This window comes from Chiroxiphia lanceolata, chromosome 4 (genome assembly GCF_009829145.1).
Source record: "Chiroxiphia lanceolata isolate bChiLan1 chromosome 4, bChiLan1.pri, whole genome shotgun sequence".
In the NCBI taxonomy this organism is placed as follows: domain Eukaryota; kingdom Metazoa; phylum Chordata; class Aves; order Passeriformes; family Pipridae; genus Chiroxiphia; species Chiroxiphia lanceolata.
The window spans coordinates 21,256,201-21,832,916 of NC_045640.1; the positions used below are offsets into that span (position 1 = coordinate 21,256,201).

General features: G+C 35.7%; 1 protein-coding gene and 1 long non-coding RNA gene across 6 annotated transcripts; one reads left to right on the forward strand and one right to left on the reverse strand.

Moving 5' to 3' along the window:
• Positions 1–95,141: 95,141 nt before the first annotated feature.
• LOC116786332 lies at positions 95,142–99,432 on the reverse strand. Its single transcript, XR_004356883.1, has 3 exons — positions 99,046–99,432; positions 97,214–97,332; positions 95,142–95,689 (listed from the first exon to the last, which is right to left on the reverse strand). It is a non-coding gene; the product is annotated as an uncharacterized LOC116786332 (long non-coding RNA).
• A 1,938-nt stretch (positions 99,433–101,370) lies between these two features.
• On the forward strand, positions 101,371–468,300 carry PCDH7 (protocadherin 7). Of its 5 annotated transcripts, none has more exons than XM_032686127.1 (3): positions 101,371–106,166; positions 230,967–231,075; positions 468,233–468,300. In XM_032686127.1, the coding sequence occupies exons 1-3, from the start codon at positions 102,999–103,001 to the stop codon at positions 468,238–468,240; spliced, it is 3,285 nt and encodes a 1,094-aa protein (XP_032542018.1). In that variant the 5' UTR covers positions 101,371–102,998; the 3' UTR covers positions 468,241–468,300. The 5 variants fall into 5 exon arrangements, with proteins under 5 accessions (XP_032542018.1, XP_032542015.1, XP_032542016.1 ...); XM_032686124.1 differs by lacking the exon at positions 468,233–468,300 and adding an exon at positions 369,494–373,836 and having other exon boundaries at positions 230,967–231,183; XM_032686125.1 differs by lacking the exon at positions 468,233–468,300 and adding an exon at positions 369,494–373,836 and having other exon boundaries at positions 230,967–231,159.
• Positions 468,301–576,716: the final 108,416 nt, after the last annotated feature.

Consider the following 576,716-nt stretch of genomic DNA (forward strand, 5'->3'; position numbering starts at 1 on the left):
TTTCTCCTGGAAAGTGGCCAGGAATAGCTTTCTATCTGAAGGAGGAAAAAAAATCATTGATTCCACATTACTTGAGTTTTCTAAATTTCGTTATATGATCCAGATGAGTAGAAGAAAAGTATTAGATATAAATGTGAAAGTCTGAAAAAATGCAGCCTTTGAATACGACACAATTTCACTTCAGCTTCTTGGGCCTTGTGTTTGAGTGTGACTTGATAAGCAACATCCAAGAATCACTTCAGACAGAATAGTCTATTACATTGTTGCTTGTTGAGGAACATCATGTTGTAAATAGTAATGTAAATTTGACAAATACATATGATACAAATCTCTTTTTGGACACAATAGCCTGTATCAAAGGGTTCTGAGAGGACCAACTGATGTTTTTGCAAGGTTCATCACTTTGAAAGGTAATAGAAGAAACTGACTTATGCTTTCAGAATGAAGTTGCTTTCTCAGATGATGTTGTAAGTTCAGGTAGCTTTCCTTTGGGACAAGCCCTTTGTAATGAAGATACAGGCTATGCTGATCAAATACTAGAACTAGAAATATATTCTCTATGTACTATATGAAATATTAGAACTGTACTGATACTCAGAGTGGCAGATCATTCCCCCACAATTTGCTGTAGAATAATGAAAGAGCATTTGTCTCCTTATGAACGAATAACCACTGGATGAGTCTCAGGAGTTTTTCTTACTACAAAGAGTTTGTAGAATGGACACAAGGCTTTTCACTTTTTATTTTCTTAATTTAGAAAAAAAAAGTGTTTAAAAAGTATGAAAAGTGCTAGTTTTCATGATTCTGTTATTAACACTGTCATTTTTGCAATCTATCCCACATTTTAAATTTGTACCTTTAATCACGTCTGATTTTATTCTAGATAATAAGGCATGGAACAAATATTATATCTACCATTGCCAAAATTTATGTTTACCGGAGATGTTACTGACATATGGTTACTGTGGTCTCTGTGGTCTCCCATTAACAGGCATTTTTCAATAGTTATTACTCATAAAAAAATTAAATTAAATTTAATTAAAATCAAATTAACGCTTTCTATTTCACCTAAAGACTCAGTTTAATTCAGAGAGCTCAATTAAACTATCATCATATCAAATATATATCAAGCCTTAAAAACAGAAATAGTCATCTTGTTGCTCGTAGATGACCAATATGGAACATCTGGAGATACCTCGTGATTTTTTTTGGGGGTGTTTTTGCTACTTTGAGAACTCTGTGTGATATAGAATTACATGAGTCAAAGGAGGATATAGACTTGCAAATGTAGTGAAAGAATAGCATAGTTGCATGACTTCTGCATACATTCCATTTATACCAATTACTTTAAATGGCCATCTCAGTGGAGCTCTTTTAAGTGCTACAGAGCAAAATAGGAGAAAGTAGCACAGAAGTAGAAAGAGACGAGTTACTTGGATGTTTTATTTTATGGTATTATACACTGGGACTTGTTACACTTTAGGGCAAGTAATAAATTTTATAATCCAAATATTGGAGAAGTCCCATGTCTACAGAGGACACTTCCTGAGTTAATCTTCTGGGTGACCTTATGGGGTCTGTGATTAATTTCCTAAAAATTCTAAAGTAGATTGATACAGAACTATTTTATTTACAAAAGGCATTACAAAGAATAATGCTTCTCACTCAAGAAATCCGAAGAAATTGTCTCTAAAAATGTTGGACAAATCAAAGAATACTACCTTTAAACAGCATAAATTATTAATACTTATGAGATAGCAATTGAAACTGAAGCATTTACCTCAACCACATCCACCAAAAAAGAAAGGAAAAAATACCTGCCTTAGTACAGCAATTTTATGTCATTATTAAGCTGAGCTGCTTGCAAATTTTTGGAAATCTTCAATGTAATTTAATTGCATAACTGTACTGTAATCACAGCATGATTGACTTAAGGTAAGTAAGCTTAATAATCATCATGGCTAGGCTTCGCAAATGAAGATTTGGGAAGCTTAATAAACTATTAATGATAATGTACTCTTTCGTACCTCTGTAGCACCAATTCCGTCTATAGAAGGACTGAAATGACGCACTTAATTTACTCTAACCTCCATATTTATTAATTTACATGTTCTCATATCGACATTTTTCTCTAATATGAACTATTGTGCTTGTCAGAAGAATTTTCTGAGTTCAAACACTTTCAGAAGCTTGATAACATTGCTAGAGTACAACCATTATTGATATAAAGCTAAATAAATAAAACTTTTCTATAAGCAAACAGAATATACTTTAAAAGTGTCTTTCGTACAGTTTCCTTTTATTAGTAGTATTCTATAACTTTCTGAAAAAGAAGTATTTGAGTATAATGCATCCAAGTTTAAATTCAATCCTACCAAATTTTGGAGAAGTAATCAGAGAGTCATCAACAGGTATTTGACATAAATCTGTAAGATTATTCTGGAGGTGACTTCACTTTGTAAAAACTGCTTGTACTGAGAAATAGCTGAGTCAACTAACAAAAGAATCATAATTTTATGGCTTTCCAAACGGAAAAAGAATCCCAAACAGAAATTAATTACAATTATTAGTCACAAATTTAAAATACTACACACAAAGTAAGTTACAGTCTTATCAGAAAAAAAACCCAAACAAGAAAATCCATTAATTTGTGTGTGATTATATAACTAAAAAAATACTACCCCAATTTATACATACAGGAGGGTCAAATTAAGGCTGCAGAGACATTAGGTGTGTCCTTTTCATGCGGTAGATAAAGATGCCTAGTTATCATGCTGAACTATATTGCTCTCATAGTCTCAAAATCAACAGTGTATTTAATATCATAACATTCACCAATTGATGGACTATTCCTGTAGTTATTTTTTCCTCCCAAATTACCCAGTTATTTAAGGGCTGCTAAAAAGTGTGACTCTATTATTTCATGGTGCCATCAGAATTTTGGGGCAGACAATGGTGTTTATAAATGCATCATGATATATAATAAAAAAATTAGGAAATGCACACATAAACACTTTCATACAATAATCTTGGTTTATGTAAAGTTTGATGTATCTGCTAGAGAATGATGTATATCTTTTAAATGAAAAAATCATCTTCTAATGCAATACAATACATTAATATAAAAATTAAATGGGTGCAAAGGATGTTTCAGAGCACTATATCCATTCAGGCGTAGTTAAGATGTGACTCTCTTTCAGGGAAAATATTCTCCGTCTGTAAAAGTAAATACTATTTTAGTGGTTAAAGTATTCATTTTTTTTTTTTTTTATTCCACTTTTAAGACTTGAGTCTCTAAAGACTGTGGATAGGAACTGTAATAACAGCAGGCCCCCAGTTTAGAAACCCTCACTTAAAAATACCAGGCATTTGATGTGAATCTTGACTTTCTTTTTCACATAGCAGAACAATTTCAGTACTACAAGCAGGGAACACTAAAAAACAACTTTGTCCTCAGCCAGTACATTGATCTCTTACTTTTTAGGCAAGGTGAGCTTCACCAGTTCTTTATGCACCAAGATTTTTTTATTTTCTTGTCTGACATGAAATTTTCTTTGATTTTGGCTTGATTAGGTTTTTTTGTTTGTTTGTTTGTTTGTTTTTGCTATTAGCACCCCCTTCTACCCTGTTTAGAATCACCACACTGTATCAGTATAGGGGAGCACAAAGAGGGTTGCTCTTCCACAAGGAAGAGCAACCGAGAGTGTCCAGAGCACCTGTAGGGCAGTGCCCTTCTCAATCAGGGGCACTGGTCAGTGCACTGATAATGGAGTCCCAGACAAAGGAAGGAGATGAACCAGGCACAGAATCCATCCAGAGATTCAGTTAGGAGCAGCAGCAGACAGGACCAAAGACAGAACTGGAAGCAAGACATAACATGCATATGACGTCCATAATGCATAGTTTGTCTGCTATCCAAAATTCTGCTTTCGATAATATTGAAACTCTTCAAGTCCAAGGAATGTTAAGCAACAAAGGACTGAGCTTGGGCCCAAGGTTTGTCAGTGTCCAGAAGATAAGTTTATGTCTTCTGCTAGAATTCTCAAGGGTAAAATCATTAGGTTGGCCACAATTCAAAGCTTGTCCAAATAATAGGGAGAGGGATTACTGGAACTATTAGTAAATAAATATTCATTAACTTTTTTTAAAATAGTTGCAGCTGTCTACTTGGACAGTAGGTGAAAAGAAAGGTTACGGGGAAAGTAGCAAAATCATTTTCAGTCTTTGCTTACACAGCAAACTCTTAGATAGCCATAATGTGAGCTCACCTCTTGGGAAAGATCTACAGGATGCAATGCAATGTTACTTAGAAATACCATACAAAGAGGTTGATTTCTTCTCATGTCCAGCTGATTGATACATTTTCGTTTATACAGAGCAAAGAGTTCATTCTCTTTTGAAGTATCTGTTATTTTATTCCATCATAGGACAGAGAAATTTGCCATGAGGACAGAGGTTTACATAAAAAGAAATCAAGAGAAAGAATTTTTAAAAAGCAGCATTTTAGTATCAATTTTTTATTCCTTTTATATAAAATATATAGTATTCTGATCAGACAGAAAAAGTTATTGCCAGATGAAGTATTATTTGTATCTAACTATAAATTCAATTTATGACTTTATGTATATTTTCACTATATATTTCAAGAGTACCATTATATTAGCTATATGTCAATTTATTTACATTTACATCAATTTTAAAATTATAAGATTATAACACAAAAGAACTTTATAAACATTTTATAAAATTCCTTTAGGATTACAGTAACTTCAATAATAATTGTAAAAACTGATAAATATCACAAGCCTTTAGTATTTTATGTTTCATTAATTGAAATTAAATTTTTAAATTTCATCCAATTAATAAAGCTTTTTCTTTCATCATGGTAAAGGTAACCTTTTTCTATTATGCCTATATAGAAAGTTTTCAGCAAGAGTTTCTCACAAACTCTCTTTAATAACAAAACTTACCCAAAAATTTCACATGGTCCCTTATGCTTTTTAAACCAAAAACTGAAATTAATTTTATTATTATCTCTGCATCCTCACCTTCCCAGAAAAATCTCAGCCACATCATTTTGAGCAAGTTCATATATCAATCACTTAGCATTTGGCACCAGTTTGGGAAACAAGCACCTGAAGGGGACCAAGGATTTCCAATAGCAAATCTTTAACTGAAATAGTAGATTTCAATGTCATTAGACACAAAAACACTTTAAAAGGCTCTATAATATTTCATCCATACATCTAAGAATTGGGTTGGAAGATTTATCATCTGCATATGGGACAAGTCACTGCAGGGATAAAAATTTCCCCCTTGAGCTATCAAAAGGAGTGTTCAGGAATAAAAGAGAGAACAGGTTAAAACAATTATAAAAAAGACCCTGTGATTCCTTTATGATCATTGGAAAGGTGATCATCACTTAAAAGGCCAAGATTTGACTTTTTTTTTTGGTGACAAACAGAAGAAAAAGATAATTCCAGAAGAGCAGTCAGGTATGCATCTAAAGGGTAAATTCCTCTGCCACTAACTCAAAAGCAGCAGTGTCCTTTTCAAAAACTAGAGGTAAGGAGAAGAGATTAATTTAGCAATTTATTTAGAAGATCATAGGACTCATTTCTATTCAGTTTGATTTTTATTTGTCTTGAATTATATACATCAAAAGTATATACCTCAGGCTTATGAGAAGAGATTAAGAAAGCCGAAGCACTGAAATTAACATCAGAGGAACAGATCAGGAAACAACTTCAAGACCAATGAGTAGTTATGACTTTTTCTGTTATAAAGATAAACATTTTGACCTTTTTAAAATATGACTTCTGGAACTGCAAGGGCAACATAATCAGGTCTCTTTCAAAGGACACTGATTCAATGCAATAAATTGAAGAGTTCTCAAAGAGCTGGAAAAAAGTGGAATTAATAAAATGTTAAAGCATGATTTACTTGTTTTTAATAATCTTGGCCGCTTTAAATTCAAGTGTTAGAACACTGATAGGTTTCTGTACCTTCGATAGCAAATTTCAAAACTTATTTGAAACTTTTTCAAGGGGTGTCTGTGCAATGGCATTGCAACTGCAAATGCAATGCTAACATAATCTTATTGCTATGCATATGTATCTTATTGCTGTGTACATATGTCCTATGTATATGAATGAAAACATCATTATTTTTGAGGGATACAGTTCCAAGAAGTCCTTACAAGTTTACAGAAAATGTGTTAGCAGAAAATATGATTCTGCTCTATAAAAAAAAAAAAAAAGCACAGAAAACTTTAACTTGTCAGAGAAAAATAGCATGCAATGTGTCACCTATCTAAAAAAAAATAGAGAGCTGTCTGTGGCGTTGAGCTGAATAACAGCTGAGAGTATTTTCCTTTTCCCTGAGGCAAATGACTTATAATTTAGAAGAATCATTTCTCACCCACATACAAGTTGCTCTCTTGAGTATACTTGTTTTATGGAACAGTGTGAGCCAGCAGCTCCCTGTGGGCTGGAAACTGGGAGCCCCAGGGAATCCCTAGGTTGGGCAGCCCCAGCCAGAAAGGGAGGAGGGTTGCTGGGGGAAGTCCCAGGTGCCCCACTGGGCATCTTCCTGGGGATGAGCAGAGACTGACTCTGGTACAGGGCATAGACCCACAAGTGGGCTTGGCCCAGGGCTGGTCAGGGCTGTGGGGATTTGGAGACCAGCCCTGAGGCAGGCTGTAATGGGGTCCAGGGCCCTAGGCAGGAGCTCAGAGAGGCCCCAGGTGAGGCTGGGCAAGTACAGTAATGCCTGATAGCGTTCTTAGGGCCCTGACAGTATTAACCTGTACTTCTACAACCAAATGATCTATTCACGCATCTTCTATTCTCTCCATGTTTCAAAATCTTCTTATTACCCTTTATGATTATCTTCTTCATCCTTACTCATGACACCTTAGAGTGTATAGGTCCATTGTGGCAATTTTATATATTGTGAAATCAGACATAAAAGTAGTTCTTGATTTTGCAGTTGGAAGGAAACACTGATGCCAGAACAAATGCAAGCTCTAAGGTCATTATTTAATGTTTCCTAAGTAAGGCCAATGCTTATGACTTAACACATGTGGAAAATCTAACATTTAATATCTCTATCATAAGTCAGAAATCGATGCTTTGAGTTAGGTAAGCAGTGTCATTATCTGGAAGGATTTAAATATATCTGAGAATGAAATTCGCAAAATGGTCCTGTAATGCTGTAGAAAGTACTTAAGACAGAGCAGTCTCTTGATTAAAAACCAGTAGATGAAAAGATGCCTTCCAGTGAGGTTGCCTTGTCCTTGCCTATCATTTTCTTTCTTCTGGCCCTGTTTTCCACATCTCTTATTCTGCAATAGAAAGGCTCACGTACCTCATCTGCCTAAGTGTTGTAGCAGTTCTGTTTTTCTGCCTAGGAAGATCAGCAACAATTCCAAGAAAGGCATGGAAGTTATAAAGATAAATAGATCCTAAAATGGGGAGTGAAAAATTCAAGGTTCCATCAGGAAAATCAAAGTTCAAATTCACCTATTTGCAGTTTCATGGTAAAAGTATAGATTTTTTAATATAGAAAAGAAAATGATGCAATATAATTCTTCAGCCTATTTATTGAAGTCCTCACTGAAGCAAGGATAACTCTGGATTCTAATTCATGTTCCACTTATTTTATTTTTTTTTAAACAATAGCTTTCACTTGCAAACCTGCTAATTCTAAAGTTTCTATTCTCTTGAGGAACAGCTTTATTCATCCCTGCTTACCCTTGCTTTTTCTCTAGCCTCCAAAACCATTAGAAAGTACACTGCAGATCCTCATCAATCTATCCAATCCAGAACAAATACAGTTCAAACTTTCCTCTAAGAGATCCTTATTTTAGGAAGAAACACAAATAAATACCAAGCCTTTCACATTCTTGATAATCTATAACTGCTAACATAGTGCACAAATGAACTGTCTATTCTTCTGGCTCTGGGACAAGAATATCAACACTACTGTACTGTTTTTGTCTGGCTAGAGCTAAGTCTCCTCATAATAGCTCATATAGGTCTTTGTTTTGGAGTTGTGGTCAAAACAGTATTAATAACACACCAGTGTTTTAGCTTTTGCTGAGCAGTACTTACACACTATCAAGGCACTCCTTCTCATGTTGCTCCATCACTAAGTTGGCTGAGGGTGCATAAGAAGTTGGGAGGGGACACAACCAGGATAGCTGACCCTAACTGACCCCAGGGATATTCCACACCATAAGGCATCAGACTCAACAATAAAAGGGGACATTTAGAGTTACAAAGGTTTTTATTCCCATGTTTGTATTTGCTTTCCTGAAAATGTCCAAACACCTGCAGAAAAGTAAAATGTGGAAAGTAGTGAACTAATTCCTTATTTTGTTTGCCTTATGTGCTTATCTTTTGCCTTGCTTCTTATTCTGTCTTTATCTCAACTCATGAGTTTTATCATTTTTACCTTTCCAGTTTTCTCCCCTATCTTCCTATGGGAAAGTAAGTGAGCTGCTGTGTGAGGCTCAGCTGTCTACTGGGTTTACCCCACAACAGACAATTTATTTGAGTAATATTGCTTGAGTAATACCGTAAGTGATTGTGTAAGTCTGATATAAATTAAAATCATTTTACTAACTAGTAGATATCCTAATTAATCAATAAAAATTAGGAAGCACTTAGGAAATTGATAGAAGGTAACATTAAAATTTGTAAATTAAAGCATTATTTGAGGAAATATTATGTAGAGGTCTTCCATTCACTAAAAAAAGCAAAGGAACTAACTGATTAAATAATATAGAGGGAAAGGATCACTTCCCTCGACCTGCTGGCAACATTCCACCTAACACAGTCCAGGGTGATTTATTGGATTAAAAAATAAAACAACCTTAATTTCTGACTCAGTATCATTCTGTATCTCTATGATCATCATGGCTGGGCTTCGCGAACGAAGATTTGGGAAGGCACTATCCACATTTGCTGCAGGCACGCTGGTGGCTTATGAGGCCAATACGTGACAGACATATCCGATTGCAAAAGGCGCAGCAGAAAGACTCCTTAGATGGTGTAATCTGCAAGACACGGTTCTTTCTGCGTTGCCTTTTTTCCTCGAGAGTGATCCTGCGTGAGTTCTCAAAGGAGACAGCTGCGTTATAGATGCTGTGTCTCCAGGCCTCCCGATTGGAGGCCAGAGTAGACCAGTTATGGTGATCAATATGGCCAAGGCTGAGATGTTGTTTCAGGGAGTCCCTGAATCTTTTCTTCGGGGCTCCTCTCATGCGGCAGCCAGTGGCAAGTTCACCATAGAGCAGGATCTTAGAGAGGCGGTGGTCCTTCATCCTTGAGACGTGCCGTGCCCATCGCAGCTGCGTTCTCAGTAGCATGGCCTCAATACTAGTGACAGCTGCTTGCTCTAGTACAGATGTATTGGTCACATAATCTGACCAGCGGATGTTAAGGATTGTACGGAGGCAGCGCTGATGGAAGCGTTATCTCTATGATATCTTTAATATAAATGGTTAAAGATAGACCTTGGTAGTGTCAAAACTGTTATTGAATTTTAATTTCAATCCAATTAGAGGGTCAAAAAATCTGTTCTGCAATGGGGTTTTTTTGGCATTCAGTTTACAGTTTCTTCTCCTTAATTTAATGCTGATACAGGACATCATTTTGTCCTGCACTAAATTATTTCTTCCTGACTTAATATTTCAATCCATTGGTTATTTGTAGCCTGCTAATTCTCCCTGCCCTTTATCATTGCTGAGTCAAGCTGTACATCCTTTCTTCTTTTATCTTTCCTCAGAAATCAATCCCTCCACCTCCTTGATCAGGGCAGGGGAGTGGGGGTGGGGGTGTTCAGTTTTGGTTTGTTAGGAGTTTTTTTGGTGTTTTTGTTTTCTGGTCATCAAGACTTCATTTGGTTTGTCAATATACCTTTTGGAATGTAGCATCTAATATCAGATGCAATATTCAAAATATATTTACTCCAAAACACCACAAAGGAAGAGTTGCTTCCTTGGCACTGAAGCAGTAACAAACTCTTTGCTACCTTCTGACCACTTTGTTCTCATTAAACCACCTGCAGAACCATAAGAAACCTTTTAAGTCCTTCATAGCAGATGTGTATCTCTAGCTATTCTCTACTGTCTTCCCAGGATCCTATAATGACAAACTTACTTGGAATGCCAGTGAACAAATCTCTCAGAACTGAACAACACCAGTAATCAAGGCAAAGCACAACAGAAAGAGGTCTTGTAAACACATTGTCTCTCCTACGTTATCTTTACATTCAAAAATTATATCAGACTTTGTGGGTTTTGTAGATTTATTCAAAACCATACAAGTTTCTTGCAGTTGTTAGTAACATAAGATCACCTAGGACTCAACAGGTCATCAAGTTTATTTCCCCAGCCATCATAAATTATATTGTATATTTATTTCTTTATGAGTTTATCAAGCTCCATCTTAAAAGCCTCCAACTTTCCTGTCCTACATTGTAAATTACTCATAATCATAAGACAGGGATAAAAACTGTTACCTCTGTTTTGCAGACACGAAAACAAAATGTACGGATTCTAAGAGATTTTTCTGGCAGACACAAACAATAGAATAGAGATTGTCAGCTCTGAGGTATATAACTAATATCGCCTAAGTTGTTTCCAATAGATTTGCTATGCAAAAAGATAAATTTATGAAAAGTGTAAAAAATAAGTAATTAACCATATTGTTCTTATTTTCCAACACTAGTTTACCTATTAACAAAGACGTAGTAACATACACAAATATTAATAGAGATATTAATAAGGAAATGAAAACCATCTCTATACAACAAAACAGTTTGTGACAGACTGCAGAAAAACATTACTGGCTCAAAACAAGTAAAGTTGGGAGGGAACAGGGACAGGGCAAGTTCTGCCAAGGTGGGACGGTTCACTGCTCCACACTCACCACCCCTGGAACCTCTAGTCCAGCCCATAATAGCTATTAGCCACTGGGACACCACAAGCCCCACCTGGGCGGAGGTCCTCTAGAGACCAGAGCAGATAAAATCAATTGCACAGGAATACATGTGGTCGTGGTGCACTGTTTGGATTTTATAGCAGCTGAGATCATGCCGGAATTCAAGCAGTGACTATTAATCTTTCTCTGTACCCTTTCTTTCTCTCTGTCTCTCTCTCTCACTTTCTTCCAATTTCTTCTCAAAATCTGGGTAACTTAAAGTTGGATGGGTTAGAGTTTGCTAAGTCAATGCTGTGTGAAATGCTTTATTTCAATTGAATGTTGCTTTAAAATTTGCCAAGTACTCTTATTTTCTAAAGTTCGCCAGTAAAAGCTTGTTGTTTAACCTCCTGAGAATGTTGTCTCGCTCTCCTTTGTGCCTGCCTCAGGGAATTGATGTACCTAAGTTCCCTTTAAGAACTTGTCGAGCGAGTCCATGGCCTTACACAGTTCTATTTTTTTTTCTGTCAAAATTGTTCTCATTAAAATTGCACAATGACAGTAAGAATTATTCTCTTAGTTGTCTCCTAAATCAGATTAGAAGGTTCTGTACACAATATATATGCAGTCAGAAAATCACAATATTTAATGTGAACCGGCTATCGTCAGGCTCAATTTCTTTTGTGTCTCTGAAATTAATTTACATCAACTTTTACTGGTAAACTTTGGAAAATAAGGGAAGTTGGTAAAAGGTTAAAACCAAACATTCAATCCACATAAAACATTTCATAAAGCATTGACTTAGCAAATTCCAACACAAATTCTACAGAGTAATTTTAAGTAACCTGTATATGTGGCAGTACGACACACTTGGCAGGACAAAGAATTTAAGGTTATGTCATAGTTAATAATTTTGCTGCATTCCTGTATTTATACTGACACACATAAAGAAAAAAAAAAAATTTCAAACCTCTGAACTCCTAAAAATATTTTTTTTGTTCTCAATCTAATTAGAAACTTGAAAATACAAACCATAAAAATGTTTATTTTAAGAAGTTTGTGATTTTTTTCCATGTTTTTCAGTCAGCTGTAGCCCATCAGAAGGCTATTTTCTTATGTCAAAACTGAACTTCCCATTTCTTGTTCTCCAGAAGCTTCTATTTTCTTCATTTGTCAGCTATAATGATAACACCATAATCCCTATCAGACCTCTGGGATTGTGATTGCCTTCCATTTGCTTTCCTTTATTTGTCCTACATGTGAAACGTGTCTTCAACTCTTACACAGCCTGTGACATGCTAATCCCACTCCAGTTCACATAACCACTAAGATAATTTTTTTCATAATTTTTATATCACTCCCTTATCTTTTCTCTCAATTTCCCCAAACCCATTCAACTGCATTAAGCTGGGTTTGTTAGGATATACCTTTCTTTTCTCATATAATTCCATTTCTTTTTACTTATGTTCTCTATGTTGTATCATATCATTCTCTTCTAATAATATTTTGTTCTACTAGTGATGAGAAAAATTTTGTTCTTTTAGTTTTGGAGCTGGTCTGTTAAGATTTTCCAAGAAAGGAGATTCAACAAGCTTTTTGGGTTACCTGTTCTTTTTTGGGTTACCTGTTCTAGTGTCATACTACAGTCTTAGTGCAAATGTGTTTTTTTCTAATGTTCAGTCTGAACTCCATGTTAATAAGAACTCAATGATTTCAAGATGCTGCCTTTCATTATACCATCTTCTACTTTATCTCCATCATGTCTTTAACTCTTGTGAGGGACTGAAAAAGGTTATTAAATTTATTATTGGCTAGAAACAACTCTGCATGTGGTGGGAGGGGGCAAATTGGATTCTGCCAGGGTGGAATTGTGCTTTGCCCCCCCCTTATAACCCCACCTCCTCGAAAGCCTTTGATGCAGCTGTCAGTCACTGGCACACCAGGAGCAATGCCCCATTCCCCCCACTCTGCTCCTCCCATCATCCCTGGAGCTTTTAGTCCACCCCAGAATGTCTATTAGCCATCAGCACACCTGAAATCTCACACCACACCTCCTGGAGCCCCTAACCCAGCCCCGCATGGCTGGCAGACCAGAAGCCCCCCCTGGGGGGAATGGCCACAGGAGTCCAGAGCAATAAAATCAGCACTATGCAGCCACCACACCGTTTGCAGCCCTACTGTTTCTTGGATCTCTAGTAGCTGGATCTATGCTGGATTTGAGGCAGTAGCTATAATTATCCCTCTCTCTCCCTCTTCTTCTTCCTCTTCTCCTAATTTCCTTTTCTTGATGTTTGCGTAACTTAAACCTGGATGGGTTGGAATTTGCTAAGTCAATGCTTTGTGAAATGTTTTGTGTGGATTGAATGTTTGGTTTTAACCTTTTGCCAACTTCCCTTATTTTCCAAAGTTTGCCAGTAAAAGTGTGGTATTTTGATCCCCTGAGAGACCACTTGGATTGTACCTTAGTCTTCCTTCAGTGTACTAAATAAGACCAGTTCTCCCAGTGTCTCCCTGCAGAATCCTTTAGATAAGTCTTAAGTTTGGTGTGTTAGCTGTTCAAATTTTAGCATCACCCACAAACTTGCTGAAGATGTACTTTAACCTGTCATCAAGGTTGCTGTTGATACAGCATAATATCAACACAGTGTCAACACAGAGATGCCACAGTTGTTACAAGCCACCAAATAGATATCAAGGCATTGATCTTTAGGTCCTTGTGAACCATCCAAATCTCTATCTGTCCAATTCTTCAGTCTATAATTCCTCTAGTAAGCATACTGCAAGAGAAAAAATCTCAAAAATCTCAAAAATCCTAATGCAAGAGTATTCTACTCATTGCTCTTTCATTCTGTTGCCACTCAATGCACTGTTGAAAGTAACCAAGTTAGTTACCATGTTTTGTCTTATTAAAGCTGTGTCAGCTGTTTCTGGTTACCCTATTTTTTTTTTTATTTGAAAGTGTTTTTCAAGAGAAAATTCTCCATGATATTTCCAGGGACTGAGGTTTACAGACCTGTCTAAAGTTTCCAGGCTGTTGTTGTTTTCTTAAAGATGTTCATAAAACATTTTCCAGTTGCCAGGAACCCTCTCTTCCCCCATCACCATGATTTTTCATATAGAGGTGGCAGCCTTACAGTAACATTAGCCAACTCTTTTCAGTGAGTCTCTAATTCATTTTTTCCCATTGTTAGTTATACCTGCCACTTGTACAATTATTGTTAGTCCAAAGCAAATAATATGTCACTAAATGAAGTATACAAGAGAAAAAAAAAAGACCTTTTCCTGTAAAATCATGTGTTTTATTTAAGAACACTAAAGAACTGGTTTATGTGAACATTTGACTTATTATTATGTAATAGAAATTTAATTTACCCAAGATTTTCTGGAAAAAAATGAATTCCAATGAATACATGCTGGTCAGACTTCTTGAGGAGAGGGTCCTAGTGATCTCTCCCAGTATTACACACTCTGTTGGGTCTAAAGAGAATTTCCAGATTTTATATTTTACGATTCTAGACATCAGAAGATTCACAGCAATTCATAAACAGGCTGTAAATTTGCACAAGACTGGTGCTATTCAAAAATGCAGTAAAAAAAAGCAAAAATAGTCTGTGTCATCACAAATGGCTCGCTATTACTGATTATAACCAATAGAAAACAGTGCATAGTCAAATAGGATTAAACTCATTACATATACTTTTTCTGATGACTTCAGTCCTCTGAAAAATTATCTATTAATTAAAACCATTTACTTTTCACTGTTCGATTTAACAAACCTGAACAAAGACCCAGAGAAGCTTGTGAAGAACTTCTCAATATACAATTTCCTAAATGATAACTTTTGTCATTTTTAAGGGGAATGGAAAAAGAAAGTACAATACACTAAGATGAAATACAAAACGGTCTGCTGGTAGCATCAATACTGTTGCAGCCTTTCAGTATTAAATTTATTGCACTCGTTGCTAAATGTGCTGGTTTTGATTGGGATAGAGCTGATTTTCTTCATAGTAGCTGTTATGGTTGTGGTTTAGATTTTCACTGGAAACAGGATTGATAACACAAGGATGTTTTCATTCCTGCTGAGCAATGATTACACAGCATCAAGGCCTTTTCTGCTCCTCACTCCACTCCACCAGCAGGGAGGCTGGGGTGCAGAAGCTGGAAGGTGACACAACTGGGAGATTTGACCTCAGCTGACCAGAGGGATATCCCACACCATATGGTATGCTCAGGATGTAGAGCTGGGGGAAGGGGGAGACATTTGGAGTTATGGCATTTGTCTTCCCAAATCACCATTACATGTGATGGAGCTCTGCTTTCCTGGAGATGGCTGAACACCTGCCTGGCCATGGGAAGGGGTGAATGAATTTCTTATTTGGCTTTGCATGAGCATGCAGCTTTTGCTTTACCTGTTAAACTGCCTTTAACTCAACCCACAAGTTTTCTTACTTTTACCCTTCCAGTTGTCTTCCCCATCTCACCAGTAGAGAGTGAGCAAGCCAGCTGCTTAGTTACTGGTTGGGGTTCAACCATGATACTAAGTAACTAAACTTTTAGAACCACAGAATTTAATTCCAAAACAAAACCAAATACCTAAAATACAAAGGGAATTATCAAGATATGGAAAACACTGATGTTTTTCTCACAGAGTTTTTCCTTTATCCTTCAGTTAATTTTTTGCCTTCTCAATAAACAGTGATTCTTAAAATATTGTTAATAATCTTCACAGTTGACATATTTGGACGTGCGGAATTTTCACACTTATGAGAGCAGATATATAAAGCTTCCCTGTCTATTTTTTTTAAGAGTTATATTTCATTATGACAGAAGGCTATCAACTTTTTTGATTTAAAGAATTTGAAAACTGAATCTACCGCAATACAGAAGCAAAACTGCTACAGTCCAATAATTCTACCTCATTGAAAAAAAATGGAAAAGACAATTTTTACAAATCTTTCTATCAGGGTTTTAAGTGAATTACAGTTAGTAGTGCAGTGGTCAAACTTTTATCGCAGTACAAAGAAGATAAGGATATGTTTTGCCAGGGTGAGTAGGAGCCATCTCTTCTGTAAGTAAGGATTTGTTGATAATATTAATGAAACTTGGAAATGCAACTTGAAAGTAATTTGAACTGATTAATGAACACTGTATAAACAAGTGTACAACTGGAAAGAGAAGAGCAGAACAGGGTTTCAGGAAGAGATATTTCTGATAAGCATAGGAGTGTCTATTTAGCTTCATTACAATAGGTTTCTTGAATTAAAAGACCATGTTATCTAGATGAAATAATGATAATGGAGTTGTCTGGTGATTTCACATCAGAGGATTCAACGTTTGTGGCTTCTAAAGAAAGATATTACTTCAGTTCTTTCCAGCATGCAAGTGGTTGTAAATGCCACAGATAAATTCCCTACATCTGCTTTCCTCTACTATTCTACAGGTTAGCAATCTTGTTCTGCTCGTGAGATTTCACAGCATCAGTATATTGTTATATGCTACAGCAGATGTCTTTAGCTGTGACTTCCCATATTGTGGAATTCATGCCATACAACTGAAAATTTCCTGAGCATACCTTTGTAGATATTAACTGGCCAGAATTTCAGCCACTTGCCCTATTTTTACAGGCATAAAAAAGAGTCTATCCACAACAGGTTCTCCAGAATTCATGCTTAGTTCTCAAACCACCCTGAACAAACCTACAGGACCTATGATTCAGTGCTAAGTGGTTAACAAAAGAAACAACGTTTCTATAGGAATATCAGGTATATGAATGTGGCCACAATAAGTCTCCAAGTACCCTGCTTGAAATAAAAAGTTTCAAAGAGCTCAAATCAGATATACATTTCTGTAATAAAAACATTCTTTTTTTTTCTTGCCTTGTAAACTTAACTTCCAATTCTTTATTAAGAATTTAAAAAGATACATACTCTTTGCTTTTGTAATCGAATTAGAACTAATAACTGGGTAAATGCAGTTGTCTGCAGTTCTCTTTAAGCTGTTGGTTAAACAATTCAAGCATTTTCTTGGCATAAGGATGTGTATTATAGTGAAAAGTACTAAAAGAATTCACAGAGATTAAAAGAGTAAGGGAAATTAGTGCAGTATTTATTTCACAATATCCTCATTCTCACTTAATGCACCGGCACTCCATCCAAGGGACACACATGTGAGAAAAATCTCAATTTCTTCATCAAGTGGGTTAAAAATGGAACCTCTTTTTGGTCTAATCTACACAAAATCCTAATCAAGTGGTCTGACAAAACAGTTCCTGACAAGGCATACTGACAGATATAACGAGAGCAACTTTAAATTGAAGCATGGTGAGGTAAGGAGTATAGTTTGGAGAAATAATAATGTAGAGAGAATGATAACTAGCTGAAGATAAAGTTACTTTAATGGACTTTAAGACTCCTGAAATGTACAATGAGATGGTGTCTTAATATATTGTTAGTTTGTTATCAACTGAAGAAAAAAAACTCTGCAGTATTATATCATTCTAAGGCAGCTAAGTGAAGGCAAACAAGTGAGAATCAAATATTAAAAAGTTGTGGGAAAGGAAAATTATTCTATTCTACCCTCTTTTTTTTCTCTCTCCATTCCTTATGCAAACTGTCTACTTAAACTGAAAGTACTTCAAAGTAGTAGCTTATCTTCTCACATGACTGTAAAGAATCTGACACACTTTTGTGGACCTTACACAAATACCCTAAAAAAGGGATTTACTAACATTATTTAGACTGATTAGGACAGCAATATAAAATGTGAAAATTAACTACTAGCACCTTTGAAGACAATAGAAAGACTTTGACCTTGTTTGAGGCAAACTTTCAGTCCAAATATGAAAATATCTCTACATATGGACACATATGCACTATAATATGTACATTCTGAATTATTTTCTGTCTTTCCTGTATGTAAATCTCCACAAAAAAAGTTTTTGGTTTTTTTTGTTTTGTTTTTGTGGGGTTTTTTTGTTTGTTTGGTTGGGTTTTTTTGTTTTGTTTTGTTTTTTTTCCTGAGGAGTATTATATATTCTTTGAAGAATAAATTCAAATGGAAGGACTTAAGTCCCTAAGACTCAAATTCCAAGGAATTTACCTTTAGGGAAAGACTGTCTCATCAATCTAAAATAGTGTCTCTGAGCAACCCCAATAAAGCTACTAGGTGCCTAAGATAGATGAAATTCAAGAAAGTCCTGATTTTTAATATTCTTTCTATGGACTATAACTCTAGACAGCTTTTTTTTTCTTTTTGTCCTAGAAAGCAGGCTTTTTGTTTTCTGTGGAATCCACTGTGAAGTGCTTGTTGTTTCCTTTCAGTATGCACGGAGCCTAGGTGTTTGACTCAACATTCAGGAATGGTTAGTCCCTTCTTGGATTTTCTTGAGCACCGATATATCCACCATGAAAACAAATACAAACCTTTTCAGATATTAGTCCAGGCTTTTCATTAACTGAACTTTCTTTCCAGGTTCAATTGTCAAAACCTTTCATGATGTTTTTTTTTTTTTCCTTTTCTGAGCTATGTTCAATTTCTACAGTTAATTTTGAGCTTCTGCCTTCCTTAATGATTGAAGGGCAGTGATGAGGTCTACCATTGCTGAACAGAGACAGTTTTCCAAATGTTCTTCTATGAGCTAGTGTTTACATTTGATTTTACACCAACATAATGACAGATTAATTTTTAGGTACATCAGTTCCCTTGTCCATCTTACTGCACAGACACAAGGACATGAGTGTTGACAGAAGAGGTCTACAGGCAGAACATAGGGAATGGGGAAGGCATAACTGTCTCTTTCATAAGTATTTTTTCCTTGTGGCAGTTTAAAGTCACCGATTTTATCCTAATGCCACTTCCTCCACTGCTTCCAATCCTAAATTATTCCTCATTGTATTTAATTTACACTTTATTTTTAATAGCTGAAACTTCTCATAATTCATTTTTCTTTGATGTTTCCATGTCCAATTTTTTTTTCACAAACTTTTCCTAGCATTTTCTGCAATCTTTATGGTAATAGCTCAGAAATCCTAAAAGGAATCTTCTTTATGTGGAAAGAAAGTGTTACTAAATGAGGACAAAGACAGAGGTAAATATGAAAGAAACAATAGCTCCTGGCTCTATGTTCCTGATGAGTTTGAAAGTCAGTGGAATGTGGTAGTCCTATGCTCTAAGGCAATATCCTCCAACACCTATTAGTTGTAAACTCAGCAGGAACAGCGACCCCCTACCTCTCAAAGAAACAATATTTTTCCTCTGTGTGATGCAGATTACCCAGAAAAAGGAGAAGAGAGATACAAATTATATGTAAGAATGTGCTACAGTCCCATTCAAGCTGCTGTTGAAAATACATTATACAAAAGTCATGATCCCACAAGCTATTGAGTATTTTTCACCTAAATGAATTTTGGTAGGAACAGGATTTACAGATTACTCATCCTTTGTGCCATGAGCTCCTGGAATCAGGAAAAGATTACTGACTGAATTTTTTACACTCCACTGGGCGTAGAAGAGAACATTGTATCCTGCAAATGAAAACAAGCAGTATTGAAAGGGAATAGACACATAGAAATAGTAAAATTATCATTTCTTCTGTGTCTAGGAGCCCAAATTACCTAAATAAATTTCTGATCTTCTCAGTAGTCTTTGTTGGTGACATAGCAAGTAAGGCCTGGTAGAAGTTTGAAACTGTTCATTTAGGTACAGTTGTAATAAAAGCAGGCTTTGATCCCCAACCTATCTTCTTGGAATGAATCATCCTTTTGATACAACTATTATAAAAGATTCAGACTGCAGTTCTTGTATTTCAATTCCTACATAAAACATACAATTTATTTTTTCTATTATTTGTTTCCAAAGAGGAAGACAAAGGACAGATGTGGAACATGACAATTTCCTTTAAAAAATTGGAGTTTTTCAGGCAAAAGTATGGACAAGAAGGGAGTCAAAGAAGTCTTTTCTATAGAACAAAACAGTTTTCAATAAAGCAATTATAGGAACTTGAATATTTAGAAAGGAACCACCACAGTCAGTATCTCACAAAACACTGGACTAAAATATAAGACTGGAAAAAGTTAAGATTTTTTTCTGCTTAGGCAGACATAACTGCCTTCAGCATTTGCCTGAACAAATACGTATTTGACGGCACATCATTGCCTTTTGCTGAGACAGCTTAGAAAATTTCAAAACCTCATACTTTATTTCCCATCTTTTCACATTCAAATACACCCTTTTTCAGCTATAGCACATCAAACTCACAAGGTTCATTAAGTTATAACAATCTTCATACAAAAATTTTTTTCCTCACAGCCTTCTATCAATTATGTTTCAAGAAAGTGAAAGTTGACTGAATCAGACTGCATATATGCTCACTATTCACATATTATCTCCCAGCTACATGAGAATTAGTGAGAATACTTAGATCTTTGCCAAGATAAAGAAGATTTGTGGGCAAATCTTTTATTGTGTCTTATTTATAGGTTCTAATCTGGACTAATTTTTACCTCTATTTGCAATATATATCTCCTGCCTAGCTGGTCTCTATCTTATGACAGTACCATAATATAAGTACTAATAACAGTAATGTAACAAGAATTCTCCCCTAATTGTATCTCAGACAACACATTTCCTCCCCTCTTATGGGTAAGAGCATTCACCTCTCCCCTCCTTTTCCAGATTAACAAAAGATAGATGTGTCTTGAATCTTGTCGTTGTACCCATCTGCTAAGAAAAGGCAGGTCTCACGTTGCTCTCTTTTAAATTTTACTAAATTACATGCAAACTGTAGTGCTTTATCAATCATCATTCTGTTTAAAATACTTTCTCAAGTCCAGTGGGGTTTTTTAATATTTCAGTAATTTTAAAGAAATTTAGGAACATTACACATCTGTTGGACACCCGCATGCAACACAACCTTGAAACGAAAAGGTTAATGTGGATAAATAGATATGAGGATTTTTTTAATTACAAATGCAAACTTTTTTTTTTTTAAAAGGAGGACATATTACAACGGCAAAGGGTGTCAGAACAGCTTGTTGAAAAGTGGCAGTCAAACTACATCATTACATTCCTGTTCTATGTGATGCTCCATTTGCCACCGCTCTCACTGAAAGGCAGAGCACGACTAAGAGCCTTCAAGTTTGAAGAGGAAGAAGGTAGAAACATTGAGGTTTTTATTTAGGTTTCTGCTGTTGATCATAAAGTTTTGGGAAACCCTTATAACTCAATCCCATTGGAAAAAAAGTTAAAAATCAAAGTTCACAAGAAAGAGATGATGTGAAGAGCAACAGGGGAAAAAGTCATTCTCCAGCTCACATTTTTTCTTTTTTACACTTATGGTAGAGGGTATAAGATCAAACACTCTTTCCCTGTTACTTCTCTGTATGACTAATCTTCCTTCTGTCCTCTGTATATTCTGTAGGTACCAAAATGTCACTTTGTGTTAAATTCCACTTAGCCTCTTTGTCCACACAAAATCTCAGGCTTGAGAGTGACTTTTAAATAGTATCCTCAGCGATGTGTAAAAAAACCCCATAAACAAGCAAATAGAGTAAACTGCATGCAAAGGCTGAAGTAAAGTACTGTTTGGAAAAAGTTCAAGATTTTAACATTATTCTGGCTATATTATAGAACCTATCCCAAAGTCAAAATTCCTCTGCAAATACAGTATAACTATACTCATATGAGCAACTGAAAGAAAATACATTTCTGATCAACAACATTCTGACCTCCTCATTTTAAATAAACTTTATACTATTCCTGGTGGGTTGTATGCTCTCTACCTGATTAAGGATACACTTGTTTTTCTTATTTCTTTAGGACTTCAGTTTTATATAGTGTTTTCCATAGCCTAATTCAAACTCTGATCATCTTATTATTGAGAATTAATTAACACATCACAGAGAACATTATCCTCTCCTAGATACTAAGCTTTGCATGTCAGTGGGCTGCTGAGCTCCTTCTTCATTCTCTCTTGTCACCTTAGGGTACCTCAGTAAACTGTTATTTCAGAGCTACAAAACAAACTCTAAAGCTGAATCACAATATGGGCCACCCCAGGTTTCCTTATCATTATGCTTCGCTGAACCAAAAATGTACCCTTAACAAATGTATGGAAACATTTATGAGGAAAAAAAAAAAAGGAAATAAAAAAGGGGAGCAAGAAGCAGGCAAATATAGTTCTACTTCGTTCAAAGGTCACAGATCTCTTTCAGCTGCAGACATGTTCTTGTAATAGACTATGTACCTTGCTATCCCAAAAGGCTTCATGAAATAATACCATTTGTAGTATTTTCAATATTAATTTCTCTTATGCTTAGAAATATTTCTATAACTCACAGAAAGTTTACACCTTTTTGCTCTTGTTCAAACATTATATTTTACCCTAAGTCATCCTCTTCTCTGTTTTTTTCTAGAGGGTAAACATATCCTTTCCCAGACTTTACCAAACATTCTATGATTGTTAAGTTGCCTCCAATAAAATAAAGTGTCCATCCTTCTGTTAATCTTAATAACTTTTCTGTAGACCTCATCTTGAAAAAAAGGTGTCCAGAACTATGTAACAGATTCTATATAGGATTTTACCAATGCCTTGTAAAATGTCATTTTCTGATAGAGCCTCACCTCTTCCCCTTCTCCCCTTGAAACTCTGTAATTGCTTAGAATGTTCATTTCCCCCACTTTGGGTCTTTCTGAGTAGAAAAATCCCAGTTTATAGGAGAAATTATTTTTATTACTACATAGTGGATAATCACTCATATTTCAACCCATTTTTAATGTAATCTAATTCTTTCTATCAGATATTCTGAACTCCTTCTGTATTAACTTCTAATTTTCTATCATCAGAAAATTTCATGAGAACCTTATGGCTTTTTGTGAACACCAACGAAAATCAAATTGCTTTCTCAAAGATCCTATAAGATAAAAGTAATCTAATGGATAAAGTCTTCTCGGGTTTCCAAAGGCTTTGAAAAAGTTCTTTAAAAGTCAAATGCTTTTAAAGAAACCGATCATCAACGGCATAAAAGAGCTTTGCAATTTTAAATTATTTAGAGAATGATAGGAAATGAAGGTAGGAAAAGTCAGTTCTCACAGGAAACATGAATGGCCTACATTGAGTGATTGGTGGTGAGTTACACCAACATGACCTGTGAAAATAGTGATATAGAGCTTAGCAAATGGGCAAGAGGCAAAGTGACAAAGTTTGCTGGTGACAGGAGCTTAATCCAGATAGTAAGGATAAAGTGAGTAATTGCAGAAGGATCTTACAGAAACTAGGTACTAAAATGGCAGATGAACTTCAATATGAATAAAGATAAGATTAAAGGCAATAATAATTGTCTTTACAATTTTAATAAAAAATTTAATAAACCAGTCTAACTTCTCATAAAAAATGATCAGCTCTGAGCTGACAATCAACTCGTCAGAAGCATGGTTTGGGGTTACAAAGGCAGGTATCATAAAAATCATTAGCTTGATATTCAGTACCGGTCACAAAAGCAAATCAGGATATTAGGAGTTAGTAAAAAAATGAATAGAAAATGTACTTTTTCCACTGTATAGAACCAATGCTATCCTGCATTTTCAGTACTATGTAAAATTCCGTTTCACTCTCCTCAGTAAGAATAAAATGACAATGAAAAAGACAATGAAAATAAGTAAGATCAAAAGTATAGAAAAACATCCCTAAGACCAAATCTTACTGTGAACAAAAGAAAATGCATCATAAATATTTTAAATACATACAGCCAAGAATTTTTGTTTATAAAAACTGGGTAATCTAATCAGGATAAAGCAAGCAATAATAATACCAGCAATCATAGTCTAAATGAATACAGAAAGCCTCATTAATAATAGTACCTTTCACTGCTGTACAAGAAAACTTAAAAATATCTTTTCTGTGGTATTATGCTCATCCTTATAAAGTCTATCTTGTTCCCAAGGTCAATGTCATGAGTCTTCCTCAAGTAGAGAAGAGGTGTAATCACAGTGAACTATTGACACCCTGAAGGGGAGATCCTTTGTTCTTCAGTGTTGACATCCGTTTAGGGATTGTTTTCTGTATTTTCCAATCATAGTCCTTTCTTCCCCCAGCTACTTTCTCCTCCATTGGCAAAGGATTGGCAAACCTGACAGTATCACCACCAACCTGACCTCTGAGGTGGGTCCAACCAGCACACTGATGTCCCAGCCTGCCCTTGGTCTTTCCTGCACTCCGCAGCCCTGCCCAGCCATCCCAGGGCTCCATCTGATACTAGTTCCCCTCATCGGGCCTGATCCTGACCCAAATGCTGGATGCTATCCCAAGAATATCTCAGCCTTTCCCGCCACCATCATTCTCTGAGGACATCAGCCTGTTTCTGCCCTTGTCACTGTCATTGGAGCTGATCCTGACTCATGTCAGGATCCTGATTTGTCCTTGATCTTGCTGCAGCACCATGGATTTGCCTGGTGACCTGGGCTCTGTGCTGACACTGGTCACCACGGCTGGCTGTAACAACCTAAACAATCTCAACTCAGGAGATTTCATTTAATTAAATGTATTGCCAGTTATCAGGTTTTAATTATTTGTTAAGGTTCCAACTAATGAAATACTTAGGGAAATGCCTTCCCTCCCTCTTCTCCAGACTCAGCTTCAGTCCAACCCTTCCCCTCCCCTTTCCTTGTTTCAACCAGTCTTGTTTTCACCATACATTACACTCAGTCCCTCCAAACTCCTTCCATGAGGAAACAGGCAGTGCAGAAGGTTGGGAACAGTGCACAGAGGTTTCTTACTACTACTACTACTACTACTACTTCTTGCTTCATACTGCTCCATTGCTCCCCGGGTCACAGTCCCTCCAGAGGTGTCCTGCCCCAGCACAGGTCACCCAAAGGATGCAGTCCCTCAAGGATGTCCCTTCTCCCACATAAAGCTCCTCTTTCCAGGGGTTCATCTCTGTATGTGTCCCCAAAAATATCTCTTTCCACTCATCTCCTTCATTCTCCCTTTTCTCCCAACAATCTTCTTCACATACTTACCCATGTGTCCCAATTTGCATGTCCTCCCTTGACTCTGTGTCATTTTTGCATCTCCTGCCCCCAGTAGCTGCCACCCTTCCTCAAACATGCCTGAGAAGAAATGACACGTGGTCCTCTGGTTGGTTGAAGTTTTGGGCTATGAAGGACTATTTCCCTCCATTTAGAGCTGTCTGGAATCCACTGTGATGAGCACAGACCAGTTCAGTCTCTTCCACAGAGAATACCCTGCAGTCCCTGCTACCAAACCCTGCTTTTTATGCCCAGTGCATCAGGGTTTCCCTGCCCCCTCCCTGGGGCTGGTGTGACAGGCACTGGCTGGCGAGGATGGTGCCTTGACAGCCCTGTGGTGAACCCTTAATGTTTTATGATTTCCCAGCCCGTGGGCACAATTGGTCTTTGCTGTGCTGTGACACAAAGAAAATAAATAGGTTAAATGATTATGTAGCTTGTGAGACTTCTACTATACCAGATATTCAAGGAGCTGAAGCTAAAACAGGTGTGTTGAATGGCCACCAGCAGGTTGCTAAAACAAGACAAAATGAGCTAAGGCCAAACCTGCTCTGTCACTTCATTAAAAATCCTATGATCTTTACTAGGAAGTACAAAAATTATATTCAATGAGTTACAGTATAAGGAACAACTAAGTAATTCATTTTCTGGCCAGCATGAAAACTCAACAATCAGAAAATGATAGATGAAACAGCAGATTTTTCATGCTTTTTCACTCTGTCTTAAAAAAAAAAAAATTTAGGATGTATCAGTAAGGTATTAACAGTCAGATTTTACAAAAATGTAATTCTTCATACAAGAAGTTAAACTTGTCACAGGATATATCAAAGATCAAAAACTTACTAAGTCTGAAAGTATCAAGACCTGACTATATGCAAGAGATTCACTGAAGGCTACAGAGCAGACTCTTTATCTGGATTAGAAAATTCAGAGCTGAGAAGAGTTAGAGGATGGTAAAGCATTAGAATGAAGCATCATATGTTGGCTGTGTTCTTGTTCTGCCCTAGATAAATTTACAGTCAGTGCAGAAATGGTACTAGAGGAGATGGACATCTCTCACACCTACTATGATATTCATATATTCATGCTTTCTAAGGCTAATAACTACTAAAACTGCTTCCTACATTTATGTCTAACATAACCATCCTATCCCCAGAATTCACATTCAAGTCATTGTTTGAAACCTGAAGCATGGAATTTGCTTTGTTGAGACCAAAACTAGGTCATTTTTAGTTCCACATGAACTCAGTCAGTCAATGTCTGATTTTTATTTCCTTATTCTCTACTTATTGACACATCTATAAAATACACAAATTCTCCAACTAAAAAGAAATTTAATGTCTATTGTTGTACTCTTAGGTTGTCATTTGGGATGTTTTTTTCCCTTACATGGAAGCTCCAAATATATTTGTAATTTGGATCTAGAGAAATTTCATAAATTATGCACTATTTGTCAAAATCAAAATGAAGGTATCATAATCTCTTTGATAACTGTTCTGGGAATAAGGGGATTTTGCAATATTGGTAATGTATATGGTATTGTATCTTATTTTATTTATTATTTCCACCCACCATCTCAGTAATGGAGTTAAATGGGGCCACTGATCAAGTTTGAATTGTTTAGTGTGCGTGAGCCATTCTGTCATAGTTTCTTCACTTACATGTAGACTACTCAAATTCAGATATCCATCTTTGGAAATAGAAAACAGGGTAAAGACAGCTAAACTTGTGAGAGTAGCCAAAACTGCACACTCAAGATATCGTTCTTAATTTCATTCATATTTAGTTTACTTAAATGTTTAAGAGATAATTTTGAAAAATGCTCTGATTGTATTTTCTGGTAGATCACAGAATCTTGGAATCATGGAATGGTTTGGGTTGGAAGGGACCTTAAAGACCATCTAGTTCTAATACTCCTTGCCATAGGCAACGACACCTCCCACTAGACAAGGCTGATCTATCCAGCCTGGCCTTCCAGAGACTGGGCACACAACTTCTCTAGGCAACCTGTTCCAGTGTCTCACCACCCTCACAGTAGAGAATTTCTTCTGAATACTTAATCTAAGCCTACCCTCTTTCAGTTTAAGGCCATGTTTTAATGATATTTAATCTTCTTCTCTCACTACATGCCCTTGTCAAAGTTTCTCTCCAGCTTTTTGGAAGGCTGCTGTAAGGTCTCCCTGGGGCCTTTTCTTGTCCAGGTTGAACAACCCCAACTCTCTCAGACTGTCTTTGCAGGAGACATGCTCCAGCCCTCTAATCATCTTCATGGCCCTGCTTTGGACTTGCTCCAGTAGATCCACATGCTTCTGATTTTGAGGGCCCGAGAGCAGGGTGCAATACTCCAGATGGGGTCTCACAAGGGGATTTTTGGGATGGTCTCGGGTTGCGGGAGAAGCCGAAAAGAGAATGGAGACCCCTTCCCCCAATGGAAGAAGGGGGAAAGGGAAAACAGTCCACCCCCATGAAACTCACTGTCATCCTCAGATGATGGTGTGCCAAGGCTCCTCTTTTCTTCTCCCAGTGAGCACAAAAACTCTCCAATGAGAATGCAGCAGGTCCGGGCCACAGACAAAGACAGCCTGCCCACAAGTCAAGGCCAGCAGTCAGGGCTGACCAGGGCGGGAAGCCAGAAAGCCCGGCCTTCAGGCCTTCTCTCCAAAAGCACGCATGCAAGACCCCCATCTCCATTCCAGAGCGAGAGCTCAGCAAAAACTGACCTCTCCCTTCTAAGGAGTGCCAGCAACCCCCCAAAACTCCTCCCTACCTTCCCCCAGCCTCCGCTGGGCTATTCGTTAGGAATGCAGCTCAGCTGGTTAGACCTTTTGTAAAGCTAATCGCCTCCCTTTCCATTCAAACTGTCTTTCCTACAGTGGGGGCAGGGGGAAGAAAAATTCTCCCCTCCTGGATTTCTAACCTATAACAAAGTCATTAAATAAAATTCATAAAGAATCTTAGCAGCAAATAGAATAACTCAGTTTTCCATTGTACTGAAAAGTTCTAGCCACTAGTTTGTAGAATCATACCTCCTTACATTTTTTCTTTTTCTTGCATTATCTCTCCCTCTCATTCTTTCACCATAAATCTTATAATCATAACTATGCAATGACAGATTAAACAGGAGGGCTGGAAATCATCCTCCTTTTCATATTTTTCTCTCTTCTTCTCTTTCAGAATTGTCCCACACTACAGGCTGATTAAAGCACTAAGTTGGGGATGAAGGTGAGTCTGCGTGTCTGAATTTCCTCACTCTGAAAAGGTCACTGGTCTGTCACTAGCACATTTTGAGACAGTTTTCTATCCGTCCATGTAATAAGGCAGTCTCCTTTCGGGGAACTACATTATAAAATAATCTCCTGAAATAAAATTTATTTTTAACAAGGATAGTCACAAATACAGTACTACAGTTAATTCCTTCTGATATCAGAAATGTATAAGAATACCTCCTGCATTAAGCCATTCAGAAGATTTAAACAAAGGAACATCTGAATTATTGATTAACTTAATATGTAACTATGTATTCAGATGGCAGAGGATATTCTAGCAACGCCCCAAAGTAGATGAATTGATGTAGGAATTAAACATTTCAGTGTTTGACTTTCACATACACTACTACCTGGGAGAATTCTTTGCTCTGAGTTAGCTGAGTTGCTGCACAATTTACATGTATTCGTATACGCTGTTTAGAAAACTGCCTAATAAATGAGAAGGCAAATAAAAAGAAAAATCCTTGCCCAAGGAGTAGGGTGGTACATTTTTCCATTCACTGCTCAAAGTCAAAAAATTATTTTTGAGATAAGAGAGCTAAACCAAGCTCTGTGTATTCCATATCCTAACAATCATCTAAGATTGTTAGGATATGGAATGCACATTTTGCTTGACCTAGAAATAATGGAATGCCTATAAATACCGCTAAAATATAAGCAATCCTAAACAAATTCAGCTGATTTCCTTTTGAAATTAGTGCAATAAAAATACTTAACTATAAAAATACGTCTAAAATCGATGTAATACAGAACATTGTGTTCACATCAGAAACAACAGACAGGTTTACAGTCCTCCAAATGCATAAAGAAGGAGTGGCATAAATATAGTTCTTTACTGACAAAATGCATAAAAGTTCACGAGTATATATTGCATGTGTTTACTAGACTGAAGAACCTCTGTCCTCAGGTATCTTCTTTCCCACAGATTCTCACAGGCTCCACACACAGTTTGATATCAATTTTTGTTAGTTTTCTGTTTCTCTTGTCAGAGGAAGATGTCTTAATCCAGGCTTTATTTGAATTCTGGGTACCACATATTTACAAGAATAACTCAACTTTGTGATGTAACAGAGAATTACTATAGGATAAATGTGCATTGAATCTATTATTATGGCTAGGCAATTTTGACAGTAAATTCAAATATCAGAAAGTCTCTAATATATAAATGTCTTCAAACAAAGAAATTTTGAGGTGGAAAAAAAGCAAAAGTTTTTTAAAATTCCTGGATTTTATTTAAATACTGAAGAAAATATGAAATAGCCACAATATTCTGCTTTTAGATACCTGTGTAATTAATGAACAGGAAAGGTATCTCTTATCTTACAATCACTCATGTTAGATGCCATGAAGGACTTAAATGACAGTACAATTGTCTCAGTTTGAAGAGACTGGAATGTTTGCAAAAGAGGATGAGTCATGAGATAAACCAAACTCCTCTCTCTTAGCAATTGCAAATTCAAAATTAAGGGGCTTTAATCAAGGAAGTGTGGAAAAAAAACAGAAGAAATAACAACCCTCTATTAAAAGATATATGTATGTTGGCAAGAACAGTAACAGAGCACAAAAAAAACTAGACAATAGTCCTGTACCCAGAAGTTCCCTTCAAACAAAAGAGAAAGTCTGAATACTTCTCTGTCTTTAGCGCAGTTCTAATCACGGCCAGCAGGGGGCGCTGTTGGATCACTGGAGGTGCAGAGCCTGCAGTTCTCGTGTTGTCCTGCAGGGGGCGCTGTTGGGCTCTGGCGGTCACCACGCGGGGAGAGGGGTCTGGGGGGTTGGTCTCGGGTCACGGAAGAAGCCGAAAACAAATGGGGACCCCTCCCCCAATGGAAGAAGAGGGAAAGGAAAGCAGTCCACCCCCACGGAACTCACTGTTGTCCTCAGATGACGGTGTCTCACACAAAAACTTTCTGATGAAAATGCAGCAGGTCTGAGCTGGAGACAAAGACAGCTATCCCGTTTCTGTCCCAGAGAGAAAACCCAGCAAACTGACTTCTCCCTTCTGAGGAGAGCCAGCAAACCCCTCCCCCAAAACTCCTCCCCTCTCCCCCCAGTCTCTGATGGGCCATCCGTTAGGAATGCCGTTTGGCCAGCTAGGTTCTTTTGTAAAGCTAATCACCCCCCTTTCCATTCAAACTCCGTCTTTCCTACAGTGGGGGCAGGGGGAAGAAAAATTCCCCCCCTCGGATTTCTAACCTATAAGAACAATCAAACCTTTGGATTTGTGGATTAGTATATAAGCTGTCCCTTTTTGATATCTTAAATTTTCTCAAAGTACTTATTTTCTGTCAGTCATGTTGCCAGAAAAATTCTATCTTGCTTACAAATAACCACTTCAAAATAAGGATATGTTAGGTGATGAGATCAAGCCCAAAACTAGTTTTAGTCTTATAAAGATGGACAGCAGTACCTAGGGACAGCTCAAGTCCTGAGTCATTCCTCCATAAAAATTCCATTCAGCATTTTCTGTAGATGACACATCCTGTTCGATATATAAGTTTCTTTTTAGATGGTTATTGCTCTTTCTTCTTCTTTTTTTCCGAATGTAAGTCTTCTACTCAAGGCCAGTGGAAATTAGAAAATAAACTAGACAACAAGTTAAGTAGATGGTGCCAAAGAAAGCCCAGCACAAAAAGGACTACACATTTAATAGAATATAGCTGTGACCACCTTTTTAAAACATAAGAGAGATCTGGAAATGCCCTCAGTAATATGAATTCGAAAATAAAATCTGCCAGATATTTCAGCCATGTTCTTGACGTATGGGTTATGGAGATGCTATCAGAATATCAGGAATGTTTATTATTTGAATATTTCTTCAAATAATGGATTTTTGTTTCAGACATTAAAAGACTGTGCAAACAACAACTTGTTTTTTTCAGCCTTTGTAACAGAGAGATATTCAGTTACCAGAAGATATGTGTATGCCATCCCCAGGATAGCATTCTAATATCAGCAGCTCAAATGAAAAGGGCATTTGACTGGAAATCTGAGTTTGATAATTACACTCTTGCGAAAGCACCTCAAAAATTATGATAAGCATTTGCTAAGAGCTAACCCTAAACACTTCCTTGGTCAACAGGCTGGTTGAACTGGCTAATCATATTCTTTGTGAAACCCTGTGCATACAGGATTCCTATGAAGTTAGTAGTTTTAACCATCACTTTTTAGTCTCTTTCTCTCATATTGGTGGGGTGGGTTAGCTTTAGCTAACAGTCAAATTCCCACCAAACAACTCACTCATTTTCACCAGTCATTGGGATGTAGGGAAAAAATAGAAAGAACAGAAGTGAGAAAGTTTATTGATCAAGATAAAGACACAGAGTTTTCATAGATATAGATATAATTACTGATTAGGGTATTGGGAAGCAAAGGAAAAATAAAGGGAAAATTCCTTTCCTCGCCTCTTCCCTAGGCTCAAATTCACTCCATTTCACACTTGTATCTTCCCTCTCCTTGTAAATGCCAAATGTTGTCTCAATCTCTCCATCTCTTCAATAAATCAACAGACAAAATATGTGGGGAAGGCTTACAGTCAATGCACAGTGGTTTCTGTCCGTTGCTCCTTCCATCTCACACTTTTCCTCTACTCTTGTGTGGGTCCTCCATGGGCTACTTCAGCGCCTGGGAAAGTTCCTCCTCCTCCTTCCTTCTGTGACTGTGGTGTTCCCTCTGCTGCTTCTTACTCTTTGTGTTCTGTTTACCTTCTGGAATTTTCATCCCAACCTTAAATAGGTTTTCCTAGAGGCACCATCAGCTTGACTAATGGCCTCAGCTGTGTCCTGTTCTGGGTCTTCTGGAACCATCTGGAACAATCTGTGTCCAGCATGGGGCAGCCCCAGCTTATTCTTACAGAGGTCATCCCTGCAGCCCTGCCATGGGCAACGGCTCACCACATACACCCAATACAGTAGGATTTAGCTTCCAAAGGCTAGTACTTATATAAGTGGGTTACTGGGTATTATCATTATCTTTCTCCACTGGTAATAGTCATTTGGATTTCACTTGTCAGTGGCCATATGGTCTCCTGCACATTTCTGTTTTCTCCAGCTTAAATACACAGATTAGCACAATTAAGATAATATCACTGCACGTTCTTCTTTTACAGGTAACTGCCTGCACTATCAAGTATAAGCGTATTACCAATTAGTTAAGTGTTGATTTGGGGTTAAAAAACATCTGGTGCTCGCCCATTGACTTTAACATCATTCATACAGTTTTACACAAGAGCAAAGGAGTTCTGAAATGGACTAAATTGGGAATTGCAAAGCAATTTGCATAGAAACACAATTTTTATTTACTATATCCAATGTACATTATGTTATTTATTATGGCACTTCATTTTCAGACTTTTGGACTCGAGGCACAGCTTCAGAAGTAGGACACAGCTCTACAAGTCTCAGGCTGCAGGGAGTGCCTCTCACTGAGTCTGGAGCACATGGCATTCTAGCCTGTTAGAAGTGTGCAATTTTTCAGGAGCTGTGCCATCAAGCAAAAGAGATGAGGGGCCAGCAGGATCAGCAGCATCAGAGAGGATGAGGAGTTTTGCTTGTTCTTCTCTCAGACCTGGAGTTTCAAGAGCTTGAATCTACAGCTATAGCAGAGAGGAAGGAAGAACTGGTATTTCATTATGATGAAGTCTGGAAACTCATGACTTCCCTCACCAGGAGGAAGAATCCTACCCCATCTGATGACTTGAGAAGTCAGCCACAGAATAGGTTCACTGCTGTCACGGCTGATGAGCTGAAAGTGCCATGAAATGAAGCATCTCTGCCAGAGCAGCCAGAGCCACTCAGGACCAGAGAGAGTTGAGTGATAGGTGGCAGGAAACTGTCTATTGCAGAGGTTAGAAAACCCCATTTCCCAACCTGCCTCTAGGAATAACGCCTACAGTCATGAGATAAGCCATGAGATATGTGGTGATAGGATTTCTGTGGACATGATGGCTGAGGGAGTGATGAGTTTTCAGGTGGAGGACGGATGACTCTTATTGCTGCAATTGGCCAGGTGAAAGACGGAATAATGCTAAGGTGTCACAGCTCTGCTCCACCCTTGTGCAAGACCCACAGCCACAAGACCCTTTTGCAGCTTTCAATTTCCCTCACTTACACAAAAAGTAGCTTTTCTCAAAAGTATAAATTGGCGTTTGAAGTCCTCCATGGCAGAGAATGACAATGAGGACACCTTACAGACAAGTCAATGGGCTTTCTCCTTTCTCCTAAACAAAGCAGGGGCCACTCTTTGGTAAGATTTGCACCTGGAATATACATGGGAACACTTGTACATAGTACTATACAATTATATTTTGCAGATCTAGCAGATTTATCACCAACAACATAAAAGAAATTTTAATATGTTGCTCCAATAAACCACACTATTTGTGAATCTATGAATTGTGAAAGAACCAGATTTAAAGTGTTGGAGGAGTTAACCACACTATTGGTGAATCTGTTTCTGAAAGTTCTTATTGAACTCAACAAGACTTATAGTGTCACATTGGTAAACCACACTATTTGTGAATCTGTGATTGCAAATGAGATCAGACTTACTGTGTAAGCCACACTATTTGTACACCTGGGATCGTGTTGGACACAACCGGATTTATAGTGTTGAATTGGTTCTAATCAGATATTAAGCCCAGCCACACCCAGCCCCTCTGATGTCTGAGGACCAGCTAAAAAGCCATGAGGTTTTATTTTCTGCAAAATTTCTATGTTCTTAATGCAACATTTGTCATACAGATTTACTGCTTCTCAGGGCATCATATATATACTGTGGGGAGGCTATGGTTCTTTATTACCCCTTACTGCTGTTCCACTCTAGGCACTAACACCAGAGGCGACGTGGCAAGTACCAAGTTTAATTACATGGGTCTGGGGAGAGTGATCAAGCTCATGGGTCCTCAGGTGTTATTCTTCTCTGTTCTGCTGGTGAGGAGGAAGGGCCTGAGGAGGACCCTGAATCCTACATGCCAACAACTGGTAGCATAGCTGGTATTGGCAGCAGAATTTCAGTTTCAATGACCACAGGACCCTCCTTGAAGGTCAGCATCTGTTTGGAAGGGATGGGATGCACTTGACTAAGCAGGAAAAAAGTATTTTTGACAACAGTTTGGCCAAGCTGGTAAAGAGACCTTTAAACTATTAACAGTGGGGGAGGGAGGGATTCTTCAAGAAATGGGTGAAGAAGTTGTGACTGGGTAGGCAAGACCCATGACCAAGCCAGATATGGCTAACTTTGATCTAAAAATTAATTCAGAATAAACAGAATCAATTATCGGCACCAGACCCATCTGATCAAAATATCTTGATCAATCTAGAATGCTTGGATAAACAGATATCCTTCTAGCACTATTATCAAATATGAAATGTACTATTTCTGCAATTTAGCCAGATATGGGATTACATGAGTGCCTTTTATTCTATTTCTGTTTTAGTTCACCATTTTTTAACACAAGCCCTCCTTATAATACATTTAAGATATAAGCTGAAGCTAAGGGAGAGTAGTCTCACTCCCTTCTTTTTTTATATTTTTAATTTCTTTGTCATATTCATTAAGTGATGTCTTGTTAGAAAATACTTTGTAGTCTTTCAGAAAGACTAGTAAAACATTTCCCTTGCCCCCCAGATGATCATTAGTGAGCACTAAAATAGTTCAAAATATTACTGTTTGGTAGACTATCTTTTAGTCCTTTCCAGGGCAAACCACAAGATGTAATTATTCTCTTAGCATTACAAGTCTCTGATTGCTAGGAGTCTCATATCTCTAGATGCCTGTAATTATCCACAGTAATTTGTTAGCTCATTTGATTAATTCAGAGAGACTATATGTTTCTTCTCATACAGAAATATATAACGATATGGACCCCCAACTTCACACAGTATACTAATTGCTAAATTTTATTTTATATAACAGTATAACAACATTTGAAAGATCAGTGAAGAGATTAACTCTCCCAGTCCAAACCCAGAATAATTACTCACACAAATTAACTAGCCCTCTCTCCCATGAGTGAAGATTCTGTGTAATTGATGGTCAGTTCATGTACAAAAAATTAGTATCAGCTGTTCAACCATTATTTGAAGATGTTTGCAGTAAATGATATAATTTATCTGAATTTTAAATGCAAAACAATGCCAATGAGACTAGAAAATGTATTGAGCATATGATTGAATAAATACGATTTATGAAAAGTACTGTCAGGAAGATAATTCATTGTAAGACAAAAGCACACAATGTATTAGACACTAAAATCACAAGCATCTCATAATTGCATATTTCTTACTGAAATATTGGGGTTTAAATTTATAAAATGTCCCAATTAGATAATTTAAGAGTATGTGCAGGAAAACTTACCAAGGAAATGCAGTTATATATGCTGTAATCAGTACTGCATTTTTGAAAAATTGGACCAAGATACATAAAAGAAGTTAGAGATTTAGTTACTCAGAGTTGATTCAGGCAGAATTGAAATATCAAACTACAAACTGTTTTTCAAAGTTCCATGTTAGATATTTATCTATTAAGCAAAGTTGGTTTCCTCTCACTTGGGGAACCCGGTCAGGGCTTTGGTGACTATTCTGTTCCTATTTATTTGGTAAACCAACTGTTAGAAAGCTGCAGCAAGAAGAATTTGGGTTTTCCTTAAACTAAGAAAATTCAAACCCAAGTATTTTTCACCAATGCTCCAAGTACTACTGTACTTGTGACAAGAAACAAGGTCATCATTTTTCTCAAAACTGTCAGTATATTGAAAGGAATAGAAGAAATGTAGACAGATATGCAAGCAGAACTTTGACTCTGCAGTTTACTTTCAGGTATCTCGGTCATGAGCGGAGAGCCAGGATTTGGGTCTGTGTTCTTGACAATAAGTTGTCACTGGACAAAAGTCAGAAAGAGTCATGTCCCTTCAGAACAGAGTTTTCCAAGTATTTGACTTTTTGTGTTATTTTTTCACTTTCAAAGTGACTTCAGGTCAGACAGCAAACAGTCCAAAAAAAAGGTCTATATAATAACATTCATTTTTTGTCTTGTGCTGTGGGCCAATCAGTGTTTAATTATTTATTGCAAGACAGAAAAAAATGCATAAGCTCCACTTAAAGCAAGTGGTTAGGCATATATTGTTAAGAGAATTCTGCTAGTAATTGATTCAATTCTTCACAGGTAAAGGAAAGAACCAAAATTGCATCTCTTACATTTAAGGTACTCTAACCTACATAAAAGGGGAAGGTACTGATATATATAACATATTTAGCTGTGATCCAAATGTGTAATGTCCAGCTTCAGCAACAGCAAGTTTTACTTGGTCACACAAGTAGTGTCAATCTGTTTCCTATTCCTGTCCATATATCACATTTTATTTAATCACGAACAGATTTCTCCATTGAAGATTAAAGAGAGAAAACAATTTTTTTTTCTTTGTAAATGGCTTTGCTTTGTTTTTCAGAAGAGAAGAGAAAAGAAAGATTCTATATTATTAAGAGCCATTTGTTTCACTTTATGAAGAAACTAGGAAGAACAAATATAATTTAATATGTAGCTTGATTCATTTTACAATTAAATTGCAACTAGATACCTAGATACCTAGAAAGCATTTAAATAAAAATTAAAACTCTGTTCTTCTACTAGAGAGGATTAGTTAAAAAAGATACTAAGTTTTAATCATGTCACTCAAAACAGGATAAACCCCTTAAATCATTATTGTGTCCATATCATGATTAACATCATCTCTAGTCCTTTCTGAGATATATCATTAATTTACTCACACAACTGTTAGAAATATGATTAACAGATCTTATGAATTTGAGCTATGAAATTTGTATGTGACAAAATGCTTGAACATTTCCTAGCAAGGAAGTGCACTGCGTCTTGCAATGACTTTGTAACTTGTTAATAGCTCAGCTAAGGATAAACAGTGATTAAATACCTGCCATAAACCTCAAATTAAAATTACCATTATTGTTTGAAAATAAATGGGTAGAAAACTGGGGCTTCATGGAAATACAGATAAACACCTTCTTATTTGGGTTAAAGAAAAACAAATAAAGAAGAAAGGGAGAAAAAACTATTATTAACCCAAATAACTTCCAGAGCGAGAAATTAATTGCAATTGAAGGACTCATATAGTCTTTTTCTCCAAGTCCAATGGAATTTATACCAGTTTGTCACATGAAACTTGAGGGGAAACATATTTTGCGTTCATATTAATTCAGTTGGTTTACGTGGCTAAAAGTTAATTGGCTAAATCTTAGGAATTCTTTTCCTTTTCCTCTGATTAGACAGTCTTAAAATTTAGTAAAATGAAACATTTTTGACAGCCTGAAAAATAGGTTGTTCTATGGTATTCAATGACACAGAAGTGAATTTATGTCCATGCTACCAAGAAAAACATGGGATCATTTTCTCATATTGAGGCCAGCTAGGGAAAGGTCTCACATTGATACTTTCAGCTTTGTTACTCTCCAAAACAGGTGTCTGTCATTCAGGGATTTTTCTCTAACCTATGTTAGTTTCCAGACTGTGCCCAGGAACTACTATGTCACAGAACAAAAGCATTTCAGGGATCATTCTAACGATTAAAGTATGAACAGCAGTATTACAGAGCCTGGAAATGTACCTTGCCTCTGTCTAATGTACTAGAATTTCTTCATGTGACCTTGCTTCATTAGCTAGGAAAATCCTGTGACATGCATCAAAGCCATGGAAAGTTAGCCTACACCCTGAAAGTGCTAAGAGACACACAAAATTCTTGAATTCTGCTTAATTTAAAAGACAGTCTTCTTTCACTGGGAGCTTAAATACCAACTAAGTTTTTAGATGACTCTCTAGCTACTAGATTTCAGGGCCCAAATATAAGCCCTTTCTCAGTGTAGATGGATCCTGGGAAAACTGTAAACCCACACTTAATGGAGAAGAATAAATATTATTGAATATCATTGGAGAAACTACACAAGTGTTGGGACAAATTTAGAAATGCTCCATTAGTTCAGCTTTACTTTTAATCCTACATGTTTTTTCTTTTCTTGAAATATCAGAAGTGAAGACAATAAGTGTAAATTATGATGTATATCATCAAAGAAGAGAAACTCCTAAAGAGAGAGAATAATATAGCTAGGTTACAGCATACTGGATGCTTATATAGGCTATACTTTCTGGCAGTGGCTGGTATAAAAACTAAATTTTCAATAAAGCGAGAGAAGGAGAAACCTATTCTACAAATTGAAAATCATTCTGAATTCTGATAATTGTCTTGTGATATAAAAATAGATTTAGCATTCTTTCTAATTTTGTGAGTTTTATTCATAAGGGCAACTGAATATTTTATATGAGTGTTATGGCTTCAGTTGAGTTTCTCTGTCCCTCCTGGGAAAACACAAACCAACCAATAAACAAATGAAAACAAAACAAACAAAAAACCCTCACACCACTTGCAGGAACAGTGCTTCCAAATCCAAGAATTACTGAGTCACCACCCTTGAACAAAATGATCACCAATTGTCATGGAACAACCAGTTAATCTATGCAAATAAATAATTTGCCAGAGAGGATTGCTAGTCTTTGAACAGAAGCTACAAATTATCTTCATGGGTGCTTCCCCATCAATGCAGAATAAGGAAATCCACTGTTAGCTCTATTTTCTTACTCTGAAAATGCAGAACAGAGATGGAGATAATGGGATGGCTTTAGTAAAGGAAATTCAAGACCCTCTAACCTACTAAAATAGATCAGTGGATAAATGAGAACAGGTTCATATAATTTATTTTGACCTTTCAGAAATCTTTAACAAACTGCTTCGTAGAAACATTTACGAAAACTTCCTAGTCAAGTGAAGAAAGGTATAATACTGTAATGCATTCTAAAGAGATTTAGATATAGAAAATAAAGTGTAATAATAAATCATGGATTTTCAGCATTAAAAAAAAGTTAAAAACTGGATTTCCCAAAATGTTGTATGAGGAATCCGGTTGTTATGCTCAGATATACTCATTACTAATATAGAAAAGATGATCAAGAGGAAGGTTGTGATGTTTGCTAGGAGCACAACGTTATTGAGACTAATCAAGATTGCAGAAATTGTATAAGGTTTCCAGAGAAACTGAAATTTACTTCCATAATGACTATTGATATCTAATTCTGACAAATGGAAGTTGCTAAAGACACAACTTGCAGTCTTAGATCAGTTCTATTCACTTACAAAGTTAGGCTACTGCATTGTTACAGACTATTCATTGGAAAATTCTACTCAGTTGCAATAAAATAAAAATAGTGTAAAGAATTAATTAAAAAACATAATTTCAAATATTTTGAGCCAATGTACAGTATTTTCTGACACAAAATAACAATTTTAATTATCTAAGAAATGTGTACCAGAAAAAAAAACAATTTTGGGGTAAGACTAAAGTTTTTCTTTTATCCTGTGGTATAAATATAGAATTAAGAAATCAAAATAAACTATTTGCGTTGATAAATGTATGTGGTTTTCATACTGTATAACATAATAGGGACATAAATGCATATATAATCATGTATGTCTATTTTGTTCATTACAAAATCTGCATCGCTGCTTTTGTGTGGGGACATTAAACTTCAAGTCCTAGTATTTCTGTGGGTTTCATTTTTGATTGTTTCAGGAGACAGAAAATAAAAATGAAACTTGCTAACCGAATTTAGTAAGCTATTTCTTTTACTTATTTTTTTAAATTTAATCTTCCTCCTACTCACAAAAATACCATTTAATAAGCTAAAAATATCATAGAGAAATTCTGCCTTGTTCCCAACAGTTTATGAACTAAATCTACTAAGTGAACAGGGAAGTGGAAGCATACTCTTAAGCATACTGAAACAAAAAGATGGATTTTGTAGTATCCACTGGCACTTGCTTTGAATATGGTATATAAGTGTACAGAAAATACTGTATATGAAATAATTTAAATTATTAATCCTATACACAGTTATGGCATATGCACAAATGTGAGATCTGTCTTTCCATTTAATGGGTAATTACATAACTGTGAATTAAATGAACAGACTAACAGTTGTATAGTTGTAGAAATTAAAATTATTAGATATAATTGAATGATTGTTAAACGAAGCAGTGGCCTCTGCATGGAGCCATCCTGGGGCAATGACAGTCAAAATGAGATGGCTGGAGGATAGGGTGAACCTACTGGTTTCCCCACTGTGCCTTGTTCCCTGCAGCCATCAGTTCTGGGACAGGCAGCAGGGAAAGAAAGAAATTCTTCACTATAAAGGTGATGAGGCACTGGAACAGGTTGCCCAGAGAAGTTTTGGGTGCCCTATCCCTGGAACGGTTCAAGGCCGGGTTGGATGGGGCTCTGAGCAACCTGGTCTAGTGGGAGGTGTTCCTGCCCATGGCAGGGGGGTTGGAACTACATGGTCTTTAAGGTCCCTTTCAACAAAAACTATTCTATAATTTTATGATTCTATAACTTCGCATGCAGATTCTATTATAGTTAGTCAATATTGCAGTCTACTAGTCTAACTTTTCCACTTAAAGATCTGTATTGGTATCTGAAGGATCATGCAAAACTGTATCTAAAAAAAAAAATTACCATTATTGATAAATGGAGCCAGATAATAAAGAATATTATTAATAACTCCTGATAAACAACTATACTGCATTCATCTTATCTGTAAAACGAATCTGCATATGCTGTGCCTAGAGTAACAATTTGAAAGTTCAAAAGATCTGTTTTTCATCCATGAATAAACTGATATTTTTTGGGTGTTTTAGTTTTTATTTACCAATGACACCATTCTACATAAACAACCTTAGACTTGTTGTTAAAGTTCTCCCCTTGTAGAAGGTTAAAGGCTATTAAATACCATTTCATCCACAGAACATGAAATACTCCCTATTGATATTTTTTGTCTTTACCTTTTATTTCCTTAGATTACAATGGCAAATAACAATTTAGATAATTTACAAAATTTGTAAGAGTAAGGAAAAATTTGAAACACCACAAAAGAATGAAACTCAGTTGGTGGAGGAGACAGTAGAAAAGATTTTTTCCAAAGTTTTCACAACATTATGGAAATGTGTCTTCACTAATGCTTTGTTATAGTGTGTTCTAAATGCAACATGCATTGCTTTGACATCAACCAGACAAATAAAGCTCATGGACCATCTCATCACTAATTTGTTGAAGGGTCACAAAATGTACAGAAACTACCAACAAGAATTCAATTCAGACGGTAATTCACAAGTCTAAAAGAGGTTCTGGGGTAAGAACCTATAGGATATTTTTTCATTAGAACAGCAATCCATTTTCATTTTTCTTCTGTTTTTCATGTTAGACATATGATGTGGATCTGTCAGTAAAAGAATTATTATTGATGTGCACATGCATATTTATGTATGTATATTTATGCATTAGCTTCTATTTTTTGTACACCACCAGTAGCACCAAACTAGGTTTCCATTTCCAACTGAACTCACTTTTTCCCTAAAGAAATACAGATATCCAGTGGGAGACAACACCTGGCTTAAAGATGCACTGTTGATAATTATTTCTCTAGAGTTAATATTATCTGGTCAAAAAGAGTCAAACCAAACTACCTATCACATTCTAATGGGCAGAGGTAAGTGTAACATCTGCCCTGTCTATTTTCAACTTGTTTCTGCATTCATGAACATCATTCCTCTGTCCCAAAAATTGTTCACCCATAAAACTGCAGTACCAATGTATTGAATCTTCTCTTTTTTTTTTCTACTGAGATTGTGCCAAATTGTTTTTCAGCTGCAAAAGCAGCTTATTTAAGTTTAAGGTTTTTTCTAGCTCTGTTAAGGGTGAATGAAATGGCCAGACACTGTGTACATTAGTCACCTTGCTACTAGAAGTCAGAGATAATCAGCAATTTGTGAAGTGTGATACCTATACTCTAGTATAAAAAGTAATATTATCCAATGGATTTTTCAATTTGTATAGCAGCTTTTTTTGCTGCTTTTTCAGTTTTACTTTGCTAGTGGCACTAGCTTTTGAAGCCCCCTCACTTTTAATCCTCTTTTATAGCAGGAATCAACTAGTATTCAGCTTACCTGCCTACTGCATCCCATTCCTATAAGAGAAACTTTGAGAGACATAAAGAACTCTGGACTCAGTAGAAGTCCTTGTCTGCAGACCTGCAGGCTGCAGCAAACAACGTTGCTCTCCTAATTTCCTTTTTGCAGGCACTGGAAGAAATTTTGAGTAACTGGAACCAGAACAGAAACTTGTTACTACAATGAATTTTAGTTGATCACTTGTTACATTAATAACTTCTTACTTGGTGTTTTTGGTCTTTTTTTCTTATGTGTTTTACTAACGTCCTTACAAGGGAAGATAATTATAAGCAAAACAGTAAATCTGATTGGCAAAAGAGGGTCAAATCCACTCATCAACAGAATGTTTTTTTCAAATAAGACCTCGTATCATAAGAAAAACATATAAAAGTGTAATGAAATTGTATTGAGTAGGCAGAGGGCTCCACAGTACAATAACCTTTGAGTTCATGATCAAAACTAATATAGGTCAATGACTCCTGTGAAAGCTATGTGTTGTTCTCGTCTTAGCATATGCACATACCATACCACAAGAACAGCACTGCAGTTGACATTAATGGATTTTGCTCTTCCAGCCTGAACAAAGATGTCAAGGGCTGAGTGAGCTTGGAGATTGAATGAGCTGCTGATCATACCATGTTAGAGTTTGCAGATATGCACAGAGAGGGAAAAAAGAGAAAATCTCATTGGTCTGTGTGAGATAACTTTATGTATATAAACTAACAATACTGTGCTACTTTGAAAGGCATGATTTTTCTCCATGGAGAATTTACCTTCTTCCATACACACATTATTTTGAGAAAGGCAAGATTGTACATTGGGGATACACAAGACGAGTCTGGGAAAAAGGTTTTACAAAATGCATAGAGTCTGTGAGTGCTGTAGCATACCTGAAAAGGTTAACTGATGCTGTCTTGCTCTGCATCATCAGTACAAGGGTTAAAAGAACAAGAAGAGAGGATTAAGGGTTAAGAAAGAACTATTTTTACTCTCTTCAGCTACTTCTGAGTTAAGATAATTCTTTTTTTCCTGATGATTCTTTCATATGAGAAAGAGGTAAGCAGGCAAACTTGTTTTTCTGTTTGGTTACTAGATGCAGAAAGACCTCAAGAGGTAAGCAGGAGGTGTGAGAAAGAATGAGGAAGCACATTGCCACAGAGACTGAAGATACTGAAGACAGTGGTCAGAAGTGAAACACGCATCTGCTTGCTCACTGCCCCTCTGATTTCTCAATATATGCATTCTCTGATGCTGCTTCTTCAAACCTTACACATGTATTTAATTGTATGTCTCTGTCCATGTGTCTACTCCCCTGTTCCTCATGCACACCATCAGGTATAATGGTTTGTATACAGAACTAAAGGCAAATGATGTGTCAGTGATGGTGCAGCATATGCACAATGGATAGGTAAAAGCATTTAGAATGAGACAAGTAAAGGCTCAGTGGCCTTGGAAAGTCTGAGAGCAAAACATAACCCAAAAAGAACAACTGAGTATGAAGCACAAGCACTGAATAAATGGAAGAAAAGTGACTGTGTCTATGCAATATGCTGAAAGTAAGCACTTTATAGAAAATGTTTGTAATGTGATACGATCTTACAATCTATTGTTGTGGTTTAACCCCAGCTGGCACACAGCCACTCAGTCTCTCTCCCTCCTGGTGGGAGGGGGGAGGAAATTGGAAGTATAAAAGTGAGAAAATTTGTCAGTTGACAATTTAACAGATGAAGTAAAACAAGGAATTCATTCACATCTTCACATGGGCAGGAGGTGTTCGGCCATCTCCAGGAAAGCAGGTCTCCATCACATGTAACAGTGACTTGGGAAAACAAATACTGTCATTTCAAACATCCCTCCCTTACTCCTTCTTTCCCAGCTTTATATGCTGAGCATGATACTTATGTAATATCCCTTGAGTCAGCTGGGGTCAGCTGTTTTGGCAGTGTCCCCTCCCAGCTTCTGCATCCCCAGCCTACTTGCTGGTGGGGGATAAGAAGCAGAAAAGGCCTTGGCTCTGGGTAAGTGGTGCTCAACGATAATGAAAACATCTCTGTGTTATCAACATTTTTGTCAGCATGTATTCAAAGCACAGCCCCATAACAGCTACCATGAAGAAAAGCAACTCCATTCCAGACAAAACTAGCACATATATGATACATATTCTATCATATTTGATACTGTGACTGAGCATTAGCACAGATTGCCCAAAGAGGCTCTTGAGTCTTCCATCCCTAGAGATTTTCAAAAGCTCTCTGGACATGTCCAGAGCAACTGGCTTTTAGTGGCCCAAACTGAGTATGGGGGTTGGACAAAATGACCTTCATAGTTCCCTTCTAATCTCAAGCATTCTGTGATTCTATTATGGGAATGTAAAATTTGAGAACTGTGTTACATACAAAGCATACCAGCAAAAATCCTATCTCCCTCATGTTCTTCTGTTGCCACCCAGTCAGTGAGGTCTGAACCTTAACAGTAACCTCCAGACACACTTGTAGTGAAAATATTAGCCAATGCAGTCTTATGTAGACCTGATTAAACTGTTGTGGGTTAATCCCAGTAGGCAGCTCAGTCCCACACAGCTGCTCATTCACTCCCCCATGCTGAGATGGGGCAGAGTATTGGAAGATAAAAGTAAGAAAACTCATGGGTTGAGATAAAGAAAGATGAAAAAAACCAAAATCAAACATATCAACAACAACAAAAAAACCACACAAAACACAAATGATAAAAAAATGAGATAATTTTTCACTAGTGCCCAATCAATGCCCAGCCAGTCTTTAAACAACAGCAGCCCTTGTAAACTTTCTGCCCAGTTTTTTATTCTTGTGTCTGATGCCATATGGTATGGAATGTCCCTTTAGTCAGCTGGGGTCAGCCATGCCAGATGTTTCCCCTCTCAATTTCTTGCTCAATCCCAGCCTACTCACTGGCAGGGCAGCCATTTTGGACACCTTTGATAAGCATCAAGATGATAAATAATGACATTTGGAATTTAACTGTATGTTTCTTTGAGGAACTCCTTCATGAAATCTTTAGAACAGTCAGCTTTGAGCATAGGCTGGGTGGGGTTCCAATGAGCTCTCAAGATCTTTTAGAGAGATTCATATAGTTATCAAACTGGTGAATACATTCCATTAAAAATCTAAGTCTGAACTTGTTTTGTCTTTCTGTAAAAATAATATGGAAATATCCCTGAGTAATGCAGATAGAAGATCCTCTTCTGTGCATTAGATTTTTATTTTTTTTAACTGAGTTTGGCAAAGCCAGAAACCTATGAAATCCAGTGGATATTTGGCCTAGAACAAGGTCTTAGCAGCCTGATGAGGAAAAGTGAAGAAGAGTTCAGAAACCACTTCTTGAAGGTACTTAAATATAAAATTATATAATTTAAAAAATATGGCAGCAAACTTTGCTATAGAAAGAACAAGGTATGTCTCATAGCCACAGTAACTCTCAGTAAGAGAAATTTAAATACCAGCAAATTAGAAGAACACATTTAAAGAAGGCATCACTGAATATATGATGGGAATTCTTTTCTTTTTTTCATCCTGAAGATGAGTAAAACTAGAAGTTGCAACAAATACATTATGTTAAAACAGATCTGTTCTAGCCATGTGCAGTACTTCTGAAAGCAAAATGTAAATTTTTGGAGCCATGGGATTCAACGTATATTAGTTTTCTTGGTTTTATCCTCCTTTACTGGCAAATAAAGGTATATTCTACTGTCAGTAGTATGGTGTAAGGAATGTTAAACATTAGAGCTGAATAGAAAACTGAATTGTATCACTGTTGTGATACTTGTTTTATGATTACATAGAGTTATAATGAATTTATATTTAAAGGTAATAAGAGATGGTTTTATAAAACAAACAAAGAGGGTTTCAAAGCAATAATAATTAAATAACAGTCTTAAGTATTATTCTACTTAAACTTATCTTCAATTACGCATCACATTTTTCTATAGATTATTTAACTATCAAGAAAATTTTTCTTCCTTTTCCACAGTTCTGGTGCAATGAGTTTGAAGGAGTGTCAGGAACACCTAAGTCCTCAAAGGCAAACAGATGAGGTTTTTTTCCAAATGCCAGAAGAAATAATGTTCCTTTGCATAGATACAAAATAAGGGAAATAAACTGATTGCAGCCTGCACTAGTCCCTACACAGAAACTAATGGTAGTCAGTATAATTTACCAGGACAGTAGTGTAGGAGGAAATGCAGCTATACTCATGAAATTGTATTTCTTTTTAATTTTGTAAAACCATGCTATGTTACCCAAATGTAACGTACGTATAGGTATGTATTACAGATTTCAAAGTCACTCTATGCTGAGATTTCACAACTTTTCCATACTTCACATCTTACTCCATAGTATGTCTCTCTAGAACACACATCTTGTTATAACACTTTACACTGATGATGTGAGAATTGAAGCACTGCTGTTCTCACCCTGAGAAACTGAGCCATACAGAAGTAAATTTAAATGCAGCATATTACTCTATTATCAAAGAATGAAGTCTTAGGGAAATTTGTGTTGGAACAGTTGCTTCTATGACAACAAAAACATCGTAAAGATTTTAAGCTGGACTGTTGGTACCACCTATTATTAAGGTTGGCCAGTGGTTCATATTTTCAGTTGATTATAACTTCTCTTTGGTTCAAGAGTCTGAAGTCACATTTTCCATGCTAAGTGAACAACTCAGGATGGATTTATTTGCACTTTTTTTCTGCCATAAATGTTCAGTCAAACAGATCTGCTATTCCCAATAAAGTGTCTAAAGAAAACAAAGTAAAATAAAATACTATTTCCTGGTATAAAAATCTACAATGTTACAAATTTTGGAAAACAGATTTTTGCAAAGTCTGTCAAAAATGTGTCTGTGATTATCCCATGAAAATCTTCAAATCTGCTCCAGGTATAAGCCTCTGAAAAGCTTTCACATGTTCATCACTACAGAACTGTTAACAATAAGCAATATGGAGTTAACCAAATCTTTCCTCAGATAACTACTACTGCTTGGAACTGCTGACAGCCATACTGGTTCTAAATTCAAGGAGTTCACTTTCTTTTTCTTTTTTATGAGAAAGTGCATGGGAATAAATAACTGAAAGAGAAGAGGTCAGTGGGTGGACAGAAACCAAACACGTTGAACAGTTGATAGCAAACAGAAACGACAAGGAAAGATCTGAGAATAAGCAGAACAAAAGAAATTGGGATGGCTGGCAAGAAGTCCATGTATTTATGTGAAGCTAAGTGATGGTGCAGAGAGCCCAGGATGAAAGCATAAAGAGGAAAGTGAAATAAGATGAGCAGAGGAGAGAACTAGTAGCAGGCAGAAAGGTTAATGACCAAATTATAAAGCGACAAACTGGGACTCTCTAATCTTGAAACTATCCACGAAAACCAAAGAGATTTTTATTCATGTTTTGATGGTGAAAGCTCACGTTAAGACTAGGAAGACTGTGATTTCTACAGTTGTACGATGAACTGAACTATGTGACAGTTCATTGCATGTGTATGCTGTTGCATGTTGAGGAGGTTGAGGCTGAAAATTATGAACAATTTATTCACTGAAAGATTGGTTATGCACTGGAATAGGCTCCCCAGGGAAGTGGTGGAGTTACCATCCCTGAAAGTTCAAAAAATTAGCACTTCACGATACACTTTAACGGACTTGTTGATCTTAGGCGTCTTTTCCAGCCTTAGTGATTCTATGATTCTATATTCTGTCCAGAAAGGACAGTGGAACAACACGGAAAAAAGCTACTTGCTCAGGTTGCTGAACAAGTAGCTAGTTAAAAGGAATGTTTATGGGAAAGGGAAGACTGCTTTCTTAGGCTGAGCATCTGGTCAGCTTGAAAAATATCGTGAGGCAGGCAAGTAGACACTGAGGATGGGCCTACAGGATGAGGGAGACTGAGACCATTTAAAACAAAGTGTTTACTTTTAGGTATAAACAAAAGCCAAGCCTGGGAAGAAAACATTTTCCTAAAGGTCTTGAGAGAACCTATGGAGTTTGATTCAAAGCAAAGTTAGAAAAAAGGATATTGTGGGACTAAGGGAGAATTGTTTTGAATCTTCTCAGGTAATTCTGATTTATGAAACAGACTACATCTTATTTTTTTTATATAAAAAGGATTACCTTGTTTCAGTTTATGTACCTTTATAGTCTAAATAATCCACTTTTAAAGACTGGGAGCCTTTGATGTCTTTTGATGTTCTGACTTTAAAGAAAGGAGTACGGAGAGCTACTCCCCTCAAGATTCTCCTCTACTTGTGTTTGTCACAGTCCAGACACGCAAAAACTTTGCGATACTAAGTAGAACAATTGAATCACAGCATTTACACCAAACTTGTTTCCTGCAGGAGGTTTGAATTCCTCCTTTTCTGGGAGTACAATTAATACCATGAATGGCTAAGAGTTGAACTCCAGGATGCCTGCAACTGCAGTTGAATATACTGGGAAAAGTACCCAAACTGAAGGTCTAAGAACTCTAAAAATAGTTTCTTGGTACTCAAACCAGTCTTCGATTTATCAGATAATGCCCCTCAGTGTCCAAGTCACAAAATCAGCATAATTCCATTTCTTCAGCTCTCCAACCCATTTTGAAAATAAATTCAATGCTATGTTGTGAGGCACTGAAATATCATAAAGTCATGCCTGCTATAACAGATGATGTTAAAATTATCAAGCTTCTTAACAAACCAAATCAGAGCAGGTTTTCACTATGTCTATTGAATAAAACATGGGCCATATATTGAGTAATGCTCTGCTCAAAACATTGCATAGTAACTTTAACGAAGAAGACAAAAACACAGGAGGGAACAACAGAACAACAGGACAAGAATCCAGGTGTCTTTCTTTCCAACTGATAGTTTTCATCACAAGATATCAAAAACAAACTCATATTTTACACTAAATGTGTAAAGATAGCTTCAAGTGCCAGCTACTTGAAATGGTATCCATCAATGGACATGAATACTCATGGTTACTAGAATTTGCTTTAGAGTTCTAGCTTTGATGTTATAATACTCCAGGTAATTTTCATTAACAGAAGTATGTTATTCCATAAATATATTTCAGAATCCCAAGGAAAGCAAAACATTATTTACTGTTTAGTTGATATTACCTACCTACCTACCAGATCGAACAGAAAAGCCTTTCAGAATAGAATCAAATAAGAATCAAATGTCACTGTTGAATAGGATGGGGAGAGTGGAATGATGTCAGCAACAGCTATTTATTTCTACAGACAACAAATTGTGACAGGTATCATATTGTAAGACAAAGTGAGACAAACCAAAACTATACATGACCTCTATGATTTCTTTTCCTGCCCGCTTCTTCTGGCAGTATAATTTAGAAAAATAAAATCTTTGTATTTTTGTTAAAAAACAAGTTTATGGGGGATATGTGTGCCTTCATTTCATGTTTACATTCTATTTCAAAGGGAGCTTCAGAGGTTTTTTATTTATACAAGGCATTATATACTTTATATGAATGATATTCTTATTGCAGTGGTTCCTTACTTTAATTTCTGTTTGATTTCCCCTAGGCAGATCTTTGTTTGTAAATATTTATCTGAATTTTAAACAATATTCTAATACAGTTTTCAAAAAAGTTTTTTGTCACTCTTTCCATATCTTGCTTGTAGTTACAATATTCTTTCTCAAACAGTTGCGATATATGTAATCCTGAAAGCTGCTTTAATCCCTGAAAGAAGCTTGTTGGAGCTTTTCAGTGTGGATTTGGAAGATATGTATAACCAACCCTACACATGATTAGAATCTGGATCTGCATACTTACTAAACCACCCGACTCCCCAGTCTTCAGTAAAAAGTATAAATTTAGCACTGTGGCAGAACATGCAATATCAGAGCCTTACTTAGAAAAAATTATCTTAGACAAACTTAAATCCTCCTTCTTTCTGAGAAAACTGTAATATCATTTTCTTCGTACTGACATATATACTATGTGTACCTGCTGTGATGACCTGCTTTTTGTCAGTGAATTGTCATAATCACTCACTAGTTGTAGAGGTATAGACCTTTAAAACAGAAGTCACAGCACTATTAAAATAATCTGACATTTAGTAGCATTTCAAATGACTGCCTATACTGAATTATAATCAGTTCTTTTAAATATAATATCAAAATAATTCTGTGAATTAACAGAAAATTTAGAAAATATTTTAATTTTTAACCTCTTTGTCCTGTTGTTCAAGCACCAGAATAAATGTAAGAGGTACCAGATTCTCTCTATATCTTCTCAATAGAAGAAAAAAATTGTTTCTGTTCTTCTGGTAGTCAGATTTTATCAAACTTTCATATGACATTATTTCTAACAATGTTAAAATGAAAGTATAAGTTTAAACAATACTGTTACACTATTCCTAACTTTGCAGGCAGAAAAAAATCTACAGAGATGCCTTGGTAACCAATTAGTTTTAGCTACTTGGTATCAGAAAGATTTTCTGCACAAAGAATAAGTGCATATAAATTATGTATAATTATTTTATAATAGGTATACTGTGTCTATATGAAGTTCAGGTTCAGTTTGTAAATCCCTGGATGTACTGAAAATATTTTTCATGAGCACTTTGCAATCCCTAGTAATGCAATTAACTAATTACTGGGAGCAATTACTTAGAGATGTAAATATGTGCTACTTAGTGAGTTAGTTTACCCTTATAAATATTAAATCACATAAACAAAGTTCTATCTTCAGGCTAACTTCAATACATTAAAGAAAATTCAGAGCCAATTTAGAGACCTCTTGTGCTGTTTCATTACTTTTAGATATTTTAGGCTGTACTATAAAATATTTTTATTGTAGGGCAAACAGCGGTAAAGCTAAAAATATGCTAATATTAATTACTTTTATTATGTACTTTGTAAATTTCTTTCATTATTTTGCTCCAATAACTTTCACTGAAACATTTTGACCTACAACTGCAACTGACTTAAAACCCACAATATATTGAGCAAAACTACTGAATGATATGTGATGCTACATTTTCTTTTTACATATTTTCACAGTGTGTTTTTATCATTATAGTGAACTGAATAGATTAGAACAGAATAATACAATAGTAGAAAATAATAGAAAATATTTGGAATAAAGCTATGGAACTAAAAAAAAAAATTGACTGATACTGAAGAGTTGGATAGCAAATGTTTTCTATTTCACAAGACTAATTGGAGACACAGATGGAGAGATTTCAAAGAAGGAGGAAGTTAAAGGAGAATTGGATTCTTCTAACAAAACATAACAAACAAAAATAATAAATTATTCAAAAAAAGACCAATAAAAAAGCAATTTCTATAAGTCAATAAAGAATGAATCTAAGATAAGAACACTAATGCTTGGGCCTAACACTTGAGAAACCGCTGAATACTTTCTTTTGATATGGAGTCAGAACCTTTTGGAGGACATGGTTATACGTTATAGTCATCTGAAATTAAAAACAGATACATGTGATCTTTTGTTATTTACTATAACATGTGAGTTCTGCTAGTAAAACAACAACAATACTAATTGACAAATGCAGTAAAGCACATACATCATTCAAACACACATTAATAAAATCTGTTCCTTTACCAAAGTACCTTCTGAACGCTCGGTTCCTTGGCCTGTCAGTATTTTGTCTGTGATCTTTTCCAAGACATCTAATTTCTTTAAATCTTCACTTTACAGATATAAACACTAAGTCAAAATGTATCTAGGCATTTAATATTTCATGTATTCACCAGTATACAGGAGATGCACAGAAGCAGAGCTGACAGGAATAGTTGATACAAGTCATATGAATAAAATTTGGTTTAAAATACGCTTTATGCTTAGAAAATTTGGGAGGGGCATAACAGAACTATAGGAAAAAATATTTCTACTAGGAAGGTTACAGTTGTTAATGAGTCTTAGTTAGAAAATAATTTTGTAATGGCAGTTGCAATGTGAAAAAAACCTCCACCAAAATTAAAACAAAACTCCAAACCAAAATCCAGCCATTAAACCCAGAATGACTCTGTTTACTTTTTGGAGAAGCTGGCAGCCACCATGGCATAATACCAGCAAATATAAAAACAGGTATTTATCAGTGTCCTGGTTGCAGAGAGGTGACAGAACATGTGAGCATGGTTAGGTTGCTATTCTATACCATCCACATCATCACTGGGGGGTGTGGTTTCAGGGGCAAGAAATGGTGAATGCACCCTGGAAGTGCACTAGTTTGACTCTCCAGAGGAAGGCTGTCGACATCAGCCTCATGGAGTCTGTCCTCTGCTACCACTGCTGCCTATCCCCTACCTGTTCCTCCGAGACACAGCTCCAAGATGTAGTGCTGAAAAGTGGCAATGCAGCTTGAATACGTGATGCTCAAAAAAAGCGACGCCAGTGCAGGAAGCACTGTGTGGAACCAATCAGCAGAGGTGACCCCAAGCCCAGTTGAACTGAGCCAAAAGGAGCCAAGCAGAGCTGGCTGGAGCAGGGTAAAGCGGTCAAAAACAGCAGCGCCAGCATCAGCCGCATGGAAGTGAGTCCATTGTGCAAAGCGGTGGAGCAAAGTCAAAACCCCAGTGGAGCCCGAGCCCCAGTGCAGCAGAGAGGCCGTTGCAACGTGGACAATCTAACTTTTTGGGGATTTGTCTGCCATTGTTTTCCGTTGTCTCAGGCTCAAGGACAGGGGGAGCTGGCAGTGGGGAGCACCTGCCATCTTGTCTTTGTCTGGGGAAACCATGCGGTACAGCGCACAGAATGGCCACCTTCTGTGTCCTGGTAGCTATGCAGAACTAAGTTGAGGTGGTGAATACTTTTTTTGTGGCTAAAGCACCTTCTCTTTTTTGTGAACTTTTGCTATTAATACTGGTGCTGTTATGGTGGTTTTTTTCTTATTCCATTCATTTTTGTTTTCAGTAAATTGTTATCTCAACCCATAGCCTCTGTCTTTGTCCCTCTCTTATCAGAAGAGGTGGGGGAAAGGGGAGTGGCTTATTTGCATTTTAATTTCTGGCTGGTGTTAGACTACCATAATAAGGCATTCTAACTCTTACATAACCTGTAATAATCTGTTGAATTTCATTACTTTTTTACTTCTTTCTTCTTTATGAAATTCATTCATCCAAATTTTCTTCCTAAATCAACTGAAGACTGGTTTTGCAGTTCCCTGAGTTTCTAACAGGACTAGTAGAGCTACAAAGATAATGGTACTTGCAAGCTTCACTGTAAAGTATTAACTATTTTTTATTTGCACTTTATTCACAGTTTAAACTATAAAGCTCTACTTTTTAAGTCTCTGTTACATACATCTGATGTTGATTTGTCATTTATGTAGTCAAATGCATATTATATGTACTGAAAACAAAGATCTGCTGCCATATCTAAATAACATCCCACAAAATATCACTTAACTATAATGTCAAGCAAAAGGATACTGAAAAGTAGAATTAACCTTGAGAAATGGGGTTATCATTCAGTAATAAGATGTACTAATAGATGATATGTGGCTTAGCATTTTAAGTATAAACCAACTCTAAGTATATACCAGCCTTAAGTATACACCAACCAATGTTGGTACATAGGAGGACAGAAAAAGTAACTTGTAAGATGTCTCCACAATACACTCGCCAGTGACTGTTTCACCTGCTAGTCCTCTCCTAGCAAGTGGCTGTGTTTACCAAGGAGTAAAATCTTAGTAAATGGAGAGAGACCATATAACACCTATATACTACTACAGACATAGATATTCAGCCTCATCTCTTTACTGCAACGTGTCTGCAGTTACTTTCCTGTACTGCTTCCCTTTGCAGCTACTTAAATATCCTACTTGGATAATGACAGCATACATTTATTTTTCATTAATATTATTACTGCTACTGATATTATTTCCTACCTCTAACATATAGTATATTGTTTTCTTTGCAAAGAGAGGTGAAAGAAATGACTGAAAATTTCTTCCTCTGACTCAAATTATTAATTTGATCTTGTACAAAGTTATTTTACCCTTTATTAATACATACTGGTTTATTCTTCATTTGAATTTTACATACAGCATTCTCTCATCATATTCCCTTGGGACATTATTATTTTTCTTCTCCCACTCTTAATCTTATACATTCTCTAACTCTAATTTCTGAATGCTCTTCAAGGGAGAGAATTGTGTTGTATCATGCCCATTCACTTTTCAAGTTCCGTTTTCTGTTTTATTGGACATTCATCTTCTCAAAAAGGGCATAGTCCATGGAAAAGTTGAAGGCTTTACTATGCCTTGCATATCACTTTGTGACTTTTTATCTAGCTTTCCTCATGATCACAATACTAAACAATGCTCTAAAATCAAGGGATCTCAAAAAGAGTGCTCACCTGTATATTCAGTATAAGGTGGTACTTAACTTCCTTGCTGAGACAATCATAATTAACTATTATCACAAAAAAAAAGGTTGGTTTCAAAAGATGTGCTATCAAATTAGAATTACTTTTATTAAAAACTTTGATTGCAAAAATCAGTGTTATTCCTTCCTTTTAGGTTTTTATTCATTGGAAACATGATAACTGAAAGAAAATGTATGTTTTATACCTGCTCTTTTCAACAACAGAATAATAGTTAAAAACATTTAGGACAGATCTAGAAGCTGAACTATATTTATAAGAGGAAACAAACATTCATTTATTTATAATTGAAAGAAATGTGGTCTTATGTAATACTAAACCACCAAAAAAAAAATAAAGTCAAGATATTATACCCAGGGAACTCATCGGGGTGATAAAAATCAAGAGATTTCTTGCAGCTCAAAACTATATTGACCTGAATTTTTCTGCTGATGTAATTTATTCTTTTTTTGTTTTGCCTGCTAGAGCCAAATGCTTGTCGCTATGTGTAGCCCTAGAGCCATAAAGAATGCACAGCTCGTGTAATACGGTAAGTGCTATTTCCAGTCAGGAAGTTCCTCCTGTGATATCTAAGTGCCAAAAAAGAGATGATCTGCAAAGTGAAGACAAGTACATAGAATTCCTGAGTATCTGAAACTGCCAACAAGACAAATTGTTTTTATAGTAAGTGCCTAAGAAACCCATTAGTACTACTTTCACTTGGAAGCCAAAATGAATGCAACATAAGAGCACAGTCTGTTTGTAAAGCAAGCCTATGGCATACAATGACATTGTTGGCACATGCAGCATAAAGGAGGAAATTGAGAAAAGTTGTCCTGGGTGTGGAGATAACTAATTCAGTGCTATTAACGTGAGCTGCCTGTGTGGCTGGATTTAGTTTTACAAATAGACACACACAGAAGCATTGAATTCTGAAAGCTGCACAGCAGGAGCCCGGTATTCAAGACTGTATACTCTAAGCTTTTACCCTTTTCCTTATACAATTTATTTTCAAATGAATGAATGTCAGGATACAACAAATACATCCAGCTTCATTGGATAAATACATTTGCCTGATTGATGTCTCTGGTAAAGAGTTCAGTCCAGAAATTAATAATGCTAAACAACGATAAAACCTCCTATTTGTCTTTGGCTTATGTTTCATCTAGCCTTCACAGTGTTTTTATCTATGAACTGTCATTCACAGTATTCCTGATATTTAACAGTTAATTAGAAGGAAAAATTGAAAGCATTATATTTTTTAGATTACTTCCAACTATCTTCAGTTTTAACTGTCTGATAAAAAACACAGTCAAAGTGTTCTCTGTTTGTTTATGTGTCCTTTTGCAAAGGTCCTAGATCACTTGGATAGATATCTTTTACATAAATTCAATTATTCTTGCTGCTATTTCAACTGGTTTTGCTGACAGCTAAGAAGGACCCAATATTGTGTGTGTTTAGGTATCTTCAAAACTAAGAGGGTAAGAAAATTCGAGCTTCACCCCATAGGTTTTTTCTCATTAAAGAAAAAAAAATCTGTTGAAGGATCAAGCTTTTTAGACAGTTTAATTTGTTTGTTTGTTTTCTCATTACTAGTTTATCACCTAACACAGTTTCTAAAGAACTGGAAATCAAATTATAGACTTAGTCCCCTGTGACTAATAACTTCCTTTTTGTGAAAAAAAAAGAATCCAAAACAATCTGGAAGGATCAAATTAATTTTCTTTTAGATTTTTTTCCTTTTAATTTGATCTATATTGATAATTTGTTCACTAAAATAATGTTTGTGCTAAACTTTTAACTATATTACCAAATTCATTATTTCTCTGAGCTTATAGCAAAGTTATTGCTCTGTTCTTTAGGACCTAATTACATCATTTCTAGATAATTTTCATGTAATAACAGGTCTTTCACAATGTTCAACAAATGATTCAGAATTTGACAAAGAATAAAAAAGAAAGTAATAGACAGACCCTTTCACTGCCTAGAGAAAAAATGTTATAAAATCATTCAATGAAAACATGAAAGATAGCTCAGCTAAAAATCCTCAGTATATATATCTATATAATATATATCCAAATGCACACTGTCAGGTCACGTTGAGCTTCTCATCCACCAAAACTGCCAAGTCTTTCTCGGTAGGGCTGCTCTCGATCCACTCTTCACCCAGACCACTACCTGTATATGGGATTGCTCTAATCCAGGTGCAGGACTTTACACTTGGCCTTGTTGAAATTCATGAGGAGCACACAAGCCCACCTCCTAAACCTGTTGACGTTCCTCTGGTCGACATCCCTTCCCTCCACTGTGTTGACAAAGAACAGAATGGTGAATACAAGTGGGCAAACAGGGGCGTGGCAAATCAGCAAGGGCGTGACATGTCAGTGAAGGTGTGGCATAGCAGTTTGCACAGCAGCTTGCAGAGGCAGAACAAGCAGGGAGGGCTCCTCTCTGATCATGTGGGAGCAACCAATAGAGGCAGCAAACAGACTCAGTAACTGGTAAGGAAGAGCAAAGAGATTCTTTCAGCCCAAGTCTTATTAGTGTACTAGATTAAGCTTCAGTTATGGTGTTGACACCCCATAAAGCTCGATCCCCTGTAGCTGCAGGAGTCACTGTACCAGCCTTGTCAGAGGCCTCCAGCCAGCCAGACCTGCTGATGGCAGATGCGGCTCTCCAGGTCACAGGTTGGCAGGAGTGCCTGATGCCTCTTTGTGAGGCAGGTTCAAACAAACAGTCATTTTTGCAGAAGGTGCACTGTGGTTGAAAAACTGTGTCCTCAGGTGAAGGAGCTGCGGGAAGAAGAGAAAAAGCTGTGCAGTATTTGAGACAATGAGTAAGATATAGACATTATTTTCAGAGACATTACGGTCTCAAGACTTTCAGGAGTCTCGAATCTCCAGTGGAGAAGCAGGTGGACTCAGAACCCTGCAGGAAAATTACTCAAAGGTCTGTTAAAGATGAAGGCTGAAAGCTGGTCACTGCATGTACCAGGAGTAAGGTTACTCCTCCTCAAAATTTGACAGGTAGACCTTCTACAACAAGTATGGGCTCTTGAACTAGAAGGCCAGACAACTGATCAGGTGGGTGAAAGTCCTTCTGGGGTAGTGGGACCTCCTAAAACAACACCTTTACCCTGCATCAAGACCTCATCTGTTAAAAGGAAAAGAAGGGTACTTGTAATAGAAGACTCCCTTCTAAAGGGAACATAGGGCCCAACATGCAGACTGGACCCAACTCACAGGGAAATCTGGTGTCTTCCAGGGGCTCGGTTAAGGGACATTACTGGAAAATTCTGCAGTTTAATAAGGCACTTTGATTACTATCCACCATTGATTGTTCAAACTGGCACTGATGAAATAAGAAAGAGAAGTCTGAGGGTAATCAAAAGAGACTGGGATGATTGATAGAGGAATCAGGAGCACAAGTAGTGATTTTTGGGTACCTCAATATAAGAAACATATTAAGCTGTTAGAGAGTGTCCAAAGGAGGGCAACGAAGATGGTGAAGGGCCTTCAGGGGAAGCCGTAGGAGGAGCAGCTGAGGTCAGTTGATCTGTTCAGGCTGGAGGAGACTGAGGGGAGACCTCATTGCAGTTACAACTTCTTCATGAGGGGAAAAGGAGGGGCAGACACTGATCTTTTCTCTGTGGTGACCAGTGACAGGACCTGAGGGAATGGCCTGAAGTTGTGTCACGAGAGGTTTAGGTTGGATATCAATAAAAGGTTCTTCACCCAGAGGGTGGTTGGGTGCTGGAACAGGCTCCCTAGGGCAGAGGTCACAGCACCAGAGTTCATGAAATGTTTGAATGATGCTCTCAGGAACATGGTGGGACTCTTGGGGATGGTCCTGCGCAGGGCAAAGGATTGGACTCAATGATCCTTGTAGGTCCCTTCCAACTCAGCATATTCTGTGATCCTGTTATTCTATGATTCTGTGACTGTACCACACACCTTGATGTTGTTGGCAAACTGGCTGAGTGTGCACTCAGTCTGACTGTCCATGTCACAATAAAGATGTTAAACAGTGCCAGCCCTAATACCAATCCCTGAGGAACACCACTTGTCTGTCACTGGTCTCTATTTGGACATCAAGCCAGTAACAGCAAATCTTTGAGTGCACCCATCCAGCCAATTCCTTATTCACTGCATGGTCCATCCGTCAAATCCATGTCTTTCCAGTTTAGAGACAAAGCTGTCGTATGGGACAGTGTTAAATGTTTTGCACAAGTTCCAGGTAGGCGACAACAGTTGCTCTTGTTATATTCACCAGTGCCTTAACAGTGTCGTAGAAGACCACCGAATTTATCAGACACGATTTGCCCTTAGTGAAGCCATGTTGGCTGTCACCAATACCTCCTTATTTTCCTTATGCCTTAGCATACTTTCCAGGATGATCTGCTCCATGATCTTTCCAGGCAGGGAGATGAGACTGACTGGCCTGTAGTTTCCGAGGTCTTCCTTTCTTCCCTTTTTAAAATTGAGGATTAAGTTCCCCTTTTCCAGTCAGTGGGAACTTCACTGGACTGCCACAAATTCTCAAATATGTTGGATATTGGCTTAGCCATTTCATCCACCAGCTCCCTCAGGACCCACGAATGCATCTTATCAGGTCCCATGATCTTGTGCACCTTCAGATTCCTTATATAGTCTCAAACCTGGTCTTGTCCTATGATTCTTCATTCTCCCAGTCCCTGACTTTATCTTCTGTGACTCAGGCAGTGTGGCTGGAACATTTACCAGTGAAAGAAAAAGGCAGAAAAGTCATTGGGTAAATTAGTCTTCTCTATCTCCTGGGTAAACAGGTGTCCCATTTCCTTCCACAGAGGGCCCACATTTTCCCTAATTTTCCTTTTATCACCAACATACCTGTAGAAGTTTAGAAGCTTTTCTTGTTGCCCTTGATATGCATGGGCAGATTTAATTCCACCAGGGCTTTAGCTTTCATATTCTAATCCAAAGCTACCTGTCCTTGCTTCTACCCTCTGTAGTCTTCCTTTTTGTGTTTGAGTTTGTCTGGGATCTCCTTATCCATCCATGCAGGCCTCCTGGTGTTTTTGCCTTACAGTCTCTTTGTTGGGATTCATCACTCCTGAACTTGGGAGAGCAGATCCTTGAATATTTACCAATAGATTAACTCTAGGCAGATAGATATGACACATATGACACGGCTACGACACATGGATATGACACAGATTGACAGAGGTCATAAGGCATTTGGACGGTACGCTTGGACACGTGGTGTGACTCTTGGGGAGTGTCCTGTGCAGGGCCAGGAGCTGGACTCGATGATCCCTTCCAACTTGGCATATTCTGTGATTCTGTGATATGTATATATATAGGATACATATAGATATATAGGTGTATTTGTATATCAAGAAGTTTTAGCTGGGCTTCGTTCCTCATATATTATGAAATAGATGTTCTTTTATGTGTATCTACGTATATAGTCATGATTAAATTGCTAACATAACACCATTTTTTAAATCAATGTGTACTTTTTCATGGCTTCACAGACAATGGATTTTCAAAGTGTTATTTATTCTGAAAAAAACAAGCATGAACAGTAAAAGGTATAATCAATCAATGGTGTGTGCAGGAAGTCTGCTGCAAGTAGCATGTTTGCAGTATTAACTCCTAGATTTTGTTGCCTATCTGTCAAGAGGTATTACTCTGGAAGGAACTACACCAGAACATGCAGGTAGAGATAGTTTGCTCGAGGATCTTCCTGGTTGCCTTGTCTGCCACCTAGTGTCAAGCAAGCTGATAATTTTGATGTTGTAGGGGGTTTTTGATACTCCTTTGTTGGTTATGAATCAGTTGGAGGTTCACATTGAAAGAAATTTCTAAGAATCAAGATAACACTAAATGCAAAACATAAAATGCATTGGACATGGATCCAATGCCTTCTGAAGCTGACATTTAATATTACAAATGTAAATTTTGAAAGGACAAAAAAAGAAGAGGTTAAAAAGTATTAGTCAATGTGATTTTAGGCCAATTTTGAAATACACAGGTGGAAAAAAGGAGGCTTATAGGAATGTAAAAATTTAAGTAGCCTAATTTTAAGGCTCTTGAACACTCATAAATCTCATTGGTTTCATAGGATTTATGGGGAGCATGTCTACTTCAGAATAGGAGAAAATGATCTGTGAGAAAGACCTACAGTGGGAGTTCTTATTTAGGAACTTTTAATTTTATTTCAGGGCTAATCAGATCTGATTACTTTTAAGATGCATTTAAAATATTGCACAATGATTGAAATATCTCTTTCATGGCTGCTTGCAGAAGTGGCAAGGGGGCCTTGATGTCTCTGGTCCCTATTCCTGTAACAAAAAATACTTTCTCAGTATTTATTGTATATATGGTCTGGTCTCATCTGTTGACTAATTATGAAGAGTTTTATATTTGATTAATTCACAGCCTAGGCATTGAGCTTTCCAATGTCTAAGCCACTGCCAGCTGAAAAGGATCTTTGTTTCCCTTCTCTTAAATCTTGTATTTTCTGCCTTTCTCTTATATCCCTTTAATGTACAGAAAACTTTCTTGAAAACTTGTATTTTGGGAAGTTCTGAAAACCTGGGACAAATACAGCGCCTGTAGTCAGAAAATAGCTTGGGTGTTCAGCTGTGAAGTCTAAGGGGTGTTCTCTTCCTCTGCAGCAAACAGTTGCAAAAAATGATCTTGATCTGATAGAAGGTGCCCAATACAGAAGGCTAGACACATTTCCTTGACCAAAGATGGATGTCCTTTGGTTTGCATATGCCAAAAGAGCAACCATCTTCTGTTTTTCATCAAGTCATTCTAATAAACTCATGAAGAGATAAACTGAAAATTTATCTTTTATCATTATGTCAGACTAAGCTATCCAAAACTTCATTCAGATTTTTGTGAAAGCATCCTTTTCAAAGGACTGGGCCTCCTCTTGTTATTTTTGGGTCAGAAGTCCATAGCACAAACTTTATTTGAGTTTCCAATATATACCTCTTATGCTTCCAAACACAGAATCAGACAGCCCCAGGACTTGGCACCTGCAAGGCTGCAAGCAGTATGAATATTCAAAGATTAGAATGCATCTTTCTGAAAGCAAAATGTTTTGTATTTGCATACAGAAGGAGTATTCACTGACAAAGGAAAAAAACCCCAAACATATGCATACTCTCCTGGCTGTGCTTGGCATTTCCTTCATATCTAGATGAAGGCACAGTTAGCCCTGTATCCATTTTTGTGTACTCTGAGACCCATTTTTCTGCTGTGTTTCTCAGCTGTATCTTCCATCCATCTGACTGATTCAGACTATAGTAACTGGCAACTCCCCCATGTCCCATCCTGCAGGATAGAACTGTTACCTCAGTGAACCTTTTGGTTTGGGCTGTATTTTTAGCTGCTATAAAGTGATTAAGTCATCAAATCAGCTTTCCATATCTGTTACAGTGGCTTTTGTACATTGGCATACACTGGCAAATGATTGCCACTCAACTCTTCGGTCAATTCTTATAGTGCTTGATATGTTTCCAGATTTTCTACATTATCTGTGAAATGCCATAGGAAAAATGAATTATGGTATTATAAAATATTATTTAACATCAACAAGTGTGTTCTAATTGCTGTTCCAATTAAGAACTCATAGCAACCTTCCTGAGCTAAAATATTATGTAATTTATTCTATTTTATTCAAAGTTTTTCTCAAGAAAGAGTAATACAACATTAATTAATTCATTAATCTCAACTCTAATTAAACAGTGACAATTCAATATAACCAGAAGATAATTATACATATAGATAAATATAACAAAATAAAAATAGTTATATAGTAGAAATAAATATTATTTTGAGATTCTCTAAGCATGAAACACTGCTTTGCCAACAAGATAAGATACAAATCAAACAATTTCACTCATAAAGGACATTCCTCTTTTAGGAGATTTTATTACTATCTGACTTGAAAAAAAGAACTTAAAATATTCAGTAATATTTTGCTGCATATAAGCAGAGGATACGCATATTTAATGTTAAAAGTAAATTAACCACAATATTTGATACGTCAAAAGATTATATTCTGCTAGAGCCTTATTTTTTTCCCTTTAGTTGACAAAAATTGCCATTGCAATGGACCAGTAAAAATGGGTACTGGTAACAAAGTCAAAAGCAAGAGTGAAATAAAGATTAGAACTATTTCTGCTGTGTTCAAACATAGGCAAAACAGTTGTCTGTGTGTTGTTAAAATCAATGTGACTAAACCCTGGACTATTTACTTGTGTAGTGAGAGAGTAACTTTTCCTATCCAAATTCCAATAGTACTGCATTTTTGCAAACTCTAAAGTCGAATTCTTCTGAATGACAGAATAAATATACACCTTCCACGAATGCATATAGGATACATTTATTTTAGAGTTCTTCCTCTCAGTCCCTTCCCTTCCTCTTCCCTTCCCTTCCTTTCTCTTCCCTTCCCTCCCCTCCCCTTCCCCTCCCTTCCCTTCATTTCCTTTCCTGAAATTTCCTGAAGTTCCCTTTCCCTTTCCTTTTCCTTTTCTTTCCTGAAATTTCCTTTCCTTTCCTGAAATTTTCTGAAATTTCCTTTCTCTTACTACCATTAACAAAAGGAAATTAATATAGGAAAAGGAAATACATTAATGTTGTTTTAATGATTTGCCTTTAACCCAAGACAGAAAATTCAAAGATAAGACTTCCAATTAATCTTTAACTTGTAACATAAAAGCACTGATTTCAAGCCTTAACAACATTGCAATTATGAAGGCACAAGGGGAATGTACTGTGGACATAGTCAAACTTTTAATCCTAAAAATGTCTGGCTCTTGTGAATTTCTTTAAAATTTAACATCATTTCTGTGTGTGTTATAAACATATGTGTTCTTGACCCAATTCAAAAAACAACCACAAGTGAAATACCATTTCCATTAATCATTCAAGAGCTTTGCAAGAAGATTTCATCTCAAGAGATAATTTTTTCACTGAAGTTTACACTATTCGGGCTGATTTCATTTTTTTTTTACATATATTAAATTGCAGTTGCTTGTTGTTCAGAGCATTGGTTTTAGAATTTATTCCCATCATTTCCATCCAAATGCATACATTGTCACTTAATATCCTGAAGAGAAAAATTAATTTCTATGTAATTATAGTTTTGCCCTGACAACTAAAAAAAACTCATTGTAAACTAATACCTTGCAAATGAAATTCTATTTTCATCCTTTAATCACTATGTAATGAGACTAAGAAGGAGATGTTTGTACTGTGTTGAAATAATAAATAGATGTAACAACAATTTTTCACACTTTTCAGCAGGGTTTTTTATTGATTTTTTAATGGGAATATGGATCCACACTGGTGGCTCTCCTTGCAAGACTAAAACTCAAGTTTATTATGCATTTGTAGAAATTACTTTTTCTATCCCTGATATAATACCATGTTATGTTGGAAATATTCTGTGACTGTTATTGGCACTAATAAGATAGTAGCATTTAAAGAATCATAGTAAATTAATCCTTTAAACCATGTATCTGTATATTAGACAGCAAAATTTAGCATTGCTGCCTCACAGCTTTTTCATGAATCTATCTCTTAAGACCCATTATTCCTGAGGAACAAACTTAATTCAACGCTGAACATTTTAAAATCCATACTTTCTGTTTACTTGTCTGTGCAATAAAAAGTATGAGGAGATTGAAAAACATTCATAGTTGAATGTTTGTACTCAGCCTTAGGAAGCTGCATGATCCTTGATCCTGCAACACCTGTCAGACAAGGAGGATATCCTTGATTCTTGAACTGAATACTAATTTGGGGTTTTTACATAATAGAAAATTAGATAATAATCTAAGCTTGTAAGAGCAGGTGAGGCAGAAAAATTTAAATTCAATATGAAAGATGCATATTGTCAGGCATAAGTCTTCCCTATTAGGCTTGAATTAGTGAAGCTCAGTGCCTTCAGAAGGGTCTCTGGAATATAGTTATTGCAACATTATTTCATAAGAAATTCTTTTCAAAACTGACAGGATTGGTACCATTATCCAGCATTCATGTTTTTAGGTACTTCCTCGCTTATGATATTTTATGACACTTATTAGTCTGTTAAATGACCACATTTTGATCCACAATTTTCTTTTGAAATAAAGAGAGGCCAGTTCATTTTATTTTTTTTTTAAATAATGACTAACAGCTCCAGCAATTAGCTTAGTTCGTGGTCATTGCCCTCACTGAGAGAGCCCAGGTATGGTGTCCACTTGGACAAAAGTTGCTTCCTCTGTGTGCACCACAAAGATGTGGAGACCCAGAAGGAGCACCCACAACAGCACGCAGGGAGCCAGGTCTCAGGCTGCAGGGAATGCCAGTCTGGCAATGCTCTACGAGGGCAGCAGAGTGAACAGCTGTGTGAGATGAGATCAGGTTGGCAGTCTGCTCAGCTGAAGTGGAAAGGCTAAGTAGTATTAGGGACTCTGAGGAAGATACTGACTGGTGGAGTCGCATTCTACCACGCCTTAGACAAACACACCTGCCATCCACTTCACAAAAAGCAATGGATCGATCCCTCACCCTCTCACCACCAGGTAAAAGGAGGGGACCTTTCCTAAAAGGAAAGTGAATGTCCTTCAAAAGAGGGCAAGAGACCTGAATGGATGAACAAGAAACTCCTGTCATTACTCTCAAGAGTAAGAAGGAGATGGAAGCATGGTTAGGCCACCTGGAATGAATATAGAGAAGCTCTCAGAGTAAGCAAAAAGTAGACAAGGAAGGCCAAAGCCCATCTGGAATTAGAATAGAATAGAATAGAATAGAATCATAAAATAGAATCAGCTGGGTTGGAAGGGACCTCTGAGATCATCAAGTCCAACTCTTGATCCATTACCATCATGGTTACTAGACCATGGCACCAAGTGCTACATCCAGTCTCATCTCCAGGGACAGAGAATCCACCACTTCCCTGGGCAGCCCATTCCAATGTCTGATTACCCTCTCTGTAAAGAATTTCTTCCTAATATTCAGCCTAAACCTCCCGTCAGAGCTTAAGACCATTCTCTCTTGTCTTATTTATAGCTGCCTGGGAGAAGAGACCAACCCCCACCTGACCAAAGATATCAAGAACAACAAGAAGGGCTTTTTCAAATAAGAAATTTTTTCAATAAGAAAAAGAAAAGTAAAGATGAGGTGGGGCTAACACTAAGTGGAGGGGGAACCTGGCAACTGAGAAGGCAGAGTTACTGAATGTCTTTTGCATCGGCTTTCGCTGACAAGAGCAGCCCTAAGGAACCTCTGACCCAAGAGACCAGGGTAAAGGACTGTTGGAAGAAAGAGCTTCACTTGGTCAAAGAGGATTGGGTTAAAGAACACCTAGGCAAACTTGACATCCACAAGTCCATGGGCCCTGATGGGATGCATCCACAAATGCTAAGAGCTGGCAGACATCACAGTTAGGCCCCTCACAATCATCTTTGAAAGGTTGTGGAGAAAAGGAGAGGTGTCCGAGGACTGGAAGAAAACAAATGTCACCCCAGTCTTCAAAAAGGGCAAGAAGGAGGGCCCAGGGAACTACCAGCCAGTCAGACTCATGTCAATCCGTGGAAGATGATGGAGCACCTCATTCTGGAGGCCACCTCTATCCACATGGATGACAAGAAGATGATCAGGAGTAGTCAGCATGGATTCATGAAAGGTAAATCATGCTTGGCCAATCTGATTGCCTTCTGCAATGAAGAAACTACCTGGATGGATGAGAGGAGAGCAGTGGATATTGTCTATTTCGACTTCAGCAAGGCTTTCTCACAATATCCAAATAGGCAAACTCAGGAAGTGTGGACTGGATAAGTGGACAGCGAGGTGGATTGAGAACTGGATGAACAGAAAATCCCAGAGGGTCATAGTCAGTGGCTCTGAGTCTGATTTGAGGCCTGTGATGAGTGGTGTCCCCCAAGATTCAATACTAGGCCCAGTATTGTTTAACTTATTCATAAGGACTTGGACAAAGGGGCAGATGCCTCCTCAGAAAGTTTGCTGGTGACACAAAGCTGGAGGAGTGGCTGATACCCCAGAGGGCTGTGCAGCCCTTCAGAAGGACCTCGACAGGTTGGAGAGATGGGCAGAAATGAAACATCTGAAATTCAACAAAGGCAAATGCAGGGTCCTACACCTGGGGAAGAACAACCCCATGCACCAGGACAGGCTAGGGGCCAACCTGCTGGAAAGTAGCTCCAGGGAGAAGGACGTGGGGGTTCTGGTGGACGACAAGCTGTCCATGAGCCAGCAGTGCCCTTGTGACCAAGAAGGCCAATGGTATCCTGAGGTGCATTAGGAAGAACAGTGCCATCAGGTTGAGGGAGGTGATCCTGTCCCTTTACTCAGACCTGGTGAGGCCGTATCTGAAGTGTTGTGTCCAGTTCTGGGCTCCTCAGTACAACAGAGTCATGGTGCTCCTGGAGAGGCTCCAACAGAAGGCTACAAGGTTGATTTTGAGGACAGGCTGAGAGAGTTGGGTTTGTTCAGTCTCAAGAAGAAATGACTGAGAGGGTACCTCATCAATGTCTATAACTATCTGAAGGGAGGGTGTCAAGAAGGTGGAGCCAGGCTCTTCTTGGTGGTGCCAAGCAATAGGATAAGAGGCAACGGGCAGAAACTGATGCATGAGAAGTTTCACCTGATGATTAGGAAAAATGTCTTTACTGTGTGACTGAGCACTGGAACAGATTGCCCAGAGAGTTTGTGGAGTGTTCCTCACTGGAGGTATTCAAGAACTATCTGGACTTGATAGTGTGCAAATGTTCTCTAGGATGACTCTGCCTGAGCAGAGAGATTGGACCAGATGACCCAGAGGGATCCTGTGGTCCCTTCCAATCTTACCTATTCTGCAACTCCGTGATTCTGTATATTGTTTTGCTAGTGTTAAAATACTCTTGACACCTTTTCTTTAAAATGTTCTAACACCTGCCTGTTTTGGAACAGGGTCTTGAAATTTGGCAGCAGAAATGGGGCTTTAGGCAAAGATATAGATCTGAAAACAAATTCTGCCAAGTCTGGAAAAGTCATAAGCATGAAAGAATCCCTGTTCACACTGCTGAGTACTTGATAATGTTTACCTATTAAGTTTATAACTATTTTTCTCCTCAATAAATATGCCCTTATCAGAGCCCCAAGTGTGATCAGACCAAAATATGCAGGAAATGAACATGCAGCTCAGAGGTAGGAGAGAATAGAGGGATTTTTCCTGCTCTCAGCTGGATTAAGCCCCAGTACTTGAATTAAAAGATGAGAATCTGCTTCTCCTGTACCATCCATATCACTGATAAAAATAAATTATTTGATTCAAATATGTGAGGGATTTGGCCTGGAGAAGACATTAGTTTCCTACAAAATCTTACAGAATTATTATTGGAAGTGTGGATATGAACTGACTGAGAATTCACACTGGGTTGACCCTGGCAAAACCCACACCCAGTTGCCCACTCACTCTTCAACCCCAGCAGGATAGGGAAGAGAATCAGAAGGCGGAAAAAATGACAAAAACCTCATGGATCATGATAAGTGAATTTAATAAGTGAAAAAAAGAAAGCCAAACAAACAAGTGGTGTAAAGTCAGGCACTTACCACCTCTCATCAGCTGGTCAATGCCTCAAGAGTCTCCAGGCAGTAGCTATCTCCAAAAAACTACTCTCCCATGAGCTAGTTTTATTGTTGAGCATATGTCATGTAATATTCCTTTGATCAGCTGGGGCCAGCTTCCCTGATTTTTTCCTCTCCTATCCTCTTGCCCCCTCCCAGCCCAGTCCATTTCACACATTTTAGAGCTAATTAAAAACAATTATTTTCCTAGGACAATTAAAGAAATGCCATGTCAAAGACACACAAAGGTATAATTCCAGTAGTCTAAGGAAATATCTCCTTTTTTTCTTTATTTTTGATATATTCAATCTTGAAACCATGCAACTTTGTTTTAGAATAAAGAACATGAGATATCTTAAGGTAAAAACTTATTAATTAATCCAAAATATATTTCTTTGGTGGAGAACAAATGAAGTGGTGTCTGATATCTTCCATTTAGATAAAAATGTGGAAATGACCCATAGATGATCATTTAACCCCAAAGCATGAGGGATGCTGCAAATAGTTTGTCTTTTTGAAGTAGAAAGAATCAGACACTACCACATGGTACAAGATCTTTTGGAGCTGAGAAGAATAAGAGCTGCCCTGCTGAATGATGGTAGTATGAATATAGGACAGTTGACCTGGTCCAGATATTCCCGTGAAGGCTATGAAGGGCTGCCAAACACATTAGCCACACATACAGTTGCTTTGTACTGTAGGCACAACACTCTTTTGTTTGTTTTTTCACATTCAAAGAAAATGTGGCTCCCTGAATTAACATCTTTCTTCTTCTCTAGTCAGCGTCATGTTTTCATATGTTATTAATGGTACCATCAGTGAAACTGCATTGGTGCTAACAGAAAAATATCAGTTTTATCCTGGAGTAACATGATTATTAAATTGAACTTTGGTACATAGTGAACGTCATTTCTAGCTTTCTTTTTGATTTGCATCTCTTAAAGAATGATTGTTCAGGTAACAAGAATTATTTGTACTAAACCCCAAATTCACTTTACTTGATATTATCAGCTAAGCCTTTGAAAGAACATTAGAAGCACCTGTATTTTAAATTGCAGCTGATAAAACAGCAAAGCTCTTGCTGAAGATAATGACCTAAAAAATGATAACATCACAGTAGAATCAGACAGTGCCATTCAATTGTCTGTTCTGCCATATATAAAGAAATGTGCTATTATTTCTTGATTTAAGATTATGAAGAATACTGCTCAGGTAATATTCACTTCTTTTGGAAAGCTTTTCATGCACAGAATCAGATAAACAAGGCGCTGTCTTCTAAGATTGCTGAAAACCTATTGAACACAACAAATTCCTTCTGTCTTTTAAAAAGTGCAACAGTGAGCTTTTGCACACTATAAGCATGTTACCATATGATTCAAGTTCCTAAACTCAAGCCATAAATAAAGGTCCCATTGAGTTTTAAGACAACTGAAGGAAGAAAGAAATTGCCCAGAGTTGTCTGTTCTGGAACAGCAGAAAATAGGACAAATGTACAATTTATTCATTACAAACAAAAAAGGTAGTCAGTTACTTTGAAGAAAACAACCATCTATAAATTGTTCAAAGGACATACTTATTTTGAAAGTCTGTATCTTTAGACAGTAAATGTAACCCTTTTCAATACTTAGAGAGGAGTTTGTACTCTATTTATAAAAGATGAACTTATTAATATTTAAAGAAGAAAAACAAAGGAAAAAATAAAGTCAATTCCCTATGAAATTGTTCCATGTATGTATGCCACCCATGCAGGTGGTGTACCTGAATATAAGATGTTCCTTTACACTTATACATGAAGCATAATAGCAAAAAGTCACTAGAGGATATAAAACAGAGAAGGAAAGCCCAGACTTCAGCTTTAACTAAGACCATGATTTTTTCCCTTATGCTAAAAAGCAAATAATGGCACAAATTACATCCTTTTTTTCCCCATTCCATGGAGAACTGATAACAAGAAATGTTGGAGCAATTTTCCTTTGCACTCTACAGATTAGTACTGAGTGAAACACTCACTGCTGAGGGGAAAAAATTATTCGAATTTCATGGAGCTTTTACCAACATTTGATCTAGTCAATGGTACTTTTGTCTATTAAAATGCACTTAAATAGCATATGTTATTTTTTTCAAAAGGCTAAGTGTTTTTCACTAATCTTTGAGGTATTTTAAGTATGGATAGAGATAAGTTTTAGAAAATGCTATTTTTTCCTTCTTCTAGATAAGAACTGGTTTTGATTTTCAAATGAAAGACAGCTGCACTTACTACTCTTTGTCTTAAGAAAAGCATATTAACATCAGAAAAGTGTCTGGTATTGGAGAATACTTGCAAAATGCTGAAATATTTCCTGCCATTTTAAAGAAAATTAAGAAATAATTGTTATGCTATCATTATAGGTTTTATCCTGTGGCAACGAAAGTTGAAACTATCATTGTTCTCAAAGTTCAAGCTTAGTTTACATTCTAAAGGAAATAAAGTAAGAACAAAGAAAATTTAAAAAGAGGCTGGAGATCAGGATGACTGTTTTTAACCAACACATCTAAATTTTGGTGGCTGTGTCTGTGGGAGAGGTGAGAAAAAATTCAGCTCTCAGAAAAACAGGACTTAACAACCCTAGTTCAATAAAGGAGGGGTTACATTGCTGAAAATTCCTATCACACCCATATTAAGTTCAAAAATCCTCAACGTTGTGGGTTTTTTTCCATTATGCCATTCTTTCTGCTCAGGATCTAATCTGTCTCAGCTTCTTCTAAGATGGGTAGGTAATGGTGGATCTTTCAAAGGAGATGTAACAGTTCTTTTTTACCTTTTGCTTAATACTTTATTTTTAGAGCACCTTCCTAGGAATTTGGAGAGGTGGGTTCTGTGTCTGCTTCAATTGCAAAGAATTAAACTTGTGTCTTAAGAGAATACTGCAAAGGCTGAAACAGCAAGAAGCCTGACACTTAAAGAGGGAGCTGGATTCTTGACTGCAAAGGATTAAAAATGAAAAAAGTGAATCCTGTATACTATCAATTCTAATACGTATTTGTATTATATTAGGTCACCGATGAGGGGGAGAAAAAAAGGAACTATTTGCTAAGAGTCAAATTGTCTCTGTGTCTTTCAATACCATGTTTCTTCACAGTTCAGTAGAAACACAAACATGGCTCCCCAGAACTTAGAAGACAGTCATTTTTTTTCTGTCTCAAGATGATTAAAATGCAAAAAAGAAACTTTCAGATTTCTCTGACAATTGCTACAAGCAGCCAGTGATTTTGGAGTAGCTGAACGGCACTACAAGCTAAAAGATCAGAATTATGGCTGTTTTCACAATGCCCTTGTAGATCTGTGTGCTTGCTTTGCTGTAACCTACTCAAGTAGAGACATAAGTATGAAATAGATAATTATATCCCCAAAACAAATATTCTAAAATGTGTGAAAGCAGTCAAGATGTTAACTAATCCTTTAGATGCCTATAAATTTTGGCAGGGCTATAAAAGGATACAGATGTATGGAACAGCTGTGTAGAAATTAGGTAGGACTTCAGGTCTCCTTCATAAGATTTCAGCAGAACCAACATCATTCAGAAATTCACTGATTTGTTTCCAAAATATTTTTAGAACCAAGGAAGTAATTTGAAGCATGAGATTAGGTTATCTTTCAGATCAAGTATATCTAAATCATACCATGCAGTGAAAAGTTAGGCACACAAAGACAGAATGAAAGAAGGAATAATGCAACCTTAGGAAATAAGGAGAATGATTTTATGCTTATTTAAATGGATTTTGGGTAGCTACTTTTTCATCAGCTTATGACTGTACTGTGACCAAAATTTTCTAATTCTTTCATCTTCATTTGATTAAAAATATCACTAATGCATAAGACAATGGAAAATTGTCTTATGAGACATAGTCCTCAATCATTTATATTTCATTGAGTTAGGCAACAGAATGAATGACAAAAATTGAAAGGTATAAAACACACATTATTATATCTACTGAACAACAGTCTTATTCAATATATACCTGAGTAATAATTTTAAAACTGCCACAACTTTACACCTCTTTTGAGTGTTTCTGAGGGGTTACTGTGCTGATAAATGGACACATTCTCGAAAGTCACCAAGTGCATGCATATCCTAATATTCCTTAAGCATAAATTCTGTTAAAATCAATGCAGGGTTGTCAGTGTGTTTTGATGGACCTTATGCAACTGATTATTGATAGTATTCTTCCTTTGCAAAAATTATTCACCTGTTTAAAAATTCCCAAATACTAAAATGTCCAAAAATGAATAATTATGGAATCTAGACCATTCTCAGCTAAGGCATGAATCTTCATTACTTTTTAGCAAATACTTGACAAATGTCCCCACCCCCCAATATGTAAAGATGTCCAAAAGTCAATATAGTAGCTTCTTAGGAGATTGTTTTGGATGTAGTCTATAAGTTACAGTGTTTTGTAATAAATCTAGGATTAAACCACAAGTTTAAAATCCAACTTGTGTGTACCCAGAACCATTCCAAAGGAGAAATGGGATCATGACTCCAATATGATCAGCTTCCTCCTAACTTCTGCTTTACAGTTTGTTTTGCTGTGTGCTAATAAGACTATCTTTCTGTGTCTGCCTGCTCTTAGGTGAGTGAGATAAGTAGTCTACTTAGAGGAAAATGGTTTCATATGTTCCTTTGTTTCCTGCATAGGCACACAGTAAAGTGAAATGGCTTGAATTTAAGGGTGTGATTTTTCTGTGAGTGGTCACATTAGAATTTAGACATTACATCTCTTTGTTAGTATAAAAAGGTATAAATATATCTTTCATACTTCAGAAGAAGGATTTATGGAAATAGCTGAGAACACTTGTAATAAACTGAGGTTATGTGCTACTTACCTGCATGAATAAAGAAAAGCAAATAAAGGAGATAACCTTTCTCCCCTTTCTTTCTCTGGTCTCTCTAGTATCAAAAAGTAGAGGAACAAGAGGGCAAAAATAATGGAGAAAAGTAATTTTGTTCATTAGACAAACTGATAAAGTTGGTAAAGAAAAAGAAAGGGTTTTTTGCACAAAAGCCTTTCTTCAGAGATAAATAAGCACTGAAACACCTTTCCCTGAATTGCTGGTTAGGCAGTAAAAGATGTGCAGTATTCCTTCCCTGCACCCTGTTTCTGCTGCTGCACTCAAAACAGCAAGGTGGGAAAGTTTCAAAGTCACTTATCCCCATTAAAGTTATACTGTGGTATTGCAAATATTAATTGCTAGCTGGTGCCTTGCAGGTAGAATTGTCCTTTCTGCTGTGATTCCACTAAATGTTACAATGCCTCCTCTTGAGAATGGTGACAAAAGGACAGTCAGTCTCAGCTCATGTCCTTCTTCTCTCTGTTGTCTGCTTGTCCCGATGCCTGAACATCTTGTCAAATTTAATCTAAGTCAAACAAGACAGATACAGGATACAGAGCCATGTTTCTTAACCCAGCATGTTTATTTCAGTAATGAACAATAGCAAGGTTGTTTTATAAATATATTTGATTCTTGTTAAGAAGTAGAAACAGTACACACTGCCTACAAACTTTTCCAGGATGCACAGGTATGCAGGTTTTCTTCAGAATCTTTTCAAATGGCTATTTCTCCATATTTTAAAAACCAATATTCATGTGCAAAATATAGTTTTTAAAGTCCTGTGCTAAGACATCACACTCCAATCTTACATAATGTGCAGTAATTACTCCCACAACTTGGGGTACACTATGTTTTAAGATTCTAAAAAGTTTCAGGAAAATGTTCCAATTAAATTTCTGTTATGTATGGGAAATGCATTCCTGAATTCCCAAGAACTAATTTTACACCAAAATGAGCACAAATGCTATTCTAGTAGGGTTTTTTTTTTTACTATACCCTCTGTCTGATTTTACCCCACTTGCCATGTTATATTTAAATTTAGGGACATATTGGTTCTGTATAATAAAAAGAAATCGAAAAAAATCCTGAGCTAATAATCAAAGGAGTTTCCTTTAGTGCTGAGAACCAGAAAAATACATAGGAAAAAATGACAGTGTTATAGCAAAGTAATCTGAAAGGTCTAGAGTCATTTGTACTCTCTAATTACTATCAGAGTTTGCAGAAAGATACACCACATCTTACAGATTATAGAAGATATCTTCAGATTCTATCCTCTGATATAAAAGCAGGAAAGTTCAAATATGTCCAAATTTCTATAAATAAACAATACTGTATTACAGTGTTCTGTGAATATGTCAAGTCTTGAAGAGCCAGATTGTGATCCTGGCTTTGTGCCTACACCAGGAATTATGAGGCTGTTCAGCATTCATACTGCCTACATTTGCTGCCTCTATAACGTCTATCAAGATTAGAAGCAAGGAGCTTCTGTAAAACCATCGATTCACACTCTTTACATGTAGATAAAGAATGGTCAACTAGAAAATTGACCATAAATGGTATAGAGCTCTCCAATACATAGGAGTCGCACAAAGTTATCTGCTCTAAATATAAACCTGATACATACTGGTATATTTCTCTACCTGAAAAAGAGGTGGGAAAGAAGTGTGAGAACACAGAACTCTGTCTTTGAATCATGATGTGACTTTTTTTAGTATTGTGCATTATCATTGTTAGCCTATGAATCAATTCTAATTTAATCTTTGCACAATGGGAAAAGAACACTATCTTGATTCCTGGTATCTACAGTTCCATCTGTCCTAATAAATAAAAAAGGCAGGTTGCTTAAGCACTAGACCTCTGATCATCTACACCTGCATAACTGGTAATTCTTTCCCGAAGTATGCTTTAAACTGCTCCAAATATCTCTCTTCAAGACAAAGCCTGCTTAGGTTTTTGGAGACAGTTTGCTTCATGAACTGATCCCAAAAGTCTACGCAGATAAAAATCTGACAGATTTCCACCAGTTTTCCCTCCATATATTCTACACAGTCCTCCAGCACCATCCTCACAGACTAATCACTCAGTTGCACATCACAAATCCACGTCATGCCTCAAAACTTCCAATACCTGATCCTCTAAGTTTCCTAATATAAATTGCTATTCTAGGGAGCTGCAGCATAGTTTTTACATTAGTTAGGCATTTGATCTGGGGAATTTTTATCTGGAAAATAACCTCCCACAAACCCCCAGACCTGTAAATTAAAGGCTATCTCTCATGGCCTTAAGAGTTTGGCTAAAAGACAAAAGCAAGAACTATGTGGTGTGGATCTGGTAAAGCTGTACAAGGCTGGCTATCTCACCAGAGTGGAACTGAGCTCACTACTTCACTATTTTTTACTTAGTACTGTGAGCAAAGTCTGAAGCGACTGACCATTCACTGGCCATTACTATCTATTTTTCCTCTGTTCTTTGTCTATTAACTTCTTAAGAGAAATATCATTAGTACAGCACTGTCCTGAAAAAGCAATTTGGTGAATGTGAGGATCCATAAATACAATCCATAACTTTAAAAGGTAAGCATTTACATCATTTGGGGATTTTTTTCCGGAGATGCTGTTTATCATATTCTTCTTCAAATGCAGTAACAGATGACTGTAACAACTTCTAGTGCTATTGTGAAGGCAGACCTCTCTTTTATAAGCTGAACACTCCAGTCGTCTTCCCACTCATTACATCCTACATGGTGTCAATCTTAGTTTCAAGAACTGTCAATCAGAAATGCAGTGGGTGATATGTGTAGTATTTTTTAACCACACTAAGGTGGGCATTTCTTTGATTTTCCTTTATTCTCTTGATTGGAAAGTGCAGTATGTGTCTTGCTTACAAGCAAACACAAAAGTATGTGAAAAACAGTATTTTGAAAACTGAAAACAGAACTGTGGTACAGGAACCCTTACAGCTAATCAAAGTCTTATTGTTAGTAAAATAGCATCCTGGTTATTTAATACAATGGTTCCAGATATTATGATTACCTCTTTAGGTTTAAGGTTATTGATTTAGTAAGAGCAATTATGAAATATTAACAAAAGAGAGGAACTAAAAGCCACAGTAATTTGCTGAAGCATATTGTGACTTTTACAGTTATATTGGTATATGTGATCAAGCTGCCAGGAGAAGAAAAAAGAAGAAAATGGAGAAATAGAAGGAGAAAAAAGGAGGAAAGGGTGGCATTGGAGTGGAAATAAATACTGTATTAAATGTGTGATTGACCCAATATGGGAGTTTTTATGTTTTAATATTAATACAATAATTGTTGCTATTGTTAGAGATGTACGACTATCTTACATAACACTGTAAACTACTAGCAAAATGCTGCTCTTATTTGCTTGTAGTTTTTTCTTATTTAGTTCACCTATGGAATTTCTGTAAAAGACTATTTTTTACTGTTTGAGGAAGCACATTTTTGACAAATCTTTCAAACCATCTCAAGAGGCTTACCTGCTGCCATTGGTATCAGAAAATGGCAGTTTGACTTATCCTTATAAAGCTTCTGATGACATGTAATTTAAATAACTTGCCAGACTTGCTGAGTGGGTTTGTCTCAAAGGCATTAAGACTGACCAGTTGGTGATCTATTATGGTGTTACAGAATTGATACTGAAATTATTTTAGCAGTTGGTATATACAGAACACAAAATCTTCAATAGAGAAGAGAATAAATGAAAACAAAATTGCACTTTCTATTCTGGTGCTAAAAAAATATTTTCTTCCTGTTTTCCCCAGTACCTGACCTTTTTTCAGTGACAATTCATGACAATTCAGCGGGGTAGTTCAGCATATATTTCCAATTCAGACCTTCATGACTTCATAGATTTTGTGGGATGATCAAGAAGTTAAGCACTGATGGTAGCTATTACATCCTTAAAAAATACTTGCACAGTTTGGAATAGCAAAAGCTTTCATGTCTGACAAATGTTGCTTGTAATGAAAATATGTACATACTCCTAATTACAGAGACAATGAGATATTGCTAAAATTACCAGAGTTGCACGATACTGAAGGAAAAAGGCATGATTGTCAGTCACCAAAAGAAATAGGTATGTGTTCCAAAAAACCTTATCAACTCTAGCTTCTTATCTTTTAAAAATTCTTTTCTGGGCCTCAAAAAATACTTCCTTTCTATAATGGGGTATTATCATTTCTCTTCCAATCCTTGATGTACAAGAGAATTGACTAATTTTCTATTAGTCTGACTGCTGTTTTCTGCATGAACTCTTTTGACTATAACCTATTTTATAGCTAATTCTTTGGTTTAATTCCATATTTTTTGGCATAAATGACAAGGGGATGTTAGCTAAATAGCCTTCCAAGCTCCTCACCCTGTTAAGGTGCAAAGGAAGTTAAACACTCAGAGAATGCAGATATGATACAGATGAGCTTTCACACACCAGGGTTTTTTTGATACTGTGTTTTGGAATTTCTCAGAATTCTTTTCCACAACTTGCTTTTCAAGGTTTCATTGCTCTATTTGTAGTGAGAAGTAGATATCTGTTCCCTGTCTAGGGAATGGTAGATGCAAACATCCCTTATTGTACCTCAGTGTCATCATTCTCTGAATGTAACATGCAGAAAAGATGGTCAATTCTAACAATAAAGTTTCAGAATAGAAGGAAGATAACAGCTCATGTGACTAGAGTCACAAAGTATGAAGTACTTAAAACGTACTAAAAATGTGGACCAGAGCAAATTTCTGAGCGATAGTTCAGAGGTTGGTACTTTTTTCATGCCTGTTCTGAAGTGTTTCTGACCTTAGCTTGCCTTGCCTTTCTTACTTTTGAAAATTAATTAGAGATTTTTTGAAAATTCCCTGTATAAGAGCTAGATTTTTTTAGTTCAGTGAGATACCTATGCATTGTACTAAGGTAGACTTAAAGGAATACAAGAATATGCAAAATTAAGTGGATGTTGCACATTCTTTAACTCCTTCCCATTCTAGAATGCAAAGATGGAAGATGAATGGGATCATCTTCATCTGCCTAGATGCTGGTGAATCAAATTAAGAGTAAAAAGAAGACTTCAATTTGTTGTTGGTAGTTCCAAATTACAATCCTCACAAACCTAGGGCCAGGGCGGCACAGAATGGATTAAGACTTCCTAGAACCACACACATCCCTTTGGTATGCTTAAAAAGAGCAATTTCTGTTTCCATTTACTGAGTTTTGGCCTAAACTAGCACTACATTTACAGCTAAAAATGCAATTTCTCTATTAAATGCAAGTAGAATAACCAGAAATATATTTAGAAGTACTGCAGAGTGGTGTTGATTCACAAAAGTGAATCTTAAACTGCATATGAACTTTTCACTCCATGAAAAAGAAAGTGAAAAGAGAAAACATAAGAAGTTCTCTTGGAGAAGAAGAAAGAATAACTCGACTATCTGTCAAAATGCAATTGCTATATAGTATGACTCTTCATAACCCAACTGCATTGCTTCTTCTTTGTGTTTCCTTTAAAAACACGGTTATACAGTTACTGCGTAAATGCACTGAGAGACATCAGGTTTTTTGCATTGTAAAAATCCAATGGACAAAAATGTACTGGGAAATTGATTAAATCATGCAGGTGACAACAAATTCAGCAATTCTTTAAAATTTCATATTTATATAATAATCCACGAGCACAGGCAATTTGAATCCTTACCAAATCATTCAGCAGGGTCTAGATTGTGAAGATATTTTTAATATAGACTGTATGCTTTTCAGCATTAATTTTTCGCTCTGACAAAAGGACCAAGTAAAAGAAGGTTCTCCCAAGAACAAAAATAGGCTGGCTGTAGCAAAGAAATTGGCAAAATGATGAAACACATACATGCCAGATGGCTGTGTTTCCATGTTCCAGTAGAAGGGTGTTATAAATCCATTCTTGAATGCAGTTCTTTGCATAAAAGACACCATAAATAGAATGTATGAGAAAACCATAGTCGACCATGAGTATCAGTTTTAGGAGTCGCAGTACATTAAAAGAAATTACTGACTACATTATAATTATTTAAAAGGCTTAACACGTTTGTACAGTAACAAATTAAGCAGAGGTTGCACAAAAAGCTATCTAACAAAGAAACAGTACAATTTTGCATTTGAATTCTCGTTCCTTTCTCGAGATGTTAGGTGTCTTGTTCAATCAGAGCAGACTTATCTCTTGAGAGAACCTAGTGAGCAGAACAAAATTTGCCTTTTTAAACAGTGGCTAATTGTCCTGTTTTGCACAGCAAATTACACAGAAATCCAGAAAAGAGTTCAACTAACCAAGGATATTAAAACCTACATCTCAGACCTGTATTTCCTACCAAGGTTGTTCAGCCATGTATGCAGGAGTTTCCTGGCCTAAACAAGAGCATGCAATTTCTGTAACACAGTAGACAAAGCACTTTGCCAATGACCCGAATTTTCAGTTCATTTCAGACGAGAGTCATGAAAAACTAAATTTGAAAAAGGGCAGTTCGGAAATTTATGGTTTGGGCTCCTTCTGGCCAAACCCCTCCTTCTCTCTCTTAGTTTATCAGACATTGAGGATCACCTCAGAGTTATTAATTCAAAATGAGAGTTTCTCCATTATGAACTAATGCTAATACAGACATTCTGAAGTGTTGTTTTGAGTGTAGAAGTTTAACTTCTGTGTTAAAGTCCACTTAGATTGCATAATATGAATCTGACTATGAATACTTTACTCAAGTTTGTGAAAATTCATGTTCTACTGCTAAGCAATATTCTTCCAACAGTATGTTAAAAAACTAGAGTTTGAAATGACAGGCCTTTCCAAAATGCAGGAAGACTTAAATTCGTTACAGACTTACAATTTCGTACGGTTAAAGAAATTAAAAAGGAAAGAAGGCTTAGAGTTGCATGTTCCCAAAAGTTAATTTATATTTTTTCTATGTAATCCCTACAAAGTGAATCAGGAAAATGTTGCTCTTTAAAAGACAACTACGAATTATATAATAGAATACCAAAACTGGTAAAATTTACTACTCTTACTGAAGATACTTTTACTGAAATAAAATTTCTTACAGGAATTTGGATAAGGGGAAGGTAAAGGCAGAAATACAATTTTCTAATAACTGGAAAAGATTAGACAGAAGTAGGATTTTCAGCAAAATCTGTGAAAAAAAAAGTTAAAAATAGAGTAGTGATAATAGAAATTATTCGGAGATACTTTGAAATTTATTATATCACAGATCACAGAAAGAGTGGCCTTCAAAAATAAGACCACTTTCTGGAAATAATAATTTAGAATAGAAGTAAATTGTCATTTAATTTTTCTATGTTGTATCAGAAATGCATTGAAAATTGAAAAGTAAAATATTTTGAACATAAAAAGCTGAGTAAATATATGAGAAGTGAAAGATATTGGCAGCAAAATGTCTTAAAAAATGAGGACGTATACATAAAAGAAAAATAACTAGTTATGGTATGCACATCTTTGTGCAGGAATCTTTGCAGAGTTAACTCAAGATATGAGAATGGTATTTCAGGGTATGTCTCCTCAGGACATCACTGCCATACAGATACAGTTGATAAGCTACATGTGATCTAAGTCACCTATGCATGCTGTCAAACAACTTAGCACTCCATTTCACTTCACTCTGCAGTTCATCGACTGTTCACACTGCTTGTATGTCAGCTTGCTCCTGGGCTCTCTTTTGAACTGTCACAGCTAATTTTCTCTCAGGGACACTTCAGGTGGGGATAATTTACTCCAAAGTAAGCCTATAGGCAGTATGAATAAGACTGCAACAGGTCTGTCTGCACATCTGCACCACATCTGGCCTGCTCTATGCTCTGCACATAAACTGGTAGTTTCTCAAAAAAAGTAAGTAAAACTAAAGGTGTAGTGGTTCAGTATTCAACCAGAACATGCCACCAGTGCAGATACGCTTGTTAATGGAATGTTGAAAATTTTTTCAGTTCAGAACATAAAAGCTGTCAGTGACATACATATAATATTGTATAACATTTTATTAAAATGTATCTCAAGGTTATTTACAAAGGAAGCTACTATCTTCCAAATACTAACACTACCATGAGAAAACCCTATTGAATGCATGATGAGTTTTTCATTCTCTAACTTCTTTACCTATTCACAGAATAGGGAGCCAGAGGACATGGGCTGAACAATCTGAACACATAGTTCATTCATTGAATGAATTTCTTAAAAAATTCAGAGCATGTTTAATGTCCATGGTCTTCTGGAAATAAATGTATGTGACAATATATTAAAGACAGCATGATAGGAATACCATTTCTGTGATATGAGTACTTATCTATTAAATTATATCTTTTATTATTGGTTTATATTTACAGTTAGCTAACACATAAAAAATTTGTTATCAATGTCCTCACTCGAGTAGATATACATGAACCAAAACCTCATTTTTATAATACAGGTTGTATTTTTCATAAGAATAAGATAATATCAGTCTCAACACCACTATATATGCCTATAGCCAAAGAATTAATGTTACTTTCATTTTTTCTAAAATTGTTCATATGAAAATGACACAACCTGAAAGTAGTTACATAACTAAGAAACTGCAAAATATACTTGAAATAAACTGAATACTTACCATATTATTTATCTCCTTTCCCAATTTATAGGAAAACTTTACAATACTTACATAGTAAAAACAGATGAGGGGAGACATACAAATCAATAAGTATTTCTGCTTATGGGACCAAAATGTATTCTACTATGGCAAGTTTCTCTGTTTCCTTCGAGGAGAGGAAAAAAAACAACCAACCGGAAAAAAAACCAAAACACAAACCACAAAAAAACCAAAACAAAACTTAAAAAACCCCAAAACAAACCAAAAAACCCACACCCAACCAAATAGGAAATAATAGTGAGAAACCAAAAAGCAAAAATTCTTTAAAAATGAAGTTTCAGTCTTTATGGCTTTGACACTATGCTGGCTTTCCCCCAACATTTCTGTAGAACAGCGTGCAAAGGCAAAATGTTCTGCACGGCTTCTAGGACACACACTTTCCTTTGCCAAGTACGCACCCTCATACAGCCAACACATGGTCAGTGCTTAAAGTTTACTCTAAGAAAATCCACTCACTAAACTAAAGGGAAATCAGTGCTCACATCTTGAGGATTTGACTCAAATGTACCTCAACTTAAATCATTGGCTCAGCAAATTCACACATTTCCATTATGTTTAGAACAGTAAACCACTCCCTCCAGCAGTGCCTGAAAGAGACATTTCTCCTCCCTTTCTTCCTTCCCTTTGAAATCAGTTTCTCTCACCATAAGAAACATGCTGGAATATTGTGAACTGCAAAGAATTATTAAGATAAGTTAGTGAAAGAGGTGGAAATAGAAATCAGGAACTCTAGGCCTTATTCATGTGCCTTGAGGCTAAAAGAGAATTATATATTATGAGTTTTCCTATATCAGACACCCACTATTATACATTACACAAAAAAATGCCTCTAAGAAATTTTTATGGTAATCTTTTTTCTTTGATTGGCAATGCCAAGATATCGGCATCTTTTAAAAAATGGAATAAGAAACTTCTGTATATTCCATGCATCTTAATGTTTTGATCTATATAAAGAATTCACTAAGTTTATTATACCATCTACTTGATTTAAAGGGGGAGGAATTAATGAAATGACAAAATCTAGCGAGGCATGTCTCAAAAACTTACTGACTAAATTACTTGTTCTGTCACTGTAATGATAACATTTGAAAAAGTCTTTACCGAGATAAGAGAACTGATTTTTCATCACAGCAATCTCTCTGTGGGGAAAGCAAATTATTTGCTATAATCTATATTCCAAATATTTTTTCACAACTAGAAAAATAAAGTACATCTACAAAAGAATCCTTTAAAAAGAGGAGAAGGTAACAGGAAAGATAGTAATTCCAAAAGCAGTAGCTGCTTCTGGTCATTCAGGCTCAGCATAAAATTAATCCTTAGGAGACTTTTGTAGTGCCCTGAGAAGTTTAGAGCACATTATATATAACACTTATGCAGCCACAGTTTGGAGGTTTCTTCTTCCTTTGACATTATTAGAGTCATTTGTAAGGCCTTTGGTCTTATGATAGGTAAGTAGGGAGTTTTCTACTGCCATCTGTTGATGAATTAGGAATAGATTTGAAGTTCACAGAACAAGCTTGCTCCCACCATCCTTCGGTGAGCAAGAGGAGGCTTGGAAAAAAGTCAGTCTGCATTAGCTTTCCCTGGGAAGCCCTTCAGGACTCACTAGAATAACATGCAAACTCCCAATGGCAAGGAAAGAAAGAAAAGCCTCTCTTTTGTGGTTTGGGCTCTGCTCAAAGGTCATGTGATTGATCCTCTCCTGCCACCAAACATTTTGCAAGGAAATGGTACAGATGTGATTGTGGAAAGCCACCTTTACAGTAAAAGAGCAATGTGTTAAATTGGCAGAAGGAAGCAGCAGAAAACCTAATTATGGCTGTTAAAGTCCACTTTTACAAGTCCTGAATACTTCAAAAGGTAGCCCAAAAGTGCAATGGACCAAAATACTGTTTTAAATATGCGCGGTTACTACATTGCAAAAAGACAAAGAGAACATATATATTAAGACTCAATATTTAAAGGCCAGTGATTCTACTTGGTTAAGTTGATTGTTGTTTGGTAAACAGGTTTTGTAAGCACACTGACTGAATATGCCTAAATTTGTATTCATTACCAATTCTGGACAGAAATATAGTAAAAGTAGTACTGAAGTTTATGGGTGCAGAGAGTATTTTTATAGACATATATCCTTAATAAATGATCTTTGCAGAGAATTACAGAAATACTTTCTTCAGTATTCACTGTAACTTGACTTAACATTCATCAGTATTCCTACATTTCTAGGAAGGATGTAGTTAATCGTCGATTTCTTTATCTTTTCTAGGAAAAAAAAAGGAGGAACACTTTATGTACACCTTTTTGAAATTGTAAAGTTAACTGAGAGTAATAGAAACCTGGCCTAAGTACCAGTTTAGTAGATGAGAGGTAGTAGAAAAAATTGATATCTAGCTTCAACTGCTCATTAATAGAATGAAGTAAATTGGTTATTCTTGAGGGAAGTTTATTAGTTTCTGTTCTGCTCTCTGCTTCACTGCTGATGTGACACATATCTCCAGACTTTTTGGCTGGGAACCGATTACTTAGAAAACTCATGGGGTGGTAAGTGTTCTTATAAACAACTGGCTAATTTGCTCTTGGGAAACTTTTTGTGCCCAGTTGTCAAAGCTTTGCAAGGCTTATATAAAATGAGGTTCAATCAGTGAAAGAAAAAATTAATCTGAAATTAAAATTTAAGTTCTCCTGAAACTCAAATACTTCACATAAAACACGAAGGACTAGCAATTTTGAATCTGAATGATCACTCATTGCGTGTTGAAACCTGAATACTGATGCCTTTATAAACTGCTTAGACCACATGAAGACTTGATCAATAAGGCACCATCAAGACACCTAGTCACCTGAGAGTAACTCAGCTCATCAGGATAACACAACCTGCTGACACCAAGCTACAACTAGCATCAGGGAACTGAAGAAGTTATACAACAAGGAATATTGGCTTATTTAACATATTTTACTGTGAGCAGAGAGACCAAGCTTTCCTGGAAACTGTGCTGTCCTTTTTTGCCCTCATTTCCCTTTTTTTCATGTTGCTGTACTTGATTATCTTCCTTCCTTCAGTTTGCTACTGCTGGCAGTGCCAGGCTGGGCATAGAGCCTAAGTTAACACATTCATTGGATTGTACTCTGTTCTGTGCCTCACCTGTAATGCCAGCACATTTCTCTAGTGAGAGACACACACACTCATTGGGAAACACTGAACTAAAAGGCTAAAGTGCAACTTCTGTTTTACAGCACATAAACCAGTAGCTGATGCATTCTTCTGGAGTTTTCCCAACATAAATTATTGGATTCTTTCATGTAATGTTTTTATATTTGTTATCTTAGTTCAGTACTTGCACCTGAGTGAACACTGCATTTTAAGAGGCCCAGAGAAGGCCTAACCTAAAATGTTTTTTAGGCCTTTTAAATGGAGGTTGAAATCAGTCATCCTTGCAAAGGCCTAGTAGAACTCCAAGAAATTTCTTTCAGACAGCCTGATAAAAAGATTAAAAGTAAAAGCTTTTGATTTTGAAATTCAAATACAAATCCTATAGCAAAATTTGACTATTGAATTTCCTTGACCTTTTTTTCTCCATGATGATTTTTCCTCCTGAATTTGCCTGACGGATCTTACTACAATAGAAGCACCATTTTCTCAGACTGCCTGTATGTGTCTAAGAACTACAGCAGTGAACAGCCCAAATTCAATTCATATTTCATGCTTTCCTTTATTGTGTGTGAGAGGCACAGTCTTGCAATGTTTTCCTTATTTCCTCTTCCACTACCTCCACAACACAGTAACCTTCACACTGAATGGGAATAGCTGGATACAGCTTCCTGCATGGCTTCTCAATTGCTGGCAATTTAGTTGGCCAGATGGGGTTTCTATGGAGAAATGTGAAGGTTAAATGTGCCCCTGCAGAGCTCTTGGCTCCTGCTGACTCAGCAAGTGAAGGACACAATCAAATAGTACAACTTCCACCTCTTTTCTCACCTTCTTTATAGCCCCTTCTATTTTTCTTCCTTCCACTCATCCAGGACTGTGTCTGAACTATTATTTCAGGTCTATTTCAGGTGACGTGCTTTTTTTCCCCAATTAGGATCTGCAGTAGCTTGCAATTAAGGGAGTCTTTACCAGTCTCACTCTAAGTTCCTACAGGGAAAATGTGAAGTCTCAGAGACTACAGAGAGGCACGAAGCTTTAGCAGACACATGGAACAGCAGCTGTGTGTAGATAATATGAAATGGTAGCACAGAGCTCTTCAGCCAGGAATGGAGGATAGTAGAGTGTCTGCATATTGTTTCTGTGTGAGTATCAGAGTGAGGCATCAGTTGGTTTCTGCTCTTGCTGTTACTAGGAAAGCATTAAGAGCAGGAGCAGCAGCTGAGATATATTTTTTTTTTTTCCTGGAGAAGCCTTAAAATAGACTGAGTGCAGATATTGAGGGAAATAAGATTTAAGCCCCATTATAAGTGGAAATGTCTTCAAATGGCATAATTTTGACAATATGCTGGGGTACCAGTCCATTTAAAAGTCATGGGAACATATTCATTAACCACATTAAAGTAAAGTCCCATAATACAAGCTTGCATTTACAACCGATTGACTTCAAAACGCCTTAAATTGACACACAGATATTTTCGTAAAGGAGAGACAACTCTGGGAAACAAAACACTGAAGAAGGCCAGACAGTCAAACTGAAGACCTTACCAAGAACAGGCTACAAGCAAGTGAGATTTTGAGCACAATATACTTGAACCTCAAATATGAGAGTCTGGCTTCCTGACAACCTTCTTTAAAATGGAAATCTGTCCTTTGTTTCAGAAAGGTATTTTCTAAATATTTCTATATTTCATCTTTTTTTTCATAAATATATCTCAAGTCCAAAAAAAAAAAAGAGGAACAAGATGGGAATATTTTTGTCTCTCTCCAGTTTGTAACTAGATTTAATGAAGGACCACTAACAGAAATCTTACTTTTGTAATTATAAGGCAAGAGATGAATATTTAGCAGCTTTCTTTTCCCTCTAGGAAGAGCAAAATATTGTTTTTTTTAAATAGTGTTTCATGACTGATTAGTCCTCACTCTGGCCCAGAGTCCATTTTTTTTGAATCCACAAGTCAGATGTGACAGCAGCTTTGAATGGTGGTTTTGATGAGAGTGCTCGTGTGGTGAGAGAGCACTATTATATGGGCTGTTCTCAGTCTCAGACCTTAAATTTCCAGCATGACTGAAGATCAGTAATGATGTTTGCATTCTTCCACAATCATTTAGTTGACATCTAATCCTTCTTGCTTCTTAAAACCAAAACTATTTTCTAAAAAACTATTTCTGCTTTTAAATTAAATATAGCAGGGGAAAACCTAAGAAGCAGCCTAGATTATTTACTCCAAGTCTTTCTACTGATGAATTTGAAACAATTGACCACATTCTGTATATAGTTGATAAATAATTCTGATGTCCTATTGAAAACTCTTGTGGTTTATGAAATTTTACATGTCAGCAGCTATTTGTCAAGTATTTTCTTGCTATTATCATATACACATATACCTATATATTTATTTATTTATATTATACTATTTTTAAAAAATATATACATACAAGTATATGTATATATGCAATCTAGGAATCTCTGAAAGAGGGTCTAGGTAAATCAGTTTGTCTGGTATGACTTTCTTCCATATCCCTCAAGTGGAAGTTGAGGGAAATAGAAGCTCACTTCCATTCTGAAGTTTACTGCCCTGTGTTGTTAAGGGGCTTTCTTCCTACCTGACATATACAGCACAGTGGACATGAGGCTTGCTGTGAGTTGAAAGGGTGGAAGTGTAAATGAGTTTTACTAGAGGAAAAAGAGGGACAGAAAACTTCCTTAATTCTGTAGCCTAATAGGCCACTTAATTGACAATATGACTTTAAATAAGTTTTCTGAACTGCTAATATGTTTTATGTTACACATTCCTGTGAGAAAAGCAGAGATATCCCTGCATGAAGGGAACTTAGGTCTTTTCTTTCACAGATAGGATCACAGAACAATATTTAGTTATTTTTATATCTATGTTGCCTCTCTGGACCCAACCCTTTCTAATTCTTGTCATAGAATACATTTCATATCTGAATCTTCTTTCTTTCAAGTCCTTCCACTAAATTACATTCCATCTGTGAAGCCCATAAAGCCTTAATCATGCCTTCTAACAAATGTTATCACACTTACATAGCAAAAGATGCCCAGAGAGAATCATAGAACATTTGGGAACTTCTACCATCTGTGCATCTTCAAGTTATGCTTATTCAAGGGTTCTTCCCCACACCCCAGTTCCTTCTTCTCCAAAGCACTGTATACCTAAGCATATTTCCTTTTGTAGAGACAGGGATCTTTACTGTCCTCTGTCTGCAATGAAAATTATGAAATGCCACATAATTATATTAAACAATATCCTTAGGGTCAAAAAATTAAATGTCATTTCATAGTTAGAAAATGATGAAATGAAGCTATAGGTGGGATCTACCTGGTAGTTTCAGACAGTTGTACCTGTGAAGTCTGACATACTCTTTCATTAAAGACTTTCATATTTTTTCCCCTCAAGGTCCCTACTTTCTTCATTGTACAGAATTGAACTTCCCTGAAACTAAATCAAGGCAGAAAACAGTGTTTCATAGTGTTAGAATGTTTTATTTTAAAGCTGGAAACTAACACTCACTTCCAGCATTGAGTTTCCCCATGATATTGTCACAGAACAAAATATTTTGACTGTGATTTCATCTATTTTTGAGTTCTTACCTGAAATCATAAGACTGTTTTGCAGTGAGCGTCTCCAGACACACTTTATGTCAGTGAGAGTTTTGGTTTGCACATGTAAAAGCCATGTAATTCTAAGCACTCCTCAAAAATGTAGATCTTAAACACTCAAATTAGATATCCTAAATCTGTGGATATTTTTGACCTGCATCTCTGTAGTACCTTCCCATTTTCAATACTGGACTCATGATAACCTATGGTATAATACAATTCTTCACAAATTAAATTAAGTTTTTAAATTTTTTAGATAATTCAGTGATATATATCATAAAAAGTTCCATTTATAGTTCTGTGTCCAGGATGCTGTTTGAACAGTGTGCAGTAAGTAATGCCTTGAGACTAATACTGAACATGAAAAAAATTTAAAATCAAATAAGTTTCTTATTAAATCCAATCTTACACATTTATTCTGTATAATTGTCATGGGCGAGTGGAAGGCTTAGACAAAATTACTAATAGCAAAGCCTTGCCAGTGAGTCTTGAGGTGCAGAAAGTACCTTGCTTCCTAAACTCCTTCTCCGAGAAGGGCTCAGGTGCAGCTGAATCCTATCTTAGCCTCGGACTATGTTAATGGTTTAAATTTAAAGGAATTATAGAGGTATGATTCAATCACCTTGTCCTGCAGGTTTTAATGATGCCAAAACAGATATACTTATATGAATGAATTGTTTATTACGACAAATTAACAAACAGGTGAACAGATGAAAGATCTTAATCAGAATTATTTACTACACAGTGTAAAAGCTAAAAAATCTACTAGTAGAATATTATACAACAAAGTAATATAGTGCACTGTAACAAAGACATTATATTAAAGCAATTGTATTGCAGCTAGTAAAAGAAACAATAATTAGAGATTGATGCAACTCACCATACGAGACAGCAGGTAGATCTCTCTCTCTCAACCCCTGGGGAGTAACCATGACGTCTCCCTGCTTCACGGGAGAACCTCCACACTTCAAGGAAGTACGTGGAAGAACCTGCCATATGGAAATTGGACTGGGCTTTCAGAGTTATGAAGTGATGGACTGGTAGTCACAGATTTACAAGCCCACAGGCTAGCTTATCTGTCAAGTCCTCCTTTAAAAGCAGGGTGTGTATTCAAAGTTTGGTGGACCAGGATGGTTTTAGCAAGATTTAACACCAAGACAACACTCTGGCACCAGCAGTTGATAACTTGATTGGATTTTAGATCTTATCAGGGTGGGCCTATCCTGCCACAATAATTAAATAAAAATATTTATTAATGTATTAAAAATTATTTATGTACTTTAATTTCTTCAATTGAATTTTATTTATTTTTATTTGATTTCAAATTGAAATTCAGTGGAGAAGGAATACGTGAACATGTAATTAGATTGCAATCACTGAATTAAGGGTCTGCTGACAGTATTATTCTGATATTTTCTAGCTTCTGAGTGTTATATTGTGCATAGTTTTCATATTTGGCAATATAAACAGTGTTCTTGATATTAGTTTGGAGGGGTTTATATTAATTTTTTTTGCTAGATCATTTCCCAGCTAAAACCCAAACAAACAAACTGAAACACAAGAGAAGTTTAATCATATGCTGCATTAGTAATACTTACATGGCTGGTCATCTGGACCGTATCCTTTTGATCTTCTGAATAAGCCGCCGTGATTTGAACAACAACTAAATATATAAAATGTTATGACCATTTAGAAAGAGCATGAGTGGGATAATTTTATAGTAAATCTCACGGTTATTTTTTTACTTCATTGATACCTAGAACACTCAATAACCCTTCTTTATCCTCTTCTCTCTCTTCAGATCTAACTTTCATCCCTCTGTGTTCAAACATGGCAGCATCCTGCTCCGCATTGTTATGTCCCAAAAGAGAGGTCACATAATGCTGGAGTATTGTAGTTTCTGGGCAAAAAGCTGAAATTATCAAAAAGTATTAGTTAGCAACATGTTGGGCTACACCTAATGGGAATAAAATATTTGGGGAATTTATTCTCTAAAAATGTAAACTCCTTACCACACTTATTTAAATGCAGTATTTTAATGTGTTGCTATTTGAACAAACTTGGGTGGATGGATTTCAATCATAAGACAAAAACTCCCGGAAGTTAGCCTCTTAAAAGCTCAAGTTCATAATGAAATGTATAAAAGTGCTGAAAATATTTAAATAAGGTTGTCTATAAATTTGATCATGAGTATCATTATCAGATATCACTGAATCAGCCTGACTTTTTTCAAAAATTTAAATATAGTTTCAGACCTGGAAAGAAGTTATATGCTAAAGTTCAGTAAACTAATAAGCAATCAAAAAAAGGGATATATTATTTGAAGTGTCATGAAGTCATAATAGGTATCATTCTTACTTATAACTTTCAGAGGAGTAATAATACCAAGTTAAGTCAATAACTTCTTCCAAGAATGACACATAAGATGAAACTAAAAAAGTTTTCTTCTCATTACTTTGTGTTCATGAACTTTTTGGAACTGAGGTAAATTAAATATATCCTCTTTCAATTACACTATAAGTCATGTAGTCTCCCATGAGGAAAAAAAATAGAATTTTAGTACAAAAATGCCAACATGTTTTTAAAAGAAAAACAAAAGTTAATAAATAAAAGCCTAATAACTTGGTTAAGAAGTAGCTTCACCCAGTTGTCTTGATGCATAGTTTTAAAATTAAAATTGGAATGCCATCATCTTTCTGAATCTGTTCTTTCTCATTTCTCCCTTAAAAATTTTCATTGTATTTTTTCACAAAATTAAAAATCTTCACCTATTCTATTTCCAGTCTTCTTGTTCTAATCTATCTCTCTAAACTTCTCTAAAGTGTTTGATAGAAGAATCTTCATGGAATGATTTATTCTAGTATATGGAATTTTTTTGCTCATCAAGGACTTTATATATTTTTATATATACGTATATACACTATCTGTATATTCAGCTTGATACCATCTGGCAACTGGTAGTGTCTCTCATAATCTCGATTGACCTTTGACATTCAGGATAACTCTGTTCTTGTGAAAACCCATGTATGTTTTCAGTTTCTTCCACCTGTTTTCTACCTGTGCATTATTCAAGTCTGAAAGTTCTAAGTTTCTTTTGGTCAGATATAGCTTCTTTTGTTCTGCAATGATCTATTTATCTTCACTTTCATTCCCCTTCTTTTCATATAAAGCATTCAGATATGTAAATTATGAATTTGCAGATAATAATGTAGACGACATGTAGCCAATATGTAGATAAGACAGACACACAGACTTGCAGTGGTAAATAGTGCAGAATATGTAAATAGTGTATCCCCTTGTACTCTTTAATGAAGTGTCAAATGTAAACCTTCAGGTCTTATCCAAAAATTGCTAAGAAAGCAATGGCTTCACTTTTGCAGAATGTGCTATAAAGAAGCAAAAACAATCAGTAAAATTCTAATTATTTACCTGGAAATACCCAAATAAATTATATGTTGTTTCAGGTTTCAACAAGGATTGCAATACTGAAATGAGGAAAATGATCAACGAAAGCAAAGTTACAGAAGAAGAACACATCTTAAATGAAATTAATTCAAACACTAGAAAATATTCAAAGCAAGAGTCTACATAATTTTCACTGCAGAATCTTGAAGAAATTAATATGTATATCTAAAGAGTCTAGAACAAGGATTTTTAGCAAGTATGTCAGGATGATCATTTATGGAAAAAAGCAAATGGCCTGCCTACATTTGAAAAGGGAAGCAGAAGAGAGGAAATAAATAGATGTTTCGATATGCCTTTTAGATGATAGCATGTAAAATTTCAAAATTAATTTTGAAGCGAAGAATGAGTAATAGCACAGAATCACAGAATCATTTAGATTGGAAAAGACCTCTGAGATCATAAAGTCCAACCTTTGACTGATCGCCACCTTGTCAACTAGACCATGGCACTAAATGTCACATCCGGTTGTTTCTTGAACACCTCCAGGGATGGTGACTCCACTACCTTTCTGGCCAGCCCATTCCAATTTTTAACAACCCCTTCTGTGAAGAAATTCCTTCTGATGTTCAACCTGAACGTCCCCTGGTGCAGCTTGAGTCTATATGCTCTTGTCCTGTCACTAATTACCTGGAAGAAGAGACTGACCCCCACCTTGCTACAACCTCCTTTCATGTAGTTGTAGAGAGCAATAAGGTCACCTCTGAGCCTCCTTTTCTCCAGGCTAAACAACCTCAGCTTCCTCAGCTGTTCCTCATGTGACTTACTCTCTAGACCCTTCACCAGCTTCGTTGCCCTTCTCTGGACTCGCTCCAGCACCTCAAGGCTTTCTTGTACTGAGGAGCCCAGAACTGGACACAGGACTCAATATGCAGCCTCACCAGTGCCAAATACAGGGGAACTATTCTTCATACAAGCACAGAAGTACAGAGTACACAAAAGTACAAAGCAAACCTAAAAAAATCTATACAAATATTTCCAAGAGTAGATAATACCTTTTATCAACCGATCTTTCTTTAATAATTTATCTTCTAAGCAGGGAAAAAAATTATCTCACCTATCTGGATTTCAAAACAGTTTTTGACGGTATCTGATATGAAAAGAATTATTTAAGACTGAGAAGATAAAGAATTGACTAACCAGGAGAGGACAACAGACTGTGTTAGGTGTTTGCAGTGTCAGATGGAAGCTGCTAAGGGGTTCTTCATGGGCTGCCTTGCCATATATCTTTCTGATATTTAAATTAAAGCCTAGATCACAAAACCTTGGAGCATGCTGCTGAAATTTGTTGGTAAAGCAAGTCTGAGAATCATGAAATGATAAAAATATACAGGAAGAATCAGATGACCTTGATGACTTCTATAACAGAAATGAGATTAAACTTAATTGTACAAAAGAGCAATGTAACTAGATTTTCAGCTATAAACTGTGAGTTCATCAGCTGGAAATGACAAAGAAAAAAAAAAGATGCAGCCAATCTACTAGAGAAGGACTATCAGCCAGCAAAACAGGATGTAAGTATGAAAAATGCTAATATGGAGTATTAAAAAAGGTATTTCTGGGTTAAAGAAAGGGATGTTTAACACTATCACATGAGGTAGAACAATTCCTGTCCTCCATATTAACCAAAGATTCACTGAAAAAGTCATTAAAAATGGAGTAGAGGTGAAAGGGAAGTTTGTCAGTATGATGTCAGGAATGCAGAATTTAACTCATGAAAAGAAATTGAAAAATCTTCTAATTCTGCAAAAAAACCCTAAAATTAGAGAAATGCCCTTAGTAAATATATGTATGGGTAAAAAGAGCCTGCAGATGTTTATAATGTATTGAACTTTGAGATTAGTATCAACATAAGAATTGTACAGATGTATAAACAGATATATTTGAGAGATATGCGTTTTATGCAACATGAGTGCTTGCACTAGTGGAGGATAGGACTCAGCACTGAAGAATGCCAGCTTATTCTGAGTCATTAACATGATCTCTGAGGTCAGGCAAAATAACATTTACACCCAGTGGTTTAATGGAATTTATTTTGATTCAAATACACATCATTTTTTTCTTCACTCATCTGCTTAAGATCTACATGAATGCTTTAAACATCATTCACTCACTAGGTGCCTAATGCAAAGCTTATTTAGTCAAAGTGCTTCCATTGACTTCTGTATGCTTTGGAATAGGTTCTATATCGTAACCCATCAACCAGCTGCTGCAGGGTTTGCAGTTTTATCACAATATTAGACTGCTTTTCTCTTTTCCCCATGATCTTAAGAGGGAAAGAAAGAGGTATACTTTGGTTTGCCCTGTCTGTTCTTTAATGTGCTTAGATTGCAGTTATTTCCTGCTGAGCCCTGGATGAGGTTTAGTTTGTTGAAGAGCAACTTTTTAATCATCTCACAGAATGAATGAACTGGAAGATATGTCAGGCTTCTATCAGAAGATGAAAAATGTGGAAACTTATCAGTACCTCTCTTCCTCTAGATATATTGTAGGTCATAAAACCCCCTTCTGTACAGTACTTATTACTCTTATAAAGGAAGCTAAAAATGTAATTATGGAAGGACGATCACCAAGAAACTTTGCAAAACAGCTAAAGTAGACATAAAACTATGGCTCTCTGTGCATGGCAAAAAGTGCAAGTGAGGCAGCAGGTGAACAAATGATTTCAAAACCCAGGAAGGGTGGCTACAAATCCTTTACTCTTATTTTGGAGAAATAAGGTAGCAGTGCAAAACATTTCAGAAGCAAAGCTGATCAGTACCAGCATACAGATCAGTGTTTTACAGCCTAAAATATATTTGGTTACTCCTATTGGTGATTAAAGGATCCTGTTTTAGGGTGATATAACCAGGGTCTTCTCCAGCCTCTAATTCTCATTTTGGCTAAATGCCAGAGCTCTTTACTAGACCTGTGCAATACAGGAATGGATATATATGTTTATGTTTTAATCTAGTTCAGGGAAATGTGCAAGGGACTCCATCTCTTCACACTTTCTTTTGCTCACCAACAGTAGATGGTAGCAGGTGAACAGCCCTTACTTTTTTTCAGTGAATAGTCATGCCCTTGATAAAGTCAAACAATGGATTAAGGAAAAACATTGTCTGCTTCTGCACTGTACAGCTAAATAAGGCTTACAGCAATACAGTCTCTAAGGATTCTAATGTTTCACTTTTCATATGAAAAGAAATGGCAAGTTTTAACATTATAAAATACCTAGTAAAGCACTTTTAATCATTGCAGAACAAACCCAAATAGCCTGTCCAATAAGCAACCAACAGCTTGGTCCCATTCTAAATGATTTTGCCACCATATTTATTTCCCTAATTTAGAATAACTGTGTATTTATATGACTCTTATTTCAGCCAGAGAGTAGTAATTGTTTTTGATAAAGTAGACAGAAACATTAAAGGTCCCAAATAAGCAAGTATTTATATGTGTAGATTTATAAATTTCATTTTAGGTATAGTCAGTAACATATATTGGCATTAACTTACACAAAGGCATAGAGCATCACAGAATTCAATTATCCATAACAGTGTTTGAATTACGATATCAAAGGTTCTTATTCAGAACTCAGCAGAGTTGCCATCTTGCTGGGATATTTTCTCTTCTGCTCAACAGGCAGCTGATACAGTAGATTCATGAAGATATGTCCGATCTTTTATGCTCTCCTGAATTATATTAAAAATAAATTAAAGTTGCACAGGATGAACTAGGAATATTGAACAAAAGATTTTATGATCTGGTGATTTTAATTGAAAAATTAAGAAAACTTTAATTCAGAGAAAAAATATTTGTAGCATCCTAAAATAAATAAATAAATAAAAAAAAGCACAGAACTGAAAAATTATGTTAGGTTGAGAAGTCTTCAAGAGTGTGTAGAGGCAAAATGGCTTTACGAAGTCTGTGTACTCAGTTCAGTGTATAAAGGATATCTGACAGAAATAAGTTGGAGCTTGAGCTTGAAAACACTGTATTTCAATATATCAGTAACAGTTTAGTATATTTTACTGCTATCCATCAAATTTCATGACACAAGACACTTCTTTGTATACGTAGTTCTCTGGAACACAAACTTGTTTTAAACTCTCTTCAGAATGAGCTTCTTTGACTTTCCACCAGTCCACCAAATAAAGCAGAAATGATTGCCACGTATTCAAAGACAAATCATGAGGTGAATCCATGAGGTGAATATATATTTAAAAAGTACAGAAGTGCAAAACTGTGATCTGACTGACATAATCTGGAAAGAGACATTTGTTAGTGGCTTGCCTAGGTGACTGAGCAACCCTTTTATCTCATAGGGATAATTTACAAGGCACTTTTAAGACCTTCAGTGGGCTCGCTACTGATATCCCCCTTGGAAACATTATATAAAAAAACCCCATCCTACATTATTTCCCAAAGTAACTGGTATTCTCTGCTAGTGAATCCATACGCATATCAACTGTACCCATTTAATATTTTCAGTGACAATGAACACATTTTTCTTTCTTTGTCGGTGCTACCTGGTTCTCATACATTTCATTTAAATTAAATTCAGCTTTAATTATCTCCCCTGAATATCTCGTTTTATCTCTTTATGTAAAATACATACTAATTATTCATAATTTCTCTATATTTTTATAGGGATTCATGCAAACTCACTCTGATTTTTTCTAAGTTTCCTTTGCATTTAGAGAAACTGAACAATATTTTATTTAAAAATAAATCTATAAAATAATGGGGCTGGGTACAGCACTCGTTTATACCCCTGCAAATCCAGGAAAGTCAGTAGTTGCATATGAAGCATAAATCTAGCAAAAATCTGCCTCCCCTCATAAAAATTCATATGCTTTTTTTAAAGACCTTTCATTAATTTTTCCTTCTGATTTTAAGCATATTCTGTCTGTCATTTCTGCATGATTTTGAATAGTTAGATTTATTTGTCAACATCTGGGGAAAAAAAACCAGTCTGTAAAAGACCTTTCATAACAAATTCTATAGAATAATATCAGGAACAAATGAAAGAAAGAGAAAACCTCAAAGTTATTAATTGTGATTTGTAAGAAATATATATACACTGCAAAAATCTTAGTAAACAGAATCACTACCCCTTTGGCTAAATATTAATTAGCATAATTCTTTATAAATGTGAGAAATCAGAAATGCTGATGGAATCATGCCTATGCAAGAATCTTTCATTTTGAACAGACCTCAGATACGACTTTAAGAATAAGCAATTATAATCATGTGAGATTTAACCAGTGTTATCCAACACAGATTAATTCTGCTCTGTCAGTAACTTCTATGGTGTATTATCTAGCTCGAAATTCTGAAAGAGAGTAAAAGAGAGGATTTAAGCAAAGTAACTGGTTTCATGCTTAGCTAGCATTCAGTTAAATAAGCACAGATGTGGGTTTTATCTGCTTAAAAGTGAATCTGTGGTTTCCTTATTTAAACTCTTAAGTTTTAACGTCCATCAGAAAGGCTGTTGCTGCAATGAATAATTTAATCACTGCTGCCTATTACATGCTACTACACAGCAAGCATATTTGCAAAGCTGTGAAAGACACTGGCCAAGTGTCAGTACTCCCTGTAACTCAGCCGACCTCCCAGTATATTCACTGCAAGGAACTACGGCAGCTCTGAGGCGGACAGGGGGCGGTTGTGGTAGGGAAGGGAGTGAAGAGGTCACAAAAGAATTGTACCAGATCAGCAAGACACTTAAGAGAGATGAGAGGTCACCGCGGGCTCCGTGCTGCTGTGGTGTCATTTCAGCTGTTTGTCCCTTGGTGGAGTTCTTGAGTTAGTTTCTCCTTTCCGTCATGTGGCTTTAACTGCTGCATGTGGGGGTTCTGCCCTTGTTTTTACCCTGCTTTCGAATTTGCTGTCATGTTTACTCTATTTAACCTTTTCCACGTATTATTATGAATACGTTACTTTCAAGACAACCCGATTTTTTTTCCTTCTGGAACCTCTTTTTCGTTTGTGTGCGTGCAAATAGTAATAAGTAATGTGCATTTGTTAACGTATAGAGCGGCATGGATACGCAACCAGTCTGTCTGTTTTTAACCAGGGATCCCAGAAATAATTTTCCAGTGAGAGCCACCGACATTCCTAAACTGCGAAAACGAAATTATCGTGGGCTGAAAGCGCCAAGTGTGGACGCGAGTTCGGCTGCCGACGACAAAAGCCGGGCTCAGCCAAGACATGCAGATAAACCAGCCATTAATTACATCTGCATATTTTAGCGATGACCCCTGTCTTTTCAATCAACAACTACAACAACGACAACAAAGCCCCGCTGCAGAGTATCGCGAGCTTGGGGGGATGTAAAGAGCCGGGGAAGCTCCCAGACTGCTTTAGGATTTCCCCACGTACAGCCGGCTGCGATTGTCAGCAAGACGGATTCCTTCCCACACGCAAGATGCCACTTCGGTGGCCTTATCAGATGTTCCCTTTAAGGACACAAGCTCCTATTTCCCCTCTGTATATCACCAGCATCTCGGGCTATTTTATTTATTACAGACGATTACATTTGTGATCCCTCTTCCCACTTGATCTCACCCGCTCAGGAGGACAAATGCCGTGTCGCGTCTGAGCGCGTGTGGGCGTCTGTGTGCATCGGGGAGGGGGGCAGCCAGGAAGAGGGGGGGAGTCACACTGCGCAACAGATTTGCCCGAAAGGGACAAACCTCCTCCTCCTGAAACAGCTGGGCTTGTTCCTACAGACACCCGGGAAGCTGTGGCTGCACGGGCCGCGGGACCGGGAGTCTACGGTGCCGGGGAGGCGGAGAGCGGAGGCGGGGGTGATTTCGCTCTCTCCCCGCACGAACGAGCGGGCTGCGGGGGGGTGCGGGGTACACACAGCCAGCACGGCCCCGTCCTCCCCCCGGCAGCCGGGGCACGTGGACCGGGAGCAGCGCGGCCATCCACCATGCAGCGCACGTCGGGCCCATTTCCCACGCCGGCCGCCTGCCCTGGGGGAGGAGGGGAGGAGGCGAGGGAGGAAGGGGGAATGATAGAAAAAAGGGGGGGCCGTTACCTCTGCTCCGAAAGAGGAACCAATCCACTGTGAAGGACGCAGCACTCCCGAGCAGGAAAGGCATTGCACATTCAGAGAGAGATTGCATGTGAAGACACTACAAAAAAGAAAGAAAGGGAGGGGGGGCTGGGGGTGCAGACCGCGTGTGAAAGGCATAGTGTGTGTAAGAGAGGCCAGCGAGGGTAGGAAGGGAAGGGGGAGCGATTGCACATGGCAAGAGAAAGAAATCACTCATTCGCTTGAAAGAGGCTCTCGCAGAACAGGCCGTAGTAAAAGTAGACACGGGAGACAACGGGGAAGGAGACGCAAGCAAGAGGCGAGCGTCCATACCGTGCAACAGCCCGGAATCCGATTAAAGTTTATGGCGGGGAGGTTAAAAACGCTCTCATCCCGCCCCTCCCCTGACGAATACATTAAGTTTCCTGGCTGTGTTTAAAAACACAAAGGGAAGGGAACAGCGGGAGCTGCGGCTCGCAATTGTATTGCCAGTGCAGGGAGCCAATGTAATGCAGTATGCTGGTATTTCTACGTACTGGCATGCCTGGATCTTACTCTGAGAGCAAAATTTCCTCCTCTCGGAGCTCCAGAACAGCGAGGGGGAATTTTGATAAATTCAAGTTGCTTGGCAAATATAATAGGGATTTGGTATTAATCCTACTTAACCCGCTGCGAAGACGCTGCGTTCCCGAGCCCCCCTCCTCCGTCCGGGACTGCGGCGGTGAGCACTGAGCCTGCGCCGAGCTGGGCTTTCTCGCTGATGCTGCAGATAGAAAGCCGAGTGTCTCCAGCATCGGCGGGGGAGGGTTTTCTTGTTCTGGCGGGGTAGGGATAGCGGCCGGGGCCGGTGCCAGGGCCGGAGGAGACGCCGGAGGAGTAGCTCTGCAGCCCTCCGGAGAAGCGAGCAGTCCCTCCTTCCCTATCGCCGACTCCATGCTGCGCGGCTCTGCCCCTCTGTACCTCTGGACTCCCCAAGGAAAGAGGTGGCAACCTTCCCTGCCTCCTACAGTCACTCACTGCCCCAAATGACAAAGACACGCTGTTACCGTTGCTTTGAACCACCTCAACATATACGGCCGCTTTTCGCTCAAATATGTCATCGCGATGAAAGAAAAGCATTTCGCTACATTCGTCTGCATGCATTTTTATTCAAAACAGCCACCCATAAAGAGGAATGTACACACGCACACATAGAACCCGCAACAACTTGTTTTCCCACATGTGTTCACAGAGGGAGAAAGAGCAGCTGGATTCTTGCTTCCCCCTCGCTGCGCGCACGCACGGACACACACACACAGGCACACACGCATGCACACCTCCGCACACGCCGGTTCTTCCCACTGGGTGCCCTATGTTCGCCTGCTCCCGGAGTCTCCCTTTTCCCTCCGGGATCCGAGCGGAGAGGACACGTACAGGATCCAGGCATCACCAAGCGCAGGGAGGCACACAAAAGCCATACTCGATTAAATGGCACAAAGTCAAAAGGAGACGCGAACTAGGGATGGCAGAATAAGCAAAGTTGAGCAGAGCTTTAACATTAAAGTTTATTTCCCACTTACCCAGGTAGGTGACGCTACATTTTAGCTATCATCGAAGCAGCAAGTCTCTGTTCGGAAATAAATCTGTTACTTCTTACATGTGTTTATTCTACTAACCCTCTCGCCCCCATCCTGATCGTCTTCTCCGAGGTTTTGTGTTTTTTTTTTCTCCTAGGAAACCCACAAACATGCTGAAAAGACACATTCAAATCATGGTAATAGGAAGAACACAATTACAAAAACCGAGAGGCTCAAACAGCACTGGGAAACAGGACGAAAGTCTGAGATCTAAGGCAGCCCCCCTTGCTCCCTGGAGTTTTATGCAGTTACAGTGACTGCAGCTATTTCACAAAAGCACCAACACGACAGGGGAAGGTGGGAATCTGCGAAACGACTTTCCTTACCAGCGTGATTCCGCAAAATGCAGAATAGAAGAAAAGAAAGGCGAATAAACATTTGCTTTAAAAATCGTTGCTCGATTCACAGGCTACAGCGGAGGTGGGGAGGGAAAGGGTAGGAGAAAATCACTAGAGAGGTTTGAGAAGGCAACAGAAGCAATACTCGGGCGTGAAATGAGGTTCGGTTTTGAGGACTGAACTGGTGTTTTGAGATGAGCAGCTATCCCACTTGCAGCACTAGCAGCAGCAGAGACAGAGGGTAAGACTGAGCTTTCTGGAGTGCAGCGCTTGACTCGTCCTCCCTCCTCCTCCTCCCTCCCTTTCTCCCTCCCTCTCTCACTCTCGCTCTCTCTCTCTGCTCTCCCTCTTTCTCTCTCTCCCTCTCTCTTTCTGTGTGTATGTAGCGCAGGCGGCTCTGCTGCTGCAGCGTCAGGGAAGAGCTACCGAGAGAGGCTTCAGCAGCTCCCACCACTTTGGGCAAACTTGCCGGTTTACCGCTTCTTCTTTTTTTTTCCTTTTTTTTTTTTCTTCCGAGTGGGAAGCTTCTCAATTGCCATTCAACATTTTAAAGCACAAGCCGCTCTGCCGTGAAAGCGCCTGATCCACACTTCTCTGAAAGACACAGGAGGGAATACACAATTGCAGATTTCACCCACTGTGGCGGTGCAGATCACAGGAAACAACTGATTGATATAATTTTATTTGCAAATAGAACTCTGTTTTTTCTTTTTTTTTTTAATCGCGTCGCGGATCTTTTCCCCTCCCCTTTGCCATTCCGCTTATATGGATGTAATTCAGAATCTGTGTTAATTCACGTGGGGGATCCAGTTACATCTTGTTCCGCTCCGGGTATATTTACGAGCGACCAATAATCGCCTTTGGACACATAGTTTTGTTGCTAACCTTTGAACTGAAAGGATCAAGTTCAGATCTGGTTACCTGCATTGGGACGGGAAGGAAGAGAAGAGAGAGAGAGAGAGAGAGAGAGAGAGACTGCAATCTCATTTGTGAATCGCTCTCAGTGCTGCAGATCCAGATTGCTATAACACATGCAGTGCAAATGCAGGTAAGGCACACACACAAACTGCGGATGCAAAAACAAACTTGGGACTATTGTGTGTCTATGTTCTTATCTCCAGCCTTGCAAATTCTGGGCAAACGGCTTCTGCAGTTTCTGTATCGTTGCTTTGTGACTAATGACCTTGCGCAGAGTTGTTAAAAAAAATCCGCTCCGGAGAAAGAGCTGAACATTTTAGGCGATCTCTGAAGATGGATTTGGGTGCTTTTCTGCCAACCAAAGGGGATATTCTGTGGACTGCTCTGTAATACTCGGGGTTCTTCTCCTATCAGCTGTGCAGCTACCGACATTATTGGGATTTTTATTTTTTCTTTACTTTTTTTTTTTTTTCCTAAGAACTCTCCATTGCTAAGAGGATTTGGAGTTTTCCCGACACAAGCCCTTTGAATAAAGCGAATCACATTTTTTTTTCCCCTGTGTGTGCAGAGAGGGGGAAGAATAAAGCTAATGCCTTGGTCGTAAACGGCTGAGAGAGAGAGAGAGAGGGAGAGAGAGGGAGACAGGAAAGAGAGAGAGAGTGTGAATTGTAGTTAACTCTAGTGTCGAAGAAGACGACTTGGGGGGCTTCGAATCGTACAGTGCTGCTCCTGCTTTTATTGCAAACCTTGCAAAGTGATTACAGTAAAATCAGAGAGGAGGAGGAGAAGGGGGAGGAGAAGGAAAATCCCATCCTATCTACCGAGATGAATCTTTAAAAAGCAAAATACACTGTCCCGTGAACTGTAAGTATATCGCAACTGGAAGGCAGGGAGGGCAGCAGAGGAGCCAGCAGCAGGGTTTTGACCACCAATTGCACCAGCCATGAGACAATAAGTTTCCAGGAATAAAAGGATTTTGTAATTGATCACCTGGACGCTCAGCCGCTCTGTTGGCTTATCAGGGGAGTTTACTGGGGGGGCAGGTGGGACTGAGAGGAGGGCGGGGGGTTTCAGTGCAGGGAAGATGAGGAAGATGCGGACCCTCCTTGGCTTTGTACATTGCTGCTGCTGCTTCTTGCTCCTCCTGCCTCTGCCGCTCTGGGTCAGCCTGGCAGCGGCTAAACAGCTCCTGAAGTACCGGCTGGCCGAGGAGGGACCCGCTGACATTCGCATCGGCAACGTGGCTTCTGACCTGGGTATCGTGACGGGCTCCGGAGAGGTGACATTCAGCCTGGAGTCGGGCTCCGACTATCTCAAGATCGATAACATAACCGGGGAACTGAGCACCACAGAGCGGCGCATCGACCGCGAAAAGCTGCCGCAGTGCCAGATGATCTTCGACGAGAACGAGTGCTTCCTGGACTTCGAGGTGTCGGTCATCGGCCCGTCGCAGAGCTGGGTGGACCTCTTCGAGGGCCGGGTCATCATCCTGGACATCAACGACAACACCCCCACCTTCCCTTCCCCCGTCCTCACGCTCACCGTGGAGGAGAACCGGCCCGTGGGGACCCTCTACTTGCTCCCCACCGCCACCGACAGGGACTTTGGCCGCAACGGCATCGAGCGCTACGAGCTTCTGCAGGAGCCCGGCGGGGACAGCGGCCGCCGCGCCGGCGGGGGAATCTCGGCCGCCGCGGCCCCCGAGAGCGCCCCCTACCCCGGCGGCAGCAAGCGGCGGCAGGAGGCGGAGGCGGCGGCCCGCAGCAGCGTCTTCGAGCTGCAGGTGGCTGACACCCTGGACGGGGAGAAGCAGCCACAGCTGATCGTCAAGGGGGCGCTGGACCGGGAGCAGCGGGACTCCTACGAGCTCAGCCTCCGCGTGCGGGATGGCGGCGACCCGGCACGGTCCTCGCAGGCGATCCTGAGGGTGCTGATCACCGACGTGAACGACAACAGCCCCCGCTTCGAGAAGAGCGTCTATGAGGCGGATCTGGCGGAGAACAGCAGCCCCGGGACCCCGATCCTGCAGCTGCGAGCCACCGACCTGGACGTGGGGGTGAATGGACAGATCGAGTATGTCTTTGGGGCGGCCACAGAGTCTGTCAGGCGTCTACTGCGGCTGGACGAGAACTCGGGCTGGCTCAGTGTCTTGCACCGCATCGACCGGGAGGAAGTGAACCAGCTTCGCTTCACTGTCATGGCCCGAGACCGGGGCCAGCCCCCCAAGACAGACAAGGCCACGGTTGTGCTGAACATCCGGGATGAGAACGACAATGTGCCCACCATCGACATCCGGAAAATTGGGCGCATTCCGCTCCGGGACGGGGTGGCTAGTGTGGCTGAGGACGTGCTGGTGGACACCCCCATCGCCCTGGTGCAGGTGTCAGACCGGGACCAAGGTGAAAATGGCGTGGTGACCTGCACCGTGGTAGGTGATGTGCCCTTCCAGCTCAAGCCGGCCAGCGAGGGTGAAGGGGAGCCACAGAATAAGCGCAAGTATTTCCTCCACACCTCAGCCCCTCTGGATTATGAAGCTGTCCGTGACTACAACGTGGTGATTGTAGCTGTGGACTCCGGCAGCCCCAGCTTGTCCAGCAACAATTCCCTGCTGGTGCGGGTTGGGGACACTAATGACAACCCTCCTGTGTTCAGCCAGGCCGTGTTGGAGGTCTCCTTCCCGGAAAACAACTTGCCAGGCGAGAGGGTTGCCACAGTGGTTGCCACGGATGCAGACAGCGGCAAGAACGCTGAGATCACCTACTCACTGGAGGCCTCACCCCTATCCTCAGAGGCACCAGGCAGCATCTTCAGCATCGACCCTGACTCTGGGGACGTGTCAGTGCAGGCGGTGTTGGACCGTGAGCAACGTGACACCTACGAGTTCCAGGTGACAGCCCGGGACAAAGGGGTGCCATCACTACAAGGCTCCACCACAGTGGTGGTGCGGGTGGCAGACCGCAATGACAATGAGCCGCGCTTCATGCAGGATGTGTTCACCTTCTATGTGAAGGAAAACCTGCAGCCCAACAGCCCTGTGGGCATGGTGACTGTAATGGACTTTGATAAGGGCCGCAACGCTGAGCTCAGCCTCTCCATTCAGCCTGGCGACCACGACCAGGCAGCTGGCATCTTTTCCATCGAGAATGACACCGGAACCATTTTCTCCACTGTCTCTTTTGACCGCGAACAGCAGACTAGCTACACCTTTAAGGTAAAGGCAGTGGATGGAGGTGAGCCACCACGCTCTGCCACTGCCACCGTGTCCCTCTTTGTGATGGATGAGAATGACAATGCACCCACAGTCACCTTCCCCAGCAACAGCTCCTACACTGTGCTGCCACCCTCCAGCAACATGCGCACTGTGGTGGCCACAGTGGTTGCCACCGACGCTGACACTGGTCTCAATGCTGACCTCAACTACAGCATTGTTGGGGGTAACCCCTTCAAACTCTTTGAGATAGACCCAGCCAGTGGTGTGGTGTCACTGGTGGGCAAGCTGGCCCCCAAGCACTACGGCCTGCACCGCCTGGTTGTGCAGGTGAATGACAGTGGGCAGCCTCCCCAGTCTACAACTGCCCTACTCCATGTCTTCGTCAATGAGAGCCTGTCCAATGCTACCGTGGTGGAGAGCCAGGTGGCCCGCAGCCTTCACACTCCCTTGGCCCAGGACATCGCTGGTGACCCCAGCTACGAGCTGAGCAAGCAGCGGCTTAGCATAGTCATTGGTGTGGTGGCTGGCATCATGACTGTCATCCTCCTCATCCTAGTGGTGGTTATGGCCCGCTACTGCCGCTCCAAGGGCAAGCATGGCTACGAGGCTGGCAAGAAGGACCATGAGGATTTCTTCACCCCACAGCAGCACGACAAGGCCAAGAAGCCCAAGAAGGACAAGAAAGGCAAGAAGGGCAAGCAGCCCCTCTACAGCAGCATCGTCACTGTTGAGGCTTCCAAGCCCAACGGGCAGCGCTACGACAGCGTCAACGAGAAGCTCTCAGACAGCCCTGGTATGGGCCGATACCGCTCCGTCAATGGCGGCCCGGGCAGCCCCGACCTGGCCAGGCACTACAAGTCGAGCTCGCCTCTGCCCACCGTCCAGCTGCACCCGCAGTCTCCCACCGCCGGCAAAAAGCACCAGGCCGTACAGGACCTGCCCCCGGCCAACACCTTCGTGGGCGCCGGCGACAACATCTCCATCGGCTCGGACCACTGCTCCGAGTACAGCTGCCAGGCCAGCAGCAAGTACAGCAAGCAGGTAAGAGCGCTGCGCCCTGCGCACCCCCCGCGGGGCCCCGACACGCACACGCACACACAGAGCGGGTGAGGGAGCGGGGACTGATGCCGCACCCCCGCCTCCCACACTGGCACAGGCACACACCACCGTCAGGTTCAATGACCCGTTCAGTCTGGTATCCCCGCCCCCTTCCCCCAGGCAGGCAGGTGCGCAACACACAGCACGCAGGAAGGACAGCCAGCTATCTTTATTGGTTTTTATTATTATTAGTAGTAGTAGTATTTTTACTATTCCTTCCGCTTTTCAGACCCGGCAGCCAAACAGCCTGTCCATGTAGCCGCACCAAGGGGGGCAGGTTGCCCCGCCGTAGGTGCAGCGGCAGCCGGGCGCGGGGGCAGGGCACGGGCCAGGGATTTGGCCGCTAGCCCCCGACAGCGAGCTGTAAGGCAACTTGAGATGCCTTTATTAGCTGCTCGCCCGGAGGCCAAACCAGGCGGTTTGGGGGGGGGGGGTGTGGGGTGTGTGGAGAATCAGGACGCCCCCACATCGGGCGGAGCCGCCATCCCCCGCCCGCCCCCCGGCCCCGCCTTCAGCAGCCGGTCCTTTCGCTTCCCCCGTCGAGATGCTTTCACAGCCTCAGAGACGTGTCGGCTCCGGCTGAGGTGGAAAGTTTCGCCTCAGCATCCAGGTGTTTCGGGGAAAGGGGGTTGCTGCCTGCCTGACGCTTCCTAAAGCTGTGAGTGAGAGTGGATTTGCAGCCGACGCGCTGAAGCGTTAATGGCTGTAATTACCAGGTCTTTCATTAGGACCAAAATCCTTAAATAATCCACATAGCCTATCTGCGATCTAATTTACACCGCTGAGACTGCACTCATTTCAGTAGTTGCTCTGAATACACATAAGCATTAGTGAGTTTAGAATCGCAACTCCAGTATGTTTTCATTGTTTTTTGTTTGTTTGTTTTTGGTTTTGGTTTTGGTTTTTTTTAATGCCCCTCTTGCCTATCATATGAAATTTCATTCAACCTGAGAGGCCCTCATTTGCCAGCCCAGCTGCCGCATAGCTCTGTTTGTAGGGTGTGACTGCCGTGAGACCTCTCGGAGGTGCCTTCAGGGGTGCCACAAGTGACTGGCTCTGGTCTCGGCTGCATTGGCGGGGATTGGTTCGGTGAAGCTCCGATAGCCTAAAACTGGTGACGGTAGTGACTGATTTACAGTTCTTACAATAAAATAGAGATAGCACAGAGGGGAATCAAGCTCCTAAGTGAAAGCATCTGTTTATTTTATAAGACACATACGTAGCCTGAACAGAGGTTGCTTTTCTTTAGAGGAGTACTTTTTGGGTGATAATGAAATGAGATAACTTCACACAGTGATTTCCATCACATCCTTATATATAAGATAATATTCTGAACATTTCCTCAGCTACAGTGCTTGTTACACAAGAGTCTAGGAGTAAATGAATGCTGATTCGTGTAAATACACAGCCAAGACTGGAACAGGGAAATTCTGACTCGTTTGACAAAAATGCTTTCTGTTCACTTTATTAACATGCAAATATGGTACACGATGACTTTTTTTTTTAATACTTTGAAATGTCTGCTAATTTAGTCCAATTGAAGTTTTATCACGTGTCGCCAGTATTTGCATTCTGCTCAGAAACATTTAAAATATTGTATTTAAAATATTATGTTATTGTAAAATAACATAATTGTATGAGTCCCTCCAGTCTTTCAGGTCACCAAAAAAATGTGATTGATGTACTATCTGCCAGCACTTTTGTGTATGTGCTTTTACAACTGATATAGACTTACAGACCACTTGACACAGTAGTTTCTGGGTGATACATTTCATTAACTCTCTCCTAGAGAGTACATCACAATTTCAGTTTGTGAATAGTCTGTATAAAGTATAAAGTGCTAAGAAAGTTACCTTCCATCTCCTAAGTCTTATTAAGCACATAGTAGATTATGCCATTTTAGCCAAAGCTGGAATAAAAGGAGCAATGGAATATATGCTAATCAGATACTGCTTCTTTCTTGCTGCTGCAATTTATCTAAACATATGGATTATAATGTGTTAAAGTGTAATTTCTTTTTAGTGTAAAAGAATGACTTGTATTTTAAGTGTAGGAATGGTAAAGCAATATACCTTACAAATTGCTGTTTTGCTTGATAAAAAAAAAACTTATTTAAGATTTTATTACAGAAATATGTTTGAATTACTTAACGTTTTCCAAAAATATGTTTTCATATAAAATATATTAGAAAACTTCTTTGTAGAAGAAAATGGCTTTATTACACTTTTATTTGCAACAATCAAACTAAAAGTACACCCTGAGTTGCTCCATTACTTATGTAGTTTGTTACAAAAACAATTTCTCAGTGTGGATGGTTTTCTTGTACTAAATATTTAGTCTGTTATGAAGGTTTGTTTTCCCAAGTAATTTATAGCCAGTATTCTAATGTCTTATCTGTTTATTTTTAAACAAGTAGAAAATATTTACACACATGCACATAAGTTGGAAATTGTGCAAGAAAACAATAAAGGTAGTCTAAATAATGGACTTTATGGGAGAGACTATCAGTGGTAACCTTTGTTACCACTGTCCTGTGGGTACTTACCAGCTTGTTGCTGAGTGACATTTGTATAGTTTTGTTCATGCTTTTGTATGGGGACATACATGTATAATGGGGACATTAAGACTTGCATAAACAATATATACCCTTTTCACATCTCAAACATTGACAGTTCAGTATTTCTTAATTTAGCAGGCAAAATACATGAGGATTTTTAACACCCAAACCACATGGAGCTCTTGTTCAGCACATTGTTCAGAGAGAAATGTGAAGCAGATGCAGATAAATGTGGTGTATATCAGGTTCTGATGTGGTGTATATCAGATTGTTTCATAGTTCTCTTGTACATGTGAGACAGAACCAGTGGCATATTGACATCATGGTAGGGAGACTTCTTGAAATCTCTGAGACTGTCTTTATTTACTCACTGTCAGTTCCCTTTGTTCGAAGGAGACATTAGAAGGTGTATAAAATTTTAGAACAAATAAGTGAACTCAGCAGAATGTACCTGCTCGAAGTTACTGGAGATGAGAGCAATACTAATTTCCCATTAGTGTAATTAGAATTGGTAATTGATACTTTTGTATACCTACAGTAGAGCAGTCGGGGAAGAAGTCTCTACTTACATGACCGACTGGTGTACCCCAGCGAATGCAAGTTGTTTTCATTCTGATTATTTGATACTTCCTTTTTAAGTTGATGAATTGAATTCTTATTTGAGTTCCCAAATATATCTTGTTTGATACAGTATTGTATAAGAGAACTCCAGTGGCGAAAACTGCAAGCAATTTGTAACTCTCCTCCTTGACATCATGTGTTATATGAAGTTAAAAACTAAATTCTGTATTCAGTAGACTTCTGACATTTCACTGTCACTTTTTTTTAGGAAAGAACTTTCAGAAACGTAACTCCTATTCTTGTCTTATTTAATGTAGTATTACTCTGAAATATTCTTTTATCCTCTCACTTATCAATTCTCTCCTTTTCAGTAAGGCACTAACATATCTACTTAATGCCAAACAAATTTTAAATCACTTAGTATTCCACAGGTCTTAATTACTTGCCAAAAGTTAAAGCTGTATGCTGCCTGTGAGGAGCCTGGTTACTACTAACTTCCAGTAAAGACAGCCAAAGATAAGGAAAGCTCAGGGCCTTAGGGGAGTCACTTAGCAGCTTGGAGAGTTACATACTTAATCATAATTCTCATAATGGATTTTAATTGTAAACAATTGTTTATTTTGTCATTTAGTTACAGATATATCTTTATAATATACGCTTTCCCCTCCCCACTTTGTCTTACAGTGCAAAATAGTGGCATCTAATCAGGTTTATTTCACTGAAACTTTTAATCACGAATCAGTGTTAACAACCGCTGTTTGAACAACAGGCATTTTAAATACTGTTTATATGTTTATAATTTTTTACCATCATATTATCTTGGTTTCTTTTTTACTTGCTCTGCTAAACAGTGATTATTGACTCCTTAAAACACTGCAGTTATGGTGCTGCCATTTTTTTTCTTTGTTGTTATTTTTAAGAGGTGCTGGTCCCTGTCAGTAGAATTAGCAGAATCAGTACAGGAATTTCTGAGCAGCATTATTTCTTTGCTTGGGGTATTGGCTTCTTAGCCAGTTCTGTAACTCTTTATGAAAAATCCCAATGCCTTTTCTCATTGGAAATGTACTGTTTAGTGAAGAAAAAAATATTCATCATACCAGAGTGGGCTGACACACTAATCAGAATTGGATGCATTTGCTGTAAAGTCTTATTTCCATGAAAGTGAAATATGTAGAAATTAATTTCTGAAAAAAATTATTTGCATACTAACCAGATAATTTATTTTGGAATATTTCAAACATTAATTAGTCTGTTGCAATATAGAAGCATTTTGACTAGTTGGTTATCATGTGTGTGAATTGTATCTATAAACTAAATGGGTCAATTTCCTCATAAACATGCACATATACCCAGCAGCCTTGACAGGACCCAAAATTCATCCATTAAGGGGGCAATCAGTTTAACCATGCAGGAAAGCATCATCTTTCTTCTTGCTTATGTACAGATGCACACACACGTACACAGAGATGCTTATATCAAAGGATATTTTTATAATCACAGAGCAACTCTAAAGAATGAAGTTTTACACAATTTTTAGATAAGCAAATATCCTACAGTATAATAATAATAATAACAATTCATAAGCGTAATGTAAAAAAAATGGGAACGTTGTTATTAAGTATAAACATTTACATTGGTGAATTCTTTCATACATTTGACTTTACTCTTTAGTGAAAAGTATACAGAAGTATTTTCAATTTTCTGTTCTAATTTTGCCTTATATTAAATATTTTGCAATTAGTTTTTAAAAGTGACCCACATTTGACCTTCAGTAACAAATTATGATGAAAGAGGGGCTAATTAAACATGAAATGGATGGATCGTTGATGCTTTAATTATCTTTATTTAACACAAAGTGTTCCACTGATAAGTGCAGCTTTTATTTTTTTCCTCTGCAGTAAAATCATCTTGTACAGTGTGCAAATGACTAAGTTACCACTGAATCAGTCTGTGCTCCCAGGAGATGTACAAAGCCAAAAGGGACAGGATCTGAGTAAAGGAGGATTCATGCTCTGAATAAGTAAAGAACAGTACTATTATAGGCAAGGGGTAGCAAGAAACACCTTTAAAAGGATAGAATCTGATTTATCAACTCAGACAGTTCTCTGGCGTTATACCTGCTGTTATGAACCTGGGTTATAACCACTGTTAGCAGTTTGACTATCGCAATGTCAGTCTTTGTGCTGTAGCAATGTATTTCTTAGTGGGATTCTTCCTCTTTCTCTTTCTCTCTCTCTTGTTTTTTGTGATTTTGTTTTTTTTTTCTTTTTCAAATTTATATTTAGTTGCCTTGTTTTCTAATATTTGAGATATTTGCTCATTTGACCATCAGTACAGCTGTGTTTCTGAGATATACCCACAGCTTCAGATGCATTTTCCTTTAAGTATTTTCTTTCAGAAGTTTTAGAAAGTTTATGTAGTTAGTGATCTGCTGGGCTACTTTCAGATGTAAAACTAATAAATTTGGTTTTGCATTAAAATAGAAAATCAACAAACTTCAGAAGTAGTTAGCATTACGCTTATAAGTCAATTAAATCCTTGACATGCACTGTGAACTCTTCTCTATGAACTCTTTGCTGAACATTTTAGTATTTAATTACTAATCTTAACAGGATTAACATAATTTTCTTTGACTATATATGTATAGGAAATACTGATGCAGGCATATGAGCAAGTACAGTAGAGTACCTAGCAGGCTGGTTTTCTAAGTCTGCTTTCAACATAAACTATTAAAGCTTCAGTCTTAGGCCACATATAATATGTTCCATGTCATTTATGTTCTACATTTCTCCATTTTAAAAAATTTATTACTTTTTTAGGTGTGTTTATCTCACTGTGTGCTGAGGGGATAGTATTTTTGTATTTTTCTTCCTGGATTTTTCTGTCCTGGAAGAGTAGATTTGTTGTCTATCTGTCATCAGATTTTGGACTTTGTAGCATATATTATACATTCATTGTAATCAATAATTGAAAGGACAACAATAGACCAAAAGCTACTATCAAGGATCAAAATAAAGCTTTTATTATTGTTATTTTTATATAAATTTTCATTATTTTATTTTTTAATCAAATTTGTAAGAGAAAATTCTGGCATTCATACATTCATTCAAGCTAGGACTGACATACTAGTAACTGTCTGCCATATACTTCAGGAAACGGAGACATCCCAAGGTCACTTTTATTTTGCTGTTGTGGATGACAAAATATTACGCTAATACAAGAGTAACTAAGGTTAGCTGGGGCATCTGAAATGTGATTTAGAAGAACAGAATAATGCATAGGAGGTTTTAAAAGTTTTTTATTTCTTATTTTAATACAATTTCCTCTATAAATATTTAACTGAGAGCAGCCCACAAACACAGGTCAAAATCTCCAAATGCGGTTATACTGAAATACCAGTTAGTCAAGTTCCTGAATTATGTCAGTGACACACAGTGAAGTTATCCAACTGTGCGGAACTGTGCTTAACATGAGTCATTTGCTCACTCCTGTGTAGCCATTTTCGCTGAAGAGGTCTACAATCACAATTAAGAACAACTTCTAAATGTATTAAAAATTAGGGAATCAGCTGCATATATAGCATATATGAACAGAAGTGGAGGAACCACTTTATTTTTTGTGGAAGGAGAAGATGGAAAAACTTTAGAGTAAGTTTTGGAGTTTACAAGTTTGAACAGAAACAATGTGCTGTCCCCATCTAAAACTGAAAGGTAAATAAAAGTGATGTACTTTCTTTTTTTTTTATTGTTTATATCAGTCAAGAAATCCTCTCATTTAGGTAACAGCTATTTTGCAGTCATTAGTTTGTAAGATGCTACAGCATAGCCCCAAAAGTACAATTCAGTTTTACTCAGAGTGGATCACAAATGGCACAATTCTTAGAAACTGAAGAAAAGCATTATCTTTGTCTTTCAAAACTTAATTTGCCTTATTGACTACTGACTAGAGTGGGTACTTTTTTTAAAGGCAAACATTTTTCTGTCAGATGAGATTTTGTTACAGATTTGATGTTCTGAATCAAACAACCTAACGTCTGAGTTTGTAATTCTTGAATGAAAGGAATGTGTGGTTGCAAGTGGCATTCTTGCAGTATTAGAAAGCAAAAAAAGTAGCATTTAGCAAAGTTTTGATATAGACTCTTTTATTATCTGCAGATAATTATAGATAATGTAGAGTCAATTTTTTAAGACTAGGTACAGAATGTAGGAACTATCTGATGTGCTGAAAATCACTCAAAGAATACGTTTTAGAGCTAGAATACAGAAATACTGATTCCATCTGCCAAAAATTCAGAGACAGTTTTATCTTGCAGTCATGTCTGAACCATATCCTTTATGGTACCACCTTGTAAGTAACAAAATACCTACCACCTAACAGGATAATTATTCCTGCATTGCATGCTCACGTGATAATTATGGAGAGTCTGCCATATACTCTGTGAAAATCAGGTTCCTGACTGGTGTTGTGGCCAGGAAGTGTATTCTGTGTTATGTGCCAAATGTTTTCTCTGTGGTAGCAGTTGTCAGAGAGTAACGGGAGGGGCTGCCATAATTTATTCTGCTTATCCATGAATAAATGTCAAGGACTTTTCAGCCCTGGAGCAGAGAAAAATATGAGAAGTAGCCCCTACTTCCTTTGGATGCCACATCTTGAGAGGCAGAACTTCTTTAACGCAGCCTAAAGACTCATCCTTGGCGAAAAGATCCTTTATCAGGAGAGTGTTTTTACAGAAATACAATTTGGTGTAGAATTATGTTTCTGAGTTCAGTGTTATGCTGGAAAAACGAACCAAAGGAAATTATGGAGACTGTCTTGGCATTCTGGTTGTGATTCAGCTGTCTAAAGATACGCATCCTAATGTCAATTTAGATACCTGAAGTTTCTTAGCTATCTGCACAGAGCTGCACTGACAAGGTGTATGACGCAAGACCTGAGTGTCTTCTGGGACACTCTTCTGTAGCTGCAGCTCAAGGACAAACAAAAAAGCAATCACTAAATCCTTTAGTTTACTTAAAGGAACAATAATTAAAACTAAATTAAGTACTCTGCATGTAGTGCATTTTGGCATGCTTCAAAATTATTTTTCCTGTGAGAACATAAGCACAATTTCCAAATGTGTGTGTGCCGTACATACACGTATTAATAGAATGTGTGTGTGCAGACACATGTTCACATATATCCTGATGTTAACAAATTATTTTTTAATTGACACAAACTCTTTCTGGTCTTACAGACACAATACTGACAGTAATTAGCTTAACTGAACTTCCATTCATCTTCAGACCTCTCAGGCTGATTTTTATCTCATTTTAGGTGAAATTATAGGTAGTTCCACAAAAGTCAATCAAATTTAACTAATATTAATTGTGGTAAATTGTATCAGGTGTTATAATATTCAGAAACTGCTTCATATTTAAGCAAAATATAGATAGAGAAACCAGTATATCCATTTGGATGTTATACATCAAATCCCCTGCATTTAAATTATCAGCATGTATATATGTATAATTTGCAAAATAGGTTTTCATCATGTATTACATCGAAATGTAAAATTATTTTTGTAAAAGGATCTGGGAATGATGTGACTTTAATGACATTTGAAAAAAGTAAGATTTTATTACTGAACACATTCTCAAACTAATGGTACAGCAAGAGTATATATGTCAAGCTACCTTTGTTCGGTTACGCGATAGGTCACGGTGTTTATTCACGGAGCTGTGTGTTACTGCTTGTAGGTATATTTATGAGAAAGACTTGGCCTGGAAACTCCTATCAACTTTATAATGCAAAACCTTGCCTTTCGGGTGAAATCTGACCATTGGCTTAGGAAAATCTGTTTAGTTTATTGCAAGTCCTATTTTAAACACTATATTTAACAAGAGAAAATACTTCTGTAGTTTTCAGTCTTTCTAAAGATGAAAGATAACGGAAATATAGATAATAAACCAACAGCAAACTAAAGCATTAGTTAGTTCACCTGGTCCCAGTGTTTTCAGAGTGATATTTTAAGTCTTTATTTTCTCACCTTTATCAGTCACAACTTTTATGTCTGCTGGTTTCACCATACATTTGATCTTGTTATGTCACACCTGCTCTAAGGGAAGTTACACTGTTATAAAATTTATCAGTAATGAAACAGTGAATCAGTTTCCTTATCTCCATCCATGTATTCCAAATTGGTTATAATGGCATAAGGTGTGCCATGCAGAGGATATCCATCATTCTGTTGAATTAGAAAAATGCTATTTTCAATGAGCGTGTAATTATATTCCAGTTGCAGTACAAGTTTACAGAAGGACAGTAATTGATTTCCTTGAGAGAGAAATATTTATTTTTCCAGTAACACTGTGAGTTCTTTTACAGAAGGAATTATTTCGCTGGAAACTAGAAATCTGTACTTAACAGTGCACTACATGCTCAGCCTCTGAACCTCAGCCCAGATCTGGGGTAAGATCTGTCACATAGATTTGGAAAATTCACTCAGAAGGCTCCTCTGACTGTATACTGGTTTTAAGGTTTTTGCTTCCTGCAATTTAAAGGCCTGAATCGACCATTTTATTTTAATGGAATTTTTCTGAATATGAATAGAATTTGGCTATTTCTAGAGCAGTGTTAATCCATGTGAGTAAAAGTGACAGCAATGGGGGTGAAACAGAGCAGTACCTGATTTCATAGAGGCTTTCAACTTTGAGAGTTTTTCCTAGGAATTGCAACACATTGTCTGGGTCATGTATTTTACCCAATTTATTATTATATACATACAAAATAGAATAGCAAAACATATCTGAAATATCTAACTACAGTGCAGATGTGAGTAGTACTTTACAGGTTGACAGAGAACTGCTGAGTTGCAGTAGGTTTTTCACCAGCATATGGGTTTATGTGATGAGTGGGTTAACTCAGTAGGTTCAGACCTGACACTGGCAGCTCCCTTGAGCAGACATGAAACCACTATAGCTTTGTGCAGCACAGTAATTCATTCTGTTTAAATTCTCCAGGTCCATATATGGGATTGTATGTTACTAAAATAATTGTTGCATGCAGTGTTTTTCTGTGCTTTTTTACATGAATTAAAAAAACCCAAAAAACAACACAAGAGAGCTTTAGTTTAGATGTGAAGGAAACTTGTGTGAGCATTTGCAAAAGGGATTTGCCTTTGCCATCCTATGTTTTACATATATCACAGGACACTTATGTAGTTTGTTCCTTTTTGTGCAGTGCCAGTTCTTTAAATAATTATTTACAAAATGGTGCTAGTATTCTGGATCCTTGTGTTTGTTCTTTTGTGCGGATGAAAAGATAAGCAACAGTGTGAAATTACTCTGTGTAGAATAAATGAAAAAGAGTTTGGTTTCATTATATTGCAAAATGTTTTATCACTTATGGTCTCAAATTCAAGGAGACGGGGGATGTTTTATTCAATTGACTCTTAGGACACTACTGAATTAATTGAAAATTCAACTTGGACTTCCTAATGAAGATATTAGTGCACCTTTCTAGGAACCTTGAATGCTAAATTTATAAATATTTCTATATTAGCTCTTAATTAAATATATAAATTGACTGAACTCTTTAAATTATATGGTAAACTTCCTGGAGAATTAATGTTACAGAAATATGAAAGGGCTGGCTAAAGCATCACTTTACCAAATGTTTCTAAAAGGCTTTATGTATTTATAAGACTTCACGATCTACTATTGATACAAATTGCTAAGGATAAAAGAAAATCCATCTGTTATCAAAGAAAAAAATAAATTAAATAAGTCCAAGGATTTGAAAGACTTAGCATTAAGGACTAAGTATTCATACTTTGTGATGGGTTTATAGTAATTGACAGTAGAAAAGACTTCCTTTTATCATTCACAATGTGGGTTATTTTTTTTTTAACTAGAGAAAATGACTTTGCCATAAAAGCTTCTCATGTAACATATCCTGTTTCATTTCATAATTTCATATTCTTCACTAAAATGTCTCAATTAAAATGTGACCTACAACATTTCATGTTCTGTTGGGCATTACTAGTTTTGTTATTATTACCCTTACATTTAATCAAATTGTCTGCAGCTAAATAAATAGCATTTCATCAAGAGCCGTTGGTTTTCAATCAGCTAGGAAACAGATTACTGGGCTGAGAACAGATCTAAGGCTGGTGTCTCCAATCTGCAACTAATTGTGTGCTGATAATAGTACTGCCCACAGGCAAATCTTACTTGCTGTCCTGATCTATGATAGATTTTCCTGTATGTTAATATTACAGCAGATGGAGACATTTTGTAATACTGTTACAGTTACTATATTTAATCTTTCCTTTTTAATTGGAAATGTATACTGTTTGGAGATACTATCTCCATGTTTCATTTCTGAAAAGAAATGTAGAAAAGAAAAATCTCAAGAAAAACATTATAGCCATGCTTTTTCCTTTAGCTTCTCCTCTTAAAACAGTTGCTTCTTTAAAAGATGAAGTACTGTTGATACTTAAATATTTACATGTAATATTACATATTCTACTGCTTATCTCAGAGGAGTGAGGAACTTGTCTGACAAACTGCAGTACGAAGTACTGCTTCACTCTCTCTTGGTGGTGTGGGGGCTGTTAGGGGTGCAGGTGCCAGAGTCTTCTCTGGATCAATTGCAAACCAAGTACTCCCCATATACAGTATATATGCAGATTACTTCATTAAGACGTTATAAATATTTCCATTTTCCCAGTGTGAAGCTGATGAGGGTGACTACTGGAGTACACAGTACTCCAGTTCTGTACCAAGACTCCATCATTTCAGGCACTTCACAAATGCAGAACATACTGTAAAAGCTGCTTTTAAACAAAGGATACATAGAGGGTAGATAGCACATACTGTAGTCAGCACATTATAGTGTTCTGGAAGAAAACTATCTTCTGGGCTGTGTACATTGTTCTTGTGAAATGATTCCAGCAGTTTCAAATCTGTTTTTTCACCTTGCTAGTTATGCAAACAGCTCTTCACTTTTTCTCTAAAGCAAGTGGGAATTGTTCACTGTCACAAATAATAAATAACAAGAGTACCTGATCTGCAGAGCATGGAAGTGATAAAAACACATGCTTATGAGTTCTTGAGATTTCACAGCTATTAATTCTGAACTTTTTGATTGCAGTTCTGTTTTACAAGAGTGGATGCTGTTAGGGCAGCAGTACACAGTGACAGTGAAGGATTATGACAACATGCATTTGTCACTGTAAGCTTGATAAATTCAGTGTAAGAGATGGTCAGAAAATGCCCCTAAACCTGAAGTCATGAAATGCATCTTACCTTTACTGCAAATAAAAATATTGAACATTTTTTTATTACTGCTAAGGATCTTTAGTAGTAATTTGATACTAATATGAGTATGTTTGAGAAGGTTTCTTTGTGTGTAATCAAGTGTATAACTCTTGTCAACATTAGTGAATTTCTTAAGGTGTACATTGAGGGAGTACATCTAGGAGTTTATGTGCAGAATGCTATTGAACATACAACATGTATTCACATAAAGAAGGGTCCTTTACAAAAGGTCAGAAAATACTATAGCATGTTTGTCATTAGTAAAAGTCACAAGGACTCTTCAGGCTTTCATGGATATTCTAAAACATTTTTAAAGGCACCTTAGCACTTGAAGTCTAAATTACAAGTTTGCTTAAAAGTATACTCGCTAACTCCCCATCTCCATCATGTCTTCCATTTTGAGATTGCAGCATTCACAATGTGGTAGGAATGTTTCAAATCAGAAACCACATTTTTGGCTTATGGGTAGAAATAGGAATTTCGGTAATAATTAGGCATTATTCTGAAATTTTGTACTCTGAGACAGCAGAACACAAAGAATACGAATGCAGAATCTGTAGTATTTATGCTCAAATTTTACAGCAATAACAGTGAAAATAAATCGTGTGTTATACAGTAGAAAGTCCTGAATAAAGGAAGCAATTGAGTAAGAACATGTCTAGAAATGTTAGTACTTCATTTTTTTAATCTTTATCATTGTAGGGAATTCATCTTCAGCTTTTCTGAAATCCTCACTGAGCTGGTAATTTTTTTCACATTTTCAGAACATCATCAAAGCCATGCTAATCTGGACCAAGGGCATGTCTCAGAGTCCTTGAATCTCTGAAGAAAACATTTTACTGTCTGTTCTATTTTTGACATATTATTCACCTCAAACTTCTATAAAACATATAGAGAGGACAGTTTGATTATTTACAAGGCAGGTGTTATAGGTTTATAGTTCATCACAAGATTAATAAGAAAGAGTTGCAGATCCAAGAGGCATATGTTGTCCCATCTTTAAGACTGTAATCTGGAGGAGGAAAAGGAAAGATTTCATGAGAAACGGAAATCCAGATTTTTTTTTTTTCCTGTAGTGTAAAACTGTAGGTATTTCATTTGTCTCTTAAAGGAAAGGCCTAGCATTTAAATAGGACTTTTCTCATAGAAATGGAGGAGGGTTAGAGTTCTGTTTTTCATTTTTCTTCCTTTTTTTAGTCCCTAGAATTTTCTTTGTAACTCAGAAAGAAGAGTTATTTTTTGGTCATTCAACACTCTAGATTCTGACAAAAGTCTTTCATTAATTAATTAAAAAAAATATTTGGGAATAACTTTGTTTAGTAAAACTAATGTTTTCTACCTTCCTCTTCATTTTTATCAAAAGTGATAGGACACTGAGTCATATATACAGGAAAGCTTCATCTTTCTATGCTTTTAGGAATGCCTACTTATTTTTTCTATGCTTATATTTGGAATGATTTTGAAGGAACTCTTAAATGAAGCATAAACTAGATAACTACTACGAAGACATAAAGGACTAAACCAAAGAGAACCTGTGATGGAAACAATTGCTCATGAAAATTCTGATTAAAAAATTAACCTAGTGAACCTTAAAACAATCACTTATATGTCGGCTTTATGGAGAGCTGTTTTAAGAGCCAAAAAAAGACAAGTTTTGAGAGCCAAATAAAATAAATATGTTAAATTATCTGGTGTTTTGGAGGGAGAACTTTTCTTGAGGAGGCAGTATACTGACATGTATGGGAATTTTGCTCACATATAATGTACCGTGGACTCCTGTATTATCTCTCTTCTAATCACAGTTTTTGTGCTCTGCATTTTTAGTCTTACCTTCCCAATAGAAGTATAAAGTTTTCTAGATTTTCATTTCAGTCTCTGTGCTTCCCACCAAAGCAGTTTATTTCTCTAATACTATAGGAGTCAGATGCTGCTGTGCAATAAGAGGCCAAATGTTAAGAAAATGTGGATCTGAATATCATTTAAATTCTGGTTTTTCCATTGGATCGCAGAAAGTGTTGGAGATCTATAAATGTTACTACTAGTTTCTTGTTGGTGTTTTTGCATTTGTTTGTTTGTTTTTATTTTTAATTAACGTCTGCCCTAAAACCTTAAATATTTGAAGATCGTAGCGTAAATGGTGAAAGGTAAGACAGTGAAGACAGGAAAGATATTCATTTCTGTAAGTGTCCCTGTCCCATAGGATAGTAGCACATGTCTGTATGACTTCTGGACACCGTTTTCCCAAAGAGGGGTTGTCTCTTTTTATAATAATGACAAACCCAAAGGAACAGAAAAAAACAAAACCAAACACCCTACCAAACAAAAACAAAAACAAAAGCAAAAAACCAACCAAACAAAAAAAACCCAACCCAACCCAACCAACCAACCAAAAAACCCCAAACCTGCAAAAATGTTCCCCAGGTCAGGCTGATTTGTATTTCCATGAATCAACACCCCAAGTTAAATTCAGAGTCAGTCTGGCAAACTCCTCTGGCTGACCTATGCTGTAGAGAGTAAACAGAGGAGATGTCAGTTTTATGACTAATCCTCTGTTTTTCATGAAACCTTTTCTTTCCAAAGAGGCTTAAGTATTTCAAGCACAAATGAAATAGTGCTCATGTTCTCTACTTTTCCATAATTCAAGAGCTAGGAAGCCTGATTTGTGAGAAGCTTATTCTGTGACTTTGTGTGTAATTGACAGTGAAGGGGGAAAATGAGGCAATGTTACGCCTTTGCCAACTCTTTTTAAAGGAAGGAATATACTTACTCATTAATGATCCAAGCTATGAATAGATTCATGGTTTATAGCACAGCCTTAGAGTGGGTTAAGAGAATTTAAGGGTTTATCACACAGTCTTAAAAGGGGCTAAGAGAATTTAAAAGAAAGATATTCAGACTGGAAAATTCTGAGTAAACATTTATCTATCTTCTTGGCAGTTCATCATTAAATTATGTGTTGGCGTTTTACAGGCACAGATAAAAAAAGAGAGGTACAGACAAAGAAATAGAAACACACTGATGACCCACTCTTAGAGTTTAAGCAGAATAAATATTTAGCATTTAAAGTATGGAGCAAAGGTAATAAAAATCATTACAAACTACTGTTCACAGTGCACAGTGTCCAGTAATACAATTTAGTTCATTACATTACTGTATGATGAAGTACTGTATGATGCAGTATTATTGGACTTTGTGCTGGGCTTAAATTTGTTCAAAGTCTCGGAGTAGTTCCAAATAGGAGATGTAGATTGCATGATGACCAGCAAATAAATCCATTAATATAACTAAAATAATGAAATCACATCAAAGGGTTGTTTAGTTTTGGTTTCGTTTGTTTATTGGTTTGGTTTTTTGGTTTTATTTTTATTTTTTTTAAATCAAATATTCTTATTTGTATTTAAGGGGAGCAGAAGAAGAATACATGTGAGGAAGAATCCATATGAGAAATACAGGACCTTGTTAACAACATGCTGTCATGAGTGTCCTTTAACATAGGTTCAGATCTGTCTTACTCTAGACATGCCCTCAATAGTACTCTTTTGGTTTCTTGTCCATAGGAAGTGGATTATAGCATTTTTTTACTTCATGATCATGTTACAAGTTTGGACAGAGGTCAGTAGTGGAACCAGTGTTCTTGCTGAGTACAGAATTTTGTCCACACTCTGGATTCTAGTCTGCAAGTTAGAGTCCCAAGTGTTCTGAAGAGTCAGGTTCCCTGATCTTATTGTGCTATTAAACATCTCAAAGGAAGTGCAAACAAGAACAAATTGCAAGGTTACTGTATTCAGCTTTTAGAAATGGTGATGTATCTTATATATGTTTATAGAGATGGCTTATAATACACTAGTGTATGAAGCATAATGGATTTCAGCATCTTATCAGAGTTTAAATTTTGTTCGCTTGTGAACATAGTGTCTGTTAAATTTTTTACATGTTTTCCTCCTGTTTAGTACATCAGACTTAAATTCCTATTTATTGATTTATGTTGATGGTAGCATGATAGATGTCTACATTGTTTACATGCTCAATTTATATTTCATTATTAAAATGTAGTAGGTGTTTCATCCTAATATTAGAACATACCGGTCTTATTTAGCACCACTAAAATAAGCTTAACATCATGTGTATTGACTGTATAGGGATAAGGTTTTCGAAATTTCCCAGTATTAGTCTAACTATGTCTTCCCTGCAAAGATTTAATTAAATGGGATAGAATTATGTTTAATTCATTTGTCTGAATGTATTTTAAACAACAGAATAGTCGTTAGATCCCTATTTATGCATCAGGTTGAGTTCTGGTAGGAATGAGGTACAAATGCCAATCTTAATGAGGTTATATTTTTTTAAAGTTTGTTACTTAAAATTTTAGTTTGGCTCTTAAGCCAATTTATCTCACCTCAGCTTGCTTGTCATTTAGCACAAGTTACTTATCTAGGGACAATTCAAATGAAGAGGGGTAGATACCTTCAGGAGTCAAGCTATTCCATCTGCTTTAACTATGTACTGTCTCCTGGACACTTCTCTCCATTGATCATAGCAGAAGAGTAGCATAGGTGGCTTCTAAGTCACTGAATTGGCATGAGATTCCAACTGTCCTTTGTTTTTTCAGAAGCAGGTGTAAGTTTTGATTTTACTATGTTTGGGTTATATTTCATCTGCACAAATGTTGATGCAGACCTATAATAAAAATAGTGTAAGGTATTTCTGTGTGTTTTGACTACTGGAGCATGGACAAGTATATTTGGTAGTGGCAGCAAGTGATAGGAACATAGGGACTAGGCCTACTAAAGATGTGCAGCTATGCATCCTTCTGACCTCTCATCTGTTAGCTGTGTGTGTGCTGTCTGGAAAAGTGGGAAATGATTGGAGGAACTAGAAAAGTAAACAAAATGCAGGTGCTTTGTAGTTATTCTCTCCAGATACAGGGATATATCATTATTTCTAAAACTGGTAATTAGCTCTTTACTGTAGTTATTTTAAGTAAAAAGTATCAATGATGGAAGTGCAAGCAGTGATGTGATGGTGACACAAGAGCCTGTGAGCTCATCATCATCAGGATTTATGCATGCTTTGCTTTCACCTCATATTTGTGAGAATTTTGATGCTTTGCTTTGTCCTCTTGCCTTAGGCAATTTTTATAGTCAGTAAACATTGGAGTTAATTAAAAAAAAAAGACTTGTAGTATTTATTACGTGTCATAAATAACACTGATGGATTTTGCTGTTGCTGTATCCAAGGCTAAAAAATGAGGAATATGCAAACTGATATACTAGAAAGTATATCAGTTAATAACTGAGATAACATTCAGCAGCCACAACATCTAAAACTGTTTTATGTTTTGTCCTCTATTTGGCATTTATCTAACAAACACAGCTTGAACTGTTATAGTAAAGAGAAAATAGCAGGTAGATTAATTTTATGTCATGATACAGACATAGAAGTTGTATATAAATGTGCCGAAGACAGGGATTTTGTTCTGTTGCAGTTGTAGAAACAGCAGATTTTAATAATGCACTGTTTCATCTTCATCATAATGTCGGTACTGAAGATTAGGAAAGAGGTCTGGCAAATTTTCCTCTAAGTTGAACCTCTCCAGGAAGAAAAAGGGAAACAAGAATGAGAGAGTATGCTCATATCCAAAAAGGTAATAATAACAACAACAAAAAAAATTTTGAAAGGTAATTTAAAGAAATTCAAAGAAAAAAAATTCTTGTTTATAAGATTAAACCTGTTTGTTTGCAAAGTAATATGTGAGAACTGTCTGTTAGAAAAAAACATTCTAACCTGGCTTTGTGATAACATGATATAGTGTTTCATTATAATTTCCACAGTGTTCTTTGTATGATGGCTTTATAAAAACTGTTTCTATCACTGATCTTTCTTTACCCTTAAAGTACATAATATATACTTGTAGAAATACAATATAAAGTAAAAGTAGGAATTCAGTTGCTCTATACATAAAGTTTTAATTTTGAAAACAGAAAAACTGTAGTGTTCTGAGTATCAGATTAATATATTTCCAAAATCTGCAGCTGTACATTGAAAGTTATGTCCTGTTCTCTCTTTGCTGAGCAACAGCTGATGTTTTTGAGGTAGAAAAAGTTGTAGGGCAGATAAAGGAGATGAAAATGAAAAGTATGCATTTTTTTTTCCCTACAAGGAAAAAAAATCACAAGCTTTGAAATATTTGCACACAGGAACATGATGTCTGACTAGACAGGGAGACAGAGGTGCAGCAGGAGTTTTAACTGAAATGGTTCAGAGAATTCCATTAGACTAAGTGTCTGCCTAGCTGCAGATGAGAGCTATGTGGGATGTCACTGAATATGTCTCTGTGAAGAATATGATGCTGTGACAGAGAGGTCCTTACAGACTCTCGTAGTGTGTACAATAAGAAGCAGTAACTCAGTACCATGAGTTGTTACAGCAGATTCTGTAAGTCTTATTTCACATGACTTGTCTAGGAAACCAGGATGTGATTAGTATAATTGCTTAGACTGTGAATTTCTAGGGGTCTATAAGTCTCAGACTGATAAAAAGAATTTTATAAACTATACAACTAGTTCCTGTGACTGATTTCTCTAACATTACAGGATGTTATGTCAATCACTGCAAAAAATGTGTAAGGCTACATCTTGGTTCCTGTTCTCATAGATTTGTCATCTATAGTGCCATGAAACAGGCAAAGACCAGACTGACCACATAGTTAGAAATCTCATCACTCTTATGTTATTAGTCCATGGTTTCATGGATTTGGAGAAGATATGGAAGATTTAGCTGTGCCTATCTCCAAGCTATTGCCTTAATGCAGGCTTGACTTCTGTTCATCTAAAGACCATCAGGGGAGGAGCGCGTTGCTGATATAGAGATCTTTCTGTAATTCAGATTGGGGGGGTGACCTGTGAAGAGAAGATGACAACTTTCAAAATGGTTTAGAAGAGGTGTTTTCTATCCCTTTCTCATTGAACAGTAATTTTGAAATGAAACCCCCGTGTATCAGTGTTTTAGTATTTCTATCTCCCAGTTTTAAAAACAAAGAAAATTCACATGTGAAACATATAGAAAAAATAAAAGGCACAGTCCTACATACTCTGATGAACATTGTGTTTACAGGACTTGAAGTTAATACTTTTATATGCTGTTTATCTCAGACTTACTGTTAAATCAATAGAATTGTTATTTTCAATATCTAAAAAGCCTTTTATTCACTGTTTAATGTTTTGTCCAATACTAATCAAAAGGTACTTTTTGTTTGGCACCTTTGATGTAATTCAATTCATTTTGTTTACTTTAAAGAATTAATTATTATTCTATGATGTTGAATTGATATTCTGTGTGGCAATTCAATTATTAATTATATGTATATTATAATTATATGCAATTATATTTAATTATACTAATAATTATTACAATAACTGAGTTACTTAAAAGAGAAGAAGATTAAAATATTTTTTTAAAAAATAACTACCCTGAATTTTTTCCATTGGCTAACAGATTAAGGAACTTTGGAGACTTAGCAACTGCCCATGCATGTAAGCTAGTTTGCATTTATTTTAGTATAACCTTTCAATTCAAGCAGTAGATAATTTAGAAGAAAAAAATACTATGTCCATATGCATTAGAAATGTATTATTTTTAAATTTTCATAGGCATACTCTTTTTACCATTTAAAGCTTGATTTTTTAATCATATATGGCATTCATGCAAAATGTGTTACTTTAAAGAAGAGTACTCAAATGATGTGTAAACTATGAAGTTAAACAATGGTCTGAATTGAGAAGAGACATAAAAAATGCTTCAGAATAGATTGAGTGGGAAGTAGAAGGGATTTGTAGTACGATTGTTTTTACAACTGTAGTTAATATCACTGATACAATAATGTTTTATGGGACTGAATATTCAGCGTATACAATTAATAGTGTTGTGTCACATTTTATAAAGAAACTTTTAAAGATATATGTGTGTAAATTTATGTGCTAAGACTCCTCATAATGAGAGGTTTGTTATTACTTGATCACCATACATGGTACTCCCAGGGGGTTTTTTTATTTGTGTTTTTGTTTTGTTTTAAGAAGCATAATCTACCAGAGTACAGAGCTACAATTTCTGTCATGAATTTTATGCACTGGTTGATCACTACTGGGTTTCATTGGTTGCTGGTGGTACAGTCTCAGTGCAATGCATTGAAATAATTAGTTACATTTCTAGCAGCTACTGAAAAGTGATGTTCTTTGATGGTTCTATGATGATTTAAAATTTTTGGACATAAATATTCTCTTGCTCTACCTAAGGAAAGACTCTGGCAAGTCGTTTAATTGTATAACTGCTTCATTCACCTGCTGTGAAAGTGATCGGGGACCAAGCACCTTATGTAAGTGTCTGTCTACTTGCTTTCAGAAGTCATCAAAATTCACTGTGATATACTCAGGAGTATCCCATTTTCTCCAGTAGTCCCAGCAGGCAAAGTCCAGTAGAAGAGAACAGCTAATACAGTATCTGTGATAAGGAGTTGCAAATGTCAGCATAGTCTCTTCCAAGCTATCACATTCTCAAAGGATGCCAGAGAAGTTAGTGTGTTATTCTTTGCAGCTTCAGCATTTATCCTCTGATGAGACCTACTTGAGGACAATCTTCATTATGTGTTCTGTGTAGTATCCTGCAGTGCAATATCAATGTAGAATTTTATTTTGATCCTATTTGGGAAGAAGTAAGTCAGACGCTTTTGCTTTCTTTTAAAATATCTTTTAAAATATCTTTTAAAATATTTGCTTTCTTTTTAAAATATAAATATGCATATTTAAAATATGCAACTTGTTTCAATTTCTTTTTAAAATTGACCTCGTCTGCTGGGGCTTTGAATTTTTTCTCTCTATGCATATCAACTGTGGCTTTAGTATAGTATTTTAAGGAAAAATACAGGTTACATTTTTACATAAGTATGCAGGTACATTAATAAAATACAGCAATGCTGCTTTTATCCCCAGGTACTAGGCAAGTAGCTTTTTACATTTTTATGCAAAAATTTATTTAATTAGTATATTCTAATTCATTGGATCATGCATGTTCTATGTAATACCAGCTACCATGCTTCTCTTACCCTTCAGAACAGGATGACTGGGTTCTGGGAATGATTCTTGGGCTGTGGTGACTGCTGAACTGTGGCTAAGCACTCTTGGGGACCAAGTGCTGGTTGGCATCAACGAAAACTGTGCTGAAGGTCATGCTGATAATTTAGTGCTATGGATATTCACTTATCAGAAACTGAGCATGTGCCATGGCCCTGCACAATTTACTACTATAGATAATACTTTACTGTCCACTCAGAAAGCTTTTAGTACATTCCAGTAATGGACTTCTTTAAAAATAAAAAAAATATTTTTTGTGGCACAGCTTCGTGCCAAAATGTTAATGTATAAACATATTTCCATACGGAAAATAAATTTTTATGTGATGACTAAATATAGATATACTTAAAAAATCAAGTAGACTTTTAAGCGACTGTATTCACAAATGCATTTTTTGCATGCACTTAGAGAAATTACTCTTAAACAGTAGGCTTGTGATTTTGTGCAGACTGTTACTTCTAGGCTCATTGTTTTTAATTTCAGGTCTCAGATTAAAGAAAAAAGTAAAAATAAGAACAAAAAAGCAAAGCAAAGTGATACTCATAGTTTTATTTGGTAGATATGTTTATTCTTAACTAGATTTAATTTGTTTTTCTGACTCTCTAAAAGGTTAAAGATGCTTTAGGTTTTGGTTTTTTGTTTGTTTGTTTCTTTCTTTCTAAAAAATCTTTCTAATATAAATATCAGCATTGCTACTCTGATAACAGTGTTCTACAGAATCAGGGTTCTTTTCCTCTTTCCAATATATGACTATTAAGCAAAATCTCCCGGGAAAAATAATGCCCACAGCATTTCCCACTAACCACTTGGAACTGCTTTTTGTAGGAATATTACTAACAGAACTATGAACTCTAATTCTCATTTCAGCTTAGGTATAAAAGCACACTAGGAAAATTATTCTAAATTTACATTTATATAACTGAAACTAGAATATGTCCCGTGATACTTTTACATTTATCCCTGCAAAGTGACAATTGAAACATTCTCCACTTAACACTAAAACTGAAATCTCTACTGTTGTGTAGGAACTTAAATTCCAGTCATTGGGAAATATGTTATCTCAGGATAGCCATGGGTACAACAAATTGCCAAGAGCTGTCCCTGAACGGAGTGTAGCTAGTTATCAGCAGGCATCTGTGGTATTGAGTGAACCTCAGGAAATTCTGGCAATGTAACGTTCTGACAGGTTCTTGTGCAGTTCTTGAAGCATGATTGGAATTTCTCACTGCAGTAAGCTAATAAAAATGTATTAGGGTTAATGCAGTTATGAAAGCTCTGAAATGGCTAATAAAAGTAGAAAAAAAATAGAGTACCATTGCTAATATACAGTTTGATGCATGCTTAAATAGCTAAGGAAAGAAGTCCTGAACTGCTTTTTAAGAGAAAAAAGCCAGAGCACTTAAATATCATTTTTTCACACTCAGATAATTCTTAAATGATGGAAGGGATAGTACTCAAATTAGGAAAAAAATAATCTGGCCAAATACGAGAGTTTTCAGCACCCAAAATGTGTTGAGAATTATATGAGAAATAGATGCTGAGAATAAAAGTGCTATTTCAGCCTCACCATGGATAAAACTCACAAGAGCAGTACACTAAATGTGGATAATTCTAGCTACATAAAGCAGTTCAGTAAAACTACTGTGATATGCCATTCCAAAGTCCATGATACTCAAATTCAAATACTTCTGGTTTCAATCAATCTTTATTGTCCACTTATGTACTTGGGATTGATGAAAACAGTTGGCAATGCTTGAAAAAAATGTATCAGGTGTGTGTGAGCTACTAGCCTTTAAGATGGTTCATTAGAATATATCCTGAAATCTCTTTTGCCTTATACAGTACTGGGTGTTATCCATCAAGCCATCCATCAAATAGCTGTTAAGATGGCTGTAGCATGGTAATTGCAGTAGGGATATAAGCACAAATGTATCACTTCATTCCTTTATTTTAATGGGAAAATATGCTTTATTTGAAATTATTTAGAATCTGAGAGGTATCTTTTCTTGTAAGAGTTATTCACAAAACACTAAAATACAAGATTTTAATAGGAAAGAGAATGTCACACAACTGAAAACAAATCTTGGCAAACTCAGAGTATTTTTTGACTGAAAAAAATAAGATGGCATCATAATACTGTCCTGGGAATTATATAAGATTTAAAAAGATTGATTGTAGCAAGTATTACACACTGATAAATTTTCAGTATTGCTGCTGTTCTTATGAGGTTTTCATCTTTGACATTGTTTTTTGTTTAATTACAGTAAATTGCTTTGGCCATTTTTGCAAGTTGACCCCAGGCAGTAGCCAAGCACCCACATAGCTGCTTGCTCACTCTCCTCTCCCATGGGAGGGGGAGAAAATAGGAGGAATGGGAGAAGACTTGTAGATTGAGAAAAGGCAGTTTCGTAGGTGAAGTGAGAGCTGTGCACACAAACAAAGTGACATAAGGAATTCATTCACTACTCCCCTGGCAGAAAGGTGTTTAGCAACTTTCTCAAAAGCAGCGCTTTATCACCAGTAGTCGTTTCTTGGGAAGACAAATGCCATAACTCCAAACATCCCCCCTTTCTTCTTCTTTCCCTGAGTTTTTATTGCTGAGCATGGCATCATATGGTATGGATCTCTTGGTCAATTTGGTCTGTTGTCCTGTCTGTGTCTCTTCCCAATTTCTTGCTCACCCCCAACCTACTTGCTGGCAAGAGTGGAAAAAAGAGAAAGCCTCGATGCTGTGCAAGCTCTGCTCAGCAATAGCCAAAAGATTGGTGTGCTATCAACACTATTTCAGTCATAAATTTGAAACAGAGTACCATATGGGCTGCTTTGAAGAAAAGTAACTCCGTCTCAGCCAGGCATCATACAGCCATCTAATTATTTCATTATCTTGTATTTGTAAGATTGTTTCTAAGGAGTTAGATGAGCTATGATTTCCTGTCATTTTTTGTGCAAGTCTTTAGGTCTTAATGATAAGTTCATGGTAATAGTAATAAAAGTTCACCCTTTCAAAGCAATAAAATAAATGGATCAAATTCATAGTTTTACCTTGTGTCATGAGGCAGCACAGAGGATTGGATAGAAGCTGGTGAATCTGTCTCAGAACCTAATGTAGGTTGAATAGCAAAACCATTGGAGGTCTTAACATTGACCTGAGAGTCATCTGGATAAGCACCTATTTAAAAGTTCACATGAACTCAGGACAAATTTTTCATAATTACATGTAGCTACTCATAGCAGAAAAGAGATTTATCAAACTGTTTTTATTTGGATTGACATGCAGTGTATTTTTTCAGATTTATTCAGTGCTAGTAGTTGTTATGGTGTGTTGAATAACATCTGTAAATAATTGTTTCTTAAGTTACATTAAATGTCAAATCGTATCATACTCAATGATAGAATCTTTTATTACAGAGTTCCTAAAGGCTTCTTTATAACCTACAGTTGGACAGAGAAATATGTTACAATTATACAGAATAATGATAAAGAAAAGCTAAAAGCATGGTATATGCTCTTTTGGATAGGCAGCATGATGATGTTTTAATATGTCAGGATGCTGTCCACAATCTTAGATGGAGCTAACTGTATGAGACAGCACGATACATTGTAAAACATGTCAATATTTGATCTAGTAGAGAAGGAACAATTTATTTACCTTCAGATGTTCCCTATTTTAGCCCCTGAGCATTAAAGAAGGAGCCTGGAGAACCATTTGGGAAGCATAAGTTGATTATCATTGTTTGTCATTGTAAACAGAAGCTTCTAGTTCTGAACTTTGAAGATAAATTGCATTTAGGGCACATAATGCCCGTTTAACTTAAACACTTAGAGATTTTTTTTTTTGTTTAGGTGGGGTTTTTGGTTTGTTTCGTTTTTTTCCTTGTAAAGGAAACTTTTCTGATAGAACTGAGTTTAAAAGGAATTGCACATATTGTTCTCCTGGCAGATGTGAGGAGCTTCTTACCTCCAACAGGAAAGAACAGGGAGAAGCAGCTGATAAAAATAGGGGGCAGTAACCTCTTAGCCTAGAACAGCATGCCTAATACAGATGCCTAATTGTCATCCTGTGGTAAAGATTTTGAAGTGCACATAGATGTAGAAACTGGTGTTCTCAAGAAAAAGGAAAGTAAATAAGGGATTGGATTTTAAGTGGGCACCATGCTAAATGTTCCTTTTTTTTTTTTTTTTTTTTTTTTAATAGTTCTGAGAAATTTGAAAGGGTTGAGATAACTCGGTGTACAGATGACTGCCATGTCTGCTTTTGGAAGCCTACCCAAGTTTCTTTTGAGTCCTCTAACTGTAAAAGCAATAATCCAGTTATGTTTCTTGGAGGAGGGATGTGAAAATAATTTCTTTTTTTTTTTTTTTTGTGTGGTCCTAAATGGCATGTTCTGAACAATGGATAAATTTGTGGAATAGATTTCCAAACAAAATAGCTGGCTGAAGATTATATTGGTCATGGCAGGAAATCACAGGACTGATAGAGTAAATGGAAATCTATACTGAAATGGTAGTAAACAAAAAATACATAGTTGGACTGCTTTCCCTCAGGCTATAATTATTACCTATGAGGGGTTTGTCTATTAAACCAATAACTTAAAGGAACTCACAAATGAGAAGCCATAAAAATCCATTCTCTTTATGTTTACACTATCTAAGAAGAACAAGGGGAAAAGGCTAATGGATACATAATATTAAGCACATGCTGAATGTTGGCTTTTTACATTTGATTTCCCTCACAAATGTTTCTTCATTAAGTGTTTTAGCTCTACTTTTTCACTAATTTAATATAAGGTAATGAATGTTGCTTTTAATAGTTTTTCTACATTGCCTTGGCCACAAACTTAGAACTCAGAGTGAGCTGGAGAGGCACAATTTGATCTGCCCAGTATATTATTTGTCAGATATTTTTGTCCAAGGGTACAAAACTTGCAGGAGTGTTAGAGGGATAGTGTTAGACATCTTGCATCTAAATTCTTAAAAACTTTTAAAAAGGAACATTCACTGGCTATCTAGGTAGAGTGTACTAGAATTTATAACTATTGTGTAGTTTTTTCCTAAAAGCTTTGCTACTGCTGCTCCTGTGATTCTTTATGTTGTTTAAGAGTACTTCACCTCTGTTCCTAAACTGCTCAAGCCTTCTCCACATCTGGAGGTCACTTCTGCTTTTTCTTATATGCTTGAAGTGCTTAAAACCAAACAAAATTGTTTAATAGAAACATTTGACTGCGAGAAATGAATGTGAGAAATAGGAATCATTCAGCAGGCAGGAGACAAAAAGAGAAGTCAGTGAATGGGGTTTGAAGGCTATAAATGCCTAAATCAGCATGTTGAAATGTGTAGAAGCAAGGTAGTTTCATTTTTACCTCTCCCTAGTGTACACAGAAGAAAAGTCTTCATTGTCCTTTCATAACAATTTGTGGAATCTTATTAGTCCTTTGTTATGTTTTGATAAGGTAGTATCAAGAAAGATGGTTTATATTTCAGGGACTTGTGTTGCTGTCCTCTGAATTCTTTCTGATTTGTCAGTACTTCTGGCACCAGATGCTAAAAGAGTCAAGCAGATTCTGGTGCCAAGCGGTGCTTATTATAACTGAAGCCTTGTAAATTCTGAGTAGAAAATGGTTTTCTCAGTGTCCTATGTAATAACATTCCTTTTCCTGCATTCCCAGTGTTCAACTCCTTTACTACACATCTTGTCTTAATTTTCATTGTCATTCTGCTATATTTTTTTCTATTGCAACCACTCCTGCCTGTGAGGCAGCATAAAAAGTATGGAGTTTATGTGGATTTTGGTTGTTTTTTTTTTTTCAGTGCTACAGTTCTACTACAGAGTTTAGTTTGTGGATTTCTCAAGGTCATTTGAATTCAAATCTTGTTTCCTTTCCAGTGTTTGTGGCTCTTCCCTGTGTTGGGTGATCCAGAGTTTCCACAAGTGTATACCATTATTCAATATTAATGAAATATTGTGCCAAACCCAATAAATATTCCTATGGCATCTCATTTGCAGTTTCCCCTTTTCCTGCCAGCAAACTGTGGATAGCTACCAAATGACATTTTTTTTCTACTAACTGAACATCAGTATCATGGAGAACACTAATACTGTGGTCATTTGATCTGGGCAAATAGGATTTAACCTCTAGTCTATATCCTCTTTCAGTCACTTAAGATTCTTTCAATTCTGTCTCTATAGTATTTGAGTGAAATAACCTAGTTACACTTAACGACCATTAACCAAAACAAATAAAGCTAGTACAACTCCTAGAAAACCAAAACACCTCTGAGAAAAATATATCAGTTTTGTTTTCTGTATTTTCACTTCTAGTCAAGTGAAAATTTGGATGTTCTTTCAAAAATGTGTGTATTAAAGTCAAAAGAGTGTGGATTAAAACCACACTAAATACCAGACACAGAGACAATTATCAGACATTGAATGCATTGATTATATTGTAGTCATACTCTAAATAGGGATATATCAACATAGCAAGTTGGTTTGGGTAGTAATAGTAGTATGGAATTCAGCATGTATTCATAACCTTAATAGGGATATATCAGCGTAGCAAGTTGGTCTGTATAGAAATGGCAGTGTGGAATTCAGAATGAACTGCAAAAAAACCCCAAACATAAAATATAAGTTCTCTGTTTTTTGTAGTTCCCATACAACCATACACTGCTAACCAGTTGGTTAGCACTGGCACTCAGCTGGTTCCATTACCTTACACAATCCCATCTCACCAGGCCCTGCAGTATAAGCCCAACTGTAAATCACAGAGAGAACTATGGAGCTTGTGCCATGCATGGCAATCGTAGAGACACTGGCCTGATCCTACAGATCAAAATAGTTGCTACAGCTATACAGTCTATTTTTTATCCATAAAAAGTCATATGCTTTCCAACTGCTCCAGTCTTTTTTTTTGTTTTATTTTGGTTTGGGTTGGATTTTTGTTTGTTTGTTTTTATTTTTATTTTTAGTTTGTTTGTATGAGTTAATTTGAGTTCTTCTGATGTTGAAATACTAACTCTGTAGATAATAGCTGATAGTGCAGCCATTAATCCAGTGGTCTGGACTTGCTAATTAAATCTGTCTGCATTGTTTCTCTTCCTAAAGTTAGGAAAGTAGGAGTGAAGTAAACCAGCTGTAGCAAATCTAGTTTCTTCTTGGCGTGGTGCTGGCACGTCACTGCTATTGCCCTGGTTAATGCAAGGCTTCCTTTTAAGTTTGACTTCTTGTAATGAAAGCTACAAAGAATGGATTTATTTTTTATAGGTTATGCCCATGACCTTCATCACTCTGTTGCAGTTTTTGGAGGAGAAAATATATTTTATTTATTATTTTTGCTCTCATGCCCTTCAGAAATTTTTGGGTGGTTTCAGGAAGAGATCTTAATGACCTTACAACTTTTACAACTCTTTTGAGCAAGAAATGGCAGGAGAAGAATGTGACTGAGGAGACTTTAACAAAGCTGTTCATAGAAACAAAGGGAAAGTAATACCTGTTTCAAGATATAATAGAAGATATGTTGAGACCTCAGTCTTGTAGGTATTTACATATGTGATCAGAATATCAATATGTAGTTCATATGCTCCTGTTCATATTCTCCTGCTGAACCCTTTGCCAAAATGAGGTCTTAATTCATGTGGGCATGTGTTTGAAAAGAAGTTTTCAAAAATAGAAATATTTTTTTTAAAAAAGGAAAGACAAATTAACCTCTGGAAAAACTTGGCTTTGACTTTTAAGTTCAACAGTAGAAAATTTTCGCATTTAATATACTTAATTTTCAAGTTCCATGAATAAAATGTGATTTGAAAAGCAGCTTTCAAAAATACTGCATAAATGTGTTTCTGTACTTTTTTGTTATTCCTTTGGGTAAATGCAACTATGCTTCTCCATTTGATTGTATAATGTCTTTACTACTTCTATTAAAGTGTAATATTTCTAGATCAATTGAAGCAGTTAAAATAAAATGGCCAACAACTAGAAAACATTCAAAGACCAGAAGAAAAGCTATTTTGAAAAAAAAATATTTGCCATATTGATATCATTTACTGATTTCCATTTTTTTCATTTGAGCGTAAAGTAGAATTCAGAGTAAAAGTGAGATTATTAAGGTAATAGAATTAAAATTAGAAAATTACTAATCAGAAAAATAGTTTATAAAATAAAGTTGTATTATGCTAGACCATTAAAGGCTTGCTTTTCAGGCAGATGAAAAAAGACAGTTCTCACTACAATCAGTGAAGAGCAGTGGGTGATTAGTGCCTCTAAAACTAACTCCTGCAGGCTAGATCAGGTCCGTGTTAACTGGTAGGATGAGAGAATTGGAAAAGAAAAAATATTCAGAGCTGGAGGAAGAAATGTTTACTCCAGAGGGCTGTACCAGTCATCTGCTGTGTATCCCATCTACATATGATTTTATTGAAGGAAACCTCACAGTGAATATTTTCTATATAATATATTTTATTTTACAATAATTTTTTAAATAAAGGTTTTTTTGGAGCACAGCCCGATACAGGGATTAAATTTTAAAGTGTTTGCTGTATGGAACTGGGACTAGTTTAAATTTTCAGGCTGAGGATGTAAAAATTGCTTCTTTTTATTAGTTGAAGAAGCAGTTCAGTATGCTGGAGCTGTTCCTTAGGGAGGAAAAAGAAGCAAGTGCAGACTCCTGGCTGGAGCCCAGCTGCCTGTTAGAGTTCCAGAGCTTGTCCTGATTCACTTGTATTTGTTCTTCTCTCACTTGTTCATTCATATCCTTTCCACTGAATCATGAAACAAGAAACTGTGAAATCTTTGGGTCAGTGAAGTTTGGTATACTTTTGGATCTCTGGGCATACTGTGATTGAATGTAGTTGACAGTGGTTTTAATATCGTGTTTCATTGGTGGTTTTTTCTAATGTGTTCAGTAGTAGATGGCAGATTTTTTGTCTCTAGAAACACTGAATTGAAATAATAATATTGCTCAAACTATCAGCAATTTTCCAAAATTACTATCACTATAAAAGAATAGATAAATAAATACTCCCACATACATTTCATAAAGTATTTATAAAAAAGCTTTACAAAATAATAAATATTTTAAAATCTATTTTATAAACTAGATTTTGGTCCATTATTACATAAAAATAGTAGATAAGTTTTTGTGCTGCAAACTTATTTATTTCTCATTTGTCTGTAACACTAGTCCACAGGATTTGGTCTGTTGCTAGTTGTGGCATAATGAGGCATGGACCTATAAAACATTGGATCTATCTGAATCTAAAAAATAATCCCTTGACATTATGACAAAATCTTGAATTTAGCATCTGAAACAATACATGTTCTGAACAAGCAAGTACAAGGTTTGATCTCATAAAATAGAAAAAAAAAAGAGTTTTCTTAATTTTATGATTACAAATGAAATAAATGTATAAATATATAGAAAATAGTAAGGAAATAGTACACTGCTAAGATAGGAAGAAAGTCTGGATGGCTGGAATTTGGAGTCCTAGCTCTAACAGGTTTCCAAAGTCTGGTCACGTCTTCTTGTATTATCCTTCTGTTGGACTCTAGCAAATTTAGAAGTGTCTAAGTACATGTGGGTATAAGAGAGAATAAAATAGTGTAATACTGCTTCTGCTTCCTCCAAGCACATTACATTTACAATCCCTTTATACCCACTCCACCTTAGAGGTCTGATTCAGGGGTGTGAATGTCTAACTTTTGACACTTACTGCCCCATGTGTCTGTCACTTTGTTGCTGCTGAGCAGCATAATTGCTCATGCAGCAGTTATTGGGTCAGTGCAAGTTGTAGGCTAAATATTAAAAAATCGGTGCTCTTTGGCCTCGCTATACCAGGCTGTAAAACTGCAGCTATTAGCAGCTGCCTCATAAACAGTCTTTGGAAATCCCACACAGATTTCCCCGGTGTGGGAGGAGAGATATGTGTGAGGAGGCAATAAGGTGGACAGCTGAAGCAGAGATCACTGCTGTTTGTCTCCAGGAAAGCTGCATTTTGTCTTGCACCTGAAGGCCTCAGTTCAAACTCACATCCAGTTGGAAACCGTTGCATGTTACTTCTTTGATTGGCCAACTGATTTTTAGCAAATATATTTGCCATGCACACATAAAAAATGTACACGGAAAGTCTGAAAGAAGGTAGAAAGTTTGTGGCTGTAGAACAAACCTTTCTATTTATCCCTCTGGTAGGTGCTTAGTGCCCAGTGCAGGGAATCACCTTTCTTCCCTTTCACATCAATTTAGCTCCCATGTAATGTCTAACATCGCTCATGTCTAACATGGCTTGCATATCACTTTAAATTTGACTGCCAACATTTAGTTATATCACATCAGCCCATCCTGATCTGAAGAATTCTAGTGTTAGAAACAGTTTTCTAGGTTTGAGTTTACATTTGTGTTACTATGAAGTAACCTATTGTATTTTAGTCTGATTCAAAGACATTAAAATCTAAAACATCAGAACTGTCCAAAATAGTTAGATTTGGGTTGTTTGTTTTTGTTTTTGTTTTTCCCCAGAGTGAGTGGGACAGTTATAAGAAATTTCAAGTGCTCTTTGTTCTTGGAAGGCTCTGAAGGTCTTCTGAGTAATTCAAAGAATCCCTTGGTTACTGAAATAAACTCTCTGCTTGGAAACTTCAGGGAGTTTAATTAGTACTTCTTTCTTTGTTCCTGGTTTGCAACAAAGACTCTTGTCAGTTTTGGGTTAAACCATTAATGAAAAGGGTGTGTTAATTAAGCAACTTGCTTATTTCTAATTGGCAAAAGTACTCTAGCTCTCCTGAGACTTACAGCTAAGCACTGCAACATCTGCTAAGAGATACTCCTGAGTTGGTGAGAGATGTCATAGAAAATATTAAAGCGTCCAGGAGAAGCAGCGATAATGACAATCTTATGTGGGGAATGCTTCACAAGTGGCAAAACATAGATATTTATATTCCCAAGGGTTTTTCTTCCTTTTTCTTTTTCTTTTTCTTTTTCTTTTTCTTTTTCTTTTTCTTTTTCTTTTTCTTTTTCTTTTTCTTTTTCTTTTTCTTTTTCTTTTTCTTTTTCTTTTTCTTTTTCTTTTTCTTTTTCTTTTTCTTTTTCTTTTTCTTTTTCTTTTTCTTTTTCTTTTTCTTTTTCTTTCTTTTTCTTTTTCTTTTTCTTTTTCTTTTTCTTTTTCTTTTTCTTTTTCTTTTTCTTTTTCTTTTTCTTTTTCTTTTTCTTTTTCTTTTTCTTTTTTTCTTTTTCTTTTTCTTTTTCTTTTTCTTTTTCTTTTTCTTTTTCTTTTTCTTTTTCTTTTTCTTTTTTCTTTTTTTTTCTTCACAGTACGCAATTTGCATGACTAGAGTTACAGCTAAAACCCATTCTTTGGAGGGACAATTTGCAAGATGATTTGAAATTCTCAGATTATATTACAGCATATAGAAACAAAATTCAGCTCTTTTGCTAGTTTGTTTTTGTTTGTTTGTTTGGTTGGTTTATTATTTTGAGGTGTTTTTTGTTTATTTTCTTTTAAATCTTGTTCTGGATGTCATTTATTGAGAGAAAAGAAGAACAACACATATGAAGACAGCTTCTGAGATGGAATGCAGGGATTTCACACACCAAACCGGCAGCATTGCCTCTTTCGAGACAGGATTTTTTTACTGACAACCACTTATATATTAATGGGAAGTCCTGTGATAATCTCCTCAATTTAGTTTATGTTACTCAGGATGACCAGCAGTTGTGTTGACAGAATTCCACAAAATCATTCTATTACAGTATGTAATGTCACTATGAAGAAAAATATCATGAGATTCTAGTTTACAGTTTTTTGAAGAAAAGAGAGTTACCTGTTATTTCTGAGCAACCTGCTATTTCTAAGCTACTACCTTAGAAACACATTAAATGTTTTCCATGTACTTTTTTACCTTCAGGTGCTTATTACACCTTCAATAATAATAATTTCATTATCTTGCATGTATAAATCAGTTGAAGAATAATATTTATAAAATATATTGAAGAACTATATTTTTAGTAGTAGTTTGTTGTACACTGAAACATATTGTAGTGAATTAATACAAAACTGAAGTTCATATAAGTCCAGTTTGAATTTGGGCTTATCACTTATTTATATATGCTAATCTATGCTGACCATTTGCTGTTTAACTGAGACAATAAGTAATTTTAATATGGATTTGGAAGGATTTATTTTAAGTATTTCATATACCTTAATGGAAACATGAGTACTGAGGCCAGTACTTGTTCTGGTGGTAGGGTTTTTTTTGACAAGGTCTTGGAGATATTCAGGAGTCTGGGAAATAAAGGGTTGGAGGGGTGTGTGTGGGTGTGGGTGTGCGAAATAGATATAGTTTTGAAATCCAAAGGTTAAAGAAAGACAGTTATCTTTATTCTGTCAGCTACCCAGCAGCTCAGGGAGAGGTTTTTTTAAAAAATGGTTTTTTTCTGTTAAACATCCAAGGAATCTCAAATTGGCCAGTATGTGTTGCTTATCCGGGGACAGAACACAAATGACCAACTCTGCTTCTTGTCTTAGATTCTAAAAATATTTTAAAGACTTAATTGTGAGAAAATACTGATGGTTTTCTCTCATCTGCAATTTTCCACTGCTGTCAGAATGTCAGTAACTTTCTTTCCGGTTCCTTGAAGTGTGGTGCAGAAGCATTTTTTAAATGTAAGAAATTGTCTAGTCTCCTTTTTAGTAGTCTCAGTGCTTAGATGATCATGTGAGAAAATGGATAAAGTAATCTTTAGAATAGCTTTTTGTATCTAGGATTTGAGAGATTATTGTTTGATTACTCTAGAATTTTTGTATTAGAATATATTTTTGTTTTTTCTGAACTTATCTTGAAAGAAGATCTCAGCAAGATCTGTGTGGGTGATGATCAGGGTGGGAAAGAGCTGTCAAAAAAAGCTTGAAAATGAGGGGTAGAATTTATAGCAGTGTGAACAAGCAAGTGTCCTTGTTCAGTGAATGTCTAAATGACTTTGAATTCTTTGTTTACTTCGTATGTTTGATTGAGTGAAATTTGAAAAAACCCCCATTTATTTACTTAGAACTATTTTGTTCTTAGTAAGAAACTTGAAATTGATTTTTACTTGACACACTTCTTCTCTGAAGTAATATAAAATTCGTGTCTATTATATGTATACAGAGGCTTTGTGGCTCATCAGGGTACCGTGACATTCCCGTGTATTGATTCTGTGGTGTTAGAGGGTGACATATTTGGTGTTAACGGGCCATCAGAGTCTTGGGATTTGAATGGTGCACAGTAAGAAGCACTGATTTTCCTGTAACATGACAGGCTTTCTAAAGCAGTGGAAGTAACTTTAGTCTTACATAGTTCCTCGTGTGTAAACTTCAAAGATAAATAAGATTTTTGTATAATCAGAAAATCTTAAAAAACAATCAGAAAATAAACTATAGTATCTATTGTCCGGTAACAGCCAAAACCATTCTGCAGTTTGTCATCTGTAAAATTTCTTTTACAGAAAAATTCATCCAGAATTTACAATTCACTCTTGAAAGGAACATTTTGTTTTATACTGTGGTTGGTTTGTTGTTGCATTTTTTCTTTCTGCAAAATGTAATCTATGTCCTAGGTTTATTTTGGCATACAGGGTTTGTTTGCATTTCATGTAGTGTCTGTTTATATTGTAGGCTAAAGGCCCATAAGTATAAAGTTGTTGCAGTTTTGTGTTACCCGGCAGGGCATCAAATGTTGACCAAAAGAGCATGTGGACTAGAGAGGGTTAAATCTGATTATCTTATGTTTTGCTGTCTTTCAGGTGACATGTGCTTTTTAATTTTAATGACCTGGAATGCTTTCTTTGGAAATAGAATTTTGATTATTTTTGATTGTATAGCGTTGATTATAATTATTGTGCAAAAAAAAATCAGCTAAGTCAGAAAAAGTGAGCTAATTCTAGACATCTTTGGAAACTAATCACGGGAGTACCAGATTTGTGGATTTAAAAGAGTATATAAGGACTCAACTTCCAGATTTTTACATATTCTTTCTGGTTTGTGCGTTAGAATACCAGTTGTCCTGCAAAGAAATATAGAATGTATTTTATAACATATGTTTGCTCTGTTTTCTAACAACATAAGTATTTTGCTTAAGCAGATTTACTAGGAAGTGACAGCTCTGAAAAATTGGACACAGTGGCTGCTAGAAGTATTTCAGTTCCAGACAATCTAAATAGTGTAGAAGGGAAAAAATTAAATATCACCATATTTTTAAGATGACAGTTTTGTCAAAGATTCTTTTTCACTCTGCAACCTGAAACAAATTGAGTAAATCAAGTAGATCTAAAATATCTACTCGCATTGAAGATACAACACCATTTTAGTTCCTTTTATTTTTAGCTTCCCTCCTCTCTCCTTATAAGCATAAGGGAGAACAATGACTTAATAATTGCAAAACCACTGTGAGGAGCATAATTCTTTTGGTTTAATTGTTACGTCTAAACAGTTTTGGATCATAACAGGCTTTCATGAAACTTAGTTACATAGAGGTAATCTAACTAAAATTTGGTAAAATTAAAGTAAAATGAAGTTTTATGTTCTTCAGAATATAAAAGATCTGATTTTCTAAACCTTCAGTTTCATAGGTTCCTGCTGAACTTCTTTGCATCAAGAATCAGGAGGGTGACCTGGCCAGCTTCTTTCAATCTTTTTGAATATTAGCAAGTATCCACAAAGACATTTTTTATAAAGACTGACTTTAAAAGGAGGAAAGGGGAGAAGAGTTTATTGAACACAGCTCTCCCTACTTGAGCAGAGATAATGCTCATGATGAAATTCCTGTGCATCCCAGTAGCAGTATGGGAAATGTTCAGTGTATGCTTCTCTTCTGCTCCTTTTAGATGTGGCACCAGACTTGCTGCAAGCATATGTTCCCTTCTCATTTAATTCAAAAGAAAAATAATTCACAGAAAGACTTTACTGATATTTAAAGTTCTGTTGAGAGTGGAACCCACTACCCACAAAGTAAAATCTAGCCCAGTGTAGTACCCACAGTCTGTGCAGATAGTGACAAAGAGGCACCAGCGTTCCTCCTGCTGTGTTTCCCTTGCATTCCACAATGAATTGGTCTTATCTGGCTGTTTGCTACAACAAAGAGCTTAGCTACTGTATTATACTAAAACCTGTCATAGATATTTTCCTTCTTCTTAGTCCCTTTTACAATATCACAAAATTGATCTGCATTATTTTAAATATAGGAGACCCAAGTAAAAAATCTAGAGCCTTGGATTTCTTAAGTTTCTGAATGATACACAAAAGGGGCTTAAGTATTTTCCATCCTACAAAGCAGAGGGGTTTTATGGACCTACACCATGTATTTGTTTGTTTCTAGGAAAGCCAGAAGTTGGAGAGTAAACACTAATGTTTTTTTCCCCTGCTACGTGACATGAAGGCTTTAAGAAAAAACTCCAAAGGTCTCATTTTCTTGAAGAGGCTAAGTCATTCTTCAGAAAATTCTCCACAAAATTTTCTGTTTGTGGGCCTCCTGATTACCAAAGGAGGACTGAAATTACAAGAAATAACTGCTGAAAAGGCATCAGGAAAAAGGTTATGCAAATTTTAAGATGAAATCAGTTCAGGACTCTTGCTATTTGAAGAAAGAGAGAGATACCTTTCATTTGTAAAATGTTCTACAGTAATGCAGAAAGCCAATTCAAATATATATGAAGTATGCACTCATTTTTAATTTCTGAGGCATCCTTCTGTTTGAAATAGAAACCCCCACAAATAAATGTCTAGAATTGTAACCTCTAAGACTTGGCTCGTGTCCTCTGCTTGCCTGCCAGGCTAGGAACAGTTTCAATAGTGTACATGTGTCTCCAGACACTTATCTAGAAAAACATTTTTTGTTGTTCATTCCCCCTCCAAGACAGGGAGTAGCAGTTCTAACCTGTCTTACTACTGAGTACTGCAGCTGGTAATATGCTGAGAAGGGGCAGCTGTGTAAAAATAAACTGGACTATGCTTCTGTAACTTACCTTGATGGAGTCTTTTCACAGTGTCACACACTGCATAATAGATGTAATTTAATGTGAAAGAAGCAGAGACACATTTTAGACTGATTTTGGTCCTACAATAAACATTTTTCTACTTCACTGGAAAAAGGTGCTTTTTATTTTTGATCAAAAATAAGAAGAAAGACTCAACCCAGAGCTCTAAATTAAACTATAACTAAAGGTTATTGTGTTAGTTTTGTACTCCCATATTAGACTTCTGTACGTAAATTAATTTCCCATGAGGAATTTATGAACAAAAGGATTAGTAGTCATCTAATATAAGTAAAATATAATAAATAAATAAAATAATACAATATAACAATAAGTATGTTATGTTTGGCTCACCAGAGTGGAGTCTAATGTGAGGTATTTTAACTGATCTCACAAAAAATTTGCATGCAACTTTCATTGCATTCCATTATTCATCTACTCTCAGATGTGTACTCTTAGTAGAACAGTCTATTTTGAATACATGACATAATTTCACATGTATAACTACTGTCAAATCTAGCTTAATTTTCATCATTTTAGGTTTAATTTAAAAAGATGTCTAAGAAATTAAAGGTCACTTCATTAGCTGCTTATTTTTTCTTATTTTTTTCTTTATTCTACATCATATATTAAAGATGAAAATAAGTTTTTCTATTTCCATTAACAAAAAGTGAATAGAGAAGAAAAAGCAATTATTTGCAGAATGTAAAAACCTTATGATAATTTGACAGACTTTAATTAAACCAATCTACCACTCTGTGTTCATAAGACATACTATAAAATAAGCTCTTATTTGTTAGGAAACACCATACTCCTCATTGATAAAGGACTTTACAACTGATTTAAAAGCAGGGAATTTATGTTTCTTTTGAAAGGGAAGACATAGATACAAAAAACCCCCTCTTGCTTTGAACTTATTTTTAAGGAAGTGAACAGTTGACAATACAAACAGGTTTATAGTATCAGTACAACAATTTAGCATTTTGCACACATATAGTATATAAGAATTACTCTGTCCTTTATAAACTTGGTTTATCAGTATGATGCTTCCATAACATAAGAGATTACTTAGATGAATGTACATACTAACCAAGAATTTATAAATTTTACAATCCTTTTGACTAGAACTTGGAGGTACACTGAAGAATGATTCTGGAATTTTATGTTTTGTCCACTGAACCTAATTTTATGTTTTGTCCACTGAGCAACACTTGCCTTTAATGTTGTTTTATGATTCTGTGTTTTCCATCTGTGCTTTCTGTGATCTGTTCAAACAGTGGATTCAACCTATGCCTATTCTGACGTTTCTTTTCAAATGGCTGATAGACTGGTAGCAGCACTTTCTTTTGTCTTTTGACATTTTTTCTTATTTTCTTTTTTTTTTCCTTGTTGGTTTTTTTTTGTTTGTTTTGTTTTGTTTTGTTTTTTTTTACTACAAGAAGGAGTCCTGCTGTGATCAATGAGTTTTCTAGGGTGAGAGTGATACTTAGTTGTACTTTGGAATTTGATATAAAGGCTGGTAGGTCTGTCATAGCCATTTCCTGCCTAAGGGTCCTGTATAAAACAGTTAAATCCAACCCCCTCACATCTTTCCCTCTCACTGCTTTCCATAACTTTTTCTTTTAGTTTTGGCTGCTCTATGAGTCTCTACCTGTAGAGCCATACTGTGCCTTTGGCATAATCCTCTTTGCTGCCTGATGGATGGAATTTTATCCATCCAGGAAGGAGCAGCAGATCTCCTGCTGCTAAGGCAGAGCCCCTGCTCCACACAGCATTAGTGCATTTTTTTCCTCTGTAGTCAATCTTAAGATTGACTACAGAGAGACTAAATGCCCCTCTCAGGCAAGGGCAGGCAGGGGAGCTGGGAGCTGAGGCAAGAGAAGCCCCTGAAGCCTATTGTGCTCCAGGTATTATAGTAGGAGTGTCTATATTGAACAGGGATTTCTGTCCCAGGGTCCCTAAAGGCCTGAAGTGTAAAGCTTTCCTCTGAAGACTGTTGTGCCGATGAGATGAAAAGTAATACTTTCCTTAGCCAAATAAGCAATAAATGTATCAGCTTGCTATTTCTGCCTCTTCATAGAGGTCTGTTCAAGATATATCTACAAAGTATTTAATTCCATGAATAATGCTTCTGCCTCTCACAAACATTTCACTTCAAGTTCTCTTTGGCTTTATATGTACAAATAGAAGCAAAAGATTTAATTGACAGATACCATTTCATGCAGACTATACATTACACAGTGACTAAAAAAGTTCCCTTTAAGACAACACATATTAATGCCTCTAAAAAATAAAATTCTATTAAAAAAACCCAATATTTGTCATTCATGTCAGTTTATTGTACATTAGACACTGAAGTCTTACCATTCTTAATTTTCTTTCTGTCTTGGTGAGTAGAGTATGATGACTGGAGAAATTATAAACAAATGTAATACTATGTTTGAAGTGACAAAGGATCATTAGCCGAGAACACAGACATTTTGCCTCTAGGCAGATTAATTCTGGGACTTGGAAAAGTATATTCCTTGTTCAGTCAATGCACTTTATTCCCTTCAGCATTGGCCTCCAGTAGTAGGAATAGACAATTGTAGTGCCATGCACAGGTAGGAGGAAGGTGGGGAAGGTGATATGGAAATATTCCTCATATATGTCCATGACGTTAAATATCTCAAATACCTTCTCAGAAACTCAGATGCACAGGTGTTTTTCTGTGTACAGGCATGAGAAGATTTTTTTTAAATGAAATAAATTACAAGATCGGGAAATTACAATGAATGGGAAAAGGGGGGAGAAGGGAATTCAGATAATCAGAGAAATGTACCCTATAGGGTGTGGTCATTACAAGGATAAAGGGCTGACAAATGCCAACTGAGGTAGACAACACTAAAGGAATTATTAAAAGAAAACTTTATTAAGCTATAAGAGTAAGAGACAAGCAGTACAATTATTATGCTTAGAAATGAAAGATAACATACATGTAATAGAGAAATGAAATTAAAACTTTGCCTTAGTTTTAAATAAAGGTAGCAATGTTGTACCTGGGAGACAAAAGCTGGAAGTGTCTGAGATAAAAGCAGAACCTGGAGTATGATGTATGTAAGTCAAATAGGAACACATAGGTGTCATCACAGAATTCTGAGTGATATAGAAGAAAGCATCCCATGTCTTCTTTTAAATAAATGTGTTAGGGAAAAAAAAGGTGCTGTTTTTTATGGAGAATAGCAAATGCGGTATTTATATTTAAGCAGTGGAGAAGACGGAAAAGGAGGGATAAAGGTCTAAAGATATGACCTCATTTTTTATCAAAAGTAGAGCAGAGTTTAGATGAAAAAAAATTGAGTTACTGACATAAAGAAAGAGGGAAGATGGGATAAAATGGAAATTGAAAATGACTTTACTGAAAAGAGTTCATACAAAGCAATCTGATAACTTTCTTTGAAAAGATAACCAATTTTCTAGATAAAGAAAATTTAGTAATCTCTCTCCTTGGACTTCAGCAAGCAGTTGATACTGTGCCATCTGAAAAATTATTTGTGCACCTGTGGAAGATGGGCATTACTAGAGGAATTAAAAATATGTAAGAAATTCACTAAAATGAGATGACAATTGGTGTTCTTGCAAAGGTAAACATTATAAAAAGTTACTTGAGTCAAGCATCACTGTTAAGACTGTTTTTGCTTTATATTTTAACCTTCATGCACAGACTGCAAATGTAATAAGGAAACTTGATTATGAAACAAATATGATAAACATAATGAGTTTGGGTGAGGATTAGACTGTACTAGATGAAGGACTAGAAAACAATTCAAACTGTAGGAATTAAAACAAAACTAACCACCTCAAAACAATAACAAAAACAAGGCAAGTTGTAAATTCAGTTAAGAAATCATGAGATGAAAGCAGTAGAAAACAAGAAGAACTTAATAAACTAGGCAGAGTTATTAGGAGCAGCAGTGTGACATGAGCAGATTTGTTTCTGCAACATGAGGCTGCATCAAGTTGTGAGCTGTTGTGAGAGAAACAGACACAGTTATGTCATTTGAGAAGTCCTTCATTAAGCTTCATCTGAAAAATTGTTCTATTATTCTGGTCAACCATTTTCAGGAAGAATTAAGCTTACTTTTAGACATTCAGAAAGAGCAGTTTAATAACCATGGAATATAGACTTAGCTGTGCAGGAGAAAACTAAAAGGGCTTTGCTTATTCAGAATTAAGGCTCTGAGAAACATGCTGTGGCAGGCCAAAATTGGATGGCAGAAGCTGTTGCTATCCTCAAGGCATAAATACTTGAACCTCCTTTGAATCACTTTATGAACCACTGCTTTGTATATTAGGGTAAACCAAAACTGGAATTCTTTTACTTTAATACACCCAGCTGAAGACTGCAATAGTACATGAGCTCATCCAAAGGCATATCATATAACCCTGCCCTCAAGGCTTTAGTGCCCATCAGAAGGGTGGAGCAGATGGATGAGGGTGGTAACTATTCTTGCCATCTGGTTTTAAGCCACTGCTACGTTCACCTCAGAGTCTTAAGAAAGTAAGTGGGGAGAGGACGTATGCTTGCTCTTCATAAATATATTGAGAATATCAGCAGAAAGTATTAAAGAACGTCTTTATAATAGCAGTTCTATACCACTATGTCTTTAGTTTAGAAACTGAAAAAAAAAATGACTTTAACCCTCTGAGGTTGAGGTAAAAATGTCTTGCTAATTTTGAAATGGAATTTCATCAGTTTAGGATCATAGAAATGTACAGATATTTTCCTTCTAGAAGAGGGAAATAGAAACAACAACAACAAAACACGGCCCATGCTTTTATTACCTTAGTTTCTTAATGATGGATTAAACTATAAGTAGCATTATCTACACTGAGATCAAGCTATGTTCTGTAAGCTGTTTAAAGAGCAGCAGAAACCTCACACTGCGAGGTTTCAGAGGCATCAGAGGCATCTAAGGATATCAGTACTTGTACTTCTGTTTTTCTTTGAAACTTTTTTTTCTTGACATGGCAGTATTATTCAGTTTTTAAGGAGGTCCAGATGTTTCTGGCTTAAGATTGTAATAAATACCTTAAATAGATATAATTGTTATTACTACAGTGCTTCTTAATGCATTAGTTCAGTAGAGAAAGGTGGCAGAATTTTGATGAATGTATTACGTAGGTCGAATGCAAACCATATGGAAGTTTACATTATTGAGACTTTTTAGGTAGATTAATTCTATGTTATTCCGCTCTGTGCCCTGAGAAAACTGTTAGCAATTTATATTTCTGAACATTACCTACCTGAAATAAATCAATGCATATGTACTGAAGATAGAACAATAATATCTTTATAGTGGATTGTAAGGAAGACAGCTCTGTGTCTGACAGTTCAGGAATGGCAAGATATTGTAGTAAATAGCATTAAATATACAATTTTTCTCATTATTACACTACCTGTGTGAGAGTTAAATGGGATATTTTATATTTTGGGTTTCGTTCCTACCTACTACTAATAGAAGATATATGTTTATTATTAATTGACAACATATTGGGTTTTTTTAGAAAGAACTGATTCCTAAACATTTAGGTGTATGGGGTTTTTTTAATTCTAAGTTATATATTCTTTAGTTTGTGGGAATTAATTAATTAATTTCAGGTCAATAGCATGGACACAGTTTTTCCATCTCTAACCACTGTCTTTGTGAGCCAGCAGTCCTCTAGTGTTTAACATGAAGACTGGTCGATATGTCACCATATTGTTGCAAAGTGTGACTATAAAAAGAACATAATCCTAATAGTAGGAAGTGGACAGATTCCTAAATGTTCAAAATTTATTCATAAGCCTAGTGTGAGCAGGAGATCAATAAACCAGAGAGTTTGTAAAGATAATGAATGAATGTTTTTTAATCAATTTTATGCTTGTAATGGTTAAAATGATTTTTTTTTTGCGGGGGTGGGGAATTTAGTAAGAACTAGAAAGCTTAGTTTTGATGGACTTGATTTACCTAACATGCAGTAGTCACAGAATAAAAATATGACAAATCAAATTTAATGAGGTTAAATGAGAATACATACAGTCATGTTAAAGTGTGTACTAACTCTATATGTGTTACTCTGATCTCTTTAGCTTCTTTTTCTTTAAGACTTCATTATCAGAATTATTAAGTTATTATATTAAATTAGACCATATCTGTTATAGAAATTCTAAGTACCAAAATCTATGTATCTCTTTCTGATCATATGTAGCAGTCCTCATTCATTTCTTATTCAGAAAAACTGTTCATGAGTTTAACTTTGCTTAGTTTTTGACCCTATTTATGGCCTTTAATGATTCATAAATACTGTGCAAATATCACAACATAAAGATATTGAATATTTTATTTACTGTCTAATTTTCTCTTAAGAATATAGGAATTGTCTTTCCTTATACAGCATGTATGTTCTACGGAAATATATTTAATACACTTCTTATACTTCCTATTTTGGTTTCTGCCACAAACTGGAAATGAAATTATGTGTATAAAAGAATTTTAAAAATAGGTTAGAAGCATCTTGTGAAATGTAACAGGAAATCTACTGAGATGTATTTTTATCTGGCATTTGCTGTAGTGGGCAAAAACAAGCATGTTGTGCCTTTCAGTTCCATTTAAGACATGTTGAATCTTGCAGAAACTTGTGATGTGTCACAGTTTTAGTCATACACACACATCAATCAGATCAATATATAATATATATATTGCAATCATAACATATTTACAGACACGGATGCTAAGAATAAAGTGGAATGAGTGGCAAAAAAAATTATAAAAAGGTGCTTGCAAAAGTTAAACGTTCTGAGTTTGTAGCAATATGTTTCGGCTGTGATCCTCTATACTCTGTTGAAGTGTGATTTCTCACTTATTTAATGAAAAATAGTTACATATAGTAGCAAACATATATCACTGACACTAAAAGGTCGCTTCTCAATGGCAATGAATGTGTAAGTTAAGGAAAAAGGAGAAGCAGATATAAATACCCATGAATAAATTTGGGGTTGTAATTACACTAATTTTTATATACTGCAGCACTGAAATTCTGGAAACGATATCCCAATGAAATATTCATGCCAGAGTATTGTAGCCTATCAAGAAAATATGTGAGATTATGCCTCTGATAAGCAGGAAGTGGAGCCAGTATGTAATAAGAAACTTCCTGGCCTGTGTTTTAGTATTATGGACTGGATTAGTAGAGAGCTGCAAAGTGTCTTGGTCATGAAAACTGAGGTAGTAACTCTCAATTCTTCATTTCTCTCTGGTGTATTTGCATTTTTTTGCCAGGAAATAGGAGGAGGAACAAGACAGTAATATCAATTTTCTGGAAATGGGCAAGATTCTTCAACTGCCAGAAAAGTGGGGAAAACAGTACCTAATTTAACAGAAATTTAGAGAAGAAGAAGAGATCATTTTCTAACTTTTTTTCCTATTATTACGTATGGATGCATCTACATTAATGACACAGAACATGGGAATGTGTTTTGGGTGTGAATTTGTCTTGAGTCTATATTTGGATTTCCACTGTACATGTTTTTCAGCACCACTGAGCATTTTGAAGCATTGTTTTCTCCATCATTGTCTTCAGGTTGTCATGTGGTGCCTCGCAGTTACAGTGCAGATGCAAAGCCTTCCATCACTTTGCTCTCCATACCTGCACAGTGCATGACAGAGACTAGCAGGTGATGAAAACTTTGTTGTTCATTAAGATGTAATGTAGAGAGGCACAACAAATTGCACTGTTGTTCCTTCCATTTTATGCTGCATCAAGTGTACTGCAGGTAATCTAGACACACACAAACACTGAGACCGCTGTGATTATTTGAGACTTAAGAATATAATATATTACATTTTCAATAAAAAGATTCAACATTTTATCTAGTATGTGCCAGGTAGTTGGTTTTGCTTGTTTTAACTTTTTTCTTGCATTGATTTATGATTTGATTTGTTAACTGAAAAAATAATATGAGTATCTGTCATAAAAGAGAGCTCTAATTTTAGAAGAAATGTTGCATCTATGAACCTTTTTGACCTCAGAAATATCTTACAAATGCACCAAATGCTCACAATTTTGTTTGTATCTTAGAGAAAGGTACTTAAAATATGTGTTAGCAGATCCCTGTTGAATGCATACTGCATCCTTAAAGTTATAAAGGCTTCTTTTATATATATATATATATATATATATCAAAACAGATAGATGGATAGATAGGTGTTTTGTTATTGACTGGTTTAGGCCAGTTTAGTGGTTTTGCTGTTTAGTTGAGCTAAGACAGTGTAAACTGAACAAAAAGATTTGTATATTATCGGATTGATGATGATGACGAATTTTACTGAGGTGTAAATGTATTCTGCAACTAAAGCAGAATGTTTTGCTTGCTTGTCCCAGATGGTTTCCTGTAACAAGATCATATTTAGATTGAGGAACAGACATTACTTATTTGAGGACACTTGGGAGTCTTTTATGGATTATTTTCATAGAGTAAAAGCTGCTTTATAGAGATGCTTGACATTGCTATCCTACATTTGTGTAATTTTGTTTTAACTTTACATATGTGTAATAGATTAGAAGAAATGATTCATTAAAATAAGGATGTAGTAGTCAGTGATGTAAAATAAATAAAAATTATTAATAATACAACAGTACTGGAAAAGCTGAGAAGACTGATGAATGCCGACCAAAGGTGTTATGTATGTAACCAACAATAATGGGTTAATATTTTTTTGTGTGGATGACTCATTTCTGAGTCGTATTTTAAGGGCTGTTTTTGAAAAATATATTGGACAGAAAACTCTACTGTTTATCAGGAGATGTGCAAGTCTCTTAAGTGTCTCATTTCCTTCACAAACATCTTGATCAAACTGATTCAAAGGAAGCAGGTTCTCCCCTGGTTCTCCATTTTCTTTATGTCCACCTGTTGTACTCCGTATTAAGCTATAAACTGCCCAGAGCAGTCACATTTTTTATTTAAGACTTTTTAAAAGCCTTTTGGTTCATTATAACCTCTAATTAGCATCTGAAGAAAGAGTCACACACTCTAAGAGAAATTCTGTTTAATTTAGTGAGAAAAAATATTTTGGCAAAAGGTTTTAACAGGAGTAAAATACAGGCAAGAAAAAAGCATTTCACTCAAACATTCAGCACAAAGACCCATTCCACAGGAAACACACACTAAAACAATCCATATACCAGCTTTAGTAAAACACAGTTCATTGGTTTTAAGTTACCCACAAGAAAAGGAAAAGAGTAAAAGAAAAAAAACAGATTAAAAGGGATAAAGAAAGAGAGAAGGAAAGAAAGAAAGGAGAGGAGAATAGTTACTGGCAAGATTTGATGATTCACATGGTGCTGGCTGGAGAGGGAGAAGAGAGGAAGAGAATAGACCACATGGAGTCTTGTGTATTTATGGAGTTCAGTTTTCCCTCCCAGGCAGGATATCCGGTCAGTGCCTTCCAGGCCAGAGTGAGTTGTGCTGTAGCAGTCACAGGCTGCAGGAGTGTGGTGTGGATGGGCTGCCAGGCAGCTCTGCCTTGACTGACAGCCCAGCTACAGGCCTTCAGCTCTGCCATGTGCTCTGCATGGGCAGCAGGCCTTGCCTTCAGCTCTGCCCTGTGCCCTCAGCACAGGCCTTGTGTGCAGCCCTTACCATGGACCTGCAGGTCCAGGCCCAGCCCTTCCCACATGCACACACACACACACACACACACACACACACACAGTGAGTTGGTTCCGACTGATATCAGTAATTCAGTGAGATTCAGATCCAGGATCTCATACCTCCTTGTAGCATAATAGTTGATACCTGACATTTTGAAGAATGTAGATGTTCATAGAATTGTCCTTGTATATTATGTGTTGCCCTGCAAATCTCGTTTGCTAACTCCCTTTTATTTGGTGGTGGGTGAGGTGGTTCAAGGGAAAGAGGAGTGGCCCGTTTTTTTCTTATAAAATTTCTATCCTTTACTTCTTTCAGCTATCCATACTGCACTATTTATCTCATCATTTAATGGAGAAAAGTTATGCTTATCACTGATACCTGAGACATATATTATTTTTTACTTTGTCTGCAGTAACTGTAGGTAAGGAAAGGAAGAATGTATAAATCACTACAATTTCTCTCTGATTTAAACCCAGTCTGTTTCTGGGCATAGTTCACTTAAATTCTTCTTTTTCTTAGGCAATAGGTAACAGTATTCTAACTGTCTTTGCTGCCAAATAGTTATTTTATGGAGTATGTTTGGACCCAAGGCAGAGAAGAGGAATCTTTTTGCTCGCTAACAAGATCTATGACAGAGGATTAAGTTACCCAAACCCTACTCACATGCCAGTTAGCAAACATATATTTTTGTATTTTTGTAGGTGGATACAATGTAGACTACACAGCACCCTGGCCACACTGAGGAATCATGTAAAATGAATGTATGTGCTTGTAAGTGAATTATTTATGAAATGAAACTCCAACTCTAAGGGATGTTGGATCACAAATTACATGAACTCTTTTACTCTTTTGTTAAGAAATTGATTCCCAGGCGGCAGGGTTACTGCAGAACTAAGTGCACCTTGAAAGCAAAGCTATTAGAAAAAAATAAAATTAAAAAGCATGATAAATCATGTTAAAAAAACCCCTAAAACAAGAGACACAGATTACATTTTGGATGCATTTGGAGAGACATTAAATGGAGTCAAGAATCCAAAACAGGAAAAATGGTGTGTGAGAAGGGTTTGGTAAGCAGAAATGATTGTACGTGGAGGAACAGGATCAAATACCGTCTAATTTAGGAGAATGAATAGAATGAAAAACTCACCATTTCTTCTTTGTTTCACCTTTGAAAGGACTGAAATTTGATTAGATGATTGGTTGAATTAGTAACTGGGAGATGAGTGTGAACAAGGTTAAATTCTCAGTATTTCAGTCAATAAAGTATTTGCGGTTTGCTGAAAAAAAACCAAAAACCAATCTTGATGATGTGTTTGATAAAGAAAAAATGTTGTGCCTGAGGACTGAAATTCGGAAATTCAGGTATATTTTTAGTATTTGAAAATCTTTGTCGTACTTGGGGACATGAGACAGAGAGTGGGAGAGGATTTAGGGCAAGCAATGTTGGGTCCTTCAGATTTTACTGAGAGAAATGGCTCTGCAAGGAAACTGAGGCAGATACAAAGAAACCAAAACATGCTAAATGCCTCTACCAGCAAATAAGGAAATCAACAGTAACTCATGTGCATACATGTATAATGTTGGGTTGCTAAAGATCTGAATTCACTTGGCTGAAGCACTCCAGACTAGAATAATTGTATCAAGGATTGTACAATTGCCAATATCAAAACCACACGTAGGGAAAACCTCTGACTGTGCAGTCACTATTAAGCTATATACATCATACCAAAACAAAGACTAAAGTGCTAAGTATAATTTTATATATACATATCCCAATTTTTATATTAATTTTATATCTGTATTTGGATATTACACTATATAGTATATCAGCTTATGATTTAGAGAAAGGAAAGGCTGAATGTTTTCTTTGAAATAATTTGTATATTTATATCCTTCATCATAAGGAGCTACAAAAGAGGATATTTGAAGTATTAATAATTTTTCAACAAGTTCTTTTTCTTATGAATAAAGCATAACTTCAACACATTCAAGTTTATGATGTAAATCTGGTATAATTGTGTGAGGAAACTACCTTATATTTGTAAAAAGGCTGTATATTATCACTTGCCTTCATAATATGGCTTTTCAACTGTATGAACAACAATACTGAAAAATACTTTTTCTCTCCTGATTATTATGCATTTATGTCTGAATTAGCTTACTCTTTGTGTTTATCCCTTCAAAACTGATAGTCTGCCACTTTTTTCCACTTGTAGTAATTAGTTCCAAGCAGAGGAATTTATGGTATAGTGGCGGCTTTGACCTCTTTATTGTACTGAGATATATTATCAAACTTCAAAGTCAGTATGCTGCTACTATATTGATTTTGTTTCCTGTGAACAAAATCAATGAGCAAAATTAAAATAAAAAAATCAATTCTTTCATTTTTGAATTGATTCGGGTTTTCTACATGTAGGTTGTTTATTTAACCTTGATTGCTAATCTGGAACTCATTGAAAGGAGAACACATTGAAAACTTCAGTAATTCTGCATAAAAGAAAACTATAGAAATTAATAAAAATACAGAGAGAAAGAAAATTAAAGACAAGACATACAGGAATGAGAAGGAAAAAACGCAAAAGAGATCAAGAAAACACTGTTCTCTTTTGGAATGCATTATTTAGGAGTATCAGAGAACATACAAATATTGATACCAACAGCTTTGTCAAAAAACTCAGCATACAGATTATTTCTTTTGCATTTTCTAGCCCTTTTCTATAGTTCAATAGATGCTTAGAAAGAACATATGAAATACCTGCAGTCCATTGACTGTCTTTCAAAGCAGTTGCAAAGCTTTCCTAGAGATGAGAAGAAAAAAAAACCCACCAAAATATTTAACATTTAACATTTTGCAGAAATAAACATCTTAGGTATATAAATATATTAGTGAAATTGTCAGCCTTTTTCTGAATATGATCTTAGTTAGAGAAAAGTTTAACCTGGAACATGTAAAGGAAATTTTAAGGACCTCTGGTCAGGTTCTTATCTCAAATACAGCAACTCTGTATTTCAATAAAATTATTCTTCAACCGGGAATGAAATCAAAATTGTGTCTTCTGTGTTCATTGCAGATTCATTCTTCTGTATTTAATTTTCTGGTCAGAAGCAATTACGAAGAGAGGATCCTTAAAAAAATTTTGTGCAACTATTGTAATTTTCAGATTTCAGAGAGTTTAGCAGTCAAGCAATTTGTATGGAATAAAAGCACTTTTATATTGCCTCCTGCTACAACACCAGTGGGGAAAGGGCAGCAAAACAGTGGGAGACCAAATGAAGACTTTTTTTTTCTGTGACATCAACTTGCAAGACACTGGAAGCTTCAGAATTACAAGTGGTAATATAGCTTTTTTGAACTATTTCCTCTTTGCCTCCTACGGCTGCTTCATTGTTGGGTACTATCTTTTTTTAAGTTAGAACAAGGGAGTGAAAGGTATTTGTGACAAATGACATTCTACTTTCTGTTTGCCATTGTCCCGCATGGATGCGTAAAAAAAAGTGCATCCATATGCCTCTCATTTTCCTGCCATCTACAAGCACAAGTTTGAGCTTTTAAAGCCAAATCTGACTTGCTTACTAATATGATCGGGCCACATAAACCCAGAGATTTCTTGCATGAGTAAAGACCACTCTTCTTTTAGTATAATTTTGTTTAGTGTATTTAGTATAATTTGTTTTTTACATGACCACTAAAGAACAATATACGTCAGTAGAAAACTATCAGGCAAATTGTGATACACAATTTTTTAAGTTAGTTAGACACAAGTTAGGTGAATTTTTGGTAGGGATATTATGTCAGCTGGAAACCAATGGAAAATGGAGCTGTGTGGCACAAGATCTCTTTTCTCTTCTTAATGGTTCTACTTCTGGGGACTGTGTACTGTTGCAGTTTGCAGAAGCATTCTCAATGATGCGAACTGCAATTTTATATATAGATGGAGAAGTAAATATGGTCTTCTCAGTAGTACTCAACTTCCTAACCTATCTGTCAAATCTAGACTAAAGGATTAAATTAAACAAACTTCTACTGCTCAGACTACATTTTAGTCTCAGGGTGAACAATAAAATTTAATTTAAATAAACAGTTTTTGCGAAGGTTCATAAACCATTTAGAATCTTCACTTGATGTTTCTCAGGCTTTTAAAAAACCTCTGTCCCTGCTCTTCCTGCAAGATTTATTTAGGCCCATAAGCACAGAGGCTTGGATTTGCCCACTTATCATTTAAAAAGTCTGGTGTGACAATCCATGCTTTAACCCATTACATATTTTACTGTTTGAGAGTCATTCAACTGATTGAATTTTGCTGAGCCAGTAAAGGCTGGCTTTGTACTCTCAAATGCACTGGTGACATTTAAATTTCCAATATATACTTAATTATGCATTCTTACAAATTCAGTATTATCTCCCTCTTCATTGAGGAAAAATTAAACTATTGTGCTCTCAGACATTATATTTGACTTTTGACATTACACTTAGGGAAAACTACAATTATGTGAAATACTGTTCTATTTTCTATACTGTTCTCAATATTTTACAAGAATCTACATTAATAGTGCAATATGTGAAAAATACCTTAAATAATCCTTTCTAACACCATAAACATGCCTACAGTTTCACTGTTTAAAATTAAACCATTTGTTTTCATTAGAATGTGTTCCTGAAATATCAAGAAACCACAATCAAATTACTATTCTTCACTATTTCAGCAATGAGTTTTCCTTTGATCTTTAGTTCCTAGAAAGGGCATCATAGCTATCTATCACAGGAAAAAGTTTGTTGCCCTTTCTAATGAGAAAAAAAAAAAAGGTTTGTTATGTTCCCTAGTGTTACCACAGAGTCCTCAGTAGTCTTTAGTGGTGGAATTCAAGAAAGGCATTTCCAAAGTTAGGTTCAAATTAATTTTCTTCCAAATCAGGTTATTTTTCACATTTAAACAGTCTCGGTTTAGCCCAATAACATGATTTTGAATAGTAAGTGCCAACCAGGCCAATTTAAAAAAAAAGATTATATCTTTTATTATTTATACATATTAATAGTATATTTATTTATATATTATCTTTGAGAAATATAACAGAGAAAAATGTTCTGAAGGACTTCAGTAAACCTGATTATGCTCTGTGGTCTATCTTATCAAGCTTAATTATTTGTTTATGTTATATTTTGCAGAGTTCCTATTCAGGAAAGTAGCAAGATTTTCAATTTGCTTTTACAAAAAAATAGCCTTTCTCTAAACTGTGAAACTGCACACAGACAATTGTTCTTTCTAGATAAAAAGTATCACTTCTTGAGTATTGTCCAGAGCAATTTTATTTTAGAAAATATGAGCAAAAGAGTGGCTTATGGACTAAGTAAGTTGTGTGGGCATATTTCTATATCATAAATGTCCACCTGCTTTTCTTTTTTACTGCTAGAAGAATGATGATTTACTTGTGTTATTCACCCCTGTATTCAGAGAATGATAGAAGTATAGAGGGAGTAAAGATAGCTCTGCCTTAAGTTGCCCCAGTCTCAGCTTTCACCTTTAAGAAGGAAGTTAGCACGTAACCATTTATACATGCATGATTTTAACAGGTGAATTATGATTAATGAAAAGTTTGGCACCTCACCTAAGCTAGCTGCACAGTGTCAGAATTGAGAGATTTTATGAGAAGTGGGCAGCCTTTCATTCAGCCTAAGTTGGTTTTCCAATGTTTAGGATGAAACCTTTTTGGTGTCTCTCTCCCTGAATCTACAGAGAGACTTGATCTTAGAAGAATTTTAAATGCGTTCAAGTTCCAAACATGTCTGAATTTAACTTTAATGTCAGTTAATATGAAACACGTTTTGGTAGAAATATTTCATCTCACTTGATTTGCTTTGGCATACATCTAATGATAGAAGACCATTTGTGTATTTTTTTACTAACCTCACAATACGATTCTGTCAAGGGGCAGAAAGCCAGGTTTGTATTAGCTATTGAAGGGCTAGAAACCAGGAGATTCAGTCTTCATTCCTAGATCTGCCACTGGCACCCACTTTTTGGGGGCTACACCTGTGAAAAGAGATAATCATTTTCATTATCTCAATCAGAGAAAATTGTTTGATCCATTATGTTTTGTGAACTGTTTTCAAGGTATGGTGATGAGATCCATAGAAACGTCTGTAAAGAGTTGTATGATATAGTAGAAGTATTTCAATGTCTTCTGTTTTACTGAAATTGGGAGAACTGTTTTTCAGAGCAAATCCTTTTTTGCTTAACGTCTATAAACTGCCTCCTGGCCAAATTTTTTGAAGCAGATTTTAATTTTCATCATTATGTATATGGGACAGTTCTGTATATATACTTCAGCGCACTTTCGTCAAAGAATGCTTTAGATTTAATCATGCTGCATTTAAGAAAAAGAAATATTTTATAGGTTACCCTTTATTTCCCTAAAATATCATGCTAGGCAAGTAAATGGAACTTAATATTTTATGCTGATTTTGAATACAGCCTATCTGTTTTTTTACAAGCATTTCATGACTGTGAAGTGTGAATATATTGACATTTTTAGTGGGTAAAGACTCTCAACAAATTGGAGAAAAGACAGTATGGAAGCAACTAATTCAATAGTATTGTGAAACCATTGATTATGTACTCAGGGCTGGCAGTGACACAGTGATACATGAGCTTTGGCCTGAGAAGCCTACGTTATAAAGAGAAAACTAGACAAGCTGTGGGAGACTCAGTGTTTTTCTTGTTTGCCTTCATCCTGCTTCCATCCCTCATTTTGAAATACTCCCTGTGGAGGGCATTAGAAAGTTGTGAATTAAAGCTCCAGGGAGCCTGAATGAAGCAGCTATAGGCAGTGTTGTGGAATAAAAAGGGTAGACTTCCTAGTGCAATTAGTCAGGTGTTTCCTATGTGTGATGGAGTTTATAGTGCAAAGAGGATGGTGACAAGAGGATGCAAATAATACAGTTACATGTATATTTAAAATTCATGTCATGTCATGACATTATGCCATGCTCACCTTGTGTTTCAGGTTCCTAAAAGTATGTGAAGTTGGTCTGAGCATCTTGCAGTGATAAGGAGTTGATAACTGTTGGTTACTTGTTGAGTTCAGTTTTTATCTTTCATGGATGATCAGTTTGAATATTTTGGTGAATCTGACCATAGCTCTTGAACAAAGCTTGCGCCTGTATCAGGTGCAGACATCAGAACATTCCCAAAGAACTTGAAGTGTATGCAGGGAGTTAAAACCAATAAAAACTCTTTGAGCAGTCTCTACTTTTCCTTTATTTTTCTAATGTTGATGGTGTAAATTTTTGGCATTAATATTAAAGAATAAAAAGGCAAAGATGTAGGTGCAATACTAATAAAATGTATTTTAATTTTTAACCTCTCATTTGAAAAGTAACTTTAATGTCCAAATATAGCATTAGATTTTAAATATAACACAGTTTCATTTTGTATTGTGTTGTGGAGCACTTCCATGCAGCCTTCTGCACTTTGCTTTGTATCATTCTCACTGAAATTAGAACCGTCAGTGAGCAGCACCAGACGGATTTTGATTTTACTCAAAAAGTTATTTTGAATAGGATAATTTTTGACAAATACATACTGGTTTCATGCATATTGTTAGGGTAATTTTTATACTAATTTGTTTGTAGTACCTTTGATTGAATTTGTGACTTATTGCAATACATTTCAAAGTAAAAAAGGGTTTCCAAAAATAGGGTCCAGACAGTAATGTCAGGACCTCTGCTTTACAGAAGTCATTACTGTAAGTGTTGATAGAAGATGATCCATAGCAAGTCTTGGAACATTTTTGAACTGCCACTTAGTCCATTAGCTTTCTAGAACCCCCTTGATATTTTTTTTCAGATTTCTACTTATATATAAAACATGCATACAATAGGATGTATTTCTATCTTATTGCCTACTTGAGTAAAGACATTTATGCCATGAGGTACATTAATTTCAAATGAATAATCTGTTTACTACATAGAACTGGGAGTGGGAATTGGGAATCTTGCATTGCCTTCTTGCTGATAACACTGTCCTGCTATCCTGGGGTGAAAGAAATCACCTTAGATTTCTGTGCCTTATTAAATATGTATAAGACAGCTTACATTACAGGACATAAGGATCGCTTAAGTCAATAATATTCATGATTTGTGAGTGTCAATGGGAATTTGCTGATTGATGTCTTAATACAAAGTTTAGGGCCACTCTTCATCTGCACAACTTTTATATGTTGAAGTTAAAAAATTAGAATCTTGAGGTCTGGCATAATCATTTCAGCTTTGCCATTTTCAGAATACTGATTTTTTCCCCCTATTAATATGATGAAAAAAAAAGCAGAGAATTGTTCTTTAAAACGTAACAATTTCAGTTTTTGTATAATTTATTGTAACTATACTAAAATTTTTCTGTTACAGTGCACTATTTACTGACTGTGCTGAATTTCTTTTATTCTGGCCATGTTGAACTGCACCTGGAGCGACTTATAATAACTGTTACAGTGTATATAGGAAATAGGGTTGAATTTTCAAAAATGCTCACTATTACTTACTCCAGTGATTAACTCTTTAAGAAAATGTGACTCTTAAGTGTCACTACCGGACAGATATACAGATTATCACATCTTGCAATAACCAGTGTGAATTCAGTCAGGCATCAGGTGGGAAGATCTGGACATCATCTCTATGGCTTGTGGATCTGTCTCTCAGGTCCTGTACAGCTGCATCAGCTGCTTCCCTACATGCTATAACCAGGAAAGAAAAGACAATTGGAATTCTTGTCCCCAGACATGGATATCAATGGCTGGAACCTGATACAGAGTTTGTAACTCACTGTGTGCACTTTGTGGTTTTTGCACATCAACATTTATGTTGCACATACCTAGTGCCTCAGTGTACATATTCAAATTTTTATAATGCTTCTGGCAAATCTTTCCTTTTTTTTTTTTTTTTAAGGTAAAAATATAGTGAATAATGTTACCTGAAGAAGTACTACCATATCAAAAAATAGAAGATCAAATTATCACTAGATCTTTTGATACTCAGTTCTGCAATCTACTGAAATTCTGCTGAAGGGATTTGTACTTTGTGTAGCTGGAATGGCTGCCAATCATTCTTCCCTCATTTGTTATCTTATTCAAATTAATACCAGTAAGCTTGAAAAATCATAAGTAGCTTTAGCCCTTCTGTAATCTACTTTTAATAGGAGGAATGGAATGCAGTCCATATGGTAACCTGGATGATCTATCTTGAATTATTTCTGGGATAATATCAAATACATACCTGAGTTTTGGTTACATACCCAATCCCAAATTATTTTCATTAAAAATTAAAATCTCCTTTAAATACACTTACCCTGAGGCCATCTGTTGATTTCATAAATCCTAGAGCCTCAGTTCTTATATGGGATAAACCTCTCCTACACTGTCTTGGAGGTCATAACGTCAGAGGAGGCAGTTGTGAGATGAGCTTGGAGTGCTGCATGCTGGAGTAAGAGGGTGAACAGCATTTGACTTTTAAAAGCCTTCTGACTCAAGAAAGTAAAAGGGAAATGTGTGTCAGTGACTTCAGTAGGGTTTGAATCAGGTCTCAGTGTGGTAAATTGTCAAATTGTCTGATGTTAAGCATGCCTAGATGAGGATAAACAGTGTGCTACTTCTTATTAAAGAGTTTTCTAAGTAACGGTATCAATCTGTAATAGAATAATAAAGTACTTTGTATTTTTACTAAGTGATGTCTTTCTACTAATTGAAAGAGTAGGTTTCACAGAGGCAGAAAAATGGTGATTTTTTTAATGTAATATTAATTTAAACCTCTAGAGGTTTCAGACTTGTGTTTGAAACAATAGTTCTATGTTCCTTTTTCTGAACTAGTTGTTAAGAAGAAAATGCAGTAGAGAAATCATAATGTTGACTTCCCTTTATAATTACCTATCCATATCTGTATTACACTGTCAAGAGAATACTATAGCTGCTTAAAAAGAAGTCTTGATTCAGCAATGAAAAGCAGCATGTCATTCATTAAAGCTAACAGCAAGCATGCAATCCTAAAATGATTTATCACCAGAGCAGTGGTGGGGCACTTCTAAAACACAGGGTTCCAATCAAGCTGTATGCAGTCTACAGTGATACAAGGGAGCACTTTTCTGATTGTCAGAGGGTGTCAGAGAGTAGTTTGCTTCTGCATTTCAATGGCAATATGAAGTGCTGTGAAAATACTGAGTCTTAATATACATAAAAGTTCCTCATATTTATTTTTTTCCACGTAGACTCCAGGCATTTTACAATAAAAGAAGAAATTACATTTCCTTAAACTGTTTTATTAAAGTTGATGGATTTCCCAAAGATATTGTTACCTATTACTATAAACTGTTGCTGTGACTGTTGTTTGTTGTGGTGTAACAATAGCATCACATTCCTTAGAGTAATATGTGAGATTTGGAGAGCATAATGGACTTCCAGGGCCTTTGAGAAACACTATTATTTTTTTGCTGATTTTGTATTAAATAAGTACCAGCCTGTGTTTGTGTGTTAATATATGCATACCATTTGGAACGCAGTTAGTGACATTATGTAATTCACAGATGTTTTATTATTCATAGTACTATGCATTCATAGCTCTCTGTAGTCACTGTTGTGCAAAATATAATGAGGGGGAGTCTGTGTCTCTTTTGCTGGTCCTTTAGTCTTGTCAAACTCTCATTCACCCAGTTCACAAACAGAGGGATGTGGGCCCTTTACTGGTTTTTGACTGATGGAGTAGAAAGGAGTAAAAATATTGATTTCTCATAATTTGTCCATGTTTATTTCCTGTTGTAAAAATACAGGCTAGGACATAAGGAAAAATGGGATCTTATCATTCCACTGTATTTGGACTGTGCTGTAATTTATCCCTTTGAGAGAAGATGGTTAGTGCAAGGATTAGATAAGGATTTTATGCACACTTTTAATAGACGCAAACGAAATCACACTGTTGCATATAGAAATGAACTAAAGAAAAATGAAAAAGCTCCTCTGTTTCTGTTATTGTTTTAAATCATATTAGAAATGCTTTCTCCAGCTGGTTTCACAGTTCACTCTCCTTGATTTCATCATCTGATCAGCACCAGACCACTAGCTGATGAAAGAGAAAGTCAGCATTACTGATTGCGGTGGCATTTATCATTTACTATTAATATAAAAACCACAGTGTCTCAGTGCTGTAGTTCTATTGAGGAAGTACTAAATCATAGGAATTAGATAATGTACAAAAATCCTCACTGGAATCAGAATTTTTATTCAGAATTCTGATACCCTTTTTAAAAAAATTCTATTCTTTTTTTCTTTGTTTTCTTCTGAGTTATCTTTCTTTCTGTGACTGCTGCATTCTTCATGACATATTTTGAACCTACTTTTATCTTCATCCCTACTTGGTTCGACTTTTTGGGCTATATAACTATAAACTTTTTAATCTTCTTTTTTCCCCCTCTCACCATGTTTATAATTATTTTATTGTATGCTATGTTATTTTAATTATTGCCATGAAATGTAATAATTCACTTGGCAAAAAGTTTCTTCTCACTTAAAATTCAGTTCTTTAGGTTTAGCCTGTGGGTTTTTTACATACCTTGCTTCTTGGGATAGCAGTTTTTCCTTTGTTTTCCTCTGTCTCCATGAAGAAGTATTTTTCCTGGAAAAGTTTGAATGTCCCTGAGTTTAAGTTCCCTATTTCTCTATCATTTCTGACTACCTGACCGTGGAAAAGAAAGACATAGTCCTGTGTAGCTTAACCTATCCCTGACTAATGTCTTGCAGGAAAAACAAAGCAGTTTGTAATGTTCTACCTTTCTTTCTTGGGCTAGTGCCTTTGCAGAGTTTGGGATCAGGATTAGGAAAGTAAAAACATTGAATAACGAATTTGACAGTTTTATAAATGCAGTACTTTTCCACTTTAAGTGTTTTGAAACTGTGTTTTTGATTTATTTAATATTCAGTCATTTACTTTGAAGTTCTGTTCATATATATACCATTGCAGTAAATATACATGTAAAGTCCGTTAGAGGAAATCATAAACTTCAGTCAAAATGCTGTGAAGAGAGTACTGACGAACCCAAGGAACACAAAGACTAATCTAAAATCTGAGGCAGATATGGAAAAGTTGAGCTTTCTGTCACACTTAAGGGGAGTTAGTGTAAGAAACCATTAGGAAAGTGTTTTGGGTTTGTTATTTTTGGTTGGTTGGTTGATTTTTTTTTCCTTGCCTATATCCAGTGAATTTTATTAATGTGAAATACGCTCCTGAGAACAACCTCTGTGCTATCATTCGGACTTCCCATGCATGTGTCAGTGACTGACAAGCTGCAATGCTGGATGAGGCTGTAATATTCCAACTTGCTTTTCAGAGCTGTGTCATCTTTGTAATATTTTCTAGTATGACTTTGATTGTTGGGTGGTCCAACAACCAGCTTTGAAGTCTAGCAGTGTCCATGCTTAAAATTTTCAGGAAGAACCTACTTTCTGGCTGAACAGAAGGGCAGAAAACATAAATATGCACCATTTGTTTCACTTCAACTTGCAAAATTTATGGAATGTTGAACAAATGATGTTTTGGCCAAACAGCTTACATAAAGTCCCTAAAATGGTGAAAAAGGCCTCCTTTGGAGCCCCAGTGGATGTCTCAGAACTTTTCCTGCAAGCAGGCAATGCAATTCATTCTAATTATGTGCTCTACTTCAGTTGGTTTATTCTGTGATGATTAATGGATAAAGGTTTTTAATGGTTTTATATATAAATTTGAGGAACAAATATTTGGTTAACTCCTATTATACACCAGGAAGTATTTCGAAAGAGGTATCTGTTCTTTGAGGACAGTGGTATTTTCTAGCCTTTTAGTTCATTCTCTCTCATGTCTGAGTAGGAAACTGAATGGATGTTGCTAATCTCACTCAGGCAGATTGATACCATCTTCACACTGTACAAGGGCATCAAGAAGATTTCCAGCCATGGAGATCACATTATCATACACAGCAGCAACACAGGAGTTAGATTCTGTCTCTGGTTCTTTGTCGGCATGATAGCAGTTTCCAGATTTAGGTCTGATGAATATAAATGGACAAGAATATGTATTCTACACAATGTCTAAAGAAAAATGCCCAGGGCAAACTAGCTTCTATTTGGTTTTATGTGAAAGAAAATGTAAAAAGCAGTAGTTTGTTCCTCCCTGTGTTGTCCCCCTAGAGTTTATTCTTCATTCACTAAACTCGCCTATTAGAGACAGTTTGGGATTTTTCTATTTCAGATTTTTGCCTTTATATATGTAGAGAACACTACAATGAAGGAATACAAAGAAGATGGATGAGACAGCTGATATCTTGAAACAGGGCTGCTCACTGTAATGCCAGAGGAAGATAGGTGGAGAAAAATACAAATAATGAACAAAGCCCAACACATAGTTCTCTTAAAGACATCATTTTTTTCTTCTTGTAAATAGCTTCCAATTACAGAATCACAGAATCACAGAATCACAGAATCACAGAATCACAGAATCACAGAATCACAGAATAGTTAGGATTGGAAGGGACCTCTAGGGCCACCTAGAGCAGCTAACACAGGAATGTGTACAGGTGTATTTTGAATGTTTCTACTGAGGGAGACTCCACAACCACGCTGGGCAGCCTGTTCTAATGCTCAGCCACCTTCAGTGGCAATTGCTCCTCGTCCTGTCACTGGGCACCACTGAATAAAGTCTATCACCATCCTCTTGACACTTGCCTTTGAGATACATTTATATATTGATGAGGTCCCCTCTCAGTCTTCTCTCTTGTAGACTAAACAGGCCCAGCTTCTGCACTCCCTCCTCATAAGAGAGATGCTCCAGATGATATGACCTCACTAGAGATGAGTAGAAGGGGAAGATCACTTCCCTTGACCTGCTGGCAATGCTCTTCCTAATGCACCCTGTGATACCATTGGCCCTCCTGGCCACAAGGTCACACTGCTGGCTCATGGTCAACTTGTCATCCACCAAGACTCCTAGGTGCTTCTCTACAAAGCTGCTCTCTAGTAGATCAGCCACCATCCTGTACTGGTATGTGGGGATTATTCCTCCCCAGGTGCAGTACTCTATACTTGCCTTTGTTGAATTTCTTTAGGTTTCTCTCCGCCTGATTTCTCAGCCTATCCAGGTCCTGCTGAACAGCAGCACAGTCTTTAAGTGTATCAGCCACTCCCTACCATTTTGTATCATCAGCAAACTTGCTTAGGGTGCACTCTGTCCTTTTGTCCAGGTCCTTGGTAAACAAGTTGAATAAGACTAGAACCAATATTGATCCCTGGAGAACACCACTTATTATGGACCTCCAACTGGATTCTACTACACTGATCATGACCCTCTGAGCTCTGCTGTTCAGCCAGTTGTCAGGCTTGAATTCAGCACAAAATAATAATAATAATACATCTTAAGTGGAGGATGCTGAAAGAAATTTAGCTGATTTGAAATAAAAAATGAAATCCTTTACATAAATATGCCATTTACCTCCATGCTTGAGAGAAGAAGCTGGAAAGACCCTCTTCTCTGGCAAAAAACCCCCAATCACAACAAAATGAAGACTTAAAACTAAGCATGAAAGACGAGGTTAGAAAAAGTGAGTTTTTTATGTCACCGCAGAAACTTGGTACAGTTTCATTTTGTTCATTTTTATATAAAACCATTTTTAATATGTGTTAAATCAAAAATCTAAGACAATAAATGTCCTAAAGTGAGCGCAAAGCTAGAATTCATTGACTGCTGCTGATTGCTGTTGATGCTGCACTTTGCAGAACAGTTTTGTTGTACTTTTAATTAAGGTGCTGGGAAGAAACAACAAGACTTAAGTAAAATGATTATGAGATTGTTACATTTTGGTATAATTCATTTATCCTGACATAGAAACTTTAAGCAATTTCTTTATGTAGAGAGATGCTTGGGGAGATAAAAGTCAGTGTGAACTTAGATATGGGTACAGGGAAAGAGCAGAAAGGAACTAAGGAGGACTTGGTTTACATAAACTAGGTGCAGAAAATTAAAACTCATGGATGCATCATCTGCAAATGTTTCAAACTAAATTCTTTCAATGTTATGTTTGTCTGTGATTTCCACCCAGAAGACAAAGTAGCTGTTCTAATTGTTGTGTATAACTTACCTTTTAGTTTTGAAAGCACTGATATTTGTACTTTAGGGGGGGAAAAAGTTCTTTAAGAGAAATGGTAAGCAGAATACTTTCTTAGCCCTTACAATGAAACATTCCCTGTTCATTGCCTATGTGACAGCTCTGGCAACATTATAAATCTTTCTAACCTTCTTATTTCAGTTTAGCTATACTTGTGAGGATGTACGTTGAGGGCGTCTTAAACATAAAGAAAACAAAGATTCTAAGCTATAAAACAAATATAACAACTAGCATTTTTAATCTGTATGGATTTGGAAAGGATTTATACTGTAAATCAAAGGGTAATTCTTTTGTGTCTCTCTGTTGTTTAAGAAATTCACCTATGTTTTTTTCTCAGTGCCAGGATTGTTCTATTCTGTTTCTTAACTTTAATATTCTAGAAAGTTGCATGGTTTAGTTGGATGTTTAAGAAATTCAGGATATTGTCTGTGTTGGCATATGTAGACTCTCAAAGTATTTGACAATTAGATTTATGTGCTCGCGAAGAGCAGTAGGATTTCAGTCTCATCACTTTCATTATGGACCAGCAAGGAAAACTATGGAAATAGCATATAAGCTCTTGGCAGTCAGGAATAGACAGTTCTGCCACCCTTTCTTTGTATTTAACTGCAGGCATACTAGTTAGCTTGTAAGGATGCTTAAGTCATCCTTATGCTCATCTTTAATCTTGTTTCTGGACTTGAAGAAATGAGAAGTTTTTTGGGATGTTGGAGGCAAAGAAGTCTTAAAATAGGTGCAGCAGGAACGAAATGAAACATCCATCATGAGGCAAAGAAATAAATGGATAAATAAATAAGTTAATAAATGTGTATAATGTCACAAAAAAATAAGAGGTATTTTCCTTGTATGGTATTTAAATGACTTTGCAAAAGAAAAAAAAAGTCTCATTAACATCTAAACTGGTGATGAAATGGGGCAAGTGCAGTCCTGCTGTCACAGCAAAATATCCTCCACTCTCAGTTTTTAATTTATTGATTGCTGTTCAGGATTTGTTTACTCTGAATTTTAAGATTGAATTAATGACTGACAGTAAGAAATTAGGTATTATTTTTGGTCAGAAGAATGAAAGTAAAGTTTGAAACAGCTCCCATATGGTGATGCAAGCATAAACAAAGGAGCAGAAAAAAGCTTCAAAGACTCTGTAACTCATGGAGCAAAGGAAGTAGTTGACGCTTCTCTTTAGCCCACAGAAACTCTTCTGTATATATACCTCATAATTAGGGCTTCGTTTGCCTGCGGGGAGGGTACACAGCCGGGGAGCAGCCTTTATGCACAGCATGCTACCCTAGCAACCTGATAGATTTCCAGCAGAAATGTGTGTGGGAGTTAATGCTGATCTTTGCAGAGTTAACCCGTTTTCAGAGAGAGAAGTATGCACAGCTGTTGTGGACTAGTCAGCAGAGTATGGTTTCTGAAATCTATAGGAAATCATATTCAGTGTACGTACCTCAAATTTCTTCCCTCATCCGCCAAATCCCTTTGTGGAGAGCAATGTGGCATCAGCCACATGAGATGATGCTCACTAACTGTGCTTTTGGCCTCTTGTAGGTTTGCCTTTGATTTGTCACCTAAGGATGATATGAGCTTTGATTGTGTATTTTGCTCAGTTATAACGGAATAATGTTTTTGAAAGAGAAGTTGCCATCTGCAGCTGATGTTTGCCAGTCCTAGCCAGAGCCCCAGGACTAATTTGGGTATGAGAAAAGGTAAATGAGTACAGAAGTTATTGAGAAAAATTATTCATACCTCCTGTCCTTACACTTTCCTCAGGTCAGAGCAAGAAAAACATTACTACTACAGAGTGAATAGCATATATGTGTCTCGTGGCTGTGTTAATCTCATTCAGTATTTCAAGAGCATAGAGTAGAATATCCCTCATGGGTGTGCAGAAAGTGGGAAATTGCTTAATGGTCAAGTGTGAAAGAGTAAGACTGTGGAGGAGACAGTTTTCTGAATCTCTTACAGGCTGTAGGGACTATTTGCAGCTTGTATAATTAAATTTTGAACCATCAGAGGATGAATTTATGTGCACAATTTCTGCTGTTTTCCATCCCCAAAGGAAAACATCACTGCCCACAGAACTACCCAATCATCTGATACCCTCATTAATCAGAAGAATAAAAGATTTGTGTGATAGGAAGTCTATGTTTGCAGGAAGTTGCAATAACATAAAGCTGTAAAAATTCTGATTTTAACTGTCAATTTTTTGGTAGAATAATGAAAAGATTTTCACCAAGATTTTCACCAAGATACTTGAGTGCGAAGCCATGAGATTCATATACAACAGGGAGTTAAGATTCTAGCTTTACTAAACTTCAGTGGGTTTATCAGAAAGAAAGATTGAAAGCATGTCTCTGAATGTTTCATCTTTCCTTCTATTAGCACATAAAACCTTGGAATTCTGTCAGAGCATTCCTGTTAGGACCCCTGAATGGTTTCCTTGGATTTACTAATCTAATCTAAGTGAAAATTTTTGAAGGAAGCTATTTGGCCTATATCCTCTGCTATTTTCACTGGGAAAATTTTAAATTGGTTTATATATTAAGTTTGTTTGGAGTTATAAACCCTTTTTGTCTGGTAATTGACTTCCTACTATTAGTTAAAATAGTAGGGCAGAATATTAAAACCTGAATGGGTTGAAAGGAAGTTGATTAGTCTGTGAGAAATTTTTTGTACATCTTCCTCATGTTTCTAGGATGTCCAATGCTTCTTCTCATATAAGAATTACACAGGTGACCTTATAACTGATGTGTAAAGTACTGCTCATTTGGCCAAAACCAAAATTAAACAGAGGATGAAGAGTCCTTGTGATGTACCAGTCTACCACAATACATCTCTGTTATGCTTAGAGAAGTCTAAAGTATCTCTGTTGCTGCACTGGAAAAGAGGTAGTTCTGTATCACTATAAACCAAGAATACTGTAAGCAGCACAGTATAATTTCAGTTGTTTTATAGTATATTAACCACAATTTTATTTTACCCATATGGAGGTGTGAGATTGGTTTGAACTACTATAATCAACTTTATAGATAAATACATCTTTCTCCGTTACCTGGTTCCCTATTAGTCTTTCTACCTACTTTGAAATTTTATATTGATACCCTTCAACACTACCATGTATTTTATCCTCTTCCATGACCAAATCAATAGCTTTACTGAAACCCCTGCTAGAATTGGAGGACCATTCACCCAGAATAGCAAGAAGGAAGATTTTGCAAGATTTTCTGAAGATGTCTTTCTGGATTTTCTGGATCTACTGTGCAATATTATTGGCAGAATTAATAAAAAAATCCTATCACTTTGACAGCACTACAATACAACTATAATATTAATTTTTTATTTTGCACCTTAAATACCTAAAATTAACATTCAAAGTTACATTTTTGTCTTCTAAGTTTGAAAGTTCCATTAGTAGGTTCTAAATAAATTTTATACTAGTGAAGGGAGGCCTTTCATGTGGTATTCATCAGTTGCTATTTTTGTTCAAAACACTACTGAATAAGATCATTGCTATTTAGACTAGTTCTGGCCACTCGAAGACAACACATTAAAATAAGAAACTATTCATCTCACACCTGGGTAAGTTCATCAGGCAATTAAACACGGAAGATACAATTAATCTTTTTCCTCTTCATCATGATTACATAACAGTAGAAATTAATTTCCTTGTTTTCAAAGTTAGGAAAGCTATCTTAATAATAAAAAGTTAATTCTATGTGTGTCTGAACTGGATACTTATATGTTTATTCACATTAGGCTTAAAGACTTCTATTCCTGCAGTAATGAATATAGAAAGAAAAATTGTTTATATTTGGCAAGAGGGTCTTAACAGTCCTACATCCCTTCTGATTCAACATTTGTGCTGATATGATACCAGAGTATCAGTGTTTATATTGACCCTGGGCTGAATTACTCCTCATATATTCTGTCATTGTAGTCAAATTTTCACTAGAGCTGTTGTTCTATTTCTCATATATACCCTTAGGACTGAGATTTCTTTGCCTCTTTTCCAGTCCATACTGTTTTTAAAAACTGATATATGAGTCCAGACTTTGTCAAAAGCTTTCTATATTTCACAAACACAAGTAATTACCACTAAAATTCATTAATTACCACTATGGCAATGGCAGCCTGATGGTAGTGCTTTTCCACTGACTCCCATTCAAATTCCAAATATTTTAAAAGCTTTTCAAACATTCATCTGTCTTCATTTGCTTTGCTTCTCATCCAGTTCCTCTAACACCTGCCCCATCCTTCCTACAGAGCCGTGCCTGCTGGTGTGAAAATATGTTCTTTTGCATAGTTCTGTGAAATAGCCTACTTGCATTTTTCCTTCTGATCAAGCCTAATTGCCTTTCTAAACTTAAAAAGCCCACTTTTTAAAAAAAATGGTTTTTATTTATTTCACTGGCCTTTTCTTTATACACATTTGTTTTCTCTAATGCTGTTATGGGAGTATGTTACAGTGCACATACTTCTGTCTGTTTTGCTATTCTAATACATGTATTTTTAGTGGTACTGGAAATGCATGTGGTACAAATTGGGTTGCCATTGGTTTGGCTCTGTCTGTGTATTCTAGGATGGTTGAATTTATTAAAATCTATACTTACAATGACATCTATGGTTCTATTCTGCACAGGTACAGAAAGAGTTTGCATGACGCAACAAGTACCATCTTTTGGCATGAGTGTGTCCTCTGTGGCAGCAGTGCTACAGCACTTTTTCTTTCGTTCATGTCTTTTCAAACTTACGTTTCATAAGTCAATATTGCAACAGAAGAGATAAAGGCATAGAGTTTGAGAGCAATTTAGGACTAAATAAATCACTGAAGCAAGACTGCTAATACAGTCTAACAAAAGTAATGATTTTGCCCTCCTGCTCTGCTCTGGTGAGACCCCACGTGGAGTGCTGCATCCAGCTCTGGGGTCCTCAGCACATCAACCTGTTGGAGGAAGTATAGAGGAGGGCCACGAAGTTGATCGGAGGGCTGGAGCACCTCTTCTATGAAGACAGGCTGAGAGATTTGGGGTTGTTAAGCCTGCAAAAGATTAGGCTCTGAGGAGACCTTACAGCACATTCCATTACCTAAAGGGGGACTACAAGAAATCTGGAGAGGGACTTTTTACAAGGGCATATAATGACAGGACAAGGAGGAATGGCTTTAAACTGAAAAAGGATAGATTTAGACTAGAGATAAGGAAGAAGTGGTGAAACACTGGAACGAGTTGCCCAGAGAAGTTGTGGATGCCCCATCCCTGAAAGTGTTCAAGGACAGGGTAGCTGGGGCTTCAAACAACCTGGTCTCGTGGAAGTGATACCTGTCCATGGCAGGGGTGTTGGAACAAGATGATCTTTAAAGGTCCCTTACAACCCAAACCATTTAATGATTATATGAATATGGGATTACCAAATTACAGTGAATGTGCTCACAGTACTTTTACTAAAGCGAACAAGTAGGAAAGGGTTTGAGGGTCTATTTCAAACAGAGTTTGAGTGATTGAATTGAAACATAAACTGTGTATCCTCTAAGTATGAGGAAGGCCTTACTGGGCCTTTTACTTATGTTTGACACTTCTAAAGGGTCAAAAGCAAAAATAAGGTATCACATGCAGATTTAGAATAAAGTAACTTTACCTGCTACATGATTCTGTAGATAGAAAAACAGATGTGAAAGCATTTAAGATGGATCCAATTTACATTCTCAGTTGAATTCAGCTAGTAGAATTTTGGTCATTCATATTCAACCACTGTGAAATAATCACAAATACCTTTTTGGTACTTTCTTGACAGGCATTTGCAGCAAACTTGTCAGGTTTCCTGTAGGATCTGTTTTCTCCAAAATCAGTGTGTTGCTTCACTGTATTGCAGAGACTTTTTCTGAGTGACAATATCCTTCTCCTTGCCCATACTTCAGTTCAAATGATGTACTAAACATGTCACCTTTTACATAGAATAGAGATCAGGGTATCCTTGTCATAAGACATTTGGAATTTTTCATGCAATCTGCACTACGAAGCAACATGCTGTGAACTGGAGAGATCACCCTGTTGTGCATCTTTCAGCTGGTGACATAATTCCCTGTTGTTAGGAAGGCTGACAGTTCTTGCCTCATATCAAGATTTGTTCTGCTGCTGAATAACGACAATGTGCAGTACTTTGGATGTGTGGCTCCCTTAGAACTGAGGTAATCCTTTCTGTGACAGGTTATGTAAATGCAGTTGGCTTATGTTGCTTTTTCAGAAGGTACAGAAACCACAGTGTTATTTTGAAAGTTAAAATAGTTTGTAATTAATTCTTATTTTCTGTTTTTTCCCCTCGATTGTGTTCCAAGGTTACTGTCTGAGCTTTTGTTAAAAATGTAGATCTTATTGTGAGGTGTAGTTTGCATCCTCAACACCGTCAATACCAAAGTCACTGGTTTTCAGTGTGTTGTGGGATTTTCAGGATAGAAATAGATGTGTAAAGTGGTATTTGTTTGATATGACAAAGTACTCTTATGATGCTCTTAATTATTATAAAATGTTTTCATAAAATATTTATTCATATTTAATTTAATATTATTGAATGCATAATTAATATGTTCTTTAAAAATAATTTCTGGGTGATGTTTTCTATAATGCTTTAAAGTATTATAAGCCTCTCATATTTATTTTAAGGCTTTCATATATATTTGAGACTTTTAAGTATTGTATGGCTGAGAATATATGTGCATCCAGTTGCTTATTAATAGTTCTGCTGGCACCAAAATGAAATGCAGAATATTTTCTTTAAGAGTCTGTAAAGAGAGAGTGGACAGGTAGCTGTTGCTGGATAATGTGGTCTTCATTGAGTGTAAGCAGCCATTTAGGTCCACGTAGAGAGGAACAGGCCTGTAAGATGAGTTGTGTTCAGGAAAAGGAAATTGTCATTTATGTTTCTTCTACCTCGTTATAATTTCCACTATGCTTACTCTGAGGCAATCACTGCCCTTCTCACTTATGAGTAACTGAAAGAAAAATTTATTTTTTCCCTATCTTTTTGAAAGCTGAAAGAAGTAGTTATGATACTTAATTGGGGGTTGAGATAATCCAAGAAATAAAAAGATTAAATAGCTACATTAACAAAAAAAAGGAAAATAAGCCTTTTTTTTTTTTTTCCTCTTTCAATTAGAGCAATAAAGTATAGCTGTGTCAGCCAACAGTTCCTACTTGGCCTGTTGGATTTATGTGTTTTCCATTGACTTGACTTCCACAGTATGAGACCCATTTGCTTCCTTAAGGAAAATGGTATTAAAGCCAATTTTCTACTTTCTCAGACTCTTATCTTTTTTGGTATTGCATTACATGTTTAAATCAATGTAAAGCTCAGTTGGCTTCCATGTGGTTGTTTACTTGCTGAGAATTTAGTACACGCATAATGTTGGGTCCCTGTTATTTGCTTTTATAAACTCTCCAGGGATTTGGAACATGACTTACCTGATTTCTCAAATTTAGTAAACATTCCCATACTAAATTATCTTAAGTGCTGTAAATTTAATCATACTTTTGTTAGAAAAAGATACTAATAAATAATAAATCAATAATGCAATGTTCATAAAAGCAAGGAAAATAGTGAAAACTCATTACAGTGTTGTGAAAACAAAAAACGTGCTTTGTGTTGATTAGTATATCCTGCAATGTAAATAATTTTGCATTTTAAGTATTAAGTAAATGTTGGATGAGGAATTTTTTTTCCATTGGAATGACATTAAAATGTGAGCTCATTTAAAATACTGCTTAGTCTAAAATGCAATTGGTTTTTTTCATCAAATGACAGATGGAATTCTTGCCATATCTGTCTGAAGAATAAAACCTGCAGACTGATCTGGAAGACTAACAGTGTACATGTCAATACTAGTTTGAGGTGTATAGTCCTAGAGTAATAGATATGCAGATTTTATATAAAACTATAAACTGTGATGCTTAGTGAGGTACTAAGGCACATCTTGTTTTCAAGGAAATCATGAGTCACTGAAATGTCACACAGGATTCAACAAAGGCAAAATCGATTCTTTATTTTATATATACTGAGAACATGTTTTGTTGAATCTACATTAATCTTCTTGCAGCTTTCCCTTTCTCTATAACCTGAAGAAAGAAAAATCTTCTTACAGTACCAGTTCCTGCTTCCTGCTCATTAAATGTCTTTTAATTTGTTTTATACTTCACTGAACGTTTTATGTTTGAAATGCAGTTGAAGTTTCATCTAGTCTGTTCCTTCTTCTCTGATAATAATAATGATGCTTCATTTTTAGTTCTTCTACATTATCTTTTGCTCACCTAAGATTTTCTCTTTTCCGTTATTGGGCTTTGATTTGAAATCAAGCACCTTGCAGTTGATTATGTTTGTCATAGTAGAAATGTTGTTTGTTTATTTGTTTTTTCTTCTAATGTGAAGGGGAGGCATGTTTTCAATATATAAAAGTTGTTTTCAAAATACATGTTTACACTAAAAATGTTGCAATTTTCCTTATTTGAATGTATACTGTTTATGAAGAGCCTCTGTAAAATATATAATTTCAGTAAGTTTAAAAGTTTTTTAGTCATGGACTCCTATTTTCTTAGTAATTTTGTTTTTACTTTCTTTCCAGATGATTTAAAAAATTCAAAAAAGAATGTTTTAAAGTATGAAAAATGAAACTAAAAAAATGTTACAGTCTAAATTAATTAAAATAATTATTTCTGATTACATTTATATATATTTTTACATATAAATATGCATATTTATTTATAGAACTAAATACCTGTACAATAATTAGAGTTAAAAATCACAAGAATAAATAAAAATTATGAACATATTCAAGAGCTGCTTTCTAGTGATTCACATCTTCTTTCCCACTATATTTTTAATTATTTTTTAATCTTTCTTTCCTAATCTTGTATTTTACATTTTTGATTTCTTCATGGCATGTAATATTTATTTGACATTCAAGGAAAAGTTTCAACAAGCTCTTTTGACATCTTTTAATAGAATATCAGCAAAATTGATTCACTTGGGAAGATAGAGGGTGTTTTGGGGGTGTGGAAGGTATTTTTAATAAATAATTACATAGGTTTAATTTTCATCTTCTTAAGTGGGTGAGATGACATTGACTAGTTAATATGCAGTTTTTTAGCTGTCAGGATTCTTCTAAGAAAACAGACAAGCAAACATGAATCCTGAGTAACATTGTACTCATTTGTGCAAATAGAACTATGGTAAAGCTATGTAGATTTATGTAAGAAAACATAAGATTTAATAGGAATTGATATAAAATGTATATAGATTTAAATAATAAAATGATTAGCCTTTTTCAATGTTAATAAATCACATATGCAGTGTAGTACTCTTTCTGCATGGGAGCAGACATAGCCAAAGTAGTTGAAACAATAAAGACCTTTTATTTACAGATGAATGAGGAACACCTGTATACAGCTGATGAGAGTGTTTTATAAAGGATGCTATTCCAAGACAAGCTGTACTACTTTACTAATAGTTGGGGTTCTTTTTCCCAATCTTTCTGGAAACCTTAAACCAGATATTCTTTATCCTCCATAAATGTCTACAAAAAGGTATTAGAGAGTATGGTTTGGTTTACCATATATATAAGTGACAATTGTGTATGAATAAATTCTAACAGCACTTAAAGTCCAGAACTGAATAAAGTTAATTCAATAGCTTAAGAAGTCTACTGAAAATTATTCATTCTTCCACCACAGCTAAGGGATATCTTATGTTAGAGAGAATAATACAGATTTTTATATTAATGGTAAATAAATCAGCCTCTGTTTTGCAATATAATATAGAAGTATACACATTTTGGCTGAGAGACTTGTAATAAACCTTTAAATGTAAAAACTCATCAGTATCCATTGCAAATTAGTTTTAATTGGAAAGATGACACTTAGCAGGGAAAATACCTTTTATTACTATTTTATTGGAGGTTGGAAAGCTGACTGAATTGCCTTCTTGTAAAAATAATTAGGAATACAAAGGAATAATTCATTATAGCAATTAAACTAACTTTTAGTCTTTCATATTTTAATATTTTTTCTCTGTGTTTATGATTTATTTTTTTAAATGGTGATACATTTTACCCTCACAACTAACTTTTCTAAAAGAGAAGTATTTTTATTTCCTGTGCTTTTGGAGTGTCTTATCCCTAAGAATTCCGTAAGGGCGTCAAGTGTAACATCAGAGAGAACCTTTAATTGTAGAATGAAACATTTTTGTAGCTGATATTCTAAAATGGAATTTGTAAATATAAATTGTATATTGGCTATACACTGGTTCATACACCCATTTTCAAAAACCATTGGCCTTCACCATAAGCATTATTTCAAACTCTGTATAGCCAAATCCTACAACTTAGCTTAGCAGATCTGAGCCTGACCTTAAAATTTTATCTGTAAAGAATCCTTCATGGTTAAGTGCAATTTCCTTCAGCAATATATACCCATTAGTGTAGCATTTTGCCATGTGTTACTGATTTCCATGGAGTGATACATCAAGTTCATTTGTCAGGATATTGATTCAGTGGTATAGATTTGGAATTGTCTTGGCCTGATGATGATGTGGGAATGGAGTACATGAAGAATTAAATGCGTATGTTTGATGCTAATATGAGAGTTTCCCGTAGTTAAGGTATAATTTAAGTATACATAAATAGAATCCTATGCCTTTTTTAACAAGGACAAATGAAATGATTCGTCTGCATATTGTATATCCCCAAAGTAAGTGAAGGAAGAAGTTATGTTGTATGAATAAACAGATTCAATGTGGGTTACAAAGTCTTTCTTTTCAAAGGCAAATTGTTAAAATTTGAGAAATTTTTCACTGATAAATTACATGATAATCAAATACAGAATTGTATTTTGTGAAATACTGCATTTTTTTTTTAATTATTTATATAAACCCTGATAATTTTCATTTCAGTTTCACTTGTCACTATCACTATGTCAGAGTTTTCCTGGCTAACTTTAGTCACTGGATGATTTTTCAGGTGCACATTCCCTGTGAGATACCGTCACCTGCAGTGGTTTGTGCAGCTCTAATTCCATTTGATATACCCTAGTTAGTGCTGTAGAGCAATGTGCAAGAGTTCCACTGTGCAGTTTTAAAGATTACATGCTAGTCAGCAATCCTGTGATGTTAGTTACCTCCTCCTTCATTCATCACTGTTATAGGAAAAATGAAGTATTCATAGGCGACACAGTTACAAGGACTTATAAAGACACATTTACACAGAAGTACAACACTAAGTGTGCCTGTGTATGCCTTGTGTTTTTATTATTTCCCAAGGTCACTTGGCCGAAGATTGAGTTCTTATGCCTTCTTATGCCTTCAATGTCAAATCTTCATTTCACTTTCACAGATTGCAAACCCACACTTCCTTTTGTACGTCAGCTCCATCTTTGATGATTATTCAGTTATCCCTATCATTCTCTCTTTTCCATGCCTCTCTTGAAAACATGACAATAATAGGGCCAGATTTGCATGAATACTCAGGTTTAATTTGGGAGAATATTATGCCTATATCAATAAAGGCAATCAAGGGGTTTAAGCCATTTTTTATCAGTTAACTTTGAATTAACCGTCATGTAAACAGTGAGTAGGAAAAGCAGAAATCTAATCAAAATGTGTTTATCTAAACTATTTAGTATTTTTTCTGCTACCAGTTCCAAGAATAGGAAAGATAAATATTCTGATACATTAGTGAGTTTATTGTTAGTTTTACTATATATAATGAGAGAAGGATGGCAACTATTTTTAACTAATTCAGTTAAGACCTATTTACTTTCTGAGCTACTTCATAATGGTGAGAGAATTTCCCTCATGACATTTATTCTTGTAGCCCTTGCTCTGAAGTACTTTTGTTCTTTCGTGTACATACTGAGGTAAGCAGCTGTTTGCAACTCTTTAGCAACAGTGATTGAAACATTATTTTACAGGAAAGCAGGAGAGATACTCTTCCCATGAAATGAAAAATGAAGTTTCTACATTTTAACTGTCTTGAGGGACTATTTCCAGTTCTCTCTCATCTGTCTCATTGTAGTAACGATTTAATGTTATAATAGCACAATACAATATGACAACCGTAAAGTCTTAACAACAGGCTTTTTTGTTCTTAACCTTCTCTATGGCTGCAAGGTTGGAAAATGAAGATAACGTTGTGATGACTTCCAGTCTTCGTGAAGGCTGGATATTTACTGATTTTTATGGAGATTTTATGTCAGTTAATTTTTTTTTATATAGGAACAATTATTGCTTTGGTGATTCACATCAAATGATACTGTCCCTTTTCTTACAGCTGTAAGGAAACCTGAACTAGATCTGGTTTTTATTACTAGTATATCTGTGTCTACACTTTAGTTAAGTATACAGATATTATTAAAGGGATCGAGCTTTGTGCAGAAAAAAATCCGGAGACTTTTTTCAGGAAGGAGAACTTTAGCCCATAACTGTTCCACAGCACCTCGCTGCCAGAAGAGCTCACTCCATGAAGGTGCACTTCAGAAACAGCCAATACATCCTCAGAAACAGAGAAGTTATGCTCTCTGCAGTACATAGACATCTTTTTGATTTCTGATAATGTTATATACTTTTTCACACCCCTCTGGCCTGATCTAAAGGCTTAGCCAAAATGGAACCCGGAACATAGTTTCTCAGCGACTAGTTTAAAATGATGATAAATTACTTCATCCTGATTCAATTCATTCAGAGATTAATAATATGATAGCTCTTATTTTAATTAAAACCACTTCCTCCCCCCCCCCGCCCCAAAATTAAGAAAAAAAGGAAGACAGAATTTCTGTTGTGAACTGCATGCATTAATATATTTAAGAAAATCTCTTTTAAAATTTTCTCATTGCTTCTAAGCAGCCTAGATAGCTTTACAGCCTATCTCCTAAATAATCCTCTGGCCTGGACAGAACAGCACAAGTGTATTAGTAAAAGAGTGCATGAAATCTTTTCACATTTGCCTGTCTTTAGATAAAGCATATATTTGTAGAAGGCAGCATCATACTGAAGTGCCAGTTAAATCTCAGTGAAGGACTTTGGCTTTTTACAATGGGTGAGGCTTGTTCCCTGTACACAACTGTTGGTATTGCAGAAGTGGCAGTAAATTGTCAGAGCTGTTTTTATAGTCTGACAATATTTTCCAGAGGAGGCAAGATCTCCTCCACAGTCTTGCTATGTAACCTACATGCAGAGAATGACAAAAAGAAGCAGATGGCAACTTCTCTTACATTCTTCCAGGAGCCACAAGCTGGAGTACCACAGCCATGCTGTCTTTATGCTGCACCTTTTGGCAGATGGCAGCAACAACGTTTAGCCTGTATGTGTGACAGAGTTACAATGGAAATCTATCCAGTTAAGAGAATATTTTATGTGGTAATGATGGGGAGTGCAGTATCTTTCTAATGTTCTCTGACATATGTATTTTCTGTTTAGCTGACACAAACTGGGTTAAAAAAAAACAACAACCAAATCTGAACTATTCAATAAACCTTCTTTTTCTCTGAGCACTGCTGAGTCAGAAACTTGCTTAAAAAACTGAGCAGATCAGTCTGTGTAGATGTGAGAATTATCGAGACAACAATATTGGTTAACAAAACCTTAGTGAAGCTTTATTTCAATGAACAATCCAACAGGAAACTTCAAAGAAAGAAGTATACCTGTACAGTGTCTGTTAATTACTGTGGTATTACAATCATGTCTGGAATGAAAAGCACCTACTGTTCTAATATTACTTAACAGATTTAGGGATCATGTTTGAGTGAGAGTGTAGCATACCATAGTGTTTTTAATGGGAAATAATGTGGATAATGAAAAAAGGGCATAATATTTCACATAGTACTCCTTATGCACTCTTCCTTGCTTACCCATACAAATGAAAGAACATACAAAAGAGTGCATTCTCAGCATCAGTGGTTTTTGACATGAGTCTCTGTTCACATGAGTAACCCCATTGACTTAATGGGTCTATTCATGTCAAAAAAGATTTCTCATGTGACCATGGTTCGCAGGGTTCCTCCCAGATTCTAAAAGAGAGCTTTATAGCAATGCAAATCACTAAGTAAGTGAATTATAGGTTGTTTTTTACTACACAAGCCTTTGATTTCAATGATTTGGTAATCTGAGCCAGGTTGAAACTAATTACTTGAGGCTTACTTAGTACAAAAATGACTAAGTGGTAAAGAATACCCATGAATACGAGTGACCAAGCTCTTTAAAATGTGCTTGCCCTCATCTTCCTTATAAATGAGATTCAGATGTAATTATTGTTTCCTAACACAATAAATCTTTATGATGAATGACACACATTAATGTACGGAGAATAATATGTAATTAACTTATTTCTCATAGTGGTTGTGTTTTTGACAGGTTGAAGAGGGGCAGGAAGTGCAAAAAGTTACAGTATTCAGGGATATTCCACAGAAATACTTGATGAATAAGTGTGAAAAGAAAAGAAAGAATGGGGATTATAAACTGCATGTTCCAGAGGACTATTTATGAGGTTTCTGAGCTGTCCTTTGATGTTCAGCTTGTCTTAAGTAGCAAATTAAGAGAACAGTATAATGGCAAATTATACAAAAATTTACTTTGAAATATTCCTTCACTTAGTGATAAAGCTGTCATCTTTTTGGTAAGTTTGAGGGACATAAAACTTCAGAAACACACTGCAACTCTTAATTTCTGGGGCTTGTTCTTACAGATCTAACTTATCAAATTAACACTGTTGGTCTGAAAATCAGCATCAATAGAAGCCAATAGAAAGACTCCATAGATTTAGCAAGCTTTTTATTAGACACTTATTTCACTAACAATCCTGGCTAATTAAACCCTTTGGTAGTAAAACAAAGATCCCATTAGCAGCATTGCAATTTCAAAGAGTGCAAAGTTAGATAGTTACTCTTGTGTCTGGCATTTGTTAGCTTGCTTTTTTTCTTAAATAGTGACAAAGCTGAGAGTCAAACTGAAATGAGATAGAAGGACCACAAATAAAAAATGTTGGGTTTTTTTTTTCCTTGAAACCAATAAATACACAAGTGTAATATTCTCTGATATTTTAGGACATACTTTATGTTTTTGTGAAGAATTAAGAGCAACACTTTGCTTGAAAAATAATGTTAGGAAAATGTCCATTAGGATTTATTTCCCAGAAATTAGGAAAATTTTATTTTCCTGATTTCCAGGAAATTTTCCATTTCCTTTCCAATATAAAATCCAGGATTTTATAATCCAGTAGATTATGTTGTGTGTCTGAATACCTATACATACATCATTGGTTATATTCAGTATTTTCCTCCTATCTGGAATTGGTGGTAAAATTTTAGTGAGCATGATTTTAAACTGCAAATGCTATGTCAGATGGAGACATATTTTTGTGCATAATGTGACTGGCTAGAGTGCTTCTTGCTGTAACACAAGATGCTATGAAGATTTCCTAATCTTAGTGTTTCTGGAAATTTCATAGTCTTAGTGGTTCGGGACAGATTCCCAGTTTTAAAAGGAGAGAAGATGACCAACACCGTACCAGTGGTGGTAACAAAAGCCTTTAATCAGAGTCTGGAAAATTAATTCTCTGTAAAAGCATATGGATGCTTTAGTGCCTTGTAGTCATCTTCTTTTGCAATGCTTTATGTTTTACTTGTGGACTCTATCATAAGCTGAAGTTAAAAAAAGAAAAGCAAAAGCAAACCTGCTGCCATCAGCAGAAGAAAACAAATACCTTGGTGGGAAATGAGTTTCAAACTGAAAGTTAATACAATGAATGGTACAGCTACAACATGTGGAATACAGAATGAATTAAAAAGGGGAAATTGCTCTTTCTCCTGAGCATGCTTTTTGGCATATTTTTATTCATGCATTTGGTAACACTGTTATCCTAACATTGTTCTGCCTGTAAAGCTTTTCCAGCAATATACAAGAGCTTTGTTTTTAACTTCACTGTGATGACTCTGTCCTTTGGTATTTTTCATAGCTTGACATGAGGCAGTAATGGTTCTATTAGCTGCACTGTATCTGCTGAGCTTGCTGTTTTCAGGGAGCATGTCATCACCAGTGCCTTTCTGCTGTTTCCTTATTAGCATGTGCCCTTTACTGACTCTGCAGGAGCTATCACCTAGAATTAAATATTTTCTGCTAGACCTGTCCTTACTCTGTGCAAAATGATTACAATCCATTACGCCATCCTTTTGCTGACAGGCAGATACCACTGAGATTGCAATAAAATTGCTCCACATTTAAATATGCTGCTAGCTTGCTGCATTGAGCATTTTGATAAAAGGAAATGTTGGAAAAAATACATTCAGTTCACTAACTGGTGATGAACTTTTAGGAAGAAAAATGTGAATACCTATTAAAATTATCTTATCAGCTATTTTGTATACTTATGGTACACATAATAATGGAAAATATAAATCTTTTTACTTCATTAAGATTGCTAATAAGGTGGAGAATAACATAGACATTTAGAAGGGTACAAAAAATTCTAATGGAAAACAAAAGCTTTGAAATTATTCATATTTAATTTTGCCTTTATTACAAAAAACGTCATCATGGCTGGGCTTCGTGAACGAAGATTTGGGAAGCATTATTCAGCATTTCCTAGAAAAAAATTCTTTGCATGTCAAAAAAGTCCTATGTGCAGACTATTCTTAAGCTTTTTCATTGGAGAAAAGTGAAACACGGTAGTTGTCATTGCTGATTTGAATGTAAAAATCTTTTTTTTTTCTTTGACATATTTGTCTTTCTTTCAAACCCGATTCCAACAGAATCTACAAGGTGCCATTGTACAACTACCTTTATTTTTACCCAGACCCCACCTCCAGCATTGTAAAAGATGTTGATCTCAGCTGCTCCCAGTGGGTGTAACACATTGCTGCAGCTTCTTTGGAGCTGGTAGGAATTGTTGCTGTGAACATAAGAGAAGGTGGGTAAGCTCCCACCAAGTGGATATTTTCTGTTTGGCTCTATTATTTCCAAAAATGTTGTTCCATAAGTAAAAAACTGCTTGAAATTAAAGCCTCCTGCATCACTATGCGGTCTTATAGATAGGGCTGTGCTTACATGGCACAGTAAAGTCCATTTTGTATGTGAAAGCCTAAGGACCCATTTTGTAATTCTAATACTTTTTGCTTTTATGAGCATATTGCTTTGCCTTATCTCCATCTCCCGCTAGCCTTAGCAATCTTAACTCTTATCAGACTCAGTTCTACTGTTTCTGAAGAATGGCACTTTATTGGTACAACTCCCTACCATGAAGAATTTACCATGTAAATATATCAGTATATTCCTAACCTATATTTTGTAAAATGTTTTACATTTCTAGCCTTGAGGGCTGCCTTTGTTTAGCATCCAGCTATATTTTTCATGTTTTACACATGAACCTGTATGTACCACAAAGAAGCATAGATCACTGTCACATTGAAATTTGTATGCCTGTCTCATAAAAGTCATATGCTTCAGTTACATGGAATAATCAACTACAAAGTTAATATATTGTATAATACATAACTTCAAAATTAATATCCATTTTGGAGAACATGTGCCTTACTATGACATTGCAGCTTATGTCTGAAGTGCCTTAAGCCAAGAAGGGTACCATTTTGAATAGGTTTTCATAGGATATGGCAATATTTAAAGACATTTTCATCACTGCATTTTTGTATCTAAAAATAAGCAAAGTGTTATTTCAGAGATTTACTTAATTATGAAAGATAATTGAATGCATGTGTTTTCTACCAGCTCCCTTTGCACGTGAAGATTGTCTGATGAATCATTGTATATTTCTTTAGACTGTGCTTTTGATTTCAGGGGCTTAACGAATTTTTCTTGAAAGTTAATTAGTTTCTTGTTGAAACCAAAGAACTAGAACTATTAACTTGTTTACATTACCCTTACAATTAAAATAAAAACCTCAACCCTCAACCTTCCCACTGCTGTGTCTATCCTTCTGGATACACAGTATTTTTCAAAGTTAGACCCTGAATCCCATATTCACATTTAAATCGTGCTGAAATTAGGTGAGAACAAGCTAGACATACGTAACATGATTGGGTTGTAAAATTAAGGTTGACAGCAAGACTACATGAACTGCAGCTGTGGCATATCCAGCTTAAACTAGTTCAGATATGGCTTCCTCATAGGACTTATATCAGTGGTAGGAGACGTGTACTGGATCAGAGTGGTCTGAATCAGTCAAAGAGAGCTGGTCAGCAGCTTGTCATTAAATCAAAATTAACAACTTTTCTTGGACCACCCTGATTCTCAGAAAGCTCCATTCTGCACAGGAGCCCAAGGCACCATTGTTACCACCAGCCTGTTAAATAGAAGCCTCCTCCTTGACGACTGAATATGTCTCATGGGTCTCTTGGTCATACGAGCATATTGGTATGCAGTCTGCAAGGTCCTGCGTCCATGGCATAGCATGAGATCTTGAATCTGTTAGTGCTGAATTTCATGCAAAAAGGCCATTAAACTAATGAATTGTATATGCAAACGTAGTCTTTTAAGGTTCCTAAAGCACAACCTTCCTTGAGAAGGAAGGATGGATAGGATATTCTCAAACATAATTACTAAGTGACAATAGTTTCATTCACTCATTTGCTAAATTTCTCTAGCCCTGATAAAAACCCCAAAAGTTTGCCCACAGTAAAACACTTCCTTAAGTGTTATCACTGCTGCTTAAATGTACACATTCAAAGATACAACCTTGTTTATTATTTATATTTTCTCCTTTTTTTAAAATTCAAAACACAATTGATTTTCTGTGCTTCATTGTGGCCTATATGTCACATACTTTATGTTGCTCCACCACTGATGATAAGTAATTTACAAGGGGTTTTTTTATGTGTGTGTGTATATATATATATATATACACACACATACAGATATATACACACACAGGCTAATAGATAGTTTTTGTATGTCTACCCAGTCTGATGACATGATACTGGATGGAAGGTTCTACCTTTTTTTGTTTAAATTGTATACATAATATTATAGGGAAACAAAGACCAGGATCTGGAATGTAGAATTTAGGAACAAGGAATGACAAATCCAGTACAATTTCAGATGTTTAAGTAATTTTATTAAAACTAAGAATTAAAGAACCTATTGTTGACTTAAATATGAGTTTTATCTCAAACACCTGTTATGTATGAAAAAATAGAATGAGAATTGTATCAAATTTTTCTACACACGATAAACTACTTTGCTTTCTAGTATACTCAGTTGTTTTAGAATTCTTATAGTAATATCAGTAGTAGTGACATTCAACTACACAGAATTTTCCCATACAGATGCATCCCTAACCAAAGGTGTACAAAAACCCATCAGTTACAGGCAAAATTTTCAGATGATAGGCTTTTACTGCCATGTTTAGAATTGGCAATATCATTTTCCATTTAAATTTTCTGAATGCTAGGGAGGTTCAGCTCATCAGTCCACTACTTCCTGTTTGTATTCGGCCGCATTGATCTTACAGCACAGAAAATGTGCCATTCTGCCCAAGAAGTGGGGAGCAGAAATTGTGATTGTCTTCATATTTTAAGGAAACTTATAACAATAAGGTCTAATCAGAAGGTATTTTTGTACATTACCCTAAATATTGAATCGTTTACATAATAGATTAACAGTCCATTTCACACCTTTCATTTCTCTGCATAATTTCCATTTGTACCTTTGGAATTTTAAGTAGCTCATGACTTGAAATTAGATATTACTGCATTCCAGACGTCTATACAGTGCGTAAATTGTCTATAGTTTCCAAAGAGAAGGCCTGCTATTGGAAGTATTTCCTTTAATTTTCTACATTGTGTGTGAATAGTTTCTCGTAAGAATTTTTCACCTTTTGCAGGTTCTTTTTTGCTGAGCTATATCATTCATTAAGAGTAAATAAATTGAACGGCACTTAAATAGGAATAGAAATGAGGTATGTTCTGATGACTGACATCTAACCCAGAAAATGATTTTTTTTAAGAGATATTGTTTGTAAATAATTGTAATCCTAAATATTTGGGTTGTTATTGCACATGAGTTCCAAACCATATAACAAGAAGCATCTTTATTGTTTCAATGATGAAGATGCTATTATTTTGAAAACATTAATTATTTCTAGCCCTAAAAACAAGGAATTTCTCTCTTTAGAGAATGCATTTTCAAAAATGAAAAAAAAAAAAAAGTCAGTATGTATGTGTGCATAATCTGCATACTCACATGAATTTGAAGTATACCATTTGCTTTATGTTACTTAAACAAACAGCTTATACATTTCAATTTGCAGTTTTATTTAATTAGTAAGTTCCAAGGAACAAGCATAAGAGTTTTTAGCAGTCTAGATCTTTTCAATACTCTTTTTCTGTACAAAACCAATTTCTCATCTTTTACCACATTTTAGCATCAAGTTTTATGAAAGAAAACACAAAGGAAAGGGAGTGCTAGTAATGCTGAGTTATTCACAGAAGAGAGAGGAAGAGAGGGAGAGCAAAGCAAAATTACTTTGTCTTTTGCAAGGTGTTCAGCAGCAAGGAAGATGTTTGTGGCTACCGTGACTGCCAGTATTGGCCCTAGTTGAAAGCACTTTAACATAGGAGTAAGCAAAGCAAAAAGGACAGTTTATTGATGTGTTTTTCACTGTGTCTTGAAGTCGTTCAACATGTGAGGGAGTCAATAGCTCTTATTTCTTTTGCTTAAAACAAGTCAAAGGGAAACATTAGAACCAAGCACTATAGAATACGGGATGTCATGCAAAAGATGATTTGTCATTGCTGCAGTCAGCTTTGCATTTTCTATTTTGCTTATATGTCTCTCTCCTCAATAAAACCTGCTCTGTAAATTCTTTTAATTTATAAACGTAGATATTGTTTCAGCTATTCTCTGTACTATTATCTTTGGATTTGTTTAATTTGGTGTGAGAATCAGGGTTATTTTAGTACAATTTTATAGATTTATAGTTTTTCAGCTGATCCATGAGCTAATGAAAAAAACATATCATTCAAAAATAGTGATTTTAAAAGACTGACCTTGAACTTGATGCCAGACCACATTTTCTTATCTCAGTGTTACCTCAGTTGGAATATACTATTATTGTGTATGTGCAGCTCTTACTTGTGCACTGATAGCGTGAGTGATGGACATATGGAACTGTACATACTGCAGTGGAAGTGTGGACGTTTTTGTAGTGAAGCCTGGCTTAATTCATAGATAGACAACAGAGATAGCTGTCTTTCTACTGTATGAATTAGAACTAAAATTCTCAATGTCCTGTGAGAATTGTACCTTGTTTCTGCAGGTGACAAGTGTGGGGGGTAAATTGTGGTATTCATATGTTGTCATGGGATTATATTACCTGTCTACTTACGCCACTGATAATAATACCAACCTGATTAATGTGTCTGGTTTTATGACTCTGCTTTTGAATAAACTTCAAAAGGTCTTGATGTTTTACTTCAGCACTTCTTGAAGCTGATTGTATCTGACGTACTTTAGGCACAATGGGTTCATCTGCCTCAGCACACTGGAATGTTCTTGGCTACTTGACATAAATATAAAATGTTTAAGGTGTAGAAACTAGAATTCAGTGCAACTTATGTAGCAGGGACAGGGAATCAGAGAGGAAAGCCTTCTGTAGCTTTCAAATCTGTAAATTTTCAGCAGGAGTATATAACATTCATTGAGTAGAATGGTCAATTTTGTGGTAAAGAAAGATGAGCAGAAAAAAAAAGGTATAAAAGGAGAAAACAAAAATCCTGGAGGAGACTCTACATTCATCTTCATTAGGTGGATTTAGACATAATTGAAATGCTGTTGTTACTGGTGGCTGCCTGCAATGAAAAGCTATGCTCTTACAGCTTCCTACAAGGGCATGAGAGTCATTGTGGGGCTGTCTGGTTTGACATTAGACAGTACCAAGAAGAGACAGGAATGTGGAGAAAGGGAGGGTACTTGTAGTAAGCTTGTTCTTTATCAAGAAAATTTTTTGAAGACTGATGGCCAATTTATTTAATAGAATGAACAACTGGATAACTTGAAAAAAAATATGCTAATTTGTGTTTTCATTTGTTCCACCTCTACATGCTTTGTCGGGTTTTTCTATAAGTTTTGAAAGACTATGCATTTAATATTTAGAAGGCTAGAATGCTTAAACATGCTGAGAAAGGCCAGCAGCAAATATAGATGCAGAAAATTTCAAGGGAATTAAAAAAATAATAAAAATATTTATTTTATTAAGAAATTTTAGAATTTCCTCTGAGATAATATTTTACTGTGAAACTTTCAGCTATTTCTATTTTCTTTAGAATCTATTTCCAGATATCTTTTTTCATTTATTTGTTTATGTGACTGTTAGATGTGACCTGATATACCAAGATATTATTGATATATCACTGTTATCTGAAATTAGTAATTGTTCTTTGCAGTGAATAGCTGAATAATACAAGTCAAAATAAAATGAAAATTGAACATCTATCTAAAAATTTCTCTTGGCTTGATCCACCAAATAATGTTTCCTTAAACTTGACCCATTTTCTATTTATTTCTAGTTTAACTCATTAAGAAAAAAAAAGTTTTTTTAAACAAAATTTCAGTCACTTACATCGAATAAGTAAAAGAAATTATGGACACTTCAGAGTTGACAAACCCAAATTTTATTTAATTCTTCATTAAAAAAAAAATTGCAGATCTGAGAAATTTATCAAAAGATGGAAAAAAAGAGAAAAGGTAATAAACTCACATACTTTCTTTCATGTCTTGTGGAACTTTTAATACTTACAACAAATCACAGTATTGATGACAAGCAAATCTTTTACCTTCTCATGAACTCTGTAGTGAAAAACTTACATAGTCCTCAAACCAAATCTACTACAAAAGAACTTTGACTATAATGAGCTGTTGATTAATTTTTTTCACATTCCCCTAAAAAAACCCCAAACAGATGTGTGATCAACCTTAGTGTTTTAAGCTACTGAATTTTAATCTGAAAATACTACTGTCTAAAAGAATTACTGCAGATTATCTTCCATGATTATCTCAGTTTTTGGTTTGTGGGGTTTTTTTTTTTGGTTTTGATGACTGAGTACTGAAAAATTGAAAGACTTTGGAAAAATCACTTTCTCCAGTTTGCTGTCCCTAGTGACACCAGTGAGAACAATATCTAATCAGGTATTAAATCCAGAAAAGAGCACATAAACTGTGAGTAATCTTTTATCCCTAGTATGGAACAGTGCCAAAATTTGAATTTCAGAGTATCATTTAAGTTGAAAGAGAAAGTTTTTGCATGAAATCTCTCAAATAGCTATGAATAAAGGATCAATTCTTATAAGTACAAGTTTATTCTTTTAAAGATGCAGTAAGAAACCAATATATTTTAAATATTGGTTACCTGCAGCTTTTTTCACTACTGAGTGAAATTGAGCTGAATTGAGCTTGAATGTAGGACTTTGACTAATGTTCAAAACAAATGCTAGGGTAGAATATCTATATATAGGTTGCTTAAAATAAAGATCAGTGGTTAAAATGACAAGTATTTTGGATTTTATTCTTAGTGTTTAATACAGAAAAATGTGAATGTTGTTAAAATTGAAATCAACAGGGGTTTTTTTGTATTTTCCTTGCTATAGAGGGGCTACTGTTATCAAAATATCCTTATAGATATTTTAATTTAATTAATCCATGACATTTGTTTATTTCTTTGCTTATTTATTTGTGCTTTTAACCACTTCCATTACTTGTGGGTTTTTTTCCCCTTGACAACAAACCAGTGCTACCACTGTAATACATTTTGATTAACATGGGCGCTTTAACAAAAAAAGTTGCTGTAAAACATCATGCTCTAACTTGTCAAAATCATTTGGGTTGATTCTTGCATTCTTGTTCACTTTGCATAGTATCATAGTCTTTAAAAAGTCATACTAGTTTCATTGTGGAAGGATTTTGAAAAATAGCAGTCTGCTGCTCATATTTTAATTTATGAAAAGTCTCTGACAATCTGGAAAACAAAATGAATCATTAACACTAGGAATAAAATTATCATTCATTTAGATTTTAATCCAAAATAAGCACTCCAGAGGACACCTAAGACTTTAAGCAACCTTGGCATGTATTTTAAAACATAATGTAGAGACTGCAATAAATAAAACTTCCAAAAAAAGCAGCACTCTTCTGTCCTCCCACTCTCTAACACCCCATTTAATTCGTAGTCATAAGACCTGTGCACCTCCATCACACCTTCCCACGAGATATCCCACCCGTTGCTGCAGCAGTCAGCTCACACAGATGGACTTTCTAGCATACCCAGAATGTCAACAGTTTATGGCTATTTTAGACCTTGGCAAGGAAGAGCATTCCAGAGGAAAAGTCTCTTTGCAAAAGAATGCTTTGCCAGCAGCTCTGCAGTCTTCTACAGAGCGGAATCAAGTTTGAGGGTATCTGCAGGTGTCAACAATGGCAATGTAAATTGTACAGACAAGTGCTGACCACAACTAAGATCAGCATTTTTGCAAAAAAATCTGTCTACTGTATCATTAAGTCAAGATTTCAGTTTGTTATATATTGAGAAAAATGGTCTCATTTTTTATCATGACCCTTCTGTACCTATGCTTTGATTACTACCAACTGCTTTTGATTACATTTAATGGATCATTCCGTTTTCCCTAATATTATTTAATAATATTTTCACATCTGATGATGTTAAGCACAAATTAATAATTGATTAAAATAATAAAGTATTCTAGTCATTTGCATTTTCCTCTACATTGCAATTGGGCCCATTGATTAGTTTCCTTTTGTTTTTCCCCCTCAAATTACAATTTGTGTTCGTCATAAAATTCTCCTAAATCATACTGTGAAATTTACTAATATTTGTTAATTTGTGATTAAGTCCAAAATTATATGATAGAATGAGGCTATGTTCCTTCAGATATATATATAAGATTTGCTATTAATCCCTTAGAACTAAATGCAGTGCTTAAACAGGGCATTTTTTCTTCATGTTCACAAGTCTTTGTAGGATTTTATGTCAGTCTCATGCATGCTAAGATTAATCATTCTGGTAGTGAAGTGCTGTGGAAGATATCATAGACCAATATATGTGTATTGTGTTGATCTGTGTGCATTTTATGTGTGATCATAAGACAAAGACACTCAAGGTTCTAATTGGTGGTTAAGCTGGAATTTTCTCAAAGTGGGGCTGTTACAAGAAGAGCAACGAGCCTCACAAGCTGCAAAAAGAGGAATTCTAATTAGCTATTAGGAACAAAAAATTTCCTCACAAATTTGGTCAAACAGCACAACAGGTTGCCCAGAGAAGTTGTGGAACCTTCATTCTTGGAAACAACCGGGCAAGGCCTCCTGCTTTTAAGATGTTCCAGTCTGGGTAAAAAGGATGAGCCAGGAGGCCTTCCTACCCAAACCATGCTGTGATTTACTTCATATTCCACCTAAGGCAGTGATTGGAAATTAGTGTTCATTATAACAGAGACACAAGATTCCTGGAAAAGTGGAGTTTATGGATAAGATTTTCATTTGATGTAAATTGGCATTCAAAATCATTGAAGCATAACTAATTTAGTGTAGGTGAGGCTCTGGTCTCATATCCTTTAAAATATAATTTGTGGGTCATATTTAGTTTGATCTGTTTTTTTGGAAGTGTTTAATCAGAGGGTTTAGGAAATACTGTGCTCTCGTGTTCCACATCTGCCTTTTAACTATAAAAGGTGAGATTTACCCATGAACGGGTGTGCTAACTTCTTATGCTTTGTCCCTAAGAAGTCTGGAATTTTTGAAAGATCTAGGTACTCAGATCTCATTGACATTCTGCTTTGACATTTCCAGGCTAAATTCTCTCCTGACCTATAACCTATTAATTTAATTGGAAGAGTTTGGCCTGAGTTTCTCAGCATCAGATGATTAAATTAATTTTTTTTTCTTTTCACCTCTACCTTGATCTCAAAAAAAGTTTTGTTTATTGTCCTTAATCCAGTAGCACACTCAGATAAATGGTGAATCACATTCCGAATCTTTTATTGTTTAACAGAGGAATCATTTCTCTGTTCCTCTGTTATCAGGAAACTGTCCATTTAGGGAGCAAGAACAATAACATGATTATTTGAAATATAATGTTTCTGCATTAGGTTGTTTTTTCGTTTTGTTGGGTTTTTTTGGTTGTTTTTTTTTTTGTGATTGTCAGTGACATGCAATGAGATATATATGCAATCTGCATTGTCTGGGCAAAGGAATACCTAAAGAGTCAAAATATTATTATTCTGTCTTAAAGCTCAGAATTTACTGCAGACCCTGGAAATAATTTAAGCACCCAAACAATCGACAGTTAAATTATTTTAATTCACTCATTCAAATTTTTATTACATGATATTAGAGATCTATGCACAATTTGGGATCCTATTTTTGTGCAGACCATTACCACTCTGTTGTCAGACATTTGTGCACATAACTGGATATATTGTACTAATTAGTTCAGGCAGTTTTACAAATGTATGGCTTGCCACTGAGCATAGAAAAATGCTTGTGGAATTCAACTCTTACAGTATAAAAAGTTGATCATTAAATTATCAAGCATTAGGATTCACCCAACATAAAAGCAGAAGTACAATTCTCGTTATTTTTATACTAATAGTTCCAGTCTGTCTACATAAAAAGTCATATCATAAGAAATTCAGCATAAGAAATATCTCCATTCTCAAAACCTAATTAAAAATTAATAATAAACTGTGCAGAAAGTGATGATAACAGAAAAAATGCTGGTACCATTTCACTCCAGTCCCTGATCTGGAATGACAAGAATCTCTGGGGTGATGGTATCTTTTAGCTTCCTTCCTGACATAGAAGAATATCCTTGAGGATGTCTGTAGAGGGTCCAAAGTATAAAAGGAAACCAAAGCTTTCAAACAGAGTTTTTCTGCTTACTTAAGAGTAGGGGGATTTGTTATGACAATTCCTAGTTTTAAAAGGCAATTCAGTTCACATACATAAGAAATGGAACTGGAAAAAAAAGTATTGTGTCATCAAATCCAGTTCCCTTTTTTGAAGCCCAGCATACAATCCTATTTATCAAAGTCACCTAATAGCATCTTAAAACTATTATTTTCCCTGACTGTTCTTGGTTGAAATAAACTAATTTATCTGAAGATTTAGAAATCTTTCTGATTTCTAAATGTTCTTCATGGTTAGGTTGCAACCATCTGGGATTATTTTTTTTTGCAAATAGATTTTTTTTTAAAATTTTTTCTTATTTGCTATTTCCCCAGATATTTACAGAACAGTCAGTAGTAGTTTATGTATGATCAGCTGATATATGGAGCAAGTTTTCCTGTCTGAGACACATTTACAATGAAAAGATTCTTTTTGATGATCCAGCAGTGTACTTTTTATGCCTAATTTTGAATTAGTGTAACTTTTGCCTGCTCTGGAAGTGGAACATGATTATTTGATTTCATACCATTTAAGGAAATACGACTATATGAATTCAGGAGATAACCATGGTTAATCCAAGGATTTTGCTTTGTTTTACTTGATTCAGAGTTTTGGACATTACCCATGTAGTTTCACTTTAAGAAAAATGTCAGTCTGCTCAGTACCTGCAGAAATACTGAAAGAACAATTAACATTAACAAAGGCTATAGTATTCAACCGTGGGAACGCTAAGGAAAACAATAAAAAAATCAGTATGATATAGCCTATGAACATTAAAGTCCAAAGCTACTCTTTGTCAGGTTATGCATTTTTATCCATTGTAGAGAAGTGTGTGAATACAAAAAAATATACGTAACAGCTTTCTTCTTAGTACTGAGAATAGGAGGTGTTCCTACGTTTAAAAATAATTATCAGTTTTCTGGTTTAAACACATTAGATACTCCAGATTCTTTCAATTATGGTCACTTTAAGAGCAACCTATTAGTTTAAAAATCAGCTTCCTTGATGTGATTCCTGCTTTTTAGAAGTCAATATATATCCCCTTGAGGTAAGTGTAAACCTTTCAAAAGTAAGAATCAGAACAAGTGGCTCTTTCATCTTGCAGAGCTCTGACAAAGAGAAATGTATTTCCATAATTAAGAGTAAGATAATTCAGGAAATCATAAAACATATCTAGAAGATTACTACAGGAGAAACTGTCAACCAATATCTTATGTTAACTGACTAATGGAAATTTTACCTGAGGAGTAACTAAAATTTCCGTGTTTTACAGAAAAACCATAAGTATTCGGATTTACTTCTGTGTTCCTCTTGGGAAGGAAATTATGTATTTTTCCATATCCTGAAGCCTTTCCATAGGTAGATAGCATAGTGAAATAATTCTTAAGCACCTAAACCTCTCATTTAGTTTATAAGACCAAACAGATACCACTTTAGGGAACAGGTCCCCGTTGTTTCAAATTCCTTCTTCAGTAGCCTTTAGAGACAATACTGGACCTTTCCTACTCAGATTCATGGCTAGGCTTCGTGAACAAAGATTTTGGGAAGGCACTATCCACATTTGCTACAGGCACGCTGGTGGCTTATGAGGCCAATACGTGACAGACATATCCGATTGCAAAAGGCACAGCAGAAAGACTCCTTAGATGGTGTATTCTGCAAGACACGGTTCTTTCTGCATTGCCTTTTTTCCTCGAGAGTGATCCTGCGTGTGTTCTCGAAGGAGACAGCTGCGTTATAGATGGTGTGTCTCCAGGCCTCCCGATTTGAGGCCAGAGTAGACCAGTTATGGTGATCAATATGGCCAAGGCTGAGATGTTGTTTCAGAGAGTCCTTGTATCTTTTCTTCGGGGCTCCTCTCATGCGGCAGCCAGTGGCAAGTTCACCATAGAGCAGGATCTTAGGGAGGCGGTGGTCCTTCATCCTTGAGACGTGCCCTGCCCATCGCAGCTGCGTTCTCAGTAACATGGCCTCAATACTAGTGACAGCTGCTTGCTCTAGTACAGATGTATTGGTCACATAATCTGACCAGCGGATGTTAAGGATTGTACTGAGGCAGCGCTGATGGAAGCATTCTAGGAGAAGCAGGTGGTGGCGGTAGATGACCCATGATTCGGAACCATATAAGAGAGTAGACAACACTATGGCTTTGTAAACACTGATCTTGGTGCTTTTCTTTAAGTGTTTATTACGCCATACTCTTTTGTGGAGTTTTCCAAAAGCATTATATGCCTTAGCTAACCTGTTGTCTATCTCTCCGTCGATCTTACCGTCTGAGGAGATGAGGCTACCAAGGTAATTAAACTGTTGGAATGATTTGAGCTCTGATTGACCAATGGTGATGTGGGGATGATGGGGGACTTCCTGAGGTGCAGGTTGATGGAGGACCTCTGTCTTCTTTAAGCTGATTTCCAGCCCAAAGAGCTCAGCAGCATCTACAAAGCAGGATGTTAAACGCTGCAGGGCTGCTTCTGTGTGGGCAACAAGGGTGGCATCATCAGCATAAAGCAGCTCCTGGACAAGGTAGTTTAAGGTCTTGGTGTGGGCCTTCAGTCGCCTTAGATTGAATAGACTTCCATCAGTACGGTATCGAATGTAGATACCGTCCTGATCATCGAGGTCTGCTGTGGCCCTTTGGAGCATCATGCTAAAGAAGACGGTGAATAGGGTAGGAGCGAGAACGCAGCCTTGTTTCACACCATTCTTAATTAAAAAGGGCTCAGAAAGTGTGTTGCCATATCTGACTTGGCCGTGCTGATCCTCATGAAGTGAGATGATCATTTTTAAGGAACTTGGGGGGACAACCTAAACGTTCCAAAATCTGCCACAGACCTTTTCTACTCACAGTATCAAAAGCCTTGGTGAGGTCGACAAAGGTTACATAGAGACCTTTGTTCTGTTCCCTACACTTCTCTTGCAGTTGTCTGAGGACAAATCCCATGTCTATGGTGCTCCTGTTGGCTCTGAAACCACACTGACTTTCAGGTAGAATTCCTTCTGCTATAGTGGGTATTAGTCTGTTCAAGTATTCTTGCCAGGATTTTACCAGCAATGGAGAGCAGAGTAATACCACGATAGTTTGAGCAATCTGATTTAATACCTTTCTTCTTATACAAAGTGATGATGACAGCATCACGAAGGTCTGATGGTAGTTCACCGAGCTCCCAACAGCGCACCACAAACTCGTGATATTTGGTGTGGAGTGCAAGGCCCCCATGTTTCCAGACTTCAGGTGGAATTCCATCAACCCCAGTTGCCTTGCCAATTTTCACCTGCTGTATGGCCTTGAGGATTTCTCCTAAAGTGGGGGCAGTATCCAATTCATACTTTACTGGTTGTTGTGTGATGGACTGAATTGCTGAATCTTGGACTACACAGTTGGTACTGAAAAGAGTCTGAAAGTGTTCAGACCATCGATTCAGAATGGAGGTTTTATCTGTTAGAAGGGTTTGACCATCAGTGCTGAGTAGAGGGCTTTGGACCTGGTATGTAGGCCCGTATGCTGTTCTCAGATACCACACGGGTTTAGGACATGGTTAATGCTGGTTAACAACTGTAGGCATCAGGGAAACAAGACACAAGAAAAAAATACCAAAAGTAAAAATCAAACCAGAAAGCTACCTAACTATCTGATCTCTTCTTAATACTCAATTTAGCCTTTAGCCTGAGGAAATAGTTTGCAATCTATGCAAGGCTTAATTTTTCAGTTGGTTACAGCAGTTTCATATGCTGTATCTCCACTGAAAACCAAAACAGCACAATTAGTCCACAAAAGTAATATAAAGAGTTGTATAAATCTAGGATTAAATGGATATGCTAATCAAGAACCATTGATAAGTTTTATCAAATCATTACAATGTTCATTAATTGTTATACCGTCCAGGAGAGTAATTCAGTTGTTACCAGGAGTGTTTATGGTGAGTAATTTATCCGACAGACTTCTGTAGTTGTTAGGATAACTTCTCATATAATTGCTTATATTAATGGCACCTTTAATTCTGTTGTATATTTATATACAACACTTCAGAACTTACATTTCCAACCTCTAATTAATATGATCAAGAGTTTAGTTGAGGGAAAATTGATTAAGAAACCGCTACATTTAGAGTAAACCTGTATTCAATGATCTAAATTTTCAATATTTTTTCTAGTAGTTCAATTTTTAAATTATATTATTTATATATTCTATGCAGTCTCTTTTTGTCATTATTAATTAAAAGTATTGTTTATTCATGTTCATAGGCTTCTTACTGACATATTAGATTCTGTGTTACTGATTTTACTATTTTGCTTATCTTTTGCTAGTTTCTTTCAGTAGGAAGTTTCTAAATGTCAGACTCAGCGTGATTCTTCTCTTAATTCAGCTGTATAGTAACATTTAGTACATTTATATATATATATATATATGCACACATATAAAAAAATATATAAGAAATGTCTCCTAGCAAATTCAGTGGAGATTTTACAGATAATTTTATAAAGATTTATTCTCCAATTTTTTTTTCCCAAGAAAAATTCAGAAATGTAGACTTAGAAAGTTCTTCCAGTGGTTAATCCTCCCTTACTACATGGTCATGCACGCACAGGGCTTTTTTCTCTTTGTCATTTTACTGTAGAAAGAAAGAAAAACATACAGAAAAGTATTGAAAATAAAAGGCAATCTTTTTGAATGTGCCTGGAATACAAATTATCTTTTTGTATTTCAGCTCTTCCTAGAAGAGTTGAAATAGGAATTTTAGTTTTCTTTTCAGAGCTGTGTTAAAGCATAACCAAGAGACATTCAAGACACTAGAGATAAGGTCTGTCAGCAGTTCCATTTATAACCCCTCTCTGTCTCTCCACACTGTTTTAAAAGCTTTTTTGAATTGATTTTTAGATGCTTTGGCAGCACCAATCTTATCACTAGTTACGTACAACATATAAAAATAAAATTAAAACTTAATGAGGTAGGTGATAAGTGAACAAGTCCATTGAACTTCACAGAACAGTGTCTATCCTTACAGGGTATTAATAGTAGCTTCTCTTTAAGCAGCTGTGCATTAAGGCCATCAACAAAAAGTTTATCTGAGGTCAAAACTGATTCAGATATTTTAGCTTTTATTTCAGAGATACATATATATGTTTATATTTACCATAGATATCCCAGTCCTTTCTCATAAAATTAAGGCTAAATTTTGTATAAGGAATGTTTTACTCTCAAATAGCTTAGTGTAGTCCCTGGTAAATATAGATGTTTATGGATCATACCTTACTGTATTATGGTAGGGTCTCACATGACTAACTTTTCAAATCTGTCTAGGAAGACAGACAGGTTTTCTGCATTTTTCTACTTAGCTCAGAGGCACAACAAAAGGCATGTTCCTGGATATGCCTGGGTCTTCAGATTCCTGTGGAGTTTTGGGATAAAATCATAATGCATCCAGCATGGTACTTCCAATTAAGGCATTCAGTGCTTTGTATTGATTTTGGACACTGCCAGAAAGTAGGCAATGCTACCGAGTAAGCAGACTGGATCTGTATATGAGATACAGTGATCTGAAGTCTATCCAAAGTTCCAGTTTTGTTGCAGAAAAGCTAAAATGTGATCAGTCTCATTCTGGTATCCCTATGAAACACAGAGGCAGAATTAATTTGACATAAAAAACCCGTGTGATGATTTTAGCTGGTTTTACATGGATTGTAAATGCATTAGTCATTTGTGCCTGATCCAAAAGAATTTTTTCCCCCAATTTTTGTTTTCAAGGTACTAACAGTGAATCACTTCCATATCAAAATGCTTTAATGCATTTAATGCGGCAAGTCAGAACTGAACATAAAACAGTAAATTTCTTGTTTAAAGAACTAATTAGAAAAAAACCTCCTTCAAGTCAGATATTCATTTTGCATTTCTCCTATCTTTGTAATTGAGACTGCTTTATTTTTTTGCAACAACAATGATTAATATATTGTCTCTACAGAGAATAAGTAGATTGCCTTTTTCCTTTGGCTTTTCTAAAATTTGGGTTTTTTTCAGATGATACTGCCAGTAGTAACTCATACTTTATCCCAAGTATTAGTTCATTGCATTTTTCAGCAAAGCTGAATGCAAGATTTTTCAACAGTTCTTGAGAAGGTAAATGTTTAGATGGAAATAATTTACATAAAACATGTGAGAAAGTAGTTACTCCAGATGTGGGAAGAGATTCCAAAGGATTAGTCAGCCTCAGAACTGTGTTAGAGGAAAATATGTTTTCCTGTGTCACTGTTCTGTCTAATCAGCTCCAATTCTGACACATCTCTGAGTGTACTTGAAATGCAGTAAACTTTTTGTGAGTACCCCAGATGCAGAATACACTGAAATAGTATCCTATCAAAAGAACAACAGATGATGAGCCAGATAAAAATGAGAACCCTAAGGAAAGTCAAAAGAACAGAGAAATTTTTATGACAAAATAAATTAGATATTTTCTGTCTAATATTATAATAAGAATATTTTTGTTATATAGTTAGGAAAATTCTGGTTTGCATTAGCTGAAACCATTTCTAAGTCTGCTTCAAAAAACTTTTTTTAAGATGCATTTGAGAATATTGAAATATCTTGCTTTTTAGCTTAGAAAATGAGAGTTAAATGCTTGATTTCAATGACTTTTCATTCTGGAAATGCGTTAATCAGAGTGGTGCAGCATAGATTACAATTGACACACTTTGAATATGTAAGGAAGAAGTGTTGATTAACTTATTTCTATTTCCCCCTCCAGTTATTATTTTGTAGGAAAAATCTGAACTATCAGTTTTTCAGTCCAACTTATAATGGGAAAATTATATTAAAAAACTTTGAAAAATAATTACTAATGGCCTACATGTCTCTGGAGAAGTATATCGGTTTTACCACCTTAAATTATATATTCAAAATACATACACTAAACAATATTTTTACTGTATTGTCACAGAGAAAATCCTAATAAAGGTAACGTAAGTATAAATGAAAATAGTCCATGAATTTTTAACTTAATATTTCATGATAAAATATATAATGGATTTAAGTAACAATTCCATAAAAATTTTCATGTTATGTTTTCATTTAGAATTCTTTTACGTAGTATACTTTTATTAAAGTGTGCTAACATTCTCAAGGCCTCTTTGTACAAAAAATGCATTTTACACCTCTCAGTGGTTTATGATAAAACTTCTAATGTGACCAGCCATTTTTTCTTTTCAATAAATGCTGCTAAGATAGAATGCATTTGGATGCCCTCCGTGCTTATGCAGCAGTGCTGTAGGATAATGTAAGCTTTTGACTGAGTCAGGCTATCATAGCAAAAATACAACACAAATCAAAATATATTTTAACTGATAGTGCTTCATAAAGGCTTTTGAATTATCTTGGTCCTTCAAATGCTTTGTTTCCCTATGTAAACCGTTGTTTGCACCGATTCCTTTTACAATTTCTCTTATTTCTTGTGTGAGTGCAAAGAGAAATTTGATTAAAGTTCTCTCACCTTAACCTGTAGGATGCTTCTGATTGTACACCTAGCACCTGACAAAATGAAAACTTTAATTCTGCAATGGCTTTAGTTACCTGTGGAATAAACCCTTCCAGGAAGTTGATTCAGTTAATTGACTTGCAGTTAATGCACCTTTATAAAGAAACCAAATGGGACTATATATTGATACACTTTTAATTGCTTTTAATCCTCTAAATAAGGCAAGGTTTAACTTCACAGTCATTGGATTATATTGGTAAACTTGCTTATGTGTCAAAATGAACTGCAAATATGAGTCCTTTAGAGTCCAATCTCACTCCTTTTCTTCTTAAAGCAATGGAAAAGTAATTTATTTGCTCTTAATAGATCGGAAGCAAGAAAGTTCTGAATCTTTGATTTAAAAGTATGAAGATAGATTAAATCTACACTGACTTGTGGTCTATTAGATAGACATTGTCATCAGTAAATTATGTCAACATTATTAATGTTAGAGACATGAATCAGGTAATCAGCATCTGAAAGCAGCTACTTGTACTTTTACCTCAGTGTAAACATAAAACTTAATATGTGTATTTGGGGTGTTTTTAAAATATTTTTATTCTCCCCCTTTAATTCCTGTTTGGCAAAACTGATTCTGTTATTTGTCAAATATGTATTGCTGATTGTTGGAATTTATGGAACCATCAGGGTACAGGTAGATTCCCAAGAGATATAATACTGGTCATCTTGAAATAGCATTTAGGTCCCTCGTCATAAATCCTTTTTTATTCTTTTTTTTCTCGTTGTGATTTTGAACTGCTTTTACTGACTGTTCTGTTGGGAGCTATTAGAAGTTAAGGCAGCCTTTAAGTGCAGACAGACAATATGAAACAGTCTGAGATCAGCAAGACTATACAGTGGAGCGAGAGCACAGAGTACTGTTGAACAACTTCATCTCAGAATGGTTGCCGTCAAACATTCATTTTAGTAACGATTTCTCTTTAAAAAAAAAGAGTACTTCTGAAGTTCCAGCAATTATCTATGTCTATAAATCAGGCAAATTAATGTCAAGTATACCTGACGAGGCTTCTATAATTTATGTTTCCATTAAAGTAAGTAGAAAAACTGTTCTAACTGACCTGGTAAAGTCAGCATTGTACCCATGAAGTTAAATTATTTTTTAAAAAGCACCTTTAAAAAAAGAAATATTTTTTAGCTCTGACATCAGGCTTTAATCTCATCCTGATATTCTTTACATTCCACAATTATAGTGGAGAATTAGTGTGTGTGTAATTGTTACGATCTTGTTATTAAAATTATTAGAAATGCCTCTACCCAAATGAAGGTGCAAATGAGACCAGATGCCAAAGTCAATAGTATGGGTTTTATTTAATAGTAAGGTGACACAGAGAAAGAGAGATAGAAAGAAATATGAAAAAGGAGATGGGGGGGGAGAAGGAAGAGAGAGATTAAAATAGAAAATTCATCACAACTCCATGTAACCCGGTGGCATCCCGTTGGTCCAGTTCTTCTGGTCTTATTGGTGGTGACAGTTTCCCAAAATACACGGAGTCCAGTGGATTAATATACGTTCAGGAGATGCCTGGCATCTCCCATTGTGGGAGGAAATTTTTCAGTCTCTTGTAACAGATTTGTTGTCTCACTTGGATCATGTGCAATCTTCTGGTGGTGGAAGGCCTTAGGAATGAATTAGGGCGGTGCTTTGGGGATCTTTGGTGGTTTATGACCCCTTCTCAGCTGCCTCTCACATGAATGTCCCATGTGCACGTGATCTTCTCGGGGGTGCAGGGGGTTACTCCTTTGGTGTGGAGAGATTTTACCACCACACCCAAAACCCTTCTCCCCCACCACCCCCTGAGCCCAGCTAGGACTGATTCTTAATACAGATTCATTCTTCTTTCCTGAGCCTTGTTTACTTCTCCTCAGACTTGAGATGGTTAGACAATAGTCTTGTCTCAAGTTCCCAGCCACAGTCCAAACTCCAGCTGAGAGGTGTTGGGAGGAGAGGGATGCTTCAATGGCCGCAGACAGACTGTTGCTTCCTTGCAGTTTGACAGAAGTCCTTCTATGATTTTGACAATATTTAAGACATTAATGACATTAAATCATCACAGTAATTTATAAATTTATGTGGAATGTATGCCTTTTTAAGCACTAAATTTTACCTTTTTTTCCCTCCAATATTAACTTTAATCACAGAGAGCTTTTCAGGAAAAAAAATAGGTCATTTGCTATTCAAACTTACAAATGTGAATATCAACATATAGGCAATATTGCTGAATTACCTGTTGAAACTGTTAAGACCTGTCCATGAGAACCTAGAATGGCAAGGAAAGGCAGAACTGCACGAAAGAACAAAATGGGCTGGTGCTTAGAGTAACTAAATCTCAGGTGTGTTGGTTAATTCTGACTTAGATGTGAGATACAAAACAAGAAACATTGAACATAATGGTTCAGTTGCTTCCTTGAAAATTATAGAACGCAGCAGGGTGTGTGATTCTTGATTAATAAACAGGCACCTAAAGTGCACGATGAGTCACAGGCTAAAGCCAAATGTTTTCAGACACCCTGCTAAGCGGTTGCACATACGGGTGCCAAGATACTGAGGAGAGTGTAATCGAAATTGTTCCACAAGTAGTTAAGAAATACAAAGCACCCACAAACCTTGTTCTCCTTTAAGTATGTCTGTGCAGAACATATTAGGTAAACCTTCAACTTGTGGTAGATGATGCTTTTTTTTAAGTAGTGATGTTTGCTGACAATATTCATAATGCTTGTGAGTCTTCATGCTGCTTTTTGAGGGCACTCATGACATTCCCCTTTCTCTGTTACCCTTTGCTGCCCCATGCCAGTCAGAGTAAACTAAAGGGTGTACAGTCTGCTACATTTCATTGTACTTTGAGACAGCAGAAGACCTCTTGTGCTCTGCCTGTGCAGCGAGTCTTTTATTGCTGGCTATTTCAGGTGAAATATTGTGGCAGACATAGCAGTGGTATGTTGTAAGTATTTGCCTTGGTTGCTAGAGCCTTTATGTTTGGAAAAGATACATCTCCTAATATATATTTTGGAAGGTTTTTTTCCTGAGGTCATGAAAGTTTAAAGGACATCTGTTTCAGAATTTGCACAGGGGATTGTTGTTTCACACCCAATCTGTGAAAAAACCATAGGTTTTATGCAATGAGAGATGGGGCAAAGTAATCAGTAGCACTAAATCCTGAGTGTAACAACAGCAATTGATCTGAAACTAGTGGGTCCTGGATCTCCGCTTCAGCTCAGACCTGACTGTTCCTGAATTGTTGTTTGGGGTTTTCTGGGTCGATTTTGAACCTAAATTATTAGCTGGCATTAGCCTGTTGCTCACTATGCTGTTGATAGAACCTGCCGGTATCACCACCCATCTCCCCTTGCCTGGCTAATGTTCAGTGTGGCTGCTCTCTCTTGGTGCAGTCATTACCTGGTCTGTGTCATAGTCACCCTGGGTTCTTGGCTCACTTTCCTGCACAGATCAGCCCAGATCTTGCTCCTCCCGGATATTAAACATCTCTTCTGGCATTGAACTGTGAGGCTTCCTTTCTAGTTGACTTCAGAGACACTCTGAAGTACCTTCTGGGCAGAGTTGGATAGCATGGTGTTATTTAACCTTAATTACTATACATTTCCTAATGGGATTTGGCAAGCACTGGAGGAGTGGGAGGGATGGCAGTATTTCACTCTGAAGTACTTAGTCAGCATAGGAGTAAATCACAACAGCTGACTAGCCAGAATTATGGTGGTATGCATGTCACTTTATCCGTATTGATCCCTCAGAGGACACTTACTCTGTTTATCTTCTTTGTATTTTTATTCTCTGTGTTAAGCAGAAGAAGACCAGACTTCTTGACTTCTTCATTAGTAGTTATATCATTGACATAGAACTTGAGGCACATAACCAATGGTAACGATAGTAATGTCAACTAAAAAAGTACTATTATTGTGTGCTAGTGCAGCCCAGTGAAAATTTGTTTTCCACACTGAAATGCAACCTACAGTTTCTAATTCTGCATTTTCTGGAGTAAGATAATACTGATGGTCTTATCTATGGCACTCTAGAAATCAATAGTACTCTAGAAATTTCTGTAAGCAGCATATCCAACCACAAATGCTCATCTCAGTTCTGGAAATTGAGGAGTTTAGGGTTGGTTTGTTTGTTCAGGAGTAACTCCAGATTTCAAATCCTTTATTCTAGGGAGGCATGAAGTCAGTCTGGATGTTTTATCTCCACAGGAGGATAAGATCCTATACTATTTTCTTGTTTCTTCTGATTTTGATATAATGATGGTTTAAAGAAAGAAAAGCATTGTCTTTAATGGCATAATGACCAATGAAATTTGTCTCAAAGACCAATTTCTGATATTTGTTCATAAAATAATCCTGCTTGTAGTCATTAAGATTTGTGACAGTAACTGATTACATGAGTACTGAAACGCTCAGAACAGAAAATGTAATTCCTTGGACTCGCTTATGAACCAGGAAGAGCTCTGCCAGAATGAAAATATTTCAAGTGGAATAGGTTATTGATTTCTCCTGAAATCTGGGCAGTTTGCATAGGCCTTGGTACTTAAGTTTGTTTTTTCATATTGCATTTCTGATTGATCAATATCTCATTAGTTCAGAAGTTTATCACAAAGCAGTTCCAGGTTGTCACCTATTGGTGCAATTTTATATTGTTTATTCTCGTTGTGATACTAATGATAATTCTTAAATACATAATTTTTTTTACATGCTAGTCAGACCACCTACTTTTGATAAAGTTTTGTAATAATGTATAAAAAGCTATTTGATCTTTCTCAAAACTTTAACAATCTTCATTTGAAAACTTCTTCAACCAAAAAAATAAGGGAGCTTGAGGCATTCAAGACTAAATTCTACTTATATGATATTTTGTGAGGACAACATGTTGCTGAAACAAGATTTTATCCATACAATGGTTTTATAGTTCCATTTGAAACAATCAATATACCTGTCCTTACCATAACAAAAAAAGAATTAATCACTAAAGTTCAGGTCTGTGTTTATATTATGCAGAGAACTTAGCCATTATGATTTTGCACCAATTTTTTTCCTTTCTAAATCTTGAAGTACAAAATTTTCTAACGATTTAATATCAAAGAATGACAACAGGGATCATGTAATGCACATTTGTGGGTTATCAGCTACCTAGTATGTCTCCTGCATAACTGGCTTTCTTCACCAGAGTTCAGATGACAACTGCCTATGTCAATCTGCCGATATAATTCAGTAGCCCTTAACAAAGGCTTAGACTAATTTTCTGGATTCAATACTATGTACAGAAGAACATATTAGAGCTTCTGTTTACCTGAAGAATCCTGTATTCATCACTGCCATTCCAAACGTGTTCACATTTCTGTTCACCTACAGTGTTCAACTCAGACAAATGCTCAATCTGACATGCATTTAAAATACAGAATAATTTAGTTTAATGTTAAAAGTTCTTTCTTTCATAGTACATGCTATTAATAGAAATCTGTGTTGTTAGAATGGACAAGTAATGGAGGTTTTTAGATAGAGGTTGCTACGGACAGTGTTCCTGTTCTCACCTGTCAACTATTTGCATTTTGTTGCAAGACCGTGTGGAAGTGCAAGTGTATGGTGGATCTGATGGGTAATTTTGTAATAATAAATAAAATAAAATGACCTTCAGTGGCCAGGTAGCGTACCTTTAGCATGACAAAGAATTACATCAAGTGGAACATATTCCAGAATTTTCCATGTGGAAAACTTTACTGTTAGAAACATCATTTGTCAAGTTTGAAATAGTTTGCAGAAGTCTGTTGATATTTATATTTTTCAGGGAAGCAAAAGGCTTATTGTTATTGCTACTATTGAAATAGATTTTTTCATTTTAATATTATAAAGAAATATTATATATTATAATATTATCAACATTATATTACTATTGTAAATAAATATTATATATAAATATTATTATAGCTAAATAAGAAGCATCTAAGCCAGTTGATTTATTCAAACAGCATGCTTTAATTGATCTGAAACAAAAGATGTCAGAATTTTCCATGGAAAATTTATTCTGAAAGGAAAACATGGTATCCAAATCAATGCAAATCTCTGCTATAGTTAGGATTGGGTCAATATACATTTAGCAGAGATCTTGCATTATTACATTGAAAGAAGACAGCAAGACTGGAAGCAATACTTTTGTGCCAAATACTTGTAAAAATTTGCAAAATATTTCTTGTAACTTCTAGATTTGTAATTTTCCCTTTTAATGTTTCTAATGAAGACCATAAAAATCACTTATTTCCATAATTCAACTTTATAAAAGATTTTTGGGTCTTTTGTAGGCCTTGTGTGATGGTTGAAGGCCAATAACTCTAATGATACCAGGACTTCCTCGTGTTCTCTTTGCATCCTCTGTGCAGCCCTTCTTGCTACTCTTTCAGTTATATTTTTGATGCTGCTTTACCCACAAATGTTCTATTGCAGCTCTGAGAAAGAATATGCATGCTAATTTCTCCAAAGAATAGTACAAGAAATCAATGTTACCATAAATGTGCATGAAGAGGAAAATAGAACTGAGTATGGAAAAAAACCTACAGGAACAAGACTCTGTAAAATTGCAGCAGTTTGAAACAAATAACTTAGTGCTGTTCTTACTCATTCTTTTCAAAAATAACAACAAAAAAGATAATTTCTGGAGAAAAAATATTAACTACTCTTTCCATTACACATTTTTAAATGCCTCTCCTTTACTACTACTTATTTTTGAAGGTAAAGTAGTTTTTCTTAGGACTGGCACTCACTACCTCATCAACTGTGTGTATTTCTCAGCACTGTTTGTCTTCCTCTCCCCTTGAGAGCCTACTCAGACACCCACCCACACGGAGATATTTTCTGACCTTGTGAATTTTGAAACATGCATTCTAAATAGCAGAGAATTGCAGAAGCTGAGGTTAATAATTAACCATGCCCCTCAAGCCCCTAGGAGGCACTTACTTGCTCGCTTACTAGAGACCCATCATCCCCAAGAGACACCTGTTACTGTGCTTGCTTGCTTCAAATGTAAGTGTTCCTATTTCTGTCTCAAACGTTGGAGAATAGGTTAGTGCACACTCGAGGCATATTGCTGCCAAGGGTTTACTTCCAATTTACAATGGCTTGAAGAGAGAGTGATTTGGAAAGAACGAGTAATATACCAGCTTGCTACTGCAAATGCATTTCAGGAATTTAAAATTCAGTTGCTTATTCGGGTTTTTTTCTCTCTTTTTTAAAAAAAACATTATTTATAGTAATATTAAGAGGCAGAGTTAATGGTATATCTGTCAAACCCCAATAAATCCCTCTACTTGAAAAATAGCTAGAGAGGCTTGAGCACATGTAGGCTGGCAGACAGATCGAAATTTCTTTTGATCCCAACCTGTTTCTGTATAAACAAGAAGGTAAAGATTGTATTATTAATTGTTAGTTATTAAAATGAGTATGACCTCTACAAAGACACCTCAATTCTAATAGCCCTCTGTGGTTGTATCTCCTAGAAATATTTTCATATCTCTGGTGAGGTGTGAGTCTAATTCACTGTTGTTTTTAACCAATGTGCTTGTCATTTATAGCCTACAGAGGAAACCTACCTCCTTTAGGTGTTGCTCCTTTCCTGAGAATATATATGGACGTTGATCCATCTCTTTTGCACTCTAGATTGTTCTCTCATGCTTCTGAGAGGAACTGGTTGTACAGCTCCTAGCTGTACCCTGGCAGTCCAGAGAGCTGGTTAAAGAGAACCCTTGTAAATACCCTTTGCCATGTTTATACTGAACAGAACATATTAGGAAGCCCATTATTGTAGATAAGGGAGATCAAACAAAGTAGAGATTCTTTGCAATTTGAAAGGCTGATTTTGACCTCATTCATGCCCTTGTAACATGATTGTAACTTCTGTGAAGTCACCCTCTGATTTAAATTGAGCTGAATACCAGAATCCCTTTCTGAAACTGTCTCTATGTCCCATTTCTGTCAAAGATCCTTATCTAGGATCACAAAGGGATAATTTTTGATATTTATCTTAACTAGTGATACCACTGACTTAACAGGAAAAGAGATGTTATTGACCCTCTGTGAAAGACCACAATCAGTGCTAAAGCTTGACTATTGATCAGCTGACCTGGAGAGAGGAATGCACTGTGGTACCCTTTTTCTGACATGTAAAATAAAGTTAATTAAAACATCCTCTACTGCTCTTCTGAAGGTTCAGACATCTTGTGTTTTGCTTACTTAGTATGATTACTTACAAACAGCAAACAACTTAGTGCTACTCATTCATATTCTGAATTACTTGTAAATTCCATCATAACCTAGTCTAAAATTATAACTTGTTCAGAAACCTGTTTTTCAGAAAGGTGAAACATTGACAAATATCTTAATATCTTTGAAGTGCAAGTATTTATTTACTGCAAAAGAGCTATGTCCAAGAGTTGTCTTTTTGCTGAAACATTGAACTATAAAAATGTTACATAAATTTTAAGAGGAAACTATCCATGATTCTGCTATTGCTGAGTAGACAGGTAACAACTTCAGACAGTTGACAAAATGTCTGGAAGTATACAAGTGACTTATGAGTGTATATTTCAGGATTATGAAAGGCATCAGAATAATAATTTTTTCTGAGCTTGGTTCCTACAAATATTTCTGCTCTGATTGCATGTCATTGTAGCATTTTTCGGTATTTTGATGGCAAACATGGCCATCTGTGTTGTTAACTTATGTGTCTGTAATACCATTTTTCTGTCACCACAGTACTTTCTAACCATTTTTTCAAGTCAGAAAGTGATTGAATCTGCTACTTCCTTGTCAAGTGTGGTTCCTCCTAAGTAGAAAGAAGTCTAATTTTGTGTTTGATTGTGAAATATCAGTTTAGGAGCATTCAAAATGGAGATTAATATAAATTAATAGAGGTCATTGTCTTAGCTAACAATTCAAATTTAGAATAATATTCTGAACTGCATATTTCTCCTATTCTGATAAGGTGACTTGGAAATAGGTCCATATGAAAGAAATCTTAAGTACTAGAAAATGGATTGCATAACCTGTTTTAACTGATGACAGCCTTAGGATCTTGCTGCATTTCTTTCTGTTTAAAATTCGCAGAAAAAATAGTGGCAAAAAACTCCTGCTCCCTCAGATTAGAACCCTTCAGGGCATGTTTTCCATTTGTTCATTACATCTGATCTAAACTGTTGAAATAAATGGTACTGCACTAGCCATGAGAGATCACTTTTGGGCACGAGCTGGTATAGAACGTAATTCCTTGTGTTTAGTTACAGAATGCGGTTTCTCGTCTTTGTATTTTGGATTAGATACGTTCTCTCTAGTTTGCAGGGGATACAGGCTGATTTCCAGTTTTTCATTGTGAAGTCTAAGCATTATATTAGAAATAATTTTCTTGAAATACTGTCATGAACTTTGGAATCAGCAATGCCAGTTCAGTTATTATTTTCCAGATTCATATATGCCGTGTTCTTAGCAATCAGTTTAGAAGTTCTGGAGTATGTTCTTGACAGTGTGAGTTGAACCTGATCTTTTGGTACACTTTTGGTATTGTAATTCCCTTACCAACAGATATCATGACCGATTACTCCTTTGAATCTGTTTTTTGGTTAAATATACAGGGTAAGGAAGATAAACTTGGAGAAGTATAATTTAAAATACTTCAGTATAATTTTCATTATGTGAATTATAGTCAGATATTATGTGACCTTATAAATACAGTAATCACAGCAAGGTTTTTAATATTCCTGAAAGTTCTCTCCACTGTTATTGACTTTTTGTTTGATCTAAAGAGTGAAATGAGCAGGTGAAAAGAGTAATTTGTCCATTTGATCAGCAATGGCTTTAACCTACTTACTTAGCATCTTGACTTAGTGGATAGATCAACATTAAACATATCACATATATAGTGAATTGAATTTTTCTGTATTTGTATGAATTATTACGTGGTAGGTCATTCTTCACACATGGAAAGGTTCCATATGTCCATTAATTATGATACTTATCATACCTCAATGACCTATGCATACCACTCCAATGCAATAAGTCAAATGTACCCGGATTTTTCAGAGAGAAAAATGTGAACCTTTTAGTTGGGGAAATCGCTTTACTTTTCTCAGCCTGTGTTTATTCCTTGATGAAGTAATCTGTAACAATTAATTTATAAATATTGCTGTATACTTAAAATAATGTGTACTTTTGAAGTACTCCAACCTTCTAAAGTCAAAACATAACCATAAAATTGCATTATTCCTAGGAAATATATGAGCTTGTTCATATTAAGCACTTTTTATGTCAGTGTAGTTGTGTGTTTAATATTGTTTGGGATTTTATGATAAATCCCCTAAGAGTTTTACTTCAGTCCAAAATACACATAGCCCATGAGTTGTTTTATCAACAAAACACTGTTTGGCAAGAAATAAGTATATGGGTAGTCAGATGTCTCATTTACTCTTTTACTGTTCTTTTTTTTTAATTCATATTTTTGTCTTTTATGTTACTCCAGAACTGGACCCGGCACTTCGGGTGAGGCCTCACCAGTGCTGAGTAGAGGAGAAAGATCACAAACTGAAACATAAGAGATTCTCTCTAAACATCAGGAAACACTCTTACTGTGAGGTTGACTGAGCACTGACACAGGTTGCCCAGAGAGACTGTACAGTCTCAATTCTTGGAGGTATTTAAAAGCTGTCTGGACATGGTCCTGGAAAATTGTCTCTTAGATGACCTTACTTGAGCAAGAGGATTGGACAAGATGGCCTCCAGAGGTCTTTTCCAACCTCAAACATTCTGTGATTCTGTGATTACTTACACAGACTCGAGGTAGCAGAAGCACATAAAGCTAAAGGAACTCAGCCTTCTTGTATTTCTAATTTGATATTAAGACACAAACTAATCTTAGATTGTGTCTGACAGATACGTCCATCTGTCAATAGGGAATGGGGCACTGGATTACAGCTTTTGTAACTTCTGTGACTGTCCTATCAGTTTACCCAAAGACCAGCATGTCAGACATACACAGAAGGTTTCATATAAAAGAAAGATGAGAAGCATGAGAACAATGAATGTGGAAAAAGGGATCGCACAAATGATTCTTTGCGTAAATATACTCGTGCCCAGGGTGAGTGTGCGAATGTATGACACTTCATAAAAGTCGTATGTGTATATTTTAAATAAAGTTGTGTGAATGATTGTCTTGGTAAGATTAAGTAGAGAGAGATCTTCTATCCAAAAAATCTCAGTCCATTAGATCTATTGCACGTGAGTTCTGTGCAGGGTTCACTGAACTGTAGTGGTTCTAACACCTTATAAAACCTATAGAGTCCTTCCACTTACGATGAGTAGGGAGAAGAAAAATACAAAAATATAGATACTGGGAAAAACATTGGATTTATCTGAAAACATACTGCTTTCTTATCAAAATTAAAATTTGTGGCTGGAAGAATGGAATCAAGAAAACAGTTTTCAAAAGCATTTATCTTTTATAAACATGTATTCAAAAATGTGTTGCTCAGTTCTGCTTAAAATCCAGTTATATTCTGAAAGAAGAAATAAAAATATTTTAACTTAATGTTTTAAATTTTTTCAAAATCCTTTTATTATTTTTTTTCAAAACCTGAATTAAGTTTGCCCTGAAATGACACTTTTGGTGTCAAAACTACTTGCAGAAGAAACCACTTGCAACTCAGCTTTAATTTAGTTAAACATTTGAGTATTATAAAAAACTATGTTCTTAAAAAGAGACATATTTTAAAATGTTTCAGGGAAATACAGATTTAGGGAAAAACTGTAAGTATTTTTATATTTGCATACCAAAAAAGAGAATTTCTTCTTTTATACATTAAAATGGAATAGAAAATAAGTCAAAATAAATAAAATCTCTTACCATTTTCTTGGACTTTTAGAATTTTTTTAAAGGATAATCTTTCAGCACTTTGAATCTAATTTTCTTTCCTTGTGACTTACCAGGTATTTTTGCATATGTGTCAAAAAATGTCTACTTGTGCATGTTGTTAGGTGCTTGTTGAGGACAGTGATTCAGGCTTGATCTTAAAATTGGAATTTGAAATATTAACATAATTGTGCATCTACAAAACTGCAGTTTTACCTGGTTTTGTAGTTCAGTGAAGTTGAACTTTTTTGGAAGCACATATATCTATTACAAATTCCATCAAGGCAGAGTATCCTCAGAATACATTCTTGAAGTTTGGACAGTCAGTATTTGTAATGTCCTAGTGATGTACCCCTTACCCTAAGTTATTTTTGCTGTATTTATTTGCAGAGGCTTACAATATGGAAACAATTGAAAGAACATCTGCATAATAATATGTAGTATTGGAAAGAGTATGTCAGGGATATGTTTCCATATTTAGAGTAGTGTTGTTGGCCGGAAATTTACTTATGTTTTTGTTGCAATTTCCAAGAAGATACGTAGCAAATAAAAAATTCAGTAGTATCCTCTGTGTTCTGGATTCTTAGGATTGTGTTTGCTCCCCACAATGTCTTCAGTTGTTTGAAGTACTGTTACATTAGTCTGTGCAGTTTTTCCCATCTGTGCTCCCAACAGTCTCTACTATAGTCTTACAAAGTCTACTTACAAGGTCAGGGTAACCATTATATGAAGGTAAAGGGTAATCCTTATTTTGAATCTACAAATGGGTGAAAGACATTGCCAAAGAAAAACATTACACTCGTGCTAAGCCAGGAGTTAAATCCAGACTTTTCAACATCCTTTTCCTTTCCTTTCTACTTCCTTCCTTCTAGCTGAAGAGTCCTGTGATAAATGTAGTTGCATGAACATCACTTAATTATTTTACAATTAGAAATTTGTGTATTTTCTGTTACTTTTTACATAATGCTTTAAAAAGGTACAATTTCATCTTTGAAGGCATGAAATAATTAAAAAAGTTAATTGATCTTCGTTTTGTTCACAGTTCTGAATAAGAGCTGTATATTCGATTCTACACAAACTGCAGCCTTACACCTGTTTTGGTCCAATAACCTATAATCATATGGAACAATCTGAGAAAACAATGCCATTTTAAGATGAAGACATCAGCATAAAATCAATTATGATCAATTTATTCAAATCTGCCTAGAAGTAGCACAAGTATTAAATTTCTTTTTCTCTGTAAAATTCTTGAATTAAATTTCTTTCCCTTACATCTGCCCAGACTTTCTGCTTTGTTTATCCTGAACTGGAAAGAGAGACATCTTTTTCTACGGCTTATCTAAGAGACTTTTTGGACAAAACTCAAATATAAATATTTGTGCTTTAAAAGTTACAGACATAAAGGTGATAGAGTGCTAAATAATTTTTGGCCAGATTGCATAGTGGCAGCAATGAAGCAGCCAAATGGGAGAGCTACATTCAATTCTGGACTTTGCAATAGGGGTCTGCTCTTGATGAGGTTGATACTTTTTTATTTTTAGAGGGCATTGACCATAAAGTGTTCTTGTTAATGCCAGCTGGCTTTATGCAGTGCATGCTGCCTCATCCAGTCAAGATCCATGACTGTCTTCAGCCATGACAATATTGTTGCCCGTTATGTTGCTTTGTTTGGAAAAAGCAAAACATCTTGTTATAACTAGGGAAAGAACAGATGTCTGGAGTCAGACTACAAGAATACATTGATTTATATCAGCCAAGGATTTGACCTTTCTAATCTTATTCATTCACATGAATTAAATGAAGAATAAATAGTGAAATTAATCCTGAAAGTTGCAACATTCAAAGTGGAAATTGCACACATTCAGCTATATGGTAATGTATGAATAGAGATGCAGATCGCTCAGGATGCTCACAAACAGCCTTGCAGTGAGATTCATTTAGAGCTGGCTCGGCTGACTTCAAATGGCAGCTCAATTTGAGATGTAGATATAAAGTTCAGACTTCAGCCCAGATTCCTGTGCCAGAAAGTCTCTTTCTGTTATATTCAGACAGAAAACTGAAGAATTGTTGATTCCCTAGTAAATCATAAGGATGACCATATCCTGTGAGGATCCCAGTACTTGCTGACCATGCAGCTCATCAGAACCTACAGGCCAGCTTGACTCTTTGGAGCATGTGACTCTTTTCTACATTACATAATCTTTTCAAGATGTGATCTTAATTTCTTTCTGAATGACAATGTTGCAAAAACTAGGTTTTAGAATGAAAAATTCTGATATTTTATTTGAATTATGTTTTTGCTTTAGTCAAATGTTACTTTTCTTCTGAGACACCAAATAATCCCAAACCCTTCATTTTATGTTCTTCAATGACACTGTACCAGGAAATAATGGAATTACCTTGAGTGTCCGAAGAAGTTTTTTGCTTTTGGTTCTTCCTATACTTTGCTATCGCAGAGAAAGAAAGGTGGTTAGGCAAAAACATTGCTTCTCTATGTGACACTTCTTAACGGTAGAACAGACAAGGATTTATTTAGCCTTGTCACTTTTTTTTAATAACATCTTACTATTTAAAACTTCTTTGGAACTGATAACAAGCATCAGACTGTCTTGAATTACAGTCACAGTATTAAACACATTTCTAGACGAATATTTGAGAGAGTGCATAATAAGAATGAATTTAGCTGTCTGAAAAGGCAATGCGGTCTATTTTAATCTTCTTGCAATCGCAGTACGCTTCTCTGGGCCTGTAGTTTCTTCCAGAAAATCCATCAGGCTTTTCTCCTCGTGACAATGAAAGTTACCCATCTGGTCTCTAGCTGTAGAATGAAAGAACATGAACTCCAGTTTGTGAACTCTTTGTAGAACTTCACTGAGTCTCAAACAATGTATTTATGAACAATCCTGATAATGCAGTGACTACTGAAATATAGGGTTTAGTGAACCATAATTTGAACTCATCCTTCATTGACCACATAAAAAAATGTGAGACATGCAATTAAAAATAGTCATTTATTAAGCCTAGAGTATTTTTATTGCCTCATTTTCAGAGTACCTTAAAGAGACAAAGGGAACATGAGCTCTAGCAAATACATTTTTCTGTTAATAAAAATCAGTACATCTTTCTCACAAACAAATGAAAAATCACTCTGAAGAAATATCCATGAATATTTGCCACACTTGGGCTGTGCAGAAAAGGTCTTGACTAGAGCAAATGACCTGAATCTTTTAAAAGGGAATCTTCACACCAATCTGTGGTTCTCATTACTGAAGTACATGCTGCATTCTTCAACATAAGAAAACATTTCTCTCTAACATATTGTTGTATAATGATGTGACAACACACTTAAAGTTTTACACTTGAACTTTGTTAAATTGGTGATGAAATATGTAGCCATGTTTCTAGTTGAGGAGGTATTCTTTTTTTTTATGCTAACCAGTTCAAGAATATTTCAAAAACATCTATAAAATCTTACCTATTAATAATTTCAGCTTAAATATTTTTTAATATAAGTCAAGCTTTTCTGTTTCTATTTTACAATATTTGATATATGCATAATAATTTGATTTTCCTTCAGATACGTAATTTCTTTCATGATTTTTTGGAGTGTATGATGAAAATCTTTTGAGCGATTAGCGGATATCTTTTAGTTTTGGGTCCAAATCTGAAGTGAAAGATAAAAGTGGTTTTGACTTGGAAAAATAAAAATCAAGTCCTAGGATAATAAAAGTATTTATATTGAAGGAGTTAGTCCATGCTGTTGTTTTTCAGACAGTCATCTCATTACTTCCTTCAAAAGTCATGTTTTTAATATTAATTGGCTGAAGCATGTTTCGACAAACACATACCAGGAAAAATTTTATTAGAGAACACAAGTTAACATTTGTTTTCATAGAATTTCATGACTAGACTTTTGAAGAAAGAAAAATAAAATCAAACCACAAACAAACATGTTTTTCTATGACATTGCACTGTTTTCTCACAGTAATAATTGTGTAATAAGTTGATAGTTGTAATCAATTCCACAGGTAAATATTTCAGTACTTCTCATAAGTCTGTACATTTAAAGTACCTTTAATGTGTTAAAACTACATTCTCAAATAGTTACTAACATTTTGAGTCAAGTGTAAATAGTTTCACATTTCAATGGCTTTAAGCAATTTGCTTCAAATAATATCGCTGACAATTACAGAGTAACTTTTAACCTACAGCAACAGGCATGGTGTTGCAAATGGCCATAACTGGAAATAGGCAGCGATAGCTATGTATCAATAGTTTTCTAACTTACATAACTATTTCTTTGAAAACACATATTTTCCTTTTTTGTATTTTGAATATTTTTCCAACAATTTGTTTATTATTACTTAAATGTCCTCTTTTAATTAGTTTTTTTAAAATGTCCATTGCACTTCAAACATTTTCCTACAATGGAAGAAAATGTATATTCTATTTTTATAGTAATACAATATTTTTGAAGTATTTTTCTGTGTGATATATGGAAAAAAAAAGTAAATTAGCAAATGCCCCTGCATCTTTTGCAGGCATTTTAATTATAGAAGGTGGCTGTATAGATAAATAGACTTGGAGCATAGTTCTGGACATGGACCTCATCTGTTATTTTGTCTGAGCTACCTTTTTATCAGTTTCCTCTTCAATTATCTCATTCAAATATATTTTTCTAACAGTTTATTTGTCACAATGATTAAAATGAAATAATGGAACAAATCGTATTTTTATATTCATTCAAGTCTCCCTTTTTTCCCCATCAAATCTATAGTGCTTTTTCAAATATGCAATTTATGAATAAAATTAATCATTTCAAGACCTTGTATTTTGAACCTGTGGCATGTTTATTATTAAAACTTCCATCGCTACAGTGTTTCACCTGACTTGAGTGATCTAAAATGATGTAGCTAATTTAAGTTTCTCAATATTTAGTGAAGAATATTTCCATTCTATTAAATATCTTCCTAGATGAGATACACATCTATAGTTCTGTCCTTTCACTTCCTGTAGAGGAATGCAGTTGACTATCTGAGATTTTGTACCTGAGTTTATATTGTCCAGTTTATAGAAAATGTTTTGACCCTTTAAAAATCACTATGCTTTTAAATTTAAGACATTTAAGTTTAAAGAATAATTTGGACAACTTAGATGAATAAACAATAAACAAACAATAAGGACTACATTATACATAAGAAAAATATAAAATTTTGAGTCGATTACCTAATTTTGGAAAACACTTCAACTACAGGTTTTGGAAAATATGTTGTCATCAACACATTTTGATGACCAGCGCAAAAATCCTTATTCCTATTCACTCACAAAAAGAGTTAATTTGTATATCCGTATTTACTGTATTTGTATATCTGCCCTATTAAAGTGACTTGTTTATGCATTCATATACATTTACAATTTCATCCTATTCTTCCAGGAGTTATTGCTGAATTTTCCTAAAATTTGAAGCTGTGACTCTCCTTGTTCATATTAGACTTTTCTTGTGAACAATAACTAAAAAGAAAATATTCTCAATACTATTAATAATTAACCTTTTTAACAATGACAGAAGGTAGGTAAGACTTAAGACCCAAAGAGTTCCACTCTGACGCAACATATATATTAATAATTAAAAATCTTGAGAGTTATTTTTTTCCCTTTTTCTCTAGTAAGTTCTATACAGAACACTGTGGTCTATTTTCAATTTGTTCAAAATGTTTCATCTAATATTAGCACCAGGAATATTTTACATTTCTTGGAAGAAAACATTACTTTTGCATCAGTGCTTTGTTGATACTTCATATTTTGAAAGGTTCATATATACTTTAGCTATCTGGATCTGTGATTTCAATGGCATTCTGACAAAGATCCCTTTGCAGACACAAGCCTGTCTTTGTGCAGGGAAAAAAAAATGTAGAGAGAACAATTTTTATAAATTGTCTCTGTCTACATTAGCAAATAGAATGGCCCAAGAGATATTGATCTGTATGGTGAAACAGTGGATTCTGACACCGATTTTCATACTGTATGCATTCTATGAAGATTTACTGTGGACCAGTTCTAGTCTGATCCTGGGAACTGAGCTTCTTTTTGTTCAAGCTGTCTAGGAAGGCTTTTGGATCACATGCTGTGTTGGAATTGAATTCAAAAGGGTCCAATATGTTTGCTTCAAGTTCTTCCAAGGATAACAAAGTACAAAAATTAGGGACGATAAGGAAATTAATTTCTGTAGTCTACATCTTATGTGAACTAAAATATTATTGTAGATTCACACAGAATGCTGTATAGAACATGGCAATTTGTATCTTTTGTGTACAATTCTGTAGTTCTGAAATATTTTTCTTTTCATGTCTATCTGCATATTCATTCACCTCAAGTGATATATGTAAATATATGAGTATTGCTTAATTGGCTGAATTGTTTCTATCACATCACTTTTTGACCCATTTGAACTTGAGACAACTAAAGGATCATCATTTTATAGCCTATGAAAAAATATATGTAGACAGACCTTCTGGTTTGATCATTTCTCAATGGGCAGTTTTGTGTAAATGATTTTTGAAATGAGTTTATAAAGGTGTATCTCCCTTGTTAGGGCTTTTTAGTGCCTGATAACTAGGGTAAAAGGTTATATTCTTTTTTTCCTTCAACACACTAAATTTAATGATATTGCAGATTGAAGAGAAGTTGCAGATGATCTCAACCCAAATATTTGGTGGATTGAGCTGGTGGAATGGAAATGAGGATTTTGCTTGTTTGTTTTCAGAGAAGCATATTTGAGCCAAAGAAAAACTTTAATGAAATAGCATAGAAAACAGACAAAGATAAAAAATTTCTCATGTTGAAAGACAGGAGTTGACAGACATAACAGCCTCTGTAAACTAATGTCCCTGGACTAGTTTTGGGCAGCATATTCTCTGGTGAAAAACAAAGAAATCAAAACAAACTCCTCCAGGAAAGACAGACTCTCCAAATACTTCAGCAAAAGATATGATCACAGAAGAGTCTGAGAGAATGTTAGCCATTTTGAAGGTAAAAGTATTGAATAATATAAGATACTGGACACTTAGCTAAATGAATTCTGTTACAGTACCTTAATAATAGATTTTTGTCAAAGAAGTGTTCAGAGGATTTCAATGAAAATTAATAGAAAGAATTAGAGTAGAAGACTGGAATCTGATGCAATGAGTTCAGAAAAAGAAATACTAGATACACTGAAGTTGTGTTTAATCTTCATGAAAGATATAGGACAAGCTTTTTTTAAGAAAATAGAAATATGATAAAAATCTTAATTCATGTTGTAATTGTTCTTGGTAAGACAAAGTGCTACTTATCCATTTCATTCTTGCACTAGAATAATAAGAGCATTTCAGGGTCGTAGATGATTTGTTTTTACAATTGTCAAACAATAGGATATTGAAGTGATAACAAAAATATATTTTTATGAGCAGGCAAACAAGTATGCTAAAATTCTTTTGACCATGTCTGATAGAGATTCTCATTTATTCTTTGTTGCTTTATGCTCACCTTTCAATAGCTAGCAAGAAGAGCTCTTGTGAAATGATAAGAACATTGGCTTCACTTTAAAGCCTTGTAAGATCTGGTTTAATTTTTGTAAACAATCTTGTGTGTTATATTTTGATATGAGTGTTCTATCACAAAAGAGTATTGTGTCTTTGAGAAAGGAACATTCTTCATATTATTGGTTCTTCTCTGATGATATTCACAGAAATAAAAGGCATGCCTTTTATTTGTTTACTTGTAACAGAGACAAGAATTATTAGAAATCTACTTAATGTAGCTAGGTCAATAAAAAAAATGTTGGCTGCTCAGAAGTCCTTGTTGTGATTCAGAAAGGCAAGTTTGAAAAACAGGAAAGAGAGGATATTTGAGAAAAACACTAAACTTAAAAGGAAAAAAGTATGTTTGAATGTTACACTAAGATGCCCATAATGCAAAATACATTATGGAATATTATCCCTGAATAGCAAATCTTAACATGTAGCCTTGGGCTTAAACAAATAGATATTAATGGATATGTATTTCATATTTATACAGAACAAACAAAATATGCTTCTGATTCATGACCAGATTACTACTGCAACTAAAATTAATAAAAATAGAATTAAAATAATTGAAAATAATGATGAAGAGTCTTTCTCTTGTGTTTAGAATTCTTACCTGATAGCTGAGCCAATCACAGTTCATCACAGGTGATGTTTGCTACAGAGCTGCAATATCAGAATATTTTTTTTATTTTATTCAAGTCCTGTTTAAAATTACAATTGTCACTACATTTTGCTAAATTTAAAAGAAAAAAGAAATCATTATTTTTATCAGTGTGTTTCTCCTCCTTTACCCTGCTGCTGTAATACTAATCTCAGATGTTTCAATTTTTCATTGAAAAAATAATGCCTGTTTAATTTAATTTCCTGACAATTTTATATTAACCACAATGACAGAAGTTTAGAACAATAGAAATATGTGATTTGAATGGGGAAACGAGTTGTGTGGGTTGAAACTATTCATGTAGAAGAGGAATCATTCATTAATATTTTGTTTGTCTTCCAACAAGTTTCCAGCAATTAAGAATGAATGGAAAGAAAAGGATAATGACATGTTTTATCAAAATTCAAGTGCTAAAGAAGCATTTTGAATTTATGTGATCAGTTGCTGTCTCTCATCTGTCTATTTTCAGATCTACCCTGTATACATCTAAAAGTCACTGTATTAGTCTTACAAGCATCTTGACACTGATTGACTTTCTGAAGCTAACAGGTTCAGGTTCAACTCATCAGCAGTACTTTTTATACTTTGGTGTAAACTGAAATACAAAAATTCCATTCAAACATAAAAGAAACCTATAAGAGTAGCAAAACTGTGGAACAGCCTACTCAGGTTGGCCATGGAGTCTCCATTCTTGAAGATACTAAAACCCTGACTGATTACATCCCTGGAGAAAGTGCTCTACTTTAACCAGGGGAAGTGGACTAGGTAGTATCTAGAGCTGGTTCTTAGGCCAACTTAAATCCTAGCAAATAGCCCAAGATATCATACATTTTTAAAGTGGGAAGTCGTCTGATTTGAGAGTTAGGGAAAAATAAAAACCTTAGTTTCTAATGTTCCAGGGGTAGGATAATGTCCAAGCTAATGCTGAACAAACTGGTAGAAATACTTGAAAGCCTCTTGTAGTTTGATTCTCTGTTTAATTTCCTCAGATAGTTTTTTATTCTTCTCTACATATTAAGTTGCATCTTGGTTTGCATTTTACAGTTTTTTAAAATGTTTTCAGTCCTTATGCTTTTGTGATGTAGATATTGTAACAGCAGAAAGGCCTGTATTTGTCTCACTATTTTTGTCCAACTTCTAAGTAATTAAGAGAGAAATCTGCTAACTCTTCCTTGTTACACTTTAGTGCATCCACTTTATCCAGAATCAGTTGTGAGGTAACTGGCTGAGAAAGGGTTCAAGTTTAGCTCTGAAAATGATTACACGGAAAAGATTCACTCTTCCACACCACTATTATAGTCCAAATGCACCAGGATTTGAACAGACAATATTAACAATACTGATAGCAGTTGATATACAGAAATCATGAGAGAACATAATCCATGAGCAATGTGAAGTAACAAGAAATATAATACCAAACTAGAAACTTTAAGATATGAAAGGAAAATGTCTCTCATAATGGTGAAAAAGTGTCACAATTAAGCCTTGTGGAGCTATATGGATATATTGCATTTCCCCAAGCCTATCCAAACTCTGTCCATAATGTCAAGATCCAAAATTAGGGTTCTTCATGAACTGAAAATATAATTTTAACTTCGAGTTTTGATAGGGATGAATTATTTAATACAGGCTAAGATAAACACTCTACCATAGAATAAGTTAATAGGGATCAATTATTACAGATAGCAGGAAGCATGTCTTTGGCATTGCAGTGGTTTTTGTTCTGCGGATGAGGGGAGAAGAAGATACTTTGTTTATGAAATAGAGATGAAACAAGGAAGAAATGGTGATTTACCATTGGGGCATAATGCAAGGGTATATATTTTCTCTGTGATCTAATCATCTCCAGGATCAGATATAATTAGGAACAACTCTATATGCTGTCCTCAGAAAATATGTTGTTAGTTTTCAGAGGGGAAAATTATTAAACCTATTGTCTTCTTACTAAAAATGAGTACAGTAAGGACTATCCCTACTAAGGGACCAGTAAAGGCTTAGGGTTGCTGTTTTGCTGGGAAGGACAAATTAAACAGCTAATGGACTTATTTGGGTAAAAGCTGCTGTACAGTGTTGACTCACAGTGCTGGCAGATGGACTTGTGTTAATGTTGTACACTGAAAATCAATAAAGCTAAACATAACCCTCTCCTCTCATGGGTAAGTGTCTTAATTTGTGAGCACTTGGAAATTTCTCATGTCCATTTTTCTGTGAGAAATTACTGATGTAATATTATAAATGGAAACACAAAATTAAGGATGTAGTCTAGTTTTGCTTGTTAAAGTGCAGCTTTAACAAAATATCTTTTTGATATTTAAATTAATGCATGAGATAACTGGCATTTTGCTAATAACTTGTTAGAAATATTATTGCTAGTATCATCCTCTTGTCTCATTAATATGCAGTTTTATTTGAAATCTCAACTGTTTTACAGATTAGGATATAAACAAAGAGTATGTGAATAAAGTTCTTGTTTGTGGAGGGGGTTTATTGCATTCATAGTAACTGATGCATTAGTAGCATTTATTATGTATCAATATCCTAGTGTTTGTAACTCTCTTCATAGGGATTTAAACTCATTTAACTTAAATGTTAGTGACAATTAACAGACTGCTATGAGTCACATGAACAAACTTACATGCATATACATATACATAAGTTTTTCCAGAGGCGTTTTATAGCAATCCCATACTTCTGTGTTCAGCTTTATCTCTAAGATGTCCTAGTTTATTTGGTGTAAAAATCAGGTGCCATAATTAGTTTAGCCTCAGTATTCAAAGGAAATATTAAAACTCCGTATCTTTTATAACTGATAGTTCTGTTATGACAATTGGTAAATTTATCCAGATTATATTGTCTTAATTATATGATGATTTGCATATCAGAAACGATGGCATGTTGGAAAGGAGACAGTAAACCACAGTATGGATATTCAGTTTTTTTTGTTCTTAAAATTCATTATAGTAATCTGATAGAGTGTTCACTAATTATGCAGGTAACAAACATATATTATGATCAAAGTCTATTTCTTTTTATCAGAAAAGCACAGGCCATGATGTTATTCCATGAGACATGATACATTCAAAATTTGCTATACATTTGCCTGAGAGGATCTGATTCTCAGAAGTATTGCAATAGAGGTCAGAATTCTGACATTTGTACTGGAAGTAGAAATGTAATAACTGCTACAGAATAACAATTAATATATTTACATGCACATCATTCTTTCAAAAAGGATTTTATCATCATCATACCATCCTCATTGATATTCTGTGGAATGGGTTGAATTGGTTCTACTGAACTGAATGCACTGTATTTTAGTTTTCTGTCTGATAATTCCTGCTCAGTACAGCACTTAAGAAAAAAGCAGGAAGAACATCTAGATCTGTTTAAAAACTGTTATTAATAACTTAGTAAAGGTACATCAAATTTCTTTTAGTTTAGAGGATATATAGTGATCTTAGGAATTTTTAGCCTAAGCTATAAAACAGCTCAACTTTGCATCTGCCACATGTATTCTTCCATAAATGTCATCTAGATAAGGCATTTATCTTTAAAAGAATATGTGAAGATGACCAGAATGCTCCTAAAACCTTTATAGCTCTTTCCAAAACTTAATTTAAATAACATTGCTATGATTCTTGTGGTAACTACAGATGTGATAAGCAGGTGTTCTGTGCTTGTGATCTAGTTGGGACTGATTTCCAAAAAATCAATGGAAAATGGAAAAGGGAACATAAAGTTCCAAATACTTTTTTTTTTTTTAATTCATTCTCATTTTAGGGGACATCACTGGTTTTGCAGTAACTGTAGACAATGAGAAGTGTTTATGGTGTTGATGAATACATTCAGTGCCGGTAGCTCGGTGAGCAGCTGCAGCGCCAGCTGCAGGCTGAGTTCTGGGCGGCTGAAGCCCCAGGAAAGTAGCCTGGATTGCCGACCCTTTGCATAACTAAGGGCACGGGGACCTGTGGCCCAGCCAGGTGAATGGACACTCAGAGACACAGCTGGAGCTGAGGACACCCAGACTTTAAGGTGCTTAGACTGTGAGTGTATAAAAACCCAGGGCTTCCTTTGTTGGGGGGGTCTCTCCTCGGAGGCACCCAGCTGGAGATGCTTTTTTGTTGGTTATTGCACCAAGATTAAAGTATTTTAAGGATCAGGACGTCTGAGACTCTGCTATGAGAAATCTGGGGTTGAACCGGTAAGGAAGTCTGATCTGACTGTGTGAGTGTGGGATGTGTAGCTGCAAAGGGGCCGCGGTCCCAGCTCAACTGGTGTAAACATGACTGCCAGAGTGGCTCCTAGATGGTGAGATAGGAAAGTTTCTTTAGCAGTGGTGCACCATATCTTTGCCACAAAGTGACCTCAGGTAGCAGTTGATTATATCTAGAAAAGTAGGTGGAACTGAGTCATCGTAACCGTTGAATAAAATTTCAAAAACCTTTAGGGAGAGAGTGGTAGTATTTGTCTCTTCAGATTAAATCTCTAACAAGAATTTTCAAGAATTATGCCACAATGGTCTTTAGTAGATTTGTAAGTAGGACCAGTGTGTAGGTGTGTGGTAACTGTGAATGATAAGCTTTGTTTTCCACACTTGAATTCTGCGGGTTCTCCATCTCTAAGTGCCATATTCTCCAGTCATCCACTGTCAGAGCTGTTCTTTTTCTAAGGAGAAAATGGAATATGGATCACGGTTGTAATATTTTAAGGGTAGAGTCCATAGAGCTTAGCTTTGGTTTACAGGGCATTAATTTTACCACTTCACAGGCATCCAAAGGTCACAGAATCACAGAATATTCTGAGTTGGAAGGGACCCACAAGAATCATCAAGTCCAACTCTTAACCCTGCACAGGACATCCCCAAAAATCATGCCATGTGCCTGCGAGTGTTGTCCAAACGCTTCTTGAACTCTGTCAGGCTTTGTGCTTTGACCACTTCCCTGAGGAGCCTGTTTCGATGCCCAACCACCCTCTGGGTGAAGAACCTTTTTCTAATATCTAACCTAAACCTCCCCAGACACAACTTGAGGCCATTGTCTCAGCTCCTCTCACTGGTCTTCACAGAGGAGAGATCAGTCCTGCCCCTCTTCCCCTCATAAGGAAGTTGTAGGCTGCAATGAGGTCTCCCATCAGTCTCCTTTTCTCCAGGCTGAACAGACCAAGTGACCTCAGCCCCACCTCATATGACTACTGAACACTCTCTAATGGCTTAATATCTTTCTTATATTTTGTTGCCCCAGACTGCACACAATATTCAAGGTAAGGCCACACCGGTGCAGAGCAGAGCAGGACAATCCCCTCCCTTGACCGGCTGGTGATACTTTACCTGATGCTCCCCAGGACACAATTGGCCCTCCTGGCTGCCAGGGCACTGCTGACTCAATCAACTTGCTGTGAACCAGGAGCCCCAAGTCCCTTTCTGTGGCACTTCTTTCCAGTGTCTCGTTCCCCACTCTGTACATACATCTGGTGTTGCCTGTCCCCAGTGCAGAACCTGCACTTACCCTTATTAAACTTGATATGGTTGGTGACTGCTTGGTCCTCTAATTTTTTGAAGTCTTTCTGCACAGCTTCCCTGCCTTCAAGGGAGTCAACAGCTCCTCCCAGTTTTGTGTCATCTGCAAACTTACTTAATATCCCTTCCAGTCCTGTGTCCAATTTGTTTATGAAGATGTTGAAGAGCACAGAATCTAAGATGGAGCACTGTGGAACCCCACTAGTGATAGGTCTCCAGTCTGATGGTACCCCATTCACTATTACTCATGAGCCACTTGCTCACTCACTGCATGGTGTGTTTATTCATCTGTGGGCTAGACATTTTGAGGTGGTATCAAAAGCTCTGTTGAAATCCAAAAAGATTACATCCACTGGCTTCCTTTGATTAACTAGGTGGGTTACCTTGCCATAAAATAAAATTAGGTTTGACAAGCAGGACTTTCCTCTCATGAAGCCATGCTGGCTGTGACCAAGGTCCTTATCATCTCTTAAAAAGCGTTTGCTAAAATGTGGCCTGTGGGTCTTTGGATGTCTGAGAGTTGTCAGATTATCATGTGGATATCAGGTCCATAGGGCCTCTCAAATGTTGATGATAATGTTTCCTGTGTGAAGTTTGATAACAGGCAAATATAGCAGTTTGTGGGAAAATCTGGGAATTGCTTCTTCAGTTTGAACGTTTTCTCAACATGTCACAGTATCTAGAAGCTAATTCATTTCTTGAGAGATAGTATGATATTCAGGAATATCCTACAAGACAGTCTAAGTCAGTTCAAATCTGGGAGATTCACAGTTTGCATCATTGGTCCAGATCTAAGTAGTAATTGAGCTATAGTTACAGATTACAGCATCTCATTGTATGAAGTTTTATCCATCAAACAGTTCACAGTAAAGTATTGCTAGCAATTGATGTTTATAAACTTTTGATCTACTTTTACCAGGAAGACTTAGCTTTATATTTGTAGTCCAACCTATTTATCATCTGCACTGAATATCTTTATATCTTCAAAACTTTGTATCCTCAAAAGAATTGTAAAATTCTTTGGACCTATCTGCTTGCAAACCTGATGTGGACTTCTGTTCTTCAAGACTTGTGTAAGTGGTTGTAGTTGCTGTTTTCTCCCTTCTGGCCTGCACATACATTTCCATCTTATAGTGACTAGAGGTGGCAGTGGGGGTGATATATGCCTATGTCTCATTCAAACATAGGGCTTGAAACACGTCTGAATCCAAAGGCAGGATTCAACAGCGCTGTCTGAAAGTCTGCATAGTGTCTTATAAAATGGATAGATCTATTGGTGTTTGTTTCAGAAGGTGCTTTCTAGAATATCAGACATTTTTCTGTTTTTATAGCTGTGTGAACAGTAAGTTACTTCAAATGTATCATTAAATTATTTTAAATGTATCATTGCTGTTTCAGTGTAGTTCAAATTGCAGGAGAACCCCCAGCTTCTTACTGAAAATCCCGCCTGCTCTCAGTGTCCTCTGAAATGTGAAGGATCCACTCTCCCATTTCCTGGGATGCTCACTGGTGCCAGGGTTCAGCATGTAGGCTTCCAGAGCAACAGTAATATCTGTCATTTTGAATGAATACAAATCTGTAACAATCTATGTTTGTACAGTCCCAGTGGAAACATGTGGTGTCAGCTGTGCTCACAGTACTTTAAAGGTTTTATTAAGTCAGCTGGCAACACACCCCATCTCCAGGCACTGACTTTTATGGCAAAGGACCTAAGAGACTTTTTTTTCTTCCTTCTTTTTTTTTTCTTTTTTTTTTTCATTTTTTCCCCCCTTCCCATGTGAACTAGCTTTCAGAACCACAGGAACTGATTTAATAGAAGTCTTATGGGTGTGCTGTTACGTTTGTAATACCCACAATATAGTTTACAGGTGAGCATTTTTACCCACCCACACAGTCTTACACATACACATGCACATACTGTCAAGTACCTTTATGCAGTCTGATATTAATTCTGTTCAACTTATTACTATTGATTGAAAGAGAAACTACACAGAATTTATAAATATTTAAACCAGCTTTCTTAGCCCGTGAATGTAGCCATTTGAAAGGAGGCTGTGACAAACTGCTTGAAGGTTCTGGACTATATATATCAAAGTAAAATTCCACAGATGCTCTGTCCGGTGGCTTTTTATTTAAGAACTGTTCTTTCTGTTTGCTTTAATGTAGACAAAATTGTTTAATTAGTAAATGTTAAAATATTGGTTTGCTTAAGTCATGTTTTGAGAATCAGTTGTTCAAAGACTGAACTTTCCAGTGACATTCAGAATCTTTTCTCTTGCAGCCATTTCGTAGAGTGACGTTTTCTGTTGTGAGTCAGCCTCAGGACCCGCATCAAGGGTCATTGCAGAGTTGCTATGACAGCGGTCTGGAGGAGTCAGAAACACCAAGCAGTAAGAGTTCATCAGGGCCAAGACTGGGTGCCCTTCCACTCCCAGAGGACAACTACGAAAGGACTACGCCGGATGGCAGTGTTGGTGAGGCAGAGCATATGGAAAATGGTAGGGGCAAACACAACATTCACACACCTAATCTCACTAGCAAGTGATACTAAGTAGACTTTTGAAAGGTCAGTCCAAAAATATAAATAAATAAATTAAATAGTTAACACTGTAATAATTTTATTTTAAAGCTTGATAAAATGCAGGTATACAAAATAATGGAACATAACACCACTAAAAAAAACCAGCACTTTCGTTTCTTTACATGATTTAAAATCTGTACTGCAGAAGCAGTTAAAACAGTGAAAAAAAAAAATACCAGTAAAGGGCTGGGGAGATAGTAATTGAATTAAATTCCATATTTTTCAGGTAATTGAATTAAATTCCATATTTTTCATTCTAGATAAAAGACCATAAAGGACCATTCTCGTTTCCCTCCATATTTTTTTCAAAAACTACTTAGGAAATTTCCCAGAAAGGAATATGTACAGCACCAGGAAAAGAAAATAGGATTTAAAAACCCCACTCTAGAGAATTCTATATAAACGTTATATAGACTGTTTTCAATATAATGCCAAATGACAAGCCCATTCTTCATTATTTAGAAAAGAAGAACATTACTTTCCTTTTCTTCACTTTTTATTTTATACAGTACTTTTACAACATCTCATTTAAATTCAGGGTCCATTTATGTAGAAGGGGAAAATGCTGCATACTTATTTATTCCATAGTAATTCTCCTACTATTAAAAAACTCAGATATGTTAATATAAATCTTAAGTTAGGTTCTGTTTTTCTTTCTATCTAAAATTATTCAGGATTAAAAAAAATAAGACCAATTCAATTTGAAATGTATTTTATAAAACATGAATATTTCACTCTTCTCCACTTACTGGTCTTGATCTAAAATTTTATGAAGTCAGACACTGACTTCATTGTATTTTTATTTGCCCATAAACAATGAAATAAATTAGTAAATGTCAAAGGGTACAGATTTTTGATAACTAAAGAAATAATGGGTTTTCTAATCCAATTGTAATTGGTGGGTACATGTAAGAAGGGTGGTGTATTTTTATTATAGAATGAATTAATTAGTTTGGCTAAGTGCATGTTTTAGTTTTTCAGGGATAACAACACTGGATAACTGTTCCTTGGGTTATGTCAACCCAGTAGAGCTATGTTATTCTTCATGGTAAGATATTGTCAAATCTAGTATGTATGACTAAAGAATGGCTACAGCAGTCTACATATGCTTCAAATGTATATCCCAATAGCAAATAACTAAGTGGCCAAAAAGAAAGATGGTATTATCCATCTAAAGATTTATTAGGTTTTGTATGTTTATAAGTGTGTGTCTATATATTTTTCTTGGTTGTCTATATGAATATATTTATTTACATTTCATTTTTCTGGAGATGGGGGGAGGAGGGAAGTGACAATGGTGTTACTGGAAGAATGTCAGAAAAAAAGTACTTTGTACCTAAATTGGGCTGATTGTTTTGTTATCTGTTTTGTAGTGAGATTTTGTGGTTAGGATAATAAAATTAAACAATTTGTTAATTCCCTTACATACAGCAACATAGAGGATTTGTAGACATGAAATTCTGAGTTCAAAGTAGCTAACATGGGGTAAGCCTGAGCCACACTGGAGGAACAGTAGAGCCAAAAGTGAATATAATTTTTAACATATTTGGTAGCCAATATGAAATAATAATGAAATATTAAGGAAATAATAATGAAAAAAAATTACAACCACAGAAGTGTAATTGAAAATGAATAGTGTTTGAGCAGTGTCATAACTTAAAGCAAACCAGTTTACTTAAGATTTTGTGTTGATACAAAAACTGGCATTGCATTATAATAACTAAAATATTTCAGATGTAAATTTGATTTTTTTGAAAAATGATATTTTGTATGTGGTAGGATGAATTTATTGGATTCAGTTTTAAAAATAATGTTCTATAGTTAGTAGATAGAAACATAGAGGTAGATAAATACATTAATTCATGGATAAGTGAATGAAAAAAAATCTCCAGAAAAAAATTCTGCATGGTAGGACATGCATATAGCAACCAGGAATTCCTCCTCCTTTATAAAACCTTGAACTGAAACCTTTGAAAGGTGGGTGATATTGTGATGAATATTATGCTCTACAGACTTTTGGATTTCAATAGTGGCATGTCACCTGCCTCCAGAAATTTCTGTTAACATTAATCTATAAATAATGACAGAACAGGATGAAATCTACTTTTGTTCCTTCATATATGTAATATCTGACATTTGAGTGAGAGTTTTCTGTGATATGATTCTTTAGTCCATTTGTATTTTAACTATTTTAAGCACAATTGTATTGTTCAAATTCTGATAATGTAGTCTTCAATATTAATGGATCATTCTGACAGAAATAGAATTGAAATTGAAATCTGTCAAGCGTTCATTTGTCACATTTAATTGGAATCTAGGTAATCTGCAGTGTTTAGCTTGGTTAGGTTTTAATCAGGATTTATACTGGATTTTCATGGAGATTTCCCATGGAAACAGCACTTTGGAAGTGATCTTGGTTATTAATTTTTACTTCAAATATTTACCATTTAATTTCGGTTGGTGAAACAATGCAGTTATAACTAATTGCTTTGTACTTCCTTTCATTTTAGAATTTGAAAGGATAATTTCCAGCTCAATACATGAAACCTTCTGATACATTTCATACTTTTTTTTCAAGCTAAGATGACTAAGGAAAATAAGAAATCTTTATAGTTAAGGCAAATTTAAGAAGGTTGAGTTCACAGGCAGAGTAAATAGGAAAGTTCTGTTTTCTCTTAAGAGCATCTTTCCATTTGCTCAGCCGAGGATAAAATGCTTGAAAATTAAAAAAAAAAGGATAAGAGGGTTGATTTTCTTAGAATATGCTGTACATTGCCTACCAGCCTACATGACTGTCAGATGTAGATTGAAGTTTTGTTCTGATGATTAGCTGTGGTGTCAGATGCGGGAGGGAAAAAAAAAAAGAAAGAAAAAAAGAAATGTTAGCAGATTGACTGTGAAAATTCAGTATGCAAAGATCTTGTTAATTAGTAAAATCTGCAGAACCAAAAGTAACTTCTGAGTTAATTTATCCCCTGCCCTTGGAGCTTTCCTTACAAGGAAATTCTGCTCATATGTGCAACCTTCTTCTCTAATTTTGCTGTTAGAATGGCACAGCCTTAATGTAAATTGCACAATAATTTCTTGAGAACATTTCATTACATTTGTATTTGTATATCAAGGGTAAAGACATTACCATGGCAAATTACTTTCCTGGTCTTTAGTCATAGCCTTCTGGTTTTGACAATGCCTAATATCACATCTCAGAGGAAAATTTAGAAAAAAAAAACCAGTGACAGAAACTTCCACTATTACCTCTCTTCCTGACTCTAACAGTTAATAGTCAGCATATGTTTTAAATTATGATTTTCTAAATACTACTAATAATAGTAGTACTAAAAAAACCCCTCTAATTTATCACAAGTCAAGTTACTGGCCTGAAGGATGTCTTTCAACAAGGAGATTCTCTGAAGGCTATCAAAATTGTTATGGGTTTATTTTCTTTTTTCTTTTATATAACTGTTTTAGTGACTATTCCTTCTTACCATTATGAGAAAGAACATGGAAGCATTCCATTTTATGTTTCCTTATAACTTACCTGTCCTCCGAATTATAAATATTCCTAGGTTCTGTTTCTTCTAGTGAAGGTAAGGGTAGCTGGAGGTGTATTCTCACAATTTGAGGAATGGACAATACAGCCTTTTCATACTAATTCATGTTATTAAATACACATATGATCTCTAAGCAGAGACTTTCATTCTTCAGTTTCATGTCCGTTCACCTGGTTGTTAGGTCTCTCATGTTTCTTGCAGCCCTCTTAGAAACATTTCATTATATTCCTTCCCCTCACCCCCTGATTTCTGTATACTTACTATTTATTTATGCATGTAGTGGCCTAATCAGTTTTATTTTTTTGTTTAATTTAGCTAGAGTACTTATAGCAGTGAAATAACAGTATTTCAGATCTCCAGGTCTTCCCTGGAGATTTATTTCCATGCAGTCCTAATTAGATTGTTTGCCACACCTGAAATACCTGACTTAAAGCTAGCTCAGGTATTTCTGCATGAACATGTCTTTGATCTGCAACACAGTATTTTAAGTTAGCCCATGTTTCAGTATCAAATAAATAAGGGTTGGGGAAGAGCAGCCATCTCTGTGAAAGAAGGAAAATAAGGGAATGGTTTGCAGCTTTCATTTTTAAAGGGGGAAATGGAGTAAAGAAAGATTAAGTGACACGTCTGAAGTCAGATGAAGTAAGGAGCTGAGCTTCAAAAGGAGCTCAGAATTTTTGTGATTCAGTTACTTGACTCCCACAAAGAAATCAGTGTATAAATTACACTCTGGCTGACACATGAAGAACTAAAAGTCAGGGAAGAGAAGTGCATTTTGGTTCATATAGTCTGATAATATGCCCTGTTCTCAATGACAATTTCAGATTTAGACTGTAAGTGTCAAAGTTCCACCATCAAAGTAGAGAAGGGGTTCATGATGTGCAAAATGGTGACTTGAAAATGTGAAAGGAATTTTGAAAATTAATAAATGCAATTATTTTTGTTTATAAGAGCATTCTCTTGCTTTTACTTATAAGGTAGATTATTAATCTGTTTTCTGAACCAAAGTGTGAAGAAAAGAATCCATTAGTTTAGAGAACCCATGTCTACGGAATCTGTTTCCCTTTAGCTTTTGCTAGTGCAAATAACAGAGGTTAGTGTTCTTGAAGACTTAACTGTCCTTGTTGTAAACACGATAGACCAGACATTCATTGACTTGTTTCATAGAATAACTGTATTTTTGCAGTTCCCATCATTTTCAAATGTTCTGTTCTCTTGAATTCAGGTCCTAAAATTACATGAGAATAATTTTGTTTTTAAAATTCTGTTCTGAAAATGTGAATGTAAGTAGTCCATCTGAGAAGTTGAGTCAGTAAAGGTTTTCAATGTAATGTTTACATGCTAATAATTCTTTTTTTGTTGTTGTTGATTTGATTTGTTTTGGTTTTTTGGTTTGTTCTGGTTTTTTGTTTGTTTGTTTGTTTGTTTTTTTGTTCTGTCAGGGCTGCTACATCTACTTTTTCTTAAATGTCATTCTGCATGCATGAACCCAAAATACAAGAAAGTGCTGCAAAAATTATTATATAATACAAAAGAATTCTTATTCTTGTTTCTGATAAATCTTAACCTATAATTAGGCACACAGTGAACTCTGGATTCAGTAAAACTAGCAACATATATGGGTAATGCTTTGGAAGACATACATATTCAGTGATGGATAATGTCTTGAACCAGATTTTTTTGAGAATTCAGCATTCTGATAAGATCTGTGAAAAGACGTTTTATAAGAGGGAAAGAAAAAAGACCAACCCCTAAGACAGAAGACACACTGTGGAGGGATCCCTGTTATACTAGTGTAGCCTAATGTAAGGAAGTGAACCTGGCTGGGAAGAACGTTGGCTGCTTTCCTCCTTGATTTTTTTCCTTTTTGGTCTTCTACCATGTTCCTTTAGATGACCTTACCCCATATGTTTATGGATTTCTTCAGCAGAGGAATATGTGGTTTGGTAACCTATGTGCACAGTAATACTTAAAGTTTCAAAACTGTATGATGTCTGTTTTAAATTACTTGCATTTTGAAGTGTTACCTTTTCATATTTACAATAGAAATGAGGAAAGTATATTTTGATTGTGTTAAATTCCTAGTGCTGGTATGTATTTTTACATATGCATTTACCGTATTAGGTTAATAACTTACCACAAAAGGATGTGATTATTTTAGGCTGTGCATTGTGTCATTGCACTAGGCTTACTTTATATTAACTTCTACTCTATGTTTACATTGTACTTCAAATGCATAATGCAAAATAAAGGCCCAAATATAGGCCAACTGCGATCAGAAATAGCTCTTCCTGAAGACACTAGAATAGTAGATTTTTTTTATATCCACTCTATTTTACATGACTGTCCAGATAAATATCAACAACTTCTGTGTGGCACCTATTCATGAAGTGTACCTGATATTGCTTTGAATTGTTTTTGGCTTGATCAGGATTTTTACTGCTCAGAGAATGTATGCTTGGATCTGCTGGAATCAAAGAAGGAATGCATATTTGCATATTGGAAATCCACCCCTACACCTTGGTAGAAGAACAAATTATTCAGCATTTTTCTGATTTTCTGAATAGTATTGTAAGTCTTGCTGTTCTCTCTGTTGCTTTCCCATTGTATTTGATCTAGTTCCTCTTGTGCTGCATAGTGAATAATAGCATATGTCCCTTTCTTTTTAAATTATATTACTAGATTTCTTCCTCCACTTCTGATTTCAGTATCCGGCTCTAAAAAAAAAAATATATATAGCAATAACTGTTCTCCACTCTTAAAAGCAGTCTATTGATACTAGATAACTTGAAATGCCATTTACTAAAACTTAGATTTCTTTCACTACCCTTTAAAAAAGGAAATCTGCATTTATATTCCATCAATTTTTAACTAAAAATTTGAAAATTGAGAAAGACTTTGGATTTTTTAAGAACCATACTTGCAGTTATATCTGTTGGGATGAAGCAGTGAGGGAGGGGTTTGTATGTGCATGTGGGTGTGCACACATGTACACATCTCAGTGAGTCAGTTCTTACTGCAAATACTCCTGAGATCTAGAGAGTTGCAGTTACATAACCTGCCTCATCTATGAATTTCATATCAATTCACTGAGGTGGATATGAAAGGACATACTAAACTGAGAAGCAGAGAACTAAAGGATCAGAAAGTGAAGCGGTATGTCTGCTGTCATGCTATGAATTCATCTTTCATCTGGTAATTGATCCAAACATTGTGCACCCCTCAAAAAGTAATAATTTGGACACCAGCTTCCAGTCTGATGAGGGTTTTGCGATTGACTTAGTGAAGTTAGGCTTTTGTCCAAGTCCTCTGTGCCAGCTGCTAGCTCAGGCTGCCTCCCACTGATGCAGATTGCAGAACTCCCTTTGATACTGTTGCAGTCCTGAATGTAGATGGAAGGCAAAATGTATTCCAAAATTTACAGACTCAAGGAAGAACAGACATCTGGTTTATGAATGGAATATTTAGCAACCTTTGCATCGACGGCAGGCTCTTTCCTGAAAAAAATCTAATGCAAAGAGTCAACGGAAATTTATTTTTCCTCTGTTCAGAGGAGTCCTTTCATCGCCCTGTATTTTTGCAGCGTCTGTATTTAATGACAGTTTCTTTAGTTTCCTGGACAACATTAGATCTTTCTGTCCCTTCAGATAAATCTTCAAGTATAATGAAGATCCAAAACAAGTCCTTTATAGAGTATTTCTTCTCAATTTCAGTGAAAAATATTTTTTTCTCTATTGCTGATTCCCAACTACTCTTCTATTTATTTTTTATTAAATATGTATCATAGGAAATGCCAATATCTTATATACTACCTTTATAAAATAGATAATCTTAGTACCTTTATCTTTGTCACAAAGCTTAATGCTTTGGGTTTGATGTTTTAAAATTGGTAGTTTCTCCTATAAGCAAAAAACTCCCCAAAACCAACAGATTAAATTAAGAGAATAAACCATGTCTTTTCCTCGAGTCCATTCTTAAAACCATGAAGTATGAATTGCTGATTCAGAAAAAAAAAACTGACTGTATTTTCAAAATGGTTCACTTGGATGGAAGGAACGAGAGCATGTCTAATTGACCACATAGTTGAACCTAAACGAATCATATAATTCACAAAGATCTGATTTTAAAAATCTGGAAACAAATTCAAATCTTAAGTTTATTAAACTGGCATGTGCCAACCTATGTCATAAGCAAAAATTTATATACTAACTACTCTTGTTATATGAAGAGTTTGAGCAAAAGTGGAGTGCAAGCCTACAAAACAGATAGGCCCCCAGTTATTGATATATACTCTAGTTTAATAAGTTGTTGCATTTTCACATCTAAGTAGAGTCACTTCTTACAGTATGGTCTTTTGTTTCTTTTTAAAATAATGTGATTTTTAATAAAGATTTGCAAAATGTAAAGCTCACTGTGACAAAACATAGAAAAACGTATAAAAATAATCAATCTTGAATTTCTTTTTACATCCAAGACTTCAAGTTTACATATTTTCAGCCTGCTTATCTAAGCAACTCAAAAAGGTTTCCTGAAGGCAGTATTTTATTTTTTTTTAATCTGCTGATGTGTGAATTCAGAGTTATAACAGCAAGTGTACTTACCTAGTTGCTATAACTTAATTCTTCAAGTCTGATGATAATCAGGAAAGGTTCATGGTCCTGACTGTATTCCTGTGTGCCAGCCTTCCACTGAACTAACAATGTATCCCCATGTATGTGGGAAATCCAACTAGTATATAGGATCAGACCAAAGACCATGTGGTGGACAAAATAGGGTGCCTGGGGAAGAGTATAGAAGGACAGATAAATTGATTTGTTTTTCAAGTAGCCTTCTATTTATCAACAGTTGGGAACTCAAATTCCCTTAGCCACATAATGTGGATTTAGTAATCTTTATGGATTTATATACACAAAATTGTCCAGTTTCTGTAAGACTGCATGGAACTATTAATATCTCTTTTTCCTAATGAAGGTTTTTAAAGTGATTGTGTGTCTCATTAGTCTTGGGTTGAACAAAGGAAAAATAAACTTGTTAGCCTGTTAGGGACCAGTAGATATGAATTTTTTGAATGAGGATGTGTTGCTTTGCACCCATAATGAACTTTGCTGTTGTATCTTGAAGTACTTTTTTCAGTTATTATTTCAAAAGGTCTAAAAATCAAAGATTGAAAGGAAGTGTGCATAGCTCTTATGTATTTTAGCAAATACTAATGTCAGGTTAGTATGCTGAAATCTATGGAATTTAAAGGAATTAGAAGCCCCAGTATGTGTCATCTGTAGTTCTGAAAGTTCTATTTTATGTTTATACTCTCTACTTTTCAGAGAAATGTAACAATTTCTATAAGGACCATAGGATTTAAAGGCAAGCATAATATAAATTTAAGTGTTTCTGAATATTACTACAGTATCACCTATACGTGCTTTTTTTGCCTCAGCAGCAACATAGCATTTGAGGTGAATGCCATCTTGTTGAATAAGTAGAAAAACAATCATGACGTATGCCAGAACAAGACAAATATTAGAATTTTTAAAGAAATTGGTTCAATTTATTAGTACAGTAATTTAAAATAATATTCCAGGCCTTGTTGACTTGTTTTGGGGACAAAACACTAATAAAAACAAACCCCTCATCATAAAAAAAAAAAGACTTATGCTCCAGCATAACTTTGTGCACAGATAAAGGCAAAACAAAAATCAACACTTATTAAGTAAGAAAATGTATTTTAGTAATCAGAATTTTTTAAGGGTAGGGTTTTTTACTGTACTGGAAAAATAAATTCTAATAATACTAATTTCAAATCTTTTATTGTAGGTAACTTACCATTCACATTTAAAAGAGCTGTCCATTCTCATACTGTTTTTAAGAGTTAAAGAAAGGACAAACATATCTCTCAGTAAATAATTAAAAAAAGATTGTTTTGATAGATGGTTCAAATCTATACTTTTTAGCATTCAAAATAACTGAAATTAAGACATGCATGCAAATTGCTGTTTGGATAATAGAAAAAGTAAAATATAAAGACAGTGAAGGAAGAACAGTATTGATAGAGTTAATTTATTTTGATCTTTGTGTGCTCTTAACAACCAAACATTCCCATACCAGCTTTCCCAGCTTGCTTGTCTTAACCTGTTTTTTTGCTATATCTAAGGAACAAATCAACCCTAAAGATCCCTGCAGAGGAACTTGTTCTTTTACTAAGCAATCTGCATTATTTCATCAGAAAACGAAGAAAAATCAAAGTGTATCTTATCTAAAACTACATACAAACAAGCTGAAGATCATCTTCCACCAAAGTGTTGGGTTTTTCTCATATGGTTTTATGGGAGATTTGTTTTCTTGATCCAAGGATTTTTCTGTCTTTTTCTGAAATTGTAATAGTGCTATAAAGACCAGTAGTGTCCATAGAGAGAATCTTGGGAAAAGGCTCTGTAAATTAAATCTCATGAATTCAAGAAGTGTGTGGTGTTTGTATCCTACTGTCCTACTATCCTTAGATTATTTCAGGTGCACAGTCAATGGTTTTCTTATGTAGAGTTGTTTTGCTCACAGTGAATTCATATTGTCTTGAGGAGAATCTGTGTGCCTTTTTGGGGCAGTGCAATGACATTTACAATATCATGATATGTTAAAGTAACATTTATCAGTGGAATATGACATTGCAAGCTTTTATTATGAAGAGAAGGCAAAGAGATCTGATGTAATTTTGCCTTCTAGTGGTGTTAGCTAATAACAGAAACTTCTCTTCCCTAAGTGGAGAACAGAAACCTATTTGTTTTCTTTAAAAAAGCATTTGAGAGATAAGTATGCATGTATGTTATTTTATTAACATCTCTCAATTTTTAATGCCATCATTGCCTGCTACTGAATTATATAATTTGTACCAGCATTCTTTTCATATTTTGCCATATATTGCAATAATAATAATGGATTAATGTGATATATCAGTAGATTTGACAGCTCTGGAAATGCATTTGTTTTAGCTGTCTCATACACAGCCATTATTCAAGTACATAAGAGAGTAATAAAATAGGTAATTTCAGTTGTTTTCTAGGCTTCTAGTGGTTTTAGGGGTGGGGAGTTAAATGGACAAAAGAGGAGTAACTAGGAGTGACATTATTACATACATGACTTTTAAAATGCAAGAAATTTAAGTATTTTAGTTGTGTTTGAGGATGTCTGATTCAATGCCCCACAGCACGATTAAGACATTGTTTTTAATGCCGTTTCATATTCAGTTAAAGTAGTTTGGGGAAAAAAAAGGTGGCAAAGGTAGTTAAAATGAGACCTTCTGCTTAATAATATGTACAAAAATTTTTCATGCATTTGGAAAATCCGTAATAGAGTGATGATAGAAATTTTGTAATGACATGTAAAGCATATAAGAAAATAGTTAAGCTATCCTGGAGGACTAAAAAATGGTGATTGACCCATTTGAGAATTTTCAAGGAACCTGCAGAGTATGAGTCAAAAGTCATATGGAATCTGCTTGTATGACACACATCCTTTCTGAAGTCCTCTTTCCAACATGTCATTGTACAGAGGAACAATGAACTGGCAGAGTAGAGAAACAGCATGGACTTTGGTTCTACTCCTAGCATGCTCTATCCAGCCCTCTCAGATTTTAGCAATTAACATAGCCCTGAAAAACCTCTGAGGAAAACAGGATTTTATAATTTTGACACCATATGTTATCCTTTTGCTTTTGGAAGCAAGCGTAAAATGATAGATTCTGCCTGTATTTCTCTGCCTGAAATACACCAAGATTGAAGGGAAAAGAATGATAAGAAAAAAAGCATCAAATGTAAATTGCACACAGATTTTTTGTGTCTTTTTTTTATTTTTGTTTTGTTTGAGGGACTCAACAGCAGTGTGCAAAGGGCATGAGTAGAATTGATTTTTCCTACCCATTGTTCCCTCCTATACTGGAAATGGTTTTATCTGCAGAATTAAACTTTGGGAAATAGCAGTGGCATAAGAAACTGTCTCATGGACAGACCATGATGAAGCAAAATAGTTGTGAGTCAAAGTCAAAATACATCTTAGATTTTATAAATGGCAATACAGAGAACAAGCTCTACACTACCACAGTGCACCGTTCCTAACAAAGCATGTTCCTTAGAGGCATAGCTCACTTGCCAGGAGCATAGATACAGAAACTTGAGACACAGTCAGATCTAATTTCACAAGAAGTAATAGGAGAATGCAGAAAAAGCCCAAGATGCCCCTAAAGATAAGTGAATATTTTTCTCTTGCTTTTCTCCTCAAAAGGAGACAATTGCCTTTAGCTTTTACCAGGTAGAGTCCCACATGCTGTTGTTCATGCTATGAATTTTAAGTGGAAAAACTTTTCCAAAACATAAAGCCCATATCCTGAAGTTTCTTCATAAATGCTATATTAACTGAGGAATTAAGGAAGTTATAAAACTAAGATATTTTCTCTACCACTGTTCTTTTCTGTTTAGTACTGTTGTTTTTCCCACTATATGTAACTGAATTTTAGAAGGTGCTTTTTCAGAAGGGCCTAAGCAAACAAATTGTACTGACAAGACAAATTTGTTTATTACTGTGAAAGATAAATAGTAAAAGAATTCAATCAAGCCCAGTTCAATAGTGATAAAAAGTCATTACTCTAAGGTGACAGTTAAGTGCCTTATATAAAATGAGTTAATACTTTGAGAATATTACCTACTGGAGAGGTGCTCCTTCCTCCACAGGCATTAACTAGCATCCTGGTTGAGACAGTCAGCTAAGAAAAGACGATAGCGAAGAACAACCTAGGAAAAGGGATCTGATACAAAGTCCATTAGTCTTTGAATGGCCATCACTGCCAAATGCTACTGTTTTGGATGGCTTTGTGTCATGGACAGGGTGTTCTGTCTACTCACAACCTGGCACTTCCCATCAGCACTAGGTTTATGTGGAAAGAGAAAATCCACATAGGGCTGAATTTCAGTAGTGGCTTAAAATATTTTCACTATTGTAGTGAATATTAGTAATTGTACAAACATAGTACAAATATAATTGCAGTGAAGGACACTAGTCAGGGCATAAGCTTCAAAGCAGAATTGGTTCCTATTCACGTCAATATAAAGGGGATTTTTAATACTACTACAATGTTAAATGTTAACTTACCTCCTGGAAAGTAATAGTACCTTATAGTAGCGCTCAGGAGTGCTTGCACTCTGTTAGCTGAAAATAATGTCAGTTGTTCTTTGCCAAGAAAGGGTGGAAAACAATTAAATGAACAAATTGGTTTTTCTACTCTCAAGATTTTCAACCAATTCTGATCTCCTGCAGAAAGGAACTTTTTCCCTAATTTTTACCATATTGATTCACTATTTTGTCTCACAAACTTTTCTTGAAACCATCCTGTGCTGTGATTTTTCCCAATGCCTTGACTACCTCTTTGAAAAATAATCTCATCTTACTCCAATTAAGGAAATAACATATATATGCATAAGTGGTTACGGCATAGTTTCCAAGCTGGTCTTGAGAGAGAAATCAAACATGAAGAAACCCCATTAAAAGTGCCTTTTAAAATGTTGATTTTTTTTTTCCTGTGTTCACTTTGAGACCGTTGAGTCTCTGTGTTATGCCTCATACTCTGGTCTTGAAACCTCCAATGTATTGAGCACTGAGAGGACTTTCTGGGAGTTTCTTGCATCACCTTGTTCACTAGTAATCCCAAAGGGATTATTAATTTACGACAATTAAACAAAAACTCATTTAGTCTAAATCTAAGTTATTCTTGCCTTTCCACATCTCACATGGGACTAAAATTTCTTTAACACAATGCTACAATAGTCGCTTCTTCTTTCACAGGAACTATAGTGTACATAAGGGATAAAATATTTAAGTGTATAGTATTTCTGAGATTCAGCTATAAGGAAATAGATTGAAACTTCATTCACACTACTGTAACAACTATGTAAAGAAGGGAATTACAGTGATTAGAAACAGCTAAATACAGTTCCATCCTTAAGGCCCTATATTTTGCAAATGTTCTTCACTTAACTAGTGTTTTATACTGAGACATGGTGAAAACACTGCAAGTAGGACCTATTCAGCCAGGCAAAACGTTATTTATGGGTTGCGAATGACTAGATTGTAACTAATGATATCAGTAGGGAATGCAGGATTGTAGTAAATACCTGTTACACTTTATTCTCGTGGGATTACAGGCACTTTGGAACATTTGTTCTAACACAATGTGTTCTAACACAATGTTCGAACACAACATATTGTCTAAATCCTACAAGTCTCAAGCTGTACACATTAATAGACTAGTACTGTCAGAATTCATGGAAAGCCCCCATAAGAAAAACAGACAATATATTGACCTTAAAACATATACAAATTTCTGACAGTTTTTATGTAACTTCATATATTTTTATATCTCTTTTCCATATTTCTTTGCTTCATTCCTAATCCCTGAAGTTTAGATTTTTGTATATGGTTTTCTCATAGCTTCCAGAGATGTGACTTTATCAAAAATAACAAAATTGTGCAAGCTGGCAATTCTGTGTGTGTGCAATAAGACACTCCTCTGGGAAGTAGAGAAGAAAAATCTCTAGTTTGTTGAGATGATCAATAAAGATAATTATATTTAGAAATTTTCTTACTATAATGTCATGTATCTACTGAAAAAGACTCCTTACATTTTTAAATTCTATCACTCTTAGCAATGTATACAGCTGGTTATGAAATAGTATGACTTTTTCTCTTTTAGCATTATATAAAATGCTGCTGACCTTAGTGAGAGCTGTGATGTTTTGCAACATAGAAAAATCTGGCAAAATAAGCAAATGTCTGTGCCTTACAAGCCTCCGATCCCTGGGAAACTTTTAAAATTATTTTTAAGTAAAGCACAGAGAGAACTATTTATTTTGGTTTTCCTCAGTTTTCTAGCAAGTAAGAGTTTTTATGAAAATTTTAGTGTAGTCTTTGAGATTTGAACTTGGACAGCCTTTGAAATCTTTGCAGTTACTACTGTAGCTAAATAGAGAAAACTATTTTTATCACTTTAGCAGAACTGTCTTGCAAAGACCCTTTGGTGAATGAGAGAATAAACCCAGAAATGGATCTGAAGTAATAGTTTGAAATAATAGGTTTTAAAAAATAAAAAGCTGGACAATTATTTACAAGTAAATAAAATGGTACCTGTGTTCAAATGGTGAGCAAACCATTAATCAGTGATTAATCAGCAACTCAGGTAGCCAAATAGTAATCTTTGCAGGAGATGCAGTTGCATCATGCTGCATCAGCAAGAAATAAAGTGTTTCCACTTTTGAGTCCAGCTTAAGAATTCATTTCACAGCATGACTGAGAATAGATACTGGGAGCTGAAGAGCCTAGGTTCTGCTTTCATCTCTGCCATAACCAGTGTGAAACAATGAAAAATTTTCTTTATAAAGCAGATACAAAATTAATAGGAAGTTCTTTGTAAAAACCTGTGAGTTTTTTAAAGGGAAAGCTGCTGATAACGGCAAATTTCAGATTTGTTACTTCCAAGTTTTAGTATGATTAAACTCAACCTTTATAGACTATTCTCATAATCTCAAGAATCTCTATATTCGTGGTGATTTGCAAGCTCACAATTTGTCAACAAAGGAAAATAAATATTAAAACTGAAGGAAAAGGAGCTATAGTGGTTTCATATGACCCAATACATTCATTTTCATACATTCATAGTAAGTAAATATTTTCCTTCTCAGTTGAGATAATTGTATTAAATAAACTAAGCTTTACATGCACATCCTATTGATTTTAATTAACAACACTTAATTCTAACAGAGTTGCCTGACCCTTTCCAAGCCTTACTGTTGCTTCCCCCCACCCTGCTGCAAGAGGTTCTTTATTGTTAACACATCTGGTATGTGAGGCAGGGGGGAAGAAATTTAAAAAGCCTCCACTACTCCAGCAGCATTCCTGAAAGGCCTTTTCTTCCTTAAGTTTCCCTGAACTGTCATGGAATGGAGCAGCTTCCAGCATTTGGAGAAGTACTTGTATTTTAGGTACTTGGAAAAATACAATCTGTTGAATAATAACTTATCTTTAATGTAATAAATAGGAGTGCTATTGCTAGTAATCTAGTAATGAAATGCAGGTTTATTTTGCTGAATGTTTGAGTAGACTTAAGGAATAATCACCCTTTCCTTATGCATGAAGAAATAGCTAACACCGTAATTAAGACAATGTTAAACTATCCCTGTAAATGCTTCAAAAATACTTTTTTAAGCTTTCTGATAAAGCTGTAAACTATTCACAATTAAAGTTGGAGTCCAAAGCAAGAAACAGTGCCATTAGTAAAAATGTGTATTAGTGAAGATGTCTCTTTGTGCTTCAGAACAGCAGATTTAGGTTTCAGTCTGGATTTTTAATAAGTTTATGGATACCGTGTCTTCTACATACCATCCAGAAACATATTAGCCAATATATCTGTATCACTTTAATTTTTATAATTGTCATGAGAAATTAAAAAACTTGTAGGACATAATTATATGACATCAGTATAACCACTAAAGTGAGAAGGACTTCAACAAAAGTAGCTTTCCAACATTAATTATAATCAGTAAGATTCTTTTGCTGGAGAGAATGAAAAGGACATTTTATATTTATGCTAGAATTATACTTAACTTTTTTTCTACATTCTAAAGTGTCATAAATCTAGCATTTTAAATTATTTATTTTACATTCATTTAAAGGTTAAGTTCAGCTATCTAAAAATAATCATAATCTAAAGAAAAAAAATCCATTAAATGCTTCCCTATGCAGTTTTTAAAAGAAAATGGATTTTAATAATTTCAAGCATTTAAATACTTTGGTGTGCACTGCAATGCTTTTCTATTCCATCTATTCTGTTGAATTAGAATAGTCTGTTTTCCTTGAGTGATAGATAGTGCTCTGAGTCCAGAAGATCATCCCTTCCAAGTGTATCTTTACCATAAACGTCTCTATCATTATATAGTTATTTATGGACGTGCTTATCACATCCCCAGTGTAAGAATTGCAACTGTTTTCATTTAGATGAAATCTCCCTTACTTTTTACATTTTTATTTATATAAAATACTACCTTACCAGATTTTCCTATGCTCAAGGTGCATTTTTTAATCTTTCAGAAGAGGTAGTCAAAAAAACCAATACCCCAATACCCCCCCAAAAACTCCCAAAAAACCAGCTTGCTTCAGTATGCGTACTGTTGAGGTCTTAAGACTTTCCAATGCTTTGTTTGTTTCCTCTCTTACAGCATTTCACTGCTAATGTGAATTACTTTTTTGACAAATGACATAATTATTGGAGTTAACTTTACATTACATAATTACTTTTAAATATTTGCATTGTTTTCTTTTTTTTTTTAATATTACATGAAAAGAAAAAATCTGAAGCGAAAAATCCCATTAATTTATCATATATCTTTCTTCTCTGGAAAACCAATGTTTCTTTTAATTTCTAGTTACCTCTGATAGCTTTGTAGGTTTGGAAATCCTTTGGGATTTTTTTTCCTTGTTCAATAAAGATTTTGTAGTCCATATTTGATTATACTGATGGTAAAGGAAATTTCTTGGCTTTGAGTATAATAAATGGCAAAATACTTTGGTCTCTTGTGAGTGTTACCATCACCTCATGATGATAATATATCATGTAGCTTATTAGCCTTTACAGGGGTACAGAAATAAAACAGCAGGACATGCTGCAGGAGAAATATTTATATCACTGCATGGTGGTTTCCTGGCTTATGGTAAAATGTCATGCAAACCAGTAATATCAAATGGAGACAACTGTAAAAAATAATTTCTAAGTTTTTCTTCCCAATTGGTTTAGAGCACTGAAAATTAAAACTTCAGAGCAAAAACTAACAGAAAGATAATAGATTTTCTTTTCTAACTGTCTTAACAAAATCTACCATGAAAAAGTACTATTAAACATAAGATCTAGTAGATCACCTGATACTTTGCTGGATCATTCCATAATGTTTATTTTTAGGAGAAAAGGAGGCTGACAGGTGAACTCACTGCTCTCTGCAGCTTCCTGAGGAGGGGAGGGGGTGCTGAGCTCTTCTCTCTGGGATCCAGTGTCAGGAGGCATGGAAATGATTCAAAGCTACACCAGGAGAGGTTTAAATTGGACATTAGGAAGCATTTCTTTACTGAGTGCGTGGTCAAACACTGGATCAGGCTTCCTAGAGAGGTGGTTGATGCCCCAGGCCTGTCAGTGTTTAAGAGGCATTTGGACAATGCCCTTAAAAATATGCTTTAATTTTTGGTTGGACTAGATAATTATATGTCAATCCATTCTTACTAGAGCTATTCTATTCTGCTCTAATTAGAAGAAATTTAATGTAACACGATGGAATAATATGCATAAGGAGGAGGAAAAAAAAAGAAAAAAAAAAGCAAAGGAAACTTGATCTATAGTCTAAATTATTTTTCTAGGCTTTTTTTTTAATAGTATATTTTTCAATCTCTTTCTAAAGGTTGTCAGGTTCAAAATATATCTTTAAAGCTCAGATTTTTGTAAATTTCTCATCAATGAAGCTTACTCTAACATGGTTAGTTTTTAATTTCAGTATAATACACAAGTCAAATCATGTTGGAGTAAGAATATTCTCAAAAATGATAGGAAACATTTATTTTATGTTGCATATTCCTGCTTTTCTGCAGGAAACTACAACAATAAAAAATGCCTTAGAGGCAAATAACTTTTAAAAAAAATTATATTTGACATTTATTTTTTTCAGAGGGGTCTTCCACTCAGCAGTCCCATTCTCTCATAGACAACTTTGTTGTATATTTCATGTTGGAAATTTGTTAAGTTACAACTTAAAGCCATTATCATAAAAGAAAAGCCAATTTCTACACCTCTCTTGTAAGATAGATAGCAGCTGTGCATTTGAAGATGAAAAAGGTCATCCAGTTCATTCCTTTTTGTCTTTTTGTCTTTATTTTCTTTTCATCCCAGGGCTATTAGATAATCCAAATTTCTAAGTACAAAATGTTTTGCAGTTCAAATTTTCCACCAGTCTGGAATTGGCCAAGCCAATGCTCTAATGCCTTATCTTTTCGTGTATCTATGAGACGTGAGATCAAGCTTTCATCCTTCCCCTCTGCCCCCTCCCCACCATGTTTTTCTTTTGCCAGCTAATGTAAGAATCCAGGCTTGGAAGATGGTTCAGAAGATTGTAGATGAAGATTTACACATGCAGTCTTCTGAGTTGCTTGTAATACAGATGAGTCCACAAGTAACCTTTATGTGTGTGTATTTAGATATATATTTATATAGAGAGAAAGCATGTACACAGAAGAAAAAATGTTTATATCAAATAAATTAACAAATTAGAAATACTTTTTTGATCTGGACTGCGAGACAACAGCAATCACCAGCTTGTAGCTGAGATTGCTGCATGTGTAAGTGACTAATCCTATTTTGCTCTACAAATGGTTTAAGGTAAACTGTAGCATTGTGGTTGCCAGTTTCTAAAATCAAGCAATTTAGGAGAGACTATTAGCAGAACTAAACAGGTTTATTAACTCAAGAAAGCACATAACTTCACTGACAGATACTAATTGCATCTGGTTTCTGCCAACAAATGAGTTCGAGGTGTGTTATTTTCCAGCTAAAACTTTCACCTGACCACGGAATCAACAATAATAGGCTGGGCTGAGCCAAAACCTATGCTGTGAGGAAGCCAGATTCAACCATATAACCTAGGCAGAGCCAGCATTCCTTTATGTTGATTGCTTATAGTTGCTTACTTTAACATACTCCTTACCATTGTTTACAGAAAAGCAGGGCCCCTTCACATCCCTGAACAAAAGCCATGCTCATTGCCATTGTTCTTGGTTCTGACAAGGCAGAGACAAATATTGCCATACAATAATTTTAGCTCAAGCCTTTTCCCTTGCTTTCAGGACTAGCTTTTTTAATTCATTCCCTCAGTACCTATACCCAGACTGCTGGGGCTTGCAGGAGAATATTGTTCCTATTACTCCTATCATCCAATGTTGAGTGTAATCAGCCACAGCTCTCCCAGCGATTCATCAATAATTAACCCGAAACTCCCTAGAGGGATCTACCATCTACTAGTAGGATAATTATTTTGCTACCTTGCACCTTTGTGTTTCCTCCCTCACTGAAATAGGTGAGGAGTAATAGTGACATTTCTCATTTCAGTCAGAGAGTATTAGAAGACCTAGAAGTCAAGCAAGTTTTTCTATTGCAATGGTAGTCATACTTAATATACATAAGGGGAAAAGTACCAAACTGAGCTTGGTCTTTCTGCAAATGGTATTGATACTAAGTTTATTACAAGTATTGTTATGGAAAATACTCAAATAAAAATACATACATCCAAAAGAAGTAGCACAAACTAGGCCAGTGGCATGGGAGCTAAAGCTAGAAGGAGAGTCAGGAAGAAGAGATACTTGTATCTACCATCAAGAGTAGACTTCCAAATTCAGAGCTTTGTATTTTGTGAAGGTAACCTTAAATAGATAAATGAACTAGCTAGGGAAAACAAAAACAAATGCATGAGCTAAGCAAGCTCTCTAGAACTAGCGAATGTAAAACTTTGGACACACCTACAGCTCCTCAATTTTTTTAAGGTTATATAAGTAAGGATAACTCTGTAAAGCACCTCTTACTTCAAAGTAGGAAGTGAAATACAGTTCTGTTACATAATCTACTTTTAATCTACTGTTTTACTTTACGAGTGTTAGCTCTTTAATATGACTCATGAAGAGGGAGCACACTATAGGTGTTTTTATATGTTTAAAAGATTTACTTTATCCTTTGAACAGCATATTCAAACATTTTGAGTGAGTTAGGCTCTTTGAGTAGAAAGTTAAATTTTTAATCATGAAAATAGCTGAAAAGACTTACTACACTTAAAAAATGGTAAAGAAACCTTCCAGTCACTCTTAGTGTTTAAAATCTTTGCATTCAGATCAAACAGCATATGCAGTGGTCTGCCTTTAGATGACATTTACCAAAGGTCATCCCAATTTGGTATCAGAAGTAGTTTAAGGCAATCCTGGTGTATGCTGACTTTTGAAATTGTTTCCAGTGTATATACATAGGCATATATATAATTCAATGCATACTTCAAAATATATGCCAGTATGTTGTTTAAATTGAAAATTCAACTATCAAAGTTTGAAAAACAAGGACTTAAATTCATCCTTGATAAAAATCCAAGTACAAATGCACTCTTTTAGTTTTTTGATCATTTTGTGGAATAATATTTCCACAGCATAAGTTTTGTGAATTAACTTTTAACTTAATTAATTTTATAATATCATTAAAACAAAATGCTTACATAAAACTGCCTGTGGAAGAACAATTGCACTGGTGCTTATGATACTTAAAAAATGGAGCTCTCTACTGGCAGTAGAGATGACAGCAAAAGATGCTGCAGGTCCTTTTAGCATCTCCCAGTTGTAGGGGATATGACCAGGGTGATAGATAGAATGCCTACAGTATCTTTCACAAGGCAGTTCCTCCTCACTGTGCAATACAAATTAATCACCTACACCCAATTTTTGTGGATAGTAAGCTATGAACACCGTATAGTCTTTATACTTGAGAAGTATAATTTAAAAATAAATCCTGGTATTGCTTCAAAGTATAAAATTGTTATGAAGCTTTGAGATAATTTCATATTAACAGCTTGTTTTCGACTCACAGAAATTATTATCAAGCATAATTTTGTCTTTATTGTGCTCTCAAGCTGACCAAATCTACTTAATATGTTTTTGTGCAAGTTTCTGTGTTTGCATGCTCACTAGATTCTTGTCTGAGGAATTTCTACTGTCAATGATACATTTAGTATGTGCCATTTGTTTGCTGAAAAATATTTAAAACCTTAACAGGCAAGAATTCTGAAAATTGCAAGACAACTACTGATGGACTGTAACATAAATATTTATTGAGATACAAAGTTTTGTCTTATGTTAGAGAGATAGACTATTAAGTTACTGCTATTCCACATGTAACTTGAACTGTTCTGGTCTCCTAATAGTCTAAATAAGATTCTAATTATGTAGCTTTTAATTTATGTAGTTTTTAATTTACCCAGATACTCTCAGATTCAAACTGAAACCTTTATGAAAGAAAAATAAAGACTTAGATATTCAGAAGGCTTTCTCTGACGTAGTTGCTTTAGTTTTGACTGTTGGTTGCTTTGTAAGAGGAAATAACATGGATGAGAACTATGGGTTAAGGAAAAAATTGCCCTAAAATAAGTTTGAAAAACTCATAATCATCCTAGTAGTCTGATTGCATTTTGTTGTTGTTATTGTTGTTGTTGTTTTACTACCAGCAACGTTTAGATCTCCTTTAGGGAAGTTGCTATTTTAATTACATCAAGCAATTGTCCAGCAATATATACCTGCTCTCTCTCAAAGAATTTATTGTTGTGGGTATTCACAGTGGTTTTTTCAAAAGACTTCAATAAATTCCACAGTAGTCCTGTTAGTCTAGTAGAATTTTCATAGGGAAAAGAAAAGGCAAATAAAATTATGCCAACATTTTCTGACTAGAAATTAATTCTATTCTTTCCAGGAGAGCTCTTTTCACTTATGTATCATCTCATTTAACATCTAGAGCTACATTTAACATATACCATTAGCTATTTAATATATATAGAGTCACAACCACTTAAAGGTTAACCAAAATATGACTGTGCTAACAATGGAAATGTCAATTTAGTTCCATGCTTTTTAGGTGGCTTAAAACAAACAGCTTCTCTCTTCCCCCAAGTTCTGATGTACCAATATCAGATGGATGAGGTGCAGAGTGATTCATCACTTCTTTTGGCTTCATGCCTAAATTTAGTCAGTCAAGACTAAGACTTCCAAGTGTAGAATATCATGCCACATATTGACTAAGTTTTGTTGTAAGACTAAAAGTCATTAGAGATTTCATGTCCTCCATTAACATAGCCATTTTTTATTTTCTTTTGGAGAGAAACATGGAGATAGACTGTTTTCCATGCTTTTGTCTCCATTTACTGAAATGACCTCTTATTTACTATTGAAGATATCTATGTAATTAATATGATTTTCTGACCTTACGATTGGTAAACAACTTAATTGATTGCATGGTGTTTATCGGTTATATACTGCAGTTGGCTTTTTTTTATTCTTCTTTTTCCTATAGTTTGTGATAAATAAGAGGTAGAAATTTGTTTTATGCAAATATGTTTGTACCAGTGTATCCTCTATTCTAAGAGTTCTACAAAACCTGGCAGATATGAGACCAGGGAAGAAAATGTGGTTGTCTTTTTGTGTGTTGAGGGGTGGGGGTGGTGGTTTTTTGTTTTGGTTTGGTTTTTGTTTGTTTTGGTTTTGTTTGGTTGGTTTTTTCCTGATTTTTATCCTAGAAAAATAATTGCTTCAATTTGGCTCCAGGCAGCTCTAACTTGTGTGACACGCAGTTACTCAGCAGATTGTTCAAGGTCTCACTGCCCTTGGCTTCAAAAAGCCAACCACTTTTACATGGATTAATTTTTTTGGTAAACTTATCTAGCACATGCTAGATATACTTTTCTAACATATACTTTTCTTTAGAAAGAGACATGCATGTCTTTCTACCTAACTGCTTCTTCAGCAGTTACATTTATTTTGGCTACTGAATGGAAAGTGAGATTTTTCACTGAATGTTTGAGTTTGCTTGCATAGTAGCTCATGTTACTCTTCCAGTAACTGATCTTAGTCTGCATTTCTCTTGACTTTCTCCCATCTCTGTTTTTAAACTTTATTATTCACAATTTTAGAGCTGATCATTGGTGGAGTGCAGTATTCCTTCAGTGAGTGTGCCAATACCAGGATACTGAGTTTCATTGTTTACAACTTTGCAAGTGTAGAAACAACCTACAAACTGTACTGTTTCCACGGAGAATTTCAAATAATTATTCAGGTTGACCTCTTTCTCTCCACCCCTCCCTCCCCCCCAAAAAGACCAACAAAAAAATTCAAATAATCTCAACAAACCCACAAACACCTATTTTGAAGCATGAAGATGTCACCATTGGAGATATTCTAGAAAACTGTTAAATTCCTCTACCAAGTCTATTTTATTCTTTCTTAACTTTTATGTGATATATTTCATGTGTGTGAACACACACATATATATATTTTGTCAAATCATCAAATACATATTAGAGAACAATTTTTCTGCTACACGAATACACAGTGATCTAAAAGACACATTCTTTTCATTTCTCCCACTCACATAATTTTGTCTGACAAGATTGTCAGAGAAAGATGCAATTTTTTTAATGCTTTTATTTTCCTGAACTATATTTAATACTCCAAAGCATAATGAAACTTCACTATCCATTTCTTTGCACAGTGTATAGTAAGAAGTCTTAAACTGTACTTCCTAAAAGAGATGTAACAATATTATAATACTTCTCTGCTTTAACAGAGGTGTATATATAACAATGTAAAGTCTCTATATTTTGGGATGGAGACAGGCATTTTTTTATCTGCAATGATTAAAAATTTGCTACTGAAAATAAGGAAAAGAGTTTTGCAAAGTGCTGTCAAGGCATCATTCTTGCTTTGGAGTTTTTGCGGTTAATAATAAGAGTAGAAAACTTTTCAGTTGTACACAAAGTTCTCAACCTTTGTTAACTCTATAACAAAGCTTCCTAACAAAATGAGAGGGGGAATTACAGTGCAGAATTTAGTAACCCTTCATCTAATCCTTCAGACCATTGCACAGATGTCACTAAAATTTATTTTTAAGATTGTTTTTATCTTTCAGTTTTGAAGAGTAAAATACATTATCTCCCCAAGTTGTTATAAAATTGGCAGGAAGAAACCTTTCTGTATTAACACCAACTTCTTTAAATCTTTATTCAGGAACTTTATTATTGTAGCAACTACAAGAAGAATACCCTTTCACTTTATGAAGCTTGTAGTTATTTTAATGATGATTCATCTGATTGTTTCGGGTTTTTTAAAATTGTCTTTTTTAAACATAACTAACTCCAGTGGTTTATTTGAAGATGTCTTCTAGGGTTTTTGTTTGCAGCATGTGGTCCTAGTGTGGAAAATCATTGCAATGCTACACAAGGTTAAAGTTCACTCTAAATAAAAAAAATAAGATTTATAAACCAAGTTGGTGGTAGCTATAAAGATTCAAAATGAGATTTTCAATGTAGTATGATGCAATCTAATAATAAGTGGGCAGAAAAGTCTTTATCTGCGAAATAGCTTTCAAGTTCTATTTTAAATGCTTTCCTGTGTGCCCAGTGTTAGAGACACATTAGCTGAGCCCCAGACAGGAAAAGGAACTTCAAGTTAGTCTTTTCTGTTAACTTTTATTGACTGAGTGTAATATATTGCAATATCATATATTATTCAGAGGAGAACTATTCTACTTAAGATGGATGCTAGGAAAAAGCAAGATAAACTTCAATAAATTCCTTAAAAAATTAAAATTCAACAGTGGGTGTAGCTGTAGAAGATAAAAAAATAATGTGAATTTCCCTCTAGGTTTATTAACATTAAATCTGATCTTAACTGCAGAAATAGGTTTGATTATTTCTTAGTTTGATTGTATATGGAAGCAAATCAAAGATGGTTTCTTGCTTTACATCTCCTTATTTTTACGTATGTGTCAGTTAATTGTCCTGTAATAACTCTGCTGATAATTATGCTAAATCTGATTGCAGGATATAAGTTCCAGTCATGATGAACAATAGGCAGTTCATGAAAATAGGGTGCTTATAAAAGGTTTTTCAGTTGGAACATCTTTTATATTAAACCTGTTTCCTCTCATATTCCCACCATGCAGCACCATGAAATACTTGAGTATCTTTATCATAATAGACATAATATGTTATGTGTGAACAAGGACTTCCTCAAAATGGTGATCAAATATCATAGTATAAAGCAATTTTTAAATAACTATATTTGAAAAGAAAAAGGTAACAACATCAGTTGTATCCTCAAACTTCAGGAGAGAGAGAGTCACACAATTTTAAAGCACCTGTTAATCAAGCAAATCACAGAACTGAATTATGTTTTAAAAAAGGTAATAAAAAAGATTGTATGAAAATGACCAGGTTTGCAAGACAATGTTTAGAACATTCATGAGATTCTTTCAACTTTTTGAGACTGTATGATAAAAGTAGCTTATTTTAATATCTTGCAAATAATCATTCATGTTTGAAGGATTTTGTTGTTGTTTTGTGTTTGTCATTCCGGTTTTTGTTTTTTCTTTCTGGAAAACTGATTAATGTTTTCCATTTTACAGAATCCTTTGTTTCAAATATAACATATCAGTAAGTGGTGTATTAAAAAGCTTGCAGTGATGGTAGATATATGAAAAAAAATGGATGTTTTAGAACACTCATAGGTGTTGGAGGGATAATAGTAAGGCTTTGATTTATAATTGTCATCATTTTATTATATTTTGACATTTTTAATAAATTTAGCAATATGGAACCAGAAGTGCCTGAGAAATCAGGATTTGCCTTAAACATTATATAATTATTTTTAAGTGCCCTTAGAACTGAAAAAACGTTAATGCAATCATTTTTTTACAGGTAGACATTAACTTGTTGTCCATGGAAAAAGACAAACACATTCCCAGAATCTGGAAAAAAGGCTAGAACTACAGTGAGATATTGAGTGAAAAATCTTGCTAATGCTACAAATTTAGTCCTGTAAGATTTAAATCCTACAGCTTTGTTAAAATTATGCTTTTTTTAATTAAGAATTTTATATGTAAAACTTTATGCTTACTGTATCACTACTAATCAACAATGTAAAAATCATCCTACCCCTTTCTGATTTACTGTTTGTTATCTGAATGTTCTGGGTTTAAAACTGAATTATAGGTAAGTGTTTCTTGATATTCCATAACAGCACAGAGTTTGAAGTTTTTTGCCTGAAGGCATATCATCATGTAAAACTTTTCATGCCTGAAATAGTCTCTGGAGGAATCTACCTTTTCTGTTTACAATAGAGGACAAAAAAATTATTTAATCTGTCATATAGGTGCTAGATAACCCCTATTGAGCTTATGTTTCCTTGTTCCTTTTAAAAAAATCTAAATTTTACACCTCTACTTGTAGATTATATATCTATAAAATAATATTTGAAAAAATTTGAAGTCTGTGGTTGTCATTCCCCTCTCCCTAGAATCAGTTCACAATGGAAGAGAATTTGTGAAATCCAGCTTCACAGTGTGATCAACCCCAAATTCAGACTGAGCCCTGATCAGGACTGTGTTCAAGTTGATTTCGAAAATCTCTAAGGACAGTCTCCAGAACTTCTCTGGGATACTTGCTCTAATTTTTTTATATATTCACAGTTATGTACTTTTTCCTTTTATGTTATCAGAACTTCCCTTTTTTCAATATATAACCCGCTCTGCATTTCATTTGAGAGCCTCACACCTCTCAGTAACCTTGTTTCCTAAGGTCTCCTCCAGCAAATGAACTTATGTTTTTAGTAGCAACACTGTAATTCACTTAGTTGTTTATTATTTGCAAGTAAAGGTTTAATTCTGAAGTTCAGGAGAGCAAAAAAAGAGTTGTTTTATGGACTAAACCATCTTTAACTTCTTCAGTCAAATAACTTGCTGATTTTTCAGTAATGTGGATTGAAGCCCAAATGAACAGCTTTTCTTTCCTGTCTATTCCTAGCTTCTTGTGGATTGTTAAAGTATCATCTGTAGCATATTAAGCAGCAGGTGGTCAATAGGCTATGCACCGAAACACGTCATCAGGTTGCTGCAGTGCAGATTATTCTTGGTCATCAGAGAGAACGCAGATATCAGAGTCGCTTATCAAAAACCCACACAGTTAATGAACCATGTTTCAATTTTCACGGCCTTCGCTGCATTGATACCAGTTACTGGGTTGCAGCAAATTGCAGTCAAGTTATTTGTTTAGCCAGACCTGATCCTCATTCAATATAGTTCATGTTGGTTTTCCAGTAAGGTCGGAAGGACACTTTCTGAAATGTCCTTATTATATTAGTATCCATTGTGGTGGTTTTGTTTAGTTTTATTTTGCCTTTCCTGGTTTCCTTTTTTTGTTGGTACATTTTTAAAATTATTATTAATAAACCTTCATGTTCTCATATGAAGGGGATATATCAGTATGAATGTAGCAGTGACCATAGATAAATTATTTTAATCTGATATAATAAATGATTAGACAAAAATCAAGATTTCTTAATCTTTGTATGTTATTCTAGTTTTCCTATTGAGGTCATTAAACTAAATTTTACTATTTAATAGTTCTAGAAAAAAACATTTCATGATACTTTCTACAGATGGATATAGCTACCATGAAGTAGGTAACCTTTGGTCTAACACTTGCTCTTTGCAGAAAAAAAAAGGAAGATAAGTAACTTCTTTTTTAGTTAAATTGTAGCACATCCTAATTTTCCACAGATATCAGAAGTCACTTTGAAATACTGTCCAAGACCTTTGGACAACTCTCTCAGGCACGTGGTGTGATTCTTGGGGTTGTCCTGTGCAGGGCCAGGAGTTGGGCTCAATGATCCTCAAGGATATTCTGTGATTCTGTGTTTTTCTGGATGAACATTTTCAGCTCACGTGCGTGAGAAGATAAGCCTTACAGGACCATACAGAGTTGACCCAAGCTTTATCCTGTTAAAGTCATGTTTCACTTTTTCTGTAATGTGAGTTAGTGTGTTAATAAAAATTCAGCCATCTCCTGTTTCGTCTTTTTGATTAGTTGACAGTTAAAAAGCTTGAAATTAGGTGTGGCAGATGCAAAATAAGTTCTTATCATTAAAATGAAAAAGAAAATTAACTGCCAAGATCTTTTGCTTACAGATAAAAAGTAGAATATTCTTGTGAAAGAAGAGATAGAGGCTTCATATGAACATTTGTAATTGTAGAGCACGGAACATCTTTTGCTCGAAGGCTACTTTGTTAACCCAGTAGGAATATTATTTTATGATAAATAGTTATATCTACCAGCTACTGCTAAGATTTTTCAAAGATATGTAGTTGTTTATCTCCTTTCTTTAAGTACTCATCTATCATTTAAGTGTCACTGATAGCCTCAAAACAACTCAGCTGAATCTAATCTTTCAAGCATTTGCACTCTTATTGGAGGATATATACAAAGGCATTTAACAGTTGCTACCTTCCTACACCCTTAAGCTCTGGTGCTAGACAAAATTCTAAAACTGTGAACAAGGACTCTCAAAATATGTACTTTCCTTCCTCCCTTTTTTTTTTTTAACTCAGTGATTTAGCTTGCCTTAAGATCTTCTAAGACATTTGTTTGGGCTTCTCTTATGCCAGCATATATCAGTAATGAAAGAATTTAGTTGTATGACATACTGGGATTCAACCCTTGAAATTCATGCTCCCACAAACCCTGTGAGTGCCTAAACCATAAAGGGTTATCCAGTGATTGTCTTGCGTTAAATGAATGAAGACCCCTGGACTGGGATATAAGATTCTCCGTCTTCGACTGCTGTAGTCACAGGAAAATGGTAGCTTCTTTTCCCAGGACTGGATAAGTAATATGTGCTCACTAATGGTGAGATGAAGAATACAGAATTTCCAGAGATTAAGAGTTCTGCCCACCCAGCTAATAGTCTAGCATAGGACATGGATTTCTGCTTTCTCAGACTTGTGTTTTTTCTTTACCCCTGTGAGATTGTATTTTTGCTATAGAGCAAGGGTACTTAATGTGCAATTCTTTACAGTTTCCTCAGCTTAGCTTGTAACTTCGTGGTTAGCACAACCTTCTGTGGTTGTGACAAAACTTTACAAAAGTAAAACATTAAATACTAGTAGATCGGCTTTTACCTTCATAAAGAGGGTCAAAGGGAATTTTCCCTTTAACATATTTCATTTAATCTATTAATACTATAATTCCTGAAAAATACCTACTTCCTTTACAACACCTTTGAAAGGATTTCCTTATCTTAGAATCATAGAATGGATTGGGTTGGAAGGAACCTTAAAGATCACCTAGTAAATCCTCCTTATGAAGGGATTTCCATCATAAACAGCTGGAAAATCTGCCCTACAGAAGTGTTTTGCTGCAAAATAGATGCTTAATTTTCCTATCAGAACTTATAGCCTATGGAATAAACCATGTTGTATTTGCTGATATCTCCAGATATGATGTTTTCTATGAAAAAAAAAGGTGTCATATTTGGAATAAGAATGAATGAAAAAAGTTGCCTCTGAGAAGGCAAGAAATTAAAGGGATGGAAAGCAGTCATCTTTGGTTCACATCATTCCAGATGTGGCATAAACCTGAAGAGATCATGCTTCTTGGGTCATTCTTCTTTAGTTTTTATTTTGTATCTCTCCTTTAACTTTAATTTCTGAGAACAAATTATCTAAAAATAAATTCCTATGTGCTAATTACTTTTTTTTTCCAGTAGTAACATATAAAATGTAATTTCCAAATTCAACATTGGATTTTTATTTTATGCACATGACAGATGTTCAGTTTCTCATCAGGTTTAGCAATATGACTCTTTTTCAGTTAAATAAATCTTTCGGGGTTTTTTTTGTTTTTTTTTTTTAAGAACATGTTGTTAATGAAAGTACCAGCTGACCTGAGTACATTTTTGGTAACTGAAGTGTTCCTAATGTAAAGAGAATACCTCTGTGTTTGCTCTTAATGAATATAGTTTTGCATTAAATTAAAGTCTATTTGAAGAGTACCTTTCCTCATTATTTTCTAAACAAGATAAGCATTATGGAGTTTGAACTGACCTTAACCTTTTAAGTAGTAGAAATTGGCTAAACAAATTATCAGTGTACACTCTAAAATGGTGTATGTTGAATGCACTTTAAAATTAAAAATAAAGATCTAAAATTCTTAAGTATTAACTTGCTAAGCTCTGAAGTATAACTTGCTGATTTCAAACAAAGAAGAGAGCAAGCACTTGAAGATAACAGATTACCACTCTTGGTGTTAAAAAAAATTAATAAAACTGCCAGTCAGAAAGATCAACATAAAAGACCCCAATCAAATCAAGAGAGCATTCCCTTGCTGACCATTGCTGTTGTAGCATCCAGTAAAACCTTAGTCCTTGTGAGCTACTTTTTATTAATCGCACTGCTTTATCAGGCCATCTGGTCTATCTGCCAGAAGAGCAGCATTGCTTTGGTGGTCATTATTAACAGATTTTATGCTTTGTAATTTATTTGTGCTGCCTACTGTTGTCTACCAATCTTTCATCCTCAAAAGAAAAGGGAAGGAAAAAAAATGGGTGGAAATTCCTCTTTGACAAATTTTTTCTCTCATGGGGAGCCTCATAGCACTTGAACCCCAAAGGATAAAACTAAGCTGAGTATATCAACATTCCATGTTAGCCTTCAGTGCAATTCCTTAGACTTCTGTGAAAATTAAGTGTGAAGGAATTTGGCTTTTTACTTTCAGGCACTGTTACAGGTTCCTTTAAACCACAGCCAAAGTACAAGCATAATCATCAGAACAGCTTTCTGGCTTTTGTATTTGTTATGTTACTTCACTGCCATTTTCTTGATTTTGGAAAAAAAAAATTTATTTTAGTAAATGGAACATAAGTATGTGAAACATTAACTCTTGTCATGTGTTTCATTTGTCTAATGTGTCTTCCTTCCTAGATCAGTGTAGGTTAGGCAACTGGGATGTGATATATGCAGGAAAAGAATCTTTCATGGCATTCATACAGCTGTGCTGTAGTTTCAGCAGACAGTGGTTTGTACTTGCCAGCTGGATAGCTAGCAGACAGATTTTAGGGGCAGACCACCCAGCATGGTTAAGTGGATAGAGAAAACAGAATAATTTACTAATCCTGTTTTACAATTCAACTGTTTTGTTCTCATCCTTTGAGGGCGTAAAAAAAAAAAAAAAAAGAATGTTTTACAGATTAATTATTTTTAAACTGTTTACTTAAGTTTGGATAAACTAGCTAAGATCCCTCATCACCTCCTAAGGTCTCTGCAGCACCTTAAGATGCACATTCAGAATTTATGTTGTGCATAACAAACAGGGAGGAAAAATTTGTTTGGTCTTTATCTGAGTTGGTGACATAATTTCTCCTCTAATTCACTAATATATTAAAGATTCCTCCCTGATAAAATGCATTAAACGTGCTAGTCCTCAAGATATTACTAGTATAAAGAAAAAACTAGGTCATTGAATTTGATCTGATTACATTAGTTATTAAGCTTATTTAATTTACTACTATAAATTGTTTTGAAGTGGAGGATGGGCTTGGATTAGCCTTCAGATAAATGACATCCACATCTAGCTCACTGAGTTTGCCAAGTTATTTCTTCATGCTAAAGTTATTATGAAACACCAAAGTGATAATATTTATGAGCAGCTCTGTACTTGCATGTGGGAAAGGAACATTTCAGATTAAGATTCCTGTTCCCATGTTCATTTTTATTTGTGTATCCTACAGTTGTTGGATAAAATACTAAGATTATATGAACAAGACCCCCTTTCTCTTCCATTCTCACCTCTGTGTTATAGTCAGATCTTCTAATGACTCATATGGAATCGTGTTTTGTGTGTTTGCTCTTTCTCTTGCCCGAATAGGCTTGACCTCCTACAAACAAGGTCCAAATTTTAGCAAGAGACAGAGATTGTAGAGGTAGACATAGTGTTTGTGTGTCATCAGTGGGCAACGAAGAAAGACATATGGTGTTTAAAACCCTCTGACCAAGAACTGAATGCTTTGAGAAGACCTCCCTTTTCCTTGTAGTCAGAACAACACCTGATTTCTAGAAACTGTTAAGGTGCAGCTGGACACTTAGCTCCTACATACCCAGTCCTGTCACAACTAATGTGGTTCTGAGCATACCTGGAGGTGCATCTTAAAACTTTGAGGCTAAAAGGTAAAGTTCCTCAAAAGGCCAAATCAATTGAGCTTTTTGCTCTCACTGTTCTGGACGTTAGGTATATCTATGTAAGCATCTTACTTTGTGCAAGAGCATTCTCTTAAACTGCTGAGTGCTATGACTTAAAGAGCTTTGCCACCTATTGCAGAGCAATATTGCAGCATGAGGATTGAATTCCTTTTGAATAAAGCTAGACAAGAAGATATGTTCTAGAAAAAAGCATAACATTTTCCAATTGGTAATAGGTATTTAGTTCATAAGGCCAGTATATCTGGAAGTAAAATTCCCTGGTTGTGTTTTGTGTCATTGTAGAGTTCACTTCAGTTATGATTTATTCTTTTGCATGGCAGTACTTAAAAATGTTGACTGTACTTGTGTTAATACTGGTCTGACCCACAATTTGATGACCTCTATTTCTGTGCGTTTTTTTCCCTGGATTTTGATTAAATATTTAGTTAATAAAAGTCTCCATGGTGTTAGCATTATATGAATATCATCTGAATGTGGGTGACGTTCAGTATTTTTAAGCCATGTCTATAAAACATACAGTCAATATATGAAGTGATATTTTTCTGTTATTGTTCCAGTCATTTTAGTGCACTTAAATGCAGATTTTATGTGTACTAATTTATTAGTCATATATAAAATTAAGTGATCCTGTTTCTTTTATAAGGAGATGATTTTATGTGTTCGGCTGCAAATCCCACTGGTCTTTTGTTTCATGGCATACATTTCTTTTGGTATTATGTATTTTCCAATATTTTTGTTTCTACATAATTTTCCTTTCTGAGTATTTTTTCTTTATTTTGCATTTTCATGCTGAATCTTATTTTGCAATTTTCTATCCATGTGAATAGTTGTTTCTTAATCCCTATAAGGGATTATTACCATCTAGCTGATTTAAAATAAATAGATAGATCTAATCCCATCAACTGACAATTCACTTAAAATATTTTAACTAAGAGTAGTTTGTACGATGAAAAATTATAATCCCTTTGTATCTCAGTAAGAAAATGAAACGTGGATGGAAAGATTGGCTTTGAGTTTTTTTCAAATTTTAAGAGAACTGCATCCTCTTGTTTAGATAAAGACAGGCTCTTGCATACAGATTAGTGAATTGAATCAAAAAATTTAGAGTTTATATTTTGACTGCATTATCAAGGGTACACTGTGTGTGTCTGTCTGCTGTGTATTTTGTTTTTGTTTTGACAATAAAAATATTACTTAAAAATGTAGCTATACCAGAAGCAGAATTTAACCAATATCCATTTTGTGCTATAGTACTTCTTCCTAATACAGAGTTAAGAGCTTATTGTAAATGTTGGCAATCAGTGGATAACTCCCTACAACTGCAATAAACAATGAATACCCGAGTATCAGTAGACTAACCTCATCAACTCATTGCTTGTCCAGTAATGGATTACTTGAGGTGAACATCAGAGGGTCCAGTTTACTTTACTTTTTTAGTTTTTAATGCTGCATGCATTTGACAGTAGGTGTGATAACAGATTAACACAATGATGATAAACCAGGTTTAACACTGAAATGTTAAGAAACACATATATTTTGCCTTTAAGCAGCACATGGTAACTCAATGGGTATAATCACTCTGAATAAAAAAGTGACTATGAGCTTAGTCACTCTCCTTCCTGAAAGGGAAGAGTCAGGCAATAATGGAGTATTGCATACTAGCCTCTCATTTAGCTTCCTTGATCTTTTGATTTTCATTTAGATCAAGATATTTTGCATATTCTGTTATCTGTCATCTGTAGTTCTTCATTAGAAAAGAGAACAACTGCCAGTCACATACCAAGAGTTGATTCTGCATCTGCTCACCCTTCAAGTACACTGTGGCAGCAGGTAAAAGGAGTAAAAGTATACTTATGAACAATAAGTGTATTTAAATCCATCTATGCAACAAATTTCACTCAACTGTACAGAGACACATGAATATGTTGTAAAAAAAACTAGTAACATATGCTGGCTTAATGAATTGTCAACAGTGGTTTAAATGATGAGACCTTTGTTCTTTTTAAACAAATTTACTGAAGATCACTAAAATAAATAAAGGAAGAAAGGATAAACTATGAGATAACTTTGCAAGATCCAAAGAGGAGTGTGTCACCATTTTATTTAACTATAGGATATTATATGCCTGCTTCTGACCAGATCATAACAGCAACAGTGTCATAGTGGTTTGAATTTGGCAGGAGATAGCCAAAATATAGTAAAACAGGGTCTTGGTCTTGGTATTCTAGTCTCAGTATTAACAAATATGAAAAATAAGGCCTAGAACTTAGATATGCGTGCTATATTTTACATTTTGTTTGTTCAGGGGCATTAGTGGTACAAATGCATGTTTACAGCAGCAGTCTCATTCCTTTCATAAAACTACACATAAATATGAAGATTTTTTTTTATGAGCAAGCATCAACCTGATTTAGGTGTAGTTTAAGCTTATCTTCAGTAAGACAGTGAGCATCGGTTGGTAGGAGTTCTGTGAGTCACTGTGAACTGGCAGACTGTGGATGTCACAGTTCTGTGAACAGTCTAGCAAGGCCAGATGGAAAAAAAATAGTTGACTGGTCATTTTTAATCTCTACCACATGACAAAATACACAGATGATTGTATTAAACTCATCAGTGTTACAAGTTTCAGTACTGGCAAAGATACTGATGAAATTGAAAACAGTGTGGGTTTGCTGATCTGAGTTCAGGCTAAGGATCTGACAAGTAGCAAAGACTCACCTTAAAAAGTCAAACCACAAGTCTTTTGTCACTCTTTGAAATCTTTACACAATCTACATATGAAGAGAAGTAAATAAACATGCAGTATTTCAGCAACTGATAAGACCACACCATATGCTTTTGCATTAAAGCCTCTTGGTAAGAATTACATGATATTATGGTGTATGGTAGGTTTTTTCTTTCACATAAGATGGTCCTGAAACTGTCATGAACTCTAATGGAAGTATTGTAACACAAAAATATTTTTCCTGTTCATCCCCTAGGCTGTATTGACACCTGAGTGTTACCCAGACCCAGCTGTAGCATCTTGCACTTGGTCTTGTTAAACCTCATGAAATTGCCATGGGCCAACTTTTAGAGCTTGTGCAGGTCCCTCTGGTTGGCTTCCTGTCCTTCAGGTGTGTCAACTGCACTGCTGAGCTTGGTGTCACCTGTAAATTTGCTGAGGGTGCACTCGATCCCTTCATCTATGTCATTAATGAAAGTATGAAATAACACTGGTACCAGTATGGGCCGCTGAGGGACACTGCTTGTCATAGATGGCCATCAGCACTCTGAGCCACTGACCACTGCTCTGGATGTGACTATCCAACCAATTCCTTATCCACCTAACAGTCCACCCATCTCTCTCCAATTTAGAAAGGATGTTGTGAAGGACCATGTCAAATGTTTTACAGAAGTCCAGATCTGGACTTCCCTTCCCTTGTCCACTGATGTAGTCATTCCTTCATAGAATGGCACTAGGTTGGTTAGGCAGGACTTTTCCTTGGTGAACCTGAAATGGTTGTCTCGAATCACCTCCCTGTTCTCCATGTGCCTTAGCATAGCTTCTAAGAGGGTCAGTTCCATGATCTTCCCAGGCACAGAGGTGAGGCTGACAAGTTGGTAGATTACAGGATCAATCCTTTTTTTTAAAGATGGGTACAATGTTTCCCTTTTTCCAGTCACCTGGGACTTCACCTGACTGCTATGACTTTTCAAATATCATGGAGAGTGGCTTGGCAACTACATCAGCCAATTTCCTTGGTACTCTGGGATGCATCTCATCAGGTCCCACAGGCTTATGTACATTCAGGTTCCTCAGGTGGTCAGGAACCTGATCTTCTCTTCCAGTGGGAAGCATTTTGCTCTCCCAGTCCCCAGGTGCTGTCCATCCACTTGAGAGGTGTGGGAAGAGAGATTGTCATTGAAAACTGAGACAAGAAAGTTGTTGAGTACCTCAGCTTTCTCTTCATCCCTTGTTACCAGTTTACCAGTTTTAGCTTATTGGGGAGGGGATGACACATACCTTCTTTGATCTTCCTCTTTTGGTTAACATGCATGTAGAAGCTGTTCTTGTTATTCTTTACATTCCTTCCCAAGTTCAGTTCCAGCTCTTCCTTGGCCTTCCTCTCTCCATCCCTACACAACCAAACTTCATCTCTATACTCTTCCCAGGTTACTTGTCCTTTTTTCCACTGTCTATGCTTCTTTCCCTTTAATTTGACCAGCAGATCCCTACTCAGCCATGCCAGTTTCTTGCCTTCCTTCCCCTCATTCTTGCCACTGGGCATTGCTAGCTCTTGTGCTCTATGGAAGACTTCCTTAAAGATCTGCCAGCTCTGTTCCACTCCCTTGTGCCTGAGGACAGTCTCACAGGGGATCCTATTGACTATTTCCTTGAAGAGTTGGAAGTTTGCTTTCCTATATTTCAGGGCCTGACTTACCCCTTAACTGACCCATATCCCTCAGGACTGCAAACTCCATCAGTGCATCATCACTTGCAGCCCAAGCTGCCTGTAACCCTGACATCCTCAAGTAGCTCTCTTAAGGGGATGACCATCAGATTCAGTATTGCATCCCCTCTGGAGCTGTCTATTACCTGGCTGAAGAAGTTTTCTTCCATGCATTCCAGGAGTCTCCTGGATTGCCTACAGCTTGCTGTGCCACTTTCCCAGTAAATGTTGGGCTGGTTGAAGTCCCCTAGCAGGACATGACCCTGATAGCACCATGCCTTCTGTAGCTGAAGAAAGGTTTTGTCAATAGGTTCCCCTTGATCAGGTGACTGGTAGTAGACACCAAACATTAGGTTCCCTTTGTTGCCTTGGTCTCTGATTCTTACCTACAGGCTTTCAACTTGCTCATGGCTGTTCTTCAGAGACAGCTCGTCACAATCAATCCACCTCTTGTTGTATAGGGCAACCCCTAAACCTCTCTTTCCTCCCCTGTCTTTTCTGAACAGCCTGTAGCATTGACAGTTGCACTCCAGAAATGAGATTCGTCTCGCTGAATCTCAAATTCAACCCCATTAATCTTAGTCCAGAATTTACACCAGTCAAGACTATTCAAAATATCGATGATTGTTTTCTTTTTCCCCTTAGTTTTTTTTTATTGACCATTTTCATAGAATTGGAATAAAGGCCATTCAGTAGAAATCAGACCAAGTTGTATGTTAATAACACAGGACTGATTTACTTTCATAAACAAATGGTAGAGGTGTGAAAAAAGTACTGAGGCTTTGGGGAAAAAAGACCTTTGATTTTTATACACAATCTTATAAAATAAGAGTAAAGAAGTTTTAACTATATATTTCTTTTGGTTTAATTTTTAATCTTGATATCATAATTAGTAATACTAATAGTTTGTCTTTTTTTCTTTCCAAGATATGGACCAATGGATACAGTGAAAGGCAAGACTGAGATCTTAAATATCTGATTTCAGAAAAATCTATCCCCACAGATATCACTAAAAATAAACCTAGTTTTACTTCTAGACTTGAGAATAAAAAGGCTTAATAGGTTTCAGTCATACAACTACGGAAATCTTCCACTTGATTAGAAATTTTTTTCTCATTCTTCATACAGAAAAATTAATAGGTTACTAATTTTTATGCTATAAGTTTATCCTTTTATTTATTTATTTTTATTGCACTTTGACAAAATTTATAACATCCAGTATTTTAATCTGACTATTTTGATTTTATTAGGCTACCTATATTTATAAAGTAGCAGTAATCAGTATGCATTCCATGAGGAACTGTAACAAATTTGACATTTTGAAATATGCAATTTCATATTCAAAAGTGTTGCTGGGTATGCCATAGCCAGAATAAGATTCTGAAACCAATTACTGTGACTTCATTTATCAAATATAGCGTAGTTGTTATAAATACTTCTAATAGAGTAGATTTGCATTTGTCTGTAGATATACAGCATTACAGAGTTGTGCTATGCTGCTAATGTAATGAAACTGTTCCTTCTTGTCATGATTTGAACATAATCATAGCTGTTTTCCATGTTTAGGAAGCTTTTGAGAACTGTAACACCTTCTGAATATTGTTAAGAAATGAAAGTCAAAAAAACCCCAATACATAATGTAAATATACTCTGGCACGTAGTTATTTCTTTGGTTTTTTTTTCCCCTACAAGCAAAATGAAATGTTACAAAATAGGGTAGGTTTAAGTGATCATGCTAAAGTTATAAATAAATAAATAATATTTAATACTAGAGATCATTCATAAAACAGAAAGGGAATAACAGAGATGTATAAGTTCTTATTTCATAGGCAAATAGATCACTTTATTTTTTCAGATAGCACTTCTATGAAGTCCTTGAATTGCATTAAAAAGAAAAGAGATTGTAGAAGTCTGCCAAAGAAGTCATAGAATCATAGAAAATCTTGAGTCAGAAGGAACCCATAAATATCATCGAGTCCAACTCCTTGTTCCTTACAGGGACACCTAGCAGTAAACCATATGACCAAGAGCTGTACAGATGCTCTGTAAACTCTGGCAGGCTTGGTGCCATGACCAGTTCCCTGGGCAGCCTATTCCAGTGCCCACCTGCTCTGTGTGAAGAGCCTTTTCCTAATGTCCAATCTGAGCTTCCCCTGATGCAGCTTCATTCCATTTCCTCCTCTACTGATGCTGATCACTGAAGAGAGATCAGTATCATCCCCTCCACTACTCTCCCCTTGAGGAAGTTGAAGACTGTGATGAAGTCACTCCTCAGTCTTCTCTCTTAGACAAATTTGATCAGAGTTTGCCAAATAGTGTTTTCAATGTCTGCAAAGATCCTGCAGCTTAATTATTTCTTCTTTATCATACAGATATTGCCCCAAAATCTCTTAAGTTTTAAAAATTCTGTAAAGAATATTGATGCATCCTTTCTATTTTGATATTCAGAAATGCAAAGGGCAGAGACCTGTGTGTCAAAAGCCCATGTACCTCTCTATTGAGTGGATTTTTGCATTGAAGAGGACTTCTTGATTTTAAAAGAATATTGCATATTATTCCTGGAAGAACAAGGTAGAATACAGGATTTTAACTCATTTTTATGATTTACCACTCAGCACATAAACCCTAGTGTATTGCAGCAGAGATTTAAGAGAAGCCTCTAATTTTCATTTCTTCAATTGCTAATAAGGTTTTGGTGTGATACTTTTTCTCCTTTTTTTTTTTTTTTTTAACTTTTTGTTTTGTTTTGGAGCGTTTTTTTGTTGTTGTTGTTGGGGATTTTATTCCCTCTTTTAACCTGTTTAAGACTTTCTGGGCATGTTTTTTAGAACTCAGGCATCCCAAATATTCACGGAGTTAATGAGGGTTAAGAAAACCTGTGAAATCAAGCTGAGCTCCCAAATTAATAAAAATGGGCTTCCCCCAGATTGAAAGCCCTTAAAATCAGAAACTGTTTAATATAATTTTATTTTATATGTATAAGACTATAAAGTTGCAAATTGCCAAATGTTTTAAGGAATATCAAATCGCTTTAAAGCTGTTAGACATTTTAAAAGAGCTTCCTGTAGACAAAATTGAAGAATTGCTAATAGAAGCATTTAATTAAAAAAAAAACCTGACACATAAATTCTGTGCACACGACTGTACAATTAAAATAAAAGCATAAACAGCATTGAAATTGTTTGAACTATATAACAGATTACTTCTGACATTTAGTATATAAAGACTGTCACTTTTCTAGCTGTTCAGCTCTAACTCTTTAAAACACTCTAGTCAGAATTAAGTTGAAACAAAGTTCAGATAGAAAAGGAAACCTAATATTTTCCATATGCACTGTCATATTCCATCCCTTTTCTAATATTCATATTCCATTAACATTCAGTATTGGATGAATCTAGGCTTGAAGATACAAAAGATAAAAACAAACTAAAGTATTTCTCACTTGTTTTGATATTTGCTATCCATACAGTATTTACTCAGCCTAAGTCATCTTGTTTTATGAAAAGACAGTACAAATTCTAAGGCAAATAATCAAAATCTTGATTTCTTATACTATTGGATATAGAACTGCCACAGAAGCATACTACGTTGACAAGACTGAGATTTGCAACACTAAACACTACTACAGCTTTGATCATTTCAATGCTAGAACTTAGTGTTGGAAAATCCTACCCTCGGCGTTCAGAGTTAAAGATATCAAATGAGACTGGGAATGGAAGACCTCAGTTTACCTGCAGGCTATCTACAGCAATGGTAGTGTTAATGCATGTTTTTCTGTGCTACCCCTAAACTAGCTCAGTCAAATCACTGTCTTTGCCAGAGAAAGTAAATGTGCAAGGTGTCTTGTGAAATCAATCATTGTTCTTTATATGTCTCTGTACACAAAAGTGAGTTATACTAGACAGTTCTTTTTATTTTTCTGTTTTAAAATGAACATAAACCACTTTGGAGTCAAATGATAAGTTCATTATCTGAAACATGTTTTGTAATATTTGGTAGATGTAATTTTAGCAAATGGCTTTCTATACCTGTATTTCATAAAATTTTGCATTATTTGGACAAAACACAGAAAAATCAAGCAATTGCAATTTAAAGATGGCTAACATTTTGGTACATTAGAAATACTGAGCCATAAATTCTTCATATTTCTCAACTACAGAAAGCCATAGATACTTGGCAGTAAACAGTAAATTTAGTAGCCATTCAATGGGGTAGCTTATTTTTCTCCACCATTGGGAATTTCATTAGAATGTTTAATTAGAAATGGATTGATTTATTATTTACATGATAAGCATAAACTACAACTGTGATACCTACCACCTGTAGTGTGCCTGCAGCAGTGCATGTTGTCTGTTTTATATGCAAATCTTGTATGTCTGTAGTGTGTCTACAAGTTTCTGTAATATACCTGTATGTGCTAACTGACCTTTCACAGGTACTGCAACCAGACTTACCAACTCTCCAGATTTTATCATGAATCTCACAATATTTGGTGTGTGTATGTGCATCATTTGATTTAAGTTGGATTTTCAATTGAGTCTTGTAATTATTGGTAGAGAACATATATACTTGTTCTAATTCCTTTTGAATCTGTCTTTCATTACTTTCATTTGGGCTGAAGTCATCAAGATAACTGCTATTTCACTGTGCTATCTGCATTATAAAGATTGGGATCACCCTGTCCCTGACCCAACATGTTCACCATAATCCGTTATTCTCAGACCCACCTTTATTTAGAACATTAAATATTCAGGGAAACAGGGGCTGGAAACTGAATCTTTCACAATGAAGGTGAGTGCTCTAGGCATTTGAGTCAAAAAGTTAACACCATTCTGCTCTACAACCCCAATAAAAAGTTTACCATTATAAAAAACAATGGAAGGCCAGAGGCATTTAAGTAAATCTCTCCCTTACTCCTGTGACTGCTGGGCCACTAAGTGAGATTCTTCTCTGGTCTTCCCTTCAAAAAGGGTTATCCCACTGGACACCTAAGATGTCCAAGCAAGAAAAGCTAAAAGCTCTCCTATGAAGACAGGCTGAGAGATGGGATTGTTCAACCTGGAGAAAAGAAGACCTGGGAGCCTTCCAATAGCTAAAGGGGGCCTGTGATAAAGCTGCAGAGGGGCTTTTTACAAGGACATGTGGTGATAGAACAAGGAGGAATTGCTTTAAAATGAGAGTATATTTTTATTAGATATTAGGAGGAAATACAGTGAGGGTGGTGAGACACTGGAGCAATTTGCCCAGAAAAGTTGTGGATGCCACATCCCTGGATGTGTTCAAGGCTTTGAGCACCCTGGTCTAGTTAGAGGTGTCCCAGTGTATGGCAGGGGGATTGTAACTGGATGATCTTTAAGGTCCCTTCCAACCCAAACCGTTCTATAAGATTCAGTGTGGACACCCTGCATACAACTTGAATTTGGTATTAAACCCCAGTGTCTTACTGACATTTGCTTCTGACTTGGTTTGGCAAATTCCTTCTCAACTTTGTGTCCTCTTTAAATAATGCTCATAATTACCTAAATCCATACACACTCTATGGGGAAACATAGTACCACTCTAATTTACAGAGCTGATTAACTCATATTCTGCAAGTCTTCAAAGGCCTTTCAAAGAAAGAAATTATTTAAGAAAAAGAAGTTCTTTTATGGCTGGCTGAGCTTATGAAGATGAACTTTAGGGAGCCTGTAGACTTTAGTGTCAAATATAACTGATTGACACCGCAGCCTTGCTTCATGTGAGGAATTCTTGGGTCCCTCTCATCTTGTTTGCATGTAAATGAGAGGAACATATAATCTGTGGGATAACTACCATGTTGTCAGATTAGATGTAGATTGACCCCAGAATCATTAAACATTAGAGCTTAAAGAGTGAGAACATAAAATCAAGCTCTTCAGGATATGTTTTCAGCTATTTTTTGTGTATCAACAACTGTTAGCATATTCCTTAATTAATTTTAATGCTTCATATGTAAACATTTAGCCAGGAACATAATATCATCAGTAAGTAATGGAAAACAGACCTTATTTAGACATTTGAGTAGTTTATTTTTTGCCTAAAACTGGTAAGACAAGAGCAATAAGATAGATTTTTTAAACTACGAGAAATCTGCATTAGTAATATGCTGAAATATATTCTAGACATTTTAAAAACATAGATGATTAGAAATGACATTTGAGCACAAAAGCTGGTTTATATTGTGTAAGAAATTTATGTGAATCAGTGAAATATGTTAAAATGCTTGACTTTGAACATTTTTGAGAACCTGTCATAATGATAAATCAAATGTGTTTTGTATTTCTAGATAAAAGTAACACCTAAACTTTCTGATCCCTCCACTAAATTTTATTTTAGTCTTCTATTGATTTAAAACATTTAAAAACAAAAAAAATTATGAGATCCCTTGAGAGGAGTATAAGGAAGTTCACAGGTATACAAATGAGATGTGACAATAGAGCGACTATTCTGCAGGTACCTGAGTTTTATTGCCGAAGTCATTTGTACGGATCAAAGAAATAATTCTGAAATTTATTTTTCTTTGGGGAGCAGTGAAAGTCTGAGAAATATTATAGCCTGTTCTTGCAGAAGCAACTTTATTTTCTGCTATTTTGTTGAAGAAGATATGAAATCTCCAATTTGATGAACATTATCATTATATATACAATTTTATGATTACATGTGCAGTCACAAGAGGTATTTGTAGTCATAGCTGTGTTAGTCATGTTAAGAGCAGAAAGCATTATTTGAAAAGGGTGGCTATATTGACAAGAGTTTATTGTGATTTTAATAGTCTGATACAACAAATACTTTCATGACATAGCATCTTTTCCCTGAATGTGTTTTCCTGGTATTCTGAAATATGTGGATATAATGAAAAAAAAAAAAGAAATGTAACAAAACAAACAAACAACAAAAAACATACCCTACCCAAAACACTATGCAAAGGATAAAAACAGGTTTCCCTGCGTTCTTAGCTTAACTTTTCAAGTAAATTGAAAGCTGAGATTTTTGTTCAGGTCCATATTCAGTTCCTTTTCTATTTCAGTTAGATATTTAACTAATACAGGTATATGGAGAAGAAGTATTTGCTTTTTGTTTCTCTGAAGTAAAAAGTGGGGTTTTTGTCTGCCTGTGAGGAATTTCACAAGCTATTTAAAAATTTTCAAAATATTTGGAACTTACTGAGTGTGCATTCTTTTGAAAGACAGCTGTTTAAGCATATTCCAGATTTGAGGCTTAAAATGCACAAGAGAACATTTCTGAAAAATGGATTCTGTATTGACAGAGTAGTTGGTACAGTAGAAGAGAACATTTTTGATAGTTTGAGACTATAAACAGTTTCATGTTTATAAAAGTAACAGGGGGTAAAGAGAATCAAGAATCAAATGGAGGAAGTTAAAAGTACAGCTTCCCTCCTCTTCATAAATTATAAAGTATGAATGCTAACCCATAGGACTTTTGCATATGCCAGCATTACTAAGGTCATTATTATACAGATGATAGAGTGATGACATGTACCAAAGCTAAATACCGTATAGTTACTTAGATCCTTGAAAATGTAATATGATTATACAAAATGTGCAAGGATATACTAGTAAAAAAATTAGTAGCATGTACTTTTTGACTTTTGTGCATGAACATCTATTCCTAAAATTACAAGTGTAGAAGTCAGTTAGGTGTCAATACACTCAATGAAAATACAGTGCTCTTTATCTTGAAAAATTAATATCAAGGTATTTAATAAATATTGACTGAGTTAAAAGGTGGAAAAAGAAAGATGTTAAAACCAAAACAAAACCAAAAGTGCTTTTTGCTGCTTAGGATTTGTGCTGGTCCCCAGTCCTGCTGGTGGGTGAGTGAGTGAGTGGCTGCATGGTGCTTGGTTGCTGGGTTGGGGTGAAACCACGAGAGGCCTGCATAAGATTTCAGATATGCAACCAATTAAAGAAAAATAAATGTCAAGTAACTGAATTATTTCTTTTATGGGCACAATTTAACAGTGATGTCATCTGAGTGTTCCCACTAATGCAAAGCAAGATCTTGCTTCATACAGCATATAGGAGGCAACCCAAAGCGATTTAACAGAAGTAAATGAATTATGTGTTCAGTGGAACAGCTTCTCTTACCCTGTGAAAGCTGAAACAATTCTAGAACTAAATGCATATTTAGATGCTCTCTCCTAGTCGATCTGAAACCACCAGTGTTATTCTTGTTCCTTATAATCAGAAAATAAAAATCAAGGATGATGGATAAGAATTCTGTTTTCAAACAGGTGGTGTTTGATTTTAGCAAACTGGATGTCAGGTATTACAAAACAAGTTCTTAGTACTGCACTAAGATACTTTAAAATTTCCTCTCAAAATGAAGTTAACTCTTCGATGTTGGTTTAGTTTTCTTAGATAATGAAGTGGTAATTAATTATGATATTTAACTTTTCCATTTTCCACATGTAAAGTAGTCTACACCATGAGACCACAAAATAATTAACTTACAAGGATGTGCGTAACAGATTTCCTTAAGTAAACAATTTTGAATTATTCTTTTAGAGTAATTCCCTCCCCCTGATTACCTATAAAGTCTTTCTTAAATCTTTATTCTAGGGACTCTTTTGTTATCACACAAGGCAGATTTGTGTGTGTGTGTCTGTAGTTCCTTAGATGATAAAGACATGAAGCAAATAAGATAATGTCAGGCAGGGGGAATTTCTAAACCACATCTAGAATGATTGATTTATCTCTTCTTTGTCTCTTTTCTAGTTCCTGTCTTTATTAATGCTGTAGGTTGATTTCTTCTATTTTTCTTTCTCTTTTGTAGGACTTTTATTCATGGACATAAGAGTGAGGGGGGTTGTGGAGGTGCATTTCTGCTTTAAACTCTGTTAGAAGATTCCTCTGATCAGGGAAATAGTTTAAAGTTTGAGAGAGTTCTCGGCATTTGATGTAGTTTTAATTTCTACTAATTTTTATAGGATGATTTTATAACACAAATATTTATCTAAATAAATTGGAGACATCTTCACAGTGTATTTATATGCAAGTTAATTCAGCATTGCTTGAATTATTTTCTTTCTTCTTGCAGTGAAAATGATTTAAACCAGAGCAGGGAAAACAGTTCAATTATTTCATAATCTGGCCATAACTATCTGAGTTCTTAATTGCCAGAGAGAACTAAAGTAATAAAATTAGTGATCCCTAAATGGACTGCTATAAACACTGGCACAGTACTTATTTATTTCACCGTGAACACTTATTCAATTAAAAGCAGTTTCATTTTTTCCAAATCATTCTTTATAATTTTCTTGCCGTTCAGCCAATATTTCAAAGGAATGCTGTAGAGTTTAGAGTTACATTCACTTAAGTAAAATATATCTGTAAATATGAGATTTGGAAAAGACTGTATTTTTAGAATACGACCTAAACTACCTGATATTAGGGAAAACATTTTTTTTCCTAAATATTGAAATAATTCTCTGTTGGAGCACTGAGGTTTAGGCCAAGGAGCATGAAGTGTTATAATTTACTTTAGCATTAGGAAAACACAGCTCGGGAATTCCACTGATACAGTCTTAATTCCACATTAGGTTTGGGAATGTGTTTGTACTGAATGTGTTTGTACTGAATGTGTTTGTACTGTACTGTTCAGTACAAATTGCCCAAATAATTGACACTATTCAAAATTTAAGAGCATACTAGCTGAACCCGAATAAATAAATAATGGTCTTATTTATTCCACAGTGGAAAAGACATAAGGAAATAGTTCAGTGTTTTTAAAGAAAAATGGAAGGTGCAAGTGTGAAAAAAGGTTAGTGCCCAATGTTGTAGAATTAAGACTGTAAGCATCTTTTTGTCCTTGCACAGTTAGATACAGGAAGGTGTCTTGGCATAGATACTCACATGCAGTACACTGCACTTCCATAGATACCCATTTAAGTTCTGAGTGTAGGTATTAGGTAAATGTACACTGAACACTCTGCCAAAGTACATATTCATCAGGATGAGTTGACATAATGCAATCTATGTTTTAACTGGAGCATACTATACACACAAATAAGTAAAGTTACTTCCAACGATTACTTTTTATCACAAACAGAAAGAATCTACAAATAGCATCATGTTGTGCGTGGTACAGAGTATTTTGGGGTTTTGTTTGTTTAGTTGCTTTTAGGAGGGCTCTTTGCTTTCTTTACTTTCTTCTTAGACAACGATCCCTCTGTGGAAGCTACTTTTATGCAAAGCACTTAAGGCAGAACCTGAGATGGATTTTGCATCTTAATGTATAATAATATACAGAATAAATATTTTTTCCTAATGATAATTAGACAATGGTAATTGAAAGGAAATTTAGGTGGTGATTATACTTTCTCAGCATTGTTTGGAAAGATTTATTGTTTTAAATACATTACCTTGCTAGGTAAGGTGCTAGTGATATATTGACACATTCTGAACTATACAGTTTAAATTCTAGTTGTAAAAACAACTCTGAAAATACTGACTAAGATGAAGAAGAAGTTTATTTTGGAGAAGAATCATGAACAGAATGCTAGACAACCCCATCTGTCATTAAAGATATAAATGGTTTATTAATAAGGTTCATGCCTAATGAATTCCTAGAAACGTCAGTATGGAATGATCAAGAGAATAGATATTATTTTTTTATCTATCAGTGATATAGATTTATTAAATATGTTGCATGAATTTTGTCCCTGGGAGTTAATTCATGTTGATTGCAGTTTTAACATTCTGTACAGTAGCAGGTAACTAAAGTTAGAGATGCCTTTTTACGTGGTCAAAAGACTCCTTTATGATTCAAATTGTTTTCCCTCAGATTGGATTTTTTATGTGATACTTTCATCATATAATAGTTGTAGCCCCCAAAAAGCTAAGTAAATGATACGTCTGAGTGTATCAACCGTAAATAAAAATAGCTTCAAGTTACTATACAATTTTTTTATAGTAGCTTGCTAGATAACTGATGAGTAGCCTCAATTTTCTGTGAAACTTATGAAATTTATCTGAACCTTGCTACTAGCTACCATCAAAACTTGCTACTAGCAAACAGTAGTTTTATACTAAGTCCAAAGTGGAAAGTCAATGAGAAATGAAAAGGGAATCAACATGCAGTATGGAGCAAATTCAGAAATACTATGGGGTTTTTGTAGCTCTCCTTCTATGTGTCATCTAGCCTACTGTAATACTTCTGCTCTCTGCCCCGTCTCTGGAAGTGTTCAAGGCAAGGCTGGATGGGGCTTTGAGCAACATGATCTAGTGGTAAGTGTCCCTGCCTATGAAAGGGGGATCAGAACTAAATTATCTTTAAGATCTCTTCCAACCCAAGCCATTCTATAATTCATTTGATACATTTTAACTTGATTTCTCTGATTGCAGCAATTATACCTTTGGCCCAGGCAAAAATGACTGTTACTGAATAAGTATTGTATGAATTGTCATGTTTCCTGTCAGAGTAAACTGAACTGGAATACTGCAACAGAAATGCCACAAAGAAACCAGACATATAGAGAAAGGGGTCAGCAAATATTCATGAGTTATGAGTGTTTGATTTCTTTTTTTCATGGATATCTTTTTAACACAACAAAATGCTACTTAGAGATCAAGGACTAGTGCAGTAAAAATATTTTGTTTAACTGGGAGAAATTGTTTTCTTTCCTGTGTATATGAACAGTGCTCTCTTGCAAGCTAAGTACATCCAGGATGGTTTTGGGCTTCACTGTATACTTAGAACATGCTGAATTTAACAAGGTGGTTATAGCTTTATAAATATTTTTAGTGTAAAGCTTATACATAAAACTGATATGCCTAGTCTCAGGGTAGAATCTGCTAAGAGTTGAGTTTTGGGGTATTTTGGTATTGTATTTTTTCCCCTAGGTGCTTTCAATATTTTCTTTACACAAATAAAGTTACAATTCAGAGCAGTGATATAATGCATACACAAGTTGCCTTAAAAAAAAGTTTCTACTAAAAACAGGTTCAACTAGATGTGCAAAACTGCCCTGAGAGGGAAAGGTGGTGTTCTTTTTGGGATGCAATGTGAATCATTCTGACTCACTTTTCAGAAAGCACTGTAGGAATGGAGAAATGTGCAAGAGGCATCATGTTTCAATGAGACGCCTCTTAAGCTCTGTGAAGTTTCTTAAAGATCTTAAAGACTTAAAGATATATGCTATCTTTAAAGAAGGCAGGTAATTGGAGAGTGATGTAAACAACTACAAAGACAGAGCATGCCTGGGCAAAGTCCCATTAACACTATGGATGTTGTGGGGTTCCCAGGGTGTAGCAGATGAGCTTTAAAGCTTAGTAGTAAAATAATTAAACTGCCAGCTACAAGGAAGTGAATTATGAGGAAGAGATAGGATTTAATTGTCCCATGAGGAATGTAAGAAAGTTGCTAAATCATCCAAGATGACTTGCCCAAAGGCAGAGGCCACTGCTGTGTAGTAGGCCTGATGCAAGATAAAAGAACATGAAAACGTGCTGTCTGGAGGCAGAGCAAAAAGAGGGAGGTTTACTGAAAAGTTAAAACCAGGACTTGGTCAGGCTAGACTTTGATTAGTGTCTGCGTAAGCTGTCCCAGGAACAGTAAAGAATTTTATCTCCTGAAGTGTATAGAAACTGCATGTATTTTTATGATTTTTGGTTTATCTTTGTTGACATTACTTTTTTTCTTATATTTGTGTTTTAGAATATTTCTTTCATAGATAGATATATTTTTATTTATACAATTCTAGTTTAGTATCAGTGCAGTGCAAGACAGCATTGTATTAATTGTGTCTAAGCACTGAGAACACTCTCCTAATCCTGTTAACGTGTTCTGGCCTTAGAGAGGAGTATAAAGAGAGCGAAAATTATCAAAGGGGGTGGATCCATCACCATTGCCTTTCAGACCTTGTATTTTCAATATAAAGAGGTGCTTCAAATTCAGGTGCTCAGAAATCAAGGGTAAAATTGAAATGTAGTGTTTCTTATCAGACTGTCTTCTGATATTAGATGCTTGTGTGACAAAAAAGGCAGATAGAATTTACTTTGACAAACAGTGAAGTTTCCATACCCCACTGTAGCTAGCTGGGTTATAGCTGTGTGAAACAAATAATTAATTTGATATTAAAATATTTCTAAGTTCAACAGAATTAAAAATTGAATTTGAATTTTAGTAGAGAGGTTTAAAAAATTAACAAAACAATTGGCATAATTGTATACAATGGATCTAGAAGAACCACATTGTGATGTACATTTCAGTGTACACAAACCTGTTGTCTTAAGGTCTTGATAGGATTCCTTTCGCATTTACTTTTACTGTTAAATTAGAAAGGCATTTTTTTCCTTAAAGCCGGTTTTTCATTATAAAACACTAGACATTTGTTTGAAATAAAATTTCCCACCATAATAACATCAAAATAGTTACTATACTATTTCAAAGAAACAGGGAATTTCTGTTTCTGGAAGATTCTTTTTACAGATTAGAGCTAATTTAATCAGGAGGTCTGTATATAAATTATTTCTGAGTTTCCTAGAGGTCTAGGAACTAGACCTAGAGGTGTAGCAACTTTTTCTGTAACACTAATCCAAATTATTATTTTATAATTGGTCCTACGGTTTATGAAGCAGTTTTCTTTTTACAACTCTGTTCCCTTCAGCAATTATATTTTCTTCCTCTATTTTTCCCCTTTAAACTTAAGCTCCAGATGATCTAAATAGTTCTTGTTGCACTGATTATCACATTTATGTCCAAAATTAAATTCCTTACACTGAAAACATAATTTGAGCTTGGATGAAAGCATGAACACTTTCATACTTCTCTCTTGAATCATAGAATATATGCAGAGTTATAGTTTGGCTTTTGATTGCACTGATGTGCCAGCAAAGTCATGATATGCAACAAGCAGAACAAAATCTATTGGTGTGAAGAAAAGATAGATGGGGGGGAAAGTGGTCTTGTTTATGTTAAGGAGTACTTTGGCTTTTTCTTTATGTCCTATCATCTAGAAAACTTGGACTTCTCTTTTGATGTATTACTTCTTGGGCTATCTCTTTGACAGGTTTCTCCAAGAATGAAATTTAGCTTCTAGTGCCAGATGTCGAATGTACTGTAATTCAAGAGAAAGTACTGAGTATTGTTTGGGTTTTGTCTTCAGGCAACTTCATCTCCCTTTTCCACAAGCTTTCTAAACCTTACGCTTGCTATCTGAGACATTCCTTGGTCCTTTAAAGGAAATTTCTGTGCAATACAATAGTAGTCAGTTATCTTACTGGAATGGTCTTTTTTATTTGTGGCTATTTCTTTTATTTTTTTTTAAGATCTGCCACGATCAAGAAAGCAGCAAAAGTATTTTAAACCATTATTAAACCAACTTTAATTCCAGTAGAATTATAGTGCTTGGTGAGTTTAGAAAAGAGTTTATGAAGCCCTGGAATTGGTGAGGAATGTTACAAGCAAAATCTGTATTTAGCACCCAAATGTTACTTACTTTCTCCAGGAATGCCTTTTGAAGTTATAGACAATGGTGTTTTCAGTGCAGTTGTTTCAGCTGTGCCTACTTCCTTTGCCTTCGACTGACTAGAGTTGTTAGAGATACTAGTCGAAAGAAATCCTTTTACTACTGAGAACTGATGGATGCCAATTGCATTTGTATTTTGCACCATCTAACAAAGTGAGGAAATTATTCTTTTTTATTGTCTTGTTTTCATTTCTGCAGGCTAAGCTCTAATTGTAAGTATTTAAATTTGCAGTGAGTTTTCTGCTTAGCTAATTGATCTTATGTGGGTCTCATTTCTGGCTGCTGCTATCCATTGGCCAAACTTATTCAGATATGATTCTATCTCTGGAACATAAAATAAAATATTTGTATAGTGTACAAAAGTATTCCTGTGTGAGATCTGCAGTGGGGTAATGTTCTTTTGTTACCCTGTCCTTTATTTTCGTTTACTTTCTTCAAATTCTGTGTGTAAACTGTGTACCGCATGTGCAATATTATTATTATTTAATTTTTAGCTTCATCTTGTGTTGACTTGAGATTCCACTCTGAGTGGGAAAATTATTTGTTTATTTTGTAAGTTAGGAAGAAAAAAGAAAGACTGGTGGCATTCTCTATTGTATCGGGTATCTAAATGGTTAGAACTCTGGGCTTGCTTACCAGAGTTCCTTTTGTTCACAGCAGTGTTTAGAAAGGCAGACAAATGTGGTATAAAGACGGTCAACAAAGAATTTTGGAAAAATGGTTGGAGGAGCTGAGAAGGGAAAAAACCATAGAAAAATAGGGGAAAAAAGAGTATACTATATATATATATATAAAAATAAGCTTTAAGAGTTTAAATTCTATATAAACATAAGCTGTAAAACCAGTTAGCAACCTTTTTCCATATTATGTACTTATAAAAAGCTATTTCTTATTGTTCCCTAAACTTTTTATATAATGCATTGCCATCAGGATTAATTTCAGATATAAAATGTAGCATAGTGCTATTTATAGAACTTTTCCAGCAACTGAACTTTACATGTGATCAATCTAGGGACAAAGGCCCAATGTTGTTTTTATACTGATCTTGCTTCACTGCCATATAATTGATGGAGGTGCTTGTGTTTCTAGATATTAATATAAAGACTTCTACCTTACTTAAAAAAAAAAAAAAGTTGATTTGTCTTGCCTTTCTCCATTTTAATTTCTTTTTCCATTCTCTCATGGTCTCTCTGGCATGGCTACACTGATCTTATTCACTGTTTGGGTTTAAAACTGTTGGTAATTCTTAGTAAATAAACTGGTTCAGTTTTTTAATCTTGCCTGCATAGTCTGGCAGGGCTTTTGCCTCCTGATCTGTCCAGTTACCTTCTGTTGTATCTTTTTAAATATACACCAGGGGAAAAAAAATTTTTTTTAATCCCTGTCTTCTCACAAGTCTTTCCTCCTCTCCCTTCTCCTCCCTACCTCCTACCCGCTCCCCCAATTGTATTCAGTTATTTTATCTCAGTTTTATTCAATCTTGAATCCTCCAGAGTCTAATATTGGAATATGTTTCTGACATGCAGATGGTCTAATGCATAATTCTCCTATCGTCAGCCTGTGCAATACTTTTGAGTTCCCTGGCATTCATTTAGAAAACTAAAACCAATGAGAAAAATTAATAATGAAATTATTAAATATTATCAGTGAAAGGACTTACACACAGAAAAAAGCTGTTTCTACTGCATAAGATAATAAACATGTTTTGATAGGCCCTCTCTCTTTCTTCAAGTGATTCCTGGAAGAGCATCATAATAGCATGATTTTAATGGAGTTGAGAACCTCGGTTGTTCCACCATTTTTGTATGTACACTTACAGTGGTAGATATTAAATACACAGGAGCACTTTTTTAATGTTTGTGCAGATACATGAAGACCTTTACTTTCATGTTGTGAATATGAGACCCAAAAATATCTGTATTGTGGTATTAACTGTAACAGTTTTATAATCCAAATGACATTCTGTCTGGTCTAGCACACTTTCTACCCTTCAGCAATTCAGAAATAATCTTCTCTCGTAGCACAGGTAGTGCTTCTATCTCATGTGTTGCTATCCAATTCTCAAAAAATATCTTAAAGCTGCAGACTAAAGCAGGGAAATGCATATCAATATAGCAATGGAAGGAGAAAGACATGATAAACAAATTCAGCTTATATTCTAGTCAATAATTCATTTATGATGAACATCACTCCAAACTGCATCTAATATAGGTCGCTTAAAAAAGCCTCTCTTGAGAACTACTTCTGAATATTTCAGTGATGATGACTAAGCTATATTTATAACAAAGAAGAGTTTAAACCTGAAATTTTAAACAGAATTCAGGATCAAGTGAGTGCAGGCTGTATGTGATTTAGAAATTACATGTTTGGAAAGTGCCCATGAATTAATGCCAGGTGACACATCTGCCAAACTCTATCCTGATGGATAAAAGATGTCTTCTCTCTAGTGCTGTGTGCACTTGTAGAAGCCTATGTAGGCCAATACTTGTTTTACTTTAAAGATAATAATAGACTTTAGAAATCATTGTGGTCATACTAATGAGAAAACAATACAGCCATAACTATCTGTATTAACATCTATAATATTATGGAGATGTGCAAGTAAAGAAGGAACCCTTGGGAGTAGAGAGGAAGCATCTGAAAAATACTTTGTGGTTCAAGCAAACCTTAAAGTAACTTTCTACTCTGAAGCAAGCCATGTTAATGGACCTGTAAGACAAATGAAATGACAGTTTTCCATTATTGAGCTCAATTACCACATTATATACCAGTATGTCTAAAGATACATTGACAAATGTTCAGCGTGAGAAATTAATCAACAGTACAACAGAAGAAATATTTTCTTGAAAGATAATGTAATTTTGAACTAGTACTCTATGATTCAACATGCCATTTCAAACTTTCTCTTGAATCTTTTTTCTTACATTACTCTTTCTCTTCCTTTTCCTTCTTTCCCCCCCCCCCCCCCCACTTTGGAAAGTATGTTGGAACTCTTCAGTACTGGGCAGAGAGGATACAAAAATGTGATGTGTGCTCTTCCTTGTGTGTTTTAACTGGAGGCAGGCATGTTTCCTGACTCTTAATTGAATTTAATATGCAAATTAGGACAAACCTGCACTAGATAAAGATAAAAAGAATTAAGGAAGTACTGGTGAAATGCTCTTCTTCACAGATTTTTTGCAGAGCATCATCTGTAATCAAGTCTCATAATTTCTTCCTAGGTAGCATGTAGCCCTAATTAGATAGTTCTATATCTAACTGTGCCATGTGAGATGAGTAAAATGAGACAATCAAAGAGATATCTTGGAGACTAAGTCATTCCTAAACCATCAGAAAAGTGAGTAGAGGCTCTCATTTTTAGGCAAAGAGACTCGGATAAAATTCATGTGCTATGGGGGAAGTGATACTGGATAATGATGGAAGTTGTATGGAAAAGGAGCTGGTCAATGCAAGTATGTAAAACACATATTCTGCAGTTCATCTATTTATCATTAATCCTCCACTTCTAGTTGGTTGAGTTGCTTCAGATGGAGTGATGGTGGCAGAATGGGCTAAGGTTAATGTTTTACTTTCTTATGGATAGTTTGGTTTCTTCTGTTTGCTACTGAATAAGTAAGTCCCTCAAAAGACTGAGCAAGTGTTTGTTCTCCCCCTCCCCTTACCTAGGGTGAGAGGAAATATGTGGGGCATTGATCAGAGCTACATTAGACTATAGTTTCAGATGTGTTTACTCATACTTTAGAACTGTGATAGTTAAAGAGAGCTAGAGCATCCATCAGATTATGTGGAAATGGACTAGATGTTTTAGGAACTGTTGCATCTATCAGCAGTGCCCATGTGATTTGGTTCGTATTTCCACTTTGTTGCTTCCAAGGAAACAGAATTGGGAATAAAGCGAAGAGAAAAGGTAGACAGAACTGATACTTTTAGTAGGGAAAGCTTGAATATATGTTTAAATTTCTTTTTGTTGTCACTGCTCTGAAATAAAGAGGGAAATAATACTTGAAGGATTTTCTGCAGATTACATTAACATCTGCAGTTTGTGTTAAGTTTTTTAGAGCAGCCAAATTAAGAGCCGCAGTTCACCCAGGGAACAGAATCATTTCTCCACCCCTGTACTTGAATTAGAGATGGAAGGGAAGCTTTCTATTACTTTTTTATACCTTTGTTTTAGGTTAATTCTATTCATGGTGTAACCTAATTTGCATGAAGAACAGTTTTCCCTGAATCTATCTGTTGCATGGGAAAATGGATATTATTCATTCGAGTGCAGCTTAAATCTCCTGAGACTGAAAAATGTTTCTATGCAACAAATAATACTTAACATGAGCACTTGAAGTCAATGGGAATTGGGAGTACTATGCTCCATTTAGAATGTGAATAGTGTTTCACAGGACTAGGACCTCATTTCATTCGTATCCACTAGAAGAAAGAAAAATAGTTTGTATAACTCCATCTGTCATAGTCTGGCAGAGCTCAGTTGAGCTTTTGAAATTTTTCACTGCTGCATTATGAGGGCAGGTGGAGTTATTAAAAATGAAACTCTTTTGTAATTAAAAAATATCTTCTCCCCTCCAAATCTATGTATGTATTTTGCTTAGTTGTTTAGAATGGAAGCTCAGATTACCATCACTTCTTGGCATCCATTTGGAAGTGTTTCAGATTTGAAGAAATGTTAGGCCATGACTCTTTTTCCCCCATCAATTTAGTCAGATGAATAGTGCAAAGAGACTTAAAAAAAAAAAGGAGAAAATTTGAGTTTCTTGTGTTTGGTTTTTTTTTTTTTTAGAGTTTTGCTTCTCACTACCTGCTTGAGATTTCTTTGGATAAATAAATCAATTTATCTCAGGCTTTAGAATGTAAATTATTACTGTACCAATAGAGTAAGCTTGACTAAAATAAAAATAATTCTTTAACAGCAGAAATAACTGTTGCTACTGCTCAACTAACTGGAGTGAGAAATTTGCCTTTATACATTTCCTGAAGTATTAGATTCTATGAATATTAGTGGAAATATTTTTATGTTCGCAATAGTACTTAAAGACAATTTGTAATCAGATCTGTATTTTATTATAGAAATCAATGGAAATACTAATCAGTAGTATTCCTTGTGACATGGTACATAGTCCTGGCTCATGATTATTATGTCTCTTGGTAATATATCATTCAGTGAAGCTGTTTGTGGCTGTAACTATCCAAATTTGAGTTAAAGTGAAATTGTGATGAGAGGACAGGGTGTAATATCCCAAGCTTTAGTCACATGATGTGTTGTATGGTTGGCTTGCTCACAGGTATGCAGACTGAGGGAGACAGTCAGTAGCTATGACACACACTCTACTTTTCTCTTGGCTTTGGAGTATTTAGAGGAAAAAATCAAAGTACAAAGCACCAGCCAGAAACTACATGAGTTTTCAGCATTGTTATAAGGAGAAGGGAAGGTACAGCCTTCTTAGTGTCCATCCTTATTCTGTATTGTCCTTTTACTCCATGCACATATAGAGTTGCAACATCTTAATCTGACAATTTCTTAAATCTGTATCAAAAACTGGGGACCCCCCCCGAACATTAATTGTATGTGTATACAAAGATGTTTCTGTAAGTTAACGTTGTCTTTTCCATAATGTGGAATAATGTGGTATTAGAAGTGTGTATGTGCACCTGAAGCCTCTTTTTCAATGAAAGAGCCTATAATACTATGATTGGATATTCTGTGCTCATTCTGTATATGGCTGTTGAGGTATGTTTGTGTCAGATTACACCAGTTGCACACAGGCTTTATTCAGAACAGTATGCTGCTCAGAGGGAGTAACTTTTTTTCTGCTTTCTGGCTCTGTGTCTCGCTTTTAGCAAATTTGAATATAGTATCTCTCCAGAAATAATTTTTATTTTTTATAATAAATGAGAATGCATAAAAGCTAGGTTTTATTCACATACATGTTATGATCATAGACAGTTCTTAGGAAAGACTTTGTTTTGTTAATATTGCTCAGCTAAAATGGCAAAAACTGATCTTAAAACCCACTTAAGGAGCTATAATATTTTTACATCATTCTTTAAAAAACAAAAAAATTAAAAAACAAAAGACCATTTTTTTAAATTATAAACTTCCCTATGTCTTTTGATTTAAAAGTGATGATATAATGAATAAGCATTTTTGTCAAGGGAACACATGACAATAGAAAGACCAACTTTTCTTCAAATCTGCTAATTTTAAATCCTACTAAAAGGTGTGTGAAGACCTTTAGTAAGAATATATTATTCCATAAGCGCAACAGCTATGATAAAGTGTCATGGATTAGGTATATTTTTTAAGAATTACAGTATATATAGTACAAGAAACATCTTGATACAGTCTCTGCAAATGTAGTCCTGACATAAAGGTTAGATCTAATTAAATGAAGTGAGATACTTGCCTGTTTATAGTAGTGTACAGTTACACTGCAATGTTCACAAAATGTTTTTTTTTCCAAATCTGCTCTGAGCACTAGCAATAAACAAATATATTTCACCAAGACTTGCAAGAATTCCAGATCAGGTTTGTTTTCAGGTTTGGAATGAGAGCAATCGGAAAATCTCTGAAAGAAAATATTTATGGCTGTGATATATGTAAGGGTTGTAAAGCAATGAAAGTTTTAGCAATAAACACTGAAACAAGAAACAGATGGCTTTAGCCTTTCTAAGAGAAAGAAATTAAAACATATTCAAACCTGCAAAATTCTCATTTATGCTTTCAAATGAAATATGAGTGAATTTATCTAACAATTCTAAAAAACTGCAATAAGTATTTATTACTGCTTCTGTTATGTAAGATTTTCCTAATCATTAACTTCTGTATCTTATAGTTTGTTGATAATATTCCTAGTCTATAGGAATACAGCAATATGATACATATCATACAGCAATATGATATGCTGTACTTTCCCAGGCATCCCAGAAAAGGGCCTGAGTTTAGTGAAAGGTCCTTTTCTGATCCATATGCAGACTGATGCAGTGGCAGAGGTGAGTTGGAACGAGTTGAGTGATAGTGTGCAATGTTATAGGCTGTGGAATATCCAAGACAGAATGTAGTACTTCACATGTATTTCAAGTCGAATTCGCCTAAAAATATCCTTGCTTGAATATGTTGAATCACTTAGGGAGCTGATGACTTTTAAAGCTTGTTTCATGTTTATGAACCTTGTTGAACTAGGTCCATTGCCATTAACATTAAAAAATTGCATATAGATGTTGTTAATGCCACCCAGTAAAATGGAACAGAGAGTCTTCTGTGAACTTCAGTAGATGTTGAATTTGAACCTATTATCATCAAATCATTACAGAAATAAAACCAAAGTAAACAAACAAATATATTCCTATGATTCAGGGAGTTTATTATTATCCTCATTAACAAAAAAGGACAGCAACTTGGCAGTGGTATTTGCTATATTCAGTACAGTAAACCACCCACAGTTCCTAGTGAAGTCAATGAAGATAAGGTCAGAGTAAATTAGCCTAAGGATTTGTAAGTCTTAGCTAGCATTGATATAACTGGTGACTTGTTGCCATTTCTGTAAAACAACAAAAAATGCTCAGTTAACAAGCATAGCAACTATGCTGCAGTATTTAAATCATCTTTGAGAAATGCTGTGAAAGACCATTTCTTAAAATAGATCATACAAAAGGGAAGAAATCATGCATTTTGTTTGTAGTGTTTGGGTGGACTGCAGTTTGCTGGGACTAGCAGCATCTTCACAGTTAATCTGCATAATCTTCATATTTATCACATTGATTTATTTGGGAACATTATTGTTTCAGAGAGAAATACTAATGGTTTTGGCTAGGAGACCTGAATCCCAGCCCTTCTTTTCAATGAACGCTTGATTTAAATTATTAAAAACCATATATATTATATATATATGTATGTATGTATGTATGTATATATTGAACTTTATGTCCCAGAGTCTAGACAGGTCTTAAAACTAGGGCATGGCTAAATTCCCCTGTTTTCCTTAATGATTTTATGTTTCCAGGAAAGCAGATAGGTTTGAGCAGAGAGATTATGTTTCAAACTTTGTAACACAGTGAGAGCACACTTCAAGTTTAGAAGTGTGGATATGTGTCTCCTTGGACAGGAAAGGATTGTGGTAATCCAGAGCCCTGTATGTCTAGCAATTTAATAGACAGATGAAAAGGATGGTGTTTGTGTGACACTTCATGCTTAATCCCAAATCCTAAAGGCAGAACACAGGAAGAGTTTAGATACCTTCATGCTCAAAATTATCTGTGTTCAGGCTGTGGTTAGAGATAGTCATTGAAGTCACTATAAAACACTATATCAATTTAGGTCACAAATATCAAATTGCATTTTAAACGTTAGATTTACTTGCAAGTGAGTAAGCAAGTCCACTTAGTCCTTTTGTGTCTTTTTATTCTCTCTTGGAAGAACTTGAATTATTTAGGTACAAAATAATGAATTATACAAACTAAGTGAACATTATCTTAAGGAATATGGTAAAATCAATGGGAATGATGACTCAAAAAACTACCTGAGCATACAGATGAGTCTGTGTAATCTGCCTTTTTTAATTTCAGTAGACTTATAACAGTGATAGAAACTCTTCCTGTACTTCAATTATTTTAAAGTTCTTTTCATGCGTCCTCTTATTGATTGTTTGAGCCATTAAATAGTCCAGTCCTCTCACACAGGCCATATGATGTCATGGTGAACAGTAAACTGGGGAAATTTGGCTAGTTGCTCAGGACTTGGCTGGGCATCAGTCAGTGGTTGTGAACAACTGCATTGTGCATCACTTGTTTTTGTATATTCTTTTATCATTATTATTATTTTCCCTTCCTTTTCTGTCCTATTAGACTCTTCGTATCTAACCCACAAGTTTCATTTTTTTTTTATGATCCTCTTACCCATCCCACTGGTGGACTATGAGTGAGTGGCTTGTGGATGTTAGCTGCCTGATGGATAAACCCACAATAGTATTGTTCTGAAGTATGTTAAGTTACATTTCTATAATCCTTTATGGAATGAGGAAAAACTGTGGGAAAAGGATCATAACCTTAGCTTTGACACTTACTGTTTTTTACTACCTTTTGCAGGAGTAGAGGGGGAAACTCTTCTCATTCTAGTGCAGCATCAATTTCTTTCTTGCCAAGAAGCACTGCAAAATAAAGTCTAACAATAGAAGATATAGTCCTCTGTGATGGTTAAACAAATGAGAAATACTGAAGCAGAAAAAGTTGCTTATTACTTTTTAAGATTTCATTCTGCTGTAATATCAGAAATATTTGGAGACTGGTTCTCAGGAAGAATGCTTTTTGCACATTTAAGGAATGCTTTTTTACCCTGGTAGCAGCTGCTCTTCTGTTTCTATCAAGTTCTACTGGAGGACTAGCTGTAGTCAGCTTGTGATCCATTGGGGCATAAACAATCTTCATAGCAGATTAGCTATTGTAGTTCACTGACCACAACTGTCACCCAGAGGAAATTGTTTAACACAGTGTAAATATTTGGTGTGCTCTTCATATAGCTGGGTGATTTTTATTTCTGTAAATAAGCTTGGTTTTAGGAAGAGTAAAGTTTTCATGCAGTGGTGATAGTAGTTAGAGTCTTTTCAAACATGTTTGGGGCTGTACTTTAGTGAATTCTGGTAATTGTGAATTTGCAACATTGCAATATACTATATGTATGTATTTGAATAACTTTCATACCATGTCCTTAGATTACCTTTTATTCTCTTTCCTGAGATTTGAGAAGTTTTATTCAGACACAGGGACACTGTATCGGCCACATCTGCTAAACATATTTAGATGTTTTTCACCTCCCATAGAATCTGAAGAAACCTCACTGACTTCTTCCATATGTCTATTGTTACTCTAATGCTTCCTGGTAACCACAGGACATTGAATAAAGAGAATCAGAGGAACTCAAGAATAGCTGCAGCAATTCTGATCTCATTTTAAAATGATTTTGCATTACTGTTGAAGAATAAGTCATTCAGCACTATTGGTTTTCTACTTCTGTGAGGCACTCTGATGCTGTTGTTTTGATGTGTCTTTGGATTGTTCATGCCATGCTGGAGTGCTCAGAGGAGTGACTGAAGCTGTGATAGAGAGAGAGAGCCCTGAAGTATTGGCATGGCTAACATCATAGCACCCTTTCTTGATCACGCTATTTAAGATAATTGCAAGCCGCAGTCACTCTGGAGTTGATGGTGCTGGTCTAAAGCTATTCATCCCTCATCATCATTCTTGTTTCTCTGAAGAGAGTTGACATGTGTCGTACACTGTTTCTTTAAAGCAGCAGACTCCAAGTGGGGAATTACAGTCTGAGTGAAAAGTTTGCACAGTGCTGTACCTAACAGCACATGGGCTGAAAGCCTCATGTACCTCTGCTAGGCATGGGTGAGAGAATTTTGGCTCCTGTAAAAGCAAACAAACAAAGCCACCTGCACAATTATCTCATTTTGGAAATAACAGCCCTGTGCTCAAAAGACAACCTGAACTGCTTGGGTTTGTAGCCACACACACCAATCCTGCACGTGTTACGGCCAGGAAACAAAGACTTTGATTTCTGTTGGCCTGTCATATATAGAGATTCATATTTTAAAACTAATTTAGTTTTTTGTTGTGTTTGTTTCCCTCCCACTTCTAATTAACAGGTTAGAGCTTAGAAGAGGAGATAAATGAAAATATTTCAGATATTATCGAATGATCCTTTGTGCATCCAACTCAAACTAATTTAAACCCCAGAAGTTATTCCTGAAAGTCATTAAAGGAGGAAGCAAAGACTTTAAATTAATTGTTTCTTCAGGGAAAGGAAAAAAAAATTAAAAAAAAAAACAACCAACAACCCACCCTTGAGGTACATAAATTATTATGAAACAGGCAAGGCCAAGGACCTGGTTCATATAGACTTCATATAATCTGACCTTCCAGCTTTGTGAAAAGCATCAGACACTTCTGTTGCACAATTAAACTTTTTGTTGTTTTTTTCCTGTTCTAAGAAACTGTGGTCTCCCCCTGTGTTCCTGTGTAAATTGTGGAACAATTTACAACCCTCCCACTCTTCCTTGCCCCCATCCCCTTGGAAACAGTTTGTTAGGAACCCAAACAAATTTCTATTCATTCATTATCCTTTGCTTCTGTTTGAAACAGTTCTTATTTATTATCTTCGTGTTGTTTCAGGGGGAAATTCCATGTTACAATTGTGATAGTCTAATACATTCTGCTTCCAGATGGTTTAATTTCACTGCCAGTCATACTTGAAAAGTACTATCTCCTCCCTTTCCCTGGAGCTGGTATTTGTGTGGTTTTCTGTAGGGATGACTTGATGAGTCAAGCAGTGAGCCTCATAGTAGGAGAAAGAATAAATCCCTGGCAAGTACACCTCTCTGATTTATAGAAGCAAACTATTAAGTTCCTTCTGGACATATTGTGTGGTTCTGTTTTCAGATTGTCTCACTTTGTCAAGTGCTTCATTACCAGAATGTGAACATGTGAGCTAAAAGAAATTAGTGTTGCCATTAATTTAGTTGCTACTTAAAAATAGAAGTGAGAATTGTATTAAATTCTTGATGCAGCCTCCTTTTTATGAACTACTGAGTTTGGAAATGTCTTTGTAATTCAAAAAAAGGAACACTAACAAGAACTATCAGCCTATATTTTATAAGTTATGGTTTTCCTGATCCTTGGAAGACTACGACAGCAATATTATTGTTCTGTTAATGTGTAACTTTTACTCTCTTCTGGTAAAAATAGATATAATAGACTGTTTAGAAAGAATATATGAAGGTATATAAAATATTTATTTTTAAAGTCTTAATAAAAATTACAATATTAAAATTATAGTATATTTTGATGGTTTTTCACACATTAAAATGTCTTAGAAAATAGCACATGGGAAAATATAAGACCTGAAAGGATAAAACAGTGGGACAGAATGAAAGAAGTGATTTTTTTTAATATTTTTTCAAAGCTATCAAAATTCATATTTATTTAACACAGAAAATATGACTAATTTGTGCATCTGGTAACTTTAAGGTTTTTTTAAAAATCATTTCCTGATGAATTATCATTTAAAGTACAGGTAGAGGCCAAATGACCTGATTTCACATATGTTGCATTACTGTTATGTTGCTCTTCAGAGTTCAGGGAATTCAATTCCACCTGGAGGTAAAACAATGCCAGTGGCAGATACCGTGGACCATATCCATCCTGTATGTAATTCTTTTGAAGTATATGAATTATACCACAAGGAACCCAATGCCTTGAAGGTATTTCTTAGTAAAATATATTTTAGGGGCAGCTTTGCTGGCACAACAAAAATGCTATGAAGTAAAATATGTATTACATACATATTAATCCTCATGGAGATATTATAGGAATATTCTGTTTTCTTTGAGCAGAAAGTACTAAATTTTTCCTTTACTCAGACCTATAGCTTTTTTCCATTTTAAGTCATTGCTCATGTGGTAGAAAGGTAACATTTGGATATTAGAACATGATAAGTGAAGTAATGTCAAACTAGAAATACTTATGACAGCATTGGTGACTGAATAGGCTGGATGTACTTGTGGTTTTTGCCCACTGTCTCAGACAGCAGTTCAACTAGATACTTTCCTGTCTGAGAAATCCTTCATTCAGATACCTTTGTATATATAAATATGGCTGTAAAAACAACAGTATATTGCTTGTAACCATTTTTACTATCAGAGCCACTTAGTATAAAGGTACCATGCTGTGTAGATTGTGCCTACTCACCTGTTGGCTAAGGCTGCAACAGATACTAACTTCAAAAAATCCTTAAATGCAAACTGCTTTCTTTTTCAGATTTTGTGGTATGTCAGTGTGATAGCAGACTTTAATATCTTTGTAGACAGACAAGTGTAATGTGTCAGTCTCAAACATCTTGGGAAAGCAGAAGCTGGCCTAACCTTCGTGATGCCTCAAGCGTGCAATCCTCCAGTCTGGTTAGGAAAAGTTTGCTGGGAGACATTGTTTATGTTATTGCTCAGAGATTGTGTTAAAAATACCGAGTCTTCCTTAAGGTTGACATTGAGTGTGCTTTCTTATGTAAGGATCTTGTTTACTACTAGAGGAAGCCATTTTCTTTCAGAAACCAAATTTGATCAATAAAAATGGATTTGCATGATTGAAAATCCCATTCTGACTTAATAGGAGTGTGGATGCATTATAACATGTCATAAATCAATCTGTTAAAATTAACTAGAGCCACCAGTTGTTTCAAGCTACAGTGTGCCTATTTTAACACAAGGCTGAAGAGATTGAGCCTGGCTTTAAGCTCCTTGTGAAACCAAGACCTATAAAACTTTAACATTGTACACTTAATAGCTTGTTTAGCTAGTTGTAAATGGAAATGTCATGGTAGATTACCATGCCTAAAACAAGTTTCTGCTGTTTGTAAAGGAAGTTGGAAGCCAAAACTTAAGCTTCCCATCCTAATCACCTCATTCCCTTTGAAAAATTATTTCAGAAGGAAATGAGCAACAATTAATGCAGAGAAAGTGATTACCTGGTTCGGAAAAAATATTGACACCAGCAGATGGTTTTGTTTACAACTTTTCACTGATCAGTTACTGGTGAAGTAGACACCAAAAAACAGAGGCTGTGCATACAATATGGTTCTGTAAACAGATAGGCTTCCTTATTAGTGATGCCAGACTGTGAGACTTAAAAACTATTGTATTGACTCACCTAGCCCAGTAAGGCAGGTGAAAAACTGTGAATGGTGAGGATGCCATTCAAATACTATTCTTCTTCACTTTGTAATTCTTTATAATTCTATTTTCTCATAATTAAATTATGTGGTGGTATAGACAGACTGATATATGGCAACCTCAGCATTTCATTCCTGAATGTTCAGCTTCAAACTCTAGTCAGTCACTTCCATATAAAAGTTAATAATGTTTTATCCTGTGCTTTTCCCTTATCTGGTTTGGTTTTCCTAGGAATCTGCTGGAAGGAAAGGGTGAAGGGCACATATCTGCCTGCATGTCTGTTACATGAAGCCACCTGCGTTCATAGTAGTTACTTTTAATATATGTATGTATGTATTTATATGTGCACACATACTATATATGTATGCATATATGAAAAAATATTATATAAATATTTATGTGTTTAGTGAAGAATTTTGAAGTCATTCCAAAGTACAGGAAAACCATGGCAACATGCTTATTTAATTTCATTTTGTATAAAGTTGTAAATAGATTTGATGTTTATTGTTAGATTAGCCTAACATGACTCCTTCCTGACAGTGTATTAAAAAAATAATGAAAAGGATATAAAGACATCACTATACTGTTCTTATCTTCTTGAATATGAGAGACTTAATAAACTAACTCCTCTTTTTGTATTTGACTGCTCACTAAAGAGGTTTTTTTTCTGCTATTAAATAAAACAAATGCTACTAAGAGCTTTATAATGTACTTCTTAATATAATGTGGTTTGAAACAGATTTGAGAGAAAAAAAAGAAGAAAAGAGGAATTTTATTTTTTTTAATTGTTTTTAAATGCTTGGCATCCTTTCAGATGATAATCTTTTTTTTTTTTTTTCATTGTTTCTTGGCTCTCAGAAACTTGCAAAATGGACTTAAATCAATGGACTTCTGTGTATTACAATCTGAAAGGAGATAAAAGAATTCAGAAGAGTTTGATCACTGTAGGAGAAAAATCAGCTCCTTTTTTTTTTTCTACTTACAACGTATGCAACAGATGGCAAGATTTGACAAATAAAACCATGATGTATATGTCATCTGTTTATGAATTAGTTATGCTTGATTATTGCTCAATTTCCATGTAATTGGGCTTTAGTTAAGGTCTTTCTAATGTCTGTGAAAGTACAATTTATCAACAGAGGTGGTTTAGTATGGACAGGGACACTTACCTGGCATGCATCTTCTGGGCCATTCTGATTGTGCAATGATACTTGCACAGCAGGCAACTTATGCTTTCATTGACCTTGGCAGTATTGCAGGGATAATTCTTCTTCCACAAGAGTGAAGTTGGTACTAAACAATGTCTTGAATCTATTAGAAATAAGTATGCTTCCCTTAGCCATCTGGAATGTGTGTTTGTTTGAACATGTTTTACTGCCCTAGTGCAACAAAACAAAAATTAAAGCAGAACCCTCTGCATTGTAGGCTACCTTTTGTCTCTTCCCACACACAAAATTTTCATTGAGTTCTATTACTTGTCTGTGATATTTGTTCTGAAATTCCAGTTATGCTTGTTTTGGTTTTTTTTACTGGATTTTGAAAGCTTCAACCAGCTTTGTTTAAGGTCGTTTCTTCAGCTGCATTCTATTTCTTGGTCCGCATCTGTGCAAATCACCTCTAACTTTCTGGTTCAGGAAGACAATTAAAAAAATCTAGGTGTAGTCTGAACTAACATTTTTTGAGTAGGGCAGCTGCCCCCAGTGCGAGGGGTGGCATTTGCTCAGTCAGTATGCTTCACATCTGCTCCCCTCTCATCTACCTGGGGAGCGTGGAAGCCTCTTTCTCTGAAACTGGCTCTACCACAGGGTATCAGCTCCAGAGAGTAAAGGGGATTCTTAGACCTAGTTATTCCTTCGTATTGACTATGTTGAAATGCTTTGAAGTAAGAATCGTGGTATGCATTTTAAAATTGAGAAGAAATATATATTTTTTTTTAACCTGCCATTCTGTGATTTTGTTTTTCTTTGGGAATTTTGTGTGTGTTTTAAAGTCACTTGAGACCTAATTATATGAAACTGCTTCAGCTTATCTGAGTATAATTTTCCATGTGATGGGGGAAACAATAACCTTTATTACTCCTTTTGAACTGTATGATGTAAGGCAGTGGGAAAACATGAAGGTGTTCATTAAGATGTTTCAGAAGAGCAAGGTAAATATTTAATGCCAATATAGTCAACTAATATTAAGTTTGTTTTCTTGAGAAAAATACTCAGTAAAATAAATCCACTTTCAATACATTTAAGTAAAAGAATAAAAATAGAAGCCTATCTTGAAAGTTACATATGCTAATAGTCTTAAGGCAGAGGAATGGTTCATGCTTTATTGCCTAAGTGGCTAGATTCAAAGCTGAAGAACTGCATGTGGATTTAGTTTGTTTTGGATCACATTTTACCAGAACAATAATTGGAAGAAGTCTATTTCATCTTCACCTGACTTCTACAGTGTGATTATAGCCCATTAAAGTACCTTTCTTCATCACTGTTGTGACTGACGTGAGATGCAACAATTCTAGGGCATTAGGAATAATTTATAATAAAATCACTCTTTCATAGTGATGAGAAAATATTTTGTATTTTACACAATATTTACCTGATTTCCAGTTATGGATAACCTTTGATCCTCAGTATATTCCTGCACTTTATAGGCAGAATGAGGTGAGATACATAACGCGTGTAGGTTATAAAGCCTGTATTCTGTTTCCAGAATGGAGAGGGTATTGTACCTCTGAAAGTATTGAGAAAATTAGATAGCAAAAGAAATAGTAGCCTTTACTGCTTCCTTCTAAACTTATGCACAGTACAAAACAGTGGGAGGTTCAGAGAAATGGCAGTCATTGCAATGTGAGATTCCAGAAGCAGATGGTAAATAGTTAATAAGAGTGAAGTAAGAAAATGGGATTGATGTCATCAGATAGCTACTAAGTTTTAATTTAGTTCATTGTGAAAACTCAGTTTCTTAGCTATTTTACAGTGAAAGTGTAACAGAGGTTAAAAAGCATTTAGTAGGCAGACAGTAGTTATAAAAAAATTAGGACTGGTTTAGAATGTAGTTTTTAGCAGCTTTTGTAGGTTTTATCAGGAATGTATTTGATTTTGGCACTGGAGATTATACAAGTAGCCGCACAAACTTTTCTTCTTACAGCAATTTAAAAAATGTTGTAACTTTTTAAAATTTTTTGCTTCTTACCTCCCAAGCTTAATCTACTCACCATGGCTTATTGGCTCCTTTCCTACATCCCTACCCTAACTCCAGCTAAACTGAGGACCTGCTCCACTGAGGTATAAAAGCATTTGTTAGCTGGGACAGTAGTTCCAGAGGAATCTGCATTGACATTGTGTATAAAGCTTCTAGATCAGCGGAGCATTTATGAATTTATTAGGAGACGGGAGTTCTTACCTGATTAGAGAAAAACAGCTCTTGTGCCAGTGAAGTCCCTGCTTTGCACTGCTGTATTGGGACTTCATGCCATCTATGAAGGCAAGATACTATCCTTTTTCTGTTTGTAGTACTAAACAAGGTACCATTGCTGTTTGTTGATTTAGGGCTATTTTGGTTTAGTTTGAGGGTTTTTTGTTGTTTGTTTTGTTTTAATTTTTAATGAATTAAAACTATGTGCCTTATTCTGGTGTGTTACCATTTTTAATTTAACTATTTAACTGCCTGATAACATACTGCAGCATGTCCTGAACCTGCCTAGAGTGTCATTATGCTGTTAGTTCAAAATAATGGTGATAGTAGAACTACTAGATTCATAAAATGTGAATTGTCATCAGAAACTTTTGAGATGCTAAAGAAAGTTATGCCTTCTCAGTTTCATTTACAAGATCAACCTGATATTATATAGCTTGCAGTAAATGAGATAGATATAGTAGAAAAATGTTTCCTGAAATATATAATTTTTACCCATTCCAAGCAGTTACCATATGTAAAAGCACAGCAGAAAAATGCTTAGGAACACTTCTGCTGGTTTCAGTTATTTATGGCTCAGCATCAATAACTTAGAAACTAATTTGTCCAATAATGAACTCTCTCTATTGCTGAGGTAAATAACAAATTGTTTTGTAATATTCAACACCAGCTACTTGTTTCAGTCTTTGAGGAAGTTACTGTGAATAGTGTTTGTCTCCGACATTATTTAAACTGATGAATATTACATATGGCTTGATCTTAGAGCAGTGGAACACAAGATTTGACAGGTTAAAATGCATTCCATACAGCTGAAGACTAATAGAGGTTAAGAGGGTTTGTGTGTTGCAATTTTCTTCACACAACTGTAATGTGGTAGTCAACCTACAAATAGTACATCTCTTAAAACAAATTGCTTGTGTGAGAAGTATTAGAATAGCACACAAATAAAATGCCTAGAAAACACCCTTTTTTCTTTCCTCTATGTAGCAATGCAGAAGCACAAAAGATTGCAGACAGACCATGTAAGTCCTTAATTACATACTGTCTAAAAAGATAAAATCTATTTTTTTCTATATTGTTAAATAGGAAAATTTTTCCCTCAGCAAAGAAAATCGTCTGTTCTTTTGTCTTTGCCAAGATCTTGGTAGTAAACTTAAAGCATCTGCAATTTCACACTTTAACCTATTTTCTACTGTAGCTTTCACTAAATATAACATATGCATATGTAGTTTACCAAAGGAATATAACACTTCAGTTCCAGTTATAAAAGGTCAACATACAGCTTTTTTATCTGTTCCTTAAACAATTGATTCTTTGTTAATTTTGAGTGGATTAACTGGTTTGTAGAGAACCATGCTGCAGATGCAATGACATCGAGCTGATCTCATGTTGCCAGGATGATTAGGTCAGATTCAGCATTGTGCAAATGTGACCATGATGCCTTCAAGATCAAATTAAGTCTAGAATAATCTTTCTGCTTTATCATGGCATGAGAACTGAACTACTAAAACCTGCAAACCTGCAAATTTGCTTGCTTACACCTAGGCATTTCTACTGAGTAGCATATTTTATGTCTATTTTGGTGGAGTACACAGACGCTTTTTATAATATCCTAATTTTTAGAATTTTTTATAATTCTTACCAGTAAGTCACTAGGTATTGATAATATTTGAACTACAGTAGTTTCGTGTATGTTTTTTTTTTGTTTATGCGAACTCCGTAATTTTTGCGTTTAACATGTTTTGCATATATTTGAGCATTCCTTGCAACTGCCAGTCTTGAGATCACCATGTGGTTTAAACTCATCGATCTTTTTATCTGTAAAAGTGCAGTTATCAGAAAGAAGCACAAGTACAAATTTCTGTAGATATAAATCACTACAACTTTAGTCTCTGTCCCGAAAACAAATATTATACTTTAGGAATCGTAAAGGCAGAGAGGAAAGAGGAGAAAGAGAAAGAGGAAACAGGAGTACTTGGGAAGATTTTGGGCAATTTGAACTGAAACTAGAAAACGACTGTGTTGTGAAAATCTTTAGAGAATTTGTCACTGAATTCAGTCACATATCAAACATCTCAGCCCCCTGTGCAATGCACAACAGATTAATAAGAATGAATTCTTGAACAATTAGCAGACAACAACAGTCAGTCAGCTACTGAATTAGCTGATAAGAAATTCCAAGGATATTACTGAGACTTTAATCTCAGACTTCTTTAAGAACCTGAATGCCTGAGCCGAAAGAAGTAAATGCTACTTTTAAAGAGCTACGGGTTTTAACCCTTTGCAAGGATTAGGCTCTGTCAATATTAGGATTCTCTTCCACTGATTAAAGAATATTATATTTTTTTCACTAGCTAAAGTGTTGCACTGTAGCTTGTGAGTTTCTAGGTATTGACTGTGTAGACTTCTGTGTGCAGTGTAGCTAATGTCTCTCCATGATATGCTTTCCTGTACTGAGATCTACACACACACAGAAACATTTTTAGGGTAGTGAAAATATTTCTGAAAATACCAATGCAAATAGAAATTTCCAATACACTTCAGACATTGCATGCAAGAATATAAGCAATTGTTGTGGTAAATATGGTTGTATATGGTATGTTATCTATTTTCATGTATATAGGAAAATGGTGGACATGGAAATACCAAGAATTATCTATTTCTCTTCCTCCTCTTAAATTCCTTTTAAATTGGAAGCCCATGGTGCAATTTATAAAAATCTAGAAATCTTCAACATTTTATTCCTTAGAGTCTAAACAAATATGGGTACTCTCTATGTGACAAAATCAGCAGATCTTTCGCAATGCTTTTTCCTTTCCTTCTCAACTAACTAACTTAGCTTTATCAGCTGACATTTTGGGTGTGCCACAAAGTGTGATTTGAAGAATTGTACCAGTTGTGATATTAAATAAGGGAGTGGCAATGTTTTTCAATGAAGGACTTATGAATGTTTGTTCTCCTTTCCGGATTGCTTTAGAATGGAACTTAAAAGCTGTGAAAATAGGAAGTGCTGAGCAAGCATTATTTATTTTTTTTTTCAGAATTTGTTCTTTTCCAGAGGCCAATTAACAGAAATAGTTTTGAATTCAAAACTATCCATACTCACAGAAAATAAATTTTTGGGTTGAAAACAGAGTTAGATCTTTGTTGAACTGTTTCCAGAAATGCAGCTTGTAAATGTCAAATTTTAACTACAAGATTTTTGCCTACTAACAGAAGATCACAATCAAATTTTTTAGGAACGGCTAATGGCTTGGGACCTTCTACTTTTGAGGTAGCCGGTTTGGGAAGTTGCTGGTAAACATAGTTTCTTTAGAGAGTACTAAATATTCACTCTTTGAAAATTCCTTCCCTTGTAAAATGTAATACAAATATTTCTTTGGATAAAACTTTGATACTGGTCTGCTCTCTGTATTTAATGGTGCAAGGGTATAATTCCTTCCTGCACAGCAAAAAGAACAACAGCAAAAAAGAAAAAAAAAAAGAAACCACCTTTAAAAATCGTGACTGGGATTAACGTTTCTTTCCGGAGAGCTCCTACATATTGACACTGTTATATAAAAGATATTCCAAGGTACCTGTAGGCCAATGTGTTCAAAGATACTGAAGCAATTTTATTAGGCAGGAAAGAAGTGTTACAAAAAATATTGAGCAACAGTGCCTCTAAGAGGATTTGTATGCAATATATTTCACCAAAATGTGTAGGTTCTGTGAGCAAATGCCCTATTTGTTGCACAAGGTTACTCTGTCCTACTCAGGACATGTTGTCATGTCAAAAGTACATGAAAATTTTTGACTAATGAATCTGCCAATTTATCTCCTCCAACAGTAGCTGTGATATATACCATACACAAAACAGCATTTCCAGTTTGTTTTAGAGGTGTTCTTTGAGAATGATCAATGAATCTATCACAAATTAGGCCTTTGAATCATGGTAGAAGTTGTAGTGACTAGATTACAGTACTGTGAATCCCTTTGCCACAGCATAGCAGTGTACCAAAACCAGAAAAATTCTTGGAAATTCTTCTCCTCCCTCCAGGTTTCTGTTTCAGTATTTTTAAGAAGAACGATCATGCTTAGCATGTCAAAATACAGTCACTACTAATAACTACGGCCACAAACTCTAACTTGACAAGTGGATAGAAAACAACATTCCTTGGTGTACTGTAGGCTATGCAACAATCCCTTCTTGTAGGGAATCCGCGGAATGATAATAAGAGACTTATGCTGACTAAAGTCACTGTTTACCTGGCACCAACTGTGTTTTAAAATGCAAGTAACAGCCTGAAAGCATAATTTAGGTTTTTCTAATGTAATAGTTTGCTTATGTACTATTATTTGCATGTAAGTGCTGCAAATAAAAAACGAAACACCTACTGAGAGATGATTTTGCAAATGTTACATGGTACATATGCTTATATAATTTGAGACTTAATACCTTTAAGGTATGTGCAATCTCAACTTGCACATAGTTTTACAATTCCGTAACTGAACAAAGCCACAGCATTTAAGAATATGCTTAAGACAAAAAGCCACCAAGAAAATAATTATACAAATTTACATATCCCCCCCATTTAAAATGTTTCTGATAAATGAATTCATGAATATTTAACATGGGAAGCAACTGTACTGTTGTTTGTGAAACAAAGTTTGGTTATCTGTGGTAGTGTGTATGCCTCATCAAGATATAAAAAAGTAATAAAAGAAATAATAAAGCTAATTTAAAGGGTGATCGTGTGTTACTTTTACAAAGCCACCAGTTTTTCTGATCATCAGAACTCCTTGCATGTGGGATACTGGATCTGTCAGCTTTATAAATATTCATACTTTGGGATATTGGGGGAAATGTCTGAGCCCTGGCTCGTAGAGTTGTTGTCCTATTAACATTTTTCTCCTGTGCAGTTTCCATCTAATTTATGGAATGCAAGACCGGAAAGCTTGATAATGATAATGGTATTTCTCTGTTAATTGCAACATGATTGATTATTTGTCTGCTTTTGGCATGACAGAGAAGGATTGTATCTCTACTGTTCTGCTGTAAGCATGATAACACCATTGCTAGTTTTAATAAAAAAGTTGTCTAGAAAAGAACAAGTCCTTCTTTAGTAAAGCATGTTCAATGGATAGTAAGAGCAAACAACAAGCACATTTCATGGAAGGGTAATCAGTATATTTTTGTACTGGGAGTTTAGTAAGACGTGTCTCCTCTCCCTTGAAAGTGGAAGCTATGGAAAGCATGGATTTGATATGACCTGCTTTTTTTTTTTTTTCCCTATGCTTCTGAAAAGGGATAACAGACATGATAGAACTATACCTGTACAGCTTCTAGAAGAGAGATTTTCATTTCAAATATGTGCTGCTTATATATCTAAAGGGTCTATGTGTTGACTGCAGTTGTGTTGGAATGGAATAATGAGATGGGACTATTTTGTTCATATTATCATTTACAGAGTCCATGAATTACGTCTAGATGTAGAGTACCAGTTACTGACCTTGACATTAAGTTCCCTTTTTAAAACATAAGAACTTCGTGATCTCATGTACAATAGTAATATCAATCAAAAATTCTCTGTAAAGCCAATTCCCAGGATGCTTTATAGAAGGTAATTATTGGGTAGAAGATGCATTATGGATGAGAACATAAATAAACCAATACCTGTAATAGTGTAACTTGCTGTTCTACAGACTACATTAGATGGTTCCACTCCCCAAAGACTAACCATTCTCACCTCTTGATTCTAAAACTGTCCATACTAGTCACATTTTTACACACTCATCTCTGTTTTTTTCTTGTGTTTGTAATGAAGCAAAAAGCCATCTGTGTTTTACCTTTTCCATCCCATTTAACTATTGTTGTGTTTCCTGTGTCTTTCTATACTGTTGATGAAACTTTTTATCTTTCTTACTGCTTTCACCACTGTTCTCCTAAGTCTTATATTTCTGCAGGAAGCCTTTGACACTCTATTGACATGCTGGTCTTTAGTTTTCAAAGTAGTTTCAGTGATGAAATCCAGCCGATGAAAAATGTTGAGTTTTCAGTGCTTTTATCTCTTGTTCTTATCAGTTTGACATTGAAGACACCTTATGAATGACCTTGTCTTGATCTGGTTTTATCAAGCTATAATTTTCAGAGATATTTGGGTGTCAATATGAATGAGCATCCAGGAATAGATCTACAAAAGTGTATCATACCACTCAAAAGCTTGTTTGGGAGCCTGATGTCTGTGGAGCATACCTTTTATTGTGTCTGAGCTTTTTATGCCTGTCTCCATGCAGTTATCTGCTGAAGAGAAAAAACTCACAGATGGCAGCATTCTGAGTTAAACTACCCTGATTTTGTTGGTAGGAAATAACTGAAATGTCACAGACTTGTTCACCTACTAGAGGATTCACCACCTTGAATTAAGCACTTTAGCCCCATCTTTCAATACATGGATAGAGAAGAAGATGCATTCTTCTCTTTTTTTTTTTTTTTTTCAGTAGTCAGATTGTCAGAGCATGTGAATTCCTTTTGGGGAGTTCCATTTTCCTCTCTCTGTCAAGCTCTGTTGTCCATGTGTTGGCAATTGGCATACTTATTTGGAGAAGGAAGATGGGGGTTTCAGTGGCTGCTTTAAATCACAGAATTGTAGATTAGGTTAGATTGGGTAAGCTGATCTAGCTCTTGGGCAATTGCAAAAACTATGTGGAGTACATATCTACATAGATAAGTGATTAAGTATTTTCCAGAATTTAGAGCTGCATAAGGCATGGCAGGATCTCTTATCTGGTTATCCTTTGAAGTTCCTGATATTCAATATTTTTATGATGGTGTTTTATGCAACTTGTTTTGGAAAGCATATATGTATATGTAGTTTGGCAAGATTTTTCTTTATTTTTTTTCAGAATACATTTGGTCATGGAAATGAGATTTTCCTCTACAAATCTGTTGCTATTCTTCAGGAAATTAGAGTAAATGTAGATGGGAAATCTTTAATTCTGAGGTAATTCACCGATTTTTGCAATTTATGGACAGCATAATAAAAATCTTAAGTCAATGTAATACCAACATCAATTATTATCATTATCAAATATATCATCAAAGAATTGTGGTAACTCAAGACATGGTCATATTGCATATTGATCAAGGACATGTTGGGTTTTTGTTGTTTTGGAGGGGACTGAAGCCCAAAGTGTTGAAGTTTGCCGCATGTAATTGACAACTTAAGGAGTAGGAAACTCCATCCAGTTTTCATGTACTTGAACTCACTGCGGTACATTCTTCAAAGAATTGATCATTTTATTCCAAAACTTCAGCTGTATGAGATACAACTGATATGTCAGGTAGCTGTTTATATTCAGATGTAAATAAACAGGCTGGAGAAATGAGCCTAAGAGGAAACTCATGAAGTCCAATGATTTTCAAACAAGTCCTGCAACTGGGGAAGATGGACCCCATGCACCAGGAGAGACTCTGTACTGACCATCTGGAAAGTGACTCTGCAGAGAAAAACTTGAGAGTCCTGGCAGACAAGCTGAACATGAACCAGCAACATACCCTTGTGGTAAAGGTGGCCAAAAGCCTGCTTATCTTCAGGCACAGCACTGTCGGTGGGTTGAGGGAGATGATCCTTCCTTCTGCTGAGCACTGGTGAGGCACATCTGGAGTGCTGCGTCCAGGTCTGTGGTTCCCAGTACAGGGAGATATGTATGCACTGAAGTCAGAGCAGAAAAGTACAGCAGAGATGGTAAGCAGGTTGGGAGCATCAACCTCATGAGGAGAGGCTGAGAGAGCTTGAATGGTTTAGCCTGAAGAAAAGGTGGCTCAGGAGTACCTTAGCAAACTGAGTGAATACCTGATAAGAGGAATTGAAGATGACAGACCCAGACTCTTCTCAGTGTTATCCTGTGAAAGAGACAGTGGGAATTGATTGAAAGAGAGGAAATCCTACTGAAACACAAGAAACTTTTGTTATGAGAGTGATCAAACGCTGGAACCCTTTAATCAAAGACTGTGGAGTGTTCATCCTTGGAGATATTCAAAACCGGACTGGACATGACCCTGAACAACCTGCAGTAGGTGACTATGCTCTGAGTAGGTGTGTTAGACTATATGACGTACAGAGGCATTTTCCTACTTAAGCAATTCTGTGATTCTGTGAATATATGCACTGCAATTGCTGCCTGGACTGACAGTTCTTTAAACTTTACATCTTTAAAAATTTGCGTGCTGGCTGAGAGAAAACTTAATCAAGTAGGAACGGGCTCAAGCCTGTTTTACAGGTCCCTCTGACTCAAAGTTTCAAACCGAGAACTAAAGAGTAACAGTTAACTTTAGACTGTGACAGGATTGAGGTACAACCCATATGAGTGTGGGTATTTTTATGATGTTAATTGAGTGCATACTATCTCAGTGTTTAATCCTGGATGGTATTAACTTCCATTCTGTGTTTGTCTACATTTTGTTGACTGTTCTATCTTAACTGTAAGTTTTACAAGGCAAAAAATGTTTCCTGTTGTATAATGCTTTGCATTTTCTTATCTCAGTCTTTTTATTCTGTCTGTTTTCTCATCTGCTGCAGATGATCATCAGTATGTTTAGGCTTCTACTTTTCTATATAATTATGAGGCTACTTATGTAGCAGGTGTGTAAACTCCTATACATGTCCAGCAATTTGGATGTGCTTTGTGTGTATAAGAATTTTAAATACTAGGTTTGGTTTCCAAGTGACTCCTGCCGATGTAATAATTAGTAGTAGCTGTAAGATTATAACTACCAGTATGTTTCATTGAAAAAAGAGAAAATACTCAGACCCCCCAGAAAACAAGCAACACCCACCACCATCACAAACCAAACTGACCAATCAAAAAAAGCCCAAATCCATGTCATAACAAAGTTTGTTTTACTGCAGCTAATAGTTGAAAATGTCTGCAATTTACAGAGACTCCCAATCCTGTGTTTACAGAATGTAGACAGGAATGTCGTGCTTCTGTAATAGTGTATGACTCACCATGATGGGTTTTTTCTATAGCTCTTCTATGTCTCAGGTCTCACACATATGCAGACATATACACATAGATTCAGACCAGGAGTACTAACACAACTACTAAACATGCTGCAACATGCACACAGTTACAAGACTAACTTGGTGTGCCTGTCTTGCAATTATCTGATTGTGCTTCTTCAGCAGTTAATTCATCAGCATCAGTCCCTTGGGTGAGATTGACAGCTTCAGGATCCATGTGTAAAACTGAAACATTTGCTTCTACTAACAGGGATTGGTGCTTTTGGCCTGTTTCCGCCACATCAGACTTTTAGGCTTCTCTCAGCAGAAGTTATATCTAGGGGGCAACATTTTGATTTCATGTAATTGTGAGAAGTTATATCTTTAAAAATAAAATGTTTTTAGATTCACAATTGGTAGATGTGAAATTGTCCCTTTCCACACACGGGTTCCAAAGCAAGATGTAGGTAGTCTTTCTACTAGATGATATGTATTCAAAATTTGACTAATATTCATATATCCTGTGTACATGCACACATAATTTTTGACAGTGTTTCTAAACCAGAATAAAAATAGAAAGAAAAAGACAAAAAGAAAAAGGGAACTTCTCCTTAGTTAAGATTTTCCAATTAATATTACTATTTTACAATAAGGGATTATGCCTACACCTCAGGCTTGATGCCAGTAAGAATATTTCCATGTCAGTGGACTTCAGGACTAATTTGCTGTGATTATCAGGGAATTACTTTGTCAACCTTCCTGTTCACTTTTACAAGGACAGACCTGTTAATTCCAACTCATTTACTTTATGTGAAATGAAAGGTGAATTCAACAAAAGTGGTCATAAGCCTCAAGCTTTTACTAGTAACAGTTGATGTTAATTCTACATACTGTACTCATAGGATAAAACATCAAACTGTGCTTTAAAAATGTCAGGATGCTTAATTCATCAAATAAGGGCACTATTGCACTGCAGCAAAGGAAATGCTTATAGCCAAGTGCACACTGGGTTTTTCAGCCAAGAGATACAGCAGAAACATTAAATCAGAAGATTGTCCCAACAAAGTGTCTTCTACAGACATCAACACAGTAAGACAGAGAGCTCTCTTAGAATTCTGAAGGCAGTGGTACACAGGCAGAGCAACCAACTACATGATATATGTTTCAGATTAAAAACAGAGGTTATGAAGCAGAGAAAACATTTAAGAGCACAAATTAGTTTCTACCATGTTTAGTATTACATATGACACAGGAGAAATTCAGGCTGAAATGGAGATGAATTATTTTTGAGTTGTCAGCTGCTTTTAAATTGACTGTAATTATTCATCTAAGTAGCCCTTTTCTTTAAAATGATGATACTTTGCAATACTGATATTCTCTATATTTTGATTATCACTTTTCAAAGTTTTATAATTAATCTTTTTTAAAGAGAAACCCCCTACTTTTCTTGTTTAAACAATTTACAGCTCAGTTATATATATACTATGCAGATGTTAGTGGAATGTATTTTATATAATTAATGTATTATTTGTGTGATCTGGAATATATATTTTGAACTTGATTTAGAATTTCAGTGTTCACTTGCTTGCTTTAAATACTGAGACAGAGACTTGAAGAAAGAGAGAAAGGTGTGTATTCAGTTTAATGCTTAGCTTTTGAAAGTGGTTACTATCAATGGTATATTTCCCCCATACTAAAATGCATAAAAAGAGATGCATGTTTTATAATTGCAATAGTGATCACTTGAATTGACAAATTAATCACATATTTAAGCTTTAACACATAAATCATGGAAGCTCTTATTTTGAAAGTTTAATTTTAGTACGGATTGATGACTGTGAAGAAAAAATTGGAATGTAAAATTAGACTAAAATATTGGTTATGTGCCATATTTTTGTTTTTATTATTATTGCAGCCTTCAAAAAGGCTGTGTATAATCATGAAAACAATCCAATTTTTTATAGAAATCTAATTTGCAGCAGAATAAATTCGTCTGTGTTTTGTTTAGCTGAGGTTAAATCTATCTACAGTTTGTGTTATGAAGGAACACATTTCAGTAAAAAAAAATCATCCCTGTGTAGGTTTGGGAGTTTTAGTTTTATTTGTTTAGGCAAGAAAAAATTGCAGTATGTCTGAAATGATTTTATTTTGTTTTCTTCAAAGTTGTCATATGATCATAGAAATAGTTTGAGCTGAAAGAAACAATTAAAGGTCATCAAGGTCAACTGCCCTTCAATGACTAGAGACATCTTCAACTAGATCAGGTTGCTCAGAGCCCCATCCAACTTGACCATGAATGTTTTCAGGGATGGGGTATCTACCAGCTCTCTGGCCAACTTTTTTCAATGTATCACCACACTCATAATGAAAAACATCTTCTTTTGTCCTGATTTCAGCTGGGATAGAGTTAATTTTCTTCTTACTGGCTGATACAGTGCTGTTTTGGATTTAGTGTGAGAATAATGTTGATAACACACTGATGGTTTAGTTGCTGCTGACCAGTGCTTACTCTAAGTCAAGGACTTTCCAGTTTCCCATGCTCTACCAGTGAGCAGGTGCACAAGAAGCTGGGAGGGAATGTGGCCAGGACACTTGACACAAACTGACCAAAGGAATATTCCATACCATAGAATGTCATGCTCAGTATATAAACTGGTGAAGTTGTCCAGGAGGGGCTGTTTGCTGCTCAGGGATGGTCTGGATATTGGTCAATAGGTGGTGAGCAACAGTATTGTTTGTCACTTGTTTTTCTTGGGTTTTATTCCTCTTTCTCTCTCATTATTATTATTAATATTGGTAGTAGTATTGGTAGTGGTATTTCAGTTATTAAGCTGTTCTTATCTCAGCCCGTGAGTTCTACTTTTTTTTCTGATTGTCCTACCCATCCCACCAGGGAGAGAATGGGGAAAGGGGGAGTGAGCAAGTGGCTGAGGGGTACTTATTTATCAACTGAGGTTAAACCACACTTTAAACTAGTCTATCTAGTCTAAATACAAGATGCACATGGAGGGAAAAAAAACAAATAAGAACCTTAATTCTGAAGCAAGTGGTGCTGAGCTATACTAACAGAAAAGCTGGGCAAAGATTTTGTGTATATTTCAGTTGTTATGCTAGATATAAATTGAGAGAATATAACAAGAAGTTCAGAAGGGTAATGACAATAGTTTTTTCCATATGAAATCCTTCATGGATGGTTTAAAACAGCCTATTAAAATGGCAGGCAACCCATTCCATGAGGCAACTAAAAGCCTTCCTGAAAGCATGGCTAACCTAAAGCAATTTGTTCATAGTGTTGTCCCATCATACCTCAAGCATATCCAATGATGGAGATTTCATAACCTGTACATTAACATGCTCCAATATTTGACTCCCCTCACTGTGACTTGTTTTTTCTAATATCCTATTGAAATTTCTCTTTCTGCATGTTCTGTCCTTTGCTTCTTGTCTTTCTTTTATGTGCATCATCTAAAGGAATCTGTCTCCATATTCCCTGTTGCATAGTTGTGGCATCCCACCCTTAAGGGGAAGGGAGCACCCAAGATTCATAGATGCTTATGGTCAAAAAGAACAACAGAGTTAGAGGGCCTGCAAAAGCTTGCCCCCCATACCTTCCAGGCTTTTATGGTAGTTGAAGGGTGCAACAAGATCTGCTCCTGATCTTCATTTTTAAGGCTAGATTAACCGAAGTCTTTAGGTCTCTCCTCTTTTATCACGTGCTTCGGTCCCCGAATCATCTTGGCACCTCTTCTGAGACAAAACAGTAAATGAGTGTCTGTTTTGTACTAAGGAACCAGAAATCAGGCTTTTCTGTTTGTTGCTGAGTAGCAGAAATGATTACTTTTCTCAACCTGCTATTGATGCTTTTAGTGGCAAAGACAGGTACATGGCTGGCCCTCCTTGCTGCAACGGTGTACTGATGCTCTGGCTCATCTTGTCCAACAAGACCCAACCCTCTTGATCCTTTACTACAAAATTAAGTGAATACATCTTAAAAATAAAATGGAAGGTAAATATTACATTTTAAGTAGAAATGGAATTTTATAACTGAAAGCAACTGCTTGCATAACTGTATGAGGACAGAAAATTTTTATCCTGTTAAACACAGGATATGACCCTATCTGTAGTAACGTGTGCTTGACTAATAACCTATGATTGGGAAACGTAACTGAAGTAGTAAAAATCACAGAAAAAAATAGAAGTATGAACAAAGGAGTACAAAACATTTCTAAGAGCAGGAGAAATAAGAGACTTGTAAAAACCAGAGAAAAGGGTGCTGCTTGTTGCAAGTGTTTGAATTGCAGGGATTGTCGGGGCATCTTTATGTAATTGTGTGCTATATTAATTATCTTTTACCATTAGGTGGTAGTATAATAGCAGATATACTAAAAATAATTAAAATAAATGTGTTTACTTTATAAATTTAAGTTACATTAAATATAAATTGTGTTGTTACTGTTTTTACTTTCATATGTTGATATTTTATTTACAATGCTGTTAGTAATACCACCTATATTGGTGCTTCACTATTCTCTTAAAATCCTTTATAATAAAAGCATATTTCAGCAAATGATAGATGAGAGGGAAGATTATAGAGTTTTAATAATTCCAAAGTGATCTGAATAGGGATCTTATAATACCCTGGGCATAAGTGTGTGTATACTGGCTCTACTGTGAGCAGTGTTAGCATATGCAATTCATGAAGATCAGAAGAAAGTACTGGAGTAAGAAAGCCTCAACAGGAGCTGGCTGAACACATTTTCAATAAAGGATTCTCATATCACATGAAAGTCTCTAGAAAACTAGTTATAAATCCCTAGCTTATATCTTACCTTCACTATCTGTTTATATCAATCTTTGTGAAAGACATAGCCTACTAATGTTTTCTTTATAGTGTGATTTGAATTACATAAAGTCTGAATAAAGTGTTTCAAGTTTTGCTTTGGCCCCAGGAGCTGGTAAAGAATACTCATTTTCTTTATTACTGAATGGAAATAATATAATGATATTGAATTTGTCTTACTCTAGTGCTGTATTTAGCATTCACCTACAATAGAGCCACTTATTAGATTGGATTTAATCTTTTGTGCTACTTTTGACTTCAGACTGGATAGAATCTCTTCATTGTAGTACTTTTTTTGCAAGCTCCCCACTCTCCCTCATGCCCATAAAATGTTGTAGATTTGGAATGAGTTCTTTATTTTTGCTTCTCTCTCTTTTATTGTCCAAGAAAAAGGTGCATTTAAAATGTTAAATCTGGCTCAGTTTTGTTATAATCTTGGTTATTTATAATCTCAGGTCTGTACACAGGTCACCTATTTTTAACTTCAGAAGCCCTTTTCCTGATTAGTTATAATGTAGTTTTTGATTCTCTTCGCATGCTTTTTATATCATTCCAGGCTTCCAGTGGTGTTTTACATCTGAGTACAATTAGTGGATGTTCTGGAACATAGCAATATGGTTTTGACTTGATTATTAGGGCTTAGGTGATGAATCACGTTTTCTGTAGCAATGTACCCATCTTGTCTGATTACTAAACAGACTATACTGTCTTGTTTGTTTTACCCTGTTTTTCTAATGTACACACACACACACACCCTCCTCCCCCCTTAAGCAGTTTATGCTCTTTGCTCATTTGTTTGCTTTATTTTAGTCGCTTGTGAAGTGCGGGAGCATATCGTACACATGCTCATTCTTATGAAGGTTTTGGGAGTCCTTACTTGACTCAGATTATTGATTTCTGATCCACAGTTCGAATCTGAGATGTGAAGCTGAACTGATTATTTTTACTCTGTAACAAAGACAAATCAATGTCTTAAGATATGCCTGTCATGGGAAGCTCAGCTGCATCATGTTCACTGTGTATCTTGGAATATATTGAAAAGAGCAAGGCTTTCTACATCCATAAGAGAAGATTCAGGGATCAGCAAGCTTCTCCAGCATATACAAATGTTATGGATTAAGTGCATAATGTTTAGCTCCACAAAAAATGTTCCATAAAAATAGAACTACCAGATTGGGTTCAGAACTCTAGCTGAAAATCTTTCTGTCATGTTGCCTATTTGAAGAGAATAAACAAATTAAGAAAAAGCACAGCAGTTATTATTAGAGGTATACTACTAAATATTTTTCTGAATAAATGGAAAATGGATGCCATGGAAAAAGAAAAAATCAAAGAATTTCTCAAAAACTATAAAAAACCTGTAGTTCTTGTTGAACAACCAGAGACCCTTTGCTTGATATAGTAAAGTAATAGATTGATAAAGATGGAAATGTGTGAAAAATGATGGCACAGTCATAGAGGCAAGATCATGCTGTGTAGCATCTTTTTTTTAATGCATGAGTTTACATAGTTATATCAGCATAATTTTTACACCTATCCATGCTAAAATGCATTATTTAACTTCACTGAGGTGCTCTATTGTTTTTTTCTTCTTCTAATGTAGTTACCAATTATCTGTCTATACTGTTGCTAATCTAACTATTTTTGAATAACCTTACGTTTTTAAGTGAAATGATGCAATCTTTATTACAAGATAAAATGAGCTGTTTTTGAAATTAAGGAGTTATGTTATTCCAGAATATGTTCAGAAATAACTTATGCACCCACTTTCGTTTCTGTTCTATGTAAACTGATCTGTTGCCAGAATTTGACATGGCTGATCTAGTATTTCTTATCAGCTTGTCTAATCTCATCTAGTGTGTTTCCTACCTTGAAAAGCTTGAACTAGTTGCAATTCCTCAATCACTTCCAACATCAGTATCTGATACCATTTCATTAACATTCATAAAAGTTTTACTGCTTCCTGATTTAGGCTTTTATTCTTTTTGCTTTCTAAAAAGTAGAACCATGCTTGGTAGAATCTACAAAAATATGTAAAAATATTTTCTGAGTGAAGTTTGCTGAATTCCTGTGGTGTTTTTCAGAATGTTCAAAAACATTCTCCCACTCCACCCTTAATCTGAATGTATATACTCAAAAGTTGGAAGTACCTGTATGAAAACATTTTACAAACCATTAAATGTTTCTCTTATTCAAACTCTACTGTATGAGTACTGCTTCACAGCATAGATTTCACTAATACACTCTTAAAAGATCATTTTCATGAGGCCACATGACAGAATTAAAATCTGTTTAAATCCAGTTTTCTTAACCACATAACAAACTTTCATATGTATTCTTATTTAATTGATCTGACCCGTTATCTCTTCTTTAATAAATTCACCTGTATAACAATCAGCTAAGGATTTTATACCTTGCCTTGCAGTGTTTGCCCTGCCCCACATAGTAAAGTTAAATTGTTTCCATGCAACAATAATAGACTTTCCCTGCTGGAATTCTGTTGTAAACTGTGTCCTTTGGAAGATGCTTATAGTTGGATGTTTTAGAAATTATTCACTTGCTGCAGGCTGATTTAGAGTTTAGCTTATTGGTAGAGTGTGTGCAACAAACTTCTTACTCTCAGATTTCTTCCTGCTTTGTGGCTGTTCGATTTGTCTTTAATGGTAAAGCAATCATGATTTATATACTCTTTTTTACCTCCATTACCATATTTAAGCTAGTCAAAATGTAGGGGTTTTTTCCCCTCCTCAAATGAAAATGAACTTTTTATAAAGACAGAATCCTGAGGATGATATATGCAAGATGAACTGAGATAAAATTTCCAAATTAAATTCAGAGTGGAACAAACGATGCTGTGCAATTTTATAGTACAGTATTTTACTCAGAGAGGTTGTGGAGTATCTCTCCTTGGAGATATTCAAAAGCAGTGTGGACATCTTTCTGGACAACCAGCTCTAGGTGGCCCTGCTTGAGCAGGGGGATAAGACAAGATGAACTCCAGAGGTCCTTCCAGCCTTAGCCAACCTCTGATTCCGTGATTTTGGCAATTCTTTGATCATTAGTAGGTGGGAGAGTATCAGGTTTTTTCTTCATATCACTCATCTGTCTCACTGAATGGTGAAAGAATCTTATTATTATCAGTTTCATACTGAATTTGTATTGATATATTTGTGTTGTGATACTTTCTATAATTTAATGCAAAGGGGTCATGTAAACAGGGGAAAGAGAGTAGATTCCTAAATCCAAAATGCTAAAAAGATATCTTAAATTTTCTTATTATCTTATATTTCTGACAACACTCATGGTAAAAATTTTGATTATGATCTAATGATGAATATTTTTAGAAACAATCACTCTTACAATATAGCACAGCACATAATCATCAACCTGGCTGTAACAGCTAGGTCAGTACCCAACAGTAGTTGCTTTGGCCTTAAACTATATCATTTGTAAAGCAAAGAGATCACTCACCCAAAAGGACTTTATAACATATCTGCCTCTGCTCCCTTTTCACAGTTTTAAATACAAACATTTGGCATATCCTTGGTCTTTAATTTCACTTCTGGACACCTATTTCTTGAAATCTTCCAGTTCATCTTAGATGCTGTGGAGGTTCTGTTTGTTAGTTTGGGCTTTTCTTTCCCCAGCATTGTGCATGGGAGTACAATATGTCATCTGTTATTTTTAGGAAGTAGTACACACCTTAGACAAAGTGATTCTGAGCATTATTGCAGGAATGTGATGCTTGGGGATATGATTCCCAAAGGGAATCTCATCTACTTAGAAGGGAAGCACCTCTTAGAAGGAAGCAGTGTATTTTAGGAGTTGATTGTTTCTCTGATTTGTTTTTCTTTTGAGGGGAGCATGGTGGTGTCCCTGCCTTTCACAGAATCACAGAATATGCCAAGTTGGAAGGAACCCACATGGATCCTCAAGTCCAACCCTTAGACCTGCACAGGACCATCCCCAAGAGTCACACCATGTGTCTGAGAGTATTGTCCAAATACTTCTTGAACTCTGTCAGATTTGGTGCTGTGACCACTTCCCTGGGGAGCCTGCTCCCAGGCCCAACCACTCTCTGGGTGAAGAACCTTTTCTTGATATCTAACCTAAACCTCCTCTGACACAATTTAAGGCCATTCTCTCGGGTCCTGTCTCTGGTCACCAGAGAGAAGAGATCAGTGCCTGCCCCTCCCCTTCCCCTCACAAGGAAGTTGTAGGCTGCAATGAGTCTCTTCTCCAGGCTCAACAGACCAAGGAATCTCAGCTGCTCCTCATGAGGCTTCCCTTCAAGACCCTTCACCATCTTTGTTGCCCTCCTTTGGATGCTCTCTAATAACTGAATATCTTTCTTATATTTTGTTGCCCAAAACTGCACACAATATTCAAGGTGAGGTCACACCACTACAGAGCAGAAAGGGACAATCCCTTTCCTTGAGCAGCTGGTGATGCTTTTCCTGATACCCCCCAGGATATAATTGGCCCTCCTGGCTACCAGGGCACTGCTGACTCATATTCAACTTGCTGTTGACCAGGACCCCCAGGTCCCTTTCTGTGGCATTGCTTTCCAGCATCTCATTCCCCAATCTGTACGTACATCTGGGGTTGCCCCATCCCAGGTGCTGAATCCAGCACTTTTTCTTGTTAAACTTCATATGATTGGTGATTGCTCAGTATCCCTTCCAGTCCTGCATCTGAGTAATTTATGAAGATGTTGAAGACCACAGGGCCTAAGATGGAGCCCTGCAGAACCCCACTAGTGACAGGTCACCACTTTAAGCATTTTCTGAATTTTTAATACTTACTTATGTGAGACAGGTTGCAACACTTGTCTTCATTCTCTCTTTATTCACTATAGTGGCCATCGATGTTCAAGGGTATCCATACAAAGAACTGAGAGCCAGATTAGCTGTTACATAGAATCATATACTATTAATTTCTCCTGATAATGTTGATCATTAGGGGAAACTGTGTTAAAACTAAAAGTTGCTTCAGTTTCAGGTAAATTTTTCTGAAGTAATCTAATATTCCAGTTGCTTCTGGGGAGAATACATCCAGCTATCTTGTTAAAGATAAGACCTACATAATTTTCAGTTCAGTGTTTTAGAAGTGTTACAGCTAGTGTATAATGTAATGTTTCTAAATTGATGTCTAAACTATCTTTTTCTGTGTCTTGTGTTTAAAACTGAAATTTAAATTCTGAATAAGCAGAAATAAATATCTTCCCCCCCCCCATTTATAATCCTATTGTTTTGCATCCTGTTGTTAAGAAAGATAGTAAAACTTCAGCCATTTAGTAATAAAATAGAAAGGGAATAGAAATAGAAAAAAATAAGGGATCCAGGAGTCAAGAAACAGCCCTGAAAAAAACCCCACTGCTTTGTAACAAAATAAATTATACATAGTGTGTTATTATTGCACATTACGAATTGTTTCAATCTGAAATGCTTTCTTGTGGATGAAGCAATTCATTATACAAAACCCATGAATTTATGTCTCACTTCATGAGCCACTTTACGCCAATTTTACCTCACTAAGTTTCCACTGGCCTTTGTGGAATTATTCTCAGTGTACATAAATGTAAATGAGGATACAATCAGGCCTTGTGACTGAGTCTTGGTCTTGCTGAGTGAAGCTATCTGCAAACTCAAGAATTCAAGGAGAATAGTAATTATCTACTGTAGCTGCAGTTCTTTAATGTCTCAGGTTTCAATAGGAAAAGATCAAAGAGTCATTGCACTATAGTCTGGTAAACCTGCAGGTACAGCAGTTATTGCAATCTATCAGCATGATCCCACTCAAACTGTTCTAGAAGGTTAAATAGTGATTCTGCTGTCCAGTCCTGTGAAGACTTTTATACAAAAAAACAATGGTTATAGGAAAAACTATTACCTAGTTTACTTGCTGAAAAAGACTGCACATGAAGGTTTTTTGCTGTATTCTTTGTGTAATACTTAACCCAGCGGGATTCTAATTCTACCTGAAAACAAAGTAATACACTAGTATTAGTACTGCATATTATAAAGGGATAGCACTGGCTCTGTATACTATTCACACTACATGTGATTTTGTATCCCTAGTCTTAAGACTTTTTTTTTTCCCAGTGCCTTTAATATGGATGTTTGTTATGATTAGTATTATTTTTAAAAATTTCTTCTACCTTTTCTTTTGCTGTAAGGGTACACACTAGGACAATGCTAATAATTAGAAGATGAGAAACAAACTTTACCTGGACAGATTGAGAGACTCTTGACAAATCAGAACCTGCTTTTTATAAATATAATCCTTGTGTTATGAGCTCCTTTGCTAGTGAAAATCAGTTGAAAAAATTTCCATCTCCATTCATGATCCACTGCTCTTCACTGGTTTATCCTTCTTATTTGCTGGATCTGCTTTCTAAAAGTGCCACAGGGCCCAGATAAAATGAAACAATTTTTTTATTAATTTTTCTCCTCTGACTGAACTTCTGGCACCCGATTTCTAGTTTCATTTTAAATGTCTTTGTGTCACTTTGAGCATGCAACATAAATAAACAAATATATATTCCTTCATGGGCTGAGAAATTCAGAATCTCAACAGGTGTTGCTCATCTGTTTGGTATAGATTTCAAGCTTTTATGCTCTGGGTCATAGGAGTCAACAAAATGAGGTTAAGTCAGTCCCTACATACTTATGAGGTTTAGAGAGTACGTTTGTGTGACTCTGAAGGGAGATAAGTGCTATTATGACAAATAGATGCAAGAAGCTGCATTAATTGCAGATGTTTATGAGCTAACTGAACAGAAGAAGCTTGAAAACACATTGATAGACCTCTACTGTACAAAAATTCATGAATTCCTATTCAGTATTTTGCATGGTTTAAAGTGTTTTTATATTTATTATTAATAACAAACTTCTGGGTGCCTGATCTATAAATCTTTTTTTTTTCTGACTACTTCGTCCTTTGCATCAATTGCCAATTATTGGTTGTATATTTTTCCTTAGAGGTTGTAGGCTTTTTGAAATCAATATATTTATTACAAAAATCAGTGGAAAAACACCTTGAGGGAACAAGAAGTGTGTGTGTGTGTGTGTGCGTTTATATATATGCAATACTTGTATGTAGATATTTCACAGTAAAAAAAGGCTGCTCATGTGGTGAATCTGTCAACTGGGAGCTTTCTACAAAGCAATTGGGATGTGAGGAAGGCTTGGAATATTATCATTTTCAGTTGTATTCTGTTTAAACACTAAAATGGCTGTGGTCTCATCTCCATTTTTTTATTTATAGAAGTTCCAACTGACTGGTTTTTGACGAGTCATCATGCTACCCAGGAAAGATATGCTCTGTAGTGGAATTAACCTTAGCAATATGACTATGGTGAATATCTGGAAGAATATAGCCTTTGACACTAATGGAAAAGAATCACGTTCAAGCATGTAATTCCTGATCTCCATTAGAGGAAGTGTGTTTTCTGTAGACAAGAAGAAATCAAAATAAGACACTGGTATCAAAAGTAGAGGTTTTGGAGAACAAACCTGTAGAGTAACTAAGGCAGTGATATTTTCTCATTTAAAGTAAATTTAAATGAGAGCAAGGTACCATGACTTTGGGTAAAAAAATCTGCGTTTATTAGATAGTTGACTGTCCATTATAGAATCAAATTCATGAGATTAAAAAATAATACCAGTAAAAAACCATAAAACAACATTTTAAAGATACACCAATAAAACCAGAACAAAAACAATCCCCAAACAAACCAGCAGCTGAAATTGGTTTCGTTAATATCAAGAAGAAACAACTCCATAGTTAAGGCTTTCTTTTCCAGTGTATTTTCTCTCTTTATTTCAGTATATTTCAAAATGAAAAGTTCTGTCTGTAATCAACCAGTTAAACGTACAAAGAAAATAATTGCCTCGGATTATGAGAGCTACAGTTTCTAGTTATAGAAAGAGTGCTAAATAACAGTTCGCATCCTCTATCAGTGTTCTGTGGGTAAGTCACAAGCAGATTTCACTGACATCTCAGTGAGAAACATTGCATAGGCTATGAAGTTTCCCAGATTTCTGTGGGGATTCTTTACAGTAAGTGTTGACTTTTTATTGACAGTCACATCAAATGTATAATTGAAATGTAAACCTGCAGAGGGAAAAATGAGACTGTTTTTGAAACTTGGTGTTACATAGTCTGGATAAGAAATGAGTATTGGAATTCAGATCTAAGAAAAGAAAATTTTCTTCCTTTTCATGGTGATTTTGTACGTTTATCATTAGTATAATTTCTGCCACTGCTGATTACCATCAAGTGGTGTTTCCCCCCCCCAGCTTCTCCTGACAACTTACCTTTTTCTTTCCTGGTCCCATTTGGAAAAAAAACCAACAAAAACTAAACAACAAAAAAACAAACAACAAAAAGGTGTTGGTTCATAAATTCACATGTTAACAATTTGAGACCAGTGTTGTTCAAGTTCAGAGTAGAAGGGTAATACCCTCCAAATGGAAGGGATGTGCTGCGCAGGAGAGGTAGCATTTGTTAACGAGTTGAGGTAACATCTACTGGCTGCTGTGTAATGACATGTTAGATGAAAAAACTTCCTATTTCCTTTGCCTCTTTCCTTCACCACTCTCTTTCTCCCTGGAGACCCTGGGTGAACAAACATGGCACAACATGGTGTTGTTCCTGCTGTGTACATGGTTTACCTCCTGCCCTGGAGTCTATTAACTCCTGATAATGACAAGCACAAGTGGAAGCTGGTGATTGACGATACTCAGCACCTGCCCCATCTGCTAGGCAGATGGTTGCACATATGAATTTATTACTGCATTGATAAAGGACCTGCTCTGTAGACAGGGAGTTGCAGATGACAAGGTGGGGAAAAGGTGAAGGGACAACATCTGCACCATGACATACCAGTCTGGTTTTTACGTTTTTTTCCTGTTCCCACAATCCCTCTGGTGCTCCATTCATGTGGGATATTGTGTCTATTTTTTAGCGTTATGGGGTTTTTACTTTTCTTCTCTTTTTCCTTTTGAATTTTATCTTCATGCCCAATAATGTGCTTCAGCTCCTTAATAGGCTGTTTAAAGTTGAAAAAGCAGTCTCTTCTGCTTTTTTTTTACTTTATATCCTGCCTTTTCATTTGAGGAATGGAGAAAAGTCTGATTATTGAAAGTTACTGGCACCTTTTTACATTTTATGTTACTTTTGAGATATGTAGATATTGTTTACGGAGAAGGGAAGGAAGAAAACTTGGCAGAATGGCTCAGGTCATGCCATAGAGAGTAAATGAAGCATTGTTTTTACTCCATGGGACAATCGTTGAGCTGCTAGATCTGCATCTTAGTGGAACATTGCAAAACAGACACAGTAGGGGGCAAGAAACTAAGCTTTATACAACTCTAAATGATTTACTGACATGCAAAGCTATAGATGCTATGCCCAGTAATGAGATGTTTGTTATTTAAAATTCCTTCCTTTCATGAAGTTATGCCTTTGTGCATAGACATCTATGTTTTGTCCTCTTATTTACAATTTGTCTGCTGAACTAAATTGAGAAACCCATATTTATAGTTCCCATGAAGTTTCTAAAGCATAATTACTGTATTACAAAGCAAAATATTAAGAATGCACTTTTCATATAGGTTGGTGTTATGGCTAAGATTTTTCATAAAATTTATTTATCATTTTCTCATTTCTAAAATACCCAGACACCGGAGTTAGTCTTTTATTTTTGTGCTGCCTATTTTAAAATGTTTATGGATTATCGTAGTTTGGCTTACCAGATAACAGAATATTGTCAAAATACAAAAATCAGATAAAATGAGAAACAAACTTGCTAAATAGATAGTAATGATTATTCAGTAACAACTCTTTGCCTGTGACATGTTATTCAGTGATAATATAGCAGTATGTTGTTTTTTCCTGGTATATAAATGTTGACTACTGGACAGAATAAAAAGCAACATTTATGCTCAAAGAAGATTAATGTGTCCAACAAAGGTAACATCTCATGTCTGAAGAGCAGAGCATTGTGTACTGTGTTGTATGTTTCTTTAAAAGGAAAAATTATTCTTGCTGCTACTGATGTTATTACATGCTGCTGATGGCAGCTTGCAAAGTTCCTAGATTGTTGGTCAGTTGTGACCCTCCTTCAAGTAGGCACAACTCCACTGGTCAGCAAACCTCTGTGCATGTCAGATTGTGTGAGAAAGAGGTAACTGCCAGCTCCAGGCTTGCTGCTTACTTAGTTTATGAGCAGCATTGTGCGTCTGTAGCATTTCGGTTTTCCTGTTCCCCTGTTCTACTCTCTGCAAATCCCTCTCCAGCCTGGCATTTCTGTGTATTAAAAAAAAAGAAGGAATTTGCTGATTGTAAATTGGCTTTAAAATATATATACACACACACACACACACACACACATATTCACTTATAAAGTATCACTGGAAAAGTGCAGAGTTTGAGATGTATCATATTTAATGATTCAGATGTAAAATCTGAAATTCTATAGGATTACAATATAGTTTATGAAAGTAACAAAGATATTATGGCCCTATGAAAGACAAAGGCTGTTTTATTTATATTTATTTTACTGTTTCCTGGTAAATTAACCATGGTATAGTCAAAGTTTTTCTTTTAATTACTGAACAAATGTACTGAAGCTCTATCAAAGGTCCAGTGTGCTCCTCTGGTTCTAGATATGCTTCAGCATTTATTCACCTGGCAGGGTGAGCTATTGATCTATCACACTAAAAAGTCAGCCAGCAACATAATATCTGTGCTGTTTCATTAAAGTGATATTGCCCTAAGTATTTAGACATACATCTGGCAATTAATGCTTTTCCAATTGGTTGGGGAATGTTCATCACATTCAGTGATCTTATATGATGCAATACTTCCTTGTTTAAATTAGGAGTCACTGTAGGATATGCTGCTCTATTAGCACAAGGGAATTTTTAGTGTTTTGGATTGATCTTTCCAAGGACATCATGCACCTAGAAATACTTATAGAAATGTACATAATGTGACTATGATAGCTATTGTATGGAAATAGATTCTTCCATAATAAGTTAAGATATAAATGGACAAATTAGTTACAGTTATTAATACAGAAACTATTTTTGTTTGTTCTTAGTCATAGTGATATTCACATTTTAATATAAGTATTCCATGTAAAAATGAAAAGTACTGCAAAAATATGCAAAAACATTTCACATCTCTGTGTCTTGAAACTGGAATTGCTCTAAGTGTTAGTTTAGTAGACGGAAAAAACCTCAAATCAATAATCCTAAACTAAGTTCCCATTACTGCAAGCTCAAAATGAAAGAAATAGAAGCTTAAACAAAGCGAATTATGCAGCATTTATCTGAGCTTTTATTAAGTGCTATAGATGTGTTCTATTTCACCTTTTGACTGAGAGAAAAACCCAGTTCTATCGAAGTGAGTTCAGAAGCCTTTCTTCTCTGTGTTTGCTTTTAGAGACATGGTCTGTGGGGATGGTAAATGGATTTGACAGAAGAGAAGTGTTTCAAAGCCTGTTCACAGGTAGAATTGTTTTAGAGTCTTATGAGGAGAAAACATCCCTCCATTTTCTTTATAGAAAGGCATTAAGAAACGTTAGCATTAATCTATTTGGAGCAAGTTATCCATCCAGCTGTAGGAAGACTGCCAGTTCTCGCTGAAAATACATTTCATGGCATTAAGTAGGTGCTAGAAAGTTTTGCTTCTTTACAAGCAGGATGATATATTGATTATTTGAAAAGAAATTTGCATAGAGGTGAAGGAAAATCATTATTACTTGGTGTGGTAAGTGACAGGCTTTATGGAAAAAGCTATTGCACAGTATTAGCTGGCAATCATTGATTACTTATAAAGCTGGTCACATCCATGACAATATCACTCTATAATTACTTTTGTAGACACAGAAAATAGCCCAGACGTTCCAGGAATATCCAGACAAATCTTGGTACTTTGTACTCTGCAGCTGATGGACTACTGATCAGTTTATTATAAATTAAAGGATATTATAGACCTTATGTGGCAATATGATTTTTTACAGCTGACAAAATACATAGTTCATTCAAGATCAAAGTTAATCCATGTTTCAGTCTATATTGTCTGCATTAACTTTATATTTAAAATTCTTTGAGGTTTTTGGACATTTTCAGTGTTCATTGAGGGTTGCAACACGATGTTTTAGTTTTCACATTTGTGGAGTTGTGCTTGTGTGTATTAAGTGTTATTTTTTGCCATTTTTTTATTACTAAAGAATACCATCGTAGGTTCAATCACAGTTTGATTGTCATGATCTCTAAAACAAAGGCTTTGAGGCTGATTTCTTTTGATCATGGCTAACTGGACAACGTATTTCAGATGCTACCATATCTTTAAAATTCCTGCCTTAGAATAGTAGACCCTCATCTACACAATGTCAAACATGATGAGAGATCTTGACAGGAATAATGGACTGAACTGTGTTCCAGATCGTGAATCTACTTCCGGGAATAAGTATAACAGGATTTCTCTTTTAATAAATAAAGGAGAAACATGCCTTTTCTATGAATTTATATTTAGAGAAGTAAACCTTTGCTGCTAAACAAATTTTAAATTTGCTGCTACTTAAAAATATTTCTATAGTCTCTCTCTCATGAAAGTATACAGGATTGGACATAGTAAATGGCGTGCAAGAATTATTTTGAGAAACATAGTAAACAACCTGTAGCTGATGAAAAGCACACTTTTTTGAGTTCTAGTTGTAACTAGAATTGCAATTCAATTAATTTAATTTTATCTTGGAGAAGAATAATTTGTTGGTTTTTTTTTTTGTGGTCAGTCATGAAACTTGCAATTTCTTCTTGAAGTTAAAAAAAAAAAGTTCTGAGTAAATAAGTGGTAAAGCACACTTATGAACTTGTTTAAAAGATAAGTCTATTAGTGAAAACTAATCAGAGAGGAAAATTTCACAGAAATCTACTGAGACTATTCTGTGCTCTATAGCTAATTGTCCTTAGTATATACCATTTTCTTATGTTAACAAAGCACCTATAAACAAAATGAATAAGTTATCCAGTAAATGGACAAATGTCCAGATACTGTGGAAAAGGATCTCTATTTCGTAATGGATTTTAATGAGAAATCTTTGGAATTACCAAGCTGTTCATCAGATTACACTCCTCAATAACTGAGTAGCATGAAAGTTAAATCATTTTCATTGACCCAGTTTCATTGAAGGTCTTATTATGATTCGTGGACTCATATTTATTGAGTGGAATTTGTATATCTAATGTGGAATTTTAGAAAATCTTGACAAAGTGCAGATACTTTAAACTTTGTTCCACATACACTTTTAATGATAAAATATACAGCTCTAAATTGCATTTATTAAATGGAAAACAAAATAAAAATAAGTGTCATAAACATATGCTTTTTCCAACTGCAATTTATTGATTATTTTTATAAATTACCTATATCCTATTTTTTAAAAAAATAACAAAACAGTAGAAGCCCTCCAATAATGATAAAACATAACAAGATCCAGCAGCTAGAAACTAAATTTGGCAGAGTTGTTCCTTATAATAATTAGCCATTGAAATATATATGTTTAAGGAGTTTTATTTTAACGACCAACAGTAATTTTGAAACAAAACTGCATCTTGCTTTTAAATTATATGTGCTGAAACACTACAAAGTTATTGGGTATGAATAGAGAAATTTTGCTATCATTGCTGATACACTGATATTTGTGAAGTACATTTTATCTAACAAAACTGTAGGTCAAAAATGTATTTAATTATGTATTACCCCATCTGGATGTATTTGGCTAGTAAAAGAATGAGAATGATTTATTTTTATGAAAAAAAGTATGAATTACATTACTGTGTAATGCTTAAAAAAAAAAAAGGATTCATCTGGTTTTGGAGGGGGGGGGTTGGGGAATGTTGTTGACTTGTGACTTGTGCTTTAGGATTTCTTTACTGAGGGGAAAATAATAGAAGAGAAAGAAAAGTCTTAGTTCCAAATGGTTTTTTTTCAGACTCCTTGTCCTCCCGTTACTGTCATGGAGGCCTTGTTTGCAAAGGGTTATTTGAATAGCATAATGAGAGTATGAAACTGCAATGAGTTATGAAAGGATTCTTATTTTGTGCCAGGATCTGATTCATTTCAAGAATATACACATTGATTTAGCTCAAATAAAAAAAATAAACAATTATTTATTTTGAAATCAAATTTAAATCTGAAACTTTCTTTAAGTTAAGGAAAACATATTGCTTTAATTCTATCTTTTTCTTCTTTTCCTGACTTGAATTGCAACAAGAAATTGAAAGAGTTGGCTTACGAAAACATATTCTAATGTTGTTTTACAAACAAAACCTTTTCAGACTGAAAGTCAGTGACATAGAATGGTCCTAATTCAGATGAAATTGAGGAGCTTCTTCACTGTCTTCTTTGAAGAGGCTTGATCTTGTGGCTTCGTTGCAGGAAAAATTCTGCCTTCAAACCACTTTGAATTGTTCTAAATATTTGTCATGCATTTAATTGGGAATGACTGTGCCTTACTCTCCAGCTCCCCAGTCAGTAGAAGGGCCTAAAAGGAGTCTCTGTTCCAGCTACAGAACTCATTGTTCATTTTTACTCCAAAATTAATAATGATCTATAATGTCAGTCTGAGTCATCTGCTTTTTTCTTCCATTCCTATTTTCCAGCTTGTGCAAGTTTTATGAACTTAACTGTTTTAGATAAGCTTTTACTGATGTGGCTTTAAAATTTCTTCTTTTCTGCAATCCCAAATGAACAGAAAGAATACTCTTTATGTCTGTATGCGCTAAATATGTTAGGAGGCCATGCATTTTCATGAAATATCCTGGTGCCCCATTAATTAAAACATGGGGTTACAAAGAGATATTTAGGCAACTTTTATGTAGCTTGTTGTAGAGGAAACTTACTGTACATTAAATAAGTAGTTTCTCGAAAGGGGATCATTGCAATCCAATTCTAGTAGCAGAAATTGTACTTGAATTACTGAGGTTAGGGAGACATGGAATTGAGATGCATTTCTCCAGTAAGTGTTCACTGGCTTGAGTGCCTTTTACTAGTTCATTGTTCAAGAGACAACTGTTGTGCATTTTTTATCATTTTAAAATACAGTGAAAGGATAAGATGCTTCTTTCTCCTATTAGCACATTTATGTTAGTACTGATGGCATGACTTGACTTTCTTTTTCTGTCTTTGTGGCTTTGAATTAGTCCTCTTGTGCTTGGGGGCATCGGCGACAGACTGGTTACAGAGTTAATCTATATGGAATAGTGCAATTTCTTCTGCTGCAACTTCACTATATGGCTGAGAATAATTCTTGTGAATGAGAACTAGAGCTATACCACATGTTGCTGAAGCCCAGAATTCTTACTGTGAGGGCAAAAAAAAAGGGCTTGTGTTTCAAGCCCAATTTCAATATACGCATATATTTCATTAATTTTCATAGGAACAAGAATATCTTCACTACTAAGGTATAGAGCCATACATTTATTTCCCATGAGGGCCAGGGGAAGGAAAGCAATGAATATTTTTTTATGTGATACAGAACATTTATCAGGTAGGAGTATGAGTAAGTGCACAAACACTAAGTTCAGAATAGCTAAAGACTGAAAAAAAATATATATTTTGAGCAGAGGATGTAAGCAAATGTGGTTTTCTGGTGTTATTAATAACAGTTGAAAACGCTGAATTGTACAGGGAAATGTGCCCCACCATCACTTTTTTTAGCTGCAGATGTAATCTGAAAATGCCTTGATCCTGCACTCTTGCTCCTATAAGTAATGTATGATAGAAAATGTCCCAGTAATTGTGTGATTATGTAGTGTGCATGTACAAATGCTGATAAAGCAGATGAGGGAATTTAAAGTGGAAACCAAAATTTTCAGCATGGATACATGAAAGTTGCACCAATTCCAACTTTGTACCTATTTAGTTTTCTTTTTAGCTGCATAAAATGTCATTTTAAACCTTGTGATACTTCTTTGATGAACCCAGCCTGTCAAAAAATTTAGTCAGAAAAAAAAAAGTGAGCGGATATTAATACATTTACTGTGTAATTAATGATACGTAGTTGGAAAATAGTCATGAAAGATACCAGTTTTCTGACAATCTAAGATATCTTTCTAATATCTCTCTGTTGTATGTTCTCTCAAAGTGTTAAAATACAATAATTAACCGTGCATCTGGAATATGGAATGTTCACCTCTTGTGTGAAAATTATTTCCCTAGAGAGTTTATTTTTGTATTTTGTTTAAATAGCTTTTTTGCTTGTCAGTATAAGAAAAGGAAACAGAAGAATAGAGAATATATTGTGCTTTGATAAATAGGAAAATTTATTTTGTGAGTAAAAGAAAATTAAAATGTATCAGGGCATGCCAGATCAAAGTTCAGTTCATCGTAGATACAAAAGCCAAACTAGGGTCTCTAGGCTTAATGTTTGCTGCCTAACAGAAAGATGAAAAGAAGATTTTTTTATATATATAATTAACAGAAATTATATCTGTATTTTCTGCTATTATTCACTGTACCATGAGTCTCTATAGTGTAGAAAGTTTTAATATAAGTAATCATTTAGGCTAATGTTGTGTAGGGAACCAAATATAATAAAACAATGCATTATCTCAGCAAGTTTCTAGACACTAGTTTCTAGAATTAGTCTAATCTTCCCTTTGTTAAAATAACCCAAATTACCTAAGTAATTCTAAGGATAGAGAGAAATAGCAAAAAGTAATGGAAAGGGACATTATCTTCTTCATTATACAGGGGCTTTATATGTACACTAATTTCTTTGTATGCATTAATATTCCCAAATGCAATGATACTGCCAACTACCTAATGAATCTATAAAAAGGATAACTATTCAGACAATTATTTCTATCTCCTCAATCAAGTGAGATGGTTGTTCAGCAGCTGAAGGTCATGCATGTGTATCAGCATGGTTTATCCTTTATCACGAGATCATACAAAAAATCAAATTGGAAGGAACCTCAGGAGATCTCTAGTGCAACCTCCTGATCAAAGCAGTCAACTATGAGGTCAGATAATTTAATTAGGGCTTTATGGCTAAGACCAAGTCTTGTCATGAAAACCCTCAAGGACAGAGACTGCACAGCCTCTCTGCACACCCTGCCCCACTTCTTGACTGTCCTTGGGGTCAAAAAGTTTTTGCTTATATCCAGGTAAATTCTGTTTTGTTCCAAAATCTGGTCATTATCTCTTACCCTCCATCCATGTTTGTGAGCTGTATCACTGCTGTTTTCATGACGTCCTCATTAGTACTTGGGGGCTGCTGTTAGGCCCCTCTAAAGTTGTCCTTTTTCTAGCTCCCTCAGCCTCTCCTCAGGCCAAGACAAGTTTGAACTCACTCCAGTTTGTCAGTGTCTCTTGTATTGAGCAAGAGGTCCAATACTAGACCCTTGACTCCAGTTTCACAAATGCTGAGGAGAGGTGATAATCACTGCTATGGATCTTCTGGCTGTGCTTCTGTCAGTACACCCCAGGATGCTCTTGCTCTTGCTGTCAGGACACATCACTGGCTCCTGCCCACCTGACCATCTACAAGCACCTGCACATCCTTCTCAGCAGAGCTGCTCCAAAGCTGCTCCACCACAGCCAATCAGGTCCCAGCTTAGGGTCTCCTCCTTGCCAGCTGTCATAGTTGGCATTTCTTTGTCTTGAATTTTGGATAGTTCCTGCTGGCCCCTTCCTCCAGTCTGCCTGTATCCCTCTGAATGGCCATCCTGCCCTCAAAGCATATGAATTGGTCGGTTGATTTCATCTGCAAACTTGACGACAGTGCACTCCATTCACCTCCTATAGGTTGTGAAAAATCAGAGTTATTTGTTGAATGGGGAAATGCCAAAATATCTTGCTAATAATGAAAACCGCAGTAGATAACAAGAGCACTGAGTATAAAGGCCACTATTTAGGCAAGAATGTAAATGAAAAGATTTCAGGTTTCTAGCTGAAATGTCTAAAAATAATAAATCCACAAACTGTGTTCTGAAATATTCACTAAACAGGAACTGAAACTCAAGTGCCATGAATTCTAATTGAAGCTGGCAAGCTTCACGGTTTGAAAAGTTCTGTATTTTTTCATACCTGAATAATGATGTAAAATGCCTTAGGGATGATGATGATGATACTTTACGTCTATTCTGAATTATATGATGTGCAAAACAATAAGAAAATAGATTCTTAAACCTTAGATTAGCCTTGTGGATTTTCTTCCATGTTGAATACAAGTTGAAATTAAAACTCTTAAGTAAGAAATTTTTTCCTGAAGTAATCAATATTTCAAACTGTCAGTGGGAAAGCTAAAAGGAATTAAGTGATTAATATAGAAATTTTGTTTTATCTAGATGCTAATAGATATAAGCAGTGGCTTCTGTAGAGCCTAGAAAGATAGTGCTTCTTATTTCAGATTTTTAAGGTCTGCAATATGTATTGATATGACTTATTAAAAAAACCAAAAATGGTAGCTTCAAAGTCTCTAAATTTGCCCTGTTTGGGTCTTCAATCAGACTATAAACACAATGCGGACTACATTTGTTTCACACAATTCTCAGAAAACAAATTCATTACTAGAATTCTGAAAACTGAAGGCTAAGTAATGGTGGTTGTGCATGAAACAATGTTAATTAATGATGACAGTAATGTTCATTATATTCAAATGTAGATTTAAGTACTAGGGGACTTGATCTTAGTAGAAGGATATACTGCACCAAAACATTGCACAAAATGAAAATTAATTTCTACTCTTTAAACTAAATGTTCAATATTTTCATAGCCCCAATCCAGTATTGTGATCAGAATTTGTTATATCACTGGCTTCCTGTTTTTAGAAAATAAAAGTAAATTCAACCTGTTTAGTCAGTAAGGAAGAAAACAAGGACCAAGATAGGTATCCCAATTTTATTATTATTATTAATAATTATTATTATTATTATTATTGTTTTATGAATAATATGGCTAACAATTATATAATTGCAGTTGTTCAAATACGCAAGTAATCATAAAATTATTTTTCATATTTCACACTATTATGCAAACAATCTGGCAAAATGGTTTATAACATCAGGAGACCGTGCCTGGATTAAGTATCTTCTCAAATTATCTCTCTCATATATATTTACATTCATTAGGCATTTCTCCCTGTAAACAGATGTTTCCTTGTGGATTTTTTGTGATGTCCTTCCATTATTGATCAACTACAAGCATGTGTATGAGTTGCCTTTAGCCATATATATGGTTTTGGAAATGTAAACCGAACAGGTTTGTTTCTTACATACAGGCTAGTGTTTTTGTCTTCGCTATCTTTCAGTTTTCTGGATTGATTCTACTACTTGCATGAATTAAAAAAAATACCAAAAAACAAATCAATAAGAAAGCAACTCACAAACCCACAAAAGAAACAAACAAATAAATCCCAGAACAACAACAAGAAAAAAAGGCCACCTTGATGTAGTTACCAATGTCAGTGGGTAATGCTTTGCCTCACCACTTCCTGTATAGAAAAAAAAAAAAGAATGGATTATGGTTGTTGGTGTCATTCCCACTTTATTTAAAAATAATTTCTCTCAAGGATCTAAAAGAAAAAGCAAACATCAATGAAAACAAAAAATTACAAACTGTGACATAGGAGTAAAGCTTGCAGTTAAAGAAATCTTTCTGGATAATCTAGTTTAGAGCAGCACTGTTTGTGTTGTTAAAAAAATGTATAATTACATCTTTTCATTCTCCGACCATGTAGTAGTTGGTTGAATAAGAAGTAAAAAAAGTTAAAAAAAAAAAAAGACAAAAAAACCCCATCAAAATTTGAAATATTGTTGCAGGAAGCCCATAGCTTCATTCCACTGTGTTCCTCAGATTTGGAAAATGAAGGAAAAACTCACCTGTACAATATGATTTGGTCTTTGGGTCAGCTGGTTGAAGGGTCACCTTTTCAATCTGTAGAAGAACAGATTTGTTGAACATGTTCTGATGAAGAATTAAATATTAATTCTGTAGAAACTTCAACCTCTGTTCTTCCCTACCTGTACTCAGGATTAAAGAACAGAGTAACAGACTTTCTCCTTCACCTGGCAGATCAAAAGTACACATCTCAGTAATACGTCTGAAGGTGTCAGTATTCACTAAAGGTGAGAGAGAACACTAGGAAGTGTAAATGTCTGATCAGGTTTCTTTTGCTAGTTAGGAAGTGATTGGCAGAGAAAGAGGTATTAAGCACTCAGGCTCAGAGAAACCAGAATGAATGTACAGCCAAGATTACCATCTGTTGAATATGAAAAGCTTGGATCAAGACATTATAGATACATTTCCCCAAACAACCAGGACAGCAGTCTTTTTTGGAAACACTATCACAACAGAGTAGGGAAGCATTAAGATAGCAGCAAAAAGCTGTTCACTAAATTTTGGAGAGCAAATTACTTTATTGGTGCAATTGAACTGGATTTAAATTATGCTGGACCAGTGAAGGATTTTTTTGACCCACCTTAAATTAATATGTTGGATTTCTGACACTTATGCAAGTTGCTGTTGTTGTTAATGCTAATATTACTAATACTAAGTTTTGGAGGATCCCATCCCAAGTGGCCTCTGAGCTGTGATATGTGATCTTTTAGCCTGAAAAGAGCCAGATATTTTTATCATTTTCAAACCTCCATTTCCTGAACTGTCTGACCTTTGACAAACACTGAAGCAGTGAAAATTATTCTACTTCTGTATTCGAAGAATTGTTGAAGAAGGCAGAGGGCAGATCTAACTCATGAGGGTAATGATGATTGTTTGTCTATGTAATTACTCTTTTCTACCTTGTTTCTTTAGTTGTATATCAGAATGTGGAAACTAGGTCTAGATCTTCATCATCCAAGATTAATCACATCTGTGCAATCAGCAGCTCAGATAGTTTCAGGAGCATTTGGACTCACAGAGAGCTTAAATGATCTATTTTGTCCTTTTCAGTTCTTCCTGCCCTCTAGTTTGATTTTTAGTCAGAAAAATAAATTATTTGGAGTTCTCTGCCTTTAGCATTGCTGAAAGCACCAACAAATAACCAGAGAAATGTAAAACTGTATGGATGAGAGTGATAGGTGTGATATATTTTTACTTCTTCAAGGATTTTGAATATTGAGTGATAGTCTTCTAAGAAAGCTAGGGAATTATTACCCTTGAAGCTGGCATGAAGCAGGCTATGCCTGGTTGGAAAACTATTTTCAGAACAGTTGCTGAAGTTTAATTTGTCCCAAATTTTAACTTGCTAAACATTTTCATTAAAGAGTGGGATGAAAGAATAGTGTACTATTATTAAATGTCAAATAATACCATTCTGAAAGATACTTGGAATATTTAGAATATCGGAGTAGAAACCAAAATGATCTGGGGAACACAGAAATCCAAACAATAAGCAATTTCATTAAGGTATATGCAAGAATATTGGCTATAGGATGTGTGATGTAATCCTTCCACTCTACTTTCATTAGTGAGGATCAAGTACGGTGTTATCATTTGTGTACCACTTTTTAAAAAAGTTGTTAGGTAAATTGAGAGAATTCAGGGAAGAACAGCAAGCTCAGAACACTAAGAAATATGATATAAGAGCAGAGAGAGAAAATAAGTAAGTTTATTCTATCTAGAGAAGAGAGATCACTAAGAGACAAAAAAATAGCTTTCAACCATGCAAAACCATGACAGGAAAAAAGCTGTTATTGGAACCATGAGGCATTTACTGTTTATATTAGAAAAAATATTCCAGTTATAAAAGGTGAAGCTAGAACTAGATGGCCTAAGAAAGTCAGGCAAGCTTCACATTGAAGGTTCTAGAAATTAAATCAGAAAAATTAGATAGATCATTTTTGTTTTAGGACAAGAAGATTAGATGCTCTTCACACAATTTTGAGATTACAAAATGTATACATATTGATTAAAAAGTACATTTCTTCAAAATTTAAAGTAAACAAAAGTTTTCTTTGTACAAAGCATTAAGGTACTTTTTATCTCAGTGTTGCCAAACACAGTTGATATAAAATTTTCTGCAGACACACTGAAAATTAGTCTAGTAGGAAGGGAGTATAAAACCTTTCTTGCTAGTTTCAGGAATATTAATCATCCAGGACACTGAGCTGAAGAAAAACACAAGTTGGTTTTTTTCCCAAGTCTCCTTTCTTACTTTTATTTCTTTTGTACACAAACCACATCATTCCCACATTCCAACTTAAAATTTTTTGTACTTGAGGGGAGAAGTAAATTACTGTAAAAATATCTTACTGATTCTATATGGTTTCTTTTTTCTGGAATCTGCTCATGCATTAATAGAGAATGCTTCCAATGAAAGTGTTTCACCAGTAAAGCTGAGAATTTTGATCAGCAGTACAATCTAGAAGAGCTGCAGAGCACAAACTGCAGAAAATACTATTTTTAGGCAGAAGCTCTACAGCAGAGTTGTCAAGAGGAGATTTGTCTTTATGGTAAAATTATTTGTGGGAAATATTCTTCATTATGCAAAGATCTGTTGCTTGATACTGTAATTAAACAGCCAAAACTGTGGCTAAAAGGCAATGTTTTTCATATTTTGGGACAAAAGCTCTGTAAAAAGAAGTTTTTACTTTTATACTGCTTTCTCCAAAATTCAAAATCACATTGTCACCGGAAGGTTGTTTATTTTCTTTAAAGATACCAAAAGATTGTAATGCTTTCTCTTTGTAGGATAGATGCTAAACTAATAGACTGTAGCATATCAAGGTTTCTTGGTGGGAAAGTTTTCAAAATCAGGATCTATAGGAGTTGTACCTGGTGAAAGAAAGAAACCATTAAATGTCGATTCCAGATGATACTGGCACTATATTTGGCAGGAGTTTGTCTGGGTGGCAGCCGGTGGGAAAGCTTGAGCTTGCTCAGAGTGGGCAGAGTGCAGTTCTTCTCTGATGCAGTCTCTCAGTATCTGCATCAGTGTGGAGCCAGCTCCAAGCTAACTAACTTGCTCCTCAGTATGGCTTCTTAGTATGGCTCAGTGTTACATTAGTGCTGCTGTTCAGCTTCCAGTGAATTCAGAAGTGTTGGCAAAGGGAAGTCAACTTTTTCTGTGATACAGAATACAGACACGTTTGAAGACAGAAGGTTTGTTTCACTTAGGTCATCAAATTGTCCTGAAAGTCTTCAGATTTTCAAAATGCAAAATTTTGCTGCCATAATTATTAGTAAATCAACCACTCAACTGATAATGTTGTGAAATATGTTGTAATTTTTATCCGTGTGTACATAAGTTATAATATTGTGACAGCAAGTTTTTGGGTTTTGATAGATTGTTGATATACTTGCCCCTGTTCAGTGTATATACTATTTGTTTAATTTTGATTATTATCACCTTTAATGTTTAAAGTAGTTTTACTTTACTATTGAATGAGCAGACAGTTGAGTGGACACAGAATATTTTCTTCAGCCAAAGGAGATGTGTATTTGCTTGGTAGCTTTCCCTGCGATGAGGATTTGCCATTGCCATTACCATTAATATCGCATTGTTAAAGAGGATGAAGAGTGAAGTTAAAAGCCTGGAGCAAAAACTGCATGGTGGCATTTCTCAACAATAACATTCTAAGCTAGCAGGTCATGGGGAAGAACACTTAGGCTCACCAACTTCATAGCACTAAACATTTTGCTTATTATTGGTATTGTCTCTGAGCATTACACTTTGGAATTCAATTTACAGTCTGGTCTCGATCCAGATATTTATCTGATATGAAGAAAAAAATGGTTTACACTAATGGAACAGAGGCCTCATTATGCCAAAATGGTTCCCGATAACTATTTGTTGCATCTATACTTAAGCATTTCCTGATTTTATTTTTGTCTGTGTAAAGTTAAAAATAGACCATTTAAGTCAACAGTGTTGGAATTCATGCCAATAGAAAGGGAAGAAAATTATATCATGAATGCCAGCCCTCCCACCAAAAATGATTACTTAATGTTTTTTGTTTTCTAAGTATATTTGTTAACCACATGAGGTATATGTACAAATTTCACATTACAGTATGTTATCTTCTGTATGTGGTGTCAAGAAAAGTGAACATATGCTATTTTGTAAGAAGGAAAAAGATTATACTCTTGAGAGAAGCTTATCAAATGTGATTTGATCTGTCATTTTTCACAGAGATCCCCTAGTGTCAAAAAGAAAAAAGTTGACTCATTTATTGTATTCATTTTACACACAGTAGTCAAACAGCTTCTCATACTTTCCTCCCCTTGTTAAAATCAGCAGGAAAAAAGTAAAAACCCTTTGCATGGGATATGTATATCTATCTATTACTCATCTCAGAATTTAAAACAACTCCAGTTCTCCAGTCTGTGGTAGTCTGGTGCTGTCAAAATGTTGAAACTATACAACTGTACTGCTTGAGTACAGTAAATATTTTAGATGAAATTCCAAAAGAAAATAAATAATCCTATTTGTTAGATGTTGTACAGGTGTCATGTAAAGTAATGTATTTTACTGAATTACTTCTGTATTTTATTAACCTATTCTGCAAGTAGTAAAACCTGATAGTTTTTTCTCTTTTTGATTTCAATATACCATGCTATATTGTGGAAAAAGCACAAGTAAAGGAGGCACTTTAAGTGATCAGACCAAAGTTAACCATCTGTTATCTTGAGTGTGGTGAAAGGGGTGCTCTAGAAGTTGTTTAAATATAAGCTGTCATTCCATCCCTGTCCTGTGCTACAAAGGAGGTAGAAATGTAAGAGGGTGTTATGTGGTCCCTCTTCAACATTTCTCTGCCATTGCAGAGCCCAGGATAGTGGAGGATTAGAATAATGAAATGTTAGAGCTACATGATGATAATCTACGTGCTGGTCTCCCTCTCCTAACAAAAGTCTGCATCTTTGAAAGCAGAACGAGCAGACCTGGGAAGAGTCTGCAAACTTGAGGTGGAAATAAGACAGTTGCAACAAAGGAATGCTCTCTGAGTTAATAATATGGAAAAGTAACCATTTTTGTACAGAACTTCAACTTGGAGATGAGAGTTCTTGGAAGGTCAATTCAGAATCTAAGAGCAACGAGCAGAGGAACTGCTTTTCATGCAAGTCATTATTTATCCTTCCTGCTCTGCTTTTAACAATAGCAGTATCAATGACTTGACAAGTCAACTGTGCTGGCAAGAGGTTGTTTAATCAGGCATTTATGAGTCACATTCTCAAACACTGGGAATCAAAAAGCTTCATTGATTTCAAAAAAAAAGCAAAACCAGATGCAGATCTGAACCCATTAATTTAAGCATATGTAGATAACTAGGAAATTAATTCCCCCTGATGGGTCAGGGATGTGGCTTGGCCAGTGTTATCTCCCCTGCTTATATATTCATTCTAAGTCCTCTTCATTATTTCAGGGTGCTATTCTTCTAGAGCTTGTCTGTACATGTCCTCATTACATCACACTGCCGAGGTCTGTAGGCATTCATCCAAACTGCAGATGGATTCTGTCTACTAACTGCCACCCCTGTGGATGGTTGTATATCTGGCATATGTATGAGACAAACCATCTGAGCATGTATAATATTTATTTTGTATATTTTCAGCATATAAATTCTTTTACTGAAGCAAATATTTTAACTCACCATTTCAGATCTGTTAAGACATCCCCCTCAAATATATTTTTTTCAAAAAGGGCGAGATAATGTATTTCAAAATTGTTTGTACAGATTTTGGCTCAGAGCCCTGATCTTACTAATAGATGTCACTAGACCATTTGCTACAAAGACTAGAAAAGGGAGAGTAAAAGTCATGTGAATAAAAACTAATAGGATTTAAAATAAAAAGCGAGTGAGTGTGACAAAAGAATAACCTGGTATTCAGTCTTGTGATGTATACAGTCAGCATTTTGATGAATGAACTTTTTTTTGTGACTGAGCAGAAATCATTATTTAAGTCGTGCTGCATTTATAGCATGAGAATATTTGTTCCATCTGATGTTTTTCTCTCCATCCTGCTCTACTTTACTGAAATCTTATTGCTGTGTTATGCATAAGTATTTCCAAGTGGTCTTCTATGGAAGACACAGTAGGAATAAGCTTCAAAAGTCACTGTGCAGTACAAATTCTAGTTCAGCAGCTTGTAGTAAAGCGAGTATGATACATAACATCCTATTACATATACTTTCAACTCCTTGCAGACAATTGCTGTTGATAAAATTCAGTGCATTATTCTCAAGATTTGTCATCTTAAGGCAGAGATATAAAATTCACAGTATAAAGCCTTTGTAAATACAGATCACAAGATGATTTTTAGTATACTGGAGGGAATGAAGAATTCTTCATGGTGATAAAAATGTAAAAGAATAACCTACACTTGTGTGTAGTGGTGATCTTTGCATTTTAACATTTGAAGTTCTGAGTTGCAGTTTTCTGATTGGCTCATCATTTGCACCTTTGATTACTTCACCACTTTGGACCTTTGGTTCTTTTATTGCAGTCAATAAAAAGAAAAAAAAATGCTTGATTATTAAGACAGTATACAAAGATCTGGTGCAGAGTGTGTGAGCTTGGATTACAGTCTCATAGATGGTCTCTGAACTCTACATACTCCCATTGTCTGTTTCAAGTATCTGGGAAATTGGGGTTTCATTTTTAGGTTGTATATTGTCTCAGATTGCAGTTTTCAAAATAGCTCATTCCCCAAAGTTAAAATAAAATCAGTAACCAAGTACCAAGACAACAGAACTATAAGTGTGATCTGGAATCGACTTTAGTTCTGTTCCCTGAAAACTGATGTGATGGAAAAGTAAAATTAAATGTGGCACTGAAGTAAATTTCCCAAGGTGAATCTAAAATTCATTTGAATTCATGCCTTGATTCTTCTCTACAGTTAAGGAAGATGTAACAAACAAGTTTGATCTGCCCAGCTAGCACAGTGACATGGTGGCATCACTGCGGTCTCAGTGCCAAGACCTCAAAGGGTGTCTACACTCATCACCAGAGCATTTGAACTCAGGCCATATAACTGTGCATTACATTTCAGTTTAGAAATGCACTATATAAGTTTCACAAGTACTTGATCATTTATATTCATGTTTTCTATCTGAATTCCTATTGCCTTACTGCTCATAATACTCTAAAGGGAAGAAACTTCTTCAAGATGGTCATCTCTTCGCTTTTCGCTTTTTCCCTGCTACTTCAGGCTATAATGCTAGAAAAATAAATGAAAATCAGAGATAAGCTTCAGAAATGAAAGTGGCATGATGTGCTATGAGGATGTGGGCAGTCTCCCTTTTCCTTTACTTTATTAATACATGCTGATATCTGGAAATGTTTGGGATTTTCATAGGACAGTAGGTTGGTAATCTGGCATGAAGAGTTCTTAATGAAGCACAGATAGTAGCATGTACCTGTTCTTTATGATGTAATAATATTCATATTGCTCAAACCTAGCATTTTTTCAAGCACACTCACTATTCACTGCAGAGTGCAAAGCTGGTTTCCTCATGGTGTCATTTGAGTTTTTAAAGATACAGGAATGAGACATAACTATCGTTGGGCTTGGTGGTTTTTTTTGGTTTTGTTTTTGTTTTTTTTCCCAGTTGTTCTGTTTTGGTTTTAACTTGGTTTTTTTCCCCTAAGTGAATACTTTCTACTACCACTGGAAAAGCATGAGACATACCTGGAGTTCTCACACCTGTTTCCCCTCTCCCTCCTAAGTATGAAGCATTTTCTTTTCAGCATTCTTAATACTCAAAGATATTACTGAGCCACAGGGAGGTAAATCTGCTTTCTTATGTAATAGAAACATATTACAGGAGATAAGACTGAGCAAAAACAAATAAACAAACAATAATCCTATAGCTTCTTTAGAAAGATACTTTTAAAATACATATATTAAATTAAAAAAAAAAAAAAAAGAAAAACTTCTATACTGCTAAGTTAACAGTGACAGATACAGAAATAAGAGAAAATTCTGAATGCAGTGCTAACAGTTCCCAATTCCCAATAAGAAATTCAGATGGTGACACTCAAAGTCACATCTGATCAACTTGAATAAACTTTCTACTTTTAGGATGTAATGTTACTTTTTCTTACACAGGAAAAAGAAGGTTCCATTTTGAGAAAGAGGTGATTGAATGCTAAAAGATTTATTATCAAAGGAGAAAAGAAAAACTACAGGATAGACTAATCTGTAAATAATTTAAGAGACAAAGTAAAGTAAAACTCAGCATGTCTAAGAAACCTGCATGTTCCACTGATAAGACAGGAATGACTGACTTTTCTCTGAAGAGAGTTTGGGAGCAATTCAGTTCATTCTAGATTGTAAAGTAAAAAATGAACTTGAGAAAAACAAGTTGGAACAGGCAGATTCCTTTATTTGAGAAAACAGAAGATAACACCTTAAAAACAATTAAATATAGAACGTGGGAAGGAATTATTGTGGTGTATATGATAAAATTTTCCTGTGGAATGATATGATTGTCTTCATTGTTTTGTTTGATTTGTTGGTTAAATGCTTGGGGGGTTTGGTACATATCAGGACAATTAATTAATGTTATTTCTTCAGAAAATTCATATTAAATTAAATAGCAAGAAAATGTTTTCAGTACTATTTAAATTTACAACCCAGAATGGCTTGCGAAGGTTGTATATGTGACTTTGTTTACAGGATCTTCACATCAAATTTATCTTTTCTCAACTTTTGTTGTGGTTTAACCCAGCTGGCAACTAGGCCCCACACAGCTGTTCACTCACTTCTCCCAGTGGGAAGGCAAGAGGATCAGAAGAGTATATGTAAGAAATCTCATGGGTTGAGATAAAGATGGTTTAATAGGTAAAGGAAAGCAAAGTACATATCTGTGCTGCTGTGTTGGTTTTAGCTGACTAGAGATAATTTTCTTCACAGTAGCTAGTATGGGGCTGTTTAGGATTTCTGTGGGAAACAGTGTTGATAATGAAGAGGTGTTTCCAGCACAAATTGAAAACACAGCCCTGGTCAAAAGCAGCACAACTTTCTATGGAGTTCTTTTGAAAATTTTCAGTATTTGTGGTTTTCACTGTTGTTATTTATTTTTATTTTTTTACTTATAGTATGTGCATTTTTTTTAATTTTCTGAAATAAGTGTCTGGAAGTTGATGGGTTTGCCCCTTATATTACATAAATGTATGTACTATAACCCTAATAATTTGAACATTCACTTATATGAAGTAATTTATTCATAAGTAGTCAAAGTGCTAGACAAATTCTCAAATCATTAAAAAAGAGAAAATTAATTTTGAATTCTGGACTATATTTTTAGTTGACATGAGCAGCAGAAAGAGGTATGGAAATCTGAAAAGTCACTCAATTTCAGTGTAACTAACTATTGATTCAAGTTAGCAAAACAGAGAATGAGAAGTTATATTTGAAGACAATGTCTTTCTTTTTCCTGGTTTGTTCTACTATCAGAAGAATTCATTTTCTCTTAATTAAATGACACGTAGAAAATTAATGTTTAATAGACCTAAAATGTATAATTCTTAACACAGCAAATTATTGACTATGATCCTAGTGGCATAGTGTCAGAATTGATCAGAATAATTTTACTAGAAATTATTGTCCTGAAATTAACAGATCATTCTTTTAGGTCATCAATTATTTACACATATGGCTGCAGCTGAAACATTAGGGGAAGAAAAAGCAAACCAAAAGCCCAGTCTTCCCCAGATGTTTCAGTGTTGGCTATCAGAAATGAAAGTAATGTATTAGCTGCACTGAAGAAAATGTTAAGTCAATTATACTCCTGCAAGATTTATAAGAACTAAAGTGAGTTTAAATTTGAATTGTCAAAGGAAATTTTACATGCATTAACCACTCAGCTACATCCATCCCATGTATTTAATTATGTACTGTGTTTTGAACTACTATCTCCAGAGCAGCGTAAAAAAAGAGTTTTCCTAGACTACTGTTCATAGACATTGCTCTGAATTACACATGTAAAAAACTTGGCATTTTAAAGCTGAGGTCTCACCAAAAAAAGGAACCTAATGTTAATATACTTTTATTCCTCTCCTGGCGATGTGTATTACGGTAAATAGACTTTACCTCATTCCCTTGAATTTTCAACTAGTCAAGTGTTTCAAGTAATTTAAAGTTAAGATTGCTTGTGCACATCCCAGCATATTTGATATTATTTTACTCACAAGGATATGCAGAAAAACATCATTTGGTAAAGAAGGTTGGAACGCTGGCATGCTCTGACAGGATGAAAATAATTTCAATCTGCAATTAATACCGCCAATATTAAGGCAATATTTTTGCAATACTATCAGTTATGAATCATTAATATTACAAAAGTATTATCCATTACTAATGCAAAACAGCTTAAAGCACAGTGGAACTAAAATTTTTAGCAAAAGAAAATTTAGAAATTTAAAGACTTGTTGCATTTGTCTTCAAGGGTCAAAGTTTTTGCTTCTTTATTCAACCTTCTCATTTGGTGTTCCAAGAACATTTTAATTTTCAGTGAATTAATTTGCAGCCTAAGCCAGTTTTCAAATTCAGCTTTTAAGATCTCTTTTGCTTTCATTTGTGAACTGTATTCACTAAGAGCATAGTGAAATAGTAATTCTGTTAGTAGCATTCTGCTCTGAATAAAATGGCAGTGATGCAAAATATTTATTGGATTCAGGAGGCTGTTGGAGTGTTGCATTTGCAGGATGTGCACTTATGTCTGTTTTAAAGGAATACTCTGCAATACTGGACAATAAAATCAGAGTGGGGTGATAGCTGCAATATAAATATGAAATAAGAAATTTGTATTTTCCTAAAGCTTATATTATTGGCACAGAGGAGTAGACTGAAGAGAAAATATAAACTCTTAAAAGATGAGTTCAGCACACTCAAACTGAGAGCAAGCACACTGTAAATTCAATTCACCTTAATCAGAACATTTTGTAGGAACATAAAAATTTTTTATGTAATATTGTCAGTAAGTTCCGAGTTGGTTTGTCTGGAATTCTTGGGACAGAAATAAAAAATTATTAGTAGAAATGTATGGTACCCTTGCAATATATGTTTCTTGGAGATTTAGCTAAGGAAATTGTATTCGTATTTTTATTTGTTCCGTATGCTACAATTACCTATATGGGATGAAATTGATGAAATTAAGACACAAATGATTTGTTTTTTTCCTACCATCGGCAAATGGTGTAGCAATGAAACTCCTGTGTCCAGTACATCTCACTGACTGCATTTGCTATTCCATTTTTCTCTTTTTCTATAGATGGGTACTATTTGTGTATAAAAATATATTACTCTGGATTCTGTCTTCCAAATCATTCTAAGTAGCTACTTATTATAATTTAATTTGAGAGACTCCTGTACCTAATAAGCTTTCCATTTAAAATCTGAGCTCTGAGCCTTATAAAAGCTACGTGGTCTACATGTAAACACTATGTAAATAGCATTTGAATAAAAGGCAGGGGCACACATTAGGAGCTGCCAGAATTGTGTCTGTTGTGGCTGCCCTGCTAGCTGCTGCTTGAGCAGCTGAAGAAGAAAAGTACTGATTGACTGGTGCCAGCTCAAGCGAAAAATATGCTGGTCTGGAGAAAAGTTAGAAACAAACACAAAATTCGCTTATAGGAAGTGTGCATATCTGTAGGTAGAGGGACAAGACAGAGCCATTTAAAATGTAGTTGTGAAACATGTTTGCCTATGATTTAGTTTGGTACAGAAACAGAGAATCCTGTTCTTGGATTTTGTAACGGTGAGATGATACTACCCCACATGGTTTTACAGAATCTGATACAGCATTCTGACTGCAATCCTGTTTGAAAAGGGGTTCTTTATGTTTATACAATCTCATATGTTGCTAAAACATTGTGACTGAAATGTGAGTGTGGCAGAGGTGTTGTCTAGAAACTAACTGTGATACAGATGAATGTGGGACTACAGTGTTCAGAATACTATCTGGAGAACATGTATTTAAGTGAGAAAAATAGTGATTAATTGCTAGTTATGGATTGGAAGCTTTTAATGGCTTTTACCTTGCTGTCTAGTTTTGTTTTTTGCTGGGAAACTGCATGTTTGTATTTATTTGCTCTAAGCAGCAGGTTTGTTTTACTCAGAGAAATTGAAAGTAATCAAATATATGTTAATATCCACAGATAAAGATTAGTGTGTTTTTTAAAACAGAAAAGTCTGAAGGAAATGAGAAATAATAATAAAAAAGATTGCTGTTTTTTTTAATGAGGTATGTATGCATCAATTTGTAGGTATACTAAAAGTGTTCAGATACCATGCCTTTTGTAAATTAACATCTATAATAAATCCATTCTTCTATGAGTATAGTAACAGTGTAATAAGGCTTTCAGGCTAACCAGTGATCTACCACCTTTCCTTTCATTATTTGGTTGTTTTTGGGTTTTTTGGTTTTGTTTTTTTAAACTTAGTAGTAAAGAACAATGGTGTATATATATATGTATATATATATATATATATATATATACACATATACACACAGTTAAAGTCTATTGTCTGTCGTATAAACTGCCATAATTCAGTAGGATAGTTTAGCACAGAGGCAACAAAGGAGTAAGAAAAATAGGAAGAAAAATCTGTGCAAAAATAAGTTGAAAAAAGTACTTCAAGAAGATACCTTTGAATGAGTATGATAAAATGGACTGTCGAGATTTTTTCCTTAAATAGGGGAAGGCTTTGTCTTTAATAGAAAAAATAATTCTAAAAATTTTGTGTTCTTTTGGAAATGAAACTGCAGCTAGCAATTTAATCTATGTCTGTTTACAAATACTTTTGAAAGCCTCAAAAAATGCCCCAAGGTCCTAAAAGAACTTACCAGGTTAGATCTTTCTATTAATCCAGGGAAATATATTACATTTAGTTCTTTTCAGTTATGATCATTTTTTAGAAGACAGGAGCTTCTTCACTAAGGAAGAAAGCATAGAGGAAAAGGGAGGGATACTGTAATATGTATACTTATATGATAAGACAGATTTTCCAGTTTTGTAAGTTTCTGGTACACAGGGAAGAGACAAAACAAGCTCCTCCAAGGAGGAAGAGAAAGGGTAATTATAACAGTTCACTAGGGGAATAGAATAAACTCAACATTTCTTGGAGTCTAAACCATGTTATTTTCTAGAAGACGTACTTTTATCTTGCTTCTGGGAGGGGGAAAATCTTCAATTTATGCATTCAAGGAATTGTCTGGAAGATCATAATGGTACTTTTGGCTAGAGAAATTCAGTCTGAGTATTTTTTCCAAATATGTTTTGTTTTGTTGCTGTGGATTTTTTGGGTGTTGGGTTTCTGTTTGGGGTTTTTTTGGGGTATTAAATAAATGCTGACGTTACAGTACCTGCAAATAATGGAATTAGTGATAGTTATGGAGGCTTAAGTGCACATCCTGACTGAGGGCATGAAGAATTTGAAGCTTTAAAGTCATGAAACTCTAAATATAATTTGTCTAGCAGATTGATAAGAAATATTAAATGAATATCAGCTTAATCAGACTTCTTCTAATGCTCCTGTAACTCATGTTCAAGGTTAGTTAGATTTTGACTGGTGTTGGGAAACTATTGAAGAGCTGAAGAAAGTAGATGATGAGTGGAACAGAAGAACGGTTGCTTTTTGTGAGTCATCATGACTGGTATAGATCACTCAGAGCCTTTCAAAATCTCTAGCAAGCTGTGGGTTATTGGTTCACAGAAGGAAAAGTTGGTCAAATGGTTTGCATTCATTGAGTTACTTTTAGATCATGTTAACAAGTGAATGACAGCCCTTATTTGCTCATAGCTTTCACATCGTGGAAAAATATGCAAGGGTTTCATTTGAGCAATTATGGAAACTAACAGACTTGAAATTCAGCTGGAAACAGTGTCAAGTCTTCCTGCTCAAGCTGACAGATCTCTAATCAGTTGTCATCTTATATTTACTTTAAAAGACTTTATTGCAGAATATTGAATATTTTACAAGGAGACCTGATAGCTATGGACTTCACGCTATTAATCTGTTGAGAACAAGGTGGTAATAAGCTAAGTTCCAGTCTTTTCAGAGGCATTCATTTATTAATGAACTCAGCTAAATTTTAACCATCTCTTTTCTTGAAATGTTATTGAAGGTGTCATACCAGTTAATTAATTGAATTAAGTACTTAATATTGAGCCCAAGAAAAAATGCTAGTAATTATTGCAGCTCAAAATTTAGTGTTTGTTTTAGAGTTTAACAGCATTATGATTTGTGTCATAGAGCAGCTCTAGACCTTGCCATTTTCAAATAAAAAACTTTAACATTGTTTTCACAGTTTTGGTGTTATATAAAGCCTTTTTGACTGGTTTGTAAAGGCAAATGGGAAAGATCAAGAGCACCTATTTTGGCTCTAGTAGTGGGTTTAAGGCACATGGGCCTAAGAAACAGTTTCAGAAAACTAATCTCTAGTATCTACCTTATTCTGTGACTGTGTTTTGAATCACAAAGTTATCTGGCAACCTAAGATGAGATTCACAGTTACAAAACTATATCATGTGATAATTCATGCTCTGGTGACATCCAGATATAAGGCAAAAAAACCAGCAGTTAAGTTCTGAATGCTCCTAAACCACATGAACTCAGCACATAACTTAAAATCATTTAAGCATGACTATTGGAAGTTGTAGGTACTATATTTAGTTTAAGAGGACTCAGATCCAAAGTTTCCAACTTTTCTTGGTGGAAGCCATCACCATCCTGTAGCTGTGCGTTTCACAGCCACTATTAGGAGTTATTGCAAGAGGGGGAAGCAGAGTGACCATCACTCTGTAGCCTGTTAAACATTCAACCAGGGACGGACATCTGCTTTCTAAAATCTGACCACAGGTCCCTACCTCCCCTCCTAGCCAAATGCTTATCATTCAGCTGGATCCCTTCCTGATCTCTCCCATAATCAATAAGAGAGGAGAATGCTGGCATGGCATTACTTGTGAAGAAGTGAGGTTATGTATGAAACACTCAAGTTGGAACACAGGCATGATGACTTGAGCTATCAGTTGCATAAAATAAAAAAAAATAAAGTAAAAAATTCAATAAGTTTCTCTATTCTGGGATACAAATTCTGTATCTGGATTAAGCTAAGCCACCATGTTTTGTTGGTGTAACTTTAATCTTTGTAACTCTTACTGACCACATGTAAACCAGAATATTTTCACCATTTCAATTTGTTTTGAATCTGGGTTGATAACATCGAAATCTTGCAGCAGAACAGTACTGAAGGTCATGACAGACAGTACATTAATGAAATGTAATAATGCAAACCGTCATAAATGTTTTTGTTTCCTGAAATATAGCTTTATGGAAATAAAAGGTTCTTTCTAACTTTGGTGAGCGTAACAGAGCTCAGAAGACATGTACTTTCAGATCAAGTTAAATGCTTCTAATAGTGAGTCACTATGACTTTTCATAGACAAGCAAGTTTGAAAATGTCTGTTTTGCTTGACACTCTTTTCTCCACATCTTAACATTTCCACACAAGTACTTTTCTGTGTATGGTAAAAAAATACATAGTTCCTTTTACTTCTGCTTACAACATTATTTATTTCTCAGTATTTACAATAGGGAAATTCAAAATATGTCTCTTAGGTAGATATTAGAGAATTATACCTTTTAATCAAATTGCATTTGGTCAACAAAAGAATATTTTCCTTTTTAATGTAAGACTGTGCAGTTACTAATAAGTGAGCAATTAATTTGGGAAGTTATTTTGAAAAGCTGTGTTTTGAAAAAGGACTACCTAGAAAAGGGTTGTGTATGTGTCTGTTACAAGCTGTGAGGCGTTAAAATATTCTGCATTTCAGAATGTCTGACAGAGAATTTGGATGTTTATAGCCTTTAAAATGAATTGTTTCAGCTCTTTTAGAATTGCTTCCTGCAGAGAAGAGCTTCACAATTAAAACCAGAGTAGGATAGAATTGTAGTGCAAGTCCTTTGATGCATTGGATACCTGATAGATTTCTTGAGATGAGATGAACTATAGCTATTGATAATACTTTTCTTTCCAAGCCAGATTTGCAGAACTACCTAGAGGCAGCTTGGTTTTAATTTCATTTCATGAAGAACAGAATATTAAGCATAAAGGAAGTAATTATAATATTCAGAATAAGTTAGGTTTACTGACCGTGATGGCTAATGAAAACGCTACATAAATTTCATTATAATGGCTTATGTCCTTTTTGGGTTGATTTCCTTTAAAATGTAATGATTTATTTTCTTTTTTTTCTCTCTTTTTTTTTTATAAGTAGGGATACTTTATAAGTATGAATGTCTCTTTCATGTTCCTTTTAACCTGCTTTTGCTGTCCTTTAAAAAAATCTCAATCAACAAAATTTACCAATCCAAAAAATATCTGAAAATACACTGGAAGACCAAGAGAAAGTTCAAAGTAGAACAGTATGTGCAGTACACAGTTTGTATTTCAGTTTCATAGCAGACAGAGAAAATTGGTGAAAATGTCCCAATTACTTAAAAGTCTTCCATCCTGTGCACTTTAGTTTTGCTCTTTTTCACTCTGTAATCTCATATGATACAGTGCCCTTCTAGAGCCTGTCATATATAACTTGCCATTTGTGTATTTAATAGGGTGAAACATAATATTTGCAAAATGATAATGATACATCATAACAGACATTTATCTTACCAGTTAATTTCTCCTAAAAATTATATACTGATTTATTTGCAATATTGCCAGATTAGGTCAAGTTTCTACTACAGTCATTGTTTTGAATCTTATATTAGCACCAACAAATAAATCACTGCAGTTTTAAAGGAAAATCTGTATTTAATAAGGACAGAATTGATTTTCTTTCGTCAGACATCTGGGTTACTGAACTTCTGGTGTATAAACCTTAAGTAAAGCAGAGCTGGTGTGGTTCCATAGGTAGCTTCAGTTCCATTTTTTGTGCTCTGTCTTTATAAATTAGTACTTTTTGAGTACTAATATTAAGCTAATGACCTTTATTGGGGTTTAATAGTGAAAACAAAGACCTTCATATTCTCAGCTAGACAGAATATGATGGTCTGAAAAACAAATTTTATCACTTCTCTTTAATATCCTTTCCTTCCAGATTATGTGGTCAAACAATCTTCAGTAGATTCCTGTATGGAATAAACTCTACAGTCTCCTTGAAGTCTCTTTCTGTCACAAATAAATTCAGAGTTTTGGAGACAGGGGCACAGGTCCCCCTCTGAGCTATAGAAACTCCTCTCAGTTAAACAAGTTTAGTTACTGTTGAGAATGGAGCAATCTTCCTTTTCCTCAGAGGAGTTCCAGTTAACCTAAAACTCATCAGTCAGAAAAACACACACTGAAGCTGAACAGATTTGATTAGCAGCTTTACACTTTTGAGCTGAAAAGTACATTATACAGTATTTATATGACAGAGTACAAACAAATTCATCTTTAATTCATACTTTCTATCATGAATTTTTATTATCTCTGTCCTTGTAACCTTAATAGTAAAGATGCAGTGAAATATAGTAAAAATTTTGGTACCATCTTTAATGTACCTCTTTGCAGAAGATCTGTTATCTTTTTTGAGATAAATTATCTATGATTTGAATATGCTACTGGTGTCAGTGTCTTAGTAAAGAGTTTAAAGTTGCATAAATCTTCATCTGCTTTATAATAGTTAACACGTAAAACATATAATCTTGAGAGACCTTATCTCTCTTTTCTGTTCAACTGAAATTGTCAGTTGATATCCTTGGAACTGATCTGTATCACACTTTACATTAATTTCAGATTTGTGGCATGCCACTAGCTTTAGTTGTTTATTTTGAATTGAACTTCTCATTGTTGACAGAAATATCTGATTCAAAGGATGTCAGATCAGCATGAGATTAGTCTCGGAATATGCAAAATATTTGTGCCTTTTAGAAATTTAAATGAAGTTGGATTGACCAGACTTCTAAATACTGTGTGCTAGTGATATAGTGCATCTTGTGAAAGCTATGCCTTAGATGTATAATACCTTTCCCTGAAAGACAAATTAGGTAAACTCAACCAGAGGGAAATTCTCCCAGATGTTTATAATTAAAGCCTTTGCTCACTCCCCTGGCAATTTATGTAGCTGAGGTCTTAACAATAATTTTAAAATTTCTTAGAAAGTTTTCAAAATACAGATTATTGTAGAAAATTGCATAAGCTTTGTTTTGCAGAACAAGAGATACCTGCAGCTAGACAAATTTTCATAGACTGTAATTTAATAAATGAGAGAATCTAACAACAGAGAAATTAAATGATACTTTCTTTTTGTGACTTTAGCAAGGAAATTTTATTCCCAATCTGCTCTTTCTTCCTTTTCCATCAGTTCTACCTCTTGAAATTTAAAATCTAAGATATGTCTGTAAATTTTAATTCAGATTAAGACCTCCCTATGAATGAAAATTTTGTAAGTTAACCAGAAGAATTGTTATCTTATAGCATGATGACATTCATAAGTATTGTAACAAGTTGCTGTTTTGTTATTCCAGAAGAAAATATAATTATTTTCAAATAGTTTCAATGAGAGGCAAGATATTTCTCTGCAGAGTTTCAAACAGATGGTGGTGTAAAATACATTAGGTACATAAAACCACTTAATGACATACAAAAATCTTATAATGTCTTGGAATTAAACTGATATGGCACCTCTTCAATGACTTTTAAATTTGTGGGCTTAGAGGATGCTATCAGTCATAAAAGCAAAGCAACTTGCATCTTTGATCTTTCTTTGGATACAGTGTCCAGTGTTTTGTATGGAAAAAAATCAGATATATACAGCTATTACATTAAATTACTTTGATGCAGAGTTACACACTTACTTACGGATTTAGTTTTAAACAGAGAAAAAAATTGGACAAATCTTTATCATCTATTGAGAATTATTTGAGTAGTACTTGTAGTCTGCTAATGTTATCTGTAGAGAGATAGAAATATGTGTGCTTGAGACAATAAATCTAAGGAGGAAAAAAAGCATTCATATTAAGTATTGAAGTATGTCAAAGCTGTGATAACAGATTTTATCTGGGAATGAGTGACATGAGAAATAAAAGTGTAGAAAATACAAGCGAAATTCAAGCTATTAAGTCTGATTCTTTAAAGGAAAATGAGGAAGACCTGTCTCTCACAGACATTTCTTGAAGCATGAAAATTGTTTAAAGGGCATCCTAATTTATCCAGTTCACAAAGCTATCTGTGATGGCAGGAAAAGATTTTTTCTTGAAATGGATGCCTTATTCTCTTTCTCCCAGTAGCTGTTCAGACCCTCTTGTCTATTTATATTCATTATTGTTGCTGTAAGAACAGTGCTGGTTTTCATTATTTCATTGGCATGAGAAGCCCTGATTCAATTTTGCTGTCAATTCTGACCTCTTTTTGGACCTCCTCTACTTGCAGTGACTAAAAGCATCAGTAAACAGAAGCAGAGAAACCCCCATAAAGTACTTTTGCATCAAAACAGAATAAGTATAACAGCACTCAAGATACATGTAATTGCAGTTCATGTCTGTGGTAGGGTAAAGCATGCACTGGGAGTTTGTTCAGTTCTTTATTGTATTGCTACATATTTAGCGAGTTTTCACATACCTGGTGGAAAAGAGATTTGAGAGTCTACATAAATAGTTTAATAAAAAATTAAAGTCTCAAAATATCTATGCAGAAAAAGCAGAATAAAATCAATGTTAATTTTAATCCTGATAAGTATTTTTGGTCAAAATATTTTGAGAACACATTAATTTTTCCATTTACTTTCTATTTATCATTCAAAAGTAAACGGAGTATTTTCTACATTATCTAGTCAGACACTCATCTATGATTTAAAATAGAATATATCTATATATGGCCATACTTTTCCAGTCCAATTAAGTTAATTTTCTTGAAGTGTAAGTTTCATAAACTAATCACTGGTGTCCACCACTGCGGACTGTTGGTTTATCTACTGTGCTTAGTCTAGACCTAATTTAATGGATCACTGTCAGAGGTGCTTTGTTTACAGCCCTCTCTGCTGCTCATTCTTATACAAGATCCATGAAATATCTAAGTGTGATGTGCAGTTTCTGGTAGGACTTCATTCAGCTCTGGTAGGAGTGTGCCATTCTCTTTCAACAATTCTGGAATAATTCCATTATCTGACAATTAATGTGGCTCAGGTTATTGATTTTTCAGTACACAATTTTTTTTTTGCCTGAAGTTGTAGCTTCAGAGTAGACCCAAGTAGAAACCAATTGTACCAGCCAATAGGAAATCTATTATACGAATAAGTTAGTTATACTCCAGTGCACAATGCTTTCACAAGAACCACAATCCCAAATGACATCTCTATTATGATCTCAGGAAGGAGCCAGAGACTAAAACACTGAAAAGAGAACAATTTTCTACTGAATATTTTTCTTTCAGGAAACCATATTCAGAATGGCCTGAAAGGAAAATGCCTGTACAAAGTATGCACCATATGGCCTAGCATGGTGCGTCCTGGGGGCAATAGTGGGCAATAGTGGGAAATAACTACTTAATTTAAAAAAAAAAAAAAGTTTATTAAAAATTTGTCTGAAATCATAATTGCCAAAATACCAAATTACTCTATTCACTTTAACAATAGTTGTCTTTCAAGTCAGATAAAATCTGCAGATTTTGTATTCTTCTGTCTGATAAGTTTGTTTTAATCTTCTATTTTGTGTTCTGTCCAACTCCTATATTTGATCCCTTAACCACTGTATTTTCATGTCTTCTTCAGTTTTTCAAAACAGTCCAGCAGCCACTAAGTGATTATGACCACTGAAACTAATATTGGGTAGATTAGCAATGATTCTGTGGCTTTACATTGGGAATAATCAAGAGGTTTATTTTATTTTCCTCTACTTTAGTCAATACATGTAAAACACTATTATATTAATTTTTTTCAGTAGTATATTTACTCTTAAAAAAAAAAGTTTAGCCTCCGTGTTAATATGTTTTGCTTGGCTGGGTTTTATGCTATCCTAGCAGGTATAATTAAGTTTTTTTTCCTACCTATTGTTAAGAATTTACTCATGCATTGCAAGTCCCATTTCAAATCTTTTGTCATTTCTACTAGAGTCTTAGTGAAAGCATAAACTAATAATTTAAGAAACTTCTTGATATTCAAATGAATTAAAAAAGCTGGAGGTTATCTGATTGATTCTTGAAAAAGTAGATGTTGGCTATGAAACAGTAACCCAAAGTATATATGCTGTACTTCTTAAGAAATCTGGAAATGTCACAAACCAAGGAACAATGGAATATTTTCTGAGATTTAAAATTTTATGAGTAAGGGTATATGCTTTGACAACCAAGTTAAGCAAAAGTATACTGACTAATATTTAATATTGTGCTGCAAAACACAAAAAGATACAAAAAGCAATATTAAACATTCTTAGACCAAGAGAATTGACTCATTAAAAAAGTACTTCTACTGCAGTTACTTCTGACAAAGATTACTCCATTTTTACTTTGAGGCTAGGAAATATTTCATGTATTTTGGAGGAATATCTCAAGACGTCTGTAGAGGGGTATGCTCAACTCAACTAAATGGTTTCAGAAATGTGAGGAAAATGTTACAGAGTAGCTGGTCAAGCAAAACCCCAGTATCCTCATCATAGGGATGAGAGATATCTTCTGACTAATATGCTTAGATACCTCTGTTCAAGTCCAGTCTTGCCTTTAACTTTCATCAGGACACAGTTCTATTTGTAAAGTAAAAACTCTACCACCTGTAACTGTTGAGTTAATGAAACACTATAGGATATTTAGGGGCAAAGGCAGGGGTCAAAAAACTATGATAAACAGTACTGGCTCCGGTAGATTCCACCTCTCACAAGAAGGATTGAGGCTACTATTTCTGACAGGCTTAGATTTTGCAAGTAACACTTGATTTTTTTTTTTTCCTCTGTTTCATTCAAACTTCTTCTATATTTTCCATTAGTATAAAAAATTATCATTACACTTTTCCATTCTACAGTGAGATAAATACTGATACTCTAACCTCTTTTTGTATAACATCCCTATGATTCATGTGTAGGATTAGTCTATCGACTGTATGTGCACAAGGGGAATTAGCGCTCTGCTTAATACTTAATTACTAATGGACCGTAACTCAGATGAATCTGTCATAAGTATGGAACAATTCCGAGCTGATGTTTGCAGTTAATTCACTAGCTGTAATCTGCAGACACATCTGAAAAAATCAATAAAAAAAATTAATGAAAAAAATCCCTTTGAGCAGGACATAAATCACACTGAGAGATTTATTATCTTTCTATATTTGTCTCTTCATTTTTTGAGGTGTGAAGACTTTTCCTCATAACTTACTATAAAAATGACATCAGCAGCAAAAAAAAAAAAAGAAAACAACAAATGCCCAACACACCCTCTTCCCTGCATAATCTCCACGCGAAAGCATCAGTATTTATAACAGAAGTATGAACTTAGGCGAATTAATTGTGTGAGGTATTGAAAAACACCTGATGGACAAAGCAGTCATTGGTCACAGCCAGCATGTCTTCATGAGAGGAAAGTCCTGCTTGTCAAACTCAATTTCCTTTAACAACAATGTTACCCGCCTAGCTGATCTGTGGAAGTCACTTAATATAATCTTTCTGCATTTCAGTAAAACTTTCAATACTGTCTCTCACAAGATCCTCTGGACAAAATATCCAGCACACAGCTGGACCATCATCATGTGGTGGGTGAGCAAATGGTTCACAAGTCAAGCACAGAGGGAATGGAGTAACATCAGACTGCTGACCTATCACTAGTGGGGTTCCACAGGGCTTTGTCTTAGGCCCAGTGCTCTTCAACGTCTTCATAAATGACTTGGGTGTAGGACTCAGAGATAAGTATGTTTGCATACATGACAGGGAGGACCTGTCAACTCCCTTGAAGTCAGAGAGACCCTGCAGAGAGACCTTGGCAAATTAGAGGACTGAGCAATCACCAACTATATGAATTGCAACAAGGGGAAGTGCTGGATTCTGCACCTGGGATGGGGCAACCCCAAATGTTTGTACAAACTGGAAAATGAGATGCTGGAAAGCAGTGCCACAGAAAGGGACCTCGGGGTCTTCATTAACAGCAAGTTGAATATGAGTCAGCAGTGCCCTGACAGCCAGGAGGGCCAATCATATCCTGGGGGGCATCAGACAAAGCATCACCAGCTGGTCAAGGGAGGGGATTGTCCCCCTCTACTCTGCACTGGTGCGGTCTCACCTTGAATATTGTGTGCAGTTTTGGGCACCGCAGTATAAGAAAGATATTAAGCCATTAGAGAGTGTCCAGAGGATGGTAGCAAAGATGGTGAAGGATCCAGAGGTCTAGATGGTGAAGAGGCCATTCAAGTTGCAGCTGAGGTCACTTGGAGGAGGCTGAGGTAAAACCTCACAAGGGAAAGCAGAGGGGCAGGCACTGATCTCTTCTCTCTGGTGATCAGTGACAGGACGCCAGGCAATGGCATGAAGGTGTGTCAGTGAAGTTTAGGCTGGATATTAGGAAAAGGTTCTTCACCCAGAGAGTGCTTAGGCAGTGGAACAGACCCCCCGGAGAAGCTGTCATGGCATCAAGCCTCTGAGCTCAAGAAATGTTTGGTCAACACTCTCAGGTATATGGTGTGATTCTTGGGACTGTCCTGTGCAGGAACAGGAGTTGGAATTCTGTAATTCCAAGGTAGATTTTACTTCATCTTAGGAAAATCTGAAGGTCCCAAAATAATAGTTCTAGACACTGGAATGACAGTGATCCATGCCACTGACATAGAATAAGAGCCTGTAACTAGTTAATCAGTGAATCACTTCCTTTCCAAGTGAAAAGAATTATCATTTACTGCGGAGTTGTCTGATTTTATACTTCTGTTATGCTTCATGATTAATGAGAATGACCACTACATTTTATAAAATGTAACCCATTTCTTCTGAAGTATACTTATACAGGAAAAATGTGCATTAATACAATAATGTTTTTTTATTTCCATTTTTAATATTCATTTCAGTCTTGTGTTATGTAGAAATTCTGTTAAAGGCATGAAAATGTATGCTTTGTACTTTTCAATTCACTACATCGAATTAAATTTGGTTCTGTATCCCAGATCTTGCTAATATTATTAAGTAAAATTACAAATTTATATAAGTATTTGTGAGAGAAACAAGTATGACATGAACATATAAGTGAATATTTTTTTTCCCATTGTGTGGGATAAGGTTCCCTTCAAGTGACATAAAATGTTAAATGACTGCTATATTTATTCTTACAACACAACTTTCTCTTGACAGCTACTAAAAAAACAAGTAGTCACAAGTTATTTGTTTCTGCTTCATGCTTAGCTCTACATTATTTAGGTGATCATTTGCATGCAGAGCATGGAGAACTTTCTTCTTCCCCCCATTTGAAAATAGCATAATATAAATTAACAGAACTCGAGCACATTTTATACTTCTTGTTCAAGTTTAACCTTTGAGAGTTTATGAGAGTTTGTAATAAAATAAACATTACATGAGTGACAGATAAAACCTCTTGGAAACACAAATAATTCCCTTTTTATGAAAGCAATACTACTATTTAATATGTGTTATTTTATAATATTTCATTCTATATATGCAGGAATAAAATAAGATCCAGCGATGTGTTGCTGTGAAAAGTAGAACTATATGAAGCATTTAATTTTCAGGAATGCAGTGGTACTATCAACATAACCACTTCAAGTTACTGTCTCATGTGGCAGAGTAATTCTGTAAGTAAAAGTAAGTCACTGAAAGATATTTCTTTACTGAATGAAAGAAATCAGTATTCTCCCTTAAAGCCAATTCTTAAATAGAATTCTTAAACGGAAGCATTCAACCAGAACTTTATTGACTTCTTGTCGATAATCACAAATGGTTCAGTTTTTCTGTTTGTTTCTTGGTTTTTTTCCTGCCATTACAATTAAGTGGCCATGTGTATACAGGGGGGTTATCTTTTCAGTCACCATTTGAACCTAAACATTAGTCATATATAATGCATTTTTATATCACTTCAATAAATATCTGTCTTACAAAAGAGCTTGCAACTCTGTCAAGTCACTGACTTTTTCTATGTATTCAACTTTCATTATGTATTCTGGATATCCTTGGAGAGATTTGTGAGATATCCATGGGACCTAATGATGGAATGACAGAATCACTGAATATGCTGAGTTGGAAGGGACTCACAGGGATCATCTAATCTAGCCCTTAACCCTTCACAGGACCATCGCCAAGAGTCACACCATGTGCCTGAGAGTATCATCCAAATGCTTCTTGAACTCTGTCAGGCTTGGTGCTGTGACCACTTCCCTGGGGAGCCTGTTCCAGGCTAGTCACCACAGAGAAGAGATTAGTGGCTGCCCCTCCTCTTTCCATTATGAGGGATTTGTGTACTGACATTGGACATCTTTTGGGATTGTGTTTTTAGTTTCTCAGTAAAAACAATGCTACAATCATTAATATCCCTTAGAATACGTTACTTGGAGTATCTCCAAAACTAAGTTGTCTTGTGAATGGGATGGGCATAAATTGGAACTCATGTTGTTTTTATCTTTTGTGGCAAGACCACTAGTCTTCCTACTTGGTGTCCATTTCTGAGTTGAAAATAGATTATTAAATCCTTATCACCAAGAAATAAAATAAAAAGGCAGCACAGCTGACATGATCTAATAATGACTGCTAGCTACCCTATTCTCTTATAGCTCCTACAGTCTCATCACTTTGGTAGGAGTACCAAGAAATTATGTTGAATTTTGAGCTTTGATTCAGATTTTCTTAATTCATCTTTAGGAGAGATGACATCCTAATTGCTCAATGATTGTTTCAGCTCAGAGTTTGTTAAGCACTGACACATTTTACTGGAAAAATAAAGGTATGTAATTTGACACAGTGACAGATTAATACCTTAGCATTAGATTGGCAGAACAATTAAACAGCTTAAATGTTTCCTACATCTTAATGTCTGTGCTACTTCAGGAAGCCATAGTAAGTCCTGCTTTTCTGAAGGATATGTTGCCATTTCAGTGATAGAAGTAAATCAGGCTATCAAAGGATTTAACAGGATTACAAGAAGTCTTGCAGCAATTACATTTAAATCTGGAAAATTAAAATCAAGGGAATTTAGGTTCAGCATGATGTATTTAGTATGGTACCACTGGTATCACATAAGCTGATGCTTCTTAGTTCTCATTATATACATGCAATTGGTCTTGTGAACAAAAATGAAATAATACAGTCTGAATGATAGGATAAATACAACTTAAACAAGAGAAAACTTTATGTTTCTAATGGGTTTCTGTCCTAGTTAGAGCAGTCAGAACCAGTTCATCACTGTGTGGGTGTAACCCAAACTGTGTATTCTACACCCTCTATGCCATTTCCCAGGAACTGTTAACAATAGACCGTTTGCAGCAGCTGCCCAGAGCACACCTGGCCCCTCAGGCTATAGGCTTGGTGTTGGGAAGCCTGTGAGATAGAAGGATGTTCCTATCCTCACACCAATGACTCAGGTGTGATAACTCCCCTCCAGGGAGCCATTAGCACCTCCACACCCAGCCTGAGGGGTCATGTCTGCTAATGGGCCACCAAGGGTTCCAAAAATATCTCAGGACTCACAATCACCCATTGTGGAACTCCCTTCCCTGGGGGAGGTACTGGGCATTCCCACTCCAACCTGAGTGTATATAATCTTGGGGCCCACTTGTTGGATCCAGAGAAGGATCAGAACCTTGATCAGACTGTGACCAGCACTCTCACCAACAGGTTTTCCCTCTCCTTTTACATTGGACTCAGGGGGACCGTATGGGGCTCAGCACAGGGGCCAACAAACACCATTCTGTTTATGCCCCAGGGTGCCAGGTTATACACCTGAGTTTTGTGAGTTAAAACCAATTGTTTGTCCATATAATTGTATTTATTGTATTATTTCTATTAAATTGTAACTCTGATTTATAATCTCTTTTTGAGTTGGGTTCATTTCTCTTGCCGGTTTACCTTTAAACCAGCACAGCTTCCCTTTGTTTTATAACATAATCCGGGGTTAAAATTAGTATTTGTCTTGAATTAAGTCTGTTGAATTTGATTTCACTTAAACATAACTTTATATGCCACTTATATTATTGTTCTCCACTGACAACCAACAGATCAACATGATTTCAATCCAGAAGAGTACAACTAGGGTCTTTATTTTAATTTAAAAAAAAAAATAAAGAAAAAAAAAGGAGGGGGAAAAAAGCAGCCATAGATCTGTTTTTAATATAAACAGTCTTAAAGTTAGTTGTGAAATACTGATGATTCCTTGAAGAACACAGATGCAATATTACTGAGCTGGTACAATCACTAATTTAGGTAAGAAATTTTTTTTATCAAGTTATTCCATAATTAGGGGAATAATTCTTAGTTAAATAATATTTTACCTTAACTTGCCTGAAGACATTTGTAATAGAAATAACTGGAATCTAAGCCAGGAATATTATTGCTTAGGTATTATTTCTTTGGTTACATAACTGAGTCATGTTAAATATCTATCTAGTCATTTGTAGTCTGTTAAATAAACAAAAAAACCCTCATCAAAATCTTATACAGTCACTCTCTTATTTGACTCTGTTCCTCTCTAAAGCAGAGGCGTATATTATTCAAGGGTAAACAAAACCAAAATGTCATATAAGAAGTAAAATAAACACTTGAAATTTTTATTCTTACAACAGTTTAAGATTTAAAGGACTTCAGAGGCATGATATGTTTTGCACCACTACAGGTAGAAGTAAGATTAAATCTTTAACTTTGTGACAGCACTGTAGAATGGGATGGATGGTCTCAGGCAAGAAGATTTTATAAATATTAAGTTATCATGTTGGAACTTGAGAATGAGTTACATTATTTACAGTCTTTATATTTCTTTATTCCTCTGATTGACACCTGTCTTAAATGGTCCAACTATTTTTTGGTTAGTAGTTTTATTACTGTAAAATTTTAAGGAGGATTCTAAAGTGGATTTTTAGTAGAACTGAAGCCCACCTTCTAAGGTTGATTTATTACTGAATAAGTTAAAAATCTTAACCCAGAAACAGTTAATTGGATTGAGACCAAAGTGCATGAGTGCTAAGCAATCACATTAGCAGGATTGCAGAGCTGAAGGGAAACTTTAGAGGTCATTTAGTGCATCCTTGGTTTCCCAAGGTATCATTAGCTACGTTTATGTTATCCTTGGGGAACTTTTTTCTAGACATTCATAAAAATCATTCCAGACTCTGTACCGTCCATCACTACTACATTTATCCTTAAAGTTTTTTTCTAATTTCTGAACTGATTTGTTCTTGTTGCAATCAAGCCATTACTTTTGCTCCTTTCCACTATGGGCACACAAAACAGATTGCTTTCATTCTTTTTTTTTTTTTCTTTCTTATAGGTACATGAACAGTGTTGCTTTTTCCCGTAGCTGTTTGCTCTTCTCACTAATTCACTTTCATTCATCTATTATGAACTTTTTTTAAAAGTTAAAGAATCAGTTAACTGGTTGTATTTTCCTATGGTATTGCTTTATTTGTTTGTTTTATTTTTGTTAGTTTTAGTAGTAGAGGACTATCTAGCAACTCATGTTTGTTTTGAAAATTTCACTCTGGTGTCTTGAAATTACTACGTATTTTGACTTTTGACATGATACAGCAGTGAGTCTGGCTAGTTTTAGGGATTGTTTTAAGAGAGACTTTTATTTCACCAGTTTTCAAGTGAAGTATTAAAAATTCTCACTTTTATTCTGTATTCCTTTTTCTTTGCAGAAGAATACTAAGTTTCAGAAATCATTATTTTATATTATTCTGCCATACCTTGTCTCACACTGTTTATCATTCCATCAATGTACATATAAACCTTTTTGTATTCTGAAGTACTTTCTTAAGCACTGAAAAGAATTTAAGAATTGGGCATGATATACATGAAGCTATTCTAGTCCAAAAGCAATTAATATATTCATTACTTCAGTGCAGTTGGCATATCTCAAGTAGTGGATTTGTGTTTGACTTTATTCAGTAGGACTGTTTTAGAGATGGCATGCACTATCTCTGCAGTACACGATAATGCCACATTCAGAGTGACAACAGTCCAAGCCTTGGGGCACTAAATGCTTCTTGAGATATGTTCAATTGCTGTTTAACTGCATTTAGCCTAAGGTGCAGAGAAAGAAATTGCTGATGCCTTCAAACATGTTTAAGTATTTTAATAGTATCTTGGCATGTCAGAATATGCCACAGCACGAACTGGGGTGCAGTTCCTGAATTGTTGCAACTAGGAGGCAGGAATTTCAACAACAATGCTGCTCTGGCTGTGTTTTAATTTAGTGTAGCTTTCTTTTTCCCCTCTTAAACAGTGATTTTTGACAATATGTACCCTCCCAGCAGTTTTCTGCATTTTCGTTTTCTGATCATGTAATCAATACTTGTTGTGCTTTAAGAGCTTTACTGTGTCCCCGACCTCACAGCTTGTAAAGCAGAAAACCTTTTAATGTAAAAGCTATGTAAATGGACTCCTGTTTAATCACATAGTCTTAATGGTGTTTCACTTGAATTTTGGATGATCCTCTGAATATAGCATATTAGTGTAAAGAGTTCAGGCAAAGGTGGGATGATAAGTGGCTCATACAAATCACAGTCTCTTTCATTACTGTATGACCACTCCCATTCCTTTTTATTTTCTCATAGTAGTGTGGAACTCCTGCACATGCAGTTTTTACAGGTTCTAAATAAATGGAACCATACAGGGATATTATGGTATGGGCCTGTCAATGGAGAAAGTAAAATCTGCATGTAGTCATTGATTTGTCATAAATACTATTTAGAACTCATCTGCCAATGACTCCTCAGATCCTGTGGACCGGCATTATGGTTTACAGAAGTACTGTTGCACTGCTGTAGTACTATATGGCTACTGTGGTCTTGTACTTCTCCAAGAAAAGGGTCTACAGGAGTATTTTCTCGGAATGTTCAAGTTATTGTGTCTAGATAGGGTATCAATATTGCTTTGGAAGGTTTTCCATCTCCAGGGATTAGTGGAACAGAACTTTTGCCGACTTATCTAAAGTGTGTTATTACCACAGTATTTGTGTGTGGTTTACAAAAGATAAGAAAGTGAAAAGCCCCTCAGAAAAAGTGCTAGGACCATGTAATGACTAGATGATAATGCTGGGTTTCTATAAAATATATTGTGCAAGAATGGTTGCTGAAAAATGTACAAAGTAGAGCCAGAGTGAGTGTGCATTCTTGACTATATTTCTGCAATATGTGTGTACAGAAGAGCCCATAACTTATAACATGTAGAATCATAAAATGGTTGGGGTTGGAAGGGACCTTAAAGATCATCTAGCTCCAACCCCCATGTGCACTTGTTGACTATTGAGTCCATAATACTTTCTCTGTACTTGATGAAATATGTTAAACTTCTTTGATAAGGAATTGGAGGAGAGAAAATAGTGGAAAACTGCTTGAGTGGAATATTTGAGCTATTGGTTTCTTTGACATTAAACTGGATATAGACTATCATCTTTCCCCTCTCCACACTGCAGTGGTAGGTGCCTTCCTTTTTTGATGATAAGCAATCCTACTAGCCCTAAAGGAACAGTCAGCTAAAATTACAGAAACATGAGCATAATCTCCATTAATTTGCATGCTTTTGTACAAAGTTATATGGAAAATATAAAACAAATCAATGTCTCGGAAATTAGCCATAAATGTTTAAAGATTTCTTGGATGAATCGTTTCTACTGTTTCAAAAAATATGAACTTTTATCAGCTAACTTTTTAAAATTTGTGGTGAAAGCTTATATCGGGTACAGTGAAAAAGTAGATTGTGAGACCCTGTAAATTAGTATACTCCAGTATTTTCATAACAGAAGTCTGAACAGTGGCAGGTTAAATCTGCTTTAAAATATTCATTTTTGAAGTCTCCATTTACATATTTACCTAAAAACTTTTCTAAATACCTGCATTTTAGGGAGGGGGTTTACAATGGCTTTGTAAATAGTCGAGCAATACCTGCTTCTGATCTAGAGACACCATAAGAAGATATGTTTGAAAAGAACTATGACATCTTCCATTGTATCTCTGATGATCTTTTTGTGCAGATAAAGTCTTGAATTTGACTAGTTTATGTATAAACTGTTAGAACCTAATCTCACGTCTACAAATTTCTGTATAACAAGAAATATCATACATCTTTCTCACTAATTAGCATTGTGATGAATTTTTTTTGTTAATAAGTGGCATTTTAAGAACTTATTTGATTTGTTTTCCAGATATGTAACTGTAGTAGAAATCTGTTTTACTATTCCTTGATGATTTGGCAATTGTGCTGACAAATTCTTTCCTGTGTTGTATTCCATTAGGCTTATCAGCTAGCAATGGGATCACTACTAAAGTGTTTAGCTTTTAAACTGAGAAACACTTAGAGATAGTTATGCTTGAATGTAAATTATTCTAGAGCACAAGGGTAATTTTTTTTTTATTTTCAAATTCAGGGATTGTTCAAAACTCCACGGACTAGATAATTTAAAACGAGGAACATTAAGTCACTACTTTGCAAAAGAGGGTTGATCTGTTCAGTGAATTAGCAAAAATATAGTTAATCACTTTGTAGCTAAAGGGGCGTGGCAGTTTATCCAAAATTAAGGTTAAATCTCTGTTATCTACTGGAGTGTATAAGATCATCATGGCTAGGCTTCACGAACAAAGATTTAGGAAGCCTCTATCCATGTTTGTTACAAGCACGCTGGTGGCTTATGAGGCCAATATGAGATAGACATGTCCAGTTGCAAAAGGCACAGCAGAAAGACTCCTTAGATGGTATATTCTGCAAGACACGATTCTTTCTGTGTTGTCTTTTCTCCTCGACAGTGATCCTGCGTGCTTTCTCAAAGGAAACAGCAGCGTTATAGATGGTGTGTCTCCAGGCCTCTCGATTTGAGGCCAGAGGAGACCAATTATGATGATCAATATGACCAAGGCTGAGATGTTGTTTCAGGGAGTCCTATCAACCTGAATGTATAAAAGCACACAATTTTTCCTTAACTGACTAGTTTGGGTACAGGTAATAGTTTAGTCCTGACATCACTGGATGTTTTACCCATCTTCTGATATAACGCACACACAAAATATTCCCTCCTTCCCCTTCCCTGCCACCCCAAATGCTGAAGTTATGTCCATCCTTTAAAGAGAAGAGCAATTAAAATGCAATATGTTTAACACCATGTTAGATTAAATTAGTACTTAGATGCTCTACTGATTCAAGCTCTTAGAACAGATGCAAGAAAGCAATGGAGTAGAAGGCTACATTAACTGTAAGTGCCAAACATTATTTGAAGAGTGTTTTAGAGAAAAATATATGACACCAGATCTGACAGCCTCAGGGAGGTAAAGCTGCTACCACTGCTCCATGTCCCTGGGTCCAACCAGTAGCAAAGTTGAAGCTGTATTCCCAGTAGACATGTACACAGAGCACACACATACACCATGTGCACAGTTGTCCATACAGATCACAGACACTCAGAGAACTTACACGAACACAGACAGCATCACTATCCTCATTCTGTCCTCTTCTCTGGCTGGACAGGATGGAAGTCCTCTAGTGAGAGTGGACAAGCCCATGTGTATACATTCATATGCAGCCCATAACGCAGGAAAGAGTTAGAAAGGAATTTAGTAGGAAGACAGGATAGGTGGTGCTCATCAGGCACAGAACATTACTGGAAATCTTATTAGCCAGCAAACTATTTACGTGACTGGCCCTTTTATCCACTCATGTCTCTATTTTCCTACTCTTGTTCCTTCACAAATGTCCTAAAACCCTCACTTGTCTTCCCTTTGGATTCTCCCTTAAACATCACGTAAGTCCTGTGCTATCCCAAACTCTTTTCCCCCTATATCCTATAACGTGTTCTACATACCTAGAGAGCAACTCGCATTAGACAGGAAGATGATCGTCCCAAGTCCTTATTTTGAGTTCCTATCTGCCACTATACACCCCTGTGTTCCTCTGGGCCTGAGCAGATGGACCTTTGAGGGGCTGATGGTCCTATGATGGGCCTGGGGGTAGCCTCTCAGGGTGTTATTTTGGCTTGTATTATCCCTTCTGTGTCTTTCTGGTCTCTTCTGTGGGCGTGAGAATGAAGTTTATCACATAACGGAACAGGGCGACTCAGCCACACACTGACTTGAAGGTTATTGCTTCATAGAACAGCACTATAGGGCTAAATTGTACAGTAAGTCATCATGCTTTACAATAAGGAATTTGTATTAAGCATTTGTTCAGAAGTGAGTAGGGGAAGCACTACAATGAAATATGGTACATTTTGAAGTGCATGATTCAAGGACCACTATCAAAGAAAGGATTTTTATGAACGCTTGTAGTGCTGGCTCAAGATTTGTTTGGGCTAAAAAGAAACCATCAGATATAATGAGATATTAATTCTTTCAATCTGAAAAAAAACCACCAAACCCCCAAACCAAACCCAAACAACAACAAAAGAAACGCTTTTCAATAAACACACGCTCCTGTGTCTTAAATAAAGGTGAGACATGTTGTCTAGATAAGCGTTTGATAATATTCTGCAGAATAATTGAAATACTTGTAGCAAGCATAATGTTTAGTGGCCATTGTTTGGAAATAAGGTGCTGTTTGAAGAGTTTATGGGGACTTAAAGGGATTGGCCCTGTTGTAAAAATATGCAAAATCCTGTTTAAAAATCAAAGCACATTAGGGGGAGCTGAACAGTTAATTGTGCTTCTTACCTTTAGGGAGTGCCAGAATAATACTGATTTAGCTGATAATTAGAGGATTTTCTTGATACCATCACCCTCTTCTATGTATGTCTCCAGAACACAGTCATCTGAAAACTGATAGGCTGATAACTGTCCATAGTCTTTGCATTCTTCATTGGAAAAAAAAAAGTGGGTGAGTCTAAGTGCAAAAGCCTTAAAAAGTACAACTGGGGGAAAAAAAATGTAAAAAAATTAAAAATCACTCAGTTCCCTCCTCCCAGCCTTATACGTCTCAGCTACAGTGTTACTCAGTTATCTAGACACCAGTGGTGTTTCTTCATTAAAATCAGTGACATATTGGCATATGAAATATTATACTGTATTCAGAATACAAACAGTAGATTCTATAAAATGTTGACATCTGTCAATAGCAAATAATATGCATATTCTTTACAATACTGCAAAAAATTACTAATTAAATTAATGTTTAAATGCATGAAAAAATTGGGACAGGATGAACATAAATCTGACTTAAAAGAGCTTTTCCAATTCTATCAGGATTAAATCCACAGATGTTGAAATTAAGTATGTTTTCTCTACAAGCACCTGTTGTAAATATTTTATATTAAAATAGTTTATTCTGGAAGAAACAAAGGATTTTTGGCTGGAGGGTTTTTTTTGTTTGGTTGGTTGGTTTTATTTTTTTTTTTAACTTCATCAGTGGTCTATTTTATCAATTTATAAAAAATTCACAGTTGGAATTGTCACTGTTTGAGAAGGTCATCTGGCAGCCAAAATCAAAGAATAGGCAAAATAGAAGTAAGGCAAATGAAGACTGAATAGGCCTTTTTGAAAGACATTTGATAAGTCATGTATTATTACTGGAAAAAATTATTGTTCAGATGAATCTGGGTGTTGTAGTGGGAAGGCAGAAAGATATCACAGTCCATATGAAGTAACTGACTGTGTTTCCATGTGGAAGCTCTTTGCTTCCTTTTAAGATAATCAATTTTTTATAAAACAAACCTAAATGTTTCATCAAGTATATCATATCATATGAAAGTCATATCAAACACACTGAAGAAGATTTATTGATTCATGTTCTTCGTCAACTTTGTTTGAAGATCATGTTGTTACTTTTTAGGCAGCTTCAGTTATTCCTTGCAGACCATAAAGTACAGTACAACTGAATAAAAGCAAGGTTTCAGAATATTACCCAATCCTTAAAATAGTTAAGGTAGCTTTTAAATTCAGTTGTAATGCAAGTATCAAAATACAAATATTAAAAACCTCCTGTGTTTCCAAAAGGTAGGAATCAATCCTGTAGGCTGCTGAACTTTGCTGGTTTTCAGTGACAGTTCTTACAAGTACAGTAGCTAGAAAGCTTAGACATGGTGATCTGGAAGATCACGATGTTACATAGCAAGTAACATAAAAAATGTTAGTGTTTCTCTTTAGGCAGCACTCAGATTCTCCCTGTCCCCCAACATACATATCCACATACACACACCACATAACAGCTTTATCTGTACATTTTTTATTACGATTATAAGCCATAGCAGACGTTTTGTATGCTCCCACAATTACTGATTGTACAACTTATATAATATTGTGGACTAACAACAAATGTCCAATCCTCATAAATACAAGCAGAGGTTTACATTATGTGCAAATTGAGTTCTGTTGTCACTAACAGATCTGCTCACTTGCAGTGCATTAAGTATGCCCATAAGTATTTGCAGGATTCAGGGTCTTAGGATCCTTTCACATAAATTCAAAGCATTCTCTACAAGAAATTCGAGAAAGGTATTTTTAATAATTTCAAGAAAACTGTCAGTGTGAAAACAAATCCTCGTTTGACTCTTTCAAACATCAAAATTCATTCAATACCTAATACCAAATGCTTCTGGAGCAGATTTAGAAGCACAGGAAATGGATTGATAGTCTTTTTTTCAATTATTGATGTAGAGGATAACTGTACAGATCTGCTTCTTGCCTGTGGGCACATGCAATATGAAAAAATTATTACTGAGGAACTTACTACGACATTCCTGCAAAGATCTTTAAAAATACCTTTTGTGAATTTAAGGATTTTCAGTTTCAATTGAAGTCATTGTAATATTAATTTGTAAAGACAACTCTCTTTTATTTTCAGATTCACGGCCTCTACCAGATGTAGCTCTGACAGGGAAGTGTACCCGAGAGTGTGATGAGTACGGCCACTCGGACTCCTGCTGGATGCCAGTCCGCACTTCTCCGGAGAGAAAGCAGAAGAGCCAGCCAAAACTCTCTACTTTCATGCCTGTTGATGAACGGGGCAGTCAGGAAAAGCTGGCCAATGGGGAAGCCTCCCTCATGGGTGATCGCAACAGAAACCTCCTTAACAAAAAGTTGACCTCATCCTATGAGACCTTCAGCGCGGCTAGTTTCAGCAAAAATGAAGAAGGCAATCCAGAGGATATCCCCCTTACACAGACAGGGGAATACAAGCCATCTCCTGTCAATACTTTAACTAGAAGAGAAGTTTACCTGTAGGCTAAAAAGCAGCAACAAAGTTCTTTCATATTATAAGAAAGAAATGGGGAAAAAGTCTTAAAATCGCAACAATTTTAAGAAAAATAATAAACAAAAAAGAGGGGGCCACCAAAGAGACAAAAGATCTGCCTGCCACTTCTGCCTCCATAGCAGGCATGTAATTATACTGTCTGCCTGACTATACTGTACAATGTAGAAAACGTTGTTACTTGCATGTCTAATTCCCCCTTCTGCTGATTTTTATTTTTCCTAAATCTATGGTTGCAAATTCCTCCCATAGTAGCGAGCTTGATTAAAAAGAACACAACACACTGTTGTTTCCCCTCTGCAGAAGCATGAGTTAAGCCACTCATTTTGTTTGTTTGTCATCTGGCTTGTTGAGGATAACATGTCAGGGAAAATGTACTCAAAACATATCATCTGAATATTGCTGATCCCCACCAGGGACAATCCTTCAGAAACCATACAGATATAGAGATAAATATAAAGGAATAATCATTAATAGGCACTTTGTGAAGACCACAGCTTTAATATTCTCACCTCTCATCTGAGGCTGGAAGCAACAGAAATATGTTCAGCCTGAGACTGCAGTCAAAAACATGGCATTCTTTCCTGTGATTCATGAACTCTGGTTCTGTTTTATCCATCAAACAAACGTGTCTTGCTGTGTCTCTCTCCTTCTCACTCGTTCTCTGTAACGATTACTTCAATGTAAACACAATTACTAACACATGTACCATAGGATAGTAATGATAAACTGTTGAAATCATTATTTTGGGCAAGACTAACATCTAGGTGGGAAGATTGTAATAACAAAAAGGCCAAAGATCACACAATGGATCAGGGGAACTGCTAAGTATTGGGGCTTGGCTTAGAAAATTAATGTATTCACAAATAAACACATGTATCATAACACACCTTCTGTTACATTTTGCACAGCAGCACAGTTCACAAGCCTAGATGACAATTTTTTTTCCGATGCGGTTCAGTTGAATGCCCAAAGGAATAGGTGTGTGTTTTTTTCGTAATGATGTGATATGTTGCAGCGGAAGCTGCATATGATATGCTGCATATGCCAGGGAATTTTTAAGATCAAAATTAAAAAATAATAGTAGTAATAGAAGGCTGTGTTAATAAGAATGCTTGATGGGAGGGAAAAGGTGGACAATGGGATGGTGCACTAACAAGAGGATGTTACATGTTGAATACAGAAGCTTCTTTTCAGATTGCGAGGAGTGGTTGCTAAGTCTTTGGTCATCAGTGTTGCAGATTACCAATTGCTTCAAATATGTCAAAGATATATGAAAGCTTTCTTGAAACCAAGTGCATTAAAACCAAGAGAAGTGCAATACTAAATGATGTCAAGACTCAGAACATTTAGCATAAGGAGAAATTGGTCTGATAAACAGTGGTATGGTACTCACCTAGCAGGTCAAGATGAGTCAAAAGGAATCCAAGCTACTGTGATATGCAAAAGCTGTAACAATTCTCATGATGAGTGATTCTTGAAAGGAAGAGGAAATGAAACAGGTTTTTGTGCAATAAAAGCAACAAAACATGCAGAATGATGAACAATTGCTTTGTACTTGATGCTGTAGAAATAATGGCAGACTGAGCTCAGACATTCAGATGAAAGCGACAATCGAACAACACAGCAAGGACAGCTCAAGGAGGGGGAAAGCATTCAGATCCCTGGCTGTTTAACCTGGTGTGAAGGCATGGCTAGATGGCTCTCTAGTATACTGTAGTCATAATGTAGTTTTGGGTAGTTTCTTGCTTTGAAGAATTGCATAGAAATAACCTTAAACAGCCTAAGGTAGAGGTTGGTAAATCAAAACAACTCATCACACTTATCTTTTGAATTCACTTCTCCATGTAGTGGGATGTGCCATTATTGGCCCTTTCATTCTCCTCACTTGAGTTTACTTTCTTCAAGTAACATTAGTTTGTGTATAACAGTTATGATGAATGGGCACATTTTAGAAAGAAAATATTAAAATCAAAGATTAATAATGATTGAACATTTTTATGTTTAATTATTTAAGTAATATGGAGAGATGCAAGCTAGTACTTTGTTATGAGACTGCGTATAGCAGTTACTGCTTTGTATAATCTGTAAGTACCTGTTTAAAAATGCTTCTAAAATGCTTATGTAATGTATACACATTTTTCTTGCACGTTTCAACAGAATACACAATTGCATAACACAAATGTTCAACAGAATTTCCTTTAATAAAGTTTTATTTAATATTACATACAAGAAAATAAATTAGGTAGCTGGGTTCCATATATTATTAGACACTTTTTCTACAAGGCTAATAATACAGGTCATAGTAGACCTTCAGATTAAATGGATCAGCAGTCACTCACCAACTTTTGCACCACATAAGACAGTCATGAAATAATTTACTTGTGTGCATCTCCTTAGATCTAAAACGCGTGTGAAAGAATTTTTAAAAAATTCTGTCTACTGTAAGTATTCACAGTAATTCTAGTGGAACTAGCCACTATTAATATGCTGATTACTCTTCTGACCTGGCATGACATACAAATATATTTTGTGTTTGTATATTTCCTCTTTATTTGAAATAGGTTAAATCTGGTGCCACTCCATAAATAGAGTGCTTTTGTATAAAAATAAACAAATAAAGCTATAAAAAATAATTAGGGTGAATGCAAAATATGCAACTGTGCCTTTCATACCTATTAATATGGTAAAGTGGTAGTTGGGTTTGGACACTGAGGGATAAGGGGCTATTCCCAACTTTTTTGAACCTGTATATTTACCTGTGTTTATTTTCTGAGAAATTATAAATAATATATTTAAAAACAAGCCTTTTGCCAAACTCAGTTAATGGACCAGTCTTAAGCATTATTAACACAAGCCTGTGGTTTAAGTAGGTCTTGAGGATTTTTTTATTACTATTTGTGTGGGATTTGGGGTGGTTTTAATTTGTTTTTAATTCTGCTGCCTGAAAAACTACGATCAGTCTATATGATAGTTATTTAGCAGGGTGTCACCAATTCATGTTGCCAGGAAAATTGACAAATTTTTTTTAATTGCTTTTAACCATCATCACATTTCAGTTGTACAGTATAGAAGTCATCTTTTTTATTTCCTTCCATGGGAAACTCAGATGAGCTTTGCATGTATTTTACATTAGGGCACCTTTATAGATTGATACGTTAATATATAACTTTATACGTATTAGAAAATTCAATAGCTTTGGTCTAAAATCTAATGCTCATTCTGGATCTCAGACCCACTATGTTTATCCAATATGGTTTCTGACTGGCCTGCTGCCTGAGTTTCAGGAAAAAAAAAGTTAAACATTATTTTTATGTGGGGGAAGAACTTAAATGGGATTGAAATGATTGCTGAAAGGCTACCCTAGGAAGTTGTCAAGCAGGAAAATGAGGAATATGGATAAAGACCTTGCCATAAATCCAGCCATCACCAAACACTTGTAGGGAAGTTGAACAACGAAATATTTTTCCTTTTGTTTCGTTGATGATAAATATACAGTGTTTTCATCAGGAACAAAGCAGATGAAATAGCAATAGAAATTAAAGTCCATCAATTAAGTTGTATTACTGACTGAATGAGCATAAACACTAGGAAGAAGACAACATTCACCAGCTACCTGGGGTATGCTTTCAGACAACTTTTTCCTAAATTTTAAAGCACTTGCATTCAGTGTGGTACGATCTGTTTGTAATATTAATCATTGACTATTGTTCTGCAACTTGGATGTTGATAGTGAAGCAGAGAACAATTTATCATTGTTTATTATGAGTCACTATGCACGCAACTATGCTAAACATGGCAAAATGTATTAAACGCTAGTCCACCTCTATTTATGAAATATTTACATAATTTAATTTGCTTTTGTACAGTTTTATGTAAATAAATTGCTTGTCATTTTTGTCTCTGCAAATTAAAATATAACATGTTCAAATGGTTGCCTGTTTGCCAGTTTACTTTCTCTGACAGTCTATTCCACTTTTACTGGATTAAGTCACATGCTAGTTTCAATATCTAACCTGCATTTTGAATGTCAAAGATGATACTGCCTTAGTAACTGGCAACATATTCAGCTGCAGATGTAGCTGAGGTTTTACCTCTCTACAAAGTGAAATTCAACAGAGGCTATTATCACTCAAAACAGCATGCATCTATTTTCATAGCAGAAATAGAGTACTTGTAACGTTAGCAGTTATTTTGGATTACTATTCAAAAGGACTTTTTCTTAAAATGTGTTTAAAACTTTCGTATTAAGGGGAACAACAAGTCCTAAGTAAAAGCTCAGGGATTTCCATTATGGAACAGCAATTTTCTTATTATTAGCAAAGGTGGTTATTTTTCCAAGAAGTTTAGAATTAGTGACAGATCCTAAAATGTCAGTGAAGCACCTATACTGAGGAGAACAACACAATTAATGCAATATTTCAAAGCAAAATGTGAAACAAAATTTTCCAGTTATTTCTAGCTGTGAATCAAATTAGCCATCTCAGCAGATCCATAACTGCAGATCAAGAACAAACCCTCCCCAAGAAGGAACATCTAAGAAGGAGAATGAGTTAATTCCTTAGATGTCTGGAGGTTTTGTTTGTTTGTTTGTTTGTTTATTTTTGCTCGTTTTAACAGAGCAGGCCTCAAACCAGCCATCAAGTTGGGATTTGCATCAGTTGTAATATGTGAAAAATGTGTTTATGGAGAGAGGGATCAAAAGTTGAAACTACCCTGCCTTCGTTTTATACAAAATACAGTATTGCTAAAGAGACCTTGCAAATGATTGCGTACAGTTTCCCAGTGAACATCACAGAAAGTGCCATTTCTATCTTTTTACCTTAGTTGCACATTAGGTTTTGATTTTTGTGAATGCAAGCTGGTCAGAACTTTTTTTTTTAAATAAACTTTACATTGCAAATTTCTGACTGTGCTTTCAGTTAACATTTCCTAGTCTTCTCTAAAGAATGTGTCAAGGAAGATCCTTCCATAAGCAGAGGTCTGAATCTACATGCCTGTGGAGAGAACTCAGTTTGCTGGATTCTGACCCTGGATCTCCCACATTGCACTTGAATGAGCTACCCCTCCATCTCTTTCAGCAGTAGCAGTATTTTAATGAGTAGCTTCAATCAAGCTTTCAAGTTTATTTTATACTAGTTGTAGTGTGCAAGCCATGACCTTATGTTTGTTTATTTTGTCTTTTATCTGCGTTTTTCTTGTTTACCCACTGCATCCAGGAAGGTGATTACAGGAAGATAAAATAAATTTCCTGAACCACAGAGAGTGGTAAAAGAGGATAATATAAACTGGCAAAAGCTAACAATTTATGTTCCCCTTTAACCCTGGCTTCATTTCTCCCTCCTGAGCTACAGTAAAATGTAAATCTTATGCAGAGAGTGAAATTAATAAATGTGACCCAGGCAGAAATAATTTCATGACTTTATTGAGCCTAAGGGGAGTGTATAGAGGATGCTTAATAGTTCATAAATGTGCAAATCATCTAGCCTATGCAAAAGAAGAAAGCAACACCAGAGTTAGACAAGAATATTTAGTGTATTGCTCAGCAAAATGGTAGGATTCTAGTCAGGCATTTCATAGAGCTCTTTCCTCTAAAGCAAATACAGCTGGTTTAGATAAACTTACCAAGAAACCAGGGGGGAAAAAGATATGAAATACCTATTCTCTAATGTTGTGGAATAGCCGCTGGGGAAGAAAAGGGAGCATAGAACTGCAAATAGGTATAATACAATTGGTACAGAATTGATAGATATAAATCCCTTTAGGACTTTCAAATCGATTTAAGGATCCGAAAATAGGGAGCTATTAATGCATAATTTGTATGGCACTGTAATTTCTGAGAAAGGATTCTTGCATGTGATTCTATTTAAAGTGGTGGTTTTGGAGACTTAGTTAACAGTTAAAAAATATTTGCATCTTAGCATTCCTGTTTTGTAAGCTTACTAAAGCAAATTTCATCAGGCTTCTACAGCATTCACTGCAGGAGAAGGAAGGTTTGCAAAGACCGAGATAGTCAGATATAGTTTTCATACTTCTATTTGCAACCAACTATTTCATGTTTACACTATAATGATGAATTTTAAAAACCTACCTTTCAACTGTGTTTTCCAGAATAATACAGAGGGAACAAAGTAGCAAAAGTAATATAAAAATAGTTTTATACCATGTTTACTCCTCCTTTGGTAAATTTACACTCACCAAACTGCAGTATCATGGAGGGAGCAACTTAAATAAGAATGAATCACTTAAGATTTTTCCAATCTTGTGGGGAATCAGAGAAGGAAGAAAAGACCAGCACAAGAGCAAAAAAAATTGCTTTCTTTTTATTACCTACCTCTCATGGATCTCCAGCACCTACAGAACTCCCTGAATGGGAATACTAAATTCTATCTTTTCCCCACAAAAGTGTATGCTTTCACTTCTTCCAAAGGAACTTGCAGGTTTTACAACTTGCAGTAAGTGTAATTGGGGTAAATCATCTTCTTGACTCTTTTTCTTCTTATGTGGTATCTGTGTTACACAATTCCAGAAAATGAAACTGATTCTAACTCTGGCGATATTATGGTGTTCGTAGTCTGCTCTAAGTTAGATGAATATATATTTGATAAGACAAGTAGAAGCAAAGAAATCAGAATAAGGGGTCCTGGTAGTCAGAAAAGAACCACAAACTGATGTACACACTGTAATGGTTTATTATTTAGGTCTGATGAAAACAGAATAGGCTGACAAATTCACAAGCAAAACATGAAAGGAGGATAAAAAGTTACAGATGGACAACTCATATTAGTTAAGTGTGGTTTTATATGTATATATACACACAACTCTCATCTCTTGCTTTTGAAGTAGATTTTAACATTCACGAAAATTGTTTACTTCTGGCATTAGTCATTGGCAGAGACAAAATATTGGACAACAGGAACCTTCAGTATGAGGTTCTAAGTCTATTCTAAGGTTTAATAAGACAGAACAAAATACACTTAATGTGGCAGGGAATGGTGACCACAGAGTTAGAAAACTGGATAACTACCAAACATGCTTCAGTTTCTCCCTAGTCTGCTATCTCACATTAGCTGCTAGAACAAAAGTCAGAGCATTTTTTTTAATCTTTGTCTCCTTTTACTGACAGTTCCTGGAATCAGCTTGGCACCTACTTAGCTTTTGCCCACCTTGCTCTGAACTAGAAGAGAGCCCTGGAACAATAGGTGATTTCATATTCTTTTTCAGTCTGACCTCTGAGCATCTGGCAGGCATCATGTTTCCACTCTTATCTTTAGGAGCATGAAATCATGGTAGACTCACACATAACTTCAAGTGTGAATATTAAAAGGGTCCTCATAGGTGGTAGAACAAGAAGTATGCCTTGAATTTAGAATAATCTGGTACTATGCTGATAAAAAAAAATTATCCTGAATTCCAGAGAGGATTGAAAAGCTGCTATGTGTGATAAAGAACAAACCATATGGTAGACCTAACCCTACAGTAACAAGCAGTGCATTTCTACTTGCTCTAATTTGTGCCTTATGTACAGATGAAAGGAAAATGCACAAATGCCCCAGGTCCCTCTGAAGTACAGTTAACTGTGTTTTATATATGAAAGAAAGAGGCAATCATCTTTTTCCCAACCATAGTAAGTCAAGCCTCTTTCCAATCAGTTTGGATATCCCTGCTGAATATTCTGATTGTTTTTATGTGTCATCAGTGAAATGATAATGGCTAATTAATGATACATGTAGTGACATGCTCATTTAGGAGGGCATAGAATTAATTGGGGGAAAATGTAAAAGTGCCGGCTGGAGAACAAAGCTCTCATATTATAACTTCTATGAGGTGCTATAATGTATCGGCTACATATATTATTACATATTAATATAAAAGTTAAATATTGCCTTTCAGTTCCAAAGAAAATTCAACTAATCAAAATGAGCATTCAGAAAGAATTAAAGGTGAGAGTTGGTTTGTCATAGAGTGAGGTCACATCTGAGAGTTACAGAATTTTTTTTCTGTACTGACTGACTGCAGATAAAATAAATTTAGCAACACTTAATAGTACATTTGTCTTTCTTTACACTGTGATGGGATCTGAAGCTTCCAGAATTTTACTGTTCAGTGGCACTCAGAAGCAAAAAAAACCAAAACAACAGAGAATGAAAGCTTAGAATTAAGGAAGGATTATCAAACAAAATAGATTCTGCTGCTTAAATCAATATGCAGGTGTATCATTAATACGTTGCACAGTTCTGACCTTCCCACTCTATATTAAAAAGAATGTAAATTCTAGAAGATATACTGATTAGGATGCTCAAAATTATAGAATACTTAAAGTAGGTTTCTTCAGCCTAGAGAAAAAAACTGAGAGGTTTGCCAGTGGTCCATATGAAGTCATGAAAAGAAGTGGTGAAAACTATCAGGTTTCCTTGATAAATGGGCTACGAATCATCATATTAAATTATTAAGCACTAGACTCAAGGTATATGGAAGTGTGTTTTCTCAGAGTGCATCAAACTGCTCAACTTTTTGTCAGAGGAGGTCAGTTTTTTGGATGCACCCCGTGAATCTGGTTCACATAAATAATAAAATAAACCCCACAAGATTTCTAGATTTATCCTTTTAATGAATTATATAAGTTAAGAATAACATAATAATAACATATCTCTTTGTTTCTCCTGCTCTCTTACCTGAACAGACACACTACCAACTACTGGAAGCAGAATACTGTGTTGAAAGTCTTCCTCTAAAAACTCCAAGCCAAACACACACACACAAACAAGCAGAAATTTAAAAGAAAAAAAAACAAAACAAAACAAAAAAACAACTCAGCCCTCAACACCATTCTTTTGTTAGCCAAAACAGTAAAAAACTTTGCTTCTGGAAGTTCGTACTGATAGTCAATGCTTTTGAAGCCGTTTGCCCAAGAGAGTGATGACAAATAATCTATGCATAATTGCAGTTGCTTCTTGGAAATTTACCACTGCAAGTCTTCTACTAAGAAAACTTTCAATGGGAAAAAGGTAGAAAAAACAGTAACAAAAAAATTAGATTTCTTTTTCTTCAGATTGCAATAAACTTACCACTAAAATTCCAAAACTCTGTGCCTCAGGAAACACATAGTTAGACTCACAGAATTCTGAAGGTTATAAGCACTAGAACAGGCTGTTATGGGGTTTATTTGGACATGTGAACAGCCATGGCTTTTAAGGGTAGTCATGTATTTAACTCCTACTGAAGTGTGACAGGTGTTTATCTTGTACACTCCTGATCCTGGAGATTCATATAGAAAAAAATGGAGAGCAAAGCAAACCAAAGGTATTTTCAAACAAGTTTCCAAGGATTTCTGTTATTTCAAACTTTATACTTCTGAAAACAAGTACAAAAGAGAAGATGACAGAAAATAGTTAAGCATATAGTAATATGTGAGATATCACCAGGCAATGTTTGTGTTCTTTGGAGTGTCTGAAGATGTGTTTTATCAAATCTTACAACTAAAATATTGCATCAGTGATGTAATAAGAACTTCTGTTATATCTTCTGATAATAATAAGAAGACAACTTTTTTTTCTCCCAAAGACATTACAAAATAATATTTCTTCATTTTTACATTCAATTGGAGAAAGCAACTGTGTATTATTAGGACTTTATTTTGGAGTCATTAGGATCAGTGCAGGTTAATCTGCTATTATTTGAGATTAAATAAACTAATAATATCATTTCACACTTTTTAATTTAATTTAAAACCTAGACTGATACTCATGAAGCTAATACGCATAACACATATTCACTGAATACAGGCTAGTATTATTTTAAGGAACTTAGAGCCAAGCAAGAGTTTTCAAAAATCACGCTGTAACATGGCAGGAAAATGGAAGATTAAAATGTGAAGATACATTAGTTTCATTTACACTAATATTCTTTTAAGAATTATTCATAATAGCAGAGGTGTTTCTTATCTGTGTAAAAATCTTCATTTGACAGCAATTGTACTGCAACCTCTTCAAACTCCAGGTCTGGCTTACAGAACAAATTACTCTCTACACCCCATGCAGCAGCACAATAAAGACCTAGTGAGCCTATTCTTTTAAACTTTAAATAAATAAATAAATAAATAAAAATAGTTAATGTTTACACAGAATTGCATAACTTTAAGCAAAGTACGTTCTGGACAAAGTTGAGAAACTGGACATTTTGATTAGGTTTAATTAACTACATAGTTGGAAAGCGATAAAGAAAGAAATGCAGTTAAGTGACCAAAGTGAATTAATAATTAAATCTCAGAAGGAGAGAAAGAGGACTTTATTCTTATTCTTTATTGTTTTTTCCAAAACATAGTTGCCACTAGTACTAAAGGAAAGATACTACTGAAGTTTATTTTACATAAGGATGAAAAATAATGATTTTTTCCCCCCAAACCGGTTCCCCAAATTTCGCTGTGTTTGAAGTTTCTTGCACTATCATCAGTAATGTCATTAACTACAAAATCTGCAACATCTTTTGAGAGAAAAATTCAGGTATTTTTCTCAGCATTTCTGAGCACACTACTATCTTCCTCTAAGGATATTGCTATTGTAAACAAAGCACTGTGCAGAGATGGTAACCAAGTTATCTTACTGCTGCATTACTCAAATAATTCAGAACTAGTTCCTGTATTTTCATATAGCTTAATAAAAGGTTTGTTTGCAATGCATGATGCAGAGCTCTGGCCTGTAGTACACTCTACAGAAGATTAGACTGGAGAACCCAACTCCTTTAATTCTTAAAACCTGAAGAACTTAAACCATGCAGTCTGACATGGAGGAGACATACTCCAACTCCAAAGACGTATTACCACCTTTGTGAGAATATTGATTTTTCGTAGAAGTAGCTAGGATTAGATATCATACCTTAATGACGGATCTCTGCCTCTGAGCAACAGAAATATAGCAGTCTTTGCAGGCTCTTACAGCTTCTATCCTTTGTTTTCACACTAGAGCCATGGAAAGGAAAAAGAATCAGATATGGCTAAAGACATTTATTTTTAATCCTTGAATCTAGCTGCTACTCATTTGTGAATAAATCAAATTCTTACTAAAGTCTTTTAATAAGGAAAATTCTGTTAATATAAGATGTGACAAGTTATAAAAGTTTTGTTGCCCTACTCCTGAGAAAGTGTAGTGGTTTGGACTTTGTTTTCCCCCAGAGGATAAGAAAGTGGTAGCCCCCAAGGGGTGGAAACCCCTGGAAGTTTTGAAATTCTGCCCAATAGGCACTCCTGCGAAAGTGTAAACATATCACAACCAGACCGGAAGAGAAGAGTTGTAGTTTGAGGTTAGAAGAAGGTGGCCATGTTGTGAGCCACGAGGAAGGGGCTCTGAGCCCCACAGGGGGGGCTTTGGCCCCCAGCCCCAGCTGGGGCCTGTGGGGACCTGGAACAGCATAATGCTGGGCTAGGTGCCTGTAGTTATGCCGGGAGATGTTTTTCTCCATGGGCGCAGAGCAGCAGCCAGCACTGACCGGAGAAATGGTGGCAGAGAGCCAAGACAGATAAGAACTGAACCGAAGAAGCAACAAAGACATGCAGCACCAGAGAAGGGACTCCTGGAAGGAGACCTGAGGGAAAGAGAGTCAGCAGCTGAGTTCTACAGAGTTCTTGGGGGTAAGAACTGATACCAGACCCCCCAAAACTCCTTTGAGACCTCCTGGAAGGAGGAAGTTGATAGACTCTTACTTGAAAGAGCCTTGAAGTGCAACATGCACTGCAGAGAGGAGCTGAGAAGCTCGGTTGTCCTGAGAGCTCAACCAGGACGGAGTGTGGGAGGTTGGCCTTGAGGCCCTCCCTTGCTGCAAGCTACAAAGAAGCTCGCAGCCTGAGACAGGGCACAGAGGCCCTGCAAGGAGCTTGAATCTCCTGGAGATACCAGACCGTCACGAAGACCCCCTGTGCTTCGTGATATGACGTGGTGAAGCGACCTTTGTCTGGGGTGAACGCAGCCCACGGAAGACCCCTTTGCCTGAATCAAGGGGCCGCGAGGGAGAGTTTGGATACCTCCCTCGTGTGTGCTGGCAGAGATCCAGCAACAGCTGCATGCATGAGAGAACCTGCTGCCTTAGAAGATGCTGCTGCTTAGTGACTGCTACTCTGAAGAAGCTGCTGCCCTGAGAGACTGGAAGGGATCTGTCCTTCTTTCCCTCCTGGACTTTTATTTGGAGGGGAGAAGAGATCTGATCCATTGTAAATACTTATGTCATGGTAGAGATAGTTGTAGTCGTGTGTATAATGTATTGTAGTATTTATTTGTATAGTCATTGTAATATATTCCCTTTCCCCATTCTGAGTCTGGTTGTGTTTTGTCTGGAAAAACCCATCTCACATTGGGTTGAGATGTGGGAGGGGGGATGGAGCTAGGGAATTGGAATTTGGGCTATCTCAAACCATGACAGAAAGCAACACTATCTCTGAGTCATAGAAAAGAAATTTTGCCTCTGGATCCCTGCAGCAGAATACATACTGAAGAATAAATACTGAAATTCTGTTTCAGTTTACCCATGCAAGTGGAATTAATCTGCATAAGGAAAATCTGAATAGAGCTTGTTCCAGTATACTTCCCAGTTACTAGGAAGTGGAAAAATGAGCCAGTCTTCTTTGTACAGACATACTGGATTCTAGTACACTCCAATATAGACTTGGTTGGAATGCTAAAAATTTAAAATGTCTCAAACCTTTCTTCTTGAAAAAGAAATTTCTTGAAACTGGATTGTGATGATTTAAAAGTTGGAAAGGATCTGCCCAAATGAATGATTTTATTGTAATTGTCACCCACCGTTGTGTATTATTTACTGGTTATTAATATAAAAAAATATTACCCTAGTTACACTGGCAAAATATACCTTTGTCCAATGGGCAAATGCATCTTCCTTTGATAGATTTTTGTTAATTTTGTACTTTCAAACTTTTTGAAAAACTTCTGTTTTTTCTTGCTGACCTGAAAGTCATTACAGAATATTTACCCTCCTGCTCTCAATAGTACTTAAAGACTTTGAAAAGTTCTTCCTGGGGAGAAAAAGTAGCCGTCAGTATTGGATTAAGCCAGCAAGGGTTGAACATAAATGACAGCAGTATCTCAAGTCTCCCCTTGCTCCGCCTTCCCAATCCACAAGAAAGAAATACAGTGACCCAAGAGTAGCAGCAATTTAGTTCAAAGAGAAAATACAGTGAGATTTAAAACCTGTTCTGAAAAATTATAATACCTTCCAATGCCTATTGCATCTAAAAATGCATATAGAGATGCTACTTGGAGATTTTAAAAGCATATATTTTTAATCGAACAGGATTTGTTGAACAAATCCTCAAATACAGTAAATCAGCACCTAATCTATAGGTGAGAAATCTGTGTTCTTTAGTGTTCTTTCTGGTTTGGATGATGATGTTGCCGCAGCTCGTATTCAATAGCTGGTTCATGAGAAAAAATGTGCAAACTGTAGTATATGGCCCCAGTAATTTTACGAAGCTGACTAGAGGTTTGTGTGGCTGATGTCTTAGACCAAAGGGCTCTCTTTTTGAGTGCTGAAGACCAAGCTGTTGAGAGCAGCTTTACCAGCCAACATGGTGAGTAGAGCTCTAGCCTAGGAATAGATACGAAAGGGAAATTACAACCCACAGTCAAGAAAGGAAGTAGTGGACAAAGGGTGCAAGGTAGCAGGTAGAGGAGACAACTCCCGAGTAATAAAATAGGGTGAAAGAGTTTCCATCTCAAGTATATTATATTCATGTTTACAGTCTGTGAAAAAACCAGCAAAGATTGCAGCTGTGCCTGCCTGGTTACATATCTACAACATCATTCCAGTTACTCAGCTGTGGTGGGACAACTCACAAAAACAGGTTATTGAAATGGGTGGATACACACTCCTCAGGGAAGACATGACAAGAAGAGGACAGAGGAGGTAAGAGGGAAGTGAAGGTGGAGTTCAGAAGTATGCAAGTCCTACTGTGAGACAGACAACAATAGCTCGGAATCAAAGGAGAGGCCAGTAAGGGAAACCCAGTGGTGAGAGTTTGCTACAGTTCATCTGATCAGGGTAAGGGTGTGAATGAAGCTGTTTTGGAATAATACAGAATTTGGTATCACAGGCTCCAGTTGTCATGGAAGAATACTGGCATCTTCTGGTAGGGCATCATGATAGGAAAGATTTTTGGAGGGTGTCAGGGATAACTTCTTGGTGCAAATACTGGTACCATCTACGGGTTATGTACAGCTGGATCAGCTGTTCACAGACAAGAAAGAACCAGTTGAGGATGTGATAATCAATGGTAACTTTGTCTGGAATAACCATGATTTAGTGAAGTTCAAGATCCTGAGGAGAATGAGGGAGATAAGAAGCAGTCTATATTCTGTACTTTAGGAGAGCAGGTTTCAGCTTATTCAGGGAACAGGTATCACATGGGAAGAGGCAGTTCTGAAGGGCTCAAGAAGGCTGTGAAGGACACCAACCAAACACAATAATGGTCCATCCTTGTTCCCAGGAAAACAAGCAGATGTCTCAGGAGACCAACTTGACTAAACAGAGGACTCATGGCAGAATTAAAATGGAAAAAAAAAAAAGGCAGTATACAAGAAATTTAATCTAGGAAAGACTACTAAGGAGAAATTTGGAAGCATTGCTCATCCATGCAGGGATGTTGTTAGAAGAGCTGCAGCTCTCTTTGAAACCTGTTAGGGATGACAAGGGCAAGAAGATTTGCTTCTAGCACTGCAGTAGTATGCAAATATAGTGTTGAAAGGGGGTTGTGATTTAGTGACAACAGGTGTGTAAGGTTGAGGTACTCAAGAGAAAGAAGAACAGCCAATACTGGATGAGGATAGAGATAGGCCAATGTGATACCCATCCACAAAAAGGGCCAGAAGAAGGATCTGGGGAACTACAGACCTGTCAGCCTGACCTCGGTGCCCAGCAAGGTTCTGGAATAGATCATTTTGGCACCTACAGGATGGCTGGTGGATCAGACCCAGCCAGTACGGATTTAGGAGGGGCAGGTCCTGCATGACCAGCCCGATCTCCTTTTATGATCAGGTGACTCACCTCATGGATAAGGGGAAAGCTGTGGATGTAATCTACCTGGACTTCAGCAAAGCCTTTGACACCATCTCCCACAGCATTCTCCTGAAAAAGCTGGCAGCCCACGGCTTGGACAGGGGCACTCTCTGCTGGGTTAGGAACTGGCTGGATAGCTGGGCCCAGAGAGTGGTGGTGAATGGTGCTGCATCCGGTTGGCAGACGGTCACCAGTGGTGTCCCCCAGGGATCAGTGTTGGGCCCAGTTCTGTTTAATATCTTTATTGATGATCTGGATGAGGGCATTAAGTGTACCACTAGCAAAGTTGCAGATGACATCAAGTTGGAAGGGGAGAGTGTCAATCAGCTGGAAGGCAGGAAGGCTCTGCAGAGGGACCTGGACAGACTGAAGAGTTGGGCTGATTCCAACAAGATGAGGTTCAACAAGGCCAAGTGCCAGGTCCTGCACTTTGGCCACAACAACCTCATGCAGTGCTACAGGCTGGGGACAGAGTGGCTGGAGAGCAGCCAGACAGAGAGGGATCTGGGAGATCGGATTGACAGGAAGCTGAACATGAGCCAGCAGTGTGCCCAGGTGGCCAAGAAGACCAAGGGCATCCTGGCCTGTGTCAGGAACAGTGTGGCCAGCAGGACCAGGGAAGTGATTCTTCCCCTGTACTTGTCACTGGTGAGGCCACACCTTGTGTACTGTGCCCAGTTTTGGGGGCCTCAATTTAAGAAGGATGTTGGGGTGCTGGAGCATGTCCAGAGAAGGGTAACGAGGTTGTTGAAGGGTCTGGAACACAAGTCCTATGAAGTATGACTAAGAGAGCTGGGGTTGTTTAGCCTGGGGAAGAGGAGGCTCAGGGGAGACCTCATCACTCTCTACAACTACCTGAATAGAGGTTGTAGCCTGGTGGGGGTTGGTCTCTTCTCCCAGGCAACTAGCAATAGGACAGGAGGACAGAGTCTTAAGCTGCACCAGGGGAGGTTTAGGTTGGACATGAGGAAGTTCTTCACAGAAAGGGTGGTTGGGCATTGGAATGGGCTGTCCAGGGAGGTGGTGGAGTCACCATCCCTAGAGGTGTTTAAGAAGACTGGATGTGGCACTTAGTGTCATGGTCTAGTTGACAACATGGTGTTTGATCATAGGTTGGACTCAACGATCTCAGAGGTCTTTTCTAACCTAGTTGATTCTGTGATAGTGTTTCCTTCAGGTAACTCAAAGCATGCAAATCCAAGTGACCAGATGAGCTGCATCCAAGTGTGCAAAGAGCAATGGCTGATGTCCTTCAACAGGTGATGTCAGTCATCTTTGACAGGTCATGGAAATTTGAGAACTGGAGAAAGGCAAATATTGCAATCATCTTTAAAAAGGCCAGTATGTCAGCTTTGGAAAATTACAGATCAATGAGTTTCACTTTGTTACCTGGGAAAAATCAAAGAGTTCTCCTGAAACATAATTCTGGACACATGAAGGGCAAAGTGCTTGGGAAGAGTTAGCATCTCCCAAGTGTAAACCATTCTTGAGAAGCCTGTTTTACTCCTGTGATAAGTTTTATTAATGAGGTTAGAGTAGTGGAAGTAATTTGCCTTGATTTTAAACAAGGCTTTAAAAAATTTTATCAATGACCAAGAGGAGGCGAATGAAGTGCACTCACATTAAGTTTGCAGTTGACCTCAAATTTCTGTATCAGTTGATAGACTAGAAGGCAGGATATCCATCCAGAGTAGACAGGATGAAGGATCGGGCAACCAGAACCTCAGTAAGGTTCTTCAGATAGAAGAAATGACAAGTCTGGTGCTTGGAAAGGAAGAACCCCCTTCAATGATATGGGCTGGAACCTGTCTCTCAGAGGAGCAGCTCTGCTGAAAATATTCTGGCAGTGTAGGTGGATGCAGGCTGAGCACAAACCAATAGTGTGTCCTGGCAGCAAAGAAAGCTGAGAGCATCCTGGGCTGTACTAACAGAATTGTGACAGGAGATCCACAGGAGTGATAATTCCCCTCTCAGCACCATACTTAGAGTCCCATGTCCAGTTTTGGGCTCCTCTGTAGGCGGTAGTTGTTGCTAAGTGGGCTGATTTTGGCACACCTGCTCCAGAGCTGGAGTACTTGCTCCGTGAGGAGAGCATGAAGGAGCTGGAAAAAGGACAACTTTGGGGCAACTTAGCAGGAGTCCCCAAGTATTTATGAGAATATCACCAAGGCAATGGAGCCAGGTTGTTCAGAGATGCATTGAAAATATATGAGGGACAGCGGACACAAGTTGAAATGCAAGACGTTCAGACTTACAAATTTTTGCCCCGTGAAGACAGTCAAACACTGAAACAGGCTACCTGAAGAGGTTGTTCAGTCTCCCTCCTTGGGTTTTTTTAAGAACCAACTGGACTAAACTCTGTCCAACTTGGTCTGACCTCATAGCTGACCCTACTTTGACCAGGAGGTTGGACTTCAGCTCTCCTGAGGTCTCTTCCAACAGGAATCATCTTATGATGCTAATATTTTCAAGCTTGATTAAACTCTCACAGAGCTGAGTGACGTAATTTGGAATCATAAATGTTTAAACAATTATTTAAAAAGATATTTATCTCTTGTCCCTTTATAGATGTGTGAATATGCATATTCACTTATAAACAACATAAGAAAGTTTATTAAATTACTTACGCTAATAGGATCACATCTTCGGAGACCATCAGTGATGCAGCTCAGTTGGTACATGCCTAGTTTTCAAAAGTAGATTTGTGATTACCTAGTCCTGCAAATTCTATTGTTGTAAGACATATCATTAAACATTCTAATCTAGTTTGTGTCATACTAGTTTGGGGACTATCCTCTACCCAAGACACTCCATAAAAGAAGAATTATATAGGATATATTAAAATAAATGCACCAGCCTGAAAGCCTTGGCAGAGACTGACTGCATTGTATTCATGGATAACTTGGTATGTACAGGATCTGTAGGTAACAGCGTAATAAAGTGTACTACACCTTAAGCCTCACACTCAGAGGAGGCTGGACTTGATGAATATATATAAATCAGATATGAAGCACATTTGTAGAAGGTCTGATGTGTTCCCAGATGAAACTATTGCTGATATTGATACACCAGACTTTGTCTGAAAGCAGCTCTAGGATGTCAAGAAAATCTCCAAATTACATATGGAGTTATATGCTATTTTCCAGCCACCATAATACCTTGGTCATCTTCTTGCCTTGTACTGCAAACCAGCCTTCAGCCTCTCTCTCTCTCCTCCCTATTTTGTTTCTTGTAAACTTGAAATAAGATCACATTGTTTGGCCTTAATATTACCTTTGCTGAAATGAAGGGGAATCATTTGCGTCCAAACTACACAATGCTGTTCTGAGCTGAGATACAAATAAGCAAAGTAGAACTGCTTGACTGCTATTCTCTCACACTGATCGCTTAAATATATGGTACATACATGCTTAGCATTACTGTGGCATACATAGGTGCTGAGTTACAGTGTATCAGTAGCTTTGAAAATAAGCTGAATTTTCATTCATCGATTAACATTGTGATAGGCTATTTGCATGCATGCAGACATGGAGCACATGTGTAAATATCTCTATACAGCATCAAATATTCAGTAAGCAGCTGTATATACAAATACATAGCCAGGGAAAGATAGAACAAAATCAAGTTCCTAAAAGCTGTAATAGTGAACTACTCTAGGAACATTGACTTTCAGTTCCAATTATGTTGCACAGCCCTTGAAGTGAGGAGTCATAGACTCTTAATCATATTCTATGCTTACACACTGTATTCAAGGCTTCAAATCCTCTTGTGCTGGGTTGCTTTTTAAGTGGTCTTACTGTCTATCTTGGGAATTTTTAAATCAAAATTATTGATTTTTTTTTACTCATTTTCAGCATTTTATGCAGTATATTTTGTATTCCTCAGTAGGTCGCGTATTAGAATCTTTGTCCCTCAGACCATCAATGGTGCATTTATGGATAGTCCAGGTCATCCACATAACAAATATAACCACAAATTCATTAGTACACTATTGTAAGTTAAAATTTAATTCAAGAAAGATGTTTTCCTAACCTGGCCTGGATTTATTTTTAAAGGTCAAATTTACATTTCTCAAGAATTACCAGTTTTTATACACCCCTCCCATACCATTTTTCCAGCCAAACATTTCTAGTTTACAACTTTAAATCAAGTAAGACTGTCTTATTCTGAGACGTATCAAAATATAATTATACATTCTGGTAAGTCAGCTGAACTTTGTCCCTAATTTGCATCCCATCTTGAGTAATTTATTTTCCACTTGTCATGAAACATATGAATGGAGTTGATCTTTTATAGACCACTTGGCAAAAGTGAATAATTAGAAATATACTTGCATCTGCATTAGAATAGTTTTTGTCCAGGAAATATCATTTGTTTCCATCATGACGTATAAAACATGATATTCTTTGAGGAGAGGGTCTAGGGTTTTGGTTTTATGTAAAACTGTTTAATAAAACAGGTTTGAGAAAATAAATCACTTAACTTGTCAAGCATAGCAAACCTACTGTTTTGAAGTAATATTAACAAACCACTTACTGTACTCAGTAAAACAGATGTTAGAACTCCATATATGCAGCTATGCTTGTCCTTAATTCCAGCAGCACAGCAGTATTCAGGATATTCCAAGAGTTTCAAAATGTGACCAATTATGTAACTAGATATTCCAAAAGACTTTGCAACTAAAAATCAGTGCAGATCTTCAACAACAAAATTTTAAATATTCTCAGTAAAATGTACAAAAAATGAAATACGGAAGACCATAGGTTACCAAAGACTCAATCTTCTTGTGTATATAATGAAAAGTGAATATACTTTTGTTCAGATCATTCTATGCAACAAGTGACAATTGATCACCTTTCTCAAAAAAAGTGTACCTTTCTACAATTTCTCCAGATCATAGTAGGGCATGATCAGCACTTCAGTGTGACACAGGGAAAGGCTGTAAAGTATGAAATTCCCAAAAATAAAGTTATCTGAAGAATATTGAGTACCACTCACTCCACATCCTTGATTATGAAGTTAGAATAACTCAGAGCAGCCTTTCAGCTGCAACTGGAGGAGATTGTTTCCCTGCTAATAAAAGATTACGTAGGTGATGTTGACTGTCCTAACACAGTCCTGTTGGGTTATCTCTGTGGTATATCTACCACTACTGCCTTAATATGCTTCAAACTTACTCTTCCTCGCAGCTTCTGTTTTTTGATGTTTCTACTACACTACAGCATCTTTCCTATTTGGAAGGTCAAGAACAGAGTGGTCTAATACGATTTGATTAATGAATGCAGAAGAGACCAGATTCACAGAGGTTTATGTCACCCCTCCCACCCCCATAAATCCTATAGCTTTATGTTTATAGTTCTTTGATAAGAATGAAAAGATGTAAAAGATGTTGTTACAATTGTACCTCAAGAATCAAGAAGGGAAATTGGGTTTCCCTTAATATAATGTTGGATTAGAAATAGTGATACCAAGCAGAGGAGAACATAAGATTTGAACAGGTCTGAGATGGGGGCACACTAAGACTGTTTGAACTGCATGAGAACTTGTTGACAGATATCTGTCATTACCATTAGCAATGGTAATGGACCTCACATTTACTCCTGATGACCACCACTTGTAATGGGCCAACACTTTGACTTTGTAGTGCTGCTTACAACCCTCTGAGCTCAATGATCCAACCATGCATCTTATTACCCATTTATGTAGTGCACAGCTAACTAACTTGGACACCAGAATACTATGAGAAATTAAGTAAAAAGCCTTACTAAAGATAAGTATACAGCATCTCCTGTGATCTCCTTTTCCATTTAGCCAGTCATTTCATCACAGAAGGCTATCAGTGTGGTCAGACATAATTTGTTCTCAGTAAATTCATGCTGGCTTTCCCAATAATCATCATGTCCTTCAGGTGGCTGCAAATGGCTTCTGGGCAAATTGCTTCATAATCTACCCAGACATTGAGGTCAAGCTGCCCAGACTGTAGCTTTTCAAGTCCTCCTTGCTCTTCTTGAAGAAAATCTACCTTTTTGCAATCTTCAAACTTCCTCATGACTATCAACATGGTCTTGGTATGCTTCCAAAGGTGCAGAGGAAGCCAGGTAACATTGTTAGAGATCATTTTTAATTCTCTTTCATAGCGATTATACTAATATACTAATACAAAAGATTATACTTTTTATAAATTTTTATAAAGACCATGTTGATAGTCCTTCCCCCGGGTGCTACCGCCAGCAGCCCCTGCCCTGGCCCCAACGGGAGAGAGAAGAGAAAGAGGTGGAGCCTCGCTGGCGGATGCTGCGCCCCCATGGAAGAGGAATGGGGAGCTTTGGAGCACACAGAGGTTTGCCGTTCCAGGTTTGGGGGATGGGAAGGGTGTCGAGCAGGGTATGGGGGTCCTCAGACTGGCTGGAATGCGAGCGGGGCAATCCTGTATGAAATGTTGCATGTGAGCAGTGCGCTTGTAGATATTCGGCAACACAGTGGGGTAAGGATAAGGTCAGGGTGGATAATGGGTTCTTTTAGAATTTTGGGGGTCTCGGCTGGGCTGGGGCCTTGAAAGGCACCCCAGCCTTGGATGGGTACGGGGGCCAGAATGGTTTGTCTGTTTGTTTGGTTTTGGCTCACCTGTGGCTACTACCAAGGTTCGGCATGTTCTGGATATATTTGCTTTGCTCTGTTACATCCTGACAGGGTGGTCAGGACAAAGGGTTGTTACTGGGTATTTCCTGGAGATTGTATATAGATAGGGGATAGCAAAGTAGGAAATGTAAGATATGCCCAAATCGTTCTAATAGGAACAAAACCTGTGTACCCCTATGTGGTTGTGAGCTACACTGGTGATGGTACATGCCTTCAGTAGGGTCGCCCATGCCAGACAGGTCAAAACCGTAGGACCAGATACACTACATTCTTGGGCAGGATGAGTTTGTTAGCCTTCTGGTAGTCATCCTAGGAGGAGGACAACTCTAATCCCAAACCCGGGCAGATGGAGCTCACTTAGCCCTGTAAGGCCATCCATCTAAGAGAAGGTCACGGAGAGATAGACAACAGGTTAGCTAAGGCATATAGTGCTTTCAGAAAGCTTCATAAAAGAGTTTGGTGAAATAAATACCTGAAGAAAAGTACAAAGATCAGTGTTTACAGAGCCATAGGGCTGTCTACTCTCTTATACGGATCTCAATCATGTGTCATCTACCGCCACCACCTGCATCTCCTAGAACGCTTCCATCAACACCGTCTCCGCACAATCCTAAACATCCACTGGTCAGATTATGTGACCAGTACATCTGTTCTTGAACAAGTAGCAGTCACAAGTATTGAGGCCATGTTGCTGAGAACACAGCTGCATTGGGCGGGGCACGTCTCAAGGATGAAGGACCACCGCCTCCCTAAGATCTTACTTTATGGTGAACTTGTCACCAGCTGCCACAAGAGAGGAGCCCCAAAGAGAAGATACAAGGACTCCCTGAAACAACATCTCAGCCTTGGCCATATTGATCAACATAACTGGTCTACTCTGGCCTCCAATCGGGAGGCCTGGAGACACATCATCTATAACGCTGCAGATGCTTTTGAGAAAGTACGCAGGATCACCCTTGAGGAGAAAAGACAAGGCAGAAAGAGCCGTGTCTTGCAGAATATACCATCTAAGGAGTCTTTCTGCTGTGCCTTTTGCAACTGGACATGCCTATGCCGTATTGGCCTTTTTAGCCACCAGTGTGCTTGCAACAAACGTGGGTAGAGCCCCCAAATCTTCTTTCGCGAAGCCTAGCCATGAATGAAAGGTTTTCCTTATCTTCCTCCACAATACAGAAATAGCTTCTGGTCATCTTCTACTAGAAGAGTAAGGGCCCCAAAAGATCTGGGGTCATACCTTTTTAATGAGAGCTGGAGGATAGGAAGAGGAAGGGGAGAGGAGAGGGAAATCAAGTGGTGGAAGGGCTTTCAGATCCTCTCAGTCTTTTCCTTTTCCTTCATCACCAACCATTTCACCTGCCCCACTGAATGGCAGTACCTCACTTTCCCTACACTTCCTTTTGCTGTTGAGCTAGTTACAGAAACTCTTAATACCTTTCACATTGCTCCGTAGTTTCAAGTTCTGCTAAGGTTTGACTTTCCTAGATCTATTCCTGCGTGCTCAGACAAAATCTTTACATTCTTTGTAGGTAGCCCGTTACCATTTTCTGTGCACTTCCCTTTCATGACTAAACTCAGTGATCATGACTGTCACATCACTCTTGATCCCTCAGTGAGTGCATAACAGCATTAGAATGCCAGTGCTTCTTACACTTGTAACATGCACACACGTAAACTGAGTATAAAGTAATGGGATCACACGAAAGAAAGAATACGCCTCACTTTTTTGCAGCTTAATTATTGATCAAATGTCTGTCTTTGAAATTTCACATTCTCACATACATAAAAAATTACTGTTTTTTTGCTCACTAAAATCAAGTTATAAGAATGAATATTTATGTAGATACAAAAGTATTTGAACATGAATTTGAAATAAGAAAGTATAAGGATAGAGTAAAAAGATTTCCAGGTGATGTATAATGAAGAAAATTGTCTCACGCTCAGATTCATTTCTAAAGTAAAATAATGAAGATACTGTTTCTTTGTTCTGTTATTATGGCTGTAATTATTTATTATGATAAAGTCCAGAGGCACATGATAGCAACTATTGTGCAAAAGCACAGATCTGTAAAATGAATCCCATATCATGGAATTACATTAGTGGAAAGGAATGTTGAGGGGCACATTCCATGATGGCTTATTTTTCCTTTGTTTATATTCTTGTTTTCTAGTGGTTGGTAATATAAAATGTTTATAGCTCACACACTGTTTTCTTATGTCAGAGGATGGAGTCCTCAGTTCAGGATTGAGACTTTATTGCTGAGGGTTCTGTATGGACTATCAAATCTAGATTTCTCTCACAGAACACAAGATAAAGTTGATACCTCTTTTAGTTTTAAATCTATTTGCCAGAAGTGCAGTTCCATGCACTTCCTCCTTCCCTTTCCATTAGTATTAACTTGACCCTTTCAGTTGCACCAGATAAGTTAAATCATATACACACAAAACACAAGAACAAAAACCAAAAAGCAAACCAAACCCCCACAAACAACCCACTCCAAACAAATGAGCAAAGAACCTTCAAAAAAACCCCCATATCACACAGAAAAAAACCCACCACAACAACAAAAAAAGAACTTACAAAAAAAAAAAACTCAACACCCCCCCCCCAAAACCCTAAAGCTAAGCAAACACAAAACCAACCAAAACCACCAAAAAACAAAAAGAAGAGTTTTACAACAGATTAGCAAAACTGAATTGACTTACTACAGAGAAAGACAAACAGAGCCAGTTGAAAGAACAGGAATAAAATCTTTCTTCTTTCAACATATTTGGGGCACAAGTTCAGGTCAAACTACATCACATAATGGCATTCTTTGGCTAGATTTTAGAAAGTGTGTAGGCAACTGAAATAAGAGATATCTGTGCAAAGCCTTAGGCCTGTGTTGGAGGTTAGTGTGCATGACAACCTATGTTCTGCTGGACAGGTATATTAAAACTCAAAAAATAACCTTAATACACTCCCATCAGACCTCTTACATGCACACACACTTGCACTACTTGCTGGCCATAGTACACAAGATTATATTGTCTCTTGACAATATAAAACCTCACATACCTTGAATTATACTGCAGGTTTGTTTTTCACAGAGTATCTGTCAAGAAGATTTATAAGCAGAGTGAGAAATGCTACATTCACAAGTTTTCCACAGATCACTCTTTGAGAATAACCTAAGCCTCTTCATTATGTCTACTTCACATTACTCTGGTAAAAAGAATTCAGATATTTTGAATAAACATAGCTGAAATTAAGGCTACATAGACTCATAATTATAACTGCCATAAAGCACAGGAAAAAACAGAATGTGTGTACTATTTGTTCTGAGAAAAAAAAATTAAAAAAAACCCCACACATGAACTTAACTGCAGAAAACAAATCCCCAAGCATCTACCCTTTCAACAGCTGAAGACATAGATGCTTCTAGTGTTATTTTCCCTGCTTCTAACATATCTGGAAGATGACCTTAAATATTAGTTATGCATATTTGATATCAACCTGTGGAAAAAATTATGCAGTATATCCCATCTCATGCTGTGTTGATGCAAGTCACAGGTAATTGTTATTTAGAGTGCCTGGAAGAACAGAATTTGAAAGTGGTCAACTACACAAAAAGAACCCTAAATGTACAGCTTGAATATAGGATATATGGTGTCATTCTGTCATTTAAGCTGTCTGCAGAGATCTGGAGGGTCCTTTGTCACTAAACCTCAATATTTCACTAAGACAAATGGGATCTCTGTGCAGCCTGAGTTCAAGCTCCTCTTGTAACAACATGCTGGCATATAAACTAGAAGCACTATATCTTCGTGGAGGAACACTAATGGCTTTCTCTTGGTAAAACAGCCTGGTTAACAATATATGATAAGGTAGGAATGTGAATGTAAACAGTGTATAAGTGGAATATTCAAAGCTGTTTGACAAAAAAAATACAAACCAACCAGAAAACCTAAACCATCCAACCAATTAAAACCGACACTGATAATGCAAAGATGATTAATATCAGTTGGAATAAATGATAATCTGGGAATGACCATGAAAATTTTGGGTAAGAAAACCAACCAAACAAAAAAGATGAGTCATCTTGAAAGGGTGATATGAAAGAATCATGAAAATTTATTTAGATGAGAAGAGAGAAATGCACTTAAAATAGTTTGATACTGCCAGAAGTCTCCCTGAGTCATAATGGCCTTTACCAGGCTGGACAGAGCAGCTCTTAGTTTAACAGTATGGGGCACAGTACGTAGGCACCCCACACCTTTGGGGGCTGTGTGGCCCTTGGCCTTCTGGGGGTCTTCATCACCTGTGTATGCACTAGCAAGTGAAGGGAGTGGACTGCACAGGTACACAAAAAGCTAGGAGCACCCACACCTACAGCACAGGGGTGTGCAAGTAGGGTACCCCACAGTGCCCCATGAGAGGTAGCTTCAGGTCTTGTAACTGTGTGAATGTGTCCTGTCATAGAGCATGCGATTTGTCAAGGAAGTGTGTGCACAAATTTGTGGTCATTTATTAATATTTTGTAAGTGTCTAGCTATCAGTATGTCTGCTATATTGCTGACATCCATCCCCAATGCACAGTTCCTGAATGCTTGTTAAAACACAACCAATAAACGGTTCTTATCTTAATTTCACCTCATATGTTATTATTTCTTGGAGTTAACTAATTTGTCTGAACAAACTCGCTTTGAAGAAGCAATGAAAAACAAATATTAATGGCAAGGTCACAATCCTAGTACCTTTAGAAAACTTAAAAATTAAATTGCAATCAAATATATAAGATCCTGACAAATGAGTATTACACCTGCTTACATCTCTTCAGTTGGACTAATATCACTAAAGTTATATCAGTGAGCAGAAACAAAAACAAAACACAACTGACCCTTCATTATTTAGAATATATATTTAATGTAATTTGCCTAGATAATAAAGAAAAGCTATTTAAAGTAAGCTATTTAAAGTAAGTTAGCTAAAGAAGCTGTCAGCATACTTACTACCAGTAAGCTAGCTGCAATTTCTGCAGTGATCTCAAAGCTAATTCATCTTAAGTATTCATTACCAAGAATAAGTAACAATTGGCTAATCTAGACCCCAGTGAATTAAGACATTTGTATGAAGCTATAAGACACCATTGCTAAGTCATCCGTAGAGGCACATATCTGCCTGCACTTGAACAGCATCTTCCTAGGTTGTGATGAGGAGTAATTATCTTTCAGGAGATTAATCTCAATTTATTAGCTGAGTAATTCTCAGTCATGTCCTCTTCTCATATCTGTGCTTTTGTAAAACAGTTATGCTCTTATTGTTGCCACTCATACCTTTAACAAATCTATTTTACAAACCTGTCAGAATTCAACATTATGCAGTTTACTCACAACATAATTGGCTAACTGGATAATGTGATTTTGGTCATCTGGGTTCACTAAACTAAAACCTTCCACACTGAAGTCAAGGTCTCATACTGTGTACTTTTAGAGAACTTAAATATAAATACATATGCACAGACACATGTATAAACACACACATTTTCCTATATATTTATAGATACATATGTATAACTACATATGTATTTATATCTATATATATGTATGTACATATGTATTTATACATATGTACATACAAGCAAGAAGGGGGAAATCAAATAAGCACTGTGAAAAAAACCCTACAGTCACACACAGAAAGACACTGCATTACTATTGAACAATCTTTTACTGTGTAAGTTATTTTAAGAATCTTAAAAACCTTTTGAAATAATAAAGGTATGCTTCTACTAGTAATACGACTTTAGGAAAGGTAAGCAATTTTAAGGGAGGGCTTCTTAGTCATAAAATAAATGCTTAAGTACCTCAGTTAATTTGAGAAACTAATCTGATTAGAACCGTTGTTGCTATACTAAAAAAATCAACAGCATTAGTAAAAATCCAAGTGAAAGAAGTATCTTGAGCAAAACTAGGAGGCTTTGTTTGACAACTTTAAGCTTTTGAGCAACTATGATGAACATGCTCCCAGAAACTCATGTAAAATGTTTAAGAATGCTGACACTGCTGAAAAAATTTTACAGTAAAAATCAGTTTTCCGTTACGCAGTTTAAATATGACAGAGTCAATAGAAGCATTTAGCTCACCATACACAAGTTGAATTTTAATAAGGAAAGAGAAATTCTTTGAACAGATTTTCCTTATCTCAAATAGGATCATTATAGTAGCTTTATTTGCTTCAAGGCAAGTGCAAAGGCATACTCTCATCTATAGAGCAGACGTCCAATAAGCAGCACCTGTCTGCATCTTAAACACTATTTTTCTTCACACCTATCCAGTCACAAACAGTTCTGCAGTAAATTGCTCTGACTACTCCATTGAAACTTGCAGAACTGAATAGTATCAGGAGAGATAACAGTCTTTTTTCTCTTTACTTAACTGTCCTACCAATAGAATAGTATTAACTTCCTGTATCCTTTTACATAAAGGACAAGGGAGAAAATTAATTTCCTTTCAGGAAAAAAAAATTACATTCCATAGTCTCTTATAGCTTGATGAGTGTATTCTTTTACAAATTAACAAATGTCTATTAAAATCCTGTCACTAGGGATCACATAGAATTACAGTTACTAGTTCCCGTGGAAGTGTTCAGATTAGTGATTCTTTGAATACTTCCCTCCAAATTTGGCTTCCCAGCATCCTGGAATTAGGTGGAACAGAACCAATCTACTCAAATCAGAACATACCAGAGAAAAAACAGTAAACTACTTAAGAGCTTTCAGGTTAGCCTGGAAAACTGGATTTTTTAAATTTATTTTTTTTGGGTGGGGGCAAGGTATAGAGGTAGGAAGAAGAAAAATCAGTTTGAACAGTTAGATGCCAGCTTTTTCCTTGCTTGACTAAACAGAAGCATGCAATTGTGAAAACAAATAGACTATCAAAACCACCACATAATTACCTTTGAGCTGTTATGCCAGTGCAGTAAGCATAATAATGCAGAAGGAGTCCTTTGTTAGGTATATAATAATAACAGTACAATTCTGTTTCATTACTAGATTTATTTTAGTCCGTGTGAATTGTGTCTCACCCTTACCTCCTTCCTTTAGGCTAAATAAGCCTACTGTCAGGTAGCCCAGCTGCTTTACCATCAAACACTTTAATAAGCCGGAGGAGATTTGTCCTCTAGATAAAGAGAAAACACACCAGTAATCTCATTTTTCTGTCTCTAAAAGGAAAATAGAACACCTAACTCCTTCGGAAACAACTGATTTAGAAACAACCATCTTGAAGGAAAACACCTTTTGCAGTCTATGAAGTCTTCCAGGTGGTAGAAAGGACACATAAATGATTCCCTCCCTTTTTTTTTCCCCTCAGAATGGAACCAGTGGGTCTTCTGAGGGTTAAAGGGCCCTATGCATCTTATATTCATTCTGCATATAAATTTAAGTAATTTTGATTCAGCAAACATTGAAGGCATAGATTATCAAAAAAAAAAAAAAAAAAACCAAACAAAACCAACCAGAACAGAAGAACTGACCGAAAACCAGACCCAGAAGTGAGATAAGTATCTGGAATGGGATTACCATGAAACAACTCTCTTTTCAGGATGGCTTGCAGCCACTAAAATTAACAAGCTAGACAGCTATAGCAATTACAGTTTTGTGCAGTGTTGGAAAGCTAGTTTCTCCAGCTTCTCAGAGAATTCTTAGGTTGCAGATAAAAACATGTTAGCTAAAAACATGTAGTTAGAAACCTACTAGAGTATCTTGAATGTTTAAAATTGTCTGAAATAAGGAAGCAGAATATTGAGAGATGATGAAAGCATACAGGAAGTATTTAAGATAATTTAAGGAAAAATTAGATAAAAATCTCTTATTTTCTGTAAATTAAGCAAAAACTTTAGTCTATTTTCAACAACAGTTAGACTCCTAAGCTATTTAGGTATTTTTTATTTAGGAAATCCTGTACAGGTGACTAAGTGGCATAATTGAATATATTTGCAAATATGACACAAAATTATGGATGTATCCTATAGGATCATGATTTACATTTTGGTCATTGGCTCCACCATTAAAATGTGCCTTGATGTGTAATAACTGAAATACCTTTTCACAGAAATAACGAAGAAAATTTGCCTGATTTAGTATGAACACACAGAGTAGAGGAAAAATTAAAATTAAAAAGTGATTTAATTATACAGACCTTTCAGAATGAAATAATTTATTTTAATTAACTACAATTGTTAGAGATTTGCATTATATTTTCTGGCAATTATCTTCAAATTCTAATGCTGTTTACTAGAACATTTGAACAGCGTCATCATTTGCCATTTACTGAGCTGTTTTTTTAGCTCTGTAATAGCAAAGCAGAAGGGTAGGTTGCAAGAACCAGAACAAATGAAAAGAACTTGATGTAATTTTTGATGGCATGAGACATACTATCTTCAAAGATGCTCATTATGCAGGAAAAAATTTGACATCACTACCAATGATAGGAAAGACTCTAAATGATTGGCCTCAAAGTACAAAATTGGAAAGAGACAGTAAAAAAAACTACATAGCTCATAGTCTGATGATTAAAATCCTGCAGAGATCTCATAATCTCCCAGCAAAGACACTGAGCTGAATTCATCACGAATGAGAGCAAGACTGGATCCTGGTTCCCCTTTTACTTTATCCTCCTGATGTGACTTGACTCCGGTGGGCAGTCAAACACCACACGGTAGCTTGATCACTTCTGCCACTCTGCCAGGGGAATGGGGGAAGAGGAATGGAAGTATTAAAAAAAAGAAGACTTATGTATCAAGAAAATAATAATAATTGCTTAATAAGTTAGGAGTAAGTGGAAGAGAAAACAAAACAAAGTAAGTGATGCAAAGGCAATCGCTCCCCACTTTCTACAGGGAATGTTGTCCAGATAGTTTCTAGTCTAAAGATGACTAACCCTCATAAACCCCTCTCTTTTCCCTTTTATTGGCAAGCATGATGTTATAGGTCTTTTTTAGGTCAGGTCAGCTGCCTGGTTGTGTCTCCTCCCAGAGACACCCTCCCCACACTCTAAATCTATTCACTTTGGGGACAGAGAGAGAAAAAAAGAAATCCTTGATGCTGCATGAACACTGCTCAGCAAAAACTAAAACATTAGTGTGTTATCAGGTTTGTTTTGGTCAAAAATCTAAAGCACAGCCTCATATGATCTGCTATAAAGAAAATCAACTCTATCCAAAACCAACTGGTGCACCTCCAAATGTGTCATAAAAAGTAGGTGACATCAAGCTTACTTTTGTCCTCACTGAAGTTTAAAAGTAGGGCACGTCCAAATCCTTAAGTAACTACATGTAGCACCAAAGATCCCTCTCTTGATAAATCCAATTTACAAAACTGGGTGAAAAAAGGGTGAAATCTTCCTCTTGTCCTTATTCAGTTGTGTAAGATTATTCCTAATCCATGTTTTTAATTACCTCTCCTTGATAATAAATTCAGCTATGGCACAGTCATTTACAAGTCAAATTGGAATCCTTTGCTGATGGGTGTTTGTGCTCACTAGGCCTATCTCTGATGTAAGAGTTGGCAATTACAGCCTAAAATACAGTGAAAAAGGAGCAGTTTCTTTGACTAACTGAGCTGTACCTAACAATGTTGTACTTCTATTTCCTTTTTGGGCAGAGTCCAATGCATTAGTTTACGTCGTCTTTGGTGATTTCAACTAATATGGTGGAGTTCACACTCAAATAGAACAGAAACTCAACCATAGCCAATTACTCAGTCCCAAATGAGATCTGTGACTGCAGCTGACATAAGTAAGGACATGTTTTCTAAGCTGCCTCTGCTCTGTCAGCAACAGGAATAGATTCTTCACCTAATTTATTTCCACCCATGTGGCAAATATTTGCCAAAATTCCTAGGAAATCTTCTTCATTTTGGTAATACTTTGAGCTATCTTGAATTAGTGCGTTTATTACCTAGCTAGTTAGCTTGTAGTGCTGACATCACTGTACTGAATGACTAGGGCATATCATGAGAGATGAGGTGTAATTTCAGAGTGTTCTGCAGTATGACCCACTCTAAGTAAACTTTTGGCAAGCAAATAATTATTATTTGGGTAGTTGTTATCATTTTGAAGGTAATAATTTTGAGGTATCTTGCTTTTATTTCACTGAGGAACTAAGTATCCTACACAGGATTTTACGCAAAGCAATGTCTAAAAGGTAAATATTATGAAATCTGACCTGTAATGCCTACATACTCTATTGATCTAGCCTTTTCTATTATTTTATAGCAGTGATAAGAAGGTATTGATATTTGAAAAAAAAAAAAAACATATATAATGATACATTGATGTTAAATCATGACTGAATTTCCTTGCCATGACCTCACATGAATATCATGCTTGCGATAACCTTAACATGAAAAGAAAAGGTTATACTTCTTTAGCATGCTTGAGTAAATTCTCTAATATTGTTCTCTTCCCTTTTCATTGGCAAAATCTTAATTGCTAAATTCAGGATAGAAAGGCAGTAATTTGTTTCAGTGTTGAGAGAACAATTTCCTTGCAGTCTTTTAATTATATAGTAGTCATTACTGTTTTGCTTAAAAGCTTTCATAACCAAGATTAATGTGGAAAAGGAGTACATTATTACTAAGACTTCTTACGTAGTAATTGTTCGAAGAAAGCTCATGTAGCATCATGGAATATCTTCAATACTTCTAATACAGTTCATATGAATGTCCATGTATTTGCTTCCTTTTACAACTAAATTATTTCTTTATTTAAATAATCTTCTTTTTGATATATGTCATAGATGACACTAAGGATTTTTTTTTACTGTGGGCAATTTTTTATTTATTTTATTCTGTAATTTTTTTTGAAAGCATGAGGCTTTACACAAAGTACCTAAAAGTGCCCACATTATTTAGAAGCCAGTCTTGCAGCAACTATAGTTTTGTTGATATTCATCTTCTGTACAATTAATGAGAAAATAAGTTGGGAAAGACAAGAAGGAAATTAGAAATTGTAAGGAGCTGCCAAGTCTGATAACCCAATAGAGTTGAGGTTGCTGAAGCTCCATATTCCCAGGTCCAGCCACTGAGCTGAGTCCGCAGCAGGCCCACACTTACATGTACACACAGTACATACACACAGACGCACACAACAGGTCACAAGGACCAAACAAACAGAAAGCAGAACACTGCCACCAACAGCTTCAGTGGCCTCACCCTGTTCCCCAGTCTGGTTGTTCAGGCCAGTTTAGTACGGCGGGTTGGAAGTTTATGCATACACAGAGACACTATGGATCCCTCCAGAAGCTGGTCTTGGATACTCATTCTATCCAGCAGCCAGATGGACAAGTTGCTGAGGCCACCTTTTTACACTTAACTAGCCCCTTTCTCCTCCTACACATCAACTTTCCCGTGCTTATTCCTTCTCAACATGACTTGACCTATTCCTTTCCCTGCCTTTGGTTCCTCCTCTAAACATCAACATAATAAGTCTTGTTCAGTCCCAAATTTTCTTCCCTTCATTCCATAATGATTCCCATAGCCCTATAGGCAGTAACCTCACAGTGATCCATAATGATCTTCCATTGACTCATTGTGAAGAGCTTCACACCTGGGCCATGGGGTTGATGCCTCCCCTCTGATAAGGGGCATGGCCTCTATTTACCCTGAATTGTTCTGTTTCTCTTATCTATCATTGCTGTTCTGAGTTGCCTCATGTATTTGAAAAAGAATCCTCAGTGACATATCCAAACAGAACTAACAAGGTATACAGTGGGCATGAAAGACCATGGAGTGAGGTAACAAAACATTATAATATTTGTAGTATGCATGTGACAAATGAAGACAGAGCTGCCTATAAATATTTACTTAAATCTGACCTTAATCTTTAAACCTGCAGTTGATAATAGCCATTTGAACAGTATGAAATGATGAATGAAACAAAGCTGTACCCCTATCTTCCTTCAGCTTTATTGGTGTCTGTACTGAGGGATAAGTATTAGGAGGTCAAAAACCACTTTGATCCAATAACTAATCCCACAGTCTCTATGTTTTTGTGGTTTGTTTTAGGGTTTTTTCTTCACTTCCTGCCGATTAATTTTTCATTTCTAAATGCTCACAAGTGTATCACAAGAGTATTTGTTCCTATGTAAATGAGTTAAGATAATTCTAGTTATTTTAGCATGTGGAAAACTTTCACCTGATAAATAAATTTGCTCTATATATTCTTCATGATTGAAGGACTTGATACCTAAGCATGTGAATATCCTGTTCCAGAAAGTTCACAGCTGAAGAAGACTTTGCACTTATAATATGAAATGAGGGTTAAAAAAGTGTCTGTGCTTGCTAGAAGAGGAAGGAGGAAAATAAACCAGTGAAAAGACTATCAGTGACAAATGAAGTTTTCATATGGAAGTATTTTAAATACCTATATTGATGCCAGAATCATTGGGAAAGCAATAACAATTTCTATAATCTTTCTGCTAAGTTATCTGGAAATGATTGAACCAAAACATTAGCATCTCACCTTCTACATCTTCAACCAGTTCAAGAAGTACTGATTCACTGTTCAAAGATGCTTCTAGCTGGACAAAGTCTGCAATTCCCAGTATGACTTGTTTCTGTCATTTACAAATGAAAAGCCTTTTCAAACCTGTCTTGCCTCTGTCATACTGAATAGTCTGGCTGTCAATCTTGAACTGGATTACATTGTTGAAAGCAAATCTGTGTCACTGACCTTACCAGTAAGGTTGAGGATGCCATGGAATGTCATCCCAGGAGACACCATTTAGACGTCCTCTGTGAGACTTGTTGTCACTGACACACTAACTATGAGCTAGAGATGATAAAATTGTCAGAATTAACAAGGATGAAATACATTCCAAGAGACATTTTGTACTGAGGGCTGCAAAGAAGGTTAACAGATAAGCAATCCAATTAATGCTATTGCATGTGTATAATACACAAAATATAGTTTCAGAAAGAAGATGGCCTTGAGATGAAAAAGGAGATGAAAGTTTCTGGCTTTTTATTTGGAAATCTCCTTTCCAGCATCTAGCAACTTCAGTGAAAGACTCTGAACACCCAGTTGCTACGAAAAGTAGACCATTAATGTACATAGCTAAAGAAAGTTCTAGGAACATAGCCTGAAATACCTTTTTGTTTGTTTGTTTTATAGGTTTCTATTTCATACTAAATCAGAAAAGCATTTTGATAAATAGGGGCTTTCTTGAGAGTTTTCCAGGAGTAAGACAGCTAGGAGTAGGCTTAGTCTTATCAATTATTTTTAATTATCAATATTTATTAACAGTGAATGTTTTAGCTGTACAAACAGGGACAATCCTGTGTTCTCAGTGGGAGCGAGAGAAACTTAAATAATATTAACTTGGACCTTTACTACTCTGCTCTTTATTCTCCCCTGTTCTCTTATTGTTATAATTATTAATAACTTTACAGAAGAATTTAATATTTTTAAAGTTTTGAATCAGACAAATTTGGAATAGGGAGTATACTCCATGCAAATGAATCAGCATTAAAATCTAAAGTAGAACTTGGAGATAGAACAGAACATTAAGACCTTGATCCATGGTGAGAAGGGATAGAGGTATCATAAAACAAAATTAGATCTAAATTGTATAGTATCTTCAAGAAGATGAAGATTTTATATCTAATGCACTAGGGAAGAGGGTATCAGTGCCTGGACTCTTCATCGATGTGTTATAGAAGACATGAAAGATGAGGAAGATAAATATAGGAGCTGTGATTTGAATAGACTAAAGAGCTCTAGAAGTTTACCATCAGAGAGACTACAGAAGGAGTTGCAGTAATCAAGGTAAAAGTTAATCTGACACTCATATAACTAGCAATGGTATATGGAACTAAATATTTCAGCAAATATTTCAGCGTTTAGGATTGAAGTTTTTACTGTAGCTTATCTTTAAGGATATTTATTCACTGCCATTACTTTGCTTATGGTTCTTGGGTCTATTGGAGAAAGGCAAGCAGCATATAATTGATTTACTTTATATTGTAAAGGGGAGCACCAGTAAAAGTAGAATTTGCTAGTTAATGCTGCTGCCGGCCAAACTTAAAAAATTAGAGTATTTCCATATGACAAAATGATTGCATGATCACAGTGCGTGTTAATCTACAAGTACCAGCTTGATTTCACTCATGTAAGCACCATAACTATCAATGAAAATATAATCTTAAATTCCTTCTAACAACCCTAGCACAAAGTTGCCCGTGTCAAAAAGGCCTTCCCGCTGTATTCATGTTGCCTCTTTATTAGCTCACTTAAGGTCATGCAACTATATTACTTTTTATTTTTGAAATCATGCTAAAGTAGTGTTCAGTACATGTAACATATTCCTTTCAGTCAAAGAATCACTGACTGGAATCACATCCTTTTTCTATCACTGACACATGCAGAAAGTGCACTGTGATAAGACGTTGACCTCCAGTGCTGAAAGGTACTGGCAAAAGGGACCACACTTCCAGCACCTGGGCTTGGCAGCTGAGCTCTGTGCCTCTATCCAGCTCCTCCTTACTGTCTGGCTGGAAGAGGCTTGAGTAAAAGGTCGATTTTGCTAAACTCCTTCAGACCAAGGTAACGCTGCTGCCTAGCAGCAGCTTTAACACAGTTAAAAAATAAACATATTTATAGCTAATGCATTTATAATACACTCAGTTCTAACAAAATCTTTCTTTTTGTTCAGTGTGTCACAAATATTTAGAATTCAAAATATGTATCACAAATATAGTTTTCCCTTAATAAGTTTTTTGTTTTTTTGTTTGGGTTTCAATTTTTTTTTGTATTTAATAAAATGGAGGTTAGATTTATCCATAAAATTGTTTTCCTCTGTTTAAAAGTACATCAAGCTAATGGCTGTTTCCTACATTCTGAAAAGTCTAGATTTTACTAGGAGGCAGGTTCAGTAATACTTGCAGTTTGCTTCCTAAAATCCTCACATTTAAATGAACTAAATTAGATAATGCTCTGGTTTGACAGCAACTAATAGTATGTAATCAAAAATGGCTCCTCATATAAGGCTTTCACTGCAGTTTTCTTTTTCTTAGGACATTTGTTTAGGTAGTACATTTGGAATCTGAGATCTGATGCAGCATCAAATGTTTTACTGGCAGCATGATGCTAACACGGGTGAAAAGGCTTTGTATGATTCTAGAAAGTCTTTTTAACATTCAGCTCAAACAGAACTAAAGAAGCTTTATAATGGTATCTGTAAAGCCTCTTCACTTGTGAGCAAAATTATAACAATCAGGGATCACATCTCTTGACCCTCTTAACTGCTTGAAGGTATAAACAGACACCTCTGCAGGTGCTGACAGAAGAATCAGTCTGTCCTGTTTTTCACTGGCTATAGCTTACCCCTTTCTGCATCTCAGCTGGTAAAGTGTTTCTGGCAAATTCTGTCTGATCCACACTGAGAGCAAAGCCAGTCAAGTTTTCATATGATACAGGAAAACACATCAGGCTGCTTATAATAGAGATTAACACAGAATCTGCTACCAACAGGTTAACAAGGGGACTTAAACAGATCTCAGCTTGCCTGTCTTAGAAGTAGTCCTGAGACATCTACAGCGTGGTTGGACATTCTGAGTGGCACAGACTCCAACAGAGAAAGGAACAGAAACACAGCTAAATGTGAAAGAGGATATCTGTCCTGAGCCTCAAGCCAACCATTTAGATTGCTTGTGCTTACCTGGGTGATTTTGCCTGAAGAGCATGAGGGATCAATCACAGGAACCACTCTGCTGGGGGTTACTGCCCTCTCAGTTCTGCTGGCAAAAGGCTAATAATGAGCAGCTGGAGGGCATAACTGTAACAAGGATCTTCCACCTGCATGCCAACCGTAGCATGATGGTTGTCTACAATCTGTTTGACAGATCTAACATCCTAGCTTTAGTGTGTAATATAGACCTAGGTTAATTAAAGTTGCTTTCTAAGTTGCTCTGTATATAAATCCTTAAATTTCTGTGATTGAATCTGCATTATTTACCTGTATTTTCTACAGGAATGTTTCTTTATATTAGTTTATATTATTCATAAATAATATAGTATGGTTTCTCTTTTTTCAGCAGAAACTCCCTTTAGATAAAAGCATGTAGTATTCTGACTTTTTTCCTAAGGTTAATGCTTCTCCATTGCTTCTGGTTCACCTTTTGGACTAAAGGGGGGTTGCTGCTTACAGAGGTGTGTGATTTGTGATAGGATGCAGGAGAAGGACCTTTGGGAATTGCGCAAGAGAATGAGATGTTTAGAGAAGGACCAAAGGAGAGGAAGGGGTGTTTGAGGTGTTTTGGGGTGTAGCAAGCATGGAAAATTAGAATCAGAGATTTAGAGAATCATTTAGGTTAGAAAAGACCTTAAGAACATTGAGCCCAGCCATTAACCTAACACACCCAAGTCCACCGCTAAGTGATATCCCTAACCATAATATCTATATCTCTTTTAAAACACCTCCAGGGATAGCAACTCAGCCACTTCCCTGGGAAGTTTGTTCTAATGTTGGATAACCCTTTCAGTGCAGAACTTTTTCATTATGTCCAACCTGAAATTTCCCTGTCACAACTTTAGGCTGTTTCATCTTGTCCTGACACTTTTTATTTAGGAAAAAAAAGACTGACCTCCACCTCACTACAACCTCCTTTCGGGTGGCTGTACAGAGTGATCAGTTCTCTCCCGAGTCTTCTTTTCTCCAGGTTGACCAACCCTAGCTACCTCAGCTGCTCTTTATAAGGCTTGTTCCCTAGAGGTAAAGGGGACAGGAGAAGATGGTAGGGTGCAAAATGCTGCTCAGTGTACTTGCCTGACCCTGTCCTACATTCCATTGCCACAGTCTGTCTTGTTTTCTTGTTAAATTCCATTTCAAACTATTGTCTTGGGTGAAGGGCTCTTTTGTGTGTGCATGTATGTGTGTGGGAAGTCTAAGCGCCAGTGACTGGAGTGCCAGAGGGTCTGTGTGTCTGGGTCACGAGCAAGAATGATGAGCGTGTATGTATGATCAGTGTATGATCACAAGCTAATATCAAGTCAGACTAGTTGGTGAGTAGGTGGGACCAGAGAAAGACTGTGTGACCTCTGTTTATGTGAATATCTATGTGAAGAGCAATGAGGCAGAAGGAGAATCCAGGACTAGTGTATGTAATACCCTTTACTTGAAGGCTTACATACTCATATGTGTGTGAGTGTAGGTCTGAATACCAGCACCTGGAGTGGGATTGTAGCCTTGGAGGTGGCATGGCCAGATGCTACCAAGTGGGGAGCCTGGGATCCATGGGCAGCAACCAGGTAGACCAAGTGTCTGGAGGTGTGAACATTATATACTTTTATCTGTTCTCACTACTGGATCTTTATCCTGATCATCCAGAGAAGGGAACAGCATGAGGCTGTTGGTGGTGTTCATGCTCATGCAAGTACTGCATGTACCTACACGTATTGATAAGTGGGTCTGGCTATGTATACAAGTGAGCATGTATTGTATACATAGGTTTATGTGTATGCCTACTGAGAATGCTACTGATTGTACCCAGCTGCAATGTCACTCTGTTTTTAGATTTAGCAATTCCCTATCAATATATGTACAAAATGGCATATAAAGTATTTCAGCTTTAAATATGCTAAAAGTGACTTATCTACACAAGTTGTGTGCATGATATGTTGAATGTGTATATTAATTTTTGAGGAGGATATATAAGTTCTTTTTTAGATAGAATTATTTTATTCTGTATTTTTATAACATATTTCTTGCATGGAGTGTTCTTAAGTACATGGTTAAGCTACATAAGTTCTTAGAGCAGTATGTATCACTATTCTGAAGACATAGACCCAGACATGAGATATTTTACTGGCAGTAATAAGGTGCTCCCAGCAAATGTCATAAAGATAGATAATGGAGAAAGGACTGACAGCCAAGATAGAGATTGATTCACCTGAAATACTATCAGCTTTACTGTCACAAGAAGACCCCCATGATATGAAGTGGTAGCAGCCCATGGAAGAATCCCTGTCTTCAGAATCATCATCACCACAGATGACAATGCTACAGGAAATTAGAGTACACCTGAAATCATACAAGGAATTTAAATAGTTTTCCTGGATTCTTGACCCAAATCCAAGTCCTTCTGTAACCAGTCAATTAGCTGTTGTGCATATGTGGCTGAGAGAGCATAGTAATATCTCTATTAAGATGAAATATTAAATTATAAATATAAATTTATTAAGGGCTGTAATTTCCCCTTGAATGGGGGGTAATTATATTCTTTTCAATAAATGTTGTAATTCTTCTATCACTCTTAAAATAATCAAATAGCTGGCTGCAGCTTCTTAATCGTGGGTATAATTATATTAAGTTAAATTATGTTAAAACATTTTAACTTTGCTTAGAAATAGGTATGTAACTACGAGTTTATTATTGGGGTTTTATGTTGGCTGTTTAAGAACCAGCTTTATACAGAAGAACAAACCATAAAATATTTAAATGTGATTAAATTGATTTAATATATGATAGTCCCATCTGTATGTCATTTCTGATGTGTGGCTGCCTGTCATGGTTTGAGATAGCCCAAAAATCCAATTCCCTAGCTCCATCCCCCTCCCACATCTCAACCCAATGTGAGATGGGTTTTTCCAGACAAAACACAACCAGACTCAGAATGGGGGAAAGAGAATTTATTACAATGACTGTACAAATAAATACTACAATATATTATATACAACCTTAGCTATCTCTACTATGACATAAGTATTTACAATGGATCAAATCTCTTCTCTCCTCCAAATAAAAGTCTAGGAGGAAAGAAGAGACAGATCCCTTCTTCAGAGCAGCAATATCTCTAAGGCAGCAGGCTCTCTCTCTCTTCTGTTTCTTGCAGCAGCTGATAGCTGGATCTCTGCCAGCACTCACAAGGGAGGCCTCCAAGCTCCTCTTGGCCCCTTGACGCAGGCAAAGGGGTCTTCCGTGGGCTGCGTTCACCCCAGATAAGGTCGTTTCACCACATCATATCATGAAGACGCAGGGGGTCTTCGTGACGGTCTGGTGTCTCCAGGAGATTCAAGCTCCTTGCAGGGCCTCTGTGCCCTGTCTCAGGCTGCGAGCTTCTTTGTAGCTTGCAGCAAGAGAGGGCCCCCCCCAAGGCCAACCTCCCACACTCCGTCCTGGCTGAGCTCTCAGGACAACTGAGCTTCTTAGCTCCTTTACTCCATTTAGGACTTCTAATCAGTAAGAGTCCACCCCCTCCATTTTTGGAGGGATCTCCAAGGAAGTTTAGGGGAGTTTTGCAGTTCTTACCCCCAAGCTTTCTCTCTGTAGAAACTTAGTTCTGTTCTCTGCTGCTGTTCTTTCTCTCTCAGGTTTCAGAAGTTCTGTCTGCTTTGCTACATATTTGTTTGCTGCTCTCTTATCTTTTGGCTCCGTGCCGCCGCTTTTCCTCCGCTCAGTGCTGGCTGCCGTGGCTTTCAGTATCTCTGGTTGCTGCTCACAGTGGAAAAGCATCTCCCAGCTTAACTACAGACACCTAGTCCAGTCTAACACTGTTCTAAGTCTCTGCAGCCCCCCACTGGGGCTGGGGGGGGCAAAGGCCCCGAGGGGCTCAGAGCCCCTTCCTCGTAGGTCTACAACATGGCTACCTTCTTCTAACCCAAAAACTACAACTCTTCTCTTCCGTTTGGTTGTGGTATGTTTACATTTTTGCAGGAGCGCTCATTGGACAGAATTTCAAAACTTCCAGGGGTTTCCACCCCTTGGGGGCTACCACTTTCTTAGCCTCTGGGGAAAACAAAATACAAACCACTACAATGCCACACACAAAATTAAAAGATAAGTAATATGATTACAATCAGATTAGTGAGTCTGCACAAGTAAATGAAATTGCAAATCTATATGAGTGAAAACTGCACTTCCTAGCAAGACTACTTTGCATATCATTAGCTTAAAATGAATTTCCAACATTCATATAAAATACTGACTGGAAAATCCAACCTTTTTAATAATACTGTATAAGTCCAGAAAACCTTCCATCTGTTGGGGCATGGATTACTGCCTATTTCCTGCTGGAACTTTTCACCTCATTTTTAGTTAAAAACAGAATAATTAATGTAGATTGATCATTGGTTAAATTGAAGGAAACAGGCTTTTAGGGTACAGAAAATTTTTTTTTCACTGTGTTTGGGCACCGGGAGTAAACAGAAGGATCATCATTTTACTGAAGAAATACCACGTATATAGTCAAATAGTTCAAAACAGTATGCAACTACGTGGTAGTGTCGTAAAATAAAGGATGGTGGTATATATACATATATTAAAAACAGTGCTTCTCCATTAAAAAACTCCATAAACCAAAGGAGTGCATTAAATTTGTAGTCTTTGGGAAGAGACTGCTTTGAACCTCAGAGAACTAGCTTTTCAAGTATGGAATTATTATTAGTATCAATTTTAACTCCAAAACTTTCATAAATCCGTACATGTAAGAGTTTTAGACATCACAGTTCAATTTAGTTTAAATTCTGTGTAAAATGAGTCTAGTTGTGTTCCAATGCCACAGAATATTGACATTAGTAACAAAAAAAGCATAGCTAGACAGAGTGTGAAACTCTGACAAAGAAATTTCCGGGGATTTCAAACTGGAGTTAAGCTGAATTGTATTCTAAGTTCTGTTAAAGAGCAGCAAAAAGTGAATCATATTTAAGTTTGGTATTTAACATTCACTCTTTTGATCTCAATGAAATCACCTGATATTTTACTTGATAAAGGTTATTCCAGGTTAAGTTGCTTTCTATAGGCTCTATTATTGTTGTAAGGAAAAAATGTTAAAAATTATGGCATTTAAACAATGGATTGTTCATTATTCCAAATCTTTATATCAGTATTCATTTCTTTGGAAAGACATACTCTAGGTCACCAAATATTACAGGTTTGACAGAGAAATTATTATGGAAGATATTTTTCCTGAATATCTTCAGTAAGTCATCCTACTTTAAGTTGTAAATTCCAGAAGATATGTTAAATTTCCTCAGAGTGAGCAAATCATCAAATCTCCAGAATGTTTTGGTCTACCGAATATAAATATATTCTTTAAAAAAAAAAAAAAGTACTTTTTTGATGGAGACACTTTATATTCACTACATTCCATGATAGTTTTACAAATTTCACATAGCTTGAGCATTTTAAAGCCATTAAACACATAAGTGGACTAGAAGTGACCACCATTACAGGCTTGAATGGATTTATTTATTATTATGTTTATGTCTTTCTTAGTTCAAAAGAATTCTTGTTTTTAGATTTGAATGAGTGTCACAATATTAGCAACCATTTTATTATTACTTTCATGTTATATTGTTATTTTCTTCAAAAGCATTCAAATTTATTCAAAACTGAGGACAAACAATATCATAAAGCTGTTTCAAAAGCAAATTTTTTCACACAAAATGGATTTTTTTTTTAGTTTATTCATATGTAGGGAAAGTATAGAGAGTAGCTTTGCCTTTTATATATTCCCATACACTAGACAAACAGGAGAAATATTAATCAAAATATGTTTCCGTTACTTTTAGAAATCTCATTGTAAGGATCTCTGTGTCATTAAGGTTACTGATCAGAACAGAGTTCAAATATTTTATGGGAAAAATCAGTTTTATGAAGAGGGGATGAAAGAGAAGGCCTACAAAGAACAGTGCTTACCAACATCAAGAAAGAGAGAATGTTAACTCTCATAGCTATTAGGGTAAAACTATATGTCTTCAAAGATTATTTTTATGTAGATATTACAAAGTTACAACAAGTTAGATGGTCATATACTTTTATTTATTTAGATTTTTATAAGTAAATTCTTTATCTATTCAAGTATTACATTAAGTTTTTGGCAGAAACATATCAATGTCTCTAAAATCAATATCATCCCAAAACAGCTTAGAAATTAGGCTTTCTAAAGGGTTCTTTTAATGGGGAAAAAAAAAGCTTACTTGTCATATCTAGTTCAGCAACAATGTTTCTCAAGTGCTTTACCAGCAGGATTACACACTTGGAAATGTACACCAGGACACTCAGAGTGATTTATTTTACTGAGTTCCAAGGTCCAAATCTTCAAAGCACTTCATAATGACAAAAGAATAATAATTTTAATAAATAAATTAAATAAAATGTAACATCAGCCAATTTCTGTATTAGCAGAAAGCTCAGCATAGGAGTCTCACTTCAGAGTCATATAAGCATGAATCACTTGCAACAAATATTTTAGATTTAAGAATTATAATTAGTAGGGTCAAAAAAGTGAGTCAAGCTAGGCTAAGAACCACTTATTGTTTGCTTTTGATATATAACAACTGAAAAGATTCTGATTGTCACCAACAGTGGAATACAATACAAAGAATCCTTTCTGTGAATCAGTGACAATTTTTAATAAGAGATCGGGAAATGTTTACGGTAAAATCAGAAGGTGAGATAATAGCAAAAAAAAAAGTCTGAGACAACTTTACAGATGACATCTTCACCTTCAGATGTGGAAATCACGAGAAAAAGTTAGAAAGCATTACAAGACTGGCTGATAAAGGAAAAGCAAAGGGAAGAATGATAGGCATGCTGGGAAAAGTTACTATAACTTCAAAAGCTTAAATGAATTATATTTCTTAGAAGAGATCTCTACTGCCTTCCTACATTGTGCATGTTAGTGACAAACTCCTTTTGTGTTTTCAGTCTTGTAGCATTTTATTCAGAATTTCTTAGCTGCTAGGACATAGGAATTAAGGGCAAGTCTTCCAGATATCCTGTCACATCTAATAATTCTACATCATAACTTACAGAGTTTAAGGACTTATAAACAATCTCAGACTACATTATTAGAAAATTTATGATGATATTATAAGAATCACTCACTTTAATTATATGTAATAGGATATGGGTCAAGGTTAAATGAGAAAATATCACTTGTGCAGGTGTGAAAGCTTATAGCAGTTCCAATAGGGAAAGCCCCTCGGGAAGTGGAATTTAAATTGGACACAGACACCTACTTGAAAAAAAACATTGAAGTTACTGGGTTGCAACATGATGTACAAGTACTGGAATATAGAGTGTCAAACAGAGTTCAATGCTTGATGATAAATTGCCTGGAGCATCTCAGAAGAAAGGAAGTAAAGTTCAAAGGAAGTTTTCAGAGTTTGTAGGAAAGAGCAGGTTAAGATTAAGTGGCATTAAAGGATAGGAAATAAGGCACTAAGAGTAGTATGACTTTCAGAAGTCACAGAAAATATTGGAAGATAATAGTACTTGGGAAACTGCAGCAAGAAAGGATAGCTCAGAACCCTGGTGAAGTTCTTCAGTTTAGCAGTGAATATCTAACTCTTTTCCTAACCATGTTGGATCACATATGCAAAACCTTTTGAGTTTCAGTTGACAGCTATCTTTGTGGTTTTGTATGATTTCATTACATATTGTACATAAGGAATCACATTAGGCTGTTGTGTTTCAAGGAATTTATTCTAAATAGTTTCCTTTTAAGATTGTAAGAGCTTGTGTGAGAGACTAGAGAAAATGATTACTGGCTCAAAACAACTGAAGGAGCAGGTGGCAGGCACGGCAGGTTCTGCCAAGGTGGGATGGTGCACTGCTCTACACCCTCCATTTCTGGAGCCTCTAGTCCAGCCCAGAATAGCTATTAGTTACTGGCACACCACAGGCCCCACCTGTGGGGGAGGGCCCCTAGAGACCAGAGCAGATAAAAGCAGTTACACAAAGGTACATGTGACCGCGACCCACCATTTGGATTTTATAGCAACCAAAGTTGTGATGGATTCAAGCAGTGACTATTAATTTTTCTCTGTCCCTTGCTTTTCTCTCTCTCTCTCTTTGTCTCTCTCTCTTTTCCTACCTTTCTCTTCTCAAAATCTGGATAACTCTAAATATTAGAGTTTGCTAAGTCAATGCTTTGTGAAATGTTTTATTTTGATTGAATGTTGCTTTAAAATTTGTCAAGTACCTTATTCTCACTTAATGCTCTAAAGTTTTGCAAGTAAAGGTGTGTTATTCAAACTCCTGAGGACTTTGTTGGGTTCTCCCTTGCACCTTCCCAGGAAATTGAAGTACCTTAAGCCCCTTTTGAAATACTCACAAAATGAGTCTGGGGCTTTACACTATGTAAAACCAGAACTAGCACAAAAAGTTGTCCATATCTTTTCTGAGGCTTGCTAAATAAAGAGCAATATGATAGATGTGAGGCGTGAGTCATTTTTAAAAATAGAAGTTCCCTCCCATCAAAAAAGTAAAACCTAGATCACAAAAAATAATTCTGACATGAACATTAATGAAAATCTCTGTGACTGTAATAGGTGGAAAAATTCCTGACCTGTCTGAAGGTCAGCCTCTGCTATTGATGGTCTGTGTTAGAGCCACTGGGGCTGTGCAGCCATGGTTCACCAAAACAGGATTCCCACCACGTCTCATCATCATGAAGCAGGCATTTTCCATGTCTGTACCCATTCATCATCATATTTGTTATCTGTAACAACCTTATTTGCAGAGTTTATATGGAAAACATAAGCCATAGGTCTCCTGGGCTACTAAATCCAGTTCTATCATAATTGTACTATACTTGCTGCTTTTTTTGTTGGTTTGTTGGGGTTTTTTTTCAAGTTTGATCTAGATTTGTTTTAAAACTGACTTCTTTTGGGGCTTCTTTCAATCTTTATATAAGACTGATGTAGAGCAAGGAGATTTTTTTTTATTTTCTATGTTTTAGTTTCTGAAGATCACCTTCTTCACAGGTTCTTGTGATTCTTTAGTTTCCCTCTTATGAGTCCAGTTGCATTACACATCCTGCTTTTGGTAAAGCTTCTTAAAAAGTTTTGTCTGTTTACAGATCACTTCTCCTTTTGCTCTGTCTAGAGTATGATTCATCAGAAAAAAAGATTTAAAGAATGAATTTCTTATGTGACTGGTATGCCTAACAAGTTTGCATACAGCTAGCTGAAGTAATTCTTAACTCCACTTTTATTTGGTCTTTGCCTTATACTACTGTTCTCCTAATATCCTTATCATTTATGAGCTTAAATAATTAAATATTGTATTATACTGCTTTGCAGAAGTTAGATTCCTGTTTCTAAGGAAAAATATTCTGTTCATTTTTAATTGAAACATTCAGTTCAATTAATGAAGTTGATTAGATGCTTAAGATAATAAAATCTGTTATTCAGCTAGTACTTAAAATAAGTCAGTTTTGAACTTCATTTTGAGTTATAGTTCATTGGACCCCAATGTCTATGCCATTAGCAATAACGAGGTTCTTATACACAGTCAGGGGCCCTCTGGTGGTCTAGTGGTTAGGATGCGGCGCTTTCACCGCTGCGGCCCGGGTTCGGGTCCCGGTCAGAGGAGTCCCCCGGGTAGATGGAGCTCGTTAGCCCTGTAAGGCCATCCATCTAAGAGAAGGTCACTCTAAACAAACCTACGTCCTGAGGACCTCACTGCCACCGTCCAAGCTTGCTCGGCCCCGGCAGATGAACCTCAGGATTAAAGGGTGGGCTCAGCTCAGCGCACACTGTGTCTCACCTAAAAAATCCACTGCGCAGGCTCGAAGGGCAAAGACCCTTCCCAAATCTTCGTTCGCGAAGACTGGCCATACATATACACAGTCAGGACTCAGACATTTCTCCTTGTTTGTGGGTCTCATTCTTTACCTCATACACTTTCTTGCAGCATGCTTACTTAGCATGGGACTTCTGAGAAGTGCAGGTATAGCTATTGTTTGCTCTAACAGTAGGGAAATTATGGCCCTGTCTTTACCTCTACTTTTACATCTACAATGCTTTTTTCACCAAACAAAACCCAGAGCCAGAATCAATTTCTTTCCATTCACACCAGTCATGTTAAAATGTGTTAGTCTGTAGAAAAGAATGAAAAAAACTTTGTGTTAGAAAAGGAAGCAGTGGTGCAGTAGCAATGTAAATAAATAAATGCAACTTTTTGGTTTAATCTAAGGAGTACATGAATTCTATATTCATTATCTCTTTCTACTAAACTATAAAGTGTAGTAGGAAAGAGCAGAACCAAATCTAATCAGGTAGCCTGACTCTGAAAGTAGACTGACGTTTGCTGATTGATGCTTAAGAAAGTGTAAAAAACAAAGACAATCTTATATGATACTTCCTCAATAGTGTCCTAGCCTCTAAGAACTTGAAGCTCAGGGATTTCGTACTTCAGACAAGAACTTAGCAAGTAGTTTACATAAGATTTTATACCACTTGTACTCTGAGAATTCTGCTATAGTAACCACTGTAAGAATAACATGTAACGTGATTTGTTTTGAGACCAAATCTAAACTTCATAAGACTGTCCACAAATTTATATGAGACAACTATTGCATAAAACATAGAACAGTTAACTAGACAGGGAGAAAAATGAAGATCTTTATTCTTCCTGATGAGTGTGAAGGCAACAAGAAAAAATTATTTCATCTACATTTTTTCCTGGTACGAATAAACTTAAGAAGATGACTTTTCATAAAAGAATACAGAGGCAATATAGCTTTATCTTGAAGGGTAAAACATGTTCCTCTAACCTCAGAGGATTCTACAGCCAGGCATCTAGAATGTGGCAAGATACTGAGCTGAATGCTAGCAGACATTTCCTGGGTGAGGTTTTCAACAGTGAGTATAATGGGACGCATGAAGCCATTTGCTAAAAGCATCAGTCCTTTTCCTTTAAGAAAAAGGTTAAGGTTGTAGTTAAACAGAAGGCTGAAGTGTACCTTCAAGTAAAATATCTGTATGGTAAGACTCAAAGCTTGTCTCTGTTAGTTTTTTCATACAAGTTAGCTATGTGCAGCTATGCACTGAGATCTCTCAGATTCTCCTCAGCCTTCACTGAGAATTAGTGATTAATTACTTCAATCGCTTCATTGGTCAGCAGAGAAAGAGCAGGACTCCCATAACATCTCATTTCTTATTTTTAGATATGTCTCTACAACATGTGGGATTAAAACCTTCTTAGTGGTGCTTATTTCTCTACTATGCCTCTTGGAAAAAAAACTTTGTGTTTGATATACCTTGATATTAGATGAAATTAATTCACCTCATGAGTACAAGATCTAAGTGTCTTGTTACTTAGTGAGATAATTTTGGATCCAGTTTTAAGGCTTTTAACAGTTCACCTGGAATATTTAAACCTAAACATTAGTCAGAGAGTTGACTTCCATTCTGTGGAACAAACTCCTAGAATTTAGGAGTTTGGGATATATATCCTTTATGATTTTTGCTTTAGGCTACAGCAACAGTCTCTGATAAGAGACAGTAAGTTTTCCTAACTTTGCAGATATTTCCAGTCTATTCATAAGTCAATATTAAACATACCTTCATTAAAAAGGTGAGTTTGTGCTTCTCTTCTTTCTCTTTCCCTTGTCAGAAGCCTATCTTAGGTCATTAACACTTTACTGGTTTAGTTTTGATTGATTTTCCTTTTCGTAATTTTTCCCATTATTTCAATGTATTTTAAGGCAATTGCGGCCTATTACAGTATTTCATCTTCCTTCCAGTATAACATGGAATAAACTGATTGTTTATGGGTACTCATATCATGGGGTTGAACCGAAACACACTTGTATTTTCCAAATTATTTGGTCAAAATTACTGAGATAATAGAAGCAAATGGCTTGGTATGAACATTAAATTCCGGTTGTTGTCTTTCAGGTCTATTTTAAAAGGCACTTTTGACTGTCTCCAAGGTATATCTGGTATATCTGAAATACCAATATCTGGTATTTCAGAAAATTAAAAATTCGGGATATATCCCACACTTGCAATAATTCTAGTTTCAGACAGTTTAAGTTTAAATAAGGATTTGTTCTGCTCCCAGATCTATATTCAGTCCTTTCACAGGGTACATTGTATAACTTAAGATAGTACATTAATTATTTTTGGTGCATTCTTACATAGAAAAGAATGGAGAAGGTGGATTTTCTATTCCTTAGATAATTATTTTCTCTTAATTTAGGATTAATTTGGGTATCCTTGCTTGCAAAAAAACACTAATTGTAAATGTATCACTTCTGAATTACTCCTTTGAAGTCAGAGATTAGTCATTGGATTATACTGCATGCATAAAAATACAAGAATTTGGCTCTCTGATTCTAACTGATGATATTAGATTTACTAGAGGAAGTTGCTTTCAGTCAAATCAAGCCTTTAAAATGTAACAAGTAGCACTGGACAGAACATGATCTCTTAGCCTAACTTGTCTTTTTCTAACCCAGATGTTATATAAGAAAAGACATAAACCTCACCAAGTCTGCATTATGTGCACAGTTTTCTTCCTGACTGTTAGGAGAGTGGTAGCATTAAGGATATAGCTCTCCAACCAGAATTGTGAGTTAATAATCACCTTTCAAGTGTAATGAACTAAAAGGATACTATGAATTCCAGAATTCGTATTTGATTTGTTTTTCTTTATGTTCATAAATTAGGAAATTGATAAACTATAGTAAAGTGGTAAATGTGAGCAAAACAAATTTTCTTATCAATGTCCTGTTTGTTTTACAGCTAACAAGAAAGAGAATGGGTGAGATCTGCTATATACCAGAAATTATGTCATTGCTACAAATCCTCAGACCACAGCTCTTCTGCATTTCTCTATGAACCCTCATATCAACAAGCTGTATTTTTTCTCAGCTCTCAACTACTACAACCCAAATAATTTCCAAGAAGGCTGTGTATGTGTACATTTGAATGAAACTTGTGTTTTAGAGCTTCAGCTGCCAAGGAAGCATCTTCATAGTCACTTTTATTTTATATTTTGTCAAGTGTACATTTATGAAGGAGGACAGAATCTCTTTGTGCATGCACAATTTATATATAGCTTTGTTCTTTCAGCTAGACTGGTCAAAACTAGTCACTGAACATTCAAAGAAAACCTTGTAATATATAAAATAACCCTGGGGGGAGGGAATAAATACTGTTTAAGATATTGAATTGTTGGAACACAGCCAGTAACGTAATTCTTACGTAGTTAGATTTTCAGATGACTCATCAGATCTTCTGCTAATCTATGCTTTGAGGCTTGAAGAATATGGTCTTTAAAATCTCCCAAACATAAGTAATTTTTAAAAACACAATAATATTGAGGAATCCACCATTTAGATCTGTTTCTAAATGTGATACAGTAGCTTGTACCCAAGATAAATCTAGAAAGATGAGTAAAGACTGTAATCCTGTTTCTTAATTTGCTATGAAAAATGAAATGGAAACACAAAAACTCATGCTCATCTGGAAGCATGATAAAGAAAATTGCCCTTCAAACTAATTTGAATCAACTGGATTTTGGAAATGAAAGCTTAGATACAAAAATATACCTTTATTTTTTGCAAAGCTTGTACTTTTCTTTGTAACTTTTCCATTCCTTCTAACTGCTGATCCATGGTAATGTCTTCTATTTTTCTTTGTGTGCTCATTTATTGTCTTTAAATTCATAGCTGCAAATCAAATATCATCTTCTCAAACACTAAGCTAAAGAGAACTGTCTTTGTCAAAGTCATTGTCAGCAACATTGTCACTTCTCTGCCAGTGAATTTACACATTCATGACATAAATGAGAAAATTGGTCTTTTCTTATTGTTTTTTTCCTTCACCTTTAATTTATTTATTTATTTACTTATGTATTTTTAATGCAACCAGTACTATTAACAATATATTGCATAGTATTAGACTTGACATAGGAAGAAATCAGTCTAATACAGCAGTGTTATACATTTTACAGTAAAATTAAAAAGAAAGGAAATGACCTCATCAGTATAAAAAGAGATAAAAAAGCACAGTAGTGAAGAACACTAATGGCCTCCAAGGAAAGAATGTGGATATTATTTTTTAAATTGCTTAGATTTCCACCTTAGCAACAACAATCTACAATGTCAAAAGTAATGTGAGCCTTAGAATGCGTGATGGCAGAGGCCAAGATGGAAAATATCCCTAGGGAAGGTTTCCATTATTTTTGACATATTAAATTCTTTCTGCTTTTATTCATGAATAGCAGAGTAAAAGGAAAGGCTTGTCTGCTGAATTTAACTACTGTTTCTTCTCTGTAAAATGAAAATTTTTGGTTCTTTCTCTTCTAAGCTGGTGGGTTGGGGGGAGAGGAGAAAACCCTAGTTCATAAGCACAGATGTTACAGTAAAATTCCTTATTATGCTATGCAGACTCTTATCAGTAAACTGACCTTTAATTTACCTGTTCAGTTTGACAGTGAAGTAATTAAGACATTAACATATACCTCCACTTACTCCCTTCATAAAGCTAGAACATCTCCCATAATACTGGTGAATTGAAAAATCATAGATTTGTAGAATGATTTAGGTTGGAAGGGACTTTTATGGATCATTTAGTTTCAACACCCCTGTATTTGACAGGGGTACCTTCCACTACATAGATTGCTCAAAGCCTTATCCAATCTGAACTTCAACATTTCTAGGGATGGGCCATCCACAGTTCCTCAGGGCAACCTTTCCAGTGCTTCACACTCTTTGAGTAAGGAATTTCTTCCTTATATCTAGTCTCAATCTACCATCTTTCAGTTTAAATGCATTCCTCCTTGTCCTCTCAGCTCTCTTGTAGGCCCCCATTAGGTACTGGAAGGCTGCTGTGAGGTGTCCCTGGAGCCTTTTCTCCAGGTTGAACAACCACAGATCTCTCAGCCTCTCTTCATAGGAAAGATGCTTCAGCCTATTGATCTCTTCATGGCCCTCATCTGACCCTTCAGCAGTTGCTGTCCTTCTTTCTGTTGGGGGCCCTAGGAATGGATACTGTACTCCAGGTGGAGTCTCATGAAGGCAGAGTAGAGGGCAAGAATCAGCTCCCCTGACCTGCTGATCACACTTATTTTGTTGAAGCATAGGAAATATTTGGCTTTCTGGACTACATGTCTAATTTTTCATCTACCAATATCCCCAAGATCTTCCCTACAGGGCTGCTCTCAGTTCATCCCCCAGTTTTGTGCCGCTGCTGGGGATGCCATGACCCAGTTGGAGGACCTTGCAACTTGTCATTGTTGTACTTCATGAAGTTCACTTTGCTCTACTTCTCCAGTATGTCAAGATCCCTCTGGAGACATACCTTTCCTCTAGCATATCAACTGCATCACTCAGCTTGTGTCACCTCCAAACTTGCTGAGACTTTACTCCATCCCCTGTTTACATCATTAATAAAAATATTGACAGCACCATTTCCCATACAGACCCCCCATACCATTGTTACTGATCTCCATTTGGGCACTGAGACTTAACTGAAACTCTCAGCAATTGCTTACCCATCAAAAAATGCACCCATCAAACTCACCTCTCTCCAATTTAAAGTCAAGATGTGTGTGGAACCATGCTAAGTCCTTACAGAAGGCAAGGTAGATAATATCAGCTGCTATTTCCCTTACCCACCAGTGCAGTTACTCCATGTAGATTAGCCAGGCGTAATTTGCTGTTTTTGAAGCTGTGTTGGCTGTTCTCTAATCACCTCCCTGTCATCCATATGCCATGAAATAACTCTCAGTGCCAATTGTGTTAATTCGGATTAATTGTTCTTTTTTCTAATCTCTGCCATCATTCATAGCAGAAGTGTCTTGCAACAAATAAAGATTCTACATTGTCAATTACAATATATATTGATAAGATTTTTCTCCAAATCATATCTTTACAAGCACATTCTTTTCCCACACTTGAAAAAGGTAGGGATCTGCTGTTATTCCAGTTTTTCAGGTAAGAAGTCATAGCTAATTGTATATTCTATTGAAGATTACTTCATTTTCCAGTGCAGTCATTTCTTTCTTATACGAGATAGGCGTATTGGCCTTTTTAGCCACCAACACGCTTGCAACAAACGTGGGTAGAGCCCTTCCCAAATCTTCGTTTGCGAAGCCCAGCCATGATGATGATGACATTTGTTTCTTATACTGGTCAATGTCTGTCTGCACATAAAAAATAACAAAAAATAATTATAACATTGGGTTGAGAACTCATAATTTACTAATCTGTTCCTAATGTCACCCATGAATCATATGTTCACAACAGAATGATGATTTAAGTTTATAGACAGAGGAAGCAAATCAGTGTGGAAACAATGTTTTTTTCCCAACATACAATGATTCTAAAATAACTGTTTCCAAAAAAGTATTTAGGCACACATCCTACATAGAATGAATACATTCTGCTAATTAATAATTGACAACAACAAATAACATTTCAGTTATAAACACACAAACTAAGCCGCCAAATTATATAGACTTGTTACAAACTGCATTGCTTATCTTCTCTATTTTCTCTGTTTCCAACCACTTCAAATTCATGTGCTTCTATTTTATATAAAACCTGCACACTCAGCTTCTGTGCATATACCAATATTTCCACTAGAATACTTCATAAAGTATGAGGCAACCTGAAATTCTTTCTTGAAGAGATTCTTTTTGTTCTAATTTCAGTAGTTTAATTGTCGTTGTGGGCAGCTTTTGTTTATAATGTACCCTATGGCGCAGAAAGCACTAGTGACCAGAGTCCCTGAAGAGAAATTTAAAAAAAGTATAAAAAATTATAAACAAGCCATGAACAGCTGCTGAAGATATTATTGTTCAGATTGCAGAGATACTTTTATATAAGGCTAGAAAAAATAATCAACAAAAAACATATAGTCCTTTTAGAACATGGCTGTGGTGGGAATGATATCACTATACTTAGAAGCAGAGTAGAAAAGGTCATAACTTCTAGTGCTCATCAGATCTGTTCTGTAAAGTAGGTTTTTAAAGAATCTTTTGGACCAGTTTGTACGAACTGTGTGATACTCCCAGTTGATTTCTGGCAAGTTGAAGTCACCCATAAGGACAAAGGCAGTTGGCTTGGAAATGTCCCTTAGTTCCCCAAAGGATTATTTGTTGGCATCGTCATCCTGGAGATGAGGTCTATAGTAGACTCCCACAACAACATCCACATTTTTTGTTTTCCCCTTGATTCTTACCCAGAGGCTCTCAACTATGACATTGCCAGCTGTGAGCTCCGTACATTCTATCACTTCCATTACATCCAATGCCACTCTCCTGCCTCTTCTGCCCTGCCTATCCTTTCTAAGGACACTGTAACTGTCCAACAGGGCACTCCAGTTATCAGACTTATCTCACCAGGTTTCACTTATATCGATGATATCAAATCTCTGGGACTGGGCCAAAGCTGCAACCTTGTTTTGTTTGTTCCTCATGCTGAACGCATTAGTATAGAAATGTTTTAGGTGTGGTACAACACATCACAAAGCAGATTGAGGGATCCTATTAGTGCTCAAGTTTTGGCACATGCCACTGTTCATCGCTGGCAAGTCTAGTATTTTCCCTTTCCCTTTTTCAAACTAGTTTAAACCTCTATCAACAAGCCCCGCTAGCTCCTGCACTAGAACTCTTTTTCCCCTCTGAGATAGGCACATCCTCAGCAGGTGTCAGTAGACCAGGTGTTGAGTAGATCATTCCTTGGTCAAAACACCCAACATTTTTCCACTTACGCCAACCTCAGAGCCACACACTGACCTGATGGATCTGCCTATTCCTATCAGTATTATTCCCTGTTGCTGGAAGGGTGAGGAAATCAGACCTGTGCTCCTGATCCTTCAACCAATCATTCCAAGGCCCTGAAGTCTCTTTTGATTGCCCTTGGACTTCTCTTTGTCACTGCCAGCTTGAACAACCAATAGCTGATACTAATCAGAGGGCCTTACAAGATTGGAGAGTTTTCCAGTAATGTCCCTGGGAGACAGCAGACTTTCCTATGTGTTGGATCTGGTATGCATATCAGGCCCTCCCTTTCCATTATAAGGGAGTCTCTTATTACAATTACCCTTCTTTTCTTCTTGACAGAGGAGGTCACGATGCGAGGTACAAATGTTGCTGTTTCAGGAGGTCCTTCTGTCCCAGAAAGACATTTGTTTTATTTCTGTAGCACAAACCACTGTAATGAGATGCCAGTGCATACCAGGCATTTATGAGCATTTCAGGTTTAAAAAGAGGCTTAAATTTGAAGGTCAATTTAACTGTTCAATGGAAATGTAGGTTATGAGGGGATATAAGCTTCTTCCAGCTTTGTAAGCAAAAATTAATTTAAATCAAAGTAATCTCATTGAGTCAAACGGACGTTATCAAGGCCAATTTTGACATCCAATTTCCTTATGCTCAAATTTAAAAAGGAAAAACAGTCATGTTCTTTGCTCCCTTTGGTAAAACTTACAACATAAAATGCTTATCTACTTATACAGAATCAGATGTTTCTATAGCCTAGAGTTTAGAGTGCTTAGCTGGAGAGGCAAATCCTGAATTCTCACACTAGAAATTGTAAAGTTGTTCAGAGCACATATACAGGCTCCAATCCTACACATGAGTTAGGAAAATGAACAGTTTTGTCTGTGAATGGTGCTGGTATGTACAATACTTTTTGGCACTGAACTGCTTGGTATTTTTGAGAGTTGCGAAATTCTGTATGCTCCCACTGGCTGTAAAGTCAGTGTTCACGGCGGTATTTTTAGATTCCTTGGGAATTTAGGCTTCCCCATGGATGTTTTACTTGTCTGTGGGTCTAACTTTGCATTTAGATCTTGTCTTATTTCTCAATTGAATACTTCATCTTTATTTTCCATGTCATTGACCTTGTCACATATTCAAAATAAAAGATTTAAGATTTAATAGTAATTCCTGCAAACATAAAATAACCAGACTTTATAACAGAACTGTTAACCAGTACATCATTTTATATCTCCTCTCTTATTAAGTGGTATTTAGTCATGCAGAAATAAGTTTTAATTGGTAAGTCGGTACTGCAGGAATTGTATCCTCCTACTAGTGATATTTAGTACTTTTTAGTACTTTTCCTGCAGGCTAATTAAGAGGTCACAAAGGCTGATGGACATCTTCACTACCTGTGAGTTATGTTATTGAGATGGCTAAGAACTCTGAGACAAAATAAAATTTAATAATTTCTGAATACTGAGTTTCAAATTTGCTGTAAATTTTGGGGCAAAAGGAGGTTCAAATGATCTCCTTGGTCAACCTTCTGGAAGTGGAACTTACATCAACACAAGATTAAGAAATTTACTGGAGGCCATGCCTGGGCTAACCTAACCAAAGAGAGTGAGCTCCCAAAAGAAGATAGCTGAGGCAAGTCATCAGAGACACCTTTGTAAGTGCACAAGAAAAGATACTACTTCTCAAACTCATTCAAAATCTTTTTCAGATATTGATGCCTATGGAAAGCAATGCTACATCTTTATAAGGAGTTTATTCTAACTGATGAAAATTTTTTTCTGCATAAACTAACTTTGAACAGAACTAGAGTATGTAGGTATTAGAAAATGTCTGTTAGGTTTCCTGTTGTGAAAAGAGCCAAATTAATGCATAATACTCTATTTATCACCTTAAATTTAATGATCTATTAGGTTCTTTACACTTTTTCAGATTAGATCAAATAATTTCCAGCAGTACGATGAAACATGTTAAGACATCCCTGCGTGTCACACATCTGTGTGGAGATAGCAGAGAAAAAGTAGTGGTTTTACATAAACATAGATGCAAATTCCTCAAGATACTTTCGCAAATGGTGCTTAGAAAGCATAGGATTGAACTTTAATTTGAAAAAAATTTTTTTTCTTTTGGTCTGTTCAAAACATGTCATTTTATCCTCAATAAAATTGCTCTAGGTCTTCAATTATTTCATCTAACCTTTACCAGAAAGAAAATGTTATTAAGCACAGTACAAGGTAAGAGACTCAAGACAGTCTTTACATTTCCTCTTAGATAGGAACAAAAATGAAATCCCTATATACCCACGGTGATCTCTACTTCATGCTGACTGCCATGCATTAAGATACAGGCATAATCTGTAAATCCTCAACTGGAAGTACTTTATATACTCTATTATGAAAATTATGAAGAATATTCTAATTTGCTGCTGCATGCCATGCTGGATTTCCATTTTGGTCTATTTATGTCCAGATCTCAACCTTGCTAGCAAACAGGTTAGAGAAACAGAAAGCATTAATGATCTATTTGGTCAAAAATATCTGTTTGTTGCCATCATTCCTTTGGTCCTCTGCTGTGTTACTTTGTTGCTGAACAAAGATGACCTTTTTTTTGAATGTTAGCGTAGCATGCCATCCTAACTTTGTACATAAAAGCACAATGGTGAAAGCACTACAAATATCTGAATAATATTATTTATCTACTCATATTTTACTGGACAACAGAATTTAAAAAAAACTCTCTTTAATCTAAGAGAAGATATAAGTATAAATAGTGTACTAACTATGAGAGTTTTGTTTCTTTCAAATAGCAGAATTTTTTATTTTTTTTTGGGACCATATATTTTTCAGTTTTCAATTCACCATTATCTTTAATGAGTCCCTCCTGAGGCTTGTAACCTCGCTGAAGTCCTAAATCTAGTGATTTAATTAAAACGCCTTTTGAATTATCGCTAGTTTCTTGGTCAGAATCTAAATCTACTACTGTTTGTCAACTTGGCATTGACTGAAGAGGGAAGCTTTAAACAAAGATGGCGTCTTCATGTGTAGGGCCAACCTGACATCTAGTATTCCTGAGAGCTGTGAGACAGTTGTTTTGTTCCCTTGGAAAATGAATTTATGTAATGTGGTAAAAGTAGACTAATCAAAATATTTTGATAAAATACAGCTTTAGTACTTATGGAACTCAAATTGCCATTTAGCTATGCAATGTTTACATTATAATCATTAGTCAAAGGAGATAGACCAGCACAAAACAAAAGTAAATAGAGAATTATGCCCTATATCTTACTGATTTCATAGAATCACAGAATCACAGAATGTGCTGAGTTGCAAGGGACCCACAACAATTATCGAGTCCAACTCCTGCCCCTGCACAGGAGCATCCCCAAGAGTCACATCACATGCCTGAGAATATGGTCCAAACACTTCATGAATGCTGTCAGGCTTGGTGCTATGGCCACTTCCCTGGGAAGCCCGTTCCAGCGTCCAAACATCCTCTGGATGAAGAACCTTTTTTCTGTTAGCCAATCTAAACCTCTTCTGACACAATTTCAGGCCGTTTCCTCAGGTTCTGTCATTATTTGAAAAATCTCCCCATATCCTTGTAACTTGACTGTTAAGACTAGTGAAATAGAATGGGGGAATACCTGGTGAAGAGAACAGAATTGTCTTGGATTTTAAAATTAATTTCCTGATATATCATTGCTCAAGATAAAAAACATGTTTATTTTTATGTGGCTTTTTCTTTGCAGGTTCTTATGTACACATGCCTGTGTTGGTTCCTGGCATTCAGCAGAAATGACCTTTAATGTACAGCTCTGGTTTCTGAAAACTAAATCCAGAGAGGAACAAGTGCAGAAAGAATATCTCAGTAGGAGACTATTGTATAACTGCAGTAAAAAAACCTTAGTGATAGTAAATTTAATAAAAGTCCTACGAAAACTCTAGTTCAGTGACAGCTCCCAAGGTAAGGTGCTACAATAACTTTATTTAACTATCCACACATTAAAAAAAAATTATCAAGTTACAATAAATAAAACATTAATTTGTACACACACTCAATGAAGTTTAAGACAGATGGTAAAACCTGAGCAATTACCAATGAAGTAATCAAATAATAAACGGATACAACTAAAGGCAAGGTATCCTTTGACTACCAAGCAACTACAAGAACTTCTATACACAATAGAAAATATAAGTACTTCCAGAGTATTAACACAGATGAAGATGGGGGGTTTTGTTTGGTTTTTTGTGGTTCTTTTTTTTGTTTGTTTGTTTTTTGTTTGTTTGTTTTTTAATTCCTGCTGCTATGATTACTTCATGTTTCAAGGACTATTTCCTGACAAATTATCTCCCTCATCAGTTGTCCCAGTAGAGTACAACAGTGGCTCGAGTTAATGGGTAGAATTACAGTAGCTGTGGGTTGCTTTTTTTTTTTTCCAAGAAGACAGAAAGCATTATTTCCTGGGAGTTGCAAAAACTTTGATATTCTGGCTACATGGTGCTATTTTCTTGGTGGAAGAACTTGCTGACTAATCTACATGAACAAACTAAAGCACTGAACCCAGTGTTTATATGGTTTTGAAACCTGAATTTGAAAATGTGGAATTACAAAAAAAAATCTACAAATCTCTTACTTTAATAAAGTCACTACATTTGCAGGGAGAAGGGATTTTGTAAACTATTTCCAAAGGTAAACTTTAAAACTGATGGCAGTTTCTGAGTTGTGCCAAGTTCATATACCAAAGGGATCTTTAGAATATTATTAACCATCTGCAAGACATTCTTCAAGAACAGAAAAAATCTCCCCTTGAGTTGGTCTTAAAACTCGTCAAGACTCTAGGATTAGAGCAAAGTTGTATTGAAGTAGGACTGCAATGACTATTATAGTAATTCAGCTTGATTCAGCATCTGTCATGTGGTACAAAACAGTTACCCAGACTCATGTGTGGGCATTTTATCTCTCTCCAAATCTAGGAAATATTGATCATCATTGTTTCTGTTTATTCAAATAGCTAGATTTCTATCATTCAGAAAATGTGCACAAAGAAAAAAGAAAAAAAATCCCATGAAAATCAAACCTTGGAAAAAAAATTAGAGAGAGGTTGGTTCCTGCTTTTCTATTTTTGTAACACATTTACAAATATGCCTATTACCCACTGGTAGTTTTTGAGAATCTATGTTCCTGAGTCTATACTTTATGTAATGGACAACTGTTTTATTCAACTATATTAACATAAAAAAATATAATAAACATAGCTGTTTTGACAGGCATAGCTATTCTCAAAACTAGTCACTGTTCAAACCCAAACATTAACATAAGGCTCTCTAGAACCTGAAGCTTTCTACATAATACTTGTTAGTTTGCATTTACCTTCAACATAATTCTACATACAATAGTATAAGATGTAGTGGGAGGAGAAAAAATAGAGAAAACGTTAAATACATCACCAAAAACTATTAAAATTACTGGGATAGTAAGAAATCTTAAGATTGGAGAAATTTATCTCTCAAATGTTGGAAGTCAAGCAGGCAAGGCGGGAGGCCAGCTTGACTGAACAGGAATCTTTTCTTGGATGTAAGGTAAAAAAGGAAGGCGTATACCCAGTGGGAGCAAGGTCAAGTGACATTAGAAGAATATAGAGATGCTACTTGCCACTGTAGGAAGAATATTTGTTTGGCCAAAGCCCAATTGGAGTTGAAGTTGACCAGAAGTGTGGGGGACAATAAAAACAGTTTTCTCAAATACATTAATAACGACAGGCAGTTTAGAAATATCATTGGTCCATTACAAGATGAGGATGGTCATCTTACAAACAGGGAGAGAGACGAGGAAGAGGTGTTTAACACATTCTGTGCCTCTGTCTTCAAGACGGATGACAGACCAAGGGGGTCTCAGTGCCCTGAGCTGGAGGACCATGACTGTCAGAATGATCAACTCCCAGTCGACCCTGAACTTATGCAGGATCTACTGCTCCAGCTGGATCCCTATAAATCTATGGAGCCTGATGGGATTCATCCCAGAATCCTCCAAGAGCCGTCTGATGGCATTACAAAAGCTCTTTTGATGATTTTTGAGCAGTCTTGGCAATCTGGAGAGTTCCCAGCTGACTGGAAGCTGGGGAACGTTGTCCTGTTTTTCCAGAAGGACAAGAAGGAGGGCCCTGGAAACTACAGACCTCTCAATCTCACTTCAATGCCTGGTAAAGCTATGGAGAAGATTATTCTGGGAGGTACTGAAAAACATCTGGAGGCCAATACAGTCCTTGGTCACAGACAGCATGGCTTCATGAGAATGAAGTCCTGCTTATCAAATCTGATCTCCTTTTATGACAGGGTAACGCACCTAGTTGATTGAGGGAAGTCAGTGGATGTAATCTTTTTGGATTTCAGTAAAGCTTTTGATACTGTCTCTCACAGAATCCTTCTGGACAAAATGTCCAGCCTACAGCTGGATAAACACATCATGCAGTGGGTGAGCAGTTGGCTCACGAGTCGAGCACAGAGGGTGACAGTGAATGGGGTAACATCAGACTGGAGACCCGTCACTGGTGGGGTTCCACGGGGCTCCATCTTGGGCCCTGTGCTCTTCAACATCTTCATAAATGACTTGGACACAGGAGTGGAAGGGAAGTTAAGCAAGTTTGCAGAGGATATAATGCTGTGAGGAGCTGTCGACACCCTTGAAGGCAGGGAGGCCCTGCAGAGCGACTTCAACAAATTAGAGGACTGGCAATCCCAAACCATTTGAAGTTCAAGGGAAAGTGCTGGATTCTGTACCTGGGTTGGGGCAAGAGATGTACATACAGACTAAGGAAAAAGCAGCTGGAGCACTGCAGAAAGTGACATCAGGATCCTGGACGACGTAAAGTTGAATATGAGTCAGCAATGCCCTGACCAGGAGAGCCAATCATTTCCTGGGGGGGATTAGGCAAAGTACCATCAGCCAGTCAAGGAAGGTGATTGTCCCACTCTGCTCTGTCCCCATGCAACCTCACCTTGAATATTGTGTGCAGTTTTGGGTGTCCCAATATAAAGAAATATAAAGCTATTAGAGAGTGTCCAAAGGAGGGCAATGAAGATGGTGAAGGGCCTTAAAGCGAAGCTGTGTGAGGAGCAGCTGAGGCCACTTGATCTGTTCAGCCTGGAGAAGAAGAGACTGAGGGGAGACCTCATCACAGTCTACAATTTTCTTGTGAAAGAAAGTGAAGGGACAGAGACTGATCTCTTCTATCTAGTGACAAACAACAGGGTCCAAGGGAATGACTTAAAGTTGTGTCAGGGGAGATTTAGGACAAATATTAGAAAAAGTTTTTTCACTCAGAGGGTGGTTGGGTACTGGAAAAACCTTCTCAGGGAAGTGGTCACAGCATCAACCCTAACAGAGTTCAAGAAGTGTTTGGATAATGCTACAAAGCAGTTGGTGTGACTCTTGGAGATGTGTTAAGATCCAGTTATTAAAAGTATTAGAGACATGCCTCTTCCTGAATTAAGGTGAAACAAGACCATATGTCAAGGGCAATAGTACAGATTTTTATTTAGCAATAAATGTGACATAGACAGAGACAGAAAAAAATAGGAAAAAAGGGGTGAGAGGAGGGAAAGTAACAGAGAGACAAAGTAGAAAAAATGTGGATTCCTACAGTATCCTGTTGATCCTCTTCTTCTGATCTTCTCAGTGTTGAGAGTCCAAGTCTTTTTGAAGTGACTGTTGCAGTCTGGATCCTTCAAGGGAAGCCCAGGATGGTGAGGGGCTGGGGTGGAGACACTCCAGTGTTTCCAGTAGGACCTCTTCTGAGGTGGGGAGTTTTACATTGGGTGATGTAATACTAGGTCATGGGATATTTCAGGAGGTTTTGACACTTTCTAAGATGTTACAGCTGACTGATATATCAGAACAGTTGAGTCAGTTACAGCCCATTATGGCCCATCAGCAGAGATTAATATCTTCAGGCTACATATGAATGTCCTGGTACTCCCTGGAGGGGAGTTAACCCAGCTGAGTCATTTATGTAAGGACAAAGAAACACTAGTCCACTTCCCAGGATTTTTCTCTGCACCTGGGCAGCTACTTTGCACATTATCAGCTTGCACTATGACTGACTGAGCCACTGGCATTCCAACCTTGTTGATATCCACACCTGTGGATACCTTCTACTGGGATAATTGGACAATAGTACCACTTTTATCTTATGTCAAGTTCATCACAGTCGAAATTAGTAGGCATATTTGGGGAGGGGTGGGCTTTGGTGAGCAGTTGCTTCTTTGTACAATTTACTACAGCAGACAAAAATCTTTCAGTGATTTTGATAATATTTAAGCCATGAACCATTTCAGTTGGACTCAATGATCCTTGTGAGTCCCTTCCCACTTGGCATATTTTGTGATTCTGTGAAAAAAAGAGCCACAAAACCCCCCACCAAAAAAAGTGATCTGAAAGATGTAGAATAAGCTTTTATGCTGCAGAATAACATAAAATATCACTGGTGATACTGCTTTTACAAACTCATTATGTATCTATGTATTTTTTCCTCCACTCAAAAATTTAAGGTAGACAAAAACTTTAGGTTTTGAGTTGATCCTTGACCCTTTGCAAGTCTCAGTAATATCACTAGAAACCAGTGGAAATGCACATGTGCAAATGAAGGTATGAGCTAATAGTAAATAGTTACTAAATCCACCTTAAAATAAAGAAGTAAAATATGTTTATGTCATAATAGCAAAACAACAATACTCATACTGGTTTCAAATACAAACTTTCATAGAGATAGAACCAAAGCTATAGTATGTCTGTGAAAAATCTCTCTGTCTGCATGAGATTGTTCCATGAAAAATTTACCAGGTTTACTTAGGAAATCTTGTCACAGCTTTATTCTATTGAAATTTTCTGCTTACTCATTTTGCTGTCAGTCTATTGTTGACACTGACAAACGTATTGTTTTCCAAGTGCTGAATCACTCATTAATATCAGGTCCTTTTCCAGGAGAAACTGTTTTATAGGTTTCAGTATTTTTATTGCTATTATTACTGCCAGATATAATGCAATCTTAACAAGAAAATATAAATCCTTAATACAAGGCAGCTTAAATCAAGTGTTAGAAATTGTGAAATGCTTATTTCCACACTGCCTGATGTTAAACTTTCAATGTTCACTTTTAAAACTATTCCCTTAGGATCTATTGAATTGCAAAATCCATGAACTGTTAAGTTGCTTGCAGTTTATTTCAGTAGCTTTCTTAGTAGCACTTTCATTTGTAACTTCATTGCTATCCTTGCATCCATTGTTTCCAAATCCCAAGAACAGCACAGTAAATGCACAGATAGTTCACTGACTTTTGCAAGGTTCTTATGGTCCCAGTCATCTCAGCAGAGCATTTTTTCCTCTTCCCATATCATCACCTTCATTTTTTTTTACCAACATCTTAAGCTTTAGATTTTACTTAGATTTTCAATCACAAAAACAAAACTTCCTTCACAAAAGCGCAGTTGCACTGTGATTCATTTCTTTACACCACTAGGGAACACTTGCATTATAGTCAAAGTAAAATTAATTTTGAATATAAAAGCACACATTAAAAGAACCCAATTATTTTTTTATGTCTTCACTCTTACTCTCTACTTTAATGTAACTAGAATTATGAAAAAAATTATAAATTGGATTACGAAATATTCCCAAACATTTTTGTTTTTCCTAAAATGATGCTAAATTGTCATGTTACGGGGCATTTTCTATTGAAGCCTTGGGGAAATTCGAAAAGCCACTCTTGCTCAAAACGTCAGTCTCTGGAAAGCCATCCCCTACTAAACTTCTGAGTTGTCTAGAGAGTCCTGTTCCTAGTTACAGACTTTTGTATTTGACAAGTGCACTGAATGATTTTCCACCTTTGGTTTACACCTATACTGACTTAGAATAGCATAGCATAACACAGCATAGCATAGACTAGGCTAGAGTAGGTTAGACTAGACTAGACTAGAAATTTCATTTGGAAAGAACCTACAATGATCATCTAGTCCAACTGCCTGACCATTTAATATTATTGTCCTCCAATCCAGTGGTGTAGTCTGCTGTAACTGAGAAACATACACTAAACACTTCCTTTATATTAATTTGGAATCTTGTTTTTCTGTTCAAGTGTAGAAGGTATGTCATCAAACCATGAAAGAACTCTAGACAAACCCAGATGTAGAGTCAAAAAAACCCCTCTGTGTGTAGTGTCACATAACGCAAGAATGTCCTTTTGTCAAAGAATTGTCATGTCTCTATAAAAAAATATCTTAGTGAGTTATCATGGGGGGGGCTTAGTCCAAATATCTATAATAACTGCAAATAATGTCCTTTACTATGCAACTAATGAGAATAAATAGGTGTGGTAGTTTGGTCTAGGCCTTCCTTGGTGACCAGTTTGTAGCCAAGGAAGTGTCCAGATTTACCCAGTATTCCTTACGATTTTTACATAAGCCAGGCTATAAGAAGAAAGGAGGAAAGGCCTTCGTTCTGTTTCCTTCCAGCATCTTGGAGGTGCAGGTTCCCTGCTGTTGAGTCTGTCGGGTTGGGGAGCGAGGCCTAGTAAGGCCTTGTCAACTTTGGGAGACAGAGGTTGCCGGCAATTGTTCCAGCATGACTTTCTGTTGTCCCAAGGAGAGTAGTAAAATAGTCTTTTGCTAATTCTTTTAGTTGCTAGATCTTGGACTTCTGATCGGTATATATATATATTTTATTTTGGTTTTGTTCCTTTTTTTACTCTTCCCCCTTCCCTTTCCCTTTTCCTTGTGAAATTGTATATATATTTCAATTGTATATAACTGTAACATAAGTGTAAATATATTTATATATATTACTTTAGTTGTCTCTCTCTTGTTTCAGTTTTCTTGGTTGTTTTTTCCCTCTTCTCCCTGAGGTTTGGGGGGGGGGGTGGTTTCTTGTGGTAAGGTTTGGAGACTTGGCAGGGAGCCAGCTTCAAACCACATCAATAGGGCAAATGGAATAGTGGAGTAAGTGGAGATATAAAATACTACTAAAAATATTTCAGGTAGTGTAAAATGCTTGAGGTAGTGTAAAATAGGCTCTGACATCACAATTGAGGTGGGTCATTTTTGTTGGTTTTTGGATTGGGTTTCTTTTGAAAGACAATTAACGGCCTGTTTTCTAGTTTATTATTTTGTATTGATGTCAGTCTTGTTAGTTTGAATAAAAACATAAACCTGAGCTGACAAAATAGAATTACTAAATAACATCTAGAAAGAGTGTAAGACTAGTTTGTGTACTTATTTCTATCTCATTTTAATTTTCCTTGTGTTTCTTAATGTTCCTAGTCACATTAAAATTTTACTATTAAAAGAGGCATTAAAGCATTTAGTCACAGTCCCCACTTCTTCAGAAAACTGGCATGAGTCATTCATGTAACTTCTCTCATAACCAGTCAGTATGTCTGCTGCTGCTGAGCAATTAGGTTGTTCTCTCTGATCCGTTCTCACTGACAACAGAGGAATCCCAGTAGAATTCAGTGAACATGCCCATTAAGCACAAGGCCTCTGGTGTCAGCTGGTGAGTTGCTATCACATTAATGAGTTAAAACTCAGCTACATTCTCAGTAATAGCCAAAGGGCATGCAGTGCCAACCGAAAGGTGGAGAAGTAAGTGATTGCACACAAGAGACATAAAGCTCAACTTTGTCATTGCCTAATTCTAGGATACTGGGATATCTTCCAAGGGCTAAAATGACTTTTTGAATTAATCCACATAATGGTCTCTCAGTTGACTTTGCTTCTCCTTTGGCTGTGCCTACGAAGCTGTTCATTTCGTGAAAATGTTTGAGAAGTCTTTAACCTGTTGTGTCCTAGGAAAACTTTCATGTATCAAGAAAACAGATATATTCCTCTGTGAAGAGTAGGAGTCTTTGTGGGTCTTACTAGAGAAATAAGTGGAATCGAATAAACCACAATGTTTTGAAAGCATTACTGGGTTGGCATTTTGACCACTGCTACAATTCTTTTTCTTAAACTAGAAACTTTCAGAACTACTGAGGGACATATACCTTAATTTGAATTGTATACTTAAACACAATTCCAAAGATTAGAAACTCAAAAAAAAATATTTTTCTCTTAGGTAACTAAGATAACTTTTTTTTTCTGAGAAAATTGATCAGAACAACTCCTGTTAAAAATACAGGAAAAACACAGAAGGAATACTTCACATGCATGAAATTCAGCATAACTTGAAATTATGACATTTTAAGTAGAACATAAACTGCAGGAGTAGATGTATTTTTAAAAATATTTAGCAAGTGGAAACACAATTTTCCTGAAGAATAGTTGTGATGTGAAAATGGAGCACTTGATGTTACAGTGTGAAGTAATTAAGAAAATAGAAAATAAAATCCATGCAAAACTAAAAGAGAAATACATGCAAACTCTAAAACAGAAAATCCATGTAGAAAGTACATTTGGCAACATATCTAATGGCATATCTTATTAGATATGAGAAAACCAAGTACATATCAAAATTTGATCCTTAAAACATAAGCAGTAAGCTTTCTATAAGAATAAAGATACTTAATGCCAACATTTGTATGGTATAATATCATACATTTGTCTTTCCAGCTTTTGTATAATTGCAGGATACTGAATGACTTCATAAGAGGGAAGAAGAGATACATATCTTCATAGAAATTATTAGTCAAAATATCTTGAAGAATACGGAAACATTGAAAATTATCAAATTGTGCCTTTATTGAGGTGATATTAAAAGAGAATAGGCAGTTAAGTTCTATATACAGAAGCTAAATTTGTTGATTACCTTAATTATGAAAAGAAAAAGAGTATTTGAGTCCTGTGTTCTAAAGAGAGTCTAGAACGATTCATATATGTAGCATATAACTGTTGAAACAATGCCATATTTCGTCAGAGGGATGATGGCTAAATAGATGCACTGGCTATTATTCTGTTATTCTGAATAGTTCAGAATTTTGTGAGTGTTTTAGAAAATGCATCTGTGAAACAACTTTCTCCCTTACTCCTTCAACTGCTTTTGGGATCAGTGCACTTTTCTGATGTTAATGAGGCTCCGCAGTCAAACAAGATATTGGAAAGCAGAGTATGCTAGAACTGTACTACAGTAGTAAAACAGGAAGCATTATTTAATATTTCCATCAAATACTAAAGACCGAAAGCAAGGACATTTAATGATTCAATATCTAATGGATAGAAAAAAGCTAGAAAAGTAATATGTCTTGTATTCGACAGTTATATTAATTGTTGCAATTTTTCTTGCTTATCACTATGATCATAACTATTCTTTCTGTGTTTGATACTGGGGAATGAAAGGGGTTGTGAAGTCAAACACTAAAATATTGCACAACTTATGAAAATCCCTAGCCATACACAGAGCATAACGCAGTGCCAGAATAATACTTACTCATGCAAGCAGAGAAGTTTGCAGCATCTGAACAAATAATGGTGTTACTGTCAGCTTTTACTGACAACAGAAACTGATTGCTCTATACAGTTTCGCACTACATACTTCATCATATGAACTACATGCACAGAAGTAGGGTACCGCTTAACATAACCAACCACAAGTGTGTATAACAAGTGAATGCTTATCGACTGGAAATTAATAAATAGCTCCAGCCAAAAGCACTATTCATATAGTAGCAATTAAGCTCACCATAGGAATAATAACCAAGCAGAAAACAATCAGAAATTTTAATTAATCACTTGAATAAAGCTTAATCTAAAGGTGGAGTTCTCAAAACACTGGTCAAATTCTCTTCCCGTTACATGTAATAAAAATTTACTTCTGTCTTCATTGAATGTATAATTAGGTCTTTATTACTTTTGGGAGATTCACCTCTAAATCACTACCATTACTTTTACTAATAGATTAGATATCATTACAGTTCAAAGAAAAAAGGTATTTGATACACGATTTTAATTCTATTTAGATTAAACTATAACATTCTGCATTGTATGACTCCCATTACAGACTATTCTTCTGTCAAGTGTTCAGTATTTGCAGTACATCAAATTGTGACTGATCAATTCAAATACCAAAGTATCTGAAGGATAAAACTGTCCAGAGGATAGAGATGCTAAATATAGAGCTGTTATATATGTGATGTTAAACTCAGGATCCACTGCCAGAATTTCTGCTTCATGATCAGTCTGGAAATGGAGGTCTGTGTTGCTGTTGTTTGTTGTTGTTGCTGTTTACTGTTGCTGTCATTGTCATCTCAGGAACAGGTTATTTATCATGCATTTTTTAAATACCAGGTTATGAAAACACTCAAGATTTTTGGGGAAAACTGGTATATCTGTGGAACGCTACTAATCCTCTTGTCAGTGGGCAAATAATATCACTATGAAGACATTCCTGTTTCTTCATATGATAAACATTATTCACCAACATAAGATATAATAAAGATATACTAATTATTTGTTTAGTAGTATTCTCTGATAAAATCTTATATATAAGCACTCCCAAAGCACTTTTCAAAGACCAATTTGTGGCTTTGCTATTAGTATATACTCAGAATGTTTCTTACAGGACAGCTGCTACTCTGACACGTAAAAAAGTAACCAGAATTTTCTGTATTTATCAGTTGTCCACTGAAACTTGTTTACAAAAGACCTCTTTCAGAAAGACCATTAATACTATTTCTTAATCTGAGAAAAGCTTCCTCTCTACTTGCCTACTTTCACAGCAATTAGCACTTAGAAATGGTACATATGAGGGATGGATTCTGTTTGAGGTATCAAAAATAAGGTATTACGTAGATATTGGATATTCAGTGAAGATGAAGGATATTATAAAAATGTAAGCTATTTGTTATCATCATTTATTTGAATTATTTTGTCCAACGATTTGTGTATGATAACCCCCAAAAGAAATTATCTGAAAAATTAGAAGCTATGAGCTGAGAACATATCTTCAAGAAATTCATCAAGAGAATAAAACCTGACATAATACTAAAACATAGTGTTTGTGTAGCTATAGTATAAATTATTGATTCATAATTGATAAACAATCATTTTCCAAAACCCAGGTAATATAATGTTTGATTTTAGTGAGATAATAATGATGACAGATTAACTGATCAAGGTAATCCCCTTTAATAACTGTTCAGGTTCCAGTAAAACCTTTATATTCTCCAACCGACCACCATCAATAATTATAAATTCCATTCATTATGCTAAACTGAAAAAAATTCAATTCCTAAACTGAAAAAAATGATACAATAGTAAAAAGGTAAAAAGTTTGCCCCTCTAAAGCCTACTAATAGATACATAAATACTAAAAAATCACTACTGTTTTCATGATGTTTCCAAAGCTGACTCTTACTTTTCCAACTCCCAAAATCAACATAAATAACTCAGAAGCCCTAATTTTCTTGAGAGTTCCTAAGCCCCCGAACTGTCTGCACTAAATTCTGATGCTTTTAGATTTCTGTGAAGAAATGTGTATGCATAGAATTCAGGATTTATGAGGTTATTCATCCTGGAGAAGGCTCTGGGGGGACCTTACAGCAGACTTCTGGTACCTAAAGGTGGTTGACAATAAAGTCATGAAGGGACTTTTTACAAGGGCGTGTAGTGGTAGGACAACGGGGAATGGATTCAAACTGAAAGAGGGTTAGGTGTAGATGAGATATTAGAAAGAAATTCTTCACTGTGAAAGTGGTGAGACACTGAAACTGGTTCCTCAGAGAAACTGGGGATGCCCCATCCACAGACTGTTTAAGGTTGGGGTAGATGGGGCTTTGAGCAACATGGTCTAGTGCAAGGTGTTCCTGTCCATAGCAGGAGGGTTGAAACTAGATGATCATTAAGATTCCTTCCAATCCAAAGTGTTCTATTATTGTGTGATAACAAAGGGCAAAAGAATTTTACGTATCTTCCCTCACCAACTTTATCATATTGTTTGCTGGTTTTTCTATTGCTCAAAGCCTCTATCCTTCTTGGAAAAAATGTACTTCTATGAAACACCAAGAATCATGGTTCTTCTTTGGAAATGGCCATCCGGATGACTGCTTTTTAGTCCTGTTTCATGTTATGCCTCTATGTAACTGCAAAGTGGGGCTTATTATTTTTATTAGAGGGAGAAAACAATGCTTAGAATAGGCATCAATGTGTACCTACAATGCAGTACACAAAGCACTTCTTCAATCATTACAAAGGTAATTTGCAGTTAACATACTAGATTCATATATATATGAAAATTAATGTCAATTCTCATGATAACTATGACTGTTTATGAATCAGTGGGAACTTCTGGGTGTTTGGTTGGTTTTTTGTGGTTTTTTGGTTTTCAGGCTTTTGTGTGTGTTTTATTTATTTATTTATTTTGTATTTTTTTGTATTTTTTTATTTTAATTATTTAACTGCTTTTTGAGGAGATTATTAGAAAGTAATAGCCTTCACAATCAGAGTATAAACTACGTGAATGAGTGCATAAAAGCTCTACATGTAACAAAAAAAGACCTTTTTTATATCCACCTCTAAAAAAAGTCCCAAATAGTAACATTCTTTTTCTATCACAATAAAAATAAAACAAAACAAATGGACAAACAACCCCCAAACCAAACAAATAAACAAACAAAACTAAAACCAAAATCCCAAACCAACCAAAAAACCTAATCCCTCCTCCTCACTCATATTCTAATAACCCACAAATTAGGCTTTCTCTTCCCAAACACTTAATATTCAGGAGCTCATCTTTCTTTTGAACCTGTTACTATTAGGTCAGACATGGATAATTGTACTAGGTTTGCATGGTAAAATTTTGATAGCTATGAGGAAGAGGGGATTGTTTTCTGTGAGAAGCTGCCAGAAGTTTCTCCTGCATCTGAAGTGTCCAGTGCTCCAAGATGGACCCATCCAGAATAACAGATTTAAGAAGGGAGAGAAAAAACCCTGTGCAATTGCAGCTGGAGTGAACATGTCTAAGAAACAGCTCTGCAGACACCAAGGGCAGTGAAGAAGGAAGAGGAGGAGGTGCTCCAGGTGCCAGATCAGAGATTGCCCAGCAGCCTGTGGTGAAGACCATGGTGGTCCACAATGGAGCAGAGATCCACCTGCAGTCAGTGGAGGACCCCACATCAGAGCAGGTGAATGCACAAAGGAGGCTGTGACCCTGTAGGAAGCCCATAGTGGAGCAGGGTCCTGGCAGGACCTGGAGCCCTGTGGAGAGAGTAGACCACAATGGAACAGATTTGCTGGCAGGACTCATGACACCATGGTGGACCCATGCTGAATCAGCCTGTTCCTGAAGGACTACACCCTGTGAAAGGGACCCTGGCTAGAGCAGTTAATAAAAAACTGCAGCTTGTGGAAAGGACTCATACTGGAGAAATTCATGTGGGACTGCCTTCTATGGGAGAGACTCCATGATGGAGCTGGGGAAAAGTGTGAGGAGTCTTCTCCCTTAGGAGGAAGGAGGAGCAGAGACAACACATGATGAACTGACCATGCCCCCATCCCATTGTTAGAGAAAATCAGGAGTGAAGGGCACTCAGGAAGAAGCAGGGCAATCAGGTAGAAGGGCAGGGGTTTATTTTGCATTATCCTACTCTGATTTGATTGGTCATAATTTAAATAAATTTCCCCAAGTTGAGTCTGTTTTGCCTATAATAGTAATTGGTGAGTGATCTCTCCTTGTCCTTATCTTGACCCATGAATCTTCCATTATATTTCCTCTCTTCTGTCCAGCTGAGTAAGGCAGTGACTGGGAGGACCTTGAGCCTTGGAAAACCCCCTTGGGCCCTGGGCTTCCTTGAACCTTTTACCTGGATCTTCAGGGTCTCTTCTGTGTCTGAGATGTTTTACCTACACATACCTCTAAGCTCTGTCCTAGCTCTGCATGTGCTTGGCTATGGACCTTGTTTATCTGAGCCTTGACCTGACTTTCTGGCCTGGCCTTAGTCTTGTTCCATCACTATAGACATGCCTGGCAATCACTGGGATGTTTCTGCCGCCAGTTACCACCGCTGGACTTGACCCTGATCTGTGGGCTGAGTTCATGGCTTGATGCGGACCTGAATCATCACCACAAATATGTAAGGTGATCTTGAGTCTGGGCTGACTCCATTTGGCACCCCCGGATCTGCCCAGCTTGCCTAGCCCACGTACAGTAGGACAGGGTCCTTGTGGTTTGTCTCATGCCCCCTCTGGCCCTGCTCCCAAGCTCAGCTCCTAGTCTGCTTCCCAACATGGAAGCACTGCCAGTATCTAGAGAGGAGTCATTATTCCTTTCAACTCATTCCTTAGAAGGTCATATTTAAAGCATGGCTACCAGATCATCAAAGAAACCTCAGCAAAAGACTGAGCAGACAAAGGAGATTCTCTGCCTCCTCAGATTGTTATTCTGTACTCTGACACATTTTAGGTGTTTCTGCTTATAACAAACACCCCTTATGAGAACATAAACTTACCAAATAATGAGACTGCTCTCTTGTTCTTCATAACATGACACCCACAGTGAGGGCTGCATGCATTTCAACCATTTCATGTGGAAACATACTGTGATATAACATGATGTATACCAGAATAACATTGAAGGATTGTTGTGAGCAAAGAGAATGAAACCTTATCCATCCTTAAGATGTGGCAGATTTACAAGGAGAAAATTTTGAAGCCAACTTTCCTTTCATTTATTTCCTTGAAAGAAGTTATTTCATTTGATTCACATGGGACCTTAGGATCCAAGCAAAATATAGACAGTGTGGATAGACCTGGAGGAAAATAGGGAATGAGCCAAACTATTAGTGCGAAAAAAATACTGAAACATTTTTGTAAAATGTAACATTTATGTAGAACCAAAAGAAACTATAAATTGGAAAACAAAGGGTAAAGTGCCACTCATTTTGAGCCAGGTGGCAGGTGTATGAATGACAGGTCAACATCTTTAGTATAGTATGATGAGTCAGATGGATTACTTATAACAATACATGTTAACATATAATAACATTTTCATTTTAGAATAGTGTGGTTTATGTAGTGGGATTTAAAAAAAAGAAAAAAAAAAAACCTGTAGCTTGCTGACCTTACTTTCTCTGCACCTGTTTCTTATCCTCTGTACTAGCTACAAGAGTAAGGATTTTTTCTATTTTACCTAAATATGTTTGCCTACTTCCTATCCTCACACTACATGTCCAAATCACCCCAAATTTATGTAGCAACATACCAATATTTCTTATGCTTGTCAAATTTAACAGGGACAGTCTTTTCACTTGTACATGGCTAAAAGAAAAGATTCAAGAGCTGACATATGACAAGGTTTGTTGCAAGTATTAAGCAGCATCTTGACAATAACTATAATTAAAGTTGCCACAGCTTTGACCTGATTAAACAGTGAACAATACAGCTGCCACTCTTTGACTACCTTAGGCCGGTGAAGCATCTGATGATATATATCTTTTGGCAACCAAGTTAATTATAACATAGTTCAATGCATTTCTTTAGAGGGAAAATATTTAAAGAAATTAATGGAAGAGTAACTGCAATGAAAGCTGTCAGAGTAATTCTAAATATTGCTAACAAGTATATCTGATATGTTTGAAGTATGTTAACTTTTTTGCATATTATTATGTATTTTTAACTTTTTTTTCAGACTATGTAAGAACTTTACATCCCAAGTATGAACATTTAAACATACTGAAATTTGCAGTGTCAAAGCTCATGCTGTTTCCTGAAAGATTCATTGGAGATGAAAGCTGAGATAGTAAGGCATTCAGGGGACTCGGATGTTAATTAATGGGAGCTGAACATTCAAATCTCTTAGATGGCATGGAGAATCATAACAAATGTGTTTGTTTCAGCCCTCTGTATCAAGATGCTGACATTGGTGTTTCAAACCTATTTCTAACACTGATATGTGAACAGCTGCATGGATGAGGTATATACAAAGCAATTATACGCAAGTATCACTAATGACTATCATTGTAATCTGTGTGACACTTCTGTTGAAACACTGAAAACTTGGGAAAAATACATCATATCTAAGTATGGAAATGATTTTTGATATGTGCTGATGAGCGACAGATTAGGAAGGTTCTCCTCCTTGTCACTGAGTCTACAAGAGATAAATAGATGCAGAACTTTGTGAAATATAAAATATCTTCCATACAGCTCTCATAAACAAGAGCTTTGACTACAGCTTCAAATGTACTTAATGGAAAGTCCCTTGTAGCATAGTCTCAGTCACTTTGTCACTTAAATTATTATTACAGGGAACTTTAGTGAAGTATGTGTAATATTTATCAACATGCTTTAATTTGTATTTCTGTACCTGATTAAATATTTAGACTGTCTCAGACTGGGAATGAAAAACATTAGAACAAATATTTCTACCATCTTTCTTGAAAACCAAGAAAACCTTTTAGAAGTGATCTATAATTTGTCTCGACATTCCCTCACAATTAATTCAAATCTTTTCTAGAATCATATTTTTGTGCATAATAAGACCAAAAAATGCTATTTTGTACTTGGAATAGGTGAACCTTTTGATGGAATTGCACTCTTTTACTTTCTCTGTAAAGGTATAAATGACAGTCCAGAGAGACAGTCAATGGAGGTTCAAGATTTTCTTAGACAACGCTCATTTCCTTGTAAAGAGCTGATGCACATTTTTTGTTATCTTTACATTTTGTAGCTCTAAGCTTGCTGAGCCTAGGTGGAACTGGTAAAAGTAGTTATTTTTGTCTTTTCTTTCTTGGACACATGAATTGTAGAAAAATAAATAATATTTTTCTTTATGAAAAAATATATGCAATGAAAAGACAGAGGAATGTTTCATAAACTGCACTTTTGGGCTATATGACATGTGATCAACAAGTTCCACAGAGCTCTTTGACCTCTATAGTATCTTTAGTTCAAAGATGATGTGAACTCTGTAGAGTTGTTTGGATGCCATGTAAAATTTGCCTGTGACTGGTGCTTTAAAAATTTGGAAATTGCCATTATCCTTGTATGATGAGATGACTGACTTAGTTCATTAGGGGAAAGCAAGGGACAGTTAAGATTTCAGTAAGGTTTTCAACACTGTCTCTCATAAAAGCATTTCTCCCAGGTTCTAGGCATGAGACCTGTATGATTCACATTTTATAAAGATATAAATATTCTTTTATTACAGCAGACTGAAGAATTATTGCACTGTCACTGCCCTAGGCAGCTATGGCTTGCACAGAGGAGCTGTGCCACACCTTACTGGCTAGCAGAACTAGAGCAGGCCACTAGTTTCCTACCTAGCAGATCTAAATAGAAATTAATAGAGTTCTATAAAATTATCCAGCAGATTTTATTAACATTTGACTGAGGAGTTTTGTTTCTTTCAAGACTAAAAATTGGTTGAAAATCATAAGAAGTAGCTATTTTTAAGGAAAACATCTCAACTAAGGTCACCTGGGTAGTGCAGTCCAACTGAAAGGAAAAAGAGATGCCAGACATTTGTAAAACAAAATTTTATTGCACTTTCGTGGTAGGGTACTATTGTGTGTCTGGCTCTACTAAAGATGATGTTCTGAAAGATACAACAATACATATTGGTGTCCAGTATAAGGAGTAGAATTTCTGATGGGATAGTCTGTGAATCAAAGTTATGCTTTCAGTACATGAATTCCTGTGAATTTACGGTGGCTGGCAATAGTAGTAAAACACATTTACTTCTGATGTCTAATGGTTACAGCAGAAGCCACAACAATTACAGAATAATTAATAATCTGAATGTAGCATCTAGGGAATACTGTCACTTTTGGAGTGAACCCCCAAGTTTGTTATCGATATTGCTGTGAATTCTATTGGGTTTCAGTTACTTCTGGCAAGAGGGAACCATCTGCTGGTGTGATATAAAAGAAAATAGGGAATCACATAATAGAATTTTTGTTTACTTTCAAATATATTTATAGCCATTTTTGTGGCATTACTTTTCACAGTGGATTTCTTCCAAATCTAAATCAAATTAATTCTCTCATTGAAATTAATAAATGCTATTTACCAAAAGCACAGCATTCTTCTATTGCCAAGTCTTAGGAAATTGAAATGCTCTTCTACTATAAAAACTAAATTACTTATACAGCTTTTACAACTTCATTTAAAATGTAAAGGGACAATATGAGAAAAAAATGTACAAAGTAAGAGTAGGAATTTTCTCCCTTGCCATCTATTTCTTCCAAAGTTTGTGAAAGAAAAATTTAGTTGCTTACCTGTCTTTATGAGAAACTATTTGCTTTTACTTGAAAAGAAAAACTACTTAAGTTCCTCCAAAAGTAAGCTTTACGTACTGAGCTTCCAAAACTACTTCCTCAACCAGTGAACCAAGGCTGCAACAGTAAAGTCTACAACAAGGTCAATTTGTCGTTTTTGCAGGGGAAAAGGATATTGAAAGATATTCAGATTTAGTATTATGTGAATTTGCATTTGTTTATTTTCTAAAATTAATACCTTTTTTCAGCCGTACTAGGTGGTGTTTCTTGATACTGTTTTGCACACACATCTTGGCTATTATGCTGCAAAGAGTGACATTGAAAAGAGGACTAATCATAAAAATAATCTACAGATAGAAAGCGAGAGGGATTTTATCTTTAACAGTTGCAAAAAGAGGATCAGAATTGCTGGCTGTATACAGCACTTTTCTAGATTAAATTTTTGCTTGCAATAGCTTTTGTAACATGACCATTACAGTCAGTATTTCCTTCAATACTGCTCTAATCGTGGCGTTATTAAGATATTTTCCTCTTTTCAAATTATAATGGAAATCAAAATTAATAACTCAAATGTAGATAACAAAAAATATATATTTTTTTTTAATTTTCTACAGAAACACAAGGAACTCTGGACATTTATTTGCTGTTAAAAATATATGGGTCATAGTTTCAGGGAGATATGCAGTCTAGTATCTCTTTTCAGGTGCAAAAGATCCAGGTCCAATAAAGCTAGATCTCAAATAAGTAGGAAAAGTAGAATCAAAGAATCATAGACTCATAGAATCAGCTGGGTTGGAAGGGACCTCTGAGACCATCAAGTCCAACTCTTGATCCAACACCACTGTGGTTACTAGACCATGGCACTAAGTGCCACATCCAGTCTCATCTTAAAAACCTCCAGGGATGGAGAATCCACCACTTCCCTGGGCAGCCCATTCCCATGCCCGATTACCCTCTCTGTAAAGAATTTCTTCCTAATATTCAACGTAAACCTCCTCTGGCACAGTTTAAGACCATGCCCTCTTGTCTTACTGATAGCTGCCTGGGAGAAGAGACCAACTCCCACCTGGCTACAACCTCCTTTCAGGGAGTTGGAGAGAGTGATGAGGTCTCTCCTGAGCCTTCTCTTTTCCAGGCTGAACAACCCCAGTTCCCTCAGCCTCTCCTCATAGGACTTGTGCTCGAGTTCCTTCACCAGACTCATTGCTCTTCTCTGGACCTGCTCCAGCACCTCAGTATCCTTCCTGAACTGAGGGGCCCAGAACTGGACACAGTACTCCGGGTGTGGCCTCACCAGCGCTGAGTACAGGGGAAGAATCACTTCCCTGGTCCTGCTGGCCACACTGTTCCTGACACAGGCCAGGACCCATTGGCCACCTGGGCACACTGCTGGCTCATGTTCAGCTTCCTGTCAATCCAAACTCCCAGGTCCCTTTCTGCCTGGCTGCTCTCCAGCCACTCTGTCCCCAGTCTGTAGTGCTGCATGGGGTTGTTGTGGCCAAAGTGCAGGACCCGGCGCTTGGCCTTGTTGAACCTCATCCCATTGGAATCAGTCCAACTCTCCAGCTTGTCCAGGTCCCTCTGCAGAGCCCTCCTGCCTTCCAGCAGATCAACACTGCCCCCCAGCTTGGCGTCATCTGCAGATTTGCTGATGGTGGACTCAATCTCCTCATCTAAATCATCAATAATGATATTAAACAGAACTGGGCCCAACACTGATCCCTGGAGGACACCACTAGTGACCGACTGCCAACTGGATGCAGCCCCGTTCACCACCACTCTCTGGGCCCAGCCATCCAGCCAGTTCTTGATCCTGCAGAGAGTGCCCCTGTCCAAGCTGTGGGCTGCCAGCTTTTTCAGGAGTGTGCTGTGGGAGATAGTGTCAAAGGCTTTGCTGGAGTCCAGATAGACCACATCCACAGCCTTCCCCTCATCCTCCAGGCGGGTCACCTACTCATAAAAGGATATCAGGTTGGTCAGACAGGACCTGCCCCTCCTAAACACATGCTGGCTGGGTCTGATCCCTTGTCTATCCTGTAGGTGCTGTTTGATTGCCTACTGGCATGTAAGTGTCATTGAAACATATATTTGGAAACAAATTATTTGTGAATAAGGTTTATTCCTCAAAGTTTCTGCTAAATTCTTAGAATTTAAATAACTCTAGAAATTATATAATTTAAATATTAATTCAATAAAAATGGTCAGTTTAATAGTATTCTACAGTAGTTTTCTCTATTGGTGGAGAAAAGAAACATTAGTAAATAATAAAGCTATATAAATGGAACAAATCCAGAATTATATCTGTAGATTTTAAACAACAATCGAAAATAACAATTACCAAGAGTTTGCCTTTTGAGGTATTTTACAGTATGACATCAATCTATTAAGTAACGTGTCCCTCGCTGCCACTTATGTGTATGTATATGTAGGTTTTTGTCTTTCCTACGTTCAAACTGATTATGGAATTAGTTTCAACTATTCATCATTTTATAGTTTTAAGAATCCTGGATTTTGGCAGAAAATGATAGTTTCATACAAATCATTCCTTCTCAGAGGAAAGTTATAAAATACAGTACATTTATAGATGCATTCTCACATTTATTTGGTAGCATTTAGAATGAAAAAAACAAACTTTTACAAAGCCATTTCTCTCTTGCATAATCTTGAGATGAGGACCATCTATGATAACAGTTAAGTGCTCAAATTAGCCCAAGAAAGATGTCTAAGGAAGGAAAAAGCATTTGTAAGAAAGTAACTTAAGAGATTTATTTACTTGAAAAAGTTACAATTATTGCAGATACTCAGAGGAATAATAACTGTTTTTACCATTCTGATTTGGTCTCATGTCCCTCTTTCCCCAACCATATGAGCAGGTACTTAATCAAAACAACTTATGGGGTAAATGAAAGTAGAAGAAACTAGTGTGCTGTATGTGGGGAGTAACCCATCATGTTGACGTGTCGTAATATGTTTGCCCTACAACAATTTGTTTTGTAAGATTTGTGGTCTCCTTTACTCACAGATACTGCATTTCAATCAGTATCACACAATAATTCAATTTTTTTCATTATTTTTTTGTACTTGTTCTCTTTCGATGCAAATTAAGCCTTGAGTGATTGTGGGATATTTGAATTTCTTTACTGTCCTGGCTAGCAATAACACCAGAAGAGGTCAACTTCATTAACAAGAGAGTAATTTAGTTTATCATGACATTAATGCATTCAACAAAATATTGCTCCTGTACAGCCATATTGCCATGGGCTCTGATTGTCAGGTCCTATAAATTAAGATTGGATTGCCAGTAGCTGGATTCAAGAATTCATAGAAAATAAAAGAAAACAAAAAAAGAAGTGACAGAAGATTATTTTTATGTGTGTGTTTTAAATTTATATTCTTAAAATTATAGTTTTTCAGGCTCTTCTTTATTGCATTCTGTCTTTCTGACTAAAAACACCTATATTAATTATTTTTATTTAATAAAAATAAATAAATTTATTAATACTTATTCTAATAATTTCCTTTTATAGAAGAAAGAACATTTGAAAATAATCTTTGAAAATTAAAATCTTCCCGAAGGTTATAAAAATTCTTGACGTAGAAGAATGTACTATTTTGAAGTAAAATTATGATTAAAATGAGAATCTAGGAAAACAACTAGATTAAATACCTTTGGAAAGAAGTTAAACTAGATCCTGTTTTGTTCATTTTTTGTCTAGTTTATATTTAGCACCTTTTCAAGAAATAAAAACAGATAGCTATAGGGAAGATAAGCTGACTATACACAAACAATGTAGCTCCTGTTAAAGTCCATTTCCTTAATTTTGAAGCTGACACTCCTCCAAGGCAGTAGCTGAAAAGTACACATCTTGTACTGGTGGAATAGACAGGTGGCCAATATGTGCAAGCTGGAGTGAAGGAGCTGAAGAAATTAGTTCATAAACCCAGTCATGTCTTTTATATCTTATCTGGGCATATTAGCTTTTATCTTAAGAAACTTTATGAGATGTACAAAATTAACACAAGAAATGCAAACATAAACTATTGGATAGTGCTTCTGCATTATGGTAGCTTTTTCTGATGTTTAGAATAGTAGTGGGTAAAATTTCACTTGCATCCTCAAGATAATAGAAGAAACATATTTGCTTGAAAAAAACCCCTACATTTGACCCTTCATATAATGAATTATCCCAGCATGGTACGTGTGCAATATTAATCTTCCAAAAGTTTTAGCTATTTCTTCAGGGAATTAATAGGTTGTTTGTTTATTTATTTATTTGAGTAAACAAACAAATAAATTGAGTTAGCATGAGGTATTTTCACTAGTTTCTTCTTATACTATGGTATTGTTTGGCTTATAAAATTCTATTTGTTGCACATGATTTGCATGGAGAAAAGAGATTTTTTTCATTTTCATTGTGCATTTGTTAATCCATTTCAAAAAGTATTATGCTAATTATAACAGTGCTTTGCATTTAGCATCTGAATTGCTCATTTTCAAGGTTTTTTTTTTAAATTGTAATCTGTTAATTACTTGTTTAATGGAGTGTGTAATTACCTACTTTAAGTTAGAAAACTGTTTCCATTTCAAAGCAAAAAGCCCTTTCTAGAAATGAAAGTATGTAAATGCATTCCTTGCAGATACAGTATATAACTGTTTTGCTTCAATAATTGTTTAATTTGTGTCTGAAAATAAATTGTTGCCTACCCCGTGTCTGTAGTTATCATTGACACTATGTTATAGGAAATTGAGTCCGAACATAAGAACGTGTGAAAATTTGAAGAAGGATTAACATTGAAGAATGTTTTTTTTTTTAACTAAATATGAGGAAGAAGTAATTTTCTAATCTTCAGAGATTTCTTCGGTGATATGAAAAGAGAGAAAAAGACCAATTGTAATTTTTTGTGCATTAAACTTTTTTAAAAACTCTAACAAACTGAGTCTGAATCTTACTTTTTAAACTAATTGTTAATTAAATATTTGAAGTTAAAAGTAGTTTTAAAAATAATTTACAATGGTAATGTAACCATCTTTCTACATGTAGTACTTGCTTTAGTGTTGCTTGGCTTTGGATAAGCCAATCACTTACCAAAGGCACATCTAATTTTTCAATATTTTTTTTTAATTCCTAAAACTACTGAATTCTGCCACTGCTGAGTAGGAAGTCACCAAATCAAAGGGTCAAAATTTGGGACTCCTCCAGTTCACTGTACTTGTAGAGTTGTGTACGTACTGTCAGTCTTCGAATATCTAAAACTGCTGATGAAAAAACCCCTGTGAATTATGGACAGTAATTTTTTGGCATCTAAGTGTTTACTTAGTTTGGTGACTTGAAAAACTCACCAGAGAATAGACAGATCCAGTGTGTGGATGTTGAAATTTACACTTTCCCGTAGGTTGTTGAAATAACTTCCAATATATAGGGATATCTATGGTGATTTTTTTATCTGTCTTTTCCAGTTAAATGATTTCTTTTTCCATTCCTTGATAAAAAATTACTTGAAGTAAAGTAATACAGCACCATTAGCAAATTTATAGATGACACCAAGTTGGAAGGGGGGGGTTGATCTGCTGGAAGGCAGGAGGGCTCTGCAGAGGGACCTGGACAAGCTGGAGAGTTGGACTGATTCCAATGGGATGAGGTTCAACAAGGCCAAGTGCCGGGTCCTGCACTTTGACCACAACAACCCCATGCAGCACTACAGGCTGGGGACAGAGTGGCTGGAGAGCAGCCAGGCAGAAAGGGACCTGGGAGTTTGGATTGACAGGAAGCTGAACATGAGCCAGCAGTGTGCCCAGGTGGCCAATGGGTCCTGGCCTGTGTCAGGAACAGTGTGGCCAGCAGGACCAGGGAAGTGATTCTTCCCCTGTACTCAGCGCTGGTGAGGCCACACCCGGAGTACTGTGTCCAGTTCTGGGCCCCTCAGTTCAGGAAGGACATTGAGGTGCTGGAGCAGGTCCAGAGAAGAGCAACAAGGCTGATGAAGGGACTTGAGCACAAGTCCTATGAGTAGAGGCTGAGGGAGCTGGGGTTGTTCAGCCTGGAAAAGACGAGGCTCAGGAGAGACCTCATCACTCTCTCCAACTCCCTGAAAGGAGGTTGTAGCCAGGTGGGGGTTTGTCTCTTCTCCCAGGCAGCTATCAGTAAGACAAGAGGGCATGGTCTTAAACTGTGCCAGAGGAGGTTTACGTTGAATATTAGGAAGAAATTCTTTACAGAGAGGGTAATCGGGCATGGGAATGGGCTGCCCAGGGAAGTGGTGGATTCTCCATCCCTGGAGGTTTTTAAGATGAGACTGGATGTGGCACTTAGTACCATGATCTAGTAACCACAGTGGTGTTGAATCAAGGGTTAGACTTAATGATCTCAGAGGTCCCTTCCAACCCAGCTGATTCTATGAGTCTATGATTTTAATACTTTTTTTGTCTTGCTGTAGTTATTAAGTAATGTTACCTATTACTGTTGTTATGAAGTTATTTTCTTGCTGTAGTTATTAACATTTAGGGGTTTTCTTATTTAAGTGAAAATTAGACCTATGTAAATATTTATAATCTTTTTTCTCATAATTTTTTTTGTTGGTTGTTCAGTTCTCATGTTCTTGTGTTTCAGGTTTTGCATTAAGTTACTTAATTTTCCTGAGTTTCCTTCCTGTTAAAACTATTATATTCAAACCTCAGTATTATGTTTCTTTCCCAGTGAAAGAAGTTTTGAGAAACAAAGTTCAGACCTTAATATGAAAGGATGTTTTCTGAATTTGTGCAAAATCATAAAGAAGAATCCGGAGTTTGAAAGCTTAAAAGGCTAAGTCATCTGCTTTTTTTTGATGGTAGCAATATGAAGGGGTTAAGATTTTTTTATTTACTAAAGTATCTTATAAAAATATAATTGAAAGAAACTACCAGATTAATGAACCAGATTGTCACACTAAAGCCCTATATTCAAATCCTATAAATTTGCAAGTGAGTGATTGTTGTGGTCTCTGTCTCATTCTCTGTGAACATCTGCCTGTGTCACTAAGCTGTTCACATGGTTTAGCATGATTGGCAGCTCTGTCCAGAAGGGACTCCGAGTATGACAGTTTGAACACTGCAGATCAGGCTGAAGGTACATTGAAGGTGCATGGAAGTCACGTGTGATTTATCATTACTTTACTGCGCTGCATTAAATCAAAAACAGAAGATACCTTTTACTATAGGTGACTATACACCTTTTTTTTTCAAGGACAAACTCTCTAGAAATAATATTTAGAGTGAAGGTTAGTGTTAAAATGCTAAATAATCCCCCCAAAATTTCTGCATATTTTATAAATTCCTACATCAAATTCCTGAAGGAATTTGTCTGTGTGGATATTTTTGTTGCCAACCGCTCAACACAGTTTCCTGTTCTGACCCTTAGTTGCAGTAGCAATCATTCTACATTAATTCTTAAAAATTCTAACATGTTGCAAATGTAAAAGAACTGAAAAGGAGAAAAAAGCAAACAAAAGTAAACCTCACTTTATTATCTAGATATTTAATATCTGTAAAAAGTAAATAAATATGCAGAGAATTCTCAAGTGAAGACCTTATATGTTCTTTTCTTCATTCTCTTTTCCAAAGCAAGAAAGCAAAGGGATCTTTGGGGATTTCACTCTTTTTTTGCCCTTCACAAAGATGGATGTTACCCTGTATAACTAGCCAAGCAACTTGGCAAAAGCAGTACAACCATAAAACTATATTTAAACAACTCTAGTTTCAAGTACAGATACCAAGCCATTTTTCTCTTTATACTTCATCCTCCTTGCACGTGATAATTTTTTGACCTAAATGATGCATTTTAAAGCCACTTTTACTTCATAATAAGGAAATTCTGTTGGTTGTTTACACTCTACCATCTTTTAAGAATTTTTTATCCCTCTCGTTGATAAAGCTTGAGTGATCTCTAATAGAGACTTGTTCATAAATGTACCATTCTTTATTGTACAAGGAACTTAATTTTGTTATTTTAAATAATGTTTGCAACTCATTTTATGTGTCAATTAAATAGCAGGATATTTTTTTAAAAGACTTTTTTTAGCATCCTCATGGACCCAGGGAGGCATATAGGCACCGGTTTTACAAAAGCATTTAACTGAATTAAGAGCTTAACTCCTGCTGACCTTCAAAACACCACACATACTTATGATGTGTTAGATTCTAATATGGTACAGTACATAGATCTCCCATGTTTGTTTTTAAATAAGGAGCATTCTTCATGACTGTTTTTCTGAACAGGGATAATACATTCATTTATTCCTGCAGCCACTTGTAGGCAGTGACAAAAATTAATGCTTTGCAATTCTATCTTAAAAAAATATTTAAATTATTATAAAGGTTCTTATTTCTAGATAACTTTAAACCCCACAAAAACCAAGAATACTTCAAAATCAAAATAAAAGTTTTATTTAAGTAGAAGAATTTCCACTTCATCAATTTGTATTCTATTTACTTTCTAATTAGGGAGAAACAAATGTTGTAGTCTCCACTTACATCTACTCAAATAATTTTCTACATTTTTTTAAACAACTTATAGTGACCAGAAACTCAGCTATTCCCACTTTTCAGGTAAATTATATACACAATTGTTTTGGTATTAAAAATGTAAAATGTAATAATTTATTTCTCATCAAGAAAATGTAAATCTATACATTCATACTATCCATGCTGTTGTTCTCTTTAAGGACTCCTAAAGGAGTTTTAAGTAAAGGAATTTTGCCACTTTATTGAAAATATTCCAAAGTACAATTAGTTGCTACAGTGAGATTTAATAAGGCCAGGACCCTTGGTATTTTGTACCTGTTTATAAACTTTTTCTGGGTCTTGACATAAAATCTGAGAAAGCCCATTTAATTTTGCTGCACTAATAAATACTTTTATAAAATATTCTTATTACAAAATTCCTTAAAACTCTATAAAATGTATCTACTGACATTTGCTATGTAATGATATTCCATTTTCAGCCTCATACATTCCCTGTTTTGGGACTAAACTACTAAATAATAAAACAATATTAAATTTAAATAAGGCGATCTTTGCCTTTTTGATTCACTGTCTTTTCATTGTTCGCCTCTTAAAAAAAGAAGATTAAAACAAAAGACCATACTTTCTGATTTTCCTGTATGGTAGAAGAATTAAACATAACAAGATAACAAGTGGAAAGATTTGGACCACCATTATGTAAGAATAAAAGAAACACTTTTTCTCTATTTTAACTTTGTAAGCATCCCAGAAGCATAGCTACTGGAAGCACAAAGGTTAGAGCTTCTACAAAAAAGCTGCTAGAAAAAAAAAAAACTATTTCTACTATGCAGTTGGCTGAAAAATTTAATTCCAGTATACATGTTATTAATTACTGAGGTTGTGGGTTTTGTTGTGGTTTTTTTTTCTTTCTCTTTCATTGGAAGAGAATAGGCTTGTTAAAGAAGAACCTTCCAAAATTTACATTATAAAATATCCTAAACTTATAGGTCATAAAAGAGTAGAGTGTCAGGAAGAAAAATATGAGGAATGGACAACAGAGTATTGAATAAGATGATAAAACTGAGGGCTGAGGAAGCATCCTATGTAAGAAGCTACATCCTTGGGGTTACATCCTTAAAGAGTAAGGTAAAGCTTGAAAATTGATACACAGCTCTACAGGCAGCAATTGTAGAGAGTCACAGACTGACCCTTTGAACAGATTCCAAATAGTGTTTTGATCAGTGGTTATAACAGAGCCATCTGACTGTTTTGGACTAATGAGGAGGGGATCAATTATGACTCTATTTTCCATAAATGTTGTGTACATCCCTATGTGTTGTTGTTTTTTTTTTATTTCTCATAAACTAATTACTGTGAGAGAGCTCACAAGTCAGATCTTTACAAGAAAAACATCTAAAGAAACTATAGGAAACTCAAAGCAAATTCTTACCCAGGTAATGAGAGCTTTGGTACTGTCAAAAATAGGGTACAGAGAGTCCTCCTTTTTCAGAGTTTTGAAAAGAAATTGGGAACAAACTAATTAAAAACACTTATTTGCAATTTGAATAAAACTGTATAAAGTCAAGTTCTCAGTAATTAGATTATCTCTTGGATTTTATCCAATTTAATAAGTAATTTTTAATTATTTAATTGTTACGGTTTTTTAATCTCCCTTTGTGTTTTAAACAATTTTTTTTGCATATTTTTTGTGCAATTGGATGTATTCCATAATTCTAATCTTTCTTTTTTAATTCATTTTATGTTGTACCAGGTATTTTCTTTTCTTCTTTTTGTCATCTGTGTAATTATTAATGCTTTTCTCATTATTTTACTGCAGTGTGCTTTTCATTGTGCTTTGTATTGAAATTTAGTGAAGAAGAATGCAAAATGAGTTATTTATGAACTAAGCTGCCCTTCATTATATCTTTGCATACAAAAAAAGGCACATCAACAGAAGAAAGAATTTACACAGTTTCTTGAGTCTCTGTCATGTAATGCAGAGATGTAGATGTAATGCAGAAAGTTTGCCAAAACAGTTTGGAATTCAACTTCCGTTAAGTTCATCTACTTGAAAGACATTCATGTTTTCAATTAATTTCAATATACTTTTCAATATTCTATTTTTTGTGTTTAATGTAAATATTATTGCACCTCTTGAAAAACCCTAATCTATTTCCTGAAGAATCAAATTCTTGTCTCTACTTCTTTTTGCTCAGCTAGGAAATGGATGTCATATAGCAGAATATTTGTATATAAACTATATGGCTGGTAACCTCTCATGCAAAAGAATTTGCATATTCACCAAGGTATCTATTTTTACAATAACTTTTTTAAAGACTTTATTTGAAAATACATCCTGAAAATAAAATTATTTTGCCATAGGGGTTAAAAAATGTTGGGTTTTAATAAGACTCAGACTGCCATAGATTTCAGATTTCTACAGAACTTTCCTGATTAATTAACCAAAACCAAATGATTTCAATGTAGACTTTATATTGCAGCTGTTGAACGTAGGTGAGATCCTGTAGTAACTTTATTAAATTTCTTATATTACTGAAGCATAACCAGAAGTTTTAAACACGAGTTCTGTATAATTGTTTACCCTAAACATTCACAGAAGTTTGTTAAGTTAACAGACAGAAAATATACTGAGTAATCAGAAAAGGTCAAGATCTTAAATACATGTAGTTAAGAAGATATTCTATGGTGTCATATTTTATATCCAAGTATATTTAATATTAGAGATCATAAGGGCACTACAGGTCATATAAAGCCACATGCAACCGTGATAGACATTGTCAACTTTCCAGGGCATCGAAATAACACTCTTAATTTTACTTATTTACTTAGGTAAAAACACATATTACTGTGTGATCTCTACCTGTGATTCATCCCTGATCATACCATGCCTGTACTCCTCTATGCCACATACCTTGTCTCAACTTCTCAAGGCCCCTGTTACTGTACCAGGTCTGTATTTCTCTATTTCATTGTGTTACAGTTGAAATATTTCATTATATACAGAATAACTACCTGTTAGTCTCTATAAAACTATGCTTGCACCACATAAAAATAACCAAAAGTAAAATTAATTATCCATAAATCCCTGGTCAAACAGAGAAATTGTTGTCACAGTGAAACAAAGCGAAACAAATCTGTAAGGCAGTTCAAGTAAAGTTCAGACAGAGTAAGTCTGACAAGTCTCAGTTCCTGACATCTAGCAAATTCAATACAAAGCTTATGGTCTCTTAATAGCCATGGCAATACTTATTATCGGACTACACGATCACAGCTTGTTGTGCTTGCAAACAGCTAGTCAAACACGGTACATCCTCACTGGTGTTCAAACCACACTCTAGTAAAAGCTGATGTGCTACTTTTACTTGGAAGTACTGCATTTTTGGGTCTATTATTTTTACAAATTCCTGGATAGGCAAATATTTCCTCATCTATAAATGTGCATTATTTATTTCATATATATAAATATGCATTAGTTTATTTGTTATTATCATCATCAATATTATAATACCTATATATATTTATGTACAGATTTCTAACTGGGAGTGATCTGTGGAATTTAAGCAATGGCAGAAAAATCTTTAGAAGAGGGCACTATATTTCTTACATGACAGAAAACTGAATATGTGATATTAAACTTTGGGTTGTTATGCAACAAAAAAGAAGCAATTTAGGCCAAAACCACACCTTCAGTCCTTCACTAAACTTTTAAAGTACAAAAAAAACAATAGAAATACAATGCTTTGAAAAAATCTCACCGAGCTCTGCAGCAGAGGGATACTGCTGCAGAGGTTTATTTGTTGAATATCTGGTGATCACTGGACTTTTTTAGCCAGTGTAAAAGGATTTGTTCGCTAGAATTCCTATCTCTTGAGAACAGCTCAAAGCAGCTCAATATTCTTTGGCTGCCAGTTGTTGCTGATGGCTATTTTCTTTGTCACAGTGGCTGTCAGAAGATACCTTTAAGAAAGATTTATTTGGTAAAGGGAGAACGGGGGTTTTTTAATACACAGGAATGTGGGATCTACTTTCTATTTCTTTCTTTCTTAGCTAAGGCTTTTCTCTCTCTGAATGCAGTTTGAATTAATATAACTGATGGATACTTCCTATCAAACTGTATCTGTTAACTCATTTAATATTAAACACATTTAAAAAAATGTACTATACAGGAATGCATATTGTGCATTTAACACCAGAGTTTATATTTTATTTGATTTCTATTTATTTAACCTATTGAATATACAAACCTTCTCTTTTTTTTGTTTAATAATGCAATTTCAGTAAATGGATACCTATTCCGCCTTTGATAAAAAGCCTAATTTAAGACAACATCTATGAAACTGGGTAGTAAAACTGTCTTCTTACACAAGACTCAGTAGCAAATACATCATATTACTGAGGTCATTCAAGCCTTCAGATCACTATGTTCCTTCAAAGAAGGATGGTTGATCAAGGTCTGTCACTTTGCACAAAGGTATATTCTCTGTCAGGCTCCTGGGTAATGTCGCAAGTCTCTCGTACTCATTCTTGTGAAGTTTGACAAGTTATTTAAGGAAAAGTACTCAGAAAACCAGGAGCCGATAATGACAATGTTACTGAACAAGTTATTGGTATATATACATTTATTGAAGAACTATAATGAATATGTAACAGAAATGTACTGAATATATATTAGTTTCATGAATATAACCTGGTCTGTTGAGTTGCTGGGTGTGCCAGCTTCGCGGAGCTATAGCCTTGCAGTCAGTGTGCTGTCAACAAAGTGATGTTGGATTTCTAACCTAGTAAACCGATTGGAGAGTTTATTTCCCATGTTTTGGTGACAACAGAGTAACCATCTCATGAGATGCTCAGCAACCTGAATCAGAAGTCCTTGTTGAAAGAAAGTTTATTTATTGTATAAAAATTCAGAGTAAAAAAAAAAAAAAAGGGAATATTCTCCAACTGAAAAGGCAGAAGATATGAAGATATCCATTCTAGGATACTGTTGTGGAAGCCTGTGGAACAGTGGAAGCCAGTGCTTGAGACAAGCACCTTGCAGCCTGTATGCACTTCAAATTGCTCTCCTCCAGAGAACCCTGTTGCCAGTTGTTGACACTTTTGTTTGCCATTTGAATGGAATTTGTAGCACACCTGTGAGACTAAGCACAGTAAAGCAACAACTGATTTCTGGGGCTATGTGAGAGGTAAAATATACAGCACACATTCAATACCCCTGTACTGGAAAGAGATAAAGATGTGTTTGAAAATGCCAGTGTTAGACTGTTAGATATGGAGCCCAAAATGGTACCTCAAGGGTTTATTTTCTTTGATAAAACAAAAAACCCCATATTTTTCCATTGTAGGAATAGTAGCATCTAAATCCTTTCAGGACTTGTGTTTCTATGTACGCGAATGATAGGTACTGAAACTGTTCAGTGACATTGCTATCTGTTGCTTTACATTTAATTTAACTTAGAAAAGACAAAGAAACACCAGAAGAGTTACTTGGAATCAGAAGCTCGATCTTGTCACAGAAGTAGTCTTCGGAAATCCCCTATTCTATGTAAGTTAGATGCCAGGATCCTTAAAATTAAATCCAGTCATGTAGAAAAGCTACTTATCAGAATACAGATAAAGAGTGTTACTTTTGTTATATTGTTTGTGTGAACTAATTTTCCACCTTTCTTTGATAACGGGCACAAATCCCTGATGTTTTCCAGCACTTAAGTGGTCATATGTCTTTTTCTGTGTATTTTATTTGTTCTTCTTGTGACAACTTTTGTCCACATGATTTTTCTTTCATTTATTTTGAAATACTTCCTTCCCTTTGTAGACTTCCAATTTCTACAGAATTTTAAATTTTTAAATCCAGATCCAGATGGTAAGCAGATATTAAGAAAAAGATGTAAAAAACCAAATAACATCCTTTTGTGAAGTCAATGTCTTATAAGTTTTTAACATATTTTTTCCAGATCACAGAATCACAGAATATACTGAGTTGCAAGAGACCTACAAAGATCACTGAGTCCAACTCTGAGCCCTTCACAGGCCCATCCCCAAGAGTCACACTGGGTGCCTGAGACTATCATCCAAATTCTTCTTGAACTCTGGAAGGCTTGGTGCTGTGACCGCGTCCCTAGGGAGCCCCTTCCAGTGCACAACCTCCCTCTGGGTGAAGAACCTTTTTCTAATATCCCACCTAAGCCCCCCATAACGTAACTTCAGGCCATTGCTTCAGATTCTGTCACTGATTATCACAGAGAAGAGATCAGATCAGTGCCTGCTCCTGCTCTTCCTCTCACAAGGAAGTTGTGACTGCAATGAGGTCTCCCCTCAGTCTCCTCTTCTCCAGGCTGAACAGACCAAGTAACCTCAACCAATCCTCACACAGCTTCCCCTCAATGCCCTTCAGCATCCTCATTGCCCTCTTTTGGATGTTCTCTAATGGTTTAATATTTTTCTTATATTGCAATGCCCAAAACTGCACACAATATTTCAGGTGAGGCCACACCAGTGCAGAGCAAAGCAGGACAATCCCCTCCCTCAACCTGCTGAAGATGCTTTGCCTGATATCTCCAGGACACAGCTGACCCTCCTGGCCACCAGAGCACTGCTGACTCATATTCAGATTTCCTTGACCAGGACCCCCAGGTCCCTTTACGCAACACTGCTTTCCAGTCTCTCTCCCTAGTCTATACAACCAACTAGGGTTGCCCCATCCCAGGTGCAGGATCCTGCACTTCCCATTGTTGAGCTTCATATGGTTGGTGATTACCCAGTCCTCTCACTTGTTGAGGTCTCTCTGCAGGGCCTTCCTACCTTCAAGGGAGTCAATAGTTCCTCACAGTTTTGTATCAGCTACAAACTTGCTTAACTTCCTTTCCACTCCTGTGTCCAAGTCATTTATAAAGATGTTGAAGAGCACAGGGCCCAAGATGGAGCCCCGTGGAACCCCACCAGTGACGGGTCTCCAATCTGATGTTACCCCATTCACTGTCACCCTCTGTGCTCGACCTGTGAGCCAACTGCTCACCCACTGCATGATGTGTTTATCCAGCTGTGGGCTGGACATTTTGTCCAGAAGGATTCTGTGAGAGACAGTATCGAAAGCTTTACTGAAATCCAAAAAGATTACATCCACTGGCTTCCCTCAACCAACTAGGTGCGTTACCCTGTCATAAAAGGAGATCAGATTTGATAAGCAGGACTTCATCCTCATGAAGCCATGCTGGCTGTGACCAAGGACTGTATTGGCCTCCAGATGTTTTTCAGTACCTCCCAGAATAATCTTCTCCATAGCTTTACCAGGCACTGAAGTGAGATTGAGAGGTCTGTAGTTTCCAGGGCCCTCCTTCTTGTCCTTCTGGAAAAACAGGGCAACGTTCCCCAGCTTCCAGTCAGCTAGGAACTCTCCAGATTGCCAAGACTGCTCAAAAATCATCAAGAGAGGTTTTGTAATGCCATCAGATGGCTCTTAGAGAATTCTGGGATGAATCCCATCAGGTTCCATAGATTTATAGGGATCCAGCTGGAGCAGTAGATCCTGCATAAGTTCAGGGTCGACTGGGAGTTGATCATTCTGACAGTCATGGTCCTCCAGCTCAGGGCACTGAGACCCCCTTGGTCTGTCATCCGTCTTGAAGACAGAGGCACAGAACGTGTTAAACACCTCTTCCTTGTCTCTCTCCCTGTTTGTGAGATGACCATCCTCATCCTGTAATGGACCAATGATATTTCTAAACTGCCTGTTGCTATTAATGTATTTGAAAAAACTGTTTTTATTGTCCCCCACACTTCTGGCCAACTTCAAGTCCAATTGAGCTTTGGCCACACAAATTTTTTCCCTACAGTGGCAAGTAGCGTCTCTATATTCTTCTAATGTCATTTGACCTTGCTTCCACTGGGTATACCCTTTTCTTTTTTACCTTATTGCCAGGAGAAGATTCTTGTTCAGCCTAGTCGGCCTTCTACCTTGCCTTCTTGACTTTCAACATTTGGGAGTTGCGTGCTCCTGTGCCCTTAGGAGGTGACATTTGAAAAGTGACCCACACTGATGGACCCCAGCACCTGCAAAAATATTTTCCTGGGGGTCCTTACTTACTAGTTTCCTGAGCAGTCTCAGTTCTGCTCTCCTTATGTCCAGAGTTGAGGTTTTGCTGGCACTTTTACTCCAGTCAACAGAGATTTTAAACTCCATCACTTTGTGGCTGCTATGTCAAAGATGGCACCAATAAGAATATATAATTAATGAAAGTATGAAAAAACCTTGTGGGTTATTAATTTTTTAATAACTTAAGATTTAGAATAGTTTATTTCCTCCTATTGTATCAAGAAAAACAGAATAGAAGAAAGAAAATAGAGAAGGTAACCAGAAAAAGATAATGCTGGTGCTAGCATCTTACATCTAATCCCAAAATGGCAACTCATCCTGAAATTAGGAAATTTCAATGTAATAGCATCAAGCAAAAGAAAATAAAAATAATAGTATCACCCTGCAATAGTTGGTGTTTTAATGCTGACTAAGTACCTACTTCTCAGCATTTTTCCTTTAGAAGTGTATACTGTTGTGGCAGAAAAAATGGTTACTGTTTAAAAAATGTGTCTTTTGTTTTGAGAATTAATACAGTTCTGTTTCATTGTTTCTACTTAAAAAGAGATTAATTAACCTAGTTTTGTCCTGTCTCTGTTCAGCAATACAATCTTAGATTTAACAGTCTTCTTCAGATTTCGTTAATCTGCACCAATAATTTGTACTCCCACCCAAAAATAAAGGTACTTCCTAATTAAGATTTGTAGGAGAGAGAAGAAAAAAATCCAATCCCAAAAAAGAAAGCATCATCCAAATTTAAATACTCCCAAATATTTGCAATGAAATTGTGGATCATATAAATGACTGGTACATATTTTGTAATTAGTTATTCTTGTTATTTTTTCTTGTTCATTTGCCACAATATCAATTAAACTATAAGTCCATGAGAGTTTTATCATTTATTTCACCTAATGTCTCATAATAAACTTCAGTCATTTACAGTGGGTCTCCAAGTCATTAATGTGAATTAGTGAGCCTCTTCTGTATTGCAACAGAAGTAATGAGCTTATGCCTCAGAGTATTTACAGTTTACTAAACAAATCTTCCTTTTTGTATCTTGCATATTAAGCAACATTTCCCTCTTGGAATAGTCTTTATTTTATCCATTTAACACAACAATGAAAAACATATAATTACATCTAACCATCTGAATTATTGGATAAGAATTTAATTTTAATTAATTAGAATAGAACTGGTGAATTCCCTTTCCTGGAGATGGTGGGAAAATGAACCATTCTAAAACTAAGAGAGTCTTCCATTACTACATTCTAGTATAACCTCAGTGTTTTGACAAAATTTCAGTTTGACTATTACTTCTATCTGCCTAAATACTTCTCTCTCTCTTCATAAAATAATATAATGGCTTGGGTTGGGAGGGACCAGGAAGAATTTCTTCATGTAAAGAGTTGTTAAACATTGGAATGGACTGGCCAGGATGTGGTGGAGTCACTATCCCCACACATGTTCAAGAAAGAACTGGACGTGGCACTTAATTTTATGGTCCAGTTGACAAGACAGTGATTGGTTAAAGTTTGGATGCGATGATCTTGGAGGTCTTGTCTAACCCAAATGATTCTGTGGTTCTGTGACCTTAGAGATCATCTACTTCCAACCCCCCTGTCATGAGTGGAGATACGGTCTGCTACATTAGGTTGATCAAAGCTCCGTCCAACCTGACCTTGAACGCTTCCAGGGATGAGGAATGGCTGAGGTCACTTGATCTGTTCAGCCTGGAGAAGAGGAGACTGAGTGGAAACCTCATTAAACTCAAGACGATCTGCTGTATGACCTCTTCCATCACTGATAAGTCTGTAGTTCCCCTTATCTTTCTTCCAACAGTTCTTGTAGATGGGTATCATATTTGCTAACTTCTAGCCACCTGGAACCTCTACGCTTAGTCAAGGACTGCTGGCAAATGACTGAAAATGGTTTGGCAAGGTCTTCCATCCTCTCCCTCAGTACCCTTAGGTGAATCCCATCTGTGCCTACTGTGCATTGTCCCTATGTGTGTCTAAGTGGTGTAGCAGGTCACTGACCTTTTCCTCCTGGATTATGGTGGTTGCATTCTGCTTCCCATTTGTGTCTTTCAGCTCGGGGGTCTGGGTACCCTGAGGATGACTGGCCTTACTATTAAAGACTGAGGCAAAAAAGAAACTAAGTATCTCGTCCTCTTCTGTATCATGTCACTGTTTCCCCCTGCATGCAATAAAGGATAGATGCAGATTTTCCTTAACCCTCCTTTTGTTAATGATGCATTTGTAAAAACTTTTTTTGCTGTCTTTTACAACAGTAGTCCCTTCTGTATGTAATGACTAGATCAGCATCACCAGTAGCCTTAAAAAAAGTTTTCATGCAAGATAAAAACAATATAAATCACAGTTTGATTTGTTTATAAAGTAACTCAAGAATAGCAACACAGAAAACAGCATATAAGGTTCAGAAAAGCTTTCTAAACTGTTTCAAATCATAGGGAGTTGCTAATTCAAATTCAGTATTGGGTTCTCTTCAGAAAAGAGCTGTAGAGTTATTCCCTGAGACTATAGACTTCTTCATTTCCATTTACTCCTTATCTGTCTAGTTATACTACTATCCTTGGTGTAACTAGCACAATAGAAAATAAAGAACCAAATGAAAGACAGTGCTGAGACAAAAGCAAATTCAAGGTCAATATATTGAATTTGAATTAATCATCATTCAATGATGTGGAATTATTTTATTATAGCTATTCTTTTTTTCCTAATTTTATTAAGACAGTGTTTAATAAATATACTTAATAGGGACCTAAAATACTTGTTCACAGATAAATCCCTACCCACTTGCATCATGTGTATTAATCTACCTGATCTCAGTGGTAGATGAAAGCCAGAAGGAAAAATATTTCCTCTTCTTGGCTCTTTCCTACTCTGAAACTTCTATTTCCATCTCTGAAGTGTTGTCATACCCTTTAATAAGCATAGCTCTGCTTACCTCTTTGACATTTGGTGTTGCAGGAGTGTGGTTTAATGAGGTGTCCAACAACGGAGTCCAGAAAACAAAGAGAAACTCTTAACAAACCCCTTAATTTCTTTTCTTCTGCATACCTTTTAATCATGTTATGCCATTAACCTTACCAGGTTCTACTCTTTTAAGAGTATCTCTTTATTTATTTATCTTACTCATATTTGCGAATCAATGAGCTTTCTTGTATCATTCATACAGTATTTCTAACCTGTCAGAAATTTCAGAAGCAAAAAACATAAATACTACAGTGAGTCATACCACAGAAAAATGCAATAAATTAATTAGGCTAGCAACTTTTTCCAGCAAGGTCTTTGAATGTAAACAGGCATCTAAACATGCAATTCTTTTTAGCAATTTCTATTTGTACATACACACACAGATAAAACAAAATAAAACAAAATACGCCCCAAGTAAATCTGTCTTCTATAAGTTTCAGATAACACAAGTTCACTGCCTGAAAAACCTGGAGCCAAAAAACTTGTAACCTTGGTAGTCTTGGTAGGTGCATTGTAAACAGCAGACTTTCTAGAAAATACTTTGTTTCTATAAAACACTATATATAAAACACTTATCTATACAAGACAAGCATTTAATTTATAGAAGACAAATATTAAAAAAAAAATTAAGTATTTCTAAATGGTCCTTCCTCCTTTTACCTCAGCTTGCAGTAAAATTTGCCTCTTAAATGTGAATTTTTCAGACACATTCTCACACAGAATTCTATCTTTGGAAACGAATAAAACTATACAGGCAGGTTGAATTACATTAAAGGAAGCATATAAGTGCAACATTCATAAGGGCATAAAAAATCGTTAAAGAACTATGCCTTGAAAAAAATATTGTAGAGGGACTACAGCAGGAATTCACTTTTGTTCAACAAAATGGATTGCCAAGAAGTTTGACACTCCTAAAAAAAGGAATGTGCTAGTATTGAAGTCATCCATAGACACCATAGCAGTTCTTTCTCAGAAATGAAAGTTTGCAAACCTTCCAGCTGAATGTAGTGACGAGTCCATTGACAAGATGACATTCATTTGAGCAACAGGCAGTAATAGATGGATAGATAAGTCAGATAGATTCTTTCAGATGACACAGGCTAAATATGCAGTCGTAATCAGTATTTCAGAACAGTATCTCTAATTTGACACTGATGCAGAGAGGTTTCTATGCAGCTTTCTAAAAATGGACTTTGTTGTCACATTGGCGCGCGCGTGTGTAAAACATGCTGTCACTCTCGCAACCTCTTGTCCTGACTTTTGATGGAGCTCCACTTATTTTCAAGGCATTTATGAATAGAAGAGAGAATGCAAAAACCACACTTGCAGATTTGTCCTGAAGTGAAGTGTCAAATTCAATGTGTGTTGAACTGTCTTTTTCAGGAGCATGAACAAGACAAAGCAACCAGCAGAAGAAACTGTAGTTTTTCTGATACTGGATATGAAAGGGAAGAATCTTTCGCTGCAGACTTTTTCTTACCTTGTTGCCTAAAGTTCAGAGGAAGGTTTGGGAGGTAAGAGGGGAAACAAAGTTTACTTTTGTCAATCTAAAGAACCTATGAGCATTTATAATGGTGATATATTCCACATTTTTCCTTATGGAGAAACGTCCAAAGTAGTCAAATGTTTTTGCCTCAGCAGGTAACACTTTGATGAGTTCTAGTGACAGATAATTGGAAGAACAACTGTTTAAATATGAAACATAAATATTTTTTATAAACTGCACAGAGTATTAAAATTAGACATTACTATATTGGAAATTAAAATCAGCAGATGTGTTAATTTTTGAAATATTTCTTTTTAGTTTTTTTCAATTATTTCAATTATTTAGTTTCTATGAACATACTAATAAGTACATTCAAGCACCAGCATTCAGTTTAGCAAAGAATTGGATACAAGTACCACTAGACAGTCATGAAAAAATTGTGGAATCTGTGACCTGAACAACTGCATCAAAAATTGATTCTAGCAGTGGTACTTAATAAAAATGTATCCTATTATTCATATGTTCAATTAAACAACATTAATTTAGAATATTAAATTCTTAGACATTTTTACAAAAACCACTAGTTTCAGTCTCAGAATTAGATCTTTCACATGCTCAACATCATAGCAGAAAGCAGCATTTTCTCATATAAAGAAATCTTCAACTCCAACTTGTCTGAAAGTTGGGATTCAAGTATGAACTGTAGCTAAAAGGTTGACCATTTGAGAATTCCAGATATAACAGTAGTTTGATTGTAACCATCCAGTGACCAATGAAGGTAACATAAGAAAAAGCAGTCAGAAAAATCAAGAATTTTTGAATAAACTGATGAAGCTAATTCTGTTTGCAAATTTTTTTGGTTTTATGAAAATATTTTGATTCTCAAAACAAAAATAAATAAAAAATATAAGAAATAATTTTTATTTCTAAAGTCATGACAAAGAACAAACCTAAAGCGGGAAGCTGTCTTTTGTGACTGTGCATTTTCAACAAATGCGAAAACATCATTAATGGAAGGCCAGACTTGACACTTTTAAATGAATTATTTTTATTGAAGGCAAAATCCAGTGGACATCCTGTTTCTACACTAATCACAGGTAGCCTCTTCATATCCTCTCATTGCACAGAACAAGGCAAACACATCGTCACATCTATATTTTTCAGGTGTAAACATATGCTACGATTAATAGTGTTTCATGTGCATGCTTAATAGGCTAACACTAAGCAGTAGTCTATCAGATAGAGTTTAATGCTGTAAAGCTTAACAGTTTTATATACAAAGGTGCTTGGTCTTTTTAAAGGCTGAATATGTAAGCAGATGCAGTGAAACTGTCATTAAACCAAAGATATGACTCTTTACCCAACTGCAGAGAGTTTTCAGGTTGTTTGTCTGACAAGTTTTTCTTAATGTGAGGACACCAGAACCAGTCAATTTATTTTAAGCTCTATCAATTAAGCAAAAACTGGAATTAAAAACTTTAAAACTGAGAAACACAGAACTGTAGGGAAGAGAGGAAAACTAATTTTAAAGAAATTTGTGCATCGATCTACCCTCTAAGCACTGAGTCTATTCAATGAATCCTGTTCACTCATACTGTCCTCAATTCAACAACATTTTTTGTCCTCTGGACTGTAATAGACTTTACCCAGCTTCTTGGCATTCCTGAAAAGAGTGTCTTCTGTTGCTCTGCAAGCATGTGCACTTGTATGCCTTCTTGCTGTATTTATCTCCTTTGTACCTGTCCGAACGCTACACTCCTGAACCCTTGCTTAAGTATTCTAATTTGTTTTTTCTAAGAAATTATATTCCCTTTATTCCTAAGGGTCCAAGAAAAACAGAAGATTACGTATATATATATATATATATATATATATATATATAAACATTTTAAAAGGATGAAATAGAAAATATGTTAATCTAAGTGGTGAGAAATGGGATAGAAACCCCTTAGAGAAGATGATTTATATATTAAGGAAACCAAAGGCATAGATAGAGATACCCTAAGTCACTGTCTGAGAATATGTTATTCCCTTTGTTTCAGGATCATTAACTGGAAAAGGAAATATTAATTTATAGTGAAGTTTACAAGTATATAGAAAGTATTCATGAAGCCTTAAATAACAATACACCTTTAAATATTTTTAAGTGTAGTTGGTATTCAATCTTGTTTTAATCAAAATATATGCTGAAATTTGGGCCAAATGCATTAGTAAGCTCAACTGCTTTGAGTTACTTGATTTTTGCAAAAGAACCCTAGTTTGTCAATGATTCAAAAATGTATCAGATTTTTTTCCTGTGATTCCTGACATAGAATTACTACCTCTTCAGCTTTCATTATGTGAAGTAAATTTTATAAAGCAAAACTTTTCAACCCAGTTCTGGAGTCTGAATTCAATATAATTTGTGTTCTCAAGGCAGGATCTCCGGTGAAACAATAGAAACCCACTTCATCTACCCTCACAATGGTTCAGACTAGCAGCTGAGAATCTGAAGCTGCAATTGAAAGAGACTCAGAATTATTTATAAAAATAGTCTCGGTTTTAACAATGATCTATTGCCATAGCAATTTCAGCATGCTTGCTGATAACAGTGCAGTTCCTTTAGCAATTTTTAAGATTTTAGAAACTTTATCAACTCCATACTTTTGTGGTTTTTTTTTTTGTTTGTTTGGGTTTTTTTGTTTTGTTTTGTTTTGTTTTGTTTTTTTTTTGTTTGTTTGTTTGTTTTGAGGTTTTTTTGTTTTTTTTGTTTTTTTTTGGTTTTTTTAAGGTATTTGTGAGTTTAATAAAAAAGAAGTGGCAACCTTCTTTGTGCTTTTGGTACTTATCTGAGGATTTCAACAGTGAAAAGAAAAAACTGAGTGTTGTGCAACAATATTAGTGTGTAAAACCAGGGGAACATTAGAAGGGGTTTCCATTTTAATATTACCTTTAGCCGAATAAAGGTTTATTCCTTTAACATAGAATGGCAGATACTTAAAACAGCCTACTACTCTTAAATTGGGGTGGAATTCTCATTATCTGAGTAAACACCTCTGTATCTTCTCCTGTAATAGGGTGTAGTTAAATAGAATTGGAAGAATAGAATAGAATTGGCCAAACAATAAAAAGTTTCTGTGTGCTACTGATTGGTACCAATGTAATTTGTCCTTCTGAATAACTCTCTAAGGGACTTAAAAACCCTGGAAAAAATGAATAAAAAATTAAATTGGGTAATTTTCTTGAATTTTATGTGCCCTTGTCATTCTGATAGTATAGAAGCAATCAGACTCTCCTTGTAACAAGGGAGTTGCAGATTTATAAGCAATACCTGTCAAAATCCTGTATGAACAATGATTAATAACAGATAGGAATAGTTTATGAGTGAACTGTTCATTTTTTTATAGTAGATTTTTTCTATAATATTTTAAATGAAACATAGTATTACTTCTGAAAGCTATTTTGCTACTGGTTTAATTCTGTCATTTTTTCCTGAGACAAAGTGAAAGTCCAGATATTAAAGTGAATTTACAATTGTTGATATAATCATATACACAAAAAAAATAATAAGAGGATTATATCTCTAAAATACTGCTCTGAAGAGCAGGTCTCAGGCTGATGCACCAAAAAAAATGAGATCTGGAACCTTAAGACTTGAGGGCATTCTCCAGAAAAGGTCAGAGATTTTCAGAGATGCAGTTAACCCTGTTCAGCAACAGGTAAGAAAAGAAATCCTTATTTCCATTGCTCGTGAGCATAACAATTTTATGTGACATGCAGTACCTTCTTTAAAACCAGATTGATTGTCATTAACTGTATTTTTAGTCTCTAATTCTTTATTAATGAAGTCCTGAATTTAGATTGAATTACTTTGATCAAGACTGAATATATAGTCTGTCATTTCTGGATTATCCTTCTAAAGTACCAGGATTTAGAAAATGTTATGCTGTATTGTGAATTAAAAAAAAAAAAAATTAAATTAGCTTCTCAACTATTCCTTTACTAGACTCAGTACACCTGCGTATCCATATGTAATAACACTTTCATTTAGAAGAGACTTGTTTTGCAACCCTTCATATGCATAGCCAGCATTTTAAATTCTTAATGTATCCTCTTCTGTAGTTCAAACTCAGATAAATAAAGGATGTTTTTTCCCTATTAAGTATCAATATCTGGTTCTTCTCCAGTTCTTGTTCTGCTATTTTAAAATTCTTTCTATATCAGTTCATTTTAACTTAAGTTTTTTGAGAGATCAGAGACTTTTTAAACCTTCTTTGTCAGCCATGTACTTTTTTTTTTAATTCTGATATTTTTGTACTTGTCTTGCATTTGTGTATCTCCAAGATTTAACAAGTTTTACTCTGTACAATTAAAACAATTCTGTTTATCATATCTGAAGTGCTTTAAAACCACTGTAATCATGTTGAAATTTTAGAAAGTTGTTTTTCTTAACCACTTGCATGGAAAATATGCACAAACATCTCAAAATAGAACTGGTTCACCAACAGATCTCAAAATACTGTTGTTAATTGATCTTATTTATTAGAGATCTAGAACTCAAAATATTCCAAAGATTATTTTTTAAATTGGTTTATTATTTAAAATATCAAAATCCAAGGCTGATTTAAAATCTAATAAATTTTATTACTATTCTAAATAATGAGCAGGACAGTTTATTGTTACAAAACATCTGCACTGGCAGGTAAGGTTGCTAGCAATCCAATAAAGTGTATCACTGCAAACCAAATCAAATTTGCAGTTTATATCTGCATTTGACAAACCTATTTGACTGAGCATTTTAGAAAAAAGTAAGGATTTAGGAATCACAACAAAACCTCTTCAGTGTGTAATGTCATATAAAAACTAGGGAAAAGGATAGACAAATATGTCGAGGACAGAGAAAAGGTTGTATATGTAACAGTTTCAGGAGATCCCAGACCTCCAACCACTTTTGATTTTCACATTTGGAAGAGGTAAAAACATATAAGATCTGAAAATAACAGCATTTCACCAGCTTAAGTATTTTAGCCTTAACTGGGGATAGAGGAGATCAGATAAACCATCTTATTGAAGAGAAAGTTGAGAAACAATTTGGTCCACGTGTATAGGTCCAAACATATGGAAAACAGTAACGGGGGGTTTTTCAGCCCTTTTGACTAAGCTATGAGAGGATGCAAGAATCAAAAGTCTGTTTCCTGGAACTGAGGGTAGTCTGCCACTGCAATAATATGGCACATGACAGCAACTGCCAGTGGTCTAAGTCTTTTAAAAAGAATTGGCTAATCTTTCAAAAGATGTTCTCTAACAGAGCTGTGTGAAAAGTTCAGCAGCATTTCTGCATAATGGTCATTTCTGGTATCGGAAGTTGGGAGCTTTCAAATCAGCATTTTAATTCTCTTTTCACATGCCTCTGAACAGAACTGACTGTGTTGGCTACATGCTTATGACAGTTGCATCTCTTAGTTAAAACAAAAATTCATACTTCAGCAGATCGGTTACTGTCCTCTGCGTTATGTATCATTTGTGTGTGTGATACACAATCAGTTTGTTGTCATCTATTCTTCTCCCATCAGATACTGACCATGATAAAGTCAAGAAAAGAGATCAGTAATCACAGACTGTTCAAAGAAAGTTTTTCACGTTGATGACTGGCTGATGTTTCTTGCTCACCTCCTCAGGGACATACTGACAACTAAATTTCAATCTGAGCAGTTTCTTGCCATCACTCCTAAAAAATCTTTAATAAATTCTGTTCTAAACTTATTCTGTCTTTATTCTCCATTCCCTTCCTTCTCTTTACAGTGCAGATCTCTTCCACCCAAAGGATCATCTGCTATTGTAAAGGCTTCAGATTTTTCATCCTTATCTCTTTTTGGAATGTTGCAGATGGATGACTGTTCCAAGAAAGTTTTCTACTTTGCTTTTCAGGTTTCGCAGTTGGTAGAAAATATTCTAATTCTCAAAAGGAAAACAGTTTGTTTAATTATGTCATTTATTTGGTCAGTAGTACAACCTCTGATGTATTTTCTGCCTTATGGTTTGGAGGTCAAATAAGAAAGAAGCAAGCTATGATGCCACATAGAAACACAGACTGACATATGTATTCCTAAGAAAGAACTTTTACATAGAAAATACCATTGATTTCAAATATACTGGTATATTTTGTACACAGAAATAACCTATTTCCTATTGGTTGAATTCTTTTCTAGCAAAATGATAGCCAGGCAGACCTTCTGGACTTCCCAGGCAAAACAAAACTCCTGTTGTTAAGGTAGGTATTTTCTTCAAATCAGTTTTGAGTCTTAGAGGAAGAGACAACCTGCAGAGTCCTGAAATAAAGACATCAAACCAAAACAATGAGAATAAATAAGAAAAAAATATACAACATGAAATATCCTGAATAAAAATGTTAGACTGTCAGCTTTGTGTAGTACTAAGTCTAGAAAACTACTCAATTATATTTGCAGTGAAATCCTTTTCTACAGATTTGGTATGATTTAGATAAGTAGAGTGCAATTAAATTCCTTTTTCCTCCGTGAATGTAGAATATTAGAAGAAACTGAATGAAAGTTTTGGTAAACATTTAAGACATTTAAATCATTCTACAGCTACAGTAAGAAATGGGGAACAATTTATTTACCAAAAGTAGAATAATGATTTTTTTTCTATGATTTCTAAGGACAGGTTTTTCTTATTAAAGTTTGGTTCATTTAATTAAAAACCTTGATGCTAAACTGAAGATGAGGGCTGGCTGATAGAATCACATCAAAGGAGTCTTTCAGAAGAAATAAGTTGCATGGTGTGCTAGAAATGGAGCTCTTTCGCTAGCAATTCAAAATTGAAAGGTCAGAAAAGAAACTTGATGTACCACATTTTACAGAGAACAACAGTAACTTTTGGAAGGTTGGTAATACTGCATGACTGATCCATACAAGGGGATTTTTAGTTTGCTGACTGCAAGATACAATTACGATGAAGAAACAGAAGTGATTAAGCAAAACAGTAAGATGATGAAGTTCCAGTAACTGTTCAGATGAGTAGATATGTAGTGTATCCTAGAAGAGTCACATTCTCCAACTGAAAAAAAAAATATGACTTAGAAATAGACAAGAGACAAGTAATACCGCAAATCTCATAGATTGTGTTATGATGGTTGGTTGTGTATCTTCTGTTATGGAGATGAGAAATGTGTTTCTCTAACCAAAATGTTTTTGTTTCATATATTTTAAGATCTAATATCTTGTTTTGAGTTTTGTTGTTTCTTTCCCTAATCTGTTCACACCTTCCAGAAAATTCTAATCTATGATACTAAGTATTACCTCAAACAAACTCAAGGTGTATATAATATTTATTATTATAAACAAGCATAATACAAGTCACTAACAAAAGCTTCCTTATTTCTCTGCAAGTGGAAAAAATTCCATACTCTCTCACATACAGTAAAATTCATGAAGCATAATAATAGATAAAACACTGAAAAAAAAATTCTTTAAGGCAAATATCAGACTACAATTGTTCCTTCTTTCAATTTACATTTAGCAACACAAAACCAGTTAAAAACAAAGCTTTGCAAGCACGGTGCATAACTAGCTCTTCAAATAATTTAAAAGTCTATTATTCCACTATGTTTTCACTTTGACAAATTATGAAAGTGTTTGATTTTGTTGAACATAATGAGGATACTGTAAAAAGACAAATATAAGGTGCTAGTCTACACTAAATCAAAAGGTCAAAAGTTTTTTTTCTTGCTGAACAAACCTAATCAGTGTAGCTTATTAGTACAATTAGATGAAGTACATTCTCCAGTTTCAGCTATCAATTTACTCTTAGGCACTTTTCGCTTTACTTAATCAAATTGTGAGATTTTTCCAGCTATATAATCAACATGTAAATTAAATTGTAAAGAAACAGAAAAAGAAAATCTATTATTTTATCAGATTTTTTTTCACATGATCTAACTACAGCAGTCTTTTATTCAAAAAGGGAAGAGGGAAAACATTGTATTTTTCCTTTCCAGAGTATTGCTATCATTAACATTATAATGGCAAGCCAGTAAATTGCTATTTTCATTTTGAGACAAGGGACTTATACTTATTACGGGATGCTAGCATTTTAATGGGAAAAGATGATTTAATGTAAATGATAAACAGATCATTTAGTACTGCTAATGCTTCACATTATGTGCTTCATTAATTGAATGTCCTATGTAGCTTACATTTGAGTATACACAATTACATCAAGCTCATTTATTTAGCTATATGTGCTGGCACACTATACAGCTAATATTTGTCTAATCTAAAATCTGAATACTATTTACCATACTCTTCATCTTTCAATTTATACACAATTATAATAGCTGCTGTATGTGAGATTAATGCAGAAAAAAATGAGCACTTGCATGACATTTTATCAAGGAAGTTCAAGAACAGTTCACTTAGAGTTTATTTCAAGAACTGTTGAAGGTTAGTGATGAGCACAATATATGAGCCATTGATCTAACACCTTCACAATCTCCACAGCATAATCATGGGTAAATCCATTTACTAACATAAGATGCTAGTTTACAGTCCTTTGGCTATGCAGTGTATTTTCCTGAACACCTCTATACTTTTAAAGAAAACTGTTGTAGCTTCTATTTAAAGTAGTAGTTATTTAAAATAGTATTACTCAATTAATTGAAATTTAAGTTATCTTTATTCCATGAACCAGTCTACTTGACCTTGAAACTTTATTTAATTTCTTGTTTATGATTTTACTTATTTTGCAGCTGTGAAACCTGATATCAGAGATAAAGAAATTGAGTTTCTAAGAAACCTGCAGCTAAAGATTAATGTTGTACTCAGGAGTAGTTGGCATTACAAATACTATAATTTTATGCATATAATCCTATATCTAAGATTCTCCATAATTCTGAAAAACTACCTCTTAGAAGTACTCACACGTGGAAAATATTTCTACCTTGTTCATATCATTAAGATGGGAAGATAACAAAAACTTCTGATCTTTCCATTTTTAGGGAAGAGATATGAGTACAAGTTTCTCTTTACAATATCTTTTGGAGGCCCAGTGACTTCACCTAGTATTCTTACAGGTCCAGCTATCAGCATTATGATGTTGATAGTGACGCCTCAGGATTTTTATGATTTTTAACTTTTTGTAGATTTTAATGTGTCTGTGTAGTTTCTCATGCTTTAGAATAGTAGTTAACACATACCAAACCCTATTCCCCCATTTGATATCGAATTTTCTAAATTCTTTAGGATTGTTTAGGCTCCTTTCAAAGCAGGACTACAGTAAACACATTCTGTTTAAGAACATATGCCACCCAGGCCCGAAAAATAAGACACTATCATAGTCAAAGTGACCTTCAAGCTTGGAACCTTGGAGAATGTCCAAAGACAGTACGTGCGATGAAGAAGAGGAAGATGAGGAATTATAGAATCAGCTGGGTTGGAAAGAATCTCTGAGATTATCAAGTCCAACTCTTGATCCACTATCATCGTGGTTACTAGACCATGGCACTAAGAACCACATCCAGTCTCATCTTAAAAACCTCCAGGAACAGAGAATCCACCACTTCCCCGGGCAGCCCATTCCAATGCCTGATGACCCTTTCTGTAAAGAATTTCTTCCTAAAAAGAAGGCAGAAAGGGGTCTTAGGACCTCTGACTCAGTCTGGGTAGGCATGCCAGGGGAGCAGATCCGGGGAGGATATGGAGGACAGATAATTCTTGGATTGGATGGACAATACTACAAAAGTGTAGAACCACTGGACACAGGCATGAGCCTTTGTACTCCTTACGCCAGAAGGTCTTCATTAAAGACCTGCTCTCTATCTTATCTATACTAAATTTGCCTGGAGTTTTTTTGCTCCCGATTTTTAGGCCACAACAGAAATCAGAAAATGATTTTAAAGACTGACAGGGATCTGGTGAAATATGAAGGTTCTTTATCAGTTGAGAAGAGTGAATATAATTAGCTAATGATCCTTTTTTATTTCTTTAAAATATTAAAATAGAAATTATCTGTTGTCAAAAATCAGATAGCTTTAATGAATATAGGGAATAGATGAATGCAAAAATATTTTACACATTTCTTTCCCTGTGTTTATGGATATGAAGTAGGAAGGAAGGGTGAATTATAAGGAACCAAACATTTCCATTCCGAACATAGTATTTTGAAAGCAGTCACAGATGGCTTGTTCAAAGAACACAAGCCTATATAAGAGACTCAGGAGCAGAACCACATCTTGTCTAACAGTTCTTGTCATATCAAGCCAATTTCTCCTATTTCCAGGATACCACTGTGAGAATTACAACCTCTTAGAATTTTAGAGGTATTATTTTCCTCTTTACATGCATCCACAGAGTTTCTATGTGATTCCTGCTTTATTGAGATTCAAAACAGATGAAAGAAAATGTTTGTCTCATAAAACAATTTTTTTAAAATGAACCCCAAATCATGCCACAGTTCCCTTCAGCTACTACAGTATTTTTTGGTTTGGTCTCAAAGTCAAATTCAGATAGTGTATTCTAGTCTCTAAACAGGGTCACTCTTTACCTGAAACATTTACTATCAGAATATAAAAGAGTATTTTCTCTATGATCTTCTGAAATATACAATGCAGTGTATTTTCTTATTGACACTATGCAGACTCTATGTATTCATTCATCCAGTAGCTGTATATTTTATTCTGATTCTGCTCACTCCATATTTATTTTTCCCTATGACCTTTTCCTTGTTTACTTTCTTGTTCTTTTTTTTTTACGTCACTTTAGTAAACAGACTTAGCCTATAACATTCAGACAAGTTTGAAATTAAGCCAGAGAATCTTATTCACCCAAATGAAGATACTTGTATTTCTATGAATAATGTTGCAGTTAATTAACTGAGACAGATATCAACAAGGACTACTCCAGGTAATTATTCCCTAACTAGTCCAGAAAAGGAGTAAGGCATTTCTGTGACTGAAAATGGATATTCTTGTGCCATGCTTGTCTTTCCCATCTTCTCTGCCATGAATGATTTTCCCCTAGAAATATTGTAACTTTTTTTGTCCTTGGTCTGTTTCTGTCCCACAACATTAAAAACAGTACTAAGATTATACAAATTTAAAAAACTTCTAATATATCATCTAGGATTGTTCCTTTCTTCTAAAGATGTGATCAAACATTTCAAGGGCTTGGTATCTAATTCTGAGTTAAACAATTTCCTGAATATGAAGAGTTAATATTTTCTGAAAGAACACTGCATGCCTTTGTAATAACCTGACAGTTTATAGATTTGAGATTGATCTCAAGGTTATTTATCTCAAACTTACCATATAAAAGAGTTGTTTAAAAATAAATGTTATAGAAATAACATGTCTTTCTGATACTCTGTAAAAAGTCTATAAAATTAGTGAATGTAAGCATCTAATTTGGCATTCTGGAAAAAAATATTCTGACATTTTATGTCACCATCAAGAATGACAAATTCCTTTCATTTTGTTCATAGTTTGTCTTTATTACTATTCATTGCTTTGGAAATGTCTGGAAAACACTGGAAAAATATCTTTATTCAAAATCACTTTTAATTGAGTAAATCTTTGAGCGCATTGGGAGATGGAGAGAAGGTATATTAATATGGCATTTGTACAGTACAGCCCTATGGATATATTTCAGTTTTATGGCTATCTGAATTATTCTATCAATACAAGTAATTTCATTTCAAAGAAGTGATGCTGCAACATTTATATTCAAAGGCGTAAGCAAGTTGAAAGATTTAACATAAACAATAAATATTTCTATATTATTTAAGCAAAGAAAGGTAGGTTGTTTAACAAAATAACCAGTTTGAAATGAAAAAAGTAAATTCAAACAACGTGAGTTATTCACGAAATCTAGTTTCACACTATTACTTCCAATATTTACTTATTTTTGAAAGTATTTTCCACATAAATGAAATTCTGAATACTGATTTTCATATTTAAAAGTCAAAGGGCAGGTAAGTGAATAAAGACTTATTTTCTTCTCCTTGTCTGAATGTACATTTGTGTGGTGGATTCAATGCAACATTTTTAAAGCTGACATACCTTACCTTTCTCCCTTTTTCTCTCAATCCTTTTCAACTGCTTGGCTGGGACAGAGCTTCTCTCCATTATGTTCTAAGAATAGATCGGATAATTGTTTTCTACACACATTTTCTTTCAAAATTGTTAGACTACTGAACTAGTAACTTTATTAATTTTCTTTTTTAGTTTACTGACCAGGATTTTCTGACAGGCAACCTCTCATTCATTTAGTACTTTGGTTTTTCTTTTAAACTACTCTATCTTGGTGGCTTGCAAAACTATCACGAAGCTGCAAATTCACCAGCATCTTTTAAATTTTGTGTCGCTTTTAAGCTCAGTGTTTCAGTTTGGGATAGTAATGAACTCTCTTCTCTTCCCAGAAGAACACACCTTGAAAACATGTCTTTATCTGTGCAGGCTTCAAAATCAAGGCTGAGAAAAGAGGAAAGCCAGTGGCTGCTTTCAGAATACCTGTTTTCCAGCCCCATGCATCTGCAATCCCTTCTGCAACTGATTACACCACCTCACCCCATTCGTTTATTAAATCAGTAATACCGAACTGATATCAGTTAATAAACTAAAATCAATAAACCCAAAATTCCTAACACCCAGGTAAGTTTGTTCCTTATCAGAGTATGAACTTATTTTGTGGAGTTTTCTATTGAATATAGATATACATTCATAACTCGATATACATTGGTAGCAGTTTAACTATAAAGAGATAAAGTAGAAAAGTGAAATACTATTTGCCTGGTGTTTGCTTGCTTGTGAAGGCTAAGCCCTAAACTTCAATCATGGGATCTATTTATAATCAATTATTCAAATTACTGTCATCAATGTGATATGCCAGTTTGTGTTAAGGGAGACAAAAACATCATCCTAGTTAGGTACTGCTCTATTTTAAATGCAATTCAAGTACTAGTTTTGCACTTAACAGCTCAAACCTCTGAAATGGGACAGGTGGTAGAATCTCTTTTTCCTTTCCCAAGACCATTTGCATAGTGAATTATTGATCTCTTTTCAAATTGAAGCAGAAAATTAAAGAATGTAGGTCCCTGGGAAACTTAATGACCTCTGGTGTTTAGTGCTAGCTGAATAGGAGTTTTAAAGGTTTACATTTTGAATATGTTGCTTAAATAGAACTGTCTTCCTAAACACCTCTTTGTGTACAGCTCCTTTGCTTTCTGAAAATGAATGCAATTCTCAGAGCTGGAGAAAATATATTAGCAATTATTAAACTCTCATACACTACAGAGATGGAGTCTAATATAGATAATTACAGTTTATGTGAGGATTGTGACTTTAATCAGCCCCTGTCCCTTTTCCTCTTTCGTTGACGAAGCATTTTCTTTCTAGGAAAAATAAAAATATGATTTATTTGTTTTAGACAATAATAATAACAACTTTGTCTGTTTTGCTTTTGTTTGGTTGGATGGTTGGTTGGATGGGTTTTCTAATACAATAAGTTTCTTGAACTTCTCCATCCACAAACTACCATAAATTTTGGCTTCCTTGTGTGTCTACTCCTTCTCTTCGCAGAAGTTTAGGTCAAATAAATATTGGTCTCTTCACACAAATACAGTCAGGTTACCTGACCTAAGGACAGGTTGCTTGGAGCAATCTAAAAATCCCAGGAGCACTTAATGTAATACTGTTGTACATGTGTTCTGTATGGATATACATCCTGCATGAACAGTTACTCTAAGCATGGAAATATATCCAAATATTTCAGGAAATATTGTGGAGAAATTTCACCAAAAAAAAATCTGAAAAAATAGGATATATATTAGGTATTAATGCAATTTTTTCCCAAAATTTTCTAAACATATAGAAAAATGTGCACATAGGAATTAATACATTTACATAACAATATAGATAATATTCTTACTGTTTTTATAAGTTAGTTTATTTTTAGTATCAAAGAAATTGCTTTTTATAATTGTTGCATATATTTTTCTTTCAAAATATCTTTACTTTCATCTCTATTCCAATAATGACATTTTATTTTCACTATTTTTTTAAAAGCTTAGTGATTAAATTTCATGACTGGCATCTGTTAAACTTAGCTTAGGATCATATATATGTATATTTTATATGCTAAACAGTGTATACTGCATATTTATTATTTACTACATATTATATCATATATGCTATACATTATGCATTGCATAGAATACATTAAATAATATAGATTATGTAAAATATGTATTACATATAGTTTTATGTAATGTATATACCATATAATATACTATATATTGTATATTATGTTATGTATTTTATATTATACATTGAAAGGTCCTAATACATTCAGAACATTCTCTGCTATGGGCTGAACAACCCCAACTCCATCAGGTTTTCATTATAGCACAGGTGATATAACAAATTTCATGACCCTGCTCTGGACTCACTAAGAGGTCCATGTCTTTAACTTTCATGGTTGGCTCATGTATAATTTTTTGTCTACCAACATCCCAATGTGCTTCTCTGCAGGGTTGCTATCTAACCATCCATCCATCCATCCTTCCTTCCATCCTTCCATCCATCCATCCATCCATCCATCTGTCTGTACTGATACTGTAATTGCCTCAACCCAGATGCAGGACCTTTCCCTTGCTCTTGTTGAACTCCATCAGGTTCACATTTACTCACTCCTCAAGATCCCTCTGGATGACATCCCTTCCTTCTGCATCACTTAGTTTGATGTCATCCAAAAACTTGCTGAGGCTGCATTTAATCCCACTATGTCATTGATGAATATATTGAAAATTAACAGTTCCAACAGATCCCTCAGGGGCAGTCCTTGCCATTGATCTCCACTTGGACATAGAGCCATGGACTGTAAGTAATACTTTGGATGCAGCTAGCCATCCAGCTATTTCCTTATCCGTTGGAAAGTTCATCCAGTCAACTCACATCTCTCCAGTTTAGAGACATAGTTATTGTGTGGGAGTGTGTCAAAGTCCTTACAGAAGTCAAGATAGATATCAGTTGCTCTTCCCTTATCCACTAGTGCAGTCACTCCATGGTAGAAGACCACTAAAGTAGCCAGATGCGATTTGCCCTTTCTGAAGCTGTATTGACTGTAGTCATCTCCCTGTCATACAGATGTGTTGACATAGCTTCCAGGGGGATCTGTTCTGTCATCTTTCTGTGCACTGAACTTCAGTGAACTGAAAGTGATACAAATCTAGAGTTGCTCTTTTTTAGCTTTTTCTTCTGTGTTTCTATTTACACGTACTTTAAAAAAAATGGAATGCAATTTTATATTTCACTACAGATTTTTTCATATAGCTTAACTAACCTTATGCAGTTTCCTTTTCTATTTTATATAAAATTTTCAGAATAAGTCAGTGCATAGATTTTTTCCTGTTAATGTGTATTAGTTGTTTTGGATAATGACTCAGCTTTAACATTTTTGCAAGTTCCATAAATGGGAATGTAACAACAAAGGGTTTTATGGAAATTTGTTTCAGTATGTTGAAGATGATTAGGTTTTATTCAAGTCACACAACTTCTTCTATGAAAGTACAAGAAAAGGGATCTAAGCAGGATTTGTGTGTCTCCAGGTAACAAAAGCTACAAGACAATAAAAAGATAATTCAAAGGTGAAAAATCTATCCAGAATTTTCAGAAGTTAAACATAGCGAGAAAAACTTTAATGGTTTAGATACACTTCCTTTAATAATATGCCATAACTTAAATGCAAGGGTTTGGATTTTAATTACATAAGGTTACACAGAAAATTCAGTCCAGGAAAAAAAGTTTTGCAAACCGAAGAAAATGAAACAATCACACAATAAACCCCTAAAATACTCCATACCATTATATTCATTTATATACTGCTTGGCTGAGTGCAGATCAATAGAAATCAAAACAACACAGAATACAAATCGCTTTTATGTTTTGTTCTTTCTTTTCCTTATGTAGACACTTTTCAACATACACAGTATTGTCATCGATAAAGGTAATTTTAAACGCATGCTAAATTATTTCTAATTAGGGTATATAATTTACCCCAGTAAACAAGAGGTTAACAATTCTTTTCATAGTCTTTGTTTTGCCAATTGTGAAAATGATAATACTTACATCAATTTTAATATAGAATTAAAATAAGTTTTCTAAAAATTCCTTCGATAAAATGTAGGAATAACCAGTCTGCAGAATAATGAAAATGAACAAAAGATTTAAAGTTTCAGATCAGAATATTTTCCAGATTCAACTGATACTACTGCATGTATGCCCACACCAGCTGAAGATATATTTACACTCATATATAAATATCATACGTATGCATCTGTATGCATCTGTATATTTATCATGCAGATCCAGATCAAGACTATATCTGCAATAGTTTATTTCTTTTAACCCATTTCAGTTTTAGCACAATTTCAAGACAAATTGTTCACAACATGATTTTTCTCCAAATCTTCAATTTGATTCTTTAATATTTCATTAAAAATGAGTAGGCCTTCTCAGTACCCTTTTTATAAACAATATTACATACCCAAAGTCATTTTTTTAAACAGTTTTCTCTCCTGAGTTTTCGGGTTGTCATCTTCAGTGAAGTGTGCGGATCTGATTACCTCTAATTTTGAAGTTTTTGTTCTTGTTGCTGTTAGGGGGTTTTTTGTTAGTTTTTTTGTGGGTTGTTTTTTTTTTTGTTACTCACCTCTTAAATGCGGGATGCAGTGACCATTTATCTAAATAGAGTTTTCAGAAATTTATTTAACAAGGTTTTACATGCTTAACTTTAGGTGCAAGAGGAAATTAATCACTGTTTAATGAAATACTTAGGTCTTTATTCAACTCATCCAACTTAGTGAAATGCCTCAATTAGGGGTATAGTTTTATTAGTTACAGTCCAGGAAAACAGCTCTCCCAGGTGATTCAATATCAGCAAGACTGAAATCATCCTCTAATAACTTTTCTTTCCCTGCAGAAAAAATATTCCCTGTTCCTTCAAGAGGAAGCCATTTGTGACTACTATGTTCTACATAAAGATAGGAGTATACCTTAACTTACCCAACTTGCTACTGCTTATCTCCATTGCCTCCATTTTTATGATCTTTGATATTGAATACTTACAGTCTCTGTCAAGATATACTGGAAGAAATCCTAGTACACGTGCTGTTCTGTCCTGACACGAAGGATGTGTCACTGTTGTGCTTCCTAGCAGTTGGAGCTCTCTGTACTGAGGGTAAGTCTGGAAGGCATCATCAGGTCCAATAACACCACTTGCGTGCTGTTTGCAAACAGAAAGATGAGTTCTCAAGGATTTACAACACCTCGAGAAAAGCCCAGTCGGAGAGATCCATGAGCTTATTGCACTCCTTTTAAGACATGCTAGATAAAACTGAACTTGATCTGTTGGTGTTCTGAGCAGAAAGGACACAACTTACTTCCTAGTCAAATATAATGTGATAATAGTAGTACTATGTCAGACTATAATCCTCTGAAATTTCAGTGAGGGAATGATTCATATTTGCATCAGACTTTAATGTCCTAACAGCTTTGGTTGTTCCAGAGCACCAGCAGAGAAACTCTGTATGTGACAGCAAGGTATCATGTCAGCTAAAAGTGGTCACATTCTGAAATGCTTTGATAATGAGGACATAGTACATGATAAATGGTATGAGATGATGAGGTTCTTCATCAGAGGTCGTTGTGGAAATATGAAGTAGCATTGCTTTTTTGTTAATATTAAATTTCATATGGATGTGTTGGGATAATACCCTACTGTTCTTTTACTGCTGGTGAGATTTTGTCTCCGTGTTCACTGAACATGCAAAATAATCATTGGTTGTATTATTTTATATATTTATTTCTAACTAGTAAGCCTATAGTTAGGATTAATAGAATTTCTTTCATGAAGTTCAGAGCTTAGTATACACACATTAGGGCACCTGGGCACTTATGGAATAGCAATCATATTCCACAAGTAATGAGAACACCTCTTAATTCAGCTGAAGTCAAAGCCACAAGTGAGTTATAAATGTATTTGTTCTCCAGTTAAATCGATTCTATGCAGTGCTGCAAGTGCTTATTATGCATTCTGTTTATTCCACAAGGAGGACATAATAGTTCTTTTCCTATTCTGCTAAAATACCACAGTACAAGGCATCATATTTGGTTTTGTTTTAACTATACCAATTTCACTTCTAATCAGTTTCTGTGTGATGCTTACAGTGATCTCAAAGCTGCTGCTGGATTATCGATTTCTATTCAGAAAAAAGAAAGAAACATTAGTTTGCATGTCATGAACCACCTTTTGCCATCTAGACAGCTGTTTTGGTGGGGGGTTTCCAAAGGAGATGTGAATATAATAATTTCTTACAATCATACATATAACTTCCTTGGTGATGTGTGTATCATTGAGAAAAGATTGAGGATCTTACATAAAATTACTTGTTTTGTCAGTGCAGTTCTGAGCTGATGATGTCCAAAGATAGCATATGCTTCTACCCGAAAGGATATTAATAGACTTCACAACTGCTTAGGGAGTCTATATTGCAGTTCCCGCAGACACTAGAATAATTCGACTTCTCAAAGAAAATACACATTTGTATGCTGTTTCTTCAGAAGCAGATGAGAGAAGCAAAACTGATGATGAATTTACTGAGCTGTCCTGTGCTGTAAAATCCTGATTCAGAGAAACCTAATGGGGTTATTTTACAAATGGACCATTGGTTGCAAAGATACATATGCTGGTTATAATGCAAAATAGAACAAAAGCAAGCAATGTAGTACTTATCCTCCTTTCCTTCATGTTCTACACAACCTTATCAGCTATTTAATGATTTAAATAAATGTTATGAAAAGAAGGAAAGGAAAAAGAGAAGCTATAAATTTTACTTTTAAAATAAAGAACCTTGAGTGGATCTGAATAGTCTTAGGTCCATCAACAATCTTTGACACAAACACAGGAAAATATTGGAACACAAAACTGAGAATCAAGTTATAGATACTAAAACAAACTGTATTTTAAAAAACTAGTACAGTCCACTGTAATTCGATACCCTTCTCATCATTATTTCCCACCTATGACACTTACCTTGAAAAATTTTGAACAAATCTCTAATGTTGCAAAAACTTTTTGAAATCTAAATAATCAATCAATTTCAATATTTCTCAACCCACTTTCTGCCAAAGGATTCTTCACCACCTATCATGTCTGTCATACCAGGTGCTCGGCTGGAGCACTCAGAGTATTTGACCACAAATAAATAATTATAGTGCTGGACAAAATTGTCAACTTATCAGAAAGGTTCAATTCCCCTCATAAAAAATGATCCTCCAGACACATTGAGATTTGCTTTGCCAGAATTTTATTTTAATTCAGTTACTGAGTAGGAAGCCGTTTCTTTCCAATTTATACTTCTGATGTTATGTAATATCAATAACATCCTCCTATTAGTTGCAATTATTTTCGAATCTGAACATGCCATTTTACATGGCACAATTAAGTGACTGACTCTTTATACCCTCATTTACAGTAAGGTAAAAGGTGTCTCAACATCTTTAGTGACAGAAAAATAGAATAACCTGGCATAGTCAGGCCCAGGAAGTGGAAGAGTCTGTGCTTTTGAGAGATAAATATGACATCTTATATAGAGAGTAGTAGATTAAGTAGACCTCCTACAGTTACTGAACGGTCTAGAATATAAAGTTATGTTTTTCTATGTATGCAAATATTCCTACAGAACACTGCAGTGCACAGGAGGGAAAAATAAACAATTATCCTGCTTTTCTGGAAAGAAAAAAAATCTGCATCCAGGTTTATAAGAGGATGTGACTTTAGACATTGCTTGAATGAATTACATCAACATAGTTATGTTAATATGTAGTCTCTTATATAATTTTTTCATCCAGAATTTATGCTCAATAATATCCCTAATATAGTTAAGCTTTGCTGTTTGTTAGCCTATATGAACTTGAAATCATTCTTGGGAAGTTCTTCATCCACTAAACATGCTTTTCATTTAAGTTCTCTATATAAACACTAATTAAACGTGAATTAATAACCTATTTCTAAGTTTTTCAACTCTTTTGTACATATTTGCATGGGTCTCTTCCCATGGTCATATTCTCAGCCATTATAAAGCTGTGTGATTTAATGGAATCTATTTGAAACCAGACCAATTTGCAATAGTCAAAGATTTGGTCCAGGACAGGTAATAAAACAAAAATAATATCAGATTCACCTTGGTAGCTACTGGATAACAATAATCATTCTTGAGCTCATACCTTTTAATCTCACTCTTTTCCAGAGTGCTATGTATTGCAATAATTTTACTATTTTAGGCAGATTATTATGACCAAAAAGAGATTGTAGCAAAATAATTTTGGCAGTTAAATTAGACTAGTTTTAGTGCCAGAGAATTTGAAGAAGAAAGAAGGTATAAAGAGAATTAAAGATGAAGATCAAAGACTTTAAAAAAAAGAAAAGAAAAAAAGCAAACCAGCAAAACAGGTTTCATACCAGCTAGGTATGGATGTCAAAATTTCTACTAGTTTTCTGCTTATTTTCACAGCAGATATTCTCAGTGCCTTTCTAGTTGCAATCTGTAAGGGAAGGGATTTGCTCAGTCTACTTCTGTTACTTCTCTTCTTACCTTTCAAGATTGTTTCTTTTCTTCCCGTCTTAAACAATTTTTATCTCTTTCTTTTCTTTTTATTTTAAAATCTTTCCATAAAAATACAATTCAGGGTTTCATTTGTATAGATTATTATTTTGTTTATAAAACAAAAAGAAAACAAACTTGAATATTCACTGGAAGGTACAAATAAAGATACGGAAGGGAGGGGGAGTGAGTGAGGGAGAAAAAGGAAAGAGAAGTGAGTGATTTCATATATAAATTTACCCATAATAAAATGTCTAAAACATTCACTTGGATTATATGATGAAGCTTGTATTACAGATCTTGCTCATGTTAGTAAAAATTAGTTACACATTGATTGGAATGCTAACAATATTTCCCTACTATACGTTCTTTTGCCACATTTGCATTTTCCTCATTCAGGAGGGGCAAAATTAAAGGGAAAAATCAGCATTACACTGCTATTGTTATTACCCTGCCTTGTACCTACTGATTTCTCTAGCTACCTTCAGCATCTGTATCACTTCACAGGTATATATGAAGTAGTTGCTCTACTCTGGGGAGTAAAGGATAATTTCTCTTTCTTATTGGTTAACTAAATAGCATGGAGTGTATGATGAAAAAAATTCATTCTCAGCTGTTATACCTAATGTCTTCATAAATCTTGTCTTCTGGTTTAGCTCTCGTTACTGAGCAAAAGAGATAATAATATATCTCTTTGGGAGGTTTTAAGAGCATTTCTCCACTAGTCCACCTAATTTAAAGTGACTTCATGTTAGGAGCAATATGTAAGCAAATCTCTTCTGTTAAACTATGCACTGTAAATTGTATGATCAAAATAGTAAAATAATCAGGTCACACCATTTGAAGAGTCAGCATTCACTGCAGTGTCTGAAAGACTTCTCTTTCATTTTAACCAAGAAGTAACATGTCAGCTATGTGGCAGCTGATGATACTTTAATGATGACCACTGTAATCTTAAAAATACTTTAAACAAAATCTTCAAAAAGCACTACTGACTACCCAGTTCATTTTAATGAACACCATAATCATACTAGAAAGCATAACTCTTCTTAAGCAGAAATGTTTTATAATGTCATATTCATGAAACAGAAATTCAATGGGTACCATGAGATGCAGACACTTTCTCTGACTCATGAAACCTGCATTCATTAAATTCTTGCCTTACTCCAGACAACTGATATGAGCTATTAGGAATCAAGGTACTTTGAAGACAGATGGAGTCAGTGGCTCTGTATATATTAGCAAGTAGTGTACATAACTGGGAATTGGCTGAAGACCTGAAATCCACACTGTACATATTGCAGGAGCTTCTGACTTTGAATTATCTCTAGTTGGGTCCCACAGGTGCAATGCATGTTTAAACTTAGAATGCATTAGTTTTGCTCGTTTATCTTCATCTGAAAGGGATCCAGCTCATGCACACTGAAACTGCACCACAGCACAAAGGTAAGCACAGTATGGGGGCCTTCCGGGACATTCACTTTAAAAGTGTATGTCTGTCTTTCATTGAATTGTCTCTGTAGAAGTATCCACGATGGCCAATCTCAGGCTTCTCAGCCATATTGATATATTTTTAAGTATTACTGGATGTAGAGATCTGTCTCTCAGCCATTTGGCCATTGTAACAATAGGTTTGTTCCTTTATTTTTTGTCTGTCTTCACACTGTTATAGCTGAACAGACTGAATGTACACAAAAATACAAAATGCTGAAATACTGCCCAGTCACAATGAAAGCAATCTATTCTTTTTTTGCAGTTACTTTGCCTTGGCTTTGTAACTGATAAACACATTAGTAGTGGAAATTCCAACCACTCTCTGTTAGTCTTCTCCATAATTGAGACTTTTAGCAGGACAGTTTTCTTGAGACAATAAAAGAATATGTCAAAGTTACAAAACTGGATTTTTCATCTGAAGTATGCATCAGTTTTATTGACTATTCAAAGTAGTGTTCATTCACCAAAACTTCAAAATTAGTTTTTAGATACATTTAATACTCTGCAAGGGTGACTTATACATTGCAACTGTCTCATAGTAACTTTTTTTCTTAAACAGATATGATGTTACATAAAGGGTGATGAGTTCATTTGATTGCACAAGAGTATAAAGAAATTCCAAAGCTCACAAAAATCATCTCCAAGTATTTAATTTATTCTTCCTAGAATCTGTCAATTACAATTTAAGCTATTTTGAGTTTGTTGGGGTTTTTTTATAAACTTTCAGTATGGACTACAGTTTTGAGTGTTGTTGAGAAGTTGATTTAATCCTTATCATTTGTGGAAAAGACATCAACAGACAATGATCTAGTGTAAAAGTAAAAGAAAAATCAAAAATGTAATGTATAAGGTACTACTGAACAGATGCATAACAGAAAGGTGACTGTTACCTCAAAGGGATATATACAAATCACAATTAAAAACCAGAACAGATTGGTATAATATAAAACATACAACATTTAACAATAAACATAACAAATCTCTAAAATATGTGAGTGAGAACGACCCAGAAATGCTAGTGTACACTAAAGGGGGAAAAAAAACAGGTCAGAAAATTCATATCTAAAAATAAGGAATTTTTTTAACAATTTCTGTAGCTGTCAACATATTTAAAGGAACAATGTAACAAAAGTAACTCTGTTTTTACTGTTGAAAAAGAAAATACAGAAAACTTAAACCAGCAGCAAATTACCTTAAACTCATTGTATTGCTTGGAAGAATTTGCAGGGATTACAGTTGTCATGCTGAAGGTAATTAATCTCTTTTTACATGCTGGTTAATTTTATTTGAGAGGAAGACAGTGTATAAGAAATATAGTGGTGAGAGGAAAACTTTTAGAGGTGCATTTTAAGAATATCACTGTATTTTATAGAGAACAGATGACATCACTATGCATATCTAGTTATTTTACAACATTTGGTCAACTTTTGTATGGCAAAAATATACGTATATGTAAAAAATGTATTGCTGTGCATAGATTAGCTGTGTACTACAATTATTCTTGATTAAAACCACCACCAACAACAAAATTCAAAGTCATTTCTGCTTCCACAGTTTTGCCAAAGCAAGAGAATATGGGAATTATTAATTATTAATGGCATAATCAGGATATAGTTAGTTTCAACTTGTCTCCAATCCAAATAGAAGTACTAATGTCTTGTAATCAAGAACAGTCATTCCTATATTTTCTAATACTCTATGGGCTTAGGGAGGAAGTTTGCATAAGTCTGTGAGCAATATGGTCAAAAAAGGCAAAGATGTGATAAGATATAGGAATGATATGAGTACCATAACTTGAAAGAATATAGACACACATACACGTCTGTGTAGATGACACACATGTTCAGTTGCAATGCTGGTAGAAACAAGCATAATAACCATGACAATACTTATAACTGTTATTTAATGTTAGTGACTCCGACACTGGTTTGGAGCCCTTACTAGTTAATATGGCAGAGAAAACTGTGGTGTCTGAAGTCTAGTTTAGCTTGCTACTCCTTGTCCCTGACACATGCATTCCTTATTGTTTGTGCTAGAGATGTGAGACATCTAGTCTAAACTCTGTGAAACAGATGCTGTATGTTTACACAGGAAAAATCTCTTCTACTCATATACATCAGGATTATGGTCCTCTTTCTCTGCATGATACATTGAGTGGAATCATACAGCTTGGAAGTCTCATTATTCATTGCTAAATGAAGGAGTAGAAATAAGAAATTAAAAATATAGATAATATTATGTCATTATCCTCTTATTTTATGTGTTTTTTCCTAAACCATTCACTTTTAGTGAACAGTGGTAAAGCAAACATAGCTGCTGCAAGAGATGCAATAAATACATCAATATTTCTGAAAAATTCAAAAAACAAAGCTATAAAGTTAGAAAATGTAGACATTTAAATTCAGATGTGGTGCAACATAAGCAAAGTCAGATTTTTTCCCCCAAAAAAATCATGAACCTACTAATCCTTGAAATTTTTTTTCTTAAAATATCTTCCACGAGGTTTTAAACTATAATTTGCATGACAGCAGTGTCTCAGCCAAATCTGAATCAGGGTCTTGCTTTTCAGGCATCATACATAATAATAAGCAACCTTTGTACTGAATATATGATAATCTACAAAGACAAGCTGGTAGGAGGAATAAAATTACTGCCATTTTTCTGATGAGGAGTTTGGGCACCAAGACATAAAGCAGCTTGGTCAAAATCACATTAGGAAGTTTGAGGAAGTGTCAGAATCTGAAGTGTCCTCTTTCTGACTCTCCTCTCCATTAAAAACATTAGTTTTTCTCCAAATATCCATTATTTCATATCTTGTATTAGGCCTTAAATGTTTCAATTTCAGTTTCAGGTGTTAGTGAACCTCTGATGTTACTGTTGTAAGTCATTTGTTTATGGAGGCCTCTCATAAGTACTTAATACATATACCTCAGAGATAAAGAATGCAAAGATATACAGACAAAAGAAATCAAAATCATTTTTCTGCAACTTCTGAGAGACTTTGGTATAAGCTATAGTGCAAATTATTACCTGTGGAAAAGATTTTAGTACAATACAAAATTGATTATCCTTTCTAAGTGTGGATATATTTCCATAGAAAAACCCTACTACCAAGGTGAAACAAAAAAAAGGAAATTTGTCTGTATCTGGAGGGTGAAAATTTTCAGAATAAGCTCTTTAAATTAAGATTCAGAGCATTTAATATTTCTTACCTCATTTTAAAATATAATATACTCAGTCAGCAGATATGATGTAAAAGGATATACAGTTTATATTACTCAGCAGGTATTTTAATAGATAAATCACTAATTATTGTTTTGAAGTTTGTATATAACTACATATCTGTTTTTAAAAGTCTTAATTTAGAATATATCTATTAAATGATGTGCAACAAAAATTACCCACATGACTATAAACTAATATTCTGATTTGCCAGAAAAATACCAAACCAAAAGATACTCCTGATCTTGTGTTCCTTGAAAAAGTAGACCTGATGTGAATAGGTGCAGAAGAATATGCTTTTGGGAAAATATGTAATTTTGTCAGTCAAATGGTATCATCGAGTAAATGTACAACAGCATGTACAACAAATGGAACAAGGGTAATTTGGTGTGAACCTGTTCCAAGAAAAAGCTGCGAGCAGAATTAAAGACAAATTTGAAAGTTCAAACATTGATGCAGCATAAAAATGTTCCCTGTCAGTCACGTGCTACTGAAGAAGTATCTAGGAACTGGGACCTACCTACTAATTTGAAGAAAAAAAAATGGAAGTAAAGCAGGAAGAACTGAATGAAACCACAGAGCCTTCAGGTCCTCATCTGAGAAGGTGTGTTTATTCTGACTGCATTCTAACATGAGCTTAAAGTTAAACTCCAATTTACTTCCCATTGACTTCATTGTTTAAACAGTAGTTTGCTGCAATGAGACCCAAGTGCACTCAAGTGAACCTTAACAAGCAAGTGGTGAAATGAAGGCAGATACTTGGAAACTAAGTGCTCAAAGAGGAGAAACAGAAATAATGAGCTATATTTGTAGCATGACAAAGAGTGTGTATTGAAAGGGGAAGGTTATTGTCATTAAATATAGTATCATTTCTTGCACCTGATTGTTCAGATTATCTTACTGCAAGCCAAAGTTAAAACGTAAAGAATCTGTGGAACAGCAGAACATATCTCTGACTGTTGTACATTTCAGAAGTCATCACCTACAAAGCGTGGTAACTGGGGCCCGTAAGCATTTGCATTGCCATCCCTAGCTTACCCCCTCATCTCCCCTCTCTCGTTGGTAATTTGGGATATCATCCTTCTTCAGTAATGACTTTGGTCTTTTCAAACATTTTGTCTGCGCTCCTGGCCTAAAGGATATATGTGCAAAACTTTCCACAAAGTTTGATATATTTGATAGTAAACAAGATCATTTACACCATGTGATTCCTTCAGAATGCCTTGGTTGTTCTCAAACATGACAGGCTTCTTTATGTACGTTAATTGTATTTTCTCAGGTGAAGGATCACTTAGAAACACAGTTACCCTTTACATGTATAGCAGTTCACTTACATTTATATCCTGAGAGCTATTTATACAGCTTAACATCTAATTGTGAACATCTGTTGCTCCCTGATGGAGACTATTTGAAAAAAGAATAATTTCATATTGTGAATTTTTACCTCATTCAATTATGATTGCAATAATGTTCATGTTGCATATATTTAGTAAAATGAAAACATTATTCTGTAATTCTCCCTTAATATATTAAAAATAATTGCTTCGGACAGCATAATTTCAATATTTATGCACATAAAATGGACTGTACAAAGATTGTGTTATAAAATTAGCTAAATCGCAGGAAAGTTTTCAGTTTCCTGAGTGGTTAATGGGATTTTATTGTAATTCTGTTTAATGCTAACATTGTGCATAATATGTTCTTTGTCTCATCAATAAGAGAAAAAAATTGTTTTAAGACTGAATTTCTCTTCCCTCCCCAAAAAACCCATAGAAAAAAAATTTCAAGATCAAGTAAAGGCCCTTTAGCTCATCAAGTATAGCTTTTTTCCTCAGTACTCTAGTCCCTCTGGGTGCCATCTGTTTTATGAAAAGCTCCGGGTGCTTTAGTTCTGCAGCCTTGGCTAATATATGTCTATAAATTTATAATTTAATTAGAACAGGATATGTCTTCTTGCTTTTCTTTAAATGTATTTTATAACTGTCCCTTTTTTACTTAGTCTATGGTAAACAAACATATTTATTTAGCATACCATTTATCAAAAAAATGTTTGACTTCTGACATATAAAGATATATAAAAGATTTTAAAAAAATATTTCTCACCTTTCACATAACAATAGGCACCAGCTAAGTATATTTTAAAATTAATTAATTACCATTATGATCTGAAAAATAAATCATTCTAACATGACATGTCTTCTTTCTTTTTTACCGTCAGCTCAAGATTCAGTTCAACAAAGCTTTAGATGTCAGAAATATTTATTAACTCTTCTATTTTAATTCTATTTAAAGTACTCATAATGAAATGATAACAGAGCAACAATCATTGAAACCTTTACTGGAAATCATACAAGTATTTAATTTCTACAACTCATCTCTCTTTTTTTTTTTTTTTTTCAGAAAAATAGAGTAACAGCTATATACTGGAATTTTAATTTGCTTCTCCATTTTAAATGTTAGCTAAAGATTCATTATAGCTCCTTCATTCCTGTAATGGACTAATATATGTTTTTTAAAAAAATGTATTTAATTCTTTTTTTGATCACTGAAGCTAATGTATGCATAAACTCACAGGCTTGGAGCTTAGAGGGACTGAGTTCTTTGTCCTCAATACAGGCAAAAAGCCACGTCTGGGCAGTCTCATTTACATTAATTATAATGTTGTTCCACCATAGTTTCAATTACCGCTTTTTATTGCTTCAGCTGGTATTTAGTGGATTGTTTATGCCCTTGCTAGATTTGTTATTGATCAAGGACATATGGGATAGAAATTCTGCCTGAATTCACCCTGTTCACCTAGCTAAGAAGGTCATTAGAATGCTGTTGCTCACAAAATGGAGAGCGGATCTGTCACTATCACCAGCAACTGCTAGTTATCACATAACAAGTTTTCCAAATACTCTGGTGTAGACTACAACAATACAGTGTCATAGAATGGGATAGATTTACTTCTGCATCAGAGCAGAACTTTCCAAAAAATCTTTATAGTCTCTGTCTCACCCAAGCAAAATATTACCTAAGGTGGTGTTTCTGTTTAAGTGTGCTTGACTCCACAAGACAGATGATTACTAACCCACTGTTCAGTTGGTTATATTCTTAATATTAGTAAACCATTGTTCAGTTAGTTATATTTTTAATATGGAATTAATGGATTTTGTTTGCCTAATTAAATATTAATATCATTATGCTGTCTTTTTTCCTTCATTTTTATATATAATTTTGTATTTCTGAAGACACCATAATTTTTGAATGCTTGTGGATGGGAACCAGAAAAACCTGGTTAATGGAAACTTTTAATACTATTATTATTATTATTGTTATTATTAAGAATTCTTAATAAATAAAATTTAAAACTAGTTGTTCAGACCACCTTCTTTCCAATCTTGGACAGTAAACAGCTTACTTTCAACCAAGACAAATACAAAGGGAAGGATGTTGAAGAACCAGGATTTTGGCCAGATTTTGTTTTGACGTATTAGGATGCAAGAAGAATGTAGAAGACCACATGACTCTTCTCTGTAAGGAATCTAAGTGCAGAGGCTAGCAGTCAGTTCAGGGATCTGATTCCTAAATGTCATAACCAAAAGAGCTTCAAGACATGAAAGAAGGAAAATAGATTTTTTTGAGGGCAATCCTTCAAAAGAAAAAGATGGCCTTTTGCCCTAACGAGGACAGAAAAACGCAAGAGGTTTCAACTTTAATGTTTCTTTGCAGTTAAATGCAAATTATCAGCCTTTTTGTTTGTTGAACTGAAAGTAAAACTCCACCTAAAAAATTTACATGAGGATTTTCAGTATCTGGTGGTGTCAGCCACAGCAGCATGCAAACTTGGGCAATGAAGGAGAAAGACAACAGAGACTCACAAACAGGCAGATTTCTGGGCTAAACAGTTTCAGTTGCCACTGTTTGATACTTTGTTTCCATATTAGAAATGATTTTTTTTTTTCCAGTAGAAGAAGAACCTAATACTGAAAAGTGAGAAATGAGTGACAGACCAGTGTGGACAGGCACTTTAGGAAAATCAAATTATTTGCTGTATTTTCAACTTTTAGAATTGCATTTGTAAATGGAGTCTGTGTGGTTTATATGTGGAATTCTTGAAATTACCAATATTTCCTAAAAACATTTAAAGAGAAGTAACAGTAGGTAAATCAGCATAAAATCTTGTTCACAAAAACACGTGGAATGGTTTCTGAACTACCTTGTGCAAACTCTTGACTCAAGACAGAATAGTTCAAATGCTTGTGTACTTAGTGTCAGACATACTAAATTATGTAAGATTAAGCATTTTGTTTTATAAATAGAAATGGAATTAAATAGAAGTTTAAGTTCTTATCTCATTTGAATGCTAAAAGAGCAGACCTTCTTGCCTCTCTGTGTTGATCTGGATTTCATGTGGTTCACTTTGCAATGATTGTTGATTTTGTCATATTTATATTATAATATCTTCAACAATTTCTGCATAGTCATCATAGCTTTATCTATTCTGTGGACAAATGTCTAAGCTAGGAGAATGAAAATTCTGTATTTTATTATTACTTTCACACTTATCCTTGAATAGACAGATTAAATAATATTTGACATTTTAGTTTCCACCCTACTTACACGATAAAAGCTATTTAATAGATTTTATGAGGACAGAGAACAGTATAACAACCATTTAGTTTGATCCTGACCAAGAAGGACTAGAGGATTTAGTGAGGTTACACACTCAGTGATCTTGAGCTACCACATATCTTTTCAGAGGGCTTTCAGAATTTTAAGTGATAAAAAAGGAGAATAATTTTCTATGCACTTCCTATGATTTGCTCTATAATAACAAAAATAGCAAAAAAAATTGGAATTTAAAAAAGATACAGCATGCAGTCTGAATTTCTATAGGTTTTATACCTTAGGGAACATATATAGTAAAATGAGAAATGTCTCTCTGTTTAGATACTGGTCAAGTTCCATCTAGTTCGATAAACAAAAAACATCTTTCTTTGTCTCAAATAATAAGACAGTATCTGCCAGAAAACATCAGTAGCAGGGCTGCTTCTAAGGTAGGAGTGGGAGGGTGACCCCAGGGCAGGCAGGGCAGTGCCACTCCGAGAAGGGAGCAGAGCAGAGTATGGTGGCTACAGCAGTGCATCCCACAGCACAGCCGTCAGCGGGCAAATGAGAGGTGATGAGTGAGGTCGAAGATTGGTCTGGGGGTGCAGTCAGCAAGTCAGGATGGGTGGGAGCAGAGCTGAGCTTGAGGACACCTACAGGAGGGCTCAGGTAGGGACCGGGTGTTCAGATCTGAGCTGAACTGAGACTCTGAGCACAGGGACAGGTGTGAATGGATGTATACGTGTGTGTTTATGGCGATGTTCAGGGTAGGGCTAATAGCCTCCCCTGAATATTAAGGCCCGTCTGTGCACTCAGGGCCCTGACTTTCAATTTATCAGAGTATTTTTTTAGCTCTTTTCTAAACTCTGTTTCTCTGTTTCTGTTTGTGAAATGTGCATATTAGAACTATACTCTGTATTCCTGTGTTTTGTCATTAATCCCATATTAATGTAAGTTATCCCTCTATTAATATAGAAAAATAAAATATTCAGCCTCAAAGCTCTTATGAAAGGTATTTCATAGTGTTCAGTATCCATGTAAACATGAATTTCTAATAATTTTCTGATGCATGGATTTAAGGCTACAGGATTCACCCTGTAGGTGTGAAATTTGTGTTTCCAATTGTATCATCATTTAATAACTTTGCTAAAATATATGTGATCCTTTTATTTATTTAAACCCCCTTCATCTAACAACCTGTTTCTTATTTACAAATAAAATATACGGTCTATGGTTTATTTATCAGAGAATTTTAATATGCCCCTTAAGTTTTTGGGTTCATACGTATCATACATACCATATTTATTTGGTACAAAAAATAGAACAAATTATGCTAGTTTTATGACTTGCTGGTAACCAAAGATAAGAAGAGGTATTAGTATTTATCTGATCTGCAAACAGACCTTTTTCCAACGGCAAAGGCATTCCACCTGCTGGAAGATAAAGCTGATGGAGTTTGTGTCCTCAATTCAGATCTAAGACTTAAAATCAATTCCGTTAGGGAAGAGTGATAAAGTCATTCTAGTATAGGTAAGATACCATGAATTTCCACATATACTGGCTCGAGCCCCTAGCTGTTACTGTTTCACAGGGATCTGCAATGTACAAACCTTCCATAAATACTTGCAACAGTTGTTGACTGTTAGTTTTCTCTACTGTAAGAAAAGCATGTTTATAATCTGCAGATTTGTGGATTTTTTTGCTTCTCTTAAATGCTTAACTATGAATTACCAAAAAAAACCCAAAATCAAACCCACATAACACAAAGCTTGATCTTCCAAACAAAACATCAGTGCAGAAGATACATAGGTTATTTATAGCCATGTAAAGCTGTATGAAAATGGTAATTATCATATTTTAAATATATTTTGCAAAAGCAAAGTTCATATTAACCTCATTTTGGTCTTTTAATTTAAGTGCATGTCTGTATAGCCATCGTGAGAATCAAATCATCTTTATTCACAGCTATATACAACACAAAAATACTTTTTGCCTTTACTCATACAGGAATTGAAATGGATTATCTAAAGTTAACATAGGCAAATAAATAATACACAATGTGTAAAACGGCATAAATTCTGCAATGTAAGACATATGTATCATTCATAGTGTATAATATATGATATATCAAGCTCTAAGAAGTAGTTACCAGTTTGTTTGAGATTTGCGATTTTCCCACAAATTTTACTTTGAATCATAGAATGGTCTAAGTAGGAAGAAATATTTGAAGGTCATCCAGCTCAACCTCCTTGCAATGAGCAGGGACAGCAACTAGATTAGACTGCTCAGAGCCCTGTCCAACCTGACCTTGGACACTTCCAGAGATTGGGTATCTACCATCTCTTTGAACAACCTTTTCCAGTGTTTCACTGGAAAATTTTCTCTCTTATAGCTCATCTGCGTCTCTCCTCTTTTATTTTAAATCCATCAACCCTTGTTCTGCTGCTACAGGTTCTGCCACAAGGTCCTGTTGCCATCCTTCTTATAAGACCCCTTTTGTTGAAAGGCTGCAACAAGCTTTCCCAGGTATATCCCAAACTTAAAACAGCAAAATATAACTAAATTTACACAAAAATAATTATTTCCACTCTGGAAAAAAAACTTTAAAAATTCAAAATGAACACATTATAATAGAAAAATATATGTAGTGTATTTGGAGCACCTCTGTGAAGAAAACTACCCAGTAAGCAAAGACAGAACTTAAATTAGATGCATAAGTTTTAGTCCAAGACACGACAAATTCATTAATACTTTCTTGAAATTCAGGTGGCACTAACCTGTTGGGATATTTTCTTGATTTTTTTCCCTTTTTCCTTCCACAGGTGGGTGCTGTCTGTTTTGGTAATGTTCTTTTGTGTGTGACTTTAAAGTGACAGTCATAGTTTTCTGACTGCCATCATTTTTCAATTCAAGGGCTAAAGTAACTAAACATAGAATCATCAGATCTTTTAAAGTTGGAAAAGACCTTTAAGATCATTGAGTCTAACTGATAATATAACACTACCAAGTCCACCACTAAACCACAGTCCTAAGTGCCACAGCTACAGAAAAGGTAACTGAAGATTTACCAAATTACCAGTGCTGAATCAGGTCCATGGTTTCATAATTTCTTATTTTTACTTGATTGAATTAGCTGTATGTGTGATTACTAGGACTTGTACCTGGTCTTGACTATGTTTTTATTTGAACATATACATTTTATTAATATTGAATCATACTACTTGTAAGATTTAATAATTAATAAAATTGGGATTCTATTGTTCTAGACACTGTATACACAGAGTGTATATAGATCACAGTGCTCAAATAACATACAGTCTGCATATGTAGACTAGAAACAGAGCTCCATATAGGAGGTATGCCTAAAGTGATTCAGTGCCAGTAAAAACAATGTTAATCATAAGTGTGTGTGTGTGTAGTGAACAGAGAGAATGAGAAAGAAGAATGAGACCAACTAAAACAAAAGTGGAAAGTAAAAGCAGTAGAAGAAATACCACTGGAGAAAAGAGATCATGTGAGCTTGAGAACAGGAGAGGAAGGTCTAGAAGTTATAGTTGCAAGAAGGGATGCTTCTATTTTTTTGATACTTAGTAACTTTCTTTTAGCAGTTTTAATTAAGGAACATATGGAGTAGGAAGTGAAGGCAAGAGAATGAGACATCTACATGAGGGACGAGAAATCTATTATCTGGTCTTAGTAGAGCCAGAGTTAGGAAGCCTTTCATCATCTGTTCTGCTTCTGTTTAGAACCAGTATTTCCCTCACCCTTGACCCATGCAACATTTTGCCACCTTCTGCAAGATATCCTTTCAGCTAAAGTGTAGTTGGAGTCAACTTACCAAAAAATCAGGTGCATTTAGACTTAATATGTCTAACATTTTCAGATTAATAAGTAATGGTATGTTTCCAGCCAATTATTCCAAGTGAGTACATTACCCAGTTATCAGACATCAAGCATATATGCTTGCTACTTGATTTTTTCAAGAGCACTCCAGCATGTCAACAGAAACACATACAGACAAGTTCAATGGACTAATTAGAAATTGGTTACAGAAAATATTATCGAGGACTCTCTTGTGTACAAGCTCATTTGCTGGTGGGTGAAAAGACACTCTGTTTCTATTATAATATTTGTTTCTCTCCAAGAAAGTTTAATGTAATAGAAAATAATTGAGAAGGCAGTTTAGAATTCCAATAAACCTCTTGTAAGATTTGACAAATTTCTTAATGCAATAAATATCCAATGCTTCTGAATTTTATAGCTTTTTCCAGATTGAAAAAAAAGGGTAAAAAAGAATAACAATCTTACTGAAGTGATGTGATAACTATGTCTAGAGAAATATGTAAGCAATGTTATGTTTAGGGAAAAATATGTGAAGTTTTATGACTTTTTAAAGGAAAAATTATGAACTAATTTTACTTTTCTATTCTAGACTAATAGGAAGACCAGCAAATACCATGAAATGAATGTTGAAATGTATTTTATTTTTATAAAATTTGATTTGTTGTTAATATCCTATTAATACATAATTTCTCACATAATACCAATTCCCTGAAAGATCTAAAACTCTAAAAATGCTTAGTAAGCTTTTATGTGAATATTTTTGCTAGGAAAATCTTCCTTTTATTTCTTTTCTCATTTATTGTTGATATGTTAGCAATAATCAAGTTCAGAAGTCAGTAGTCTTAATTTTTACTTTTAACAAAGCAAGTTCAGTTTGAAAATATTGTTTCATTATCTCAACAATATGTACAATTGCAAACTGATATCTAGTCAAGTTGCATTAGCAAGATTGATATAAATGATACAACTATGTAGTGCTTCCTTTCAGTTTTTTGAACAAACCGAAACTCTGCTGCCAAAAACCCCTGAATTAAAAAAAAACATTTCCAGTTTTATGTCATTATGTACTTTATCTCCATCTTAGAGATGTTTTGGGTTTTTCTAAATTTAATCCTTCCTAAACAAAAGGAAGTACAAAAATGCTGCTGAAGACTGCACAGAATTGTAAAAGGAAGCTGGAGGTACATTGTACCTTTCCAACAAGAGAAACTGTAGTTAAAGCTAGTGAAGAACAAGCCTGTGACAGACAATTGTTTGTATGTCAAACTATATGTATGAGGAATGTATAGCCACAGGCAAACCAGTGTCAGCAATGGTACCTGGGGACAACAATGAATCACAAAGAAAGGAATCTGAAAGAGACTAAGGCCCAAATTGTGTACTTGTGGCTTAGAGACAGCAGTCAGCCAACAGCAGTGTTTAATTCCTTTTCACATGGGGCAGAAGAAAATGAAAGACTCTGCAACCACTTTCTGCTTCTGGAAGAATCCCTGATAACAGAGAGAACAAGCAAGATGAAAGAAAACAGATGTCTTTCTACTTTACTCAATTAATTTGTGTTATGTTAATACACAGTCAACAGGATACCAGCAGTCAGGCTTTAAAATGTAAATCTTACAAATAAAATAAAATGTAAGCAAATAGTCTCCCTTAAAAACAAAAATCAACATAAACATAATAGAAGTGTTCTGAGTTTCATGTGTTGCCAGCATGTTACCAATCATTTTCAATACCTCTCTCTTCTAAGCAGGCATCTTTACATGTTCTGAAAAGAACATATTAAAATCAAAAACTTATCTGAGACCATTTTTTATATATTGATACATGACAACTTGTATTTTTGTTCTTGTAACAGTCAAAGAGCTTTTGAGAAACCCCAGGTCAACACATCCTGAATTAACAGAAAACTTATTATTTTAAACCCCATTATTTTAGTGGGTTTGGCTCATTGTTGATGAGACCAGCTGCAAAGGTGGCGTGGTTAGAAGGTGAAACTTACTGGGCAAAGAAAATGACTGTTGAAAAGTACTGACAGAGAAAGGACTCCCAAGATGGAACTGCCAGTCTGGGAACTAGGCCTGGGAATGATAAATGTCCTTGAAGTACAGCTGAGTACATAGAAACTTGACACATCCTGAGATACCACTGACAAACACAAAAAGCAAGGCACTGTAACAGCAACTTATTGTCTGAAAAGGTGGAAAACTGTCTGGAAAAATAAAATTACTCTGTACCTGGAGTACTACACCCAGCTTTGGGGTACCCCAGACATAAAAATATGAATCTGTTAAAATGGACCCATAGGAAGACCATTAAAATGATCCTCTAGAGGGATGAAACACCCCTCCTATGAGGAAAGGCTGAGGTGGTTAGGGTTGTTCAGTCTGGAGCAGAGAAGACTCTGGGGAGACCATATTCTGTCCTTTCAATATTTAAAGGGGGATAATAAGAAAGATTAAGGATTTTTTTTTTTTTTAAATGAAGGTTGACAGTGATAGGATGAAAGGTAACAGATTAAAACTGAAAGGGAAGTGAAGCACTGAAATAGATTGCTCAGAGAAGTTGTGGATTCCCTGTCACTGGAAATGATTAAGGCTGTTCTGGATGGGACTTTGAGCAACTTATCTAGTGGAAGGTGTCCCTGCTCATAGAAGGGATTGGAACAAGATAGTTTTTAAAGGTCCATTTCAGCTCAAACCATTCTATATTTCTGCCATCCTAAGACCTCAAAATATGAAGCTCATTCTCTTTTGCCCTCTCCCCACTCTAATGGATTCCATTTCCATTCTCTTTCAGTTGTAAAAAGCAGAATAGAATATAAGTTAGAGTTATAGATTTCGCTGGGCAGACATGACTTTACCTTTGGTCTCAATGGTTCATGTTAACAATTTAACTGTATGTAGTGTATCTGGTATCACTGCATGTGATGTTTCAAGTATTATTAAAAAGATTACATAAGAATACTCTAGCACCTCCACTTTGGTAGTTGGAGCATAACTGTACCGTAGTTTTCACAAATACTATTATCTACCTTGACACATTGGTACCTAAAGCACCCATTCTTCTCATAATAACTTCTAAGAGTGTATAACAAAGCTTTACTTCTACCTAAGAAGAAATTTCAGTGTAAGATGCAAGCTGGCAGCCAACATATCAATCAAGCTCTGAGAGGGCAAAAATAGAAAAAACAGGCCAAGATAATATGTAGAATCTCTTATTTAAGTTCAGTGTATACTACATTAAGTTTCTAAACCTCAGTTGCATTAGCTGAATTATCCATCATAATTCCATTTACAGATAAAAAGTTACTTCAAAGTTACACATATAGAAATGTTGAAAATAATTCAAGTTAAACGTATAATGTATCTTTTCTGAACCATGTTTACTGCAGAAATACAATCCAGCCTCCCAGCATGCTATGAAGATCATACAAATAGCTATTTCTCTTGAAGATATCAAGTCCTTAAAAGGAATTTCAACAACTTTCAATTACAAATCTAATATGATTATATAATTTACAAGGACTTTTTATCTTCTCATACTTCCCAGCCAGCAAGTAGTCTGGGGATACATGAGAAGCTGGGAGAAGACATAGCTGGGACAGTTGACCTGAATTTACCATAGGGATATCCCATACCATATGATGTCATGCTCAGCAATAACAGATGGAGGGAAAAGGGGAAAGAGGTGATATTCTGAATTGTGTCATCTGTTTGCCCAAATCTGTTTGCCACTGCTACATGTGGTGAGCTCTGCTTTCCTGGAAGTGGCTGATCATCTGTCTGGCAGTGGTAAGCAGTGAATGAATTCCTTATTTTGTTTTGCTTTTGTGCACGGTTTTTGCTTAATCCCTTAAACTGTCTTTATTTCAACCTTCTCATTTTCACCATTCCGATTCTTTTCCCCATTGTATTATGAGGGACGTGAGCAATTAGCTGTGTGGTGCTGAGCTGCCTACTGCAGTTAAGCTGCAACAGTCCTTTTTGGCACCCAATGTGAGTCTTCTCAGTAATAACAGATTTGAGTGTGTTGGGCTGAATTTATAGCTGCTACAGCTGTTCAGCCAGCAACTGACAGGCTCCTGTGCTTGCCATGGGGCTTGCATATTAGAGTCTAGAGTTTGTTAATGGCTGCTTTTGCTGTTTCTTGTACTGCTTATCATCTTACTGTGCTATGCCTGCAAATATTTTGATAACAGCAATGGTAATGTGCCTTGGCTAGCAGATGGACAGGGCATTTTTGCTCTTCCTGTGCTGCTGTATTGGACAGGTTGGAACTTCGGTGAGAACTCCAGTCAAAGGGACTGTGCCCTATGGATGAGTCCACATGGGAATAGGGATGCCTCAGAGGCATTTGTGGCCATGGATAAGACCATTTCAGAACATCTTATTGTCCAGAGTTATGATGTTTGTCTTCCCAAGTAACAGCCATGATGAAACCCTGCTTTCTTTCCTTGAAAGAGCTAAACTTCTGCCTGCAATGGGAAGTAGTGAATGAATTCTTTACATTGCTTTTCTTGAGCATGCAGGTTTTGCTTTAACAGGTTTAAGCAATAGGGGAGTGTTCAAGCAGCTGTGTGGTGCTTAGCTGCCTACTGAGGTTAACCTACAACAATTAACTAAGGGAATTTTAAGTAAGAATGCTTTATTTATTGTTTCCCATTATTGTTCAGATTTGTTGCTATCTTTGTTGATAGAAATGAGCTTTCACTCTCTTCATGTCCAACTTTTGATAAACTTGCAATGAAGTAGCGACCCTAGTAGTGCTAAAGGGATGAGTTTGTTACTATGGTAATGGTTGAATAATTAAAAAATTAAGAGTCTGACTTCATCACTAAGCTGAAACTACACATGCTCTAGAAGGTATTCCACTACTGTCTGAATCTAGATATCTCAAATAAACTTTTGGTCTTATCTTCTGTGAAGAAATAGCTGATTTGAAATGTTAATCATTTATTTCTTCAGTTTGAACTTGGGAGGAAAGAAAGAAGATGGCAATGGTATTTCAAAAAGCCTGCTGAGGCATATTCAGGAAGTTTGTAGTAGAACAGATATATGAATTTTAGGACTTTTTATCTAGGGACAACTCTATTATAGTGGAATGGAGTTTGATTTCTAAATAAATTGATAAGTGACAAATGGGCCATTCACTTAAGAGTTGGACTCAATAATCCTTGTGGGTCCCTTCCAACTCAGAATATTCTATGAAATATTCTGTGAAGTGTTTGTGTTTGCTATCCTACTAATGTCCCTACTGTATCTGGGGCATTTTTGAGGATTCTGGGGGGTGAAAATGATATGGAGTTCCATCGTTACAGATTTGACAAATGTTTAATTCTTTATAATTTATTTTGGGTGTCCATGTATTTGATTTCATTTGTGTTTTGTTAATATATACATTTTAAAACAACAAAAAAATGTTGTGCACAATTTAAAAAAAAATTCTTTGCAAATTCAAAGTAAGTAGTTTTAAATTATTTCAGATCATATGAATAGAGAAAGAAAGTTAAAAAATTTTAGAGAAACTATGTCCATCAAGTGCCAAAAAAATGACTGAAAGAACATGGCATATAAAACCCCATCATTTATTTCTTATCATTACACTGTTATCATACACTGCATACCAGAGAACATTAGATGAGATGCAACATTCAGTATAATGAAACAATCAAACTTAATACAATGAAGCAGGATATAAATACTTTATTCTTTTTGCATCAGTTGTATTTTAACCTTATCAGAAAGTCAGATCAAAGCTATTATTCAATAATTTGAAATGCATTTATCATAAAATAAAAATACAAATTTCTCTTTGCAGACATAGAAGTAAAGTTTTTAAACAGAAGATTCAAAATAGTGAAATGATGCCTTTGAATTCAAAGGTGCAAGAGCAATATACTACAGTTTCAGTTCTGGTATTTCAAAGAACATAATTTATACTAACTTGATCAGTATTCTTCACTGGCAAGAAAGGTTCCTTGTTTTTTTTCATTGATAGTGCAGAATAATCAAATTTATCAGCCATTATATGTCAGATACTTAGAGAATACTGGCCTTTTTAAAATTAGCACATGGAAAACAAAAGCTGTCTGAATTAAATAAGACAAAAGTCAAGAAGCACCCTGAAAATCTATTTGTCATCTGTAATGTCCTCCTTCAGTACAAGATGTGTGATTGGTTTATGCAAGGGGACAATGTACTTTTCATGATCATTGGTGATTTGTTTGGATACCTGGTATTTGGACAAAAAAGAGAAAGTGTGCATAATTCTTTCTGGTTTGGCTATGTCTAACTTTTCCACAAATAGGCTTTGATTTTCTTGAATTTTTTGCCTTATCAGAAATCAGTACAGCAATTTTCCTAGGTAAATTAAAAAAATGTCTTCTTTGAATATTGTGCCATTTCTATTTTTAAAACCCTACAAACTCACCTCACTTGTAGTGATTGCTACCCCAGTTATACACAGATACTGAGGAAACCCAATCTTTGGTCAGATCCTATTATAGTAGATATTCTATAAGCTCAATGTAAAAAAATAGTCTCTTCCTCAGATAGTTAATTTCTAGAAATGAACTCTTTTATACAGGCAAGTGTCTAGGAGGCACTTGCATGTGCAGTTGATCTATTTGTGTTAAAAGTACTTGGAAAACAGAGAACTTGAATGATGACTGTGTTACCCAGGCTACCTCCCTACAGCTGTACTTAGGTGTGTATATGGTTTGTCTTAACACCCAATTTCTCACTTTTAAGATAATACTGACTCAAATGTTCAATGCTATCTTGACATGGATTCCCAAAGACTAAATATGCTTTCTGTAGTTACTGATACGCTTCACCCTGGCAGAATGCAAATCATTTAACCTGCTAGTTTGAACTTCTTATTCTAGGTTCTGGTGGTGCATGTCAATATGGCGTTAACTAGGGATTTTTCTTTTTAGAAGGTCCTCCTCTCAGGCATCATGAAAGAAGGAAATGTCTGGTCCTTATGGGGATTTAGTTCTTTTCGTTGAAAACATCTTTTTTTTCCCTTTTATTTTGTTTTTCCATTAATTATTTCCTTATTTTTATTTCATTTTTATTTTTGTAATTTACTTATTTTTCTACCTTTTCTTTCTACCATTCTTCCTGTTTATGACTTTATATGAATACTTTTTAATTTATATTTAAAATTAATGTATTGACTGAAAAGGATGAAAAACTTCACTATATGAAAAACTACTATATTGTCCTCTTGCAAAAACCATGTTTTTCAAGTTTTACAGATTGATTTTAAGAAAATGAAAGGGAAAACTCCCAACTTTTACATTTTCTAAGTATCACAAGAGCCATATTTTTTATTTGGTTAATGAGAATATGATTAATATGATTCCTAAGATCTTCTCTAGGTGATTCACATGCATGTATTAGAAAAGCTGATCCCATTAGAAGGGGATACTGTCATCTCTTTGACAATAGACTATTTCAAGGAGATAAATTTAACAGGCTCAGAAATTAATCATGTAAGTTCAGAGGGTTTTAAAATATTTTTTTGTTTGTGCTTGTTAAGGAAAGTCATGGTGAAAGTACTGAACTGTTTTAGAGAATGTGATAAGGGTTTAATTAAATAGTGTTGATCAGTGGATATAGTGTTCTTCATTGAAACATCACAAAGTATCATTGAGGATTCACTGACAAGCCCTTAAAAAAAAAAAAAGGGAAGATACTGTGCATCTTTGTGTGGCAGGAGTACCCACACACCCCTGCCCTTAGCAAATACCTGACAGCTGACAGCCTCTCTTGCGTTTTCTTTCACACCTCAGAGCACAGCACCACAACTTTCCCCTCCCCACCCCCTGGAGTTGGGAAGGAGATGGGTAGGATGCCTTTACCCACAGAGAGGGTTCCCATACAACAAGAGGCCTCAGACCAGAGAAGTTTCTGGGCCATGACCACCACACCTGACCCAACCAGTAATACATGGGGCCCCTGCCCTGTGTGGTCTCCCTTGGATAAGCAAGTCTGTGAGGAAAATCCCTTCCCTTGGGTCTGGGACACTGTCTAAGGAGACTTCATGGAATTTAGTGCCCTCACCAACCCTCCCTGGGCAAGTGACTATTTTCTGCTGGATATCTGTGAGTGATCCTTCAGCCCTTTGGTGGGTTGAACTGATATCCTGGGTATCCTTGAGCGAAAGGCCTCCCATGTGTGTACGAATGTGTGTGTGCTTTGAGTCGTTGTCCTTTTCCATGGGGGTCATTGTCCTTTTCCATGTAGTGACATTATCCTCTAGGAGTACACCAAACTTACCAGGTCTTCATTTTTGTTTTGCAGATTTTACTTTGTACTCCAGAAACACAAGCACAGTGCATAAAAAAAAAAAAGCTACTGAAATTCATTATAAATAATATCCAACAATATATGTGAACAGGGACTTAATAACCAATAAATATACAACATTTGTGTTCCAAGTTGTCATCAGAAACAGGAATAGTCAATGGGGAGCTTGAGCAGGTCTCACTGAAAAGGAATACTAAGGAAAAAGCATGGTGAAAATCATCATCATTGGCACTTCCTGCCTTTGGGGGAACCCCACAGGGAAGGATGTGTATCTGTGTTCTCTCTCTGTTATAACTGCTCTTACCATTTCATGAGAGCATTTTTCCCCTCAACTCCTCTGTTTCTCTCTCTCTCTCTTCATAGTTACAGTTCAAGTATGCCATCAGCTACACATTCTCCTAATAAATGTTCATATATATGAAATTGTGTTAAGATTTTTCCTGCAACAAGCATCTATTTAGTTAGAAATTCTCAATAATTTTATGAACTAAAGGAGAAGACAAAGTTGCAGTATGTATTATTATTTATTTTTCATCAACCCTTTAATACAGTTCAAAATGGACAAGTGTTGAGTATGATTCTATCTGCCTCAAGTGAGTAGATATTTTAGTTCAGTGTCATGCTTTTAATTTTGTTAGAAAGATTTTGTCTATTACACCCCTGAAGCAATAAATCATCCAACTTCCCTAATTACCCTTCAAGTCACTTGAGAATTTGAACAGAAATATAAGAAACACCCACCTCTTTTGATCAGATGAAAGATTACTTTAAAAGCTTGTATACCAATTTATCACCAGGAAAAGACAAGTTTCCACTTTGTATTTTATAAATTATCTAGTTATTCGACTTTTCTGCATTTTTCAGAGGACCTTTTCCCTCTTTTAATATCTAATTAAATAATACCTTTTTAGAGTGGAAAAAAAAGTTCTAAAAATAAGGCTTATCTGTTGGAATCTGAAACTTGGCTATCAGCAGAAAAAGAATTGATAGAATTATGTAGCAGGTTGTGGACAGCAGGAGCTGGAAGAAACTCCTTACTCTGAGGAGCTTCATCACAAGACCCGTTAATACTTAGCTCTGCTTGATTGTCCTGTCTCCTTCAGCAAGGTATGAAAGACCTTGTGGTGATGTTGTCAGACAATGTAGAAACTGTTTTGTTCTCTCCCCCTCCATGTGGTCCTTGCTATGGGAAAATATGAACCACTTGTGTATCTGTAATAGAGAATTCTGTAATACTCTAGTTAGCATAACCCATCCCCTAGTTAGCATAACCAGTCCTCTTCATTAATATGTCCTGCCTCCAAGACTCTTATATTATGTGTCACGTGTTCAATAAATATTCCAGTTTCTACCCCTGACCTGGAATCGCTTAGTTTTTGACCTCCACACTTATCTATCTAATCAAGTGACTTGAAAGTAATTTTATTGTAATTTATGCAGATATTCTTATATATTAGCTTAAAATATAGTTCTATATTTGATTTATGTGATAAAAAAAACGAGTAGGGAAAAAAAATTAGCTCTTAATTTGGTTAGTGAAAGATTCAATCGCATGATTATCAGTATTAATTTTCACAAGACGTGCTATACTTTCACTTCATAACATCTACTGTTTTTCAATTAGCTTTAATTGTTTGAAATATTTGTGGAGTATATTTTCTCTCTTTTTCCCCCTCTCCCCTGACTTTTTTACCTGCATTTTTGTATGAGGAACATCTTGTTATGACCAAATAGTGTTCTACAGCTGCAAAAGTAAAACATACCAATGTTTGTAATTGACACATAGAAATACATAAAGCAAAGTGACTTTCTAATATACTTTTACAGTACCTTAAATATGCTCACTAAGATAATTTAACCAAGCAAATCAAAATACATTATGTGTAAAACTACCTGGACTCCTTCGGAAGCAAGGTACTATATATAGTGTACATATTCTTATGTATATGGTTACGAGACATTATAATGGTTAAAAATTACTGAGGTATATATTTTCCTTTTGATGTACCTACTAGAAAGATGTAAGGATACACTGTATACCTTGAATCAAAAATCTGTCAAAATAAAGGGAATAAGACACTGTGTAATTTGTCTTGCACCAGCGAAATCCACCCTTTTGGCATGTGAAGATAGTTAATAACTGGAAAAGATGGAGGAATTCCTTCCCTCTACCACTCTCTGGAAACAGAGCAGGTGAATAAGCAGAATAAAGGAATATCTGAGTATGTCTTGGTGAAACACTCTTAAGAGTTCCATCAAAATTAGCTTGACCATTCACTTTATGCATTTGATAATGCATGTTGATTAGAGATGAAAAACACAATTGTAAATACAGGGAATATCACACCAAGTATGATACTTGGGCTTCTACCAATTCCAATCTGTAATCTGCCTGCAAACTTGAAGAACTACCATCTGCCTCTTTTCAGGACAACCAGACCAGGCTCCTCACACAGTTGACACAGTGTAATTTAGCAACAACATGAATATAATCTTCAGAGAAACTTAAAGCATTTTAACACTTATTTCAGGACATATCTGGGTTTGAATTATTTTCTTTTCTTTCTTTTTTTTTTTCCCTCCTGACCCAGTTTTTTTATTTTATGATGCTATTGTTTCCAGAGGTTCAATGTTAGATAAAATAGAAACAAAAAGATAAAACACAAACCATTTATTTTTTTTTGTCAAATGAATTATTGCTATTCAAAAACCAAGCAATAATTCACAGTGGCATTGAGTCATCAATAATCATTTATCCTTCACTCACTCTTAAGGAGGATCCATCTCCCATTGAAGTTAATGACTAAGCTGCAGTTGTTTTCAATGAAACTAAAGCAGGTGTCTTTAGCACCCAGGTTGTCATATACCTATTGGAAATACCAAAAAAAAAAAAAAGTCAATCAGAAAAATAAAAATCTACTGACAAAAAATCATCCAAAAAGTATAGTGGACATCTATCTATCAAAAAATACTCAAACCAAAAACACCCTCTATGATCCTCTCTCTCCTGTCTTGCTTCCATGCTTTTCCTATTTCCTTTGTTTCTGCTGAGTAAGTAAATTGATAGGGATTAAATTACACTTTTTCTTCCATAAAGAATCCAGCTCTCGAAATTATGTTTATTAAGCCCCTAAGTAATGTGATTCTTGTAATATGAAAACTTCCTCAGGAATAATTAAAATTCTTCATTAAAGCACATTTCCACCAAAACTGATAATAAAATATGTGGGGAAAATACAGTAGGAAGTGAGACACTTGCTAAAAACATTCAGATATTTTGTTTTCTTCCTCGCAGTCACTTTGCAATAGTGGTATCATAGATATTGTATGTCTAGGATATATCAATATATATTGTATGTCCGTATATATAAAATAGTCTATATTATTGCATATAATATACAATTATTTGTTGTATAACTACTATTGAATCTAAGAGTTCAAATTAAGCAACAATTAAGCTTGACAGAAGCATAAGTATAGTAAATATTTTTTATCTCTGTCATTTGCTTGAATGAATGTTCAACATAACTGTTATAGGTTATAACTCTGAGAGAGGAATTTTTCTTTCCCTGCTTCCCTGTAAGAGAAACAGAGCTCGAGTGGGGAGGGGGGAAGGGAATCAATTAGCCTTACAAATGGTTGGCCAGGCTGCATTCCATGCTAATGGCCCATTCGGAGACCGGAGCGAGGGGGGAAAGGTTTTGGAGAGCTGGCCGCCCGGACAGAGGACAGGTCAGACCACAGAGTTCTCTCACTGGGATGGAGACAGGTACTGTATCCAGGCATTTCTGGAGGAAAAGTCTGGGAGCCGGTTTTTCTGATTCTTTCATCCTGGTGAGGCCTGACAACCGGCCCTTCACCTCCAATGCCTCGTGACTCCCGCCGGGACCTACTGGTTGTTTTTCTTCTTTTCATCGGAGAGGTCTGTGCTTGCTGGGAGAGGAGGGGAGAGCCTTGGAACACCGTCACCTGGGAACAGTGAGTCCCATAGGAGTGAGCTGCTTTTCCTTCTACCTTTCTCCCACTGGGGTGAAGGGTCTCCGTTTTTCCTTTCAACTTCTCCCACCATTCCAGACCCCCCTTCCCGCGTGGTGACCGCCAGAGCCCAACAGCGCCCCCTACCCACTACCACAGAGAACTGCAGGCTCTGCACCTTCAGCGATCAAACAGCGCCCCCTTCAGGCCATGATTAGGACTGGGCTAAAGGACAGAGAAGTATTTATTCAGACTTTTTTTGTTGTTTTTTTTCTAGGAATACTGTCTAGTGTTTTTTTGTGTGTTCTGTTACTGTTTTTGCCAACATACACATACCTTTTAATAAAGGGTTGTTATTTCTTCTGTTTTTTCCACACTTCCTCTATTAAAGCCCCTTAATTTTGAATTTACAATTGCTGAGAGAGAGGAGTTTGTTCTATCTCATAACTCATCCTCTTTAGCAAACATTCCAGTCCCCTCAGACTGAGACAATAACTTTTCTACCAAACAGTTTCAGTATGCTTACTTATTATAATAGACAAAAAAATGAATATGAAAATGCAAGAAACCTCTTTCATGTATCTCAGAAATGTTAAAATAGTTAATTTTGTGATGTCTGGTTTTTTATGTTGCTGAATAACTTTGTTATATATTTAGTCACAAAATAACTAATAATTTAACAACCATCAGATCAAATAATTTACTTCTGATATCTTTTATCATTAGACAGTGTAAAGCACAAAGAAAAGGTCATATAAATGCAGTCAATATGCACATATGTACTCAGAGAAGTAATGGAAATGTGTTTCTTCTTTCAAAACTTTACGAATTACTTAAATTTCCACACATGAAGCTGCTTTCAAAATATTATTATATTGATTTAAAAAAAAAATATGAAAGATGAGTGCTTTTATTTAGAAACACAGTACACATCTAGAAACATCAGAACCATGCTTGATTCTGCGAATAGTGGACGCCCTGAGTGTTGCTCTGCCCTAATCGCCCACGAATTATCACGTCTCAACATTGACATAGCTGCTCTCAGTGAAGTTTGTCTCCATGAGGAAGGCAGCCTTAGAGAACACGGTTCCGGTTACACACTCTTTTGGTCAGGTAAACCCAGAAACAAAAGGCATCTCTCAGAAGTTGGCTTCATGATCAAAAACTCTATTGTTCCTAAACTCGAAAATCTGCTGATAGGTCACTCTGACCGCATTATCTCCCCACACCTTCCACTAAACAACAAGCAACATGTTGTCCTCTTTAGTATATATGCACCAGCTCTCCAAGCTCACCCTGCCAAAAAAGATAAATTTTACACTGACCTGCTCCGCCTTACCCAAAAGGTTCCCACAGATGATAAGATCATTATCCTTGGTGATTTCAATGCCAGAGTAGGAAAGAACTTTGAAGCCTGGAAAGGAGTATTAGGCAAGCATGGTGTTGGAAACTGCAATGATAATGGTTGCCTTCTGCTAGATTTCTGTGTGGAGCAACAGCTCACCATCACTAACACTATCTTTCAACAGAAAAATAGTCTGAAGACAACCTGGATGCATCCTAGATCTAAGCATTGACACCTCATCGATTATGTCTTGGTGCGACGGAGAGATGTTCGCGATGGCAATGCCCATCACACCCGTGTGATGCCCAGTGCAGAATACCAAACAGACCATCGACTTGTGCGCCGCAAACTTAACTTCAATCTTAATTTCAAAGCTAAAAGGGGTAGTATCCCAAGGAGGAGACTCCAAGTTAACAATCTCCAATCAGCCACAATGAGAGACCGATTCCAGGCAAATCTTCAAATTAGGCTTGAAAATCATTCTATAGATTCTATAGATCCCTCTCCTGAAACACTCTGGTTCCATATTAAAAACAGCATCCGGTAGTCCTCTGAAGAATTCTTAGGGTTCTCCTTCAAGAAGAACAAGGACTGGTTTGATGAAAACAATCAAAAGATCCAGGAATTGCTGAGGAAGAAGAGAGTTGCTCATCAAACACACCTTGCACTGCCTTCCTGTCACGTAAGAAAAACTGCATGCCTTACATGCAGCAAGCTCCAACAGAAACTCCATGACATACAGAACAAATGGTGGATCAATCTAGCTGAAAAAACTCAATTATGCACAGATACGGGTGATCACAGGGGATTCTATGAGGCCCTGAAAACAGCATACGGGCTTACATACCAGATCCAAAGCCCTCTACTCAGCGCTGATGGTCAAACGCTTCTGACAGATAAAACCTTCATTCTGAATCGATGGTCTGAACACTTTCAGACTCTTTTCAGTACTAGCCGTGTAGTTCAAGACTCAGCAATTCAGTCCTTCTCACAACAACCAACAAAATACGAATTGAATAGTGCCCCCACTTTGGGAGAAACCCTTAAGGCCATACAGCAGGTGAAAATTGGCAAGGTAGCTGGGGTTGATGGAATTCCACCTGAAATCTGGAAACATGGGGGCCATGCACCCCATGCTAAATTTCATGAGTTCGTACTATGCTGTTGGGAACTACCATCAGACCTTTGTGATGCAGTCATCATCATTTTGTATAAGAAGAAAGGAGTTAAATCAGACTGCTCAAATTACCATGGTATTACTCTGCTCTCCATTGCTGGCAAAATCCTGGCAAGAATACTTTTGAACATATTAATACCCGCTATAGCAGAAGGAATTCTACCTGAAAGTCAGTGTGGTTTCAGAGCCAACAGGAGTACCACAGACATGGTATTTGTTCTCAGACAACTGCAAGAGAAATGTAGGGAACAGAATAAAAGTCTCTATGTAACCTTTGTTGATCTCACCAAGGCTTTTGATACTGTGAGCAGAAAAGGTCTATGGCAGATTTTGGAACATTTAGGATGTCCCCCCAAGTTCCTTAAAATGATCATTTCACTTCATGAGGATCAGTGCGGCCAAGTCAGATATGGTAATGCACTTTCTGAGCCCTTTCTAATAACTAATAGTGTGAAAAAAGGCTGCGTTCTTGCTCCAACCCTATTGACACTCTTTTTCAGCATGATGCTCCAAAGGACCATGGCAGACCTCGAGGATCAGGACAGTATCTACATTTGATACCGTACTGATGGAAGTCTATTCAACCTAAGGCGACTAAAGGTCCACACCAAGACCTTAAATCATCTTGTCCAGGAACTGCTTTATGCTGATGACGCCACCCTTGTTGCCCACACAGAAGCAGCTCTGCAACGTTTAACATCCTGCTTTGCAGGCGCCGCTGAGCTCTTTGGGCTGGAAGTCAGCTTAAAGAAGACAGAAGTTCTCCATCAACCTGCACCTCAGGAAGTCTTCCATCATCCCCATATCACCATTGGCGAATCAGTGCTCAAATCAGTCCAGCAGTTTAATTACCTAGGTAGCCTCATCTCCTTGGATGGTAAGATTGATGGGGAGATAGACAACAGGTTAACAAAGGCATACAGTGCTTTCAGAAAGATTCATAAAAGAGTTTGACGAAATAAACACCTGAAGAAAAGTACCAAGATCAGTGTTTACAAAGTCATAGTGCTGTCTACTCTTTTATATGGATATATGAATCATGGGTCATCTACTGCCACCACCTACATCTCCTAGAACGCTTCCATCAATGCTGTCTCCACACAATCCTAAACATCCACTGGTCAGATTATGTGACCAATACATCTGTTCTAGAACAAGCAGCTGTCACAAGTATTGAGGCCATGTTGCTGAGAACACAGCTGCACTGGGTAGGGCACGTCTCAAGGATGAAGGACCACCGCCTCTCTAAGATCTTACTTTATGATGAACTTACCACCGGCTGCCGCAAGAGAGGAGCCCCGAAAAGAAGATACAAGGACTCCCTGAAACAGCATCTCAGCCTTGGCCATATTGATCAACATAACTGGTCTACTCTGGCATCCAATCCGGGGGCCTGGAGACACACCGTTTATAACGCTGCTGCTTCCTTTGAGAACACACACAGGATTACTCTCGAGGAGAAAAGACAACGCAGAAAGAACTGTGTCTTGCAGAATTTACCACCTAAGGCGTCTTTCTGCTGTGCCTTTTGCAATCGGATATATCTATCTCGTATTGGCCTTATTATCCACCAACATGCTTGTAACAAATGTGGATAGAGCCTTTCCCAAATCTTCGTTCGCGAAGCCTAGCCATGATTATTACACATTGTTATAGGTTAGAAATTCAGGAGAATTTTTCTTCCCCTGCTCCACTCCAAGAAAAAAATGAGTGAGTGAGGGGAAGGGAGTCAATTAGCTTTACAAAAGATCTGGCCAAATCCTGGCTAATGGCCCATCAGAGGCTGGGAGATGGTTGGCTCTGTTTGGAGACGGGAGAGTCAGACAGCGGAGCTCGCTCTCTCAGACGGAGGTGGGGGTCTGCGAGCAGGCATTTGGAGAGAAGGCCTGGAAGCCTGTTTGTCTGGCTTCCCGTTCTGGTCAGTCCAGACTGCTGGTTTCAACTTGCCTGGGAGCTGTCTTTTGTCTCTAGCCCAGACCTGCTGTGCTTTCATCAGAGAGTTTCTGTGCTTGCTGGGAGAAAAGGAGAAGTTTTTTGGTACGTCATCAACTGAGAACCTGCAGGTCATGACAGGATACTACAGGCCCTGCACCTTCAGCAATTCAACAGTGCCCCCTGCAGGCCATGATTAGGACTGCGCTAAAGGACAGAGAAGTATTCATTGAGACCTTTTTTTCTAGGACTACTGTCTAGTTTTTTTGTGTTCTGTTACTGTTTTTGCCAACGTACACATATCTTTTAATAAAGGGTTGTTATTTCTTCTGTTTTTTCCACACTTCCTCGATTAAAGCCCCTTGATTTTGAAATTACAATTGCTGAGAGAGAGGAGTTTGGTCTATCTTATAACTCATCCTCTTTAGCAAACATTCCAGTCTCCTCAGACTGAGGCACACATCTAGAATATATAGCTAAAATGAAAGAATCCAAGATTGTTAAGAGGAATAAAAACAGAAGATACATCTGAGAAATGAAGGATACAGATGAGTTCTGGTAGCACTCTCCTAGTTGAATGTAATGATAGTCATTTCCCCCACAGCATTTTAATAATGTACTATTATTTATGAACAACTATAGCACTAGTGTTCTGTCAGGCAGCTCTATTTTCCATTACTGCAGCCTGTCCTGGACATTTTATGGTCATCTGTGAAATCAGATGTGTCTGAAAGAAAGCTATCTGCAGTAAATTTATTTATTGAAAAGTGATGGCAAGACTTTCTATAAGGAAAAAAGGATCAATTCAGAGGAAAAAACCCAAACCAGTAGTCAGTGCAAGGCTTATTGCTGCTTTTAAATGTGAAAATCAAACACTCTTTCTTTCAACAAACAGGCTAACAAAAATGAAACTTACAGGTTTTCAGATATTGCCACTGACTTGTTTGACTGACCTGTTCTCATACAGTGGAAAGTAACCTGCAGCTTCCTTCAGTTACACAGACCAAAGAATACTTGATGAGTTTACTCTTGATTGAGAAGACCTAGAGAAGGAAGAAAAAAACCCTGCATTTCCTATCTCAACGCCTTCCTGTGAACTAAAGGTACAAGATAGCATATCAAAACACTTTGAAATACTGATTATTTTTCTCTGCATTTAATTATATTTCTAAGACAGTTCTGAGTATTTCCACAGTTTCATTGTATTAAAGTTCAGTTATACAGAGTTTTATGCAAATCTACTCAATTCCTTAAGTGGTAATTTTACTTGGACTGCTTTTTTTGTGTGTTTGTAATCTCATAGGAAATCAGATGACTTCAGTAGAAGCAGGATTCAACCTGCCAGTCTTACTACTTTCATTTTGTACACTCTCTAAATTGACACGGACTAAAGAACCAAGCAAGGTGAATAAATTAGGAATTCTTTTTCACTATTGTTCTTTTCCACTGATGACTTATAAAATGTGCTCAGAATGCACAAACAATTAGTTTCTAAAGTTCTGTAAGGATGGTGATTCAGTGATTTTTTTCTTTTTTCTTTTTTCTATTTCTATGTTTAATCATGCTCAGTGTAACAATATTTATTTCCTATTATTTAATCTAAATAATATCTTTTAAAAATTTAAGCCAATTAACTTTTTGGTATACAAGTGAATTGTACACGCTCTAGGATGTATACTGGGATATGTCAAAAAAGATCTATATACCAATATTTAACAATATTAAAGACAGAAATCCAAATTATTTGTTTACATAGAAAAGATTTTTTTTTTAAGAAGCTGCAAATATGGTCCCCCTACTTTTCTCCAAGCTAAAAGGTCTTTCCCCAGCTCCCTCAGCCAGTCCTTGTAAGATCTGTGCTCCAGACACTTCAGCAGCTCCATTACCCTTCTCTGGACACACTCCAGCACCTTCATGTCTTTCTGGTAGCAAGGGGCCCAGAACCGAGCACAGGATTCAAGGCGTGACCTCACCAGTGCCGAATAGAGAGGGAACAACCACTTCCCCAATTCTGCTGACCACCTGGGCACACGGATGGCTCTCAACCAGCACCTCAAGGTCTTTTTCTGCTGAGCAGCTTTCCAGTCACTCTCCGCCCACCCTGTAGCCCTGCTTGGGGTTGTTGCGATCCAGGTGCAGGACCCAGCATCTTACCTTGTTGAATCTCAACAAGCGGATGATCTTATGTGGACACATTGATTCAAAATTGAGTTCTCAGTCTTAAAATACATTCCGGTAGAGTCTGTCCATATAGATGTCTGATTGTAGCTTATTATAGTTTTCTTTTTAAATGTAATTGGATATAGTTATCTAGTTTTTACTGTGTCACAAAGCCCTAAATCAAAGATTTGCTCCTATTTTGAGAGATTTTACTCCTATTAAACCTAAAGTGTACAGAGGTGCATAAATACATATAAGTGTGTGTGTATATGTCTATACACATATGTATATTTGTGTATATATATTTATGCCTACATATTTATGCATACATATTTTAAAAATGTATAAAGGAACATTTTTAAATTACTCCAAAATGTTAAGTATTTGTCAGTGTTTGTCAAGTTGATTAAATAGCTTTCAGAACATCTGAAAGTCACATTTCACTTGAAAAGGAACTAAAATAGAAATACAGTATAGAGATATGTTGTCAGTAAGTAATTTACAAATAGACAAAATTATAAACCATGAAAGAATGGGTAAAACTGAACTTATTTCTCTCATGTCCAAATTCAGTGTTACCATTACCACCTGAAATTGACTAATTCTTTTTCGGGTGCATTTTATGTACTTAATCTTTTTTTTTTTTTTTTTTTTTTTTTTTAACTCTGAACCCATTTAAAAGCTTTTGAATGTGCATATGCTTTTAGATTTTATCTTTTTATGCTTTTTTTTCTTTTTGCTTTTCTGACATGTTTTATTCTCTTGGTGAAACCTGTCACTGCTGTATCGTTGCCATCCATTTTTTCTTAAAATTTCTTTTTATTAAGCACTTGCATAGGACTCGGGACTTTGAACTACCACAAAAAATGGTTCAAAGAATTATATATGAAAGAGGGGCCGATCTTGGTGTGATAAGCTAAGAGAGAAATACTCATCAGTTAGACAGATTTTACCAGTGGTTGAAATATGGATGACAAATCATATATACAGAAAACGATTCCTCATTGGTCCCCTTACAAGTAATCACAAATTCTTAAAATACCTTTTTTTTTCCCTCTCTTTGGTAGGGTCAGCACTTTGTCTGTGTCTGAGAAATTAGTTTGACAAGACATTTGAGTTTTCATGTGCCAGATGATGCTAAGTGGGCAACGAATGTTATTTCTGTCTTGGTTTATGTATTTTTAAAATATTATTTATTAAACATGTCTCTCTTTAAAATGGAAAATGCATAATTTGTATATGTATGTACCTAAAACTTATATTGGGATAGCAGTATTTCTTTGACAAAAAAGAAATATTTATTCTTTTTGCAACAAAATTTTACACTTCTCCATGGAGGTCTCTTCTGTTGCAGGTGCATACCAGTGGCTGTCAGGACCAATACTTGGGCAGGATGTAAATTATTCCTATTATATAGGGTCTGACTGTTAACATTACTGTTTTCTATACTGATACTGGCCATGCACCTAATGATAGCTGCAGACAACATTACCTCCAGGGAGGTAATGCCCTCTGAGAATTACACCACCCCACACAGTACACTTCTGGTTCATCTTGGACTTCAGTTTAGAAGAAGGAAAAAGACAGCATGCAGAAAATTTAATCTGTTCATCTACAAAATATTGTGGTAGCCTAATTAATGTTTCAACAGTCTACTAATCCAAATTACATTATTAAACAAAAAAAGCCTTATCTACAATTTTCTTTAAAATGCTATACTAAAAATCCTTCCTGTAGAAGGACAAAGTGGAACCAGACTCAGAGGTGCCTATCAAAAGGATGAGGGGCAGAAAACACAGTTCTAATATAGTTTCCAATTAGACTTAGGGGAAAAATACCAATCATAATTAGAATGGTCAAACACAGACTGTCCAGTCAAGCTGTGGAAACCATGGCCTTATAGATATTCTGAATTTGATTCTCCAAGATCCTAGACAACCTGACCTAAATTACTCCCTTTTTTGAGCGGTGGATTGGACAAGATGACCTTTAGTGTCTTTTATAACAGAGATTATTCTCTGAATCTCTCTATGCTGTGGTCGTTGCCATAGCATCTGAATGCGAAAAGCTTTACCATTTCAGTAATAAGATGTAACTTTTATATGTCTATACTTACATTTTAAAACATGAGATACACTAGAGAAGTGATACAAGACATTTTATATTGAAATAGACCTTTATGACAGCAGACTTTCTTTCAATCAGTAGAACTTAGGTCCTTGTTTCACAGTCCTTCTTTCTTGACATAGACCTCAAATACCTCTAAGCGCAAGTTCTCAAAAATAATTTAAATCATCCTAAAACTAACTCCTTTATTAATACATAATGTTAAGAAAGACTTGATCTTTTTTAAAATAATTATACATTTTATCTTAGTGGTGGAAACTACCTGGTCTGATAAATTCATGGTACAGCAGTAGCAGGTCCGAAAGCCTTCAGATCCAGGCTTGTACCTAATCTAGTTTTTTTGGTGTCAACCATAGAGAAAATATGTTTCTGAGTCCTGGTAACTTTGGAAAGCCTTAGAACATAGGGCTTGTTTAAATCAACTATTTCTGAGACCTTACAGTGACTATACAGACAAATATTTGAGGGTCATAAAAGGGAAAGAAAGGAGTCACTGAATTCCAGGTAAAATATCACCTACTTATTTGGAGAATTACTCTTTGTATGTTTGCAGAAAAGAGAAATAGAGAATTAAAAACATATCAGTCACTGGGACCAGTACACCCACACAACCATATTATGGCTGAATGAGGTTTCTATATTTTACTAGAATATGTCTAGAAATTGCCTTAATTTTTACGATAAGAAATGTGACACAAATGAAAAAATATGGTTCTTCCCCTTAAATTGGACAAAATGTAATTTAACAGAAGTCTGACAAAAGTTTGACCTCACATTAGTATATTTGTTTTGTAGAATAAGTTACTTCACCCTCCCCCACCTCTTAATTTTCTTAAACCTGAACTCGTCTAGGAAAGGGTAACATTTCCAAGTAGGTGAATATTTACAAGAATAGGTTTGCATTTTGCTCCTCTGTAGTAATTTGCACTTTTGCATTTCATATTTCTTCTCTGGGATTTTATTCTAGAATTATATTACACAGATAAGAAGGAAACCAAAGTAGTTAAAATAATATCCTGAGTCATGGAAGATCAACAGAGAGCTCGTATTTTCACTCTTACAAGGGTTTTTCAAACAATTTCCATTATTTTAACAGATCTATTTGAACAATATACGTTATTTTCTTCTTACATGACACATATTTTAATAAAGATCTGTGGTGTACTTAGGCACTTCTGTATTACCTATATTACGTTCCAGATTTTATCCAGAACTTTATATTTACTGTATGAAGCTTTCATGCTTGCTTAAAGGTACCCATTGCTCTTCTTTTAGATTAGTTTCACTTCTTACTGGATCAATGCTTCAACAAAGACTTTCTGTTGAAATGACAAAAAGGCTTAACTTTGCACTTAACAAACTATATTCAGAGTGACACAGTATAGTCTTCTGAACTTTGTTAAATAAGTTAGTGAAGTGTACCCTTAGATTTTCTTCTCAAAACAGTGAAATAAATTGAGAAAATCATTGGTTGGTTTATCACCAGTTCCAAATCATACCTAGTTCCAATGAAATAAATTTGCATTACTAAATTCCATTTCTTTAGTGTTAGGATATCCTGTAATAATACATTAGAAATATTAAAACCATTCTCTGAGCCTAACATTTGGCATTAAGCAGTGCTTTTGATTTTGTTCTTACTAAAGCTAGTGAAAAAACTCTTAACTTGCATAGAATTAGATCTGGAACTGAGAAAAATCTAAAGTATAGAGCATACTAAAGAAGTATGATCTAATTAAAACCTATCTTTCTTATCTGAAAACAGCATAAAAAAACCCACAAAAAGTTCTTAAGTAATAAACCATTATATTTTATCTGTAGATGTCCTCTGAAAATAGGTTTTATAGTAATTTGATATCATGAGTAATTAGCGTAGCTCCATTTATGTTGTTGTGAAGCAGTGAGAAGGTGAAAAATGAGTATTGGTCTGATGTGGTAGAAATTACATTTTTGAAACTTACACAGAAGATAAAATTAGGCAGAAAAAGTCCTCACTGTTTCCTGGTGTTCTACAAGAGCCAATAGTTTTAAAGGATTTCCAAACTATGAATTCAAACATCCTACAGAAGTGATGAAGACCTCCTCCAATCCTTGCTGTTTTGGTTAACTGTGTTTGAGAGTAATTTGGTAATCCAAGACATCTGGCACCCCAACAGGCAAATACAAATGCCATCTGCAAGTACAAATTCTTCTCTGCTCGCAAATGACAATGCACACTAAACTGTGGTATAAACACGGAGTTATTATGTTTTTGCCTTGTGTTTATATGTGAATAAGTACAAAGAATAAACTTCATAAAACTCTATTTCTCATTCCTTTTTTCACAAAACCAGTTCTTAAAACCCAGAACTCCTAACGATGGCACTCAAGAAAGTAGTGGCATGCTTTACTTTTACTTTCAGTTTATGTTTCATTTTCTTTGGTGGTGTCAGCATCATTTGAGAGTATTCACTATCACCAAACAACAGGTCAAACAGACCCAGACCACCTATGGTGACTAGAAAGCAGAATTATAGAATGGTTTGAGTTGGAACAGACCTTAATGATCACCGAGTTCCAGCCTCCCTGCACGGGCAGCAACATCTTCCACTAGAGCACTAGACCATCCAATCTGGTCTTGGACACTTCCAGGAATGGGGCACTCACAACTTCTCCGAGGAACATGTGCCACTGCCTCACCACTCTCACAGTAAAGATTTTCTTCCTAACATCTAACCTAAATCTCTTCTCCTTTAGTTTTTAACAATTCCCCCTTGTCCTATCATTATCTGCCCACGTAAAAAGTCTGTCTCTCCCTGTCCATTGCAGTCACTTCATCATAAAAGGCACCAGATTTTTCAGGCACAATTAGCTCTTAGTGAAGCTGTGCTGGCTGTCTTGGATCTCCTTCTTGTCTTGTATGTGCTTTAACATTGTTTCCAAGAGAGTCTGCTCCGTGATCTTTCCAGGCATAGAGGTGAGGCTTATAGGACTGTAGTTCCCAGTGTCTTCTTTTCTCCCTTTTCTAAAAATAGAAGGATTGTTTCTCTTTTCCCAATAACCAGCTGGAAAAACCATTCCAATATATCTATATATCTGGTACTTTAAATATAATAATATCTTCTGTATGGTTTACCTTAATGGTATAGTTATAGGATGTACTGTCTTTATCTCTGATAGCAAATTACATCATGACTCACATAGTTAGCTATCAGAAGTTAAAACCCATAAATTAAAAAAAATATGTGTCATCTACAAATGTATGTGTGTTATGTGAACATAAGTGTCACAAATTTACCAACCACAGAGAAGCTTTATATCTTGAGGAGTGAAAGACAAAATTCTTTGCTTATGAATTTAAGTTTATAAGCCCCCTTTAGGTACTGGAAGCCCACAATGAGAATTTCCCAGAACCTTCTCTTCTTCAGGCTGAACAGTCCCAGGTAGCACTAAATTGGATGGGAGTGTTGACCTGTTGGAGGGTAGGAAGGCTCTGCAGAAGGATCTGGACAAGCTGGATTGATGGACTATATGAACTATATGAAGTTCAACAAGGCCATGTGACAGGTCCTGCACTTTGGTCACAACAACCCCATGCAGCTCTACAGGCTGGGGGAAGGGTGGCTGGAAATCTGACCGTCAAAAAGGACCTGGGAGTGTTGAGTAACAGCCATCTGAACATGAGCCAGCAGGGTGCCCAGGTGGACAAGAAGGCCAATGGCATCCTGGACTGTATCAGCAATATTGTAGCCAAAAGGACTGAGGCGATCATCCCCCTGTACTTGGCACAGATGAAACTGCACCTCAAGTGCTGTGTCCAGTTCTGGGCCCCTCACTTCAGGAAAGACACTGAAATGCTGGAGCAAGTCCTGAGAAGGGCAAAGAAGTTGATGAAGGGTCTAGAGAGTAAGTCATATGAAGGGCGGCTGAGGGAACTGCCATTGTTTAGCCTGGAGAAAAGGATGGTCAGGGCTCGGGGGAGCCCATATCACTCTCTGCAACTACCTGAACTGAGGTTGTAGCAAGGTGTGAGTTGACCTCTTCTTCCAGGTAACTAGCAACAGGATGAGAGGAAGTGGCCTCCAGCTGTGACAGAGGAGGTTCAGGTTGGAGATCAGGAAGAATGTCTTCACTGAAAGTGTGGTCAAGCATTGGAGTAAACTCCGCAGGGAAGTGGTGGAGTCACCATCCCTGAAGTTTTCAAGAAACAACTGAACATAGCACTTAGTGCAGTGGTTTAGTTGACGAGGTGGTGATCGATCAAATGTTGGACTCCATTGTCTTGGAGGTCTTTTAAAACCTTAATGATTTTATGATTCCATGAATGATTGCACACAGTATCAGTTTCTGATACTTCTTCAGAGTTCAAGGAAGAACATGAGAGTTTTGTGATTTTGGGACTACCTTTGAGGAAGGTTCTATTAACTTTTTATAAGAAAGACATTTTCCTTACACAGCACAGGTAGACTAATGTCTCCAATACTCTGAGCATTGTTTAGTTACTAAAAACAATAGTTACACAACAAATGATTTTTATTTAGAATGCCTGCTGTTATCACGCTCTGTATCTACTTGAAATCCCTAGCTCCTACAGCAATATAAGTAACATATAACTCAAATGCATCATGAATCATTTAAGAGGGACCAAAAATAGCCTGAAAATGTGTGGGAGTTCATGTGGATATTGGTATTAATGATAGGAAATAATTCAGTTTGCCCCGTTTCTATTGCTTTCTACTTTAACTGTAATAACTCTTACACTTTATAGACTAAGGCTAATTCTTTCTGCTTTTGTCTTGCAAAGCACCATCAATGTCTTCAAATATTTCCCAAAATAAGGAGAACTTTGTGAGGAAGGAAAAGAAAAAACAAGTCATTTCATTGTTCTTGATAGTTAAATAAGAGTTTCTGCAATATGCATTTATTCTACAATAAATTACTGCATATATTCTTAAAAGGATGTTATGAGATAGAGTGTACTTATTCAGTGCCTGTGATATAAGTTAAAATATGCTATGCTCTGCAAACCCTATTTTCAGTAAGATTTTCTCTTTGAGATTATCAAGCAGCCAGTAGTACACACAATCAAAAAACTTTAAAGAGCATTAACAAAAATAGGCAGCATTACTGCCCTTAAAAATAGATTTTAAAATATCTGTACTTCATATGATATAACTATCTGATATCTTAAAAATCTATGAAACCCTTTCTATTTCCCTGAATATTTACAACTTGTTTTATTAATTATTTATAGCTAAATTGTAAAAAAATGTGTAAAATTTAATCAGTCAATCAAGCTTTTTCATTGAACTCAAACAATTTAAAGCAAAATACAGGAAAAAAAAGAAATAAACACAAACTCATCAGCTAGTGTCTTTCTTTAGAACTTCACTATAAATTGTTGAGGTTAATAACCATATGTAATGTTTGTCCAAAGCCCACTGGAGAAGAGACTTTTCTCTGAATTGATTGGACGATTCATCAATCCCACTGTTATCTTTGAAGATATTTACATCACATTTAGTTATGCAAAACCTGAGTGTCATAATGCTGTCTAAACTAGTTCAAAATAAGTATAAGATTTTTAAAACATCAGTTCAACTATTGCCATCTGTCAGTGATGACAAAAGTTTAGATGAAAGTACCTGAAAAGAAAATGACTGGTTATACTCTGCTGTGAGAGTCATAGTGATAAATAGAATAAGATCTGACAGTTTAAATTTAATCAGTATGTCTTAACAGAGGAAGATCATTTTATGTTGAGCATTTAATTTGTTATCAGTAGAAACAGAGGGATAATGAAAACAGAATTCCATCACTGGTTTTGTGCAGAGGGTTTGACAATTAGGGCTGCAAATAACAATTCAAATTAGATTTGAGTGGTGGTGAGCCTTGCTAATTTAGATGAGAACAAGTTTAGAAAACACTTTAACCTCAAAATAACTGGTTCAGTACTGAGTATATCGAATACTCTTGTTTATTACTGTGCAGTTTTCTGGTATATGTGACTGCTGTGATTTTTCATGTGTGCAATATGTAAAATATAAAATATTCTGTGATTTTCAGGGAAGAAATTTACTGTTAAGAATGCCCAGTCTTATTTCTTTCTGCTTTTCTATTTGCGTACTTTGATGTTTGATAAATGTGCTTATTGCTCTCATGATTTTTCTTCGTGTTTCCCTATTAAAAACTCACATCTTGATATCACGTTTTAACATTGATATAAAAGTGTTCTGTTAAAATACCTAATCAGTCCACAAGTAATAAAGCAGTAAAAAGTATATTTCTTGTGGAACTGGTTAGGTGGGGTTTTGTTGGGTTTTGTGTCTGTTTTAGTTTTTTTTAAGTAATAAATTTTAGCTTATTTGAAGTATTTTATAGGAATAAAATTTATCTGGTAGAAATTACCAGGATCCTACCTGATCTGATGGTTAAAGCAGTGTAGTGTGAGTTTTCAAAGACAAGTAGTGAGTAGTCACACACACACACAATGAAGTTGCTTCAGAGTATAGTTTATCACCATTAGGTTAATTCCACTACCACTGAAGTTAAAGGGGTTTTTCCCCTTACAGTGAATGATGAGTTAGGACTTGCTGAAAATAAAAGAAAAAGGCAAGAAAGAAAAGCTTCCTATATATTCTTTTTGGAAGGAAAAGAATGATGTAATAGTTCAGCAAAATTTGATATTGATAGTGTCAAGTGACTGGCAATCCATCGTGGTAGTGAGGTTTTTTGAAGACTTAAATTCATTATGGTATTTTTGAACTAAGTCAATGTGTAAATTTTCAGTAATTCTTTGGTTAATGTATTAAGATCTGTCATCATAACTGCAGTTCTGCATGGAGTCTAAGCCTTTGTATCAGGTAATTTTACTTCCTGTCAGAAAGTTACTTAGGAACATCTGAGACCTTAATATTATTGACTAGGATTTACTTTTGACATGTAAGTCAAAAGTAAATGTAAATGTACATGTAAATCTTAGATGGCAGATAATTAAGAATAGAAGGCTTAAGATTCAAAATAGACACTTTGCTGTGCCCAAGATCATACCTTCAAAGTATTCATTCTCATTGAATAACTTAGAAGCCTGTTGACTAAGAAAAGATTTTTTAAAAAGCACTTAATCTAAGCTAAATACAGCAATGGATTGGAAAATGCCAGGTTATAAGAAGATCTGATCAGAAAGCAGTTCATATTTATCAGAGTTCTATGTCAGGATGTCATCTGGGAGGTAATCTTTTGCCAGTAAACATTTTCAGAACTTCATTCACTTCTCCACTCTTCTAGATAACCAAATTCTCATGTGAGTGCCTCTCTTTACCTCAAATGGCAGAGCTCTCATATTATCTGTAAAAATTATTTGGGGACAGTTACAGAAAGAGCCTGAATTTACATTCCAATTACTTCTTTTTTCAGTGGAGATGTGGAAGACTGAAGTCCAACAAATATTTGCTTATATGAGACTGAGAATTTCAACATACTTCTTTAAGAAGAGAATTTAGGCCATGGTTTCAAGAATGTCACGTGTCAGACATACCAAAGAGGAGTTACAGTAAGATAATTTCCACCTATTATATTCTGTGGTCTTGTGATTGATTCATTCATTCGCAGTTTTGATGGTATGGTGTTTTTTTTGTAAGATGAGGCTTTGCTTCCATTAACAGTCCCAAGTCACCACTACAGCTGACAGCACTGTCAGTGGCCAGATGTCTGCATCACCCATTTTCCAAACTCTAGTCTCTCTCTGCCTCACTCCCTTTTTCCCTACTACTCATCTTTTCTGGGTTATCCTTCTGTCACCAACTGTCTGCTTTTACAAGTTCATTGCACTTTTATGAAGCTACTGAAAATGATAATTGAAAAAACACATTACTATAATTTCTTTAATAATTTGAATTTTAAATCTGATTTGTATGGAAACCATTTTTTCTCCCTTCATAATCTAAAGAAGACAGTGAAGAAGAACCACATTTTACTTCAGTTCTTAATCTGGTAAGACTAGGCTTCCATTTCATCTTCCAGGACAGTGAATTTTACAATGACATATTGGACATGCAGAATACTTTTCCAATTTAGGCTGTTTCAGAATGGGTTTCTGCTACCTTTTCAATAGAGTACTTTTTGTATCAGATCTCTAAGATCTTCTTAGAAAAATTTTGTTACATAAAAACACATTGAATAATAACAGTAATGAGTAAGAGACTAAATGTTTGATGTGCTTTAAGGAGTTTGCTTTTTCAAGGTAATATTTTATATAAACTAGGATTTTCGTGCAGTTTTCTGACTTAGCGTTGTAAGGACTAAGCTATAGTAGTTTAACAGAGAAATAAATATGTGCATACTGCAAATCAGTACTTCTTTTAAAGGAACAACAGAATTTTGGAATGAAAAGAAGTAGGGGTAGGAACAAACTTGGTACTACTTAGCAGGGATGATGAGAACGATGTCTCTGATAGGAAAAAGAGTAAACATTCTTGCTAGTCCACTAGAGTTTTTTCCTTTTCAGCTAAGAACAAACCAGTTTCACATCTTTGAAGTATTTTGACATTAATGTGAGGATAATAAGGTTTCACAGAGTTACACTCTCTGGTATACTGACGGAAGAAGAATATGTGAAAGCTCAGAAGTTCTTTATAAACCTTTATGCATTTGCTGAGCATTGCAAAAATTGGTGTTACAGATTTTGTTTGTGCCAGATCCAAGAAAAGATTATACGCCATTGCTCATCATACGTTTCAGAAATCTCTCAAAGAAGAAAGAGCATATAAGTTACTTGGATTTCCTGGCATACAGTAGACAGTGTCCTTAGACACCTAAATTTCTTGAAACTGAATGCTTCTCTAAAAGCATAACTTTCACTTATAAATTAAAAAATCCAAGTACAAATTTCATCATGGCTAGGTTTTGCGAATGAAGCAATGTCTTATATAAAAAAGTTTTAAAAAAATAATGCAATCCTTACTGTTGACCTTAGACAGACAGACAGACATTCTTTTTGAAAATGTCAGCACATTCCAACGAATGAATATAAAATATTATCTACTAAGTTTGTATTTTCACTGTTGGGCACCAGAGACTGCAGAGAACACTATTGTTTCTGATAAACTAAGAACATCACTTTAAAAGAGATAACATGGACTCCTAACTTTTGCTTACAGTCTTGTCTTTCATTTTGGGATATTTTCCCTAGTTCTATGTCATCTACACTTCAGCTCAGATAAGAGAACTTGATTAAAGATTTTTCATTTAGAAAAAGCAATTTTAAATTACACTGAATTCTTTCTGGCACCAAGTTTAAAAACTTTATAAGTTTCATTTGATAGTATGACAATGCATCTAGTAGGACTCAATATCAACTATGAGATAATTGCCATAATACAGTATATTCATTTTACTCATTCAAACAGGTGAGATACATGCTGTTCATTTATACTACTAACATGTTGACTAGGGGAAATTGTTACATATATTGGCAGCATTATCACTGTAAAACCTGCATTAAGTTGTGAAGGAAGTCGTGCTCAATGAACCCTTTTTTCATTTTGGAAGCCAGCATTACAGAATAAAGTAGCCTGCCACCCAACGTCAAACAAACATGTTTCAAACATGATTTTCTTAAGGTCATGTAATTCATGCTTCTTTATTATAACAGTACCTTTTTTTTAAAACAACAGGAGTTGGTTAAAATTTAATGCTTCCTTTTAAAGTGAAAGAATTTTTTTTCCCAAACCAGGTGTGATTCCATTTATGTATACTTACCATATTAACACTTCTCACTGTAAAATACAGTACAGCTGGCCCACAGAAGTAATTTTTCTGTATCAAACTCAGATGGAGGCAGATTTTGTTCAATCATTTTGTGAATCAAATTTCAAATCAAATTTCTTTAGGAACTGAAAACTAATTAATGAAAGCATTTTGTTTTGTGCATGCAAGTTGAGGACATACACACTTCTTAATACTACCAGGTCTGGGGTTTTTTTTGCATAACCAGAAAAAATGTTGGGAAAAGGTATGTTTATATTTTTCTTGCTAGAAATCTCAGAGTTTAAAAACGTAGCTGATTATTTTAAGTACATATCCTTAGTCTTAGTAACAACCTCTGTAATCCGTCTTTATCTACATGCATCTTACATCAGGAATTCCTACATTTTATCACATGTGCCCCTGATAATATATGAGCTTGAGGTAGCATACATTCAGTAAACAATATAATTTTGAGATATCTTAACTCCTGCATACTGGAAATTTGTAAAAACTATTACACTACATACAAGAAATTGTACTAGAATTTCAAGATATGAATATGAATCTGTCTGTGTTTTGCGTCAAACCGGTGCAATGAAAATCAATAAAAGCAGGTTAACTGATGCTTGGTGAACTGCTAAACTGCTGTAGCAAGGCTTTCTAGCTAAGCTTTTAGACTGGTTTAGTGTTTTCATTTTACCACTGATCAGTCAACAGAAATTACATACAGTCAGAGAATAAAAGTAGTAAAAACTGTGCATTTACATCTGCATGCATAGTAGCCCAGAAGAGATTTTACATGCTTTTAATTTTTATTGGTACATTATAGGTATATTGTTTTATTAATTTCTCCTATACCTGGAAAATACTTAAAGGATGATGAAAGTATAAGAATATATGCACGAGATACAACATTGCAAAAGGATCTGGCATCAAAAGGTATGGATTGGTATTGTATTTGCTGCATACGATATACACTAGATTTAACCTAACATAAATATTTGTTTCTGCTGCTAAGAAAGCTGAATATGTTTAAGATAAATAATAAATGATGTTGAATAAGTTATAATCCATATTTACTATATGTAACATTTTTCATTTCAGAAAAGATCTTGAAGCACTACACAATGATATACAGTAAACACAGGAGCACACTCATCTCCCTTATGCTGTGAATAAAACCAAAAAGTCAGTGGGAACACACCATGCCTCACAATGATAAAACCATGATACAGCCTAAGATACATGATTATTTGCATGCTATTTCTCATTCTTTAAAGTGAGTTCTACTGAATAAAACATAGCATAAAATGTTTTTCAAGCAACAAGAAATTGCAGAGTTTCTGGACTGCCTGTGAAGGAAGTCACTCCGTTTTCAAAGAGGAACTACTGAAAATACATTATGCCTTCTGTACAACAGAGAATGTTTGTGGCAGTAAAGGAAAGGGAAACATTCTCTTCTCGATATAGCACATAATATTTTGTCATTATGCTCTGATGTCAGGTACTATGTAGACACAAAATCACTTAGTATATTATCATTACATTCAATAATTGTTCAGGTCATAACACAAGGCTTGTAGTATAGAATATAGTCTTAATGTACTCTTTTTTCTACATCTGCTGATTGTAGCCTTTCCTTTGGAAAACTAACATATGTAAAATATTTTTTTGTCCCTCAGCAATTCTGTTCTTTGTGGGTCGTGACTGGAGTGCAGCCAGAAAACTCTTCCTAGGCAGATGGGTCTATGGACAGCTCTGGTGGTGCCACTTTTGAGATCTGTCGAAGCTTCTAGTAAAACCACATTTCATCCTCATGGAGCTGGAGAGTGTCTATCCAATATACAGCTGGACAACCAACTTCCAAATTGTGTTTTTATCTCTGTTATAACAAGCAAGTAAACTTGTTGCAGTAAACTGGAGAGAAAGTAAAACATTCCTTTTCCTGTTCAGAAGATAAAAACTTGCATTCAGAGTGTTCAGTCACCTTGTACTCTCTGGGTGCAGTTGTGACTCAGACCTCCTACATGCATTCAGAATCAACAGCACTTTTCTGCCACTTAAATAGGAAATGAAAACATTTTTTATTCGCTGGCGTGTCGTACCACAGTTAAAAGAGATAAGGAACCCGATTCTGTTTGCTCATAGTTGAAAACTTTGGCGGAAAACAAGTTGTAACAGCACAGGGGGGATAGACAACTGAGAGCCTCTAATGACTTTCAAGTGAAAACAGTAGGCAAAAAATGCGATAACACATAGGCATTGTCAAACCCCAGACTAAGTTTGTGTTTATGACATTTATATTTGATTTGGAAATAATTCTAAATTAACAAATATAGCCACATATTTATTTGCTATTCTGCAGTATCATTTTTGGAAGTGAAAATTCTTAACAGAAGTCTCTCTGAGAAAAAAACAATATTTGAAAAAAATAGAATAATAAGTTTATTTATCTATGTTCTTAAGCATTTATTAATAGTTCCATACTTCTTGGAGACAGTGGATAAAATCTATGTTAACATACAACAAAAAGATATTTTCTTGTCCTAAAGAGTGCTCAAGCTAGATCATATAATAAATTTTTTATGTGGTTACAGCTTCAACTGCTTCCCAGTCATCATTTTTTATTTTCCACAAAATTATTTGAAGTATATATCAGTACTGCTGCTCTGAAATATCAAGGAGGAACTAATTCAGTCTCATCCAAAATATTTAAAGTCAGTTGTAGTTCCTTGACATCAAACTCATAAATCGTCAATTGATCCAGAGGAATGATGGCATCACCTTGGCCAGTAGCTGAGTTCAGTGCAAATAGGCTAAGTGTGGTGAGTCAGGTTGAAGAGAAAATTGCAAACAAGAGCAAAGAATAAGGAGCCTTGTTGTCGACCACATGTTGACAATTAACCAAAGACTTAAAACCAAAATTGCTGGAAAGGTAAATCACAGAATCACTGTGGACTGACCTGGCTCATGGCTTGTGCTCACACCTGCCTTGAAAACCCCTCTGAGAAAGAAGCCAAAGGCATATGGTGACACAGGCATGGAAGCACAAAGTGGGTGCTTGAGGTGGACCCACTGGGTGTCAGAGCCAGACATGGAGCCTGGCCAGGGTATCCCATGAGGTCACTGGAGTGGTCACTGGGGAGGTATCAGCAGATGGTGCATGTTTGTGTGGGACAGGAGTTGGTGGGGGGAAGTTTTTGCTGATACAGACCCTGTCACCTAGTTGTCTACTTAGTAACAGTCATACTATTTGATCTTCAAATCTTCAGCTCTAGCTCAGACAAAATTAATTCTACTTCATGTAAGTGATTTAAAATAACCTGGCTAATTTTTTTCCCATTCTTTGTGGTTTTTGAACACCTGTGAAATGAGAAGCAGAAATTATGAAACGCTTTGACATGTGGTAATTGCTGTGTTCTACAGCAAACAGATTCCTCCCCAATCAGAAAATTATTTCTAGATTAAAAACAGCAGTTCTCAAATTATTCTTTTTCAAAAGGAATTGAAATCTTCTTGACAGTTTTAGAGAACTGTATCTTGTATTGGTGAAGTAAGACAAAATTTTACTATGAGCATTACCAGAAACAGACTGAAATAGCCTCAAATGAAGTAGCTTACTTTTGTTAAACTTACACTTGAATATTGGACTATCATGCTAAATATGAGCATCCTTATCACAACATCAAGACATTTGGAGCCTGATACAGTACAATTTTCCTTGATTTTGAAAGGAAAATAACATCTGCTACTTCTTCATTAGGGTTTGCTGGGAATTGCTGTGTTAGCTTAAAGCATTTTGATTTCAATTAATTCATATTTTCTAGTTTAAAACAACAACAACAAACTTCTTGACTGTCTCACATAATTGAACACTGTGTAATACACAAATTTCAACTACACACTTGTGTAAGTACTGCTTGAAAAAAACATATGCTAGAAAATACAAGAAGTCTTCTGGAAGAGACTGTTCATACAGCATTAAAATTTATCATAGGTTTCAGAAAAAAACATTCAGATAATTTCACATCCATCACTGTGGCTGCTTTTTTTGAGGTGACTAGTGTTTACCAGAGATATCTCACTGGTCTATAAGCCTGTTTTGGATAGTGGCAGCAGGATATACAGTTTTGGAAAAGACACAATTCTTGATATCTAAATGAGGTCTGTAGCAGTTGCACCTATCTGGCATTCACAATAGCTGAAATAAAACACTACAGAGTGAATTCTGCAAATTCCTTTTGAGTAATTTAGTGTACCTCAGTTCAGTGATATTTAAACTTGCAGAATTTTTAGTTCTGAGCTATACTTTTTTTAAAAACTTACATTAGAAATGTTCATTTATTTATTTTATGCATATACATATGTATTTGATTTGTGGTAGCATTCTCCATGTCTTTTCCAGTGACAACTTGTACTATTTTGAATTTACCTTCATCTGTCAGAACTTCTCTTATCTTCTCCTATTATAAGACATCAAACAGAAACAATATGAAGATTGTAGGGAAATGAAAAGTGGGGTCAATGAAAATATTTGGCTCTTGTCAAGGACTATTATAGAATAGAATTACTGTTTAGTGCTTTGTCTGGATGTCATGTCATGGCTGGGCTTCACAAACGAAGATTTGGGGAGGTCTCTACCCATGTTTGTTACAAGTGCGCTGGTGGCTAAATAGGCCAATACGAGATAGACGTGACTGGTTGCAAAAGGCACAGCAGAAAGACTCCTTAGGTGGTATATTCTGCAAGACACGATTCTTTCTGTGTTGTCTTTTCTCCTCAAGGGTGATCCTGTGTGCTTTCTCAAAGGCATCAGCAGCGTTATAGATGGTGTGTCTCCAGACCTCCCGATTGGAGGCCAGAGTAGGCCAGTTGTGTTTGCCTGGATAACATTATGTATAAGTATACATTTTACAGTCTTTGCTTTATCTTATGAAACCATGTTTTGTACGTGGTTAAATCTACCTTTTGCAGCAGAAGACTTCTGTCTGTTCTTGCTTGCATGAACACAGCCCAACTGACATATGTTTGTGCTTCTGCATTGGGCTGTTGCTATTCTCTGATGATGAAGAGGTGTGAAATCTTTCTTTGTAGGCTGGAGTCAGTACAAGATATCAATTTTTGGCCTCTGCATGCTGTTATCTTTCTGCACTCTTATCGTTTTCAAAGTTTCATTAAGTCAACAGGAGAAATATAATTATGTTACTTTATAGTTACTTTTGAAAAAGAAAGCTAAATAATATTTTAATTGAGCTTGTTCATTTGACAACGTTTTTTGTTTGATTTTTTTTCTTTCCACGTTTTGCAATAAAAGTGACACTTACATAAATATGAAATCTTTGTTTGTAAATTTCCATGTCTTACTCTGGAAGACAACACAGTCAATCATACATATAATTGGTGATCTTAGAAGGGACAAATTATGGTGCAAGAATATCCTGGTCTATGGTAGGATCTCCCCCATAACAAATAAAAGTTGGTAATTAAAACCAGTAACACAACCCTTAAACAACCCTATATTTTTTTCCCTGTATTTTAATAATGAAGAGAACACACAATAATACACACAGTTCTACAGATTTTTTTTCAAATCAGTGTAACTATACAATTCCCTTTGAGAAAAAGTCATTTTACAGAAATGTTCTTAGTTAATGTCATATATATATATATATAAATATATATATAAAGGAACTATATGCTATGAATAAGGTTTATATGTTTTTAAATTGCAAAGAATATAATGTATATTTGGTATACTATTTGTATGATATGTAAACCTTCACAATGGAGCAAAATACAGAGCTGGATCTAAGCCAAAATGCTGAACTTAAACCTTGAAAGCAGTTTGAATGCATGAGAGGGATTTAAAATTCATACATTAAAAAATGTTAGCTTTTAGATATCTTAAACAATAAGATGGATATATTGTGATGAAAATGATTGAATTATGATCTTTTTCAAATTTCACTGGCTGGATGTAAACAGTACCAAAACCTAACACTTTATCAGACATATAATTGACAACCACTGATTGATTAGATTTATTATGAATTCTCAGATAGTCCATATTTACATATAATTTTTACCATATATGTAAAATAAAGGACTAGAAAAATAATTTTTAAGACCCTAAGCAGGGTCTTAAACGAGCTTCTGAAATTTGTATATATTTATTTGGGTTTTTTTCATCACTGTCAAGTTCAAACCAATCTTGGACATTGGATAGAAAAGTAAAGAAAACATTCTGTTTTCTAAAAGTTTATGGAGGAACTAGGAATTGAGAAGCTGGAAAAATCTCTTGTGTAGTACATAACCTATGTCAGGTATATTTGTAAGCAACTACAAGCAAATGCATATATGTATACACATTTCAATGAGGCGAATTTTCAGCATATTCTCTTTTTCTATTTATATGTAAATATCTATACACAAGAAAATTTGTAATTTACTATCTACCCTAAAAACTACTATTTATCTTAACTCCAGAATATGTTCTTAGAACTATGGATTTTTAATATAGACAACATATAATATTATATCTTAAAAGACATTAGGATTTTTTTTATGAGATTATTATTTATTTCAAAGACTTCTTTAAGGAACATGACACTACCTTGGTGCTCTAGAAATAACTTTCTCCACTTTCACTGGTTTTTGCTGCTAGATAGGGAATAGAAAAACAAAACAAATTACAGTCAATGAAAAGAAAGTGTAGGGAGGCTGTCCTAAGAAAACATGGGAAAATCAACCTGAAAAGGAAGAAAGCATCAAGATCTTGGACCTTGCTCTAAAGGGAAGGAAAAAATCCTCCTCCTTAGTGATGTCTCAGCTCTACTGGAAATCTGTCAGGGTGGTGCAGCAAAAGTTTCTCAGCTCTGGCCAGCAGATACAGGGAGTCTCAGCAGCTGCTCACAAGCAGCATTGGCACTACACTACTCCACAATGGAGCAGATACTAGAAAAGCTTTTGTTCAATATTTTAAACTGTTTCATCGAGGCCTGTCTGTGTTGATTTGGACTGTGAATATATATTAGTGGTAAGTGGACTGATAAGTCAGACTACAAGACTGATAAAACATTAATTGGACTAACAGTAAATTTTTGGTTTCACATATGTTTACATTTTACGTAAATAGAAGAACATTGTGATTTTTGTCTTTCTATTATGCAGCAAAGAGGTCCAAATGAGCTATATCATAACATAAAAATACTTCTGCTGTTGTATTTCGAAGATCTGTGTTGAATTTTAGCTACTCCCTGCCATTTGGAAGGATTGTTCCATAAAACTTACCAACTCTGACTAGATGTGGTTGTGAGTTGGGTAGCTCTTTTAATGTTACTTAAATACCTTGTAGAAATGGACATTCAGGAGATGTACCAGTGTATAAAAGTATAAAGACAAAGAAGTGTAATTTTTTAAAAGTTTTGGAAAGATTAAGTGCTAAGAGTTTCCATTAAGCAGAAGAAAGATCCCAGAGAAACTGAAACTCATTTGTTTTTAAACAAAACTTGAGGGTGGATTGCCAGATTTGCCAGCTAAGCATTTGCACCTGGCTGACAGCATGTTGATGCAGATGGTAGTTAATGCAACATTTGGCCATGTTTTACATTGGTTGGAATAAAATACTTTTCTTTTGGACATCAAGTTAATATTTTAGCTTCAATATATTTAGGATAGAACCCATAATGTTAAAGAAATTAATTGCCAAAAAGATCCATCTATGCACATCTTTCTTTTACTGGAGATCACAAAAAATTCATCAGCCAAGAAAAAGAAGATATTCGACTAAGGATGACTCCTTCATGTATGAGGAAAGCCTTTGTTTCCCATGCAATAAATGTATTAAATTATTATAAAATAGACAGAAAAAACAGCAGACCTGTGTGGTTTTTGTTGGGTTTTTTCTTCAGTTTACTAGGTCTGGCTGGCATGGAGTTAAGTTTCCTCATAGCAGCCTGTGTGGTGCTATGTTTTAGTTTTATGACCAAACTGGTGTTGATAACAAACTAGTGTTTTATCCATTGCTGAAGTGTGTTTGCACAGCACCAAGGGTTTCTCTGCTTCTTTCTCTATCTTGCCTTCTCCCCCTGCCTCTACCAAGTGAGTAGGCTGAAGGAGGGCAGGAAGTTGAGAGAGGACACTGTGACAACTGACTCCATCTGACCAAAGGGATACTCCACACCATATGACACTGCATTGAGGTTACTGCTTTTCCTCAGTAACCTTTACTCAGAGACTGGCTGGCCATCAGCCTGCAAATGCAGATGGTAAGCGATTCCTTTTGAATATTTTTTTTTTTTTTTAATTTTCTTTACTTATAAAACTGTCTTTATCTTGATCCATGTTTCTTTCTTGATTTTTGCCCTTTTAATTCTCACCCTCTGTCCTGCTAAAGGCAGAGAGAGTGAAAGAGAGACTGGTTGGTACTTAGTTGTCAAGGTTCAAACCACCACACTAACCAGATATTTTTATATTTACTGTATATATATATATATAAGATTTTTATGCAATTTTTCTATCTTTTATTTTAATAAATATGGATTTTCTTAACTCTAGGCTCACCATACTTAAACACGTTCTACTGTCATGTCAACTCCAGGTTTTTAATTGATCCATTTCTCTGAGGTCTTAAACCCAACATAACATTATCTGCCATTTACTATACAGTTGTTCATACTGAATAAATGATATTAAATTACTGAAATTTCACCTACATATAGCAACAATTTAATGGCCCTACTGCAAAATGATTTAGCCTTCTCTCCCTTATGCAGATTCTTCTCCTGAAGTAAACCCAGTGGATCCACAACATACAGTGCCAATTTTTTGTCAATTGTTTGATATGTCAGATGTAAAATGAATCTTTTATACATCAATTACCGTGTCAACAGACAAGAATGTCAATAAATTAAGTTTTGGGTTTGCAACAGATAAATAAAATTACCAAGGAAGTGCCAATTTTTTTGAGTTTCTAGGACTTATTCTGGTTTGACAGATGAGGTAGTTTGAATATTCAATTATACTGACAATAAATTCTTGGTGTGAGATATAAGGTATGTTTTCCCTTGCCCAGAAAAAAGGTTTTGAGTAAAGCAAACAGACCAGCTTAAAATACTGCTAAACTGATTTGCACCACAAGGTGTATTTGTGTGGGATGGACATCCGAAGAATAGTCTAACAATTTGTTGCTCATTACTTCTTTCTTGTTAGTTCATTTCTACTTGAATTTTCCTCTGATTTTCATTGAAAAGTATGGCTCAGATTCATTCAGTGAGACAAAGAGGCCATTTGGGAACTAAAGAGATTTTTTTCTATTGTTGAAAATGTTGATAAAGTCTATATACTGTGGTTTACATATACATATCTGTGTAAATCACAGCTCTTTTCTATCACCCTCTTCTTCACTACTGTTGTATTCCTGCTGTTTCTGTATTCAGAAGTCTATTGTATTTTAAAGCTATGAAGTATATTGACAAAAGCAATCTAAATGTTTCTTTGGATAATTCAGAAAACTGGGTAAGGAGTGAGGAGAGACATAAACTACCTCCTTCAGATGTAGTGTGGCAGGACAGACGCATCCTGATAAGACCTAAAATCTAATCAAGTTATCATGTAAGATAATTGCTGGAGCCAAGGTGTTGTCTTGGTGTTAATTGTGCTAAAATCATCCTAGTTCACCAGACTTTGAATACACATCCTGCTTTTTGAAGTCTGATTTGACAGGTAAGCTGACAGCTGGCCTGTAAAGGTATGACTAGCTGTCAATCCCTTTATACTATAAAAGTCCAGTCCCCTCTCATGCAGTCAGGTTCTTCTGACATAACCTTTCTTGGGTGGTGTGTGTGGAGATTTCTACCTTGGCCGAGGTCACCCCCCAAGATTACTCCTGGAGGCTGAAAGAAAGAGATCTCCCCACGAGTATGGGTGAGTTACACCAGATCTCTACTTACTAATTATTTCTTTTCTCTAGCTTTAATATAACTGCTTCAATGATTGCCTTGTTACAGCACACTATACTACTTTATGCTATATTATACTCAACTAGTACATTTTTAGTGTTTATATTGTGTAGTCAATAACTCTGATTAGGATCTGATAATTTGTATAAAATAAGTTATTCATTTTATACAAATGTTCTTTTTTTGCCAAGCATTAAAACCTGCAGGACAAAGTGGTTTAATCGCACGTCTATAATTCATTTAAATTTAAACTGTTAACACAGTCCAAGGCTAAGATAGGATTCAGTCACACCTAAACCCTTCTCTGAGAAGGAGTTTAGAAAGCAAGGGAGTCCTTTCTGTACTTCAAGACTCACCAGTAAGGTTTTGCTTTTCAATAATTTTGTCTAAGCCTTCCACTCCCACCTGTGACATGTAGCAAGTGCTACCACTATGAAACTAATGAGCTAGCCAAATGCATTAGTCTGAAGAAAAACCTTGAAGACATATTTAGTATTTATGTTTATTTCAGGATATTTCAGGAACTGACAAGCACTTCTATTAGAACTGGAAAGAAAACGGGCAGAAAGCAGGGAGCACTTCAAAGAACCTGTGCACTCAGAAGAGCTACAGCAGGAAGAATTAAAGTTTTGTTTTCCATTTCTTTACATAATACATTGATAGAAAAAGAAACAGCTGTGTAACAGAAGTAACAGAACTGCCCTCTCTGAACACAGTCAGTACAGCACCTGAGGCAGGAATCATCCTTCTATTTCAGTGCATGCATTTTTAAAATGTCTGGGTTAGATTCTACATTTGAAATATATATCTTTGATATTTGAAATATCTTACTTTGAAGGAATTACTTCTTTTTAATTTCCACCTTTTTTAATGACAAAAATAGACATGCCGAGACTGGAGAGGAACTGTGTTATTTTCCCTATCACTCCTCCTCTCCTCAGGTAACAGTAAAAAAGCGTTTGCCTTGTGTTTTAGTCTCTTCATATTCTAGTCTTCATACATGAACCACAATTTCTCATGATGTCAGGGGTAAAACATGTTTACCTGAAAAAACAAACTCAGAATCTGTCAGGTCGGATACACAATATAAAGCACTGTTGCTTTTCAGCGATTGTTTCAAGGTTTCCATGAGACCTTATAAAGAGGGACCAAGATGAGGTTAATTGCAAAGGAAAAATTTCTGTGCTAATATAAATTTGAACATCTACAAAGATGTCCGTGGAGCTGAATTCTCCACTGAAATTTTACTTACACATGGCAAGATTCCACAGAAGAGAGGATAAATTGATGTCTAAGCTAAACTCTGCACACAAGAGAATTTAAACAGCTCAGCAAAAGGAAAACCATTTAGTAGTATTTAATTCTCAACATGACTCAGGCTAGAGATTGTTCCCAAGGTAGGTCAGTTGTGATAATCCTGTTTTAGAAGGTAAGAGAACTCAATAGGATGGGTAAGGCCTATTCTGTGTTCTTTTTTTCTAGACAGATATTCTGGAATTGGTTATTAGATATCCTACTATGACATGTTCACATATGTGTCCTATACACTGTTCTCAAACCTCATCATATCCACTCTTTTCTGGTAATGAAATCTACACAATTAAAATCCAATTTTATTTTAGGAGAAGGAAGAAGGAAGAAAAGGATTTGGTTGTAATGTACTTATTGAAGATATTTGCAGGTGTACAGAAATGTATTTTTAAAACATTTTAGAAAATTTGTCTCATGATAGATCAAATTCATTAATGGTGCAGTTACACGATGAATTTACTGACTAGGTCACCCAAATGTGCCATAAGCATGACTAATTTGTCTCAGGAGAGGCCATGCAGTTAATTCAGTTCATAGATGTGATATTTGAGATACATGAAGGTATTTCAGGCATCCATGTGGGAGTGTCTCATTTAACACAAAATCTAAGGGAGATTCTTACCTTGTCGGACTATCAAGCAGTTACGGGATACTGCAAAAACATCTTAGATGGTACTAGATGTATGTGTTTGAGGTCTTGTCCTATGCCTTTTGATAATACTATCACTAAAGTGCAATTCAGTTGATCAAATATTAGCGTCTATTTAGTGAATTAACTCCTTAGACCCCATTGCATTGACTGCTTGATACCGATAGAAGCTTGGATACCATATACAGACACTTAATTGACTTGTCTTAATCTGGAGCCAAATAACTGGTAAAAGCAGAACTGTTTTACTTGTTCCTGAATATGTATTTAATTAACAGTGAATACAAGCTAATGTGATTTAATGTAAGGTGTAGTTAAACAGTTTAAAGTTATGTCACCTTACACAAGTTAAGAGTAAAATAAATTAAAAGCTGTACATGAGACTCAGATTCAGCTTTTGAAGCTGTAACAACTTGAATGTGAGTCAGTACCCTCAATGTTCTCAAAATAATATGTAAGTAGCACTTCAGTGGTTTTACATTGACCTTCTGTGCACAGAAAAAAAACACACAGAAAATAGAAATACTCACTTTCACAGGAAAACAGCTTGTGCAAGAATCTTAAAATAATCACAAATACTAATTAATAAACCAATTCTTTTTTGCACACTTTTCATCTACTCACTAGTCAATACTTTCTTGTTTGGTTATATTTTGGTTTTGCTTTTTTTTTTCTGATTGTTTCTTAGGTAATTTTTAGTTAAGAAAACAGCAGAAACAACTGAAGTTGGTGAATAAGTAGGATATCTAGTTGAAATAGGAGAGGTGTCCTTTGTCTCTCATATACAGAATCACAGAATGGTTTGGGTTGGAAGGAACATTAAAGACCATCTTGTTCCAACCCCCTGCCCTGGTCAGGTGTACCTTCCATTAGACCAGGTTGCTCAAAATCCTGTCCAACCTGGCCTTGAACCCTTCCAGGCATGGAACAACCATATACATTCAATGCTATTTGTAAAGAAGACTTCTCAGAATCCTAAAATGTACTCTTCCAATCAATTAAAACTGTTATCTTAGGGTTTCAGCTTTGGTATAAACTTATGAAGTCATGTAAGAGTGCACAGACATTCTTGATGTGGCATCTTTACCTATATTTCTGTACAGGTACAGTTTCTGTAAGGAATAAATTCATTCTATTTTGTCTTTCTATTTGTTGGCTCAAGACCTTTCCCAAATTTAAGTACCTTAGGCTCTTAAACTTCATTAACTCCGGGGAAAATTGCTGAAATTTCTGTTTGTTATAAGCATCCTCTCATGTTTGTTAGCATTAATGAAGTTGTAGTCTAATAAACAAGCTTCCAGTGTGATAAACTATCTGTCATATATCTTTAGAATCCAAAGAAACTGAAGGTCTTGCAGAAATCCTTGCTTGTGAGGTGAGACTGTTTACCATCCTCTGTTCTATCTCATAATCTAAAATAGGATCTGTATGTTGTTTATTTCTCAAACATCCTTTATAACTCTGACCTTATTTCTATCAGCTCTCAAACACGATAACATTTCAGAGGGGGTCTGGTTAATCGGTCTTTTATCTGTATTTTTAGTGCCTTTGCAACAAGCAGCATCCTCAAGTCAGGGAGTAGATTCCCTTTATATAGCTAGGACTAAGAGTGAGAACCTTCTTCCCGCTGCTAAACTCAGTTAATCTGAACCAGTTGTCCATAAAAGGACTTCGTGTATGTGTGAACAAAATTTTCTTTGTGCAAGAAAGAAGAAACTGTGCACACTTTATGATTCTATCGTGTGTTATTTCTTTCTTGGCACAGAAGTACTGATGTGAAAATATTATTCATGAGGTACCAATAATAGTCATGCTATCTTTTCAAATCATCATCAGAATGAATCACATAAATGAATTTTTCAGTCCCATAAAATAGAATAATTTTAGATGTGTTACTTGGACTGGATAGCTTGCTGCATTGCCAGCTGAAACCTCAAAACCGAGTACCAAGGCCCACATGGATAAGCAAGCTGAGCAGCTGCCCCTGCAGCATGGAAAAAGGGGAAAAGATCATTATTACCCTTTACCTTATTTTGTTATGATAACACATGCTACAGGATTAACGGATGATATTGACGGCATTCTATGTTACAAAACTTCATAATAGAACCAGAGGGTTTGAAAGTTCTAACTATTTCAGTTGATTATAAATGAGACAAACTATTTTTAAATAATCTGAGCAAAGGATATGATTTTTACTTAAAAATTAGAAGGGAAAAGCGGAATGAACTGCATAAGCAGAGTGACAGAATTGGGTGAAAAGCCTGGAATACAAATAGAGAAAAAAATCCAATATGAATCAAAATCTAAAATGCCAGCAGAGAAAGAAATGAGAGATGAAGAAGTAGAAAGACCTGAAAAGGGAATGCAGAGAATGTAAAGTGAAGTACACATTAGATATTAATCATAATACAAATTATAATAATTTGGGATTTATGCAAAAATATTAGAAGAACGCCTGATCAAAATATTCAGGACTTTACAGTACAAGTCACCGAAGAATTTGATCTAACTGGACCAGCTCAGAAATGGGGTTTTGACTAGATATTGCCTGGAGATCAGTCCTAATCTAATGATCTAATAGAAACATTCATAGAATCATAGAATGTTAAGGGGTTTTTTTTTGTTAATGACATGTTGTTGGTTTGTTTCTGTTATGAAAAGGTTGATATTTAAAATGTGATTCCTAAAAAACCTTGTCAATTCTACTTACTTTCTCCTTCCTCCATCATTTTTTATCTCTTCAGGTGTTAATCAAAGGAAAAGTGTCTCCATGTGCTAGACCCGTTTATTCTCATTGACCTATGACAATTGCTTCATATTCCCTAATGACATCTAATTCTGTTTTTCTTCGTACTGATTTCCTGGGGAAAAAAAAAAAAAATTGCACTTAGTGTTTTTAAAATTTTCTCCCAGATTTGGAATGATAAATAAAAGCCAATCCTGAGCCAACATTGGTACATTTCAGGACAGGAGTCGATAATCACAGAAAAAAAATCATAGTTTTCATAGAGAATTATTCCTTTGATATCATGCCTACTATTCTTGCTCCATCATGTTAGCATTCTGGTTTCTACCTGGTTCCCATGAAACAGTTGTATATGAAACAACCTAAAAGTCAACCAAATAGAGAACCAGAGGAAAACTCATCCTGAGAAAGTCAGACTTTGATTTTAATGTATTAATTTTTTAATGTATCCCTTATACATTCTTTTTTTTCTTGGATCTTTCTAATAGTACTTTTCCTATTAAACTTTATGTATACTGTGCCTCTCATATATAATTTTAGATATCTAATTTATTTAGTAATAAATTATATTGTATTATATTGTAATAAATAATATTTTTACCTTTCTTTTGCCTTTGATCTCTAAGAAAATTTGATCTTGCCATTCAACAAGAGAATAAATTACATCTCTTCCAAAGACAGTTTCAATTTCTGCTTTTATGGATCTCTAATTCTTTCGTACAAAGATGAAAGACAGGACAGAATTTTAAATAAATATTTTAGTAGTATTTATTTAAGATTTTTTAGTAGTTGTATTTTGTTTTCTGGGGGAGGGAAAGTTTCTTTGGTTTTTTGGAAAATTTGGGTAGGGTTTTTCTTGTTAACTCATAATGAAACTTAAACCTAGTCTTACAGTTTATTGTGAGTTTTATATGAATAACTGGAGTCCCAGTCTGCTCTATGATTATGCTAAAATGTTTGAGTCTTAAAGATTTCTTGACTGTACCCTTTACAACAGAATTTAATGTGTGTTTAGAATACAGTCTTATGTTTTTCAGTGTGATTCATAAAATATAGAATGGACTTCTCTCTTTTATTAAGGTGATAATTACAATGTACATTGACTTGTCATTCTTCTCGTACAAAATGCACCTCTTTATTAACTTTAATATTGCCCTTGTTTATTAGCATGGTAATGATCATTCTTACTCATATTCATTAATAATAAAACAAATTTTCTTGCAGATCTGCTACACTCATTCCAAATGTTTCTGACTAAAATGGCTTAGTAAGAATAAATCAGTGTTCTTGTTTATATTTTAATATGAAAAAGAATTAAAGAGCAACAGAAAGCAACCTGCCATAAACACACTGTGTAAAGTTTAAAGACAGTTTAGCTTAAAAATCTGATACAGCCATCCTGTGTGAGTATTTGGAACATAAACTTAATGCAAAATATGTCTGGAACTCTCCTAGACTATAGATAAGAGAATATGTCATGGGAAGTAGTTCTGGTTTGAAATTTTTTCCCTATTTTTTGAATGGTAAATCAACAAGACTTCACGAAATCTAACAAACTAATCATAGTTTAGAAAAAAGAATTTTGAATAGGAAAAAGAAAGGGAAAAAGGACCAACTGTGTCCTGGAGCGCATCACCAAGAGCACCGCCAGCTGGGAGGAGATTGCTTCATTTCACACTCCACTAGTGCTGCCCAGCTCAAGTACTGTGTGCAGTTTTGGGCACCTCAGTGTCCGAGGGACTTACTATAAGCTATTGGGGTGTATTCAGAGGAGGATGACCAAGATGGTGAAAGATCTCAGGGACAAGACTTGTAAGGAATGGCTGAGGTCACTTGGCTTGTTCAACTTGAAGAAGAGAAGGCTGAGGCATGATCTCGTCACAATTTACAACTTCTTTAAGGGGGTCAGCAGAGGAGCATGTGCTGATGTCCTCTCTCTGGCAACAAGCAAGAGGACTCTAGGAAATGGAGTCAAGCTGTGTCAAGGGAAGTTCAGTTTGGCCATTAGAAAAAGTTTCTTCACTGAGAGGGTATTCAGTCACTGGAACAGGTTCCCCAGTGGAGTGGTCATAGCACCAAGCCTGTCAGAGTTCAAGGAGTATGTGGACAATGCTCTCAGTCATATACTTTAGTTTTAGGTAGTTCTACATTTGATTCCATCTGAACTAAAGAATTTACTTACAAAATATTTTATTGAAAAAAGAAAAGAAAAAAAGAAAAAGGAGCTTGATTATAGCAGACTTGGATTTCTGTCCCTTCATATGTTTGCTAAATCTATTTGAAGTATACTAGAAGTACACTACTTTCACATAAGTGTATTCAGGCATGAAATAGAATCATGCATTTTTAAGTAAATTACTTTCTAACAAATTTATTTCAGAATATGCACATAATTAGAGTCACAGCTCTGCATAGTAGTCAGTCAGTATTATATCACTATTTGCCAACCAGCACTTTGTAAACAGGATGTGCCATCTCAGGATGTGCATTCCATTTCTAAATTTTGCTGGTGCTCACTCAGAGATAAGAGGTATTTCAAAGTGAGACATTTTATTGACTAACCTGCTGTCAGACTTTGATCAAGGAATCATGTTAACAGTAGGATGTTTATTTCTATGTAACCTGATTAAAATAATAAAATTTTAGAAAAAATTGGAATTGTGTCATTGTGTATCAGATAAGATGATGCATTTGTCTTGTTCTGGTGATGTGAACTTATCAAGACTTCAGTGTATTTTTTTTTCCTGAAGCTCTGTTACACAGCAGATGGGATGTCTAACATCCTTCTCTATTTGAAACATGCAAGTTCTAATCAACAAGAGGGTTTAGAATGTTAAACCAGCCAGCCATAAGAAATGTGTCACAGTTTACTGTCATCCTAATTAATTAGATAGCATTATTTGTTGTCCCCAATGAACTCTGATGAGCTCAATGACTGATAATAGCCTCATTCTTTTCAGGGATTTTCTTTTAATTTTATTCACTTTGATTTAAGAAAGAATGTTTAAAGAGGGAAAAAACAACCTACCACTATGAAGGGTTATTCAGAAATACATACTTCTGACTTATTAATGTGAGGGAACATTTGGCCTGTTACTAAGGTCATTTTAATTTTAAATCTTTCAGGGTAACATTTCTTGAATAATTACTAATTCTGTAATTATCTTGCATTTTCATAACACATTTCTGGATGTATTTTGTAATAGAGTTCTTGCCCTTCAGACTGTACAAAGACTCAATAAAATTATGTGACCATCATTTATAAAGTAGGACAAATAAAATCTAAGGGTTAACACAACACACGGGTCTTCAAATCAATCTTATATAGAAAAGTTAATGGACTGTTTTCAGTCAGGAAAACATAATTATTCGTGATTTTTTTTAACTTTAATGTTCAGATTTACATGAGAACAAATAGTTTGATGAATACAGAATTTAATGACACAGTGTTGACATAACACAAAGGACTAATCTTGCAATATTTACCTTTCTCTGTACCTGAAGAAAATTAAAAGTTGGTCAATATAAAAATCTATAGATAATAAAGGTAATAATAGGAAGTTAATAAAACAAATGGTAATTTTGTTATTTTTCTCTGGTAAAAATATTGCACTTAAGTAAGGTATTAAATTCCTCAGTAGAAGAGGAGACAAAGAATTGAATAAACTGATCCTGGAAAAGTACATGTCCACAAATGCAGATGATTCCTTTGAAATACATGTGCTGTTTCTGAATTTTTATGTGTTTAGACTTTATTATTTAGGGGCTATTATTTAGGTGTTATTTTTGTCTGCATGACTTCAATAACACCATTTTATCTGTTTTGCATTTATGATTTTTTTTAATTAATATGGCATATTTTTAGAATTTGTAAGTTTGCATGGTATTTAACTAACTAACGTACATTCTAGTGCACTCCTGAATGTTGACATGCAAATAGTTTTGCATAAACTATCAGAAACTCTAAAAAGGGTTAAACTAATTTATATCCTCTTCAGTTATACCTTTTACAACTATAGCAGTAAATGTGAAGAGAGTGCAAGAACAAATACCTTTCTGAGGGAGGCTGCACTTCCTAGTCTTTAATAAATCACTCCTCTGTACAGGGTTCAGTCTTATGCATCATGCCATAGCAATGTGTTCTATTAAGCATCCATGGAGAAATGTTTTTTCAAGTTTAACATGCTTGATAGTTTCATTGGGTCTTGCTGGTAAGAGAAATGCCTACTTCTCTAGGATTTATTGACAGTTATTTCAGTTTTTCTTTTTTTTTTCAGATTGAAGAATCAAAGGAGTGTTTTTGCCTATTCCACAGAGTATTTTTTGCCTATTCTTCAGATACACAGTTATACTTCCATGTACATTTGTTTGTCTGTGTATGTTTATGGAATCACACAGCAAAAACTTTATAAAGGATTGAATCTGAAGTTATATATCTTTAACAAATTTATTTTCAAACTCTTTTTTATAATTATTTTTTGAAAACTCATTTTTTATGTTATATTTAACAACCTGATTGTCTCTTTCTTTTGCCGTTGTTTATGCTCTTTTTTTTTTTTTTTTTTGAAGAGTGATTTAAAGCTTACATTCTTTTATTCTGTGTCCTTATGTTCTCCCTGACTTTTTGGGGCAGCTGATGGTCTATCACCATGGTCAGTGATGGTATAGCTCCAAAAGCACGTGCTTTGCATCAGATAATAATAAAAATCTATAGAGAGACTAAAGTTCTAATAATGCAATCAACTTCTTTGATTCAATATATTTTTAAACCTATAACATCATTTGTCCATTGGCTCATTAAAATATGAATGAAATTTCAGTGGTAATTTGTGTGCTTTTATTCTAGCTTTTTACATTATGTTTTCTACTAAAGTGGGTGCCTGAAATACACATAATTCTAAATTGTGCACTCATCTTCATCTTCAGTCCTTTTCCCTGTTCCAACTTATTTTTCTTACTCTATTTCAGCAAGTTTACCTTGGGTGCTACTTCCTTTCAAGTCCATAGCTGCTTGTTCAGAAAGTAAAATGCACCTGTGACTTTTATTAAAGAACTTCAGTGAATGAGTGGACCATACATAAAAGTTATAAAACAAGATTAAAGCATCTCACTTTATATAACTCTTCGTTTGTATCAGATATGAAAACTGATGTTGATATTGTCTTCATTTCACATATAATGACACAGCTTTTCTGGTTTTTAAGCATTACAAAACTGTTAGAGTAAAATAATCAGAACTTAAATATTTTTTTTTCCAAAGAATAATTGTATATCCACGTTACAGTTCAAAGTTTGGCTTAAGAGCTATGAGACATATTTTAAAAAAATAGAAACTCCACAGATAATTTTGTGAAAAGCTTAAGTAAGCTTCAGTCTGATGGAAAAGTTATTTTCAATATAAATCCTCATTAAATGTAAAAGTTCTGTAAATATTTTTATTATAGTTCACCAGGGAAGATCTCAGAAAAAGTGTGTTAAAAATATGAGGATATATGTCCTACATTTTTCTTTAAAAATCACTGATATAGGTCAACCAAAATCTTTTATAATTCCAACAGGTGTTGGAACAACTGTCTGTGCCAGGGCAGAGGCTTCAACCCAGACAGGTCTTCAGATGATAGATAGAACCTTGCAAGTTGCAGTCTGCAGGGAGTGTCTGGGACCTCTCCCTGAGTAGAAGAGTTATAGGAGGAGGTCCACAGGATGTGCAGCATCAGCAAGAATGAAAGAAGGGCAGACAGCACCTTCCTAAAGGCCTGTGGTTCCACGTAACATCTTTTTTTCTAAATTGAAGAAATATGTGTTTTATGGACAGACTGTTAAATAGAAAGGTTGAACAGCTACATCCAGAGTTGCAATCAACAGCTCAATGTCTAAATGGAGATCTGTAGCAAGAACTGTCTCTCAGGGGTCCCTGTTGGATACAAAACTGCTGAATATCTTAATCAGTGACACAGACAATGGGATTGAGTGTATCCTCAGTAAGCTGAGTGGTGCAGTTGATGCACTGGAGGGAAGGGATGCCATCCAGAGTGACTTTGACAATCTTGAGGAGTAGGACAATGTGAACCTTTATTTTTTCATATTGTGGGTCCACTTTCAACCACTACTTCATAGGAAGAGTTTTCATACCAAATTAATTTCCATCTTTTATATTAATGGTTCAGTGTTATGTCAAACATACAATGGCATGGTCTAAATTGAACTGCTAAATTATATCTTTTAAAATGTTTATAATTTTCAGACAGTGGCGTTTTCTTTTTTTTATGATGAAAATATTTTAACTCCTATGATCAACAGCCTCAAAATTACTTCACTAATTCTAAAAAATTGACAGAACAACATTTAAACATTTTTTAAATTTTTTTAATCAACTTAGCATATTACAAAATGATAAACATCTAGGTAATCTAGATAATTGTTCCATAACTTTGTTGAAGGCCTGAGAAACTTTCTGGGAAACATAAAAAAAATTGTAAAAAATATTCCTTAGACATTGCATGTCATAATGTTTTAATTTCTTCTTCACTGGATCTGTGCTTGGATGAAAGGACCTTATTAATTTGAAAAACATTATTCTACAAATATATTGCTGCTAAAATGAAAGGAAAAACAAAAGTGGTAGAGGAACTGCAGAACATATAAAGGAGTCACTCAAGGGTCATAAAGCTAAAAAGGATAAGTTCTATGAATTCAGTGACCATTTTGGGAGGATCCAACACTTCGCACATTCTCTATAGCAGACAAATTAAAAGAATGAAATCAGTTGGAATCAAGGAAATATAAGAGCAACTAGAGAAACTGGAAACCATTAATTTCACTAAATCCAGAGGTCATTCACACAGTATTTTAGATGGGATCTCACAGACTTGCCAGTCAAGATGCTAGAAATATTGCAAGAACTGTGGTAGAGGACTAGTGGGTTCCCAGTTTAACTCCTATAGACATAAAAGGCTTTAGAGGACTGGGAACTGTGTATTAATATGGCAAGGTTTATAACAGAGTGAAATCACTGATGAAACAGGTAAACACAGTCTTTGTGAAGGTGTCAGCATGTTTTCTGAAAATCCTGTTTCATTAACCTGTATTATGGTTGACAAGTATGTTTATGAAGGGAATCATGTGGACTTAATATATATTTTCTAAGCTCTTTTGACCTAATTTCCACGACAGCCTACAGAAAAAACAAAATTGCCACACAATTGGATGAAAGGTTCTTCTATGGACTAAAATCTGGTTTAAAAATAGAAAGGAGATGATCAGGCTTAATGGTTTATCTTCAGATGGAAGTGACCGAAAAATACTTGTTGGTGTCAGAAATGCCTTCTCACATTCATAATACAAGGGTACCTGATACTGATAAAAAGTACAAGAGTAGTAGACTACATTCAGCAGTCAAAATAACATAATGTTCCTAAACAGTAGTACCTCTACTACTTTTGAAGACAGAAGACTGAATTAGATAAACCCCTGGTTACAACCTATAGGGTATTTCTATTGTCAGAAATCTGACTGGGTTCAGATAGGAAAAATGTTTGTTTACAGTTAAACCTTTCAGTTTCATAACAAAAAATGTAATGCAACTTTATCTTCTAATTTCATTCAGTAATATATACACTTTTAAATCCATCTAATAGATCATATGGTAAAGATGTAAATGAAAAAAAAAGCTACTGTTAAAAACTAAATGTAAACACACTCCCTGTTGAGGAATACATTCAGGGCAGGTATCTCGGGGTGCAGCTGCAGTGTGATCTGTGGCCAAAGCCCCAGGTAAGAGGCCGTGAACTGTCACCCTTTGTGAAACAAAGAGCATGGGACCCTGTGGCCCAGCCAGGTGAATAGACACCCAGAGACAGGGCAGGAGCTGAGGACTCAGGAGGGAGAGTCGAGACTTTTGTACACTTGGACCGTGAGGGTACAAAAGCCCAGGGATTCCTCTTTTGGGGGTCTCCTGGGAGGCACGAGCTTGAGCTGTTTCTGTTCCTGCACCTTTGTGGAACAAGACATCTGAGACTCTGCCATGGGAAACTTGGTGTCGAACCAGTATGGAAACCTGGTCTGACTGTGTGAAAGTGGGGCGTGTGGGGAGTCAGCCCGGGCACCCACCACTCACTGGAGCCACCCACTGTGGAGGGGCTTCAGTCCCAGTAGATAAAGGCTTTAGTGGTGGGAGTGTGGCTGCCATAGTGGGCCCTCAATAGACAGACAAGGAAATTTCCTTAACACCCACTGTAATATACAGAGTAAGATATATATTTTTTTTTTAATTTGATTAAGTTTAATTTTTCAGCTTTCCTTCTTTAATGAAAGGGATGTTTCAAAAATACTGTGAATATTTTAGCTGTTTTAAAAAGTCAACTAATGTACAGTGTAAGGTTTTTATTTAATTTAAAACTTTGTTTGAACATTTTTGAATTGTAAGTAAACTTTTGCTGTGAGCTAGAATGAAGAAAGATGTTACTGTTTTTCTTTCCAAATGAAATAATATACCCATAGTCTACATTGGAAATCTCTAGTGACATTCTCCTTTGAATGCTTTTGGATTGTTGCCTGGAATTTTGGATACAGGACTGCAGCTATTTATTCAGTTTCTTTGCATTGCTAATTTATCCAAATCTTAAGTGTCAACAACTGTTGAAACAGTAACCAGATGTTAGATAGAAGGATACAACAAAAACACAGGGTCAAGGAGAAACACTTGATTCTTCCAATTTTTGCTGCTGGTAGTATCTTGGATGAAGAGTTATGGTCAGCCTAGTCAAACTTCTCTGATCTCAGCACATCATATCTCTCAGTGCCAAGCATACCTTTACATTAAACAGGAAAAAAAAAAATACATTTAACCCCCCCCACATAATATGGGTGATTACATAAAAATATTCCTTTTTTTCCGTAGTCAATTTCTTAAGGTATGTTATAGATGGCTTTTTTGACACCACAATTACCTCAACCTCCCATAAAATAAGTTTTGATTTTATGAAACTAATAATGGTTACTCCTTGTTTTGGGGTAGGATTCCATGCAAGTTTTTACATCAGAGGTGTAAAGGTATCCTCTTCACACTTCTTTACTAGACTGAAGCTATTTTCCTTCTAGTTGTCTTCCTCACTTTTCTTGTCTCATTCAGTTGGCTAAATATGAGCCAGCAGTGTGCCCAGGTGGCCAAGAAGGCCAATGGCATCCTGGATTGTATCAGAAATAGTGTGGCCAGCAGGACTAAGGCAGTGATTTTCCCCCTGTACTTGGAACTGATGAGGCTGCACCTCAAATTCTGTGTTCAGTTTTGGGCCCCTCACTACAGGAAAATGTTGGAACATGTCCAAAGAAGGGCAACAAAGCTAGTGAAGGGTCTGGAGTACAAGTTGTATGAGGTGATGAGAGAGCTGGTGGTGTTTAGCGTAGAGTAAAGCAGGTTGAGGGAAGACCTTATTGCTCACTACAACTACCTGAAAGAAGATGGTAGGTAGATAGAGGTCAATCTCTTTTCCAAGTAACAAGTGATAGGTCAAGAAGAAAAGGTCTCAAGTCATGCCAGGGGAGGTTTAGATTGGATATTAGGAAAAATATCTTTCCTGAAAGGGTTATCAAGTACTGGAAGGACTGTACAGGGGAGCAGTTGAGTCACCATCCTTGGAGGTATTTGAAACCCAAGTAGCTGTGCACTTAGGGACATGCTTTAGTGGTGGACTTGGCAGTGTCAGATTTATGATTAGACTTTATGATCTTGGAGGTATTTTCTAACATAAATGATTCTGTATTTCTATTAACCTTGAATTTTTGGTAGAAATTCAATAAGGATAGTGGTTTCCACTTTTTCTAATTGGCAGCAGTGAGAACATATTAGCAGTATTTTTAAAGCCTTCAGGTTCTGAGGGAACTGGAGCCCACTTCCTCAGTAGAAGCCCTGTAAAACGCAGGAACAGTGAATCCTTCAAGTGACAGTGACTGCTGTGTTTTGGGGTGAGTTCAATAGCTGGTATTTGCTAGAGGGGCTTTATATATACCAGTGAGAGGCATCTTTAGAAACTAGAGAAACAGGGCATTTGGTTTGTGACTTCCAAATGGCTTCTGTTTGAGATAAATGCTGGACCTAAGTAGTAAAATTTCTGTGAATTAACAGATGCAGGGTCTGATGTTCAGAATTAAGTCAAGATGGAGACAAATGCCAATCTTGAAAGTACTCTACAAACCAGTTTCTGGAAAATATAGATAAATATGTTCTAGTATCAGAATTAAAAAAAAAACCAAACAACCAAAAAACAACAAAGCCAAAACAAAACAAAAACACAACCAAACAAAAAACCTCAAACCAAAACAAACAAAAAACCAAGCCCAACACACAAAAAAACCCCAATGAACTAAAACTGAAAGAAAAACAGAACAAAAATCCTAGCTTGGATTTCTCTGTGTTTTATTCTTTTTTTTTTACTTTATAATATTTTTGTGTTTAGAAAATACATCACTGTCTCATATATTTCATGAAAGTTTTAAGGTTCTTTCCATGAGTCTGGAATGCATTTTTCAGTCATTTCAGTGAAATTTGAAATATTGCTTTATCACTGTCTTTATTATTTTATCTTGTAAACTCTAAGACAACTCTAAACATTGCTAAATCTCATTCTAAATCCAGGAAGAAAAAAAAGAAAATAATTTTTCTACTGTCATTGAAAATTCAGGTCAAAGTTTCCTGACACATAGATTTTCTTTAAGGATATACAGTTAAGATCAATATAGTGCCATTAGAAAATACATTTCTGCTGAGTCATCTGAAAGCAGCTTGTGAGTCTTTGTTTTTAACAAACACAATTAATTATAGAGTCTGGACATACTCAGTGATCTGTGAAGGTTAATATCTATCCATAAAAGGGATGTGCTAAGTTTTATCTCTTTGCCCACATGTTAACAGGAATTTTCAAACAGAATTGAATACTTCACCTTATTATAAAACTAATATTGACTATAAACTTTTACTTGTGGTTCAATGGAAGGATACCTAATGATTTTCAGAAACTACTTCAGCTTTCCTTGGATGTCCTTATGACACAAATCTGCACAGTTGACACACTTCAGAGCTAGATTTTCAAAGGTGTTTCCTTTTTTTAACAGCTATGGCAGTATTTTTGTAAATGGTTACCTACTAGCTCTCAGTATAGATAGTCAATAATAATAAATAATAATAAATCTTTTTTTAATCATAGCAAAAAAAAGTTATACATATGTATGTATATGCCTTCACACACATGTATATACATATATGTGTGTAATAAAATACATTTTATATATAAATTGAAGAATAACGTGTGCAATTATTATTTTTTTTCTATGACTAATTCCTTTCCTTTAATTTGTCCATACAGTTCTACCTGTACAACATAGAAACAAAACACAGGGAAAAAAACATACAAATTGACACTACCACACCTTCTTCCTTCCCTTGCAAAAAAAAAAAAAAAAATCCCCCAAATCAAACCAAAAAGTGCTAGACTCTTGTCCTCAAAGTAATCTGCACTACAAATAATTATTATTTTACATATCTTAAAGAAACATACGACAAGGAAACTTCTTAGAGTCAACTGATACTTTTTCCTCCCTCTCCCTAAAGAGTGCATTATGTGAAAAAGACATGTTTTTAATAATCTGAAACTGTCATTGTTAATAGAATTTATCTGATGTAGGAAAAATGCCAACTTTTACAGATTTCTTGAAGGAACACTGCCATTACAATTGAAAAATACATGGTTTAGAACAATTTTATAATGAATTTATCTCTCTGTTTATGGATATGAAAGCTTACCAAAACACTAGTATTATCATAGAGACAAAAAGACTTTCCCTGGACAAAACTGAAAAGTGCTGTTAGAAAAATGCTTCAGGTTACATGAAGTAATAGTGACTTTGCTACTGTGAAAGAAAGGGAATGAAAAAAGAAATAAACCACCAAAATTTCATAAAATTTGAGGAAAGAAAAAAAAGTTCAAAGATCCTTGCTGCATGAGACAAGCTTGTAAGAAAATAACAAGGACAAAACCAATGCTAAGAGAAGGTATTATACTGTATAAAATTATATTATGATTTATATATACTACTCAAATTTAAGTATTTTTCATATTTTGAGTATAATTTAAAAGAATTAGCTTTGTTCTTATACCACCTCTAGGGTCATTATCGTGAATTGAAAGAAAAACAAATTTATTTTGTCAATAAATAAATGTAATGCAAATAAGAAATCTCAGAAGTCATCATTTTATTTTAGTATTGTCTCTTAAGTTAGGCTGTAGAGTGGTTGTCAGTACCAAATGACATTATTTGATGTACAGTCCATTAATATTTATCTATGGAGTAGAAACCATCATTAGTCATGGGTCAGTTTGGGTTGTTTGGGTGAAAACATGTCCAGAAGGACAAGAAAGACCTATCCCCAACATTAGAAGATTTTTTTGATAGGAAGACCTATTTACTATTCCAGCAATCAGGAAAGTTGATTTCTCTGAATATGGGATTAAATATGTGGGTAAGAGGAAATAGTCACTTAGCAGACTAAATTGAAAGTGAAATCTTGGTCATTTTTATGTCAGGGAGACTTTTGCCACTGAATTTAGAAGTTCAGTCTTTTCCAAACCTGGAGGAAAGGTGCAGTAGTCAGATATAGTAGCATTAAAGTAAGAGAAAAATACATTTAGGTTCTACATAAAATCTAACACAAACTCCAAAGAATATCTGAACTGAAGAATAGCCTTTCAATAGAAATTGAAATGTTCATGGCCTGGGTCTTTAAAATCCAGGCTTGATTAGTTATATTTATTGTACTCATGTTGGCAAGGAGAGGGACAGATGACTTAAATAGATCCTTTTCAGCTCTAATATCTATTAGAGCATGGATGCATTCCAGGATTGAACTGACTGGGTTCAGAGAAGTTCAACAGCTCCCAACATGGAAGCACCTGCCTGCCTTTCTACCTCAGGGACATGCAGTTCAAAGTAATTTGCAAATCTGTTCTTCACAAAGCTGCTGATTAAATGAGCTAAGTCATTCATATCAATGCTTTTTTTTTTTCTGAAAGAGGAAGTCTGACAAAAATAATGTGAAAAAATAGACGCAGAGGCTCATAATGAAATTAAAATATTAGGAGTGCTGCAGTGTTAGCATGTTTTCCACCTGCTCCTCTTGTGCATGTGCAGCTTTTTGCCAATACGTTCACTGGAAACGAGAGAGACTTTGTATATTAAAATAGAACCTTGTTTTGTGAAACAAATTGTCAATAAGATTTCCATCCAGGTTTTTCTAAGGCTTGTACACTTTCATGATTTTTTAAAAGCAGCTCTAGAACAGGTATACTAGTGTTAGTGGATATTTCTCTCCAATATTTAGTATAACGGGCCAGGTTAAAATGAATTAATAAGTTCCTGTGACTGTCTCAGAGGCCTTTTAACTTTAAAAGGTTAAATAAGCAAGCAAATCAGACATCAAGTAAATGATAGATACGCAAAACCTATGTAAAGCTGCAGGGTGTTTTAATTTTCATTATGGACTTGCTTTAAACAGTGGAAAAAGGGTCTATAGAAGGTCGTAAATGAAAATAGTCTGGGCTGTTTGGGTAAACTCTGGAACTGTTTTTCCTTCCATAAGAAATCAAATAGGAGATGATTGCTGTGTGATTCCCCCTCTACTCTGCTCTTGTGAGACCCTACCTGGAATACTGCAACCATTCTGGTGCCCCAACATAAAAAGGACATATAATTTTGCAGCAAGTCCAGAAGGTAACCACAAAGTTGATAAGGGGACTAGAACACCTTCTCTATGAAGACAGGTTGAGAAAGTTGGAGCTGTTCAACCTGGAGAAGAGAAGGCTGTGGGGAGACCTCATAGTAACTTTCCAATATCTGAAGGGAGCCTACAAGGAAGCTGGAGAGAGACTCTTCATCAGGAACTGTAGTGATAGGACAAGGAGTAATGGGTTCAAACTAAAAGAAGGGACATTTAGTTTAGATATATGGAAGAAATTTTTCGTTCTTTTTCATATGAAGGTGGTGAGACACTGGAATAGGTTGCTCAGAGAAACTGTGGATGCACCATCTCCGGCAGTGTTCAAGGCCAGTTGGGATGGGGTATTGAGCAACCTGGTGTAGTGGAAAGTGTCCCTGCCCATTTTAAGGGGATTGGAACCAGGCGACCTTCAAGGTCCCTTCCAACCCAAACCATTCTATGATTCTATATTGTAAATGTATTAGAAAAATATTCCAAAATTTAAACTTGTATTTTTTGTAAAGACCTGCCTTCCACTTTACTTTTTAATATCAAGAGTGTCTTCAAAGAGAATTATACATTTTTGTTTTTAAACAAGTAAACGCATATATTATTCCTTTAGTCTTCCTTAGTGATTGAAAAAACTTAATGTTCCACTTAATGAATACTTGTCCTCCTTAAATTGTGTTCCTTATTAAAAGAGACTGAAAAATACTAATGAAATGAATAGCTGCAAAGAGTAGGATAATACTAGAATTAAAATTATTGTGACTGACAGATTTTAAATGGTGATCACCTGCATGTATAGTTAAATTACAAACTGTCAAAAGGAAGGTCACACCAGTCAACAATGCAGCGTGGAATAACACAGAATATGGAAAAGATCTGTGTTTTATAATAGTGAATATAGGTGATTTTCAGAGTTTTTTAATGATAAACACTTGCATTCATAATTAAATCAGACACTGTTGAGGGAAAATGTCAAAACATCTGAAATTAATGTCCAGAGTACTACCTATAATGAAGCACAGAATTTTGGATATAGTTTTGAATTTCTCAGCCACCCTTTTACCATACTGGTAAAAACTCCAGACTGTACACCTTCATCTTTCAATAATCCCTCCTTTATGGTTAATTGATGTGGGTTATGGTGTGAGTCCTCCTCCAGAACCTCTGAAAAATCATTTCACCTATTTTTGATCAATTACAGTATCTAGTAATATTTATATATACATATATTTTATATATGTCGCTGCAGAATGACAATTACCTGTTGTACTTGTTGTCGTCACTTTTGTTCTAATCCATCAAGTAGGAGTTTTACTGCTGACTGAAGTGAGGCCAAATTATTTGATGTAGTCAAAACCAGTTTGCTTTTAACAAGTTGTCAGACAAGAGAAGAGCAGAGCAATGTTATGTGATTACATTTGTGCTGTCTGCTCTATTTTACTTTACAACCAGTGTGCTAGGTGACTTTCACATACAGCTAAGGAAGATTCTACCTTTCAGCGAAGGAAATATGTTTGTTAACAATATTTTGATCATACTGCAGGTGATATGGAGAAGAACAGACAATCTGCTCTGAGATGATCACAGAAAAGAAAAAAATTTAACTTCTGTCAAAAAATAATTTTACAGTAACAGTCAAGTATTGGCCTGATAGTGAAATAAAAATAAAAGATGAGTTTAGATCTTTGTGATTAGAATGCTACCAAAAGTGAGAAATCTGAGGCTTCTAAATATACTAACAGGTTTATATTTGCCTGCATATAATCAGCACTGTATTGAAATAATGCTTCTTGAAGAGCTAAAAAAAAAAATTAGTTTTGACTCCCTCCAGTCCTGAAAAATTCAGGATTAGCACATCAGAGGGTCAACTAAAAAGCCTGGTCTAGAACAATAAGTAAGCAAGAATCAGACAGTCAGTCTTTGATGATTGCAATTTGCTTTGATTATTCCTCCAATGGATATCACCTTTTGGTGTTAGCATCTCCTGTGACTTTTTTTGCTGATTGGTGTGGCATAGAGAAGTGTTCTTGAGACAATAATTTTCTTAATGGGGTGAAACAAAAACCAGTTAGCTCTGGCCTCTTCTCAGGAAAATGAGAATTCCAAAGTTAGTGTAGAGGTCAGTCACTTCTGGCAACGGGAACAGAGAAAAACATAGCAAGTAGTAATTTGGACAGTAAAATATCTTGTTTTCATGACTCTTTATGAAAGAAAGTTGAAGAGTTTGAAATCTCAGTCTGGGTTTTTCTGTTGACATGGTGAAATTGCCAGCAGATTTTGTGAAGGAGGGATTAAAGTCCACGAAATAAACACAACCAAAACTGGGTAGAAACCAATTTCAGACATCCTTACAACTTCATCAATTCGTAGTGCCTCTGCTGTGATCGGTTACAAATGTGAAAATCAAAATATCAAAGAAAATATGGCTTATAAAATATAATAAATTTATAAAATATAAACCTATACTTTAAAGTAAAAATTGTAGACCATAATCAATAACAATATACTTGCTATTACTACAGAAAAAAAAAAAACACAGACAACAAAAAAAAATCAGAAACGTGGCAGAAATAATAAAAAATACTTTACAATTATTATCAGACACAGCCTTAATGTACCTGTAGTTACTGGAGCTGAATTCATTATACATTTTTTTTCAGTCATATTACAAAAGTTCTGCTCAGAACATACTTTCTTGGTTGCACTTTTCACCTCTAGATAACTTCCCCAACCCGTTACTTTAACAGTATCTTTCTTCAAAGATTCTGTACACTGCTTATGCCACTCTCAGAATTTTAATGCGAATTTCTGACAATATGGAGTGTTATGAAGCATTAACTCTTAAACCCACTGCTAATCCCCACATGGCTTGCTTTATTCTTTTGTATCTGTGTATTGTATGAGCTACAGAGTGCAATAAAGCTAAATAAGTATCTTGGAGAGAGAGCAAGAGCCTGTGTGTGAAACATGTTAAGTAATTATAGTGGTGTTATTTGAAGAACTATAGTCAAGGCTGTTTTAAATATAGAACATTTTCAATCAGATGATTAGTGACACTTTGCTGTCAAAGTTTGCCTTGAGGCCTTCTGTTTCTCAGGGGTTAATTTGGATACAAAGTGGATATCAAGTTTGCTTCAAGAAGTAAAAATATGTAGGTTTTCAACATATTCGCATGCAATTTTGAATTAGTAACACAGGCAAAGGAGCTTTATAGCAACTCATGTTTCCCAATTCTGTAACTCCAACTTGGAGTTTTTAAAAAAATTTAAAAGCTTTTCATTCATAATACACACTGAAACTTAATATTGCTTTTCTAAAATGAGAAATACGTATTTTAATAATTCAAACCTAATATGGGAAATAAAAATATAGCCTATTGAGGATATTTACACAGAAATTGCATATTTCTTCTGTTTATTGTTCTTCTCTTTCTGTTCTGATGTGCACATCTTCAGATTTTGTGAAGCAACCAGAAACTGTCATAGCAGATTTTTCATATTCCCTTTGTCTTAATGTCATAATTTTTTAAAGTTCATGACTAGAGATCATATCACTAAGAAGAAATAATAGCTATATGACATAAAAATGCATTAGGAGCAAAACAAGACAGAATCCTTCTGCTATTATTGTCCCATTCTGAGTTTACATTACAATTCAGATAAATCCAAATCCAGTGCTGCAAATGTAACTGAAATGCTTTAGAATAAAGTGTGAAAAATGCTTATTTATATAACTTCTGGTACTAATGTGTTATTTTACACACATTGTGCATATAAATCTGCACTCCTACCATGTATTTCATAATGCACTTTTTAGCTTTTCAACTCTGTTGAGTTGTGGGGCTTTTAGTTTTCTCAAATGAAGAAGGAAAATTAACTTGGCTTTGTGTAAAAGAAGTACTTGCCTAAATATATTTTAAAAACTATACAAACGAATAAGCACTATCTTCAATAAAAAATGTACATTAATCATGTCCTAATTTCTCAATTTTAACTTCATCTTGAAAAGGAAGGAAATAATGTATGTAAGTCTTATAACTACTGGAAGAAGGAGATCTCTAGTTTAATGATGGTAAGCAGAGTTTGGAAAAAAACACAAAGCAAAAAACAACAAAGCCATAAAAAAAATTAGTCAGCAAAGAGAAAGCAAAAAAAATTTGACAATTATAGAAAAGAAGTACTTTAAAAAGGATAATTAAATGAAAATTTGAGAGAAACCACATAACCTAGAAAAGCTGTCTCTATTGCAACCTATTAGTTATTTTTCCTTCTACATTTCCTAGTGCTTAAGAAGTATTTAAAATACTTTTTTTTGTAGCGAAAAGCAAATAGTTTTAAATATGTCCATATATACAGAGCAGACATATAAGGACAAACATAAACTGTAAAAGACCTCCTAGTAACATAGATCTCAAAAAAAATGGAGAGAAGAGATTGAGAAAAGTAAATTAATGTTGCTAGTTCTTTGTAGATCAGTACAGTACTGAGTATACAGGCTCACAGTAAGCTGTCTCATTTGAGTACAAAGTGTTACAGATAAATGAAGAAAAGAGCTCTAAGCAAATAATATGTGAATAATTTACATGAGCTGTTTAACTGAACTTTTGACAAGAAATAAAAACAAAGGAGGATGAAGTTAACTTTCAGTAAGGTCATGGACTGCCAGAGAAGAAGTTAGATAACATGAGATATTCCCCTGACACCAATCAGAGACATAACTTGTTTTTAAAGGATGTCAATGCATAAAAGGTTAGTTAGGTTAAAGTTAAGGCCAGAAATTAACAAGGAGAAATCATGTTTGAAAAGGATATTTTATGTGTATCTTAAGCTTTTAGAGTTGAGGCTTTGTGTGCTACCTATTCTACATGGAATAGTACGGAAACTTTTTTATCTAATATTTCTAGGCATGAAGTCCTTTTCAGACTATGGGGAAAGAAATCAAAATTTTCAACCTGAAAAAGAAGTTATTTAAAAAATTGAAATGCTGAAGTAGAGCTGGCAAAACATCTAAACCATATTTGAGTCAAAACCAAAAGTGCAACGTTATGATCTCTTGTGTATAAGCTAGTTTATTTTATACTATGTTATTTTAAAATCTATTTTAAACTTGATTTCACAGGCACATATAGAGGCTATGGAAGTCTTTCAGAGTTCTAGATACTTTGGCTTTTTCCACAGATACCTTACTTGAGTTTTAAATAGCAAGTCAAAATGTTGTTACAGTTCCTTTGTGGTATAAGTCCCTACAAGCATGTTTTTCCAAGGAAAAGTAAAGAGAGTTCCCATCTCCCTGTAATGCCTTTCATTTGCCAGGAAAGTATTTGCCATGAGTGAAACAGCTGCAGTCCACATTTATATTTTTCAACACTGACTAAGAGGTTTTACCCATTTTGTAGAATTAGATCCTGCATATCTATAAAAAGACAAAAAAATACATATGCTGTCTTTCATAGAATTACTACTCAAGAACTCATACTAAGGGAATACATTAACAGATAATTTTTCTTCTATAAAATTTTCTTCTTTGCCATTGCAAGTACTTACAATCACTCAACTACCATAACACCACCTTCCCTTTTCTAACTAGACTTCCTTATGCACAGGTGAATATTTAGAACTGTGACAAGCCATTACCTACTTGTTTCAAACCTCATATACCTTTCTGGTTTTTGTCCTCTTAATTCTTGGCTGGTGTTTTTCAAGACACAACCTCCAACATCACCAACATACTTAGCCACTCACTTATATTGATGATGTGTGAGGACTGCCCCTAAGTGCTCACCTGGGTTCCTAGGTGTCTTTCTCCAGTGAGCAAAGTTCTTTAACTTTGTGTGCAACACAGTATTGCTGATTGCAGTGTAATTTAAGTGGTTCAGTGTAGAATTACAAAAACGCTTAGCTTCAAACTTCTCTGTTGCTATGATATGCAATCCTTTTCTTACAGACTGGCATTTCCTACCAATTCACAGTCACATGTAATCATTAAAGCCCCTGATTGAACCTCAAATCTTTAATTGGGCTGTTGAAGTGCAGGCAGCTCAAGCCTCAAGTGACTATTTCTTTTATAATTTTGGCATCTGTTGTAGAGATATCTGGCTGCACAGAATGTTAAAGGACATCCTGACAGGATCTATGTATAGTTAATACACTCAATCACAGTTATCTTATCTTTTATAACTGTAATTACTTTTGTTCATTAAACCAGATGAAAATTTGTAAGCTTGAAATGGGATTCAACTTGTGAAATGGAATTTGAGTCTATATTCTCAATTTAAAAGTCATTAAGTATACAACAAAAAATGATGCAATATGCAAACCCTCACAAAAACTGAAGTTTTCCAGCTTGTTCCTGCTTTCCAGAAGTATGAGTGTAGCTAAATATCTACTTGTGAAGGGACACATCCTTGATAACTCTGATATTTAATTACTCTTACCTTCTGACTGTAAGCTTCCAAGGAGTGAATTTCTACAGAATAGAAAATAAATTAATTAAGGGCATGGTTTCTGAAGTTATTAAATGCTTTGCTAGATCAGGATCTGAATTATCTTCCTTGCCTGAAGCATGCTTATTCTAATTGATAGATGTATCTCTTAGAACCTGAAAGTTCCTTTTATTTTACAGTCATGTTATCCAAGTGAATCCAGAGGTAATGGCAGAAATTACAACTGTAGAAGGAGGAAATAATTGCAGATCAGTCTGCATTCCTGCTAATTCATAGATGTGTTCTGGAAAGTCTTTGTGAAAATATGTCCTTAAAATCATATTGTATCAGCCAAGAGAACTCCTACTTATTCTTAAATCTGTTCCAAAGAGAAGGTGAAGCGTTGGTTATGGACTAGAATGTGGGAAATAACAGTTAGTACCGGTCTTTCTAAGGAGTTTGTTATTTTAATAACTTGTTATTTTAATAACAAGTGATTACATCTACATTTTCTCCCTAATAGGATCTGATAAACTTAGATGACTTTAGATGTTCACCTCTTAAATTACTGTTTATAAGAGTACTCCTGAGCATCTGCCACATCTGAATATCTCACAACATGCTTGTGATCTGAAAGCTTACAGTACTCCAGTACTTTCCAGATTGTTCCAGTTTACCCTAATTAACAAGATATCTAGCTCCCAAATTCCACAGATGAACAAAGGAATGACTGAATCATGTTTAAACCACTTCAGCTAATATTTTGTAGAAAAACTGTCACATTGCAAAATTAATTTACATTTTAAACAGAAGAAGGAAAAAATTTCAGATTACACCCATTATTAGGTCTCTGTTTTCTAACTACACTTATACGCTCGTATATAGTCTGAGGAGTAAAGATCTCCAGTTCTCAAATACATGCATTAGTTATTGTGGTTTAGTTTCATATAATTCCTGTCTGGCTTTCTGTTTAAAAAAGCCTCTTTCAACTCTTGTAAAAGCACTGAAAGAGGCTCCACCATAAATAGCTCATTGCTTAGTGTACAGGAAATGCATGTGAAAGTTGAGGGTATTATGACTTTTTTTCTAGAAATTAAATATTGTTTCTCTTTGACGTGTGTGAGTGAATCCAACATCAATAGCAATCAGTAAGCTAACCTCAGTAAATGCTGTATATTTCTGAGGCTGTGTATGGAGTTGTTTTTCTTTGAACATAATTCCCTGTATTGTATATACAGCAAAATTCAGATCCATATGCTTAGTGTTCCCTGACCGTTTTACTCGAATTTCATTAATTTATGTATTTTATAGATCACATTTCTAAGGTACACTGTAGGCTGCTCCTGAAATGTAGATACTTTTCTGATATTTTTGGAACTTTCTTGGTGACAAGGAACTTGGGACTTAGGTAGGTGTTGCACCTACTACATCTTTAGTTATACCTTTTAATTTATTTTTGTTTTCACCAATTAGTTCACTTTTAATTTATAGTTCTTTAATTTTTGCCTCTGTGCATCTCTAAGGCAGCATAGGACTTAATAAAGCTATTTGTTGCTATAGGCAACAGAATTGTTTTTCAACATCTTGTCAGATTGATGGTATCATTTGAATTTTGATGGTTTGCTGTAATAATATTTTTATGATTGTTGTCATGAAAGGAAATAAAAATATTTTGATTGGTTGGCACACTATACATGTGAGCTATCACTGCTTCCTGTACTGCTTTCTAAGATGGAAATGATAAATAATGAACTAGTCCAATCTCAGATGATCTCTGGGGAGAGATAATCTTTCAGTTTGATGAAAAATGGTCCTGTTTTGAAGAACTTCATGGGAATTTAAAATGCCAGCAGTCATGCTGTATTTTAAAACATGAGTGCATGCAAACACTAACATATTTCACTGATTTAAGTAGTGATAATATAGAGTAAAACCCTAGGATTTATTTTTCAAGTTGTTATTTGTTTATACAGTTATCAGCAGAAATATCACTCTGAGTATTATTAATACATATTTGGGTTAGTTGCAAGAATAGATGTGTAAAAGTATGTAATAAAATTAAAAAGGATGTTACTGATGTGAAATTTTTTACTCCTTTGGACCTCAAAAGTTTGTTTTCTCAAACTGTACCATCAATGACAAGTATGATCACTGACAAAACCTCAGTACTAACCATTCAGTGAAATTTTTTTTTCACTTTGAGTAGGGCTCATATATATTAGAACTGTTTCTCTGTTTGGTCTTCTATTGCATACATTTTATTTTTTTTTTATTTTCCCCCTGAGATGTAAATTAATGTTGCCTTATCAATGGCTGTTGCTAACAGTAGTATAGAAAATAATCATAATATGGAAAGTAAATTGAATGTTAGGTAAGTATCTCTCCTTTTGCATCAAATCAGTGAATTGCAAATCATTAATGCTATCTGTAAAACCAGATTTATGGAGAAGGCTTGGAATCACAGAATCAGAGAATCATTAAAGTTGAAAAAGACCTCTAAGTCTCTAGTACCTCCGTGTTCACCACTAAACAGTGTCCCCAAGTGCCACATCCACATGCCTTTTGAACACTTCCAGGAATGCTGTTTCTACCATTTCCCCGGGGCAGCCTGTTCGAATACTTTCCCTTTCAATGAAGATATTTTTTGTACTATCCAATCTAAACCTGCCCTGGGGCAACTTGAGGTCATTTCCTCTCCTCCTGTCACTTGTTACCTGGGAGAAGAGATTGGTCCCCATCTGGCTACAGTTTCCTTTCAGGTAATTATAGAGAGTGATGAGGTCACCCCTGAGCCTCCTCCTTTCTGGGCTGAACAACTCCAGCTCCCGCAGCTGCCCTTAAAAAAGTCTTGAGCTTCAGATGTTCCATCATTTTCTTTACTCCTCTCTTGAGATGCTCCAGCACCTCAATGTCTTTCTTGAACTGAGGAGCCCAAAACTGGACACAGGATCCAAAGTGGGCCTCAAGAGTGTCCAGCACAAGATGATCACTGCCCTAGTCCTGCTGGCTACACTATTGCTGATACAAGGATGCCATTGTCATTTTTGGGCACCAAGGTACACTGCTGGCTCGTGTTCAGCCATCTGTTGGCTGACACTGCCAGGTCCCTTTCCTCAAGGCAGTTTTCCAGCCACTCTTCCCCATCTCTGCATGGGATTTTTGGGACCTAAATGCAGGAACTGGAATTTTATACAACTGGCCTCAGCCCACACATCCAGTCTGTCCAGATCTCTCTGCAGATCTTTCCTACTCTGCAGCAGATCAACACTCCTTCCCAGCTTATTTGACTTCATGAACTTCCACTGAAGGTTCCATTTCTTTCACCTGCATTTACGGTTACTAATGAAATAAATTATTCTTGTGTCTTTGCTCAACCAAATACAAATAGGGAATTATAGTCAAAAATTTTAACCTAATTTTTACAATAACTATAAATTTACTTTTTTTCCCCTAGTAAGTGAAGAAATTCCAAGTATTCACTTTATAATTTAATTTTCTGAATTTTCTAGGGTTAGAAACTTACAATTCTGATAAATACAATTTAAGCAATCCATTTCTTAATAATGTGATTTCAGCAGTAATTCCTTTATAATTTATTTTTTTGATTCCCCTAGAGTTCGCATAGTTATTGAAGTGATAGTATCTTGGGGTAGAGTCTTCTGCTGAATAAAGTCAAAGTATAATTTCTTATTAATCTAGAGTTGCATTATAAATAATTTCAACCTTTTTTTGTGGTGTTTGTAAACAAAATAATCCATTTTAGAATCCACAAGATATGCCTGAAATGGCATCAGTAGGTTTCTGAAGCATGGTAAACTTAAAATTAACATATTGTCATATTTACAGGGCTTTGTGCAGTTTATAGCTTATATGAACACTATAGCTCTGAGTCAGAAAGTAAAGAACAGCTTGAGTCTTGGTAGGGCTTTACCTTCTTACTCTTAGTTTAAAATAAAACACCAAAGACAAATTGCAAAAAAGTTTTTCATCCCTTACTTTTTCTGAACAGAGAATACTTCATTTCTCAGGCTAAAATTTTTGCACAATAGAATAACTTTCCCGAGAAACCACAAGTTTGAAAAGGAAGAGTTGCTTTGCCAACTCTTAGAGAGGTGTGTCACAAAGTCGCCCAACAGCCCTGGAAGAAGAAAGAGGCACAATTCAGGTATCTATTCTCGGATCATTTTCAGCAGTTCAGAATGGAAAAAGGCAATGAAGAATTTGGATGGCGTTTATGGCTCTTCTTTCTTGTAACTGGTGGTTCACTGGGAACTCCTGTATGATTTATAAATTTTGTTCTTTTCTCCTTTTCTAAATGCAAAAATGTCTCAGTTTGAAGAGACTGAAATGTTTGTTAAAGAGGATGAGTTATGAGACAGACCAAACTCCTCTCTCTCAGCAATTGTAAATTCAAAAATTAAGGGGTTTTAATCGAGGAAGTGTGGAAGAAAAGAAGAAATAACAACCCTTTATTAAAAGATATATGTATATTGGCAAGAACAGTAACAGAACATAAAACCAGCTAAACAATAGTCCTGTACCCAAAAGTCCCCTTCAAACAAAAGAAAAAGTCTGAATACTTCTCTGTCTTTAGCACAGTTCTAATCATGGTCGGCAGGGAGCGCTGTTGGATCACTGGAGGTCACCATGTGGGGAGGGGTCTTGGGGTTGGTCTCGGGTTGCGGGAGAAGCCAAAAAGAAGATGGGGGACCCTTCTCCCAATGGAAGGAAGGGGAAAGGAAAGCAGTTCACCCCCAACAGGACTCACTGTTGTTCTCAGTTGATGGCACCCCAAAAGCTCCTCCTTTTCTCCCAGTGAGCACAGAGACTCTCCGATGAAAGCACAGCAGGTCCGGGCTGGAGACAAAAGACAGCTCGCAGGCAAGTTGAAGCCAGCAGTCAGGGCTGACCAGGACAGGAAGCCAGACAAACAGGCTTCCAGACCTTCTCTCTAAATGCACCGAACACAGACCCTGTCTCCGTCCCCGAAAAGAGAACCCAGCCATCTGACTCTCTCCCATCAGAGCAGAGCCAGCCACCCCCTCCCAAAAACTCCTCCCCTCTCCCCCCAGCCTCTGATGGGCCATCAGCGAGGAATGTGGTCTGGCTAGCTAGTTCTTTTGTAAGGCTAATTAACTCCCTTCCCCCTTTCCATTCAAACTCCGTGGGGCGGCAGGGGAAAGAAAAATTCTCCTGAATTTCTAACCTATAACAAATAATCTGTTTACAAATTCAAAGCAGAGAGTGTTCCATCAAGCTTATTGTTTGCCTGCTGAAGAATTAAATTAGACTGAGTTCAGAAACAGCTCTTGCCCACTATGCATGATTTTGGTATGTAAGATAAATTGTTTGAATGTGCCTATGACTCCAAAATGGAAGGTGATGACCTGAATTCTCTTTGGTCATCAGAAGCCAAATATTGGCTAGGTTTTGTGTCAGGAATTTAGTTCTCATCTACCAAGGATTTGCTGATCAGATTTTTATCATAGGTATGTATTAAAACCAAAACAGTTTTTATGGTTTTGGTACATTTAGCCAGAAAGTGTAAAGAGAGTAATAGGTAGACCTCAGTTTACTAAACAAATCCATCTAAAGTATAATGACAAGACTGGGTGATTTAACTCTTGTTTTAAAGCTTGTTACTGTCTTAATTGCTAAATGTGAATGATTTGCTGGGTATGGTGAAACTAGGCCGCCAAAAGCCTGAAGAAATCAAAGCCTTCATTAAAAAATAAAATGGACTACAGAAAGTTATAACTCTTTTTTTCCTTGCAGATATAAATTATAATAACTAAAAAGCACTCATTACAGGGAGCTTGTAAATGATAAATAAATCAGTGAACCAAAACTGAAGCACCCAAATGCTCCTTTTGTAAATTACACTGTGTTAGACTGGAAGGAAATAAAAGAAGGTCCAAACAACTACATTATTTTCATTTTTCTCTAGTTTCAGCAAAAAAGGAGAGCATTCGGATTTTAGGAATTGCTCAGTGAATTGTGAAGCTCAGCAACTAGGCTGAAGCAGCATCATGCTCAGCAGATGTTACAATGGGGGAATGGAAAGGCTGGAACAAAAACTGTCAGTGCAGCCTCTTAAAATTCAAGATGTTAATCTGTGATCTCCAATTGAAAAGACTGGGTTTGTAATGAGTTTTGCTAGAGATTATAGTATATATCAGATGGAAATTATCATTACACACCATTTCTTAGGGTTGGGATGAGAAGATAGCTCTAGTTTCTAAAGAAATCAGCCAAAAATGAGTTTCCCCCTGAACTATCCACCTGTGCTATGTTATTAAGAAAGCTTAAAGAAATTCAAAAGCAGAATGCATCAGTTACTCAAAGCTGAGAGTTAATATACATATAAATATTAGATATATATATATAAACAAACACATATATTGAAAACAAATGTTTACAAGGATTAAGAAATTGTCTAAAGAGGAAAAAGTAAATAAAACTGTGAAATCCAAAAATATAAAATTTAGCACAACAGTCTTGCTACGTGGAGATCTTACATCCATAAGGAAGCGGATATATATCCAGGTAACTTCTCTTTGCTAGTTATTTGGGGCAATAACAAGTAAAACCAATAAGGTCAAAATGGGATTTAGGTCTTTTATTCTCAAAAATAATTCATCATCCACATGTTCCAAATGAAATAAAAAAAAAATCAATATTGACTAAAAAGGCATGGTGAGAAAAAAGTTGATCAAAGACATGAAAAGTAATAATGCCAAGAATCATTAGAAGATAAAAATGGACTTTTGTAGCAACAAATTGTGAGCTCCGTATTCATTAGCAGAGAGATCAGATAGGTTTCTCAGACCTCACCTTCTCAGAGCTTTTTACTTTTTTTTTTTGTAATTTCCTGTTTATTTATTGTCTTAAGTGTACCTGTAACACTAGATACTCCGATACCTTTTCTACTATTGATCTACAATCAAATCTGAGCAAATTGAAGTAGCGGTTTCCACAAATTTTTCTAGAATAATATTGAACTGTGAGGTCTCAAAAATGCCTGAGAATTATAAACTACTCTGAATAATAAACTTTACCTCTATGCATGGCCAGCATAACAAGGCAATGGAACTATCTTTTTTCACCTCTTTATGTCATCTATGGAAAGTCACCAAGAGTAGATAATGCTTAACTGCAAGAATAATAATTGTGTTTGTTCACAAAATAAGAACAGTCTCTATGTATTCTCCTTGAGCATCTGTTCAAGAAAGGCCAGAAGCAAGTCTTTCATTAATCACTGAATGTCATGTACAATAAATCTGCCTAAACTCAGTATGATATAGTTTTTCCAAGTACTCAATTCATTTGTAAATGTTATGGGTGCATCAATCCAACTTGTGGTAGCTCTTTCCTTCATCGTGCTGCTTAAGACTTTATTCAACTCTGCCAGAGTTGCCAGAACACTCTCAAGACATCATTAACAAGCTAATTAGTAGTGCCCATGCTATGCTTACATACCAGTAACTATTTTGTAGACATACCCTTTATATCTACCATCCACAACTTGGCACCGGAAAGAAAATAATGTGGGTTTCCTCTTTTCTTCTTTTTTCCTTCTTACTTTTTTTTTTTTCTCTCTAGATGCAATTAGTAAGAATATCTTGTATTGTGAGCAGAAAAACTGTGGAAAAAACCAAAAGGATTGTCATGTTTTCCATAATGTTAGGCATAACAGATGAATAACTGAAATGAGCAAGATAACATAGGACTACAAGAATCTCTCTTTCCTCTCCACTTTTCAATTTCCTTGTGCTGAATTCAGTGAATAATTAACAACCTTTAAACTTCATGGTACCAAAGCACAACAAAAAGAAGTTATTAAAGCAGTCTGGGAGCTACATTACATTTTAAATGATAGAACTTCAAGTATAGATTTCTTCAAATTCTAAATGTAGGCCTTTCTCAACCCAGACACAGCAGATAGCAACCAATTTGATCAAGGTGTAGAGTATCATATAGCTGCCACACAATATTCAAACACAGGGAAAAGCCTTGCTCAGTAGAGCTAATACCCTATGCTTCTCCCCAACTAAAGCATGAGGTCTTGTACTGCCAAATCCTTGAGGATCATAGATTTGAACATGAGGTTTATCTGACCAAAACCTCAAGATTCTGTAGGGATCCTCAGCGGGTACCTTTGACTCCTGTAAAATCTGCAATATAGTACTGCTGAGGTCAAGAAGTTACCCCTAATTATCACAGGTTACCTAATAAACTAGATTTAGAAAGTTTATGATAACACAATAAAGAAAAAAATAATAATTATGAATAGAACTCTTCTCTTTACAACAAAAATTTGTTTTTGTGATTGCCAAAAAAAATAAAAATATTATAATGAAGTTTTTGCAGATCTGTCTACATCTGATTTGAAACTTAAAACTATATTCTAGACTTCCCAGTACTATGAAAAGGAGTCATCAAAATAAATTAAAAAAAAAGTATGGAGTAATGAAAGAGACAGGATAACACAATAAAATTATATGGATATTATAAAATCTTGTACTATTACAACAGCTAGTAATATGATGTTCCAGCATCATGCCTCTGTTTTATTTGGAAGAGTTGTTGACGGTCAAGAAAATATAACGACAAAATTTATTTGCATTTGTATTTTATTTTTATTTGTATTTGTATTGGATTTAGCCTGAATAATTCTTCTCTGATCTGAAAGCTCATTTATACAAATTTTTTTGAATTCACAGGTTATTAGAGAATAAGGTAGGGTGTCATATGGTAAAACATTACAATAATGAGTAAAATAAATAAATAGTTTCAATATTTTCACGGTTTTACTTGGTGTTTCTGGTTAAAAAAAAAGTTTCCTACATAATTTACTCCTTGGGAAAAGAATGGTATTTGAATTTCAAAAGGCATTTTCATTTTTCTTTAAAGTTTTGGATCTCCTGAGTTATTGCAATTCCCTCACTTGCCTAGAGTTATAGATGTTTGTGGTG

Bases quoted from the DNA above. Each gene is read 5' to 3' on its own strand.
- PCDH7 (XM_032686124.1), top strand. From the start codon at position 102,999: ATGAGGAAGATGCGGACCCTCCTTGGCTTTGTACATTGCTGCTGCTGC. The intron at 106,167-230,966 runs GTAAGAGCGCTG...TTTCTCTTGCAG, and splicing joins GCAGCAAGTACAGCAAGCAG to CCATTTCGTAGAGTGACGTT. The intron at 231,184-369,493 runs GTAGGGGCAAAC...TTTTATTTTCAG, and splicing joins GGCAGAGCATATGGAAAATG to ATTCACGGCCTCTACCAGAT.